The sequence below is a fragment of the Gorilla gorilla genome, chromosome 12, assembly GCF_029281585.2.
Source record: "Gorilla gorilla gorilla isolate KB3781 chromosome 12, NHGRI_mGorGor1-v2.1_pri, whole genome shotgun sequence".
NCBI classification, from domain to species: Eukaryota; Metazoa; Chordata; class Mammalia; order Primates; family Hominidae; genus Gorilla; species Gorilla gorilla.
In genome coordinates, this window is record NC_073236.2 from 99,198,330 (window position 1) to 99,775,045 (window position 576,716).

Sequence of the window (576,716 nt, forward strand, 5' to 3'; positions counted from 1 at the left end):
GCCTATTTCCTGAGCCCTACATAGTCTTCAGCCTTCTCCTGGAGATACATAATATCCTTCAACTAAATCAATTTTTCTGCTGAATGTAGCAATCATCAATTTATGAGGCTTCAACCCCGGACCCTAACTAATAAAACGTTAAAACTTTGAACACATTTTAAATATATTTTAATTGCATAGAATCACTGGATATAAATATGCAGATAAATATATGATTCATTTGAGTAAGTATCCAAGGGGTGCTGTAAGAAGAAGTAGGAATCTGTAGGTATTATGTTAATTTATATCTAGAAAGAAAAATTATAGAACCAATTTACTAACTTTTTTAAATTTAGAAAATTATTCACACAAAAAAGAATATATACTATACAGTGAAATAATTTTTAAAACTCAAAATATTCCAAAGAAGATCAGTGAAATCAGCACAATATATACAAATGCACATATAAAAAGAAGACAGTGTTTATTTTAATAAATGAGTATAGCTATTATAGCAGAAGTCAGTATAACAATCTAATAAAATGAAAAACCTTAGGTTTAATTAGGAAAAATAAATATAAATAATAAATATGAGAAATATTGATCCTAAATCCACTAAAATATAAGAATATATTATGAACAACTTTATGCCCACACATTAAGGAAGTTAGATAAAATTTGTAAGGTACACAAGAAACATAACAAAATGACACAAGGAGAAACTGAAAAATTGAATAAACTCATAACTAATAATGAAATGTCATTACTAATTAAAGACTTTCTTCAATGAAAATTCGATGCCAATATAGCATTACCAGTAAATTATCTTAAATATTTAAGGAAGAAATACTAATCTTACATGAATTCTTCCAGAAAAAAGGAAAAAATATTACCGAATTTATTTCGTGTGGTCAAAATAATTTTGATGCCAAAAATTGAAAAAAGATATATAGACTAAAGTCTCATGAAAATAAATGTAAAAAACATTAAAAATTTAAAAATTAAAAACTGTAACAAACTCTTATTAGAATATATTAAAAATAACAATACATCATGATCAAGGTGGGTTTATACTTGGAATGCAAGGCTAGTTTAACAACCAAATCAATCAGTATAACCATTAAAAAAAATAAAGAGAAAAATTATGTTAACATTTTAATATAGGTAAAAAAATAATCGATACAACTCAACTCTAATGCATGAAAGCTAGGATAAAGAAGAATGTCCAGATATCTTATAAAAGAAATTGAAAAAATACTTGTAGCATATCAGCTTGAGCTACTATAACAAAATACCATAGACTGAGTGGCTTAAGCCATAAACATTTATTTCTCACAGTTCTGGAGTTTGCAAAGTCTAAGAACATGATGACAGCAGATTCAGTTTCTGGTAAGGGTCCTCTTCCAAGTTTGAAGATGACCTCCTTCTTACTGTATCTTCACATGGTAGGGAAAGAGAGAGCTCTGGTCTCTCTTCCTCTAGTAAGAACACTCATGTCATCTTGAGAATCCCACCTTCATGACCTCATCTGAGCATTACTTCCCCAAAACTCCATCTTCAAATATCATCATATTGTACATTAGGGCTTTTATCTGTGAATTTGTGGGGTAAACATACATTCAATTAGTAACAGCACATCATGATTAATGGTACAAGATGGAATGTTGTTTGCCTGAAATTGGGAATGAGATATAAATGCCATTATTCCCACAGCAAATCAACAATATCCTGAAGGTTCTAGTCAGTAGAGTAAGACAAGAAAAAAAATTTAAATGGCATAAGGACTGGAAAGAAATAGATAAAAGTGCAATTATGCACAGCCAATGTGCATATGAATAATGATACACATAAAACATATTTAGATAACTAAAACATCTCAACTTAAAAGACAACATATTGCGAGAATGCTTTCAGGAACTTTGACAGAAATGCTACATCCTTAAATACAAAGAGTGCTAAAAATTGAGATGAAAGTCATCAAGAATTAATTTGGCAAAGGTTGCAAGTAGACAACTTATATGGAAAAATAAACGTGTAGTAGGTTTAATACAGCAATTAATTAAAAAATTAAACAATGTAGCTTCTCTTTTTTTCCTTTTCAAATTAATAAATATGTCTAGGTTGTTGAGAGTGAGGTAAAAATGTAACCTCACATATTAAATATAGGATTTTAAATCAGCTTAAGCTTTCTGGAAAAACACTTGATAATTTTGTCAAGAGTCTTCTAAATATTCATATATTTTGGCTAAGCTCTTTTTCTTGTAGGAATTTATCCTAAAGAAATTCTCAATCAGATATACTGATGTGTATTTATGTATGGAGACTTTTCATCAAAGTTTTTTTTATCATGTCTCAATATTAGAAGTAAATTCAACAATAATAAGAAAAGTATTAAGTAAACATGAAGATGTATGCACAGGCATAGCTCAGAAATACTGAATGTTTGATTCCAGACCACCACAATAAAACAATTTTACAAAAAAGTGAATCACACAAATTTTCTGGTTTTCTAGTGCATATAATAGTTATGTTTACACTATAGTATAGTCTATTAAGTGTGCAACAGCATTATATCTAAAAATATATATGTACCTTAATTGAAAAAAATACTTTATAGCTAAAAATGCTAATAATCATTTGAGCATTCAGTGAGTCATAATCTTTTTGCTGGTGGAGGTTCTTGCCTTTACATTGATTGCCACTGACTGATCAGGGTGGTGGTTGCTGAAGGTTGGCATAGCTGTGGAGATTTCTCAAAATAAGACAATAAAATTCTCTGCATTGATTAGCTCTTTTCTTCATGAAAAATTTGTCAGTAACATGGGATGTTATCTGATATTATTTTACCTATAGTAGAATTTCTTTCAAAATTGGAGTCAATCCTCTCAAAACCGCCATTGCTTTGTCTACTGTTGATGTAATATTCTAAATGCTTTGTTGTCATTTCAACAATGCTCATAGTCTCTTCACCAAGAGTAGATTCTACCTAAAAAAAAAAAAATACTTTCTTTGCTCATTCATAAGAAGCAAATCCTCCTCTGTCCAAGTTTTATCATGAGATTGCAGCAATTCAGTCACATCTTCAGGCTCCTCTTCTAATTGTAGTCATCTTGCTATTTCTACATCTTCAGCTACTTCTTCAACTGAAGTCTTGAACCTCTCAGTCATCCATGAAGGTTGGAATCAACTTTTTCCAAACTCCTGTTAATGTGGACGTTTTGACCACCTCCCATGAATTATGACTTCTCTTAATGGCATCTGAAATGATAAATCCTTACCAGAAGGTTCTCAATTTACTTTGCCCGTATCCTTCAGAGGAATCACTGTATTTCTGAAATAATAAGACTCGAAAATCAAAGTTACTCCTTGATCAATGGGCTGAAGAACGGATGTTGTGTTAGCAGACCTAAAAACAACATGAATCTCATTGTACCTCTCCATCAGAGCTCTTGAGTGACCAGGTCCATTGTCAATGAGTAGTAATAATTTAAAAGGAATCTTTTTTCTGAGCATTAGGTCTCAACAATGGGCTTAAAATATTCAGTAAACCATGTTGTAAACAGATGTACTGTCATCAGGCTTTTTTTTTCCATTTATAGAGCACTATAGAGTAGAATTAGCATAATCTTTGGGGCCCTAGAACTTCTAGAATGGTAAATGAGCATTGGCTTCAGATTAATTACCAGCTACATTAGCCCCTAACAAAAGAGTCAGCTTGTCATTTGAAGTTTGGAAGCCAGGAATTGACTTCTCTCTAACTATAAAAGTCCCAGATGACTCCAATATAGGACCATTTTATCTACATTGCAAATCTGTTGTTTAGGGTAGCCACCTTCATCAATTATCTCAGCTAAATCTTCTGGATAACTTGCTGCAGCTTTTACATCGGCACTTGCTGCTTCATCTTGCATGCATGTTATACAGATGGCTTCTCTTCTTTAACCTCATGAACCAAGCTCTGCTGGTGTCAGACTCTTCTCTGCAGCTTCCTCACCTCTCTCAGCCTTCGTGGAATTGAAGAGTTAAAGACTGGCTCTGGATTAGGCTTTGCTTTAAGGGAATGTTGTGGCTGGTTTGATCTTCTATCCACTAAAACTTTCTCCCTATCAGCAATAAGTTTGTTTCCCTTTCTTATTATTTGTGTGTTCACTGGAATAGTAAATTCAATTTTTGTCAAGAACGTTTCCTTTGAATTATCAACATGACTGATCCAAGATGTCTAGCTTTCAGACTACTTCAACTTTTGACATGACTTCCTCACTAAGCTTAATGATTTCTAGCTTTGTATTTAAGTGAAAGACATGCAGCTCTTCCTTTCACTTGAATACTTAGAAGCAATTTTAGGGTTATTAATTGACCCAGTTTTAATATTGTTGTTCTCAGGGAATGGAGAGGTCCAAAGAGAGGGAGAGAGACGAGACAGGAATGGCCAGTTGGTAGAGCAGTCAGAATACACAAAACATTCATCAATTAAGTTCAGCCATCTTAGACAGGTGTTGTTTGTGGAGCCCCAAAACAAGTACAGTAGTGACATTAAAGATCACTGATCACCAATCACCATAACAGATATAATAATGAAAAGTTTGAAATATTGTAAGACTAACAAAAATGTGACACAGAGACATGAAGTTAGCGAATGCTGTTGGAAAAAAATGGCATCAACAGACTTGCTCAATGCAGAATTGCTACAATCTTTTAACTTGTAAAAAGTGCACCTGCCAAATGAAATAAAGTAAAGCACAGTAAAACCAGGTATGCCTATATAACATTTGAAGCAACTGAAACAGTGCTTCCAAGAATATGTAATAACATATGAAAAAGCTCATATGTAATTAGCAGTGAAAATATCAACTTAATGTAACTGGGATAACATTCCAAAATATAGAAATCATATTTGCACAGCTTGATGGATTTTCTTAAATTGAATATACCCATAGATTCAGCATTGAGATTTTTAAAACGTTGTAAATAACTGTCCTGATTTCTAATACCACAGCTTTGTTTTCTCTGATTTGAATTTAATATAAATTTACTTACACAGTATATATTGTTCTTTGGCTACTTTTATTTGATACACTATTTGTTAGATTTAGCTCTTGCTTGTTCAGTTGTCCCATTGGCATCACAAGGGATTCATTCCAGGACCCCAGTGGATATCAAAATCCAGGGATGCTCAAGTCTCTAAATATTAGAACTTTAATATATCTTAAAGTTATGTTGCTATGTATAGCAAACGAAAAATAAAGTTTTTTTCCAAAATAGCCAATTAATTAAATCCCACTATCTAAGTAACTTTTTTCACTGTTTTTTTGATGCAATGTTAACAATAGTCCATTCCTTACTAATAATAATTTGTATAATTCCCCTTATGACACAGCTCACTGTCAATTACCTAAAACAATATTGTTTTTATTTATTAAGTCTTTATTTTATTTTATTTTAACATAAAATAAGATCAGCTTTACCCCATTAAATATTTTTTCCTAAGAGTATTTAATTGTTTTACACATTAGATGAATTGTAGAATATTCTATGAAGTACTACCAAACATACAAGCAACCATCCAGATACCTACCAAATATCTTAAGCTATAAAAACTTATTATAACTTAGTGTAATAATCTATAATAACTTACTGAAATCTCAGATATCCAGTTATTTTGTTTTGTAATAAGGTGTGTTTATTATTATTTTCTTCTTTTGTAATCCTAAAAATGTTTGAACAGTTTCTACTGTATACAACAAATACATATCTTTTTAAGGCCTCTCTAATTCAAATAATATTGATTTTTATTGTTACTAGAAATGTAGTATGTTTTTAAATACTTTTATTTTTCTAAAATTATATTACTGATAAATAGAAAGTTATGATACCTATATCAAAGAAATCAAAATAAAACATTTAGTGTTCATGTTTTTTGTTGTGTTTTGTTTTGTTTTTGGTTTTTTTTTTTTTTGAGATGGAGTCTTGCTCTGTCACCAGGCTGGAGTGCAGTGGCGCCATCTCGGCTCACTGCAACCTCTGACGCCCTGGTTCAAGCGATTCTCCTGCCTCAGCCTCTCCAGTAGCTGGGATTACAGGCACACACCACCATGCCCAGCTAATTTTTTGTATTTTTAGTAGAGACAGGGTTTCACCCTATTGGCCAGGATGGTCTTGATCTTCTAACCTCGTGATCCACCCGCCTTGACCTCCCAAAGTGCTGGGATTACAGGCATGAGCCACTGTGCCCAGCCGTCTTAGTTTTTAAGCTTTGTTTAAAATAAACTCCCTTTTTAGGTAGGTAATCATATAAATTATAGGAGATTTTTTTTAAAAATCATCTCTTTGGAAATAAATTTTTGTGCTATATTCAGAGGCACTTTTGAGCTTATAAATATTTTGTACTTATCAAATATATCATGTTGGTGAAATTTGTGAATCTTGAATTAACCTTTATTTGAAAAGAACACTCTACCAGATGTTCATTTGAAAACCAGTTTAATTTGTTTTATAGATGGCTTCATATATTTCAGTTAGCAATTAGATGTTCTGTGCAAATACCATTCTATTTAGTAATGGAGAAAGAAAAACCAAGACTCTAAGCAAAAAAATAAATGATTACTCTGAATTGAGGTATCACAAGGAATAATTTTGCTAAGTGTTCCTTTTTACTACAAAGAGTAACCCACAATATTTTATTGAACTGTTACATGTATAAAGAAGACATATAACTTTCATAATAATATGCCTCTTTTCAGGAATAATAACTATTGTCCAAAGTCTCTATTATTCAAGCAATCCTTCTATAGGCAAAGACTACCAGGTACCATGTGTGAGTTGCTATTTTCAATTTTTTTGATAAGTGGTGCTTTAAAACAGTACTTAGAATATTTGCATTTTCTTATAGCACTGGACTTCTCTTTTATCATGATTATTTTGTTATAAAACCATTTTATCTGGCACATATGGAGAGAAAAGTAGCAATTCCACTTATATTTTATTAAATAAAAACCACCAGTATTTTGAAAACACTAACTTGTTGTTAAAACAAGTTGTAAAATTGTCAAATGATTTTTTCTATTTTCTACTTATAGTTTATTCATCTTTATTTATCTTGCTTTTCTCTCTCTCTTTTTACCATACACATTGGGTTCACTGCTGAATTTCAGGAATTATAAATAAGTTATAAATTGGGATACCTAGGCAAAAATTTTGAAAGACAATGATAGTAATGATAATAACAACTAGCATTCACTTAGTTGTTTATTTAATCCTCACAACCTTAGGAGACATAACTTGTTACCATCCTCATTTTACAGGTGGAAACTGAGGCACAGATAGTTTAAATGACTTTAAGTTCTCAAAAGTCACTTAAGTTCTTAAATGACTTTAAGTTAAATGACTTTAAGTTCTCAAATGTGGTAAAAGGCAGAGCAGGATATTAGGCCCAGGAAGCTGGGCTCCAAAGGCTGCTTTTGAACCAGGACAATTTTGAGAGTAAAAGGATACATTAAAAAATAAAAATTGTCAACTGTTGACACATTTTTGACAGGAAATTAATTTCATTATATCAAAAGCCTTATAAAATGATGTAGTCAACAACTATTTTCGTTTTTTTTTTTTTTTTGAGACGGAGTCTCACTCTGTTGCCCAGGCTGGAGTGCAATGGCACGATCTCGGCTCACTGAGACTTCCAGGTTCAAGTGATTCTCCTGCCTCAGCCTCCCGAGTAGCTGGGATTACAGGCGCACACCACCATGTCCAGCTAATTTTTGTATTTTTTTTTTTAGTAGTGATGGGGTTTCACCATGTTGGTCAGGCTGATCTCAAACTCCTGACCTCGTGATCCGCCTGCCTCAGCCTCCCGAAGTGCTGGGATTACAGGCGTGAGCCACTGCGGCCAGCAACTATTTTCAAAGATAAAATTCCTTCCAAAAAACAGCACATAACAAAATACTATTTTTAATGATTAAAATATATAAGCAGAATAATTAATAATAGCACTTAATCACAATCCTTCTAAATCGATTCCTTACTTATATCTCTACTTCACCTGTAACATTGGGATATTTTCTGAAGAATGCATTTTTAAAAATATGGTTTTATTATTTATAATTTTTCATAAAATATACAATCCTCTTCCATGTTTTATAGTAACAAACATGAGATTGTTGGCATCTTCAGTTTTCTCTTCTCTAGAGAGCACATTAGTTCTTAATGTAAATTGTTTCACTGTAGGTGCTGAATACTTAGTAAGCTCAGAGCAAATTGTACTAAAAGAAGAATATTCTCAATTCAATCTTTAATTAAAATATGTAAATATTTTAGTCTAAATATTTTCACAGGTACTACCTTTTAACCTCCATGCCGAGTACTATTTTCTGACAAATATTATTAAATGTCAAAGCTCATCAAATGATTTTCACTTACTTTTGATTCATCTGAATACTTAGTCAAATGTAGTTACCACAAAAGGAAAGCCCTCCTCAGAATATACATAAATCCAATCTATATCTATAAGCTCCATTTAAAGATTTGTTTTCCAACAAGTCAAAGTATAACCAAGCACAATCACATAATTATAATATTAAATCTTACATATGGTTTGCTCTTTGTGTTTAATTTGTTCCAATCCTCCTTGCTTTTGTGGGGATTTATTTCCATATCTTCCTGTTTGCTTTATTTTCAATGAGTAAAATTCACTAAAGCTTCAAAAGCTGAAAATTTGGCATATGCTCTTCATTGAATCCTTTGCTTAAATGTCGTCAATTAATTTTGAAACAATACAACCACAATTTATGTTTTGTTTTCAAAAATTAACAATTTTATCTAAAATAATTGTCAAATATTTCATCTTTTACTAAATTAACTTCCAAAGCATTACTATGATTTTATAAATTGGATTAAAAATTAAATTATTATTGGAATTAATTAATTTTCTATTTGGAATCAGATGACACTGACAACATATTGACATCATTTAACTCTACCAAGTTCTGCTAATGGAGTCAACATTCTAACACTTTTCATACATGCATAAGAAAACTTGAGATTAAAAATCAATGAAATTTATAAAGAACAATGTTTTTATATAAATAAAAAGTTGTATGCAACGGTATGAACATGCACTTTCTGCAGCCCCAAGTGTTAAATTACTATTATTTTCTGCAGTGTTCTGAAAATGATTATTAGCTTTTGAAATAGATGCAAATGCTTCTTAAGCAGCTTTTTGTCTTATATTTAACATTTATGATGACATTACCACAACCCCCACGAAAAAATGATAAATGTTGACAAAGAGTTTATTCAATTTACAATCATTATCAATTTTCTTGAGAAATTGAAATGCAGTATTTATTTTTTATTGTACATGCACTTTCCTTTTTGAACTCATTGCTGCTTAAAGGGTATCTTACAAAAAGACAAGTAAATATTGTAGATTTATAGCAGAAAACTATTATAATAAGAGATTTCAGACTTTTCTCTATAAACCGTATGGCAGAACTACCTAGCCTCTATTTCCTATACATATTTCAGATGTAAGTAATATAGAATCTCCCACATTTTCCACCGACTTACTAACTGGCTGTCTGGAGGCTTCATGCTTTTGAAACCAACAACGTAGGCCTGGCACAACTGGCTCTAGCACCAAGTGCCTGGCAGAAGCAGCAGAATTGCCCACTTTTTCCAATACAAACTAAAACCAGAAAGATATAGTACTCCCTAGCTTTCCCTGTCAATACACACTGTTTCATCAGCAAGTACCTGCTGACTAATACCTAAAAAAGAGATGTTTGTTCAATTCTGGAAAGGAATGGGAGAGGAAAGTTGGGTTCATCATTCATTTTCTTTAAGATTTAATGAATTATATTCTATAGAGTCCTATAGAGTGTCAACTCTATTCACTGTATATGCACCTCAAACATGCTAGTAGATAAGACCATGACAGAAGCTAGAAGTACAAAATGCAAGAATAAATCCATTCCGATTTATTTTAATGTAACCAGTACTAACAATGTAGTTTTAGCTTTTTAAAATGTGATAAATGCAAAATTAAACAGGATGCCGGGGGTAGGGAGGGCATGAACTAGAACTACCACGTGCAAAAGAGAATTTGTACAATTTGTAAAAATTTACATAATTTGTAAAGCAAAATTTTTAAAAAATGCTTCTCTCATCCGTGGAAACCAATAAATACTCTCCAATTCTTTGAAAATTTAGAAAAGTATCTGGAAACTTACACTGTCCTCTAGGTTGAAGTTTAAACATCTTTTATGTGGGTCTCATTACTTATTCCCAAGAATGGGTCAAATCATTCCATCTATGTGAGAGAAGGCAGTATTCTGATTTTACAAGAGTTGGTGGTCATTATGCCTGTGCTTGAAGCCACTGTTCCAGGTACCAAGCTAACAAATATAAGGTGTAGTTCTTTAAAACAGTAGGAACAAAAAGTTGAGTGTCCTGAGTCATATGGGTTAAGTGGTAAGATATTGGAGGGTCTTTGGTATCTTTTTCACTTAAGATATTAATATTTTTTATTTAAGAAGTTTTCTACCAAAAGCCTAGGAACCTAACAATAAAATTGCCCACTCCCCCTCCCCAATACCAACCCTCTTAGACATCAATCTTTCCTTCAGTTTCTCTTGTTATTTTATGCTCTCATCCCTCTTCTCATTGTAGAGTAATGGGATCCAAGTTTGAGCTATGGAAGGAAATCTAAACCGGCCCTTGAGGCTGCTTTGTTTCTAGACCATTCAGAATGATTTGGCTTTGGTAATGGCATTCTCCATGGGGTCCAATGTAGCTCCTTGGAATGCTCCAGGGGAATTGGGTAAAAAATCCCATCTAGTCATTAAGGATGACTTTGTCTTCCTTTTCTTCCTTAAAGACCTCCTTAGGAGAGGTGATTGTTCAACATCAGAATACAAATATTCCTATGTCTCTTGGTTAAATATTTCTACTACCCATCAACATCCTCAATGCCTTAGAGAGAAAATATAATGCTGACAGTCATCAGATGAATACGCTTTACATATTATCAAAACTTGATAGGATATAGTCTAAATTCCTTAATAGAATGTTCAAGCTTTTCATGGTCTGAATCTGCCCTGTACTGTCCAACACAGTGACCACTAAACTTATGTAGCTACTGAGCACTTAAAATTGAGATGTGCTGTAAATGTAGTATACATACTAAATTTTTGAAACTTAATATGAAAAAAGAAGATACAAATTCTTGTAAATATTATTTACATGAATTACATGTTGAAATGGTAATATTTTAGATACATTGAGTTAAATAAAATATAAAAATTGATTTAATTTTTTTTTGCTTTTTTTAAACATAACTACTAGGAAATTTAAAGTTTCATATGTGGATAGCATTTTATTTGTATTGGACAGCACTGGTGTATGTTTTGCTCCTCAACTTGAAGTCATATTCTGCTTATTGCCTTGGCAAGGTATTTATGCTTCAGTACTTTGCAAATAGTGTTCTGAATCATGTTTTACAATTGTTCTTCCTCTTTAACTTTCACCCCATTATACCCTATTGCACAAATTGATGACCATGACATGCAGTAGATGAATAGCTAAAAAGCATAGTTCATATGTCGCTTCCTTTGCAAAGTCATCTCCGTTCCCTAAGACAGTTAATTGTGCTAATCCTAGCCTTATGTCTACACTTACTGTGAACTTGTGCACTATACTGTAAATATTATGTACATGTGTGTCTGTTTACTTACCTATAAGCCCCTTGAAGTCAGGGACCATGACATATATACTTAACGTAGTACATAGTTTTCAATGAATGCTTCCTAAATGGAATCAAATAGTATTCCTCTATATCCTCTGGTTAATCTGCATGAATATCAATACATAGTCTATGAACATTACATCAACATAAAGTGGTATTGAGAAGTTATGATACTGCAGAAACTAAAACATCTACTTAAAAATAATTTATATTCCCCTTTCTGTGTCCAAGTGTTCTCATTGTTCAATTCCCACCTATGAGTGAGAACATGCGGTGTTTGGTTTTTTGTCCTTGCGATAGTTTGCTGAGAATGATGGTTTCCAGCTTCATCCATGTCCCTAGGGGGGAGGGATAGCATTAGGAGATATACCTAATGTAAATGACAAGTTAATGGATGCAGCACACCAACATGGCACATGTATGCGTACGTAACAAACCTGCACATTGTGCACATGTACCCTAGAACTTAAAGTATAATAAAAAAATATTAAAAAATAATTTATAAACCAAAACTGAATGTGGTCATCAATAATTATATAATCATCATGAACTGTAGCTGCATTTACATACAAAGCAAAATAACTATATAAAAGTAAACAAAAATAAATTTCTGAAAGTTAGTAATTCCTGAAACTTATTGAGTACTCAATATGTGCATCTCACCACATGAAGAATATGCTCTCTCATACAATGTTCATAATGTATTTTTATCATTCCGGTGTTAGAATAAAATAGGGTAAATCTGACATTGAACAAAGGTAGTCTGACTTTAGAACTCTTGAACTTCCAATCTTTTGGAAATAAATTATAATATGGGTTTCCCAATAGGTTCAAAGACCACTAAAAATGGAATACTTTGTCACATTCAGATAGACAGGTCTATTTTTCATTATCTGAGTCAGATTCTTTGTCCTTGGTTTGGCTAAGAGTTTTATGGGCATCACAAACATCACTGGGACAGTGCTTTGTAATAAGGATGAAAGGCAGAGAGAAAAATCCCAAAATACATTCTCTATCAGACTCTCAGGTCAGAATATAAACAGGAAACTGGAAGAAAGAAAAGAAGGATGCTACCTTTAAAAATAGCTGACAAAGCTCATAAGGTAGCTATCTGTTTTGTCTTGAACTGAAAATTTAAAATCACAGTTTAGAATTTTTATCTTTTCTACTTCGCTATGCTATTTTTGGTTAGTATCTATTATGCTTGTATTATTGAATCCTTTTCTCACTGAGTTTTTCTTCCCTTTCCAAAGAAATCTGAAAAATATTGCCAGATTAGTATTTCTGAAAACTGCTTCACATAAACCAATTTTAGGCACAGGACAGCAAGTCCTATGTTGTGTCTAAAATGATCAGGCAAGCAGTGGACTGGAATTGCTTCTGTAAAGCCTTTAGAGGTTCAGCACTATCTATAGAATAAAGTTCAATGTCCACCTTCAACAGCCGGACACCGCCTCTTTCCAATGTTCCAATACCCTGCTCTGTTCCCCTATATCCATGTACTTGAATCCTCTGCTCCAAGATTACTAACCGAAACAGCCTTCCAAACCTGTCATCCACATTCTTATTACCCTGTCCTTATTCATAGTATTCTTTCAACCTAAAATGTTATTCAGGACATTTATACAAAACTTATCTTTTCTTACTGAGACAGTTCAAGTCTACTGCTTACCTGACCATTTCAGACACAACATAGAACTTTCCCACCCTGCACCTAAGAACTGAGCTGCCTTATTGTAATTGTTGACATCGCTTTGTGTTACATTCCATACAAACAGACTTTCTTTTCTCAAATGAACAACTACTTTAGGCAAAGTCCATTGGCTATTCCCTTAATATGTTTTACGACACCAAATTCAGGTCTGTTAATATAGGCAGAACTTAGCACACCTTTATTCTGTTAATAAAACTCATGATCTGAAATCAGTCCAGAATACTGTATTAGTCATCTTTTTCTATCCTGAGTACATAGTAGGAAGGCATGCCATCAACTTCTCTCCAGAAAAGGAAGAATTTATTTTGGCATTTGGTCTCCCTTGGTCTATAATGTTAAAAGGTTAAATTAGTTATAATGACGTAATATGGTTTAGATTGCTTTCAGTAGAGCTGTGATTTTCTGAGCCAAAATGAAAGCTTTATAACTTCATCATTTAAAAGAAGGCAATGAAAAGCAGTGTTATATGACGAAGGAAATAAAACTTCTTAAAAGCCAAGAAATAAAAATGTTAAAATGAGCAAATTAAAATATTTTTATATTAGAAAAATCCAAATAATGATTTATTACAGTTTCACGTTCATTCAAATCTGTGTTTCAGGAAATGAGGGGAATTTTTTAATATGGAAAGGAGATAAAACAGCAAAATTGCTTTAAAATTGTTCTGAGTATACATAGAAGCAAATACATAAATACTGACACAATTGGAAGAAAAAACTGAAGTGGTTAAAAATATGGCACTGCAATTTAAAATACGTGGATCCAATTTCAATTTTCCCTTTCCAGACACTCTCCTTATGTCCACCTCCGCCCGCTCTCCCATGCATAACCAAACATACATTATAAAAACTGTAGGTATCTAATTCAAATCTCTCCATTTTATGAGTCTTCAAACAATTTCTATAATATAATAAAAGTAATTTTGTTTCCTTTTGTATTTTTCGGACCCTAAATGTTATTAATATATTTCTGAATGAAAGAATGTCTACACATAGAGCCATTCAGTTTTTCTCTTCATGTTTTCCTCTTAACAGTCAAGGCCTCCCTCTTCAAAGCCCTAGTGGGGCGAGAGGAAAGAGGAACCATGACAATTCCGTGGGCACCTACTTTGCTTTTCAGGGATGCATTTCTGTGTAACCATTGAGCTCCTATTTGCGAAAATGCAGAGCTATGTGTAAGAATCACAATCCCTATTTTCCCTTACTTCAAATGCTAACTTCCTGATATAGACATATTTTCATTTAAAATGTTTTCAGAGGAAAGATGGGAAGTGGGAGTGAAAAAATGTAATTTATTTTATTTTATTTTGACTTTCATCCACAATTATATCCTAGCTAACCAAGTTCTCTACCACCTTTACCTCAATGATTTACTCCCTGTGTCCAAGGCCTTACTATGACCTCTTAGACATCCAGAGCAGAAAACTCTGAGTAATACGGTGTGTTCAGCATCTCCCAAATGCTCTTACTTCCTATCTTAATCTATGGCTTCTACCTCCAATGTCAAGATTGGCATGCTCTGTTACAGCTTTCTCAATTTGTCTTCTGTGATTTGTGATAATGAATTTCAGACCAACTATCATGTTAATCATTCCTAGAATATACATTATCTTACTTCTGTCACAAAGGTATGTTTGTGTTTGTTTGTTTTCAGAAATCAACCCAAGGAGCCACTAGTGAGGCAAACAGGCCTTTTGATACACTGAAAGACCCTTCAGAAAGATATTTCATCTTACGTCACTCAGAAGTAACAAATGTATTATTTTTCTTTTATCACATCAGTCAGTTGTGAAACATACAGTCGAATTTTTACAATTACAGCCAAATCAAGGTTTTCATTTGACTAGCATAAGAAAAAATGGACCTTATTGGTAGTCCCTATGTCTGAAGAAGATTTAAGAAAATAGTACATATTAACTTAAATTTACATCATAAATATATGCTTTAAGGATGTCTGTTCATAGTAAATAGTCTATATCCAGGGGTGAATGGATTGCACAAAACATAACAATGGTTCTCCATTTATTTATAACATAAAATATATGCTAATATATATAATGTTAAAGGTATGTTTACTTAAAAAAAATCAGACATACACAAAAGTAGAGAGAAGAATATAGAAACACCATAGATTCATCACCTAGATGTAATAATAATTATTTAGGTTTGCTACTCTTGCCCAATCTCTCTTTTTTTCAAATTTTTTTCTTTCTTCTTTGGCCTGAAATATTTTAAAATATCAGACATCATGTCATTTCACTCCTGTGTATTTCAGTATGTTTCTCTAAAATAGAGGAATATTTTCTTATATAATTACAGTGCCATTATCACAATCAACAAACATTAGCAGTAATTCCTTGACACTGTTTCATTTCTAATCCATATTCAAATTTCCCCGTTTTTTTGCAAAATGTCTTTTTGAAGCTGATTTCTTCAAATGAGGATCGAAATAAATTCTACGTGTTATGTCTTTTGAATATCCTTTAATTGGGAATAGGGCCCCTCTGCCTTTTTTTTCCTGCCTTTAAAAATTTGTTGAAAACAACTGATTTAGTTGTCTTTTAAAGGGACTCACATTAAAAGTTTTCTTTTTTCCTTATGGTATCTGATAATATGTTTCTCTATCTTCTGTATTTTTAATAAACTCAAATTTAAGTACTTTTGGATAGAACAATTTCTTAAATGGCACTATGGCTTATTTACATGGCCATCCTATGTAGCTGTGGATATTTAATCAGGTGTTTTTGTCCTCTGCAACTGAGAGCCACACATTTGTAAAATGTGCCTCAAATTTTCTTGCCGTTAGGAGTTTCAGGATCTCGCTTCTATCATTGTCTCCTTGAAGCTGTTTCTTCTCAAATTGCACCCTCAAGAAGTGATGTCTCTATTCTCCTGGGTGTCCTCTTTTCCTCTCTCTCTTTCTGCACATATTCTTGTGCTTTCTTTTTAGTGTCTTATTTCTATTTCCTTACATTGAACATGAAGTATAATTTCTTCCCATATTCCCTATCCATTCATGCAAAACCGTTATTATCAAAGACAAGACCACTACGATTCATTTTGACTCAGGTTCCAAATAAACATTTAGCAAACATTTTTCGGTGATTATTGTGTGCCAGGCTCTCTGCTAGCTTTGAGAAAATAGAGATGAATAAATCAAAGACCATTCACTCTGGTGGCCTACGGGGGAAGATAGGCAGCCAAACACACCACACAATATGACCTCAGTGGTACAATGCCAATGCCAGTGCCGATTGAGTGCTGTGGAAACAAATGCTTCTTGCCTTTGTAAGGCCAATGAGTGGGTTTATGGCTCCTTACAACACAACGTTATAGACAGCACCTGCCAATCGTTTGATACAGATTTGCTAGAAAAAAGAGCCAGCACCGCATTTTCTGCTCCGTTCCATCCTATGACCTTTTTTATTTGTATCTACCTTTGACCACACCCCTTTCTTTCTCCTTGTCACCACACTCTGAGTTAGATCTCCCATCATATTGCCACACTTCATATTACACAACTGGTTTTTGCTTCTCTGTCTCTTCCCCCACTGTCCCAAGAGGAGCAGGCACGTGTTAAGAGATGAAGCTAGTTTCGTTTCTTTTTATTTCAATACAATAAGAAATAGGGAAAAGTGGAGATAGAAAATGGAATGTTTGTGTTTATAAATGAATAATTAATATTTATAATTTGTTAAAAAATTAATCAAATAACATTTATTTTGGACTTAGATTTCCTAGCCTTGTGCCCATCTACACATGCTCACGCTCACTTGCAGCCATTACCAAGGAAGAAAAAGGGAATCACCATTAGCAGTTTTTCCTCTCCCCTGTCTAGTATTAGTTTGACAACCATATGGATACTGAAGAAAAGTATTTTACTGGATATCCATACTAGATTATTGGGTCCTCATTTATAATGCTGCAAAAACCTCAAAGTTGTCCTGCATGGTCAAGGTCAATGTTCTGTTGTAGAGACTACTGCATTCTATCAAGAGCCCTTCTATTTAGTAAAGATTTCCCAAATGCTCACCTGAAAGTTTATTTTAAATAGATGCAGTTGGTTCCCTGGAGAGAAGTCCAGTGTCACTAGCTCTGGATAACGGTTATAGCTTCTAGTTTCATTTAGCTTCAGAGGCCTTTTAACTAGAAAAAGAAATAAGAGCTAGAATGATACATAAGGAGGTGAGTGCAAAACTGCTTCTCCCTGGGAAGATTTAGAAAACTGACAGGCATGATGTTAAATCTGCCATATGGATGATAACATCAACTGGAGGAAATATTGCAGATGTTGTTAATACCTGAAAAAAAATAAGACAGAGGAAAAAACCTTTTGTCAGAGAATATCTGTCCTACTAAAAATAGAATTTAAAGCTAGGACAGGATTTTCCACACAGGTCCTTGTAAAGGTCATATGACCCTCCATCTTGCATTCTGTTTATAGATGAATTATATTTCTACTGTGATTTGTGCAGTGATTGCTATTATCCTGTATAAGAACACATTTAAACACCATGCCAGCTCAAATTAAAATAGCTGGACTCTTTCCTACCACTGCTGTTAGAAGAAATAACTAGCATGCTATAAAAATTGCTGTTTGGCCCCGAATTTTGCATAAGGTATATAATGAGCTAAGTTGAAATCTATTATATAGTAGAGCTTAAAGATGACAAACAGCTTTTAAAGCTTGGTTATGTTAAAATAAGAGCATATATATGTATTTGTGTGTGTGTGTGTGTGTGTGTGTGTGTATTTGTGTGTGTAGGAGTGAGTACCAATGGATACACAAAAAGAATTTTATAGCACTTCTTTTCTACAGTTCATTCAGGTATGTGGCAAATCACTCGACCTCCAGTGAACTCATTTATAATGGGTTGAAAATATCCAAAGATGGGAAGACTGCCGGGAAGATAGCAGGAGATGCTGTAAGTGCAGCAGTCCTTCCTGCTTCATTGTTCTTTGACCTTTTCTTCATTTAAAGTGATGTTGGTACCTGGAGCAAGGCTGCTAGATTAGCAACATAAGAACTATTCTCTTTTCATTCAGTGGAAATATACCTGGGAAAGTAATGTTAATTTGCTATTTGTACTAACACTACCAGTAAAAACTAGGAGACATAATAATGTGGTTTAGAACTTACCTAGGAGTGTTCATCCTAAGATCCCAGTCACAGCTTATTTGTTTATTTGCTCTATTTTATATTTAATGAGAAGAGAATTGAAATCTGCTACTCTGCCTTCAATACTTGCTTGTTGCTGTCAGGGTACAGGATTAAAGGTGCTCACAGTGGGGGAAACACAAACTTCAGAATTTCTCTGGACCCAAAGGTCAGTTATAATAGTCCTGGTATTATTTTCTTTAACCTGTCAATAAACCAGTGATACCTGGTGGCTTACCAATGGGGCGAAGCTGGGAAAAGACTCACTGCTACCCTCAGTGTCCAAGAAAAAAAAAAAAAAGAAAAAAAATCACCATCATCCGTATGAGTGATCCTAGTGTGAGGCCGAGCAGTTAATGACGATGGGGCACTCCTTAGTCAGCAGACGCAGTCAGGAACAGTCAGAGTTAGCTCTAGTTTAGTAATAGAATCTCCATTCAGAATTCCATTCATGTGAACAGTCTCCGTGAAGAGCCAACAAAAAGTATTCCCTAACAGAAAGAGAAAACGGCACCCAAGAAGAAACAACACAAGCGTAACAGTTATGGCAGGTATACTTAGGGTCAGGGCAGATCTGGCGAACTCTCTAAGCAGACACTGACTCATGGGAGTTTGTGGATAAATCCAGGGCACAGCAAATGACGCATTATTCTCTAGACTCTGCCAGTGCTTGAGGGTCCCCATCTGCTTGCTAATACTATAGAGGACAAAGGACAGCATCATCAACCATGGGCAAAGACAGAGCATGCAGGGCTGCGGGCCCGTGGCATTCACCATAACGGGTCACTCTCCCCTTTCTCCCTGGTTCATTTGGCCGTTCTGTCTAGAGAGCACTGCAGACACTGCGCACAACAGAGGCCTTAAGTAGCTACTTCTCCATATCCAGAGGTTTAGAGGATTGAGTAAGAATCTAACTTTACATGCTTCTAATACAGCTAATTGCAAGCACATGTGTTGTTAGGGCCTCAGTTATTTGGTATATGGGATGTCTTTTTGATATATACTCCTCCAGGGCTTATCTTTCCTTTCCTACTGTTCCCACCAAATTAAGATCAGATTTATCTGAAAGGGATTTTGGCTTATGCATCTATAAACATGCCTATTAATATTTTTTCTGTAAATACAGAAACAACACGTTAGCCTTATCAGTGAAACCTTGGGCCTCTTTACTATCAGATTTTCAGCTTGCATTAGGATTATAGTAAACTAGCTGAAGGAAGAAAAAATAAATAAATTGTCATTCTAAAGGTCAGCCTTCTTAATTAAATGAAAACTCAACGCAGCAGCATTAGAAAATGAAGTGACTGTAGCCTGTGCTCTTTGTGAGGGGACCCTACAGAGCATCCAGCCCATGCTGCCAAAAGCATGGCAAGCTGAATTAACCCCGGATGGATGAGAGGCTGCTGCGTTACAGTGGTGGTTTTTCCTTTGCAAGCAAGTGGAATTGATTGTGTGTGTCTGTTCTTGAAACTGTTCCATTTCTAGCCCACCTCATTTTCACCTTCTCTTTGATTTACCACCACCACCTTGCCATTCCCTGGAGCTTCCTGCTTTCCCTACCACTGTCTTTCAGCTGAAGCCAATGTGGAGAAAAAAATCAGTAACAAGGTTCTGGGTTAGGTGCTTTCACATTTATAAGTTCATTACCACCTCTTTTTATAGAAAAGCAAACTGAAATTCAGAGTTGTTAATGATTTGACCTAAGATCACACAGCTAGTGAAGTATGAGAGTAGACTGATCTATCTCCAATGCCCATTCTCTTTCCATAAGAACAAATGTTTGTATTGCTCTCCTTGCATTCCCACTGCCTTCATTCATAAAACTTTTCTCATGCTCTCCAGGATCACACTGCACCCTCCCAGCACCATAACAGAGCTGACTCTGTCTAGACCTTCAGCCTAGCACTGTCCTACCTCTTCCTTGATTTTGTTATTTTTGGATAGGTTCTTGGCCCCTTCTAGTTGTCCAGGAGCTCTGTGAAGTCCTCACACGAGTAAGTAAAGCCAGAGGTTTTCCAAAGCAGCGAGAAAACTGCACGTTTTGAGGTCGGCAGTTCATTCTAATCCCCCTCATTTCATGGTTGTATCATTTCTATCATCCTCTAACAAAATAGCTATGAATAGTCACATCATGACATTGCCCTCCATTTCAAAAATTAAAATATTCTCACTCTGTGATTTTTTATTGGTTATACCTATACTCAATCAAATATATTGATTATATCTTTTCTTGATAAATATAAAAACAATATGATGAAAACTTTTACGTAATCCTAATAAGTTAGAAAATTTTTCCAGACTCTCATTTTTTTAGTATAAAGAAGGACTTTAAATTAATTATACTTATTCAAACTCTTGGATTTGAGGGTTTTCCAGAGGGTGAATGTGTGTTTAGGCACAGCTGCCACACTGTGCAACTCCATAGTGCACTATCTGCACTATCTGCATTGAGCTCCAGGGGGAGCCATTGAGATTGTGATTGTGATGGTATCTTCCAAAGTAGAAGACAGTGAAGTGATAAGGTTTGAAAAGCTGGTTTGCGTGTCTGGCTGTAATTAGAATTATCAGGGGAACTTTTAGGACTGAGTTTCACTCACGGCAATTAAGCCAAAATCTCTAGGTGGATCTAGGCATCAGTAACATTTCAAAACCGCTGGTGTAGAGCATGAGATCTTGGAGACGTGAAACCCAAAGTTGAATCCCAGTTTTGGAACTCTCCAAGCTTCATTTTCTTCATCTGTAATAAAATAAGGCTATGAATTGTTCTTACTTTATAGAACTGTAAATATAACCCTTAGCATTGTACTTCTAGTTAACATTTCAAGGTAATTAGTAATCACTACTGTTATTATTATGAAGAAACATATCACTACTGTTCTAATACCTCGATGTCTTTAAAAATAAAAAAGGATAATATACTACCAATTAAGCCAATTCTCTTCTCAGAGATTCAAAGGGCATGTAAAATATAATTTATATTGGATGAGTCAGAAGATAATTCATTCAGCTGAACCTGTAGAAATCCTACTAAACTGCGAAAGTGGAGAATTCTACTAAAGATAGCACCTTCTACAATCTGACAATGAAAACCCTGCCATTGCAGTTTTGCCTTTGGTTAATTTATCTTCTCATTCTAACCTCTCTGCACTTTGTCTAGTATATCAGTGTTACTTCAACTCTCTCTCAAACGCCAAGCATGAATTTATAGTGATTTGTTAATTACCCCTAGTGATTTCAGGTACTTCAAAGTTAACCTCCTGAGCAAACCCCTTCACAATTTAAGCCCAACCAATAGCAAGCCCTGTCAATTACATTTCATGAACATCTGGCAAGCATTAATCCTCTTCTCTATCTTCTCTCCAAGGCTAGGAACATCTCTTTTTTTGTACTGCTTTACCTGCTACTGATTCCTAATTAATCCTCATATGCTAAAAATAACTTCATAAAAAACAGATATTCACAAATCACTTCTGCTTTAAATTTCCTTTTGCTGCCTTATTACCGACAGAATCAAGTCCAAAGTCCTTAGAGAATAAAAACCTTCAAGATCAGACTTTCATTAAACTTTTCAGAATCCTCCCTCCACCCACCGCTTCTTGATAAATGTCCTGATCTAACCACTCTGAATTCCACATGATCTCTGAATCTGCCAGTGTGTCTTTGCATACAGTCACCATTTTCTTTTCCTAGCTAACTGCTAATTATCTTTCAAAGCTGAAATCATGTGTAATTTTGGGGGTGTTCTTTTATTACTCTTCTAAGCAGCATGTGTCTTTTCCTCTTCTGTGTTATTATGGCACTTACTGTGCTTTAATGAAATTGATCATTTATATCCTTCTCACTCAGTGGTCTGAAGGCTCCTTGAGAGGAGTCTAGGACTAACTTAGTGTTCTTAACTTTTACCTGACAGAAAGTCAAATGCATTTAGTTAAAGTTTATTTCCTTAGAAATGAGACTTGCTGGACTGTCCTGAGGAACTAAAAATTCTAGTTGTAAAAAGAACTCAGAACAAAGATTAATAAATGAACTATATGACACATGGATATTTCATTCAGTGTGGATAGGGAAAAATCCCTGTTGAAGCAGAAACATTCTACCCTCCCCTTCTACAGTTCCACATGAGCTGGAAAAGCTGAGAAGCATCTAGAAATGATCTTGAGTTTACTGTGGAGCTAAAGGAAAGTGAAATTGTATACCGCTCAGCCACTGGTATTGACACAAATACATACACTAAAGAAAGCAAGATCACACATTATTCTCTAGACTCTTTATTTTTAATCATCTGTAGTGCATAATGTTTGTGTGTGAGTTTTAAATTTATACATGTTAGGTCACAAGGAAAACATGTAAACATTTACTGTACAATTTGTTCTCCAATATAACTTTGCCTTTGGACAATGGAGACTGAAGAAAGGCTTTTAAAATGATAAGACATCTCTTTCACAAAATTTTCTTCCCTGGAATTCCAGATCAATCATGTTTTTAGAAAGCTAAATTAATTAATAGGATATGGTCTTCACTGAGAATATTATAGGTGAACTATCCATAACAAAAAAGATAATGAATTAATGGTTATTGAAAAATAACCACTAAAATTTAACCAATTAATACTTTGCAAGTATTCCTCATGTATGACATTTAAATCAAAAGCTAAGTTACGCTGTGATCATCTAGAATAGCTTGGAATCATACAAATATCTAAGCCATTTGAAAAATGATTATTGAACCAAAAATTAAAGTGAACATGGTAGAATCAGCTGGTATTACAATGGATGCCCATTAGCATTGGTTTTAGACTCCCTTTCTTATCCTCAAGCAAGTATATTTTCCCTAAAAAAAGAAAATGGAAAACACACACACACACACACACACACACACACACACGCACACACACACACAAGAAACTGAGAAACCCAAATAAATAAATAAGATAGGAAATGAGAAAAGGGATAAAGAAAATGATGGAACAAGACAAGGAAAAAGCAAGAAACAGTCATAGTAACTTGTCACCAAGCAATAAGAAGCCTGTACAGGACTTGGACCCTGAATCAGCTCTCATGTTACTCTTCTTACATTTCACTTATCATTGCAAGGGACACTGCAGGCTGGTGTGTCCACCTTAGATCCCCTTCAGAAAACTGAGGGATTATGAGTAGAGCCACCGTGAAAAAGAAGAAAGGGCATATTATCACTGACCCTGAAGTAGATGCACATAAAACTTCATGACCAAAAAAGGTTTCTTGGTAGGTTACCCAAGACCATTGATGTTACAAACCACTGTTTCTCAACTGTGGCCACAGGCTCAAATCACCTAGGGAGCATTAAAAAATATATATCCAGGCACCTCCCTCAGAGAGGGGTTTAATTGGTTTGAAATAGGATTTGCTGTTTTATTTCATTTTTTACAATTTCTGAATGATTATAATGTGATGTGGGGCTCCATCTTTACAAAAGAAAGAAATTCAGAAAATATGCTGCTGGCTTATTTATTGCTAAAACAACTAATTTGAACTATTATGAACTATGAAGTATTTATTTTCTTGAAATCCATGGGCATTTTCTGAATGCTTTGATCTCGTTCGCCTGACAACATAAAAACAATTTATTTAATTGTTCTGAGCACATGTTCAAGGCATCCTACTACCCTGGTCCCTACCACTGGTAGATTCTATGCTGTTTGTACTGAATGAAATAAGCCAATATTGATCTCATAGCAATCTCATCTTTTTCTCCTGAATTCACAGAAGAAAATTTTGCCTATTCTGACAGAAACATAACTACCTACTCCTACTATTCTTCTCATGTCTGCTATGGGGGAAGTTTCTGACAGTGTTAATCACTCTGCTTGTGAGAAGATACAGTAAGGGGATACATATCTTTGTTAAAGTTTTACATCTTATTTTAATATATTAGCTGTTAACATTCTTAGTTGTCATCACAGCAAAGCTTTAAGATTTCTCCTTTTTTCATAATCAAAGTACTTCATGAAACCCTTGCATGAATGACGGGAATTCCCAAAAACAAGTTCAGGCACTACCGATAATAGTCCCAGAATAGAGATGTTGGAATGAACTAATGGAAAGAATCCTGGAGCTGCATTTGGAAGATATAGGCTTTTAACTGGATTGGAATGTTTCCAAATTGCATGACCTTGAGCAAGTTATTTAACCCTTATGAGCCCCAATGTCTTTACCAAGGAGACTGTAAGTCCTGTCCTAGCCAGCCCACAATGGGGTATAGTGAGTATATGTAAGAGGCCATCTTTACAAGGACATTTTGTACTTTTGCAAAGCACAATGAAAATTGATTTTTTTTCCTCTTCTGTCTCTTTTCTCCACTCCTTTCCATGAGGTACCTGGACTTCCCAAGCACAAACACCGCAGGCAGCTCTGTGGGAGCATAAGACCCCAAATAGCCAAGCAAGGCACCCAGCACAAACAGGCTGGGGCTGGAAGTAACCTGGGATAAAAGGACTGGAGAAGATAGCGGTATAGTGGGGTAAAATGATCAGAGGAAGTTAATGCATACCCTCACTATGCTTTCTAGAATTTCTTTTGCAAAATACTAAAATTGTTTATTTCTCATAAGGACACATGTTTGATGATACCGAATTTTTCTTTATGGAGTAATCAATGGATTCCAGGGAAAAAAAGGGACAAGGCTATTTAAAAGGCTAAATGAAAGCTAATTTTAAAAGACTAAATTATATTGGGAGAAAAAAGTCAACACTTGATCCTCAAATTCTGTAAATATCTGGCCAATTCTGACCAACAATACAGGATCAGGAACAGAACTAAACTAAGGAAGACAGCGGTAAGAAGCCCAATGTGCTTATTGACATTTGTCTGACTAACTAAAGGAAAGAGCCTGAGGCAACATAAAATAAGTATGTTCCTCACGTGCAGTCATAAAACAGCATGAGTGCAGGGAATCTTCTTATTTGTAGCTTTATTCTGCATATTAAATTAATCATTAAATAGTGGTTATTGTCCACTAACCGATAACTATGGGGCAAGAGCTGTTCTACTGTTTTCTCAAATAATCCACTATATCTCTCAAGGTGATCACTACCCTGCCCTTTCCCCACCAGCATCTGCATATTGGGAAACTTAGACTCAGAGAAGCAAAGCACTGAAGTGTGCTGAGTCTAATGAATTATGTGTTTGTTTATTATCCATTCTTCCTTTTGGAGTCAAAGATTTGCCTTTGCTTAGTAATTAACCACAGAGGGATACACTTTTTCTTTTAATAAGCTGTATTCTTCACAAATAGTAAAATCATAGATTGCAAAAATTCTATATATATTATATATAATTCTATATATCATATAAAATAGAAATACGTATATATTTATTTCTTCACAGATTTACTATAAACCAAGGAGATTATATACATATCTCCATTCTAGCAAGTTAAAATTTGGGAAACTTTATTTTTTTATAGCCCAAACTCTTTTATTGTAGGTAAGAAATTATAAAAATTAAATGTTTAATCCAACGAAGCAAATTTTAGATAAATGATGGAAATAGTTACTGTTATTAGTAAGGAAATATTTATTTATTTATTAGGGAAAATGAAACAGCTGCATATTTAATCAATTAATATGTTAATATGTATGTTACAGAATTATTTTTCCATCCACATTTAGAGAAAGTATAATGCCTTTAACAAGAACACTTGTATTTTGCAATAAGTATAAAAATAAAAATGCAAAAAGGATGCTTATGTAATTTCTAACGCTAAAATAGCACTGAACTATATCATTGGTGGTATTTAAAACCCTAAGAAATCATTTAATGATAATATTAACAAATAGGGCATATCTTTCAGTCAGCTTGACACTACTCTAGACACAAGCATAACTGATATTCCTTTGGTAAAATGCAGGGCAGAGTCTATGAAGGAACATCTGATGTCTATAGTAAAATTAAGGTCAAGGACTTGGCAGAATGTGTTACAGATTATAACAGATGTTCCCAAATTAGATCATATTTTTATTAAAATCTATAGAGATGTTCAGTCAGTAGAACCTAGAATCACAGAATTGTAGAACAAGTGGTAATATTTAGAGGCTAGTCATCCCCATCATTTTAAAGGTGAAGAAACTGACACTCAAATAAGGTTAAGTGCTTAGCCCAAGGTCCCAGATTTGGTTAGCAGTATTTGAATCAGAACTGAAGTCATTTCTGCTATCACAGGTTGTCTCTCATTTGCAACAAATGAAGAAATATTTTCTTTACATTTCAAAAATTTAGAATATATTATATTATGTGGTAGTATTAGACTAAGGAATAATAACAAAATGAACCACTGCATTATTTGGATCTTTTCTGATTCCTGCTCCTGAAAATTGCCCAGTTGTTATATTTTCTATTAAAGTCCAAATGGCAAGGAATGTTACCATTCACCAGACATTAAACAGATATCAAACTAATATTAAATCTGCAATGCACATAAAAAAATTCAGTAGTACCAAATATCAGCAAATATTAGCACCATGCTAGCATGTGGGTGGTACCTTTTAAAATAAGTAAACACTGTCACAGTTGAGACTTTCACAAGATTTAACATTATCCAGAGTTTGGATGCAATGCTAAACTTCCATGAATCACAATAGATTTGGCAACAAATGGGCATATATTACCCTAGCAAACTCAAAAACACCACAGTGAATTTCACGTGTTCTTTTATGGATACATCAAGTTGACAATACGGCAATAATGCATGTAGAAATATATATATGTATATATATACACACACAAACACACACAACACACATATAAATATATACACATATTTATTCTAAATATATCTACATAGATATTCTAAACATATATAGATATTCTAAATATCGATATATATTCTAAAATGTCATAAATTTTTCACTTGTGATTTTTAAGACCTTATCATAGATACACTGGGAATTAGAATATCCAAGTTCTTTTATAATCTGTTACATATCATGTCAGGAGGAATTCTCACTTTAACTTTTATTTTTTTGAGACCGAGTCTTGCTCTGTCACCCAGGCTGGAGTGCAGTGGCGAGATTTCAGCTCACTGCAAGCTCCACATCCCAGGTTCACACCATTCTCCTGCCTCAGCCTCCCGAGTAACTGGGACTACAGGCGCCCATCACCACGCCAGGCTAATTTTTTGTATTTTTAGTAGAGACGGGGTTTCACCATGTTAGCCAGGATAGTCTTGATGTCCTGACCTCGTGATCCGCCCGCCTCAGCCTCCCAAAGTGCTGGGATTACAGGCATGAGCCACCGCACCCGGCCTGGCTTTAACTTTCAGTGGCAAACTGAGATAGATTTTGCAGAGTCCAGACACCAAAATCTGGGGAGAATACAAGTGAGTTTCATGCCAGTCATAAAGCTGTAGGGCTAGTTATACCTCCCCACATTAGCTAATATACCTGATAGTTAAAATGTACCCCTCTGTTGTGCTCTTCTAATTTTCATTATTGAGCCAGACCAAGAGTATATCTCACTGCCTTACTTTACTTCAGGGGTCCTCAAACTTGTATGGGTTTCAGAACTTCTCGAGGAACTTGATAAAAATAAAAAGGCTCAGGATCTATCCTACTTTGAGAAGGCTGGGACTCTGTGGTTTATGACCTCAACCAATGATTATGATAGGCACCAAATTTGAGAAGCACTACTTTAGTGTATGCTCTTAATATTGACTTCCAGATCATTTCATTTTCTTTTCATTGGTCTGTCTGATTACAGTTTCTTTCTGCATCAACTTATTCTTCATCCAGTCAACAAAGCTGAACAAGTCCAAGTTTGTTAAAAGTAATAACAATGATAATGATAATGACTGTTTATCACAACGGACAAAAGTCTAAATTTCCTATGGTGCATTTAAGGCCCTTTCAAGACTTGCCCTTTGCAGTCTTCTCCCATCACAGTTTCATCACTCCGAATGACTTGCACTTTCCCCTAATGCAAAATGATTTCTCAGAGTCTGAGTTTTCTTATATTCACGTATTCTTTCAAAAATTATTTACTGAGTTCTTACCGCCTATACAGCACTGGATCTAACATTGAGGCTAAAGTAGTGAAGAGATGGAAATCATGCCAGTTCTCAAAAAGTGAAAAACATAAGAACAACAAACACATTTAACTTAATTAGAATTGAGATAAATACTGTAAAGAGTAACTGTCGGGTGTCGTGACAGCATATAACAGGGACCTCGTTTGGTCTAGGAATTTTCATGGGCAGCTTTCTCAAGGAAGTAATTTTTGAGCTAATGCTTGAAGTATGGATATAAATCATCAACATAAATGACAGGCGGTTCAGAGGAATATTAAAGACAGGGAATAGAATGTGCAAAGGTCTTGGAGTCAAAGAAGAATAACTTTTCAAGGAACTAAAAGTAGATTATTTAAGTTAACATAAAAAAAAGAGAAGGTCATTAGCTAGAGACAAAGTTCATGAAACGGGCAGTCTATGTAAGAACTTGTTAGCCGTGTTTTTTCTTTACCCTAGGGAAAATCGAGAGTGAAAAAAGAGTTGTAAGCAGAGAATTGTCTCAGATTTGCATTTTAATGATCATTCTGAACCCAGTGTAGAGAATGGATTAGATGATGAAAAGCACAGATGATATACTACTTTACAGGAGGTTATTGCAAGCAGCCTGGAAGAAAACAGCTAGTGATTGGATTAGACTTTACACATTAGAGTGGTAGTAAGAAAAATGATGAGGGAGGACAGATTGAACCTAGGCTTTTCATTCTACTCAGATAATCATGTTTTTCCCCATCTCTCTCATGGTTTCATCCACAATGCCTAGATGAAATTCAGGGTTCCTTTAGCATTGAGTATTTACTATTGCTACATTTTAAATATCGGTTATACACCTTTCTCCTTATACTAGAATATATGTGTGTGTGTGTGTGTGTGTGTGTGTATGTATATAGACTTTTTTTTTTGAGATGGAGTTTCAGTCTTGTTGCCCAGGCTGAGTGCGATGGTGCGATCTCGGCTCACCGCAACCTCCACCTCCTGGGTTCAAGCGATTCTCCTGCCTCAGCCTCCTGAGTAGCTGGGATTACAGGCATGCACCACTAAGCCCAGCTAATTTTGTATTTTTAGTAGAGATGGGGTTTCTCCATGTTTGTGAGGCTGGTCTTGAACTCCCGACCTCAGGTGATCCACCCACCTTGGCCTCCCAAAGTGCTGGGATTACAGGCGTGAGCCACCGCACCTGGCCTAGAATATAAATTATTAAGGGTAAGTGTGTGTTTTATTTATCTATTACATCCACTGCCTGACTGATTCTGTTTTAATATTTTAATGAATTGACCATGAGTTGACCAACCATGTGATCTTAGGCAAGTTAACCACTGTGATCTCCATTTTATCACTTAATAAGTAATCTCATCCCCCTCACCCACTGTGAGCCCTTTGAGCCAGATCCTGGCAAGAAACTATCATTTTCTTGGCACGAAAAGTATGCTAAAGTCCAATTGGACAGATCCCAGCGGAAAGATTCAACTGAAAATTATTTAATGAAGGAACTTTTTATTGATGTTGGGGCAAGGTTCAGGGACCAACAAGAATATATGAGGCACTCAGGAACTCTGATGTCAGGAAACCTTTATCACCCCTACCCAGAAAGAGATAAGGGCGAGGAACAGTGTTAATGAAGCCTCGTTGAAGGATGGAGTTGTGGATGTGGGCCTGTCCAAGAGTAGTTGTGGCCATAATAAGAACAGCCACTGCTAGGACCATGGCAGGTAATGAGATGGGAGTGGAAGGGATCTTGTACACCAATCTTCCTCTTTTCCCAGCTGTCAATTTCTTTCCAGCCTGTCATTGGCTGAGCACATTTGAAAGCCAAACGGCAAGGAAATCCAGGTGATTTTGCTTTTGAGGTCAATCTTCCAGGCCGCTGAGCAAAGTATAGGAAAAGGAAGGATGGATCTAGGGAGCCAAATGGGGACTAATGAGAAAGAGAGAAAAGATTTATACAACTAACTCTTCAAGAAAACCATGAGATATTGAATTTAGTGGACCAAAGAAGTGACTCTAATGAATAATAATGTGGGCCAGATATGAACAAAAATAATTCAGAATGTGGAGTACTGAGACAGGGGATTACAGAACCATGGAAATAATGGCAAGAAAGGATGAAGGAATTGAGCAAAGGGAAATACAATCTAGCCAGAGGCTCAGGCCTGAATCTTTTGCCATCTTTCACATTTATGTCCACATCTGTATTTGAAGAGCAATAAGACCCTTTCCAGTCAAAAAATTAAGTGACCTCAATATTAACACAAGTTTATGTAATGCTATTATTAACTGTAATAAGATACCTCTCTACCACTACAACTCAGAGACTCAGGTCTCATATACTCTATTTATTGAAAATGAAACCACCTTTGCAAAATTATAACTGAGGAAATTATGACCGAAAGAAATCAGACCTAACTGACTCTGTCTTGCTTCTAACCTTTAAGCTGTCCTTGCTCATTCCTGGGCATAGGTCGAACTAACTTTGGGAAGGAATTCAGTTCATGGTTTGACTCTGAAACAAAATTGATAAAAGCCCTTTCCCAAAAAGACGCCCTTCTTATCTGGGGTCAAGTCTGCCTTTTCAGGACTAACAAATTAGCTACAAGATTAGAAATTACAATTTAGGGGTCATGCAACCTCTGGCTCCAAGAGTCTGAATCTCCTTAAATTGCTCCTGGAGATAACATCACTATTGTAAAACCTAAGATCAGTGCTTGAAATATTTTGCAGACCCTACACTCCATGGATCAGCTCATACCACCCAGACCAGTAATCTGACCCAAGAACAGAAGACATTAAGAAAACCTAACTTCAACCCCCTATGATTCCATCTCCAACCTGACCAGTCAGCACTCCCCACTTCCTAAGCCCCTACCCACCAAATTATCTTTTAAAACTCTGATCCCCAAATGCTCAGGGAGACTGATTTGAGTAATAATAAAACTCCGGTGTCCCACACAGTTGGCCCTGCGTGAATTACTCTTTCTCCGTTGCAATTCCCCTGCCTTGGATAAATCAGTTCTGTCTAGGCAGCAGGCAAGGTGACCCCTTCAGGCAGTTACAAAAACTCTATGATCTAGGAGTATGAAACAAAATGAAATTTGGTATATCCAATATCAATTGAAAGACTCTTCATATTGATACACATAATTACTATTGATCTACTATCTACAGAGAACTTACTCTTTGTTAGGGGAGATTAGAGGCTTTATAGATCTCTCTGTCTCATACTATAAAAACAACACATAGATGACATTGTAATGCACAACTTTCTGGAAGAGCGCCTGTGGCCTAAAGAGAAACGTAACACAAGTAACACACCCTACATGGCACAGATAGAAAGTGGAAAAGCCAGGGTTCACATTCAAGTCTCTGACTCGGCAGCCCTTAGTCTTTCTTCTATATATTATAGTCTAATGAAGCAATGGAGCTGCCTATAAAGGAGTAATATTGATGAATTCTATGTTTAGCTATAAGAACACTAATGGAATTTTCTAATTACTTGGGAAAAATATCAGAAGAGATGGAAATGTTGAGCTAATTGGTTTATGGAAATGAGATAGCTTGGCTAGGCAAGAATTCGTGATATCCAATGGGTGTTTATTATGGAGGGAGATAAGCCTCACCTAGAGTACTTGGGAGAGCAGGCTGGACCTGAAAATTGTGGTTTCCACAGAATGGAAAGATTGGTGGTGAGATTGTAAAAGGAGCTATTTAGCCATGAGCAATTGTTCTTAAGAAGGTATGCTTTGTAAGTCTGCCTTCCCAGCAAACCTCAGATATTTCTTTGCATCATTACCTACTTGTTGTATTGACTCATACAATTCTTTATTTAATTTAACAAGCATTTTCTACATCCCATGCCCACTTCTAGGTTCTGGAGGATATACAGTCAAAATGACACACTCCTTCACCTTCACAGAGTGTTCATATCTGGTGAGAGACACAGAGTCGTGCCCCAGCAAATGTAATCCTGTATGTCAGGTGCTAGGATATTTGCTGAGGATGCTTTGGAGGTACAGATAAAAAAAATATATCTTTATCATTAAAAGGTTGGGCACATTCCTTTTAAACATCTTGAAGGATGAAAATTAACTGGGTAGAGAAAAAAAAGTAAGATTTTAAGTAGAAAGAATGACACCTATGGAGGCCATGAGGACAGAGGCAATTTTTTTTTTTTTGAAATCACTTTGCTTTATTGCAGAAACATCAAAGACTTTTACTGAATAGCTAACAGAAGGCTATGGTATGTATACAACAGAGTCCTCTTTTCAAAGAATAGCAATCAGTTTCTATTTTCTGTTCATTCAAATAAAAGCTGATGTTCCTGACGGTTTTGAAAGAACATCAATACTTTTCTGTGTGAGCTACTTTATGTGAATGAGTATATTTTAAAAGTTTAGGCCAGGTGCGGTGGCTCATGCCTGCAATCCCAACACTTTGGGAGTCCGAGGCAGGTGGGTCACTTGAGTTCAGGAGCTTAAGACCAGCTTGGGCAACATGGTGAAAATATGTCTCCACCAAAAATACAAAAATATCAGCAAGATGTGGTGGCACGCACCTGTAGTCCCAGCTGCTTGGAAGGCTGAGGTGGGAGGACTGCCCAAGACTGGGAGGCGGAGGTTGCAGTGAGCCGAGGTCACACCACTGTACTCCAGCCTGGGTGACAGAGTGAGACCTCATCTCAAATAATAAAATAAAATAAAATTTAAATTAAAAAAAGTTTAAATGACAAGACAAAACAGATAGCTGTCTTGTACGCGATAGACCTTACAATGTGAGATGGGGCATTCTGTTTTGTTTTTTTTGTTGTTGTTTTTTTTTTTGAGACAGTCTCACACTGTTATCCAGGCTGTAGTGCAGCGGCGCGATTTCCACTCACTGCAACCTCTGCCTCCCGGGTTCAAGCAATGCTCCTGCGTCAGCCTCCAGAGTAACTGTGATTACAAGCACCCACCACCATGCATGGCTAGTTTTTTGTATTTTTAGTAGTGATGGGGTTTCACTATGTTGGCCAGGCTGGTCTTGAACTCTTGACCTCATGATCCACCGGCCTCAGCTTCCCAAAGTGTTGGGATTACAGGCGTGAGCTACTGTGCCCAGTCCGGGGCATTCTTTTTTTTTTTTTTTTTTTTTTGAGACAGGTTCTCTCTCTCTCCCATGCTGAAATGCAATGGCATGATCATAGCTCACTGGAGCCTCAACCTCCTAGCTCAAGCAATCCTCCCACCTCAGCCTTCCGATCCTCCCACCTCAGCCTTCTGGGCAGCAGGGGCTACAGGCGCACACCACCATGCCCCACTAAATTTTTTTTGTTCGTTTTTTAACGTATAAGTGGGATCTTGCTATGTTTCCTAGGCTGGTTTTGAACTCCTGGTCTCAAGCCATACTCCCACCTCAGCCTCCCAAAGTGCTGGAATTACATGCATGGGCCACCATGCCCAGACAACAAGATTTTCTTTATGTTATGTGAACTCTAGTTTTGCAAGATTTTAATAAGTATTCCATGAAGAAAAAGAAATGCAGTCAAATAAATCTGAGAAATACTGGTTTAAACACCTGAGGTCAAGAGTTCCCTGGCCAAACCCTGTTTCTACTAAAAATGCAAAAGTAGCCAGGCGTGGTGGCATGCCCCTGTAATCCCAGCTATTCAGGAGGCTGAGGTGGGAGAATTGCTTGAACCCGGTAGGCAGAGGCTGCAGTGAGCCAAGATCGCACCATTGCACTCCAACCTGGGTGACAGAGTGAGATCCCATCTTAAAAAATAAATAAAAATAAAAATAAATAAAGAATGAAAGACAATGGCATGATACACATTACAATATATACCATAATATGTTAAGTGCCATTTACCTAAGTGTGTTTCTCAGAACATTGGTTCTATGTAACATCTACTGTAAAATGTTCCAAAGTTAAATATATTTGAGGAATGTTACACCCTTACCCTTCTTTCAGAAATGTATGATAATATTAGAACATTAAAGTCTCCAACAAGTTCTGGAAGAGGCAAACATTTTGATATGAGTGGAGAGGAAGGTGCTTATGGCACAAGGATGGAAGATAAACCCAGAGAAGCAGGCAATGCCGAATCTTGAAGGGATTTGTATACCTTGCTCAGGAATCTGACCATAACCATGAATCTGTGGGAAGCAGCTGAATGATTTAAATCAGCAGACAGATAAAATCAGATCCAAGCTTAGTAAAGACCACATTGGATACAATGTGAAAAGGAGCAAGGAGGACCTCCAGGCAGAAGGCCCAGAGACCAGTTGGATAGGTTGGTTCGAAACCCGAGTGATTATGTAAGTGGTTATGATAATAACTGATATGGGAGTAGAGGAAGAGGAGCAGGCTGTATTAGATAAAGTAAGGACATTTCAACTTAATTATTTTTCCATAAGTTCTCATCTTCTTTCCTTTAACATGTTAAGAAATAAAAAAGGTAATATATATATATATAATTAATAAAGAGTATATATAATTGTGGCATGTTAATTTTTTGGCCCTGAACCTAACCTAGGCTCCCAGGGAACTGTGTTTATTTACATGCACAGAAGAGGCAGAGATGAACCAGTCTAGCCCTTAGCGACAAGAGTGGTGATAGTCACCCATTCTCACCTCTTGCTCACTAATCCCACTCCCCATGATTTCCAAAAATAAGAAGGCACCTCTTCACACTCACTCAGTGACAATATTTGCAGGAAAAGAGACCTAAGTCTTTATTAGGAATGAATGAACTCACCAAGAATATGGTTTTTACTTTGGTACACTTACCTTTTGCCAAGTAGTGTCTGTTATGCCAAGATCCACACTAGCAGGCAGCATGCAGGAGGAAAAAGCAGCTTCTCTGCCACTTCGGAATGGCTTTCTTTCCTACCTCACTGAAGATAAGAGACATTATTGATTTTATTAGGGTAGTTCAATTAGCAGAGCAAACAGATTTCTAGACTGGAGAAAAGGCTAAGTGACTTTTGTCCTTGATCTAGAGAAATTACCTAGGCAACCAGCACTTCACTTTCTGTCATAAATAAGCCTGGTGGTGAGTAATGTGTTATTTAAATGAGTGAGTCCCAAACCTAGGTGAGTCTGATGTGGTTTGCGAACCACTGGTACAAATATAGATCATAGGAAGCTTTTTAAGTGCATGTAATTCATTTGGCCAAAAAAGGGGGGATAAACACAGCCCAGGAAAAATATGTGAAATCAAGCAAAATGTATAATATCTCAGTAAACAATGTATAGCAATTTGAAGAAAATATAATAGTGTTGTAATAAACAATGCTTGATGACAAAAATGTTTGGTTATTTTAAGGTATGACTCAAATGGGGTAACAGTACCAACCAATTATAACCCTTTTTGTTTTGTTTTGTTTTGTTTTGTTTTGTTTTGTTTTACTTTTCTGTAGCAAGCAGGGTTCTTTGGCTGCAGCGTCAGAAGCAGACTCTAAGCAGAAAATAAAAATTGTGGAAAGTCATAGGGTGGTTTATAGGAATAAAGGGTAAGACAATGAGGAAGCTGAGTAGAGACATGAAACATTTAGCTTTAGAGATCTGAGTAGTGGTACCAGACAGAAGTTTCTCACAGGAGGACAGTGAGAAAAACGAACTTCTTTTTAAGTCAAGTGACAGCTTTTATCAATGATATTCAAAGAGGAAAGAGCCTGCATGATGAAGAATGGTATTTAAGAAAGGGAAAACATGTACTTTAGAACTCCTGTAGCAGAGCTGATCAACATGCTTGCACTTTAGAACTGATTCCTTAATAAACTATACTTATTTAAAATTGGAAACAGCCCAATGAGTATTCTATACAGAGAATATACCAGCCAGCCATGGTGGCTCACTCTTGTAATCCCAACACTTTGGGAAGCCAAGGGAGGGGATCACTTTTAAGCCAGGACTTTGAAACAAGCCTGGACAACATAGTGAGACCCCATCTCTACTAAAAAGTTAAAGCCAGGCCCGGTGCTCTGGCTCACGCCTGTAATCCCAGCACTTTGGGAGGCCGAGGTGGGCAGATCACAAAGTCAGGAGATCGAGACCATCCTGGCTAACACGGTGAAACCCCATCTCTACTAAAAAAAATACAAAAAAAAAAAAAATTAGCCGGGCGTGGTGGTGGGCGCCTGTAGTCCCAGCTACCTGGGAGGCTGAGGCAGGAGAATGGTCTGAACCCAGGAGGCAGAGCTTACAGTGAGCCGAGATCATGCCACTGCACTCCAGCCTGGGCGACAGAGCGAGACTCTGTCTGAAAAAAAAAAAAAATTAAAAATTAGCTGGGCATGGTGGCACATGCCTGTGGTCCTAGTTACTCGAGAGGCTGAGGTGGGAGAATTGTTTGGGCCCAGGACTTCAAGGCTGCAGTGAGCTATGATCACATCACTGCACTCCAGCCTAGGCAACAGGGCAACACCCTATCTCTGATTAAAATATATATATATATATATATATATATATATATATATATATATCTTAAAAGAAGGCAGCAAGAGAAGTAATAATAATACTTAAAAAAACCTGGATATACTACCTTTACATTAATTAAAGTAATGCAAAAAGGCAGGTAGAGTGCAATGATAAGCTTACTAAGGCTGGTAAGCTACAAGAGGTGATTGGAGGAAAAATAAAAGAAGGAAACTTAGCTTTTAAGTGGAAAAATAAAACTTGCTTCTTGCTTTGGTCAGAATTTAAAATAAACTCAAAATTAATTCTTTTTGATGCGTATGAAATCTTATTAAAATGAATACCCTTTACTGGATCATGACGATACTCAACCCTAGTCAATGGATCATTTTACTTAACTGCTATTTAGTTCAACAGAAATTTCAGACAGTAATTTGGATGATGCTTTGGTGTTGTCATAGAATTAAATCCAAAAGCCCTTATGATACAATGATAGAGTTTATAAGAGTAATTGCATGAGTAGTATGTCATTTTCCTAATACCACAGTAGGGAGAGTATTTTCATTGTGGGGCCTAGTATTCAATTATGTACTTATTATCTATTTGGCTTTAAGCAGGCATTTTAGCCTTTTGGATCCTTAATCTCCTCATACACATGGAGACTAGTAAGTAATTACTAGCCCTGCCTATTTCACAGGGTTGTGAAGTAAGTCAGGCGAAATTATTGGTGGTAAAATCACTTTGCAAACTATACAGCATCCTACAAATGTAAGGGCCAATTACATTTATGTTGACATATTATTTAATAATGAACATTAGGAGAGATGTAATGCTTTGAATTTCCTTACTAGAGATGATAAAAGCTGTTTTAATAGAATTCAAGTTGATAACAATAATTTGGAGTAATGCTTCACAAACCAAAACAACTTTTTTAAAGTTACCTTCAATGTATTAAGAACATATTGTATGTTGTTAAAAAGTAATTTGAGTCTGTGATACATGAACCTTCACAAGCAATTTCTTTCTTAAGACCATGTGAAAAAACAATTTTTAAAAAAGCTGCAAGCCTGGGCAACCTAGCAACACCCTGTCTTTACAATTTTTTCTTTTTTAATTAACCAGGCATAGTGGCATGTGCCTGTAGCCCCAGCTACTGGGAGATTGAGGTGAGAGAATCGCATAAGCCTGGCAGGTTGAGGCTGCTGTGATCTTGCCACTGTGCTCCATCCTGGGCAACAGAGAAAAACCCTGTCTCAAAAGAAAAAAAAATAACTGCAGTTGCAACAACACCATTGACATGACAGAGCATGAGCATAATTAATACTGCATACAAATATAATCTCAAAATATTAGAAGCGGGTTCACTGCTCAATTGTTCAGAAAATGATAGGGTATGTTTCTTTTGGGTCAAATTACTGAGAATTTTTAAAAATTGCCCTTAAATAGAAACTGCACCGTATTTTTATCTGGAGAAAACAGTCTGTGGGAACCACCTTCTGCCTCCCATGTCTTGGCAGCGGGAACTAGTGCCTCAGATTAGGACTATTTATTTACTGACCCCTGTGGCAACAATGTGCTTTATCTTGCATAAATCCTAATATCATAAGAACTCCATTGTACTTCATATGGTATATCATCTCTAAAACAAAAATCTTCATGTGAAATATAAATGCTTCAATAGAATATTGTTAAATAAAATATTTCTATAATGCCAGAGAGTCTTATGCAGTCTCTTCACCAGATGTCATTTTGGAATAAACCCTCTTCCATTTCTGAGTAAAAGTCACTGGACCTTTCAACGAAGTGATTGAGTTAAAGTCATCCCCTTTAATTTGTTACTGAGAGCATTCAATAGTGTATAGAAATGGCAGGGCTGGGGCTTTTAATGGTGTCCCTAGACACATGTAGCAACACTTCGTGGAGACACTGCTCAGGTGCCTCATTTCTGTAGGTTTAGGGACCATTTCCCTGTTGTTTTTCAGGCTCACAATAAGAAATTGAAGTGAGTCAAATTGCTAAAAACTTCACCTACAGTGAGACCTGATCACTTTCCAGGTTTCTTGATTTGTTAAAGCACACTGGCTAAGATTCCAAATGTCTACACATGAAGACTAAGTTAGACCCATAAATTGCTTCGGGGTTCTGAAAAGAAAAATGCTGTATGAATACCAAGCAGTGATATTATCAGTTTATCTTATGGCAATATCTGACACTTTTCAAGCCTACAGGATTACACACATTTTAATAAAAGTAGTGTTCTATAGAACTTACTTTCATACAACTACATTATATTTTTATGTTTGAGAGAATGTAGGTGGTAGTAAAGATATTCTATTTTCTTTTGACGTCTTCCTCCAATGTTTCAAATGCATTAATACTCAGCAGGTGAAACTGAAATACATTTTATTCTTCAGAATCATTCCCTTGTAAGATCTCAAATGATTGTTAAATCAGGGTTGAGTGAGCTGCAACTGGATGTGTCATTCACTGATTTTTTTTTTTTAGTAGTGATTTGACATTTCTATGCACGTTAACACCCTCTTTTGGTAATAAAACACTCGAGGCCAACTCTTTCTCTGCTCTGTCTTGAAGACCTGCTGTTCTTTCTCATTTTTCAAGTGCTTCATGAACAAATAAAGTAACTTGACATTGTTGTTAAGAGGAGTGTTTCAATACTCTGGACTCACTGATTGTGCTCTGAATAATTTGCCTCGCTTTTTGCATTATAAAAGCAACCAGATGAAAAAGAGCCTTACATCTAAGCATAGAAGAGTTCTAACAAGTGTAAAGGCTTCCCAGGCTCCAGCTTGCCTCCCAAGGTTCTAAAATAAGTGCTTGAAAAATGGCATTGTCTAGTGAGACTGCTAGTTGGGGAGGATTGGGTGAAGAAAATAAGTGGATGTTAATCTCCCAGAAGTCAAGAACTTCATCTATTTACGGTTGTACTCCATGTTGTGATGGGCCTCATCAGTGTCTTACATAGTTATAGGAACCAAAACAGAAAAAGAAAAAAAAAAACTATTTCTGAATCATCAAGAGGTCTTTTTTGTAACATAAAGAGGAGGGAAGGTTTTCCAAATGAAAATTATACTGGTAAGAAATCCTAAATGAAGCACAAAATATGAGTTTGGGGAATACTCCTTATGTAGTTATTTGTCTGTCTATCTTTCTGTGTCTATATTTGTGTGTGACATATGAGGTATGACTATAAGGAGACTTAAAAAGCACACATTTTCAACAGTTCATTTTGTGACAGTGTGGTTTAACTTAATAAGGTATGCTAAAGTGCTTTGCAAACTGTAAAGTATTATCCAAATATGACACATTGCAATTATAGTTTGTCCTACAACAAATATTTATTGAGTAGTTCCTAATGTCTATATCAATAAAATAACTACATTGGTAGGGACCAGGAAGAATACAATGACTTTACCCATAACCACACAACTACAGAAAAGAGAAAACACGAATATAAACATTGATGACTGACCATAGAGGAAATGTGTATTAAACAATACTTAACCAGGAGGTATGCTTACCCGTCCAATATACAAGTTGACTTTGTAATATATTGAATCTTTTATTCTCAATTGTAATATATTGAATCTTTTATTCTCAGAGCGCCACTTTATCATTGTAATTTCAAAGCATAATAGCTCAGAAGTTTTTGTTAAGAACAAGAATAAGAATAAACAGAAGGACTTTTTCTCTCCTTCATAAACAGTATCGCAATCTGTGGATGCAGTGTAAACGTGGCTGCAAAAAGAGAAGAGACATGAAACTTTCAAGACAGCTCTCAATAACTGCATACCTGGAGTGACTATTGATTGTGTTTCCATTTATTCTCAGCTTCAATCACTCCGTCTTGCAGTTGGACAACACCTCTCATTCAAAATAAACCTTCAGTTGTTGATTGTTCCATATCAGGTAGCTGCCATTTCCAGCCATTTCTTGATCAGAACACATTGCTTTGAGTGTTTCCTCTTTAAATCCTTGATACAAATGCATAAGCACAGGGATGACACACTTTGGAACACTATGAAGCACCTTCCAGAACTTACCAGTGTTATTTCACTCTGTAACAAGTTAAAAACAAATCACAATGACTAATGCTGTCACTGACGAGCTATAGTTGCCATTTACCTCTATCTGTGGATAAGACATTTGTTGAGTATTTTGGCCCAGAGATTCACTTCCTCTGTCAGATGTGGTTAAAATTTTACATGCAGGATGAAAAGACCAAAGAAAAGCAGAGTGATTTACTGAGCTTGCTTTCCTTCAGAAAACAGCCTCATTAGAGTAGTTTGTCGACAGTTCTTAACCCTCTCAAGATAAGCACTGGTTTGGAAAAATATATGTCTCCATGTAATGTCTGTGCATTAAAAAAAAAGTGTACCTTTTTCCTGTGTTAATAAATAGCATAGATGTCATGTTTAATAGTTTATGGGCTTAGGTGGCTGTGATGAGTCTCCAGACATCCTAAAACATGTTTAATAACATGGCATTTTTGCAGCCTTTGATTTTCCTTTGGTACCAATGGCTGAGTGAGTACTGAGAGCCACCCTGCCTTATCAGGCTCACCATTGCTACTCAACTATCCCAAATTAGTACCAAACTAACCTATCTTATTCAGTCTAGCTTTAACTAGCTTAACAGGATGACTTCTTATTTATCAGTGTCTTTAAATCACCCTCAGAACAAAATGTTCCCTGGGGTTCAACTAGGCCACTGAGAGAGAATGCTCAGGTATTCCAACATTTTTCTCTCCACTCACTTACCCAGCAATTCCAATCAAAATATCTTTGAATTGCCTACCTTTATTTTAGCTCATCTCTTCAAGCTGTAACTCAATGAAACAAAGTGCAAAACAAAGAACTAACATGCAAAAAAAATTACTTTTCTTCATTTTACTTTATTTAGCATTAATGTCTCTGCCTGTTCTATAGAGATAGGCCCATGGACATAATCAGACCTAACTAGGCTGTCTGCATAGGAAGCTAGAATAAACATTAAATGATACATTAGTATAAATAATTAGTAAAGGCTTTCAGCACTGATTTTTATAGTCAATATCCAATGACAAATAATCTCATTAACTGCACAATAAGAATGAATTAAGGGAAATATCATTTCACAAATATTTACTTAGGAACTTATTTAAGAACAAGAATACTATGTTAGGTACTATAAACAGATTATAAATTTCATAATAGCTGCAGTTCCTGAGCTCAGGAATATGCTAATTCAGTTAAAAAGGAGGATCTCCAGTTCCAATAGAAAGCAGAAATAATTGAATGCTGGGGTTTTTCTGTTTTGCTTGCTTTGTTTTGATTTTTTTAAATGAGTTATAGACTTAAATTCTTTTTGTCTTCTAGAGGGAGGTCCCTTTGTACCACACAAAGGCAAAAAAGTCTCAGTGGGGCTGTCTATTCTCTTGTTCAGGGGCTCATAAATAGAAGCTTGAGCAGTATGCTTGCAAATAAAGAGAAAACATTTCTTGCAGATCATGGGACATGAGTTTGGAATGAAGTGGAGGCAAGAGAGCCTCTCATTTACCATGACACAAAAGGGCAAAATTAAACTCTGTGAGGCATTTTAAAAATTAGGTGAGTTTACCAAGGTCATCTCCATGGTTTCTGCCAGGTCATTTAGATCCAAATTCACAATAATGACTTGATCATTTAATCTGAAATACAAAAATGCATAATGCATATTATCAAATGTTTTAACAATACATGAATTAAATGTTCCTATTATTTAAGGCTCTTAGAATTTTTTAAGAGACTCCTGGATGCTATGTCTTATGGTAACTACAAGGATTCTGGTTTCCAATGCTTTGGGCAGAATTTAAAATGCAAGTTATCATATAAGCACCACTAGCTGAAACCTGAGCACTTCATTCTGACCAGTGATTACACACCACTATATCTCTCTTCCTCCTCCTTCTCCTCTAATACATTTCATATTTGATTGAGTAGCTAACTTGGAAAGTAAGACATCCCTTTAGGAAAAACAAAAATGTTAGATATGTTCTTCCAGAGAGTGCTAAGTGAGAACTCAACAGACTACTTGTCTCTGCAAACATGTGACTTTATGATTACTCCAGTATTCTATCATCATCAAATCTCATCAACCAGGAATATTAAATCTTATAGAGAACAGCAATCTTGATAATGTCATAACCCCTTCATTTAACACACCCAAAGTCAAAGTGCTGAGCTTGCTACATGGGCACTTTGGTTTTCTACCACTCCCTCCCATTACCCTAGGCTTCAGCGAAAGTAAACTCTTCACAATTGCCAAACAGATTCTGTACCATGTTGCTTCTTGGCTATTATTCAAACTCTTCTGTCCACCTGGAATTTCTGCATTTGCTTTTACCATTCATTCACTCAGGAATTCAGGGCATGTGTATTTGTTACTTGATCCGTACCTGTCTAAATCCTACCCCTGCTTCAAGACCTAGAAGTCTTATTCAAAACAACGAAATTACCCCATGAAATCTTCATTTATCCTTCTGATCAGAACTGGTTTATTCATCCATCCGTTCACTCACTTAAATAAATATTATATTAAAAACCTACTGTTGACTGGGCTTCGTGGCTTATGCCTGTAATCCCAGCACTTTGGGAGACCAAGGTGGGTGGATCACGAAGTCAGGAGTTCGAGACCAGCCTGGCCAACGTGGTAAAACCCTGTCTCTACTAAAAATACAAAAAATTAACTGGGCATGGTGGTGCATGCCTTGTAATCCCAGATCCTCCAGATGTTGAGCCAGGAGAATCACTTGAACCCAGGAGGTGGAGGTTGCAGTGAGCTGAGATCCTACTGTGTACTCAGTCCTAGTCATACAAGCGATTGTATTGTATTGCATTGTATTGTATTATCTATCCAGATGCTTACTGAAACTAGAAATCCATGGGGCAAGCATATAACCACCCTCTCTCAATCTCTTACATTTAATGCATCAACTCTCAAATTTCTTTATTAAATATATCTAGGATCCATGGACTTCTTTTTACCTCTGCTGCCATGATCTTAAGCCATAATCAACCAAGATATCTTCAGAATTGTTCAATAAAATGCTAACCTTTCTCCTGTATCTTTCATTAAGACAACAGTATGAATGATCCTCTCAAAATGTAAATTTCATCATATTGTGCCTTTGCTTAAAATGCTTCATTGACACAGTCCTAAACAAAGTAATCTAAGAAGGTTCTTCTGAGAACTTTATGTCTAAAATGAGGCCCACAAGATTTACAGATGCTAGCTATTCAAAGAACTAGGGAAAAATCAGTGACATCATCAACAGAGTGAAAAAGCAAACCACAGAATTGGAGAATGTATTTATAGCATTGGGCTTATTACAGAATTAAAATAATAATAAAAGGCACAATTGTCAGCTCCTCCACAACAGAGAGTTGAAGAATAACAAGTAACAAGGAACATAGCAAGATCCCAGTTTAAAGGATGCCCAATCTAAATAGAAGGATAGGATGCAGAAAAAACATAATGCCCAGTGTTAGGATATAGGACTGGATCTCACCAAGGACCGGTGATCCAAGCAGCACCAATCAGTGGACTGAGAAGCTCAGTGTTTTAAATGTGTAAAGCTTCCATCTAAGAATGCCAGCAAAGTTGAAGGGTTCCACTTCATCCAGAAACTTCGGTGCTTAATCATAGAGTAGAAGAAAATGACTTCAGAGTTTCACTAGCTAGTACGCCACTGGGATAAAATAAAACTTGTTTTCCTAAAAATGAGTGCAGGTATTGGAAGATGATATATGTTGTTAGAATCAAGGCACGCAGTCATGGAAGATGAGATCACAATCTCACATATTACAAAGAAGCTACATTTTAGACCCACTCATGTTAATATATAAATGAAATGATGCTTCATTTGCCATTTTGTGCCTTGTCCCTAGCTCCATGCCTGCAATCTTTAATGACTATTTTCAGGTACCCTTGCTTTTGAGTTGTCTATAAGAGCAGGATATAGATGAGGGTGTTTGTGTAGCCCTGCAAAATTAGGGCTATGGTTATGTAGCCATCAATCTGTGGAGACCTCGCAGAAAAGAGAAAGATGTGATTAAATGTCATTCAGTCAGTCTGAAGGAGAAAGGCCAGATAGAAAAGCACATAGGTTGACATGAGGGAAAATCTAAAGTCAGAAGAAGAATCAAAGAAAAGTTTGGAAGTTTATCTCCATAAATATTCACTGTAGACAACAGAGGCAGGAGAAGCCTACTCTCTACAACATGCTTAGATTTGTAAGAGAATGAGCCAAGTCAGGAAAGTACCAGCCTTGGAACTATATTAAATTCATACAGCTTTGTCAATAGAGCTATTTTTCTCATGAAATTTAAAAAATGGTATATTATCTACAGTCTCTGGCTGAGGAAATTTAGCAGTAAAACATGCACTGAAAATTATGTTTTAAAAAGGTTAATTGAGTTTTGGTGTTAAGATTTAGAGGTAAAATTAATCTAATTAAAAGGGACCAAAAATGCAATGGCTCTCAACCCTGGTGGCACAAAGAAAAATTTTGGATACCTTGACCATTTCTCCAAAATTCTGATTTAAGTGGCCTAGGGAGGGTGTCTGAACATAATCCTACTCCTCCCTTCCTTCATTTTTTACTTCCTTTCTTCTTCTCTCTCTTTCTGCAGCTATTTGGATGTGAGGTGAAAAGGGCCTGAAATAGAATAGTAGCAATCAAAATGGAGAATAAATTAACATAAAGAGACATGGTTAAGGGAAAAAAATGACAGCTATCTTGACTAATAAAACCTAGCTGAACTTAGGAAAAAAATCTTTCATACATCAATGAAAACTACAGTCTTACAAGGCTAGCGGTCTATTTTTCTGTTAGAGAAAAGAGAGACAATTATGGTTAACAGTAAATTAACCAAAATATTTACTAAATCACAAATTAGTATCAATAACAACAGAAAGCCCCCTCCTACCTCAAATTTCTCACTTACTTGTTTGAAAAAACCTTCTGGCTCCCCATTGGCTCTGGTAAATTCTAATCCCCTTAAGCTGTCATATAGAGCCTTTCTTTTTTTTTTTTTATTACACTTTAAGTTCTGAGATACATATGCAGAACCTGCAGGTTTGTTATATAGGTATACATGTGCCATGGTGATTTGCTGCACCCATCAACCCCTCATCTACATTAGGTATTTCTCCTAATGAAATCCCTTCCCTTACCCCCCAACCCCCAACAGGCCCCAGTGTGTGATGTTCCCCTCCCTGTATCCATGTGTTCTCATTGTTCAACTCCCACTTATGAGTGAGAACATGTTGTGTTTGGTTTTCTGTTCCTGTGTTAGTTTGCTGAGAACGATGGTTTCCAGCTTCATCCATGTCCCTGCCAAGGGCATGAACTAATCCTTTTTTATGGCTGCATAGTATTCCATTGTGTTTATGTGCCACATTTTCTTTGTCCAGTCTATCATTGTTGGGCATTTAGGTTGGTTCCAAATCTTTGCTATCATCAGAGTGAACAGGCAACCTACAGAATGGGAGAAAATGTTTGCAATCTATCCATCTGACAAAGGACTAATATCCAGAATCTACAAGGAATTTAAACAAATTTATAAGAAAAAAACAAACAACCCCATCAAAAAGTGGGCAAAGAATATGAACAGACAATTCTCAAAAGAAGACATTTTTGTGGCCAACAAACATATGAAAAAAAGCTCATCATCACTGGTCATTACAGAAATGTAAGTCAAAACCATGATGAGATAGCATCTCACACCAGTCAGAATGGCAGTCATTAAAAAGTCAGGAAACAACAGATGCTGGAGAGGATGTGGAGAAATAGGAACACTTTTACACTGTTGGTGGAAGTGTAAATTAGTTCAGCTGTTGTGGAAGATGGTGCGGTGGTTCCTCAAGGATCTAGAACCAGAAATGCCATTTGACTCCAGCAATCCAATTACTGGTTTATACCCAAAGGATTATAAATCATTCTACTATAAAGACACATAACTGGACGGAATATCAACGCAGAGGAAATTTAACCTTGATCGAAATGTTTTTAGCCGAACAATAAATGTGGAGATTTACTATTGTTGATGATGATGTCATTATGAATTCATACATTAGAAACGTAACTCAAGTGAAAAATGAACTTATATAGGATTCATTTGGAATGAATAGGAAAATATATTGAGATGAATGGGAAAATAAGCCTATATCGGATTTGTTTGGAATACATTGGAAAAATCAGAGCAGAAACTCTTTCCAAGAAAGAGACGACATCATGGGAACAGTGTTGTGAGAAAAAAAATTCTACTGGATTCAAGAGATATTTGTAATGAGCTTACGGAATTTGTGGTGATTTAAATGCTTGGTGGGTAGAGAAGGAATGAATGTCACTGAACTTTCCAGTTTGAGAGACTGAAAGAGTGGCACCACCATTTATAATGAATGAATCAATGAGACAATGAGAAATGGTTTGATTGGGAGAGAGTTAAGAAGTTTAGATTAGGATTTGTTTTACTTGAGGTCACTGCAGTAGTTCCTGGAGAAAAGGTCAAATACAGTGAGAAATGTAGAGTACAGAAGGAAGAGTGTTGTAAAGAGAAACAAAGATTTAAAACTTCAAAGCTTATTCATCGTAGTTGTGATCATGAAAATTAATGAAATAAGGGCAGAGAAAGAAATAGAAAAGAAGCTAGAATAGATGTTGAGTTTTGTACCTGACACCTAGTTGATCTTCGAGTCAGATATTAAAATTGAAAGCACAGGCCTATATTTTTAGAAGAAAGCCATAAAAAAGCTTGTGGACCTGTAATCTGTAGATTAACTGTATTTTTAAATAATGACATAGATTTTGCCACATTTAACAAAAAATGTTATCTAAGGAGATAATTGAAGTAAACTGACAATTCTTAACTTTCTGTGGAATTCAACCTTGAATGTTAGCATCCAAAAATGTGAGGATTAAAACATTTTATTGAAACTCTAATTAGTTTGAGGTAATTAATAAAATTTTAAGGTAATTAATAAAAATAATAAATATAATAGTTAATAAATTTTAAGGTAATGACTAAAATCATTCCAGTGGAAATGATTACTGAATCCCAAGGTCTATTAAATTTTAAGTATGATAGGGTTGGTTATAATATTGATGCTTCCACAATCTTTCTGACTTGACACAAAATCTACAGCTATGTCCAGGAATTCTCATATTTTTAATTTATTTTTATTTATTTTTTTGAGACAAGGCCTCACTATATTCCCAAGGCTGGTCTCCAATACCTAGGTTCAAGTGGTCCTCCTACCTCAGCCTCCTGAGTAACTGGGACTACAGGTGCATGCCACAGTGCCAGACTTCTCAATTTTTTTTAACCCCTGGATTGAAAATCGAAACATAGTACAACATAATGCTAAAAAGCTTGTAAATATTTTTTTTTTGAGACAGAGTCTTGCTCTGTTGCCCAGGCTGGAGTGCGATGGCACAATCTCGGCTAACTGCAACCTCTGCCTCCCAGGTTCAAGCAATTCTTCTGCCTCAGCCTCCTGAGTAGCTGGGATTACAGGCGTGCGCCACCACGCCCAGCTAATTTTTTATTTATTTATTTTTTTTTTTTAGTAGAGACAGAGTTTCACCATGTTGGTCAGGCTGCTCTTGAACTCCTGACCTCATGTTCCACCCGCCTAGGCCTCCCAAAGTTCTGGGATTACAGGTGTGAGCCACCGTGCCTGGCCAATAATTTTTAACTTAAACTTCTGAATAGCTCCTATTATGCTCAAATTTATATATCATCCATTAAATTTGCAATCTATTTTGTTTGTTTGTTTTGTTTATATTTTCTCATTTGTCTTCTTCCTGGGAATATTTATCAAATCTAATGTTAACTAAAGGGATGAGGTATTTGATTCCCCCAGCCATACGACAAACACAACTAGTTTTACGTGTACTTTGTGGTAGAAAAATGAATAAGTACTTCTGAAGACATAGGTGGTTGAAACTTCTCCTTCCAAAAAGATGGAATAGACATACATTTCCCTATTTCTCACACTAAGTACAACTAAAAACCCAAGACACTATACAAAAATGAACATAAAACTCTGAGAAGTAGAGAGAAGAAAGCGGGCTAGTAAAGGGGTCTTAAAACCCATAAATGACATGATAATGAGTTCCCTTTCGTCCTCTTCATATCATATATCCCAGACTTAAAGCCAGAGATAAGAAGAAAAAAAAGAAAAAGCCCTAACACAAGTCTGCTGTCTTTGGCCAAAGGACAAATAAAGGAGTTGAATGGAAAGACAGAAAAATTTTAGACAATAACTTCTTACTTCAGCTAACTAGCACCTCAACAAATGCCAACAAAGGCCAAGTAGAACACTTAGACTTCCATCGTCCCCAGTCTGTCATGAGGGTCCCATAACATCTGCCAAGGTGCTGCCAGAGAAGACTGAGTAAGGAGTTGGGACCTTCATAGTCACCACCTATAACCATCTCATGCCCCAGTGAGGGTCAATGGAGAGAGACCACTTGGAGAGCCTGGATTTCCACACCCATCAAGTAGTATGAGCCACCCCTACTTCTCCTCACTAGGGTGATTGTGGAGGCATAGAGAGGGGTAGAACTTTCACCATTGCCCAATGGTAATGGTGTTACTTCTCCCTCATAGTGTCATGGATACCATAGGGGAAGCATTTAGTACAATGAGTCACTATAACTTCTCCCACTAGGGAGTATCAGTGGAGGCCTAGTGAAGAGCCAACTCTCTTACCTACAATCAGCGGTAATGAAGACCCATTCCTCTGGTGTCAATGGAGGTCTAGTAGAGAACCTTGTCATTAACTCCCACTTGGTAATAATTAGTCAGCAATTCCCCATCCCACCAGCATCGTGTCAGAGGAATCAAGTTAATACAGAGATTTATGTGAGATTCAGTGTTATAATATAAAGCTCAAACTGTCCATATTTCTGTCAAAAATCACTTGTCATATCAAGAACTAGGAAGATCTCTGAATAAGTGAAGAAAAGACAATCCAAGATGCAAGCAATGAGAAGACAAATATATTAGGATAATCGACCAAATATCTAATGCAACCATTATGAAAACATTTCAATGAGCAATTACAAACGTGCTTGAAACAAATGAAACCATGCAAAGTCTCAGCAAAAATATAAAAGATATAAAGAAGAAAAATGAGAAGTTTAGAGTTGAAAAATATTATAATGTAAGAAGCTTAATGGATGAGCTTAACAGCAGAATGGAGGAGGCAAAGGGAAAATTAGTAAATTAGAAGGTAATTAGAAGAAAAATATAAAAATTACCAAATTTACACAACAAAGAGAAAATAGGCTGGAAAACAGTATACCTTTATGGATATGTGGAACAATAATCTGACTTTGGGTCATTGACGACTCAGGAGAGGAGAAAAAGGATGATGCTGAGAAATTAGAAATAGAAGAAATAATGGCTGAAAACTGCCCAAATTTGACAAAAGATGTAAATCTACAATTCAAGAAGCTGAATGAATCCCAAACAGGATAATCTCTCACACACACACACAAAAAAGCTACATAGTGAAACTTCTGAAAACTAAAGGAAAAGAAAAAATCTCAACAGTTGTGAGAAAGAAATTACACTTTTCTTTCTAAGGAAAAAACAACTTGAATGACAGTGGATTTCTCACCAGAAACTATGGAAGACAGAAAGAAGTGGCAGATAATTTTTAAAGTGATATAGAAAATAATTTCTTAAGCCAGGATCCTATACCTAGCGAAAATATCTTTCAGAAATGAACAGGAAATTAATATATGTGTAGACTAAAACAAACAAACAAACAAAAAAAACAGAGGCAATGCTTGCTGGTAGACGTCTCCTAAAAGAACAGCTAAATGATGTTCTTTAAACAGAAAGGAAATAGTTTTTTTTTTTTTTTAAAAGGAATGTTCAAATATCAGGAAAGAGGGAAGAACATGGTAAACAAAACTACAAGTAAATTCAATACAATTTTATTCTCCTCTTCTGTTTTCTAAATTATGTTTGATAATTAAAGTAAAAATTATAAAACTACCTGGTATTATTTTAAATCTATGTAGAAAAAAATACTTAAGATAATTGTAATATAAATGTGGGAGTATAAAAAGATATAAAGAAAGGTAGAGTTTCCAAATTTCACTCAAACAAACAAAATGATGACACTGGTAGACTGTTACAAGTTATCTATATATAATATATAGTAACACCTAAAATAATCATGAAGACAACAATACAAAGAGATATATTCAAAACATTAAAGATAAATAAAAATTGAATTTTTAGAAAGTTTCATAAACGTAAAGGAAAGCAGAAAAAACAGTAAATGAAAAACAAAGAAAACAAATGGAAAACAACAAAAAAAGAGAAACTCAACTCTAGCATATTAATACTCGCATTAATGGGGTAAATGTTCTAAATACATCAATTAAAAGCCAGAGATTGGCAGAGGTGATTAAAAGACATGATCCTGTCTACAAGAAACTCACTTCAAATGCAACAATATAGGAAAGTTAAAAGAAATGAGGGAAAAATACACATCATGCAAGCATTACTCAAAAAAGCAAGTGTGGCTATAATTATTTCAGATGCAGTAGGCTTCAAAGCAAAGCAAAGCAGCAGAGACAGAGAATGACAAGGGTCAATCAACCAAGAAAATATTGCAATCCTAATTGTGTATCTTACAATTGAAACAAGAAATAGACAAATCAACAACTACAGTTAGAGACTTCAACACTCGTCTCAAAAACTGATAGAATAACTGGATATATTATCGGCAAAGAGATAGGACTTAAAAATACCACCAAGAAAGAGAATCAATTCCTTGAAAAACACAAATTACCACAATTCATCTGATACAAAACAGATCACTTGAATAACTCTGTAACTACTAATAAAGTTGAATATGTCATTTTAAAATTCCTCCCCCAAACCATCTCCAGGCACAGATGGTTTCACTGGAAAATTCAACAAAATGTTGAAAGAAAAATTCACACCGATTCTATACAATCTCTGCCATAAAATAGAAGAAGATGTAATGCTTCCAATTAATATTTTGAAGCTAATTCACCCTAAGTCTCACAACTTCTGCAAAAATTAACTCAAAATAGACCATAAACTTAAATGTAAAACATAACAATATAAAAGTTTTAGAAAAAAATACGAACAATCTTCAGGGTTTAGAGCGAGGCAAAGGTTTTTCTTAATTAAGCACCAAAAATAATCCATAACTGATAAAATTGATGAATTTTTATGAAAATTTTAAACTAATCCTCTGTGAAAGTCTCTTAAATACATAAAAAGGTAATCTATAGACAGGAGAAAATATTTACAAGTAATATACCTTTCAAAGGACTAATATCTGAAAACTCAAAATCAACAGTTTAAAAAATCTAATGAAAATATGGGCGAAAAAATTGACATTTGATCAAAGAGCATATGGCAAATAAGCACATAAAAAGTTGATCAAGTATTAGCCACTGGAGGAATGCACATTAAAACCACAATGAGATATACACTAACCAGAATAGCTTGTAACCAAATGATTACAAGGTTATAGGAAAACTGGATCAGTTTTCCTTAAAATATTAAAACTTAAAATATTAAACATGCTACCACCATATGACCCAGCAACTATAATCCTGGACATTTATCCTAGAGAAATGAAAAGTTTATGTTTATATGAAAACCTTACACAAATGTCCACAGTAGTTTTATGTGTGATAGCTAGACAGTGAAAACAACTCAGATGTTCTTCAACAGGTGAATGGTTAAACAAACTATGGCATATCCCATGTAATGGAATACTACCAACAACAACGTGGAAATTTCCAAAAATAAGAATTACAGCAAAAATTGAGAAGACAGTGTAACCCTATAATCTGGACAGCTGAAGGTGCTTGATAAAAGCATGTCTATGGAAGCTTAAACTGGCAGAGATGTGTACTATATCCTGGAAATAGGATAATTCTTAAAATTAGTTGTCCATTGTAAAAATGGAGGCTGATGTGGTAATTGCTGCATTATTTCCCCAGGTGATCCTGAAAACAGCTCTGGGGTCTGACCATGTGTGCCTTTTTTAGTTGTTTTGTTTTTTGTTTGTTTGCTTCCTTTTTCCTTTTTTTTTTTTTTTAATTTGTACAAATTTAAGGAGTACGTGTGCAGTTTTCTTACATGAATAAATCACATAGTAGTGAAGCCTGGGCTTTTAGTGCATTAATCACCCGAATAATGTACATTGTACCCATCAAGTAATTTCTCATCTCCCACCCCTTCCCACCCTCCCGCCCTCCCAAATCTCCAATGTCTGTCATTCCCCATTCTCTGTTCATGTGTACACATTTTTTAGCTCTCACTTATAAGTGAGAATACGCAGCATTTGACTTCTTGTTTCTGCATTGATTGTTTTGCTGAAAATAGTGGCCTCCAGTTTGATTCATCCTTTCACTTCACTTGTAAAGTAGACAAATGGTAAGTTTTGGCCAAAATAAATCCTTACTTAGATTGGCCTTGTCAACTAATACTTTCATCATTTTCCCTGGATTGAGCGGGATTCCTGGTTGCAACTTCCTTTAGTTAGATTATCCAAGCTTTTTTGGAACAATATAGACAAGTAAAATTTGTAGAAATACGTTAGTGAACAGAGAAAAGATATGCTTAGCTTAGCAAACTCTTTAATGAAAAGCTTCTTGCTTCCAGTTTTAGGGATCTACAGCTTTCACCTGTGCACCGGATGTGTTGAGAGCCTTATAAAACATCTCTTCCTTATAATTTTTGGACTGGGGAAGATCAAATTTCAGGCCTTGATACTTACAGCAAGTACTAATATTTCTGCTGTTTATGAAATAGATTTCTCTAACTCATGACTTATCTTAAAGATAAATGGGGAAAAAGGCAAAGTTAACAGCTATGGGAAAAAATGAGTATGCTGTCTTTTGAAAAATTCGCTGGCTTACCATATATTCATAGGTAAATCATTTTACTTCTCTGACTCTGTATTCTAATTTGTAAATGAAAATAAGATTTGGTGAAAAAATTAAACAGCAAAAATGCAACCACTCTGAAGACTTCAAAACGTAAAAATAAGGACATGTTTATGCTTTATTTAAATATAACTCAACAAAATTTAATTGATTAGCTAGTGCATACCAAGGAATATCCTAAGCATTAAGATCTAATACATTTTTTATGCCTTGAGATCACACCATATGTAAAACCTGCTATGGGTTATAAAAGAAATTCAGGCTAAAGACCAACTTCTGGCATGACAATATTTGGAGCTCCACTGACTCCAATGAAACTGATAAAAAATATGTTTTTAAAGTCCTCTTGAAAATTGTGCTAAAGGCAGACAGCAAATGAAGAAACATCAATTCAAAGAAATTTCTAAAAATTCAGTAAGAAAGGCGAGTCCGTGATACTTGAACAAAGAAAGTCCCATCTCTTCCCCTACCTAGCTCAGCAGGGTAGAGCCTCCATTCATTCCAGACTTCTGGAGCCAAGAATACAGGGATTCTACCATTCCCACTCTCCACCTAGAGGGATTTATTCTTAGGAGGAGCAGTACTTCAGTGTTTCTCATCCTATCTCCAAGTGCCTATTGCTGAGGCTAAGACCTGGGTAAATACGGTCAAGAATAGCAGTTCCCTTTCTCTGCTCAATCCCCACTCATGGAATATACAGTCCACCTGTTGAGAATACTGAGATCCTTATAGCCCTTGCCTCAGAACTTGAAGTGATAATTGTTCTACAACTGGAGAGCTAAACTAAGTGACCTCAGGCTGCGCAGATCTCCCTCCCTGCATCAAGTTCTCAGTTGCTGAAACAAGAATGTCACTCAAAGAGAATCTTGTCAATGTCCCAACTCTCAGCTCTAGGGCTTTAACCCAGAGATTTTGCCTGGTAGGAGAAACAGGCCACAAAATGATGACTCTAAATTCTTCCCAAAGGGTCTGACTTTATTTTCAACAAAACATGAAGAAGCTGAAGCCAAAGGACAATCTCAAGAACAGTGAAGGTTACAGTGAAAAAATATTGGGAAGAGTTTTATGATCTGATAAATATACAGCCTAGTTTGCAGGCCAGCTAGTTTGCAGGAGAAAACCGGCCAATCTGACGACTTGAAGGAATGCTCCTGAGGTCAAAAGAAATACTAAACAAATCATTAAAAAGAGCCAAATGAAAATTCTGGAGCAGAAAACTATAATAACTGAAATAAAACATTTATTAGAATTAATATTAGATTTGAACTGGAGGAAGAAAGAATTAGTGAACTTAAAAATAGACTGATAGAAGTTAGGCAAGCTGAAGAACAAACAGAAAAAAGAATGAGGAAAAATGAATAGATACTCAGAGAAATATGGAATACCATTAAGTGCATCAATATACATATAATGGGATTATCAGAATAAAAGAAAGGAAAAAACATATTTAAAGATATAGTGGCTGAAACTTCTTACATTTATTGACAATAATTACAACGAACTTCAAGTAGGGTAAACACAAACAGACTCACAGACACATGACGTAAAAATGCTAAAAGTGAAAGATGATGGTAACTCTTCAAAGTGATAAGAGAAAAACAGTGTGCTACTTTTTAAAAATAAGGCAAAATAAAGACTTTAACAGATAAACAGAAGGTGAGGAAATGTGTTTCTAGCAAACTCACCTGGTAAGTAATACTGTAAGTAATTCTTCAGCCTAAAAGCAATTGACACCAGATTGCCATGTGGAGTCACACAAACAAACAAAGAGAATCAGTAAAAGTAATTACGAAAGTATAAAAGACACTATAAATGAATATTTTTCCTTTCTTCTCCTGATGGATTTAAAGAGAAATTGTAAAAACTTTCATATATTTTTATATATAATGTGCTATTTGTAATATATGCGTAATATATTTGCTGATAATAGCACAAAGGAGGTAGGGAGAGTAAAGCTGTAATGGGCTAAGAAAATGACTACATATGGTAGAATAATAATTATATAAATGTATTTTGAGGTTTGTAATGTTAATAGATGTAATACATAGAACACCACCACAAAAAAGAGGAAAATGAAATAAAGCTATATATCACTGGAATTAGGCTAGTTTAAATCTAAGGCTAATTTTGATCAGTTAAGATGTATATAGTATATTCTAGAGTAACCACTACAAATTAAGTCAAAAATATAGTGAAAAAATTATTAAAGAAATTAATATTCAACATTAGAAAATGTTCACTTAAAGCAAAAGAAATCCATAGAGAGGAATTGAGACTCAAAAAAGACAACAGACATATAGAAAACAAAAGTAAAATGTAAGATGTATATTCAAATATATAAATAAAAACATTAAACGTCTGTGAATTAATTCAACCAGAAGGCACAGAGTGTCAGATTGGAGTTTTTTTAATAAAGAAAACACTATCCATGTGTAAGTTTAGAAAAGAAGATATACTTAAAGTATAATAATTAAAAAAGAAGATATACTTTAGATTCAAAGACACAAAGAGGCTACAGGTAAAATGATGGAAATGACATATCTTGCAAACAACAACTGTAGGAAAGCTGGAGTGGTTTTAAAAACTTAGACCAAATAGACTAAACCAGAAAATGTTACTAGAGATAAAGAAAGGCATTTTATAATTATAATGGAGGAGATATCATGACTATAAGAGTACATTGATAAATGCTTAGCTAGATTGACTAAGACAAAAAGAGAGGACTCAAACTGCAAGACTGAGAAATGAAAGAGGGGACATTATTACAGACCTTACAGAAATAAAAAGAATTAAAACAAATACTGTAAACAATTATATGCAATCAAATTAGTTAATTTATATGAAATGGACAGATTCCTAGAAAGATACAAAGTACCTAAACGGACTCAAGAAGAAATAAACAACGTGAATAAACCTATAACAAATTAAAATATTAATTTAGTATTCCAAACCTACCCACTAAGAAAAAGCCAAGGTCCATATTGCTTCACAGATGAATTTATCAATCATTTAAAAAAGAATCAATAGAAATTATTTACAAACTCTTACAATAAATATACTGAGAGAGAAGACTTCCCAATGTATTTCATGAAGCCTGTTTTACCTTGATACAAAACGGACAACAAAATCACAAGAAAACTATAGACCAATATGTTTATGAATATGGACACAAAAATCCTCAATAAGACATTGGCAAACTGAACCCAGCAATATATAAAGATAATTATACAACATGACCAAGTGGGATATATCCCAGAAATGCAAGTTTGGTTTAACATGTAAAAATCAATTAATATATTCTACCATATCAAAAAAAAAACCCCACATGTTCATCCCAATAGATGCTAAAACAGCATTTGACAAAATTCAACACATTTTTATGATTTAAAAAAGAAGACAAAAAATCTAAACAAACTAGGAATAAAAGGAAATGTCCTCAAAATAATAATGACATATAAGAAAACCTCACAGCTAATTTTATACTTACTGGTGAAAAACTGGATGCTTTCTCCCTAAGTTCAGGAACAAAATAAGGATGTCTGTTTCACCACTTGTATCAAAATTGCACTGGAGGTTCTACATAGGCCGATTAGCACAAAAAAAGAAATAAAAGAGATCAAGATTGGATAGGAAGAAGTAACATTAGGACTATTTGCAGATGGCATGATTTTATGTATAGAAAATTCTAAGAAATCCACCTAAAACTGTTAGTACTAATAAATGAATTTATTAAAGTTGCAGAATACAAGATCAATACACAAAAATCAGTTTTTATTTCTTTACACTTGCAGTGAACAATCTAAACATGAAATTAAGAAAATAATTCCATTCATAACTACATCAAAAAGAATAAAATACCTGGGAATAAATTTAATAAAAGAAGTGCGAAACTTATATTCTAAAAAATACAATATATTAAGAAATTAAAGAAGATCTAAATAATGGGAAAAGACCCCATGTTCATAGATCAGAAGACTTAACATTGTTAAGATTATTCCCTAAAATCATCTATAGATTCAACATAATTTCTATCAAAATCCTCGCTGATACTATTTAGAAGTTGACAACCTGATTCTAAAACTCATATTAAATTTCAAATAACCCCAGATAGCCAACAAATATTGAAATAGAACCAAGTTGAAGGACTCATAGTTCCTGATTTCAAAATTTACTACAAAGCCACAGTAATCAAAACAAATGCTACTGGCATAAGGATAGACCTGCAGATCAAAGGAATAGACGTCCATTCAGAATTCCATTCCAGAAACAAACATCCAGAAATAAATTCAACATCTAGAAATAAGCCCATACATCTGTGTTCAATTGATTTTCAACAAGGATAGCAAGTTTATTAAATGGAGAAACGAATAGTCTTCAACTAATGGCATTGGGACAACTACATATTCATGTGCAGAAGAATGAAGTTGGATTCCTATCTCATATCATACACAAAAACTAACCCCAAATGGATTAGAGACCTAATTGTAAGAGCTAAAATCACAAAACTCTTAGAAGAAAACATAGGAGTAAATATTCATGACCTTCCTTAGCTTTGGCAACAGATTATTGGATATGGTACCAGAAGCATGAGCAAAAGAAATAAATAATAGATAAATTGGATTTCACCAAAATTTCAATGGCTACAAGAAAAAATAAAAATAAAAACTTTTGTTCTTCAAAGGCCAGCATCAGGAAAGTGAAAAAATAATCCACAGAGTGGAAAAAAGTATTTGTAAATCACATTTCTGATAAGGGTCTTGAATCAAGACTATATAAAGACACGACTCAATCATAAAAGACAAATAACCTGATTAAAAATCGGCTAAGGATCTTAATAGACACTTCACTAAGAAAGACGTACACATGGCCAATGAGCCATAAAAAAAAGCTACTTAACATTATTAGTCATTAAAGAGATGCAAATCAAAACCACAATCAGATGCCACTTCAAAGGCACTAGGATAGCAAGTATCAAAAAGATAACAAAGTGTTGGTGAGTATGTGGAGAAATTGAACCCTCCTACACTGCTGATGTGAGTATAAAATGGTGCAGCTGCTTTGGAAAATAATCTGACAGTTTCTCAAATGATTAAACATAGAGTTTCCATATAACTCAACATTTCCACTCCTAGGTATATAACCAAAGAAATAAAAATATATGTCCACACAAAAACTTGTACATGGATGTTTTTAGCAGCACTAGTCATAGCAGTCAACAGGCAGAAGCTACTCAGATATTCATTAACAGATGAATGGACAAACAATACAAGGTACATCTATACAACGAGATTTTATCCAGCCACAAAGAGGAATGAAGTACTGATGCCTGATACAAATGAATGAACTTTGAAAACCCTATGCTAAATGATAGAATCCAGAGATTAAGTGGAAGCCTTGTTTAATCTCTTTTTTTCATTTCCAGTCTTTATATGTTCTCTTTCTGCCCTGAAGGAGAGCCCTGATGATAGATTACCTTTCTCCTGGATTCAGCCTCTGAGTCATAATATTAGTAGAAATTAAATTTAAAAAGAAAAATATGCATGGAAATTTTTTACCTGAATTTTTTTCCTTATTGGTTAAATATAATTGTTTTTAATGTTAAAAGAGGGAATAAATATTTCATTACTTATTCACCTTCAAATTCTTTCAAAACTTGCCATATGCCTCAACAAGTCTTTCATCAAAGATTCCCCTCATATTCTTAGACAAAGGAAGAAAAAAATTAAATTGCCAAGGATCGAATATTTGTAATCTTTTAAAAGATTACAATACTTGCCCCTCTCTTTCATTCTAAAAATCTGAGTCTGATATCCACTGTAAATGATCTGTCCTAATATAATGGTCCTCTGCCTTGGATAACTGGAAACCTTAGATAATCTGCTCAGTTAAATTAGAATGGTACTAATATTTTGTCACACTCTGTTTTCTGTCTCCTTTTAGTTGACAGTCTTTACCCACAGGGCAGTGGGGTACTTGAGATTCTTAAGCCTTATGCAACAGGGAAAGCTGCCAGGCTAATGGTCACTAGTTGAGAGATACAACCATTTACCCATTTTTCAATCACATTTTTCAATCACTTAGCAATGAATTTAGTTCTTCAACAATCTTATGTTAAGGTTTGTTTTCTATAGGACAGACACTATAATGGATGCTGATGATACAAAAGCAAATAATACAGAGCCCCTGGCCTTTGGCGCTCACAGTCTAATGGCCAAATGCAAAGAGGAGATGGGGAGAATGTACAACAATATGCTGTATATACTTCAGAATACATGATGGTGAGGTCAGTAAAGATTTCAGGAAAGAAGAGACACTGAGCTGAATCTTAAAAGACTGAGGATATGTTCTTCCAGCAGACAAAGGTGGATTGCATGTACAGTGGTGTACATACTTTTAGGAGGAGGTGGAGTCTATTTCATTGAAAGAATCATCCTGTAACCCACAGCAAAATAGAATGCCGAGATGACTACATCCTTCCCCACAGAGTTAAGCAAATCAATGTTAATACATTAAATCCTGACTTCCACATTTACCAAGCTCACAGAAAATCATTTAACCTCTTTCTTTGGAGATATGATAGGTCTTTAACCTCTTTATCAGGAGATCTCTTCCTGCTCATGAACCCCACAGCATCCTCCAGAGTTGGGAATGAGTGTCCTGAGCCTTCCTGATGGTGATGGTGGTATAGTGGTTAGCATGGCTGCTTTCCTGAGCCTTTCATTTTTCTAGGAAAAAGGAAAGCCTAGCCTAGGTGAAGCAGGAAACTGGCCCACTTCCACTGTATACCTCACCAAGAACATGCCAACTCAATCTGACCGACCCAACATGGGCAAATACATTTTGGAATACACAAACACAAACGTCCTCTACCTTGGAAGTTCCTAACTTCAGAACAGAATTCCCAAGAAGTTTGAAATTAAGCCAGTCAAAGAAAGTGTCTGCAAATTCTTCTTTGAACGGAAAGCAGACTCCTGGGCACTGTTATATTTAACTGTGGAGTCACTGCGTGTCCTATGTATCAACCACCTGGCATGTTAAATAAGCAACATCTTCCATTGATGTACTCTCTTACCATGTATGAAGATATATAACATGCATTATTTCATAGGATAACTCTAGGCTAAAGAAGTCAAGTGTTCTCTTGAGTAACAGAGGAGGGAATAGAACTCTATGACATGATCAGTGTCACTCAGGTAGTAAGTAACAGAGTCAGATCCAGAGCAGAGCTTCTTGGTTTCTGGGTTCATAATGTAGAATCTACTTTTTGTATTAATTATCATTTTATTTTTCTCAGATGACACAAAGTTTAGAGGGACAATTTAGTGTTGCTGTAGTGACTCAATAATACTGGCAAGAACTGCAGTTCTTTCTATCGGCTCCGTTTACCTTACCTTGTAGGCCTTTGTCCTTCTGTTTGCCCACTCATGGTCACCAAATGAGTGCTGCAATTTCAGGCTTCAAGTTTACTCTCTGGGAAGGAAAAAGGTGGAAGGGGTGCAGGAACAAGGGGAGCAAAAGCTGAGCCTGTCCTTTTTTTTTTTTTTTTTTTTTAACAAATATGAGCTTTCCTGAAGTCCCACCCAGGGAACTCCTATTGACATCTGTTTGGACAATATTATGTTGCCTTGTCATCTCCAGCTGTGAGGGACAATAGGAAAAAAGGTTTTGCTTTTGAACTTCTAAAGTAGAAAAAGTAAGGGAAGAGAGGGTATTGAATGGCTCCTGGGTAAGAACCCATCTACCATGTCTAGCACTAAGCTGCATTAGGTTGGCTTTTTAAATATCATATCTTAATTTTCATTAGATACAAATTATTATTACATAGAATAATTGGAGGTACCAAGGAGGAGGTGGGAATATCAGAATATTTTGAATTAAAAAACACAATCTCATCCCTTCTTGTTCTGACCTAAATGCTTTGGCAGGAAAATTACTCAAATCTAGGAATACTCACATTTGCCATTAATACATCCGTTTTGTACTTCGTGTCTTTTTTTCACACATCTGTTTGTTGTTCTCTTTTCTCTCTTTTCCTTCAATTTTTAATACAAATTTTAAACATACACCGATAAATAGAGAGGATAATATAATGAACCCCTATGTACCTATCAACCACCTGCAACAATGAACATTTTACCAGCCTGGCTTTGACTATTCCTTCCTTTTATCCCTCCTGAATATTTTAACAAAACTCATTTCATTTCTGCCACACCAAAATGAGTTATGTCTGTATGTATGCCTCTAATTTATTTTTGCTTCTTCAAACAGAATAACTTACAAGGGTTTTAACATGATTTCGAAAAAAAATCAATGGAAAATTGTTATTTTGAAATTCTCTCTCTTCTCTTTCTCTCTATATTTTGACCTCTTGTTGCACAAGATTAACAAGTTGGAAAAAATGAGAGAAATAAATGTTAAAAATGAGAAGTGAAGTTTCTAAAGAACTGGGGTGTTAAGCAGAGCTTCAGCAACCCCCTAAGGGAGTACTTCTCCACCACGCAGAGCAGAATTTATCCCCCATCTAACATTTAGGTCACAGATATCTGTCATTTAAACTATCCTTGACAATTAACAAATGTAGCAATTAGTATTCTATTCATATTTACATTCTTTAATTTTTTTAAAAAAATTATAAATCTTAAACTATGTTCTAGAAAGTAGTTTAATGGGAACTGCCACAATACCCTATATGAGAAGCTGTTTAAAATAACAGCTTCTTCTCTCTTAGAGATATTGATAACTTTTACCCTCTGCTATCTTTTCCTTGAAGACAAATAATCCAAAATGTTAACCACTATTCCCAGTTAAGTAAATATGTAAAGTACGTATTTTTCATTCACATACAGTGTTATTCATCTGTTCAGCCATTCGTTTATAAATTCATTCATTCATTAAACATTTCACAGGTCCCATATGCATGCTGTCACTAGAATCTTTAAGGATGAAGACTCTAGTAAGGAACCATAATTGTCTCTCAGTTTTCATAAAGCTAGGCGAACCCACACCCTAAAAGCTTTATGTGAGAATCAGGTAAAAATTGGTTATGATCTAAATATTTGGAGAGTAGAAATGCCAATCTCAAAAGTGTTTTGGAAAAAAAAAAAAAGCATAGTGGCAGGATCATGTGGTGGGAAATGGGCCTGGCTGGAAGAATCGCTATATGTGTATTTTTATCATCCATGTGTTGGATGAAGCAGAGAGCTGCCAGATAGCTTCTTTTCGACAGCTTGGAGTTACTGTTGGGAACAGATCCATGTATGGAAGCGAAAGCCGAAAGGCACAGATAAGCTGAGATCCAGCTATGCAAACCATGTTTAGAGACACTTAAAGGACAAGCATCCCGGGTCCTTTCTTTCTGGTAAATTTAGAGAAGCCATCATACTGGGATCTTTTTTCACATCCAGCCCATGCGGACTGAGCAGCCAAAGCTTGACAGAGGTAGGTGCCGGGCTTTTGTGATGGAACTTCTATAAAGGATCATTTGCAAATATTTCCTCCAGAGCCCTTGATGTCCTTTAAGGGAAGGTGCCAGATAATATTTTGAAAAGAAAAACAAACAAACAAAAAAAATAGGTTGGGGCTAGTGACTAAGAGGTATTTAACAGCTCTGCCTCCACAAGACAGGGAAGCTTTGCTACGGAAGGAAAGTGACAACACAGATTTGCTGCCAAATAAAATCCCTCTGTCCTGGGTCACTTACCATTTGGAATTTTGTGGATACAAGTCTTCCTCGATATTGCCAGCACCTTTAGAAATGAGCCACAGCTTCCGCGGGGTTCTGAGACTCACTGTGTATTTTAGGCTAGGGTAGGTGGGATTTGTCTTTTTCCTTGCTTGTTCTCAAGCCAGCAAAAACTCGCATGTGTGACTAGTTCTTCCTTAGACATAGGAAGAGCTGCTTGTAAACGACATTATTTTTGGCAGCTGAAGTCATTTTTGCAATATTTCTCAGCAGTTCGGAGGTTGATTACATCCTGTTCAAAGATTCTTGGGTTGTTTTCACAAACACGGGGTCTTACGCAAGTTGAAGTTGCTGAAACCAGCTGTGAGCCCTGGGCTTTTCTCAGCACCTTTAAAATTTTGTCTTCTTTCTTTTTTTGCTACTGACTGAAAACTTTGGAACTTGAGAGGAAATGTTTCCAAAGATTATTATCGTTTTGTCATCAGTGATGTTTTGGGAATAGATTGTGGCAGAATATCAAAAATTCTGTGTCTCAGGAATGATGCAAGGTAAAAGTGTGAATATGAACAGAGTAACAACACCTGTATCTATACGACTGTCCTGTATTTTCTAGAATACAGATAAACCCAGCCAAATCATATCAATTGCATTTTGAAATGCGGCTCCAGCTAATTACCAAATTGTAGTTATTAAATTAAAGCATATCTGTTAAAATTGTTAGCAAAGTCTGTGAACTCCTGCCAAACACAAAAGTCAAGAGGAAAAATTATAGGTCATATCTTTAAAATATGCATGTTTTGCCAAGATTGAATTAAAAAAAATTTACACAAGATAATGGGATTTAAACTCAAGATTTATTTTACTGAGAATAATGTGTCCATAATTCAAATAAGATTTGAACCAATTGTTTTTACTTAGCTAAGTTTTCAATCTAGAGTATGAGTGGGAAAAAAGAGAAATGGAGAAATATTGAATGTGACCTTCCTTCTCTGATGACAGACGTGACATGGAAAATTATTAATAAGCAAGTGTAAGAAAATAAAAACAATTTGTAATACTGACCAAGGAGATGTTCTCTGGATAAATTAGATGTCTGGGAAAAGCAATTCATTTAACAGATACAGATGAAATAACTACTTATGTGGTGGTTTCTTTCAAGCTCTGAATGTCCCATTACACCAAAAAAGTGGCAGAGAAAGAGGAAATGTGCTTTTATTTCAATAGTCCACTATAATTATTAAAATAATTACAATACTAAAGGATTGTTTCCATCAAATTATTCTTTTATATGTCTATTTACATTGAAAGCACATTAAAATAACATATTTCTATATTTCTAAAATAGGCTATTTTACTTTACTTAAAAATACTAATATTCTATATTTGTGAGAGAGTTAGAAAGACAGAGAGAGAATAAACTATGCCTTCTTTTTTTAAACTAACAGAGACAAGCTGTCATAACTTTTGCTAAAGTGGAACAGGCCTACGAAAAGATGGCTTTAAAATACTTAATTAAATACTACATACCAGCCGGCTTCTCAAAAGAAACAGCACAGCAGGAGTCTTTGCAATTTTCAATATGTAAAAGGTTGACATAAATGATGCCACTAGTGTTTGTGAACAGATGCAATGCATATATGATATCAGCTACTATCTTCTCGTTTGCCTACTGCCAAGTGCATTTCAAGTGTGCACTCCTCATGAGAAATGTCTGCTCCTGTTTTTTCTCTTGAAAACTAATCCAAGAAGCATAATATAAGTAATACACAATGACTTACTGCTAATTTTGTATATACTATGTCAACATTTGTGGAAGAAAATTCATGACAGTCAAGCTACTTGCCCTTTTATTTCATGACTTCTTAAGCATTTAGTGATGACTATACATCTAGAAAATCTTAAAGAAATCATATTTTGAGAGGAAAATTGAAGGTGTTGGCAGTCTTACGTAAAAAAATAATAAATAAATAAACAAAATGGCGGCCGGGCACGGTGGCTCACGCCTGTAATCCCAGCACTTTGGGAGGCTGAGGAGGGCAGACCATGAGGTCAAGAGATCAAGACCCTCCTGGCCAACATAGTGAAACCCGGTCTCTACTAAAAATACAAAAATTAGCCAGGTGTGGTGGTGCATGCCTGTAATCCCAGCTACTCGGGAGGCTGAGGCAGGAGAATCACTTGAACCTGGGAGGCGGAGATTGCTGGGAGGCGGAGATTGCTTTGAGCCGAGATCATGCCGCTGCACTCCAGCCTGGACAACAGAGCGAGACTCCACCGGAAAAAAAATAAAAATAAAAAAAAAGGCTGTTAATGATCTTGTTATAGTTAGCTGAGGTATGAAGCAAATTCATGGTGGTTAAGTATGATGAAAAAATTTGAAATAGTTCCAAATAGCATAGAGCACAGGTTGGAGGCTTCTGTCTACATGATGAGACCTGTCTGGATAGCTGTGGGCCTGGTCTATGGTGTGACAATGACAAGAGGAGGAAGCACTTTTTAGAGGATTTGATGGGGAAGAGTATTTCTGAATGTTGGGAGAGAGTTTGTATGAAAGTAAGAATAGGAATGTACTCTTCTAGAAGCCTGGAAAATTTTGGCCCACAGAAAAGGTCTTTATGTTTCAAGGGGAAAGATATTATTGGCAATTCTTAAAAAAAAAAAAAAATTCCGAATCCCCTTGATCAGGTGATTAAAAGCTGGGAGACACTGAGTGGTCCCTGACAGAATAGTAAAGATTTTAAGAACGTTAAAAATGACACAAAAGGCCTGAGACTAGGCAAAGGTGCTGGTAAGGAATCTGAAGGCCAGAAAGGCTATAGGATTTCTCCACCTTCAATCATTGGAAGGTGAAGGTTTCCTAGGATCCAGTTCACCTGGTATTCTGATCAGACATGATCTGCCTATGAAGAACCGCTTTCAATTTTTTATCTTAAAGTTACATGACGTTTTCAAGTCTCATGACAAGGTATTGGAAGAAGATTGTATGCCAGAGAATTTTCAATGTAGTTTTAAGATCTGTGAAGTAATACAAGGGAAACAAATTCAAGAGGCATTTGGTACTGTTGAGGAGAAAATGGCCTCCCTTATCCCATTGATTTATTTCCCTGATATGAGCCATGGTTATCAACTCTGATTGCACATGAAAATCACGTAGGGTAGGTGATGCCCACATTGCACCCCTGAGGAATTAAATGTTAGTGGGGTCCAGACAAGGGTAATTTAAGTCCATCCCATGGAGTTCTAATGTGAAACCAAGATTAAGAATCATTTCCTTTATGCAATTAAAGAAAAGTGGTTGCCAGTCTAATTTATTTCAGAAGAGGAGTTAACAAAACCACAGCTGAAGATTAGGAAAAATATGTACTTTCTCCCAGGATAATTTCTTTGGAAGTTTTATCGATGGTATATTCTTTGCTAACAGAGAATTCTTATTTTAAAAGTTTCAGCATGTTTAAAAGGAAGTTTTCTCTATAATAAAGGATTGATATGTGTCTATTTGATATCTATCATACTCCTTAGCTTGAATCCTATGTGAATGCTACCCACAATTATTGAAAGCTATAAAATATATATATGTGACATTATGGTTCTTAACTACAGATACTAAATGAAATTTTATATTGTTTTAGAAAATCATCAAACAGACATATTGAAAGAGCATGTTAGTTAATTTTGGATAGCAACAATTTTCTAAAAAATTGGCAAATTTATTCTAGAAAAGGAAAATCATGCTTTTTTTTTTTTTACTTTTACCTTTCTAGGAAGTGTCGAGAACTTCCTGAACTTTTAAAAATGAAATCATACCTTAACAGAAATGATGAGGATGAGGAAATGTCTTGAATCATTTTCTGAACCAGCTGTTTTAGGTAAATGAGAAAGAAGACTCCATTGAATATTTACTCTATTCTGAGCAATGTGTTAGATTCCAATAAATAATAATACACAATAATCATTAGAACTCTAGTTCCTTAATCTTCCCATCAGCTTGCCTTCTGAGAGATAAAGTGCAATTATATATGAAATGATTCTAAGAACCATTGCCAATTGCAAGCTATTGTTGAATTTAATGCAAAGAAACACAATTCTAACAAACTACTTTTAAATCTTTACTACTTTTATTGCTTCACTTATATAGATAAAATACATTCTATGAAATAAAAAGTCTTTTTGTTGTTGCAGTTAAAATCCTGAGTTCTAGATTCAGACAAATCTATGTTCAAATCCCAACTATGCTACTTTCTGCCATGCTGGGCAAGTCACCTAAAAACTATCTTGATATGTATGAAGGTTTTACTATTTTCCAAGCACACTTCTAAGCAAATTACAGGTATTAATTTATTAATTCTGACAATTAGCCCTATGAGATAGTCACCCATTTTACAGATGGAAACCCTGACACACAGAAAAGTTAAATAATATGCCCAAGATCTAGTAAAAAGAGGAAGTAGGATTTGAAGCCTGCATTTAAGCTCTGTTCTACACTGCTCCACAGTCATTTCCTTGCCTTTTAAAAATGAAAGCAAATAATAAAATTAATGTGTGAAAGATATTCAGTAGTGTTATGGCAAGGAGTAAGAGCAAAATAATATTATTATTATTCTCAGATTATAGTCCACTTAGTTTAATAAATAATCACTTGAAAAAGTTTTTGTGAATACCAACTCTATAAAAAATAAGATTAAATGCTCTTTATGAACTAACATTTCCAAAGTGTTGAGTAGACATTCTTTGAATATCAGAGTTAAATTATTATTTTGTGGCCGTATTTCATCCTTGTAGTCTCCCTGCCTATCATATTAATCATGTTTCAATCAACGTATGTTGAAATGTTTAACACCCTTCCCTTCACTCTGCAACATTATGTAAGTAAAGATGATTGGAAAATGAGATAAGAATCATTTAAATGAAAGTTAGTATTATATTGAGGGACCTATCACCCATACATGCTAAATTTCATTTAATTTTAAATTCATTAATCTAAAATGAACAATAAGACATCCACTCGACAATTAACTTACATTTGCTTATGAGCATATGACCTTTGGAAATTCAACATACAATTTTTACCAATTTTGTGAGTTGTGCATTTAGTTTTGTAAAAGTTATAAAGTAATAATTTTACATATAAGGTGTAGGGAAATTGATCAGTTGTTGTACTTTTGTAAAAGGGAATGAAATGAAAGTTTATCTCTTTCTTCCTCACATTCTATCAGACATGTGCGGAGGAATAGAGGTCATGTCCACCTTCTAACCCTATTTTCACTCTACCACAGATTTAAGAACGCTTATTATATCATTTTCCCAGAGATGATTTTGCTATCATTAATATTTAAATATTCTTTTGCTTAAAAAGATAAATATCTACTGCCCTACTACAGGCAGGGGAAAGGAAAAACAACTAATGAGATTAGAGATTTAAACACAAAATTGAATTCCTTCAGGTCCCATAAATCTATAGACCCTGATAGATTACATTTTTTAAAATTATCAACAACCATGTCAACAATAAACTAGAGTAATTTATACAATTATACCTTCCTGAGGAATGTAAAGATTTGGAAGACAAAATAAGAACCCAATATGCTAAAAACCAAATCCCAAAGTTTTGTTATAAAGAAACTAAATTTACATAACATTTATGAATTTAGCTTATGTTCAATACATGTGTCCCTGAGCCAAGGTAAACGTCCATGCTCTTTTGGGGAACACAGACTAAATAGATAACCATTCTAAAGAGTATATGCCCCCAAAACTTGGTTTTTCTTCTCAATAATCCATTTGGGTTACCATGCCCAAATTACTGGATAATTGTGTCTACTCTTCGAGGAAAGATACAGTAAATATTCATTAAATAGGTGAGAAACAGACCTCCAAAAATTCACCAACGTTGTAAACTTCCAAATCACAGTTTTCAAAATTTGGTTGGAAAAGAATGGTCTTTTCATATCTTTGGTGAAGTAAAGCTTTCCATGGTCAAAAAAAAAAAAAGGATCTATGAAATATTGCATAAAATGTGTCTCCATCTCAGGTGCCAGAGGGCACACTAACACATGACCAGCTCTGAGAAATTCTGCAGAAGGTAATCTGAGCACAAGCTTGTTATGTTCAACGATGGTTTAGAAACCAGACAAAGAGTAACTGATTTGGTGTGCCCCCTAACCTCTCAGTACTGAAATTAGGCTAACTCAAGATTAGTCATTTATCTAAGGGAATTAATTTGACATGGACCTATGGTTTTAACATCTGGGACAAGTGATTTAACGAGTCTACATGTGAAAAGAGTGGGATGCCTAACTTACAGAATGCCTATTTAAGCTCCATGGACATCTTTAACACCAGTACTCCAAATATGTATGCATAGCGAATCTAAAAGTACAGATAAGTGTTCTGAATATTGTTATTGTTGTTTTTGTTGGGGAATGACAATTGCACAAATCAACTGCTCCCCTTTGACTTATATTCAGCCTACTATAGAAGATGTTTGAGTATTTGTAGGTGTGTATGCATGCACACATTTATTGTGTTTCCATAGCACCTAGAATTGAGCTCTATGAGCATTTTCCACCAATGTGACTTTTTTACTTTTTTCTATTTTTGTAATTTTTAAAAATGTTTTGTGGGTACATAGTATATATATTTATGGGGTACATGAGATGTTTGGATACAGGCATGCAATGTGAAATAAGCACATCATGGGGAATGGGATCTCCATCCCCTCAAGCATTTATCCTTTGAGTTATAAACAATCCCATTAGACTCTTTACAATACTTTAAAATGTACAATTAAATTGTTATTGACTACAGTCACCCTGATGTGCTAGCAAATAGTAGGTCTTATTCATTCTTTCTAACTATTTTTGTACCCATTAGCCTTCCCCACATCCCCTAACTACCCTTGCCAGCCCCTGGTAACCATCCTTCTATTCTCTATGTCTATGAGTTCAATTCTTTTGATGTTTAGAAACATCAAAACTAAATAGTACACCATTGTGTATATGTGCCACATTTTCTTTATCCATTCATTTGTTGATAGATGCTTAGGGTGCTTCCAAATCTTAGGTATTATAAGCAGTGCTGCAACAAACATAGGAGTACAGATATCACTTCCATATATTGATATCCTTTTTTGCAGGGTATATACCCAGCAGTGGAATTACTGGATTATATGTAGCTCAATTCTTAGTTTTTGAGGAACCTTCAAACTGTTCTCCATAGTGGTTGTACTAATTTACATTCCCACCAAGAGTGTACAAAGGGTTCCTTTACACCACATCCTCACCAGCATTTGTTATTGCCTGTGTGTTGTGTAAAAGCCATTTTACCTGGGGTGAGATATCACATTGTAGTTTTGATTTGCATTTCTCTGATGATCAGTAGTGTTGAGCACATTTTCATATGCCTGTTTACCATTTGTATGTCTTCTTTTGAGAAATGTCTATTCAAATCTGCTGCCATTTTTAAAAATCTGATTATTAGAATGTATCTCATAGAGTTGTTTGAGCTCCTTATATATTCTGGTTATTAATCCCTTGTCAGATGGGTAATTTGCAAATATTTTTCTCTCATTCTGTGGGTTGCCTCTTCACTTTGTTGATTGTATTATTTGCTGTACAGAAGCTTTTTAAATTGATGTGATCCCATTTATCCATTTTTGCTTTGGTTGCCTGTGCTTGTGGGGTATTGCTCAAGAAATCTTTGCCCAGACCAATGTGCTGGAGATGTTTTTCAAGGTTTTCTTGTAGTAGTTTCATGGTTTGAGGTCTTAGATTTAAGTCTCTAATCCATTTTTATTTGATTGTATTTAGCGAGAGACAGAGGTCCAGTTTCATTCTTCTACATATGGATATTCAGTTTTCCTAGGCCTATTTACTGAAGAGACTGTCTTTTTCCCAGTGTATGTTCTTGGCAACTTTGTAAAACTGAGTTCACTATCTATAGGTGTGTGGATTTGTTTCTGGGTTCTCTGTTCCATTGGTCTATGTGTCTGTTTTTATGCCAGTAACCTGCTGTTTTATTTACTCTAGCTCTGCATTATAATTTGAAGCCAGGTAGTGTGATTCCTCCAATTTTGTTCTTTTGCTTAGGATAGCTTCAGCTATTCTGGGTCTTTTGTAGTCTCATATAAATTTTAGGACTATTTTTTCTATTTCAGTGAAGAATGTTATCGGCATTTTGATAGGAATTGCATTGACTCTGTAGATTGCTTTGGGTAATACAGATATTTTAACAATATTGGTTCTTCCAATCCATGATTATGGATTAATTTTCCATTTTTTGTTGTCCTCTTCAATTCCTTTCATCAATGTTTTATCGTTTTCATTGTAGTAATCTTTCACTTCTTTGGTTAAGTTAATTCCTAGGTATTTAATTTTATGTGTGGCTAATGTAAATGGGATTACTTTTTATTTCTTTTTTATATTGTTCACTGTTGGCATATGGAAATGCTACTAAATTCTGTGTGTTGATTTTGTATCTTGCAACTTTACTAAATTTGTTTATCAGTTGAATGGCTTTCATGTGGAGTCTTTTGGTTTTTCCAAAACCAGATTGTATCATCGGCAAACAAGGACAGTTTGACTCTTTCCTGTCAAATATGGATGGCCTTTATATCCTTCTGTTGTCTCATTGCTCTAGATAGGACTTCTAGCACTATGTTGAATAAAAAGTACACCAGTGTAATTGTGTGACTATCTCACTATACCAAGTTCATTTAGTAGCTGGAGACATGGTTCTGAAGAACTTAGAGTATGCAAAAACAGGCCATTGCAAAGCAGCTCAGTGAGAACTATGAGACAGAGTTAATGGCACAGACCAGTAGAGATGTGGGTTGAGGGAGCAGCATATGCAAAGTCTAGAGAAAAGGGAAAATTAAGACAAATTATGGATGGGAAACTAGAAATAGTTCATTATTACAAAAGGTGCCTTGTTGTTTTCTTTTGTTTACTCTTTATTGAGGTATATTACACCTACAGAAACATGTGATTATGCAGCTCAAGGAATTTTCATTAATGGAATTGACCCATATACCCATCAAATAGATCAAGAAACAGAACCATCCTCAGTACTTCAGAAGGCCCCTTTATCCCTCGTTCCAGACCATTTTCCCCTCAAGGATAACCACTAGCCTAATCTCTATTAGGGTTTTGCTATTGCTCGAGCTTTTAGGTATGAGATAGTCAGGAATAAGATTGAAGAGGCGATGATGAGAATCACGTATATTGCTAATAAGTTGGAACTTTGTTCTGAAATCAGTGGCTGTAGAGTAGGAGGTAAGGGTTCTAACCAGGAATGTGATCAGATCTGTGACATCTTCCTTATATTGCATATGGACTGCTATTTCCTGACCCAAAGTAGATAATTAATGTTTGATGAATAATTAAGTGAATAAATGAGTATTCTTTACTTAATCTGAGTAATGTGTTTATTATTCAAAGTCACATGAAAGTATTTGAATGCTCTAATAAATCTTCACAACTGTACTAAAGGAATAAAAGTATTTTTAAAATGCAATTATATTCTTATTGTAAGAACCAATAAGATAAAGTATATGTTTAGTTTTTGTCACCTAGTAATTACTCAATAAATATTAGTTATTATTAGTCACTCAACAAGCATTTATTGCACATCTACTATCTTTCAAACACTACATTTTGGTGTATAAAATGATGACTAAGACACAGCCCTCACCCTCAAATAATTTATTAATGAAATTTGAGAATCTAAAGAAAAGAAAATTGCAGAGGTTGAAAACTAGACCATAGTCCGCAAACCTGAGAGGGAAGATGGAAGTCTGGCTAAATGATTGTGCCTTCTTCAGTGGGTTAGATGAATGACATGAGGAAAGGGAAGCCAAATTGGGAAAATAAACCACGTAGCAATGAGTACAAATTTTTCTAAAGAAAGTTTTGTAGTGACTATAAGTTCAATAGTATTTAGATCCATTTCTAGGATTATATTCACTTTGTTTGCTTTTCTGTCTATATTCATTGGCCTAGAAAGGACCAAATGGAACATATCAGAATCCTATTGGAGGATTGCTATGGATGCTGGGCAAGGGGAGATTTAAATTCTTGTGAGGATGATGTTGAGATGTCTAGAGATGATGAAAACAGTCTTTGATGCTTCATGGTAAGATCTTGATTGAGGGTGCAGAGTACATCTGAGTAGAAAGAAGGAAAAGTTCCTTTGACACTTTGATTTCCTGGTTATAAGATAATCTGAGACCTGGGACACTCTGCATCCACAGGGAGATGACATATTCTTGTTGTAAAGCTTTTGTCAGGTCCCACATAAGTGGTAAAGGAGATGAGGCCTTGGATTGAGATCCCTACTAGGTGGGCAAGGGGCAACTCCCAAAAGGACATGATGAAGCACAAACCAAAATAGATGTCCATCCACACATTGAAGTACATGAAAGAAACATTTATCTTCCTTAGTATATTTCCCTATCCGACCAGGAGAATGTACTGGGTGATTTCTAGAAAGCTCCTTTCCTCTAAGTTACTGATTTAGTTACAGATACATTTCCCAAAGTAAGGTAGATTGCATCCATATTCATCAAAAGAAGCATACAGGTCAAAAGAGAGTGCTTGTGAATCAAAATATCCAGAAATAAGGGAGATAAATGAAACTTGACAACATTATTTAAAATGTCAGTCTTCTAAAGTGAGCAAATGTATGCAATTATTTCCTAACTATTTTGCTAATTTACTTGAAGAACTGAAAATAGCAGAAATGTTTTACAAAGAGTACATAAATACAACTTAATGAAGTTTCCAGGGTGTTAATGTCACTGGCGTGTTTGATATATAACTCAAACAATACAGAAAACAAATACAAAGTAAAGAAGGATAAAGAGATAGAGAAGGATAGAGAAAAGAAAGCACTTTTAGATAAGGTGATCACAGGAAATAAAATTTGAGCAGAAAACTCAATGAAGTAAGGAAACAAGTCATGTGAATAACTGGGGAGATTTCCAGACAGAAAAATGCAGCAAAGGAAAGGCCTTGAAGTAGGAACAACTTGATATGTTCTAGGGACAGTAAGCAGCCCCCTGAGAACAGGTAGGAGAGTATTTCGAACATTACATCAGAGATATAGCCAGCAGCTAAATCACTAGGTCTTTGAGAGCTATAGATTTGGCTGAGGGTCCTAGAAGCCACTGGAGGATTATGAGCTGAGAAATAAATGATCTAGTTTACCTTTGTAAAAGTTCTTCCTGGCTGCAGTAGGCAGGATAGATACTAGAGAGGCAAAAGCCAAAAAAAAAAAAAAAAAAAAAGTCAGATGATAATACCTTACCTTATAGGTTCAGTGTCTATGTAATTGATTATCAGAACAATTATATTTTTCAGAGTGAAAGAGGGAGCTATTAATAATGACACTGGATCAACATCAATGAACTGGGAATGTCCCAAGAAAATGGAGACATATGTTTTCCCTAATTAAAAGCCTCTTTTCAAGAATAAATGAATACTTAGTTCAAATAAAGGCTGCTAAAATTAATAGTTCCATTTTTTCACCAAATATTAGATTTATAAGATATTGATGGACCACAGGCTAAAAATAACTTTATGAATGAACAAACTAGCAACTACTGGGTTAAACTCAGATAAATTTACTCTAGAGGAATTTATTCTGGAGGAATTATTGGGGCTTTTAATAAGTTGATCTGTCTTGGGAATACTGAAGCCACTGGTTATAGTAATGCAGTGTTTCTCAAGGCCATTTGTCCACGGATTTCATTGTTTTAAGAAACAATGAAACACAATATGAGTGGAACTCAATATGAGAAAGGTATGGTCCATAGATAGAGTGGAAAGGATGATGAACATGATTCAAAGATCTGACCCAGAAATTTTAATTAGATTGCTGGGTAGATAACTCAGTAGTATGAGATACTTCAAATCCTGGGGGTTTTGTTGTTGTTGTTTGTTTGTTTGTTTGTTTGTTTTTTAAAAAGTTGGCCAATAAAGATGGTATATATTTAATGTGTACAAGATGATGAATTGTTACATGTGTACAGAAACCACAGTCTAGAAACAACAACACACTAATGTAGCTGCTAGTAAAATCTCAAGGTTGTTCTGATCTCGAGATAGAAAGAAGCCTTTTCCCACTTTTTATAAAACATCAAATATTTGCTTTGTGCTTGTGGCTCCATGGACTTCAGTTTATACCCGAGAATATTTTAAATAAAGGCTTATTGCTTCACTGCCCTTATCCTCCAGCAAGGACTTGGGATCAGCGGCAAAGACTGTGTTCCAGAAAAACAGATTCTGACTTGGTTATTGACACAGAAGTCAGAGACATGTATGGAAAATTAAAGTATGAAGACTAGAAGATAAGCTTGGCAATGACAGGAGTGCCTGAGCTTGTCCGATAACCAACCAGAAGATTGTCCTAGGTCCTGGGATGAACACTGTTGCCTGCAGTTGGCTCCCCCATAAACTCTGATGGGAAGTGTGTGGGCAGACAGCCTCTAGGACAGTTGGGAACTGTCACCAACTCACAGACCCTAGCTTACAAATGACCAATAATTTTTTAAAAGCTTCTTGAAGAATATCTCTCTAATTCTCTTGTTTCTTGGGGAACAACTCACCTTTTGCTCCTGGTAACAGTGGAAGTTGGCGCAAAAGCAATTCCTATGTGCCAGACACTTTTCTCAGTGATTTACATATATTAACTCACTAAATCCTAACAATAACCTTATGAGCTGGATCCTATTATCATCCTCATTTTTAGATGAGGAAAATGAGACAGAAAAATGCTAAAGAAATCTGTCCAAGGTTACACAGCTAATTACAGTAGAGCTAGAAAAGTCTGACTCTAAAGTCAATGTTATCCTCTACTCCACCGTGAGCAAACGCAGCACAGAGATGAACTGAAAAAAGTATCTTCTTTTTGTCCAATACCACTAGTTCCAGTCCTTACGATTATATATAACATGATTCTTATTCCATGTGACACTCTTTGAAGTCTCCACAGATCAACAATTATTTGTGTTTCTCTCAAATTTTCTCTGTGGCTCCAGTTTCTTTAGTCTATCCTCTTATCATGTAACTGGATTCTGCCTTATATCAGTGCCTGAAGGTTTTTCTTTGAATGTGCTCTTATTTCTATTTTACTATTAATTTAGTTTGTATGTTGAGCGAGTTGACAGCCCCAACTCAGCCAAGAAATAGTTTTTAGGTAATTTTGAGAGCTCAGGTGCAGGATCTTCAGATCCACCCCTATTAAATTTCCTCTATTAAGATTTTTATGGATTCTAAATGTCATCTAGCCTGCTTTCAGTCTTCAACTTTGATATCCATTGAAAATGTAGTGAAAATGGATTTTATATCTTCATCCAATAGTTTGACAAAGTATTTGGACAAAACCAAGGACAGAGCCTTGCAGCACATCACCCACTCACTATTCATCTAGAGTTGGCAATCTTTGAGCACAGTTGTTAGGGAGGATTACATTAAATTGTATTGTTCAGTCCATATTTCTCTATTTGGCCTTAAGTAATTTTATGTAGTTATGTTAAAAATCCCAGTGAAGGTCAGAAACCAACAGCATTTATCTGTCTGATAGGTGTTAGATCCCTAAAGCTTATGAAGTTAGAATGACTTTAATTTGAACATTGAAATTATGCTTGCAATCTTGTGGTTCCTATTTCAACCTCTAGAGTCCCTTAAAGACTACTGACTGGTTCAATGTTCTCTTGTAAAAAGGTTTAATACATTGGCATATAATTTACTTTTGCAAAATGTCTGAACAAATTTGGAGCAGCCAGGTACTGTTTTACCATCATGTTTATCTTTGGCTTTAGTTTCACTTTATTAATGTTTATTGTTCACCCTCCAACCAATATATGCAACTGTCTATTCAGCCCATTTCTGCAGAGCCTAAAGACTCAAATTTAACATGTTGTGATTTAAACTGATCATCTTTACTATCCACCTGACTGACCTTTCTGATTTATCTAACTCTTTGGTTAACTGTAAACTGAAAATCAGCTTAGATCCCCTTTTTTACTTAAGTGTCCACAACACATCAAATCAGTCCCAAAATCCAATAGTTCATACCTCCTGAATGTCTCTCATATCCATTACCATCTACCTCTTATATTACATAAGTTATTGCAATAGCATGCTAAGAGATGTCCTACCTCCATCCTGGCTGCTCCCTACTATTCCCCATGTTGTTGCCAAAATGATTTGCTAAAACACAAGTTTTATCAAGCACACCCACATGTAAAAATCTTTCAATAAATCCCTATAACTCTCAGGATAAAATTCAAATTCATTAACTTAATACCAAAGACCCTTGAAATTGTAGTTCTGCCAGTTATTATCAATTGCTAGTAGCCCTAAGTTTGTCTCTCACTGTCTCCCCATAAGCACCCTTTGTCCCAGTTATACCAAACTACTTATGATTCACTGAACTAGTCAGAGTGGCTCAGATCTCCATTTCCTAACATATTTAATACCTTCTTTCTTGAGTGCTTTTTTCCCTCCTTTTTCACTTGATGAACCCTCAATAGAGATTTAAAGAACCATTCTTTCTGTGAGGCTCAACTCCCACTTACCCAATACGATTTATATTTTCCCTTTCTGCTCCCACTGCCCCCTGTGGATATCTCTGTAATGGTACTTAATATTGTCAACGTGTATTTTTCTATCTCTTCATTAGACTCTAAGTGCCTTGAGGGTGTATATCAATCTTACTTATCTTGATATACTCAGGACTTGACACAGTGTCTGACACACAGTGGGTATGCTTGATAAATCTTTACTGAATAACAAAGCTAATAAGTCAAAATAATCTCATTGGATGAGAAACTAGAAGAAAATGGATGCTTAGAAGTTAATTTTTTCTTTTGTATTTCACACGCCCCAAGCAGGAGGTCTTTCCCTTCTTTATTTAACTCCATACTGTTAAACTAATTTTAATAATCCTATTTTTTCTTTACATTCTAAAGTCCACCTGACTACTAAATTCTAAACAGATTTTTTAACATTACTCATGCATATTTTGAAGGATATGTAGGCTGTGGGTGAGTAACTGCAAAATATGCAGTCTATTTATTGTAAGGACTATATGAACTCATCAATCTCAAAAACTGTCAATTTTACCAGGCTCAAAGTGAGGGGACATTCACAGATGAGAAAGTAATTGGGATCTTTCTCTTTTAATTGAATACCCTGCTTGTAATGATGTCATCTTCTAATATGCACAAATATCCTCAGAATAACCTTTTAAAAGTCAAGCTCTGGTTTATCTGGTTATCAAGGGCAAAATCCACACATGGTGCCACTGAGAAGATTCCATTAGCATTTTTAGCAACATTATTCAGATCTTGATCCAACTGTTTGAAATACATGCCATACAGCCATGCTGTCTTTTCAGATAGTTCTGAAATCCTTTTGAATAATACTTTTCCAAATGAATTTTAATCAGATAACATCAGGCACTGCTTGATTCCTGCACCCATTTGGATCTGGAAACTTGTCCCAGTTTTCCAGTGTGCACGAGCAGACATGCCAAGTAAATCTAGCCAAGTAATCTGTGTATTTAGAGCAGTGTGAACATCCCAAAGGTACCAGAGTCATATGCTCAGATGGCATCTGAAGTTTGATTTCGGCTTTTGTATTCTTGCATTTATTAGAGTCAAAATGTTTCCTGACAGTGAGCAGGCAATGATAACGAGTGGGCACCTCATAACTGCTGAAAGAGTTTTCCAAAGAACACTTCAAATGGAGCCCCTGAATGAGTCTGTTTTATTTATCTAAATAGATTAGACAGATAGATAAATGATTGATTGATAGATAGATAATTTTTTGTTGCCTGAGAATCACATAATTTCTGGCATCTGCCAACTGAATCATTGACAGTTCTTTATGACGAAGCCTAGTCCTATCAATAAAGAAGGTAATTCTTTAAATGGGGATCACTTTCAGTGCCTGGAGACTGCAAGCAAAACTACCATACTCAAAATCCTGAGTCCTGGCTACAAGTTCCAATCCTGTCACAAGACATGTAAATTCAGTCATTGATCTTCTCCATACCTCTGTTTTTCCTGTAGAATGAGGAGACTGGGCTTTATAACCACTGGAATGACCTCTTATTATAAAGTTCACTATCAACAGTTGTGCAAGATAATAGATTGGTAGATTTTGTCATGAAGTTCTCATTGTTCATGTTGATTTTTAACTCACCAACAGATAGATCTGTGACTTGCTCCTACACACATTTTTCCCTGATATTCCTTATCAATTTTACTTAAATTGTCCTAGTCATTCTCATCTGATGAAAACATAAGGAGGCATAATTGAAGAAGAAGAAAAAAACACTCTAAGAGTTTGTCCTGAACTTGGATCCTTCGCTTTCCTCCTACATTTTTAATATGGGATACACTTTCCCCATAAAACACTTTTGCTTTCAGGCATAGAGAGATTAATAACAACAATAATTAGTATGACTCCATTTGTTGACCTACTACATTATACGCAAAATAGCCAGAATTTAAATGTATCCCCTGACACTAAAATCTACACTCATTCCATGATGTCTTGTGACTCAGATAATCATCTATTCATAATGATTTTTGTTATCATGAACACAAGAAATCATGCATCAACTGAGACATCTTTTAACTTTTATTTACCTGTAGGGCTTATGTTAAAAGTACACAGACTACAAAGTTGACAAACTAATACCAAACCTCACCTCCCAGCAGTATGATTTTTTTGGGTACCAAACCTTACCTCCCAGAAGCATGATTTTTTTACTTCAATCTTAGCTTCAGTTTTTTCATTTGTAAATTTATGATAATAATAAAAATATCACTAGGTTTAGGGTTATAGGGGCAAATAAGAGAGTAGATGAGAAAGCATATAAACACGGTACATGATAAAGTGTTGTCCCTCAGTTCCTTGGAAATATAACTAAGATCATCCAACAGGTAGAAGCACTTGCTTCAAATGCCAGCTCTTCCAAAAGCTGACACAAATTGCATCCATTAATGAATGATATAAATATTTCTGAGCATGAGCAAAAGAAAAAATGGGACAAAACAATATCTAGCTTCCATTTGGTTATATATATACACATTATACTTTAAGTTCTAGGGTACATGTGCACAACGTGCAGGTTCGTTACATATGTATATGTGTGTGATGATTCCTCAGGGATCCAGAACTAGAAATACCATTTGACCCAGTCATCCTATTACTGGGTATATACCCAAAGGAATATAAATCATGCTGCTATAAAGACACATGCACATGTATGTTTATTGTGGCACTACTCACAATAGCAAAGACTTGGAACCAACCCAAATGTCCAACAATGATAGACTGGATTAAGAAAATGTGGCACATATACACCATTTGGTTTTAAATGTTTATCATTTATTTAATCTCAAGAGCAATCTCTCATGTTTGTGTTTCCTCTTTGGAAGCCAGAGTTTATTTTTAATGATTGCACTACACAGGGTTTTCTTAAAAGCTATTGGATTGAGGAGAAAATAGTGTCCAGGTAGCTGAAAGCAATTACAAGTGTGATAGGGGAGTCACCACATGGAAGTGGGACAGCCAGACCTGTCAGAGTTTATTATTATGATTATTATTATTACAAAATGCAGGTCAAATGATTCAAATATTTTATTGTAGTGATTGCAGAGGCCTGTAAAGGAGAGAAAGCACACACTTTCAGGTAGATAAGGAAAAAAAAAGTTTATCCAAGTAATATTGTATTAATATTTGAAGAAGGAAATGATGTCAAGTGAAGACGAATGAAAGAAGAAAAGATAAAAAGGAAGGAAGGAAAGGAAAAAAGAGGAGAGGACAGGAAAGGAAAGGAATGTTGGGGAGAGAAAAAGAAAGAGGAAAACCCATTACAAAGATGAAACATAGCTACTGACTGGTTGTCAGTAGACATAGATGGTGGCACACGCCTCTAATCCCAGCTACTCAGGAGGCTGAGGCAGGAGAATTACTTGAATCCGGGAGGCAGAGGTTGCAGTGAGTTGAGATCATGTCACTGCACTCCAGCCTGGGAAACAGAGCAAGACTCTGTCTTGGGGAAAAAAAAAAAAAAAAACTGAGGAAAGATTTCCGGATTGTAATAGAGGGAGAAGTGTGGTTTAGGCTTGGTTTCCCAACTCCCAAGTTTTGTGATCTTTGTAAATTAATTTACACTTTCTGAACCTAAGCTTCTTTTTTTTAATTTAATTTAATTTTATTTTATTATACTTTAAGTTTTAGGGTACATGTGCACAATGTGCAGGTTACATATGTATACTAGTACATATGTATACTAGTTACATATGTGTGCCATGCTGGTGTGCTACACACACTAACTTGTCATTTAGCATTAGGTATATCTCCTAAAGCTATCCCTCCCCCCTCCCCCCACCCCACAACAGTCCCCAGAGTGTGATGTTCCCCTTCCTGTGTCCATGTGTTCTCATTGTTCAATTCCCACCTATGAGTGAGAATATGCGGTGTTTGGTTTTTTGTTCTTGCAATAGTTTACTGAGAATGATGATTTCCAATTTCATCCATGTCCCTACAAAGGACAGGAACTCATCATTTTTTACAGCTGCATAGTATTCCATGGCGTGTATGTGCCACATTTTCTTAATTCAGTCTATCATTGTTGGACATTTGGATTGGTTCCAAGTCTTCGCTATTGTGAATAGTGCTGCAATAAACATGAGTGTGCATGTGTCTTCATAGCAGCATGATTTATAGTCCTTTGGGTATATACCCAGTAATGGGATGGCTGGGCCAAATGGTATTTCTAGTTCTAGATCCCTGAGGAATGGCCACACCGACTTCCACAATGGTTGAACTAGTTTACAGTCCCACCAACACTGTAAAAGTGTTCCTATTTCTCCACATCCTCTCCAGCTCCTGTTGTTTCCTGACTTTTTAATGATTGCCATTCTAACTGGTGTGAGATGGTATCTCATTGTGGTTTTGATTTGCATTTCTCTGATGGCCAGTGATGGTGAGCATTTTTTCATGTGTTTTTTGGCTGCATAAATGTCTTCTTTTGAGAAGTGTCTGTTCATGTCCTTTGTCCACTTTTTGATGGGGTTGTTTGTTTTTTTCTTGTAAATTTGTTGGAGTTCATTGTAGATTCTGGATATTAGCCCTTTGTCAGATGAGTAGGTTGCGAAAATTTTCTCCAATTTTGTAGGTTGCCTGTTCACTCTGATGGTAGTTTCTTTTGCTGTGCAGAAGCTCTTTAGTTTAATTAGATGCCATTTGTCAATTTTGGCTTTTGTTGCCATTGCTTTTGGTGTTTTAGACATGAAGTCCTTGCCCATGCCTATGTCCTGAATGGTAATGCCTAGGTTTTCTTCTAGGGTTTTTATGGTTTTAGGTCTAACATTTAAGTCTTTAATCCATCTTGAATTAATTTTTGTGTAAGGTATAAGGAAGGGATCCAGTTTCAGCTTTCTAGATATGGCTAGCCAGTTTTCCCAGCACCATTTATTAAATAGGGAATCCTTTCCCCATTGCTTGTTTTTCTCAGGTTTGTCAAAGATCAGATAGTTGTAGATATGTGGCGTTATTTGTGAGGGCTCTGTTCTGTTCCATTGATCTATATCTCTGTTTTGGTACCAGTACCATGCTGTTTTGGTTACTGTAGCCTCATAGTATAGTTTGAAGTCAGGTAGTGTGATGCCTCCAGCTTTGTTCTTTTGGCTTAGGATTGACTTGGTGATGCGGGCTCTTTTTTGGTTCCATATGAACTTTAAAGTAGTTTTTTCCAATTCTGTGAAGAAAGTCATTGGTAGCTTGATGGGGATGGCATTGAATCTATAAATTACCTTGGGAAGTATGGCCATTTTCATGATATTGATTCTTCCTACCCATGAGCATGGAATGTTCTTCCATTTGTTTGTATCCTCTTTTATTTCATTGAGCAGTGGTCTGGGATGCAAGGCTGGTTCAATATATGCAAATCAATAAATGTAATCCAGCATATAAACAGAACCAAAGACAAAAACCACATGATTCTCTCAATAGATGCAGAAAAGGCCTTTGACAAAATTCAACAACTCTTCATGCTAAAAACTCTCAATAAATTAGGTATTGATGGGACGTATCTCAATAAGAGCTATCTATTGCAAACCCACAGCCAATATCATACTGAATAGGCAAAAACTGGAAGCATTCCCTTTGAAAACTGGCACAAGACAGGGATGCCTTCTCTCACTACTCCTATTCAACATAGTGTTGGAAGTTCTGGCCAGGGCAATTAGGCAGGAGAAGGAAATAAAGGGTATTCAATTAGAAAAAGAGGAAGTCAAACTGTCCCTGTTTGCAGATGACATGATTGTATATCTAGAAAACCCCATTGTCTCAGCCCAAAATCTCCTTAAGCTGATAAGCAACTTCAGCAAAGTCTCAGGATACAAAATCAATGTACAAAAATCACAAGCATTCTTATACACCAGTAACAGACAAACAGAGAACCAAATCATGAGTGAACTCCCATTCACAATTGCTTCAAAAAGAATAAAATACCTGGGAATCCAACTTACAAGGGATGTGAAGGACCTCTTCAAGGAGAACTACAAACCTAAGCTTCTTTGACTATAAATAAGAGCTTGAATTAGATGACTTCCTAAGGCTTTCACAACTGTAAAATTGTAGATGTAGGAGAGAAACAAGTAATGTTTTCAAATATTGGCCTTTTTATAGAGAGAGAGCCACTTTCGTGTTGGTTTTAACATTCTTACATTAAAGGAATATAAATTCCATAGGAGGTATAGTGAATGGCCGGGTTTTTAAGCTGAGATTTCAGAAAATATTGCTTGTCAATTCTTCATTATTCCTGATTTGCGGATCTTTTTATTTTGTATCTCAGTACGATGCATATGATTCTCTATAATATAATCAGCATCTTTTCCCGTATGTTCCAACTGGATTTCAGTCATTATAAAACTTTACTGCACTTTATAATTTTTGATTCTTTTCACTAGTGTTATTAATACCTTGTGTTCAATATATTTGCCAAGTTGACGTTAGAAGTCTTTCATTTTGAGTTTTATTCTTGGACACCCCTGGTTATCCAAATAGATAGTTGTGAATCCACTACTCCTACCCATCCCCACAAATAATCTAAAAACATTATGATGTTATAGTCAACTTTGTGTCTTCAGCATATATGTGAAATTTTAAATGTATATAAGATTCATTTAGTACCTAAAGGACACTCACTTTTGTTTCCTCGAAACTTATTGAAATACTGGGTTCTTATCAGTCTTAAGTTAATATATTTATACTTATACAAACAAACATAGTTTATGCATTCCATATATTAGTGGAAAAGTTGGAGAAACAATTACAGCCTGTGAAATGAGGACTAAGTGATCTGAAAGCTATACAACAAAATTATTCTGTGCTTATTTCCTTTTGAAATACTAAAGTGTCTGTTTAAAATCCACATCAGAAATCAAAAGTTAAAACAGTAACAAGAAACTTATCTTGCCATGCTTTTTAATGAACGACATGCTTCAAAGTCGAGTACATTGTATCTGCCCTTATAAATACGTGATTGTATATTCCAAATGATTGATGTTTAGATGATGCATAGCTTCCTTGAAAATAAGTAAGATATCCACACAATTTCACTAGTTTCATGGTGGAAGAAAATCTTACATATGCTTAATGTCATTGAAATTGTGAGGAGTGTTTTTTGATAGGAGAGGGGAAAGATAGTTTTTGGTGCGTGTTTAACACAGATTTAGTGACACAATGTAAAAATGTTAGCAGTGTATCATCAAGTGAACGTAAGGGGGCTGCCTGTCTTCATATCAGGTTGTAAAATCTGAGTGATGGCTTCTTAATAAGGGGACACTGTTTTGGCTTGGGGGGATTTAGAAAAGTGTTTTATTGGCTAAAGTTTGGGGATTGTTCCTGTGGCAGCAAACCTTCTGATCCTTTCCCATGCTCAGAGACTAACCCCAGGGAATGTGGTCAAGAAGCCACTTAATGGTTCTCAATGGAGCTGAAGCCTCAAGGTTAAGTACCAAATCTGTATCAAGGGAGAGAGCTGAGTGGGCCTGTTCTTTTGTCTTCAAGCTTTCTGCTATCTTCTCTCCTTCTCCAACTAAAGTGTTCTAATCCCAAAGTGAAAGTGAAACTCTACTCTACTCCCCTTCTAATAGTATGTCACAGTCCTGTTACACCAGCCGGGAAGAGCTGCGTTGGTATCTCTAGTGAGTAACATTGAATGTCAGAAACGTGAGAACAGACTTTTCGGTGGGTGAAAAGGCACAGACCGTGACCATGGGAAGAAAAGTTCCTTTCTCTTTTTTCTGCCTTGCACCCCGCTTTGTGTGGAGTCTATTTTTGATATTGTACCTCGTCTATATGGCATGTTCACCTTAATACATGTGTTTGCATGTATGCTTTTTGGTTTACGGGGCTCGTGTAATCCTATTTAAGCCTGGCAAAATTTGAGGTAGATTATACCTTAGTTTTACAGATTGTGAAATGGAGCAGACAGACTTGATTATTAATTATGTTTCTGGTATAAATTGCTAGCGATGTGTCACCTTAGGCAGGTTTCTCTTGTTCTGTAAGCTTCAATGTGCTATCTGTAAAACAGAAACTCAGACAGCCTCCTTGGGTTGATGCAACAGTTACATGACAGAATGTTGGTAAAGTAGTTAATGGTGTTCCCGACACAGAATAAGCACTCAATCAATGACAGTTCTTATCGTTAGAGTATGATTGTTACTATAGTTAGGATTATCTTGTGGGACTCTGACACAGATATTCTACTTCCAAATCCAACATAATTTCCTCTGTCCCAGGGATGTAGTTTCATGTAGCAGTGTAAGTCTCTCTCTCTCTGAAGATGGACATCAGTCACAGAGCATTTCGTGTGCTCTCTTCACTCCTATTGAACTATTTCAATAAAGATATTAAGAATTATAAGACATAAACACAGTCCTGAAAAATCTCAGACAAGCAAAGAAATCAAATTGCATATAATACTAAAACGGCACAAAGAAAGAACTCATGTGAATTTAAATAACCTTTAAAATCCAAGACGATTTCAGGTGGGAAGAATTAGGAGATTCGTGGCTTATTACAAAAATGTCTGTTTTTCTTTTCCTCCCCCGAACTCCTTGGTCACTTTACTTAAACACACACGGAGTTGGTTTTGCTCAAAAGCACACTGTCATATGAGACTTCCCTTTTAACAGTTAAAAGGGAACATGTTCATTTTCTCCACATGCTAAATGGGCTTAAAATACACACATGTGCACGCACACACACACACAAACTAGAAAGTGGGTAGCTTGGGAATCATGTTTCAAGAGAGTCTGCCTGCACATCTGTGAAATAAGATGAGAGAATACGAATGGGCCTGAATCTCCCAAATTCTATGGCATGGTAATTCCCTGGCATTTATAGTCTTTCACCAGCTTCCTCGGTGAGCTAGCAGGAGGGGAGAGGAGGATTATTCATTAAAATCCTTTACTTTTGTTTCAGTCTATTTTTTTTTTTTTTTCTGACTACAGAAGGTGTCCCCCTTGTGGTTATAGAAAAAGCTGGACTGGCAGTTTATCTCATCTTGTGAAATTTCACACATGGACAAAGACTTTTAGTATTCTGTCTATCCACCTTTTAGTAGCTCTTGCTTCTAAAAGGGTAAACTTTTACTCATACTCATTTCTGTCTGAAAGTTAATGCTAAACTCAAAGCCAGATATTCAGTCAGCTGGCTTTAAACTTTTTAACCCCACTTATGATTATTTTTAAAATTCTCTTTCCCTGTGGCTGGTAGTATCGTTTTTCCATGAAGTGGTATCAGAGATTAAATGTTATCTGTCCATTAACAATTTACTTACTGGAGCATGAAAAAGTGATTAAGCATGTGTCTGTTTCAATGCCGTGATTGACCATTAAGTTCTCTCAAGTATGCAACCCAGCTTGGCCTTTTCAGCAGCAGTGAGAAAACCAGTCTGAGTCAGCAGTTTCCGCAATGGGCTTCTTTCACTCCTGTTCCCCTCTCTTCGAGTCACAGTAAACACTAAAGTAGTGGGAGTAGACAGTTTTGGTTATTCTTAAGGAAGTATCTTGGTAGAGCTGCTGTTTCTCTGTTGAGTAGGAATTAACTATTTTTCCCCCGACTACTGTGTTAATATATCCAAATATCTTTTCCAAAACTATAGGATTAGTAAAGGTTTTATATGCCACTTTGATAAAATTGCTTTCACAAAAGCAGTTTTTAAGAAGACAGTTAAGAGCTCTGAGACAGTGGTTTCGTAAAGGAAATCCAATTAGACTCTGTCTTAATTGTAGAATTTTTAAAAAAGAGAACAAGGGATGTGAAATATTCCTCTCAATCATCTGTCTTCTGTAACATACAATTCTAGAATTGTTAGGAAAAATGCACATTAGATATCAAAAGTGTTAAAATGTCAAATATTAAGGAGAAAAATCTGAGTAATAGTAAATCAGCAAAGTATAGATTTCTACATCTTACCGATTTTACCTCACATGCTACCTCCTCAGGAAGGCCTAACGGTATGATTTTCACCACTGCTGACTTGGTAATCAGGTACATTTCCTATACATACATATTATAGACTGAATAATTGAAAAATGAAGTGGACATTTAAACAATACCAACTTCTGCTCAAAAGGGATTCGATGCAACTTTATTGAAGGCAGTATTACATAAAAACATATTCAGCCCCGGTGTGTGATGTTCCCCACCCTGTGTCCAAGTGTTCTCATTGTTCAATTCCCATCTATGAGTGAGAACATGCAGTGTTTGGTTTTCTGTCCTTGCAATAGTTTGCTCAGAATGATGGTTTCCAGCTTCATCCATGTCTCTACAAAGGGGTTGGGGGAGGGGGGAGGGATAGCATTAGGAGGTATACCTAATGTAAATGACGAGTTAACAGGTGCAGCACACCAACATGGCATATGTATGCATGTGTAACAAACCTGCACATTGTGCACATGTACCCTAGAACTTAAAGTATAATAATGAAAAAAGAAAAGAAATTTTAAAAAAACATATTAAGATACTACTAATATGAAACCTCATTAACATGGTGTGGTTAGACATATTTTCCCTTTTTCTACCCATTCTTTCTAACTTTTATTCATTGATATATTATCTTTGTGTTTTAAAAAATGTAACAATTTTAAAAATCAAATACAGAGTGTCATGTTTATAAAACACACTATGGAGTATGAAAATTATTTGTTAGAAAGAGGAATATATCTTATTGCCTAACAGCAGAATTGTGTTTCAGGGTACTTGATCTGATTAAGCATCCAGATCCAAGGGCATGCTGAAATAAGTTCTACTGTGTTTGATATTCATACTGAAGCAGAGGATATCAGTACTCTCTTTCACAGCATATTATTTCTTTTGTATCTTAAGTGTATTTTTTCAGAAGACATTAATCATGTATTAGTCTGTTCTTATGCTGCTAATAAAGACATATCAGAGACTAGGTAATTTATAAAGGGAAGAGGTACAGCATGGCTGGGGAGACCTCAGGAAACTTACAATCATGGCAGAAGGCAAAAGGGAAGCAAGGCACCTTTTTCACAAGGCGGCAGGCAGGAGAACTGCCAAGCAAAGGGGGGAAAGCCCCTTATAAAACCATCAGTTCTCATGAGAACTCACTCACTATCACGAGAACAGCATGAAGGTAACTGCTCCCATGTTTCAATTAACTCCCACTGTGTCCTTCCCACAACATGCGGCCATTATGAGAACTACAATTCAAGATGATATTTGAGTGGGGACAAACCAAACCATATCACATCATTTTAATAAGTTTGTATAAGGGCAATTTATGTATCAATTTATTCTTTAAACAAATATTGAGTGTCCAATTTGACCAAATCATATATGGAATTTTCTACATAGTATTTTTTGAGCACTGCCAAAAAAAAATGCTACATATAAAATGCCCTCTCTCTTTTGCTAGAAATTCCATGATTGGTGAAGTTTCTTGTTACTAAAGTTGTCTTCTTGAGGATTTCTTTGAAGTGGTAATTCGTCTAGAAGGTAAGAGTTTTATCAATGAATAAAATATTTAAGAGTATTCCATTTTTAGTGTGTGTTTTCATCTGATGGGAGAAATCAGAGCAAAATGACCACAATGATTGTTGAAATAAAGATGAATTACAGAAAAGAGGGAAATAACCAGAGTGAGGAAGAACATATCACCTGGCTCATTGCTCAACATCCCCAGGCATTTAAAAGTAACTGGCAGTTGAGCAAGCAAGAGACATAGGGAATAGTCTTAAAAGAATAGTGGAAGGAAAAAGCATGTTGCTTTTATGATTATTTCCATGAGTCCTGCTTGTTCAAATCAGTTATTTTTAAATGCCCACTATTCTTTTACCTAGATATAAACCTGGCCAATAAGTAGGAAAATGTTGTTGTTAGGAGAAGTTCTACAATCGGCTAAGACATTGATGTAGTTCCAATTTAGAAAGCAGAATGCCGGTTCCATATAATAATCACATTAATTTGATATATAGTTAAACCCTTTTCCCTTGACCCTGTTGAGGTTGTCTGCAGTGCGAAGGTGGAGGGGATGGTTGTTCTCTCCTTGCCTGCCTGCTTCTACTCCTCCTCCTCTATTTTTGCTAATCCAAGCAGATTGAATGTGGCTGGGGAAGGGAAAGAAGGAATAGAAATAAGAAAAGGCCAGCAAGTTCTTATTCTTTAGTATGATGACTTCTTGGAATTTAGCAGATGTCAAACACTTTCTTTTATAAAAATTTTCTTGAATTCTTCAGAGACTTCATCACGTAACATTAAATTAAAAATATAGGATGCAAGCAATGCATATCTCTCTGGCTTCCCCTTCCACCTCCAGCATCCTTCTGCTGAGATTTCATTACACATCAAGTGACCCTCCACCAGCTCCTCTGTGTTAGTGGTCCACATCTAGTCCAAAAGAAGCACTTATCGCATCCTTGGAATGTGCCTGCAGTTGCTCACTTTAGTCCTAAATGCTGGCCTCAGCCCTCCCTTCCTTATTCCTTGCTAACTCAGCTGATAGTACCAACCCTCACCTTTAACGTTTCCGAAGGTAGGTCAAACACTGTTCCCCATATTCCAGAAGACACATTTCAGCCTCTCAAATTTCAAAGCCCCTTGCGTTAGATTCGAGTGATAGCAACAGGGAGTGCTAAGGGGTGCTATTTATGCGGAATCATCAGGAAAGCCCTCCCTGAAAAGGATACATAAACATACTCTATTGTAAAGATACGAGAAAGCTCACAGCATCCCTGAGAAGAGTGGAGCAGCAGGCTTGGAGCATGGGTAGAAACAAGGACAGGCAGTCAGATCACATCCATCACAGATCCCTGGGTGCTAAAACTTGCACCACAGTTCCTCTGGCATTGGATAATGCCAGTCCTTCCAAATGGCACTATCATCACTGCAGTTCCTGGAAATTGGATGTTGCTGCTGCTCCCACTACCACTGTCAACACAGTCTCAAAGGAAAAGCTGTAATACTCATCTGACTAATGATAGTGTGATTGGAATAATATTTTCTCCCAAAGGGACAGCCTGTGAGGGATAATTTCATTTGGATTCATTTTAACACATTTGTTTTAAAATATATAGTCATGTTATATTAGTCACAGTTATACCCTCTCTATGCATTGGAACCTTTTTAACAGAATGATGGTTGAGGTCAGCATTCTCAATAAAGATTTGTATCCATTAGGACTAAGTTCAGCTGCAAATGACAGAAACTCACAATAAATGCTTTCTAAACCAGATAGTGTTCTGTCTCTCTCTGATGATCACAATCTGGAGATAAGCAATTCAGGGCTGATACAGTGGCTTATAATCACCAGGATTTCTTTTATCTTGATATTTTGTCATTCTTAGTGTACTGTCTCGTGGACCATGATGGCTGCTCAAGTTCCAGCCATCAGCCTGAATTCCATCCAGCAGAAAAGACAAAGAGGGAAGAGAAATAAGCAAAGGAAGTACGTCAGCCATCTTTTAAGAAGGTTTTCTGAAAATTGCCACATGAGACTTCTGTTTATTTACCAGGCAGAACCTAGTCATGTGGCCTCACTTTACCGTAATATAGTCCTTATTCTGAGCAGATAAAATTGAGGGATCTGTTACCAACAAAATATTGGACTAGAGAATTAGCAGTCTCTGTTAGTTTTTTCTTCTGTTTTGGCTTTGTTGACTGTAGCTATTCTCTTGTGGAGGTTAGGATTGTGCTTTCTCTCCTCTCCAAGTGCTGAAGCTTTCAAATACTTCCTCATGCTGTTTGTAAGTTTATACCTATCTCACCCACCCTCTCCCTCTACTCACACCCTTGGTGTATTAGATTATAAGCTTCTGGGGGCCAGATGTGTATCTTCGTTATCTTTTAATCACCTAGAGACTTCATCAATTATTTATCATATATATATATATATTTCTCAACATATATATTTTCAGTGATTGTGAATTTTAAATTTAGATTTTAAAATATAAAAATAAATACATAGGGTAATTTAATAACTAATACATAAATGTTCAGCTAATTATTGTATATTTTTATTTATTGTCTTCAGCACTTTAGTTCATTCATTAAGAGTGCTAACTGTGGGCCGGGCACGATGGCTTATGCCTGTAATCCCAGCACTTTGGGAGCCCGAGGCGGGCAGATCACGAGGTCAGGAGATTGAGACCATCCTGGCTAACACGGTGAAACCCCGTCTCTACTAAAAATACAAAAAAGAAAAAAAAAAAATTAGCCGGGCGTGGTGACGGGCGCCTGTAGTCCCAGCTACTCGGGAGGCTGAGGCAGGAGAATGGCGTGAACCCGGGAGGCGGAGCTTGCAGTGAGCCGAGATCGCGCCACTGCACTCCAACCTGGGCGACAGAGCGAGATTCCGTTTCAAAAAAAAAAAAAAAAAAAAAGAAAGTGCTAACTGTGACTTCTGTCATAGAAATAAGGAAAAACATTGTCTCTCTGGGTTTCAGAAAACAGGAAGTGTCTATAAGTGGCATTACGTTGTCATGGCACAAAGAACAAAGACTGGAGACAGGCTGTCTGGATTCAAATCCCCACTCTGCCACTTACCAGCTGTGTGACCACAGGCAAGTTGCTTAAAGTCTCCATTCCTTCATTTCTTCATCCCATAAAATAGAAATAATAACAGGGATGAATTGTCATAGGTGGTACTCAGCAGTGCATATAATATGAAGCTTATGCTTCAGGGACCCTAAAGACATGAGTTCCTTCTCAGGCCCTCGGAGAAGCCCTAGCAATACATTCGCATGGCCATATGCTTGGCAAATTTTACAAATACAAGATTTTTAAAATTTGTTTTCTTAATGTAGGCCCCATATTATATAAGCTTCGACCCTTACAAAACCCAAAAGCCTCCCCTGGCAGTTCTGCACTGAGTCAGAGGCTATAAATGACCCTGCAATGTGTGAAAAGTTGATTAGAAAGACTTTAAGGCAGTAGTGCCCCCTCTGGAGAGTGGCCCAACTAAACCAAAGACACTTGGGACATTCGTTTTTAAAATGTAGAAACTTGGTGTAGCTATAGTCAACAATATCTTATTGCACGCTTAAAAGTTTGTTAAGAGGATCAATTTCATATTAAGCATTCTTACCACAATAAAATATATATTTTAAAAAAATGCAGGAGCTTGGGACCTTTACCTCCAGAAAGAGAATCTTTTGGGACAGGTTCTACAAATCTCTGTTTTTATCACGCCTCTCAAATGATTGTAATGTGCCTTAAAACTTGAACTATTCTCTAATATCTCTTCCATCTCTGAAATTCAAATTTTGATCTATATAATCCTGATTCAAAAATTACCAACTAAAAGGGTATAGAAGAATTGGAAACCTAACTTCATTTTGCAGAATTTGTCCAGGGAAAGGAATGTTCTGAACTGTTAAAGAGACAGAAACAATGGAGACATGAAGAACTGGGATCTCACTTTTCAGCATGTAAAAACAGCTTGTCTGAAAGAGCTAAGACTTAGAAATCATTAGTTTTCTGTTGGTATATTTTCAGGAATAAAAAATTATGATTCCACTTTCTCCCCCTACTCACAAGCCTAGTGGTAGAGATTATGATAATTTTATTCAGTATGAGATTGTATTAGCCAGATCAAACTATGGTTCTTACAGAGAAAGAAGAAGGATCTAATAGTTATCAGACATCCTACTAGAAGCTAAAAAATCTGGTTGCATTCTTACAACAGTTCTGTAAGAAAAGTGACACTCTTATTTTTATAAATAAGAAAACTAAAGATCAAGCAGACTAAATAATTTTGCATAAAATCACACAGCTAACATGTGACAGGAATTTAAAGCCAGGTATGGCTGAATTCAATGTCTCTTTTGTCTTCTTTAACACTGTGCTGCTTTCAAATAAATATGGCATTAATTTGTGTGTGAGGTGATATAAAAAGCGTGAACCTTAGAAAGCTATAGTAAGATATGCCACAGAACTAATTAATCACCTTTTTTATATCCATTCCTCCCTATGGTAAACTATGTTCTTTAAAATACTATGGTGTATGAGCAAGTGTGCACATGGATGCACAAACATACACACACACACTCTTACACATACACACACACAAGAAAATATGCTTTCTTTTGTAAAATGACTTTGCGACTGATGCCCTGTTTTTCCATACAGTTACATCCAAGGTCAAATAATATACTCCTCTCTTCTTCTCCCACATTAACGGATATCATTATAATTAAAAGGTTGTGGTTATGATCTTTTATATTCTTAAGTATTTGTGCTTAAACAGCAGTGAGATTTTTGGCTACTACGAATCTCTTCAAAAAATAAGTTGGGTTGTGTTTGTAAGTCAGTGGCTGCTGGTCTCAAATGATGCAGTGACTCATAATTAGCCTGTATAACGTCGTGGTCTTCATCTTGTAGCAGATTAGTGAGCTCATTCATTTTCGACAATATGTGGACTGGGAGGAGACTCATGAAATTTCTAGAGCACTTGACATGCCCAGCACAACTTGTTAAATTATGTCCTTGAGTCCTTTCCACTCCAACAAGAAATTTTGGTCAGGATTCAGCTGATACACTCAACCTCCTTAATCTAAGCAAAGTTAGGGCAGTGTCTTAGTCCATTTAAGATGTTATAACAAAAATCCCATAAACTGGCTGCCTTATCAACAATCAAAACTTATTCCTCACAGTTCTAAAGGCTGGAAATCCAATATCAAAATGCCAGAAAACTCTGTATCTGATGAGAACCTGCTTTCTGGTTTGTGGAGGGTGCCTTCTTTCTGTGTCCACACATGATGCAAGGGGTGAGAGTCTCTCTGGGACTTTTTTTTATGAGGACACTAATCCCTTTAATGAAGACAGAGCCCTCATGATCTCCCAAAGTCACACCTCCTCATACATCACCATGGGGGTTAAGATTTCAACATATGAATTTTAGAGGGAACAAATATTCAGACCATAGTAGACAGCTTAATCTTTGATGCAATAAGTAGTTCACATTTGGGGAAGAGAGCAACTTTTGCCTTCCTCTTTCAATGTTTCATGAGGTTTTGGGGTTTAGTTCTGAAGATTAAATGTTTCTGGCCTCTCTACTGGCACCAGAAAAAATCAGAATCTAATTTTTTAAAAAAATCAATAAACGTGCACTGTTTTCAGTTTTACAGTTTTTCTTGACCTGTGTTAGTCCCATCCTGCGGTAAAATTAAGTCACTGTGGAAACCTTATCATAGGTCCTCAGTTAGTTTTCATAGCTATATCAACAGATTGTGGCGTCAGGAAGAAATTACCCTGGTACATTAATTACTGACTGGCCCATGGAATGGGAGCTGAGGGTAGGCAACTGCACAGCTAGTAAGTGGATCACTATGAAGGGACAAACAATGCAAGGGATACTAACTGGGCTTATATTTTTCTCCCAATATTAATGGTTTTTTAGTTTTTCACGAATCCAGGAATGTTAAGATGCCAAAGTACCTTGTTGCCGAAGCTGAGATGGAAACACTCATTGTCAATACTTTGGTACTTACCTTCCCCAGTTAGAGATAAAACCAGTATTTTAACAGATAGGAGCATGAAAACTCACTTACCACCTCTGAAATATTTTCTCTTTCTAATCAAGATAAGAAACTTCTGTGTTTTCTCATCTATAGAATATATAAATACCGACTACTATTATGTCCAAATGAGAATACCTTGAGAGAGAAAGTAATATCCAACCAGATGACCAAGATGTAAATTGTTATGAGCTTAAAAAAATGTTTATTTTTTGCCTAAACCGGAGAAAATGCATGATCAGAAAATGAACTGCAAATCAAGAATGTGGGTTCAAGTTCTAGTAGAACAATTAATTAACTGTGACTATGCTAAAATATAAAATAATTAGACAAAGACAGTAATTTCAAATTTAGAAGTTGAAGTTACATAAGAAAGATACAAATTTTGACAGCTCTTAAATATTTATTTGAAAAAGATACTAATTTAAAATTGAATTTCCACCAAAAAGCTCCAACATTCAGTCAAAAATATGTTAACTGTTTATTCGACAACAGTCACATGTCTAAATCTTTGTACATTCTGAATTAATGGTGTGAATTGGTGAAATTTATACGTTCTCCTGAAGTTTAAAATTAGGTGGTTGAGGCCGGGTGTGGTGGCTCACGCCTGTAATCCCAGCACTTTGGGAGGTCAAGGCGGGCGGATCACCTGAGATCAGGAGTTTGAGACTATCCTGGCCAACATGGTGAAACCTCGTCTCTACTAAAAATACAAAAATTAGCTGGGCGTGGTGGCAGGCGCCTATAATCCTAGCTACTTGGGAGGCTGAGGCATGAGAATTGCTTGAACCCAGGAGGCGGAGGTTGCAGTGAGCTGGGACTGCGCCATTGCACTCCAGCCTGGGCAACAAGAGCGAAACTCTGTCTAAAAAAAAAAAAAAGAACAAATTAGGTGGCTGAAAATGAAATGTAACATCCAGGGAAATTGATATAAATTTCCTTCAGAAAGTCTATCAAAGTATAAAAGTCAAATTAAAAACTTAGGTCTATGAGAGATTTTGGAACTCATCAGATACTGATGAGTTTTCAGAAGGGAGAGAGAAATACACTCATATTTATAGGAGAATATTTTACTGAAAAAGACTCAGTGAAAAAACTACCTGAGCTTTTTACCAAAGAAAATCATAGACTTTTAAATGGACAGCACATTTGACTAGCTAACTCATGTTGCTTTAAATAGTTATTTTTTAAATATTTGGGTTTGTAGATACAAAAATGATTGCATATTGCAATTTGTTAGGACCTTTAGATCTGTAAAGGTCATACTGAGTTTAACCTGCAAACAGGACACAAAAGACACACGGTTCAGCCCAATACTCTGCTAATTAAGGTTCATATAACAGTTGTCTCACCATGACAGGTAGAACTGCCTTAAACAGGTAACTTGTTTGGTTTTTCAGAAAAATGGTAATGGACTCTGTCTGATTGTGTGTGAGGGCGGGTGGGTGTATCAGCTTGTGTGGAGATATCAATCAGGAAAACTGGGTGAACAAGGGTTTTATCATCCCCAGCCAAGGCATAGCTGAGTATTTTCAGAAAACAGAATAGAGATATTAGAGAACAGGAAGAAAAAGAGAAAAAGAAAGTAAAACAGCTCTTCAGAAACCATATTACTGACTTTCTTAGTTTGATGTCAAAACCTATAGCCAAAGGAGGCAGACTAGAATAATAAAAGTGCCATTTATTTATACAGTACCTTTTTCTGAGAAGTTCTTGATACATTATGGTCATCTGGTTATTCCCTGAGCTTCAGTCCAAATAGCTCCTAAAAAGTACCAAGTCACAACTATTCTGGAAAGTAAACCACATCAAGCTATGCTAACTAAGAGGTGGCTGGAAACTTGGTTATTGAATGTCTTTGCATTTATTCCCCGTGTTGGTCAAATCTCCCCCTACACACACGTGCACACACACATACACATACACACTACGCACAGGCACACACACTCATATAACTCACACAAAAACACACTCATCTTTATTGAAATTCAGTAGTTCAACTCAAAGGAAAATTACTCATGTGGCTTACGTGTACATAGTGGAGAAAAATGCTGTGAAGTTCATCTTCAGCCAGAGGAAGGAAAACTTTCTATGCCAAACCTCTGATTTTCTTCCTTCCGCAAAACATCAAGAGTCTTTGGCATTTGGGTGGTGCTTGAAAAGTTGAGGGTTCGTATCTAAGACATTGTTTAAGTGACAATAAATTATCTTCTTTTCAACCGTGTAGGACAAAGAAATAGGGAGGGGGCTGGGAGAAGGAGTAGGTGGATCGTTTTACAGACAAATAACCAGAAGCACATAGGATTGAACTGATTTACTCACATGTGTTCAGAAGGTTCTAGAAATAGGGAGCTGCAACACTTCAGCTCTCAATCCAGGACTACAACACAAGGTTTTCTCTCTTGTAAGAGAAACAGTGTTTTCTTCAGATACCATGGTAGTTCAGACTGCTAAAAATAAACTGAAAAAGATCACGTTGCCCAGGAAATTTATTATTTAATGGACTTTCTGTTTCTGTTTTCAGAAAATAGTATTAAATGTTTTTAAACATTTAACTTGACAAATAATGCATGACATTGTCGTGGACAGTATTATGTCTGCTATAGGAAAAATGCACCCACAAAACAATCATTCCTGTATTTTCCAGAACATCCTCCCAAAAAAAATTAGAGAAAATCCAATAACTCTTATTCATTGATTTACTGATTCACTCACTGCTTCAAAAATATGCAGTAGGCATTAAATTTGATGCCATAAATAAAGGAGAGAACAAGACTCACTATTGAAAGTTGATTGTATCAGAAAAATCTGAAAGAATGATCACTCCTCCTAGATACTCTGCCAATGGCTTTTTGTACTCTCATAAAATTGGAATGACTTCCTATGGTGTTCAAGGCCCTTAATGATCTATCCCTGAGCTATGCCACCCTCCTTTACTTCTAAATCTCTGCCATGTATTTGGCACTAACCACACTTGCTCCCACTATTTCCTCTAAAGCAAATAGGTCAAGTTTCTTCTGACCTCAGGAAATTACTATTTTCCATGACCTCTGCCCAGACTAATCTTGTCCCATAATGGACTCTCCCTTACTTTATTCAGGTCTCTGGTCAAATGTGATCTGCTCAATGAGGCCTTCACTAAGCACCTTACCTAAACATCCTCTCAGTCATTCTATTTCCCCAAAGCTTGCTTTTCTTTTTTATATGCTTTATTAGTATCTAACATTAGAAATATATCTTTGTTTATTTTCAGTCTTTCCCAGCTGAAGGCTAAGACTTTATTTCTCTCTCCCTAAATGAATGAATTGCCTCCAGCAGGTATGAAGAATGCCTGATATCCAGCAGGTATGAAGAAGGGATAAAGGTCCGAGGCATCCCTGGGAAACTGAAACAGCACTGCTTTGGTCCTTGGGTCCAGAGTTTCTATAGGCTCCCCTTTGAGAAAGACAAGTGAAAATTGGTTGTTGCAAATTAGATAATATGAGGAATATATGAATAGAAAAGAGTCACAGTTCCGTAATAGACGTTTACACTTGCATAGAAAAATCAAGAAGTTCCACCAGTAACCTCAAAATGCTTTAATTGACTTGAAAAATGATGCTTTCTATTTGTCATCATTTATTTATTTTCATGCTTTGTGCCAAAACCATACCTTTCAAAGAAAAAAATGAGTTTGGGAATCTGTTAAGGTTATTATCTTTTGAACAGAAAACTACTCAGAGCAGACAAATTCTCCCAAAATCCTTTTCTATGATGTGATGCATCATAGAAAGTTATGTTTTTTGAGGGAAAATAGTACTGAAAATAGGAGAATCTAGGGCTTAGGTAATGATCTAAGAGAATGCCCTAGGGTTTATTTCATTTTATTTCCTAGCCAGTCATTCTAAGATGGAAGTTCTGAAAAGTGTGATTTTGAGACCCTTCAGCAACTAAAGAGCTTTATTTTGGCAAATATAGTTATTTTTGTAAAAAATATGTATTTATGTATTTACATAAACATGTACATGTATGCATGTGTACATGTCTGTGTACATGTATGTATATGTACATGTACATATGTCATGTACACATGTATTTATGTTAATGCATAATGGGTATATTATTATTTAAAAATGAATTAAAAACTAAATATTTAATAAATCCTCAGTTTTAACTTCAAATACAATAAATACCTACAGATATTATCTATATAAGCAAAAGTTTTTTGGGTCCTCAATAATTTTTATAGGCCGGGCGCGGTGGCTCATGCCTGTAATCCCAGCACTTTAGGAGGCAGAGGCGGGTGGATCACGAGGTCAGGAGATCGAGACCATCCTGGCTAACACGGTGAAACCCCATTTCTACTAAAAATACAAAAAATTAGCCAGGCGAGGTGGCGGGCGCCTGTAGTCCCAGCTACGTGGGAGGCTGAGGCAGGAGAATGGCCTAAATAATTTTTTTATAAGTTAAACTTAAAACAATGAAGACATATTAGTAACCTCGATCACTTTAGTTATATATCTTTACCAGGACTCCAAACAAATAATGATTTATTTTTGCATTTGTTATGTCTTATTCTTTCAGCAAAAGTTTTTAATGTAGACTTAGATGATTACTCCAAACTATTTGCATATACAGTTAAATAGTTAAATAAAGCCTTACAAACATGAATTTATGGAAACCAATGAAAAGTTTCATGATCTAACATTATAGCCATGAGCACAAGCTCCCAAACCAAACTGCCTGGATTTACTCAATATTTGTGTACTTCAGTTTCTTTAAGTATAAAATATGAATAATATTAGAACCTAAATCAAAGGGCTTGTAAGATTAAGTAACTTCATACTTAAGAAGTATTCAGAACAGTACTAGGAACATTAATATTTGTTAGTAACTGTCATAGCCAATTTAGTATTGTTAGCTACTGTTACCACCATTACTGAGAACAGTACCAAAATACTAGCAGGAACTCTGGAAGAAAACGGGGAAGCTGACATTAAAACCTTAGGAAGTAGTGAGGTGTCAAAAAAATTAGAAATTGAATGGTAAAGTTAATCTTGCCATTAAGGTTTCTTTTCTGAGAAACCATTTATGTTTTTGTCCAAGAGTAAACTTCCTTTTCTGGTACTTTAACCAGTAATCATGTGATAAGGCTATATTATGCAGATTAAATACATGTCCCAAAGAATACAACAAAGACTGAACTTATGAAAATTAGTATTCACAGGAAAGACAATCTGTTAATTCCTAAGTATATAATCTCCTGATGTTTCCCAAGCCAGGATGCCATATATTTAAAATCATATTCCTAGAGAACAATTGTTCTGACACAGTGTCATGAGAGTCAATGAAAGCCAGTCTTGTAAGGAGATAGTCTATTGAGAGAGGCAGTTCTCAACATTTGCACCACAGAAAGGACAGCAGAGGGAATAATCTTAGCTGGAATGTTCTAGATCATGTAACTTATTTTTCTATTTGCACTATGACTATGATTTGTGGAAGTTACATTTTTGGCAAGTTTTCGATACTAAATGAGTTTATGCCTATATTTATATTGAATATCAAATCATATTAAAATTAGGATCACTAAATCTATTTTTCAAAGTGGAAGAATTTGGTTCAACCTAACAATAAACTTCAAAATAGAGTTACCTACCCAAGTTGCTTGAGGAAATGAGTTCCCCACCACTGGGTGTGTAAAAGGAAAAGTCTATATATTTCTATCAGAAAAAAATATAAGTCCATTTAATTCTGTTTCTTACCCATCTCATTAATACTGTAATAAACAAGCCCACTATCCTTTGTCTTCGACAGCAAGACTGCTCTGTGTGGCAACCCATTTCATATTCTGAACAACTTTCACTCATTTGTTCAGCAAATATTTATGGGCCAGACACACTTCTAGGAAGTTGAAATATAGCAATCAACAAAACATGTAAAATGTTTGTCTTTACAAGACATATTATTTGGGGAAAAAGCAGATTAATAATAAATAAGTTAACATTATGTATGTCAGAAACTGTTATGTGCTATGGAGAAAAATCAAGTAGGGGAGAGGGAAAAGGAATATTGAGATGGAGACGAGGAGATGTTAGCTGGTTAAATAGTGAGGGATGGATATTCCCAGAAGCAATTGAAGAGGCAGGAGTGGGGATTTTAGGAAAATTTTACTTGGCCATAGATTGAAATTTGCTTTCTGGAATCATACCAAATAAGTTTAATTTATTTATAATTAGGTATTTTTCTATGTCTTTCATTTTCCAGGTGGAATATCTTCAGTTCTTTCTTCATTTTCCATGTGCTGTGATTCTTAGGTCCTCTGTATCTCAGGTCTTTTTCCCCTGGACATACCCAGCCAGGGAACACTATACTCTGGAAACAGAGTAGAATGTGAAAATTGCAACCCTCCCGCCCCCTACCGCCATTCTGACTTCTAACATGAGCAGCGCTGCTCTCAGGTTACCCTGCTGACTTCCAAATCTGAGTTATCTGCCTCCTGTATGTATTATCTGTGCTGTATTATACTGTATTGTAACTCACCTTAAACTTGAGTCTCTAGAGAGCATTCTAAGCCATGAGCTCCACAATAACAGTCAGTATATTCTACTTTATCATTGTTCTTGACACATAGTAGGTGCTTCTGGTAGACTTAGTTGCATGAATTATCTCTCACAAATCTAGTAATCCGTAAGTTTAGATTCCACTGGTTATGTTAACTCCATGAGGACAGAAAGTTTTATTATGTTTATTAATATATTGGCAGCACCTAGAATGGGTATGGGCCATGGTAGGTGTTGAAAACACATTTGGGCTGGGCATGATAGTTCCCACCAATAATCCCAATACTTTGGAAAGCCAAAGCAAAAGGACTACTTGAAGCAAGGAGTGAGTTTGAGACTAGCCTGGGCACATAGTAAGCCGTTGTCTCTAAAAAAAATATTTTTTAACCAAAGATCCTACATTGGTTGAAACATCTTTGTTTCATCTATGAAACAGCTAGATGAGTGTGCAGTGACAACAGATAGGGTTGTGATAATTGGCAAACAATTCTAAAAATTCAGACATGTTAATATAGTGCTTTTATATTTGATCAAAGTGTTTGTCATGTGTGTTCTCATGTCATCTCCAACTCCCCGGAGTAAGGAAGATGGAATGTTTCATTTCCATCTTATAAAAGGGGCAATTTTACGAAGCTCACAGAGATTAAAGGAATAATTTGAGACATAGAAGTTGTTAGGCTTAAATCCACATCTTCCAATTCAAGTTTTTTTCTTTACTCCACAATACGCCTGTGTAAGTTTACTGCAAGGTTGTCATATAAAGTGGACATCTTCTTATATGAAAGTCAGAAGGTCACCTTTGGCAGCACTTGGCCTTCCATACCACTTTGATTCCCCCACTTCCATGCCCCATGTTTACAATTCCCCTGGTTCAGACGTAGGTCATGTTTGTTCATAGTCAACCACAGTCTCCTCCTCTCCTCCTTTCACAAGCAGGAAGAGTTCTCTATCCTAATGTGATTGATGCCCTGCCTTTTACATCTATTAGATGATGCATTGTAGCTGGATGAACATATTTTAAATTTCTTACTTCTTTAAGATTTGCCAGCATGATATAGAAATATATGTTTTGAAGTTTTGTCTTAGAAAGTTTTTATTAAAAAATGGACCTTGTCCTATCTTGCCAAAGGTAGCTGACGTTTTTACTATTTGTAATTTCAAAAAAATTGTTTCCATTTATTGCAATTGCATTAATCATTTCAGATTTCCTGTCAACTTTATTTCCTTGGGTTACATGAATAGGGTATTTCCAGACAGATGCCTGAGGTCAGTAACTTCTTATTTTAATGAGGGGTGTGCTTCCTCTATATGACTGATGGAGAAACATTATTTTTAGGCAGCAAAAGCAAGTCAGTGTGCTTAGCTTACGGTTTATTACTGTCTCACTCCATAGGATCGGGGTGGGAGGTAGTACGCCCCTATTTCACAGGGACTGAAAGTGTGCTAATGCCATGAGAGTTTAGACATTGATGGATGAGGTAATCTATTCCAACCTCATATGGTGATAGAGAATTAAGAAAGATGTTTTCTGTGTGATTGTCACACAGGCTTGTCAGGTAGGACTTTCAAGGTAGAAAAGAAGGAAATGCAGCTGAGGTGGAAAAGCAGTGGTCAAGCAGGTAAAGAACGGACACTGGAGTAAAAAAATCCTGGGTCCACGACCCTGCTTAGGAGCTGAATGACATGAAGTTTTTTCTTCCCTATAAAATGAAGTTATCAATACTTATGTCAGAGGGTGGTTCTAAAGATTAAATTGCTTAATATGCAGTCTCCATTAGCAGTGGCAGAGGTTTGCTGTTTCAGAAACTAAGCCTTCAGTGAAAAGCTTCCAGCAGCCACTTCAGTGTAAAATCAGCAATTTGACGGATGATAAAAAGCAGCAAGTCTTCCCATTTTAAAAGTTGGGGTGTAGAGCTCATAGTAATAGCAAAACCACTTACGTGTTTGTAATCTGTACCGTGAGATTTAAGAGAAGAAGATACAGTGGTATGTGTTACATTTAAGTGACAAGGATCTTTTTCTATTTCCACATTGAAAATTGATTGTTTAATTTGGCAATTAATTGTTGATTGAAAACACTACCCTAATTATAAAAGATAAAATTTTAATTTTATTTTTATTGTTAATTGTGAAAAAATTAAGTCTTAATGAAAGTAAATAAAGTAGAAAGAAAAGATTATTCAAAAGCCACCATCCAGAAGTTGACAAACATAGGTATCAGTTGAGGGATAGTCTTTTATTTTTTTCTATGCATATATCTATAGCTATACATATAAAATTATTCTTTTTACAAATATAGGATCTTATTATATGTAATGTTTTATAACTTGCTCTTAACACAATATGTGTTTATGTTAATATAGATCTATATTAATCAATACTTCATTCTGTTCATGTCAATATAGATTTACAATCCCATTTTTAATGGGTTTCCATGGTTATCATAATGTCTTAGCCTAGTGTTGGACATTTATATTGTTTTCAGTAATTTTTGCTATAATAAATAATGCCGTTTTGAACTTCTTTGCCTTTGTTTTTATGCATACTTTTCAATTATTTTCTTAGGATAATTTACTTCTAGTATAATTATTCTAAGGCTATGGTTATTAAAAATTTTATAAAGTTTGATAGATTGATTGCCCTACAGAAAAACTATTTTGATTTAAACACAATGGGAAATTTTTAAGTTTTCCCAAAGTGTAGAGCTTTAATTGAAAGACACTGAGTTTTAATGCTGTTATCCAAAGGGAAAAAGATACATTAAAATGTGGATTAGTTCCAGAGAAAATAAGAAGAGTATGCAGAAAAATAGGGAAAGAGTGTGCATAAGTAGAATTCAGTGAAAGTAATAAAACAATGTTCAAACTGAACTTTAGGGAAACCAAACAGTCAATGAGAGAAAGTTCTTTTAAAAATCCCAGTTAATAATGATAAAGTAATTATAGTTTTAGGATACGAACATTTTGAAATCACAAAGGAAATAAAGGATTAGGCAATAATTAGCAATGGTTGCTGAAAACATTCGATGGGAAGGTTTATAATAAACGGATCGAGTTGACGATACCTGAACACATTGACAATTTTAGCAACACCGAGTGTAAGCAGACATTATTTTCTTTTTGATATGACAAAATAAAAGATATATACACAACAAAATCCATAATACATTCAATAGCTTATAAACATATATAGGAAAGACAGGGGACAGAGAAATCCATGAAAAGAAAACACAGAAATGCAATCAGCAAATTCCAGAATGTGTGAAACTTGATGGAACAATAACTTGATTTCCTCAAACATTAAATTGCAAAAAAATAAAAATAAAAAGGGTGAGGGAGTGGAATTTATAAACATTGTTTTGTGTATTATTCTGTTTTCACATTGCTATTAGGAACTGCCTGAAACTGAGTAATTTGTGAAGAAAACGGGTTTAATTGACTCGCAGTTCTTCAGACTTAACAGAAAGCGTGACTGGGAGGCCTCAGGAAACATACAGTCATGATGGAAGGCAAAGCAAGGACCTTCTTCACATGGTGGCATGGGAGAGAAAGTGAAGAGGGAAGTGCCACACACTTTTAAACCATCAGAACTCACTATCATGACAGCAGTATGGGGAAATTCATCCCATAATCCAATCACCTCCCGCCAGGCCTCTCCTCCAACGTGTAGGTATTACAATTCCATATGAAATTTGGCTGGGGACACAGAGTCAAACCTATCATCATGTATGTTTAAAAAGCATTGCAAACATAGTTAATGCTTTAATGCTACTTGAATCATTATTCTTTCAAACCAACTGCACACACACTGTTAATGAGACCATCAGGGATCTTTGATGAGATTATGGAATTATTAACTTTTTAAGTGTGGTAATATTTTTGCACTTATGAAATACAGACTTCTTTTAGAAGCATATATTGAAATATTTACTGATGAAATAATATTATATCCAGGATTGGCTTTACTTTTATTTTTGATTTTATTTATTTATTTTAAATATAGAGATGGGATCTTGCTATATTGCCCAGGCTGGTATAAAACTCCTATGATTAAACAACCCTCCCACCTCGGCCTCCCTAATAGCTGGGATTATAGTTGTGAGCCACCACACCCAGCCCAGGATAGGCTTTAAAGTCATCGAAGGTGAAGGGTGAAGAAGAGACCTAGATGCAACAAAATTGAGCACCAGTTGACAACTGGTGAAGCCAAAGATGGGTATATGGGGTTTGTCCCACTATCCCTTCTACTTTGTATATGTTTGAAATTTACTATGATAAAAAAGGAGGAAAAAAGTATTTAAACATAGATTACTATATAATTAAGATTTATGCACACTCAGAATACACAAAATACAGAAAAGAAAGGTAACTTTTAATTAAGCAGAAATTAAAAATAGAAAATTGTAATAATCTAAAAATTATTCGTGTTTCAGAAGGCGCTTATTTAAACTTAATGAGCAGTGCTAAGAATTATGTAGAAAGACATAAAAAGTCTTCATAATTAAAATAAACTGAGTAATTGTCAATTAGAAGAAACTATTTAAAGGGACAGAAAAGACTGTATTTCTGTCAAGGCCAATAATAGTAATATGTAGAATATACATAAACACCACTAAATGCCACTTATTTTTAAATATGTAAATGCTTACTAAAGTTAGTAATATCTCAAAATTATTTTTCCAGAGAAAAATGAATGAGTATACTTTGTACATGATAAAATAATATTGTCAGTAGTGAAGGGAAATAATAATAATTCCATGTCACCTTGTGTGTAAGGTATAATGTAGATCAAATTAAAATAAATGGGTATATTATGTGTAGGAAGCATTGAAACCAAAAGATTAAACACAGATTTTATATCATAATATCTCAATGTTTAAATGGGTAAAAGAGACTGAAATCAGTTCAACATTCTCATGTTATAGACAACCAAACTGAGATCTAGGAAGCTGAAGTGATTTGCTTAAAGTTATACCCATATTTAATAGTGAATACATTTGGCTTATTTATATGCAGTCTTATGATCATGCATGATACAATTCTTTACTCCAATTTTGTTGTCAAAAATCACTTTGTGAAGATTGCAAAGGTGGTAACCATAAAATTTAATATCATTAATGTAATAGATAAAGATGGTGAACATACTAGTGAATGCAAAAGTGTTACAGAAAACCACCATTGTTTTCTTTGGGAAAAGAGGAAATTAATTGGGATTTAATTAAAGTGGACAGCATTCTGACAGGAATAACAAGACAGACACTATGCAGTTATTTATGCGAATGTCAAATAGAAAGACATACTATATGACCTTTAATTAAGAAAGAAATTGTCTCTGAAAGGAACAAAAAGGCAGCAAATCATTATTCTGTAGAAGGAACATAAAAGGAGATAACAATAGCAGCTGCCAATGTTTTTAATTGAGAGAAAGATAAGTTAGAGCAGTGAATAAAATTGTTTTGACTTTTGTCCTCTCTCCATCTGTACTGAATAGCAGTTAATAGCACTTTCACCCTCACCACCCCCATTCAGAAGCAGCTCTATAGGGTAGTGCTTTATAGGGCAAATCGTTTCACTATGAGTTGCTCCTTTAGTAACAAAATTGAGTTCATACACATCAGTGCTCCAACACACTCTCAGCTGTATGCAAAAGGACAGCATTTTCAGATAGGCAGCTTGGGGTTAATAGTGGAGTCTTTGGACAGGTAAAAATTGAAGCTGAGCAACCCTTCTGGGAGTCCGATCCATATGCTAAGGGGCATCATAAGCACTGTGCTCTAACCCCTTAGCCTCCAGCCAGCCTTGGGGATCCTCTCTGGTCCTTTCTACAGAGGCTTTAATTAACTGTCCCCCTGGTGTGCACCAGGTGGGATTTCACTCTCAAATTAATCCATCTTTTAAAGCTCTATGTCACTTCTCTTCCGTTCTCTGCACTTTTTTTTTTTTTAGAGAACTCATTCCTGTAAGGTATATAATTTACTAATCTCAATATCTGGGCACTTTTATATTTAATGCTCTCTTGGCTATTTCTAATGAGTTGATGTCAAGTAATCATATATAGTTTTTCAGGTGCATAGATATGTGAATGAAAAAATTAAGCAGCATCTATTGGAAATATAGAGTCCAAGTCACAATTTTCAGCACCTATGCTCCTTAGGGAGAAAAAAGACACATTCAACAAACCAACACGAATTATTAGGTATTATAATATGCACAGCATGGGCCTGGGTACTGTGTAATGCAAGAGGGTAAAGAATCATATTTCCTGTCATTACAGAGCACTTTATCCTTATTGCACTACAAGATCCTCGTAATATAGAAAGAAGCAGATTAGCACCCTCAATTTGCAAGGGAAGCAAGGTTCAGAGCAGTTGTGGATTTACCAGCACCTAATTAGTAGCGGAACTGAAACTACATATTTTCTTTTCATACACCTCAGACTTATGGCAGGCAGCTGACCATATTATTGGATGTAAAAGCTGTAGAGGACCTTTAAGACATGTTTTAATAATATCCTTGAGTGTAGCCCCTGTGAAGCTTCTTTGCTGCCCCAGCTTCCTGACGGGTATATCGTTCCAGGAAATTTTCTATCACTTTTGATTGAAAGAGCCCCATTTTTGAAATTGACTTAGTCCTATTTATTGTTAAATGTCAATATCATAATCAATTCAAATTTCTTTCCCAACCCCTGCCCTTGCCACAGTGGACTATATTTCTTTAACTCTAGAGGATTATAAATGTGAGGGTATCAATTCCTTCGGACTCAATTTCCCCCTTGTTTTAGTCCATTTTGTGCTGTTATGAAAAAATACCTGATACTGGGTAACTTATAAAGAACAGATATTTATTTTCTGATAGTTATGGAGGCTGAAAAGTCCACAATCAAGGTGCTGGCATCTTGTGAGGGCCTTCTTGCTGTGTCCTCACATAGCAGAAGCCAGGAGGGCAAGAGAAGACAAATACTATGTCCTCACATGGAAGAAGGGCAGAAGAGAGAAAATCCACTCCCCAAAAGACCATTCTATATTGGTGTTAATCCATTCATGAGGGCAGGGTTCTCATGACCTAAACACTTCCAATGCAGCCCCACCTCCCAATGCTGTTGCACTGAAGATAAGTTTTCCAACACATTTTATTTTAAAAATAAATTTTAGGGGACACATTCAGACCATAGTACTCCTTTTCTTAAAAAATATGCTATCGCACCTTATTCTGAAATAAAATTAAGAATATAACATATTCCATGTATATATATTTAAAATTCTTTATAATGACCTAACTATAATATACAAGGGAAATAAATGGTAACATTTTATAATAATACGTTACTTAATGTATAAACACTCAGATAGAACCACATTAAAAGAGATGATGCAGTAATCAGATGCTTGTTCCATTATGTAGAACTACCCCAAAGGCAACAGCTATAAATGCTTGCTAACAGGCAACATTGCCATCAGTGAAGTGATTTTTATCAAAATGGTGAAAAACTTTTGTTAAATTCCAAGTAAAACAAAGTACACTTTTTCTTCAATATACACAGTGGTTATATTCCTGGAAAAATCAGTGTAAATGTAAGCATGCCAAAATACTATATATATGTAATAGGTTCCTCACCTACATGAATGCCCTGTAAAACAGTTGAAAGCTATAAGGCATGAAGGACAATTGTCTATGGTAGGAGACTGTCCCATACATTGCAAGGTGTGTTGTATCCTTGGCTCTAGTCAAATAAATATCCATAACAACTTTCGTATTATCATGACAACCACAAAATACCCCATGAATTTTAAAATTGCCCCCGAGGGAGTGGTACAACCCTAGTTGAGAACTTCTTCTCTAGAGATTTGGAAAGAAGAGAGATATTATCTACCCTCTCACCCACCCTTTTTCCTCTGTGCTTCTATAGTGTTCTGGCACAGCTGGGGGTGGGAGAGGAGTAAGGAGAGAACACCTCTTGTGGCAAGGTTGCAGCTCCTTCATATTGGCACCTGCTTCTGATCAATCTCATTTATTATCTAATCAGTGTGGTTGGATCAAACACTCAACTGTCCCCACTGAGATGGACTCTTTACTCAGCATCTCCTCCAGGCACTGGGGGAACTTACATGTGACCAGATTATTCTTATAGGTTGACCCCCACCAACTGGTGGCCTCACTCAAAATACATCCTGTGTCCTATGGTAGAGTCCTTGGCAGGTCTGCAGTTCCAATGTCATGCCCCCACCACATCCCCACTTCTCAGACTGTTTTAAATACCTCTCCAGTGACAAACCCCACACGATTCCATTCCTCCTCTGTAGTCTTTCACCAACTCTAGGGGTATATGATACAGAAGAAAGCTGGAAGCTAAGATTGGGAAACAGATGCCAGTCTCCCCTTCTTACAATCTTTAAAGCAATTCTTTTGGAACCTCTTCCCTTTACCTCAAAGAGGAGAAACAAATGGGTGCTCTCCTTCACACCTCCTAATAGAATGCACAGTAGACTGGGTCTAATTGTTGTTTTGCTTATATGCCAGAATGGAGAAAACTTAACTGCAAACAAAGAGGTAGAAATGAAGGAATCTTTTAAAGTTATGAAATGCATTGTCTCTATGCTAGAATTCAGCCAGTGCTGTTTTTGTTTACATTGGCTACCAATATTTCTTCTTTAGGGAATCTCTCTGAACCTATCTGGTTCAGGGAACTGCCTGATTTATATATGTATGTATCCTCTTTTGGCCTGGTGTGGTGGCTTACGCCTGTAATCCCAGCACTCTGGGGGGCCGAGGCGAATGGATCACCTGAAGTCAGGAGTTCAAGACCAGCCTAGTCAATATGGTGAAACCCCGTCTCTACTAAAAATACAATAACTAGCCTGGCGTGGTGGCATGCACCTGTAGTCCCAGCTACTCAGGAGGCTGAGACAGGAGAATTGCTAGAACCTGGGAGGTGGAGGTTGCAGTGAGCCAAGATCAGGTCACTTCATTCTAGCCTGGGAAACAGCGAGACACCATCAATCTGTCTCTCTCTCTATATATATATGTGTGTGTGTGTGTGTGTGTGTGTATGTGTATGTATATATCCTCTTTAATCCTCCTCCCTTGTCTGTAAGTCTGAGAGTAATTTAGAATAGCATATCAAGAAGGGATATGCGCAAAAAAAGAACAAGATTCCACCAAGCAATCTGAAAAGCAATCTGGTGGATAATTCTGGTCATTGTGGCAATTACTAATAATCACACAGGAGACCCCAGACAAGGGATAGCAATGAAAGTAAAACCATGCATAGAAAATATGAGTTAATTTGTTTTTAATCTTCCAGTTGTCAATTCTCCCCTTAATAATTAAGTTAGAAGGAATTCTGCTAAATTTTGTATGAGAGAGAGAAGTGAAAAAGGGCAGAAAATTTAGTAACTGTAAGGCTAATTGTTCTATAGTGGAACTAAGGCGATTCTTTAGAGTGAAGCAGATATCACCTTGATCTTAGGAAAAACAAAAGCAAAAAATTAATTCCAACAAGTTCAACATGGACTCTGCTTATCTTGCAGCCGCCGCTGACACCCCTTTCTCCCTCACTGGCTGCGCGCATTAGAATCTCTGACCTTTCAGTTCTTCAACTGCATCTCATCTCAGGGCCTTTGTGTCCGAAGCTGCTTTTGTCCAGGGCTGTACTGAACTCACTTCACTCCCTCCTTTCCTAGCCAATGCTTAGTTACCTTTTGGAGCTTTACAGAGTCTACTAAAAAAGGTTAGCTCTCTCTCTTAGAAAACGTCTAAGCCCACTCTCTGTGTTTCTTGCTGCCACTTACCACGATGTTAATTAAAAACTAAATTGTGTAATTTGGTTAGTTTTCTTCCCCACGATAAAAGCCCCATTTTTTTTCACTGATAATTCCATTGTGTCTAACACAGGACCTTGCTTAGTGGTCACTCAAAAACTACTCAATAAACAAATGAGTGAATGAACGCATAATTTTTATCTGTCATAACACAGCTAGCAGGCAACTACCAAAATTCAAGTTTATTCCCACAAAACTCAAGCTCATTCCTGCTGTTTTGTTTTGTTTTATTTTATTTTATTTTATTTTATTTTATTTTATTTTATTTTATTTTATTTTATTTTAGACTGAGTCTCACTCTATTACCCACGCTAAGGGCAGTGGCGTAATCTGGGCTCACTGCAGCTTCAAACTCCTGGGCTAAAGCAATCCTCCCACCTCAGCCTCTCAAGTAGCTAGGAATACAGGCATGCACCACCACATCTGACTAATTTTTGACTTTTTTATTGGGATGAGATCTCACTAGGTTGCTCAGGCTGGTCTCGAACTCCTGGGCTAAGCGATCCTCCCACCCAGGCTTCCCAAGGTGCTGGGATTACAGGCATGAACCACCATGCCCCGCCTGCTCTGATCTTCTCTAATATGAGATACTGCCTCTCAAAGAAAAAAAAAAAAAAAAAGATTCCCAACTTGTCAGGAAATTCATTAGGTATTTTTCTAACACTAGGATTCATATATAAATAGAATGTTATTTATTTAAATAAGTTTACTTAAATTTATTTTGTTATAGTTGATTAAGAATTAAAAAGTATTAGATTTATTTAATTAAATGTAGGATTTTATGGCTGGGCACAATGACTCAGGCCTGTAATACTAGCATTTTGGGAGGCCGAGGTGGGTGAATCACCTGAGGTTAGGAGTTTGAGACCAGCCTGGCAAACATGGTGAAACCCCATCTCTACTAAAAATACAAAAATTAGCCAGGTGTGGTGGTGCATGCCTGTAATCCCAGCTTTTTGGGAGGCTCAGGCAGGAGAATTGCTTGAACCCAGGAGGTGGAGCTTGCAGTGAGCCAAGATTGTGCCACTGCACTCCAGCCTGGGCGACAGAGTGAGACTCCACCTCAAAAAAAAAAAAAAAAAAAAAAGGAGGATTTTACTTTAAAATGAGAGGATAAACATCGAAAAATCTAGCATATTCTTTTCATTTTATAAATATATCTTATAATGTCAAGTACTGTTAAATCAACACTAGATTTCTTATAACGATGAATGTATAGTGTTTTAGTTTGTGTCAGATTAAGAGTGTCAGAAAGATGTCAAAAATACACATGAAAAATCAAACAATTTATTTTATCTTTGGACTTGTTATCTAACAAATAAGACTGCCTTTAACAAAACAATGTTCTTCTGAATATATATGATCAAAAGACAAAAAGACTTGATTAAATGTTACAAATATATTAGATTTCCTTCACTGGTCTTGTATATTTCTGAAATAATAGTAAAATCAGTGGTAGTTAAGGGAAGTAAGAGGCTCTTTATAAAATCCATCCTTTGTCAGACTTAGCTTTCACTCACAGTAAATTTAAATGTCTGGTGGTTGTGCAGGGGCGTGGAGTGGGCAAGGGTTTTTTCACCTCCTCCTTACTTGCAAGTCAGTTCTATGTCATAGAAAGAAGACCGGATATTCTCAGATTACTATAATCTGTTTTAGAAACACCAGCACACCAAGGGGGACAGGCAGTGGGAGCAGTAAATCCACGTTGCAAAGGATCAGGCGGTGCATTGTCTGTAGAGAAGTTAGGCACAATAATAAAACCAACGAAGGGTCTGTCTGCTTTTTATTGCTACCATTCATCATCTCAGTGGTGAAATATCCTCTCTGCCTGGTACAGCAGACTAGCACCCTCCATCACCACCTTGATATGCCAGTCTTAAAAATGATTTTTTTCCTATAATAGTAACGACTTTATAGAAATTATATGTGTTCCACTTGAAACCATCCAGAATGATTCCTCTCAAAATGAAAACTCAGTACTTTTTTAAAAGATTGAGCTGAGCGGTAATAGGATTCTGCTAAGAATTGGGCCAAAGAAAAAAATGGCTATATTCTTCCTTTTCGCCCTCAGTAGTTGTTTAGAGTCCTTTTATGTGAGTCTCTGGTCTCTTTATCCTTGGTCATGCCCACTTTAAGCACATCTCAGACACACTGTCAAGATTTACCTTCATAAAGTACATATCTGGCCATAGCACTTACTTCTTGAAAAATCCTTATAGTCAGTCAGGTGCGGTGGCTCACGCCTGTAATCCCAGCACTTTGGGAGGCTGAGGTGGGCAGATCACCTGAGGTCAGGAGTTCAAGACCAGTCTGGCCAACATGGTAAAACCCCATCTCTGCAAAAGATATAAAAAATCAGCTGGGCTTGGCGGTGCCTGCCTGTAATCCCAGCTACTCGGGGAGGCTGGGGCAGGAGAATCACTTGAACCCAGGAGGCGGAGGTTGCAGATCATGCCACTGCATTCCAACCTGGGAAACAGGGCGAGACTCTGTCTCAAAAAATAAAAAAATTAAAAAATTAAAAAATACTTAGTCTGATTTTACCTATAAGTCTAAATTCCTAGAGGCCATGGAGAGTGTCTAACTCATTTTTTTAACCACCACAGAACTTAGTTCATGGCTCTGAATGGAGTAGTCACTCCCTATTTGCAGCCGGAATGACTTAAAAATTAAGCCAGTAATCTGCTACAAAATATAAATGATTACCCTATAAAGTAGCATGTTCCATTAAATTGCATCATTTATTCAACAGATATTTATTGATCTATTTGTTACAAGTATGCACTTTGCTGTGTTGAATAATTTTCTATCCAAGCTCTGCTTTTCCTTGAGCAACATTCAGAGATTTTTATTTTTCTTTTTACAAAAGAAACAATAAGAGAAAAATTAAATCCTTTCTTAAGATCCATGAGATACATAATTCATATATCTATTTTAGGCTTCAAATCTGATATCATTCATTTCAAAAAAGCACAGTATATGAGTTGTAATCTGCTTTAGGCCCTGAGTCTCCAAGTAGACATGAAAAGAAGTATACAAGACTCTGCAAATAAAAGACCATTGAGGTTAAATAACATTTACAAAAACAAGAGGTCAGCTATGATTTTCATGGGTATTTGCAAATTTGCAATTGGTGATTTTTCAATAATTAAATATTTGGCCATATTTACAAGCCATGTATACGAATGAGTATGTGAATTTGTGTAAGAGTGTGTGTGTGTTGTGTATAGTATAATTTCAGGTAACAATTCAGGAAAAAGGAAAAGGAGGTATGATGGACCCATAGAAAGCAGCACTGGGACCACCATTAAATTACACATACATGATTCCCATGGCCTCCCCCAACACCGCCCACCAATGCTGTTGACTTTGTGGCAAGAGGTTCACCCACCAGAGCTTATTTATAAAGTTGGTCATCCAGGTGCATTAATAAGATGCTATAATTTAAACCAAAGAGGCACTCAGAATTCTTGTGTCAACTGTGCCTTAGAAGGAACGGTTATTTTTATGTGCAACCCCTGGTGGCAGTCTGTCTTTTTGAAACAACTCTTGGATGTATTTAATGTGAATACGCTCCAAAACGCAGTGGTACAAGTCATATGGCCATGCCTCTGCTGCTTACCCTGATAAAGTCCGATGGCTTTGAGGCAGGAATTCCTAAAAACAAAATAAAACTCAGTACAGGGCAGAAACAAATTTTCAAAACAAAAAAAAAAATATACTGTCCTATATCATTTTATCTGTTTGGGACTCTCAAAAAAGGTTTGGTGGTGTCAACAGGAAATCTTAATTCAAGTCTCTGCAGAACTGACCACCTAAACTAGTACTTTCCCTAAACCTTTCTATTCCATTTTTCCCGCTTTATGAGTCTCATAGCAGTTTCTCCATATGACACCCTACAATGTGTTAGTTTATTTTGCTTGTTGCCTGTCATTTTTTCACTAGAATGTGAGTCCCAGGAGAGTAGAAACTTCTACTGATGTTTTCACTGCTGTCTCTCCAGTGTCTGAGACAGTGCCTGGCCTGGAGTCCATCCTTATAAATATTTGTTGAAAAAATCCATAAAGAAATGAGTGAACAAACGAATTCATGGCTACTCTCAGCTGTGTTTTATTTTTCTCTGTTCTACCCAGCTTTTTTTCCTTTAATAAGAGTTGCTTGATGACCAAAGTTTAACATAATCAGGAAACTTACATATTCCTTGAATCTTGAAAAATAATAAATAAGAATATAAGAATAATGCTCATAAACCCCATGCCTAGTGAACCCTTCTTAATAGAAGAAATAAGAGATTCTCTGACTTAGTCACAAATTGGGCCAAATAAGAGCTTATAAGTAATTCCTGAGATAACTGACAAAGGGTTAGTTTACAAACTCAAGCCTGAGGCTCGGTCAGATTGCTGTCTCTGTGTGGTTCCTCCTCCTGCAATGTCACAGACAATCTGTCTGTCATCTCAGAGCAGGTGGGCAGGCAGAACACCGGTGTAGATATGGTGACTGTGTCAGCTAACCAGCGCCTGCACTGCAGCTACAAAGAGATGATTGCTATTAAGTTGCAATTTGCACTGGAGAGAGGCCAAAGAGTTTACCCTATCACCGGAATCCTTCTTTCCATCTACACCAGTCCCCTTATAGGGGATGATACATGTTCTACTAATTCATGTCCCATGCACCAAAAACTGCTATAGATGCTGAGGAATAAATGTTCAAGTAGAAGGGGGCCCCACAGTAATGGACTGGACTTTCTAGATCATATCCTCCAATCTGCCTATGTCAGGTGAATTACATTACCTGCCCCTTAGGGACTCAAAAAGACCCTTAAACGTTTGTAAGTCCTCTTAAATTTCCAAGAAAAGTCCTCATTTTTATATTCTATTAATAGTGAAATTTGATAGAGCAGCAGAAAAGAAACTGAGTTGTGCCAGACGTAAAAGAGCTTTATCACTTGTCTTTGCCACAAATTAGCTATTTGACCTTAGGTCAGTGGTTTTCAGCCCTGGCTGAATCATAGAACCATCCCAAAAAACTTGAAAACAAAACAAAACAGTGCCCAGACTCGGCTTCTGACCAATAGAGACAGAATGTCTAAGGGTAGGACCCAGCTTTCAGTATTTTTTTAAATAACTCAGCTGATACATGCGTACAGCCAGGATTTGGCAAATCCCTTTGTACTTTCTTTCTCAGTCTGTAAAATGAGAGTAATCATAGCTGCCCCAACTAGTTCATAAGGATTTCTTACATAAAAATTAAATTGGAGGTGGCAAAAAATGTTAATGTCTATACAAACAATTTATCCTTTGTTTTGATAAAGACATTCTTAGGAATGCTGAAACAAACCCAAAGGTGACTTTTGTGTGACTGGATAATACTTTTAAAAGAATGGGAAAATAGAATGCAGTTTCTAAGTATTACTTGTTTGTGATTACTAAGGATTCTTTAGGTCACATTGTATGAGTCTACATTTTTAAAGAGACGAGAGCATACAGTTTCATTATTTCCAGACACTTCCAGTAGTAGCAGAATCAGCATCATTAAAATCATGGATTACAACACCCATAAGTTTAGTCTATTTTCCCCTTAGGTTTCATCTTCAAGGGCTACTGTCTGGGCATTGTGGTAAGCACTAAAACAGTGGCAGCTCTCAGAAGAGTCTAATCAGTGACCAGCAATTGAAGATACAGCGAGGGAGATATATATCATAAACGGTGCCTTGAAAAAGAGATTTATGAAAAAGGCTGAAGTGTAATCTCGCAGGGACATTGCTTCTGAACTGGATTGTAGGGAACAACTGCCTGGTACAAAGCACCCCAGGGAGCTTATCTTGAGCCCTTATTTGGTGAAGAGTCCTTGAATCAATGTTGAGGAAAGTGTGTTGTGTAAACTTAGTGAAGAAGTTTACGCCCTACAGAAAAAGTTCCCAGTTAATAAAATTAATGTAATGTGACAATCAAAATTTTAGTTGTAGCAGGATTTGCCTAAAATGGCTGTCTTTGAAATTCTACCCTCAGTTTATAGTAGAGATAAGATCAAATTGATACCCAGACATAAGGGAACAGAATAATTGTGAAGGAGAGAAGAATTCATTGCCCCTTTTAATCAATCACTAACCACACTATGTACTTACAAAATCAGAAAGTTCACAAGCAGCTTTTTTCATTACAGAGAGCAAAAGTACTCTCTTGATGTAGAAATATATATTTTTCTGGATTATTCATTGCATAGAACTCTGTATAACAAAAACAACAGCATAATCAATATCAATAATTGGATGACCTGATTATGTAGAATCTAATTATATAGAAATTTTAAAATTTACATTGACATCATGTTTATGAAACTTTACCAGTAGTAATAACAGCAGTATCATTTGCTAAGCAATCACTATGATCAGGAACTATGCCAAGCATCCTATATACATTTTATCCTTCCCACAGCACCTTGAGGGAGAGTTTATGATCCATGTTTTCCAAACAAAGATATTGAGATTTAAGAGGTTAAGAAGCTTCCCCAAGGTCACACGGCTGGATCTAAAGCCTTGGCTCTTAACCAATCTGCTATTATTTTCTGACCTCTAATTAATAGCTCTAGATAATGATTCTGCCATTGAGTTACCATTGATGAAGTTGCAGGATAGAGACTAGATATTTCCTTAATTTAATAAGGGGCAGAAATGAAAAACAGAAGTCTCAGGATTTTGTACAAAACCATTTCTTTTTTTTTTTTTTTTTTTTTTTTTGAGATGGAGTCTCGCTCTGTCACCCAGGCTGGAGTGCAGTGGTGTGATCTCTGCTCACTGCAAGCTCCGCCTCCTGGGTTCACGCCATTCTCCTGCCTCAGCCTCCCAAGTAGCTGGGACTACAGGTGCCCACCACCACGCCCGGCTAATTTTTTGTATTTTTAGTAGAGACGGGATTTCACCATGTTAGCCAGGATGGTCTCGATCTCCTGACCTCGTGATCCACCCGCCTCGACCTCCCAAAGTGCTGGGATTACAGGCGTGAGCCACCGTGCCCAGCCCAAACCCAATTCTTTAATATCAGTTGCTCAAATGTAGAATTGCAGGCCCCTGATGTCCAAAGACTGTGACAAATTCATTGGCGACTCAGAGGAAGTGGTTGACCCCACGGTAATGCAGAGAGGAGGAGAGTTGTGACTGTGAGTCTGCCAGGAAGGCTGCCCCAGTCTGTGGACTGTTATGCAGTAGCAGGGCTTACAATTGGGTGAGGTACAAGAGTGGTGTTCAGTTGGTCAAAACAAAACAGAGAAGTAAAAGTTTAACTGCAGGAACAAGTCTCCAGGGAAGAGGAACAACAGCACTTAGAAGTCAACAAAGAATTCTCAAAGTCATCCCCAAAGCAAAGAACCCTGGATCTACTCATCAGCAAAGAAAACCTAAAGAACAAAACTGGGAACCCAATGGTTCACCTGAGATTCTTAGGTATGGATAAATGGCTAATTCTAAGCTCCACTCACTGGCCAGGCTAGGGGTGCTATTATATAATAACATTTTCTTATGTAGAAATCACTATGAAACTGAGCCTGTGACTGAACAGATAGGGGATTAGTGAAGACTGGCAGAGTAAGAAATGAGGTGAGGGACGACTAAGACTATATTAACATATTTCAGGAGCCCGAAGCAATGGAAGAGACAATAGAGGTACCTCTGATTTATGTAATTCAAAGTAAAAATGAAAGGAATTTAAACAGAGTATTGTGCTTGTTTTCCCTATGATGAAAACATATTGAGTGCTTTAGTAAACTATTAAATATTTTTAAAAATCTTGGTAACCTGATCACATGTCTAAATTTTCTATAGACTAGATAAAAAGTAGGGCCTAATTCACAATACTTACACTTGGTCTGAAAACGAGTTTGCTAACAAATCCCCTGAAGGTTTCCTAGGAAATAGTTTGTGAACATCAGAACATCTTTCGAATATATCAAATCTTAGTGATATCCCTGTGGAGTCCCCTGAATGGTTGTGTCATATTGCTTTGGTTAGATAACAGTGGAGACCCGGTGACTCTTAATTCCAAGTCCAGAGGAAAGAATGGCAATCAATATGGAAGACTGCAATTAAGAAACATTACTGCTATTAGAATGTAAATTACCACCTTCCTCCATTCAACATGTCTTCTTTCCAAAGCCACAGACTGCAGCAGCCTCAGTTTTTCCTTTCTTAGAGCCATAGTCTTCCTCAGCCTTGCGCCTGTGATGCAGCCTTTGATAATTCTCGCAATAAAAACTCACTCATGTATGACATTTAGGAGGGAGCAAAAGGTTTGATTTGCCTTGGGGCCCTGGAACCATTATAAAAATGTCTTTAAAGAGAAATGAAAGGCAAAGAAAATTAGGGGCTCAGAAACTGACTGAACCAAAATGGATGCCGAATCACTAGGCACTAGGCTGCCTCTCCAATAGTGCTAGATAAACAGAAGACCATTTAATATTTTTTTTCCAAGAATCCAAATCAGTCTAAAAGCAGTTTCGATTGGAAAAGAGGAAGAATCAAGTGGCCAAGATGTAGCCTTTCAGTTTCAATGGTCAAAGCAAAAAAAAAAAAAAAAAAGTCTTAAGACAGACTTTGGGCATCACCGGAATATAAACATTTAAAGAACAGGGTTCTTGTCACTCCATGTCACAAACATGCCTAAAATTTCAAGAAAATCTCAGCTTTCACTAAGTGGCCCATCATAGCAATAAGAGGCTACACTCTTTCCACAAAATCTATTCCAATGAAATATGGCCTACTCACATTTTCATTTAGCTTTCTCTTGGTTCCTTCATTTAGCTGTGTTCTATTTCCTATTGAGTGGAGTCTTTAGTTATAAGCTTTCCTTAGTGTTATTTAGAAGGCAGCCACTTTTCTCTCCAAGCCCCTTTCATTGAGTGTGAGCCAAATATCTGCTACTCACACTGCCTTAAATTCAGGGACTCTAAGTAATTTTTGGTAGAGGACATATTCTAAAAGAGACAGTGACCTTCTGTCTCTCCCCACAGGTCATTCTGTTTATATCCACTAGTAAGTGCAGTCTAACCGAGTTTGTGTGGAAAGTAGCTTCCAAGAAAATTTAACTTATAGCAAGGAAAGAAAAATGTTCTTAGGCAAGAACGATTCCTGCAAATTTTATAAGACATGAAGCAGCTTAGAGCGTCCTCTACAAAGCTAGTATCCATGACTGCTGGCAACAGACCCGACTAATTAAAGTGAGGTCCTCATTCAGACGGCGTCAGCGTCACTTCAACACTTGCCTACCCCAGGCCTGCTCCAGGTCTATTGAAAAAGAATCTGCAATCCCCATGTGATTCATACTCACATTCATGTTTGAGGAGTATTGGCCTAGAGCAGTGGTTCTCAACCTTCACTGCACATAGGAATCAACCAGGCATCTTAAAAACAAATTAAGGCTGTCTGGGGCCCACCTGCAGAGAGTCAAAGTTAATCAGTTTGGGGGTGTGGCCGAAGCACTGGGATTTTTAAAAACGGCCCAGGAGATTCTGAGGTGCATGGAGGATTGAGAGCCACTGGCACAGGGGCAGAAGAGGCTATTTCTTCCATTCCGCCCCCTCTTTGTTGCGGAGGCAAACTGAGGTTCCTGGAGTCAGAATCTATCATTTGTGGTGACTGCCCTGGTTGCACTGTAAGTACGGGGGGACGTCTCCACGAAAAAAAAACTAACTTTCTGCCTGGTGCTCTGCAGGTCCCTCTTTCTCCCACCTTCCCCAAGTAGCTGCTCCTGACCCCCCCCCCCCCCACACACACACCTTGGCAAACGACACCAGTGGCCGATAGCAACTGGTGTTTTAAAAATACTAATTTGGAGCCCCATTCGAGACCTACAACGGGAGAGTCTGCATCAGATTCGGCCTCAGATTCTACAGCATCTGACTACATTCCCAGGTGTGTGTGATGCGCAGCCAGGTTTGGAAGCTAGTGAACTCCACAGTAGGTCTAGCCTTTCACCACGTGAAGTCATTAAGGGTTTGTAAGAATGAATGAGCTGTCAAGAGAGGAAAGGCCTGGTGCAGTGCTCCTTTATTAATTATGGGGAAAGTGATTTATTGGCAATGATAATGCTTCTCTTGGAAAGGGCAAAGAATGGTTCGTCGATTGCTGCATTAGGTCTTTCCCCACTCAACCTTAATGCTCGGCTTTTACTCCTCACTGTAGTTTAAAACCAGCACGGCTTTCACACGAAACAGACTCTGGGTCTTTATTCCCAGGTGAGCCGCATCTTTGAGGGAAATACCAACACAGAGACTCTGTCCCAGTTCTTGGCCGGGGGACACCCTCCCCCGAATATCCTTGTTTGCTTGTGTCAGCATCTAGTAGCCAACGTATAGTTGTGCATATCTGATACGTAGAAAAACACAGGGTGAGGATTAAAAAAAAAAATCATTGATATATGCCCAGATCCTTTTGCTAAAAGAAAGCTTCCTTTAGCAGAAGGGCAGGAAGTGGGGGAAGAAAGATAGTTGGATTAACAAAGTCAGAGGTGAGAAACGGGTAGGCGAATTGGGGGTCAGGGTTCTGTCTGCGGAAGAGAAGAGGGTTCAAAAGAAAAGTTGCAGCGCCTGTGTGCGCGTGTCATCGATGGGCTGGGTGCGGGAGACAGCGCTAGCGCGCGGCCACAACGCACTGCGGGGCCGAGAGCCGGCAAGAAATCGAAAAAGCTGCTCGCCGGCAGAGGCTGGGAGGCTGGAAGGGCTCCCTACCCGCTCGGTGCTCCAGAAACGCGCCGGCTCTGCCCCGACGCAATCGCCCGGGGAGCCCAAGGGGCGCGCAGGGGGCCCCGGGGCGCCCGGCGGCCGCGGGGCCGAGCGCGCGAGTGAGCGAGTGCGAGGCTGCGGGCGGCGGGCGGGCGAGTGTGCGCGGGAGGGAGGGGGAGCGCGCGCGCCGCCCGGGCCCCGGCCCTCCCAGCCTCCCGGCCTCCGCGCCTGCCTCCCGCCCGCGCGCACCGCTGCCCGCTGCCGCCGCTCCCGCTCGCGCCGGCGCTGCACGGGAGTCAGCCCGCCGCCGCCGCCTGCTTTGTGCTTCCCACAGAAGATGGGAGCGACCTCTTCCTGATCGAGAGCTGTTTAAAAGGAGGGAGTGCGCCGTATTTCCTACTAGCGTGGAGGAACGGAGGAAGAATCCATTCACACTCCCCAAACCAGGTAGGATCTTATGATGGGCAGGCAGAAGGCATTTGGTCAGAGACCGAGAACTATTTTCCATTTGCTGCTCATAAGGCTACACTTCCCTCTGCTTTGGCAAACGAGCGGCTTCTAAATTTGTGTGTGTGTGTGTGTGTGTGTGTGTGTGTGTATGATGTGGTGTGTGCGCGCCTGCACATTTTTCTGGGTGTCCGCGCTTCCCAGAGTGAAATTGCTCGGGCTGGTGCGTCTGGGCGTGAGGGTGCCTGCCTGTCTGCCAGTGCAGGCTGCCGGAGGAAGAAAGGGCTGCTAAGGAGAGATGCTGCACCCTGCACCGCGCTGGCCTCTGAGGATTCAGGGCGCGAAGAGCTAAGTCCACCCCGAATGCAGCGCTGCTGGGGATCCAGGCGTCCCCACCCACTGGACTCTTCTCCGCGGACATCCCTCCTTCCGGTAATCCCTGGGGTCTTTCCCCAAGGCCACATTTCCGAGCCCCCTGTTTTCCAGCGGGCGTTGGGTGCTCATTCACCACGGACTGCGGAGAGGAGGGAGGTGTGGCGGGGCAGAGACAGACGAGGAAGAAATGTAGGGGGTAGCAGGGAGTGGGCTGCGGGGTCCACGTCTCTGGGCACTGTGCCGTGGTGTGCTTTGGGGATTCTGCACACACAGGCATCTTTCCCCAAGAGATTGGAAGGGAACTTTGCAGCTGCATTCTCTGCCTCTGGAGCTTTGCTGGCTCTTGGGGGAAATGGTCTGTGTTCTGAGATGTGAAGATATCCTTTTTGGCTCCTCCTTAATGAAGAAGAGGGCGGTCTTATAGCTGGACAGCCGGCCAAAGAAACCAAATCCGCCCAGGCGATGCTCTTGAAAATACAGTACGTGTGCATCCTTGGTTCTTTAAATCCACCCCCTGCATCACCCCCGCCTCTTCTCTATCCCCCCCACCACCCCGTGGATTCTGTTGCTGTTTGATGAATGGCTTGGGCTGGCAATTTGTATTTCCCTCTCCAAAGTGGTAGTGGTTGAGTTGAGAACAGGGGTGATGAAATTTAACAAAGCATTTTTAGAAGAGAGCAATGTGCATGTTGTATGCAATCATTGGAAAGTCATGCTTTGCACTAGGTATCCTTTTGAAGCCCCCGAACCTGGCTCTCCTGAAGCCGCTCTCTCTCTCTCCTGCTAGTCAGCTACTAGTGGTTGTGAATATAACAATACAAACTTTGTCCTGCTGGAGGTGTAAAGACTAAAAAGAGAAAAAAAGGATATCAGTGGGAGGTGTAGTGGAAGAAGCTTTTTAAAAAATGACAGATGTGGTGAAGACAGTACAAGCGTCCTGATCATGGAGGAGCCTCTAGCTGAGTAGGTGGAGATTTCTGATCAGATCTGGTTAAAGGCATTGCTGGAGTATCTCCAGATATGAGCAGTTGAACATGCACAATCTGAGACTTGTGCGAAGATTTCCCAAGGGAAAGAGGGAGCCACCAGGAGAGAATTCTGAAAGTATACCTCTGTTTCCCATGCCCCCACCAGCGCGCGCGCGTGCACACACACACACACACACACACACAGTCACACTCACATGCTTTCTCTTTCTCTCTCAAAGCTACTCCTGCAGCGAGTCAGAAAAAAAAAGGGAGGAAAATGAATCTAGATGTTTCATTCATTTCAAATAAGAAGACAAAGCCGGAAGAGGGATGATTGGTTTTAGGTTCCTCTTTCAAATCCTGTGTTACTTGGATTGAGCTCCCTGGGTTTGCTAAACTTGCTTAATTGGGAGGTTAGGCGGGTGTGAAAGCAGGAGGAAGGAAGGGAAAACTAGCTCCATCTTTGGGGCCTTGTGAGTGAGAAGGTGGGGGAGGACCAACTTATTTCATCAAGAGGCAAGATGTGTGCTCTTAAATGGTTTTCATTTTACAAATTCTGCCTGCTTGAAGAATTCCATTTGGATCTCACGGCTCTTTAGCTAAGATTTCTCACACCTGCTATAAAAGAAGCCCTGATTTTGTCCCCTTAAAATGGTTGTTGTCTTTTTTTAAAAAAACGATTAATTCCTAGAAAAACAACAGCAACAAACGGACTGAACAGAGATAAACCATTATTTATTGTTGAGCTGTATAGGGCTACAAAGGATGTAAGAGTGTCATGATAATCAGACTTTACTGTATTGAAAGCTTAACAGGGCTGAAGGAGGAGAGTAATGAACTAAAATATGAAGGCTTATTTTCTATGTATCTACCTATGTATTTACTTTATTATTATAGTGGTTCCTACTGTAATGTTTCAGATTAAGCACATAGCCCTTTTGTTGACCAGGGGAAGAAAAGAGCATGGGAGTAACAGTGCTTTGACTCCCAATAAAATTACAAACGGAAAGTGAGGTATAGTCAGTAACACCTATAGGACTATTTGCAGGAATTATGTTAATTGCTCTGTTAAGCTTTCTGTGTTTTGAAAAAATAAAATATATTCCAAGAGAACTTCAGCATCTGTTAAAAAGCTATGTTTAACATGCTTTTGCCAGGCAAATATAGACTTTTATTTACTTGCAAAATAAACGCATGATTCCTCTTAGTATTCAATCTATTTCTTTGACAAAATAAATGATGAGAAAAGCTGTGCAGGTCCAAGGAAGTTGCAATTCCCCTTTAAAAAGCAAGCCAAAGCATTCATTTAGCTCATAGATGTGGTTGTCTCAAAGTAAGTGCATTTTGGGACATTAATGTCTATGTGGTTTTTTTTTTTGTTTTTTGTTTTTTGTTTTTAATGTTGCAATTCAGTGAGACAAGTTATTTCTTTGTGATGCCTTTTAGGTACAGGGAGGATAGTATATAGGTAAGAAGGAGACTGCCCTAAAAATATGGCAATAAACAAAATTCAAACTGAAATATAAATTTGATCTGGAAAAAGAAATGCAGCCTCTAGAAGAGGCTGTTAGAGCACATATGTTGCATGTTTTATATTTTCGTAGTATGTTGCTTTCAAGTAAACATTAAATTGTCACTTTATATTTGCTAAGAATTTAGGAATCAACATGCTATTATCTCTCTACTCTTCCTGGTCCCTTTATCTTTTTGTTTTTGCCCCCAAGGATAAATGTGTTTTGCTAAAATATTACCCAAATATCACCCATACTTGTAGTTAAATCCTTCATCATAACCTCCCATACCTCATAGACCCCTCATCATAACCCCTACCAAATGGTCTCCCATCTGACCAAATTCTACTGCTCCCTCTTGTGGCAAACGTTCTGCCTGACTTTCTCTGGGTTCCAGAATCCTATCTGACATCACTTATGGCTCCCTTAGCTGTCTATCACTTTGGCTCTAATTCTTGGTAGTAACGGTGGCTAACAAAACCAGTGGATTTCTGTACTAGCTGTTTCCACTTTTCTTTTTAAACGAAGGTATTTCTGTTCCCTAGAGATATAGCTGAGATTTAGTGGAAATAAATATCAGGTGTTTTCTGACCCATTGGGATGGACTAGATTCTGAGAATGTGAGCTTTCAGCGTCTGCCTTTGAGATTCAGATTTGGATTCAGGACTAGTCCAGTGGGGCCTCATTAAGTGCAGCGGGATTACTTTCGGTTTTCTTTCTTCCTCTTCCAAAATCTCTTTTTCTCTCTTTTTCTCCCTGGCCTCTCCACTCTGTCACCTTCCATCCCCAGTCCTCCATGTACACATATACATTACAAAATACATTTTACACAATATATATTTTGAAGACCTAATCAATGACTAGGTTCTCAGTAGTACTTATTAATAAAACAGTCCATTTTCTGATGTATTTTCCAGTGTATTGACTTATAAGACAGTTGCTCGTAGTCCTTGCTGCCTCAAGTAATTTTTGTAAGTTCTCTTTGCAGAGACTATATTGAACAGTAGGTGTTTTAAATTTACATTTGTGATTGTCCTTTGACCTGCCCAGCCAAGAGTGTAGACAGTAACAAGATAAAAGTTTAAGTGAATCACATTTCCACCTTACCTGAAACTTCCTAGTGAGTTTCAGTAGAAGGAGGGGAACATGTGGAAGAGGAAAAGCTCTGGCAGCTGAAGCAAAGAAAATGCTTTTGTGATCAAGGGCAAGTGCATTGCAGGCAGCAGTCTATACAGTGATTTGAGGGTGGGCAAAGCATTCCCAGGTTCAAAGCATTTATTTCTTGGGCAAAATAGGATCTGAAACTTTCACAATTAGAACAATTCATTTGAATAAAGGAATTCTATCTAATAGACCCTAATAAAATGAAATATTATCCGAGAAGGAGCTACCATTAATTCTCACAAGTCATTAGCATATGTTCATTTTTTTTTTTTTTAACTTGGATTGGTTTATCAGGTCAACTGGCAGACAAAGTCCTGGGGGCCTGGAACACAGGAAAATACAGAGAATGTGAAAGAGGTTTAAAACTAGGTAGCTGCCCAGTTAGTGCACTCAGGGCCATTTTGGTGGGGAAGTTTGGGGGGATGTGAGTGCCCAGGAATGGGGCTGTTGATGGGGAGGGATAGAGAGTAGCCAGACAAAGGAAAAGATAAACTCTCCAAAATTTGGCTTCTAGAGCAGCAAGGGTAATACAAATTTGATACTTTCTTGAAGATTTAGCCATTTAAGTCCTCCGAGGAGTGGGCAAAATATTTTCCCTAGAGTGAAATTATATCCTTAAAATCTTGAATAGATTCGACTCTATCATTTTGCAATATGTATTAATGCCCGTAACCTAGAAAATGCTAGTGTGATACCAATTAAGACAAATGGTTTCTTGTACATGTAATAGATCTAGGAAACTAGATGTAAATATTAAAGATCATCTTAATTTTTTAAAAAAGACAGAGTAATTACTTTGTTGATATCATTGCATGGTAAGTGAGAACAATTAATAATTTCCTGGTTGGATCCAATATGAGAGCAAGTGAAACAAACAAGGTAGTGATTCAGCAATTTACTTCAACCAAATTATGATATTTATGGAGCATTCAGTGTATACAAGGCCCTGTGCTTGGCTTTTCAAAGAATGCAGATGATGAAGAAAAGTTAGTAACATTTGTTGAGCACTTTTTATGTGCCAGGGACTAGTCTGAATGCTTTACACACGTTTTCTCATTGGATGTTTATGAGTATCCTGCAGGATAAGGAAGCATCATTATTCTGACTTAAGGATGAAGACTATGGTTCAGTGAAATAACTTGGGCCAAGGGCTAACAAGTAATGGTTAATAAGGAAGGCTCTCCAAAAACCATGCTCTACACTGTTCTCTGTTCCCAGGGATGTCATGGTCTAGAACACCTATACTGAAGTACAAGGCTGAGCAAGAAAGATCACTCCACTGCAACTGAGCAAAGTGCTGAAGGAGTTGAAAGGAAGAAGAGAACATTGGACGTGGTTTCACGGAGGAGGAAGCATTTTAATTTATTCAGAAAGAGTGAAAAGGATTTTGAAAGCAAATAAGGCCTAGCCACTTTTGAAACATGTCAAAGAGCCCCAGCTTATTTACCAGAAGGTAACCGTGGAGAAATGTTAGGGCAGTTTCTAGACCCTTTTATTCCGTTCTGTGTCCCAGTCAGGACCATGCCACAGAAATGGGATCTGAAACAAATAACAACATAAGCCATTGTACAAATGCATTTTATACTTGAAACCAAAATGTAGGATGAACTTCCAGCATGGCCTTGGAGGAGAGAGGCTGTACCAGTCAGAGGTGAGGCAAGAGACAGACCACTTGCTAACTTGTTCCTTTATTAAAGGTGATGATTCTGTTTCCTCTACTAGGGTAGGTGGTTTTTATTTATCTCTTTAGCACCAAATGGTTATGCTGGTGCTTTTACAGTTGAGCTTCTGGAACTTCTCTAGCTTCCCATTTCTTCAGCTTTCCCTTAAAGCTCAGGACCCAGGGCCACCCTTTGGTTCTCTGCTGTGCTCCATGAATAGCATCCCATCCTGGTAGCAGGTTGAGAGAATCAGACTGCTTACTCTACATCCAAGCTTTAACTTCCTCTGGGGGCTGTGTTAGAGACCCAACTGTGGGTGGCATCAGACAGTTTGGAGAGGTACCCATCAAATGTCTCTCAGAAGTTTCAAGTCACTCTTCCAAAATGATCTTTCAAATGTTGGAGGATATGGACCCTTCAAAGCTGAAATTTGTGAGTCAGTGTTGGGCAGTCAGTGCTTCTTTCCCCCTGCCTCCTCCCTGTCTGCCTTTCTTCCCCTGGACATGCAGCTAGCTGTCAGAAGTTCTTTTTAAGAGCTTCTCTTTATCAGTCCTTCTGTTGCTTCATACCATGGCTAGCACTGGAAGAGACATCTGATATCACCTAGTTTTGCTTTGTGTTTATTTTTATATTTTACAAATAAGCAAATGGAGGCCATATAAAATTAAATGATTTTATAAGACTGAAATAGGAGATAGTAGAATCCAGTTCTATGACTCTGAAATCATTTCATCCAAGTTACCTCTTTTTCTTTTTCTTTCCCTGTGTAGAAAGCCTCCAGAAATTTGCCTGTGTTTTCTGGGCCTCAGGAATTCCTGAATGTCTAATAAGGATTCTTCAGGGTGGAAAGGGAACTACGACTTTTCATCTAGTTTTAGAATACTGACTAACAAAATGAACCACCCTAGGGTCCTCAGACTAAAAGGTCTCTGAGGTCAGCAGACATATTCATGATAGTTATAACATTCTTTTGAATTCAAAAGATGGCATATTTGACATTGTGCTAATTACTTAGCCTTTTCCGTGTTTACTTTCTTCATCTATTAAATGGGAATAAAAATATTAAAAAGATTTGTGGTTTTTTGTGAGGAGTAATAAATTAATATTAGTAAAATATTTGGAACAGTTTCTGACACATGGGTGCTCAGCAACTGTTAGCTCATTACTGAAGATATAAATGGTGAGAGAGAGCCTTGTTCCTGCCTGTGTGCCCCCAGGTGAATACACTGATTGGTGTGGTGAAGGGGTTGCCACAGGAAGGTAAAGGAAGATAAGTACACACAAAATGGCGTATACCAAAGATCAGAGAGCTGATTTTTTAAATGGCCAGATAGTCAATATTTCTGGCTTTGTGAACTATAGGATCTGTCATAATTTGTCAACTCTGGTGTTATAGCAAGAAAGCAATCATAGATGATATATAAATGAATGGGCACGGCTGTGTTCCATAAAATGTTATTTGTGGACACTGAAATTTGAATATCACATAATTTTCACATCATGAAATATTCTTTTTTTTCCAGTAATTTTAAAAGGTAAGAAACATTTTAATTTTGTGGGCCTTACGAGAACAGTTAGGAGGTTGAATATGTCCCATTAACCATAGTTTGCCAACTCTTGACACACACAGTATAGATTATGAGAGACACAAATGAAACATTGATGGGCTTGGGAAATCCTAGCAATTGGTGTTGGTGTAGTGTGAAGAGAAATGGCCTAGAAATTCACAGAATTTGTTTTAGAGCCCAGCTTCATCACTTCTGAGATATGTGGCTTTGAAATGTCTCTTTCAGTTATCAGGCCCCAAGTTTTCTTATTGGGAAAGGTGGGGGCTAGGGAGACAGATGACTTTTTAATTTTACTTTTCTTTAAACAGGGTCTCACTCTGTCACCCAGGCTGGGGTGCAGTGGTATGATCATGGCTCACTGCTGTCTCTACCTCCTAGGCCCAAGTAATCCTCCTGGCTCAGCCTCCTGAGTAGCTGGGACCACAGACATATGTCACTGTGCCTGGCTAATTTTTTAATTTTATTTTTGTAGAGACGGGGGTCTTGCTATGTTGCCCAGACTGGTCTTGAACTCCTGGGCTCAAGCAATTCTTCCTCGGCCTCCCAAAGTGCTGGGATTATAGTCATGAGCTACTGCACCTGGCCTAGATGACGTTTAAGGGCCTTCCTAGCAATCAAAGTAGTTTTATAAGGGAAATTTGACATTTGAGATGGGTCATGGAAGATAACCATCAAAGCATTAGAAAAGATGATGTGGTACATATTTGGGTAATTTTCATTTAGTAGCTCAGCTGACTACTAGCTGATATATTGACTAACAGTAAACCTGCACAGATGGACAGGTGTTATATTATAGATGGCATTGAATGCCGAAGTGTAGGATTCAAATATCATAGCTGCAGATTGTTAGCAGAATTTCCCAGTTTTACAGATGATACTAAGAGAGGGAAAATGACTTCTCCAAGGACGTATGACTGGTCAGTAGAGCTGAGACCAGCACTCATTTCTTTTAGTCCCTAGACCAGTGAACCTTCCATCTACCACATTGACCCTATAAGTGTGGTAGAGTGCAATTAAATGCAGTTGCATGGCTCTGACCTCAGAGAGAAAAAGTCTTGTATAAATTATAGAAGCTACTTTTTGTCCCTTCCAAACATGATCTCATACCCCAGCATATCTAAGAAGGTAGGTCTGTGAATAATCCTGTTACAGAGAAGGGCAATTACAAAAGTGTCCATCTAAGACCTTACAATTCAACAACCTTTTGGCTGGTTTCCTGCAGAATGTCTTTTAAATCTCAGCTTAGATGTTATTTTTCAGCTGAACTTTTTCTAATACTCTGGTAGGTGAAGTCCTCTGTTACTTAGTTTTATAGTCACATTTTTACTTCCATAGCCATTTATTCGAGTTAATAATTATGGATTTCTTTTTTTACTTTAAGTTCTGGGATATATGTGCAGAGTGTTCGGGTTTGTTACATAGGTATAGATGTGCCATGGTGGTATGCTGCACCTATCAACCTGACATCTAGGTTTTAAGCTCTGCATGTGTTAGGTATTTGTCCTAATGTTCTCCCTCCCCTTGCCCCCCACCCCTCAAAAAGCCCCAGTGTGTGTTGTTCCCCTCCCTGTGTCCATGTGTTCTCATTGTTCAACTCCTACTTATGAGTGGGAACGTGTGGTGTTTGGTTTTCTGTTCCTATGTTAGTTTGCTGAGGATGATGGCTTCCAGCTTTGTCCATGTCCCTGCAAAGGACATGATCTCACTCCTTGTTATGGCTGCATAGTATTCCATGGTGTATATGTACCAAATTTTCTTTATCCAGTCTCTCATTGATGGGAATTTGGATTGGTTCCAAGTCTTTGCTATTGTAAATATTGCTGCAATACACATATGTGTACATGTGTCTTTATAGTAGAATGATTTCTGTTCCTTTGGGTATTTACCCGGTAATGGGATTGCTAGGTCAAATGGTATTTCTGGTTCTGGATCCTTGAGGAATTGCCACACTGTATTCCCCAATGGTTGGACTAATTTATAATCCCATCAACAGTATAAAAGCATTTCTGTTTGTCCACAGCCTCACCAGCATCTATTGTTTCCTGACTTATTAATAATTACCATTTTGACTGGTGTGAGATGGTATCTCATTGTGGTTTTGATTTGCATTTCTCTAATGATCAGTGATGATGAGCTTTTTTTCATATGTTTGTTGGCTGCATAAATGACTTCTTTTGAGAAGTGTCTGTGCATATCCTTTGTCTACTTTTTGATGTTTTTTCATTTTTTTTTTTTTGGTAAATTTAAGTTCCTTGTAGATTCCAGATATTAGACCTTTGTCAGATTGGGTAGATTGCAAAGTTTTTCTACCATTCTGTAGGTTGCCTGTTCACTCTGATGCTAGTTTCTTTTTTTTTTTTTTCTTTTTTTTGAATTATCACTTTTAATAAAAAGATTTATACATTTGTTTGTTTTTTTTAATTTAATTTTATTATTATTATACTTTAAGTTTTAGGGTACATGTGCACAATGTGCAGGTTAGTTACATATGTACTCATGTGCCGTGCTGGTGTGCTGCACCCATTAACTCATCATTTAGCATTAGGTATATCTCCTAATGCTATCCCTCCCTCCTCCCCCCACCCCACCACTATTGCGGCACTATTCACAATAGCAAAGACTTGGAACCAACCCAAATGTCCAACAATGATAGACTGGATTAAGAAAATGATGCTAGTTTCTTTTGCTATGCAGAAGCTCTTTGGTTTAATTACATCCCATTTGTCAATTTTGGCTTTTGTCGCAATTGCTTTTGGTGATGTAGTCATGAAGTCTTTGCCCATACCCATGCCCTGAATGGTATTGCCTAGGTTTTCTTCTAGGGTTTTTATGGTTTTTAGTTTTACATTTAAGTCTTCAGTCCATCTTGAGTTAATTTTTGTATAAGGTGTAGGGAAGGGGTCCAATTTCAGTTTTCTGCATATGGCTAGCTTGCTTTCCCAGCACCATTTATTAAGTAGGGAATCCTTTCCCCATTGCTGGTTTTTGTCAGGTTTGTAGAAGATCAGATGGTTGTAGATGTGTAGTGTTATTTATGAGGTCTCTGTTCTGTTCTATTGGTCTATATGTCTATTTTGGTACACGTACCGTACTGTTTTGATTACTATAGTCTTGTAGTAGTATACTTTGAAGTCAGGTAGTGTGATGCCCCCAGCTTTGTTCTTTTTGCTTAGGATTGTCTTGGCTGTACAGGCTCTTTTTTTGTTTGATATGAAACTTTAAAGTAGTTTTTTTTTTCTAATTCTGTGAATAAAGTCAATGGTAGTTTGATGGGAATAGCATTGTATCTATAAATTGCTTTCACAATATTGATTCTTCCTATCCATGAACATGGAATGTTTTTCCATTTCTGTCCTCCCTTATTTCCTTGAGCAGTGGTTTGTAGTTCTCCTTGAAGAGGTCCCTCACGTCCCTTGTAAGCTATGTTCCCAAATATTTTATTCTTTTTGTAGCAATTGTGAATGGAAATTCATTCATGATTTGGCTTTCTGCTTTTCTATTTTTGGTGTATAGGAATGCTTGGGATATTTGCACATCCATTTTGTTTCCTGAGACTGCTGAAGTTGCTTGTCAGCTTAAGGAGTTTTTGGGCTGAGACACTGGGGTTTTCTAAATATAGAATTATGTCATCTGCAAACAGAGACAATCTGACTTCCTCTTTTCCTATTTGAACACCCTTTCTTTCTTTTTCTTGCCTGATTGCCCTGGCCAGAACTTCCAATACAATGTTGAACAGCAGTGGTGAGAGAGGGCATCCTTGTCTTGTGCCAGTTTTCAAAGGGAATGCTTTCAGCTTTTGCCCATTCAGTATGATATTGGCTATTGGCTTGCCATAAATAGCTCTTATTATTTTGAGATGTCCCATCAATACCTAGTTTATTGAGAGTTTTTAACATGAAGCGATGTTGAATTTTATCAAATGCCTTTTCTGCGTCTATTGAGATAATCATGTGGTTTTTGTCATTGGTTCTGTTTATGTGATGGACATAATTATGGATTTTGGGTAGTAATTTAAATGAACATCTGTCATCTGTTTTCCCAGCTAGATAATAAGTTCCTTAAGGAGAGAGATTACGTCTGTCTATCTCATGGTTCTAGCCCCAATGCCTCGCACTTTGCTATATACATAAAAGACATTTGATTTTTTTAATGAATGAATGTTCTCTTATTAATCATTGATATTGATGAAAATAATTGTTGCATTAGCAAAGGCTTCATAGATAGAAATTATCTTCAATTGCTAATTAAATTATTAAATAGTATTTCTTCCTCCAGTGACTTTTTTCTCTACCTTTTTCAATAGCTCCTTTTAGGACCACCTTTGTGATAGATAAATTCACATCTATTATAATCCTCATCTATCACCAAAAGACAATAATCTAGCAGTGTCAGCATAGTTACTAACGTTAAAACCATACCACTTAAGCCAATTTTAATAATTTTTCAAACACAGGTATATAAGATTGAGTTAAAGAACATATTCACTAGATGCCCTAGCTAGTAGAGAAAAACCATGTATTTCTCTACTAGATTTCTGTAAGAATGTTGTGTTTTCCCATGTCACCAACACTCCCTTTGGTCCTCTAAATAATAAGATTTGACTAGTTTCTTTCTAAGGTGAGTTTCATTTTTAAAGTGTATTGTAATATGTAATACATAATATACAATATTGTAATATGTAAATAGACACTTGGTGTTAGAACCTTGTCACTGAGTATATTGTCAGGAACTTTAGAAAACTGTAGCATACAACACTGATGGAGAGTCACCCTTATGTGAGCACCCATCACCTTGACTTTTTAAAATTTGTTTCTTATTACTTCCTACTTCCACTCTTTTCAAGAACAGCTTATTCTTTCAAGGACTGGAATTTGAAACTATGCAGGAAAATGTAAGACTTACAAACCTCGAGGTGATAGGATTCTGTCTTCTGAAATGCTATCTACTTGAAGATGAATCTTAATGACTCACGGAAAAAGCTGATGAAATTCACCAGCCTCTGCTCACACAACCAGCATTTACCTTGTTAAAAAAGATTAAAAAATAAAAAAGAAAAAAATCTTGCTGGATTGACTATCATTCAACTTGAGATTGGATTCTATATTAAACATCCCCAGTTCCAAGAGGCAGACTAGAAAGAAGAGTGACCACAGGGATTCGTTCTTGAGTTGAAATGAAGAAAAAGAGTAGGGGCTGCCCCCTAAAGAACTTGTCATTTGAAGAGCACAGCTTTCCTTACCACCCAGCACTTCATTATGGGGTTCATGTTTCTGCATGTTTTCTACCTCTACTTGGGGTTTGGGTATAGAAACTGAATAGGTCTCTGAAGATGTCCCTTTATCCTAAGTCTTTGTCAACTGCCAATGTAGTGACCTAGCAATCCTTGCTTGTTTCTTCTTAGAGAAGACAAAACACCTGCAGCAACATCATGAAGTAGGAACTTTATATTACCTCCAGTGCTTTAATCTCCCTTTTGGGGCCCCTCTTTTCTCCTGTTAAGATCTGTCCTCCTCTGCCCTCTAGTCCCCCACCTCCTGGACACATATTCACTAAGGGGCTTCATATTTTGATCCTGCCTGGAGACGCAATCTGTGAGAGGGAAAGCACAGCTGACATATTACTTAACATCAACGTCTTACTGATATTAGAACAAACACTATTTTCTGATTTTCAGGCACGCACTTCCAGTCTGTTTGCTAAACAAGCCCCATGCCCTGTGTGCCGTTCCTGTGCTTCTACTCAGTTCTGCTCTTTCTGCCTTACACTTCACAAAGGGTGGTCCAAGACCACCTACATCACAATCACCTGGGAATGTTGTTAAAATTCAAATTTGGAGATTCCTCAACTGTATCTGATTATAGGGCCCAGTTAACTGCATTTTAATTAGTTTCCCAGGTGATTCTTAGGTGAACTGAAGTTGGAGAATCATTGCTCTATGCCTTTGTCCATATCATTTCTTCCTTTTAGAATGTCCTGTCACATTCTCTAGCTGTTGTCATCCTTCCCATCCCTTCCTTTTATGAAATTTTGTCAATTCTTCCTAGTATTAATGGTCATTGGAGTAACTGTCGCTTGCAGACTGTAAATTTAGTAAGTACAGGGACCGTGTGTCAATCATATTTGCAATCCCTGTAGTGTCTGTTATGGTGCTTTGCACATAGAAGCTACTCCATAGAGGCTTGATGAATAAATGAAGAGTTCATTCCCTCTAGAACTATAAACATAGGAAGGGCTCACTATATATACAGATTTTTAAGATTAAATGTCAACCAGCTATTGGGGAAATATTTTTAGGTAGAAAATCCTTTTTGGTGACCTAGATATAAAAGCATGTATATGACCTCATTCTTTTTCAGTGTTTAAGGTCAAACATCAAAGAAAGGCTGCTGTTTCTCTTCAGGGTTAGTGGTGAACAATTATTATGTGAAAGAATTACCATTGTCTTTCAGGAGGCTTTTGAAAGATTTACAGAGTCCTAGGCTCTGCCTCTGGGAGCTCATTATAATTGAAATCTCTAGCTTGCAGGACCACAGTCTGAGCAGTCCGAGATTTCTAGAATGCTGGGTTTATTAATTCAAGACTCAAGGTACATTAACCTGGGGACTAGGTAGTCCACTTCAGTGCTCAGTGTCACTGTTCAAATGCCAGGAAAGTCTCTTCTCTTCAGTGAATCTCTAGTAATGGAAGGGTCCTGGTTTCCACAGAAGGGACTCACTCCTTGACTCTGCCAGTGCCCCACTAGAATACAAGCTCCTTTGGAGATATGTTTTATTTATCTTTGAAACACAGTGTCTGGCATATATGAGTGGCTAAGAAAAGCTTGGTAGATAAAACCATAAACGAATGTGTTGTTTTTGCATTTCTTTGGATTACTTATTGGCTTAAATTTAAGATGTTAAAAAAAAATGACCCCCAAGACAGTAAATTTTTGAGCTGCAATCAAATTCGTTTTTAAAAAATACTGAATTATTGTTATTAGAGCAAAGTGTTAACCTACTTGTTATAGCAACATTCTGTATCATTCTCCCTGGCTCCCATTCATTATCCATTCCCCTCTTTTAGTTTAGTTTTGCTTGCTTACTGCTAGGGATTCTTTCTTCATTTGCTTTTCTCCTGACCCAAATGGAAAAACCTTGAGTTTACTACATGAGTTTGGAGTGATTTCAGACCTCTGTCTTCAGCTGATGATCCTCCACATGGATCGTCTTTCCCTTGCTATGTGATGAATAGAAGTGCTTACAATACTTACTTGGGGAGTGGGAAGGCATCAGGCAGGAGTGGAAACATGTGAGGCTCGTTGATGAGCTAATGTAACCTACACACATTTATTCAGGTGGGAAGAAGGGGCAGCATGGCAGGTTAAGTACCTAAATCTTGAGCTCTTTGTCCCCAGAAAACATTGTTAACTTATTGTCGTGAAAATAAAAAGTGTCTGCCATTTTGGAAATCGTTATAGTTTGATGCAAAATGCCTGAATTAAAATTCTAGTTCTGTCACTTAAGTATATATGACTCTAGCCAGCTTACTTTCATGAACCATTTATTTTTCTCATTTGTAAAATGCAAATGATAATATCTCCTTGTAGTATCATCAGAAAAGTCAGGGACAGTGAATACAAAGTAATTAGCACAGTACCTGGGACAAGTAGATGCTCAGTCAATGATTTCAGTCATTATTGCCATCAGTGCCCTGAGTAGGGCCCTTAAACCCTGCTCTGTGGTTCTGGCATAATGAATTAGAGGACAAACCTGGCTAACTTCACATGGAGCCCAAGATTATCAGAGCATCTTCCTTCTGCATTCTTTTTTATTTATTTTCTATTGAAAGACTCTCTCGTCTCCAGCTTTCTTTTTTCTACCCATATTTCCGTGTTAGCATGCAGATTAATATTTAAATTTAAATGCTTGGTGTTCTTTCCCTTGTGTAGGGCCTCTACAATGAAGGTGATTTTTGTTGTGCTTGAGTATGTGTCTTTTAATTGTATTGGAAGGATGGGAAGATGTACTTCCTTGAGTATGTCCAAAGTGTTAGGGCCCTCTTAACAGAGCATATAAAATAAGCAAGCCAGGACTGATGCTGGAAGACACACACCCAGGTTGTGGGGAAAATGTCAGGGCCCAGGTGCTCTTGTTATGCTGGAGATCAGTCTTTCCAGCCCAAGAGTCTTTGCTCATGAGTCTGAATCATGTGTTTCCTCTCTTCCTAATGCTGACATTGACTTTACAATCTGATTTTGAACTCTGCTCATGTCAGGGTGCAACCATTTCACACAGACAACATTTTTTAACTGCAAATGCTTAGGCCCATTTCCCAGATTCTGGTTGACCACTGGAGATTTGGTGAATCAGCACATGACCCTGTGAGCATTACTTTACTCATTCAATAAGCAGATGTTGTGCATCTTCTATGTGCCAGGCTGTGCTCTAGGAACTGGGAATACCTAAATGAAAAAAAGAAACGAAAATCCCTGCCCTTAGAGAGTTGCATCTTTTGAAGAGAGAAAGACAATAAATAGAACCATTGAATAAAATAGATAGCATGTAAAAAGTAATAAGAGCTGGCCAGACGTGGTGGTTCATGCCTGTAATCCCAGCACTTAGGGAGGCTGAGGCAGGCGGATTAACTAAGGTCAGGAGTTCAACATGGTGAAACCCTGTCTCTACTAAAAATACAAAAAAAAAAAAAAAAAAAAAAGCCGAGCATGGTTGGCAGGCACCTGTAATCCCAGCTACTTGGGAGGCTAAGGCAGAAGAATTGCTTGAATCCGGAAGGCACAGGTTGCAGTGAGCCCAGTTCATACCACTGCACTCCAGCCTGGGCGACAAGAGCAAGACTATGTCTCAAAAACAAAAACCAAAATGTAATAAGTGCTATCTCGAAAAATAAAGTAGGGGAAAGAGCCAACAGTGCATCTCACGAGTTTTCAACAACTTCATTATTTTATATCCTAAGTCTGTCTTTCCTTTTGTGACCACATTGCCTACCTTCACCCTAGTTTCTTCCTTTCCTGGACAATTTCAGCGGGTATTTTCGGTCATAAGGCAGGGGCCTGACTTCTGTTTTGTGAGTTTAAGAGAAAGGCTTGAGCCTATGATGTGACCGCTCATAGCCCATCCCCTTCAGCACCTGTCCCAAAGTATTAAACAGCAGAGAGGAAACTTTCTTTGGAGGGGAAAATTAGGTATTAGCAGAGGGTCTCTGTGTAAATGAGGTTTTTTTTTTTTTTTTCCTGAAGTCTGGCCATGGTCTGATAGCCTGAGGCTGGAGCCAGGGCAGTAATTTTCACTTTAGGTGAGATGGTCAGATGAGAAAAGCCTTCATCCTCTGGCATCATGTCTTTGTCTAGAAGCATTTGGAAGTGCTTGCCTTGGTAGGGATAAGGATTTATGGTTGCTTTAATGTTGCCTTAGAAACAGATTAATTGCTTAGCTTTGAGTCTTTCAGTCAGCAAGAATTACATAGAAGGGAATTCCAAGTACTGATGAAGGCCATCAAGGAGTTCCTTAGAATAACCCCAGCTGCCAATCAAGAGGATGCCATTAGGATGACTGTCCAATATATTGGGCTGTTAGGAATGCCAGCATATGCCTTTGCTCTGAGTCACGTCCTCCTTGGTAGTCAAAACTGGCTATAGCTTCCAGCAGGGAATGGTCGCTATGCTGCCAACCACTCTTCAGGCCTCTGCTCCAAAAGCTCTCCCTCTTCCTTTACAAAGCAGTTTGATCTATCTCTTGTAGATGTGGGTTTCTATTCCTTGTAGCTGTGACCTCTTCCTCCAACACAACTGGCTGGACTACTCACAGCTGGATATCTTTTTACCATCCTTTGTCAGTGTCATTTGGGTCTGTAATCTGTAGGTGATGGGTTGTGTGTTGTTTTAAAATAAATAGTGATCAGAAGATAATTTGGGTATTCTTGATACTGTGCTAAAGTCTCATTTGGATGATGTAATGGATATTTTAAGTTAGTACTGCTCATAGTTGTACGAGTTGATCTGAATCCACCATAAAAATCAGCCTATACTTTGTATTGGTAAATTAAGGCAGAATATAAGAAAGCCAGGCAGCAAATCAACATATCCACAGTCTCTATTCTTATCTTTCTGCTTAATTTGTATGGAAATGTATATTTGAGGGAAAATGGGGAGAGTTAAGTAGAACTACTTTGAATCTGATGATAGAGGAAAGACCCTGAAAGAAGGAAGACAAAAGGACGAAGAAGGAACTCACATTTAGATAACATCTATTCCACATCTTCGTGGGCATTTGGATTTGGTATTAATTTAATACGAAAAAGAAATTTAAGTCCAGAGAGTTCTTTCCAGTTGCTTCATTGCCAGTAAGCTACATCAGTGTGCTGTGTCCACTGTTCACAAATTATAATGCTGCCCTCTTTTGAATATAATTGTAATGTTTTTAGTTAACACCGGAAGCCCCCTTCCTTTTTCTCTGATAATGATGATGGATTTTTACTGATCTGTCTACCTTTAGACATCTGGTGACCTTTCGGCTAAGAACATATTGTGGGATGTGGGCTAGGGAAGGGATAAAGGGCAGGGCTTTTTCTTGGCTGGCCTAGGAGATTGCCCTGACAGTGCATGCAGGAAGAGGTTGCCAGGCAATTGCTAAAAGACCAGATTGAAGGGCAGCTGTCTCTAGGAACATGCTAGCCCTCATGTTACATCACAGTTATTGATGCTTGTCTGTTTGAGTCTAATCCATAAGATAAAAGCCAGGCTATTGGAAACCTTCCACAAGACTTTTGCTAACTAGGCCCTCCTGACCCTGCATGGAAGCCAAGAGGCTTTCCAACGGGCTAGTCCAAGCCAACCCCAATAGTTCTCAAAGATTACTTCACACACTATCAGGGATGATATAATGGAGCAGTCAGTTATATCAGTCTTGGAAAAAGACCAGGGGTTGGGTCTTAGTTGAGGAGTTTACTGTCTGTATGACTTTCAGCAAGTACTTAACCTATCTAAGCCTCAGTTATCCAACCTCCAAATGGGCTAATAATACCTACTATTTAGGATTATTGTTAGGGTACTGTGCATTGCACATCTCCAGGGGTGCTGTTCTCATGGACTATAATGGAAATAACAACACTAGGCATTTTATAACATAGCAATGCTGGCTAATGGAAATATTAAATATAATTGATATGTATAGAGACAATTTAGCATGCTATCTGTGACTGTTTAAGAATGGAATCTAGTTTTCTCTCAGGAAATTGGTTATAATTTGATGTTCAGCCCTTTTGAAACTTGCTTCTAAGAAGGAAAAAGCAAAATAGTTTTGGACACAGAATAATCTGCAAAGACTTGGATGTAAGAAATTGTTACCTTGTTTAGGGAATGGGAATAATTTCCATATTCTGGAGCTCAGATGCCAGATCATAAAAGGTCTTAGAAAGCCTGTTGAGGGGTTTGAGCTTTGTCCTCAGGGAAGTGGGAAACCAATGAAGAGTTTTAAGGGATGTGAAGAGTGTCAGATCTGCACTTTAGGAATTTCATTTTGGCTGAAACATGAAGAATGGAATGATGCGATTTGGCAGTAATTTGAAGGGAGTGGTTAATTATATCAGTCTTGGAGACAGACACAGGTTTGAATCTCCCTTCAGTGTTTATGTTCAGTACTACTGTTTATCACAAATATTTCACCTTTCTGATTCTTTCAGGTCCCCAAGACATTTCTTTCACCATTTTAAATGTTAAATATCTTCTGTATCATTTTGTATACCTGCCAAGTATTGGGATCACTTATAAATTAGATTTTATATAGTAGGCAAAAGCTGGTCTCCTTGTTGCCACCCTTGCTCCTTCAGTCTATTCTGCACTGAACCAGCAGAGAGATCCTTCTAAAAGAAAAATCAGATCATATTACCCTCTGATTAGAACCTCCCAGTGATTGTCATCTTCTACCCCATCAAAGCCCATGCCTTACGGCAATTCAGTGTTCTCTGATCCATTCCCACTCCTGAGCCCTGCCCGCTTGGTCCATTACCCTCTTGCTACATTGGTTTTCTGTGTTTCTAGACTGTGCTAAGCATGATTCCCATTAGGACCTTTGCACTTGCTGGAATTCTTTTCCTACATATATCCACAAAACTTGATCTTTCGTGTCCTTCAGGACTTTGCTCAAGTGTTACCTTATCAGAGAGGCCTTCCTTAACCATCTAGTATGAAATCATGCATCCCATGTGTATACACACTGACACACACACACACACACAATCTCACACTCTCCTTGTCCTCTATAGATTGCTCTGCATACACAGGTACCATAGGACTTTTTAACCTTCTGATATTTATATTTGTTTGTTTCCTCCACCATTAGAATATAAGCTCTGTGAGGACAGAGACTTTGTTTTATCACTGGTGAATTCTCGGGATCTAGAAGAGAGCCTAGCAAGTCTTTCTAAAATACATATTAAGCATGCATAAACATTGTGGATGAAATGGATACACAAGGGATTTGGAACTAGATTTTCCAACATTCTTGCAGGATGGTTAAATTTCACCTTGTTTCAAGCAGAAATCTCAAAACCTTTCAAAGACTGAACAAGCAGACATACTGACCAGAACTTTTGCATATTTTGAAAATATGCTACCTCTATTTTTCAGCCTTTTACTTAGTTTCAAATTCTACTGCTATAACCCTCCTCTGATTTTCTTTAGTATGGGAAAAATGTCAAAGAAGCTTATCTCCCTGTAGTGATGGGCTATAAAGGGCTTTAGGCTATGGTGGGATCTCTGAGGGTCTGCCAGAATGTCCTAGGCAGCGGTGTTCTCCTGGGCACTGGTGCAGTTTGCAGTATAAGCCATCAGCAGCAAACATGAGCCAGAAAGTGTAGGCGAATGTGGGGTGGCTCTCAGCCAGCTTGAAGCTATGAAAGCCTCTAATCCAGTTCCTCTTTTAACTTTTTCCAGGACATAAGGGTATGTTCTGACTCAGGGCTTCTTCCTATTGCTGCATTATCTGATGTCATAACTAGTCCCTCCTGCAAGGCCTGGGAGACAGTTACCTTGACTTGGAGCAGACCTTCCTCTACTTCAGTTTCCCCTCACCTCCGTCCCAGGTTCTGGAAACAGAAGGGATGTAAGGTCTGAGTAGAGTTTTGCTTGAGCTGGTGGGTGGACTTAAGGCCATGGTGGTTGAGTCCACCGCTATGCCTACCAAGCTTTGTGTGCTGCTCACTGACTCTGTTGCCATGGCCCTCCTTGCCTACAGTCCTTCATCATGTGTATATTTTGTGGTCACTCTTGTCATGCCACATGAGCTAATTTAAATGGAATTATTGGTCCTGCATTTTTTGGTCACTTGAACCCTCGACAGAACTAATATGTATTTTAGAATGACCATGGAAAATATGACCGACGCCGAGAAGGAACATTTTAAGGTTGGTGACGCTGATTTCACAGCCTGCCAGGCTCTTACCCACAACTAGGCCTTGGCCTGTTTATCTCCCTTTCCAGCCTGCCGAAAAACAGTCTCTGTACACAGATGTGAAGAGCTGTGCTTGAAGAACCAGATGCCCAGCTGCTAATGTATCAGCAGACCTGGGCTGGCTGAAAATTAGGAAGAAATGTGCTCTCATCAAAACATGCTTTTAAAAACTGTACTTAATGTGTGGAAATATTGCATTATAGCAGAATTTTTTTCTTCTCAAGAACAAATGCCATTGAGCTTTGATTTCAGGCAAGCTTGAAGTTTTGTTTCCAAGTAAGTGTGGAGCAATAGGACATGATTTCATGAAATACAGTGTAAGATGCTCTCTGGCGTTTAAGATAATCACCAGGCCTTGTGTTGGTGGGATTTTTTCAGAGTCTGATTTTCAAAGCATCAATTGTAATAAGGTGCTTTTGGCATTGAAACCGTTTTTGGAAGATGATGTACTAACACAAATTTAGAAGAAAATCTGCTTTAGTAAAAAGGAGGAAATTGTTTAATGCTTCAAAAGTCCTGTGATTTTGGCTATTAGCATGCATAAATGTGTGTTTAATAAGGCAAGGCTATATAAATTGAACTTTTCCTTTCCAGTAAGTCAATTGTGTATCTTGCTCCGTGAATGGGTACTACATGTAGTAAATTCACAGAAAGACTGAGTTGTAAACTTTACAAAGGATTGCTTAGTCACTGATGGAGTCTTAGAACAATCATTCACCATAGATTTTGTGATGGTCAAATATAAACAAATTTCGGTTTTGTGATGGTCAAATATAAACAAATTTCGGTAAGAGTAATAAAAATAAGTAATTAGTAATGCTTTGGCTGCAGCTCTAATGACATGACTTTTTTTCTGCCCTCTCCCCCATCTTATTTTTACCAGTAGGTTGTGACAGTTGGAAGTGTCATGTACAACATGCGGCGATTAAGTCTTTCACCCAACTTTTCAATGGGATCTCATCTGTTAGTTATTGTGACTCTCTTATTTTCCCATGTGGACCATGTAATTGCTGAGACAGAAATGGAAGGAGAAGGAAATGAAACTGGTGAATGTACTGGATCATATTACTGTAAGAAAGGGGTGATTTTGCCCATTTGGGAACCCCAAGACCCTTCTTTTGGGGACAAAATTGCTAGAGCTACTGTGTATTTTGTGGCCATGGTCTACATGTTTCTTGGAGTCTCTATCATAGCTGATCGGTTCATGTCCTCTATAGAAGTCATCACATCTCAAGAAAAAGAAATAACCATAAAGAAACCCAATGGAGAGACCACCAAGACAACTGTGAGGATCTGGAATGAAACAGTTTCTAACCTGACCTTGATGGCCCTGGGATCTTCTGCTCCTGAGATTCTCCTTTCAGTAATTGAAGTGTGTGGCCATAACTTCACTGCAGGAGACCTCGGTCCTAGCACCATCGTGGGAAGTGCTGCATTCAATATGTTCATCATTATTGCACTCTGTGTTTATGTGGTCCCTGACGGAGAGACAAGGAAGATTAAGCATTTGCGTGTGTTCTTTGTGACAGCAGCCTGGAGCATCTTTGCCTACACCTGGCTTTACATTATTTTGTCTGTCATATCTCCTGGCGTTGTGGAGGTCTGGGAAGGTTTGCTTACTTTCTTCTTCTTTCCCATCTGTGTTGTGTTCGCTTGGGTAGCGGATAGGAGACTTCTGTTTTACAAGTATGTCTACAAGAGGTATCGAGCTGGCAAGCAGAGGGGGATGATTATTGAACATGAAGGAGACAGGCCATCTTCTAAGACTGAAATTGAAATGGACGGGAAAGTGGTCAATTCTCATGTTGAAAATTTCTTAGATGGTGCTCTGGTTCTGGAGGTGGATGAGAGGGACCAAGATGATGAAGAAGCTAGGCGAGAAATGGCTAGGATTCTGAAGGAACTTAAGCAGAAGCATCCAGATAAAGAAATAGAGCAATTAATAGAATTAGCTAACTACCAAGTCCTAAGTCAGCAGCAAAAAAGTAGAGCATTTTATCGCATTCAAGCTACTCGCCTCATGACTGGAGCTGGCAACATTTTAAAGAGGCATGCAGCTGACCAAGCAAGGAAGGCTGTCAGCATGCACGAGGTCAACACTGAAGTGACTGAAAATGACCCTGTTAGTAAGATCTTCTTTGAACAAGGGACATATCAGTGTCTGGAGAACTGTGGTACTGTGGCCCTTACCATTATCCGCAGAGGTGGTGATTTGACTAACACTGTGTTTGTTGACTTCAGAACAGAGGATGGCACAGCAAATGCTGGGTCTGATTATGAATTTACTGAAGGAACTGTGGTGTTTAAGCCTGGTGAGACCCAGAAGGAAATCAGAGTGGGTATCATAGATGATGATATCTTTGAGGAGGATGAAAATTTCCTTGTACATCTCAGCAATGTCAAAGTATCTTCTGAAGCTTCAGAAGATGGCATACTGGAAGCCAATCATGTTTCTACACTTGCTTGCCTCGGATCTCCCTCCACTGCCACTGTAACTATTTTTGATGATGACCACGCAGGCATTTTTACTTTTGAGGAACCTGTGACTCATGTGAGTGAGAGCATTGGCATCATGGAGGTGAAAGTATTGAGAACATCTGGAGCTCGAGGAAATGTTATCGTTCCATATAAAACCATCGAAGGGACTGCCAGAGGTGGAGGGGAGGATTTTGAGGACACTTGTGGAGAGCTCGAATTCCAGAATGATGAAATTGTGTAAGTTCTATATTATATGTGTGTGTGTGTGTGGTTCAGTGTGTTTATGAATGTGAGTCTGTGCATCATTTTTTAAATTAAATAGCATGCAAGGAATGGAATAGCTTTTATACAAGATCCCTTTCAAGATATCAGTCTTTGCTTGGGTGCCAGTTATCAATATGCTCTGCACACAGAGATCTTAAATTTATTTACATCAGAATTTTATTTTTACTTTTATACGTTTACACATTTTAAGTACATTGTGACTATGATAAAATGAGTGATGGGACACAGTTTATCAGATGACTTAAGACAGGCTGAAAAATTTGTCTTCTATTTTGAATCACATGGTATGTACTCAGAAAAGGAATATTTAAAACATCACAATAGGTCTCTAACTTCGTTTCTGAGTACAGATTGGGAAAACCCAAAAGGAAACACCCTGAAAATAATTTCTTGGCTACCAGGGCTGGCTGAAAATATTTTTGTGGCTTTTATGTGACATTGTGTTTTGTGACAATGTAAGTTAACGTTTCTGCTTAAATGCCAATGCTAAATTATGACTTCATAACCAATCCTGCTTCTTCAATGTTATGCCAACATGGGAAAGGCCATCCAGCCCTTTTGTAGTTCAAGTCCGGTTTTATTTTACATCCTTATTAAACAAACCCTGTACCCCACTGATAAAGTGATGGAGAGAGAAATAAGGTTCTGTCTACTGTCTGGTTGTCAGGGAGCAGGTCAGAGAAAGGAAGGAAAAATTTATTCTTCCTCTTGGTACTTTACAGTGGCACTGTGCTCATGTAGTAATATGAAGTACCCAGTTGTTAAGTGATTCTTCGACTGAGAGTTGATATTTAGAGGGCTGTTCCCCCTTTGCCTAGGAAAGTGTGTTGCACTCAACTCACCAAAAGCAAACCAGAAAATTTGACCCTATGAACAATTTCTGGGGGGAAGGGAGGGAGGGAGAGAGGGAGGGAGTCTGACTATAATATCTGCAGTACAACAAAGAACGTTAAAATGAATGATTATGTTGGTTGAAGCATTGGACATTTAGAAATTTCAGGGAAGAAAAATAAATATATAAATACAGTTCTAAAATAGTTAACTCTTATGATAATGGCATATGATATGCCAAATGGTGAATGCATGCTCTTTAAATATGAAATTTCTCCTACTGAAAGTGAGAGAAAACAAACCGAAAAGGGGGAGGGGATGGGCAGAGAGAACAGATTTTCCTGAAAGAGCCTTCCAGTGTCTTTACATCTCTTTGTTGTTATACTATAGTGATAAGTAGTGTCGAGTACAATATCACAATGAAATCAAGCAAAGCAGGGATTATAATATCCATCTTCTGATGTTTGTAGGGAGCAAAGTGTTTTGATTAATATCTATTTTATTTTAATTATAATGTTGTTAGTGTTCCACTTATTTAGATGTGTTTTGTTGGGATACGTATTTTACTGAGAGATAGTGATCTAGTAGCAAATTAATATCCTTCATATCCAAGAAAGAATTTTTTCAATGGTCTTGCATTGGAAAGTTCATGTGTGCCCAGGTTAACACAAATAAACTTTATTCCTTTGCTAGGAATTCTTTCCCTATTGATTATATTTTCCCTAATGATTATGTTTTCTAATCATTTCAGTTATTGAACCGTTCTGTAGTAGATAGCACTTGTAATCCATGTAAAAGTGTATTGCGTGTTGTTAAAGGTATATTTCATGTCGTTAAATGAACTCATAAAGGTAGCCCTTAAAACAACTTAAATCTGTGTTTTGTTTTGTTTGTTTGACTAAGCATATTTTCTTTTGAAAATTTAATCTTACCTTTTCTTAAGAATAAGGACTCTATACTGGTTTATTTGAAAAGCAGTCTTTCCCTATCTATTCTGCAGTTCAAGACTTTTACCAAACCATAAATAACCTTCTTTTGGGTGGTACAATGCAGAAGAATAAGGAAAATGATTTTTAAAAAGGATTGACATTGATTTGATAGAATAACTTATTCTGCCAAGTTCCATTTAAAACATTCATCCTGTCCAATTAAATTGGAAGGAATATTGCCACATTCCATCTTTAGAAATTTAGATTTCTTGTGAGAATTGGTAAACATTGGTGGAGTTAGTGAAAATTGGCTAATAATTCATGCCATCTCTATATATATGTTCTTAGGAGTATTGAAGATCAATCGCAAGTTTCTTGCTCTATAAAATTGTTACTGTACTTCATTTGCTCAATTGAAATGTGAAATTTTAGAAATGGCAAAGCATTTAACTTATAAGTGGAATGAAATTACAGCCCTACATTTTTCTTTTTTTCTAGATTTTTAATTTTGAAGAGATTTCATCTTGACTTCATAGAGTTTTATTACTGACAAGCTTTGTAGATGCTAAGTAGGTCTATTGATTGTACAAATTTGTTTGGCTGGGACTTAACCTTAAATTAAGCACCAAGATTCAAACACAAGGTTTCTAGAAAAACATATTATCAAAGATATGTTGATTCCATGTCTTTGCTATTGGGAATAGTGCTGCAATGAACATACAAATGCATGTGTCTTTATAATAGAATGGTTTATATTCCTTTGGGTATATGCCCAGTAACGGGATTGCTGGGTCAAATGGAATTGTGCTGCCCTCTTAGAAGCTTAGAAAACATTATTTTTTATGGATTATTTTTCCTTTGGCAGTTGTCTTATTTCCATACAGTCAGATCCAAGTGAAAGAGTTTGTCATCGTGCAATGGAGTCAGACTATGTAGATTAAACCCAACTTATCTTTAAGAATGAATTTATATCTCATCAAATTACATAGTTAATCTTGAAAGATGTCCTCCTTCAAAACCTACAGTACTTAAACAAGGCTGATGGCACCACCAAGCTTTATTAAGTACTTTGAAAAGAAAAAATGTTTGTTTAATGTTGTGCACAAAGCCAGACTTTATTATTCTTTCCAGAGCACCATAAAGAGATTCCTGGAAAAGCCTAAATTTAAAGGCTAATTTTAAGAAGTCCCTAACAAAGGTAGAAATAAGGTCCAATCTGATCAAGGATGGAGAATAAGAGGAAGTACAGCTTTAATGATTGTTGGATTCCAAAAACAAGATAGATTCCTAATCTTTGATCTTATTTTTAGTGTAGAAGTAGTCATTTAAATTTATAACATAAAAATGTCTATACATATTTATTCATATTCTCACATAAATGAGTTGAATTATTTCAACTTGATAAGTGATAAGTGATGCTTGTAATTTCTAATAAAATATATTCTCAGCAAAACATTTTAAAATTACAAAGCAAAATCCCATTAAATAGATATAATTAACAGCTAGCACATGCTTTTTTATAAACTCAATGACACATACTAAACCAATGCCAACTAATTTTGACTTACAACAGGGAATTCTGTCTAATGTTAACAGCTAATAAAAAATAAATGAAGAATATGCTAATTTGATTTGTGGTTTGGCAGGTAATATCTACACATTTGAAGTGCTGTTAATGATTGTTCTTTAATGGTTCTAGTTTAATGGTAATAATTATTACAAAATATTGTTTGGTATTTCAAGGTCTAACTTTAGCTTAACTGTTTTGGAAAAATGATAAGGCTAATTAACTAATGTAGATACAAATCAAATTTAATTAGTTATAGCCCAGCAATAGTATTATTTTTGGAAGACAATTTAAAAGATTATGAGCATTTAGTATTATATATTTAAAATACAGAGTTGAAAAATCAGAGTATGTAAGTTAGATTATTTACTTAATATACTCCTTAGAATATCAGCTTACCAGAGGTTCCTAGTCATAGTATAGCATATTAAACAATGGGCCTACCCAAACTTAATTTTGTTTTAACAACTATTATATTTTTCAGTGTAGTTGTAACTTCATTAACTTTAGGAAATAGTATGTGTAAGACATCTTAACAAATATAGCTGTCTGATGCTCAACATTTATATCACATTTTACTCTTTTTGGAAAAAAGACTAGAAAGGAAATAAAATGTCCATATTATATGGGTTCTACGGAATTATTATTATATTCCAGGGAAAATAAATATTTTGTTTTTGCTATTTATGGGACCTGTGTTCTTTTCTTGTTCTAGAGAATTCTATAGAATTCTCTATAGACTTAGCTATATGAGATGGCAATTCAATTCTGAGAGTAGAACAAAATACAGTAAGACAGCCAGATGTAAACAAGGTGAAATGAAGATATTAAGAAAATTTGAAGTGATCAGAACAGAAGGATAATTGTGTGGAGAAATCAGAAATGATGAAAAATATTAGAAAAAATATCACAAGACAAGAAAGGCTGTTAGCAGACACTAATTTCTGCACATAATTTAATAACTCCAACATATTCAAGCTTTACTTTATAGCAGTAGAATTTTATCTGCTACCTTTAGAGCATACAATGGAGGTATGATATTTTATACTGCCATATAATTTTCCTAGGTAATGTACTAATGTAAGAAATTTGTATGGAATAACTTTAGCATTTGAATGGATTTCTGCTTTAGTGGATTATCTTTTCAGAACAGAATATTTATCTCTTTTTAGAGCCAAATCACATATAATATCATCTGCAAACCTAAATTATAACTACAAGATGTTTTTATAAATGCATGTTTTCTGAATGCATAGCTATTATAAAAATAAGATAGGATAACAGCCAAAAAACATTTATGAGTCTGAATTTAGTACTGCCAGGAGCTTAAATTGATTGTGTGCAGAAAGGTTGTTTATGGTGTCAACCAGATTGCCATATTTGCTATTATAATCTTATTTTTCCAGCACTAATTAAAGCTTGGGGTTATAATATCATTATGTAAAGGAATTTTGTCTTAGCAATTGAGATTTCATAGTTCAGCCACATTGAAGTGTTTAAATTACGGGCTCTTTTCTTAGTCGTCATTCAAGGCCATTACATAGAAGGCTGATTGCTTTACTGGGTTAGGGGCAGAGCAGAATTTATATATCAGTTAATCTGCACATACTTAATAAGCTACAGATTTGTGGCCATCAGTGGGCTAAGAATTATAACGGAAATAGAAAAAATATGCTCCTTATACTCTAAAATGGGAGATAATGAGATGGTGCATATTCTGATAAGTACAAATTTCATTTTAAAGACATTTTTTAAACTATAGGAAGCCTTGATTTTAGACAAAATATTTTCATTTGCTTTTGGAGGACAAAAGCATAATTTAAAAGAAAAATGGGATGTGCATTGTAAGATGGACTCATACCTTGGTAAATCTAAGAGTATGGGCAGTTTCAATAGACAGGACCATTATCAAAATTAATGAAAGGCTAAGTGAAAGTACATTTTGTATAATGGGATTTTAAATCATTATAAGGGTACTTAAATCAACCTGAATACATCCTTTAAAGGATTGTTATTTGTAGAACCCTTTTTGTTTGTGGAATGTGTAGAAACAAAATTTGGAAGACTAATGGTATTACCGTATTGTTTTCCAAGCACGTTCTCAAATGCTTTTCATACATGTGATATTATAATGACCCAATGAAGTAAGTTACCTTGCAGATGAGAAAACTGAAACTTAGAGAGATTAATTTCTTCAAAGTGCTAATAAATTATGGATCTAGGATTTGAACCCTTTTCTATTTGAAATAAAAGCTTATGTGCTTGTTCTTCCATACTACTTCGCCTCTTGAAGGTCCTAAAGAGAATTTAACAGATTTGTAGTAAAATATTTTTAGTACTTTATTTTTCTCTTTGTTAACTAGTCCTTGGGTCTCTAGGAATGGTTCTGCTTTACTTTAAACCTATGGATATTGAGCAGCTTTTGAGGAGTCGTTAGTCATTGACAATTAGCTATTGTCACATCATTTTCTCAAGAGTTATTGCTCTGTCACCATCTTGTAAAATCTGAGTGGATTTTACACTAAGTTGTGAAACGGGAAGAGGTTTTCTTTGCTTTACTTTCCTTAGGATACCATTAACCAAGGGAAGTAGATTTAAGTATACTTAATTCTTTTGAGTAGAGCGACCTTGAGGGTCTAAGACATACAAGGGGCTATTTGCTGTTATTTTGCTTCTCTGTCAGCTAACAAAGCTGAGATGTGGAAAATTGCCTATAGGCAACATTGTAATATCATGGGAACTATTGAGGTTTTCCTATAAAATATCTTCATCATATTTCCTCCATGGCTGAAATCTGACCATTGGAGATTTATTGTTTGGGGTAGAACATCGATTAGTCCCTTATTACAGTATAAATGCCATGAAACTCAGAAGTTTAGCCTTGCAACAGTAGAGTTAAATGGCTCTGGGCCAGGTGGCAGGAAAGGGTGAGAAGATAGCTGAATGTACTGTGGGTAAGTGGCATATGAGATAATCTTCGTAACTGCCTTGGGTGAGCCCGCCGAGGGTCCCAGTGGAAGGTGCTGAGTGGGCAGGCAGGACTCAAGCTGCTGTCTTCCCATAGTGCCTTGCAGTTCCTGCCCTTGATTTCTGGTGGGAAGTCCAGAAGGCCCTGGGAGGGAAAGCAGCAATTAACAATATGGGAAGCATTAGAAGAAATCTCCTCCATTGCCTCCTCTCCTGGCTCGACACGCTGCCTACATAATACCCATCTATTTGCCAAAGGTTGAGCCAAGCCAGGGCCCTTTCTTTTCACAGACTTATACAGCTGTTTCACTATAGAGCCAGGCTAAATAAACAGTTCTTTTTCATTTCCTGCCTTTCTCCTGAGGACTTGGTGCTGTAGATGACAATTTCTTTCTTTCCTACAGTGTCTCCACAGGGCTAAATATGGGAATAGGCATTGTGTTCTTTGGTGACAGTTGAAGATATGAAGGTAAGAACGAAAAGCAGAACCTGAGTCCCTCACCTTTCAGGCTGGTGCTCATGATAACAGGGCAACCAGGTGTTGCAGTATACTTAGCAATTCACATATTAATAAAATACCCTAAGATATTTTCCAGATATAGTTTTTTTATTTTATTTTTGCTTTTCTATGCTTACATATGAGATATCTGGAGTCCTAGGTATTCTGAAGCCTTGTGGTGACCCTTGAAACCAAGGCCACACCATTTTTCCATGACAAATTTCCTGAGATAAAGATGGGCTTAGGAGGATCGCTAAACTTGGAAATTTGAGCTCTCTGTCCCCTACCAGCTTTGTGCCTTTCAGCCAGTTACTGAGGTTCTGAGTCAACTTTCTCACCTGTAAAATGAGGAAGATGGTCATGGTGCTGTTGGTGATGGTGATTTTGGATATAGTGGTAATGGTGGTAGTGATGGTTGTGGTTGGAATGGTGGTGGTTCTGGATATGTTGGAGGTGGTAGTGATGGTGATGCTGATGGTGTTGGTGGTGATAGTGTTGGAGATGATGGCGGTAGTGGTGATTATTTTTGGTGTTGGTGGTGGTAGTGGTGGTGATGATGGTTATGGCACTAAGATTTATTAAACAACAAGTTTCATGCTATTCTTAAAGTATCCGTATGACTTAATCTTTGCAACTATATCAAGTAGCTACTCTTATTAGACTTATTTTACAGATGAAGAAATTGAAGCTTAGAGATTTAACTTTCTCTGGGTCACACAGCTAATAAAGGGTGGATCCAGAATTCAGAAGCACTGCTTGACTGTAATTCCCATAGAGTCTTATTCAGGGCTGTTTCTTCATTTGAATGGCTTTCATACACAAGGAGGAATATGTATCAGGCTGTGGTGCAGTGACACTAACCTCAACACATGCTCAAGCTGCTCAGAAGATGAGAAACTAGAGCAGTCATTTATCTTTTCTGGGATTCTAGAACGTGTATTAACCACATTGCACCCCGTGCCCCACTCTCCATTAACCTAGAAGGCCATGAATAGCTGAGTTTGAGAGGCAAGGGAATGCTTAATGTTTTAGTCCCTCCGTGTAGCTGACCTACCTAGTTATTGTTGGTTTTGGCTTTTTTCTCTCACACAATATTTATTTCCCTATGTTCCTAGTTTTTAAAAAGAAACTTCTTTATTCCTGGTTTTCTGTCATTGCCTGCTTTGGCACTGTAGCATTTAACTTCCTTATATGGCTGAATAATGAATGCAGCTTTTCTTCGTACTTGAAATAGCAGTTTCTTGGTCTTTTTTTTTTTTATTGTGTTACCAGACAATCTAAATTAATGACAACAAAGAATTAGTATCAGGGGATGCTGTTACCTTGTGTCAGCACTAAAAAGAGGTTAAAACATTATATTCTGTGACCCTGGAGGTGGTTAACAGTAAGAATTATTTATTAGGAGACTTTCTTAGAATAAGTGACCTGCATGGCAGTTCATCTTATAAAAAACTTAGAATTCCAACCTCCGCAGCACATAGAATTTTTAGATATATTTTTTAAATGCCCAATTCCAAGTCATTCTTATTTCTGAATCCTCTCTGGAGGACAAGAACAAACAAAAAATTCTACCTAAAATCACATGAATGTCCAGTTACATCTTGCATATACTTTATACAAAACCAATGTTCAGGTGTTTCTATAACAAATTTGTTTTTGAACAAGGTGGTTTTATTAAATTTTTTACCTTTTGCAGGCAAATTATTGGTCTATTTGGTGTAAACCTGATAGCAATGTGTTTATAAATATAATTATAACCTTTAAAAGAAGCCTGCAACTGTTAGCTTTCAACAAAGAACATTTGTCTTACACACACACACATATACACACAATTATTAAGGAAAAAGTGGGAACGCAAAATTAAGTCCTATTTGCATAGGGTTTAATTCTTAGGGCGCAATTAAAGAAAAAGAAAAATCCTAATGTTACAAGGACAAGTTTCCTTCTTGCACACTAACCATTACAATCTTGACACAGTTTTGAAAAATGAGCTATTCAGTTCAGTGTGTATATCTGTGTTCCTGGGATTTGTATATCACCTGAGAGAGAGAGAAAAAGAGAGAGGGGCAAAGATGGAGGGAGGCAGAGAAGGAGGTGGAGGCAGGGTGAGTAAGAAGGAGAGGTAGGCAGAGAAAGAAGGAGGGGGAGAGAAAGGAGACAGACAGAGGGACAGAGACAGAATATACAGCCCTGATTAGATTTCTGCTGTGACTAAAATGAACTGAAGCCTGGAATTAGTCCATACTCTTGCTCACGCAAACAGAAGACAGTATGAGAGTAAGGAAATAGAAATGGGATTCACTCAAGCTGCTTCTTTATTAAAAATAGACAGCAACTTTGTCCTTGAAATCAAGTGTATGTGCCTGAGTGTGTTTGAGAAGCCAGAAGTAGCCTGTGGAATCCAGAAGGGCTGGGCCCTATTCATTGATTCCTGCTTCCAGCAAATATTCTATGAGCATCAATCCCGTGCCAAGCCCCTTGCAAGATGCTGTGACAACAGTGGTACCTAAGACATAGCCTCTGCCATAGAAAACCTCAAGCTTTACTAGAGGAGATGGATGTACGAATGTTCAGTCCTACAACAGTGTGTATGTTTAGTCACCCCTAAAGCTTCTCTGTGCCTTCTTTGGCCTCCTTCTCTCAATGCCACCTGATGGGGCTCTTGCCACTGGTGTTTAGGCTGAGAATAAATGATGATGAGCTGTCAGTGTTGCTGTCCACTCTAGGAGCAACCCACCCCCTGTGCCTGCTTTTCCCCAGAAGAAAACTACAGGGCTCTCTCTCCTCTCCTGTCCCCATCCCAGATGGCTCCTGTCACAGTTTGGCTGCCCTCTCTGATGGAGACCAGAAGAGCAGAGATTAGGAACAACTCAAATCTGATTCATTTTTCATGGCAATAATGAACTCAGAAGAATGTGAAGTAGGGAGAGTTTTGTCTTCTACTTCGCTTCTTAATCCTGTGCATTACTAGGGGAACCATGTGTTACTCACACCTGAGTCCTTTCTCTAAATGGTATGAGTTTATTAAGCATGAGCAAATGAGGCTACTACAGACATTGAAACTACTTAGCCAGGAATCTGATGAGCTGAGGCTCAGTGCTTTTGGGGTCTTAGGCTCAGGTGGCCTAGTACCTCAGAATATCCTGACATGGTGTTGAAGTAGGCCGGACGGATTACTGAGAAAAGACAAAAGATCAGATATGGGAGTCTTTCTGAGCTGTTTTATTATGCAAAGAAGAACCCTATGTGGGTTGTTTCTGGGATGCTATAAGCTGATATATTCTAGGAAGTAATTTATCTGACCTACACATGGTCTAGTAAAATGGAATAATATTAATATAATCTAATGTAATAAACAGTAAATATGAATATATAAGTGTAGAAGTAAACATAAAACAAATAAAATAGTGTAAAGAATATTAAGTCCAGATATTTATCTGACAATATCTAGAGCTAAACTATCCTGCGGTTGTTATTTGTTTGGATAATTTAAGTGTCCTCTATAGGTTTGAATTATTTTAGGGAAGGAACATCTTTCCCAATATTTCATGACTTCTATAGCTATTGTAAACTATATTCTCTTAAATCGACCTGGTTTTGATTATTTGGTTATTAATTCTATGGTCAATTCTTATATATGAAGCACTTGAAACATTTTGAAGTAGATCTGCGTCTTTGACCCTAAAGTTTTCCAGCTTACTGTTTTATGACTCTGTGCGTTTACCTTGTGTGTGTGTGTGTGTGTGTGTGTGTGTGTGTGTGTGTGTGTGTGTATCCATCCAAGCTATCAGTGTGCCTGACTCCAGCTGTCTTCATTTTAAACATGTTGCTTCCTAAACATGAACATGGAATAAAAGTGAATGGTAGATGTTCATTGTGGACACTGTGCCATCCAAAGGCCATTTTTGCTGGTAACATAATGACTAAAGGCACACGCTTTGGGGCCATACTAGCCTGGGTTTAAATCCTCATTTTATCTCTGTGGCTTAAGCCTGTGGTCTTAGCTACTAAGGACGCTCAGGTGGGAAGATCACTTGAGCCGGGGAGGTCTAGGTTGCAGTGAGCTGTGATCACACCACTGCACTCCAGCCTGGGTGACAGAGCGAGACCTTGTCTCAGAAAAAACAAAAACAAAACAAAAGAAACAAACAAAAATGTCAAATTCTTCAGCAAAACTAATCCCAACACTTGCTTTGAGAGCCAATAAAATGTTGTAATAAATTGAATATTAAGAAACATGTCTTGATTATGTTTTTCTTGTTTGGTTTACAATTCCCAATGATGTCTTCTGGGCCAGCCTTCCCAAAGTTGTTGCTCTTCTTTGATATTAGGGAGAGGATCAGAAAAAAATATCTATTTGGTACTATGCATATTACCTGGGTGACAAAATAATCTGTACACCAAACCCCATGACATGCAGTTTACCTATATAACAAACCTGCATATGTACCCCAAACCTAAAAGAAAAGTTACATAAAAAAAAATAAAAATAACAATTGGTCATACTGAAGACAATCACAAGACTGAGAGATAGGAGAACTCTGCATAATCTTCAAAAAGCAATCAAATATCAATAACTTAAGACATTTTAAAATGCTCATTTGCAGAGACCTCTGTACTTTGCCTCCTGAGAGAGAGTTTGGTAAATTATGATTTTTATTTTTGGTCCTTTGCTTTTTTATCTACCCTTTTCCAGTGGGAAAATGTGATGCCTAGGGCAAAGCTAGATTTTGATGAAGTTCTTGCTGATAAGAGGCTTCTATTAGGTTGGTGCAAAAGTAGTTGCTGGTCTTGTTACCACTTTTAAATTAAAACCAGCAATTACTTTTGCACCAACCTAATAAAATAGAGAATATAATCCAGGAGACAGAATGGAATGCAGAAGGAAACAAGTATTTAGGAGTCAGGAGTTCCAGAACCAACTTGTCTCATTAGGCTACTGGTCTGGTTAGTTGGTCGCTACCTAGGCCAGCAGCTTTGGGTGAGTCATTTCATTTCTCTGAACTTCAGTGTTCTTGATAGTAAAATTAAGGCATTGAAGTAAATGATCTATGGGTTTTCTTCCATCTCAAAAACGTTTGCTGTCCTAAGAGAAAGCAAAAATTTTTTTTAAAAATTACATAACACTGAATAAGATTTAGAGTAAAGTGTGAGGAAATGATATTTTTTTGTTTTCTAAATTAGTCTATGCCTTACTTTTTAAAGTAATTTGCCAAAAAGAAACACTTTAAAAGACAACAAATACATAAAAATAGCTTAAATCTTTGTTTCTTAGTGAGTCTTGATAAGTTATGAACTTGTAGAATTATATATGTTAAATGGATGATCTACTAAAATGAATTTTGTCAAATTTGTTTTAGTGTCTTATATAAGTTGACCTTCCTGTCACAATGTATTTAGGATAACAATATAACTTATTGTCCAAATCAGAGCACTTTTGTGAGTAAAAGAGGGCACTATTAATAATTATGCAGATACATAATTAAGAAGTATTGCATAGTCAACCTAATTTGAACATCTCTGTGCTTGCTGTCTCAGAAAAGTGGAGAGGTTGCTTTTTTTTTTTTTTTTTAAAAAAAACAGAGTCTCGCTCAATCTGTCACCCAGGCTTAAGTGCAGTGGCGTGATCTCAGCTCCGCCTCCCGGGTTCAAGCAATTCTCCTGCCTCAGCCTCCTAAGTAGCTGGGATTATAGACACCTGCCACCACACCCAGCTAATTTGTGTGTGTGTGTGTGTGTGTGTGTGTGTGTGTGTGTGTGTGTGTGTGTGTACTTTTAGTAGAGATGGGGTTTCACCATGTTGTCCACCCTGGTCTTGAACTCCGGACCTCAGGTGTGACCCACCCCTGGTCTCGAACTCTGACCTCAGGTGACCCACCCACCTCGGCCTCCCAAAATGCTGGGCTTACAGGCCACACCTGGTTGAGATTGCTTTTCTTTGGAGACAAGTGGAATAAGAGAGCAATAGTCCTTTGAAATGAAAGACTTTGCATTTGATGTTTCCGTTTGTTTGCTTTACCTACCCACATCCTATCCTTTTTTGTAATACAGCTTGGCTAGTAAACATGCCTGCTGGAATGGAGACAGATAGGGGAAAGTAATTAGATTAGTGGCAATGGAAGAAGTAATCCATTATGCTTAAGCCACAACTCCAGTGGTTTGCTAGTCAAACCACATTGGCAGTTTTCTTTTTTTTTTTTTTTTTTCCATATGGATTAGAACAATTGATTTTTCTTCTATGTCTTCAGGAAAATTGTAGTTACAGGTGAAGTAGATCTGTAGGATTGTGAGCAAAGTGTTGCCTCTGCAGCAGTCAAAACCTTTACCAATTATGTCTTTAATTTTTCTTTTTTAATGAGAGATTCTCTGAAGTCCCCTCCAGCTTTAAAAAGCAATTATTCAGCAACATCACCACCTCTCCAGCCCTGAGACTTCCTGACCTTGTCTTACCTTATCTTACTCTTAGACTTCGTTGTTCAAGTCTGGGGAAATAGTTGGTGCACTTCTACTGTACTACTATACTGTGCCTTATAGGCTATCCTTATCAGTCTTCTTCATGCATTCCATGAATAGTCCTCAGAGTCCTGTCCTTAAATACGCGTTCATCCCCTTTTACAACAAATTTCTGAGCCATGTATTTCATTCTCTTTGGTATCTAGATGACATAAATCTGTCTGTGGCCTTCTTTCCCAATATTACCAACTGCAAAGAGTTTTCTCCGGTTGATACCTATTGTCTTATAAATATGCATCATTGTCTTCTTTATTTAACCAATAGTATTTTTTCAAGGTGATTTTGTAGGAGTAGAACAATATTGATCTTTAGGCATAAAGCAATTTAATTCAAATCAAGTTAGCTATATGTTTCCATAATAAATATATTGACCTATCATAAATGTATGGCAAATTAATCATATTTATTGATTTTAAACAAGAGAAGAGTTATTGAAAAAGTACCTGAGCAATGAATAAACCTCCAAGAGACTAAATCAAGTCCTCATTTAAACATGACTTAATTAAAGAATTTAATATTTTAGTTAAGTGATAGATAATGAAAGATCAGTCAAGGCAAGAACAATGAAGAATTTAGCACAAGGAATAATCATGCAAGTACAAGATCAGAATTAAGCTTGAAAACATTAAGTAAAATTATTACTGAGGGTTGTTGTTACCCACACACTCAATGTTACTCAGCAGATGTACAAATAACACTGTGTACTGGTCCCAATGTGCTAGGGACACATCAGACACACTGTCACATTAAAACACACCTTGTTGCTCAGTCTCATGAGGGACCTCATATATGGCTGCAGATGTGTACAGATGTTTGCTTCCCCACAGTCTAGCTGTCTTTGTGGCCAGAATCTCAACAGTTCCCAGAGTTTTGGTCTTAAGATACTGTTTTCCAACAAAATCAACACTGAAAATAAGAGACAGCAAATAATACAATTTCACTCATTAGTTGTTCTGTAATGACTTTGATTCATGTTTCATTTCATAAAATGCTTGAAGAGCATGAGCAATACATTTATATTAGAGAAACCAAGGTACTGACTTTCTGTTTCTAAATTGTTCATGCCATTATGGTGTCATTAAATGTTAGGTTATTCTCTTACATAATTCTTACAAATTTTCTTTTTTAATTAGTATAAAATATGATGCTCAACAAATTAATTTTCTTAACTGTTGGTTGGCAAATCTGTTTTACTACATGCACACCTAGTGAGACACATCATTATGTGCTTGCAGTGGGTCAACCTATAGTTTAAGAGAACATAATGCTTCTTTTTCTATGTATTTATGTTATATTTATCCAAGGATTAGTAAATATAAAAATTTGCCTTATGAACAAAGGAAATTTAAATGAAACTTCTTGGCATGTCTTATACTTCCGTATGCCTTTGAGCTCCCTATTAAAGACATTAATTTGTATCATGCTGTGCAGTGATATTATATGTAGTAAGGTCTCAAGCTACAGGACATGAATGTTTTCACTTGCATTTGAAATAAGACTTTCATGTAATTTGGAGGGAAAACAAGTATAGGATGTAAAGCAGACCAATGTTATTAACTTCTGAATTCCTCCTTTATTAAGAAAAAAGGGCTCTGCTTATAAAGATTCTTAAATAGATCATTTTAAAAATCAGCAATGGTTTCCAGCTTCATCCATGTCCCTACAAAGGACACGAACTCATCATTTTTTATGGCTGCGTAGTATTCCATGGTGTATATGTGCCACATTTTTTTAATCCAGTCTATCATTGTTGGACATTTGGGTTAGTTCCAAGTCTTTGCTATTGTGAATAGTGCCGCAATAAACATATGTGTGCATGTGTCTTTATAGCAGCATGATTTATAAACCTTTGGGTATATACCCAGTAATGGGATGGCTGGGCCAAATGGTATTTCTAGTTCTAGATCCCTGAGGAATCACCACACCGACTTCCACAATGGTAGAACTAGTTTACAGTCCCACCAACAGTGTAAAAATGTTCCTATTTCTCCACATCCTCTCCAGCACCTGTTGTTTCCTGACTTTTTAATGATCACCATTCTAACTGGTGTGAGGTGAGAGGGAGGAGGGATAGCATTAGGTGATATACCTAATGCTAAATGACAAGTTAATGGGTGCAGCACACCAACATGGCACATGTATACATATGTAACAAACCGGCACTTTGTGCACATGTACCCTAAAACTTAAAGTATGATAAAAAAAAATCAGCAATGATAACCAGAAAAAATACCTAGATTACACTCCAGCATTTCAGAGGACATTTAGATGGAATCAATAATACCAAAAATATCCATCAATAGTTTTCATCCATAGTAAAATGAGGTTGGTGTCTTCCTAGTTGAGCTTATCATGATAATACTCTAAATTATTATCATGACTGACTCATGCCTTTGCAATTTTAGCAGCTGTGGTTTTGTGGACATAATATTAGCCAGTGAATTTAGCAGGAATTTCTGAAGTCAATAACATTACCTGTGCTGTCTTTGATCTATACAGTCAGTAGTGCCTAAGAAGCATGTTCTAGCAAGGAAACAATCTGAATCTCTTTGCTCTTAAGGTAGTGCCTCCATTCCCATGGTCAAGAATCTGTTTCGGTTAAAACCGTATGCCCACTCCAAGGTAGTGTTAAATTTATGGCAATGAATGCTATAACTTGCTAGTTATTTCCAGCTTTTAATCCAGTGCCTAATATACCATAAATGGTTGTAAATATATGATTACAAAATAGATGTACTATCTCTCTATGTAAAACAGCTTTTGTATTCTCGGGAAGGAGAAGTAATACGTTCATGAAAACTAGTTATATGTGAGGTAAGCTAAGTACACTTAATACACCATCAGTCCATCTCACCAAAAAGGTTATAACATTTTATAGACATGGTCGCAGTTGCATGAGATCACTTTCTCCTTGACATTAATATATTCTGACATATCACTAAGCAGCCTGTGTAATATGAACAGTATAGCAATGCCATGAAGAACATGAGTTCTGGAATCAGACCATTTGGTTCAAGACCCAGGTCAAATATTTATTTGGAAAGTAATATTGGGCTAGTTATTTAATATCTCCCTGCCTGTTTCCATGTATAAAAACCAGATCAATTTTTCTATATCAATGGTATTTATGAAAAGTAAATTATATAGTATGTACAAAAAGATTAGAACTCTGCCTGACACATACTAAAAATTCAATTTTGACTGTTGAGTTATTGATTATAAAATAACTTAGATGTCTGTATAAAAATAGGATACCCAATATAAGAAATTTTTAAAAGACAAGGAGAAAATTGTAATTTCACAAACCAGAGATGGCTACTTTTTACATTTTAGTGTGTCCAGGTATAATCTTTGTTTTACTCTTGCTTTTTTGTGAAGGTTTGCGTTAGAAGTTTTCATTATATGAATAAAATTCTTTAAAGTCTTAATATCTAAGTATTATTTCATTAAATGAATACAATTTATTTAATGAGGCCCCTATTGTTTGTTTTTGTTTTGACACTGTTTTTGTTTTTTCAGGTTTTTTTTAAAGACAAAGGTTTATACATAAATAATATAGTGAACACTTTTGAGAAAGCAAAAAAATCATGGCTCACATTTTAGATTAGTTCTTTAGGCTAAATTCTCAAATTGGAATAAATAGACCAAAATGTATAGACATGGTAAGGCTAATAATAACTTTCACAAAGCTATTTTAAGAGAATCTGCCTGAATTTACATTCCTAATGAGCATGTGTAATTTTCTGATGAGACTGGTTGTTAGAAAACCTTACCAGTGCTTATATATGGAAGTACTTTAAGGTTTTTTGCTAATATTTACTGAGTGTATGCTGTGCGCAAAGTGTTATGCTAGCTATTATTAACTTTAAATCAGTTACCTTTGAAATGTGCCTAGATTTGAATAGTAACTGTTATTGTTCAAAACTCTTCTTAAAATGCTCTTTGAAATTATCTTCAGAGCCATAGATAATACCTGTTTTTCAAAGTTCCTAATGGCATTATCTTACCTAATCACTTATTTCATATGAAAGTCTTAGTGCCAAACAACTTTAGGCTGGCCCCAAAATCAAATCCAATCCAAAAAAACTTAATTATTTTTCAAAATCATTTATCAAGCCTGCAGCTGTATTGCAGTACTATAGAAAGGGCACATTCTTGGGGTCAAAAAATCCCATTTTGAATCCCATTTGCTGGTATTATGTGCATGGCTAATTTAGTTATATATTCTTGAACTTAGTTTTCTTTTCTGATAAATGGTGAAAATAATTCTCAAAGTGCTATGGTAAGTATCACAAGATAAGGTATGTGAAAATGCTTTTTTAATAAGAAAATGACATGCAATGTATTATCAGATTTTGAAGAGAACTTATAGGTGAGCTCACAGAGTGGGAAGATATGTTTAAATAGCATGTCACCACAAAAAATGATAACTGTGAGGTAATGCATACATTAATTAGGTGGATTTAACTATAGTGTACATATACTTCAAAATATCATGTTATACATGTAAAACATTCTTTCTAATTTTTAAAAAATAAATGAATACATTTTAAAAATAATTATAATTACTACATTTTCATCATAGGAAAATCTTACAATTTTGTCTTTCCCCTGAAATATTTGCAAATAGATTATCTCTAAAGTTTTCTTCTTTCCTGTAGTACTCATATACATTAAACTATAGATAGAATATATGGGCTTCTTTTACCAATCACCATCTGGAAAGCTTTTAATGAAAATCAAATGAAATTATTTTCAATGTGATCCCTAGCACTGGATGTTATTTTCCTCCGAATTTGGCCAGTAACAGGTCATATTGAAAGATTTTGCTGGTATTTCTGGTAAGTCAGGATAATTTATTGTTCTGATGGCCTGATTTTTTTCATTACATCCTTTCATTGCCCTCAGAGGGGTACTATAGTAATCAAACAACCCATTTCCAAGATTTATTGTCTAAAACTTTAAAGAGTCATGTGTTCTATCCCTTGCCCCATGATTTATTAAAAAGTTAAAACATAAAGTTTTTATTTCATAGGTTTTCTTTAGTATTTGCTTCCAGAAGTTGCCCCCTTTTTTCCCTGTATTCCTTCTCCCCTCCCCCTTGTTTTCCCTTCTCACTCTTAGTCCATGGTTGCTCCTATTCACTAGGTTATTTTAAACTAGCTCACAGAACTCCAATTTTGTTGGGGCAGGGATGCCAGATATGCAATAGCACCACTAATAAGTTTTCAGATTAATTGGTTGGTTGGCAGACAGTAGTGAAATTGAAGGCAAGGCAGGATCAAGGGGACCACACATATATGACTACATTCTCACTGCCATTTCTGTGTTTTAGATGGATAATGGTGGATGATGTGGCACTGGAATGCGTAAATCCCACTATATTTTGAGCAAGATGATTTCTACTGTAATCATCTCCAAAACCTTGAGCATGCTATTGCTCATATTCGTTTCCACTCTCCAGCCTCATTACATGCCACCACCTCCAACACTTTTTCTATTCAGCAAGCTATACAATAGATGCAGGTTGGGCTGTAAGAATTAGAGTATTCTCAAAGAATGACTGCATACCTGCTCTTGATAAATGGAACCTCTGATGTGGTTTTATGTGTGAATGTTTCTGATTATTTGTGAATTTAAGAATCTTTGGGGGTTCAAATTTATTTCTGTCCAGAAGCTTGCTCTGGACAATTCTAAAGTAGGAAGTTTTTGACAAAGAGCCTAAGAATCCATTATCTTTTGGCCATAATGCAGGGCAGAAATCCTGATTTTTCTCTTTACTCCAACTATATTCCTGAAGCCTGAATCTACAGATTTGTTTTTTCCTGTAGGAAAAAAATTAGAATATACCCTAGTAACAAAATATGATTGGGAACTTACAGGGGTATTTTAGTCAACTAATAGGTTCTTTTCCATGAATACCAGAAGCTGTACCGATGTGACTATTGCAGGGAAATTTGTTCTGAGAAAAGGACCTTGTATTCTTGGCTCATTGTCTCAAAATACAAATGACTGCAGAAAAAGCAGCATTTTACAGGTCTGTCTTGAATTGGTATGTTTGTAATGTTAAAAACAATATTTACATATAATCATTGACTATTATTTAAAACGCTATATAATTACAACTTTTTTATTCCTATGTAGTTACAGTTACCAAGAAAATTTTGTTTTTTTCTCTTATCTTTCTTTTGTTCCATTTTTCTATGGTTCTTATGGCTATAATTTTTTTCTATTTCAATGTCTTTGGATTCAGTACTTAAGTTGAAATGTGCTCAAATGCTCTATCTTTCAGCATAACAGAACTAGTCAAGTGCAAGGGATAATAAATTTGTATGACTAAATCTTTACCATACTCGTGAGTTTTAAATATCTAACTGGTGCCCCTTCAAAATACAGGTCTTTCGTGATGTTTTACCACTGTTGTGTGTGTGAAGGCCTGCTTCTCTGTGTAGAAACTTGTTCATTAGAAGCTGTTATTGTAGTTTCAGTTCCCACAGTTGGGCCACCTACTTGTTACTCTCTTATTTTTCCAAAGCTGTCCTAATTGCTGTCTCCCTTCACCCAGATTCAAGCAGTTGAATTATGTTTTACTGTGTCCCTTGTGTAAAAGGAATGTCCAAAGTGCCAAAATTTCCTGTGGTTTTAGGAGGAGAATGGAGAAAATGAAACAGGAGAGAATCTCTTCACTTAGTGCTTCCAAATTGGCATTTGTTTGTGTGAATCTGCAGAGGTGTGCTGCAGTGAGGATATCCACAGTCTAAGTTAATTTATCAAACTGTTGATAAGTTAAGCCTGGGAGGATTATTTGAGTACCTGTGTATCTCACAGAGAACAACATAAAGATTTTTGAAGGCATGAGTTTAGATCAGGCGTATCTGGTTCAATTCCGAAGAAACTTTTGGCAAAAAAAAATGTATTGAACTATATTTGATGCCCCAAACTACATTAGGAGTTGGGTGATAGGGAAGAAAGGGTAGAAAAGAAACTAGAGATTTTAGAAGAATATATAGGGCTGTTTCTGTGGCTAAACTCACATTCTGGCATGCTGGAAGATTATTAACTTGTTATGGGGGTAACATATTTGTGACTTTATCACTTATGAGATATACTCTGTGATGCCTAACACGGTTGTATGTGTGTCCCTGCATTTGTGAGTGAATAAATGCAAACTGGTTAGTAGTTACAGTCACCAGTGAAGATCCACAGGACAGAAGAGTCACCTCAGAAGAGATTGAACAGGAGTCTGGCTCCTTGTAAAGAGAGTTGTCCAGAAAAGCAAATGCAACTCCTTTTGACCATCTCCTTTACCTGAAGGGTCCTTCCAAGAAAAGGTTAGGAAGGTCAAGTATTTAAAATATATTCACTGAATATTCACAAAGTGCCAGGAAGTTGGGGACATAAGGGTAAACAAGATAGAGGAGGTCTTTTTGGAAAGAAATTGACAGTTTATGCAGCAGCAATCAAAATGCAGTGCACCAAGAGCTGTGGGAGCTCCAATATAGAGCTGTGATATTCTTTCAGGACAGAGGACCTGTCGATGTGGAAGGAAAGGCTTCACTGAGGTGGAGGAGTAAAAATTCATAAAATGAAAATGGAAAAATGGACACAGGCAAAAGGCAGGGAGACAGAAAACTACCAATAAAAAAGAAACCACTGACGTTTGAAGAAGTGAAGGAAGTATAGATAGCATCTAATAAATCATCTCATTTTTACAGACAAGGAACCAGTCCATGAGAAATCTGGTGGGTCAGGTGTGGTGGCTCATGCCTGTAGTCCCAGCACTGTGGGAGGCCGAGGCGGGCAGATGACTGGAGGTCAGGAGTTCAAGACCAGCCTGGCCAACATGGTGAAACCCTGTCTCTACTAAAAATACAAAAATTAGCCATGCCCGGTGGTGGGCACCTGTAATCCCAGATACTCAGGAGGCTGAGCAGGAGAATCTGTTGAACCTAGGAGGCAGAGGTTGCAGTGAGCTGGGATCGCACCACTGTACTCCAGCCTGGACAACAGAGTGAGACTCCCTCTCACACACACCCACACACAAATCTGCTGAGTGACATACTAAGATCACATAGTTAGAAAGGGGCAGACCTGGGCCTAGAACCTGGTAAGCCTAGTCCTCAGTCCACTCTTTGCATTGTCATCATGAAGTAAAAAAAAATTGTGGAGAAGGAATTGAGAGAACACAACACAGAGGATTGCCTTGTTACTGTGCTATGTATATGCATGTGACGTAGATAGGGGCAATGCATATCATGTACGGTTTCAATCCAAAGTGGCAAGTTTGAGAAGTTAGGTCCCTCTGCAGATGTCTCTGAGCATTGCTTTTACGTGAAACAAATGGGATGAGCTGACAATGGTTAGATTGTAGGCTTGGATGGAAATGCAGGACCACGTTGCTTCCTCCGTGGCTGACCTCTCAGCACTGCACACACAGCCTTGAGTAACAGAGGGCCTTGGGTTCCCACAGCTCTGCCACACTGATCTTATCAGTCCACCTGGGAAGATATTCCCCTCTTCTAGCTTACTAGTATACCGTCTGCTCTTAGCCTTCACCTTAGATCGTGTGTTGGCACATTTTCCTACCCTCACTTGTCTGATAGTGAACAGCTGCAGACTTTGATAGCTCAATAACCCATTTAGAAGTTTTGAAATTTTCTGACGTTTGTTTATTATACATCTATTATACAATAAATAAGTAATCAGGTTTATTATATATTTAATAATAGAACTATTAAAATGGCCTGGGGAGTCTTCTAGCATCTTGGAAAAGTAACTCTGCATTCATGAAGAATTACAAAGTCTAGGAATCCACAAAGCTCCAAGAACAGTGATATATTCTATTATTTTTACACTGCCTAACAAAAAGAAAGTGTTCTATAGAGAGATCATATTTTGCATAATCTTTGGCATATATGTTTAAATTTTTGAGAAAATGCAGAATTTAAAACCCGGAGCCTGTGTCCATGTGCATTTGAGTATGTGTATATTTTGTAAAGGTGACTGACAACAAATGAATCCAATATTAACTGCATTTTTCCATGAGTGGAAACAATTTGGGAGTTCAGAGCTATAGAAAGAGGATGTTGTATATATAGAATACAGTGATGGAAGACATATTACATAAAATGATTTTGTGAAGATTATGGTAGTCTTTGAAGATTCAGCTAACAGATTTTTCAAAGTCATGCTAATCATTTTCAAAGCAGCAAATTTATGGAAATGTAAGTTAGATTTCAGTTAGTTACTAACCTGATTTCAGGTCAAAGCTTATTCATACCATCACAATAATTTACAGCTGGAGTGTTGCATGGATTACCCAGAATAGGAGGACAAGGGAAGAAAGAATAGCAAAGGAAAAAAACAAGGCACCTGTTAGCTCAAGCATAAACACTGGAACTCATTAAAATCATTAAAGACTGAGTCAGTTGAAGAATTACCTCATTTTTCCCATTCTAACATTTCTAAAAAAGAAACACACACAAACCAACCATAAACCACCATGCAAGTAAGTGCTGGAATGCAAAAGTAAAAATGTGAAGTGCATTGTCTTTGTTAGAAATTGGAAAATGAATTGTGGCATGGGATCTCCCAAGAATTCTAGTTACTTGGATGTGCTGGAAAAGGGGACAACTGTTAGATCATGACACATCCATTGTATTTTAAAGGCAAGCTCTTTTAAAATACCATTTTTGAGGTATGGAAACATTCATGCACTTTTCTTGAGCACTATATATTTAAGACCTTCCTTGGATTTGATCCATAATGTTTCCCATATTTATTTAAATTTTTCTTGCAGAAATTTCTTTAGCAAGTGTAGGTATATGTCTCCTTCTAACTCTAAGCCACTAGTCTTGCCCTAGCATCTTCTCCACTCGGTAATAAGAATGGGATTCATTTATGCTCTGAAATTTGGCACGCTATCCAGTAATTGGGGTATTTCTTATGGGAATTAAGAAGTATGTTCCCCTGACACTTTTCCCCTTCTGCCTTATGAGGACTGCTTCATTTACATCATTGTCTCCAATCCTCTGTTGAAATGAATTACATCCTATGGGGCTGGGGAGGGGGGAGTAGCATGGACCTGCTCAGTGGTTCAGTAAATTACAGAATTTTCATGGGATTATAAATCCACTTCTGGATACAAGTATTTGACAAACAGAAATAATTGCTGTTACCCATAAGCTTTCACGGGCTTTGAAAAGAAAGGAAAATTAGTCTTTGCCAATTGCTTGGATGTAGCTTGTCTATAAAACAAAAAAATCACTGTGGCACCCTACTTTTCAGCATTCATTTGAACAGCGATGGGGGCCTTTTGGACAGCCTGTTTAACTGCTCAACAACTAGCTTTCTGGTTAATTATGCATTTCAAGCTAGGAAGCAATGCACTCGTGCCAACTTGAAACTGCTGAAATGCTCTAATTTTACTTTCAGATCATGAAAATGCAAGAAATGGCGCCCTAAGTCAGACCAATGGTCTTTAGAGCCCATATTCTCTCTCTAATAAATATAGTACATGGAAGACCAGTGAGAAAATGATGATTCATTAGTTTAATTAAATATTTCTTGGATTTCTTTCCTCAACACGCACAAACTCTTGGGATATTGAATTTTACATATTTGATAGCTGTTGCATAAAATCATATTTAAATGTGTTCTTTTCAAATTACCATATCTATTGCAAAAAATGTATTGTCATAATTACTGAAGGCATCAGCAAAATTGATGCATTACAGAGGAAATGTAGAATGGTTCTTAGTGTTTGCAACTGAGAATAAAAATGTTAATAGTCCAAAGTTTGACCATCATAGGCATACACAACTAAAGAAAAAAAGATATGTTGTCAGATATGTGTACAAAGAAGCCTTTCTTCCATTAAAGTTGGACAAGTGTAAAAACTGTAGAGAATTATGCTAGGCTGGGTGCAGTGGCTGACGCCTGTAATCCCCAGTACTTTGGAGGCTGAGGTAGAGGATCACTTGAGCCCAGAATCTCAAAACCAACCTAGTCAACATAGTGAGACCATATGTCTTAAAAAAAAAAAAATGCTGAAATTCATGGATTTGCTTTATCTTGATAGTCTAAGGTTAATATTCTCTATTAGATACCAGTGTATCTGCAAATCCATGATAAACCTAAGTTAATGAAAAGTTACATTTTGAAATAATCAAATGAAATAGTGACAACTAATATTCAGAAAAAAAGCTTTTTACTTATTTCCTTTAGGGTACATATGGCACTGTCAGGAGTTTATTTTTACTTCATAGCTGTATTTTTGTGCTCTTGCCTTCGGAGAGAATGCTATTATTATTCATTATTAGTTACACATATTTTGGATGCCAAAATGCTTTCTATGAATAGGTTCTGTACCTTATGAATCTTGCACAATAAATGTTCTTCAGCTAGTCTAAAGCTCATGTTGAAATTCAAGTTAGCTGAGTATTATTAGAGGAATGACAGAGGGAAGAAATTATAACTGCAAGGTCTTCCAGACTACTGACAAGGCTGCCTGGAATATTTAATGAGTCAGATGGTCCATGAGACTGTTTCAGAATTATAGGGTTCTACTGAATTTACTCCTGCAGGGAAAGTGTGGGCAAATACCTAAGCTCTTCCATTGTGGTCGGTAGTGTCTTTTTTGGTATGCATAAAGACATCAGCTCCTGTTGTATAGAAAGAGGGTGGCGGATGGGGAATGGGGAATAGAGGCTAGGACTCTTGAAACAGGAGCCATTGAGAAAGCTCCCTGGATTGTTTACATTGATAACCTGCTAACCATGAAGCAAGAGCATTTCCTCCTTAAGTAATTAAGAGTTTATTTCTTCTTAATGCCTGGGTTTAATGGGAGAATTTTTGCTTTGCAAAAGGTTTGCTTTTGAATAAAGTGAATTGACATGCTGTACTCAATAATGCCAAATTGCTTGGTATTTTTAAGCTTGCCTTTTTAATGTTTCATATTCAATGAGGATTAACTTTAAATACCAATTTAATCTAAATTTAAATTCCAAAATGGTTTCATGTGGTGTTCATTATGTGTATTGTGCATATAGCCTACATCTTATACATTTGAGTGTCATTTGTATGTAAGTGTCACTATGGAAGGCACAAATGTCTAATCAGGGGAAAAATTCGTGGCTTTAATTTTCGTTAACTGTGGATCAGCTCTGGAACAGTAAGTCACAAATAAAAAAATCAAATGGCACAATTGTGTTGGTAGCTAATAGCAATGACTTTCATCTGAGAGAGACAGTTTACTGAGCACAAAGTTAAAGGAGTAAGTGATGATGGTCTAGTCAAGTTGAGTAGTTGAATGATGACTACAGACACTTGCAAGCTTTCCTTTTACTTTCCTGTGATGGAAAACAAGATTGGGTGGAAACTCTGCAGAAAGACGTGGTGAAGAGTTTTTCTTTTGCGCTGGAAAAGATGATGGCCATAATTAGGGAAAATGTGGCGATTAATCCAGGCCATGACAAAAAATCAAAGGAAATTTGAAGTTCTGTTTATCACCTATGTTTCAATCAATAAAAGCCTACAGTTGTGTTACTGGAAAGGGGTCCCAATCCAGACCCCAAGAGAGGGTTCTTGGACCTTGTGCAAGAAAGAATTCGGGGCAAATACATAAAGTGAAAGCAAGTTTATTAAGAAAGTAAAGGAATAAAAGAATGGCTACTCTCTACTCCGAGCAGCAGCATGGGCTGCTCAACTGATTATACTTACAGTTACTTCTTAATCATATGCCAAGGGGTGAATTATTCCCGAGTTTTTTGGCAAAGGGGTGGGCAATTCTTGGAACTGAGGGTTCTCCCTGTTTAGACCATACATGTTAACTTCCTGATGTTGCCATGGCATTTGTAAACTGTCATGGTGCTGGTGGGAGTGTCTTTTAGCATGCTAATACATTATAATTAGCATATAATGAGCAGTGAGGAAGACCAGAAGTCACTTTCGCCACCATCTTGGTTTTGGTGGGTTTTGACCAGCTTCTTTACCACATGCTTTCACCAGCAAAGCCTTTGACCTGTATCGCATCCTGTGACTAAGAATGCCTCACCACTTGAGAATGCAGCTCTGTAGGTCTCAGCCTTACTTTACCCAGCCCTTATTCATGATGGAGTTGCTCTGCTTCAATGCCTCTGACAATTGTACACTTAAAGTTAGAAAATTAGATATGGGGCAATCTGTATATGTATTTTTTAGTACCCAGTTACAGTTTTTTATGTGTACTAACTTCTGTACTTAGACACATGACCCATAAAGTCAAGAAAGAATCATTAAGAGCCTTCATTTTAATGAATTAACCTCATAACCACACACCCAAAATGTAAGATCAATATATAAAAATAAGTATAGATAGTTCCCCATAAACTTGGGATATATTATTCAGTTAGCAAAATCTTACACTAAATGTAAATAGAATCTGCTTTGGTTTCATGACTTTGGGGAACTTTTTTTTTTTTTCACTTAATGTGACAAAAAATACATATTAAGAACTCACAAAGCTTTCTTTTCTTTTCTTTTTTTTTTTTTTTTTTTTGACTGGCCTATTAATTCAAAACTAATTTCCTTACTATGCAAGGAGCTTTACTAGGCAGTAAAATGAATACAAAGTTAAATTTAGTATGGGAGAAGAAATGTTTGTAAATATCTGTAATACAAAGAATCATGTTAAAAAAAATAGCGTAGAAGAAAAACAGGTAACATGAAGATTTAGACCTTGAAAGGTTTGGGCAACATTCTAACAGTCCAAGTTGGGTAAAGAAGTTTAAGGGGCAGAAGTAGTATGAACAAATACATAGAGGCAGGAAAACTTGGAGCATGTTTGAAGAATGGTACAAGTACAGTTTCTCTGAAGTGTAGGGTTCTGAAAGCAGATGGTGTTTGGAAGATAACACTGCAAAGTGCAGGCATGCCGCAGAGAAATGTCTTAGATGTAGTACAAAGAACAGACCCATATAAGAAGACTTGCAATCAGGTTTTTCCCTTATTTCTGGGTGATGATTTCTGCAACTGGAAAATAGTGATAAATGTGCCCACCTCACAGTGACCTATGATGGTGTCTGTGTTTTCTAAACTGTAAAACACCATGCAAATACAAGATATAGATGTCCTCCTCCTCGTGGCACCAAAATTCTGTGTGGCTTCCTTTTTCTCCTCCTCTCTCCCAAGTTTTTCAAATGTGGCTTTTCCCACTGAGTTTACTGCTCCCTGCCCATTTCCTGCCTTTCCTTATTACAAGGAGAACTGGCTCTCTGGGCAGTGCTCCCGGCAGATGCTCCAATTCTGACATCATCACCAAAATCTCTTCTAGTTTTCTGAGAAGAGCCCTCTCCTACCCCCATCTTGCAAGGGAACTGGTACCTTTCTTTCCGTGGCTCTCTGTCCCTCCCACCTCATTTTCCCTCTGAAGGAGGTAGTTCATTCCCCACTGAGTCCCCACTGAGTTTGCCAGCAGGAACACCCTCTCATTTCCTCCCTGTCTGCCTGCCTCTCCTTCTCCCCTTTCCTCCTCATCTGATCCATGAAAGTTTTACAAAGGACTTTGACTCAGGCCAAGAGAAAACAAAAGATTAGAAAAGAAGAGTCTAGTGAATGCATGGTTTGATTTGAAATACATTTGCCACGTTGCCAGGAACATTTTGACTACACAGCTTCTAGTTTCCTTTGTGAATTCTCAGATAGCCCAGTCTGACTCCTTTTCTTTTTCTTTCCTGGGTGAGTCTTCCCTTCAATTATGTACCCTCATCTTTTGGTTCTAGGATCGGCCTTCAGCCTCTGACACCATTCTCCCTAAACTTAAAGTATCCATTTGTTTAATGGAAATGAATGTAGTGATGAATGATACAAGTTGTTATGTAGCAGGACAAGCCGCAGACAAAACTCCTCAGACACCGAGTTAAAGAAGGAAGGAGTTTATTCGGCCGGGGGCATCGGCAAGACTCCTGTCTCAAGAGCCGAGCTCCCCGAGTGAGCAATTCCTGTCCCTTTTAAGGGCTCACAACTCTAAGGGGGTGCACGTGAGAGGGTCGTGATCGATTGAGCGAGCAGGGGGTACGTGACTGGGGGCTGCATGCACTGTTAATTAGATCAGAACAAAACAGGATAGGGATTTTCACAGTGCTTTTCTATACAATGTCTGTAATCTATAGGTAAAATAACCGATTAGGTCAGGGGTCGATCTTTAACGACCAGGCCCAGGGTGTGGCGCCGGGCGGTCTGCTTGTGGATTTCATTTCTGCCTTTTAGTTTTTACTTTTTCTTTCTTTGGAGGCAGGAATTGGGCATAAGGCAATATGAGGGGTGGTCCCCTCCCTTAGTTAATTGGCTAAGGAATTTAGAAAGATGGTGATTTTCATTATGTCAGTTTCAGCAACTTAAGATGGTTTCACTTATTCATCAGTGATTTTTTTCCCCCAAATGTCCTTGGTAAAAATGACAGGGGCTATTTACTTAATATTAGTATTTCCCACAGCATAGCATTTTTGGTAACATAACAATTTAAGGCCCCTAGGGAGCATTTAGATGGTTTTTCATTCTGGTAAGAGTCAGATTAAAAATTGCAGTCTTTTTATTTTTTGGATCTAGACCTCTAGAGACGAGACCATTCCAGACCTGCATAAAATTCCTTCAGCCAACTTCTCCTTCAAGGATTTTGAGAAGGTCATCCTAAGAGCCTAGCCTAAGCTGCAGGAAGGTTGCAGTGGCCATAATCTACCTGGCGTGCTGTTTCTGTTGATTTTTCCCCAAACTTCTCTGATCCTAGTGTGGGGTATGTCAAAAAGGGGAGACGAGGGGTAGAGGAGGCCCTCACGAAACAGTGTCAGTGAATCTCGTATTTGGTTTTCCGAAGGCATCTTGCTAGCTGCAGATTGCTGTCTAGATTTCTTGCTGGGAAGCTTAATCTAATAAAAAATCTTTCAACATTTCTGCAGTTCTGTTCTAAATCAGTGGGAATCAGATGATACTTTGGCTGTTTTACCTGTTCTTTCCTCTTATATGACCATGAAAATGTTAAAATAATAGGTACTCCTGACTGATGAGTCTCTGACAGATGCTTTCTCATTTGGGTCCCTGGGCTGTTTGTGACTTTACATTCCTTATTTCATTTTTAAAAGTCATTTTTCAAAATGTTTTCTCAAATATATAGATGATAGATAAATAGAGAGATAGAGTCTATTTCTTGATAAGCCACATTGACAAATTTTGCAAACATCAGAATCTGTTGCTTCTTCCTAGGCTAAGGGAAGTGTGTCATTTGTCCATCAAACTGGGTAGTAGCAGTTGAGGAAGAGCTGTAACTGTCATCCTAGCATAGTTTATAACAGCAGAATATTCAAAACAAGCTAAATATCAATATGGGGATGGTTATGAAAATCACAAGGAAATACTATACAGCCATTTTAAAAGAATGTTTCAAATGAATAATTATTTACAAAAAGATGTTCACATATTTTATTTCATAAAAGGGACTTTTAAAAATCATATTGACTATTCTATGATTGCATTTTTATAAAAATAAAATATGTACATAGGAAATTTATTTGAAAATTGTGTTAGTTGGCAACCTTAATGGTATGATAGTGGATATTCTTCTTTCTGTTTATCCATATATTCTGCTTTTTATAATGAAATTGTATTGCTATTGTAATTCTTTAAGTTACTTAAAATTTAACTACGTACAGTAGAAAAACAGATATACCACCAATAGCCAGGAACAAGACAGTACCATGACATATGGTGAGGAGTGGATCTAGATATGATACACGTGTTAGTAGCATAGGTCAAAAGACTTCTGTGCTGGTAGTGCTGAGAGACTCCTCTAAAAAGCCAGCCAAACTGGAGGCCAGATCAGCAAGAGGAGTTGAAGAAGCTGATCAAGACTAGGGAGAAGGGACCAAGGCACGTTGTACTTCTCTTGAGCCTGGAATCAGGTTTGCATTGAAAAGCTGGAAAAGAAAAAGTGACTCCATATTTTAAGAGCTAAAAGACCGTGGGTACTTCTGGGTTACTTTCTTTTCAATAACTGCAGAAGAAATGCTGTTTTTCCAAGCTGGCACTGGTGTCAAATGAACAGAGGGTCTCCCCATTCTGTTATTTCCCTGGCAGTTGAAACATCCGTTGGCTCAGCTGTTCAATGTGTAAGTTCAGTGTCCCACAGGCCATTCTCCATAAGGCAGCAGCTACCCAACCATGATAAATTTAGTGTCAGGTCTGCATTCAGAGCACACTGTGTCCCACTTTAAGAAATTGCCCTGGGTCATGTAGCTAGTTGTAGAAGTCTGTGCAAATGCTGGTGATTCCCGGGGAAGAAAGATAATATTTTTCTTTGACCTGTATCTCTGTTTCTATTGATTCGCAGAGTGGTTCTCCTGGTGAGAATCCTTTCCACTTCTGAATGCTTTGTGTCACTTGTCTCAGGGTAGGGCCTGAGTATTGTCATATTTATGAAACTATACATATGTGGTTCTGATATGCAGCTAGCATTCAGAAGACTGATCTGGAACGGTCAGGCTCGGCAAATGTATGTGGATAAATAGTAATGATAACATGAAAACTTTCAAGTGCGTAGATGGTTTCACACCCACAATCAGTTGACAGTGCTTCTTGTGTTGATTACCCACCTGTGAAAATGGATTTGCAGCAATTCCTCTTCCCTAGTCCTCATTGTGAGCAATGGAAAACTTAGTTGAGATGAGCTTTGACTATGGAATGAGACAAGCCAATTATTCCATGTTGGAATGGCCTCTGAATTTTATTATCTATAATACTTGTTTTTATCAACTTAGAAAACTGACATGAAAGTCATAAGCTAAACCATCAATGGGCACATTAGCTCATGACATGTATACACTAGCACCTAACAGTGGAATACAATTCAGAAAGAGAGAAAGGGAAGGGGTGGAGTCAGACACCTTCTTGGATATCTACTATGTGCCAGGAATTACTTTAAATACTGTGTATCTGTTCTCATTCAATCCCTACAACAATACTTCACCTTTTTTCTGTTCAATAAAATTAACTGATCCATGGATCCACTCTTTGAACAGAGCACTGAAATACTCTCATCAACAACTTTCAGTTAAGCAATATTTAGACATTACTTTTCCAGGGCCATAGAAATTGCAGATTTAAACCCTGAAACCTGCCAAACCTTGTGCAAACTGACAAAGCCCACCTCCCCTAACACCATCCTGAACAGTGGATCCCTGTGGACTAGCTAGAAGACCAACCCAAAAAGCCAGGTCATTATCACTGGAATAATTGTCATTGATATAGCAACCTACAGTTTCTCTTGCTGGTTTGCTTCTTTAACTTCTCTTCTTGTTTTTTTTTTTTTTTTTTAGTTATTAGAGATGATGGAGGTTAAAAGGATGCTGCTTAACAAAGATAAAAGCTCACTTAGACTAGTAACCTTTTTTTCTTTTTAAAGAAACATAGGATTACAGAAATATTTAATGAATTAATAAGGTACTTCTCAACACATTTTTTTCATTGCCAACTAGTTTTTCCAGGTTATGTACATAATTGAAAAAGTGTTGCGTTGCGTGTTATGCTTTGATGCAGTCTTGTTTTGTAATCCATTGCTTTCAAATTTCTATCATCTTCTAATGATCTTAAATTTGCACTGCGCTACTAGAATAGAATGATGGTATTATTACTATTATTATTGGCAGCAGAATTGAAATCTGGAGTATAAGTGGTTTGCAGACCATTCATAGATTCATGTAACCGTAGAGATTCATGGTTGAGTAGTTGAGCTCCTGACTTCTGTGGGAAAAGCAGCGCTCTTCAAGTTGCTGCCTAATTAACAAACACACTTCATGGATTGAGGATTTAAAGGGGAAGAATGGTCATGCTTAGTACAATTGAATGCGTATTTGCTACTAATTACATATACCTCACATTTTCTCTTAGAGAGCAACTGCTTTAAAAATATTTTATTAAATGTTTTTGTTATCTTAACAGAGATACATTCTTTTAAGGGTGTTTTCAGCAAAACATTCAAGTTTTCAGGAAGTATTATCTCTCTTTCCTTTTACCGCTTTCCCATTTCCATGAAATTAAAAGGAAATGCATAGCCAAGTGTTTGTTCCCAGAAGAAAATAATAAGAAATATGCTGATTTTACAGAACAATATGAACAGTTATAAGGGTCTATGTAAAAGGCAGCGTGTGTTCATTCTCCATGCATACTATTAGTAAAAATGAATGGACTTTCTCCTCATCTGTTTTTATTTAGAGCAGGACCTTCTTGCATTGAATTTCCTGTGTAAGCTGTGTTCTAATTCTGTAAAGCCTTTGGTTAAGGAACAGCTCTGACTCTATATCCCTATCTTTTCCTTTCCCATGTCTTAATTTTGAGTTCTTATCACTCTGGTAATAAGCAGACATTTCTGAAAATCAGAAATCCTGCAGTTCCACTTTAGTTTTTCTCTCTCTTCCACTACCTTTCTTCTCTTAGAACAGTAAATATGTCAGACGGGAACCTAAAGTCAACCTCTGTGCTGTCTTGCTCTGACTTAGATGCTCTCATCCAAGTAGGTGGCATTTCTCATGAGGGGCCAGACAGATTTATGGAACACCACAAGCAGGGTAGCCTTCGGATTTGACTTGAGAAATTAGGAAGAATGTGGTGGTCCTGACTAAGAGTGCCAGTGATAAAAATCCAGGTGAGCAAGACCATTGTCATAAGAGGTGCCTGCACACAGTTCTAGATATGTATGTTTACAGGAATTCGTGGTCTGAATAGCAGGGCTAGATCAGATGTGAGATCTGATTTACCTAATACCAGAAAGAATGTAGTCAGTCAGGAGACTCAGGCAGGACTTTTTATTTGATAAAGAAATGAAACTGTTGATTTTGGTTTCTTCAGTAGGATTTCTCTACTTCTTTTAGACTTCTCAAAAGGTTTTTGTTTCTTTAGTTGTTGCTTTTGTTGTTGTTCCCCTACCCTCAGAAGTAAGTAGATTAAGGTAAACTTTTCTCTTAAAGAGCACTGTCTAGTTAGTCCCTGTTTTCTGGACATCAGTGGTCTGTTAAATCTATAATCAGTAGGTGAATTTGTTTAGACAGACATGAGCATTTGTGCACATCTCTTGTGGGACTTTGCAGAAAAGAAGAGAGATGTTACCTCCTTAGCTCCAGAATCTTTTACTTCAGTGTCTCATTTCCTCTCTGGGATTGGGGTAGAGTTCTTGGCACAGAAGATGCTAACAACTGACTTTCTGGGAGTCTTTGCACAAATGACAACTTCTGTGGCCTTCAACTTCCCCAAGCTAGCATGATGGGTAGATTAATATGTTCTTTTTTGGCAGGAATGGGAACTAATTTTTTTTTTAAAGAAGGAGGAAAAAAACACATTGTGCTAAATCAGTGATTACTATGGCAACAGGCACTCTATACATGTTAGAAAAAAAAGAAGAAAAATGCAATCACAGTTCTCTAAAGAGGAAGATAGCAGAAATAGGTTCACAAACTTTTTTTTCAAAAATCAATAAATATGTAGTAGGCATCCACTGTATGCTCTGTATAATCTTATCGAAATGTCTAACAGAAACTTGATGATAAAACCAAATCTGCCATTTGCTTGCTACCATTTTGTTTCAGAAATTCACTCACACACCACACACACACACACACACACACACTCACAGAAAAACCACAAAGAGTATATACCATATTTTAAATAAAATAGTTAAATTTCAGTGCCCTGATGAATCCACGTTAGAAAAAGCAAATATCTTACTAGCTTATTGGGCAGAAATACCCAAGTTAGAACAAATTACTCTCCCTAGAATGGCTGTATTCACCCCCCACCCCACAAAATGCAGGTGTTTGCATACCATGTTGCAACCGTGTTGGACACATAGCTCTTAATGTTAGTGCAGGGTTTCTCAACTTAAGCTCACTTAGACTAGTAACCTTTTTTTAAGCTCCGTTGACATTTTAGCCCAGGTCATTCTTTGTGGGAGCTGTCCTGTGCGCTACTGTAGGATGTTTAGCAGCATTCCTGAGCCCTACACAAAATGTCAGTAGCATCCCCCAAACTGTCACAAGCAAAACTGTCTTCAGACATTGACACATGTCACCTAAGGGGCAAGTCACCACTGGTTTACAGCTACTGGTTTCAAGTAACCTGGCTGTGTTCTCAGGGCTTGTGGTGGGATATTTGAAATAACCCATTGCCATGAAAAGGGTAATAGGCATAAAAATAAAAGCTGAACTTTATAATATTTTGGTTGATTGGGTGATTTAGGTTATGACTATTAGTGATTTTGCCAGTTTGGCTCTTTTGTGACAGATCCTATTATATAAATAAAATCACTAATTATCCAACTGTAATATCTAATTGTTACAAGCTGAATTTTGGCAAATCAAATGACACGAGGATAATATTCCAAATCTTTATTTTTTCACAGTACACAGTTATCCCCCTAATTAGTTTTGCTGGGAGCACCCTCATATGGGTTTATATGGAATTGGAAACGATGTTGGTAAATTAGAGAGTACATTCAAAATTATGACTACACAGTGGAAATAAGAATGTAATAATCTTTTACAGCAAAGGCTGTACAGATTGTTTTAAAGGACTAAAGAAACAGTGAACTAAGGGATGACAGAAAATCATTTGGAACATAGCAATTCCTCCCTTGAACCTGTAAATATCACATTATAAATTTTATATGTGAGATTTTCATTGTATTATACTACCAGATAACGCAACCATAAACATAGATTGCTAGGTTTCTTAATGCACATGCTTTGAGAAATGACCTCAGAGCACAACTGGATAGCTGTTGGGATTTTTTTCCTAAGTAATACAGAGCTGTGAGGTTTGAAGTGTGTTCTAATCATTGTACTTTCAGAATTTTCAGAAAAAAATAGAGGTGATGCTGACTTGTATGTTTTGGATTTTGTAACTTTGTTCTTGACATGTTATAACTCTGTAAAACAGAGCTATAAAATAGATTAGACAGTTTACATATTTTTTAAAATCGGAATGAGTTCATATAGTTCAGCTAAAGATGAAACACATAAAATTCAGTCAGTATCGCCATTGATTTGACAACATATTTCTCCTGCTCCTGTTACGTCTGCTGACTCATGCCAGCAAAATAAAGTAGATTTACTAGTACACTATAATCTTCAGAGTTCTTACAAGGCACAAACAGTATTTAACTCTATGCAGGGTAAGAATAAGTGAAGTGAGTAAAAAGTAGTGTAATCTGTCCCACTTTAACGTAAACATTAATGTAAATATTAATGCTGAAAGCCCTCCTTTGCTCCACAAATCATAACCGTGATTTTTTATTGTCCTCTTCTTCGTTTTCTTTTTTTCCAGTACTGTGATCATTGGCATTTCATTACTAACAAACAAGAGGGAATGTGAAGAAGACAATTTAAAGGTTATATCAAGGAATACAAAATCTTGGAAGGCTGTGGAACTTTCAAAGATATTTTTAGTAAAAGCACACAGCAAATTGGTAGATCTTCAGCAATTAGCACTTACCTACGACAAATGATGCCAGCCTGTTATGTCAAGCTGCTTGTGATACCACATAGTGTTACTAAGATGCATAGGATGATTTCATTTTGCCCACTTTCATCAATAAATGAGCCTAAATATTTATGTTTCCTAAACTTCCCGAGATATTTCTCTTCCTTTCTTGAAAATCTTTAGGAATAGAGGAAGTTCCTAGCTATTGGTTCTCTGTTGAGGAATGCCTAGTGGGAACGGATAGATAAGATGGCCTCTTGAGATTTACTCTTATTTGAATGTGATGATAAAGATCTTTAGGTTTTCTTGCTTGCTTGCTTGCTTCCTTTCTCTTTCCTTTTCTTTCTCTTTTCTTTTTCTTTTCTTTCTTCCTTTCTTTTTTCTTTTTCTTTTTCATTCTTTCTTCCGTTTGTTCGTTTGTTCACTCTTTGTTCATTCTCGCTTTCTTTTTTATTTTTCTCCTTCCTTCCTTCCTTCTCCTTCCTTATTTTGTTTGTTTGTTTTTTTAAGAGAAGGCAACCAGCATTTTGCTGTTTCCACTTAAGGACTGAATGAGAAGAAATAAGTCAAATTTGATCATCGATACTTTGTATTTATGCAGAACTAAACTATTCTAGTGACAAAGGACATTTAGTCACTGGGGTGATATTGGTAGAAATGAAGCCTAGTGACATGAGGCTGAGGGCTCTGCCTGAAAATGTGGAGCTCTGGGATTTGGTCTTTGCATGATGTGGTTAACACTTTTTGTCTATCTGATTTATTTTGTCATCTGACATGTGAAGGTATTTGGTTTCAGTGCCCCCTAAATTTTCCCTCAGGTTCTATAATTTGAGGGTCTGGGACTAAGAGTTCCAGGTTGTGGATATGGAAGCAGAATGATTGCTCCAGGGGCTCTTCTAGTTTCAGAAGACTTTGAAGTAAAGACTCTAGGAAAGAAAGAGCATGAAAGTCATAATGCTCTTATAAATTTTTAGGGATTTACAGGAGAAGTATTTATGGTTCCTGTCAAATTCCTTATGGCTCTATGACTACTTCACATTGAATGGAGGGAGAGAAATTCGGCTGTAATCTCTTAGTTTGCCATTAGCCAGAAGAATTGGATTTTCTTCAAATAGGAGATCAGAGCTTCCAGAAAGTATTTCTAGTTCCATATGCTGCTTTTTTTTTAAAAGGACACTTATTCCTATTTATTCAAATCCCTTTATGTCCCACGAGCATCACTTTCCCTTTCTGAGTAGCAAATAAACTGCTTTTCTTCAAAGTCTTTCTCCCAGAATGGAATCACTTAATTATTTGTGAGTGTGCGTATGTACACACACACATACAGATGTGTGTGTGTGTGTATATATATATATACGTGTGTGTGTAATATACACACACACATCTACATATATATTTTTATATATATATATATTTTAAGGAGAATAGAATGCTCAACAGGAAGGATTAGTAGAGAAGCATACTTTAAAAGCAATATTTTTCAAGTTAGAAAAAATCCAAAGGTAATAAAAGCAACTTTCATAAAATGGTTGATCTTGTCAGTAATCTGTCTAGAAACATCTCCACAGCATGTTAAACTGCCTCCAAATAAATCCACAAAGAGCCATGCGGTAGCTCCCATATTTATTGTTTGCCCTTTCAGGCAATTTGCTACCTGAGAATAGAAATGCCAAAATAAGATAAAATGCCTATCAAATTGGGTACACAGATCTTTTAAAAAATTTACTCTATATTTTCTTAAGCTCACTTGGAGTGATTGGACAAAAGTGTTCAGATTGAAATGGATGCAGTCCCCTGATGTTAAAATGTTGCTGGGACAAAAGTTACATATCAGGTTGTTAAAAAAAACATGGCGGAAGCCTCTGTGGACTATGTATATGTGAAAATGGTACATTTCAACAGCATGATCTGTCTATAGGACAAGATGGTGGTTCCTCAAGTTGAGGGGGCATCAGAATAACCTGGAGGTTTGTTAAAATACAGATTGCTGAACCTCATCCTCAGAGTTTATGACTTAGTAGACCTAGATGGTATGCAAGAATTGACATTCTAGTAAATTCTCAGGTATTTCTGAAATTGGTGGTCCAGGGGCCCTACTTGGAGAACCACTTGAATTATAATTATGTTTCTGTAACTATTTAGAATAATTAGCAGGAAGCAGGTGAGAAATTGCCACAGACTTTGGAGCTGAGGTGAATCAGCCTCATTTAATAAACATTTTATCCACAATTGAAAGTTAAAAAAAAGAGTGGTGAATAATTATATGATTCCAAGCCAAGTGACAATTGCAAGCTGAACAGAATCTGCTCCTTAAGGAATGTCGGTGAAGAGTACGGGAAACGACAGGTGAATCTGTCACTTCTAAAAGCTTCTAAAACAATTACAGTTTCTACTAATGCTCTTACTTTACTACAGTGACTAGGTTGTGTAATCCAGATTTTCTAGTAAAATGTTTCTTCCATTACAATTGCCTAATAATACATTACAACATATCTATATTATGGAATATTATACAGCCATTAGAAAAAGGAAGATTGAGGAACTTTCAATGAGGAGAGAAAATGTTTATAACATGTTGGTTGGTAGAATACCAGATTCACTGTGTGTGTATGTGTGTGTGTGTGTCTATAAATTGAAAGAAAATATTTTATTAGCTTTGGTGATTTGGGGAGACTGGCTGATTATAACATTGATTTTCTTTGATATATATTATATATATATATCATATATATCATATATCATATATATATATTTCCCCAAATTTTTAAGTGTCCATCATAATAAAAGTATGTGAAAACAATTTCTCATAATTTAAACTTTCTTTTGCTTCCCCACACCTAGGTATGAGACCCACAACTGACATGGGAATTGGAAAGGGAGTGACATGGGAATTGAAAAGGCAGTAACATGGGAATGGGGGTAATTTTCGTGGCTCATTCAGTTGGATGGTCTGGGGTCATAGTTTTTATTGGTGGGACATAAAAGTAGTCTAAGCGGTAGACCTGGGATTTTTGGTAACTGACACAATGATTTTTGTAACCACATTTTGTCTCAGTGTAGCAATTTTATTTGCTAAAACTTACAATTAATGATACATATTTTAAAATGTCTGTTTTATCTTTCAGAGTGAGGAAAATCCTGGAAGCTTAGATTAGATTGTAAATATGAAATATTGCAAACTGATAGCTTAAGACTGGCACCAAAGGGTTTAAGAATTGAACGTTCATATCACCCTCTACTAAATATGTAGGACACTTACCGTGAGACTGGGGATTAGGGATTCACAACATTATAAAGGTTAAAAAAAAAATCCTTTCTATACAGCCAACTATTGATCTCTACAAATTGTCCATATAGCCTCTCTGTTAAATACGCCTATAAATAGGATCAACTTTGAAATAGAAATATTTTAGGTTAAGCTTCAGGCCATCCCTGTGAACTTTATTTACACACACACACTCAAATATATGTATAAAAACCTGCAAAAAATATATAGCCACATTTGTGTAAATATATATACACACATATATACGTATGTATTTATATACACATTTCTAAGACAGTGTGATAGGTGAACACTTATGCTTCCTAAACTTTAGCTTCATTATGTTATCCTTTGTTCCCTAGATTCACTAAATATTTAACAGTAGGCTCAAGGTCTTAAGCAATTTTCTTACCTGATTTTATTCCTATTTAATAGTTTTATCTAACACACCCATTATTTGGATATTTGGATTCTACTTGCTTCTCGATTTATTTACTTTTTTTCTAAGTCATGTTGTTTATTAAAATTAACAAAATGTTTTAGAGTTCTCTTTGTTTTGCACATCACCAAAAGAACATTGTTCACTTTGCATTATTTGATTTGGTCCAAGCTTCTGAATAAAAGAGGAAATTTATAAACAGAAAATTTCCAACAAAATTGTCAAAAACCAGTGTGTTTAACAAGAACGTTTACCCAAAGGACATAAATTAGTGATGACACTACATACTGTTGCTTAGATGCATAGAGTGATTTTCTTTGGTCCACTCGCATCAGTAAATGAGCCTAACGTTTTAAATGGGTCCTTCTCATGGTTTAGAAGCTTGAAGTTAGTATCAAAGGAGATGCTCTTCAGTATTTTCTCTATCATTAGTCACTTTTTGCAGTGCTATAGAATGAAAAGTAAGATACTGCTTAGACGAACGTCATCTTCTAGGAAGCGTGCTGTCAGAACTCATTATGCAACAACAAATATATATCTTATGTTTCATGGGGACACACACACATTAATGTGATCCATAAAACATTTCCAAATGGTTTCTATATTTTGTAGCAATTCAAGTTTAAGCACTTTTATGCATTTAATTATACTCTCAAATGTTCTGCCCTAATCCCTAAAGCGGGTTTTGATGATTTCTAAGGGGCACTACTCATCAGTGGCATAAACATTTGTTTATCTGGCTTAAGAGGGAACATTTTTCACCATGACTTGCTTTGAAAAGGGATTATATACTTTTCAGTCACAATTTAGAGATGCCAATTTGAGATACAAAGTAGCTAAATTGATTAACTAGTATGAGAGATTCCCTTAGTAGCCCATCAGTCTCAACTAATTCTTTTTTTTTTTTTTTTTTTTTTTTTTTGAGGCAAGTCTCTCACTCTGTAGCCCAGACTGGAGTGCAGTGGCATGATTTCAGCTCACTGCAGCCTCCACCTCCCAGGTTCAAGCAGTTCTCATGTCTCAGGCTCCAAAGTAGCTGGGATTACAGGCACATGCCACCACAGCCGCTAATTTTTGTGTTTTTATTAGAGACAGGGTTTCACCATGTTGGCCAGGCTGGTCTCAAACTCCTGACCTCAAGTGATCCACCCCGCTAGGCTTCTCAATGCTTTGGGATTACAGGCATGAGCCACCACAACTAATTCTTAAGTACCCCAAGTTAATATCCTCCTGATAAGTCTAGTTCAACATAATTAGCATAGATAGTTTATTATGAAAATATAGCTATAAGGTCTAGGATGCCCCTTTCTTTAGATAAATAACAGTGAGAACAATGCAGAAGGAATAATCAAGGTACTCTTAGGTAGTTTGTCTGTTAAGTTTTGTATCTGGTTTCAATTAGCTTTGCAAAAATTATGGAAAAAAAAAGTTTGAGTTTTGGAAACTTTAGCCAGTTCTTAAAAGCTTGTATCTTCCCACCCTACCCCTGTGTGAATAGAATATATCAATTTCTTTGTTATCTCCTTTGCTTCTCTTCTACGTGCCACAGTAATGGGAAGCTAAAATAAGGTGGTGATCCATACTTGCAGCATTTCTCTAGAGAGAAGGCACACAAAGAGGAACAAAATATCCAAGTAAAGATGTAGACCCTGGAAATACAATTACTACAGAATAATCCTAAATAAAATACAAGGAAAGAAAGACAGAGATGGAGGTTGAATTCTGAGGTCCAATGCTCTGTGAGGTCAGCCTTTGGAACATACTTGTTTCCAATGAATCATTCATTCTTTGGGTCTTCATAAAGGTTGTTATGCTCATGTACAATTTGATCTCTGTGAATTCTAGGATCCAAGTTACTTAAGATATTCTAGTTTCTCTTTATTCAAGTGTACACCATTGGAGAGTTTAAAGATAATATTTGGGTTGAAGTGATCTGCTATAGTAGAACCACCACATACTGAAGATAGACAAGGAAGACAAAATGGTAGTTTGTTGTCATTGATGGTATTTTAGGGATACATTATTTATGTCAAGGGGCAAAACTCACAAAGCCACAAAAGAAGAAAACTGGCCTGTTTGCTTATAAAACCTCCAGCAATGAGGAGTAACCAATGCTCATCCATCATGGGTTCTGTTTCCATACATGAATATATGGACTTACTGACTTTTCCTACAATTATTTATTAACAATATAGTTAGAAACTTAACTGCATTGTTTTCCCTTTATTTTTTTCTTTTGATTTCTAAATTTCATCAAGTAATTAGACCCAACACCTTGCTTTGTATATCATAAAAGGGTAGTCCCATTATTCATTATCTCTTTTTTCATTTACTTGATGTCAAATAAAAATCCTGATCTAAAATAGCTTATAGGCTTTATGTTTCATGCATTCATTCTTTGGTGAGATCAAATAATGTAAAAGCCTTATATTATTTCTCAGACCTTTGTCCCAAGGTCTGAGAAGAAGCCTCAGGTTTGAGCCAAGGAAAGGAATTCCGCTACATTGACCTTTATTGCTCTGTTATACACACACACACATTTACCATTTAAAAGTAAAATAGACTCATTATAAAATTCTGGAAAATATCTAAACTAAAATAAAATAATAGAAATTATCTCCAGCTGTATTAATAACAGGTAGTCATTTAAGATTTCCACGTATTTCCTAACAGTCCTTTTTGTTTTTGTCCGTGGGCATATGTAAACTTATATTTCAAAATTAAAATTATACTTTATATCTTGATTATATTGTAAGCATACTCCATGCTATCAGATATTCTTTTAAAACATATGGTAGCATTTATTTGGAGCTCAAAAGCAATACCAGTTCAATAAAGAAAACTCGGAGACTTTAAAAATTTATAAAGAGAAAAATGAAAATCACCTATTATAATTCATAAGGTTTACATTTTTGTGAATGTTCTTTCTACCGCTCAAATCTTTGTAGTGGTGGAATAATATTCTACCATCAAGTGGATTATCATTTTGTGTACTTTTTTTTATTTGGACATTTTATAATTTCCAGGACTATTTTAATTTTAAAAACCATTGTCATTACATATTTTACACTTATATTTGCCAAGCTTCTGTTTTAAAATAGATTCCTTTAAGGGGATTTACTGAATCAAAAAGCATGAAGTTTAAAACTTTTTTTAGTACAGTTTAGCAAACTGCTCTCCAGAAAGACATTTGAAAGATGGTACATTAAGTGTTCAGAAGTTTCCTTGGCTTCAGCCTGCCAAAGTTTAAACTTTGTTTTATGTTGTTCCTCATAGTACATTTTTCTCCTTGTTGATATGATAACTTTTACATTATATTGATGTTATTATTATCATTATCCCATGTTTATCTCTATTATAAATCTCCTCACCTATATTTATACTTCTGTCTTTTCGTAGCAATTGATACAGTTTCCAAAGAAACAGATACTTTGAAAAATGGTGATTCGAGAGAGATTAAAAGAGAAAGGAAGGAAAAAATAAATGAATGTTTTAAATCCAGTATTCAAGACAACTTTCTTTAAGTGTGGCTGATCACTGAAGGAGAAGGAGAAAAGCCCAGAGTTACAGTAGTATGCCTCAAAAACTGTTCCTTATAAAACTTGATTAGAAAAAAGGAGTTTCCTCCTCGAGACTAGGATTATTCCTATTGCATATTCTATTTGCAGAAACAGTTAAGAACATACTCGCTCTTAAAAAGGTGATAGCAATTAATGACCGTACTATTTGCAATTAACTTTTCATCACTACAGGATCAAAAGTACTATAAGAGTTGAATTTTTGAGTACTATAGGAATTGAATAGTAGCATGTCATTTATGATTATTTTAGAAATATATTTTATAAGAAAGTACTATATCACTTAGATTTAGAAGAACTCTATATACTTAAGGAGAAGTGGTGGCAGGCATTAGGAAAGAGATTTGACCTTGATTACGCAACCCTTGTGAAATTACAAGTGCTATTATAAGTAACAGTTGTTAATCTACACAAGTAAAGCCTTGACTCATCTGACCACAGAAAAGACAATAATTGCAATAGAAGATAAAATGCCGGGAAAAAATTGTAAAAGCTAATACATTTTTAAATGCCCAAATGTGAAAGTAATGAGAAATTAGGTTTTTAAATATTTTTTGGTTTCAAAAGGCTTTTATCCAGTCCTTGAAATTTTTTAATAAAACCTCTCTGATACATAATTAAAAAATATAAAATATTCCACCGAAGATCATGACAAAATACAACTATAATATCATGAAGAAATGAGCATAGTAGAAACCAATAGGTGGTGCAATGATGGCCAAGTGAGTCCATTTCTTATTTATAGAAGAATTTAGTTCTGTCTTCTATGTTCTTTTTGAATGATGATGATGTTGATGTATAGTGTACCTTCTTTCAAAAATAATTAGAGACTGTTGCCTTCTATACCCGTGATTCATGATGCAAGGTTCTGTTCTGCTTGAGACTGTCTCATTGTATTTTCATCAAATTTCAACAATCTACAAAAGACTGTGCTCAATAACATACAGAGTGAATCAATAAAGTTTCTAGTTAATACAATAAATAACAGTTTAATAATTCTTAACATTTTTTAAAATGTTATTTATTTATTTTAGAGACAGGGTCTTGCTCGGTCTCCCAGACTAAAGTGCAGTGGCACATTCTTAGCTCACTGCAGTCTCCAACTCCTGGGATTCACGTGATCTTCATGTGTCAGCCTCCTGAGTAGCTGGGACTACAGGCCCACCATGTCTAGCTATTAAAACAAAAATTGTAGAGATGGGCTCTTGCTGTGTTGTCTCGGCTGGTGTAAAACTCCCGGCCTCAAGCAATCTTCCCATTCCAACCTCCCAAAATGTTGAGATTGCAGGTGTGAGTCACTGCACCTGGCCAGTGCTTACCATTTATTACTTTATAGTGAATTGTAAAGTTCGCAGATGCCCTGTTACCAGATCTGTGAATGACTGAAGGTTCACTCTTGGATATAGGACTACATTGTGTCTCTAAAATTTCTGTTAAGGATAATGTTTACAGATGCTATTAATTATGACAATTTCCCTACCACACGTATGCATCCCATATACCACAGTCTGTGACTTCTGTGGATCTGTACCTTTGTTAAATAGTGTCTTGCCAAATAAATTGACAAAATCCATCAAATGGATTTAAGTGACAACTACTTAATATTTAATACTTGTTTATGTATTAAGTATTACTTAATTAGTTGGTGTGACCTTGAGCAAATTTTTTTATCTAAGATTTAATTTTTTTCTCTGTTAGTACCTACTTCTCTAGTGAGTACTATCATAGTTGTAAATCTAGAAAGAGATAATTTATATAAGTATTTAACACAGGCCTGTCACATGGCAAATATGCTCATTGTTATTGTTTTTATTACTAAACTTGAGTGATGCTCTCTACCAAAATATGAAGCAGAATGACAGTCACCAAATGTCTTTGGGATGGTTCCTGTGTCAAATGTTTCTTATAAACATGGCGAAGGATAAGAGCAATTCTAAAATATAATGTTTGTTATTTTGTTGTCCAACTAAGGACAAAAAACATATATCAAATTTGTTCCGGTATGTAAAAGTTATTAAGTGACAAGTGAGATATACAAACAATACCCTCTCCAAAGTTAAAAAAAAGTGAAAAATTTATGAAACTTTGCTCCATGATTTATATTTATTATCTACAACGTGTCTGTAATCTTTAATTTGCCAATTTTGAACACAAGGATGTGTCAAAAGAGAACGTATCGTTAAAAAACAAAATCAAAGTAGGGATAATAGGTCCAGATTCATTTAGTGTTTTATCATTGGGTACCTAATTTGCCAAGCACTATGTGTCACATTTATATGTCAACAATAAATGCCATAAGACAGGTTGTGTATTAAATAATATAAAAGCAAATATAGTATTCATCAAGTATTTATTCAGATGAATTAATGAATGAATCAACCAAGAAAGACATAATAGAATCCCTCTTATATTCCTGGTAGTTAATCAAAATGTCAAAGTAGGAATTTTAAATAATTTAAAAATAGACATTCTATTTTAACTAAAACATATAAATGTACATTTATTCACTTCTATTTTAGTAGAACAATTAAAGCTTTTCTTTAAGCAAAGGTCCACCAGTTGTAAATTTGTATTTTCTTATTTGCTCAAACCATACCTATAATATACGATTTTCAATTTTAGTTCAGATGGTTGCAAGGCAATCTAATTGCAGAGTTCATACATATTTTGCCCAGTCTTTTATAATTGTCTTCTTTACATCAAATCAGGCAGTCAAAAGAAAATAATGCTAGTCTTTACTGCGTGTTTATTAGTACTTACAAGGCATTCTGCTTGTTTCTTATAGGGATAACTATTTTAAAACACTCATATTTTATTGATTTGAATAATATTTAATCAAATTATGGAAATTACGGTAACAAAAGTGATGTAAACAGGTTACGGAATAAAAATACTGACCCTTGGCAAATGTGCAGTTCTACCATCTGGATGTACCTGAAGACAGCCTACTAGTACTCACTGTGCTACAGAGAATGTTCAGTTCATTAATAAGTCATCATTAAGTAGAGATTGGTTAGGAGAACTTCTACTGTCATGCCTCTCTGAGCTATAATATGCTAGACTCTGTGGCAGGTCATTAAGCTTGGCCTCTTTGGATGAATTCACAGTCTAGTGAAGAAGATATGTAAAGTAATAATTAAACTAATTACAATATTAGTGCTACAGTAGAGAAATGTGTGTTACTGAAATGCCAGGGGTTCTGGTTAGGTCCTACTGCTTGCTGCACAGGAAATCAATCACTGAAACAATGATTATTGTCAGGGAAGAAAGCTTTATTGGGTGCTGCAGCTGAGGAGATAGGAGATCAGTCTCAAATCCATCCTCCTGACTGACTAAAATCGGGTTTGTAGAGCAGGGAAGAAATGTAACTACATAAGGAGAACAGGAATTAGGGAGGGGTATGGAAGAGGAGTTGGTCAACAGGAAGCAGGTGGTCAGTTAGGCAGTCATGATAGGTGAGGGGTGTGGCTTCTCTGTGTCCAGATAGTGATCTGGAAAGTTTCAGTTCCTTGATACTATCTAGGAGGCCCAATGGTTGGTTTCCTGAAAAAGGAACTCAGATAAGACAAATGTAACTTTCTCAAGTTTTAAGACTGGGAGAGTCAACTTCTATGTTTATTTAAAAGAAACCATAAACATCTGTTCTATAGGACAGCTGGGTCCATTTCATAGTTATCAGAGATCATGAAGGAAGTTTTGACTAACTTTATGGAGAGGGGAAGAATGGGGCCAGGTAAAAGACATTTGACCTGAATTCTGTGAGATGAATAAAATTTTGACCAAGTGAAGAGAAAGAAATCTGTTCTGGAAATATGAATTGAAGGTTCATAAACTCATGGAGAGATGTGAGAAGAGAAAGGAGTTGTGAAGTTTGTCCCACAGGAATCTCTAAGATACTAGGAATCCTGTTATACTTACTTTAAGAGAAGTATACAAGGAGTGTTGTGGAAGGACAGGGAAATGGAAAAGTTAATTTCAGCCAAGCATGTGGGTGGGTGGGTGGAGCATGTAGTGGATTGGGAAAGGCTCCCTGGAAGAGGTGACAGTTCAGCATTCATCATGCAGTAAACCATTTCAAGCAGGGCTGGTGGTATTGCCGAGTGCAGCCAGCCCCCGATTTTGATGTTTGGAGCAACCAGCTGAGGTTGTTGATGTGGATATACAATCTAGAAAATTTGGCTTGCCTGGTTGGTGGAAATTTTTCTTTAATCACATTCTGCTATAGGAAATGAAGAGGTTTGGGGAATTGACCAATCCTAAGTTTCTTCAGTCTAAGAAAAACTTCAAACTCGGACACTGAAAGGTGTGGAAAATCAGTGAGTCAGAGAGAGGAGAAGAATCTGGCATGTCACAGAAAGCGAGACATTTTTACTGCCCTACTTTGGATCCCATAAGCAGGGTGATTTGTTGAAAAGTAGCACATTCCCTGAAGAAGTAGGACACCTGGTAACCCTCATTTTAGTAGGGAGGCCAGATCTAGCTGTAGCCAGGTTAGTAAGTATTTTCTCCTTTTCCTTTGTGAAAAGCCCCCTCAGATCCAGTGTGGACTATCATTGCTCAGGAAATTCTATTAAGTTTAATCTTTGAAATCGCAGTAAGTGTAGCAATAACATAATTAAGGCACTCATCACTTGCCGTAAGCTACTTTATTTTGCTTTAGGATGATGAAGTGTTCTTCAAGTGCAGCTGGTGGAACCCACTTGTGCCGAATAATTAGTAATGATTTCAGTCAATCCTCAACCAACAAATCAAAAATTATTTTGCATCTATCTCGTAGTCCTTGGTGTTAAAAAAAAAAATGAGATAAAACAGATAAGTTTGTCTTTTTTTCTAGTGAAAGTTCCTTGTGAAGACTGTAGAGATTCATGAAGAAATTGAATAGGCTGTACATCCATTGCACATTAATGCCTATGCTAAAGGCATTTCATAGCAATTCTTAGGATTGATTTATTATTCTTCCAGGCTGTTTTGTAAATAGACTGTGAAGGCAAGGGCCTTGCATCCTTGGCATATATATGAGTGTGACTCTTGCTGTCTATCAGCATGGCCTGGGGGCAAGCCCTTGACCTCTTCAAGCCTCAGCTTTGTCATGTGGAAAATGAGTACAAGGATACTTGTTCGGTTTACCTCTTGGCATTGCTATTGAGATAGAACAACAAACAGTGCTTTGTAAACTACAAAGCACTGATCAAGCTAAATGTAGTAAGCCAAAATTTTCCATGATTTTCATTGTAGACATTATGATATAATGTCAGAAAATGTGCTGACATGTGGTATCAAGTGACATAAATAAGACTTAAAGTATTTTATTAATTTTCACATCTCTAACAGTATGAGACCTACTAGAGCTCTTTCCTAATGGCTCCATATTGGCAAAATATTTGAGTGAGCCATTAAGTTTGTACTGTGAGTATATGTTTTACATTAAGTTTAGCCTGAGAACTTTAATAGATTTTTAAAAAGACTTCAGGAGACTTCAGTGGCAAGTCTTGAAGATGCTGCCCCAAGGAAAATGTGGCTCTGGGAAATTGAGCAAAGAAGAAGCCTCTTAGAGCACCAGTGCTGACATAAAGGCACAGGGTCCCAAAGGTGATGGTGATGCAGTAAACAGACACATTCTCTGCAGGGGGAAAAAAAAAGGCAAAATCATGAAGGCTGTGGAAACATTAGTCTGGAATGAGATTCAGTGAAATGGCTGCACAACATAGTCAAGCTAAGGACAGGCAAGGGGGCGACTTGGGTTAGGTGACCAGAGGGTTCATGGGGGACACTTTTGAGAAGCACCATTTGCCATGCTTATAAGTGGGATGGATAAGCCTGTATTTATAGATCTCCTGGTTAAGACAAAATTTAAGTATCATCTTATTATGGTTGAAGGAAGAAAACAAAAATCATATGAAAAATTGAAGAAAAAAGAATTCAAGTCATCTATATTAGCTAAAACTTCTTAATTGTAACAGAAACTACCGAGGTATAGAACAGTAGTTTTCGAAGTGTGGTCCACGGATCAGTAGCAAGGACATGACCTGGAAACTTAGAGATTCAAATGATTAAGCACCACCTCAAAACTGAATCAGAAATTCTCAAGAGAGGGTCCGGTAATTCATGTTTTAACAAGCTTTCCAAGTGGAGTAAATAACCATGGGGATTTTAGGTATTTGCATTTATTCACTAAAAAATTTTTAAAATGGCATCTATTATGAGCCAGATGCTATTCTGGAAACTGGCGGTAAAACAGTGACAAAGATGGACAAAGAGCCTGCCCTCATGGAGTGAACATTCCAGTCTGGGAACAAAACAGTGAACAAATAAATAGTGCATTGTAAAGTGGTGATAAATGCCTAGCATGAATACAAGTTAGGCAGGATAAGGAGATAGAGTGTTTGATACTGCTACTTTAGAATATGGTCAAAGAAGACCTCTCTAGGAGGTGGCATTGAGCTCAACCTCAGCAAAATGAGGGGCAAGGCCATTTTAAAGAGAGAAGTGAGTTCGCTGGGCCAAAATAGGAATTTAACAGGAACAGGAGCATGTGTGTGATACCTGGCTGAATTCTTTCTGGCTTCTGACCTCTACTTCTCTCCATGTGTCTGACTCATTCCTCTTTCTCTGCAGATGACGGGCAGTTTTCTCTTCCACAGGAAAGGTACAAACTATTATCAGCTATATGAACACTCTGACTTGGTTCTAGTTTAAAACTCCCAAGAAATAATGCTGATTTTCCAAGACACTCCTCTGCTCAAAACTCTCCACTAGCTTTGCACTTCATTGAGAGTAAAAACTCCACAAAGCCTGGCCTCCTGTTACCTGTCAGACCGATTCTCCCCATCACATACTCTACTTCAGCCATCTGGGCTTCCTTCAGTTTTTCCAGGTCTTGTACTCCAAGGTTTCTACTCACACATAACCTTTGCATTTCTTCACCCTTCTGCCTGGAACAATTTTCTTCCACATACCTGCTTAACTCACTCCCTTCTTGTCTTCAGGCTGTTACTCAGATGGCACTTTTCTGCAAGAGATCTTCCTGAAATCTAGGAAATTGCAGCTCCCATATCCTTCCATATACTGTTTCCCCATGAGCACTTATCAGTATGAAATATACTAGGCATTTCAGTGGTTTTGCTTATTGCTTATTTCTCTTTCACCAGAATTTAAACTCTATAAAGACATAGATTTTTATCTGTTCTGTTCACTGATTTATCACCAGCTCCTAGAACAACATATTCCATACAGCAGGTTATTAATAAATATTTGATGAATGAATGAATGGATGACAAGGAGTACAGGATAATTTTCTTTAAAACCTGTGAAATGAAGTTGGAGTTTGTGGTAGAAATTATAAGACAATAAGAAGACTTTGTTACAACAGGGTGAAATAAAAAACATTTTGAATTGATGACCATAGGACACAAGATTTCAGTCTTATTCTGCAATTGAATGGCCTTGAGGAAGCCACAGAAACTTTGTAGGGCTCTACTTTGTCATCTATAATAGGGAGAAGGTAGTAGAAGTAGACCTGATTGGAGAGGCAGGAGAAGACTAAACAATATCTGCAGTGCTTCCAGCTCCCACTCATACTCGATGATGTCGTGTCTAGAGACTAAGACCAGGTATGTGGACCAGAGTTTTTTATTATCTATGGTGGAAATCTATTTTAAATTACTTGAGAAAAAAAACAGGTGGTGCATGTGTGTGTAGATTCACTTTGAGCTCTGCTCTAGGGCTGTGAGTTAGCATCTGAAGCACACAATTCAGAAGTGAGACTTCAAGCACTTCAAATATTTTTATATTAGCTTTTTGTTGGTACATGGCAAATTACCAGAAATATAGTGGCTTAAAACAACATACATTTGTTATCTCAGTTTCCATGGATTAGAAGACCATGCAGTGTTTGTTTAACTGGGCTCCCTGCTCAGGGTCTCACAAGCCTGCACTCAAGGTATTGGCCAAGGCTGGGGTCTTATCTGATGCTTGGGGTGCTCTTCAAAACTCATGTGGTTTTTGGCAAAATTCACTTTCTCGAATCCATAGACTTCATGGTGGCTTGCTTATTCAAAGCCAACTGGAGAATCTCTTTGAGTTTCTTCTTTCAGTGAAGCCCTGGACCCTCTTCTTAATGGGTTACCTGATTAGGCTAGGCTCACTCGGGATAAACTCTCTCTTGATTAACTTAAAGTCAAATAATTAAGGACCTTAATTACATATGCACGCTTTCTTCACTTTTGCCATACAAAATAGCCCAGTCTTAGGAGTGACATCCCCTCGCCTTTGCCATATTCTATTCATAAGAAGCAAGTTGTATGTATTGTTCCCACTCAAGAGAAGGGAATTATATACATGGTCATGGTTCATGGGGGTCATCTTAGAATTCTACCTGTTGCATAATAGAGGGCATGGTAATTATAATAGACATATGGAATAAGTTTCCATTTTGGAAATTACAAGTATTCAGATTATTTAGTTGACAGGAGAGATTTTATAAGCCCTACTTACTCCTCCTGCATTAAGGACATATAGAATCTGCTAGCCCAGCTGCTCAATACTTTTGAGGCAGTTAGTACACAGAGTCAAAGCATCATCGGTCCTTGTCTCCCATTTCACTGGGGCCTCCACTGGCTAAGTGACTGTATGGTTGCCTGGTCCTGTTGTTTGTTGGTTGCATCTGCCACAGCCTGAACTTTCCTTTTCCTTTTCCCTTTCCCTTTTCCTTTCTTTTCTTTTCACCATTTTTGAACTTGACTGAAATGCATGAACATTGCTTATGAGGTAAATATCAGAGTGACTGACAACAGAGAGTGAGACCTCCTCAGATTTACAATGTCTATTTTGTGCCTGTTTGTAAACAAATGTGGAAGGTTCAGCAGAATTTAGTCTGAGACTTGCTTTTATAGAACAGAACATTTGATAGTGAAATTGTAGGCGAACAGACCATAGCTACTGTCTATCTCTAATCCCAGGTGACCATGATTATTTACCAAAATATTGACAAGCAAAATTGGCTTAGTTTAGCTTATCTGAGACAGAAACCGTTGAGGTACAATGTAAATTGTACATTGTTAGATGCTTAAGGTTGGCCACAAATACTAGACTGATAGGTTAACAGTTAAATCACAAACTTATATTGCAATCAGTGAAACTTAAGAGGAATGACAAAGATGTTGGAAAAAAATATATTCTGGAAGAAAATTTTAGGTTTGACAGTCTACCTCTTCATTCAACATTCTAAATATACTGTTGAAAAAGTCAACCTACAAATTACAACTTTTTATTTATTTATTTTTTTTTTTTGAGACAGGGTCTTGCTCTGTCACCCAAGCTGGAGTGTAGTGGTGCTGTCTCAGCTCACTGTAGCCTCTGCCTCCTGAGCTCAAGCGATTCTCCCATGTCAGCCTCTGAGTAGCTGAAACTACAGGTGTGCACCACTGCGCCCAGCTAATTTTTGTATTTTTATAGAGGCAGGGTTTCCCTTTGTTGCCTGGGCTGGTCTTCAACTTTCGAGCTCAAGCATTCTGCCCGCCTTGACCTTCCAAAGTGCTGGGATTACAGGTGTGAGCCACCACTCCCAGCCTAAGCATATAACTTGATATAGTTGTCAAGTGATTAACTTGTTTCAGTTTCTTCGGGAGTGGGTCTTAACTCATCTGAAATCCTTAATATCTTTTGGGAGAATAATTGACTAGACCACTCTTAGCCAACTTTACTTAATTCTATCTGTGGTAATGATCCTGGAGTCATATACATGAAAGTTTAATGAGGACTTTATGGTATTTGATACCATGTTGAAAAGGAAACATAAAATTCTTCTAATAAAACTATCCAATTAAAATGCTTATTTTTTAAAATGAGCTGCACTTTACTAATTGGATATATTGTAAGTAAGTTTGTTAGGAAAATTCACCCTGCTCCAGAATCCACTGGCTTAAAATTCCCTAATTGGATTGGAAAATAAACCAAACAAACCAACAGGAAGATAAATATTACCTATATTTTGAGTCAGTTCTGTCTTGAATTCATCAAAACCAAAGGTACTAATATCTGTGTTTATGCTGTTCTTAGGGTTTCTGTTTTTTGTTTGCTGTGTTTTGTGGTTGTTAATTAACTGAGCATTCCTTCAATCTCTAAATTTCTTAAAAATGTCAAGTGTGTCTTGTGACCACCATCAGCTGCAAACACAGCATCAACTTACCAAAACAGAGTCTTTGGTGATTAATCCATAATGACAGGGCTGTTCTCCCGACTGATTAAATTCATTATCAAGCAGCCAGAGGTAGAGAGCTCTCCATGGAAGATTTATTACTCTGGATTTACCTTTCTAGTTTATACTGATGAAGCTAGCTTTGGTAAATAAGGAAGATGAAAATATAAGGGGCTCCTTTTTAGTGGATAATGACGAGTACTTTTAAAAATGGCTAGTCTGTATTTTCAGTGTCTCAATTCTTAAAAAAAGTCCTTAAACATATGTCATCTTTGGTCATTCACAAAGCAGTTGAAATGGTTTATTATCACCATGTGGGATCAGCCTCTAGAATAATCTTCTAGAGGCTGTATCAGGCCAGGCTGATACAGCCTGTGTGTATATCAGGCCTGAGTGTGTGTCAGGCCAGGCTGGGAAAGTTATTGTTCTTATTCTGTCTGCCACCATCACCTTGGTTCACTTTATCACCAACAAAGCTGGATTTGGGTAATAACTTACTAAATGGTTTCTTTACCTAGTTCTTTCCTTTACAGGCCTATTCAGGGGCAGGTTAATTTCCCTTGCTGTAATCAAGTCACCTCTATGCAAAATGTACAGTATATAATTCCAAATACATACATATATATACACACACACACCTGAATAGCCTTAAGTCCTTTCCATATATAAATCATTTTTATTCATTTCATCTTTTCTTTTTTAAATTTTGTTTTTGTTTTTGTTTTTAATATAAATATATATATAAATACAGAGACAGGATCTCCCCATATTTCCCGGGCTGGTCTGGAACTCCTGGGCTCAAGGAACCCACCTGCCTTGGCCTTCCAAAGTGCTGTGATTACAGAGATGAGCCACTGTGCCTGGCCTTATTCCGTCTTTTCTTTAAAGTTTTCCTGTTCACTTGAGCACAAAGTGACTTCCCTCTTCTCATGAGCTGTATGACTTTTGGCTTTAAAGAGCTCTTTCTGTAACTTAACATTTTTTCCTGGATGTGTGGTTTTAATCCTCAGTGGATTTGTGTGTGCTCTGAGGGTGGAAAAGTCCAAACTTTATCTCATTGCGTCCTGTGTTTCACACTGGGTCAGGCAAGGAGTGTATCTGATACCTCTTCTCAGATTTCTTGAGAAGAGCACGTGAATTTATTTGCTCTATCAAGTTGCCTTCTAGTCCATTTTATGCACACTTGTTTGGAAGATATCTGAAAGAGAATACCTAAACCTATTGTTTTTGGTGCACTGTCAGGGAATATGGAGCACAAATGGCAAAAGATGGGGGAATGGAGGGTGCAGATGCATACAGTGAAATTCAGTACTCTCATGCCACCTGCCATTAAGCCTTACATGAATATTTTGTTTATCTACTGTTTGTTTGTAGGAAGGAAAAAGTGGGAATTCTGAGCCTCAGATCCAACTGTGCTATTTGGCTAAGTTACTCAAGTTCTCTCAGCCTTCATTTCCTTATGTGTAAATTAGATAAATTAGTACTATTCCACTGGATTGTTCGGCAGGCTAAATAGGGTTATGTAAGTAAAAAAACTTGAAAAATGCCTAGCTTAAAATAGATACTCAAGAGACCTTAGTCCCCACCTCCCACAACTGTAAATTAGTCTTGTGGTCATTTTAGGGGGAAGGGGAAAGAGGGTGACTATAACTTTTTATTTAAGTCATTATTCACATCGGCATTGAATTATAGGCTGTAAATTTTGAACATGGGAGATTTAATCACAACTGTGATGATCTATTTTTGAAGAGTCATGCTTCTGCTGAGATTGACCCTGGCAGAGGACCTGTGGGTGGAAAGTAGGTGTAAATCATTCAAGACAGTTTTGTATATTAGTAAAGAGATAGAATCACATACCCAGAGATAAATTTAATTTTGCAATTGACATTCACTCTTTTGTAAGCCACTTTTAATATTACAACAACACAAAACCTGGTAAGAATAGCCTTTTAAAGAGACATCCTTCAAGGCAAAAAATACTAATTTTGATGATTATAAACATTTTAACATTTCTGGACTTCTTTCTTCAATTTTTGGCTAGGGACATAGTTTGAATTTTTTTTTCCCTTTAAGTTGGTTGGGTACATTTTGACGGGGATTGCAAGGCTGCTGTTGGTATTTTGTAAGAATTTATTTTTTTCCTTTGTATTCCCATAATACCTCTCTTGATAAACCATCAAGGATTTCTCTTCTATTCATTCACTAGTAGAGTGAGGCAATTTGCTATCCCTCCCTATGTTAAGACCAAAGCCAGAGATAATGACTTTCCACTGTTACACTGGAGACATGAGTCAAACAACAAAATACCATGGTATAAGCGATGGCTTATTAACTACAGGGGAGGAAGTATCTTCTGCAAGATTCCCTAGAACCCAAACTTAGTCTGGAAGTGTCTTCAACATGGAAAGAATGCAGGAAAATGTTGCAATTTCCAAGAATAGTTGAATACTTTCAAGAAACAGTCTTTCTAGCCTAAAGGCCAAAAGAAGTAGAGAAAGGAGAAAAAAGAAAGAAGTCAACCACAAGAAATGTTAATATTGCTTGCCTTCATGGGGCGGTCAAGCCCACAGAATATGGAATCCAGTTGTTTTTGATGTTTGCCATGGTAGTATTATCTATGAAGAAAAATCCTCAGCATGACAGTGAGATTTCCTAAAGGGAGAGGAGTTTGTGGCTTCCACTTAAAAAGGAAAGTGTCACGTGTACTTGTGTAAAGTTGATTAATGTTTCTTGTAAATTTTGCCAAGGTTAACAGATCTCTGTGGTAGAACACACATACACCAATTTAAGAGACACAGCAACTGGGTGTTTATTTTTTCTCCCCCTCTTCTTTTCTTTTTCTTCCCCTTAGGATTTCTGTGACCATATATAGCCATGGCATCAGTTTACATTCTGGAGGATTAAAGTTTTCTGTTTAGATTCTTAGAGGAAAGTCTAGGGTTGAATGTGATTATTATAAATATTTCTTGATTTCTGGTAGCAAGCTATCTAATCTTTCCTGCATTAAGAGGGGTTTATCATAATTTTCTTCTTTTCAAATTACTTGGCCTTTGCAGCTGTCCCTTGGAAAAGCATTTCATTTGCTCCAAAGAGAATAAACAATGCTTATAAATTAAGTCATGGGTAGGATGTTACATCCCAGTTCCATGTACGAATATAGTCCTGGTTTTTTGTCTCAGTGTCTGGCCCAGGAGACCAACTGGGGACCTGGTTCTGTTGTAAAACCGTGTTGTCTGGCTGCAGGGCTGCTGCCACAGCAACAAGAATCAGTGATGTCACAGCCTCAGAATCTGCCTGCCAGAGATCGGGTTTCCAGAGGATATGATCAACTCTTTCTGCTGGGAGACAATTTTGCACATCCCATCTCAAAGACAGTTTAAACCTTTGTTCTCTCTTGTTTCCTCTTTAAACATATGTGTCTCTGTTCTATCTCCAAAATCAGATAAAATCTCATAATAGCAAGAGCTAGGATTTATTGAGCATTCACTATGTGCAAGTTGACTATGTATTGTGCTTTACCTTCATTAGCCTATTCAGTCCTCACAAAAACCCTAAGAGGTAGAAGATACTAACATCTTCTGTGTTTTAAGAGTGAGGACCCTGAGCCTTGGTAACATTGTAGTCAAGCTTTGCTAGACATCAAAGCCTATGTTCACAATGAGAAACTACTGATTTTCCCTGTCAGATCCATGAGAGTCAACAGGACTGCCCCTGGCCTCTGCCTAACACCATTTTCTCCCCCTTCTTACCTAAAGTCCACCCTATTTCTGAAGCTGTAGTGTATATTTGAAAGGCAACAATGAAGGGATTTAACTTGAGCAATTTGCTTCTACTTTATCAAAATCTTAACCCCTACAATGAAAGGAAAATGTGAGCCTGTACTAAATCTAGACTTTCCTGTGAACACCTGAAATGAATGCACACAGGGATCATTCCAGGGGCTGGGCCAGGGACCACCAATATCATACTAAGAAATCCTGGAACCTTAGGCATTATTTTGCTAGAAAAGATCCCTTCTAGTTTTTGTCCCCATGTAGCAAAACCTTTCTGAAAGTAAGAGAGACAGCCTCTTAGGTACCCCAAGTCAGAAAATGAAATGTAGGTGGTCTTTATAGAAATGAATGTCTAGGGGTACCTTCAAATAGCAACTAGTGTACTAAGTCATGCTAAATAAAATGCACTGACCTTGGCATCATGAGCTTTGGGGTTTACTTTCTCAGTGTCTCCAGTTACTTCAATAAAGCTTCAATTTCTTTATTTGTAAAATGGAAATGATAATAGTAATACAGTATTAGTAATGCTGATAAGTAAGAATACAGGTATGAAAGTGCTTTATAAATTGTAAAATACTGGAGTTGGTATTAGTTTCATGAGATACTGACTCAAGAATACAGTAGAGGCTTTCTTTGCTTTTTTGTAATATATTTATTGAATTAGTGTCATTTGTCAATTTAACATATTTTATAATTCATTATTCAAGTTAAATATAGTTTTGGCAGAAAGCTCAAGTCATTCTGATAAGAATAAGATATCTAAGAAATGCAATTTTTTCCAGGATGTTTTGTTAGATGCAAGGATAGTTTAGCCTGTCAATTACATGAGAAAAAGCAAAGTCACTTTAAAACAACACTAGGAAAGTGAGGCCAACACACAAGTCTGAGGCAAGATGAAGGGGAAAAGAGAAAAGAGGCACCAGAGAGCCTTTGCTATATAAGAAGTTGGGGAGAAGGTGGTGTGGGTGCTGGAAGAAAAGTTGGAAATGTAAATTGATTCCCTAGGGATCTGGTGTCCTGTACCCTGTTTAGTTTCTAGAAAAATGTCTGAGCTCTCAGAACTCACCAACTGAGGTTATGGTTCTAGAAGAAATTCTGTAAGGGTGATCACTCCTGCCCACGCAACGAATGACTCACCAACAAGCGTACAGAAATGAGACCTTTTTCCTTAATTTTAACTGGTATTCTGTGTTGAATCTGTTGCCTAGATTATCTAGAATTTACACATGTGAAGCTATTAAAATGCCATGTCTCCCTGTATTGTGTTTGCTAAGACTAACAGCAATATATAAGATTTTACAGTTATCTCAACTTCTCTCCATCTTCTGTGGTCTTTATTTTATAGATCTTCATCTTTACAGAAATATTACAAAGATATTAAAAACAAAGAATAAATTTTGAATTATGTCTTCAGTGTATTTAAGCAGTTTTTTTATTTTTTTTTTTGGTTTTTTTTCTTTTCTACACCAGCAGTGGTCATAGGAAATTCTTTTTCATGGTGTTCTGCTCTCAGAATTGGCTGTCAGGCCCAACCACAGATGATTCCTCAGTTGGCTTTGGCCAATGGTTCAACAATTTAACTGGAAAGACATTTACAAGATCTGCTAAAGAAAATCCAGTTTACTTGCCAGAATGTTGCTCCCTGCATACTCCATGGTATTGGTACTAACAAGTATTGAAATGGCTGATAGACATAGATGGACAGGACATTAGAGCTGGCTAATCCACAACCCAATAAGCATTATTTAAACAACTAAGATTTGACTGGAGTACAGTAAAACATCCACAGACAACAGGTGGATGAAAAACAGACAGAACTCTTAACATTAGCAATGCTAAATCTATTCATTTTCTCTTAGAGTGGAATTCTTGAAGTTCATGCATGTTAACAAGAGAGATTCTGTGCTGATACTTGTTTCCAACTTAATGCTTTATGTATCCCGCTAATGGTTTTCATATCCCTTAACACTGAGGTTGCAGACACACTAGAAACAACCAGCTCAGATGATGACGAGGTGAAAGTGGTAAGAAATGCAATAATAGTTTGCAAAAATTTTCTCCTATTCTGTAGGTTGTCTCTTTACGCTGTTGACAGTTTCTTTTGCCTTGCAGAAGCTCTTTAGTTTAATTAGATCCCATTTGTCAATTTTTGCTTTTGTTGCAATTCTTTTGGCATCTTTGTCATTATATCTTTGCCCCAGCCTGTGTCCTTAATGTTATTGCCTAGGTTGTCTCCTAAAGTTTTTAATAGTTTGGGGTTTTACATTTAAGTCTTTAATCCATCTTGAGTTAGTTTCTTTGTATGGTGAAAGAAAGGGGTCCAGTTTCAATCTCCTGCATACAGCTAGCCAGTTATCCCAGCACAATTGATTGAGTAAGGAATTATTTTCTCACTGCTCTTTTTGTCAGGTTTGTCAAAGGGCAGATGGTTGTGGGTGTGTGGTCTTATTTCTGGGTTCTCTATTCTGTTTTATTGGTCTTTATGTCTATTTTTGTACCAGTACCATGTTGTTTTGGTTACTGTCACCCTGTAGTATGGTTTGAAGTCAGGCACACAGAGGGGAACAACACATATTGGGTGGGAGGAAAGAGAGGATCAGAAAAAAATGACTAACAGGTACTAGGCTTAACCTGGGTTTTGAAATAATCTGTACAACAAACCCCCATGACACAAGTTTACCTGTGTAACAAACCTACACTTGTACCACTGAACTTAAAAGTTTTTAAAAAACACAGTAATTGAAAATATTTATCAATTTTAATAAGAGGAAGATAATTCTGTTTTTTTAAATAAAATTAGTAAATCCCAATTCTTGTAAATAAGAAGTGGTAAATCCCAGTTCCTCCCAATAAAATTTACATACAAAACATTAAACAGATAACTGAAAGACTTAGGGGTTCAGAAGAAACTAAAATAGGTTCATTAAAACTCCATGTTGAAATGAATTTATTTTTATTTTTGGTAGGGTTACTAAAGAAATAACTTTGTTTAAAAATTTAATTTTTGCAAAAGCGTTGAGAAAATCTTTTATGATATTATTGTAAATAAAAAGGGAGCCTATGGCCTAGATGTTGAAATGAATTTTCTGTAGTTAGACATCCACAAATGTTTTGATAACTGGTTCACCATCAAACCATGAGTGGTCCTTAGAAAAAGTGTTAGGGATTTATCGTTAGTGTCTTCAACGTTTTTATCAATGATTAAAAGAAGCAACAAGATAACTGCTTAATCAGAGCTGCAGATCACAAAAAGTTGGGAGGAATATGTAAATGTGCATGATAGACTAAAAATTCAACATGTTCTTAACAGGCTGAAACACTTGACCTAAACCAAAGGTTTAAGATTCAGTGGGGAGAAATATGAAGGACTGAATTTAAGTTTTTGAAAAATACCAAGTGTCCTGTAAAGATATGGAAGACCTGGCATGCTACCAGTTTTTGTGAACAAGATGTGGGGGGTTGTGTTGTCTTCAGTCTTCATGTGAGTCAGTGGTGTTATGTGGCTGTGAACAAAGCTAGTGTAATCCTAGACTGCATTTTAACAGAAGGGGTGTATTCAGATCCTGAGATGTTATTGTCTCACTACATGTTGTACTGGATAGGCCACAGCTTGAGTATTAGATTCCATTTTGGACCCACATGTTCAAATTTCATTGACAGTCTGGAGGCATCTAGATGAGATGGCGAACAATTATGGCGGAGCAGCACACACTGATGACACATGTACGTTTGTCTCACTTGAGAGTGGGTTGTCGGTTTTCAATAGGGCAAGGAAAATACTTACTGTATAGTTTGGTACATTGTGTTTCTATTGGAAGAAACAGCTTACCAATACTTATTATAAAAGAGCAGAGGAGGAACAAATATAGGTGACTTAGTCAGGGAAAAAAGGGATGTGTGTAGCGATACCATGGATGCAGAGGGTGCAGCAAAGATCAGCGAAGTGTTAGAATATTATAGCACAATGGATGTAAAGGTGTCAGTCAGTCAGTGTCAGGGAATTCCAGGTTGACCAGGGAACACAGGCAGAAAAAGATTCTGAACTATAGACTCAGTATTTGATGTCTAGGAGACAAATGGAAGCAGAGACTAGGAGGCAGAACAAGGATGCCATCTGTCTGATTAAGCAAGAGTTAGTATGAATCCTTTGCAAAGTGACAGCTTGTCTTTGGGGATCAGCACACTGGCAGGTTGGGGGCTGGCCTCTCTAGGAAGATCTTATGACTCTTTGGTTTTTATGAAAAATCCCTATGAAATCACCCAGAACCTCAGTAATTCATTTTTTTGACAACCACACCCTCAAAACTTTAAAAATCAGATGCTGAAGGTTAATCTCAGGTGGAATTTTAAGATGCTTGCTTTTAATATACCGAACCTAAAACTAAAGATGAAATCCTGTTCAGAGGATGTTGGATTGATTCAACTTGTTAGTTGCTGCATGGGATTGCTGCCACATTCTCTTTTTTAAATTTCTTGGCGATGGCAAAATATCCATAAAATGTAAAGTATATTTTCATCAACATTTTCAAATGGCATTTGTGAAAAAAAAAAGCATAAGAATACTCAGAAATAACATTGTAGGGAGATCATATCTCTGTATGGAACAGAGATAGTAAAGAAGGTACTGGAGTTAAAGGGACAAAAAAAGACCAAATTTTTGGTCTGTGTTTTCCTCCAAACCATCTAAATGACCTTGAGCGAGTTATATAATCCTCTTTAAGCCTGTTGCCTCCTCTATAAAATGAGGATAATTGCATCTACACAACAGCCTATTTGTGAGGATAAAGTTAGAGAACAAACATGGTAATTAGCATTTATTTCACACCTTATAATTTATAAAGCATTTCTGACATATTATTCCATTTGTTCCTCACGATAGCCTTGTCAGGCAGCTATCATTATTGTGGGTTTTATATTCTTATTTTTCTGGTGAAGTAACTTCTTCCAAGATCACACATTGGCAAAACTGAGATTCGTTTAACATATACCACATTAACACTTATTTTGTGACTACCATGTGTCAGCACTATTTTAGCAAGCACTAGCAACTGTAACATAATAAAACTTAATAATGTTAAAAAGTTAACATTGTTGAGTGCATACTATATGTTGCTCTAAGTACTCATGTGTATTAGCCCATTTGACAGTGCCCTTATGAGGTGGGTGCTCTTATTATCCCCATTTTACAAATAGAGAATGTAGAGATAAAGGAAGCATATTCATCACCAGTTTTCAGGTAGCTCATAATGTACAGAAGAAGAATGAAGCCCTAGTTCTCTGGATCCAAATTTTTTTATTCTTAATCTTAAAAATGATTTTTTTTTTCAGACAGGGTCTTGCTTTGTCACACAGGTTAGAGTGCAGTGGTGCAATTATAGCTCATTGAAGCTTTGAACTCCTGGGCTTAATCAGTCCTGCTGCAGCCTCCCTCGTGGCTGGGACTACAGGCATGCACCATCATGCATATATATATTTAATTTTTTGTAGAGATGAGATCTTACCGTATTGCCCAGTTTGGTCCCGGCCTCAAGCAATCCTCCCACTTCAGTTTCCCAAAGTGCTTAGATTATAGGTGCTCGCCACTATACCTGGCCAAATAAGCAAGTTTTAGACTGACAAGTTAAATGCAGATGAATGACATGTTTGTGTGTGTAAATGTAGGTATAGACAGGTCATCAACCAAACAGAAAACCTGACCCATGCCTTCTGCATAAGAAAATATTTCTGAAGAAAACTTCCAAATGGGATTCAGAGCCCCTCACCTTGCCTCCAAACATAGTGATTCTTGAGCGGTGCTGTTACTTCTAAGAGTACAGAAGGTATAGATTGTTAGGTGAAAAGTGAAATGGGCAGTTAATTATTTCTCTGTTATACGTGAATACCAAATATTCGGATAATTGTAAACACATAAATCACTGATTTTATTTTCCACAGGTTATTTAGATGTTTGGATGTGTAAAGATATAGCCCTGAAGCAAATGCACAATAAATTAAGTATAAAAATATGATATGTCAATGTATAGCTGATAGAAGGACCACCAAATTCTATGGTAGAAAGTCTGAATTCTTGTCCCACTTTCATTTTTTTTTTGGTTTAGTCATATGTAAAATGTGGGTATAATATCTTCCCTGCCTACCCTGTGGTTTTCAGAGGTTCAAATAAGGTAAAGCATTTATATACACTCTAAAAATGGTAAAGTACCATAAATAACTCATGGAGAACATGGCCAGTGTGGGCCAGTCCCAGAGAGGCATCAGGGTTGAAAGAATACATGCCATGCAATACAATAATACCATAAAATAACTCAGTTCTTTACTTGATTTCTTGATTAGAGAGACATGTGCCCCAGCAACAAATCTTAAAATCCCTCTTTTTGTCTTCCATCTGTTATCTGCACACACTCCAAAGCTGTTCCCTGTCATTTCTCAAAAAAAAAAATTAAAAGAAAAAAAAATTGCAGCACTTTCACTTTCTTATCCTCATCACTGTATTCTTTTCTCCTAACTTTCTGTTTAAAAATAATTCAAGAACTGGGCTGGCAAGTAAGGGCTTTCCAGGAGGGCAGGCGTCTGTTTAATGAGCAGTGGGAAAGAAAGGCTGAAAATGGAGTTAAATTTTTTCTCATTAAATATTAGTAAATGAATGGATATAGTAGTACTAACAGCTGGTACATTTCTCATCTGCCGAACAAAAGGAATCTGTTTATCTGAGGGTGGAAAAATAAAATTGAAAGTATTTTGTGAAGACATGTGAACAGAGCAAAATAATCGCCTGGGGAGAGAACAAAAAAAAAGGATTCAATTTTACTAGATTGTAAAGTTTTCATAGAAATCTTCTAATTGTTTTTTTTTTTACTTGCCATACTATCCAGCTTACTGTATTTACATTTTTAATGAATCAATAAAGTGTATTACCCTAAACATACACACACACAAACACACACACAAACTCGTAGTGATTGCACAATTCCAGTGAGTTTGAAATGTTGGAAACTTGATGGCTTAAGAGCTATTTTTCTTCTAAATTGTTTTGTTTCTCTACATTCCCATCAGTTAATTCATATACTGAGCATTGAGAAAATAATATCAGCTGATATGTTTTTATATGTTTTGTTTTGATTATCTGATACTTCTTTAAAAATATCTGAAAAGTGTGCTATACTAAGAGCAAATACTTATCAGGCAGTTGCACATTTTTACTATCCTATTGAAAGAAAATAAAAGCTTTTTAATTAAAAATTGGCTATAGTGATATGAGTACAGAGGTAACATGGTGAAAAAACATCCAGGGTTATTCTGATTAGCCCTTTTTTTAGACTACTTACATTGTGCTTTCATTTTTTTCTCCCCGAAGTCACAGGCACACATGTAAATGCCACTAAATAAATAAATAAATAAACCTCCCGTGGAAAAACGTCTTGCATAAGTCAACAAGCAAATAATGTGACTGTTCAGAGTCAATCAGCCTTAAAGAAATGAATGTTATAACTCAGGGCCCAAATACAATGCTGTATTTGCGTCAGTAGGCACAGTCCTCATAACAACTGGTTATTAATCATCTAAGCAAGGCGATGTCATTATTACCTGCCACAAAGGGGCAAATTTGAAGGAAGTCTTTTGCTCTGATGGGCTTATTTGCATGCATATTTTAAGAAACATATTGTCTGTGGTATAAATAAATAACTACTGAACAACTGATATAATGATAAGGCATGGTTTTTTGAGTTACTGCTTCAGGGTAGCTTGGGATTTAATAATAATGATAGCTTTTGTTTTTGGGATTTAATAATAATGATAGCTTTTGTTTTTAATCATTTACCATGTGCCAGTTTATTTCTCATTGATCATCTCTAATCTTCACAAGTGCTCCACAAGTGAGTTCGGAGGTCTGTTTTGTAGCTTACTTGCATTTACAGCACATAGTTTAGTAGTGACACAAAATAACTGTTTAAGTAAATGTTAGTGCTATCATCATCATCATCATCATCATCCCTGCAGTGATTCTTTTAGAAACCACTTCAGAAAAAGGGAAAGGAAGCACTTTGTGTTATCAGTTGTTTCTTAGTCTTTTGTCAATGAGCTTTAACTTTAAATTAAAAAAATAAAGCATGTTGAATGAATCTTATCTCTGAGCTTAACTTATATGGTGAAAAATGATTATAAGACTCATCTAATACCAACCTTCAGTAGTAAAACCTTTTTCATTCCTCTAGATCAGATGTACAAATTTGATACAAAAGAGTTGTAAGCTGTAGTCCTGAATGAAAGCAGTACCTTCTAGGGGTGGTGGGGAAATGATTATGGATATTTATGGGGACATGTTATGGTCATACTAGGGACTGAGGAGGAACAGAAGGGACATTTAGTCAGGACTAAGGGGCTAGATAAACTGTATTGCATGGGGTAGTCTCAAATAACAAAAAATTTCTTTGAGTTCTAGGTCACTCTGAGCATTCCCAAGAAATCCCCAGAAGTACAAGTTCAGTTTATAATTATGAGAACACAGAATTTAACTTGTACAAAAAGATGTAGTTTTTACAATGTTTTAATTTGTACTAAATGTTTGAGGGATGCAACTATGATGTAAATTGAGGAAAGATTATACCTTATTTGGTTTATAAACTTACCAAAATTTATTCCCAATTTTGGAATATTATACCCACCCAAGGCAACAACATTTTGTGATATTTGAGTCACCAAGACAACACCTCTGTATTAATTTGCAACTGTAATTGTCACATGAAGATATATCATTTTTATTAACATAGTGCATTATTAATGATTAAATGGTAAGTTGTGTAGCATTTTAAAATATTTTGAATTTGCTACCCTATATATTAAAAAATAGTAGCACAATGATACATTCTTTCTTCCTTTCTTCATTTTGATAGTTGGTAATTTGTCTTGCAAGTGTTATTCCTACTTTAAATTGAGATTATTTACCTGTATACCTTTTTAAGTACAAATAAATCTGGGCTGTCATTATTTATGCTAACACTGGTTTTGTTTCCCTGGAATCTATCTATCTAAGTTTTTTTTCTTTTTTTCTTTTTCCATTTTCCAGTACCTATTAGACAGAATGGCTTTCAATTTTTTCTCTTACTTCCAAACTTAGTCTTTATAAGAAGATGTAGGCCAGGCGCAGTGGCTCATTACTGTAATCCCAGCACTATGGGAGGCTGAGGCAAGTGGATTACTTGAGTCCAGGAGTTCGAGACCAGCCTGGCCAACATGGTGAAACCCCATCTCTACTAAAAATACAAAGATTAGCAGGGCATGGTGGTGCATGCCTGTAATCCCAGCTACTCAGGAGATTGAGTCAGGAGAATCACTTGAACCCGGAGGCAGAGGTTGCAGACAGATTGTGCCACTGCACTCCAGCCTGGGAAACAGAGCAAGACTCTGTCTCCAAAAAAAAAAAAAAAAAAAAAAGGAAAGAAAAGATATAAACATCTGACTATTTAGCATAATTATTATTGAAAAATTATGCATTTCAGTGCATAATATTCTGTTGTAAATGAATTTATTTCTCATTTATATTAGAATTTGGGCAGAGGCAATCCCCTTCCTACCCGATACGTGTGGCCACTTACCACATAGGGCATTTGGTCTACGTCTGTGTGTTCCCAGTGACTGCAGATGACATCATTCAGTAGAGAAGCATCGTGCTGCTCTTAGTTTATAGGCAGTGAGGTACCCTACAGATTAGATCACCTCATAATGAGGTCTTGATTGCACTTCAGATTGTCTTGATGGGGCACCAGATGAGGTCCCTTTGTATGAAATGGCCAAATACTGAACATGTTCTCAAGTGTTTACAATAATATTAAGACTATTCCAAAAAAAAAAGGTTCCTTCAGGAACTCTACTAATGTGCATAACAATTTTAAAGTATTGGAAGAAGTGAAGTGTTCATATATAGACCCACATGTGCCCAACTGATCTTCCAAATCATAGCAATAAGCCCTCTTACATATCACAATTGAAAACTTGTAAGTAATTTGACACTCGAAGTAACCGGCACACATCAAATGCCTAGATGTCTGGTTGTAACCATCCTGTTCATTATGTGAACTCCTAGCAAGCACTGATTGCCTAGTGTGCTTAGAGAGTATCTTAGCCATTAAACTCCATTCATGAACAAGAGTCTCTTGAATTCACTGTTAACACCCGACTGCCACGGTTTCTGCTGTTGGGAAATCTTCAACTTACTAAGTCCATTGCTTCACCTCTTTTCTCTACTCTATCTGATGTCACCATAGACAAATGATAGCTTCCTGCTAGTGGACATTTAAAGACTCAGGGTAAATTTGCTCTTTTCATGGAATGAGATCCACACGAGATCTACAGGCTCTTTTTGTGCTCATTTTACTCTGACTCTCCAAATGTCTGACTCACAATTTATCCTTGAATGATTTCCTAGATTTACAAGGAGGTGCCCTGATAAACCACAACACTGTGTGGCCCCAGGAGAGGGTGCTGGACCAATGGCAAGAGGGCAGACCTTGCCCTAATGCTAGGGAGATCTTTGTAAGAACTAGAGTCTCATGGAGTAGTGGGCTCTGTCTCATAGTGGTTGAGAGTGTGATGCAGATTCTAAAATTAGGTTCCTTGGGTTTGTTGCCTTTACAGCTCTGTGACCTTGGGCAAGTGACTCAACCTCTGTATGCCTCAGCTCTGTGTACCTCAGTTTCCCAGTGTCTAAAATGAGAGAAATCATAGTATCTATCCTGTAGGGTTGCTGAGAATGAGGCATAAATAATACAAGCAAAATGCTTAGAACAGGCTGGCACACAGTACGTTCTCAGGAAGTGTTAACTGTTCTTGTTATTCTATAAGGTAGAGGATAACCACCTGTCACAGATAAAGGGCTCTTATATAAATACCTGTTAGCCTAACCACATATAAATATATAAACTATGCCTAATTCTATTTTTAAAAAGCTTTAACTTAAATGTACTTGCTATCCAATATATTAAAAAACAAATGGTAGCATGATGATCCCAAATTTAGATAAGCAAGGTTGGCACTTGGCTCTACCTCTTGGGAGCTGTTTTAACCTTTATTTACGGAGTGCCTAGCATATGCTGGACAGTGTGCTGGGCATTACGAAGAGAGTAGAGGGGCAAAATAAAAATGGTTTCTGTCTTCATGGAACTTCAATCAATTTTGAGCCTCATTTTACTTACCTCTAAAATGGGGATAGTAACATGACCTTGTAAGGTTTTTGGGATGATTAAATAAACACATAAAACTTCTGGCACATGCTAGTGGACACTAAAGAAACATTCTCTTTCTTTTCCATTTCAAGAGCAGCCCTACCACAGACTCTTGCACAGTCGTTACTCATTATGTATCTGTTTTTTTTTTTTAAGTTAAACTCTGGGTAAAAGATATTTAAAACCAGAATGCAGATTTTTGATGAGATGTTGATTTTTAATGAAGCCTACCTGGAAAGCTGCAGCAGCAATATTTTATCCTATGTAAAGCACACACTTGCTTCTTACTTTGTACCCCTACTGCACTGAATCCATGCCTCTGTTATAGGACTTACATTGTATATTTCCATATACTCTTTGTTTTCCCAACATGATTTCTGCCCTTTGGGGTTTCTTAGTAACATACTCAATTCATTACTAGAGCCTGTTGATGTGTTTCTTCCTAAATATCTCTCAAATCCTTCCACTCCTCTTATCTCTACTTCTTGACCCTAAACCAAACTGTTATAATGCAGTACACAGATCATTTTTCTCCATTGCCTCCAGGTGTCTTTTGATCTCTTTTCTACCCAGAAGCTGCAAAGATCCCATCGTCTCTCTTCGTAAAGCCTCCCAATGCTTCTCATTGTGCTCAGGACAAAAATCCTTTTTCAGACTTAAAAGGCTCTGCATGTACTTACTACCAGCACTGTCCAAGAAAAACATGAGTCATGTATGTACCTTTACATTTTCTAGGAGTCGTCTTAAAAAAGTAAAAATAAATAGGTGAAATTAATTTTAATAATGTATTTTATCAAACCCAAAATGTCCAAAATGTCATTTCAGTATGTAATCAATGTATGAAATTGAGAGAGTTTCATTTTTTCACAGTCTTCAAAATAAAGTGTGTATTTTACATTTACAGCCCATATATTTTGAACTAGCCCCATTTCAAGTGCTCAATCGCTGCGTATGTGCTAGACACCCCTTCCCCACCTTCAGCTTCACTTTCACTTCTTTTCTGCCAAGCTTTGTATGTTGACCTTCTTTCCGTTCCTCCAATCACCATGCTGTCTCCTGTTCTGAGGTTTTTGCACAAGCCGTTCCACCCCCATCCACCCCCACACCTTCTCCCAGTAAGCTCTCGTTTTCCTCTCAGGTACAAAGCGTCTCCTGCTCAGTAAAGTCCTTCCTACATCCCTGTTTTTGTGTGGTTCTTTGCCTTCAGTCTTGTAGAAGCATATCCCTCCTTCAGAGTGCACACTTCAATGTGTCATTGTAAATTCATTAGTGTTGTTGTTTATCAGCCGCTGGCTGTTTAATAGACAAAAAACCTTATGAGAGTAGGAGTCTTGCCTGTTTCTTCTCAAACTTAGAATCCTAGCAGCACCTCGGACTGTACCTAGGCCATTGTACAGGTTGTTGAATGAGTGAATTAATGAATCAATCAATTGAATGGGTGAATGACTACATGCAAGAACCAAATGGTTATGCATGCATTAATTTAATTGATCCTCAGTTCAGCTCCACAAAATAAAGAGAATAAATAGGATTAGACTGGATTAGATTTTAAAATTAAGATGTTCTTACTCCAAATCCCTTGTTCTTTCCTTGATGCTTCAATGAACTAAAAAACAAAATCTGAGAGATTTCTGATATATTCACTGCCTTTTATGTTCCTAAGTACCTGAAACGATAGTACTGTTCTTTTGCTGTCAAGATGTCTATGAAAATGTCTATGTGGGCTGCAGATGTTTCTACAACGACATTTTTTAGAACATATTTAAATATAGGGCACAATGTGGTGCGTCTTTTTTTTTTGTCTTAATCTGCCCAGATTTTAATTTTAAAAATTATATGCATTTGAGAAATTATCTAAAAACCTTAAATAGCTACTGAATTTTTTTCTTGAATGAATAATGAATGAATGGGTGGATGAGTGGATGGATAAATGCTTTTCTTAGCCTTTCTTCAGTTTCCCATTCATAACAGGAATGAGGGCTAGGTCACCACCAGCACCGCCACCTTTTTTTTTTTTTTTTTTTTTTTTTGCTTCAGTTGCATGTATTGTTTGGCATTCACTGAACAACAATAATTTTGTGATGGATTTCCCTTTATCCCTTTTTATACAAACACACCAGGATAAAATATCTGGCAGCACAGAGGAACCATGCAACTCAAAAACAATGATCTGTCTTCCTAGCAGCTTACGTCTCCCTAAAGTTAGGAAACAGGAAAGATGAAAAGGGGGAGAGAGAAGCCATCAACTGTACTCTCCTTAAAGAGGGTGATGTGCACTAAAGGAATGTCGTATAAGCTAGGGCTTTTAATCCATTTGATTAGCATCCAGTGATGTAGCTCAGCATTCTATATGCTGGTTATTAATGAGAGGAGGTTCCTTTTTTAAAATTATACTTTAAGTTCTTGGATACATGTGCAGAACGTGCAGGTTTGTTACACATGCCATAGTGGTTTACTGCACCCATCAACCTGTCATCTACATTAGGTAGTTCTGTGAGAAGATTACTTCTACACTGAGCACAGAAATATTACTGTTTACATCTTGTGTTTTTTTTTTTTTTTTTTTAAAGACGGGGTCTGGCTCTGTTGCCCAGGCCGGCATGCAGTGGCATGATCATAGCACACTGCAGCCTTGACCTCCTGGGCTCAAGCAATCCTCCCACCTCTGCCTCCTAAGTAGTCAGGACTACAGGCACCCACCACCACATTTGGCTAATTAAAAAAAAAAAATGTTTTGTAGAGACAGGGTCTCACTCTGTTGCCCAGTCTGGACTCAAACTCCTGGGCTCAAGGGATCCTCCTGCCTCCCAAAGTGCTGAGATTAGAGGTGCGAGCCAGCTGACCTGTTTACATTCTTTAAGGAAAAATAAATATATTTTTGAATGTTTTTTCCATGGTATGTGACTATTATCAAAATACACTCTGCAGGTTATTTGCTCTGATGAAGCTGGAACTCTCTTTCATGTGCCTCCTACCCTACTATATCTACATTCGTAAAAGTTCTTCTTGCTGTGTTCTGCAGATGTAACTGGCAGACTGAGAGCAGTTTATTATAATTATACTCTGAATACTCATGGAGTGTTCTTGTTTATAATAGGGCAAGATGGTTGGTGACAAGAAGCAGAGAAAACATGGCATGTGCCTTGTCATTTTTTTTTTATAATTGAGGCTTAAGGAGATGTAAGGTTTGCATTTCTGTAATTAAACTGGAAATATGACTGCTATTGTCTCACATTGGTTTCTCCTCACATTAACAAGGCATGTGGAAGCTGCAGAGTTGGGAGAGTTGACAGCCTGAAAAAGCAGGCCGATTTAAGTAGAAATAAGTGCTTGTCTCTCTTAGCTGTGTTTTAGTCTTTCTTACATCTGGACCCTTCTCTGCATGGGGCCATAAGTGATTTTGAAACCAACATCTTAACATTATCCAATATATTTGACAGGCAGTTTTTTTTTTCTTGGTATCTTGGACCATAAGTGATTTTGAAACCAACATTTTAACATTATCCAATATCTTTGAAAGGCAGTTTTCTTTTCTTGGTATCTTCTAATGAAAGGCAAATTTGAAAATGTATTTATAATTCAAAAATATTTGGAAGTATTCATGCGATTTTTATTTGAAGCATCATAAATGCATTATAAATTGTTTTAAAGTCATGTAGAAAAGTTGAACTAGGTTCTCTGTGGTCTTTGAGAGCAGGAATTGGTTTTTCATACCTTGATTCAGTCAGTCAATCAATCATAAATCTGAGTACTTCCTATGTGGCAGTCATGACAATTGATGCTGAGGAAATGAAGATTAAGGAATTAGTCTTCACACTTAAGGAGCAGAGATACCCTCAAGGAGGGAGGCAGTCATGCAGGAATATAAGGGTAATGTTTGATATCTGTGGAAGGAACTGTTTAACTGGGGGTGGGTAGGACACATAATCCAGACTGAGAGGAGGTGAAGCTCAGTAAGGCTTCGTGGAGGAAGAGGCATCTTAGCTCCATTTTGTGGAGAGTGTGGCAGAGCATTCAGAAAGAACAGCATGTGTGTAACCATCAGTGACTCTACCTCTAGCTCTCGGTAGGTGCTTGGCATGTCGTAGGTTCAATCCATGTTCATGCCTGAAGGGGCCAACGGGCAAAGCAGAGCATCAACCTTTCCAGCAAATCCCACTTAATGGGGTTTGTAGAACACCCCAGGAAATGTTAGTAATTGAGTGACATTGACAGATCAGGATTTCTGTTGTTGTAAAATGGCACATAATACCAGAGAAAGCAAATGCCAAAGAAACAGAACTCTTGGGACCACTGGTGAGTTTATACTGACATTCGAATGATGACCTGGAGCAGTGGACCAGTGTTTGTTACGTGCATGGACTACAAATTAAAGCGAGCTGGATTTTGACTGGCTTAGTGACCTGGCCTCAGGGTAAACCACTCCCTAGATGGGTCAGTGTGTGGTAATCAGTAAGAGTGTGGGCTCAACATCTGTAGACAGAATGAGGATTCATGTCAAGGTCTCTATTATATTTTATAAGAGAAAACCCCTGATCTTTCTCAGGATATTTAGCTTGGCATGATAGAAGTGCTGTCTCTCCCACCCCTCCAACAGTGCCCTTGAAATGGACCAAGAAAGCCACTGGCTGGGCTAACAGGAAGACCTGTCTTCTGCAGGGCATCCCTCCTTATAGGTCAAAGTAAAAATGGAAAGTGACCTTTTAGAGTACCCCACTTTACAGATGAGTGACCTGAGCACTGAGAGGCTTTGTGACTGAGAATATCATGCATGTTGTTGTCAGAATCAAAAAATCATCGGAATCACCTTGTTAGATGTTTTTCCCTCTGCATCGGCATTTTCCAGCATTATCATAGTATCAGACTCTTGATTGCTCTTGGGGGAGAAGGGGTTTCTGCAGCCAAATTATAGTGGGGGGTACTGATTACTTTAACTTCTCCCCATAGTAAAGGCTTTTTTAGTTCTTGCAATACAAGAGCTTGCTTATCTTTATTTCATCCAGCATTTCCCATACATATTTGAGAACAGAACAATTTTTTAAGTACTTATTAATAGTTAATAGAAATTTTATGTCACTCTTCAAAAAGCATTTCTCTATGCCTGTTCTTTATGCCACAATTGCCTCATCTTAAAGTTTTCCAGGGATATTTCTAGAGGTAATCTGAAAGGGAGGGGTGCATTATCAAGATCCTTATTATTACACATTTGTAAAAAAAATAAACACTGCCACTTTGATGTAATAAGATGTGCCTAGAAATAGTTCCATAAATCACATTGTCAAATGTGAGAACTTTTTCCTAGCATTTCCCTTCCTTTTCTCCCTTTTTCTTTTCTTAAGATTTATACAACTTAAAACACTCTGAATATTATATGTTAGAGGAGAAGACAAGTCATCCAGCCAATATCCCAAAATAGCATGAGATGTAAACTTACAGAAGAAGCAACCCCTCCTTACTACTGTGCTCTGTAGAGTCACCTTCACACACTTCATTCAGCTTCTTCCAAGCCATTAACTAAAGACTGACTGTGTGAATTATGATGCCTTCTAGGTCCTTTGCTCCATTGACACAAATGCCACAACCACCCCCATTTAGTCCCAAAACATGTGTAAGCGGCATTGACCTCTTACATAGGTTAGCAGATGGGTGGGCTGTGTACAGAGTGTGACTTGAAGGTAAAGAAATAGCTCTTTGGATTACAAAATGCCTTCTGCCAAATGCAGAAATTTAAGGGAGATACAGATGGCCCTTAAACATATGATCACCTCAGTTATAATAATGCAAATTCAAATCACACTAAGAAACAATTTCTCTTTCATGAGATTAAAACAATCCAGCAGCTTAAAATCATACTTCATTGCAAAGTTGGGAGAAAACAAAGGCACTCATACATTTCTAGGGAGAGTGCAAAGTGGTATAGCGCATATGGAGGGAGATCTGAAAATATTTAACCTAATTACACGTGGATTTATTATTTGACTTGCAACCCCATTTCTGGGGCTCTTTCCTATAAAAACATCTGCACAAGAATAAAATGACTTGTGTATAATGTTCAACCTGGCATTGTGTTGATTTGATCAACCACTTATTGTGTGCCTTGTAGGTAAAATGGTATGCTTATTCAATATCTACTTCCCTTTTCCTCTTCCAAGGAAGACAGACCGGGCAGTGAGGAAGTAGATTCTAATCTGGTGCCTCCCTCTCCTTAAGAGGTTTACCTCTACTGAAGGGTGTGCAGGTAGCAGGATGGTAGAGCCCTTCGCCGCCATTGTGTGTGGATTGGGAAAATGAAAATGGGACACAAGTTTCTAAAAGGGTATGCAGAAGATGACTTTGGGAGAAAGAGTACAAAGGCATGTAGGCAGCATAAAGAAGGGGGCATCTGTGGATTACGTTTCTTTTGTTATCTCTTAGTTTTCAGGCCTAGAATTATAACATGCTTAAAATTTACCACAGTCGACAGTTCTCACAGTTCACAGTCTCAGATCATTTTTTTTTCCACTTGTAATATTAGAATGTTGGACTTGATGTTAGCGATGTTGTAATGAGGCATAAGAGGAGGGAGGTTAAGGTGGAAATTGCTTAATAATGGGTCAGAGCCATTTTCCATAATGAAAAATCTACAGGCCTTGGAGAGCCTGCGGAGAACAGGAGAGGGTCACAGATGAGGCCAAGTTTTTAAGGTTGAACGATGGAGAAGGGTGGGGCCCCCAGCAGCGAGGGCTGTAGGAAGATTGCTCTCTTTGCTCCATTTTTTTCTTTAGCTGTCAAGAGTTGGCTCCTAAGGAGGCTCAGAGACATAGTTATGACAGCAAGCACATATTTGAGGAACAAAATTTGAGCAGGCAGGAGAATGCTTCCAGAAAAAGTTCTCATTCTCAAAAATTTCTTTATCCAGTGCTGAAAACAATTTACCCCTTTGACTCCCAAGTAATTTCAGTTGACAATAGAAAGTTATAGGTGCACAAGGAGTAAGTCAGAAGTTGAACACAAAAGCAAGGCTGTGAGAGCTCCACCCCCTCAGGAAATCAAAGATAAGGCCTTAAAAATAAGGCTGGGGTGTGGACCTTCCGTAAGTGAGCGTTATGCCCTGCCAGCTTTTAAAACCCTCCCTGGTTTCTCGTAGATGTATTAGATAAGCCACAAAGAGTTGGAAGGCTCATACTGGATACAGACGTGACTGGAGAACAGGGAGTAGCCCACCTGGATGCAACAGACATATCGAGGCCTCTCCTTAGTAACGTAGAATCCTGCTGTTAATTTAAAGCAACGTCCTACTTCTGAAAGCAGTCAACTTGTTCGGAAAAAAATCATTTTACTGACTAAAATGTGACTGCCTCAGTAATACTTTTCAAAAGAGGCTGAGTAGGCCGAATCTTGGAGGCTAAATCCTAAGTACACATAGAAGTCCTCTTCAAAGGTCACTTAAGCCACTCTTTGCCTATAGCCAAAATTACACCCAGAGTTTTACAGACCAAAGATATGTGCTATATTTTTCCTAATCTCTAGGAAATTAAATTTCACACTCAGTTTTGGAAATGAGTTTTGATGACTCACAGGCTTCTTTGAATTCCTGAGGATTATAGAAAGAGAACTCAACAAGCCTTTGGACAATGAATAGAACATCCATTTCCCAATAAAATGAATAACACGGGAAGCGTAAGGTAACCATTTGAGACATTGGTTGAAATCAAACACTTCTCAATAAACATAACGGCATATTTTTAGCTTTGGAAAATGTTGTTTCAGAGATAATGTTCTTAATTTTCTGGGCTAAATTTAACTTCTGGTTTTTTAATTCCCTAAATGAGTATATTGCTAAATTGAATTGTTCACATGACACACTAGCTCAAAATTGCAATACAACTGCAAGTTCCTTCTCTATGAACTCCTATGAATGAATTTTAAAAAAAGAAAACTGGATAAATACGAAGCATTAATCTATTTATTTCCATAGGAAATAGCTTGTTACAATTTCTAGGCATAATTATTCTCTAGGTTGACTTAAGCAATGTCCATTGGTTTTAAAAACCTTTTCATGTTTCCTTATTTTAGCTTTTTGCTTCTTTTGGATAAGATTTGGATTCTTTATGAATGCACATATACCCTGTTTTAAATAATATAGGAGTGGTCTGCTCAGAAAACCATTTAATTTGAAATTGTCGTACATCACCTTAGGATCAGTACTGTTTATTAGTCTAGGTCATGGGGAGTCCCTTCAATTTGTTGGTTTGAATCTTTCATTCCTACCATCTCTACAACCTCATATACTTAGGCAAACTATTGTCTGTAATACATAGAGCTCTTTACTGTCTTTGTCAAAGCTCTTTCCCCTATCACTGCCTTTCTTCAATTTATTTAGAAAGGGGCAGATTTTAGTGCATGCCAAAAGTTGTTTGTGAGTTCTTGGTCTGTCTTGGTTGGAAACTGAACTAGAATATGAGTTTTACAGCTTTTTTTTCTTTTTTTTTTTGGATGTAACATTCAGTATGCCAATCTACTTGACTCTAGTACATTGATAAGGACAGATGTTAGATTTGGAGATTAGAATACTGGAGGCATCACAGGAGGGGCAGACAAGGAAGTCTCTGTGGAAAAAGTAGTAGTATGATGAAGCCCTAGTGATTGGTATGTTCTCCCTTTTTCAGGATTTCTCACTGCAAACACTGCCTCCACATTCTCCATCCCTTGAACTCACTCTTAACCAGGGAGATGGGAAAGTAGGTGAGGAGTGGAAGAGGTGAGGTGTCAGGAATCATGTATCATCCACGGCATGTTTCAAATCTGTAGTATTTGTTCATTTATTCAGTGAGAGTTTAGATGTCTACTCTGTACAGAAATAAAATTCACAGTCTCTGCCTTAGGTAAGATATGGTTCTTAATATAAACAACTGACATACAAATGTTATAAAATATGATACAAAGTATGATGGGTGATCCCATTCCCAGATAAAATCCACTTATAATGCTTTACCTGAGATTGTCTAAAGTTTATTAGATATTACTTAGAATAATAATTTAATATTGCATTATAGGCAATGGGATAAGGATGAGAATGTGAAGTTTAGACAGAGCTGCCGTCATTTCTCAGCTCTGCCATATACTAGCCTCATGCCCTTTGACAAGTCACATAACCTCTTAAAGCCCCAATTTTCTTATCTATGAAATCGCAACATTAATAATATTTACTTTACATGATTATTTTGAGAATTATAGATAATTTATATAGAGTGCCTACTACACATTCTGGCTCATTCTAGGCACTCAAAAAATGGCAGCTTATACTCCATAGATTAGTGACGTGCCAGGCAGTTTTTGTGCTTTTATAATTTATAACATCTTTTAGCTTTTACAATGAAAGATATACTTATATAAGGTTAATGTTAAGACAAATTTACACATAGAGTAATAATTCAGCCATACATGGAAATGCTTTTTTTTTTTTTTTTTTTTTTTTTTTTTTTTTTGCTTGTCCGGGTGTGTGAGAAGTAATGCTTGCTTGGGGCTATTTTAAATGCACAAAAAATTATTTGTAATTTGATAAATGCCATTTGATAAATGACATTTTTTTAGGGGGACAGGGTTTAACTCTGTCACCCAAGCTGGACCGCAGTGGCACAATCACAGTTCATTGCAGCGTCAACCTTCTGTGCTCAAGTGATCCTCCCACCTCAGCCTCCTGAGTAGCTGGGACTGCAGGCCTACACCAACACAGTCAGCTAATATTTAAATTTTTGTAGAGACAGAGTCTCCATTTGCTGCCCAGGTTGGTCTTGAACTCCTGGGCTCAAGCTGTCCTTCCCACTCAACCTCCCAAAGTGCTGGGATTGTAGGCATGAGCCACCATACCCAGCTGATAAATGGCATCGTTGATAGTTTTAAGAGAATTCTGAGTTGTTTAGATCAAATGGATTTTAAAACATCATATAAATATGACATGCAACACGTAAACACAAACATCCAAGTAAGGAAAACAACAAAAAATTAATAAAAGGGTGGCTAAGCTGTGAATTTAGGAAAATGCATAGTCTAGAGCAAAGCTCAGAAATTCTAATCTCTGATTTTTAGTGATCTGTGGAAATGAATACTTTCCATTAATTTGGAGCTCCATTTTAATATTAATATTACTGCTTATATTCCCCTCTTAGGGAAATAGAAACAATGTTATATTTATGGATAAATACCATATTTCTTTTTTTGTCTTTCTTCAAGCTTTTTTGATTTGTGAATTAATCTTGTTTTTCAGAATTATGTATAATTCTAATATTAAAAGGATGATATTTTTTCTAAATTGGTTTAGTTTTCAAATCCTTTTTAAGGCTGGCACTTATGCAGATAGTACCATCTTAAGTAGGCCATAGCTTTGATTCTTGATAAATACCTCACTTACTGAACACTTCTTACATGCCAGGCACTGTGCTAAATGCTTTTCAGCTATTAGCTCCTTCAAGCCTCACAATAACCCTGTGAGGTAGATACTCTTATTAACCCCATTTCACAGAGAAAACGGCTGAGGTGCAGAGAGGAACTTACCCAAGGTCAATTAGCTGCTATGAGGAAGGAGCAGGATTCATATTTGTGTCTCTCTGACTTCACTGGTGAGTAGAAAGTCTTTTATTCTGCTTCGCTTTAACCTCAGAAGTATTTTTTTTGTTTTATTATTATACTTTAAGTTTTAGGGTACATGTGCACATTGTGCAGGTTAGTTACATATGTATACATGTGCCACGCTGGTGCGCTGCACCCACTAACTCGTCATCTAGCATTAGGTATATCTCCCAATGCTATCCCTCCCCCCTCCCCCAACCCCACCACAGTCCCCAGAGTGTGATGTTCCCCTTCCTGTGTCCATGTGATCTCATTGTTCAATTCCCACCTATGAGTGAGAATATGCGGTGTTTGGTTTTTTGTTCTTGCGATAGTTTACTGAGAATGATGATTTCCAATTTCATCCATGTCCCTACAAAGGACATGAACTCATCATTTTTTATGGCTGCATAGTATTCCATGGTGTATATGTGCCACATTTTCTTAATCCAGTCTATCCTTCTTGGACATTTGGGTTGGTTCCAAGTCTTTGCTATTGTGAATAGTGCCGCAATAAACATACGTGTGCATGTGTCTTTATAGCAGCATGATTTATAGTCCTTTGGGTATATACCCAGTAATGGGATGGCTGGGTCAAATGGTATTTCTAGTTCTAGATCCCTGAGGAATCACCACACTGACTTCCACAATGGTTGAACTAGTTTACAGTCCCACCAGCAGTGTAAAAGTGTTCCTATTTCTCCACATCCTCTCCAGCAGGTATTTTTTTGAAATAACATTTTCCACAGAAATCCTTAAATCATTCGTTTTCCTTGCCTCTTTCTCTTCCTGCCCACTCTGTCTTTCCTCAATGACCATGATTCAAAGTGTTGACTGTAACCAATGAGCAGGGCACCATGCTGATGAGACTACAAATTTGATTAAGACATGGCTTCGGTTTTTTTCAGACTTGACATACTGGATGGAAAAACAGGCTTATACCACATTTGTGATGTGCTCAAATTGTGTCTATTTTCATAAACTCTTAATTTTCCTTCATTTAGATGAAGGATTCTTACCCTGTTAGCCCCTGAAGAATGAGAATGGGCATGAAGGAGTCTAGGAAGCCCTTGAAGCTGTGTGCACAATGTTGTGCTTATGTGTATTTTGTGGGAGAAGAAGAGCCACGTTCCTCAGATTCTCAAAAAAGCCCACGGCACCACGAAATTAAGAAATCATTTATTAGTGGGAAGATTCATTTATTCTGAGTCATTTTTCTCTTCATTAGGTCAAAGTGTAACAACAACATGAAGGCCCATTCCTGACAGATGAAAGCATAAGAGGACTGTGATGCATGTGTTACGACTGTGGGGAGACTGACCCACTTCTTTCCTCCAGACTGAATACCGCTTCCCTCTGTCTTTCTGGTGAAACCACCAAGAGTCATTAAGGGCAAGACATGGCACTCTTCATGTCCTCACTCTTTCTGGTCACGTTTCAGCACTAGCTGCCCTGAGACCCCAGAGTGCAGAGGTTCTGCAAGACCCATCCCCATACTTCTGAGAACACAGCCAACCCTGGCTCAGCCTAAATCTCTAATAAAAGTGACCACTAAGGATGGAACATATGCTGATAAAATGCATTATATTTGTGTCATATGTTTCTTGTGCCGACTTATCTTTTTCTTGAAGTTAGACATTTTAAAAACCAGAGTTCAGAAAAAAAGCTTTTTTATTAGATGTATGGGTTTGGCATTTAAAATGTCTGAAACAATAGATAGGTTCTCTGATGGGATAGGAGATCTGATCTTCTCTTTTTGGAGTCACTGTGATCTTCCCTAATAATTCTCAAGACCAGCAAAATATAAAGCTGGAAGGAGCCTATGCAGTCAGCTAAGCCAACCCCTCATTTTGAGAGGAGGCAGTTATGTCTTCAGAGCAATTAAATGACTTGCCCTGTGGATTCCAGCTGGTGGGAACTGCAGTTTGAACTCAGATTTCTTCATGTGCAGTTCAACCTTCTCTCTGCATACCACGTTGTCTTCCTGTCACCACGCCGTCTTCCAGCCCTTGAAAACATTTCAGCCCATGTAAAAATTAAGAAGGAAACACACTTCAGCTTCTCTATGACTCCCAAATTACTGACCTCCTTCCTTCAGTAAATAAAGAAGCACTGGAGCAAATACAGCTGATTTTTTAAAACCTGAGAATATGCTTTTAAAATTCTAATTTAAATTGCTTATAATTTCAAGTGGGCCATCTTAGACAGAAAAGAATGTGTAGACCGTAAGCCATTGTTTTATTTTATCTCCTTATCTTTGTTATTAATTATATGGTTGATTTCAAGATGAAAATGTATGGACTTTGAAATTAGAGAAATCTTGCTTTAAATTCAGGATTAATCACTAAAGATCTCTTTTGTTGGTCAATAAAACTTGGAGTTTGTTTCAAGAGTCATAAACTAATACACAATATTTCGAAAGTATTTCATTAGTTTTATTTTAAAATTGTTGGTATAACATTTGATTAAAGCCAATAGATGTTATAGACAATTAGAAGTCTTAGTATCACTAAAGGTAAATTATGGATTTTCTCATGGAATATTCCCAACACCTCTGTGAAATGGGTATTATGCTTATTTTGCATATATGGGAACTGAGAGTCAGAGAGGATAACTAAGTAACTTGTATGTCATATACACAGCAAGGCTGAAGCCAGGCATTGAGCTCAAGCTGTCTGGCTCTGAAGCCTGGATTCTCTTCTTTCTCTGCTGACTTGTATGATAGTACATACAAAGGCCCTGTGATGGGAAGAAGCATGGCATATGAGGTTCTCAAAGGGATTCTGCCTTTTACATGGTTAGGTTGATAGTTTAGAAGAAGCAAGGGGCCCAGGATGGTGATTCACCCTTGTAATCCTAGCACTTTGGGAGGCCAAAGTGGGAATGATCGTTTGAGGCCAGTGGTTTGGGGCTGCAGTGAGCTATGATTGCACCACTGCACTCTAGCCTGGGCGACAGGCTACAGAGAGTAAGTCACCACATTTCAAATAGCCAGTACGTAGCAAAGCCAAAATTTGAACCTAGGCACAGAAGACACAGCAACCTTCTATACAAAGTGCCATCTATTGCCTTGGTGCTATGGAAGCATTTCTGTCACATGCTGTGCTTTGATGTATGTACAAAAGGAGATGTGGGAAACAGAAAATGAAATAAGCAGGGTTTATTTTATTTTATTTTTTTCATTCCTAACCTGCTTGTGTGTGGGCTGATTACCCAGGGGAGTAAAAGTCAGACTGAAACTAAGTGGAACACAGACAGATGCTGGCTGAAAATATGCTCAGATTATTGCTCAATTTAAAATTATTCCAAACTAGAAAGATCATTGAGCTACAAGACTTTTTTCCCTTTCCTTTAGTTTATTCTCTGTAAATTTTGGTGCCTTTAGACAGGATGCAGACAAAACAATTTAGCCATAGAGGTCATTCTTCTCTGTTTGGCACTCAGACTTTTTCCCCTCTCTGCCTTCCTGTGTCTTGCATTCCATTTTTGGGACTGTACTTGAAAGGCCAGACTTGTAAATTCCATTAGAGAACAAGCTCTTGTGGAATAGAGTAAAACCTTGACTTAGGCTTGCTCTCTTCCCAGAGAGGGTCAAAATAACTCTGATGGCGGCATGGTCCTAGGAGGAATGCTGCTGTAGCCATAAAGCAGTGCTGGTCACAACACTGAATGTTGAGTCCTGTGCCCAGAGATGCTAATTTCACTAAGTATGAGGTAGAGCCCTAGCATATATATTTCTTAACAAGTCCCAGGGATGCCAGTCCGCTTTGCGTAGCATGGATTCAAGTCCATTTTCTCATTATGTGGTAAGAAATTGCCCATTACAACTCTACAAAGGCAAGAAAAGCTTAGGAACGGGGAGTCTCAGCCATCTCGTCACTCCTCCCATCAACTTCTCACTGTGTGCAATAAAAGAAATAAACCCTAAATATAGAGATGTACAGCCAGGCTTTCTAAGAAATGAATCCATTCGAAGTCTTAAACTCTTTCTGGTTCTGAGCAGTGTGGTGAGGGGACCACAGGAAACTTGAGGGTTTTCTTTTTCTTTCTTTTTTTTTTTTTTTTTTTTTTTTTTACTGTTAATGTTGATGGGTGTGTTTATTTTATTTATTTTAATTTTACTTTAAGTTCTGGGAATACATGTGCGGAATGTGCAGGTTTGTTTCATAGGTATACATGTGCCATGGTGGTTTGCTGCACCTATCAACCTATAATCTAGGTTTTAAGCTCCGCGTGCATTAGGTATTTGTCCTAATGCTCTCCCACCCCTTGCCCTCCACCGCCCGACAGGGCCCAGTGTGTGATGTTCCCATCCCTGTGTCCATGTGTGCTCATTGTTCAACTACCACTTATGACTGAGAACATGCAGTGTTTGGTTTTCTGTTCCTGTGTTAGTTGGCTGAGAATGATGGTTTCTAGCTTCATCCATGTCCCTGCAAATGACATGAACTTATTCTTTTCTATGGCTACATAGAGGGTTTTCAAAATGCAGATTTTCTGGTCATTACAAAGTATATTGGCTCAGAGTTAGGGATACTTCACCACAAATTTGCTGGGGTTTTTTTATTCATTTATTAACAACTCTGGGAATAAATCAGTGGCCCTGTCCATCTCAGAGCTGAAAGGTAGAGTCTTTCATGTTCTTAATGGTATGATTTTTTTGTTCTGACAATCTCCTTGAGCTATGTTGCTCACATGAATCTTCTGACTGCTTCCCTACATGTGGTATAAAACATGTTTTCTACCCTATCACACTTCAATTTTCTTTGCAAATAAATGGAAATATAATTTATGAAGCACTTTAACATTTTCCTGGCATGTTTATTGCTAAATACAGATGTTGTTATTGATGAGGTAGGAGTGTAGTGAGAGGAGCAGCAGGGCCCCTAGTGAAATTTCTTGCTATGCTTTGATTGTGGCCACAGGAGACGGAGTGTCAAAACATCTACCCTTCACTCCTATCATAAGCAACCACCATGTACAGAGTTTCTTGACTCTGGAGTAGTAAACAGGACTGGAAAAATGAGAATGAAGACTCTTGGCATTCCAAGCTTGGACTTAACCAGTTATAAAATTAGAAAATCCATGGCTTATAACGTCTTGTCACTTTTTGAAAACAAACAGACAAACAAAATACGGAAGATGATTCCCAGAGTCCGCTAGAATTTGTCCATCCTGACCTGTGCAATATGTTCCTAATGTGGGTGTGAGAGGAAGAGAGATTGGGTGGGGAAGTATATGTACCCTGTGATCTCATGTGATTACCATGCTGAATGTTCAGTTTTGAGTATCAGGTCCATGAATTCTAAAGATTAGTCTGGGAATTCAGATGCTGCTAGGTACAGGACCTAATGCCAATTCTGAGTGAGACTTTGCTAGGAGGGCTGTCCTCAACATTTTAAACTTGTGTACGTAGGAATAGATTGATGAAGACTAAGGGCAATGGGAGACCTGAAGCTCTGTGAATTTTTTTTCACAGCATTTAAATATTACTTCATAGGACTGGTTAATCTCAACAGATGCTTTTTGAGTACATTTCTCCCAGACATTTTTCTCTCTAATAGTTTACATTAAAATAAACAGTGAGTCTGGGTGTCTTACTCAAAGATGAACTTTCCCAGAACCAAAGCCACTATTGTATGTTTGTAGTACACACCTGGGGTAATCTGGGTTCTTGTCCCTTTCTTTTTGTGTCTATATGGACAGTGAGTGGGTTGGATAGAAGTCCTTTAAAAGTTTAGGCTGAATCTCTCCCTCCAAAGCATGTTCCTTCATCTACATTGTCATAGACCCAGTGCTTGACACCTTAAAAGAATCATGCAAAAAAATCCCAGACAAATAGTGCATGAAATCATCAGAGCCTCCTCCTTTGCATTGTCTCAGGAAAAAGCAGTTAACTTAGATACTTTGCTGTTGACATCTTGATATTTTAAATTGTTCTAGTGGAATATGTTTTTCATGCCATGCCCTCAGCTGACCTCCTTATTACTCTAAAAAATGACTTCTCTATGGCCTCACTTATTTTCCCTGGAAGCTTTCCTTGACCATCTCTCCCGTCATCTGGCTGCCATACTGCTGATTCATTATATTGCCGTTGTACACACTCTCTTTCTCATAAAGCTGTGAACTTTCTGAGACCTCTATCCCTGTACCTGATGCGGGTACTGGCATGTAGTTTGACCTTTAATTGATTATTGAATGGATTTGTACATTATAGTCACTTAAAAATTCTATTATAAAAAATGGAAAAGGGTATTTGTAAGACTCATCCAATCATTAGCAGAAGTTTAGAGTTAGCCTTTGATTCAAAATTACAAGTACAGTAGTTTGAAAATAAATACATTTTCCAATGTAATTTTCAAACTATATTTCCCATTCCTATTTTTCTCAATCTGTCATGAACATCTTTATCCTTTACACTACGGAACTTATGATATGTCTATATTTAATTTATAATAATCTGTGCTTTAAAAAAATTGTAGCCACATTTGCATAATTACCAGGAACAATTTTGTATGGCACAGATATTTAATCTTACGGACCCTAATACACACAAGGCTGACATTTATGAGCTCCAGCACTGTCACCTGATCTCAATAGGTTGACAATTTTAAGTGAATAGAACAGTGCCTTACAAATAGTAAGTGCTAAGTAAATTTAGGGTAATTTGTGATGTTAGCCAAGTGATAATAGGATGTTAGAATTCCAAATGACCTCAGAGATGATTAATCCAGAAGTTCCCAAAGAGTTACTGACAACTTGAGTTTTAAGTTCATGGTGATGTTCATAGACATGTTTATAGGTGATGGGCAAGAAAAGACGGGGTGGAAGTGAGTTATCCTATGGCCAAATAAGATTGAGAAAATGCATAATTAAACAGAGTTTAAAAGAGGTATTCACAGCAAAAACCCTTAGAGGCTGTACTATATGTTACTCTGCTTCCCTTTTTAAGTAATTTTTGCCCAAGTTTTACATAGAATCATATATCTTTTGTCTTCCTTTTTTTAATAGAATATCACCCGAGAAAGAAAAAAATAATTTATTCCAATATCCTCATTTTACTCATAATTAAAATGAGATTCTGAAAGTTTAAGTTTAAGCTTATGCAACAATTTCAGATTATGACTGGAATCGTGGTTACCATCTCTTATTGTACACTGTGAGGGACCTCTGTGCAGACACATTTTACCCAGTTATAAATCTTGAAGTGATCAGTACGTTTAACACAGTATCAAGAACCCCGAATACTCTATTTTAGTTCACATTTGTTCATATGTGCAGTGAGTGATCTCTTTAGTAACAACCAAGATTCTCTGGGTCTCCATCATCTGAGATATAAAGTGTAAGTAAATGGCAGTGCACCTTGAAGTTTATTCTGTGAGACTTTAGTATCGTTGAATACAATTGCAATAGTGTATATTCCAATTATTAGAAGGATCCACTTTTTAAATAAGTTCCCTAAATTCCTTGTCATCATAAACTATCTAACAGCATGTTGACCCCCTGGGGGAAATAGAAAGAAAGCAAATTTTAACACTGTTAATTTAAAATTTCCAGAAACTCTTTGTTTCTAACTACTTACTCGTCCATCTTTCTTCCCATTTACTTTTTATTACTATTCTTTTCAATATCAGAATATATTCTACCATCTAACAAATCCCACTCTAATTATCTCTACAACAAGAAAATTTCTGTATCACTGTTAATATAGTTTTTAAAACATTAAAAATATGATTTGCCTACATCAAATGAGCACATGTCAAATAGCTTATTCATTTATTAATTAGAGATCCAGTAAGATGGTAAGGCCAGTTTAAAGAGCATTTGCAGAGCTAAGTATATATAGGCCATTTAATAAATCTTAGAATAAGATTGCAGTGTTAGATATGAGTAGTTAATATCTACAGGGCCATAAACTAAAACCCTTGGGGTTATCTTTTCAACTAGACAAAAATTATTTGTATCTCTACCAGGCAAATTTCACTGGGTTAACAAGAAACTTTACTAACTCTTGGACCTTTATCAATAATAAAGTGAATCAAACAAAATACACCTTCTCTAAGTAACTAAATAACCTTTGATTAGGTCTATAGCTCCCACATGATGCTGAAAGGTCATGCTACCTACTTTTTAATAAGATTTTAAATACTTTCTCTTAATATCCTAAGCAATATCCATACTCCAGGCAGATAGAATACATAATTTTGGAAGGATTTGCTTAAAGGTAAATCTACTTCAAGTACAAGAATTAATGTCCTTCCTTGATGGTCCATGCAATGGAATTTGACCCATTATCACTATCATCCTGTGAATGTTGGAAGTCCTGCAAAAAACCAATATAACTAATAATAGCTTTTGTAGAACCCCAGAGTTTAAAAGCATGCATTCATACACATTTATATAATCTTGAAAACAACCTTGAGAAGCAGGTACATTAACTGCAATTTTTACATTGAAAGAAGTGAGGCTTAGGGTAATTAAGAAACTTTCCAAAAAGCATGATTTGTTTCATATTTTGAAAACAATAAAACTTTTTTGCTAACAAAAAGATCCTTAATGCATAGAAGACAGGCCAAGGAAAGACCTTGCAAAATCAACAAAGCCACAGAAGGAACTCTTTCATTTTATAGAGTAACCTGCAAAGATGCCCAGAACTACTATCTCATTTACTTGATTTAGACTCCACAATAGTTTCAATGAGTCATGGTGTTATGATTCTAACTAGTAGTTAGTCAGGGCCAAGTAAGAAGACAGCTGTTTTTAGCCACTACCATTTGCTTTATTTATTTAGTTATTTACTTACTTATCCAAATTCGAGACATATATTTGAAAATGCTCATTAGTGCTCTTTGAGATTTTTTTCTGAAGATGAATTGACTTGTTTCATGAAGCCAACTAATTTTCAGTCTCACACTCCCGTATGGAAAAAAATAAGGCACAGAGAGCCAGGGAGTACACAAAGCAAAGCTAGTACACACCAAACAAGGCAATAGGGTGAGTTACTTTCTGGTTGGGAAACAAAACCCCTCTTCTCTCTACTACTCCATTCCTTTCTACTCTTAAGCTTCCGCTCCTTCAAATGCTTTCTCCACTATGGATCTCATAAAGCAATTCATAGTAGGATATGAAAAGATCAATGAAAGCTCAAAGTTTAACTCTCTCATGGGAATGTATATTTGTGTAGGAATCAAAGCCTTTAGTACAAGTCTCCAGTGTATTTGGGTAGAGAGAGGGGTGCGTGCTATCTCATTGTCTCTGAAATAACTCCTTCAAACTTTTTCTTACCCTCAGGCCTCTAAGGCTTACCTGCATGATGAATTTCCATTTTCCTTACTCTTACACCCAGCTTTCAATTTAGCAAGAAACGGATTCGCCCAGGCCAGACTCAAGAATTAAACTCTGAAAATCCTGAGCCTTGTGGGGCTCTCCTTCTGATAAGAGAGTTCTGTATCAAAAATCCTAACCCTAAACCTGGGAAGGGCATGGGTAACTGTGTTTGATATGCCTAGTCCCCCAACTCCCTTTCTCCCTTCTTCTTCTTTTTAAGAAGGAGTCTCACTCTGTTGCCCAGGCTGGAGTGCAGTGGCACGATCTCAGCTCACTGCAAGCTCCACCTCCCAGGTTCAAGTGATTCTCCTGCCTCAGCCTCCTGAGTAGCTGGGATTACAGGTGCCTGCCACCATGCCCAGCTAATTTTTGTATTTTTAGTAGGCATGAGAGTTCACCATGTCGGCCAGGCTGGTCTCAAACTCCTGACCTCAAGTGATCCACCTGCCTCGTCCTCCCAAAGTGCTGGAATTACAGGCATGAGCCACCGCACCTGGCCTTGACTCCCTTCTTGACCAGCTTGCCAAATCAACTCACAGAAATAGGACCAGAAGTTTGAAATAGACATGTTTCTTATAGTTTTCAGAGATTCCATGGTGATCAGAATCACAAACCACCATTTTTGATCTCCAAAGAGCATGCAATATATCTTGACTTAAAAGAAAAAGAGTCAAATTTTAATGAGGATATGAGCTACAATGACCATTGGGAGTTTTTGGTTTTTTTGCATATGAACATTTGTATTCTGCCTCATATGACTACTTATAGTCAGTGGACATCCACAGTACACATTAAAAGCTCTGAAAAGTCATGCAGTGATGAAATTTATTGTGTTTGATTGACCTAGCTTTGTCACCTGAATTTGTGAAAGTATACACAACAGGTATGCAATAGGATACATTGCATTTTGAATATTTGTTTTCTGCATAATGATGTATGTTCATGATTTTTATAGTTACAAAGTAACATCTGTCTGTCTTTCTATCCATCCATCTATTTAGATACGTCTTAGAAATTGAAAGTATTTCACAATGCCCAACTCATACTCCCTTACCTCAATTCATCACTAAGAGCTGGGAACTTAATCAAATTTTCCTATGCATGTGTGAGACATTCCTTGGTGATATTGACAATGGAATCATAAATTGCGTTCTATTTCATAACCTATATTAGTTAATATTTACTGAGCAGTTTTTCATACATGTATATATTTATTTACTTTGTACTTCAGTTACTATCTTTTCACAATCTGGTACAGTGAAAATGGTAGAATATATGTTTCTAGAACAAGTTCTAAAACCAAGTGTACATAAAAATGGTAAAGTGAATTCTGGCACTGCCTCACTTTAGAGAGCCCTCAACTTCTCTGTAACTGGATTGCCACAGCTCATCAGAGAGGCTCACAGTGCTGCTGCCTTCTGATATCCTTTCCTCCTGCCGCTATCTAGATGAGAGGTAATGAGAGAAGGCACATTACCTTTATCTAATCACTGGTCATCTTTAAACAGAATACTCTGATCTGACATGAAGCGTATGCAGGCTGCAAGACAGTGGTTGCTACAGATAATGACATCTTAGGAATGAATAATCTATCATTTCAATGCTTACTAAGAACTAAAAGAAACATGAGAGAAGAAGCCAGAGGCGCATAGTGGGTATTTGTTTAGTAATATCAATCATCTTGGTTCTTGAAAATCAGACAGATCCTAGGTTTATGTGATCTGAGTTGTGGGTTGTCTTATTTTTATTGACACAATAGCGCAGAGCAGCCCATCATCTGAGGCCAACACTTTGCTTTCCAGGGAAGTTCATTGTCTCTGGCTTGGAGAGACTCTGGTAGATCATATGCTAATTTGTAACGTAAATTTTAATTTCTGATTTTTAGTTTAGTTGTTCTCATATAAGATACAGCACGCTGTTTTCAAATATTTCAAGTCACAGCTATGTGTAATTAACATAGCATTTTACTGAATTCCTGTAATACATATGATACCTTTCAGGATCTATTAGGAAATTTCTAAAAGAAGAAAATCCAGTTATGGAAGATAATTGCCATCTAATTTCAAAGGAAGAATCATCCCTAGTGACTTCTTTATGACGCAACTTGTTTTGTTGTCACTTATGGATGAAAAACATACCTATAGTCTTGTTGATTTTGCTTAGTCTCAGTAATCATTGACTTGTATTTGTTGAATGATTTCAGTAGGGTCTGATACCATATGAGGATGTTTACAGAGCAGAAATAAAATCAAAGACTATGGTTTGTGGGCCAGGAGGGTTGACTTGTGCTGCATTTTATCTCAGAGTAATCTTCAATCAGCAGGCTCAGAGTTCTCAGAATAGCTGGTATTCATTCCCTATTACGCAGTTATAGAAAAGAAGCTTTAATGCATACACACACAGTCACACACATGTATGTATACATGCAGACATATATACACACACACACTGTTGTTTGTTTTTGTTTACAGATTAGTAAAACCAGGTGCCAAATTTATTTTGATATATGTCAAGACTTGTCTTACAGGCAGGATGTCCAGGCTTCTCTTGCTATGAATCCTTGAAGATCTCTGTCTTCTGAAAAAGATGCATGATGCTACCCACTAAGATTATCTACTGGCTGAATTGTAGCCTTATTGGATAGAGGGAGAGAGAGAGGGAGAGTGAGAAGAGGGAGATGGGGTGGAGAGAGAGAGAGATAGAGAGAAACTTAAGACAGAGCACTTTCAGACCCTCATTATTTCCTAAGTTCAGATGCTGGCTTTGCTTCCTGAGCTGGGTGATGTTGTCCATATTGCTGTCTCTCTCTCTGCCTCAACACCCTTTCCTCTACATTCACACCTCAAAATGACTTTTTGAACTAAATACTAGTAAGACATCTAACTTACATGATTTAGTATTATTGAATAGTAGGTAGAACTGACAGTGAAAAAGAAGAATCAAGGAATGTAATGTTTATGCTGTACTTCGGAAGATGTACAATAACTGAAATAAGAAAACTTCCTAGAATCATCAGGATAGTGTATTTCTCCATGAATAGAAGGAATTATTTTGCATTTTCCTAGGGACATAAGTAGGAATACAGGAGTATAACTCACAAGAAAAATAAATGGAATGGAAACCTAGGGGGAAAGGTTTAGGAGATTGTGGTTAAAGTATACAGAGAAAAGCAAAGCAGAAAATAAGGAGATTAATCCATACCAAGTAATACCATTGAGTGCCACTGAGTAGCTGGTAATTGGATCTGCTAACTACCATTGCATTGCTGAGTGCGCTATAGAGGTGAGTGGTTTGTTGTTTTTCTTGCTTTTCCTTTTTTTACCTAACTTCCTTCATGGGTTCCCTGTAGAATCAGGTACTTTCTTAAAGTTTATAGAATTTAGGGTCCTTGGGTGAGAAAATAAAACTATTCTGTATGATTGAGCTGTCTTGAGTAGTAGTATGATATTTACAAAACAATATCACTGTTTGTGATGATGCATAAACATACCTAAAATTTTATACCTAAGAAAATACTACAATTGATGTATAAATATCAAAATACCATTTCAAAACAGTGAATGTATTTACTTTCCCCATTCTTAAAAAATGTGTTTGACATTTTTGAACTTACACAGCGCTGTAAACTATGGTCAGCACATTAGTTAAAACGCTTACACAATTATCATGCTTATATGTAAAATGAAGCAACATTTGCCTTGTTTGCAACCATGTTGAGAAAAATTGGTTGGCTTCTAGAAGTGCATTACAAAAAGGTTCATATTTTCTTAGGCATCTTTAAGGATGCTAGTTATTGAATATCAATTTGGTGCATTATGCCAGGTGCATCTTATTTTATATTCACCACCTCTATAAAGTAAGCATTATTATCCCCATTTTCCAGGTTAGGAAACTGTGGCTCAGGGAGTTAATTCACCCAGAGTTAAACAGAAAGTGGCAGAGTCAGGATTCCATCTGACATCTCTGACACCACAGTCTATAATATTACCATGGACTTAATTATTTTTTTCTTGAAAAAAGAAAACATGAATAAAAATATTAAGGCATCCTAAAGCGGAACATGTTGGCAGTCCACAGAGGTTCATGCCTGTATTTTTGTGAACGAAAGTGAACTTAACAGTCTATATCTATGATAGCCTATCATAGCATCTTCAGAAATGAAGCCTAGACCAATGACTGGAGGATTCCCAGGGGAAAGGGTCAGTTTAGATAACCTCCCTAAGGGATGTGACACTATTTTTTCAGAAAAGAGCCGTATGGTTAAATAAGATTTATCTGGAACTCTTGAGGAGCCCTCTGTACTAGTTTAGGCCTCTCAGGAGTACCCAGGCCTGACCATGTATAAAATGGATATTCTGAGATTTTTAGTGGACATTATGATGAATTGCAGACAAGAGAGGCCCCTGCAAGGCCTTTGTTGTCTTGGTTAAATCCTTATTCATTCATTAATTTGTTTACTCATTTGAGTGTATAAGATATACTGGGCATTGGTACAGTGTGATATAAATATGTTTCCCACCTTCAAGTGAAGGACAGGCAATTACAATGCAATATGATAGTTGCTGTACCAGTGATGCTCAGATGTGTTTAAGGTACCACATAAAGTGGAATTAGGATGGCCAAAGTCATCCTTGAGATTAGAGGGGAATGGAGCATTGTAGAGAACAGCCATTTGCTCTTCACCACTGGCAGGGATTTCGTTTTTAAGCCATGGCATGACATCATAAGGAACTATGCCACCCTATCTTGTCTGCCTTGTAAATACCAACTTGTTTGAGGTGTAGCTCTAGCATTACCCACTTCATGGGCTTTTCCTTTCTCCCCACTCACTTTCTAGTACTTGGTTCATATACCAACTAGTAGTGTAGTGCTTTCTAAGCTTAATTCACTTATCTCTTTCTTGAATTTCTCCGATAGGCTCATTCCACTGATATAAATTGGATCAGGTTCCCAAAGAGCCTGTATTCACATAGAGCCAGATAATCATGACAAAGGCAGAGCCTCAAAACACATTTGTTTCCTGTTAATAAAAGGATTACCTTATTTCAATCACTTGTCAGTTTCATGATCTATGTAGTTTGTAGCAAAGGACTGTTCCTAGACTGGCCCTGTGGGCCATGGAAAACACCCATTTCTGTTCTTTTAGGGATGTCATATTGTAGCATAGATATTTTTGTATTATTCACATGATTTTTAAAAATACAATTAAGGGAAAGGAAGCTATGTTCATTGTATTTCTTAAAAGAAGTTAGTTTATTAAGTCAGTCATTCCCATCCAATTTTCCTGGTGGTACACAGTATTCACAGTTTTAACTTGACAACACAATATAAATTTAATTATGGTTATAGACTAACCACTTTTGCTTAATTACAGGGAGTGTGCTTTCCAGATGAAGCCATATCTGAATTTGAAATACATCAATATATGGTAGATGTTAACTTCTTTCAGTGCTTCTTCATATTTTGATATTCTAGGAAATTAGAAAAATATATGAGCACATTGCTAAACTTTATGGGCATACATCTATTTGCTTTGTCTTTACAATATTTAAATTTCTAAAATGATAGAAAAGAAAGCCAGTTGTAGGATGATAATTATATAGATATTGTATATCTGTATTATATCCATATCCAAAACTATTTCCCCATATCTATTTATCTTAGCAGGAAATTCATTTGGGATTCACAATATGACTGTTTACAAAATGGGAGCACTAATGACCTCTTTGGAGAATGAGATCCATGAGTTGATATCAGTAGAGTTTTTGGCTTTTTGGCTAGAGGGATGACCAAATTTACTGAAGGCCTTGGTACGGGTTAGGGGGAAGACAAGGACAGTGGTAGGTGACATGAAGCCTACTGCTGCCCCCTCACCCCCTAAAGGCTGAGGGACTAGTTTTAGGCTGAGAATGAGAGAGCAGTATGGCCGAGGGACTGGCTCAACAGTTCTTCTTTAATGTATTTATTTTAAATGTCCAAGATGCAAATTAGATTTCTCTTTGCTTTGCTATTATGGTATTGCGTGCCTGAAAATAGCACGTCATTTGATCAATGATCTGATAATTTTGCCATTAGTGCGTAACCCTCAACTTTGGTTATTCATATTTATGGCTGAAAAAAATGTTTTCAGGACATTTTAAGGGCATGATTCCTGCCCTTTTAGTGCATTGCAGGACATACCCTTCTTCCTTCTCCACGGTAGAATCACAGATAATGATTTTATTACTGGTACCAATAAAATAAGCTTTTAAGAATTTTAATGCACATATATATTATCCAAATTGTATTAATACATTTCATTTTCTAGTATGATTTCAAAAATATGCATTGGCTATAAAAAATATTGTCATTGTCAAGATATATGGCCTTAAACTACACTTAAGTCATGTCTATATAAAACTGAAATGGTTATGCCTTTGATATTAAATCGTTGAGTATTTGACTGGGCTAAAAGTCATCAAAAGCCTAATACAATATTCAGTACATGGTACTTTTTCTTTCCTCCATTGATAACATCACATTGGACTGGAATGCAGAGAAAATCACTAACTTCTCTAAACCTCATTTTATTTACTTCAGAAACAAGGCAGGTGGATAGTCTCTAAGGCTCCTTTTAACTAATTCTAACACTTACGTTTCTATAGATATGTTGATGATGTTGCAACAAAATGAATATACATGATAATGCATATTGATTGTTTTTTGTTGTTGTTTTTGAGGTGGAGTTTCTCTCTTGTTGCCCAGGCTGAATGCAATGGTGCCATCTCGGCTCACTGCAACCTCTGCCACCCAGGTTCAAGTGATTCTCCTACCTCAGCCTCCCAAGTAGCTGAGATTACAGGTGTGCACCACCATGTCCGGCTAATTTTGTATTTTTAGTACAGACAGGGTTTCACCATGTTGGTCCGGCTGGTCTCAAACCCCTGACCTCAAGTGATCCACCCGCCTTAGCTCCCAAAGTGCTGGGATTACTGGCGTGAGCTACTGCGCCCAGCCCATATTGATATTTTTTGTGTGATGATTACTGACTCCAAACTAATAGGGGACAAGCGATGGTATGCTACAATAATGATAAGGAGACTCTTAAAATTGAAATTGTTTTATTTATTCTTGTTTATACTATTAAGAAGATATGAGAGATAGAAAAATATATATATTTTCTACCACAAAGTAGAATAAGCTCAATGGGATACCTAGGTCTTGAATAAAATGAATAGACTTCAGATTTTTCCCCAATAACATTGGTTACCTCAACATTCCTATGCTAGCTTAGGAATAAAAGACACTTTTTTCTTTTTTTTTTCTTGAGATGGAGTCTCACTCTGTTGCCCAGGCTGGAGTGCAGTGGTGTGATCTCGGCCCACTGCATCCTCCACCTCCCGGGTTCAAGGGATTCTCCTGCCTCAACCTCCCGAGTAACTGGGACTACAGGCACATGCCACCACACCTGGCAAATTTTTCATATTTTTAGTAGAGACAAAGTTTCACCGTGTTAGCCAGGATGGTCTCGATCTCCTGATCTCGTGATCCGCCCGCCTTGGCCTCCCAAAGTGCTGGGATTATAGGTGTGAGCCACCGCACCCGGCCTAAAGGACAGTTTTAACTGAGTGCAACAAGTATTTTCGATAAGAGATTTTTTTTCGTAATTTACCATTCTGCTGAACCAATTTTTAATCCAGCTGGAAGGTCTAAAATTCTAACATAATTCAGAAGCATTAAAAAAGAAGACTAAGGAAGAGAAAGCTACATTTTTATTTCAGCTTGTATTGCATTGTGCAGAAAGGAAAATAGTCTAGCTAATTTACTTTTCCTATGAAAAACCTTAGGAGGTCCAGAGGGCATCTTTTAAGCATTTTGTGCTCCACCATGCCATTTGGGTCAAAAGGATTTATTTAAAATATATTGGTTTGTTTATCTGATAACACATAACTCTGGAAAAACTAATCAATCTACTTTATTCACGGAAATATTAAAATGATTCAGCTGGATGGTTAATTTTGGTAGTCAGGGATTATAAACTCACTTCACAGGATTTTTAAACAGGTTTGACATTCCTTTCCCATAAGAAAGCCTGTATATATTTGACCTTTGGATTTCAGCCAACCCTGTCATTTATTTTCTGCAGCTTGGTAGAGAATTATGTTCCTAAGCCATTTTTGGCTCACCAGCCTTTTTTCTCCCTGGAGTCACTACTTAGTACTAGAGCACAAGGTCAGAATAAGGAAGTTGAGGGAAGACTGGAGTTCTTTCATTAAAATGAACTCAGGGGATAAAGATACATAAGTAATGGGAAACACCGCCCCCCGCCCCCGTCCTCCCCCCGCCCCCCACACATGTTGCAGAAAGAGGATATCATTTGACTGTTTGAATTGAATTATGTAGTGAAGTAAAGGGTAAATCCAGAGTCAGGACTTGCAGTCTCAAAGTTCAAAGCCACTTAATGAAAAACAGAGCTCTTCACCATCCTCAAAAAGCATTTTCTAAACAGCCAATTGCATGTGGTGCTGTAAAGGGAATTACATAGACCTAGCCTGTGACCTTTAGAAAGGCATTCAAAGTTTAGAAATAAAATACTTACGGTGTTGCCAAGTCACTACACAAGCCTTTTAGTAAATCTCTGTTTAGAAAACTCACTGCCAGGCACTATGGCTGATGCCTATAGTCCCAACACTTAGGGAGGCTGAGGTGGGAGGATCACTTCAGCCAAGGAATTTGAGGTTACAGTGAGCTATGATCACACCACTGCACTCCAGACAGTGTGATCATAGCTCACTGTAACCTCAAACTGTCTGAAAATAAATAAATACATGGAGAGAAAAATTATCATAGATGAAAATATTTAGAAAAGCCATCCTAGGCCGGTCACGGTGGCTCACGCCTGTAATCCCAGTACTTTGGGAGGCCAAGGCTGATGGATCACCTGAGGTCAGGAGTTCAAAACCAGCCTGGCCAACTGGCAAAACCCTGTCTCTACTAAAAATACAAAAATTAGTTGGGCGCGGTGGTGGCCGCCTGTAATCCCAGCTACTCGGTAGGCTAAGGCAGGAGAATAGCTTGAACCCGGGAGGCGGAGGTTGCAGTGAGTCGAGATCGCACCATTGCACTCTAGCCTGGGCGACAGAGCGAGACTCTATCTCAAAAAAAAATAAAATAAAATAAAATAAATAAATAAAAAGCCACCCTAATGAAAAATAATTGATGAGTTTTAGTACAAAACTCATCCTATTTTATGCAGTTAACTCACATAAAATTTTGGTAACATAAAGGGCACTTTTTTATTCTCCCGGGAGTGTTCTTTACTATAGGGTTGCATATACATTAAAATGGGTCACAGAAGTGAATACAGACAAGTACCAAATATAGTAGGCATTATGTGTATGTGTTTTATGATTCTATGAATATTCTATGAATATTCTGTAGAAAAGTTAAAAGCATTAGTTAGACTTTTCACTTTCTAGCCTCTCACTAGTGGTAATAAATAATGACAATAGTAATGATAAGACACATTTATTGATAATGTATTATGTACCAGACACTAAGCTTAGCACACTATATGGCAATTACTGAATTATCTCAATAAATTCTTATAACAATCTCATACCATAGATAATATCACCCTCATTTTCCTAGGTAGGAATCAGAGGCTTAGAGCCAAGATTTGAACCCTTGTCTGCAAGCCTGCAAAGCTGATGCTCCTAGCATCTACGTGTACTCCTCAAAACCTATCATAAGATTTTTATTTCATTTGGAAAAAAGAAAGTATTTATTGTCTTTTGAGACGTTTTTATTCATTCAATTTTGTATGTGGCTCTGGTTTGCAGGTAACTCGATTGTATTAGATTAGATATTTATCTGTAGTTACAAGCAAGTTATATTCAGCAAATGCCATAGATTCCAGAGGCAGTAAATCTTGCCATTTGTCATTTTTCCAGAATGCCTCAATTTACTTGATTCATCATGATCAGTCAATTATTTAGCAGTCTGTGCAAACAAGAGAATATATTTTAACTTTATTTTTCCTTTATGAGCTGGTAATTGGTAAAACGATGAGAATTTCCACATTTACCTTTGCAACTATAAGCAACTAGTAGTATATTTATTTTGTATATAGGCAATTACCTCTCTTTATAATTATAATTTATTGATGGGTGTGTGTGTGTCCCTGCTTGGAATAATGGACTGATGTGTAAATTCAGGGAAAACATCAGAAATGACTAATTAGAAAACATAAAGGAATACTACTCTTGTATTTCCAGTTTTCCACTTTATTTTAATATACCAAATGTAGTCAGCCTTAGCCATTGCCTTTATTATTCACTGGTTGGTTTTGTGCTTTTCTTACATTTAGTCCAACAACACACATAGTTTTCAAAGAGGTAAAACTAAATTTTATGGGAATTCAGCTTAAAGAATGGCAGGAAGGACTGGCCTTGATGACACATGACCATTTATCCTCATCATTTTAATGTGTTTCCTTTAATAGTCTCACTTCAGACAAAAACATATACTATCATCCTGCCTGTACTATGCAAATGGAAAAATATGGTACCTTCTAATGATCAGAAGTTAGAACGGGTCTTGGGAATAACCATTAGTCCTAATAAATAGTGTAGGATAGTCCGTTCAAAAATATTATTTAAAATTCATTTTTATTAAGATATGCATCTAGCATCTACTTTTTGAAAAGTTTTAAGCTCCACACCCGTTTTTAGTTAGAAACATTAGTTTATGCTTCTGAAGTTTCAGCTCCTGCTCTTTAAATAGCTTGGCTGTCTTTCCCCCCCCCCCCCTTTTTATTACATAGTACTTTCCCAGGGTAAATGATAAATAAAGCTGGAGGGTTGGTCATAAATTCCCTTCCTCTCTTTCCCCTCTATCCTACCTCAGGTTATTTTTATGCTAGGATCCGTGACGGCGTGCCAGGACTCCAGTCAGCATCACATGCAGTGGGGTGGGATTGAGGAATACTTGCAACCTGGGAGTCTTCCCTGCTTAAAGCTCTCACTTTAAACCTAAGCAAGGCCCTGGGATGGGAGCAAGAGCCTAAAACAAGAACTTGAGTGTGCAGCACCCTATCCTTGCTAAGGGACTCGTCATGACAAGTGATGAGAATTCTTGGCCTGGTTTTGAAGATACGTCATAGGGCTGATTGGAAAGAAAAATCATTAGTAACTTAAATCCTTTTCTCTTTCCATCTCTTATTCTTCCTCACATCTGTGAATGAGGATTCTGTTGAACATCTTAAATACTTTCAGGTTTAGCAAGAGATCTTCCAATAGCCATTTAACAAACAGCAAGAGGAAGTTCAGCCCTTGGCCAAAGAGATTAAAAAATTTAAACACACTTGGATGTATTGAATTTATTAACTTGGCCTCCAGAAAGGGAACATTGTAGTTGCACAGGCAGCAAGAAAATTAACTACTCAGTGCCGTAAAATACAGGAAGTTAATAGTACTTCAGATTGTGGAGACAGAGGTCTGGGAAGGATTGTTGGAACTGATAACATTTGGTTGGACCTAACGGTTGCATAAGGTTTCAATGGGCCAGAGAATAGGAGAATATTCATTCAAGGGAAACTGCAGGAATAAAGGTTTGGCTGAGTGAAAGTTTGTCTGTTTTCAGTGAATTTTAAATAGTCCAGTGTGTGTGTGTGTGTGTGTGTGTGTGTGTGTGTGTGTGTGTAAGGTTGTAGTGTGAGGAGATGAAAATAGAGAAGTAGTGTGAGTTGAAACCATAAGGGACCAGGAGAGACACATTAATGTGTCTGGATTGGGCTTTGCTGGTTTTCTAGAGTTGCTGGAAGTCCTTGGGCAGGCAAGTGACATAATCTACTCTGTGCTCTTAAAAGGCAACTGGTAATGGTGTAGACCACAGATTGAAGGGGCTGAAGCTGGAGGCAAGCAGATCAGATGGGAGCCCTTGCAATAGTCCAGGTGGGAGATTTTGATCACCTACAATAGGAGGAAATTGGAAGTCACTGGGGAGCTGGGACCAAATTTGGAAACTGATTCAGTGTGAGCTATGAAGATGAAAGAGACCTGAAAGATGACACGCTTGTGAACTGTGGTGCTTTCAGATTACCTAGAGACCACAGAAAGAGTTCAGTTTTGGATATCTAGTTTAAACTGCTGTAAGAGGCAGTGGAAAATGAATGTATGCGAACAAAAATGAGAATTGAGAGCTGAAAATAGAGATTGGGGGGTTCGCAGCAAGAAGTAATGACAAGAGCTAAGTCATCAGGTGACATTACCTACAGAAATATATCAAGAAGGAGAAAACTGCAGGAGAACTTTGAGAAATGTTCTCGTGGTGGTGGTTGGAGGAAGATGAATTTAAAAGAAAGAAAATAAGGACTGATTAGAGGCAGAGGAGATAAACCTCCACAGTATCACATCAAATGCAAGAGGGGAAGTCGATGTTTCAAGGACAAAGGTGAAAGAATAACTATTACTAATAATGGAAAGATCCTTGGGGAGTCTATGTGGACCAGGATAATACATTAGATTTAATCACATAGTGCTTTTAAGTCACAGAAAATTCCTTGGAATGGTTAATTTCTTTTCTTTTTACTCTATTTATTGACCTGAATAGTTTCTACCTCAACTCATCCAAACCTCAGAATATCCCAAAAGTCTAACTCTCTACCCTGTTCTGCTAAATACGCTCTTTTTCTTTCTTCTCTGAATTCCTGTGGTTGGTATTGTTAGTTCTCTTTTCACATGTGTATGTCTTATTTCCCCAACTGTGTTATATGATTTTCAGGGCAAATACTGTATTTTTTTTCAGTTTTATTTCTGCATGTATTTATTTACTTATTTATTAAATAATTTCAGCTTTTATTTTAGATTCATGGGGTACATGTGCAGGTTTGTTACATGGGTATATTGCATGATGCTAAGGTTTGGGGTATGACTGATCCCATCACCCAGGTGGGGACCATAGTGTCCAATAGGTAGTTGTTCAGCCCTTTTCTCCCTCCCTCCTTTTGGAGTCCCCAGTGTCTATTATTCTCATCTTTATGTCCGTGTGTACCCAATGTTTAGCTCCTACTTATACGTGATAACATGCAGTATTTGATTTTCTGTTCCTGCATTAATTCACTGAAGATAATGACCTCCAGCTGCATCCATGTTGCTGCAAAGGACATGTTTTTTATGGTTGCATAGTATTCCACGGTGAAGCACTGTATTTTAAACTCATTCATTTGTGCCTCACAGTCTAGCAAAGTGATTTGCAGAAAGAACATGCTCAAAACGTTTTTTTAAAAAGCTATGCTGTGAAATTTGGCAACATGTATTAAGTGTCATGAAACAGTTATTTCCTTTGACACATAATGCCTCTTTTGGGACTTTATTCTACGGCAATAATGTGAAATGTTAAAATGTCATATGCACAAACATACTTCACAGAGTTCTTTGAAAACAATTCAAATGTCCAGTATTGTAACAGTGGAATGTTCATGTGAATTGTATGTCATTCAATGGAATCATGCAACTTTTAAAAACTATGAAGACTATCAAATTAGAAATGTAATTATCATTTAAGAAGAAGCAGGGCATACAATTATTTGTGCATTATAGGTTTCAAATGTATAACATGCATATGAGAAATATTGAAAGGGAATAAATTAAAATTATATATTTTAAGACAGTAGTAGAATTGTAAGTAGTTTCTTTTCTTTTTAAAATAGCTATATTATGTTACTATTATTGTTACAAGTTGTTTTACACAAAAGTAATGTTTTGTTTCCTATGGAGGACCTAATATTGTGCAGTGAGCTTGGAAGATTACTTGGACCATTAGAAATTTCTACTAATGAGCCCTGACCTTGGGATCAATACCTCTGCAGTCTGGTTAGGATCCTTCTCTTGTTTCCACACAATCATCTTTAAATTTACATCGTCAGTTTAAATGGATCAAATAGATTAGATTAAGAGAATACTTAAAACACAGACCCTCCTGGAAGTGACTGAAAGGAGTCCTCTTTAAATATGCAAGTCATTACTAGGCTGTCAAGAACCATTAGTAGCCCGTAGTAGTGATGACCATAACCATTGATCAGTACCAGAAATTTGTTTCATCTCTTCATTTTGGACAAGGGGACCACCTTTTCCTTTAACTCTTGGCAGTTCGAAAGTTAAAAGAGAAAGAGAAAGAGAGGAAGAGGATAGTTAAGAAGGAAGGTGGGGAAGCAAAATGAGTGGGCTGTGACAAGAAAAGACCAAGGCAGAGAAGAAAGGTTTTTAACAGTAAGATAACTCTCTGATGTTCCCTTTCTTCACCATTTTTTTTTTTTATCTCTTCCCTGCTGCTTATTGGAGCCTTTCAAATAGAAGCACGGTGGTTTCAAAAGCTATGACTATTTTTGATCTTTCCTCTAATCTAGATTATGAGGTAGTCTTGGCCAGGAGATCTGTTCTCTTGATTTACATAGTACACTGTACCAAAAGTAGGAGGTTTATCAGCACAGGCAAAGACAAGTACAAAATAAGGGGTAAACAGAATACAGAGACTATAGGCAGGCACCCCAGTAGCCTTTTCCACGCTGCGGTCCCTAGCTCTGAGTTCGAAGAGGCTGGTGCAAATGAGTGAGTCCTATAGTTTTGCTACCTAGGCCTGTCTCAAAAATCCAGACAAGATATCCTCAGTTTCACCACTGTACAGATTGCACAGCTGCTGATAGAAGGTGCAGTACATCTGCTTGTCAGTCAGCTCAGGACAGGTGAGTTGCTGACTTTCCCTGTGGGCATGTGAAGAAGGCAGCTCATGCTTCTTGACATTATGGAGGCCCAGCAGTGAACTCTCATGTGTACATTAATGTGCATTTTACCTTTTTACCCATTCTAGGTAACCTATAAAGGACAGTGAAACTTAAAGAAATATCGAATATCAGTCCCAAGTAGCTGGGACTACAGGCACCTGCCACCACGCTCAGCTACTTTTTTTTTTTTTTTTTTTTTGTATTTTTAGTAGAGATGGGGTTTCACCATGTTATCCAGGATGGTCTCCATCTCCTGACCTTGTGATCCACCTGTCTTGGCCTCCCAAAGTGCTGAGATTACAGGCGTGCGCCTGGCCCAAGAGATGCTTATTTTTTATGACTGAAATCAAACACCTATTATATTGATTCAGGTTTTAAGACTGGATCTGAAAGAAACTGACCCAATTTTTTAATGGTATTATAACATGTAATATAACAAGGAAATATAAAATATGAAAAGGTGCAGCCTTCTTATATGCTTAGGTTGCTCATAAATTGAATAATGAGTTTCTAGAAAATGTAGTCATTATGCCTAGCCTTTCTCAGGGATATCATTAGCCCAGTTATTTATCTGCTCCACTGGTTTGCAAGGGAAAAGCAGCATCCCTGGGCCAGGCTGGGACTTTTTCCTGGTTCCAGGGGCCTGGCAGCCCTCTCAAGAAACATTCTCTTCCTGCCCTACCTCAAAAGGTCAAGTATTTTCATGGCACTTACTAGGGCTGGCAGAGTTATGCTCTTTCTACATCATTGAGCATCAATCTGAAGCCTCACAAGGAAAACTGTCTCCTATTTTTCTGGTCATAAAAGAGAAAATACAAGTTGTTTTCTCTATAAGGAATTAATTGTAGTTTTGTTTTTTTTTTTTTTCTCCACAGACTCTGTCTGTGGGGAGGAAGTGGGCCTTCACATAAATAAATTGGATCATTATTAAGGAAAGAGTGAGAAGGGATGTGGTGGAGATTCCTTGGAGAAGAGAGTGTAGAAGTGCTGTTAGGATACAGAAGGGCACATGGAGAGGAGAGATCCAGGGCCGTATCTCAGCCATATCATCTTTGCAGTCATTTGGTTGTTGCACTGCAAGGAGGCCATCTGGAAACAGCTGCACCATCAGAAGATGTTCTTTTCCTCCAGGTGTGCTTTAATAGCAGAACATGCTACTGCGACATTTCTAGTTCAACCAAGAACTTGTCAAGATGCAACCTTTGTGGGGAATCAAAAGTAGTATGTTCCTGATAAACTTTAGATTTGAGACATTGATGCCTCTGAATAAAAGAGAGAGAGAAAGACAGGGAGGGAAGAAGGAAGGGAAGGGAAAGGAAGGGAGAGAGGGAGAGAGGGAGAGAAACTAATAACTTAATTCTCTCCAGTGGATGAACAAAATTGCCACTTTGTGGAGACTAAAACCCTACATTTTTAATAAACAAATGAGCTACTTCACTTTGAATCATATTTAGAACAGGGATCTACGACATTTCCCTTCATAGTGATAACAAGGGGAAGAATACTTCTGAGTTAGGAAAGAAATGGAATGTTTGATCCTGTTTAAGTGTACAACAGGAAATTTAAATAATCTTGCCATGTTGGTTTAGGAAGTGCCTCTGAAATAGCCCCATCTTTATTTGAACCCCATTTTATAGTTGTCTGTTCAAAACCAGATGTAATTCCCACTCCTTGACTTTTCTGAGCATTTCCCCTCTTTAAAAATGTAAGCCCTTCTTACCTTCTCACTTAGAGTATCAATTCATGCTACCTCTACTTTTAACCCAGTATCGATCTAAAAGTTAAAAGCTCTTCACTAATTCCTTTTACCTCATCATATTTCAGTCTCGTGGATTTCTGTTTAGAATATCTCCATCACCTTTTTACATAAATTTATTTATAAACAGGGCGACTATATGCCGCATTTTTCATGAGACAATCTTGGTTTACACATACTATAATTGTTAACAGCCCCCCGCACCTTTAACTTGCTAAGCGTTGCAATTTGGAATATAAATGACATAGTAACTCTATTTATAAGTTAAGTATGCATGGAAATGAGCAAAATTTTGTACAGACTTTAAAAAATTCTTATAATTTTTTTTAAATTAAACTCCTGAAACACCTTTCTCATACTATTTTCCTGTCTATTCATAAGTGAAATATATACCTTGATAAAAGACCGAGTTTTCTGGCATCACTTCATATCCCTTAAACATTTAAAAATATTTCTAAATCTCAGCAATGGATTTAGGATCTAGTTAAACACTCTCGGAAGCTGTTTGGGTAGGAGGGTTTGTTTTTGTTGTATTTCCCCCCTTAGGAACTGGGCATTGGGACAGATAATCATTGAGTTGCAGCTGTTTGGGTCATATGCTCCTTTATAGTGCCACTCTGTTAATTTTGCATTATGCTGTTTCCTGGTACTTGAACTTTGCCAGACAAATATTTATGGAATGAGTGTTAATAGAAATTTAAATTGGGGATTGAAAAAAGAAGTTAGGATGGGCAAGTAAGTCAGAATCCAGATTTGTTTTATGTTGAATAGATTAATCACTCAGTTATTTTTAGCTAAGGAAATTGACCTTTTTTAAAAACCAGGTGAATAAATAATTTGAGACTCAGACATGACAATTCTATTTGCAAGACCTGTGAGCTTTTTATGGACAGTAATAGTGTCTTAAAGTCTTAAGTTACATCCATTTGTATATCAAATTATGAAAGGGAAATATTGATAAAATCCAGGATGATTATTTATCAAGCAAACACTGTGACGGATGTCAGTCTTCACAGCCATTTAAGAAAAATTATTATCAATCTTGTAATTTTTCTATGATAAAGACACTGGAAGCTCGAGAACAAAAACATTATAGTTGCCTATATGATGTTGCTTTACAAATAAGAAAATTTCTGTAAATACTCCTACCTTCTGTCAGTAATCTCTGTCCATCATTAGTTTAAGTGTTATATAATCCTTCAATTTTAAATTATAAAAATTATTGAACTAAAATTTTAGCAAAAATGAAATGGAATATGCCTCTTCTTTTCTGAACAACACTAAATATGTCTCTATTTATCTTTAAATATGAATTATAAAACCTACCGGAGAGAGTTGCTCTAAGGATTAAATGAGATTCTGTGTGTGGGGTGTGTGTGTGTGTGTGTGTGTGTGTGTGTGTGTGTGTGTTACCCAATAAATGGTGGTAGGCACTATATAAGTGGCATTTATTATAATCATCTTATTTCTTATTAAATTGGTAGTGTTCAAACTTGGTTTTATAGATACTTGTGAAGGCATTATTATTTTTGTTGTTATCATTATTATTATTTTTAGAGATAGGGTCTTGGTCTGTCACCCAGGCTGAAATGCAGTGATGTCATCACAGCTCCCTGCAGCATCAGACTCCTGAGCTCAAGTGACCCTCCTGCCTCAGCCTCCTGACTTGCTGGTACTAAAGGTGTGCACCACCATGCCCATCTAATTTTTTTTTTTTTTTTTTTTTTTTTTTTTTTTACCTTTTGTAGAGATGAGGTCTCTCTATGTAGCCCAGCTGGCCTTGAACTCCTGGCCTCAAGCAATCCTCCTACCATGGCCTCCCAAAGCACTGGGATTACAGGTGTGAACCACACTGCCCAGCTTGTGAAGGCATTAAATGTGAGAAAATTATGGTGTCCTTTTCCTTCAAAAATTATATATGGATTACCTACTGAGTTGAAGATATTGGGGTGGTTCCTTGGAATGAAAAAAAAAGGTGAATAAATTAGTTTTCTGATTCAAGAAGTTTAGCTGATGAACCCAGGGATACCTGGAAAACTCGTTTCTTATTATGCAAAACCACACAGCAGCCTTCCTAAAATTATTACTGATATAATCTTTTCTTAAGCTCATCCAGTGCAGTATAATATGGGTAAAAAAGGTCAAAGAAACTGACTTACTGCTAAAAATATGTGAACTTTGTGAATAATTGCTATGTCAATTCTAGTGAGAGTCATCATAGGCCTTTCCATTTGCTTAGAGATTCACCAGCATACCCTAAGGTGACTAATGAGTGACAGCAGAATTTCTTAGTTGAATCAGACAGTAGAGGTTTAATAAATGCTTGTGAATTGATTAAATGAGTGGAAAATACTTTACATACTAGTATCTCAGGTGATTTGTTACATGGATGGTGATTCGGCTTGGCTGTGTTCCCACCCAAATCTTATCTTGAATTGTAGTTCCCATAGTCCCCACGTGTCATGGGAGGGACTTAGTTGGGAGGTAATTGAATCATGGGGGTGGCTACCTCCATGCTGTTCTTGTGATAGTGAGTTCTCACAAGATCTGATGGTTTTATAAGGGGCTTTTCCCGCTTTTACTCGGCACTTCTCCTTTATGCCACCATGTGAAGAAGGATGTATTTGCGTCCCTTTCTGCCATGATTGTAAGTTTCCTAAGGCCTCCACAGCCCTGCAGAACTGTGAGTCAATTAAACCTCTTTTCTTTGTAAATTACCCAGTCTCGGGTATGTCTTTATTAGTAGCATGAGAACAGACTAATACACATGGTAAGGACCCACAGACCCCATGCGTTACTGAGAGCCTTCTGGTCTGTTTTTAGATCACTGTCTGCCTTAGCATGCAAATCTTGAGGTGTAGTTTCTTTTCTGAAAAATATAATCCCAGTTAGAAATGATATACATGGTTATACTGGTTATAAATGTCTTAATTTACTTGTGCAAACCATACACCAAGATTTCAGAAAAAACAATTACATTCCTTAACAGATGTTTTTCCATGAGATGTTAAAGTCATTATGTGAAAAGGAAAATATACAGCTGTTGGATTTGTACGACAGAAAGACTTTGCAAATAAAGATGTCTCATATCCCCTTTAATTTGTAGATGAGGAAATTGATTCATTGGCATCATAAGTAGATGTATGATCTTGAAAAATATACAGAGCCAAATCGAACAAAGGGTTTTTAGCTCCCAATTCAGGGAGTTTACAGCCTTTTCCCTGTGGCTTGCATGGCTCCTTCTCACACACAATCCCCCGCCTGCGTGGTTAGAGTGGGCAGTCCAGGGATCCAGGCTACTGGAGTGAAGGGATAAAAACTGTTGGTAACTCACAGCCAAATTGGCTAATTTGTTCTGAGTAGTGACTGATAGAGTGTTCTGAGGCCACAAGGAAAGAAGAGGTCAGCCACATTTTATTTTAATGCATTTCCATTAAAGAGTTCATAAATTGTTCTTCTGAGAAGACTCTTAAGAGATCAAGTTTAGGAAATATTGAAAATGGAGGAAAACCTCCCTTTTAAATAGGATCTCCTGTGTTACATGATCCATTTAACATCAAACCATTCTTCACTTGTCTTAACACTTTTCTTAATAACAATGAGACACACATCAAAGTGAATTCAAAACAATGTTAAGAGTTTTAAGATACCTAATATAGCTGAAAGCTATTTCCTTGTTATTTAATAAACCTCTGATTTTAGGCAAATCCCATTCTTCCTTATTTTTTGACATCAAATTGTAGTTTGACATTTATTTGTTTAGGGTTATCCACAACATGAAACACACACAACTCATCAAAAAAGTAAATTATATTTTCAGAAGTCCATCAGCTAATCCCAGGTAAACTGTACCAGTAACTAAGGGCAGTGGACATAATGGTTTGGAGAATAATGTCATGTTGGAGGACAAGGTTGACCCCTGTTCCCTGGCTAATATTTAATCTATATTTTAATGAAGACATACGATGTTTATTTTTGCATTAAAAAAAAAGAATAAGTGATGAAATTTTTCTGAAAGGGAAAAACAACGTATGTGTATTTACAAATGTAGTATGTGGCACTTACATTAAATAAAAAACACCTGCAACTATACAGGCTGTGAGAGACTTAGGTAATATGAAGATGATGGTGATGGTAATGATGATAATGATGACACGAGACAAATACCAATATTTATTGAGTCCCATCTCTTAAACTGTTGTGCCCTTGGCATTTGACCATCATTCTATTTCCATGTAACAGCTTTAAAAGGGAGGTGCTGTAATCCCTATTTAAGATGGAGAACCATCCACTTGTTCACATCAGCAATATTGTGTTCAGTTTTTAGTGCCACTTTTTAATAACGACATTGGCAAGCTCTCTCCACAGAAGGAGGAGCAAAATTGTGATATATCTAGAAGTCATATTATTTAAGAAATTGATAAGAAAGTGGAAGAATAATTAGGACTTGGGAGTTCATAATAACTTCTTTCAGCCACTAAAATGGTTGTCCTTGGGAAGAATTGTTTGCAGAGCTCTCCAAAGGCAGAATGATGGCTAATGGAGGAAAGTCAAATGAAGATTTCATGTTACTGTCATGCCTAACATAAGGAGGAGCTTTGTGACAGGCAGAACTGCTCATGTATAATATATGGGAGTATGAGATGTGCTGCTTAGTGAGGCATATACTCTTTCATTCACTTAATCATTTGTTCAGGAAACGTGTTTTGAACATCTCTGATAAAGAACACATGGTCTAGAGAGAAATTCAGTGCTACCAAAGCTGGATCAACCAGGTGACAAAGGAAGCTCCAAGAATTAATTGACTAGGAACTGCAAAAATCCATGCTTCAGAAAACCAGTGAGAAGACTAAAAACCCTGATGATATTAAGTGAGGCATAGTGGGTCACTTAGTCCTGTACCTCCAAGCATAGTGAAAGAAAGCAAAATTAAAGAGAGTCAGTGTTGAGCTGTGTGTGCTGCATTTAAAATGGTGTGACCTGCTGGAAGTTTCATGAACACTTGCTAAGTGTTCTGTTTAGGAAACTGGAAATTCTCATTGTGATCACAGGCATCTCATAAAACAATCCATCGCTTGGATTTCTCTCAGAGGTGAGATAAAGTCATTCCCACATTGCCTGTTAACAGAAATATGCCAGGAATTAAGGCTTTCTCTTTGTGTCTACCTAAATTACCTTCTCAGCTGGGTATTCCTGTCTTACTTTCCAAATCCTGTTTCCTGGGAGTTGAAAGCTTTCCAGTTGGTGTATTTATAGCAGTGGCAAATCCATAGAATCATTGTTCACATTCTAGTAACAGTAACATCTGCAGAAATTCTTTGCCCCAGATAGCAATTTTACCCTCAAACATTGTATTGAAAAGTTGAGGGAAAAAAAAGAACAACTTCCAGAGAATAACTTACCTAAGCGTTGCACACAGTAGGCACTTGATATAGCTGGTAGGCTTTCGTCTGATAGAGTCTTGTGTAACTTCTGGAGTCCTAAAGACTGAATTTCAAAGCATATATTTTCCTCATCAATTGCAGTTGGTAAATAAAAATAGTAGCACTATTTTGGGACTGAATTTTATAAAATATCTCTAGATTCTACTTAGACAGCAATGGTCTACATTTATAGGGGGCACTATACTCCATATGGTTGGAGGCAGTTTGTATAAGAGTTAAGTGTGTGATTTGAAGTCAGGTGATTCTGGCTTCATCACTTACTGGTCACATGGCTTTGGAAACGTTATAAAGTTTTTTTTTTCTTTTCTGTAAAATAGATATAAAAATAATACCTAAATCCTAGAATTGTAGGATCATTAGTTAATGTAGTACATTGAAGTGATTTAGTATGATCCTTGGTACATAGTAAATGTGAGTCAAAACTAACAGCTCTTGAATAGTGTTAAGTAGAACAATATCCTGGAATGAGGTTTTTAAAAGACAGATGCCCAGCCTCTTTCAGGAGAGGCTCTAATTAGGTAGTTTTGAGATGAGGCTCAGATAATCATATTTTGAACCATTTCTCTAGGAAATTCTGATGCACACCAGAATTTTAAAAATCACTGGATGATTATGACTTTTTGTTTTTACCACTCCCAAACTTAGCCCAGTTCCAGCAAGTTGACTTTGCCTGCTTAAGATGTAAAGAGAGAAAGAAAAATAATTAAGTGTTCCGTGTGATAGTTACTTGTTGCCGTGAATCCATATTTAGTGCCTTCTTTCAAATCAAAGCTTGCACTGATCTCTTGTTATACACTTCAGTGTTGCTCTCCAATCCTCTCAGCCCTGACCCACCAGGAAATCTGCACTGTTAGCGCATGCTGAATATCCACAGCAATGACCTCACAGAACTCTACATACTACATCGAGGAGTGAAGCCAAGGTCAGCATCGGGTTTTCAGTGTGATGAAAATAAAATGTAAATTTCAAAAATTGGGGACATAACACAAATTTACTGTTTTCTTTAAACATTTTAAACATTGCCATAATTTTCAGATAAGAATAAATTTTTTAAATAAGGGCAACTTAAGGTAATAGACTTACAGAGTTTGAGGAATTGTGTGTCCTAATTACAAATTGAGCTTGCTTCATTTTTAAATAGCTTTTATCTTTAAAAAAGCACAGTGCAGTATAACATTTTAAATAAATATTCCTATTTTTCTAGTTATATATTCTGTTCTTTAGTAGTTGACATACAGTCATGTTTTTAAAAGTATTTTCATTTTAAAGAAGACCAAGTGAGCCTATAATTAATCAATGTTTGTGTAGAGTTGTTGCAAGTTTTCTCTAATAAAACTTGCTTTAAGCTTTTTATTTTTATCAGTGCTTGCCTTGTCAGTGATTTGTTGACATGAGTCAGAATTTTTCTCCAGCTTAAACCAAAACAACTATTTTCCCTAATTCAGAAAAATATGATTCATAAAACCAATATGATTACATGATGTATGTAGCTTATTTTATTACCACTGCCTTGCATCAATCTGAGAAGTGATGGATACTGTCTGTCTCCAGTAATAAATAACAGAGAGGAGTTAGTCGAACAAGAGAATTGAGAAAACAGTATCTCTGCTTGAGTCAGGGAGAACTAACCTTGTCTCTGCCAAGGATACCTTCAAAGAAGCTGAACTATTCAGTAACATATTATGCAATCTTAATTCTAGAAGATGTATTTTTAATGCAACTAATCCTACTAAAACTGAATGCTATTAGTTTAACACAATTTTTGAGCACTTACTCCATATGAGTGAACAAAGTAGAAAAATTCCCCACCCTTCAGGAGTGTTATTTGAGTGGAGGGCTATTTATAAATAAATAAATAAGCCAGATGATGACATAAAGCATGGTAAGACGGGGAGAGGGACTTTCAGGGATGATGAATGCCCTGAGGTATGGTTGCTTTCCTTTATCCCTATGAGACTAAGATTACATGTTGGGCACTCTGAGATGCTGGGCCACCACTGGGTAATGTATTGAGATAAAACACAAATTGGGGGAGGGAGGTATTTTGGACAGCCAGGTTAGGGCCCTGATATAAATCAAGATTTGCATTAGGAAATAAGCTCAGAGAAGATCTGAGAAAAAGCAGGAGTGATGAGGTTTGTATGAAAATACTATCAGGCAAAATCTGCAGGAGGGCAGTAGGCCCTGACCTAATACATTATTGTGTTGTGAAAAGTTGTTTTATGAAAACTCATGATCTCAGCTAAAGCTTTATCAGGCTTAAACAAAGAACACATGTTCCTAATTTTAATATTTATAATGAACCAAGTGGACTTTTTAATACCAAACTTATCTATCAATATTTAACCAAATTTTGTGTTCATATACAACATTCAAATTAATAGGAAAAAATCCTCCAGTAAGGTTTTTGAGTGTATTTAGGTCTTTTCCAGTAGAGAGAAAAAGTACTGCTTTTTGGAGGTAGTAAAAGTTATTCAAGTGGTGTTCCTTTCAATAAATTCCTTTTCAACATCCAAGTTGCAAGCCTACTCTTCAGTTTTCTTATGTCCTTGAAACACAAAGGACAGTTGAGTCCAGAATGATATCAGTGTGATTGGATCCAGGCTTATAAATCAAGTAAGTTTTTACTGATCATGATCAGAACCAATTGACACTTTCTTTTTCACCATGTATACTATGTCAATGAGGTACCCACAGAGGTTGTCTTGTCAACAGACATTCAGGTCCTTCTTGGGGAACAAAAGACTTTCATATCACGTTTTTTTGCATGTGATGCTTGTATGCAGAACCTATGGACTATTTTCTACGTAGAAGGTCTATAGTACACAACTTAAATTGGCCTGAGACCAGTGTAATTACTTAACTTGGTTGCATGCCCAGGTCCGTTTCATGACACATACCAGTGACAAATGTTCTCATTGCAAGAAGCTTTTGAGTATTTTCCCCCTTTTGTTTCTTAATACATTATCACCATGTGCCAAAGGCTATAAAGAACTTAGATAACATTTAGATAAATTTCTATCTCTGGGACAAGTTACTGGAAAATAAGTCTCCAAGATGATTGCACTTTAGCTACATGAAAAGACTTCAGATAAATATTCCTGAAGGTTTGATTTCAGACAAGACAGTGACATTAAAGAGCGCGTGATCCATTTTTATTTATTTTGACCAATTCTTCAAGCAGGGATCATGATTTGGTGTCACATTTTAAGTTACTTACCAACTTTAAAATTCACTGTTCTTTTTCCCTTTTTAAATGCTAGTTCAATACTAACCCAGTTGGATCTAGCAAATATAGATACAAAAGCAGTTGTAACAGGGATAGCCAACTGAAATTCCAAAAAAAAAAAATTCTTAGGAAAGAAAATGGTTATTTACCTTACTCACTCTAATCTAGTATCATTGAGGCACAACTTTGACTAACCTTCCATTTTTCTAGAAATTATTATGTTTTGCAATTCAGCATTAATAATAATAAAATGTTAACTGTATTACTGTATTGATAACCACCATACTGACGAACTAGAAAAGGGAAAACATATGATCATCTCAATAGATATTGAAAAGGCAATCAACTAAACCCAACATCTGTCCCTGATGTTAAGAACCCTCAGAAATATTAGGAATAGCGGGAAGTTCTTCAACCTAATAAAGGACATACATGAAAAAACTAAAATTAACATCATACTTAACAATGAAAGACTGAATGCTTTTCTCCTAATACTGGGAATAAAGCAAGGATGTCTTGGCTCTCACCACTTTTATTCAACATTGTACTGGAGGTGCTAGCCAGTGCAATAAAGCAAGAAAAAAAATTACATCCAGATTGGAAAGACAGAAATGAACCTCTGTATTTGTAGACAACATGATTATTTATATAAAAATCTGATAAAAATCTGTAAAACCACTAAAACTAGTAAGGGAGTTTAACAAGTTTGCAGGGTACAAGATTAATATGCAGAAATTAATTGTATTTCTAAATACTAGAAACAAATGCAAACTGATATTAGAAAAACAATACCATTTACAATGTCATCAAAAATATAAAATACTTAGGGATAAATCTGACCAAAAGATGGGCAAGACTTGTACACTGAAAATTAAAAACATTCCTGAGAGTAATTAAAGAAAACCTAAATAAATAGAGAGATATGCCTTTCACAGGTCAGAAAACATCGTATTTTTAAGATAATAATTCTTCCCAAATTGATCTAGAGATTCAACATAATTCCAGTGAAAATCCCAATAAGCATTTTTTTTTTTTGGTGTAAATTTTTCAAGCTTTTTCTAAAGTTCATGTATAAATACAGAGGACCTAAAATAGCTAAAATACCACTGGAAAAAAAGAACAAAAGGATAACACTACTTGATTTCAAGATTTATTTTATTGTTTCAGGTACCAAGCTAGTGTGGTAGTGGCATAAAAATAGAAATAAGTGATTAGAATGGAATAAACTATGGTAATAGATCCACACACATATGAATAAACTGGTTTTGGATTTTGTTGTTGTTGTTGTTATTCTAACAAAAATACAAGGCAATTCTGTGCAGAACAAATGCTTCCAGAAATATTGTATATTCAGCAAATAAAAAATGAATTTTGATCTATTACTTCACACTATATGCACAAATTCCAAATGTATCTGAAACCTAATAAAAAACCTAAATTATATTTTTTTCAAAAAACGGTGAAGAAAGTCTTTGAGAACTTAGGTTAGGCAAAGGTTTCTTAGATTCTTTATCCAAAACATTATCTATTTTTTAAAATTGATAACATTTAAACCTTTTACTCTGAAATATGTTGTTCAGTGAAGGAAAAGACAGGCTAGACTGAAAGAAAATATTGGCAAATAGTATATCTAACAAAATATTTATATCAGAATATTTAATTAATGCTCAAAATTTAACAATTAAGAAAACATCCCAAAAAATTGATCAAATATTTGAGCAGATATTTCACTAAAGAAAATATATGTTAACAAATAAGCACATGGAAATATGCTCAACATCATTTAGTCACTAGGGAAATGTAAATTAACCCCAATGAAATAGTAATGCACACTGAATAGAGTAGCTACAATTAAAAATTGACCATATCCGGGTATTGTGACTCACGCCTGTAATCCCAACATTTTGGGAGGCCGAGGTGGGAGGTTCGCTTGAACCCAGCAGTTCAAGACCAGTCTGGGCAATATAGGAAGAACCTGTCTCATTAAAAAAAATTGACCATACCAAATATTTATAAATACATGGAGGAACCCAAACTCAACTACACTGCTGGTTGGAATGTAAAATGGTACGACTACCTTAGGAGACAGTTTTTTTTTAAAGTTAAACATACACTTACCATATAATCCAGCCATTCTACACCTTGGCATCTACCCAACAGAAAAGAAAGCATATAGCTATACAAAGACTTGTACAACTCAAAACAACCTAGATATCTATTAGCAAGTGAATAGGTAATCAAATTGTACCATTTCCATACACAACAATACTACTCAGCAGTAAAAAGGAATGAACTATTTATATATCACACAACATGGATGACTCTTAAAATAATTAGGCTGAGTGAAAGCCTGACTCTCCTCCTTCCACTCCCTAAAGTACATAATGGATTATTCTATTTGTGTAAAATTATTGGAGATTCATACTAATCCACAGTGACAATAAGATTATTGATTACTTGGAGAGGGAATAGGTAGAGAAGAGAACTTTGGGGGGTAATGGATACGTTTATTATCTTGATTATGGCAAAGGTACATATATATGTGTGTGTGTGTGTGTGTATACGTAGTATATGCAGCATATATATACATATATTTTATACACATATACATACATATGTGTGTATGTATTTCAAAACCCATTAGATTTATCGCATTGAACACTTTATGTTCAGTTTATTATATGTCAGTGATATATAAAAAACTGGAACAATCAATCTCTAGAACATGGGAGTAACTGTGAAAAGAATATACAATTTAAAACTAATCTATAGTTTTCTACAGTTGATAAAGTTTGGCATTATATCTGGCACACCATGGTTCCAAATCTAAAAGTAGGAGCTTCTGCTTCTATTTATGTGATTAACTTGGTATGCAATCTTATCTTGTATTTTCCAATGTGTGTGATCCATTGGTTTAGAATCAAAAGTCCATCCTTATAGAAACTTATGAAATATACAGGATATATAGAAAAATTTGCTTCCCTATACATATTTATACCTATATATCTTATTTATATTTATACTTGTACTTATCTAAAACCCTTTATACTTTTATAATTTGTGGAGAAAATGCCCTTCAGAGTCAAATACTGAATATAAAAACAGAATTTGATTAAAATGTTACAGGATGAAGTTTCCTGGACCACTGTTAGCGGATGTGTGATGAGCAAAGTGACAGCATTAATATAACCTATGATGAAAATAGTACCCCTCACAGTTGCGCATCATGATGACCCTGGTAGTTTGTTTTACTGGAAAATAATCATGATCTATTGTAGCTTTCAACTTCATGAATAAACAAAGAAGGTGATTCAAAGTCCATTACTAGTAGGGCTTTCCTATGAGGTAAAGGTGGATAACAATAAGCTCAGCAAGTGTGCTTATTGAGGTGATGCTCCTGTAAATTTTGCAACAAGACAGAGATGACTTGCTTGTTTCAAATACAATGTAGTCAGCCTGAAGCTTGAGGGTAAATCCTAACCATGAATTTTTTGTCTAGCCTAGGGAGAAGATGGTGATTTAATAAATCAAAAGGAGTGAGAATGAGCTGTACCTCTTTGAGATGCAAGGGAGGAGTGAAGGGGAGTAGGTCAAGTCCCCAAACATTTGTTTCTTTTCACAAGTGCCTCTTTGTACTGGTTTATATTTGATGTAGAACTATTTTCTGAGTTTGTGGAGATGATAAGGACAACTTGCTTTTATTTTTGTTATCGATTCTAAAATGATATTTGTTGTAGAAACTGATAATGAACCAGTCTTGCAAACACAATATTCAAAACAAAGTCTATTTTTAATAGTTTAATTATGCAAGTAATCCATGTTCATTCCAGAAAAAAATAGAAGATAAAGAGAACAAAACAACAAAAAAATCATAGAAACTAAATCCTTATATAATTCCACTACTTGGGGATACAATTGTCAATACTTTATGGATGTCCTTCCAGATACATTCTTTGTATATACACACAAATATAAATAAACACACTTGTAAGATATATAAAGACATCAAATTTTAAATGTTCTTCTATAGTTTTTATTTCATTCAACATGTTACTAAACTTTTGAGTTCAGTAGATATACATCATACCACCATATTAATGCCTTCGATTTTCTTATATGAATGCATCAAAATTTTTTGACTAATCTGAAGGCTATTTTTAAAATTTATTTTTAATATTTTTTCTGAAGAAAAAATGATTTTTTTCTATACAATGATGCTAGAAGAAACTGATTTAAAAGTTACAGCTTTGAATGTTAAATGATGAAGGGTTTTGGAGTCATGCCTTTTGACCTACTAATTTTACAATTCTGTTGAACACCAAGTGTTTTTTAGTGGTCATCACGTGATATTTATGTGCATATTTTGGGCATCACTCTCCTAGTTCCCATTGACTGACGTGTTGGGGACCTCATTCATTTCTTTCAGTTCTTAAACCTATAGATTGATACTAATCTATTAATGTACTTAAAATGTAAAGGAACCCCAGGTGTTTAGACAATTAACCAATAAAAATTATTTCTCTCAGTTTCTAAACCTATAGATTGATACTATTAAATTTATCTAAAATGTAAAGGAACTCCAGGTATTTAGACAATTAAACCAATAAAAATTAGGTCAAAGAACATCAAACTTTTCTTTTAAGCTAATATAAAAATACCTAAGACCTTCTGCTGATTGTCACATAGCATAAGGGTATGTGAGTAAATGGTTGCTAAACTGCATTTTGGCACTAACATATGACCAGATCCATCCGTTGGGATCCCATGCCGTGGTCCCATGGCAGTGAGCTATTGTGGAAAATGTATTCTACTGAGTGGAGGGAGATGAAGGAAGTGATCACTAAGGTTTGTGAGCTTGAGGGGAGGTCTCTTAGCCCCTCCAGAGCTCAGATTGTTCATCTTCAAAACCATGGTGCTAAAGAATATAGCTCTAAATTTTTCTCCAGTGCAAATATTCTATGCTTCTGTGACAGAGAACTCTGAAGTCACATGGCCTGAGTCAGGGCAGCTGCTACAGACCCAAGTACTACAGATCCTTGGCTGCTTGGTGTACATCCCTGGCCACTGACCTCTTCTCACCCACTGTTCTTTCTCTCTTAATTGATTCTGTCCTGACCCAGGACTCAGATCTTAACTGTGTATCTGAACACCTTTGTCTTGCACTTTCTTTCCTCAATTCTCAATTATGACCTGTTTCTTGCTTGTGTTCTGGGCAGTTTTTCATGTCTCACTGGGTTAACCCAACTACTTGGGTTTCCCATAACACCGTAAATGTGCTGCCTGTGACCATGGCATCCAAGGCTCGTCGTAAGACTGGACTGGGTCTGCACCGACTCCATACATCTGGAAGAAAAGAAAAGCTTCAACACCTCATTACCTTGGACACAGTAATTACTTGGAAGATATTAGTACAGATACATGTATGACATGAATAAACTTGAAACCATTCTGCTAGGTGAAAGAAGCCAAACACAAAAGGTGACATATTGTATGATTACATTTCTATGAAATAATCAGAAATAAAAAGTAGGCTAGTGATTGCCGGGGGCTGAGGGGAAGGGAAAGCATGAGTGAATGGTTATTGGTACTGGGTTTATTTTGGGGCTGAATATAATGTTCTGGAATTAGAGAATGGTGATGGTTGCACAACCTTATGAATATACTAAAAACCACTGAATTATACACTTTTAATATGTTGGATTTTATTATATGTAAATTATATATCAATAAAAAATGGTTAGGATGGGAACGATGGCTTACGCCTGTAATCCCAGCACTTTGGGAGGCCGAGGCGGGCGGATCATGAGGTCAGGAGTTTGAGACCAGCCTGGCCAACATAGTGAAACCCTGTCTTTACTGAAAATACAAAAATTAGCTGGGCATGGTGGCACACACCTGTAGTCCCAGCTACTTGGGAGGCTGAGGCAGGAGAATCTCTTGAACCTGGGAGGCAGAAATTATGGTCAGCCAAGATTGCACCATTGCACTCCAGCCTGGGCAACAGAGCGAGACTCCGTCTCAAAAAAAAAAAAAAAAAAAAAGTAAAATATTCAGGAGATCATTCATTTACACAATATGACCTGCTTAGACATTTGAGAATATTTCAGTAACCAATTTTAGGGAGATAATAGAATCAGGTAGCTCCAGCCAAAAACACGTGTCTTTTTTATCTGTGCGCCTTCCAAAGCCTGAAGCCCTCTTTCCCTAGGGAAGAAGCTATGATGATTACTGTAGAGACAGTATCAACAGGGAGCTGCAGTAAATATCTACAAACTTTATTCCTGTGTTGAAAATGTAGCTCTTGTCTAAAATATTAGAAATACCTCTTGAATAAGAAGATAAATAAGGAATAAACAAAATTTACCTAAAGCACTGTCACCTTGGTATGTATCCCCTCAAAAGCTAAATGCAGTAAAAATGATGAAACATCAACAATAACAAAACAGGTTGGATTTCACTGGTGAAGCTTTTTTTTTCACTGCAAAATAATTGGTTCAACTAGTTATTTCACCATGTCTAAGCATTTTAGGTTGCGTGAATGCAATTTCAACATCTGCAGTTAACTATGGAGACCAACTGTCCACAGGACCCAGTCCTCCAAATATTTTGGAAGGTTATTTCTTCCACTCCTCCCCAGGAAGATTTATACTCTGTCTTCTCTAAATGCTGAGAGCAAGTCCTATTTTTAAAAGCCTCCAGAGAAGATGCTTCTACAAAGAGATGGGATGACAAAGTTTTGCCCTTTGTAGCATTCCCAGTGGAGCTAATCAGCCAGGTGTCTGATCTCCATGGCGTCTACCTGACTCCCTTTCCCCCATAGGACTGAGCCCCTATCGGAAATAACTGCAAGCCCAGTACACCTTTAGAGGTTTGTTTTTATTTTGTTTGATTTTTTTTTCCAACAGAGAAATTCCTTCTGCTTACTGAGTAAAGTATAGCACTAGGATATTGGTGGTGATTCCCAGAAGTCTAGGTAGCTCAGAGCCTTAAACATCACTTAAGAGAAAACCTTCCAACCTTCTTCCTGTCATTTACTGCCTAGCAGAAATGGCCCAGGTTCCCTCAAACCACGAAGTCTTCGGTTACTTTCTGTAGCATGTTGTATCAGCATATCCAGTGACCTTTCTACTCCACCGTTGCTGTCCCTCGAATCAGATCTGAAAAGTGTCTACCTTTGCAGAAAAAACAAATGAAGTACAGTTTTGCCCAGGATAACCCAGTAAAGTAGTGATTGGCTGAGAATGCAGATCTGAAGGCTCTATCCTATTAAGTTTATATCATTCCAATTTGATTCAAGGTTTTTTATTCATAATAGGAAAGATAATGTCACTGCCACGAATCATGAGGCACCTTCTCATCAGAAATTAGCAAAAAGCAGATGCCACACTAAGCACTTGGTGCTTTAAGGACAAGAAATTCTCTAGTAGTCTGTATATTGGGCCAAAATGGGGTTTCTTAGGCTTGAGAAACAAAACTTGCTTGAAAAGTGTTTGTTTACTTTTATTTATATTATTTTATTTCATTCCATTTCATATTATCTCAGTATTTCATTTATTTATTTATTTTTCTGACTCCTTTAGCAGGTCTTCTTCTCCTGCTCTTCATGATGCAGAACTGGCAATTATTTTCAGTTGTGGCTATTTAGAATGTTACATGATCAAAAATCAGTGCTTCCTGTATAGGGCAGCCTACATAGAATTAAGTACTAACTATCCATTTCCCCCTGGAAGGTTATGATGCCTTTGCTGCTATCCTATGCCATTGAAAGGCACAAACTAGATAGAATGGGGGACATTTGCACTCTTGGTTCCTTTCTGTGAACAAAGTGTGTTACTGACCAGACACACCTCTGGTAACCAGGAGCTTGGCTACTTATGCAAAGAAATGTCATCAGAGACTGTACCCCTTTAGCCAAATTCTAATGCTAAAACCAAAATGGGATGTTATTTTGAGGGTTTTGTTTCCTTTCGCTGAACTATTTATATCTTTTTAAAAACTTCATTGTAGTAAAAAAATATAAAATTTACTATCCTGACCATCTTAAGTGTACAGTTCAATAGTGTTAAGTATATTCACATCGTTGCGAAACAGATCTCCAGAACTTTTTTGTCTTACAAAATTAAAACACTGTACCCATTAAACAACTCCCCTTTTCCCCTTCTCCCAGCCCCTGATAACTACCATGTTGCTTTCTATTAATTTTACTACTTCAGATACTTCATATCATGCAATCATATTTGCCTTTATGCGACTACTATATTTCACTTAGCACAGTGTCTCCAAAGTTCAACCATGTACCATGTGACAGGGTTTTCTTCCTTTTTTAAGGCTGAATAACATTCTGTTATATTGGCGTGTGTGTGTGTGTATGCGTGTGTGTGTGTGTATATATCTCACATTTTCTTTACCCAGTCATCTGTTTATCTGTTTACTGACACTTGTTTGCTTTCACCTCTTGACTATTGTGGACAGTGCTGCTATGAACATGGATGAGCAAATATTTCTTGAAGACCTTTCTTGTGAATATTTTGGATATACGAATGCTATGTATTGATTTTTTTCAACTTATGGACTAAAACAGAACAAGCCTTTACTATAGTAAATGCGGTGATACTCTTCATTAAGCAAACAAAAAAAAATCAGAGATTTATTCTCTGACTCATCACAATATTCCTTCAGCATAGATTGGTGGAAAGTATTACCTTCCCCATTCCCTGGATAGGAAAATTGGAGCAGAAATGTTACTTCACCTAGCCAACCAGCCATGGAGCCTGGCCTTGACTTCAGATCTGCTGATTTCTACTTATGTGCAGTAATTGACATTGGGGCTTAATTAAGAAACTGTGTTCCAAACGAAAAGATTTGCCATTATTTGGGCAAAGGCTTGTTGACTTTGGCATGAGAACCAAGTGTCACACTTTCCTTTGACAACTGTGAATATTCTTGTCCAGTTGGTATATATTTCCAAGAATGTTTCCCATTGGCCTATTTTGGATTCCATTTACAAAATGTTAAGGGATAATAACATTTACCAAGTACATGTCTGAAAGTTTGCACTGAAATATTCCACGCTATGCCCCCCCCAACAACCATTCCTTTTTTTATTTATCCTTAAATGCTCTTACACCTTCAGTATTCTCACAGCCCTTTTGTTCTGCCTCAAAGTCAGACCCTTCTCAATTCCTGCCTCTATATTAAGATAAATAACCAAAAAATCTTCAACTTGCCATCTTGTTATGTAAGTCCAATGCTGACATTATTTCTTTTCTCAGCTCTGCCATTGGGGGCTGAGATTTCGAGCTGCTGCTCGAAATGAGCATTCCTCATCTCCTTTCCATTTCATAAATGTGGATGCTCACTGGTTTTCCTCTTATTTGGGTTCCCCAAGCTTATCTGCTTACTGGTTTGCCTTTCTATGTATGCATGGTCAGATGTCAAATGCATCTGTATAAGAGCATGAGCATCCCAGAATAGACAGTTCCTTGGAAATACATTCATCCTCCCAAAACCTGTAAGGGAAAAGAAACAGCTGCTTAGGAGCATGCATTTAAGATGTGCCAAGCAACAAAATGCACCATCCTGCTTGAATTCATTTACCAAGTAATATGTACAATGCTCCTCTTAGTTGTTGTCTGATAGGAATGTGTATATAATGTCAAAAAAGCAGGACAAACTGTCTGTTTTACAAAATATATTTATTTTAAGTGTCTTATTTTCTTACAAATGTCTATACTCTATCTGCATTATCCTAAAAAATAAGCGTGCTTCTTTCTCTTGTAATATACTTGGCAAACATGTCCATGAAAGTGAATTATGTCAGTGAAGTAGATGCTAATCTTTGGAATGTAAAACTATCTTTTCTATTAGACAGTCAGAAAGGTAAACTGTTATAGGAAGTGTGGGGACATCACAGTGCATTTGTGTATCTAACAAACTTATTGAGCACACACGGTGTGTCAAATGCTTATCACAGCCTCTGAAATATTAATAATCCCTTTTCCTGAATAGTGTATGCATAGCTTCTATAACTTGATCCATCCTCTCAGTTATTAATTTGTATATTTGTCTCCCTCCCTATACCAGTGATTCTTAACTATCTGGCAATGTCTAGAGACACTTTTGATTGTCAAAACTGGGAAGATGCTATTGATATCTAGTGGGTAGAGGTTAGGGATGCTGCTAAATAACCTACATTTCACATGACTTCCCTCACAACTAAATATTATCAGCCCTCAACATCCAGTGCTGAACTCGAAAACTGCTCCAGGCTATGAACCTGGGGAGCAGGGACTGTGTCATGGTCATCCTTCTAACTTCACTGCTTCACACGTAGAAGGGGCTTCCCAAGTGGTGGCAGTGAAACTGCTGTGGAAATTTCAGGCCGGCAAAGATGAATAGGACAAGGCTGTTTCCTAGAGCCTTGCTACTCAAATGCAATCCATGGACCAGCAGAATGGCTATCACCTGGGAAGTTGTTAGAAATGCAGAATTTGAAGCCCCACACCAGACCTACTGCGTCAGAATCCTCATTTTAACAAAATTCTTAAGTGATGCAGATGCACTTTAAAGTTTAGAAGCACTGACCTAAACATGTTAGTGTCAAACGGATGGGGTGGGTAGGTGGAAGATTCTCAAAAGCAGAAGTCCATGTTCACCTGACAAAAATAGGCAAAGGAATTCCACCTGGATTCATCTCTGGCGGGCGCATGAGGTCTAGGTGAGCATCGCTGAGCCCAGAAAACAGCTAGTGTTGGGGATCTCAGAGCCCCAGTTGCAAACCCAGGTGAAACAATGCAGCACCAACAGATTAGAAGACAGTGGAGGTGATCAATGAGCAGACACGGCAGCACATGAGGCAGTGGCTGGGTCAAGAAAAGGGGCACGACGAGACTCTAGGCAGTTCATGTTGAAGAGGATGCCAAACCGCGCTGAAAAGGAGGCTGACAATGGGAAAGGACAGGCCATGTGCCAAACCCAGGAGAGGCCAAAGCTCTGAGACTGCGGGGGTGAGAGGCAGCAGCCCAGACTGGCTACAGGCTGTTCATTCCATCGTCTGGGTGGCTCAGGTTCATTAGGAGAATCAAGTTACTCAGAATCCTTATGCGATAGTCCTTCCAGGACTTGATAATGTGGTAATTAACATAGGGATTCCAGAAATGCCTTGGATTTGAGTTCTGTCTATAACAGGGTGATGTGTCTGGAATCTGGATATTGAAAATTGCTATTCCAACAGCCTCCTTATTTCCTTCAAGAAGGATCAAGTGGACTAAAACTCTAATCAAAAGGGCAAATATGGACTAGATGGAAGGACATCTCTGAAGGGCCAGTTATGATAGCATTTGTCAGATTTTCCAGGGGCTCTTCTGTAGTTACCATTAAAACACTACCATGTGTTTGAATATTATCACATTATTAAAGCTTATGAGAGATACTAAATGACTCAAATATTGTGCTTCTGTTATTTTGCATTTATTCAACAGCTCCTGGAGCCCTTTCATAAGGAGATGTTGACCTCCAGCTTATCTTGGTAAATGACGTCTTGTTGATCCGGGTGCCTGTCACAACCTAAACATGACCTAGAACATTTTACTTGCTCTGAAAGAAAAAGGAGAATTGTCTGCTGCCCAGACTGTGGTTAGAGGAAAACACAAGCTCCTTTAATAGAGCAACTGGCCTTCCTTTTCCTGCTTCACGTTACCTTCAGCAATTGTGTATGTCTCAGGCTTATCTCAGACCTGAACAAAGTGAGGTCTGGAAAACCCAGAATCCCCCTCGTATTGAAAAGAGGACAGTGGCTCAGTCTTGTGGGAAATCACCAAGGATTCCTCCGAGTCCATTTTTATAGCAAATTATACATCTGGATTGTACCTAAAACTTTATTTCGGCTTATAACTAGGCCTTGCAAGTCAACTGATTGCCATGTGTTTTTCTCTTCCCCTAGCACCGTTAGGAGCACACAGGAACATATGCAATCAGATACCTAGAGGTTCCCCAAATTTGAGATGGTCCAAGAAAGACAAAGTCAAGTTAGTGGAGTATTTTGTCTTTAACATGGGCTGTACTTGCCAGAACTCAGTGTGTTGTGCCCGTGCAGTGCATTTTGTAGCAAAGCTATCAGTGGGTGCCTAAAATATATCTCTTCCTTCCACTTTCCCCAACCAGTGCTGGCCCCCTGCGAACTCTAGCCACCGATCAGGCTCAGAATGTGATGAATGTGTGTGCAACTAGCGGGTAATAACTCTTGAAGTAAAATCTCCTCCTCTTTGGGAAAGCTTCTTTCCTGCTACAGGGGTGTGGCAAGGCAGGGTGAGGGACTTCAAAACCTAGAATGGCTCAAGGTTTTTAAATTGAATGAACATAGCAGCGTATGGTCAGCTGAGAATTGCACTTCTGGAAATCATCACTTATCCAAAATAAATCAGATTTTGGCAGTGTGTAGTTACTGTATACAGATTCAATTCATTTTGCTAGTGCTTACAGTCTACAAGAAAGGAAGAATTGAAAATGTCTCATTGGTTTTCCCTCTTCTAAATGTTTAGATCTCCATGGGCTCCCAGGGCTTGCTTGACAGACTTATAATATCCTGTGGCCTAGTTTTAGAATGTTATGGATAAGGCCATTCTTGCAGGAGTAAGGTGGTATCACATTGTGGTTTGGAAGGGAACACTTCTTCACTGCTGGGGGGAATGTAAATGAGTACAACCACTATGGAAAACAGTGTGGAGATTCCTTAAATAACTAAAAGTAGAACTACCATTTGATCCAGTAATTCCACTCCTGGGTATTTTCCCAGAGGAAAAGAAGTCATTACAGAAAAAAGATACTTGCACATGCATGTTTATAGCAGCACAATTTGCAACTGCAAAAATATAGAATCAGCCCAAATGCCCTCAGTCAACAAGTGCATAAAGAAATTGTTTTTATATATGTATCATATATATGTATATATGATATATATGTTATACAGATATATATATACATATATGTGTGTAAATATATATGTTATATATGTATACACACACATATATGATATATATGCATCATATATATGTGTGTACACACACACACACACACACACACACACAATGGAATACTACCCAGCCATAAAAAGGAATGAATTAATGGCATTTGCAGCAACCTGGAGGGAACTGGAGATTATTATTCTAAGGGAAGTAACTCAGGAATAGAAAACCAAAGATCATATGTTCTCACTCATAAATGGGAGCTAAGCTATGAGGATGCAAAGGCATAAAAATGATACAATGGATTTTAGGGACTTGGAGGGAAGGGTGGGAGGGAAGTGAGGGATAAAAGACTACAAACTGGGGCTGGGTGCAGTGGCTTACACCTGTAATCCCAGCACACTGGGAGGCTAAGGCAGGTGGATCACTTGAGATCAGGAGTTCAAGACTAGCCTGGCCATCATGGCGAAACCCCTTCTCTACTAAACACACACACACACACACAGAGAGAGAGAGAGAGATTAGCCCGGTGTGGTGGCAGGTGCCTGTAATACCAGCTACTTTGCAGGCTGAGGCAGGAGAACTGCTTGAACCCAGGAGTCAGAGGTTGCAGTGAGCTGCGATTGTGCCACTGCACTCCAGCGTGGGCAATAGAGCAAGACTCCATCTCAAAAAGAAAATTGGGGTTCAGTATATATACTGCTTGGGTGATGGGCACACCAAAATCTCACAAATCACCACTAAAGAACTTACTCATGAAACCAAGTACCACCTGTTTCCCCCAAAACCTATGGAAATGAAAAATTTTAAAAAGAATTTTATGGATAAGGAACTTTCCATATCTGGACCTCAAGTGATCCACCTGCCTTAGCCTCCCAATGTGCTGGGATTACAGGTGTAAGCCACTGCACCCAGCCCCAATTTGTAGTCTTTTATCCGTCACTTCCCTCCCACCCTTCCCTCCAAGTCCCCAAAATCCATTGTATCATTTTTATGCCTTTGCATCCTCATAGCTTAGCTCCCATTTATGAGTGAGAACGTATGATCTTTGGTTTTCTATTCCTGAGTTACTTCCCTTAGAATAATAGTCTCCAGTTTCCTCCAGGCTTTTCCAAACCTGAAACTTTGAAGACAGTTATAGCCTGAAGGTAATCAGTTCGGATTCAGTTGGGCTAAGTTTTGGATTCATATTTATGTTCTAATACTAACTTAGCCACTAACAGCTTTGTGGCCTTGGACAAGTTATCACAACTTCAACTTCAGTTTCTTTATGTCTAAGATGGGACTTATAACATCCAGTTTATAGCGTTGTTTTAAATCTTAAAGGAAATAATACATATAGAGCACTTAGCAAATTCTCAGCACATAGAATTCAATGAATGAAGGTTATTATCACTATTTTTATCATTGTTATTATCCCAGGTCATGGAGCTAGTTAGTGCAAAAATCAAGATGCAAAGCTGAAGACCACCTATCTTCAGCCCTCTGAACTCCCTTGACCGTTTTTCTTCCTCTATATCCAAAAAATTGTAGGGATCAACCACATTTTCTTACCTCTTTTCACCTTGAAATATCCCTATCCTCAAAAAAAGGACAGTTACATATAGATTATTACTAAATATCAAGTAAATCGTCTTAACCTACTAGTGTGAGAAATGTGTTGGTAACTCATCACAGTTCTTTGCTCTACATATTTGGTTAAATACTTTGTCCTGGATTTTTAAGATCATTCTGCAAAAAAGGATACCCTATAAAGCAAAATGACTGCTGCAGCTGGATTAATTTCTCAACGGCTGCTGGTGTCTTCAGCCTTTTCCTGACTTTGCCCCTGGAGAGGCTTGTCATTCTTAAGGCCAGAAGGGCTAGGTTTCTGGTCTCCAAAATCTGAGCTCAAGTTCTAGTCTGGGGTGAAATTGAAGCCTCAGAGCATGAGTCTGAGGTTTGAACTGTGGAGAATTCCTGGGGTCAGAAGGGCACAGTGGGGCTCAAGAAACTAGTTTACCATGCATGTCTTGTTTCAGACTTATGCTGAGGCACGAAACAATACTTTGTTTTTATGGGCCAGCCTAGGAAATAAATAAGAAATGTAGAATGTCTTTTTTTTTATGGAATGGAACATTCTGGATTTTAAACACTCGAACTTCTAAAGCAGTGAAGCACATCCTGGCTCCACAGTTTGCTAGTCACATGACCTTGTATTAGGTATGTGACCTGTCTAGATTTGCTTTCTCATCTGTCAGATGGGTGTGATAACAAGAATGACTTTATAGGATTGCAGTAAGAATGGAACAAGATAATACTTAGCATTGTACTTAACATATACTTAGTATATACTTGGCATATATTTAATATGGGGAATCAAGCCCTAACTGTTGTTTTTTATTTTTATTTTTGTCACCAAAGCAAGCAGCATAGATCTTCATGGGCCCTCAGGGCTGGGTTGGCAGACTTAGAAGATCCTGTGGCCCAGTTTCAGAATTTTATGGATAAGGAACCTGTAACTTTGAGGACAGTGATAGCCTGAAGGTCTAAATACTTTGGAAGTATTGGTGCTGTATGCGCACTTCCTTTCCCAAAAGCCAGGAATGTGATAGAGTTATCTATGCATGCATGGGATGCAGGAGTTTGGGAGGCTCAGGGAGGCTCATAGGGAGATTCTTCTGGAGATTTTGCCACTATTTTGTCAACACAACTCTAAACTGATTAGTAGGGAGAGAGGTCTGCTCCTTGGCAATTCACCTTGTTTCTGTCCTAAGCATAGAAAAAGGCCGAGGGATTATTATGCTAAAACTCTCTTTCACCGAACTGCATTTCCACTTTGGAGGCTATTTGGGCAGAGGCAGATGGGAAGCTGTTGCAGGTGTAGCATAGAGCAATGGCATTGAAGGTGGGGCAGGATTTAGGCAAAGAACTCAGTCCCCAGATTCCTGGATCATCACCCTTACAAGTCCAAATGTTTGCAAATCACCTCTGCAGCACCTCTTCCTGAGAATTGAGCTAGCAATTTGTCATTTTCTTACATCTCCTTTGCCTTCCTCATGTCACATCCAGTTTCAGAACAGATCTTCCAGGGCTCCTTCAACTCAAGACAAATAATCCAATTAGGAGATGAGTTCAGCCACAATTCTATTAGAGCAAGAGGGAAAGAAAAGTCAAGAAATGAGGAGAGTCTGACTGCTGACAGTGCAATCTTGTGACTAAACCTATCTTTAATAAGTTTTTCTCCACTCTGTAGAATGCAGGCAGATCACTTAGGCAATCAACTCCCTTCATGGACAATGAGTGTGGACATCTTTCCTGGATCCTGATGCCAGGAGATGTAGAAACAAATGGTTTGTGACACAGAGTCACAGAGCCATTAGCTGGTAGGTGCAGCCCAACAGCCTCACATGGCTCTGCCACCCAGAAAGGTGGGGTGTGCGACACTTGCCAACCTCAAATCCAGGTCACTTGGTGAGACATACCCCAAGTAACTGTGTTGCTTGAGAATCAGGAGCCTGGAACATTGTGTTTTTCTTACTCTTTGAATAGCCGAGGCCTCCTCCCCAAGTAGATCCAGGTTCATTGCCACTCTCTTTACTCCCAGTATGTGGCCACTTTTGGGGGGAGTTAGATTAAAGGGGTGGGGTCAGCAAGGAGGGGAAGGAGAATTGATAAGGCCAAGGCCAGAGTGTGAACATCTAAATTGTTTATTCTATGTAGTCTTCAGAAACATCCATAAGTTCTAAATAAAGGAACATCTATTTTATTTCACCATCAGTAATTACTGTACAATTATATTTAAAATCCTATAAGCTTTTACAGTTTTCTGCATGCTTTCCTTTACCATCTCTTATGTCATCCTTACAGCAGTATTCCAGAGCACGTATGTTACCATTTTACAAGTTAGCGAAAACTTGAACATAGTGTTAAAACCATAGCCTTCTAATTTCTTTCAAAATAGATTAAATGGTAGGATTTATCTGGAACTAATCGAGAAGATTAATTCATCAGCTTGAGGGACAGCAGAATATTTGTGAATATTTTGTTACGTATTATTTTTCCTGAAATGAGTACTCCCCTGTGTGCCCCATTCTCCTACCCCCAAAATCCCTTAACTAATTACCTTTTTTATAGGAAAATATAAAGACTGTCTTCATAAAACCCATTACATTTAATCTGTTGAAAACAAAGTATACCCGGTTTTCCAATTCTATAACCAAATCCATTTAGGGAAAGAAAAGAGCCAAGTAGTCAGTGTAATGCGATTGCTAGCCAGAGCTTTGGTGGAAGCAGTTTGCTGGACAAAGTAGCCAATTTGTGTTTGATATGTGTGCCCAATTTTTATCACCCACACTAATTAGTCTCAGTCAGCAGAAAGAACACTGGGGTTTTTTAGGATGTACAGACCAGGCATGGTGGCTCACACCTGTAATCCCAACACTTTGGGAGGCTGAGGTGGGGTGGGTGAATCATCTGAGTTCAGGAGTTCAAGACCAGCGTGGCCAAGATGGTGAAATTCTGTCTCTACTAAAATCACCAAAAAAATTGCCAGGAGTGGTGGTGCACACCTGTAATCCTAGCTACTCAGGAGGCTGAGGCAGAAGAACGGTTTGAACCCGGGAGATGGAGGTTGCAGTGAGCTGAGATCGCACCACTGCACTCCAGCCTGGGACACAGTGAGACTTTATCTCAAAAAAACAAAAAACAGATTGTTAAATCATGTAACTTCATCTCAGTTGTGTTGGGAATTTTTCAGCTTAACATTTTATAATAGTAGCCCCTCCTCTTGAATTGAAGATGAGTCATTAAAGCTTCATTCATTTCTTGAGACTGTTACTCTACCAATGCTAAAATCACTGCACTTTCAATAAGGCGTTTTAGGATTTCTAAGTTTATGTATGGTAAACAGCTGGATGAAAAATTCAATTGCATTGTTTTTCCAAACTTACAGATGATTGGTATAAAGAAGATTAAGTCTTTAGATAAGTAATGAAAATGTTTGCTTTACACAAAGTAGAGACTATACAATGTTTTATCTCAGGATGTATTGATGTACTGAAAAAATGCATTTTAAATTTTTTCCAGAAAACTACTGAGTTATAAAAAATGGGTCATCGTCCCACTTTGTTACACAGTGGAAATGATAAATCTAGGTAGGATTTTATGCCTGAAAGAGAATCTTAAAATGTGTCAGTACATTTTTGTTTCAGATTTAGAACTCAGGTTTTTGGAGACTATGAAATGTGTCCAGAGTCATAGAGCAAGAAAGTGGCATAGCTAGGACTACAAAACAACTTTTTCAAAATCCTGAGACTCTCCCAATAGTTTATGAACATGTATTTATGTATTACATATTTATTATTGAACATGTATTTCTATGTCTTGCAGTCACTGGTTTTGAAACAGAATTAAGGGATGAATAGGATATAATGTCTGCTCTCAAGGAACCCAGTTTCAATTTCTATGTCTTTTGACACAGTGCCTAGTGGTAAGATCAGGAGAATACCATGAGTATCATGTGCCTTCAGTTCACCAAGACATGTAAGAAAAAAAATTAATTATAGTCACATGACCCAGATGTAGAAATATGAGGTCAAGGAGAGCTGGATTATGTAGCTCATTACCATTATCATTAATGTGTATGGCTTGATGTCAGCCTGGTCTAGAGGGAGTTTCTAGTGGAGAGCCATAGAACAGTTCTTGGCTAGGTGCATCCCATGCTTTGTCAACTACCTGGGTGAAAATATAGGTTAATTGGTGAACTTGATGATGACATAAGTGAAGGAAAAAGAGCAAAGATAGCTCATGGCAATTTCAGCATCAACAAACATTTCCCACAGGATGGGGGATTAGTCAAACATAAAATAAATAAAATATAACAAGAGTAAACATAAAATATAGCATGACAACTAATATAATTTATTAAATGGTTTAATTTTTATTTACATTGAAAATTTTAGCAGAGTTCTGTCTTTAACTTTGTTTTATTTGGTATAAAGAAAAATTTAAAAATAATCAGAAGTAGGATTTAGGAAAATTGTACCACAAATTGGATTACAAATAAAAAAGGGAAAATTTTGGCTTTGGGAGCTTCAGTTATGCCCAGTTCCCTATGACTTACTTTATTTCTTAAAAGTGCTTTTAGCATTCTATATAGAGGCAAATTTTGACTTTTTTCTGTTTGCCCTAAAGCAGCAGCCTGAATTTTGTACATTAAATAATGATTCCCTTATATTCCATTGTTCTGTAGCACCTTCAAGTTGCTCAGAAGAAGGAAATGTCATTCCTAGAAATTTTGAGACCTAGTCATTTCGCCCTTGGGGTCTCCTAGTTAAGGAAAAAGTAACCGAAGCACTTTCTAGCATGTATTTTTTCTAGAGTCGTTTTAATATGTTTCAGTTGCTACAGAGGGAGTACTAACATACATTGCAAATCAGATCCAACTAAATGAATTAAGGAGAGTGAATTGAGGCCCATTTCTTATTTCCTTGCAAAACTGAGTAAATTATTAGGTTTTGTAGCCAAAAACCCAGGAGCAATAACAAGCTCTATAGACAATAAAGGCAATTCTCAAATTCTCATTGTGGTGCCTGGGCACTAGAAATGCCTTTCTCTATATACCACCAACACCCTCCTTTCCTTGGGTACACTGTCTCTCTTCCCTTCTCCTCCTGCTCACAAAGGCAAGCTCTTTCAGAAGTACGCAGAGAGGGCGATTTTGGCCTTCAGTTTTAATGATAGCTGTCTTTAGACATAATGAATTCTAAATGTAGATTATTTGTGGATGGTCTGAGAGTCAAGAGTTGGTGTTAGTAGGGGCTTGTTAAATATATTTCCTTTATAGGATTCATAATCTTTCAATCACATTATCACTATATAGGAGTTAATAAAATCCAGCGTCAATATTTCATGATTCACAGGTGTTTCTTGTGCCTCATTTCATTCTTATGATCAATATCTGCTGGACTGTAATCCTCCCTTTTAGCATCTGTCACATAAATGACTTTCTGTATGATGCTAATTAAGTAAAATGAATTTCAGGACAAAAAATTTTCCCACTTCTTTACTAATGTTTATAGATAGATATTTAGAAGGAAATGCACAAATTATTTTAGAATGACATAGTATACACCAAATCATTACAACTTTTATTATGATTTTTACATTCAATATGTTACTTTTTTGGTGGGGCATGGTGGCTCACTCCTATAATCTCAACACTGTGGGAGGCCGAGGCGGAAGGATCTGTTGAGCCCAGGAGTTTGAAACTAGCCTGGGAAACATAGCAAGACCCAGGCTCTACAAAATAATTTTTTTAAATTAGCTGGGCATGGTGGCTCATGCCTGTAGTCCCAGCTACTCGAGAGGCTGAGGCTGGAGGATCACTTGAGCCCAGGAGTTTGAGACTGCAGTGAGCCATGATTGCACCACTGCACTCTAGCCTGAGTGACAGAGTGAGACCTTGTATCAAAAAAAACATAATTGTTTCTTAAATAACTTTTCAATCCATTCTTTATTAAACAACTTTATCTTTATGGATTATCTGTAGTTATCATTTTTCTCATGTAATATGCTGTGTGTCTAAAGATATTTGGGAAAAGTTCTGAACTTAACATAGTATAACGTTTTTCTGTTCCTTTTTTCACCCCAGTGGAAGCCATCTATTCAGAACTTTATATGTGCTACATACAGATTATACGTACATGTGACTATAGACCATATTAAATTGAATTCCTTAATAACATGTTTTAATTGTTAGGAAACAAAATTATGAACAGTAAGTGCTATACCTTTTTAGTTATTGTTTTTAAAGTGGGGGTGAAATTGCATTTAACTTTATTTTATAAAACCAGGCATACATAACTTTTTAACATTTAAGAATATAAAATTAAAACAATTGAGACTTTTTTTAAAGAGTAAAAGGGGAAAGTTCTCTTCAAGAGTCTGCTTATAAGCAAGAGGTGACGACGCTTGGTTGAACAGATTCTTCTAGACCTTTGTAAGGAATGTATCTCTCTCTCTCTCCCTTTCTCTCTCCATATATATATATATATATATGCAACTTGCTTTTTTATTCAACCTAAAAATATGCCCTAGGTGTTTTATCAGTAAGTTTGGGTCTACTTCATTTTTTAATGGCTGTCTGAATTCAAACCCTAGCTTAGCCACTAAATACCTCTGTGGTCCCCTACAAGTTACTTTACCTTATCTTTAAAGTAGGGAAACTAACTGAAGATTGTTGTGGTTTTGAAGACAAATTGAGTTATTATGTGAAAAGTGCTTTAGAACAATTTCTGGCAGATAGCAAATAATCAATATGATAAGAAAAAAGAAACCTCAAATGATGGACATTAAGTTGTTTCCAACTTAAAAAAATGATGCTGCATTAAAAATCTTTATGCACTTGTGAAACTTCATCTGTAAGATAAACTCTTAGAAGTAGCATTGCTACATCAAAGAATACACATAATAGTCTCCTTGTCCATTTTGAGCATAAAGATATCTCAGTGCAGTTTGAGGTGAATGAGCAGCAAATTCTAGTTGGTTTCCCTCTTACCATTCAGGGCTTTATTGAAAACTTTAAACTGGTTGCTGTGGATTCTGTTGATCCCAACACTTTCTATACTCCAAACTCACTAAAGCTGCCATATACACCTTGATCTTTGCGCCCAATCAATGCTGTTTCTAAAATAACATCTGGATACTCTGTTTTACGACTGACTCAGTAATGTTACAAGTTTGATTTTTTTTTTTGTTTTTGATGACAGAAAATTATGTAAATGAATATACCATAGATAAGTCTACATACCCTACTCCATCTATATGCCTCTGCACTGATAGCAGTAGAATAGTCACTAGCAAATTGCACCTAATCGAGGACTTTTCAATTGCCTTGAAGTAACCAGAGAGAAACTAGGTCAAAAGCTTAATAGAGCTGCTTTCTCTGCCCTTCACTTAGCATCAATAGAGTGATTTTCCTTGCTCTTACAAAGCCCTGTAAAGCTAGATATTAGGTCCCTCATATTAAGGGAAGAGAGCAATGTTTAAATTTTACCTAAAGGATATGCTCCTATTGAGAAAAATGTGATTTAAAACATGAATGACTGAAACTTCCAGTGACTAGTATACAAACTCTAAAGCTCCAAGTTTAGATTAAGATTTATTTAACTGAACACAGTAGCATCAATATACAACTTTATTTGCAATCCAGAGTTATGGCTGTCAATTTTTTGCAGAGTCTTCATTTATTTACTTTTATTTTTTAAAATTCTTTAATGTGACAAATATTTATGTAGCTCCTACTTCATGTTAGCATCCATGTTCCCTGCCTTTGTGAGGCTTTCATGCCTTTGTGAGACTTTTAGATGAACCAAAAGTACAAATGCAGATTGTGAGAAAATGCTATAAAAATTAACGAGGTCAGTAGACATTGAATAAGAGGATCCTGAGTTAAGTTAGGTGTTCAGGCAAATGAACAGTGGAGGAAAAGCATTCCAAGGAAGAAGAAACAGCATGTGTAAAGATTTTCTGGCAGAAAACAACAACAACAAAATAAGATCTACTCTAAGAAGGGAAAGAAGGCCTCTGAAATGAGGAGCAGAGTGATCCAGAGTTAAGATGGAAAGGCACACAGGTCCTCTTTTCTCATGATCTATGGTTTCTCAAAGGCAGTTGAGATCAATTTCCAAATGCGTATTCCCTGTGCCCTACCTGACAGTTCACTAGATGAAGGAATAGATGTTGTTATTACAGAGTTTGGTAAGAGAACAGGCAGCGTAATATAACTTTCTTTTTCTATTCTGTTAGCACTATTCAAAGTCTTAAATCTCCCAGTCCAGCAGCCTTTTCCTCAGGATGACTTAACAAAAGACAAATAAAAAAGTACAGTGGTGTGTTGAGAGGGGAACCATTATTTTCTGAAGTCAGTTGACAGAAGGCTTCCAAGGTCTTATTGATTTAATAGATCACAGTCACTCCTGTGGGTGCACTTCTCTCCATTACGTCTTCAATCCACACTGTATTATATTCTGAAATGAGCCTTCCTGGGATAGATTTGTCCCCATGATGGATAATCATGTAAATCCTGGCAGGTGACCAAGTATGTCTCTAGAGGGGTGGCTCTGGAAGCAGCTGTTCCACAGCAGCATAACCCAAAATCTAGCTTAGACACTGGAGACAAAGCCCAAAGCTCTATGTGAGAGTCCCTGTTTGTTTGGCAGTTTCATTGTCCACGCCTCCAAAAGGCCATCAAATTATGAGGCAGGGGAAATCATGAGAGACAGGATGGATCAATAGTCTGGCTTGTCAGCCGTAGGCTTTTGACGGCTTCTCTTGTGTACATTAGCATCAGGGGTACAAAAGTTCTGAAAAATATATTTTCTTTTGTCAATGCCCTAATGAGAGCGCATATGTCATAGAAAGAGGAGAACCTTGTATATTGGTCTCATGGTTTAGTTTTTCCTCCCTCTTTTTAAAATTTCTTTCCACTGTACCACTTGTAAAACTCTTTATGTGGTTTCTATTTAACTGACCATGTACTTGTAAAGACTAGAAATAAAATAATAATTAGCTACCTGCATGTGCTAGAAGTTAATATGATGTTAGATCTCTGATATATGTCGATTATAAAGGTGCTTTTAATGGTTTGTATCTTGGAAAGATTTAGAGCTCGTGGTGTTAAAAAAAAAAAAAAAAAAAAAGGTAAAGATGTCTTGTCCAGCAATCAGGGTGTTGTGACTGAATATGACTTCAACCTCGCAGTGAAATTTAAGAGTACGTCCATTTTAGCTCATCTAATGAAAATATGATAAAAATGTTTATATTAACTGAAAAATCCAATGGATAAATGCACTAACATAAAATAATAAAAGGTGCATTGAGAGACATTGGAAGTTATTCTTTAAATATTTGAGATCATGTGGTTCTTTCAGAGGTGATTTTAGCAGTACTTCTCTGGACTGGCAGGTGGGCAAGTTTGCTCATGTGGCATTTTCAAAATGCACATTCAAATTGTGCCATTTATAGAGGTCCACTCCTCTTTCCACAAACCCCTGCCTCTTTGAGTAAAACTATCCTAGTGACTCATCTACAAATGGGAGTGGATCACATCATGCTGTTGGCACCCTGGGCTTTTTCAAGGAACTGCCAGCTTGAAACCTAGGAAACTTTCGGAATTTGAGCAGGGTAACTTATCTTTCTATTGCTGATGCAAAGCATTGATTTACTTTTTAAATTGTTTATTTTATGAACACAGTGAGAAACTCAGCTATAAAGCTGTGTCATCATACCGGTGACTTCCATAAACTCAAAATCACTGATTGAACACTTTGGACAAGCCTTCTCGATATTCATCTGTGGCTTGACATTTTAGACTGGAAAGTTTGTTTGAGAAAATACTCCTAATAATCAACAGCACAAAGCTTCTTCATGACTGAAAAGAAGGGTCTTCTTAGAAAGATTGTGATAAAAAGACTGAAAGAAGTTGCCTACATCCAGTTCCCTTATAAATAAAACTATAGTTTGTACTATCATCACTAGAGACCTACCAGAAATTCCAATCCTGATGTTCAATTGACATAAAATTTACCTGCTGTAGATTACATTGAATTTTTATGTCTAGAAAGTTTGCCCACTGATGGGACTTTTCTGTCATAGGCATAAACCTTTTCATCAAAGTTGCCAGAGGAATCCATTAGAGTTTAACCAATTTGCTTGAAACTTTCTGTTCAGTTTTTTAACTGGTATGTATCAAAAGGGAAGACAGGGATATACCTATATAGACTGAAATATCCATATGGGATATGCATATAGGACTTCCAAACATCTAAGAAATAAAGAGAAGAAAGTTGTTATTACTCATTATTATAGCTATAGTAATGGGTATTTTAGGATCCTTCAAATCCTGTTGACTAACACATAAAATTACCTCTGGCAAATAAAATACTTTTTGTTTTCTGGATCCAAAAAAAGATACCATTGTTTTTAAAATATCCATTTTTCTTCACTGTAATTCTATTTTTGAGTATTTAACGTGGACTTATGGATAGTTAACCAGGCAAATGTGAGAGCAGCAAGATCTCCCAGGACGCACATTATGGTAAATCTGGCCCACACTCTGCTGCCGTCTTTTTCTTTGAGACTATGCATCTGCTTCTCTAGAAACATATGTTCTATAGAAGGGGATGAAGAAATTGTTGTGCAAAGAAAATAAAGTTTAAAATCTAATGCTATCTCAAAACTTTGTGAGAATCAGTGCTATATATGGGTCAACTAGAAGATGCAGAATTTGCCTGAAACTACTAAACCAAGATAAAAACAAAGAAACCTTTTTTTTTTTTTTTCAGCTGCAGTTCTTTGCCTTTCGTACTGCATTTCCCATTCTTTCACTTTCATTTCATCCAGGCACCTTGCAAGGCACAGTAATGAAGAGGATATGGGGTCTCCTTGACTTAATGGAACCAACAGTTTAGGTGGCAGTCCAACCTGAGACTAAATAATAAGCAAAAACTCCTCCTCCTTCCTTTCCCTGCCAAATTGACTTATGTCATTTTAAGTTCAGTATTACAGGCCTTTTAATTATCCAATGAAACACTTGCTCAAGACTTCTCCTAGCACCAACTACCTAAAAAATATGTTTGTCTTCTAATCTACTTCCTCATCTCCCATTCCTGTCTGCTAATCTGATCATTTTTTCCTCTTTATTTTTAAATTTAATTTAATTTTATTTAATTTAATTTAATTTAATTTTATTTTATTTTTGAGACTGAGTCTCGCTCTGTCGCCTAAGCTGGAATGCAGTGGCACGATCTCGGCTCACTGCAACCTCCACCTCCTAAGTTCAAGCAATTCTCCCTTCCTCCCCTCCTGAGTAGCTGGGATTACAGGCATGCACCACCAAGCACCACCAAGCCCCTCTAATTTTTGTACTTTTAGTAGAGACAGGGTTTCACCATGTTGGCCAGGCTGGTCTCCAACTCCTGACCTCAAGTGATCTGCCCGCCTCAGCCTCCCAAAGTGTTGGGATTACAGCCATGAGCCACTGCACTGGGCTGTTTCCTCTTTTTTTAATAACTTTTTTTTGTTACCTTTCTAGGGAACCAATATATATTTAATGGGATTGTCTGGAGACGGTAGCTCAATTCCAATGACTGGCTACAAAATAAGGCATTTAGGGATTCAAAGCAATCTGGCAAGAAAGTTGTTAAGGTTTCTTTTCGTTTCTCTCACAACTCCCAAATGTGAAATCACATTTGTAACCTGAATAGAGAAGTTGGATTTTTTCCTTTTGCATTGTACTATAAACTAATAAATTTTCTAACCAGACCAGAAACATTATTACAAATAGTTTAACAATATTTTTCAGCAGACTCTGTCAAAGTAACTTATTTTTTTAAAAAAACAGGATTTGGTTAATCTACCTACTTTTTTATTCTTTTGTAGCTTATATCCCTCTACTTTCCCCAAAGGGGGAAAATGATATTGCGTAAAAGTTTTATAATACATTTGACTGAAAAAAAAAAGAATCAATCATCGTATTTTAGCATTACATTTAGTTATGAAACTAATATGGTTTATAGAACATATGATAATATTGTCCAGTCAAAAGATATGGTCATTTTGGCACAGTGGCTCACGCCTAATCCCAACATACTGACATTTTGGGAGGCCAAGTTGGGAGGATCACTTGAGGCCAGGAGTTTGAGACCAGCCCAGGCAACATAATGAGATCCCATCTCCACCAAAATATATATATATATATATATATATATGATTACTTAGTAGAGACATTTTCGAAGTAAAGTATTTTTTAAGATTCTGTGGGATCAAAAAAGTATTTGTTCACTTTTACCCAGTGGTGTGCTGGTAAACTAGCTCCAAACATCCATCCCCAAAGAAAAGTCCTGATTTGTAGCATTTGCCTATACCCATGATGTAAATACTATGTGGATGATTTCTAGCCACCAACATGAAGTCACTAAACACAGAACTGGGGAGAGGTATACATAACTGACTCCCATGATGAACTGGCTGCAGCACAACACAGGGGTTATTCTCCCTGTGAAGTTTTCCTCAGCTTGGGTGTTTCAGCTGAGGTAGAAGTGGAGGGGAGAGGAGTAGGGGCTGGGGAGAATATTAGCCAAGCCATGACCAGCAAGAATATCTCACACTAATGAGGTTGCACTGAAGCCAGATCATCCCTGGTGGAACTCCTGCCATTTCTCTTTTCCTTTAGTTGAGCAAGTATTCCCTCTGAAGCCTATTGTAAAACCTTATCTCTATTTCAGATTTTTAAATAGCAAATGATTAGCTTTCCTAAAATGTGATTCTGTTAAATAAAAACAGCAGGTGAAAAGTTGATTTTAAAGTTGCAGGTCATATGTGTGAAATCCTAGGAACAATTCTTGAGGGGTCTATTATTTGTTTTTAGATGAAAATTCATGAAAACACTATCATGAATGCAAACCCCAAGGCACTTGTATTACCAGAACAGACCCTCTTGCCTGAAGCAGTATGCAAGGTTTGCAGAGTCTGCAGGGAAGCAGTGAGGATCAGGACAGCAGAAGGGGAAAGCAGAAGTGGTTTCCAAGCCAAAGGACCAGGAGCTGCTTTCACACTAAAATTTACTTCTTTTTATTTTCCTGGTTGCTTCAGGACAATACCCATCAAAGTCTCATAACCTGTGTGTTCTTCCTTTTTCCAGAATCCCTTCAGGAGCCCTGATCAGAGCTGGGGTTTGGTGAGGCAGGGTGTTGTGAGTGACAAGCAGCAGAGCAAAGGGAAACATGCCTTCAGTTCCCACGCTTCCTCTCTGCCCTCTAGGACCAGGATGTCTCTTCATTATCACTGCTTGCAGAGCCCCATGCCAGTTTCCCATCCCTGAGTCCCTATCCCTCATCCTCCCCTGTTCCTCACTCCAGCCTTCATGGCCCTGTCCTCCCAGTATGGTAAGCTTGAGCTAAGATGCCCCCTTGTCCCTGCATGCACACACACACACACACACACACACACACACACATCATTCCTCTGCCAAGTCAGCTGAAAGAATGAGGAACTGGATTGCCTTCTGCAGGGAGCTTTGGGCAGGTGTATGTCTGGCATCCCAGATATTGTTCTTATTGGAACAATAGAACATCATGAGTTTGTATGCTGAAGTCTATGATTGAGGGTCATTATGGATAATGTCAGCTTCTGTGAGTGCCTGGCTCCTATTACATCACTGAGAACACGTATAGACTGCTGCCAACATATTTTGGAAACACAGCTGTTTTCTAAGCTGTTGATTCACTGACATCTCAACCAGCCACTGAATTCTACACCTAAACTTGCTTGTATTGCTCTCTAATTATTATATTTGTGTTTGTCTTTTCTACTAATTTAGACATCAAATGCTGAATATTATACTTTTGTCTCAAGGTGGTAAATATTTACCGAGAGACTGGTAACATGATGAGTGTTACATATTTTTTAGTGTTCTCTGCCAGACAGAGAAGCTGAGTGTGACATTGCTTACTGAGTTCCAAATTGTTTTAAATTCCTTTGATGGGAGGTAGATGACCTGTTACTCCTGTGAAAGAGGGTGGACATTACTTGAGAACCCTCAAAGTCATTCTTAAAGCCTAACTCCATGTCTCAAATTGCACTCAGATGGCCCAAAGGCCTGATTCCAGCCTGTCGTGGTTGCATCATCTTTCACTTGAATGTGCAAGGAAGAATACAGGTGCAGAGCTGGTTCAGTCATAACTTTGATCAGACCAATCAAGCACATGTGATGTATAAGACAACATGATCCATAGAGCACTGGTATTATCAGTTGCTCCATGTGTCACACAGTAGGTCCCTGGTTGTTTGGTTGCAGCTGAAAATTACTTTCAGAATGGTTGTGAAAAGTGTGTGTGAATATAGTTGTCCATCAGCTCCGGACCATGGAGAAAGTCATCAGTGGAACAGAAACACCAGTGTAAGGGGTTTGCTTTGTTTCTTAGGCTGGCGTTTAGTCCATTTGCCTTAGAACTTAAACTTCCCATCTTACAGACCAGTCGTTAAGGTGAAGCCAGGTCTTTTCTCTTTGTCCATCAAAGGCTGATCCACAGAGTTCACTGGTCACAAAGCTGTCTTCTACAATCAGGGATTGCATTTTAAATAAAATTCATGTAGTAGTCTTAACATAAGCATGTCTCAAGCATGGTTACCTCTCAAAATAAATGGTCTTAAGGCAATGGCAACTTAGAGGAGGTGCCCTCTGTCTTTCATATCCTGGTCTGATTTGTTGTATAGATGACAGTATGGAAGCTTGAATAAGGAACAGCTGAACAGAAGATGCCTTCCTGTGAACCTGGGGTTATCCCTATAGTGAAGCCTCTTCTCTTGAAGATAAAATGGAGTAAAAATAGTTTGAACGAAAGAGTCCACCTCTGGAAGCTGCAGAAGGCACCAGCGTAGGGAATTATATTCATTGACTGGACAGACATCTATTAGCTACTACTGTCTGTCATGTACTAGACGCTATTCTAGGCAATGGGTACTGAGCAGTAACTAGCACAGAGAACCAGCCCAGAGTTCTGAACTCTGGCTCCTAGGGAGCACTTCCCCTGGTCCTAACATTTTCCTCTTAAGAGTTTTCTGCCATACTACTTGCATTTCAAACATTATTTTGGCAGTTATTCTCTAATCAGAAGATCATATAAGGAACTTCAGGCAAAATATTCTGTTATTAAACAACATGAAAGAAAGAAATGGCAAGTACAAAGTTCTATCTATAATATATATTTTTATGCACAGGGACCAGTGTGATTTTCATTTCTATCTTGATTAACTAATTATTTTGTTGTTAAAAACCACGTTATGAATGACTAGTGAAGAGAAATGAACAAAACCAAAAGCACTGCAAGTTTCCTTACCTTGTATGAGCAAAATACCTTGTTTAACCAAGAGAGTAATTAACTTGGCACACAAGGCTTAGCAGAAAAGCCAAATTATCTCATGTGTAAACACTGCTATCTTCTTGTCTGTCTGTGGTAATGGGCCACTCTACCATTGTTATAGACTTGGATGAATCACACTCAGCATTTGTGGGGTGACATAGATAAAGCTTAATATTTAGACAAATTGTTACTATACTATGGGAGAAAGAGAGAGAGAATGTGAAAGAACCAGACAAACAACAAAAAAAGAAAACACTAGAAATTGGCTGCCTAAATCAGCCCCATAGTTTATGATGCTCTTATCTTTTACACAGTGTTTACTACTGCAAACATGGGTCTGTCCTTACATAGAACCCTTATCTTATAGTCTTGAAAGGGTTAAAGAGAATGGCTGTCAGATGTATATTGTAGTGATCAAAAAATAAAGGCTTTGGAATCAGCCCTAGGTTAAAAATCCCACTTTGTCTGTCTCTAACTGCGATCTTCTCAGGTTTCTATTTCCTCATCTGTAAAATGAGGACAATAATACCCAATTCACAGAGTTGCTACCAGAAGCTTAATAAATGTCTCTTGAAGGAAGCAATGCTGCCATCTCTCTGTTCCTGGAGTCCAGCTGACCATTTTTCAAAGATGATTGTGTGAGAGGCTGTATTCTATGGCTTATAAGGCTTATAATCATGTTATTGACTCTGACATTCTCTGGTTATAAAACTAGAGTATCAAAATGCATGAGAGCGCCTGCTCGGATAACCATCAGATGAACATGAAGCTTGCTCATCCCTGGGAGTACAGAAATCAGCTCCTTTTACCTCTTGAAGAAGTGGATACAGCATCCTCTACTGCTCAGTTGCATAAACCAGCACTTGTCCTTGGTGAAAAGTTGTTTGCACGGATGACATTTCTAAGACAAACTTCATGGGAAAAGAGATTATAGCGGCAGACTACACTTAGGAATTTAGAATAAGACCAAGCAACAAAAAATGAGAAATTGTGTGTGTGTGTGTATATATATATATTTTTTTTAATATTTATATTTATATTTATATATATTTTTCCCCAAAAGCTTTCAATTTAATTTATATATATAATGTAATAACAAAATATCTATATGTAGATATATAACAATATCTATAACAACATATATATAAATAGAGATGTTATAGATATTGTTGGCTATATATAGTTGGCTAGATATATATGTATCCATAGATATATATTTATATATATATAGATCTCTCTATATAAATATATGTATATGTATATATCATATATCATACATAAATATATGTATATGTATATATCATATATCATACATAAATATATGTATATGTATATATCATATATCATACATAAATATATGTATATGTATATATCATATATCATACATAAATATATGTATATATCATATATCATACATAAATATATGTATATATCATATATCATACATAAATATATGTATATATCATATATCATACATAAATATATGTATATATCATATATCATACATAAATATATGTATATATCATATATCATACATAAATATATGTATATATCATATATCATACATAAATATATGTATATATCATATATCATACATAAATATATGTATATATCATATATCATACATAAATATATGTATATATCTATATATAGAGAGAGATCTATATATATGTCAATATCTATAACATATTTCTCTAAATATATAGCGAGATCAGAGATGTCTCTATATATTTATATATAGAGAGAAATATGTTATAGATATTGGCATATAGATATAAACAACTTATAGAGATATATTGTTATAGATAGCTGTATCTACAGATATCTAGAGAGAGAGAAAGCACACTTTTGGAGAAAATGGAAACAATGTAATTCGTGTGCAAGACTTTATACAGATAAGAAATAGGTTTTTTAAATTAACCTCCTTAGGGTCTGAGCTATATTTGCAGAGTCATTCCATAATATGGCCAAGCCCACTGCTTCTCCTAAACCACTAGAACTACATTAACAATTACAAGCCTACTTTTTCTGGACTCTGCCAAAATACAGCTTTGCTTTTCAGAAAAATAAAAGGTGGGGGGTAGTAGATATGCCAGACCACTGACTGTTCCAGTTTTTATTTTTCTTCTGCCTGATCACAATTCTCTATTCTCCCGCCTTTCTTGTCAATGAAAGTCTAACCGTGTTCTATCTTCGGTGTCTATTGTTAGGAACGCTGTCAAGGATATAGTGGGCCTTCAGATTCTTCTGGAGAATGGGTTGTTTTGCATTTGGCAGAAAGGACAGCTGCAGTGAGCTGAGATAAAGAGCATGGAGCTCTGACTTTGATGCGTTTCAAGCACTGGGTGCAATAAAAAATTAAGCAACGTTCATTTTTCCTCTTTGTGCTTTGCCTTTGTTTTTGTTTTCTTTCGTGATTTTGGAAAGGGTTGTCACAAAAACAGTGCTGGGTATGTGAAAATCTTCTCAGTGCTATTGGCAGCTGATGACTCCTGTGTAGGTGTCTTTGAGAGGGAGGCTCTAACAAACACCTTTAAAGTGATCCCTGATGAACCATCTGGGTCTTAATACTCTCCAAATAACTCTTCGTTATTCTCTTTTATAAGCCATTGTCTGTCAAAGATCCAGATGTTTTACCATTTGTTGAACTTGTTTTTCAGGTTTATCAAAAAATCAGAGATAATAATATCATCAGGCTCTTACTATGACACCAGCATAGCTGGAAGAGAAGTCATGAAATCATTGGAAACACTAGCCTTACTGTATCTTCACTTTCACATCTTCTACCTCTCATTAGAGAACAAAAAGGAAAACATTTAATGTTTTTGGATTTTATTTTATTTTAACAGAGTGGACTAGTTGTTCTCTTATCATGTTACAACCTCAATAGCTTCTAAATCGTCTTGGAATCTAGTAGAATAGTTAACTAAGTAAAATTTGTGGCTTGATAAAGAATAAATGCTTTTTTGAGAATAAGTTGTGGTGAACTAATAAAAATCATGTCTTTTCAGGAAGAACCTTTAATAAGTCAGGATCATTTGGGCATTAGCACAGGCCATCACTATACAGACGAATAAATGATAAGGCTAACCCCAGGGTCTTCAAGATTCACTGGGAGTCCGGGGTATGGGATGGGAAGGATGTCTGCATCTGATTGGGCTTATAGTGGTTCAGAGTTCAACTTCTCCTTGCAGCCAGCATTTGGATACTTTTAATAGCTGTTCTCTGTTACTGGGCAGGACGGGACACAGAGAAAATGATGACCCTCTTTAAAATTCCTGGCAATTATTTCCTGCAAGAATGAGATTCCACCCCGGCCCCAAAAGCTACGTCATGTTTTTATTTCGGTACTAAACGGAGCAAAGGAGCGTGCAAAAATGAAACTGATGCATCTCACCTAGCATTGCAGTTAATGGAAAGGAAATCTCTTGAGAGCAAGGTCTATTTTTTATTTTTAATCTTGGGTAATAATAAAGTTGGCAGTCTGTATATGCCTGAGTGCGTAAACAAATGTACATAGGCAAACTTTCAAACTAGACATCCTTTGTATCAGTAAGATGGATGCTCAAAGTCTTGGGTAATACAGAGATACAGAAGAGACAGTCTTTACCCTTGCTGAGTGTGAAAAGATCCTTCGTTTAGTAACTGTAACAACCATTCTTTTTATTGTGTTTTGTGTCTGGGGTGAGCAAGCTGAATTCTGGATTTCATTCCAGATCAGCAATTACTTCTTATTACTAATCCAGTCTTAAGGATTTACAGAATGTTTTTCTTTCAGATTTAGTTAAATTTCCCAGCATGCCTCTGAATGAGGTAAGAAACATACATGTCCTAGAAGAAAAAAAAGTCAGAAAAAGTGGCATTTTACTGTATTTCATTATTTTGTTATTAGAAGGACAGGACAAAATTTGATACACCAGCATCAGTCATAAAAGGTACACTCTTGTGTGGGGGAGCTGTGCTGAAGGGATAGAAGCCAGTAGCTAATCCACTGTTATACTTTTTTAGAAGAATAAACAGACTCCTGTGAACTACCAACTTTGAGTATTAGATTAGGATAAATCCAGGAGGGCTTTATTCCACCCAAAATTCAAGTGAAGACAAAGTCTCAAAAAGCCCCAGGATGAAGAATCACTTCCTGAGAATCAGGGAACATTTACCTTTATTAACCATCATTAGCTGATTCCGGCTTACAGAAATTCCCCTGAGAATGGGTGTTGAAATAATCACTGCTCTCTGCTCTACTTCCTTAAAAAGAAATCAGTTTTAAATGATGGGTCTTCACTCTTTCCAGACATTCCCAGCTCCATAGACTTAACAGCTTTTCTTTGTAAGTTGCCTGAAGGGAGCAGGGCTTGAAATCAAACTCATTCTCCATTAGACTTGCCAAGGCCCCAGGCAGTGCTGGGGAAAGGTAGCTCCCTTTGCAGCATGACTTTCACGAGTGCAAGTTGGGACTCCAGTCCTGAGACAGCTCACAAGCCCTGGCTGATTTAACTTGCCACTTTGTAGCTATTCTTGGCACACAGCCTGCATAGAGTTGGCCTATGAGACTTTTCTCTGTTTATAGCACCTTTCAACTCAGGCACTGAGAATGCTGACCAACAGTGTTGCTTTTTTTGTTCTTATTGCCCTTTTCAGAAACTATGTAAAATGGAAAACAGTTCCCATTTCTCTCATTCCAGCTGTGCCATCTGAGAGCACATTTCTCAGAGCACCCCCCCCACACCCTTTTTTTTTTTTTTTTTTTTTTTTTTTTTTTTTTTTAATACATGACCACAAAAATGTCTCAGGAATGAAATTCTTTGAAAAGCTAAGACTTTCTTCTGCCCCATCCCTGGTAAACTCTGTTTGTTAATAAGTGGTACCATGGGTGTTTTGGTGAAGTATGTTTCACAGGTGACTCTTGTGAAATCTTACTGTCATTCATTGGCTCATTCCATCAAAACTATGCAGGCAAGTTATAAATGCAAGACAAATGGGAGGTACAAAGATGTATCTGCCTGCTTCTAGTAGGCTACAGTCCACCAGGAAAGATAAGCAATAAAAATTCATTCTCTTCATGCTAACAGAAGTACAGACAACATGCTGAGTTACTGTATAAACAGACTGATAAATTCTATTTGAGAGAACTGAAGTCATGTTTTACCCATCTCTGCTTTTGCACAAAACATTCTTCCTGCCTAGAGCACCTTTGCCTGGCTATTGTTACAGGGTCTTCAAAGACTCCATTCAGATGTCACCTCTTCTTAGGAGCCTTTCTTGAAACTTTTGGTCTGGATTCATTGTCTCTTTTTACTTCATTTCTGTATTTATATCTGTGACATCATATATTAATTATTGATGTGTGACCTCTTTGCTGAAGTGTAAGACCCCAGAAGGCAGGGATTCAATCTTTTATTTCAGCATTCCCAGTGCCTGAATGTCGCTCTGCTTTCAAAGAAAATGATTAATAAATGAATTAGTTAATTTAGCATGATGGTATTGCAGTTCGTGTGCTTATCAGAGTTTTATGATTGAAGGCAAATGTGATATTTGTATATTTGGACCACCAGTGTTTTACATCAAGAAAGAATAGTTATCCAAAAATGGAATAGATATTTCCATGTACTCATGTGAAAAATTATCTGTGGGGCTTTTCAGAAAATGGGTTTTTGTTATTTTTCCGTTAGGACAGATGTTTTATCCTGTGACAGAATGGTAAAATTAAATTTCAGGACTTTTAAGGAAGAGAAAATAACTTTTTTTTTTTTTTTAGTGTTTATTTCCTCAGGTTTTATCATTAGATTCTTTTATAATGGCAGACATTCATATTTTAGAGTCATATTTTAGTCAGGTTTACACTATCAATATTCATGTCTGTTTTTGCAATCCAGAGATAATCTTTAAAAGCAGAAATCTATCTAAAAGGCTAAGGTTTAAAGTTATTTTCATTTTCACTAACTCCGTAATATGGTATACAGTGTACTCCATAGCTTGCAATTTACAAATGCTGTATCTACATGGTCTGCCAATACAGATGCAGTTGTATATCAATCAGAATTTTTAAAATCAGAATGGAAAAGAGGCAGGGAACAATTTTTAAAAGTTTAATAGATAAAGAAACAAAGAAAATGTAGGAGAGCTGAAGACTAAATAACAAATGCATACAATAGGAGATTGGTGAGCTACAGATTTTTAGTGAACTGTGCATGTTGGGGGCACGTTAGAGCTCACCTCCCCTCAAAAAAACAGAATGTACCAACTTTTCACCCTAGTAACAGATTTTACTTTGCATGCCAGTGTACTTTACAAGGCTGATGTAATGACTTCTTCCCCTAAAAGAAGGACTGAAATAGGATTTCCAGAGCACACTTGGGAAGAGATATGCCAGACCCTATCAAACATGGAATCAAATATAGCACCTCCGAAATTGTGCCCCTGTGCAATGAAAGTTGGTTAGTTTGCCTTAATAGGTCTTGCTTTCTTCCTCAATAACAATTAGGAATTGTTCCATTATGTTTCAGATGTCACAGTGCCCCAAATTGATATTATTCTAATCACTTCTCCTTATACTAAAGATCCTAGTTTAAGGAATTTTTTCTCAGTTTCTGGCACCCACTTTGGTATTCAAGAGCCACTTTCTGTTTTAGCAGCATTTGAATAAATCGCTTCTTTCAAAAATCTGTATTATAGATTATTGCTGAATTGTCCAAGTGCCCTGTGCCTGCTTGAATGCTGTGAGGCTACAATGTAGTATAAGGGAGCCAGAAAATTGCTAGTTGAAGGCAAAGCTGTCTAAAGTGAAAGTGATATTAATAGCAGTCCCAGGAGGATCAAATCGGCTCCTGGATTCTCCCTGGTCTTGGGCACAAAGAGACAACAGCTGTAAACTACTCATAAATAGCTATGGACCACACATTTCAAAATGTCTTCATCAATGGGAAAACAGTTTTGATTCTTAAAATTGCAGACTTGAATCGGGTTTTGGCCTTGTAAAATAATCAAGCTGTCACATCTTAAAAATCTGAGATCAAATTTAAAATTCCATGGCTCTGGAATAACCATTAAGACCCAAAGTAAGCAATATTTAAGCATCTGGGCTTTGAAGAGAAGTCAAAAAATTTTAGGGTAAATCATTACCAAATAATAATTTTTTAAAAACCTTTTAATAAATAATACTGATTTAAATTTTACATGTTTTTAAAGAGTTTAGATGTCAAGTGGGGGTTTCTGTTTTTTTTATTGTGGCATTAGTAGAAGAATAAGAGCAAGGTATGCAGAAAGAAAAGCGAGATGAAGTGCCATCTTGTCCTAAGTCCACGTACCCCATCAGTGTGCCTCATGAGAGAGAATGAAGGAGAGACCAGAATGCCCTTAGCCTCCAGCACTTACTCTCTCACACTGAGGTATGTCGCTTTGCCCACATTTGGCATTAGATCCTTTTATTTGCACATGTGAATGAATAATATGCAAAGTTACTCTACTCTCCCCTTATCATTTTGCGATGGCTTTTCTTTCTTTTTGTTTTGTTTTGTTTTGTTTTGTTTGAGACAGAGTCTCGCTCTGTCGCCAGGCTGGAGTGCAGTGGTGCGATCTTGGCTCACTGCCACCTCCGCTTCCCAGGTTCAAGCAATTCTTCCGCCTCAGCCTCCCAAGTAGCTGGGACTACAGGTGCGTACCACCATGACCAGCTAATTTTTGTATTTTTAGTAGAGATGGGGTTCCACCATGTTGGCCAGGATGGTCTCTATCTCTTGACCTCATGATCCACACGCCTCGGCCTCCCAAAGTGCTGGGATTACAGGTGTGAGCCCCTGCACCCAGCCTGTGATGCCCTTTTTTAGAGATACAGGTAAATAAATTATAGAGTTAATGGCTATAAAAATAACCATTGTATATTAAAAGTGTAAAAACCAGTGATGTGATAAACAAGGTTATAAAAACAAAAAAATTATTCAGTCACTTCAGGAAATACTGAGATACCTACAGATAACCTGGTCAAATCCTAGTGCTATCATGTAGACTTACATAAGTTACTTTGCCTTGGTTTCTCTGTATGTAAAATGGGGATAACAACATATTTATGTTATGATGTTGGTGTTAAAATTAAATACATTTTAGATGTAATGCTTTTATATCTTTAGGACAGTGCCCTGCACATAGTAAGCAACCATATGTTACAAATACATATATATATATTTATACATATGTATATATGTATGTATATTGCTTTTGTTCCTAGTTTTTGGTTTATTTATGTAGTCAAATGATAAGTATTATTGATTTTATTACAGCCATTATTTGTTGACTGTTTATGACATTTCAGATGCTGGGCTAAGGTCTTTGCAGTGATTATTTCACCTAATTTTTATGAAAACCTTATAACGTAGCTACTTTTGCTATTATTTTATTATTATCTTTTTTGGTTTTTTTTCTTGAGACAGAGTCTCCCTCTGTTGCCCAGGCTGGAGGGCAGTGGTCCTATCTCAGCTCACTGCAGCCTCTGCCTCCCACGTTCAAGTGATTCTCCTGCCTCAGCCTCCTGAATAGCTGGGATTACAGGCACCCACCACCACGCCTGGCTAATTTTTGTATTTTTAGTGGAGACAGTTTTTCACCAGGTTGGCCAGGCTGGTCTCAAACTCCTGGCCTCAAGTGATCGCCCGCCTTGGCCTCCCAAAGTGCTGGGATTACAGGCGTGAGCTACCGTGCCCAGCACTATCTCTATTTTAAAAATAAAAAAAACAGGCATAGAGAGGGCAAGTAACTCATCAGAGTGACAAACTGACAAAGCAAGTGTTATAACCATACCATGTAAATATGTGTTATTATAAGTATAAACCATATATTATGGTTTTTATTATAGTAACTTTCTCTTCCTCTATTCTTGCACCTTGAACTGTGATATTCATGCAGCAGGATTCCATCATTGTTTTTAATTTAAGTATGGCATATTTTTCAGATTAATATCTTTAGGCTAATACATAGAATCTCATTGTCCTTCTATTTAGACTTTCTAACCTTGGTCATTCGACTCGAGCCTTTCTAAGTTGAACCATCACAAAAGGTGAAGTTTTTTCCACAAAATTCTCATAGAATGTAAGTTGGGTCTTGTCAGCATCCACAACAAATGTAAATCCTTTTGGCCATGGATAATGTCAAGTATAGATTTTTAAAAGCAGAGAAATAAAGAATTCTTGCAACCTAAAATAAAAATGTCCAATAAAAAGAATGGCCTCTTTAAAAATGTATTTTGAAAGATTAAAGAAGTGATAGTTTCCTGAAACCATAAACACACCAAATAAGTCAAAGAAAGAAGAGTACTGCCCTTGACTGCAACCTCCCTTAATATTTCTGTCATCTACTTTGCTGGCCTTGATGTAAGTAGAAGTCACTCAGTTGCTTTGATAGATGAGAGTCTCTGTCCTTTAAACCTGAGTTTCCATGAAGAAGGAATAAGCTGAGCACTTTTCTTCTGTTGGCTAGAGAATAATGCATTAGGAATAGACATTCTCTGAAATGAGGAAAATATACCAAATCTATTTAACACCCTTTGGGGCTTGCTTGTTGTTCTCATTAAGCTTGTGAGATATGAATGCTAACAATCTCACTGCTTGTTTTCTCAGTCCATCACCACATACTTCAACAATACTTCCCTTATAAAGACACTCAGTTAAGGAACATGTGGTCACCAAAAGAAGCCAGTGGAGATCACCAGCACATCAGAAGGTCCTCTGTCTTGTCTTCTTGCCCTGGCTTTGTAACAGGGGAAAGAAGGCAAAGCAGCTGATCATTAGATCTCAAATTCCAGTTTTCCCAAATGACTGCCCAATTTTCCAGTCTTCTCAAAAGCTTGCCAAATATGCCAATCAAACTGGCAAAATTTAGATAGACAAGTAGATTTCACATGTTTCATTTTTACAAGTAGCTGCATACCTCTTTTTGAAAGTTAGAATATAAACATCTTTGGTGTTTAGTCAACTCTACTGATAGAGTACTCAGGAGCTGTGGCAAATGAATCCTTCAAGGAGACTAAGTGAAGTCTGTGGGTACAGGGGTCCCACGTGCAGGAGAGTCAGCCCTCAAGCCTGGAATAGGAAATCACCATGCCCCACTTCACCAACAACATCCATCCAGCCTGACCTCCAGCAGAGCATTCAGCCTCAAGAGTCAGTGCTGCCTTGTGCCCTGCCTCATTATAGTATTTTTCAGTTTACAAAGCACCTTTCACATAATTATCCCATGTGATGCTCACAACAGCTCTGCCAGGTAGACAGGACGAGGATCATTTTTAAATGACCTTCATTTTAAAGCCAGGGAAACTCAGACTACAGAGAGGCCTGTGGGTTACTCAAGCTCATGTAAAACCCAGGTAAAGAAAAAACATCATCAGACCCAGCCCTTTCAGCTTTCAACCCAGCGTTCCTCCCGGACAACCTGCTAATGTGATGAGCGCAGGCTCTCCCCTAAGGACCACACAATATGTTGCTCTTTGCTTTTGGAGATAAACCTCAGAGTTGTTCTTCATAGGTAGAGCAGTTTGTTTGAAAAAAGTAATATATACTCATTTAAGGTTCAAGTGACACTTGTAGTTAACAGCTAACTCTTTGGATCCTTAACATAAGTTAAGGATAAGTTAAGAACATAAGTTCTCTCCTTTGGTCAGATAGTAACAAAAATTTGAGTCTTATGGCCTCTCTGTCCTGTAGGTGCCTCATGGTCATAATTAGTTACTTACCTGCAAAGGTATATACAGATTACTCAGTCATCTGTCTATACTTCTGTTGCTTGTTCCATAATAATAAAAACTGCAATACAACAGCTTCAACTCAATTATAAAATGTGAGCATATAATTCTATTCACTTCAAATTGAATAGGAAAATTTAACCATTTGTCAATTGTTTTAATACTAATTTGATTAGCTTTGCATTTTAGATAAAAATGCTTCAACTTTGATGCACTTTTGCAGTAAATTACTTATATTTTCCTAGTCAACCTACTGCTGGTAGGAAATGGGCAGTCTGTGCCATTATAATTTTGTATCTATATATAGCTTCCATTTAATATAAAGGATAAACAACATGAGTGATACACGACACAGCTTCAATCCTTATCCATTTACAGAGAGAGACCTTCTGACAAGCCGCCTCCACTTGTAACAACCAGATTATATGTAGGAGCACTTGGAAATTTTAGAAATGTTTACTGTTCTTTCTCTAGGGGAGATATATAACTTCTTGTCACTTATATTTACAGAAGTGGCAATGTAGAATTTTGATTTACTATCAGCAGTTAAATGAATTTTCTAAAGAAAATAACAGCAATCCTCATTTCTGGGTTCCCTACAGTAAAAACGGAAGTCTGTTGATACGCTTGTATCATCATCTGATCTTTTGCAAAATGTCTATTAATGAGCATTTAGAGCAAATGATCAAAAGAGTTGCATAAGTGTACACAGGCAGATCCCCATCCTACACACAAGCGTTAAACGGTTTCTCTGGCATGCTCATTTTCCAGAGACAGCCCCATTCCATGGCTTTTCATCTGATACTGCTGGAAAATTTTAGAGCACAACTTCCATTGCCCTTCAGTGTGGCGCTGGACAGCCTAGTTTTGCTGTTATTAGATTATTTTTAATCCCAGAAATTATGTGTTTATTTACAAAATAAGCAAGTTCGGATTACTCAATACATTTATGTGGGGCTACAGATATGATAAGATGCTATACCCAGGTTTCCTTGGTAGAAATCTAGTATGCGAATGTAATCATGGAGAACAAACAGCTAGAAAGCAACAGTGCCCAGTCTATTCCATCCGCAAGGGCTGTTCCACATCTTCTGGGGGCCCTCTGACTCCAGACTCTTCAGCCAAGGAAATGAGCAAATATGATGAAATGATCTAAAAGCAGTGCTCGATGCCTTCTTTATAAGGCGACAGACAGGCTGCAGCTGGGGCTGTGGAGAGAGGGGCACAGTCCCTTGCATAAACACCGACATGCAGCAGCCTTGGGGGACAGAGCCCCCTGGTGAAGTAGAAGCACCTCTCTCTGGTCAAGAGAGAGGCTGACAGCACATCTCAACTAAAATGAAAAAAAAAAAAAAAAAAGGACTTGGCATATTAACTATGTTTTCCTCCTTCCTGCTTCTCCTCTTTATCGTGCAAGTGCCCCTTAGTGAGTGCCTTATCAGGAATTTCACTCTATCTGAGGCATTAAGCCAGAAAGAGGATAAAATCAGACTGACCTAGAATTACTGTAGTGTCATTTAACAACCTTATTTTAGTTAATTGCTGATTAATGGGCCACACTTTTAAAATGTGGAGAGGTATGAGTTTGTTTTAAAAGCCCTATTATACCTAATAAATAGCATCTAATCTTGGACATCCTATAAAGTACCTTGGGGCTTTCCATACTGGTTGTCCTTCAAATCAAGCTCCTCACATCAAGCTTTTTTCTCCCAAATTAATGAGCAGCACTAGGATATGTGAACTTTGTGTAGCTTTTTCTTGACTCATCCATTCGTAGGAAGCTTCATCTTAGACTTCTTAGTTTATTAAGAGTATTTGGGACTGGGCATGGTGGCTAGTGCCTGTAATCCCAGCACTTTGGGAGGCCGAGGCGGGCGGATCACCTAAGGTCAGGAGTTGGAGACCAGCCTGACCAACATGAAGAAACCCCGTCTCTACTAAAAATACAAAAAAAAAAAAAAAAAAAAAAAAAAAGCATATTTGGAGGGCCAGGCATAGTGGTTCATGCCTGTAATCCCAGCACTTTGGGAGGCCAAGACAGGCGGATCATGAGGTCAGGAGTTCGAGACCAGCCTGACCAATATGGTGAAACCCCGTCTCTACTAAAAATCCAAAAATTAGCCGGACTTGGTGGCGCGCGCCTGTAATCCCAGCTACTCAGGAGGCTGAGGCAGGAGAATCACTTGAACCTGGGAGGTGGAGGTTGCAGTGAGCCTAGATCCTGCCAATGCACTCCAGCCTGGGTGACAGAGTGAGACTCCATCTCAAAAACAAAACAAAAGAATATTTGGAGTGTGTGCATGTCCCTACATATAGCCCAAACTAACTTTGCATAAGACATCTTGTCATGTACACAGGCCATGTGTCAGTGCTCCAAATCGTACTTGCCAGAGTCTGTGGCAGCAGAGTGAGCTCAGGGCTGAAATTAGCTCAGGCTAATTTAGAACCATTTATTTAGCATATCTTCTTTAAGTAAAACATAGAATTGCAAGAACAACGGTGAACAAGAAGTGAAAAATGTTAAAAGGGCATTGCCTGATGCACTGCCAGCTCAGCCTGCCTGGGAACTCGAACTGTGTGCTTGTTGTGACTTGGTTAGTGGTGAGCTCATGCGAGCTTCTCAACAGATAAGGCAGGCTCTGCACAGGTGCAGGGACCTGACCCAGTCCTCAGAGCACAGGCTCTGCAGTGTTAGCCCCCTATGGACTCCTAGATTACTGAAATATTTTGTTTACCTAAGGAGCTTCTGTTATTACTCTAAGGGGCTTTCATCCTTGTCTTCAAATGAATTCAGATGGAAAAAAGAGGAGGTCTGTAGGGTAGGAGGGAGAGAGTAGTGGGAGTGTGGGTAGAACCTTTCTCCCTCCTTATCTCCCTTCACATAATGGCCATCAGGAAAAGAACCCTCCCAAACTGATCATGTTCTTGTTTGAGGGACTGCGATCTATTATGGACCTAGCTTAAGTTCTCAATAAGCATGTGTTGAATAGATTAATGAATACATGAATAAGAACAAAGGAGAGACATGAGATGGAATTGGGAATTAAAAAATAAGTTTTGGCCAGGTGCAGTGGCTCATGTTGTAATCTCAGCACTTTGGGAGGCTGAGGTGGGAGGAACATTTGCGACCAGGGGTTCCGGGCCAGCCAGGGCAACACAGTGAGACCCCATTTCTATAAATAATACCAAAAAAAATAGCCAGGCATGGTGGTACATGCCTGTAGTCCCAGCTACTCAGCAGGCTAAGGTGGGAGGATTGCTTGAGCCCAGGAGATCAAGGCTGCAGTGAGCTATGACGGTTCCACTGCATTCCAGCCCGGGCAACAGAGTGAGACCCTGACTCTAAAAAAAATAAATAAATAAAATAATAAAAATAAACTTTGGTCATCAGTAAAAGTTGACTCTGGAAAGAAAATGAGTCAATCCGTGGGACACTGGGGAAAGAAGGGTAGACCATGTCTGTCTTTTCACTGTTTATATCACAGTGTCTTTCACGTAAAAGGGCTCATCAAATATACATTGAATTTATTCATTCAACAGTTATTTGAATACCTCCAATGTGCAAGTCACTGTTCTTGGCTCCCAGGGAGTTCCTTGCCCTCAAGAAATTTTTTCTTCTGCATTCTAGTGGCAGAGACAAATAATCAACGTGGAAAATAGGCAAACAAATCAATGTATAATGTAATGTCAGGTCGTGGTAAGGACTGTGAAAAATAGGTTCCGTGAGGGGGTAGAGAGTGAAAGAAAGGGTTGGTATTTTAGTGAGCGTGGTCAGAGAAATTCTCTGAGGAGGTGGTATTTCATCTGGGCCTGAAAAGAAGGGAAGAAATTAACCATGCAAAGATCCGGGGTCAACCCTTCCATGCAGAGGGAGAAGCAGGAGCCGAGACACAAGCTGGTTTGGAGAGTTTGAGAAACAGCAAGGGGGCCATGTGGCTGGAGCCTGATAACACCTGGGAGAGGAGTGGGAGAGGAGGCGAGAGAGGAGTAATGAGCCAGATCATGTCACCCTCTGTCAGCCATGATGAGGGGGGCTTGGGGGTCTTGTTCTAAGTGACAGAAAGCCATTAGAGAGTTTTGAATACAGGAGTGGCATACTGTGATTGTGTTTTTAAGGATAACTCTGGCTACTGTGTGGAAAATAGCCTGAGGAGAAGCAGTTTAGTACATGAGACCACAGGGGACCAGTGAGGAGGATTAGGGTATACCTCAGGGAGAGGGCATAGGCCAGGATGACGATGGTGGCAGTGAAGGTGATAAAGTGAAAGAGGGCGTTAGAAAAACCAGCCAGAACTCCCTCAAGGGTCCTGGAAAGACAGCTCTAGCCTGAAGCCTCACTCCCTCCTGCTGCCAGCTTCTTATGTTAGATCTTTTCAGTCTCTGGAAACCTCCCTCCTCACCACCTCTTACCACCTGTGGTAGGTGGAATAATGTAATGCTCCCACCCAAGATGTCCATGTTCTAATTCCCAGAGCCTGTGTATCTGTCACCTGACTTGGCGAAGGGGACTTTTAAGGTGTGATTAAGTCCTTGAGATGAGGAGATTGTTCTGGATTTTTCAGTGGTTCCAATCTAATCACATGGGTCCTTAAAAGCAGAATGCTTTTCCTGGGTAGAGTCAGAGGGAGATGCAACTATGGAAGGACAGCCAGAGAGATGCGATGTTGCTGACTGTGAAGACAGAGGAAAGGGCCAAAGGCCAGGGAATGCAGGTGATCTGTAGAAGGTGGAAAAGGCAAAGAAACAGATTCTCCTCTAGATTGTCCAAAAACGAACACAGCCCTGCTGGCACCTCAATGTTAGCCTAGTAAGACCTGTGTCAGACTTCTGACATACAAACTATAAGATGATAAATTTGCATTGTTTTGCACCAATTGTGAAAATTTGTTACAGCAGCATTAGAAAAGGAATATACCTTCCTACACCATCCTCCTTGGTAGTGCTTCTGGCACCATGGTGGATCTGAAGCTAGGGCTGGAAGGTCCCTGATCCTATGATGGAGAAATTGAAAGTATCCTGGCATAAAAAACTGGACTTTTGAATTGTCTCATAGACACAGTGGTAGTCATTCTGGGGCTTTATGCCCTTCCTTATGCCTCAGGGATAGCATAGCTTACATGAGAGCTAGCTTGAAGACCTACTGACCATTTATTGTAAGAATTTTGTACAGTTGCCCACTCTAGACTAGGGATTTTGATTATCTTAATTAAGGAGCTATCAGGATCTCAGACATACCAAAAAGCAAATAGTGTAAAATATGCCATTCACCCTGCATGCCATATGCCCTTGAAGACTTTAGTTCTCCACCTTTCTATATCTCTGCTTACTTTCTGCTATATACATATGTAACTAACCTGCACATTGTGCACTTGTACCCTAAAACTTAAAGTATAATAATAATAAAATAAAAAAAAAAAACAGCAACAGTCAAAGTGATCCATGAGAAAGGCAACACAGCGGTGGGGAGTAACAAGGTGAAATGCTGCTGAGCACAGTGACCACCTCTGTGTGGTCACTTCATGCTCCCTTAGAATCAGTGGCTTCCTCCTCCAAGACGTGACCAAGGTTCAAATCCAGATTAACCCTAATATATCCTCTTCTTGCTTTAAGATTCATCATGTAATCTTCCATCCTATGTAATCTTCAGGTCATGAACCTATGGGAAATAAAGGGTTCTGCTAAACTAATGGATCTTTCTGATCAGTTTTATTATCTGTCCACCTCTACCAACTTTTTCGCTACCTTTCCATTGACCTTTGCTCAGAGAATTTTTAATTTTGTTCTAAGTCAAAGAGCAACAGAAAAGTCCATTTTCTTCGAAGTGGAAGGTACCTTCACACGGTGTTTTATTTCTAATAAGCAGTGTACTGTAAGATAGTACAAAAGCATTGGCCTTAATACCATAAGACCCGAGTTTGAATGCTAGATCTTAATAGTTTTTCATCTTTGGAAAGTTAGAATAAGCTATGTTATTATAAAGTTAAAATAAGCTAACAGTCCTATAATTTCTATAGTAAAGACAAAAACCTGGATTGATTGACGAAGTAAAGTTCTTAGTCTATAATAGAGTTGAGTTCTGGAAGCCTTATGAACACTCACTACTTTTTAACACCAGATTATTTGACTCTCTCAGGTCTCATAGACCCATAATCTTCGTGGTTTTCATAGGAGCATGAGTGCCTGTAAAACCCTTGGATATCATGAGTTCATATTTGGAGTCCTTATGTTCTCTGAATTGTGTTCCTTAATTTCATGCTGCTCTCCAAGCTGCAACTGAGGTTACTCTGGAGTAGAAATGTGTTATTTTGAGAGGTTAATAGCTTTTAACAAGTTTATTCCACACTTTGTCCTTTGGGGATAATTTGTTTTATGTGTTTTATTGTGATTGAAACTTTTTTTCCTTAAATGTTGGACTTTCTCTGACCTCTCTTAGTTCTTGGGCTGTCACTCACTGAGAGCCAGGAGAGCAGGAGCCCTTTCAGGACTTTGGAGTTTGCTGATACAATGGAATAATTCCCAGAAAGTAGCCTACCAACTGTGACCTATTTTCTGCCGTTATACACGTACATAGGAATCCAGATGGTTTGATTAAATACAGCCTCTCCTGGTCCTAAAGGGAACACTTTTCAGCATGGAGCATAGAGAATTATCCACATGATTCCTATTAACATTAATGGGGGGTACCAAGGCATTCCCCATATCCTGAGCTGCAAATGCACCACCAGTGCTTGGTACAGGGAGATTTCTTCCACTTGTAGACCTTCTGGCTCCTAGTATTATCCAAGTGCATGAAAAATGTTAGAGGCAACTGTACCTAGTTCAGTGTTTCTCAAACTTTACTTTGCATTAGACCCACCGCGTGAACTGTTGAAAATGGAGATTCCTAGAGCTATTTTCAGGAATTTCACTTTAGTGAGTATGCTGTAGGGACCAGGAATCACCTGGTCCCTGCCATTATCAAGCATTCTAAGTTTTTAATGGTACTACACTCAAAGGACACTGGAGGGGAAAGAAACACACAAACACACACACAATGGAGTGGAATTGGAATTCTGGCTCTTCACTGTAGAAAAAGTCACTTTATATCTCCTAACTTTTGATTACTCATTTTATTAAAAGAATTGTGTCAGCATCAGAGATTTCTTTTCAGGATTAAATGTGATAAAATGTGTAAAATGCTCATCGTAATTCAACAATTGTGTTTTCCTTCTTCTTCTCATCCCACTGTCCGAGAGATAGGTGCTCAACCGAAGTGCTGTCAGCAAATCTCCCTCATGTCATCCTGCATACTCAATGAGGGAGATACTCAAGGAAATATGTGGGAAGGGCCCTGACTGTCACAGAGAAGGGACTCTCTGCAAAACAGTTCCTTGTGTGCTGGATGCACACCTGAAACTCACTGAAGCTCTTTATTCTCCTATAATATCAGGAAAATAATATCTACCTTGTAGAATTATGAGGATTCAAAAATATGGTTAGCGAAACACATAGCACAACACTCAACCTGTCATACTCTGTAGTAGGGGATTAATAAATGACAGAATCTATAATTTTTTCCCATTCATTCATTCATTCCACAAATAGTTACTGCATACCAGGCATGGCAATTATTGCTGGGATAGACAGTCAATACACATATTTCCCGCTTTCACAAAGCTTACAACTGAGTTGAGGCAAACAAGCAATTAAATACTCTGTTGAGTAATTAGCGTCTTTCCCAGTACTGTCATTCTTAGAGGCAACTACAGGACAAGAAGAAACGCATAGTACACAGAATAGTGGCATGACAGGAAAATATTAATGAAAACATTGGTCACTCGTATGTGTTACAAGCTTACTCACTAAGTATATGTTACTAACTTTCTAGGATATTGGTCCATATTTTCCCAGCACAGGTCCCTGTGTTACTTATAAATGATAAGGGTTATGACTGAAGTTATCCAGAGACAAAAGACTCATCCAGATGACTCAGGCAAGTAAAGATCCAGGATCCTGCTAATACATCAACAAACTCCTTGTTACTTTGTTTTCTTGTTTATACTCTAGTTAATGAAATTGCCTCACCATTATTGTGGTAGCAGCCCTCTTTTATTCCTACTCTATTTTGAACAGCTTTGCCTACTCTTTTGCCCAAGAAACTTAATAAACTGGGCTTCACAAGTTTGCTGATGAACCCCACATACAAACTACAAACAGGAGGGAAAGCCCTCACCCCCTCATTTACCTGTACATCCAGTTCTATGGGACCTAACAAATAACCTGTATTGACAAGATGTTTCATCCTCAGTCATACCAGTTAAAGCTATTTCCTAATAAGTCAGTCATGCCTGTTAAATAATCCAACTTAGGGTGGAAGCAGAGTACCAATTTTATTCACAACCCACTTGAAGGGATATGGCCATGTTTAATGATACAGAAAATAGTGGTCCATAGTCATCAGCCTACAGTTTAACCAATATCATTAGTCCAATAAAGAGAAAGTGAGCAATGATCCATGGGGAAGGATGAGGTACACAATGTGCATATGAGTAGTCTCCAGTATGGAGTGCGTAACTGACTAGTCTGGCTCTCTTAACTGTTTCCTTGGGAAAATCTGTCCTGGAAAACGATAGGAGAGAAAATAGCAGGCATCATCACGCATCATTCTCCACAGCCCTCTAACATTCTAGTGTCCAGAAGCAATGGGCAGAGCTCATTCCAATGGTCTAAGAATAGTCTCTACTCTATCTCCTTGATATCCAAGGTCTTTACCCCAACCTCAATGATCACAAGATTCAAGGGACATGGAAATTTACCTGTCCTTATCAAATTATTGTGGGCCCTAAACTAGGGGCTTCAGAGTGATATAGCTAGTCATAAAAATGTGAACTTTACCCTAGGTGAAATTGTTCCTTAGATGTGATTGGACCTATTAGGCTCAGGCTGGCAAGCTGGAGAATAGGAGGCCTGAGAATACAGTACTTCTGTAGTTTTAAAAGAAAGGAATGTCTACATATGGTGGCCCAGAAAAGGCATCCTTATAGCAATTTTTAAAAATGCACACATATTTCAACTTAAGTTGAAGTAAGCTATGTGCACCAATTTCTAGAAAATTTTTAAACTCAAGTCTTCTGGGGGAACAAAAACCTAAGAATTCTAAATTCTTCATTCTCCCATTGTTGAAGTTAGGAGTTAGTATGATTTTATAGAAGAATGGCTCCCCTTGGGAAATTAATGTGGCTTTTTTATGTTAACTGGGTCAAACTGAATAGATTGGAAGCATTTGGCCTTGGAAGGTTTTCACAGTGGTTATTTCAGTGCATGTCCAGATATCCTTGGCTGCTAGTAGATTTTTTTTTCTTTATGCCTGGAACTTCCTTCAGCAAATAATTGCATGCTATAGAAGTATTGCACTCTCAAATCTTGTTTCCAGTAATATATGAAGGGAGCCATGCTGTAAATAAAAATTAATCATTTTTTAACATCTAAGCAGCAGCTCCAAGTGCCACATGCGAAATGAATTACTGCTCTTTTGGTCCTGCACAACATCACATAAATCATTTAAAAATTGATTTTGTAGCCACAGAATTGCAGGCTTTTGATAAGGGCCTCCCTCCATCCTATGTAATCTTCAGGTCATGAACCTATGGGAAATAAAGGGTTCTGCTAAACTAATGGATATTTCTGATCAGTTTTATTATCTGCCCACCTCTACCAACTTTTTCGCTACCTTTCCATTGACCTTTGCTCAGAGAATTTTTAATTTTGTTCTAAGTCAAAGAGCAACAGAAAAGTCCATTTTCTTCGAAGTGGAAGGTACCTTCACATGGTGTTTTATTTCTAATAAGCAGTGTACTGTAAGGTAGTACAAAAGCATTGGCCTTAATACCATAAGACCTGAGTTTGAATGCTAGATCTTAATAGTTTTTCATCTTTGGAAAGTTAGAATAAGCTATGTTATACTGCTGTAATGGACAACCGTAAACATTGCAGTGACGTAAAATAATAAAGATCTATTTCTTACTCATGCTGCATGCCCATCATCTACTCTATATTGTCCTTAATTCAGGATACAGGATCCTGGACAATCCGCCTTCTGAAACATAATTCATTGTGGCACAGTGAAGAGAAGATGACTTGAAGACTTTCACCAAGAAGCAACACATTCCTCTGTCATTTACATTTCATTAGCCAAAGCAAGTCATGGCAACATAATAACTTCAAGAGAAAGGTGAAGTGTATCTTCCCCTGTGCTCATAAACACCCTCTAAGCCTCAGTTTTCTTACCTGCAAAATGATACGGTACTGCTGTCCTCTGGGTGTTGCTATAATTAATGGTCATTAATGACACGTGTGCTCTATTTTTTTTTTATACTTTAAGTTTTAGGGTACATGTGCACAACATGCAGGTTTGTTACATATGTATACATGTCCCATGTTGGTGTGCTGCACCCATTAACTCGTCATTTAACATTAGGTATATCTCCTAATGCTATCCCTCTCCCTCACCTCACCCCACAACAGTCCCCAGAGTGTGATGTTCCCCTTCCTGTGTCCATGTGTTCTCATTGTTCAATTCCCACCTGTGAGTGAGAATATGTGGTGTTTGGTTTTTTGTCCTTGTGATAGTTTGCTGAGAATGATGGTTTCCAGCTTCATCTGTGTCCCTACAAAGGACATGAACTCATCCTTTTTTATGGCTGCATAGTATTCCATGGTGTATATGTGCCACATTTTCTTAATCCAGTCTATCATTGTTGGACATTTGGGTTGGTTCCAAGTCTTTGCTATTGTGAATAGTGCCACAATAAACATACGTGTGCATGTGTCTTTATAGCAGCATGATTTATAATCCTTTGGGTATATACCCAGTAATGGGATGGGTGGGTCAAATGGTATTTCTAGTTCTAGATCCCTGAGGAATGGCCACACTGACTTCCACAATGGTTGAACTAGTTTACAGTCCCACCAACAGTGTAAAAGTGTTCCTATTTCTCCACATCCTCTCCAGCACCTGTTGTTTCCTGACTTTTTAATGATTGCCATTCTAACTGGTGTGAGATGGTATCTCATTGTGGTTTTGATTTGCATTTCTCTGATGGCCAGTGATGATGAGCATTTTTTCATGTGTCTTCTGGCTGCATAAATGTCTTCCTGCAAGAAGTGTCTGTTCATGTCCTTCACCTACTTTTTGATGGGGTTGTTTGTTTTTTTCTTGTAAATTTGTTAGAGTTCATTGTAGATTCTGGATATTAGCCCTTTGTCAGATGAGTAGATTGCCAAAATTTTCTCCCATTGTGTAGGTTGCCTGTTCACTCTGATGGTAGTTTCTTTTGCTGTGCAGAAGCTCTTTAGTTTAATTAGATCCCATTTGTCAATTTTGGCTTTTGTTGTCATTGCTTTTGGTGTTTTAGTCATGAAGTCCTGAGCCCATGCCTATGTCCTGAATGGTATTGCCTAGGTTTTCTCCTAGGGTTTTTATGGTTTTAGGTCTTTAATCCATCTTGAATTAATTTTTGTATAAGGTGTCAGGAAGGGATCCAGTTTCAGCTTTCTACATATGGCTAGCCAGTTTTCCCAGCACCATTTATTAAATAGGGAATCCTTTCCCCTTTTCTTGTTTTTGTCAGGTTTGTCAACGATCAGATGGTTGTAGATATGTGGCATTATTTCTGAGGGCTCTGTTCTGTTCCATTGGTCTATATATCTGTTTTGGTACCAGTACCATGCTGTTTTGGTTACTGTAGCCTTGTAGCATAGTTTGAAGTCAGGTAGCCTGATGGCTCTAGCTTTGTTCTTTTGGCTTAGGATTGACTTGGCAATGTGGGCTCTTTTTTGGTTACATATGAACTTTAAAGTAGTTTTTTCCAATCAAATTACAGCTAGCACTGGGTTGTTATTGTATGTTATGTATCATGCTAAAAATGCACTGCATTATTTTTGTATTCACAACAACTCTACAAGTTGGCCATTATTATTGCCATTCTGCAGGTGAAGCTGAGGCTTGGAAAGGTTAAGTGACTTCCTCTTGAATCAACCAGCAAATGGTGGAGCATGGCTTAAGTCATCCTCATCAACTGACTGCTCAGCCCATGCTTTTGACTTTGCTCTGTAGGTTTTTCAAAATGTAAGTCATTCACTGAAGGACTGTTTACATGATGAAACCATTTTAGAGTTGGCATAGCCATGTCATGAAGTTATTTCAATGCTAAAATATTTTACCTTCTTAGGAATTACGGGAGGGCCATTTGCTAAGGACATTGTTACTGTACTGATTCTTGGGTACCTCTGTGGCCACTTCATCCTATGTTCCCACATTTCTCCCTAAACTTAGTAAGTGGTTGAAAGAGGTGGGAGGAGAGCTAAATATGATCAAAATTTTAGCAAGTCTCTCATATAATATCTGTATCATTTGTTTAGGGCAAGCTGGCCTAGAATTGCTATTTTGGACTCCGTGCCCACCAGTTCCAACCATATATGCATTACTAGAGCGAAATCTCCATGAACAACCTGTCTGTCACATTCTATCATGAATCAAGAACAGTTCCTAGTGCAATTAGGGACTCAAGAAATGTTTCTTGAATGAATAAATGCGTACCCTTATGTTTTATTTTTATAAAAATACAGAGTTAGTGTTTCTATATCATGGCTTCAAGATGGTTTACAACCCAATAGATCAAATATACTAGAAATGTTAGAATTTCGCTCATTTGTTGTTTAAGTTAGATATTGCTGGATTTTCCAATGGATCAAAGACTATATTTACCAGCTGATCTTATTCAGTCCACCACTGGGTTTAGTTATGATAAAGCCTCATAAAAATCTATACTAACCTCTCACCTGGAGAAGAATGGAAAGCACTGGTTTAAAAAGACAAACTACTTACTCATTGTTTCTTGCAGTAAACCAAAAGCTATCATAAATATTGGCAATATAATAGTGAAGAGAGAGCCGGGCGCGGTGGCTCATGCCTGTAATCCCAGCACTTTGGGAGGCTGAGGTGGGCGGATCACAAGGTCAGGAGATCGAGACCATCCTGGCCAACATGGTGAAACCCCGTCTCTACTAAAAACACAAAAATTAGCTGGGCGTGATGGCGCGTGCCTGCAGTCCCAGCTACTAAGGAGGCTGAGACAGGAGAATTGCTTGAACCCAGGAGGCAGTGGTTGCAGTGAGCCAAGATCACACCACTGCACTCCGGCCTGGCCACAGAGTGAGATTCTGTCTCAAAAAAAAAAAAAAAAAAAAAGTGAAGAGAGAAGACACATTTCATGTCTTCAAGGAGCTTACAATTGTGGAGCAAATATTACATAGGTACTACACAAAGGAAGACAAAATAGTAAATTTTGATAATAGTAGAAAAGGAATCTTCTCTTACCCAAAATCCTTCCCATCATCATTTTCTCTTTCTCTTAAAAAGACATGCGAAGGAAAATGTTCACACTTACTGAAAAACACAGTGCAATGACTGTGAGTGGCACTTACGCAGTACCCACTCGCGCATTTTTCTCTTTAAATAATTCATTGACACCTGTATGCAAATAAAGGCATAGTATTTTGTCATACAGAGTAGCATGGGCTCTTTCTCCACTGAATGGCTGACATAGAGCTACCTCATTTTTAGGATCTACCAGACCTCCCATCTGAAACTAACATTGCCTAAATCTCTGAAAGAAGGAACTCAAGTCAGCCAAGCAAGACCTTGGGATTGAAGTCATCCAAAACAACCTAAAATTTTCATCACATATTGTTTGAGATTTTCAACCTCAGTAGAACTCCAGCAAAATCCCAATCGAGCAGTTTCTAATAAATTCTGTTAGATTGGTGCCCCTGCTTGGTACAAAAGAGAAACCTTTTTAGCCAAGACGGAAAAATAACCAAGAAAGAGAATCTGAAAGGAGCTTAAAAATGATTGCCTCTGCAAGCACAAGCTGCTAGTGTGTGTGCAGAATACTGATGGCCTGGGCTTCCCCAGTTTCTTATGGAAGAGACTTCACAGGGACTTGTGGGTAATTGATCTCCACACATCCAGCAAGCACGCCCCAGACTGGCCTTCCAGTTAGTGTGATAGAATGACCTGCCTTTCTACTACAGAAGATTCTCATAGTCAGGATTTTTCACCACACAGCAAGTGCCATTTTGACCTGGCTCCATTGCTTCCATCATGCATTTAACATATTTAGATTGTAAAGAAAAACTGTAGGAGTCCTTCTGTCTCTCTTCCTTCCTGTTCTTCACTAAACTGTATTCCCAGCTGTGGCTACATTGAGTAATTCCATCCCTTTTAATTTGTGGATGGAAATAAGATGAAAAGTTCTTGAAAGAAACTTAGAATTCTACAAAGTTTGCCACACACTCTTAGGTCGGACTATGAGGAAGGGAAAATCGCGTGCCTCACTTTCTTCAGATATGTAAAATAAGCCACCTTGTTTTAGAGATTGTGGTTACATGTAGGAAGTCTAAATTAAAAAAAAAAAAAACCACATACACATTTTCTTATCTTTGAAAGGAAAGGTCAATAATTCAGCAGACTATATCACAACTAGAGTTGAAAGACACCTCTTTTTCTTTCTCACTTCCTCTTTTTCTTTCCTGGAAGCTTGAATTCCTATTACCTCTCCTCCAGTGACTGTGGGTATAACTGACATTAATTTAAATGTCTTTGAACTTATTTAGTCATCAGCTTTGGCAAGAAGGAAGACTTATAAAAGGAAGTTCACTTATTTTAGACGTTACTGTTAAAGTTTTGTTTCTGATCAGCCTAAGTCAATCAGAGTAGGTTGGAAGCCTATGGGAAAAAAAGGTATTAAAAGTCGATTTGGTGAGGTTGGTAAAGAAGCTGTTATTTATATTCCAAGTTGAGACCACAGACCTATCTTCTATGGGCTAAGGACCTCTGTAGCTGATCTGGATTTTCAGTGAGCTCTGAACAGCCCTTCCCTGGTTCCCTTTTGTGGTTTGTCCTTGAGGAATAGCTTGACAGAGTTAAATGAACAGGTTGTGAGGATAATTCACATTTGTCTATTATAAGGAATGAAAGAGAAAAAAGGAGGGGAGGGTGTTGGGAGAGAGAATCAAACCTCTGTTCACTTTCTTGGACTAAGGAAATGAGTCATTGTTGATATGTAAATGTGTTAGGTTGCAATATATTTAAAGTGTTCAGGTATAAGTTGTTCACACTGTACTTGTAATCAGCCAATTGAGTTCACTATCAACTTTCTTAGGGATGAGACACAGAACACATACAATTTTGGTCAGAAAGATGGTTGAAAAATATCCTAAATGCCATCTAGTGAGAGGTGCCTGTGCAGCCAGCAGTAAACATGGAAGCATTGAGGGTCTTATGCAGAAACTAATAGAAGATACATGGCCAAGAGAAAATTAAAGCTTATTTACTTGGTATGCTAGCCCAAATTCTTTGCCAAAGTTTGAGTAAAAAGACTATTGTTTTAAAAAATCAAAATAAACCTAAGGAAAATAAAGATTTGCTATATTGGCAATAGTAAATCAACCTCCAAACCCTAAGAAAAGAGGCTTCTAAGAAAAGGTTCTCTTATGGGTATAAAGATTGAGATGGGGTTAGCAGGGCGTGGTGGCACATGCTTGTAGTCCTAGCTGAGGCCAGAGGATTATTCGAGCCCAAGAGCTCAAGGTTGTAGTGAGCTTGGTTGCATCACTGTGCTCCAGCCTGGGCACAGAATGAGACCCTGTTTTTAAAAATTAAAAAAGAAAAAAAGATTGTGAAGAAAGTGAAGAAAGCAATGGGAAAGAGCTCTGGCAATGGGATAGAAAGAAATGGGATTAAAAGATATTACCTTTTCAAATAAAGCAATATCTAGAGGGTAGGACTTCTGTTAAGTGGATCTCTATGTTGGACAGGTGTGGAAGGAGCTGTTGAAAACAGTGAAGACTCAAATGTTTAGGTCTTTCAGCAGCCAAGTATTTGTAATGGAAGGCTTCTATTATCTCCATATTTGGAAGTGGTCCAGCTCAGAACATCAGCTAGGAATATCACAGACAGAATTTCTCTCATTACTTGAAAAGATTGATTCTATTACCTCTAGGGTCCATTTCAACTCTGAGCCATCCAGAAATCTATGTTAGAGACTGCCTATGGACTTTCTCCAAAGTAATAATGGTAACACCTCACACCTGTCTCATTGGCTCAGCATCTGTGAGGTCTCTTTATAATATGTCTCACAATTTATAGTAATTAATCTATAGAACTGTGCTAAACTCTAAAGAAACTGGATGAGAAAAGTATTTTCTTTTTTTTTTTTTTTTGTTTCTTTCTGGTTCAATTACAACCATTGGGGGATATCATCAGGAAGATTGGGTTTTTTGTTGTGTTTTGTTTGTTTTTTGTTTTTTTTGAGATGGAGTCTCACTCTGTTGCCCAGGCTGGTGTGCAGTGGCGCAATGTTGCCTCACTACAACCTCTGCCTCCAGGGTTCAAGTGATTCTCCTGCATCATCCTTTCATGTAGCTAGGGTTACATGTGCCTGCCGCCACACCTGGCTAATTTTTGTATTTTTAGTATAGACGGGGTTTCACCATGTTGGCCAGGCTGGTCTCAAACTCCTGGCTTCAAGTGATCCACTGTCTTCAGCCTCCCAAAATGCTGGGATTGCAGGTGTGAGCCACCAGTGCCCGGCCAGTAAGACTGAGTTTATACCAACAAGATCAAAGCCCTTACACTTTAGCCAAGTCCAGAACCCCAAGCAGGGTTTTGGGTGGAGAGGGAGGAAGAAATGACAGGTAGGAGCCTTGGTGCAGGAGATCATATTTCAAGCTTTAGGACCAATCTGAGAAGGAAATACGAATGTCAGTTACTTTCTTTCATTTTGACGTCTGAAGGTAAGTGGCTTCCCACACGTTGGGAAGTACTTTGTTCTTGCTCTTGGCATGCCAGCACTCACAGTGGCTAGAACCCATCCCAGAGACATGCTCACTTATTGAAGGAACAAATTGCTGAGCACTACATCCGACCTTGGAGATGTCAGTCTGTAGGCAGTCAGGGAAGCCAAGGGTTGTAATTTGAACAAAATGTCACTGTTTAGAGATTTTTCTTTATGTGCTTTTTCTGTGATGATAAATTACAGGCCTGTGCAGGGGATAATAACACAAAATGTTTGACAGCTTTTCTTACAATTGTTTGGCATTCTGTTTGCCTAATTATTGTCAGCATCACCCACGCTGGTATATTGTTGAAGGGAACTGTAGTGCCTGTCAGAGCAGGCACCCGCCATTCTCCTTTCCTCCTCGCTCTACTCCTGTCGTTGTGATTACAGTTTAGGCATTATCTATCTTTGCTGCGGGAAATGCTTTATTAATCTTGCAGTCCTGTGTCCATGTGGAGATGTGGTTCTGCCATCCAACCAGATAGGAAGACAGACCAGAAAAAGTTACTGGAGAATTTCATGAAGGTCAAATTTAGAAAAACGACAATTTGGTTCAGTTAGGTGCTTTGCACACTGAGGAACATGCAGAGAAATCACTTGCTTTATGGGTTTGGATTGGGAAATTATCTATTTATGTAATCACACTGCTTTGAAAGGGAAGGGAATTAATTGCTTTAATTAACTCCAGTAAAGACTAGATTGTCACAGGGGGAGTGTTGATAAAATGTGCTTTGAGTGATCTGATACGCTCTTGGATATAGTGGCTGGAAATAGTAGCTATCTCTGTAATCAATCATTTTCCTTTCGCTGGAACCTCACTGATGATGTTCCTGCCATAAACTAGGCTGCCTAGAGGGTCAAAAAAAGGAAAGGTCAAAAAAATAAAAAGGTGGTAAACAGCTCATTTCCATAATCGTCATTGATTTTTTCAGGAGTTTCATTATCATGTCTTCGGTTTCCTCTGATTTGGGACCATCTAATTTTCCACCAGTAGCTGATTGCAAGTGAATGGGACATGGGAAGTATGCTTGCGTGTTAGGAAGGCACTAGAGTAGAGTACAACAGTGAGCTAAGATCTTTTTATTTATTTTTTATCTTTTTTCCAATGAGCTAAGATCTGAAAATGATTTTCATCATGCATTTAGCTAAAGCCCAGTTAAAAAGATTGTAGTAGACTGTATATTTAGATTCAGGCTGAGAATTTTGATAATATATAATATAATATATAATAAATACACAGATATGTATATTTGTTATTCATTTTATTTATTTATTCATTTATTTATTTACTTGATGGGCTCAATCTTATAATCTGTCAGATGAGACTGCAGAGACTTTTGGGGCTGAGTTGCTGATGGGCTCACCTACTGTTCTAAAGGGAAGCAACATGCTCCCCTCTCAAGTTTCAGAAAAGGGAAGGCAGCCAGAGAGTAATGCAAAAGGCTGTCCCAGGTGGCAGAATAGAGGGATTGCACTCAGCATCCCCAACCCTGTGGATGCAGGAAGTACCCTTGGCCTCAGGCATCCTGCAGGCCTAAAATGTGTTCTGGGGAAAGCCCAGCTCAGAATCTGATGATAGGCCTACAGCCTTCTCTAAAGACATTTTTTTTTTCCTGCCCTCCATTGCCTGGCTTAGCATTAGGAAAGGTTGGGTGATTTAAAAAACAACAACAACAAAATGAAGCTACTTAGCATTATTATGGAGCAATAATGTGTCCAAAAGGGAGTGAATAATTTAAGACAGAGGAAACAAGAACATAAAATGCGTCCAGTAGAACACTTTAGACGTAAAGATAGAATCACTCCCATTATGCACCCTTTGAAAAGAGGACTGTCTTTTACATGCCTTCTGGCATTTTTTTGTCATGTAAATGCATATACGTGTATATGTATACATCATAATGATCATACATTCTTGAATTCATGAAAGTATATCTTGGCCAGTGAGCCTTGGTCTTAAAACACATTAGAGTAACCCCATTAGAACCCAGGCAGCCGTCTCAAAAAAAGGAATTTTATATTCCACACCTCTCCTACCCTCTTCCACAGAGTGTGTGATGTGTCCTTAAGAGTGTGTTGACGTCATTCGGTTAGGAGTGGGAAGGTCCAATATCACCGGATGTTCATTTTAGGACTCAAGTAAAAATGCAGTGTGTCTTATGGTTTTAGAAATTTCTTGCAAGATTACGCAGATATTGCCAGGTCACAGTCTCACTGTCGTTACCCATCCTGTGGCTTCGGTTAGATTTCTGAGTTCCCATACAGCACTAGGAACAGTCCCAGGGCCTGTCAGCATTGCTCTTCTAGTTTGCAGACTGACACCTCTGTACCATGGCCCTAAATTCAGTTCTAAATACATTTGGACTCAAGGATGATGCCAGAGAGCACCAGACGTAGTCTTCCTTCCATCTTTTTAGTGGAAGTTTCTTGGGCTCAGGATAATCACATTTTCTTGACTAATTGATGTGACAAGTATATCATTTTGCTTCCTTTTCTGCCACAAGCCTTGCCTCATAGATATGTTTGAAGGATACCGTGATAGTCTACTCTTAACATAGTTTGTCATTTAAGGCAGAGGAGATACCCTTAAACTCTTTTCATTATTCTCTTAATTCTGCACGTATTTTCCACAACAAAATTATGAGATGCTAAAGCTGGAGTCCTTCACTGTACAAATAAGAAAAATAAACTCCAGAGAGGTGAAGTAACAGAACCAGTCTCATAATTGCAAGAGAACCTGAAGCACTGAGGTTTCCTGACACTTAGTCCAGAACACTTTCTCCCTACTCCACATCAGCCTCTTTTTGATGATAGTGGAGATCTTCTCTGTACAAAATAGTTTAGAAGAAATGTTGTACATTTTCCCTTTGAATATACATGATGAGAGATGATAGTCCAATAGCTGGGTAGCATTGTGAGCTTCTAGGACCTCCCAGAAGCTGAGGATCTGTATCCCTGCCATGGGCTGCATCTCCAGCTGGTTTTCTGCCCACTCACAGCCTGCAAGTGTGCAGATGGTAAGGATATCATCATTTCCACCATGGGGGGGTGGGGGAGAGTAGGGGGAGAAAAGACACTGTTTCATTTAAGTTTATTTCAAATTCCTTGTTGTTTGTCATGTTAACATGCTCTCACATTTGCAGACATTAACCAACAACTAGGAGGAAAAAATTCTTGTCTTAAGCACAGACATAGAGAAATGGCATCTAAGAAAAGGTCTGTCATTTATGGAGAGGGAATGAAGGAGAAAGGAATAAAAAACAGAGAATGAAGACAGTCAAGGAAGAAATAGAGAAATAAATTAGAAACAGGTGAGATAGAAGGAATGGAAGACTCAATGACAGGGCTCAATCCTATACTGTTTTTATAATCAAATAGTGCCTTGCACATCAGCCCAGTGTTCACTCTTTGATATAATTGCTTGCTCATCAACATATGCAAAATTACAATTGCACAGTGTGAGTGCTCTAATATTGCCATAATGAGCCTGTCAATCTTGTGAAAATGAACAGAAACCAATATGCTGGCAGAAGTTAATCTCCAGAGAGTTTGGTGGATCTGATAATTTACCAGTTCAGCTAGACAGCATTAGAGTGGCATTACCTTGGAGTGTATGTGTTGTAGGCGAAAACTCACAATTTTCTGAAGGAAAATTAATTAGAAATAATAAAAAAGAAATTTTTAAACCATTTCTATAAGAAAATGATATGTTCAAGGGTTCAAGAGAGTAATTCTTTACTGCATTTAGCTTCATGTTTTCTGATGACCTGTCTGAGGAAGCTGTCTGATGCAGGATCTAAATAGCCTGAAAAAAAAAACAAAAAAGCATGATTTAAGAGCATTTTGATAGAAAAAGGATGTGTTATTAATTCAATATGCCAGCTCTGAAACTGAGTTTTGCACGCTGTCTCACAAGGTGTGGCATTCATTTTGACCGTTAATGTAAGGAAATTACTTAAGACCCCAATCTCATTTCTATTTTTAATTTATCAATGACTTAACAGTTGGAATTAGCTTTTATTTTCTTTTTAATTAATTTTTTGTTGACATAATGATTATAAATATTTCTAGAGTATGTGTGATGTTTTGATACATGCATAAAATGTGTAATGATCAAATCAGGGTAATTAGAATATCCGTCATCTCAAACAAACATTTACCATTTCTTTGTGTTGGGAACATTCAGAAGTTTTCTTCTAGCTATTTTGAAATATAAAATCAGTTATTATTAACTGTAGTCACCCTGTTGTGCTATCAAACACTGGAACTTATTCTTTTTAACTAACTGTATTCTTGTACCATAAACCAACGTTTCTTTATCCCCCCCTCCTGCTGTCCTTCCGAGCCTTTTTTTTTGGAGACAGAGTTTGGCTCTGTTTCACAGGCTGGAGTGCAATGGCATGATCTCGGCTCACTGAAACCTCCACCTCCTGGGTTTAAGTGATTCTCCTGCCTCAGCCTCCCGAGTAGCTGGGATTACAAGTGCCCACCACCATGCCTGGCTACTTTTTGTATTTTTTAGTAGAGATAGATAGGGTTTCACCATGTTGGTCAGGCTGGCCTCGAACTCCTGAGCTCAGGTGATCTGCCTGCCTCGGCCTCCCAAAGTGCTGGGATTACAGGTGTGAGCCACCGCGCCAGGCCCTTTAGCCTCTTTTAAGTACCATTCTACTGTACCTCCATGAAATCCACTTTTTTATCTCCCACATATGAGTGAGAACATATAATACTTGTCTTTCTTATAATACTTGTCTTTCTGTGCCTTGCTTATTTCAAATTAGCATATGTCCTCCAGTTCCATCCATGTTGCTGCAAATGACAGGATTTTATTTTCTGTGGCTGGAAAATATTCCATTGTGTGTGTGTGTATATATACGTATATACGTACATATATACACATATACGTATACATATGTACATGTATATATGTATACGTATATGTGCACATATATGTGTGTATGTATATATGTGTATACATGTGTATACATATATGTGTATACATGTGTATACATATATGTGTATACATGTGTATACATATATGTGTATACATGTGTATACATATATGTGTATACATGTGTATACATATATGTGTATACATGTGTATACATATATGTGTATACATGTGTATACATATATGTGTATACATGTGTATACATATATGTGTATACATGTGTATACATATATGTGTATATATGTATATTTGTGTGTATATACATATATATGTGTATATGCATATACATATATACGTGTATATATGTATACACTATAGTATATATGTATATATACTATATACATATATAGTATATACATGTACATATACAGATATATATGTATATACTATATACATATATAGTATATACATGTACATATACAGATATATATGTATATACTGATACATATATATGTATACAGATACATATATGTATATACATATACACACGTATACATGTATATACATATACGTATATATACACGTATACATATACATATACATGTACATACATATGCACATATATGTATACACACATATACACATATGTATATGCACATATATGTATACACACATATATACACATTAGATTCCAATAATATATATTTTGAGCCAAATTTTATATGTATGTATATGTACATATATACACACACACATATATATGTGCTAACATTCACCTTCTGATTAAATTGAAACTCTCCAATAAAAGAAGAGCTTGTTTGCATCTTATTTTATCCCCCTTCTAAGCAAGCAACTTTTATGATGACAGGTCTGAAGAGAAACATTTAAAAATGCACTATCTTGGCCGGGCGTGATTGCTCACACCTGTCCACCTGTCATCCCAGCACTTTGGGAGGCCAAGGCAGGTGGATCACTTGAGGTCAGGAGTTTGAGACCAGCCTGGCCAACATGGTGAAACCCTGTCTCTACTAAAGGCACAAAAAATTAGTTGGGCTTGGTGGCGGGTGCCTGTCATCCCAGTTACTTGGGAGGCTGGGGCAGGAGAATCAGTTGAACTCAGTAGGCAGAGGTTGCAGTGAGCCAAGATCATGCCACTGCACTCACTCCAGCCTGGGTGACAGAGCAAGACTCCATCTCAATCAATCAATCAAAATACAAATGTACTATCTAAAAAAAAAAAAACTGCACATATATTTGCAAATGCAGAAAGAGCTGCTTTATATTTTGTCAAACTTCACTGGCTTATCTCAAACTCTGTAAAAGAATAAACTGCAAAGTCCAACATCTGAACCCAGATTCACTTCAGTAACCTGTAAATTCTCTCTATATGAATAAATTCATACAACCACATTATAGAAAATTTGGAGATGAAAATTAAAAGAGGGAAAAATAATTCATAGTTTGCTCATCCATCAACACTTATTAACTATTCATTTATTGTTTGCTCAACAATTTAGCAGATTTGTAATCATATTGCATATATGGTTATATAAAAACAAACTTTTTTCTCACTACACTTTATAATAGCATTTTTTGGTATTATACACTCTAAACATTTTGGGGAACTGAGACTACTTGTATCTACACGGACTTTATTCATAATACCCGATGTATATTGAATGAATGAAAATATTGAAGGAGAAATAATTGCATTTGTATATATGGTTGGATTAGACCAACTTCTAAAAGAATAGAGAGATGAAAGTCATATGAGGCTTACTGTGCATGTATTTACTTATTAAATGGTGGCCTCCATCAGGGTGAGATTCAGCTGTTGAGCCTCTCTCCCAGCTTCCAGTCACTGCCCTTGCCTGAGAAGCACAAAACAAACAAGTTGAGCGTCTCAATGAAAAGATCCCCTGTAAGACTACCTTGCACAGCTTATCAAATTGCAAGGGTTAAAGTATTATTAATAAAAGAATCATGAGACAATGCACAGGCCTTACAAGCTTTATTTACAGGTGATTTACTAAGATGTGAGCCCTGGTCTGCCAGGTTTATCTCTCAGGGTCACAGATGGGCCTTTTTGGAAGAACGACTCTTCCATTCTTGTTATTTCTCCCTCTCTGCCTGCCACCTTTTCCTGCTCTTCTGAGATGAAGCATGCCACACAACAATGAAGAGATTTTCCACATTAGCAGTATTGCCAGCCAGCCACTTCTCTTTGTGTAAGTCTGTTTACACAGTCTCCTTGGCAACATAACGTAGAGGTTGATTTTTTCTTTTTTATATCTCTGACTAGCAGGTTTGCTTTTTCCCTTTGTCTGAAGCTTATCTACCTCACACACTGAATTATTTCTATTGAGTTTTTTTAATTCAAAAAAGAGAATCATTTTCACACCTTAGTATTTTAGTATATTCGCAATATCCCCTGCAGAAATCCAGTATTTTCAGGGGCTCTTAAAAAAATTCTTCAAAGTAACTACTGAATAAAACATTTCTTCTTGATTGGAACTTGCTACTCTTTAACTCTCCCGAGTTCTACAGACTGTATATATTCTCCCCCCTGACGCCTTCATTTGATAGCTGGTGGGAGTTTGGGGCCACCCAAAAAGCCAGAGTAATCATCAAATTCTGACCCTCCTTAGTTTTGTGATCCAATCATTGGAACTACAGAACAGTTACAGGCATTTTTTGCCTATACATATATGATTTCACCTATATTGTGCTAAAGTACACTGGGAAAACATCCCATTTGCCTTTCTCCAAACCCCAAATTCTAAACCAGTGGAACACAAGGCACATTTAACATAACTCATGGGTAAATGTGGGTTATTGAGACACTCGCATCCTTGGCTAGGAGAAAGTTTCTTTAGCAGCAGATCACTACAATATGACCAAATTATGTTCCATAAGTACATCTATTGAAAAGAATAACTCGAAGAGTCACTCTTCACAGAGATAGGCATCAGAATTATAAACACACGAGTCTCCTGACACCTCCCCCCCACGCTTGCACTTACATTTTCCTGTCATGATATCAGAGCATGTATATGTTGAAAATTAATTCAGATCATTTCTGTTGTAAAGTGCCAGCTAATGATCACTAATTTTAATAATATTGGAATTAAGTTGGATAATCTATTATTTGCCAAGGTCTCAGATTGTTTTCTCCAGTTAGTACTTGTAATCTCTTCGTAATGCATATATTATTCCCAACTTGTAGATAAAAAACTGAAATTCAAACATGTTAAGTAATTTGTCTATTGTCCAGAGCAAGAATTTTAACTCAGCTTAATTCCAAAATCCTGTTCTCTTTACCCTGTATTGAATTTCTTTCCCCCAAATTATCAAATAGTATTTACTTATTTCCAGACAACTTTTATTCTGCTAACATGTTTTATTTATTTGTCATCACAATGTCCCCTTTAACAATTTAAGCTAAGGAATTGTTTTGTAGCTTGTTAAGTCAGCTTACAGAACAATGGCTTGGTTAGAATTACTTTAAAATATCTCACACATACATACACCCGGAAGGTTTTGAGTATAGATCTAGACCAATAGATTTGGATGTTTACTTTTTAATATAACGGTATCTTTCTTTGAAACAAGTACTGCTACTTAACAAAATATATTTTTTTCAATTAAAATCTCCAAATTGAACATCAGTTAGTCATTTCAGTGAAGCCTTCACCCTTCCTGTTTTAAGTAAGATCTAGGCAGATAATACAGAGTACAGACATATTTTGAGCCAAGTAATAAATTATAGCTTGTCAATCCTCTCGGTATTTAAGTGATTCCTTGGCAATTTTTACTACCTGCAACATGAGAAATACATTGCACTTATTCAAATTGATGGTAATAGTCACACTGAGTTTAAGTACAATTTACAAAAAACAAAGCCAAGATCCTACTAGAATAGTGCTTCTAAGTATGGTGTGAATTGGGAGAAGAGAAACACCTCCTCTCCCTTGACACCTTGTTGGAGACTGTGGCACAGGCCTCTCCACCCATTTAAGCACTAAGGGTTATGAAAATATTACAGAAAATGGAAAATTATGCAAATGAAAGTACAGAGACTAAATTTTGAAAAATGCTGATGTAATGGGACACATTGCTTTGTTTCTATCCTTTTTTTAAAGTAAAAATACTTAAAAGTTTTGCAACCAGTGTTCTCTTTATTTCAAAAGGTTTTGAAAGTATATGCCTCAAAAATGGATAGGCATTTCTAGATCAAAACCCTATTTTTTTACTTGATAGACATCATAACAGAGACTTTTTAATCAGTTAATTTCAGCTCTGAGAGATCAAACATTTTTTGTTCTATTTAAGATTTCGACAAAGTAGGGCAGATCTTAGCTTAATCAATGAACTTGATGAACTTCAAAAGTCATTGTGTTTGTCTCCTAGAAGATATTGCAGCAGGACACAAAGGACCCAGGGACAGTTGGCAAGCTGATCACATCTGAAACTCAGCAAGTCATCCTGTTCTCAATGAATGTCCCTAGAAATAAAAATTATTCTGCCCCTGGTGATGTGAAATCAAATTAAAAGACATCACCAGGTGAAGACTTTTTGTTTGTTCTGAAATTATGATCACAAGGTTACTTCACTATGCATAGATAAATAATACAACTCCTTCCAACCAGAAACGAACCTAAATCCCTAAAGATCAGAATTAGATCTTCGCTATCAATAGCCAGTAGTCCCACCTTCAATCTTTCTCCTGGCTGCCATCATCTTAATTTGGATACACATGACAGTCTATTTATGCCCATACTGTAGATCACGGAAAGGGGAACTGAATGTAGGTTGTTAAACCTAGAAAAAAATGACATATTTTATTACCTCCCCCAACAAAGCCTCAACAGATATCTTAGTTCATTTGGACTGCTATAACAAAGAACCATAGACTAGGTGGCTTATAACAACAGAAATGTATTTCCCACAGTTCCAGAGGCTAGAAAGTCCAAGGTCTAGGCTCTGGCAGAGTCAGTGTCTGGTGAAGTACAATTTCCTGATTCATAGACAGCCATCTTTTCGCTGTGCCTGCAGGTGGTGTGATGGTAGGGCAAGGGAGATCTCCAGGGCCTTTTATAAGGGCACTAACCTCACTCTTAAGAGTGACCTAATCACTTCCCAAAGGTACCCACCTTCTCATCCCATCACCCTGGGAGTTAGGATTTCAACATCTGAGTTTGGAGTTGGGAAAACATAAACATTCAGCCATTAGCAATAGGGAAACTTTGAAATCAATTTCAAATAACTGTAGAAAACTGACCCATCTAATTGGTACTTTATTTTTAATCCATAGTTGAGAACATTCAGGCCTCTTAACATATCTTAATGTCATCAAAAGTGTAGAAATTGGTACTTACTCCATGGAGTGCAGTTTTTAAAAAATCCATAAACAATTTTTGGTGTAAAAGAGAACATACCTTAAATAAATCAAGCAATCTGTTTTAAGGGACTCAGAATCACTACCTAACATCACATTTGAGTTCACGGAACACACGCTTATAAAATATTGCTCTGCCACTTTATTGAGCATTGAGTATAGCTGACATAAGTTTATTTTTGCCTCCAAGTCTATTGCCTCCAAGTCTATTTCAGGTAATAGTGAACATAGCATTGAACGTGGAGTACTGTTCTATAATTAATTACCTGCAAGACCTTTCAGAAAGTCACTTAACTTCTGTGCATATTGGGTTTCTACTGGGTCTCACCTTTGAAATGAGGGCTGCCAGGGATAATCCCTAAGTCCCTTCCCTCTTGTAAGTTATTTATGCATTTTTTATTAGAATTCTATGTATACATAAGCAGTTACTGTTAATGTATTAACAAAAAATTTAAAATAGTTATAAACTGCAGTGATTAAAATGTTTATTATTTGAACGTAGGCCAATACAGCTAATGTGACACGTGACTTATATGCCCTGAGCCTTTTTTCCTCATTTTTGTAGCACCATCTGGTGCTCTAGCATAAGGAAGGGTTTATTTAAATAATAACATGAGTGAGTAAAACCCATGCCTCAGATCTCTCTCTGTCTCTACACACACACACACATATATATATGCTGTTTTCTAAAGTTGCTTTGTTAAGGCTTCTGCCATATTCTGAGATTAATCCTTCTCAAACATGTGGCAAGTGAAATAAAACAAGATACTTCTGGATTTGGCTTAACCTAGAGCCTGGCTGTTCAGGACCATGGTAGAACTAAGCCAAGCTGAGCACTGCCTGCACCCATGACAGCTCTGTGGGGATAGTGATCACTCCATTCCAGGCTGCAGAAAGCTAATGCCCTGTGGTTGGAAAACTCACCAAGGCTCAAAGCCTTCAGATGGCTAAGAGTTGATTCCAAGGTGCCAACTCCTTGCTTCTGCCCAGGAAAATGGCCAAACTCTCCTATAATACTAATCTATAAGAAATATGCTGGCCTTTCCACCCCAGCATGATTTCACACTAAAATGGCTATTTCTCACTCTTCAGATATTATGTTTCTTAACATGTAAGAAAAGATGAAAGAATCCAAGGCAATAATGGAAAATATTCTTTTCTTTTTTTAGCAGAAATATGTTAGAGTACAAACTTTGCCAGGCACTGGTAGCTACTGTGTTTGCACAGCCCTAGTCACATCTAACCATTTTCCTTTAAAGTGACAGACTTGAATAAAAAAAATTCCTCTGAAGTGTCATAATAGAATCCTATGAAAAAGTAGCCAGAATTTAAAAACTTTTCTGTTTCAGAGAGTTCTAGCTTCCCATGAACAGCCTGAGTCTGAAAGCATATCAAAGCAATATGACTTCACCATCCATCTTCTGGAATTAATGAAGTAGCAGTGACTTTTCCTTCTGAAAGGTCTGTTTGGAGGGCAATGTTGGAAACACAGTGCATTCAGCTGGCAGACCTTGAAGGCAAGATGTGCAGAAGAATTGACTGCACAGGAATCAGTCCTGAGCAGAGTGATTACCCCACAGTGTTTGGCTAAGCTGCTGTTATCCAAGGTTCTGCTGAATAAAACTCATAGAAGAACAAATGAACAAAGTCTGTCTTCAGGACTAGTTGGAAGCATTTACAGTGAACCATACCAAGTAAAACTCAAGAAAAAAATTTAGTTGCCCTATTTGACTCTGGCCAAAAGTTGCATGATTGCAGGGTAAACCCAATAAAAGCAGACGTTTTGAAGTGGAATCAGGACCACAGTTTGCATATTTCAAGTTTCCCCTGTTGAGAATGTATTTCTAAAGTAAAACTGAGATAGATGTGTACCACATGCTTGTAGTGTGTGTATAACCACCCATATCCAAGATGTGCAACTATAAAACCTACATCTGGAATACATTTTTTCATTTCATCTTCTATGTGCACAGGTTAAAAATTAAGTATTGCCTAAGCAGAAAAAAAAGGAATTAAAACCTATAAACACTTTTAAAAGAAGAGAGGTTAATTGAGAAGCTATTTCTTAAACTAATCTAAGACAGCTCATATGGCATAATGATTAAAATCATAGGTCTCTGAGATGGACCTGTAGGGTCCTAGCTCAGCTTCTTATAACTATGTAACCTTGGTCAAGTTCCTTGACTTATGTAAACATCAGTTTCCTCATCCATGAAATGAGTCTCGAATGAAAGTAATGTATATAAAGCAGTCAACAGTCCGATATAAACCTCTTACCATTCTACGAGATTTAATTGTAGCTTAGAAACTGAACATGATGTCTATCTTGAGATATCTGTCTTGGTTTTAAAATGTGTTTTTCACAATATACCTCACAGGAGAGCAGCAGATAGTCCAGAGAAGGAATGATTAAAAAAAAAAAAAAGTTTGACTTTTTAAGTAATATAAAACAAAATGACAATATTAATGCAAAGACATGTCTGGTTTTGCCTGATTTTGCTAAATTCAGTGGTTCAAGTGGATCTTGTATATTACTAGTTATTTTCAAAGCAGAAGCAAACAGGTACATACAGCACAGAGTCAGAGTGTCCAAAAGTTTTACCCTGTCAACTTCCAGGATTGCTATGTTGTCCTCCCATGCACTCTGTCCTGAGAAAATGCCACTAACCCACTTTAGATTTGCACCTTATTCTTCTGGTGGACACTTGGCCTTTCACTGTGAATTTTGTCATAAGTAAAATAACGACTTGAACATATTTAACGGACAATCAGTGTGACTACATAGTATATGTTGAGAGCTGGAGAGGGATATCAGAGAGATCCGGTATAGGCTCCCAAACTAAAGAGCTGGGTTTCACTAGGGAGAGAGAGACCTGTACATGAACAGCACAAATCATAGAATCCCAAGTTTCTCCTATGTGCCACTTCCATAAGACTGAGTCCACTGGAGTGGGAATGATTCCTAATTTATACTGAATTCTTCTTTTGATTATTTTCATGGCTATCACATATGGTACATATCCTAGGCCATTTGAGGTTGCTCAATTGTATTGGCTGCCTATTTTTAACATAGCCATTTATGTAACTCAAGAGTCAGGAAGCTACCTTTGAACACTGTAAATTGTCAAATGGTTTTTGATTTCCTAGGTTCCTTATCACTTGGCAAATATGTACAGCAGACCTTTTCCAGAGAATGAGTGCACTGGGACTTATCCCCCAGACATTCCTTCTCTTTGTTAAACCCACAGTCTCAGGCAGGGACTCCAGCAACCCTTTCCTTGGGAGGAAGAAGCCTCTAGATTTCAGGAGTGCCCTCCAGTGGCTGCTCTGCTAACTAATCCTCTACTGATTTCCCCAAGGCTGACTGGGGCAGCACTTCTTGCAGAGCTAAAGCCCAGCTGAAAACTGAGGTAGGATCTTCTCACTTAGAAATATCCAGCAGTAGGAAAAGACCTCGATCATTGCATAGACAGGCTAAAATTGACGAGTGCTTTCTGTCAGAAAGTTTGTGGGGTTTGGTGCATTTTTTTTTTTTTTTTTTTTTTTGGTTTTTCATATCATGCACACCACTTGCCTACTCAGCTCCAAAAACAACATTCTCTCACAGCAACTGCCAGGGAAAAACATGAGGTGGAAAAATCAGAGTAACGTCTTCCCCTGGGGTGAGATTATACAGGAAAAGTCATCCGACAACTCCCAGCCTGGCCTTCATAGGTCAGCAGGAAAGGCTGTCATTACCTTAGCGTTGTTGGGAAATTTAAAGAGATAATAGATGTGGAAAAGCTCAGAAGGAGACTCACGTAGTAGATGCTCAGTAAATGATGGCTGTTAGCCTGTGGGTCTCTTCATGTGCACTGATGCTTTCCTAATGTATCTCCCACCACTAAACCAAGAGTCCAGTGTATTTACTTACTTCCTAACCCCCTAGTGAGGGGATATCAGGAAAGCTTCAAAATTTCTACATAGGAAAGCTTAGAGGAGGTGATCTGGTAAGAATGTAAGGCTTGCAGCTGTGTTTTCACAGCACTTTCCATTAAATTGCTCAAATGTTCATTTTTTTTAATAACAAAAGGGCTGCTGATGGGAGCGTTGTCCCCCAGACCCTAGACCCCTCAGTAATTACTCAGAAATGTCACAGTCTCCCTAGAAGCTATCCATTCTGCCCACTTTTCCTCTTACGTTGCTCCAGTTTCAAGTATTCCCCTTGAGGTTTTAGAAATAATGTTTGTTTATCTAGCACTTAGACTCATCAGAGGGAAGGAGGCACTAGAGCATTCACATGGAATTCCTCCCCCACTTGAATATTTGTCAGGAAAAAAAATAGATTCAACTATAAATGTGCAGCAGAGTTGGTGCCTTCCCACTGTGCATGTATTTTCAAGTGCACGGACCAATCCACCACAAAGGAAAAATGCAATACCCTTCCAAAAATATACAGTGCTGATGTGATGTTGCATTCCTTTGTTCATTTTCCCAGAGCCAGGTTACAGGGCCATAGGCTCCATTTGAATAGATTTCTTAGTCTAAAACAGAGGTAAAATCAAGCTCAAAGCCATGATGTTACTTTTTATTTTTTTAAAAATACTGAACTTAGACTTGAGAAATCTTTCTTTTCTTTTTCTCTTTTTTGAGACAGGGTCTCACTTTGTCACCAAGGTTGGAGTACAGTGGGGTGATCTTGGTCACTATAACATCTACCTCCTAGGCTCAAGTGATCCTCCCATCTCAGCTCTCAAGTAGGTGGGACCGCAGACACTACCATGCCCAGTTTATTTATTTATTTATTTATTTATTTATTTGTATTTTTGGTAGAGTCAGGGTTTTATCATGTTGCCCAGGCTGGTCTTGAACTCCTGAGGCTCAAGCAATCCACCCACTTTGGCCTCCCAGAGTACTGGGATTACACGCCTGGCCTTTATTTTCATGAATTGAAAATAGCTCCCGTAAGTTGTGAATTAACTCAGTTAAAGACTTAGGGGTTTCCTTAATATTCCATGCATCACAGCTATGGTATGTAGAAACTAAGGGCAATGAAATGAGCCTTCAATGTCTGTATTCCTGCTTTTACTGGACATTCAGTAGACACTCGTATCCACTTTTGCTGAAGGAATGAATGAATGATTTGGCAGAACTACCTTGTATATCTCTGCAATGATCTCAGATTTAGGAAAATAATCTTAATAACTATGGAATAAAGATCAAAGCCTCATTAACTTTGCTTTTATAAAAATGGAGATAGCAAAAAGTATACCTTGCATGTGAAGTTTCTCTTTCTCGTCTGGCTAACTTTGCCCAGAGACAAAAATTTAGTCTCTTTTTTTCTAAGCAAGTCTAGAAAGTCTTGAAACACAAGGCATGGTTGTATTTGTATTCCTCTTTGGTTTCTTGTCGTTTCTTTTAATTATAGATACCATATTTTAAAATCTCTGGATTTTGGTTTGCTTCTGCCTAGATGGATAAGGCAATACCATGAGTAAATGTTGAAAGAGATGCCTAATGCAAAGAAGTGGTGGCAGCTGTTTTTATGACATTTGTAGACCTTTGACATTCAAAACGGTATCCATGTAGAGCTTCACAAAGGGAGAGTCGAGTTGCTGGATGCAACCATTGTTCTTGTTAGTGGATGGAGATTTATAATTATACCCTTGTCTGCTCAGAGCACATGCCATAGGGAGAAGCAACATAAACACAGGCAGCATGGCAGGCAATCCAGGACAACAATGAGGTTACAAATTACACAAAGCGATTTCACCATTCATGAAATAAGCCTTATTTGCAAATATGAAATGAAATGTGGACCTTTTATCTTTATGTTTTAGTTTGTTTTCCAAAATTACATTCACAAAGAACTAAACAGGCTTTACTTAAACATCTTTGATGTTTTCAGTCTGGCTTGTGGTAAAATTCTAATGGACACATTTCTCCAAAGTATTGTCATATTCATATTCATATTCTCTGTCTCTCTCTCTCTCACACACACAGACACACACACACACACACATCCTCCTCACACTTAAATTGTAAGGCGTTACCACTTTATATAACAATATGTTTAGTCAAAATGGAGACATCATAGCCCCATCATATTTATTTCTGGAGATCTGCCCCGAAGTTAGTAGCAAACTATAGGAAATAGATCAAATTATTGAGTGGAACACTGCTTGGATTAGGAATTATGAATAATATTTTCTATATTTTATCCCAGTATTCAACAACATAAACATATTGTTTTTAGAATAAGAAAAAAACTGATATCTATTCTTCTGTCTGTTAATAAATCTGATCTTACTAGATTGGAACAAATAGGCAATGCTTATGGTGAAAAAGCTCATAGTCCTTAGGGGCTATGACAAGTGACAGGTCACTCTCAAAGCCTGGGGAGTTCTTTTCTAAAGTAGAGGATTCAGTATGGGTGTCTGTCCCAGGCTCTGAATTGGGATTAGATGGACCACCTTCACACTCTTCCTTCCCTACTCTGTTGTGGTCTTCAGAATTTGAAAAGGCAGGAAGGTTAATCACACCTCAAGGTTAGGGGAGGGCAAAGAAGAGGTCAAAGGGGGACAGGTATTGATGGTCACATATCAGGTACTTTACTCACATTGTGCTTTTTAATACCTGTGAGGAAGGAATTTATTTATTATTTAAATTTCAACTTTTATTTTTGATGGAGGGGGTACATGTGCGGGTTTATTGTGTGATGCTGAGGTTTGGGGTGTGGATCTCGTCATTCAGGTACTGAGTACAGTACTGATAAAGTAGTTTTTCAACCCATGCCCCCTATTCCAGGTAGTCCAGAGTGTCTGTTATACCCACATTTATGTCCGTGTATGCTCAGTGATTATCTCCCATTTGTAAGTGAGAACATGTGGTATTTGGTTTTCTGTTGCTGTGTTAATTCTCTGAGGATTATGGCCTCCAGTTGCATCCATATCACTGCAAAAAACATGATTTTGTTCTTTTTTATGGCTGTGTAATATTCCATGGTGTATATATACCACATTAGCTTTATCCAATCCACTGTTGATGGGCACCTGACTTGATTCCATGCCTTTGCTATTGTGAATGGCACAGTGATGAACGTGCAAGTCCATGTGCCTTTTTGGTAGAATGATTTATTTTCCTTTGGGTATATACCCAATAATGGGATTGCTGGGTTGAATAGTACCTCTGTTTTAAGTTCATTAAAAATCAAGGAAGAAATTTATTATCTCTATTTTAAAAGTGACAAATACACATGTGGGTCACTTTTTTTTGAGTCGGGGTATCATTGTGTCATCCAGGCAGTAGTGCAATGGCAATGATAATGGTTCACTGCAGCCTGGAACTCCTAGGTTCATGCAATCCTCCTGCCTCAGCCTCCTAAGTAGCTGGGAGTACAGGCAGGAGCTGCCATGCCCGACTTCACTTTTAAACTAGAAAAATGTGCTTGGTATATAGTGAATGCTCAAGAAATATTTATGGAATGAATTATTCTAGTAATACAGATTTATATGGCTTTGCATAGCTTATATATCTGTATATTTATACAAAAATGTGTTCATAAATGCACATTCATGTCCAAACATGTGAACAATAGAGAGACAGCCCCTCTGGAACTTGTTGGATATAGCAGGAATTTTTTTACTTCTCTAACACTACAGTGGAGTTTGCTTCAAAAACTCCTCTTAACCAATCCAAATAATGTCATTTCCCAGCTGTGGTGTTGCATTGGGTCCAGTTCAAGTGCCAAAAGCTCGGCCGAGAGGAAGCCAAGACAATCACATCCTGAATGGTTAGAGTATTTTCTACCCATCATCACTGTATGACACACTGTCTCAGGGGCCTTCTAGAGCCTGGGGAGTCCTCCGCTCCGCCGGAGACTTGACTCGGCACAGAGCCTGCCATGTCGTCAGCCCTTAACAACAGTTACATAATAAGTACTCTCTGTATCTAGGGATAATCATTTCCCACTCATATTTTATAACTGTGAAGGCTTCCTTTCCCCCAAATATTATGCCATAACTGTGTGCACAAAATGATACACTGGAGTCCCAATTCATCATCAGACAGTTTTAAGCTAAGCTCCATAGATGTTTCCCAGGCTCTTGACTTGGAGGTAAGCGCTGGTTTCACAGTTGGCTTCATTATGAGCCTGGGACGTTTGATTCACATGACTTCAGATTACAGAAGAGGTGAAGCAGTGGTTACAAATTGATAAAATTACTCCTCTTACATTAAGATATTCATTCGGTTTCCATGGGTAAAAGAAGTAATCTACATGCAATCAACATATTTAGTGAGGAGATACATACACTAAGGAGGATACTGAAATTTTATTTCATTAAGCAAATTGTACTTCACTCCTGTAACAATGTAAGTGGGGAATAAAAATTCAGGTATTCACATTCAGAATTTGACTTCTTTCCTTTATGGAAGAATGCACCAGTTTTTTTGTTTTTGTTTTGTTTTTTTTGAGACAGAGTCTTGCTCTGTTGCCCAGGCTGGAGTAGAATGCACCAGTTTTAACCGGCAGCAGAGAGGGATGTATTTCACGAGGCAGCACAGTGACTGTGCATGGGAGGAGGAGAGTCAGAAACCCAACCTCTAATGCAGCCCTGCCACATTTACTTGTGTACCTCAGACAAATCACCTAACTTTTTCAGGCATTGGTTCCCTAATCTGTAATGCAATGGGTTGAAATAGAGGTCCTTTAGGTCTCTTAGCTCTTAAAACATTCTAGCCCTAAATCTATTCACCTCATGTCAATAGAAAGCCCAAAGATGACAGAAATTAGGAAAAAAATCCAGATAACTCAGTGATCTTGGTGTGTGCCACTCAGACAGCTAATGGTCAAATATACTTCCATCAACAATAGGAGTAGTGATAGGGCAATATTAAAGATAAACACTAAAAAGCTAGAATTGGGGTACTGTGTTCACTTTTTAAATAAACCTACTTTATGCCCCTTTTTGCATGATTGACATTTGCTGACTGTTGTTTCCTTTTTAGAGGAAGATTACTATGGTATGATGTAGTCAGTCAGATTCTAGTTGGCAAACTTTACTAAATAATTTAGAAGCCTCCATAAAATTCTTTTCATTAATGAAATTTCAATGAAAATTTAATGAATTTTCATTAAAATTCATTTGGGGAACTATACTGCCTCAATAATAGAATTGTATCTTATGTTTTGGAACTGTTTCCATGACAACAATAACAGGTGCAAGTTCTCATATATGCATATGTTCATTTAAAAGGTTACTGCAATTATCCCTGTAAAGGTAAATTTCACTGCAAATAACATCAAAGTACCTACATTGTTACTTTTAGGAGAAAATGGCTTCTATATATAATGATATACATTAATTTCCTCCAGATGAAAAAAAAATTATATAAGTAAAATCTCTGAACAATACTTGAGTTAATTTATATAATAGAAACTCGTACTTAACTTTACAATAGACTATACAGATTTAAGGAATATAGAAGACTGATTGCATAGCTCTAGCCTGGGGAATATTGCCAGTAAGAAACAGAAGACAATCGAGGAGCCAAGATGGCCGAATAGGAACAGCTCCGGTCTACAGCTCCCAGCGTGAGCGACGCAGAAGACGGGTGATTTCTGCATTTCCATCTGAGGTACCGGGTTCATCTCACTAGGGAGTGCCAGACAGTGGGCGCAGGTCAGTGGGTGTGCGCACCGTGTGCGAGCCGAAGCAGGGTGAGGCATTGCCTCACTTGGGAAGCGCAAGGGGTCAGGGAGTTCCCTTTCCGAGTCAAAGAAAGGGGTGACGGACAGCACCTGGAAAATCAGGTCACTCCCACCCGAATACTGCGCTATTCCAACGGGCTTAAAAAACAGCCTACCACGAGATTATATCCCACACCTGGCTCAGAGAGTCCTACGCCCACGGAGTCTCGCTGATTGCTAGCGCAGCAGTCTGAGATCAAACTGCAAGGCAGCAGCGAGGCTGGGGGAGGGGCGCCCGCCATTGCCCAGGCTTGATTAGGTAAACAAAGCAGCCGGGAAGCTCGAACTGGGTGGAGCCCACCACAGCTCAAGGAGGCCTGCCTGCCTCTTTAGGCTCCACCTCTGGGGGCAGGGCACAGACAAACAAAAAGACAGCAGTAACTTTTGCAGACTTAAATGTCCCTGTCTGACAACTTTGAAGAGAGCAGTGGTTCTCCCAGCACGCAGCTGGAGATCTGAGAACGGGCAGACTGCCTCCTCAAGTGGGTCCCTGACCCCTGACCCCCGAGCAGCCTAACTGGGAGGCACCCCCCAGCAGGGGCACACTGACACCTCCCATGGCAGGGTATTCCAACAGACCTGCAGCTGAGGGTCCTATCTGTTAGAAGGAAAACTAGCGAACAGAAAGGACATCCACACCAAAAACCCATCTGTACATCACCATCATCAAAGACCAAAAGTAGATAAAACCACAAAGATGGGTAAAAAACAGAACCAAAAAACTGGAAACTCTAAAAAGCAGAGCGCCTCTCCTCCTCCAAAGGAACGCAGTTCCTCACCAGCAACGGAACAAAGCTGGATGGAGAATGACTTTGATGAGCTGAGAGAAGAAGACTTCAGACGATCAAATTACTCTGAGCTATGGGAGGACATTCAAACCAAAGGCAAAGAAGTTGAAAACTTTGAAAAAAATTTAGAAGAATGTATAACTAGAATAACCAATACAGAGAAATGCTTAAAGTAGCTGATGGAGCTGAAAACCAAGGCTCGAGAACTACGTGAAGAATGCAGAAGCCTCAGGAGCCGATGCGATCAACTGGAAGAGAGGGTGTCAGCAATGGAAGATGAAACGAATGAAATGAAGTGAGAAGGGAAGTTTAGAGAAAAAAGAATAAAAAGAAATGAGCAAAGCCTCCAAGAAATATGGGACTATGTGAAAAGACCAAATCTATGTCTGATTGGTGTACCTGAAAGTGATGGGGAGGATGGAACCAAGTTGGAAAACACGCTGCAGGATATTATCCAGGAGAACTTCCCCAATCTAGCAAGGCAGGCCAACGTTCAGATTCAGGAAATACAGAGAACGTCACAAAGATACTCCTCGAGAAGAGAAACCCCAAGACACATAATTGTCAGATTCACCAAAGTTGAAATGAAGGAAAAAATGTTAAGGGCAGCCAGAGAGAAAGGTTGGGTTACCCTCAAAGGGAAGCCCATCAGACTAACAGCGGATCTCTTGGCAGAAACCCTACAAGCCAGAAGAGAGTGGGGGCCAATATTCAACATTCTTAAAGAGAAGAATTTTCAACCCAGAATTTCATATCCAGCCAAACTAAGCTTCATAAGTGAAGGAGAAATAAAATACTTTACAGACAAGCAAATGCTGAGAGATTTTTGTCACCACCAGGCCTGCCCTAAAAGAGCTCCTGAAGGAAGCGCTAAATATGGAAAGGAACAACCGGTACCAGCCGCTGCAAAATCATGCCAAATTGTAAAGACCATCAAGACTAGGAAGAAACTGCATCAACTAACAAGCAAAATAACCACCTAACATCATAATGACAGGATCAAATTCACACATAACAATATTAACTTTAAATGTAAATGGACTAAATGCTCCAATTAAAAGACACAGACTGGCAAATTGGATAAAGAGTCAAGAACCATCAGTGTGCTGTATTCAGGAAACCCATCTCACGTGCAGAGACACACATAGGCTCAAAATAAAAAGATGGAGGAAGATCTACCAAGCAAATGGAAAACAAAAAAAGGCAGGGTTTGCAATCCTAGTCTCTGATAAAACAGACCTTAAACCAACAAAGATCAAAAGAGACAAAGAAGGCCATTACATAATGGTAAAGGGATCAATTCAACAAGAAGAGCTAACTATCCTAAATATATATGCACCCAATACAGGAGCATCCAGATTCATAAAGCAAGTCCTGAGTGACCTACAAAGAGACTTAGACTCCCACACATTAATAATGGGAGACTTTAACACCCCACTGTCAACATTAGACAGATCAACAAGACAGAAAGTCAACAAGGATACCCAGGAATTGAACTCAGCTCTGCACCAAGCGGACCTAATAGACATCTACAGAACTGTCCACCCCAAATCAACAGAATATACATTTTTTTCAGCACCACAACACACCTCTTCCAAAATTGACCACATACTTGGAAGTAAAGCTCTCCTCAGCAAATGTAAAAGAACAGAAATTATAACAAACTATCTCTCAGACCACAGTGCAATCAAACTGGAACTCAGGATTAAGAATCTCACTCAAAACCGCTCAACTACATGGAAACTGAACAACCTGCTCCTGAATAACTACTGGGTACAGAACTAAATGAAAGCAGAAATAAAGATGTTCTTTGAAACCAACGAGAACAAAGACACAACATACCAGAATCTCTGGGATGCTTTCAAAGCAGTGTGTAGAGGGAAATTTATAGCACTAAATGCCCACAAGAGAAAGCAGGAAAGATCCAAAATTGACACTCTAACATCACAATTAACAGAACTAGAAAAGCAAGAGCAAACACATTCAAAAGCTAGCAGAAGACAAGAAATAACTAAAATCAGAGCAGAACTGAAGGAAATAGAGACACGAAAAACCCTTCAAAAAATTAATGAATCCAGGAGCTGGTTTTTTGAAAGGATCAACAAAATTGATAGACCACTAGCAAGACTAATAAAGAAAAAAAGAGAGAAGACTCAGATAGATGCAAAAAAAAAATGATAAAGGGGATATCACCACCGATCCCACAGAAATACAAACTACCATCAGAGAATACTACAAACACCTCTACGCAAATAAACTAGAAAATCTAGAAGAAATGGATACATTCCTCGACACATACACTCTCCCAAGACTAAACCAGGAAGAAGTTGAATCTCTGAATAGACCAATAACAGGATCTGAAATTGTGGCAATAATCAATAGCTTACCAACCAAAAAGAGTCCAGGACCAGATGGATTCACAGCCGAATTCTACCAGAGGTACAAGGAGGAACTGGTACCATTCCTTCTGAAACTATTCCAATCGATAGAAAAAGAGGGAATCCTCCTTAACTCATTTTATGAAGCCAGCATCATTCTGATACCAAAGCCAAGCAGAGACACAACAAAAAAAAGAGAATTTTAGACCAATATCCTTGATGAACATTGATGCAAAAATCCTCAATACTGGCAAAACGAATCCAGCAGCACATCAAAAAGCTTATCCACCATGATCAAGTGGGCTTCATCCCTGGGATGCAAGGCTGGTTCAATATACGCAAATCAATAAATGTAATCCAGCATATAAACAGAGTCAAAGACAAAAACCACACGATTATCTCAATAGATGCAGAAAAAGCCTTTGACAAAATTCAACAACGCTTCATGCTAAAAACTCTCAATAAATTAGGTATTGATGGGACGTATTTCAAAATAATAAGAGCTATCTATGACAAACCCACAGCCAATATCATACTGAATGGGCAAAAACTGGAAGCATTCCCTTTGAAAACTGGCACAAGACAGGGATGCCCTCTCTCACCACTCCTATTCAACATAGTGTTGGAAGTTCTGGCCAGGGCAATTAGGCAGGAGAAGGAAATAAAGAGTATTCAATTAGGAAAAGAGTAAGTCGAATTGTCCCTGTTTGCAGACGACATGATTGTATATCTAGAAAACCCCATTGTCTCAGCCCAAAATCTCCTTAAGCTGATAAGCAACTTCAGCAAAGTCTCAGGATACAAAATCAATGTACAAAAATCACAAGCATTCTTATACACCAACAACAGACAAACAGAGAGCCAAATCATGAGTGAATTCCCATTCACAATTGCTTCAAATACCTAGAAATCCAACTTACAAGGGATGTGAAGGACCTCTTCAAGGAAAACTACAAACCACTGCTCAAGGAAATAAAAGAGGATACAAACAAATGGAAGAACATTCCATGCTCACGGGTAGGAAGAATCAGTATCATGAAAATGGCCATACTGCCCAAGGTAATTTACAGATTCAATGCCATCCCCATCAAGCTACCAATGCCTTTCTTCACAGAATTGGAAAAAAGTACTTTAAAGTTCATATGGAACCAAAAAAGAGCCTGCATCGCCAAGTCAGTCCTAAGCCAAAAGAACAAAGCTGGAGGCATCATGCTACCTGACTTCAAACTATACTACAAGGCTACAGTAACCAAAACAGCATGGTACTGGTACCAAAACAGAGATCAATGGAACAGAACAGAGCCCTCAGAAATAATGCCACATATCTACAGCTATCTGATCTTTGACAAACCTGAGAAAAACAAGCAATGGGGAAAGGATTCCCTATTTAATAAATGGTGCTGGGAAAACTGGCTAGCCATATGTAGAAAGCTGAAACTGGATCCCTTCCTGACACCTTATACAAAAATCAATTCAAGATGGATTAAAGACTTAAACGTTAGACCTAAAACCATACAAACCCTAGAAGAAAACCTAGGCATTACCATTCAGGACATAGGCATGGGCAAGGACTTCATGTCTAAAACACCAAAAGCAATGGCAACAAAAGACAAAATTGACAAATGGGATCTAATTAAACTAAAGAGCTTCTGCACAGCAAAAGAAACTACCATCAGAGTGAACAGGCAACCTACAAAGTGGGAGAAAATTTTCACAACCTACTCATCTGACAAAGGGCTAATATCCAGAATCTACAATGAACTCAAACAAATTTACAAGAAAAAAACAAACAACCCCATCAAAAAGTGGGTGAAGGATATGAATAGACACTTCTCAAAAGAAGACATTTATGCAGCCAAAAAACACATGAAAAAATGCTCATCATCACTGGCCATCAGAGAAATGAAAATCAAAACCACAATGAGATACCATCTCACACCAGTTCAAATGGCAATCATTAAAAAGTCAGGAAACAACAGGTGCTGGAGAGGATGTGGAGAAATAGGAACACTTTTACACTGTTGGTGGGACTGTAAACTAGTTCAACCATTGTGGAAGTCAGTGTGGCGATTCCTCAGTGATCTAGAACTGGAAATACCATTTGACCCAGCCATCCCATTACTGGGTATATACCCAAAGGACTATAAATCATGCTGCTATAAAGACACATGCACACGTATGTTTACTGCGGCATTATTCACAATAGCAAAGACTTGGAACCAACCCAAATGTCCAACAATGATAGACTGGATTAAGAAAATGTGGCACATATACACCATGGAATACTATGCAGCCATAAAAAATGATGAGTTCATGTCCTTTGTAGGGACATGGATGAAATTGGAAATCATCATTCTCAGTAAACTATCGCAAGAACAAAAAACCAAACACCGCATATTCTCACTCATAGGTGGGAATTGAACAATGAGATCACATGGACACAGGAAGGGGAATGTCACACTCTGGGGACTGTGGTGGGGTGGGGGGAGGGGGGAGGGATAGCATTGGGAGATATACCTAATGCTAGATACGAGATAGTGGGTGCAGCGCACCAGCATGGCACATGTATACATATGTAACTAACCTGCACAATGTGCACATGTACCCTAAAACTTAAATAAAAAAAAAAAAAGAATACAAAGTTGGACAGTAATGGAAAATTATTAGGACTGCTTCCACAAAGGCCATTCAATGTGAGGATGTAAGGTTAAATTCCCTTCCCTATCCTCCCCTAATCCCCAATCTCTTTGTGTAAATAGAGGCCATTCGAAAGGCACACCACTCTATATAAACCTTGCTATCCCTTGAAAAAAAAACTAAAGAAAAAAAAATAACTTGCACCATATTCACATGCCCCATCTCTCTTAAAATAATACAATCTGTCTGTAATCAGAACATCTATGTGCCAACCAAAAGATGACACACCTACCTGTATGCCCCTGATTTCTTCTGCCTTCTGTTACATCTCTACAATCTAAGTGCCCAGAGTTAAGAGTTTAAAAGAAGGTAGAGCACAAATGTCTTTTTGAAATGTTCAGGGTCTCCTAAGGTTTTCTGTTTCCAAAGCCCCTTAACTAGATCCTGATCCTTTGTGCTTTGACCTTCAGTGATCTACCACCTCTCCCAAGCCTTGCTTGATTTTTTGAACTGGACCCATTGCCTGCTAAAATCTTCCTGGCCTGCTTCATCTTAGGACACAGCCCCATTCTATTGGATTTTATTAGATTCTTCATCTCAGAAACTGTATCTTATTCCTATTTGCTCTCACACCTCCAGTTCCTCGTCGAGTCCCTCGTATATTATAGGTATCGCAGGCCAGTCCAGGGACAGCCAAGTTTGGTTCCAGTGTCCCTAACCTAGGCTAGATTGATTCAAATGAGAATGCTGAAATAAGAAAATAGGTTCCCAAAGTAAGTTGCTTATATAGGTGATGGTAAAGGTGGATGCTATTGATATGGGTGTTGCTAGTTCTTAATGAAAAATACACACACCAGACGGCAGCTTAACCTGAGGAGTTTGTCTTCCAAGTGCGATTTATGTGAAAGAGATGAGAGAATATAATTGTCCAAAGCTCAGGGGAGGAGATCAGTGTGAGGGGATCTGCAGAAGAATTAATTGTAAGACAAAGGTGAGAACACTAGACTCATGATAGATGGAAAACCCATTTGAAGTGAGTTCTGGAAGACAAGAATGAATAGTTCAACCGAGACTCAAAATAAAAAAGAGAGTGTGAAAAGTGGGGGACTAGATATAGCCATTTAGAGAGAAATGGGCAGCCACCCTCCAAAGTATCACCTATAAAGATTAAATGGGAAGATTTGAAATCCTGAGCAACCCTAAAGACCTGTAGATGTGGATCAGGTATATCCCCAATTAGATGTGAATGCCATAAGTCCAATGAACATTTTCCATTTCTTACATATGCACATTTTCCGTGTCTAATATATGTGCATACATATATTACACTCTTCAGAATTTAACTCCATTGTAGTTCTGTACATGTCGTGGCACTTTTTTCCAGCTCAGAAAGCAACTGTGCCAAGAACCAGCACCTCTCTTGTAGAAGTGGCATTTCTCAGTCTTCTGGAAACTGAGCATTCCTTATCTTATGCCCTAAGACAAAGCAGGCCAGGGAGAATGTAGAAGCAATGAGTCCCGTTTAGAGAATCAAGCAAGGCCTAGGAGAGGTGGCAGGTCACTAAAAATTGGGCTTCATTTCTAACTTACCACTCGGTTTGATGATAAAGTCTGGACACTTGACTATTTGTGCATCACACAAAACAGACTTGTTTCAAACCACACCCACTATTTCTGCTTTCCACATAGATGGCAGCAGACATCTGCATGTGGAGAACTCCCTCCCATATGAGGCAAGTTTTCAAAAAATGACAAAGTGGCTCTTTTAAATGTAGAGTGAACAGAACCATCATAGTAATCTGTTTATGAAAGTACATTTATTTTTTGTTCTTGTAAGCTGTAAGTAAATATGGTATAGAGCAGAACTGGATTTGCTTACAACATTTTGCATTAAATTTTATATGAATATCTATATATGTTCATTGATTCTAAATGATAATTATAATTTTAAAGAAAAACTGATCACATAGTAGCATTTTTATTCTTTGAACCATTTCTAATTTGCACACGCCTATCATGTATATCCTTTATAGTGATTAAGAGTTGATGTAGAAAGTCATAATTGTCTCATTTGTTGAATGAAGATTGTGAAACAGGTGAAGGCAACTGTTTATTTTGTTTTACCTTGTGGATCTAAGCAGCATTTCTCACTTGAGCCAAGGTGCAATGTGTGGGTGTTATAATGAAAGCCATCCTGTGGGCTGCTTATAAAGAAGCACTGATGGAATTAGAATGAGGTAGTAAAGGTAACAGCATTCTAGGAAGTGTTAAAGGGATGAAAAAAGTGATAACAGCAAGAAGCTTATATGTCACAGGCTTTGTTTGGAGCCAAGGATTTCTATAAACAAAAGTAGGGGAAGACAAGACACATCTAGCAAAACTAGAATCTTTAGAGTAACCTATAATGTTTCTGGACTAGCGAGACCTTCCTATAATCCAGTACTTATCATCATAGGATGGCTTGTCTTTCAGCTTGGAGTCTAAGAAAAAGTTCCAAAGTGGGGATCTAGAGATGGATTGCAGCCCTAGCTCTGATGATGCCAGCTCTGGAACTTGTAACCAATCAGTTCTTCTTTCTGGACTACAGTTTCGAATTTGAATAATAAGAGTTTTGGTTTAGTTGATCTCTAAGATTTTTCACAGAACAACAACAACATAAAAGATATGTGATTCCATCAAAAAAGATATGAACTTATTTAGCTTTTGCTATTGCTATAATCATCAGTAACTAGACTTAGGTGTACATATCTTTAACCCACATACTTTTGCCTAATACTTTTTTACATGTGCATAACTGTTTTTTAAAGAACCAAGCACACAATACAAGAAGGCAAAAAGTAAGATATAAGATATAGCACACGAATTTTGCCAGGCTAGTTCCAGAAGCATCTCTAGAAAAATATAGTTGTTAGGTTATGTTTGGAGGATCATAATGAACCTTTCCAGGAAAGGATGGAACGTGGAGATGATGCACATTAATGACACTGATGTGGTGTTGTGAAAATATGAAGAGCTATAAGGACTTATTTAGGAGATTTGCCATTGGAGAGTCTTGCAAACAATATCAACTTTTGACTGACTGAATGAATAAAGTTTTGCAGCTGCACAGATAACACAGAAGAGAGTTTAATGCAAGGACAAGTTCTATTCAGCTTTGAAAAAAATTAAGGAGATTCTCTAACAACAGATTTTTTTTAAGTGTTTTTGTTTTCTCTGTTTAATTAATGCCCAAGTTGTGATTGGTATCTGTAATTACAAATATATTTATTTATAGGAAAATATATTTCTGTTGAACAGTGGCATTTTCATTTTTTTATTTTTTATCATTACAATTGTGAAAAGAGTATTCTTGCAACTTAGTAGGGTCATGGGCCATTCAGTTTCTCTAATTGATACCTTTTCCACTCAATTTTCATCCCTTTGTTAAGGAACCAATTCAATTTACATGTGATCAGCAGCCAGGTAAACAGCTTTTAGGGACATGGTCAAAATGAAAGCTAGAAACATTTCAGCTTTATGGTTATGGTTATTAGATTATGTATAAAATAAAAATAATTTGCTAGCATGTGAACATTCTGGCACTGCATGTAAACCGTTATGAAATTAACCATAATGATGGCTTGAGTATATGAAAAGATTATGCTTGCTTTTCCTTTCTTATGGTTAATAAAAGGAGACAATTTAGTAAAATATATAATTTGCAAAAGGAACTGTAAAGTGAATAACTTCCATATAATCAAAACATTCTGCAAATTTCTCTAACAATAAGTATAGCTTTTTTCCACCCTCCTCCACCCCTGACACCTCACCTTGGATTGGTGATCAAGTCTAGTTACTTGACTATTTATGCATCAAAACAGGTGGATTTTAAACTGCTTTGAGGCTCGCCTACCATTTCTGCGTTCAACATAGATGGCAGCAGATATCTGCATAGAAAAGCTCCCTGCTACCCAAACCTTTAATGAGGACTAGAATATGGCAATAATGGAGTTGGCCCACAGTGAAGACCTGGGGGTCTTTCATTAAAAGAAGTTCAGTGATGCCAACACATGACTGCCAATGCCAGGTCCCACAGCAGGGCTTTTTCCACTGTGGGATTTTGGCTGCAGCCGTTGGCTTCTGCTGTTGAATTCCCCAGCTTTGTTTCGTAGACAGCTGCAGCTGCCTCCAGTTGGCTTTAATTCCAATGTCATGCCAATGTAGACAGCAGCATTTCCGCAGCCTTTTCCACATCATGTAGCCATAAACATGAAGACTAAATCTATCTATACTGCTTTAAGTATAAGAATTCTCACATAAGCATATTTGATTCTTGTGGTGTGTATGTGATCTTTGCATAGGCATACTTACAGCTAAATGTCTGCTGCAGGCAGGGAAAAATATTATGTATATGATGTCAAAGCTTGGGTAACCTTTACACTGCAATGAAAATACATGGGATGACTGACTTTCATCATTCTATATTCCATAGCAGTGAACAGGAATTTGTCAACACTTGCACCGATGAAAGGCAGTCATCAAGACAAATGGTTTTTTAATTAAATAATTGCATTAGAAAAGAGAAAAGTAAATTTAAGCCCACGTTATGAATATTCTTGTTACATTTCCACTTGTGGGTATTCAATCATCAGCATGATCTGAATTTTACGTATGTAAAACATGGGTAATAACCATTTCTAGACTTGAAGCCCTTTGAAGACAGGGAGTAGCTCATTGTTCTCTGAGTTTCTCCTAAGATACAGGAGCAAACTGAATCTAAACAACACAACTAACTTGTTGGTCATAATATATAGCACCATGCTGTCATTGTTCAGTGCCTTAGTCATGAGCATATGACTAGAGACAAAAAGGCAGAACCCCTAATTCCAAAGAACCTCATCAAGGAGATTTATTATTATTATTAAACTTTTAAGTTTAGGGGTACAAATGCAGGTTTGTTACATAGATAAACTTGTGTCATGGGGGTTTGTTGTACAGATTATTTCGTCGCCTAGGTATTAAGCCTAGTATCAATTTTTTTCCTGATGCTCTCCCTCTTCCCACCCTCCAAAAGACCCAGTGTGTGTTGTTTCCCTCTGTGTTCATGTGTTCTCATCATTTAGCTCCCACTTGTAAGTCAGAACATGTCGTATTTGGTTTTTGGTTCCTGTGTCAGTTTGCTAAGGATAATGGCCTCCAGCTCTCCCGTGTCCCTGCAAAGGATGTGGTTATTTGCATATGCTATGACTAGGGTATAAAGAAAGGAAAACAGAACACTCTGTGAGATCACAGAGTATGGTACTCATTCAATCTCAAGCTGGAGTGGTGAGAAAGAAAAACAGTAGGGAAGATATTCTATTACAGATAGGGCCCCTGTTTTCAGGTTGGAAATAATTTTGCTGTGGAGACTATATTAACCCACAAAACAAAGAACCATAAAGAAGTACAAACTTAAATGTTGAATTTTAAATATTATTTCCTTGTTATATAAAGAGTTCTAAGAAAAGATCAGAAGTTTTGACACCCAGCCAGAATAATCAAGAAAATCCCCTGGAGAAAGAGGGTCTGGAAGTATTACTGTCCACTACCCTATTTAAAACTTGATGGTGAGCCCCAACAAGTAATGTCCCTGTTGTTAAAATGTCTCTTAGTTGTGATCATTTTCTAGCTCTGTGTTTTTCAAGAGAGCTATTTTAACATAGAACAGTATTAGATGTGTTTTGTCCACATGTTTTATTATAGCTCCAGGCCATTACATTAGCAGTGTTACTACACTTGCCTTCTATTAATAGATGCTCATTAGTGGCACTTCCATTAACTAATTTCAGGATTATACTAAAAGCTACCAAGTAATCTTAGATCATTCATTAGCAGTTGGATGCCTGCATTTGCTTCTCTTATGGACATTCAAGTGTATACACATTAGTCAAAGATGCTTCCACTTCATCTCTGAAGGAAACAAAATGTAAGTCTGTCTTAATACCTACACTGTTGGCTCTTCTCTTCTGCCTCTAGAGTGGAGGGAAGCAAGGTGGAAGAATCTAGACCCTTTCCAGAATCCTGAGTGACTGTAGTTGACTCCTTTGTAGAGCAAGGATTTAGAGGCAAGATCTGTGTACAGAAACCAGATTATTCTCAAGTGCCTTGGCATTCTAGACTTTCCCTGTGCCTTGGCAGATGCATGATTCCTGCATGCAGTCTATACATTTCCAAGCCTTCATTATAACTTCTTATGGACCACAATGCCTACCCTAGAAGTCATGGAAGTTTGCAGCACAGTGAATATACGTGCCATGCAATGCATCCAAACCTCCAGCCTCTCTTGAGCCTTGGATCATTATGTAATTACAGAGAAGTTGCACAAATCTAGCAAGGCTAAGTTTGAGTAATTACATTGCAATAATGGAACCAGACCAATTTGCCATCCTTTGCCCTTCCCATTGCCCAGCAGGCTCCCCTGTGCTTGTGAAGTAGCTGTCACAGCAAGGCCCGACTTTTAGAGGAAAAGCAATAAAACCAACTGTCATCTCATGTAATGTAAAATACGTAAGTTATCCAGACTAATTGCAAGCAAAGCTGGCTTGAGAATTCATCACAAGCCTGTGCAGAAAAAAGAGTATTGTTTACCATCTTATTTACTTGCTTGCTAAGCTAGTGGAGCTCACCAATTATGTAAAAGCATCAGGATTGTCTGCAAAGCAATGTATAAATAGAGCAACTCTAACGCTGAAGCTTGCCATTCAAGTGATAAACATATTTGTCTGTGTCTGGCAGCTCACAAAATTACGCCAGAGGAATCTGTTTATCCAAGTGAGGCCAAGGTAAAGCGTGATGCTTAAGTTGTGGTGTCACCAAAAGGCAACTTTGGGAGGGGCTTTCACCTCCCCATCTGTCTCCATCAGTCACCCCAACCCCCACTGGAACACTGTCTAAGAAAAAATAAAGGATTTAACAGACATAGGCAAGCGTGGCTTTAAGATTAAGTTCCTTGTTTTAACCTGATTTCCATCGTGAGCCCTTTACACAGAAATTAGGCATCTTTTACTGGGTGCAAGAGAGATTCTGCAAGATTCATTATAGTCTTTAACTCCATCCCACCTCTAGTGCCTTCTCTCCAGTCACCACCTTCTTTTGTTTAAAGAAAAAAAGAAGATAATAGGACAAATGCCATTGTCTAGCCAAGAGAAAACTATTAGTAGCCATTAATATGGTAACAAGAACTAGCACATAGATGGGTACCCACTGTGTGCCAAATACTATTTTAAATACCTTATGTATACTTCCTTATTGAATATTCAAATTAAATTTGAGATACTGTTTATCATTTCCACTATAGAAATAGGGAAATGAAAGCTTAGCAAGGTAGTATGCCCACAGTCACACAACTAGCCATAATTAAAGCCACTGGTATGTGAATTCCTATGCTGTTTCTGTATACCCTGCTGACAGTAAGTAGATTCCTTGTTTTCTTTTGGACCAATCACTCAGAGGATAAAGTGGGATACAGGTGGAAGTCCTATAGTTACCTACTCAAAACCTAAGACTTCAAACCTTCAGGGAAGCTGTTGTCTTAAATGGAAAAACCAAGAAACCAGAAATGATAGGCCCAGGTTCTAGCTCTCCATCAGTCAAACATGAACTTTACTCTCGCCTTCTGCAAAAGATGAGTCAGTATTCCTACTTCAGGAGTTGTAAAAATTAAGCAAATCTCAAGCCTGGTAATAAGTTTCTGTTCATATCCTTCACTCACTTTTTGATGGGGTTGTTTTTTCCTTGTAAATTTGTTTAAGTTGTTTGTAGATTCTGGATATTAGCCCTTTGTCAGATGGATAGATTGCAACTCATCTTCTGCAGAAGATGAGGCAATATTCCTGCTTGAGGAGTTGTAAAAAATAAGCAAATTTTATGCCTGATAATAATTCAGAATCACTTGTGCAACTTCAAAAATATCACTTGCCTAGCTCTAACTCAAAGCCTAAGCAATCAGTTTGTCTAGTGGGTGATGGGTTGAAACAGGTAGGCAATTATGTATTTTTTTCATTTCCATGGATGATGGAGCTGCACAGCCATGGTAACCATGGATCAGATGAGGTGTGTGAACCTCAAGCCACTTAGCACCGTGCCAAGAACACATTAAATCATTCTTATTCTCCAGCTATGACGTCTGTGTTATCTCCCTGGTATTCTGCCTCTTTTCTCACAAAATGATGGAAATGTATCTCTTGGGAACCTCCAGTTCTAAAAAGGGGCTTTTAGCGTTGAGCAGATTCCAAGCAAATCTTATGAGAGACAAAGTACACTGTTGGCCTCTCTGACTCTGCCTCTTGAAGCCTTTTAATCGGGCCTCTGTCTTTTCAAACCTCCCCAGGATGCCAACCCATACTAGACAGCCTCATCTCATCCCAAGCCTATACCTTTGCTATTCAATTAAAAGAGTATGGTGCTAAGTGATTGGCTAAAGTAATCCACCGCACTAGACAATTAGCTATCATTTCACTGCCGAACAACATCATGTATGGGTCCCTACGAAGCGAACATTCTAGGCCTTTTAATACAGCTGTGGTGGATGTATTTATGGCTATACCATGCTGGGCCCACATCACTTAAATAGTTACTCATGTCATTTTAGGGCAAGGTCTGCTCTAATTTTTGGAGGCTCCTCCTGCTTTGTCTCTGATGGTTACAGAAACGGGGCAAACCTCTTGCTCATCCTCCCTAACTTCTCCTATTATAAATTAGAACATGCTCACTTCTAATACACTGACAATCCAACAGATTCACGAAAAAGCAGTTCTTGTGATTTAAAAAAAAAAATAGTTACTTAATTGAAGTGAATCAGATATTTGTCATTTATATGTGTAACTTACTGCTTTCTGTTTACTGTCTTGAGCCCAGCATCTAGTATTGTGATATTGTGACATAGTTTTCAACAGAGCATGAGAGCCTAGTTGCAAATTGGTCTTTTTTACCCACTAGTGATTTCCAAAACCTAGGGAGAAAGAAAAGGAATAGAGAGGTACAAGACAGTTTTAATATTTTCCCTGGAAAAGAAACCATCCAAATAGCAATGACTAATACTTAAGACACTCAGACTTTTTTTTAATATATACTTTAAGTTATACATGTGCAGAAAGTGCAAGTTCATTACATAGGAATATACGTGCCATGACGGTTTGCTGTACCCATCAACCCGTCATCTGCATTAGGTATGCCTCCTACTGCTATCCCTCCTTTAGCTCCCCACCCCCTGACAGGCCCTGGTATGTGATGTTCCCCTCCCTGTGTCCATGTGTTCTCATTGTTCAACTCCCACTTATGAGTGAGAACATGTGGTGTTTGGTTTTCTGTTCCTGTGTTAGTTTGCTGAGAATGGTGGTTTCCAACTTCATCCATGTCCCTGCAAAGGACATGAACTCATCCTTTTTTACGGCTGCATAGTATTCCATGGTGTATATGTGCCACATTTTCTTTATCCAGTCTATCATTGATGGGCATTTGGGTTTGTTCCAACTCTGCTATTGTGAATACTGCTGCAATAAACATACATGTACATGTGTCTTTCTAGTAGCATGATTTATAATCCTTTGGATATATAACCAGCAATGGGATTGCTAGGTCAAATGGCATTTCTAGTTCTAGATCCTTGAGGAATCGCCATACTTTCTTCCATGATGGTTGAACTAATTTATACTCCCAACAAAAGTGTAAAAGGGTTCCTATTTCTTCACATCCTCTCTAGCATCTGTTATTCCCTGACTTTTTAATGATCACCATTCTAACTGGCATGAGATGGTATCTCATTGTGGCTTTGATTTGCATTTCTCTAATGACAAGTGATGATGAGCTTTTTTTCATATGCTTATTGGCCACATAAATGTTTTCTTTAAGAGGTGTCGGCCGGGCGCGGTGGCTCACGCCTGTAATCCCAGCACTTTGGGAGGCCGAGGCGGGCGGATCACGAGGTCAGGAGATCGAGACCATCCTGGCTAACACAGTGAAACCCCGTCTCTACTAAAAAACACAAAAAATTAGCCGGGCGTGGTAGCGGGCGCCTGTAGTCCCAGCTACGCGGGAGGCTGAGGCAGGAGAATGGCGTGAACCTGGGAGGCGGAGCTTGCAGTGAGACGAGATCGCGCCACTGCACTCCAGCCTGGGCGACAGAGCAAGACTCCGTCTCAAAAAAAAAAAAAAAAAAAAAAAAGAGGTGTCTGTTCATATCCTTTGCCCACTTTTTGATGGGGCTGTTTTTTTCTTGTAAATTTGTTTAAGTTCTTTGTAGATTCTGGATATTAGCCCTTTGTCAGATGGATAGATTGCAGTTATTTTTCCCATTCTCTAGGTTGCCTGTTCACTTCTTTTGCTGTGCAGAAGCTTTTCAGTTTAATCAGATCCCATTTGTCAATTTTGGCTTTTGTTGCCATTGCTTTTAGTGTTTTAGTCATGAAGTCTTTGCCCATGCCTGTGTCCTGAATGGTATTGCCTAGGTTTTCTTCTAGGGTTTTTATGGTTTTAGGTCTTATGTTGAAGTCTTTAATCCATCATGAGTTAATTTTTGTATAAGGTATAAGGAAGTGGTCCAGTTTCAGTTTTCTGCGTATGGCTAGCCAGTTTTCCCAACACCATTTATTAATAGGGAGTCATTTCCCCATTGCTTGTTTTGGTCAGGTTTGCCAAAGATCAGATGGTTGTAGGTGTGTGGTATTATTTCTGAGGCCTCTGTTCTGTTCCATTGGTATGTATATATCTAATTTGGTACCAGTACCATGCTGTTTTTGTTACTGTAGCCTTGTACTATAGTTTGAAATCAGGTAGCGTGATGCCTCCAGCTTTGTTCTTTCTGCTTAGGATTGTCTTGGCTACACAGGCTCTTTTTTAGTTCCATATGAAATTTACAGTAGCTTTTTCTAATTCTGTGATGAAAGTTAATGGTAGCTTGATGGGGATAGCACTGAATCTATAAATTACTTTGGGCAGTATGGCCGTTTAAATGATATTGATTCTTCCTATCCATGAGCATGGAATGCTTTTCCATTTGTTTGTGTCCTCTCTTATTTCCTTGAGCAGTGGAGTTCTCCTTGAAGAGGTCCTTCACATCCCTTGTAAGTTGTATTTCTAGGTATTTTATTCTCTTTGTAGCAATTGTGAATGGGAGTTCACTCATGATTGGCTCTCTGATTGTCTATTATTGCTGTATAGGAAGACTTGTGATTTTTGCACATTGATTTTGTATCCAGAGACTTTGCTGAAGTTAATTATCAGCTTAAGGAAATGAAACGATGGGGTTTTCTAAATATACAACCATGTCATCTGCAAACAGAGACAAATTGACTTCCTCTCTTCCTATTCGAATACCCTTTATTTCTTTCTCTTGCCTGATTGCCCTGGCCAGAACTTCCAATACTATGTTGAATAGGAGTGGTGAGAGAGGGCATCCTTGTCTTGTGCCAGTTTTCAAAGGGAATGCTTCCAGGTTTTGCCCATTCAGTATGATATTGGCTGTGGGTTTGTCATAAATAGCTCTTATGATTTTGAGATACGTTCTATCAATACCTAGTTTATTAAGAGGTTTTAGCATGAAGGGGTGTTGAATTTTACTGAAGGCCTTTTCTGCATCTATTGAGATAATCATGTGGTTTTTGCCATTGGTTCTGTTTATGTGTTGTATTATGTTTATTGATTTGCATATGTTGAACCACCCTTGCATCCCAGGGATGAAGCTGACTTCATCGTGGTGGATAAGGTTTTTGATGTGCTGCTGGATTCAGGTTGCCAGTATTTTATTGAGGATTTTCGCATCGATGTTCATCAGGGATATTGGCCTGAAATTTTCTTTTTTGTTGTTGTTGTGTCTCTGCCAGGTTTTGGTATCAGGATGATGCTGGCCTCATAAAATGAGTTAGGGAGAAGTCCCTCTTCTTCTGTTGTTTGGAATAGTTTCAGAAGTGATGGTACCAGCTCCTCTTTGTACCTCTGGCAGAATTCGGCTATGAATCTGTCTGGTCCTGGGCTTTTTTTGGTTGATAGGACTTTTTTTTTTTTTTTTAAAGAAAAAATAATTCAACTATTAAGAAGTGGGCTTTTACTAAGCTCTTTCTCTTCCTCATCTAGTCTGAGCCTGTTACAATCTTGCATCATTCTGTAAGCATCAAGCAGCCTGTCAGGAAAAGGATCAACAAAAAAGAACTAGAAAGAGCGAGACAAATAGAGAGAGCTCCAAGCCAAGAAGACTTTTCACCACCCCCACATCCATGCCCTAAAATAGACATAAAACTGCACATTCTTATAATTCATTGGCCAGGTTAGGAGTTAGCAGAAATTAATAGCTGAGTGCTTTTGTCTTAATGGAACGACTGCTTTGTCAGGAAAATAAAAGAAAAACTGCAAAATTCAACTAGTCTCCAGATCAGCTAGCCAGCAAGTGGCAAACAAAGTGCACAGAGATCTGTGCCCAAAGGCCGCTCAATTTAGGACCTTCCCAACAAGCACCCAAGTGGCGATGATGGCTAAGCATTGAGCTTAAACATGACTCACTAATGACCTCCTTTAAAAATAGTGCTGTTCTTCCCTTGCACAAGAGGTGAAAGAGCCAAGTCAGAGATGTCTCAGCTGTCAGAGTTGGCACTCCCATGGAAGCCCAGATAGCTGTAATTTATTTTTTCTCTTTTTTCTTCTTCTCTCCACTGTTTTCCTCCTGCTTCTTCCTCTCTTGTCTTTCTCCTTTTCCTTTGTCTCTTTCTCTTTCTTCTTTCTCCTCAAAAAAAAAAAAAGCCTATTTTGTTTCAGCAACAATTATTGTCCTTTTCATGCCCATTGCTAGCCAGTTGAAAGGTCACAGGTTCAAAGATATAACAAGAGCCAAGAAACTTTGGGCTCATTGGCCTGAGATAAAAAATTATACATAAGAAATAGAGATCTATCAATCTCAGATAAGAAAAACATCTTATTTATTTGGCACAATTTCAGTCAAATTTTGCCCTAACCAAATTTTGACAGAAAGATATATTCATTTTCTTAAAAAAAAAAAAAATCCTATAGTAGGGAGGCTCTGTTGGAGCTAAATCACATTTTTCAAGCAATCTCATGCATAGCAAACAAAGCACATCTCTCTCATCAACTAGGATTTGCTAATTAAGATACTGATTTGATTCTTTTCTATTTCTCAAACTTAAAAATCATTATTGCTATAAACTGAAGTATTTTAAAACACCTTTGCTTGTTTGATTGGCTAACAATTTATTAGAATAAAGTCTGAAGAGAAGAAAAAAACTTATAATTGTAATGCCTGAGGCCTCTTAAAAAATGTTTGTAAGTTTTCTTATATACCAGATAGTATCGCTGAAGGAAACTACATGGGTATATTTCAACTTCATTTCTATTTCTCTTGCCCTGAAATTCTCTGCAACATTGAGTTGGGCACAAAATATCTAATGTCTTCAATGAGCTCTTAAAGGTTGATGAGAAATTGAAGGAAATCTTGACAATATTTTAAACTGTTTTGAAAGAACTCCCTGCAATTCTGTCCATAGCAAACTTTGCCATGTGCTGACAGTAGGGATGAGGCAATTGCCACAATTACTCCTTGTAAACCTCAGCCAGTTTCTGAATTTTAATTCCATGTAAAAAGCCTGCAAGGTCAAACAAGAGCTGTGCTTCTCCACTTTTCCTTTTTCCTTGTTCTCAATGGTTTCTCCTCTATGAACACACACCTCTAAAGATTAATCTCCATGACCCAACTCCGCTCCAGCATCCCAATTGAAAGGGGCACAAAAATTGGGTTCCCCCAAATTAGGAGAATCCTACATGTAGTCTTCCCTGCTTAACTTCTCCAACAAAGATCTTTATGATTATGGAGATTATATCAGACCAAGGAGGCCAATCAAGGGTTGCAGGGAGAAATACGATTTGACTTTGAGTGTTACAGAGGGAAAGCCCAGTTTCCTGTGAAACACTAGCTGATCTTGCTTTCTAAGTCAAAACTTTAGTGTAAGTTAAAAAAAGCACTCAGGGGTAACTCCCTGCCACAAACGTTGGGCACACAGCCAGGGCACTGTGCTGTTAGCCTCGGGGTGAGCCAAGATTCCCAGAACATGCAAGTCAGCATTTTTCATCCAACGATAGGGGTGTCCTGCTGAAATCTAAAATAGAAGAAACAGGTCTACCAATCTCTGCAAGCAAGGATGTTAATTAGTTTTGTTTTGTTTTGGTTTTTTTCCCCCAGAAGAATGTTTTCATCTTTCATAAAGCATTATGGTCACTAGATAAATGTAATCATTTATAATCATAAAGTACATAAGCTAAGGTCTATATGCCTCCTTTTTTTTCCCCTTTGCTTTATATACAGAAAATTCTATATACGATATTAGGTTGGTGCAAAATTAATTGCAGTTTTTGCCATTAAAAGTGGGCCATATTAAAAGTAATGGCAAAATATTAAAAGTAGTGGCAAAATGTTAAAAAGTAATTGTAAAAACCACAATTAATTTTGTAGCAATCAAATATGTAATGGTAATTTTAACCTACTTGGTCATATCAAATTTTTTGTCATTTAGAAACAGTATTTCTAGCGGCCTAGTTTTATTCAAAAATGCTGCGCCTAATTTATTGCCACTCCCTTCTTCACAATACAGTAATTACATGCAATTTGCAATGAGTTTATCAAAGCAAAGCACAGCTAGCAACAGGAAATGGGACATTTTTATGTAAGCCTAGCAGTTCAGGTGCCCTTAATAGGTGGCAGGAAGAATAAATACTGATAAAGTGAAACTTAGATCTAATTCATTCTTAGCTGAAACTTTCATTAATAACAATGCCAGTCTTACAGTTAGATTTACAAACTAACTGTAAGAAGTTGAAATATAACCTCCCATAGTATTCTGAAGGCTGTGTCTCTTTACTACCCCACTGAGACAAATTAATTGTTCCCTTTCTCTTAATATTGGTCCTGTAGGCCTGGATGCAAATGCATGCCTTCACACAATCTGTTTACCACAGCTATTTTATCTCAGAATACAGAAATGTCTGCTGCCAGATCAAATCTAAGAGAAGTATATGGTTACTTAACAGTATTTTTCACTTTCTAACCCTAGTTCTGTTGCCATGCAGGTATGATTTAGATTGACTTATCAATTAAGTTATGTAACTGATTGAAATTAACATTATGTGTGTCAATGTTGTGATTACAATCTTCAAACTAGTGGTTTCACAGACTGACAGATGGGATAATTTTAGCAAAGCCGCACCTTCTTCTTCTATTGAATATGGTTCCTACTCATTGTCTAGGGTAGAGGTTGACATTACAGTTCACTCTAAAGTAGGAATCCTCTGAGCTCACAAGAACACCAAAAGCAGCATTAGGAAGCCTCCCAAAAGATGACATCTGTTGTGTTGCCTACACAACAACAACAGAAAGAAAACCTTGAGTGTAGAGAAGAGAAGCATCCAAGAAACTATACAGGACAAAGGAAAAGCCTAATAAAAACTGAAGCCCAAAGGAAAGATTCAGGTCAAGAAATAACATGCACCTGACTTCAAATTATACTACAAGCCTACAGTAATCAAAACAGCATGGTACTGGTACCAAAACAGATATATAAACCAATGGAACAAAACAGAGACCTCAGAAATAACAGCACACATCTACAACCATCAGATCTTTGACAAACCTGACAGAAACAAGCAATGGGGAAATGATCTCCTATTCAATAAATGGTGGTAGAAAAACTGGTTAGCCATATGCAGAAAACCGAAACTGGAGCACTTCCTTACACCTTATACAAAAATCAACTCACGATGGATTCAAGACTTTCATGTAAAACCCCAAACCATAAAAACCCTAAAAGAAAACCTAGGCAATATCTAGGCATGGACAAAGACTTCATGATGAAAACACCAAAAGCAATGGCAACAAAAGCCAAAATTGAGAAATGGGATCTAATTAAACTAAAAAGCTTTGGCATAACAAAAGAAACTATCCTCAGAGTGAACAGGCAACCTACAGAATGGGAGAAAATTTTTGCGATCCATCCATCTGACAAAGATCTAATATCCAGAATCTACAAAGAATGTAAACAAATTTACAAGAAAAAAATAACCCCATCAAAAAGTGGGTGAAGGATCTGAACAGACACTTCTCTAAAGAAGACATTCATGCAGCCAACAAAAATATGAAAAGAAGCTCAACATCACTGGTCATTAGAGAAATGCAAATCAAAACCACAGTGAGATTCCATCTCATGCCATTCAGAATGGCAATTATTAAAAAGTCAAGAAACAATAGAGACTGGCGACGCAATGGAGAAATAGGAATGCATTTACACTGTTGATGGGAATTTAAATTAGTTCAGCCATTGTGGAAGACAGTGTGGCGATTCCTCAAGGATCTACAATCAGAAATACCATTTGATCAAGCAATCCCATTACAGGGTATACACTCAAAGGAATATAAATCATTCTACTATAAAGACACATGCACATGTATGTTTATTGAAGTACTATTTCCAATAGCAGTCATGGAGCCAATATAAATGCCCATCAATGATAGACTAGATAAAGAAAATGTGGTACATATACACCATGGAATACTCTGCAGCCATGAAAAAATGAGATCATGTCCTTTGCAAGGACATGGATGAAGCTGGAAGCCATCATCTTCAGCAAACTAACTCAGGAACAGAAAACCAAACACCACATGTTCTCACTCATAAGGGGGAGTTGAACATTGAGAACACATGGAGAAGGGAGGGGGAACACCACACACCAGGGCCTATTGGTGGGTGGGTGTTGAGGGGAGGAAACTTAGAGGATGGGTCAATAGGTGCAGCAAACCACCATGGCACACGTATACCTATGTAACAAACTTGCACGTTCTGCACATGTATCCCAGAATTTAAAGTAAAATTTTTAAAAAATTGTGAAAAAAAGCATACACTGGGAAGGCTTATATATCAACCCATGATCACCCATTGGCAATGAATTCTGGGTATTTTGTCAGATATGACACCAGTGCAGAGGAGTTTGGTAGGATTATGAAAAAACAAATCTCTACTGGTTTTGGAGCTGAGAACTATGGAATGATTGGAATAGATTTTCAGGTAGATGGCTTTAGCAATTATAAGGTAGTAATAATAATAGTAGCTAACATAGGCCAAGCACAGTGGCTCAGACCTGTAATGCCAACACTACATTGATACAGGAGGATTGCTTGAAGCCAGGAGTTCAAGACCAGCCTGGGCAACAAAGCGAGACCTTGTCTTTACATAACATTTTTAAAAAAATTAGTTGGGCATAGCAGTGTGTACCTTTAGACCCGGCTACTAGGAAAGCTGAAGCAGGAAGATAGCTTGAGTCCAGGAATTCAAGGTTGCAGTGAGCCATGAACACACCACTTCACCCCAGCCTGAGACAGAGTAAGATCCTATCTCTAAAGATAATAATATTAATAATAATAATTAGCATATATTGAGCTCTTTCTCTGTGCTACAACTCATAAATACTTTAGCAGAGAAAAGAATTGAAACTATTAAATCACACATATAATAAATACATAGCACAAAAAGAACTAGCAAATATAAAACTCATAAGGTTCTGTTTGACTTTACAGTGTTCCTGAAATTGAAAGTAGGGACCATCCCAAACTAGTCCACTGCTCCATGAGAATTGATCCGGTAAAATCATTGACATATCCATAGAAAGGAAAATCCAGAGTAAAAAACTAAGGTAGTTTGGGATGAGACAGCCCTCAAATATCCCTTCCTTTATCCATTAATTGCTTAAAATGCCTACCATATGTTATTCTTCTGAATGTTGGCCTGGAAATTCTCAAAAAAATACTGATCCAGTATATGAGTTAAGATAATATACAAACAAACAGGCCGGATGCAGTGGCTCATGCCTGTAATCCCAGCACTTTGGGAGGCCGAGGCAGGCGGATCAGGAAGTCAGGAGTTCGAGACCAGCCTGGCGAAACCCCATGTCTACTAAAAATACAAAAAAAAAAATTAGCCAGGTGTGGTGTTGGGCACCTGTAATCCCAGCTACTCGGGAGGCTGAGGCAGGAGAATACTTGAACCTAGGAGGCGGAGGTTGCAGTGAGCCAAGATTGCGCCATTGCACTCCAGCCCAGGAGACAGTGTAAGACTCCATCTCAGAAAAGAGGAAAAAAAAAAAAAAAAAAGATAGTTTACAAAGAAATGATCTGCTAAACAACTTCTGAACGTGGGGCCTGGAAAGCATAAAAGACAGCAGATATATTTGGGGAGAGTTGTGGGGTTGAGGGCAACTCTCCAGCATGGCTTACTGAACTGGGAAGGAAGTCTGCTTTTCTGTGGGCAAAGCAGACTCCAGAGACTGTGAGGAAAACTCCACCTGATTCATAGCTGAAGAGGCTATAATTCCTTTTGTTAATATCCAGCAATATGTTTTGGTCTTGAACATGTGAGGCTTCACATGTGCATATGTGTGCTTATTCATACATGGAAAATGTATGGGGAGAAACAAATGTGGAGGCAGACGCAGATGCCAGATTCCTAGCCCTCATCAAATGGGGCTTCAGCCACACAGTCATCATTTCTACCACTGGCTACACACTTAGGTTTTCTGAGGATTTCTGAATATCCGTGATCATCTGCGGCTATTCATTTTCCATGACCCATTTAATTGAAAGGTGGTGTGGTTACTGTTTTTCTTTCTTTTAGGAAAGCAGAGATTATTGCCCTGAAGTCTCTGGAAATTAGCCACAGCTTGCAAATTTGGAACACCCAAAGCAAGCTTGATGAATTATCCCCAGTGTAATATCCCCAGCGCTTCTGCCAGAAGAAAGGCTTGGCAGTGTGAGAGAATTGATGCAGCTCTAGTTTCTGTTGTACCAGCTGCAAAGTGGACTTCGCCCCTTCTACCAAAACACAGAGTAAAATGATCACTTTTGAAAAAATATTTGAGATGATGAGGGAAAAAAATGTGCTTGGGATTGTTTGTCAGATGCTGGGCTGGTTGGTGTTAAGCATAATTGTGAAGAAATGAAGGGGCTTTGGTTAAGTACCCCAAGTTTCCTCAGTATCTTAGTACTTTGCTACTGCTGGTGCCCCTTTCGGTTATTCATTCATCCATGAGTAACTGTCACACATGACATTCACCTGCCAAAGATGCACCTTAAGCTCGAGATTTAGTTGTTGGTGATGGCATTGTCCCTTTTTGATAGAATATTGAAAGACAACAGCATTGATCAGCAGGTTCTGGGTGGTTAGTTGGTGGTTCTGGGATCCACTTACTCCATCTACTGGTCAAATATATCCAGTCTAGAAAAGGCTATTTCCCTTGGCTGTAGACAGTGGATGCAGCTCTAAATAAACATCTTCAATGGTAGGTTTCATTCCTGGGTCACTCTGTGATCTTACCAGTGAATTATCTATGGGTACTCATATCACTGGGAACAGGAATTTGAGGCCTGGAAATTTGACATGAAATGTGTGATCATTTCTGAAGTCATCTAACTCAAAGTAGAGACCTACAGAGAGGAGACAACTTAGTCATCTTTAAATTATGAAGACTTAAAGCTATGGCATAGTACCTTAAATTCTGGTCAGTATTGAGCTGCAGCTAATGATGATGTCACCTCCACAAATCAGACATGGGTGCTTTACAGAGCTACTTATAGGCAACTTCTGGCCCTGACTTAGCCTTAGCTCTCTTGCCCAACCCCCCTACACACACACATGCTTTGTTGCCCTAAATTTATGAATCTACACATAGGACTCTTCAACTAAGTCTACATGTGGCTGATAGCAGAAGGAAGCACTGTTGCATACAGAGGAACTCTGAGTTCAAGCAATTCTCTGCCCAAGAATTTGAAATTGTTGATGCAGAAAGAGAAAAGAGCAAGCAAGAAGAAAGAAAAGAAAAGAAGAAGAGTCTTCACTTGTTAATGCTCCATCTTGCTTTCTTTGAGGTGCTCCTAATGCCTTCAGAAGGCAGAAGATTTATAGATCTGAAGAGAAACAACAGGATCCCTGATGCCTTCAAGATACTGCATCTCGGCCAGGCATGGTGGCTCACATCTGTAATCCCAGGAGTTTGGGAGGACCACACAGACACATTGCCAGGAGATACAGACCATCCTGACCAACGTGGCGAAGCCCCGTCTCTACTAAAAATACAAAAATTAGCTGGGTATGGTGGCATACACCTGTAGTCCCAGCTACATGGGAGGCTGAGGCAGGAGAATCGCTTGAACCCGGGAGGCAGAGGTTGCAGTGAGCCAAGATCGCACCACTGCATTCCAGTCTGTCGACAAAGCGAGACTTGTCTCAGGAAAAAAAAAAAAAAAAAAAAAGATATTGCATCTCTTCTGTTTAGCACCTGGCAATAAGTAACAGATAAGTCGCCAGAATGAGGAACTATGACTTAAAAGTCTTCCCTTAGATTAACTGGGATTTATGTCTCTTTCTCTGTCTCTCTCTCTGGGCCATATTAAAATCCTTTTCCTCCTCTTCCTCTCTTCATTGTTTATTTAAATTACATAAAATCTTTATGGATTTTTCAAACCAAGACAAATACAGTGCATTGGAGAATATATTATGAACAACTGAAAATGTTTTATTTATGCTCTAAATATATTTTGTTCATCAAATTTGGATTAGGTATAGAATTATGATATTATGTGGGCATTAACTAGTGATGCTGTTCCCTATTTTATTCATGCATCATCTTTTATGTTTTTAGTGTGTGACACATCACTTCACTGTTCACATCTTCAGAAAAATTATTTTGCTTTATTTCTAAAGTGATCCAGATTCTGTATCACTCCCATGAAATAAAAGAGGACCCTAGAACCTGGGTTTTTCACCTACCTCTTTGCTGAATCCAGCCCCTTAAGGATGACTGATTTTGTCCAAGTCCAGATTTCCAGAAGTTCTTTTTTGACCCTGATAGTCCAAACCATTTGAAATACCTTCAGGATCCATTCATTTCACTTCCATAACTTTACAGGGTCTGCTGCTCAGCTTTTCTCATTGCCCCTGAGGGATTCTTTTCTGGCTTGTGTTTCTCTTCCCACCACCTAAACATGAAAATCTTCCAAGATGCCTTCTTCAGCTACTTAGCATGCCTCCAAGTATCTTTCCTTTGCTAAATTTACACATAATGACTATCACTTCAGCATTGATGACTTTCCCATCTATACCTTTAGCTCTAATCATTTTTGTAAACTTCAGGTCTACGGTTTCAGCTGTCTATTGGAAAAGCCCAACATTTTGAAGTCCTACTGGCTTCTCAGAAAGACAAATAAAATGTCAAAAACTAAACTGAATTTAAAAGTTCCACTATCATTAGAAAACTTTATAGGAAGAACTAGTGTAGTTATGTTAAAGGTGCCAACGTACATGAGTTTCAGATCTCATGAGTATGCACAGTAAAATAATTAAAAGGAAGAGATGAGCAGGGTTGTTGTGAAATGACTGGAGAGATGCCCACTAGCTCCATGCCCCACAGTAGGTCCTCAGCCAATGGCAGCCATTCATTTTATCATTGAACTTGACATAACAATTATTTCTAGACTGGAAAGACAAAGACCTACTTCAGAATGGCCTGGCTTTTCCAAAGGTGATATACCACTAGAAAATGAGGGTCTTGATAAAATCTAGCAAGGACTATGTCCTGTGTAAGTTATCCCTCATCTTCTTTTATAATTGCATGTAGCCTTATGATGTTAATGATACCTTATATACATAACCATTCTGTATTCTGTACATGACAAAAAGGTAAAGGTCAACAGGCCTTCCAAGAAGTAAACTGAGTGGGAGTGAGAATAAGGAGAGAGCTGATGAGAAGCAATTCAGAAGAGTAGGGAATCTAAAGGTCAAAAACCATTTCCCAGTGTGGGTGCAGAAATGACAATAAGTGCTTTGATTACTCAGCATTCATTAGATAATACTGAATTTCTGGTGAAACAGGAAATTCATTTGCATTTCAGATTTACCCCTTCTCCACCTTTCATTTTACAGCAAGAGCCCTTTTAAGATGACTTAATGGGCCTTTTTCCCACCTTAAAATTCCGAAGAAAGCATATACACTACATTCAGTAGTGACTAACACTTTCTTAATTATCCCTTCAATTTCTTGAAATCAAATGTGATTTGGTTGGGTCCTGTTTAAAAGTCATGCCAGTCTATTCAAAAGACAAGCACTGGATGATCTCCTTGAAACCTTTAGAAACTGAAGTCACTACTTGTAGAAGATTAAGACCTTGAGCCCAAATGCAAAGAGCTATGAGTTCAGTGAAAATCCAGCTAGCAGGTGTCTTCTTCCTGCTGTGTTAATAAAGCTCTTGTTTCAGGCACTCATCTGCAGCTCTTCATACACTTCTCTTACAGCATAAATTCCCAAGAGCATTAGTTGTCAGGCCCTCTTGGTACATGATATTTAAATAGGTACTGTATATGTTTTCCTTACTGGAGCCATAGCTGATTGGTAATTCGTAATTTAAAGCCTCCCCAAAGATAGATAGATGTTTAAAAGGCACTGTCTAGGCCTCAGTTTACTAAAGCGGAATTAGATTAGATTAGAACTACATTCTCTCACCCGCCAACTCATCTGCCGACTCAGATCAATCAATAGAGGCTGCCTGGAGATTTGAGAGCTGTGGATACAGAGGCAATATTAAGTAGTAGGCACTTGATGATGTCATAAGTCAATCTGTATTTCCCTAGTCCATTTCCTCTGCCACTGTCTCAGCTATTTCAGTCAAGCCTTCTTCTCCCCATTCAGATGTCCAGTGCCTCCCCTCCTGTGTCTTACTGTCAGCTGATGATCTTGCTTTGCTTCCTGTCTCCCTGAGAAAATAGAAGCAATCAGAAGAGACTTTCCGCAGACTCGAATGACCACATCTACCCATGGGCCAGCGTCTATTACTCTACACTCTGTCTTCCTAAGTGTTAAAGCATAAGTCAAGTTATATCCCTTCACTGCTAAAAATCCTCCAGTGGCTCCCTATTTCGCTCAGAAGTCCTTTCAAGAGTCTACATGGCCCACGTGATCTGGCCCCACCAACCACTTCCCCTCACTCTACTCTTACCTCTCACCTTTCCTCCAGGATCATTTTTCTCCAGCCATAGAAATGTCCTTAAACCTTACACAGGTGAGGCGCTCCTGTCTTAGCACATGTGTGTACTGTCTGGACTGTCTTTGCCCCTGCCTCCCCTTCAAATAACCCAGATGGCTAACTTGTTCATTTCCTTGCACTCTTTTCTCAAATGTCACATTCTCAGAAAGGCCTACCTTGATGATCCTATTTCAGATTTCAACTGCCATCTCTCACCTCATTACTCCTCATCTCCCTAGCTTTCCTGTACTCTTTTCATAGCACATCTAGCATACTAAATACTTTACTTTAATTATTATATATTACATGCACCTGTCTCATCTCAAGGACAGGACAAGGATTTTTTTTTTCTTCTTTTGTTTCACTGATCTATAGCCAGTTCTCAGAACAGCGTCTGGCATATAATTGGTATTTGTAAATAATTACTGAATTTGTAACTAATTACTAAATGAATGATGTCTGACATCTGGACTAAACCATCTCAAAGGCCTCCAAATTTGACATTCTTCGATTCTTTTCCCTTGAAAAGTAAGCATTTATTGGTGCTCAGTGTTCTGAATTCTTTAAAGTGCATTAAAGCCTAAATGGATACATGAGAGGAGAAAGAAAAAAAGGACACTAATTGCCCTCTGGTTTCTCATTTCAACTCTTGTTTGCTTTGAATTGTGGTAAGAAGAGGAAACTGCTGAGAGCCCCAAGGATTCCTCTGGTGCCCAAATTTGTCAACTCTTTCCTGTTTATAGGATCATAGAGCAGAGTTGATTGATGTGCCAAAGAGAAAACCATTACCCTCTGTATAATTTTACCTCCAAGTATTGTAACCAAAATCTCTGGACGATGCCTAGAAAAAAAGGAGTTCCTGTTGGATTCTCAGACAAGCTGCCCTCCCTCTTACACACATGGCCCAGAATCTCTCTCCATTCCCTTCCCTTCCTGCCCAGTGATACCTGAAAGACTAATATTCAGGGAGTATTCATTTGACTTCAGATTGACTCTCCAGTGATTTACAAGTACCTAGTGATTCCTAAGAGAAATTCAAGCAGTTATCTGTCATGTGTATATCTGAGATTTTAGATCTGTTTTTGCAAAAAGGATTTGATGAGGAGAGGAGGTGGGCCTTTGGAACCTTGACTATGAAAAGAGAGCTGGAACTAGAAAGCAAGAGGCCCAGAGAGAAACTTGAGGAACTGGACTGAGGCATAATTTGAGTTCTTTCTACAAGCTGGACACTACTAACACCCTTTATTTTTCCTGCGCCTAACTTCCTCCTTCATGTTCTCATCTCATTCCTTGGCTGTAGGTGTCAGAGGTGAATATACATGTATGTAACAGTTATCTTTGATAGCTTGGTTTACAAGAAGAGAGGAAGCTCTTGCAGTGCTGTGGCTGTGAAGGAGGTCTGGTTCATGGACCCTAAGGTTACTTCAATCTGCCCAACTTCCCAGAGCTGCAGCATACTTTGAATATGTGCAGCCCTAGCACATATTTTGGTGCCTTATTTTAGAAAACACTCTAAGTAAAACAGGTTCAACACTCTAGAAATACTAAAAAAAGGGAAAGGGTAGTTGTTTCACCAGCTTAACACATTTTCTAGCCCTGGCACTACACATCGTTAAACCAAACATTCCAGAAGACATGATTCCCATTATATGACTTAGAAACTTGGAGCCAGAATCTGTAATATGGGGACATTATGCCCATATTTTTTGAGCAATCATTTTATATTATTTTCATTTTCTTAATGTGGATTTGTTTAATATAAAAATATATTTTGTGTAGCATTTAAAGTCATTTCGAGTAGTTATATTGAAAACCCAAGGTTAAAAAAATATTTTGTTATACCTTGGATCACTTTTTTTTATGAAACTGTAATCATGACTTCTATATAACTTATTCAAGAAATAGAACCCAACATTTGTATAGGAAAAATAAGAAAGTTATAGATAAGACCATCCAATATATTGCCATTCAGAAAGCCAGTATCTTTGTCATTCTCCCTAAGGGCATTGTTCATGTAAAAGGATAAAATCACACTGCTTCAGGGATAATGGGAAGGTGTCTGGCCAGCTGAAAATTGCTCCCAGTGGATGGAACATATCACTTGGAAAAAAAGGCCCTAGGAAATAAAGTAGATGTAGGAGTCACATCATCTTTAATTGAACCTAAGACAGCATTGATTGTATATACCATTATTTTATGTATCACTAACCAAGAAAAAATGCCCATAAGTAACCATGACACAATGCTTTCTTACCACATACAAATTTTATTTTAAACCTACAGAGATGTTTTTGGTCTTAATTAAATAGATTTTTATCTTATCATTCTTTTTCATACATCATAAGGAAAATACTTTGAAGTAAATTAGTTAAGACTTCTTCCCTTCAGAATCCAGCTCTTCTGTATTACTTTGCAATTCAGAATCATTAATGCCTGTTTTTTCCACATGAATTCACATTTTGTGCCATTATGATCATTTACAATGTGGCACCTCTTAAAAGAATCTAAGAAAAAAATGAAAACCATTGTCACCGAGCTCTTAAGAAGATATTGCAATTATAAAACTTGTTTTTGAGTCCTGGTTCAGAAACATATCTGATTCTTCACTTCCTTCAAACCCCCTCAACCATGTAGATCGTAGGGGTGAAAATAGTATACCAATTTTATCTCTGACATTTTGTTCCCAGGCCGAAAACTCATTCTGCTGGTTCTGATTCTTGTGTTTTAAGATAAGCAAAGGAAGTGTTTGGATCATTTGATGGGTCTTGTTTTTAATTTTTATTAAAACCCTCAGGCCTTCCCTGAATTTCTGCAGCCTAGATATGTTGTTATGATAAACTACAGTATACAATTCCTAAAATTAAAAAGAAGGAAGAATCCTTAAGGTTATCCTTCATTTTGGCTGCCTGAAAACTTTCATTTAATAAGCACTGAAATCAAGAAATGAGTAAGGAGTGAATAATGCAATCACTCTTTGAGTTAATAGGATTTTGTGACAATAGCTTGATCAAATAATTACATTCAGGACAGATTAAAATAAATGTTCCAAGATGATGAAGTGACATCTTTTGATTCTAGAAGTTGAGGAAAGTACCCTGATTTTAAGACTAAAATTCAGTAATTGTCCACAGTTCTGATATTTGTCATGGCACAGGCTTATTCACACTAGCATTCCAGAAATTAGGTAAGGACACAACCTAATTGGTTCTTCATAGCTTCTATCCATTTGTTGATTCAATTATAATTGTGAAGTAGAACTTTAGTGTTTATTCACCCTAAGTTTGTTGAATTCTCTGAAAACAATCTAGTTTTCTGTAACTTTATTTTTTCCAATCAAATCTTTTCATTAAATATGTTTTATTTTCATGCCCCAATGAGAATTTTTGTGTCACCAAATCATACAAGGACAAATAATTCCTTTGTAAGATCATGTTTCCCTTTCTAGGTAGGAAAATGTGATCACTGCACCCATGGGCCAGTTATACACAGCTCAACTGAAATAGAATGTTGCCTAAATTTAGGAAAAGACTTTTTCTTTTTTTTTTCAAGATATTTTTTCAACTTTTAAGTTCAGATGTACAAGCGCAGGTTTGCTACATAGGTAAACTTGTGTCATGGAGATTTGTTGTACAGATTATCTCATCATCCAGGTATTAAGCCTAGTACCCATTAGTTATTTTTCCTCATCCTCTCTCTCCTCCCACCTTCCACCATTTGAAAGGCCCCAGTGTGTGTTGTTCCCCTCTGTGTGTCCATGTGTTCTCATCAATTAGCTCCCTCTTGTAAGTGAGAACCTGCAGTGTTTGGTTTTCTGTTCCTTTGTTAGTCTGCTATGGATAATGACCTCCAGCTCCATCCATGTCCCTGCAAAGTCAGTGATAGACTGGATAAAGAAAATGTGGTACATATACACCATGGAATACTATGCAGTCATAAAAAAGAACGAGAGAAGACTTTCAAACTCAAGCTGTCACATCATACCTTAAGTTCCTTGAAGCATTCCACAGCTGTAATCATTTACTTCAAAATGGGTCAATAGGCTAGAGAGAGGGCCTTATTTTGCCCCTAGCACTTTTTACACTTAAAATGATGTTTTTATTTATTTTTAAGTTATTTTTAAATTGATGAAAACTATATATTTATGATGTACAACAGGTTTTCAAATAGGTATACCTTATGGAAAGGCTAAATTGAGCTATTAATAATTATACATTACCTCACATACTTATGCATGTTGTATTTTTAACTAGAGAGAGTTTTTCTTAAGAGGAAATAAGCTGGCCACTGTTCTTTCATCTTCAGGTTAATTCAAAATTTAAAATGACTATATGCCCAGCTGACATGCATGTATGAAAAGTGAAGCACTGAACTCCTGAAATAGATTATGAGTGTGAACAATGGAAAGAAGATGGAATGGCACATCTCACCACTCAATCCTGTACCATTCAATATGGTAGCCACTAGTCATACGTAGCTATTGAATCATTGACATGTGGCTAACCCACATTAAGAAGTGCAGTAACCATAAATACCAGATTTCAAAGATTTGGTATGAAAAAAAGAATATAAAAATCTTAAAATTTATATTAATTATATGTTAAGATTATGATATGTTGGATATATTGAGTAAATAAAAGTTATTATTAAATTTTCACCTTTATCTTTTTGCATATATATGTGGCTTGCATTGTATTTCTGTTGGACTAACCTGTCTGACCTATTCAAAGTAAGTCAAGTTTCTGTAGTCTGCTCTGAAACAAGACAACATTAGCTCCGCCAAAGGGATAGAGTCATTAGAATGGGGCTAATCCATGTTCTCTTACTGGTTGGGCTTTGTAAATTTAATTAGCTAATGGAGCACAGGCTAACAACAAGGTCCATATGGTTGTTTTTCTTTCAGCTAAGGGCAGAAATGTGTAGTCATTTCTGCTGCAAATTGCAGTACATAGTTGTCATTGTGGTTACTCTCAACTGGGGTGGAAACATAATCTGAAAACCCGTAGCTGATTTTCTTAAAGGATCATAGGAAAAATGCTACAATTAAAATGCTCTTAAGGGGCTTATAGGAATTTTCTGAACTTTGAATTTTTTATAAACATACACCTAGAGTAATCTCACAATTCTTTTAAAGTAAGTAGCAGTCTAAAGCAATCTTAAAAGACAGAACAATGTATCCCAAATTTAAGATGTTTTCTGAACAGACATTTAAGCATACCTCCTGAAGAGTAACTGCAACAAATGGCTTTTAAAAGCATGTGTGCATTTTTCAAATGTCATCTAAAGAACACACGGATCTTTCTACATGTTTTTCTTCCTCCCTTAAATGTGGTTTGTAAAATTGTTTTCAACCTTCACCAGCTGGGCACGGTGGCTCACACCTATAATCCCAGCACTTTGGGAGGCCAAGGCTAGAGGATCACTTGAGCCCAAGAGTTTGAGACCAGCTTGAGTAACATAGTGAAACCTCACCTCTACAAAAAAAAAAATTTTTAATTAAAAAATTAGCCAGGTGTGGTAGTTCATGCCTGTAGTCCCAGCTACTCCAGAGGATGAGGTGAGAGGATCATTTGAGCCCAGAAGGTTGAGGCTGCAGTGAGCCATGGTCATGCCACTGCACTCTAGCATGGGTGACAAAACAAGACTCTGTCTCAAAATAAAATAACCCTCACCATATTAGAATGCAGGCATTTGATTAAAGTAATCCCCCCAACCTTTAGCAGCACTTTAACAGTTAATCTTTTGTAAATTATTGCATTGGTTTTCTCCATATGTCAGAATTATACATTTTTGGCTAAGACTCCTCTAAGCTATTCTTGCATTTCTCTTGGGCAACTAATGGAAGTGTTAGCAGTAGGCATATTACAGAATGGCATTTTTTCAGACCAATGATTTGGGAGTAGTTTATGGATGTAAAACATTTCTGTTTAGGTTTTGCTGGCAATCAAATCCAGTAAATGGAAAGCACCAATATTAGCACAATGTTATTGGGGAACAGAATGCCTGCTTTCTAAATATACCACAACAAAGTTCTTTAGCTGTTTGCTCCAATCTTCCACGCTCTTTGTTTGTCTCTGGATATACTCTGAGTCACTACCCATTAGCTGATGAAAGCTGTGTCTCCAGGATTATTACCTCCAGAATCAGGAATGCAGTTTCTAGTAAGTGACATTTGGAAGGAATTGCAAGTAAACATGCTTAAGGAGGCCTGAGCAAAGCAGCACTAGCATTAGCCAGTTGGTGAGAATAGGGAAAGTCTGTCAAAAGTTTAATCCTTTTGTTTTATCGACTGTGAGCAATTGGCTTAAAAACAACAATCCCATGTTGTTGTCTGAGTGGGCTCCAAGCCTAGCATGGCTGTAGAGTCACTGAGTTCCTCAACATAGTCTGTCATTTCTTGTGGCTTATCACAGGGACACTTTTTAAAGCATGCCTCAAGTTGCTTATGTAGGTGCCATTCTATTTGGCATTAGGTTCCCCTGGAAAAGCCAGCAATATATTCTACCTGGGCCTAGAGAAAATTTCTTAGCTATGAACACATGCTTGCAGGCCAGAGGGTAATTGCAATTCATGAACAGTGACTTTTAAGTTAAATGACATATTGGCTCTTTAGAGCTGTAACTTCATTGACACCAGGAAGTAGGTCTCTCCCTGTTTGTGTGGGTATCCACAGTTTAGCTCTTGTGTACTTTTAAACTTTGCTAATGTTATGCTGTCACATCACCCTTGGTGATTTCTGCATATGCCTTTTAAGAGTGGGAGAAATGCTATTAGCTTAGAAAAAAAGGATAAAATATATGGCCACCATTATATATTTTCATTCAGTAAATATTTCTTGATTGTTTCCCCTTCTGTTCAGAAATGCAAAGTTGAAGCAGACAGGGATTTTGTTCTGAAGATGTTTATAGTTCACTATTAACAATCAGGTAGAAACATAATCACCATACAAGTCAGGAAGTGATCTATACCATGTGAATTTACAGAAAAAAAAATCTGATGGTAAATTCAGAAAAGAGGTAATTCTGAGTGATAAATCACAGATAGCTTTGTGAAGGGGTGTCCTAACAGCTATATCTAAAAGGATTGAGCAAGATTTGGACATGCAAGGATGTGGAAGTAGGACATTTGAGGTGGAGAGGATAGCATAAAAAATTGTTCATAGATCCCAATGAGAATTTTAAACATTTTGACCTACTCTTCTTACTGTATAAAGCTGTTAACACTGGATTAATTTTCATTCCTTGCACTTTGCTCCATGGTGCTGATCTAATCTTTGGAAACACATCCTCTAAGGAGAGTATAGCAAAAAGGTCTAGGGTGCACACACCTGCATGTGTACACACACCAGCATGTGTACACACACCAGCATGCATGCATATACACATGCTTTTGTATATCTAATGTTCAAATGTTCAGTGTTGAAATCCTCCATGTGCTGCAAAGAGGCACATAGATATGTAGGTTGTAAGCCAGCTAGAGAATGCTCTGAGAAAATCTTAACTCCTCCAATAGTTTGTGTTATGACCTCCTGACCCCCTTATCATTGCTGCTTTCCCATTGACTTTATTACCTCTGCCTTGATGGTAAGTTTGGGGACCAAGAACTCATGCAAATGCTAACAAGAAGTCTTCTTCAGGGTACTCTACTGGTAAGTTGTTTCTATGACCATACAGCCTTCCATGTTTCCAGTTTTGTGACTCTCTGCCATGGTTTACATGACTCATTTCAGCATAAGTTCTTCAAGCCAGAATAGTCAAGAACCCTTCTGTGTGTACTTACAAAGGCAAAGCTTAGTAAAATACCATGTAGTCATTCAGGGAAAGTGGAAACATACTGTACCTTCAATCTAGACTGGTGTTTCCTAACTGGAGATAATTTTGCTGTGGTTGATCATCAACATCAAGCTTAATTCTCATTTCTCCCCATAATAAACATTAGAATTAAAATCTCTGGTTTGGAGTAATAGACAATCTAAAATTTACCACAAAAATAATATATTTGTAAATTGAATTTTGTTTTGGTTTTAGAGCCAAATAGTGTTGAATGAGTAGAAAAATATTGATTAGACCCCAACCAGTCATACCTTTGACAAGTCACAAGAAATTGAAAACATAAGAAATTGAAAAACAGAAAATCATAAGACTTCTTAGATTAAGTAGCATGAGGAGAAAATGGTGGCATTTATCTTACATAACCTAGTAATCTTGAAGGAGAAGTACATTATTTATGGATAACTTTTTTCTTTTTTTTTTTTTTTGAGGGAGTGAGGGGGCTCCATTCAAGATTTGAATGATATTCCTGAGTATTTTGGCATTATAATTCTCGCCCTTACTTTGAGTCTTTTTTATTTTGCTTAAAGGCAAAAAGAGAAGAGAATAAAAGAAGAGAAGAGAGTGTTGTGTGGAAATAAAGAAATGTTAGCATTCTTTGTAATATTAAATATATTAACTTGTTTTATAATCTCACTCATACTCACCAGTTTTATCATATATAAATATTTAAGTGGGTTGTTTTCTACAATATAAACCGACTATATAAAAATGAATATTGTGAGTAATAAGAAGCATGAAGTCAATTAAGGACAAAGTCTCTAAAGCTAAAAGAAAAAAATTCCTTCTTCTGGCTCACGGCAATAGTTTAAGAGTTATGGTGACTTGGTCAGCAAGGAATGTCTTCATTTGGCATTTTACTATTAGAATCCCCTGAAGATGACTTCTTGTTGGCATTTTCAGGAGTTCTCAGTTCCCAAACTTGCCATCAAGGCCACAGAGGTGATATAGTAAGTGGGAATGCAGCAATGATAAGGGGGCTAAGAGGGACTAAGCTTCCAAAATTATGGTTTACATGTGCTGAGCCCATATGGATTCTGGCCCTTGATTTGGAATTTTTACCTTCCAAGTTCCAGATGTTACATGGGAAAAATAGCACACATAAAACTCTTAAGCATTGGAATCATAATTTAAGGTCACCATGACCTGAGAGGAAAGGACAAAGAAAATAAGCAACAAAAAAGCTCTCGCCAATGAAATCGCTAGCTCTCAACCTACCTGAAGAACAAGTAGCTGTAATTTCTTCCAAGTATCAGAAATTACTAAAAGAGGTTATATACATATATATCTCAATGACTTGAAATCCTCTATGTGCTGCAGAGACACATAGATATGTAGGTTGTAAGCCAGCTAGTGAATGCCTTGAGAAAATCTTAACTCTTCCTATAGTTTGTGCTTGGCAAGCCCTCTGGAAAGATCTAACTCACCCTCCTCATAACAGTATACAAAGGAGCATTAGTGTGATCTCTTGAAGAGTAATATAAGCTGACTTTGTTAAGAAAACAATGTAATTTTAACATTGGAATAACATCTGGTCTGTGTCAATCTCTATCAGGATGAATGAATGGGGGGAAGAGAGTCTTGCCTTTGCCAAATATGGCCACTGATGAGCAATCTTTCTTTCTTTCCTGGTTCCTCTGTTAAAACTAAAACTAAGAACAAGAGCCTAATGTAAGTCCTGTCAGTTTTGAAGTGATCAATTATCATGTAGAATCAGCAACATGTCAAACTGCAAACTCTGTGGCTGAGTTTTTGTAATTGTGTTTTTCTAAATGAGGAGAGGAATTTTGAGGACATAGATTCCTGGCAAATAGTATAGCAGAACTTGTTCTGCTTGCTTCTGAATCTTAATACCTATAGTCCTACATATACAAAGAGGGATCTTTGCCACAAACACTTCTGTGTAATTTTTAAAGCCTTCCTTTTTGATCTAGTATTGTTTTGGAGTAGTATCTGTCCTCTAGAAATAAATCCTATTGGTTGCCAGAGTTTTGATCACCTGCAGTACAGCACAGACAAACAATATTTATGGTCCTTATGGGGGTCTATTCTCTGTAGTATGATTATGATGGAATAAGAGGATCATGTGTTGGTCTAGAGGAGTGCCACTTCAGGAAGACCATGCCTGCCAAGCTTCATCCATTGCAAGCCAGTGATCCAACATTGATTCATTCAAGGCTCACAAGGTGAGCAGTGTCCATTTCCACCACTACGATAGATCTGAGTAATGCAAATTTTATTATTTAATTCCTCTGTCTACTAGGATTCCAAGTAGGCCCCATCATATACTCTAAATTCCACAACTAAAAACATGGACATCTTTTTAGCTTCACTTTGAAATGGCATCAGATTAATTTTTGGAGTCTTGAACTTGAACAATTTTCTATTATATCAGCTGGCATTTTCTGTATTTATTAATTGTATTACCATAGGATTTTAAAATATAATGCCTTCCATCAAGAAGCTTACAATAGAGCATTCATGTTATGGTCCCTAGAGCAAATCCTAGTTCAACTTCTTTTTTTTTTTTCCTTAAATTAGCTTTCCATTAAGCTGCAAAATCTCTCTGAAAGCTCAAAGAATTGATCACCAAGCCAACCCTTCAACCCTGTATCAGCAGGGAAAGGGTCTGACAGCTGAGTTAATGTGAAATTTGTCATAGTAATGAGGAGTGGGAAACCACATTTTGGAGTCACTCTCCAGAGTAGTTAGTGCCTTAAAGAGGGAACCTACCCAGTATCATGCCAGTGTTCTCATGAGCATGCTCAAACCATGCATTCCAAACAACTGAAGATAATCAAATATCAAGGTCTCCGACTTTGGGTTTTATTCTCCTTGTTATCTGTATTACTGTGGAATTCATTTCTCACTGCAGGTTTCATTCTGTATTTATACTCTGGGTCAGTTTTACCAACTGCAGTCTTTTTTAAAAAAGAAATCAATAAATATTTTTCTTATAGCAACTGAAATTAAATACCTGAAATATTTTATAGAAGCGATATGAATTAATTAAATATGTCACCAAGTGTTTTGGGCATCTCAGAGAGCACACTAAATAAATATATAATGGTGATAATTACATATCATCTTTCTAGGCTTGGGAAATGCAAACAAGAACTCTGGTTAGTAGCATTCCATGTAAGAATGTCCAGTCAATTAGGCCAGTGTGTATGTGATTTCAAACACAATTGTTTTGAGGTTTTTTGCCACCGTTATCTTCCAAAACACTAATCCCTCCTTCTAATCCCTATATTTTACCCATGTTCACATGTTCCCTTCCTATATCTTTCATTTAATCTAACACACATTCATTTTAGAAAAATAAGATATTCATATAATGACTTTTTCAACTGACCAGAGTTGGCAAGTCCTTCTAGAAGTTTGGAGCTGCCCTGAATCTTATGTTCCTCTGCTGTTCCTCATCTGGTCCATTCTGATATGCACTCCTGTCCTTCTGATCTGTATTCACTTTGTCGCTATAGGGAGCTGCCAGAACTAAAGATGTGGGGTGGAGGCACTGCTTTCTTTCCACAAAAGCTATTCCCAAGGAGCATTTTTGGACAGTCATTCTTCCCTGGAGCTTTGTCAATAGATCCTGTCTTGAACCTCACAGATACTACCACTCTCTTGGTTCCATAGAAAGTGGAGAAAAGGTATGGCAAGCTGGGGAAAATTTCAACAGGAAAATGTCTTGGAGACAAGCAGTTTCACTTGGAATAACCAGTCAGTTTCCTCTCATTCTAAGAATACTGAATTTCCTTTAGAGTCCTTGTAAGAGTTTGGAAAATGGAAGCAGACCTACCAGAGAGTGAGGATGCAAGCCAGAAGTGGGTATGAAAGAGAGATCTTTTGCTAAAGGGGGAAAGCACCTAATTTTATCGTAACTGTATGCTTAATTAAATGAATTTCCTAGGCTGTTTTATTCATACAAGTCAGTGTGCATGTTAGGGACTAATTAATTGCTCAGAAATTGGCAAGTACTTCCTAAGGAACATTTTCCTTTATGATTTGTTTGGCATTTGTGGTTTGCTGGTTGCATTTCCAGCCGTAGACACTGCACCATAAAATTATAGCTCCAACCCGAGGCACCAGCTGTCACTTCTGCCAATGATCTCTGAGCTCAGGGAAAGTAGCGGTTACATGCATGCGTAGAAAGTGGATCCCTCAGTAAATGCTAAATTTATCAGGAGGGATATCACTATTGAAATGCACTCAAAATAATTTCATCTGGCCCCCAAATGGGAACTGGGGCAAATGGCTTGGCATGGAATAGTATCAGACAAACCTGGTCCAATTCTACAGTAACAAGTGACAGGCTTCATTTGATTTGCAGCCACTGATGTGTGGGATATGAACAGGAGCATTTCCATGACATCTTCTAATGGAAAATTATACAAGTTACAGAACAAATCGATCTACCATAAAGAACACCCCCTCTGCAGAATATGCTACAGACTTAGTAATTCTGTGAGATAATAAATGGACTTTTACCACTAATCAATGCACTGAGAGTAGACTTGATAGAAAATTTCTCTCTTAAAATACAGTGTGAAGAATCCACAAGAGCCGCAAAGAGCTACCTTTTGCTTTCATCCCCTGAATATGACACCTGATCAATCTAAGAAAGCGTCATGGAAAAGTGTAAATTTCATGAGCGGTTTCAATGTGGGGAGTGAGACAGATAGTGAAAGAAAAGGGTTACTTTTTTAAGGCCCTTGATGATATTTGCTGTTAAGCCTCTTAACCTGGGAGTAGGTGCAGGTCTAGTAGAATATTTCCCTAACACCAATTGATGGATCATTGCATTAGATATATTAGGGGAGCTTTTCAGCACTATAGATTCCCCCTGCTCACCTTTCATCTACACATGCAGAGGCTCTGATTTGACGGTAAGGACAAGGAATCTTCGTTTCTAAAGCTTCACAGGAAATTCAAGCAGCCAGCTGGATCTCAGGACCCACTGGTCTAATATTATGTTCCTTCCATAAAACTGAGGACCTCACAAGGTCAGGGGCTCATTTCTCAAGGTGAAATGAGCCTTGTATTTACTGAGAATTCACTTCTTAAGTTTTAATGCATGCTTGAGTTTTCTCAGGACACCTTCTCTGGAAAGTCACCACTCACTACAACTGCCCCCACCATGTGTCATTTCATTCAACTCCTCTTTTGTATTAAAACTCTTTGAGCGTACCACCACCAACATTACAACTTGAAAATTTTTCCTTGTCCTTCCTCAAATCACAACACAAGTCAGCTATTTGGTTTTATTTTTAATAGTCTCCTCTCAGCCCAAACTGTGACCCTTCCCCCCACCCCCATAAAGTTGTTAGTCTCCTGATTTTTAAATATTAGCACTTCCTCCTTCAAGTTGAAAGACATCCTACCCTAAGCTTCAAGGACCCTAGCATTTCTCAGCCTTCCTGTAACTCACCCCTCTCGGTCTCCCTTTCTCCCCGCCTCCCTTTACTCTTTTACACTCTTACCAGTGATATTATTACAGTATTGGATTTCACATTTCTTTGATTTTTCTTTTAAGGTCACTCCTTTGGAAAAAAGTCTATTAGCTCACATCAGTGCCTTCAATTACCACTTCAGAATGCATGACAAATATACAGAGAGTCTTTCCATCCAGATACTTCGTCTTCACTCCAGATCTGTTATGTACAAATATGCTATTAATATACATTCTATAAGACATTTCCCATCATGACTTGGATTAAATATATCAAGATAAGAATTTATTATCTTCTCCCCACAAGATTCCTTAACCTCCCATATTATTATCTTTCTCCCATGTTCAGACCCTTGCAAACACTATTTACTTAAATAATTAATAGAAGTTATAGATAATCATAAAGATATAGTCATACAGAAGAGATTTGAGAGGAAGCAGGTAGAAAGTTTCAATTTTTCTCCAAATTCTTTCTCAGCTTCATTCCTTTCCTCCAGTTCTCCACAAGTCTGGACTGATCCCAACCGATTTTCTCAGCCCCACTCCACCGTGACCTTAAGCAGGAGGAACTTCACAAGCCCAAGCCTAGCTCTCCTCTGAGCCTCAGCATCCCAATAAGCTTGTTGATCATCGGTCTCTGAACTATTCTCCAGTTCCAAAAGTCCAGTCTTTCATTTACCAGATACTTTACTATCAAATTTCTGCATATCACACGTGTTCTTCCAGATACTCAGAAACAAAAGCAGTAAACTACTAGATTCCTGAAATCTGCCTGAAAGTCATATTTGACTTTCTAACTGGTTTTTGCTTCCCTGTGTTGATTGCAAGACTTCAGTTCATCCTAAATGAAGGCACATTCTTCTTGTGATCAGTCCCTTTGGAGAACAGATAATGACAGAACTCTGCTACATGATGCTATGAGCAGCCATCTGTCCTGTTTTATCCTCCATTCTACATCACTCAGCTCCGTGCTTTCTTGCCCATCTCACCCAGTGGTTTACCTGGCTTCTGTATAATCTAGATTTCCATATTTTCTGGGTTCTGTGTTTTGTTTCTTCGGAATGGACCTTCCATCTTTGGTGGCTTTGTACAGACTCCCTGATATCCTACTCCCTGCACTACTCCAGCGGGCAGGTTGAGTTCCAGTCTTGGCCTCTTCCAGTCTGTCTCATCCCACTGTGTGGTCCTAGGCCTGGCCCTAGGATAGGACGTAACTGCTGCTACCAAACCCTTGCTATCACCTTGGCCTTCAACCTCTCACTGCTCCTATCTGCTTAACACAAAGAAGGGCGAGGAACTGGTGTTATTAATTTTATTAATGCCTCCAACCTTTTTAGACCTCATTTGCCTCCAGTATTAAGTGGCTATTTCTCATCATAAAACTCAAGACATTTTATTCTATCTCTGTCTTTCAATTTCTCTTTCCTTCTCCCTCTCATTTTTTTGCACACACACACACGCACACATTGCTTACTGAGTAACCTGAGTCATTTTTCTTAGTGATCGCTTAGTGTTATCCTTTTACCCTTTCCCACACCTCAACTTGTGAATTTTCATTTCATTATATCATCTTGGTTGTAATTCTCTCACCAGTTCTCCTGCCAATACTGTAGAAGCTAATGTAATGCGATAGCAATTTTCCATGTAAATCATTAACCTGAGACCTTAGTTTTTGATAATTTCCTTTAAAAACTTAACATATATGCCCAGATAACATTTTGTCATAAGGCTTGCCAAACCTACTCATGGTTGATAAAAATAAAATGAAATATGTGCTCAGATCTGAATTTATGGTAGGTAGATTCTCTTTTCATGAAAATCAGGTCAGTTTTACAATCTCATGATGTTTTCTCTAGCAGAATTCGTATTTTACTACCTCCATCGTGCTACAAGAAATTGATCTTGGCAGAGGAACTCAGAGAAAGCATTTCATGCAATTTCAACTTGTTTTCTCTAACCCACAGACAAGTTTTCAGGAAGGAGAAATTTCAGAAAAGAAATTAAAGCAACTTTTCTTTCTTTATTCAGCTTTGACAGATCTAGACTGGAGATAGGGGGCCAGACACTTCTTTAAAGTATGCTGCTGGAGGGGTACCTGGCTAATTATTCAGGCAGGGACTTTAGGCTCTGCCAGTCCAGGAGATAGTATCTTCTCCACATCTGCTTCCCTGCCCCCTCTCCTTCACTACAATACAAGCTTTATTCTAGAGTTAGTGATTGTACTAAAAGTTAAATTGGATAATAGCAGTCCATAATCAAAAAGGCCCATTGGCTCCTTCTTACAAAATTATGCCCACATGATTTAGCATTTCTCCTGTCTCCAAGCTCTCTTTCTTGACTCATCTCCCATCAACCCTCTACCACTTACATGTGCACACCATAAACATAAGTCAGATAGAACCTGATGCTTCTTAAACATGCCATGCCTTTCCAAGTCTCTGTTTATTTCCCCACCCACTGTGCTCACACAGCACAGAGCCCATACTTACAATTAACACACATGGAGGTGCATAATCTTTGGTTTACATGCCTATCCCTTCTCTAAGCTGTGAATTCATACTCCTCTTTTTATCCCCAACGCCTAATGTGGGCCTGTCACAAAAATTGGATACTCAGTAAAGGTTTGTGGAATGGCTGAATGGAATAACATATTGCAGGAATCTAAAACGTGGCTGATAAATTCATCTTGCCCTTCCTCATGACGTCCAAGTCATGAGCTTGAATCACCTACACACCATTCATTTTGCTTACTGTCATGGTGAGATCAACAATAAGAACCCTATCTTTTTATCTAAAATATATGTGAGCTGCCTTTTACTAAGAAATGTAAGATACCTTGATTGATTGGCACAAACTCAAGTACAGACAGTGAGTCAACCAAAACCATTTATTACGCAAACACTATGTGCCAGCACTGTGCTCACTGTCACAGGGAATGCACACAAACTTAATGCTGTCCTATCCCGTGGCGGATGGTTACTGTTGAATACAGACAGTACTGCCTGAAGAGCTGACATTCTTAGGGGGTCTGAAGACCCAGGATTGTATTTCCATGGATTCTCTTCTGTTCCATTACCAGTCTCACCAACCTTTGAATCTCTATCTCAGGAAGTCTAACTTTGTGAAAGCAATTTAATTAAATCTATTAAGAGGATTTTGATGATTCTACAAACTCACTCAATAAAAAAAAATTCAGGACCAACAAATATTACACAGCAAGTTAATATGTAGGGGAAAATCCATAATAATCTTCTAAGAGTTTCTTGGTCTAAATAATACAAAAACTAAAACTGTATATTTTATTGAATAGGATTTATTCATTATACATAGACCCACCCTTGAGATGCCCTGCAAAGCTTTCCCATATTTCTCCATTTGCTTTAATATTCTATATAAGTTAAACTTAATTGTACCATGATTAAAGTTAATATAAATGTTAAAATTCAATAAGAAATTATCATAAATATTTAATAAAGTATTTGCTCATGTTCTAGCAGTCAATTGTATCTGCTGCTACAATTTTGAAAGGCTTTAGTTATATAAATGTAAAAAAACCTCTAAAAGGAGATCCATGGATAGGTGTCAGAAATCATTGCTTTTTCATTCACACAGAAAACTCTTATTTTCCAAAGTGAATATTATAATATTGATATTAATGCCCCATATATATTTTTGAATTACAGCTGAGGAAGCTTTAGCTTACTAGAAAGATTGTTGGAATCAAGAAATCTAAGTTTGCTCAGTTGCAATAATGCGATTAAGTTAGATAATGAAAGCACATGTGAAAATGCTTAAAGTGTGAAAAAAATCTCTTATATAAATTATTTTATTTGTTTTCCATATTAACCTTGTGGGTTACATATAATTTGTCTTATTTTATATTTAAATTGAAATATGAAGTGACTACATAATGCTGCTAAAAGCTGTAACTCTATTGCAAATGCAAATCTAGATCCCGTAGGTCCTCTCTACCTACATGATTCTCTGAACAAAAGCACAGACTTCCTACAAAATTTAAAAACTAATAAAAATCCTCAAAACAACAACATTTCCCTATAAGATTATGTCTGGGTCAAAAGCTGAAATAGGGGTGAAGATTCGCTTTTTTGAGCCCTAACTGAACTACACATGATCCATAACAAAATTTAAAAAAATTTTCAAAGCTTACTTACAGATTTTCCTCTACAATCAATGGGCACATTAAATGTAGCTCATCAGAAGCCTGTAATTAACCCAGGAATTGCTCAGCAAGTACTTTCTCACTGTTTGGTCCAGTGGTTCAATTTTGTTAAACAGTGTCATTATTTGCATTTTGCAAACCTGCTCTGGTTCTATAAAGTCTAACTGGGGAAGCTTCCATCACAAACAAGAAACAAAAAAGGGAAAGAAAGCAAAATACATTTCTAGTTTAAACCCAATAAAGTCTGTTCTGGTTTTGGTTGATTTTGATTTTAAGCTTTAAATTGCAAGTACCAGTAAATAGCTAAATTGTCTTGCTGATTTTATCTTGTGATGCTTACCTATAAAGTGTTTGGATCCCTTCTATCAAGAATATGAACTCCAAAATGACAATTGATGTGTTTTTAAGCCAAATGGAATACCCAGAAAAGATTTAAACATTCAAATAAGTGCTATAGTGAAAAGTTCGGTGAGAGTCCACAGTTAGTGGGTACATCACTGGACCTTGCAAGGAGTAGAAAGTAGCAGCAGAAAGCAGAAAACAGGAGGCATATTGATGCCCTTGATATTTTGTTGGTAGTGACTTTTACTTTGTAGTTTATACTATATTTAATTTTTACTTGTTTGGGATTAGACATTCAAGGAGTATTTCACCATATAGAGGCACACTACTCACTATGCCTACAAGCTTACCACATTGTTGTAAAGCCAGTTCTTTTCACAATTACCCCCTTTTGAATTAGAAAATGAATATTCCTTTAAAAGTGCAAATAGATTTTCTAAGGGGAAAACACCCACACACACAGTTATTGACCATGTCTAGTGGTAGAGAGGGGCTGCATACCGTGACTATGTTTGAAGAAGGAAGAAAAGTGGAGAGACAGGCAACTGCTAAGTGTGATGCCCAGAAGACTTGAGAATAATAATAAGACTAGGGGTTGATTTTGATTGACTATTATTTTACCTGTACACTTTATGTAGTGTTTCTGTGGATGTTGTAGTTTTGTTTCAGGTCAAAGATCTTTCAGGCCAAGATTCAACACAGCCATCCTTACTAAAGGAAGTATTTGTTTCCATTGCGTGAGCCATTGAATTTATTAGGCATCCCTCAGCGTGACGGACAATGATGAAATGGTACTGAGTTACCAAAGAAAATCATGCATTTCTTTCTGTTATCAGCATCGGTTTTTACTTAATTAAAAAGAGAGGAGAAAAAGAAAAGTTTTCTATGAGGAGTGGTGAATTAGATTTTAGCAGCATCGAGAAGAAAAACACTAGGATAATGGCAGAATAAACAAATAACAGATGTGGATTCGGAGTCTGAAGATGAGTTTTAATCCTAATTCTGGCATCCACTAGCTTTGAGGCATTGGTTAATTTCACTGAGTCTCAGTTTGCGTATGTGTATAATGAGAAGTGAACAGAGAGATTTCTGTGATTAAGGATTGAGAGATTGTGCTTCTAGATTGAAAAGTGGAGGGCTTGGGAAGATGAGGGCTGAAGTTGAGTGGAAAATAACTAATGCTATTTTGATGACAAACTTGGGAATGGGTGATTAGCAGAAGCGCGCTAAGCAGCATGGCATTTGCGAGTGATTTAGCATGAAGAATTTTTTGTTACAGAACAAATAAGATGCTTAGCGAGGTAGCCAGGATGGCCTTCTAGGGAAACAACATTGGCAGATGAATCCTGAAAACTTTTCCAGCAAAACCAGCCAAAAGGTTAGTAATGACCGAGGAGAGAATTTCTCCTTTTAAAAATGTATGTGAAAATTTTCCATATGGCAGAATTCAGACAAGAACTTCCTTACAAGCCAATAGAAAGAGAAGATGGGGAACGTTACCTTCTACATTAAGAGTCCAGGGTGGGGCCCAAGCATGTGAGGAGGATTGTAGGGAAAATAAACTTTGGCCTCTAAAAGAGCTAAGCCCAAGTAGCTCATCCATAGAAAAACATCAAAAATTCATAATATTCTTGGCAACTTCATTAAAAGCTAAAACCAAACATTTTAAAATGTTAATTTCTAGTGATAGGATTATGGGTGACTTTTTCTTCATTTCTGCATTTCTCAAATTTGCAATAACTAGCAAGTATTACTTTAATATGCAGGAAAATGGGCCAGGCACAGGGGCTCATGCCTGTAATCCCAGCACTTTGGGAGGCTGAGGTGGGTGGGATTACCTGAGTTTGAGACCAGCCTGGCCAACACGGTGAAACCCTGTCTCTACTAAAAATACAAAAATTATTTGGGCGCGGTGGCATGCTTCTGTAGTCCCAGCTACTCAGGTGGGTGAGGCAGGAGAATCACTTGAACCTGAGAGGCAGAGGTTACAGTGAGCCGAGATTGCACCACTGCACTACAGACTGGGCGACAGAGCGAGACTCCGTCTCGATAATAAACATAATAATATGCAGGAAAATGCTTTAAAAGAATATACATTATCCTAAAGCAATCCACATTGTATTTAGTGAGAAAGAACCCATGGAATATAAACTTGCTAATACGGACTATTATTCCTTCTGGCAATTTATGATGTTTCATATAGACAAGGACAGAACTCTGTTGAGAATCAAGTTTAGTTTTATCCAGGTTATCAGGAAAAGCAACAGCCAAAGGGATACACCAAAAATTTTATTTAAAAAAAGAAATCTGGTATTGATTTCTACTAGTCTACCCCTTGATATTAGTAAATTAGCTTTACTAATACCTAAGGTCCTATTCTCTTGTCTCCTAATCTAATGTGAAATACCAATACAATATTAGACATAAAATTAAAATGTGAAATTTAAAAATCAGCACCAATTCACTAATTATTGGTTTCTTTTAGCCATGTTCAAGAAAATATCTGGCATCCATCTTTAAGAATGTTTTACAAGAGTACATGCAGACAGAGATTGATTTGCCACTGTGCATTTTGTGGCCAGGGACACAGAGAGGGAAGGAGGGAAAACAGAGAAAGAGAATATGAATTTTAAAACTTAAGAAAGCCCAGCTCATTTCCTGGTGTTCTTATTTTAAAGTTGACCTCTTTCTGACAGAGATGCTTTCAGCATATTCTAGCTGCTGTTCTATAACATTCCAGGAGTGAAGTCCTTCCAGAGTTTTCCTTGACACTTTTTACTTTGAAAAAAGAAACGTAACATGGGAAGAAAGACCAAAGGTAGAAATAATCTCTGGAACGAGTCTGATGACCTTCCAGGAATGTTTAAAATGTTCAGGATGAAGAGAGATTTTGAAAAGGTTGGGCAACCAGCAGTCTGAATCCAGCAGCATCAATTTCATTGTCATTCTAAATTCTCGTAATAGGCAGTGGCAAATGGAGAACTGATCTTTCTAAAACTGAACCAGACAAAGATGTTGATGTGTTTCATTTCTAGAAAAGATGCTCTTTGCCACAAATCATTTTAAACGTTACCTTAAACTTTGAACATTTTGTTAAAATATTACTTTCTAGAGAATCTGCATTTAAGGAGTACAGTTAAGATCTCAGATTATAGAAAAATATGTAGTCTTATAAGAATGTCAACTAATAAGTTTGACGATGCCAAGCATCTGCCATCATTTTGTTAAATGTGACCCTCTCATAGAATTTGCACAATGCCAATATTTTTAAGCAATAAAAAATCAATTTGCGTCTATTTTGCCATATTTCAACATGGTACCCTATGCTTGATCCACTTTAATTTTCACTGAGCAGAGAAATGGTCTCAGCAGGCATGTGTAGGTAACAGACCCCAGGTCCTTATTGCTTTACCCTCCTTAAGGCTGAAGTTTATCAACTGCAGAAGAGTGAGGCAATGGTAAGGTATACATTTTATATATCACAAAATTCTGGTCAATTTTTAATACACCCATGTAATTTTGTCTTAGCAAACTTACTCACCTGATCTTCTCTGAAACCTACCATAATAGCATAGAACATTGTGGGGATACTAGACTGACTAGCCTATTATTTATTAAAAACAATAACTATGGATCCCTGTAGTATCTCTTTCAAGTAGTCAACCAGAATGTCTTCTAGGGACAGAAAAGTAGCTCATATATTTGTTTTTTGGACACTGACACTGACAACTGATTGCTAAAAACATAGACTAAAGAACTAAATTTATTCTTATTTTGCATTTGACAAAATGAATTGGTTGCCGTTAAGTTTCCATAGTTGGCAGAGGAAAGTAAAATAGGGCAAGGTTATGTTAGAAAACCCCAACTCCAGAGCTCTCTAAAGCTCCCTTGGTCTCCCTGGGAACAGCAGGATTTTAGCTGTCGCTGTCTCTTGCTCTGCTTGAAGCAATGATTTCAATAACCATTTGACAATACCAAAAGATCAGGGCATGGACAACAAGGCCTCCTGGAGAATTACTTTGGTTTAGCTACTTTAGCAACTCTTGTCCTTGGAGTCTATTTAAATTACAGAACAGCACCACCACCGTTTGTCAGGCTAGGCCTCATAGCAGGAGCTCCAGGAAAAGCATGACTTCAGATCCCTGTGCGTATCCTGCTAGTGGTGAGTGAGAACCTGGCAGAGCTGTGCTCCCTGCGTTCCTGAGTTTCGGATTCTGGACTTGGATGCCCCATTATATGGGATTTGATCCAAAGTTATATATGAGAGTGGATTTGAGGGTATTGCTTATTACTCCATTGAATATTTCCTGACCCACAACTCTACCATCTGCCAATTGCTGCTTTTAGTAACTGGGTAAACAGGCAGGCAAGAACTGCAAAACGAGCCACTCCTTTTCAACTGTTAAGAATAACAGTACCTAACATTTCATTAGCTCTTTACAAAATAATTTTTGCATGCAATATATTATTTAATCTTTGCAATAACCTGTGAATTTCATTATCCATATTTGATAAATGATGATAACCATTATTTAATCATCAAAACACTGTGAACATCATAATCACTGTGAAGTAAGTTCTGTTATCTTCATTTGATAGATTTACAACATTGATGTTTAGAAAGATGCCAGAAGTGACCCAAATACCTTGGCTAGAAAGTAGCAGAGCCAAGTTACAAACCTGGGTAATGTTGAGTTCTGGATTAATTCTCTCAAGATTTCGAGAAAGGAAACAATAGATTTAAGTCATGATTCGGTCCTGTTTTTATGACTATCCCCCCAAATGAATCCATGCCCAAAATATCTCACCAGTAATCTAAAAATGATGTAAAAATATTAGTAGAAATAATATGAATAGCAACCTGTCCTTATTCCATTTGAAATGTTTACTAGATGGAGGAGTTGGTTTGGGTCACTTACAGAAAATGATAATATATGCATGGATCTTCTCTGACTGCTCCTTCCTTTCCCTAACCCCAAATAACTAAGCAACTCACCAATCAACTTTTGAAAGGAAAAAAGGCTTAAAAATGCACCAGGAATTTAAACCAAGTGATACAAAGGCAACCCATGGCAAGCTCATCATCTCCTGTAGGTAGTAAGAAATAAATGCCAACAAAAGAACTAGCGAATGCCCAAGGTGATATGAACAGAGCTATTGACTTTGCAAAGGCAGCAGGCCTCCTTATGATTATAATCATTTCCTTTGCTTTTACAGTAAACACAATGCAAGAAAAGCTGCTTCTGACATTTTCATAATACCTTATATTTTGGGGAAAAGAAAGGAGTCAAGGAAGCCAGCCTGAGGTAACAGCCACCAGAACTGCTTAGTGTGTCAAAGTACAACTTAGTCCTTGATCCTGGAGGGGGCAACCAGCATTCCGTGCAAAATCCTGAGGAAAGGAATAGGGTACAGACAGACACAGCAGTGGCGCTTAGCTTTCATGTAAATGAAAACTGTGTAAACCACAGTTTTCTATTTGGCTGTACTAGCAAAATTTGAAACTCCTTACTGAAAACTTCAAACATTCTGACAACCTTTTCTCACCCAAGGAAACAGCCTTTTCTAAAGACTAGAATTTAGCCTAAAGCTTATTTTTTTAAATGCTAGCTTTATTAAGACATAATTTACATAACATAGGATTCAACCATTTAAAATATACAATTAATTGGGTTTTTATATGTCCTCAGAATTGTGCAACCATCACTACAATCAATTTTAGAACATTTTCATTATTCCAAATACCCATCAGCAGTCACCAACTCCCTCCACCCCACCCGGCCTTTTATCTCCAAGTCCCCAGCTTGAGGCAATCACTAATCTGCTTTCTGTCTCTGGATTTGCCTATTCTGGACTTTTCCTATAAATGTAATCACACAACATGTAGCCATTTGTGTCTGGGTTCTTTCACTTAGAATGATGTTCTCAGGGTTCATCCATGTTGTAGCATGTATCACTACATCATTCCTTTTTATTGCAAAATAATATTCCCCTGTGTGGATACACCACATATTATTTATCCATTTATCAGCTGATGAACGTAAGTTGTTTCCACTTCTTGGCTATTATGAATAATGCTGCGATGAAAATTCGTGCACAAGTTTTTGTGTGAATACATGTTTTTAATTCTCTTTGGCATACAGTGGAATTGCTGGTTCACATGGTAATTCTATTTTTAAACTTTTGAGGGCTTCTCCAAAGTGGCTGCATTATTTTACATTCCTATTAGCAGTGTATGAGGGTTCCAATTTCTCTACATTGTCACCAAGACTTGTTATTGTCTGTCATTTTTATCGTAGTCATCCTAGTGGGTGTGACATGGTATCTCCCAGATGCTTTGATTTGCATTTCACTGATAGCTAATTATGTGGACCATGTTTTTATGTACTTATTGGCCATTTGTTTATCTTCTGTGGAGAAATGCCATTCAGATCCTTTGCCCGTCTTTTTTTCTTTCTTTTCCTTTTTTTTTTTTTTTTTTTTTTTTTTGGTTAGTTTGTCTTTGTAAGCTGTAAGAGGAGTTTATCCTGAAGCTTTTAACATCAAGTGTCCTGTGGATTAAATTTCAAACTCCTTGTGGTCAGAGAAGTTGCCAGGTTCATGCGTGGTCAGTCCTGGGTCAGGTCTTTCTGGAGTCTGGGAGTGTGATGGCTTACATGTGGGAAAGTTCCAGTTCCCGACATGGCCCCTCATTGACATGGCTCAGAGGCTCTGTGGCAGGGACATGAGGCATTACTGTCTTCTGCGGCAATTGAAATGCTTAATTTGTCTACTTTCCAGATATAATCACTGTTGTGTAAAAACATATCGCCAGAGCTCCCATCACTTTCTTGAGAAGGAAATCACTGTGCATGAGTGTAAACGCTGATGCCTGAATACTAAAGGTGTTTTCTCACCTATACTATTAAGGTTGCCTGCAGAGACCGTCATTTCTTGAGAGGGGAAAACAACTTTAAGTACATTTTATAATCCAGAAAAGAGCAGGAGTAAAAGACAAAACAAAATGATTTTCCCATGTTTCCACCTACCTTGCTAATTAGATCTAAAATTTAGTTTGGACTATTACTGTCTCACAATTCTATATATTCTTTATTTTATGTATATTATTATTTAATGTATCCTTTTAAAGCAAGCCCTGGCTGCATATTAGAAGCACCTAAAAAACTTTTAATGTTTAAACATTTTTATTGATTGATTGATTGATTGATTGAGACAATGTCTCTGTCTCACAGTTCTGGAGTGCAGTGGCATGATCACATCTCACTGCAGCCTCAACTTCCTGGGCTCAAGCCATCCTCGCACCTCAGCCTCACATGTAGCTGGGGTGCAGGCAAGCACTACCACACCCATCTGGTTTTTTTTGCATGTGTGTTGTTTTTTCGATTTTTCGTAGAAACAGGATCTCGCTTTGTTGCCCAGGCTGCTCTAAAACTCCTGGACTCAAGCTATCCTCCCACCTCGATCTCTCAAAGTGCTAGGATTACAGGCATGAGCCACTGCACTTATCCAGAAACTTTTAAAATCTATATTCATGCTGGGCTCCCACAAGGAGAATTTGATTTAACTGATCTGGAGTGGGTTTAGGTATTTCTAGTTTGCAAAATCCCACAGGTGATTCTAATATGCAGCTGGGTCCAAAACACAAGCCCGACTACTACCAGCCTATTGGTTTATCATCCAACTTAATAACAAGAACCCATTGTCCACTCTAGATTGATGCCTCTCAGACTTCAGCATACATAAGAGTCATCTGGGGATCTTGTTAAAATGCAGATTCTGTGGGCCTGGATGGAGCCTATGATTCTGCAATTCTAACAAGTCCCCCACTTTAGGTGAGGCTGATGCTGAGACAGCTGGTTGACTATTCAGAGTCCTCAGAGTTGGTGAGCCATTGCATGCTCATTGCTCTTTTTAATTAAACCTTTATCTCCTCAATGATTTAACTTTTTAAAGCAGCCATCATGGAATATAACATGTGCTGCAGTCCTTTTAAAAACAGAATTGAAATTCTATCATTGTTCATAGTCATTCTTTGTTAATGTAAATATGAAACAATAAAACTCGTTATTAAAGTAATGATCCAGATCCTTTAAAGTGGCCATAAAAATACTGCACAGTTGAATGAATAAGGGACCTAGTGGCTAATTTTGAGTCATATGATTGAAAGGTTTTGGTTCCTGAAGCCAGTCACAGGAGACTTACTTTGTGACCTTGGAAGTTACCAACTTCTCTGAGAGTCATTGTTTTCCCTGTCAATCGCAGGTAGTAGGAATTACTTCTAGGGCTGTTATGAAGATCTGTGAATTAAGAAATGCAAAGAGCCTATCATTCCACTGGCCTCTGAGAATGTCTAAGGACAGTGTAAATCTTAAAAGACAAAAAGCAACTGTAAGCATCTAAATATGTGAAATCCTTACTAAAATCTTTTGTGTAAGGATCTAAAATGGAGGAGTCTCTTCTCTTTAATCCTCCATTTCATCCTTTCCTGATCTTCTCCCAACATCAAGGGCAGACTTAAAGAAAAGAAACCACAGAAGGACAAATTGAGGCTTAAGTTGAAAAAGAGACTGTGGTACCACTTTGGCTTAACAATGAGAAACTAAAATATATTTTGAAGAGACTTTCTTTTTCAACCCTCATTAATAAAGCCACATCTTTCTTTCTTTTCTGACTGTCTGCCTGAGTCAAAACCAGATATAAGAACTCCTTGGTAGTCTGTTTGAAGATGTTCAGGTCCTTTGAGACACATAAGATAAGAGAGAGACTGGGAAGTAAAGTATAGATGTTGGTTTGGTATCATCAAATAAAAGGCACTGCAAACTTCAAAAGGAATGATCTGTATTTTTCCACTGAATAAATTGATCTTTCTTAACCGAATGTTTTTTTCTTTTTCTTTTTTTTAGAAATAGAACCAAAATGTACTTCCATAAAATTTTTGGCCATATTAAGAAATATTTTAATGCTATCGTAAGATTTGTAGCTGCTTTGCTAGTTTCCAGAAACCACAGTTTTTATAGTATACTGCTCAAATTTGAAAAGCTGTAAAAAAGAAGTGAGTTTTCCTGTCTTTATAATAATTATAATAGTTGAAAGTTGCATGATACCAGTTTTTCTATTTGTTCTTTATCAGTGCAGTAAAAATGCAAGAATTATATTTGGATGAAGGACTGTGTCTACCCAACAGTTCCAGTCTTGTTTTTGTTAACCTGTCTATTTAAAGAAAAGAAGTAGCAACAGCTATGTTTCCCGTTGGTAAACAGAACAGAACAGCCAAAATGGATGTATGTTCTCAGGGAGCTGGAGTCCTTGTGACAGTGCAAAAGTCCTGTGGACATGGGATTGGTGTGGCAATGGGGCCAACTGGAGGACATTCAAGGTTCCGTCAGTCCTTGAGATTCTTTCTACTGCAGAACTGTGAGGAACATGCTTCTGCTGATTATCAAGCCAAAATAACTGACATCTTCACCAAACCAACCCCATACTATCCCCTGTGAAGGAAGGTAGCAATATCTTTCATGCATTAGGCTCTGGAAAGTGAAAAGGAGACATCCCAAGGATGTGTTCCTTTAAAAATTACATTGGTTTATTTCACCTCAGCTACCTTTGCTAAGGGGAGAAATTGTTCTGTTCTGAAGCAAAAGGTGAACATTACCAGTGCCTTCTGATTTTTGCCTCTGTTGATTTAAAGGGCTAATTCATAAGGACTGACTTCATCCCGCCACTTTAGATCCACTGAAATGTCCTTTAATAATCAAGTTTCCTATTAATAGCTTTACTGTGCAAGAGGAGTGAAATCAATATATAATTTAGTGGCTCTTCCTGTCAGGAGCATTATTGATTCTATTACTAATGATTTTGAAATGATATGCCATTATGCAAATTCCATCTGTTTTAGATGTCTTTGCCAGGCACCTACAAAAGTACTTTTTTCTTTTTCTTCATCTTTGATTTTTCCAGTATCATAGTTATCAAGTACTTCAAAATTTTCTAAGAATTGTGATCCTATGAATAGGGATATGCTAGTGATAAATCATAAATGCTTATTTTATATGCAAGCAAATTGTATGGAGCTATATAACTGTGTTTCCCACACTCATCAGCTACTTAGAGTATAGAAAATAGGCCAGGTGTGGTGGCTCACCCCTGTAATCCCAGCACTTTGGGAGGCCAAGGCGGGTGGATCGCCTGAGGTCAGGAGTTCCAGACCAGCCTGGCCAACATGGTGAAACCCTGTCTCTACTAAAAATACAAAAATTAGCTGGGCATGGTGGTGGGCATCTGTAATCCCAGCTACTCAGGAGGCTGAGGCAGGGGAATCGCTTGAATCTGGGAGGCGGAGGTTGCAGTAAGCCGAGATCACACCACTGCACTCCAGCCTGGGCAATAAGAGTGAGACTCCATCTCAACAAAAAAAGAAAGAAAATAAAGCTATTAGAGGATTTAAATATTTATGATATTCACCAAGGATTAGAAACAATATGTTGTTTGGTGATTTATTTATTTGTGAATAAGTTGCTTTGTGAATATGAAACAGGTACCTTTTCTACACAAACATTCACCCTATTAGCAAGGCTACTTCTACCATCCCCACTGTGCTTTACTTCTATAATCCAATAAAATATGTCATGAGATGCAGGGTGGGTTGCAAATACAAGATGGAGAAATATAACGTCAAATGTTTTTAAGTAATGCTAACAAGAATATTGCAACATGACTCTCACAATGAGGGGTTTCAGTTTGATGTACCCTACAATGAAGCATCTTGATAACGGATGTTGGGCCATCAAGTGCAGAGAACAGTAGCGTGGCCCTATTATTGTCCATCAACACTTTCCTACCCTTGGTCTCACCATGCTGTTTGTTTTTGTAGAAACGTACGACTGAAGTTTAAGATTGCAAGACTGTGAGATGGAAATTAATACCCAAAATGCATAAGTTTTGTTGACAAAGAGGACAGACATTTGGCACTTTTGTGTAGAGCAAATTTGATCTGTTTTACAACATCAAATTCAGTTCTAATTATCAAATAATCATTCCTTACATTCATCCTCCTGTGCCTTCTCTAATATTTTATATTTTTTGGATATTAGGGAAAAATTAAATATTCTAGTTGAGTCACAGCAGAATAATTTTTTATACTAAATAAAGATGCAAATTTAAAAAATAATTCTAAAAGTCAGGAAGGAGCTGTTTACAGTATACATGTAACTAGACATTATCATACTGTTGGTAGTTTTGTAAATATCTAACCACTCTTTAAAAGATGATTGTGGCTTTAGTCACTTATAGCTGTTCATCTAGTGTGTTCATATTTCAGTATTTGAGGACAGAAATGAGATAGAAAGGAGTTTCATGAGCTGCAGCTTTTTAGGAGTGAGAAATTGGAATGTGAGTATCATTCAAGAATGTTCTTTAGCTGAGGAACAGAGAGTACGTTATTGGGTTTCAGGGAACCAGAACCAATCATTTGGTCTCAGGTCTACAATGCTAAGCCAAAAAGCAAGACTTAAGCATTTGGCATTAGGCGCTGGGAAATTCAGAGAATTAAAAGTATCTTCTACCTGTGACTCCTTCATGTTAGGAAAGAAGACTGATATTCTTTAGTATGCATAGATCTAATGAAACTTAATGGCACAGATAAATAAAATAAAAACAAGATTATAAACCAATTTCCTTCCAGAAGACCTAAAAAACTCCACCAAAATTAAAGAATGGCCATGCTATTAAAATTCCGTGTCTACAAACACTCATTGTTTCAAAAACATTGATCAGAATTGTTCTTGGCCAATGTTACTGGAAACATTTTTTCAAGACAAATCAGTGTTTAAGAGGCTTCTAATAAGTTGTAGTATATGAAGTGTTTAAGCCCTTATTAATTAAAAGGTAACATTAGGTTGGTTTATTTTCACAGTCATCAAGAATGCTTATGGAAAGTTGAGATTTGCATAATATTTACATTTGTCCTACCTGCCTGTCAGTCACTCATAGCCATAGCACCATAAGGCAAGAACTGTTAAAGGTTGGATTACGGGAAGAATTCTAACCAAAACACCTTGGTGTATTGGTGACGTTTGAAAGTAGTGTAAATGGCATGTTTCATAGAAAGTTAAAACTCAACTTTGACTCCCACCTGCTGCCACCCCACTTTCAAAACAGCTGTTGTGAGGCCACAGCTTCCATCTTTAGAAAGACAAACAAAACATGAACAACTTCCTGCTGTGGTCTAGCTGGAGAATCTGACTAACCTGAATAAGAGTTTGATTCTAAGACATTGGGTGGGGTGAAATAACTTGACTATATTTTCTTTGTGATATTTTTATTCATTTATTATTTTAATAACAATTTATGATAAAAATACTATATTTGGAACTACAATAAAGCACAATGAAGGAAAAAAATGACCTGTAAGCCTATTGCTCAGAGATAACCTCTATTAATATCTTGATGGGATTTTTTGACTTGTTCTAAAGGAGTGAGTTCCAGGGCATAGCTTAGACAATCCAATGGTTAAGGCATTTACTAAATTAATGTGTTTTTCTTTTCTTATTATTGTGATCTGTGTTTTTCTGCTTTTCCTCCTTATGATGATGACAAACCTATTAGTACTGAATGCTATATTTTACCTAAAATAATTCTGTGGCCCTGGGCAGGGGAGCTATGCATTGGGTGAAATCTCTGATCTTTCATACCTATCTGATACCCATTCTTGAAGAAAAAACTCACAGTACAGAAGTTTCTCGATTACTGTTTGTCTGAAAGTGTAGCTGGTTAACCTTGCTTTCCTCTTCTCTATGTTCCTTCTCTTCTCTTTCCTCTTCCCCTTGTTCGTCAATTTCTATTCTCTGTTTCAGCAAAACAATATCAGTCAAGGTAATTGATGATGAGGAGTATGAGAAAAACAAGACCTTCTTCCTTGAGATTGGAGAGCCCCGCCTGGTGGAGATGAGTGAGAAGAAAGGTGGGGGAGCTGCTCCAGGGCTGAGCCCAACAGCTTCTGCTGGCCTGTGCCACCCCTGGATGCCTGCACTCTTCAGAACATGACTTACAATGCACACATCCCTCCACCTATGTAACAGGGCACAGATCTCATGCTGAGCCACAGTGGGCAGGCCTGTAGCTACATCAGCCAGCGTTAGCTGCGCTGCACATTAACGTCTGAGAGACTAATTTTCAGGGCAGTCAATCAAGCATCCACTTCTGGGAAAGTTGCTGCAGATGCCATGCAATGCCATGCCAAAATACCCCAAAATGGGGTACCTACTGACTGCTAACTGAAGCGGGAATAATTCGTGAAAGTGATAAATTAGCAAAGAAAACTTAATGGGGGCCAGCCAAGAGTACCCAAGATGCCCTTTTACATACTTCAGGAGGCCCATGTGCTGCCAGTTCTCCCTCCATAACATCACAGTAACATTCAGCTTGGTGGACACCAAGAGCATGAGCGTGTGACTCCAACCATTTGTTTTGCCTTTGTCTTGTGTTCCCACAGGAAGATCATTACCATTAGAATATTTGACCGTGAGGAATATGAGAAAGAGTGCAGTTTCTCCCTTGTGCTTGAGGAACCAAAATGGATAAGAAGAGGAATGAAAGGTGTGAGAGTAAACAAAGACATACCAGCGAGAAATTGTACTCTTCTCTCTCCGTGTCTCCCTACTCTCACACTTAACTCTCTCCTCTTCCTCGGCTTCCAAGTACTATACTTCATTGCCTTTGAAGCTTTAGCAATTTCATTTCCCTTCCCTAATTCACAAGTGCAACAGGCAACGCCCACTTTCTTCAGGAAATGCCAACTAACCTTGATTGCAACCAGATTTAATAACACTGAAAGGGATTTCTGTAATTTAGAAATGATTACATAAAAGAATGTGTTTAGTTTTTCACTACTCACGGTTTATTCTAAAATGTCACTCCAATTATTAAATCTCCCCTAAAATTTTAGTGATAAAGACTACTTAATACCTCATCAATCATACCTCAATAAAGCTGGAAAAAAGAAACTGCTTAATACCTATTAGTATTAGTAGATGACCCTAATGGCAACTAACAGGAAACTTCAGAATTCAAATAATTAGGCTTCTTTGGAGAACACAGTTTAAAAATATTTAATAAGAACAAAGATCCTTAAAGAGTAGTATTTTCAATATTCTAGTGCTCATTTTAGCGTATTTTTATATCATCAAATACAACATTTAAAAGGCACCATATCTATGAAACCAAAGCCTACATAGCTTTATGCTCCAAAATCTCTTGATACTTACAGAATTAGTAAATTATTAACATATATAATGAAAAGAAAAAATAAAAGTAGTGTCCTTTATAACTAGATTTTGCTGATTTTGCTGATTATTAATATATGGCATATATTTCATAGGAAAGACAGCAATCTTGTATCAGCTTTACAGAGGATTTTTTATTCTGAATTGTTCATAGGGCTTCATATAATTATCCTCTAATAGTGGCCATTTTGAAAGGAATTCTGGTGATTTACTTGTTGTGTAAAATAAGCAGACCACATATTAATAGCTCTTATTAGTTTCATACAAACAATTGGTGAGAGCAGTATGATCTAATGAGATGGGCCGCTTTGTAAGAAATTTATGCTTTTACAAGTAGAGGGAAAAATAAAATATATAGGACTAATTGCTATGTAGACACATAGGAAAATTTATCCCACGTTCGTCCCATGTTTGTGGCCTCACAGTCCGTTGGCGGGAAAAAATACATATGTTTCTGTGTTAATCAAGTTCAAGATGGCAACAGGAGTATTTGGAGTGATGGAAAAAGGAGCACTCAAGGCCTGTTTTAATGAAGCCTATTTAATATGCTCCATAGATGGTAGACAGAAGAAAAAGAGACCAGAAAATTATGCTGATTTCTTAAAAGATGGGATCCAAAATGCCTCATTAACATACAGGAGAAAGCACTGTCTTCTCAATGTATTCCTCCAAAGAACTTTATCTCAAGGAGGAGCATCTTGGATTCTGCTCTTTCAATTGCCATTTTAGTAAAATATGCTGTCATGTAACAGCAAATTAAAATTCCTTAATAATAGCACTATCCAGTTTCATACCCGCCAAGTGGATTCTTGTCACTATTAATAAATTACTGACTTTTTTAAGAAAGTATCCTCTAATGCCACTATCATTAGAGAGAAAACTGGGCCCAAAAAAGTAACTGTAACATTCCCATCTTCAACTCAGGAAATAATTTGATATATTTAGCAAGGTTGCTTTTACTAAAATGAAGTGCTACAGTACATTCTGGGGTTAAAGCACATAACCTGAAAGACAAATTATACGTCCCCCTCCCCCCAACCCAATGCCCTGTCAGTTTCCTGGGATGATATGTCCACTAGAAGGATTCTGGTTATCTAATAATGTACAGAAGTCACAGATAAGGACACAAATAGGTGTTAATTCCTGGGACTATTAAGCTTTAAGGATTTTAAAACATAAGCAATTCTTGGTGGACAAAATATCACCCAAATAGAACATCCCAAGATAGTGCTTTACCTCGGGCTAAACTTTCTTTCCAGGCAGGGAACCCAAAATGGAATTTCCCAGGATGTTTCACCTGTACTTACTGAATAAAAGGTGTGATACCTGAGTTCCTGGGTGATTTAAGACTTCCATATGTTGGATTGACCAAATCCCAGGCAATATTTAATGAGGAAGCCTCACTCATATCAAGTTAAGAATGAATTTCATACAATGTTTCTACTGTATTTGGTAAACTAGATTTACATACTAGGTATAAACATATATACTAGAAATGTCTTATTAAATGTAAAGAAATTATATATAAGGTGAAATACATATACACACACACACACATATATGTATGTATTCAATCACACACATTTTCAGAAATTTCAGTTGGGATTGTTTATTCAGAAATATTCCCATCACTATATTTCTTTGGGGTATACCCATTTTTAGCAGTGGCTCCCTACCACTGTAATCAGATCTGCCTGGATTTCTTTCTGCTGATATTCCTCTTACTTTCATTATTCATCTGGTCTCTTATTCTGTGTTTGTCTTTGTCTGTTTCCTTCACAGCCCTGTTATTGAATGAGCTTGGTAAGCATTTCATTTCTTGCATTTCCTTTCCATTTTTCTAGATTATTTTCCATTTCCATCAGGTGATATAGTAGCTCTGTGACTTTTATTTCTCTTGACTTGCTAGCAAGATTATTGTTTAGGGCCATTGACCTCATTTTGTCAAGGTCAAATAGTTTATATTGCATTTTTAATTTAGTACAACCTTTTGAAAAATCGGTGATTTCTTAGGTATGCACAAGAATTAAATTTGTGCATTAAATCTCATAATCTTAAAAGAATGATTAGTGATTCAGTCATGAACGTTTTCCTAGTCTTCTTAATTGTAAATATAATTTGGCAAGTACCTTGGGTGGGTTGTCAGGCAGTCTGATGTCACTGGTATTTTTTATGTAGAGTGTCAAATTATAACATTTGTTGTTGTTTTTTTCTTTTTTAGGTGGCTTCACAATAACAGGTATGAATTTTTCAAGTCTAATGCTATCTAACTTTTACTGTCTTCTCACCAGATGTTATTACATTAAAAAAAATTTCTCATTTTTATTTGCTTTTAATGAAGGAAAATACCTGTTTGGTAAGACTTATTTTTTTAATGTTCCTTATTTTTCCCCAAATACCCTTAACCATCAATCCAAACCTACATCTTATGTAACTTGCATTAATATTTAACTGTGGCACATGGTGTGCTCTTGCTGGTTTTACACATTTAACGTTTTACAAATTAATAATGTGTGTGTGTTGTGTTTATAAGCTGTTCATATGGAAAAACTGTAACTGTTCATATTTTGACACTGACCAATTTACAAATGTTCACATAGTGCTAATGATGTACAGTTCCCTGATAGAGGCTCCAAAGAGCTCTAGAATAAGGTGACACAATTGCTAGCCTCAGAGAAACATAGAAGCTGACATCCAAGATAGATCCGTGGTCCAAGCTCAGGATCCTAATAACACATAAATGCCATATTGAGAAAATACATAAAAATACATGTTGAGAAAATACGTAAAAATACATCACTTTAACACATAAATTTTAATTCATAAATTATGTATGTAAATATATAACTTATAATACATAATATAATATCATGTTGAGCAGAGCCTTCCCCTCATCCCACCACACCAATCTGAGGGTTTCTCTGGGGACTTAGGTTTTAGTATTAATAACATGGTAATGAGTAATATTTCTGCCACTTGAAGCATATTACAAAGTATTCTATAAAAACTCAAAATGTCAAAATTAAAAAGTTTCAAACATTTAAATTTAGAATGGTACTCAGCCTGTGTTGATTGCATTATTTAGCACAACTCTAAAACTATATTCTTGTGTACAAAACAAAGATATTTCCTTACAGCATCCTCTGTTGTCTCTAAATATCTTCTCACCCTTTTAGAGTCATCTGTGCACATTTAGAGAGAGAGATAAATATTTAAACAGTAGGTATGTCTGAAGCTGTAGGTTGAAGATATCTTTAATGGCCTACATTCTATATCAGTATGTGACATCTTCCAATATATTGTGCCAATATCAAAATTTTCCAATATATTGTGCAGATATCAAAATTTTGAAATCAGAAATCTGAACAAAAATATTTAGAAGAAAATATACTTCAAATTTCTGATCATGAAAATACTATGTTGGGAATTGGGATGAACTTAATCCACTGTTAGTGTAAACTCGTGAACAAGCAATTCCAATGTGATTCTGTCCGAAGTAGAATTTTCTAAATATGTGCAGTTTCATGTGGGCCGTTTCACATGGGCTGTTGCTCTCCACTGCTTCTCTCTAGACATGGCATTTAATGACAAAATGATTCATAGACTCTGAGAGACACAGAAGTTGGAAGGGATAAGAATGTTAAACAGGACAAGTCTTTGCGTTGGATTTCTTAAATCTGATTCATCTGAAGCTCTTCTGGGTCAGATGTCCCCAATTGTGCACTACTAAAGGTTATTTTTTAAATCAAGTGCAGGAATTTATACTCCTTTTTTTAAACTTTTATCTCCTTTTTCTCATTCCATCATTTTAACTGCTCGAAGTCCCCTTGTAAACACTCTAATTCTGTCACCCAAGGATAAATTAGTTATCCCTGGGAGATTTGAAGAAGGTATAAATTTGGCAAGCCAGTCTTCATGACTGAATTGAAGTAATAATGTTTTTAAGTCAACCATTATAGAAATAGTGTACTATCCAACAGCACCTTCCATCCTGTGAAATCTGATAAAGAGACCCTAACTAAAAACCTGTGGCTACTAGGATGCTCTGTTAAAACGCATTGACGTGTTTGAATATCTTTCTGTTTTATTATTAAATGTGTCAGGATTTTGTTTTGAGATGGAGTCTCACTCTGTTGCCAGGCTGGAGTACAGTGGCGCGATCTCGGCTCACTGCAACCTCCACCTCCAGGGTTCAAGCGATTCTCCCGCCTCAGCCTCCCGAGTGTCTGGGACTACAGGCACGTGCCACCACGCCTAGCTAATTTTTTGTATTTTTAGTAGAGACAAGGTTTCACCATGTTGGCCAGGATAGTCTCAATCTCCTGACCTCGTGATCCACCCACCTCCGCCTCCCAAAGTGCTGGGATTACAGGCGTGAGCCACCACACCTGGCCCAAATTTTGTTTTAAGGGCCTTCCTTCTGTGTCATTTGAACTATCCTCCCTTTTAATATCTCAGGTAATGGGATCCTAGTTTTCTTTTCTCAGAACTTCTTTGCATCAAATTCTATAATATCTGTCTGATAATATCCAACTTTTCCTGCCTCGGCCACAACTGGCATCCAAGATGACAGAATCACCTCCTACAAAGGTTTCTATCATTTCATGTAGTTAGTTCATTAAGTTCTTCCTATGGCTGAAACTGTAATCTGAAATGGCAGTTTCCTATTACCATCACCTCTTCCCAAGACTTGAAATTAATGCAGTTAGAAGAAGAGAATGTTCCAAAACTTGGGAATTTCTACACTGGCCTGTCCATTCCTACTTTCTAAGAAATCGTCTCACTTTACATGACCCTTCTTTTCCTAAATCAAACCAGAATGCCTAGGATCCACTCTCTACTGATACCCCTGAGGACAGTTCTAAAACTTAGGTCTACAGCGAAAAGCAGCTTTAAGCCCTAAAGAAAAGAACTTTTCTTTGAAGTCAGTTGGAGGCTTTGAAGTCAAGGCTTTGAGATGCAGGGACAGTAAGAAGAATTAATCTAGCCCTGGGACTTTGCCTGCAGCTTTTACATGGACTTGCGCAGCTGAGTGTGAAAATCTAAATTTGAAGCAGAATATATGGAAATTGAAAAAATCGTCTGATCCACAGCCTAATACCAACATTTCAGAGATCTCATTAGTGATGGACATTAAGTGTTGGAGGTGCTTTTGGAATCTGCAGATCTTTACCTATTGTTCCCAGACCTTGCCTCATTGAAAGGCCCTTGTTTGGGCCTATGATCTCATTCCCCCTTGATCTTCCAGTCATACGACAAGGTAACACTCTAAATATTATAACTCATTAGAGTTTGTAAAGATTTCTTTTTCATCATATCACTTTATCACCAACCTTATAGAGTAAGACATTGTTCTCACACATAGCGGAGGAAATGAAGGTGTGAAGAAATTAATGATAACTGTTCTAATCCCAGCACTGTCCTGTTTCCTCTCCTCTAGCTTATTTCTACCTGCATCTTGAAATTATACATTGAACCCCTTTTCTACTCAAAACCCACATATATCTAATAAATTCCATCATTATGACTTCCAGTTAAGTGAAAAATGAGAAGTACCCCAGAAGGGGGAAACTGGACCATATAAACATGAATAATTTAATAAATTAAGTATTCTGGCTCACTATGGAGAGAAGAATGTATGTTTGATCCCCAAAACTTCTAAGATATAGAGTTCTCTAATTAAAAATCAGTCAGTATACCTACTTAATATTACTCCTCTAATCATATTATGCTCAGCACATAATAGACTTAATAAGACACAAGACTTTTTAAGGAAGCCAAACTATGAAAATTCTGACAGTTGAAAATGTTTTCATCACTTCAGTATGTAGGCTGGAGGAACAAAGCCTGTTCAAATTCAGCTTCACTTTATAACTGAGAAGCCTGAGAGTCAGAGAGGAGAAAGGCCTTGCCCAAGTTTAGATGACAAGCATATGGCAGAGGTGGCACTGAATCCCAAATCTCATGACTCCCAGGTCAGTTATGGGTAGCTCTTGGTAGAGGCAAATAGCAAGTGAATCTGGAAGTCAGCTGAACCAGGAGTTCAATGAGAACCCCCTAGGCCTAGGTTAACCCTAGGTTATCCAAACAGTTGCTGTGATGATGGCCTACCTTTGCAAAACCTACAGGCGTACATAACATTCTGCCTGTCTTAGACAGAGCAGGTACTATTATCACCATTTTACATGGGGAGAAACTGGAGAAATGGCCTACACAAGGCTATATTGTTGGCACTAATAGGCTTCCCAACCACTAGTACACTATTTCTATAATGGTTGACTTAAAAACATTATTACTTCAATTCACTCATGAAGACTGGCTTGCCAACCACGACACCTGCCACTGTACCTTTTGTTGTTCCATGATGCTTCTGGAAGCGGTACCTTGAAGGACCTTGACACATCATTTAAGATACCTGTAGGAATCTGGCTGTACTCACTACCATGGGGCTTGTGGTTTGTTGACACAGTCTTGTTGACTCATGAAATACTCGCTCATCTCTGAGCAGTGATCTCCATCAGTAACCTCCACCAGAGCTCCCTTCTGTGATTTACCTAGGGGTGACCTATGATCATTTAATCCCCAAACTAACGTTGCTTGTGATGTGTGCATCTGGGTGTGATGTTTAGCTTACTAATTCCACAGAGCTCTGATAGCAAATCAATGCAATCCATTCTGCTGATTTTTCTGCCTGTCCTTTTGCTAGGCCAACCTGTCTTCAGGAAGGTTCATGCTAGAGAACATCCGATTCTCTCTACTGTAATCACCATTGCAGGTACTCATTTCATCATGATCCTTGAAAACCACAGCCTCCCAGAGTTCTTTAATGTTAGAGACATTACAGTCATGCATTTTAGCCCCTCTCCTCTCTAAAACATTGCTAAATAATGCTGCAGCTTCTCTGGCAGCCAGTGGTATGGTGGATTACAACAAAACACAAGCATGTGAGGGCAGAAAAGGAGCACTGAGGAGGGACCAGCCCAGCCTGCAGAGAAGACTGATCCCATGGCCTCTCTCTTCTGAGTTTCAATGTATTCCAGATTTCTTGGAAATATTTCTTCTCACGCATCAGTTTTTATCCCAAGTATAATGAAGTTTCTTTATTTTATTTGAGATGGGGATTCTCTCTGTCACTCAAGCTGGAGTGCAATGGTGGAATCAATCACAGCTCACTGCAGCTTCAACCTCCTGAGCCCAAGGGATCCTCACACCTCAGCCTCCTGAGTAGCTAGGACTATAGGTGTGTACCACCATGCCCAGCTACTTTTTGTACTTTTTGTAGAGATGGGGTCTCACCATGTGGCCCAGGCTGGTCTGGAACTCCTGGGCTCAAGCAATCCACCCGCCTCTGCCTCACCAAGTGTTAGGACTACCAGAATGAGTCATGGTGCCCAACCATGAAGTTTCTTTTAAAGCTGAGCTGTATTTCTTCCCAGAGCCTGCCTTTGCTGCCCCCAGGCAACATGATGTTAGCCAGATATGCACAGATGATAGTACATCTGTGGGGTTTCTCCACAGGGGAAATAAATGACATTGATAGGGTGACTAGAGGATTACACAGCTATCCCAGATCTAATATAGGTTTAGAGCCCAAATATAATCTCTAATGATATTTGGGTCTATATCAGTCACTTTAGCCTCCAATCAAAGAGGCCAGCCACATGCTAAAAATTGTCAGGAGAGACCTCTGCTTTCTGACTTGTCAGCATAGTTCTGAGTGGAGGATCAAAATGATCTGGAGCAAATTGTCCCACCACTGGCCTTGTCCGCCTCTCCAAATTCTACATTGTTTGTACAGTTTTAAAATGTGACTACATTGAAGACTCTCAACAGTGTCCCCTGAGGTAGAGATCTTGATAATGAGATGGACCGTATGGGTTGTGTTGTTTTCCCACTCTCAGCACTTCACCTCTTACACTGACTCTGCTTCAAAATACAGCTTGAACCAGAGAGCATTAGAAACAGCTTTCTCAAAATGCTGCTTTCCCCAGATGCCAGGTACCTATTAGCTTTTATTATTTGCTATTGCTTGCAAAATCAATTACTCAGGAGAAGGGAGATTCCCCACTGGTGATTCTATTCCAGGATTGTTTTATGTCCTGTCAATATTGATTTTAACAGTGGCTGTTAATTATGCATTTGATCTTTAAGTTGTTTGGATTGGTTAAGACTATGATGTTATGTAATTTATTCCCAACTTCTCAATAAAATATGGTGAATTTTTAAAGTGTGCATGTGCACTCAGGAGGAGAAAGAGTATATTTTCCATCTGAGAAAACTAAAACCACAGCATGTTATCTCACTCTGCAGAAGTAAAGAAATGAAACTGACCTCAACCATAGTAAAATGATCTGCTTTTGATCCAATGCTCCAAGAGAAAAGGAAAGAAAATAGATGATTAAAATTTTAAAAATGCTGTTAAACCATTTCCGTATTCAACAGAAAGTATCTAAAGACAGAAAACAGTTTTGTTAAAAATTAGACTTGGCTCTCATTTTTGCCAGTCAAAAATCTAGACCATAAATGTGAATTTATCAGTATAACTGTAGAGCAATAATAGAATCTATACAGCTGCCATTTCTCAGTTACATATAAATAAAAGTTTATGATACTTAAGTCAAAACGGCCCTGACCGTTCCATGACCCTGTACCATTGTACTTTGATTTCTCTCTGCCTGGAATGAACTTCCGCATTCCACCACCTCCTATCTATCCTTACCATCACCTTCACCAGGCGGCAATCTTCTATATGTGCTTCAAGGCCAACTTCAAATAGCTCCTCTTTCCTGAAGCTTCCTTCAGGAAAGGAAGGCTTCCTTCCCTGACTCCCTTCAGGCCAACTGAGTTGTTCCCCAACCCTGGTCCCCTAGTCCTTATCATGCCTAGAAGTTGCCCATTGTCTATTCCTGTCCCCATTACATCATGAGTTCCTGGAAAGTAGAGGAGGAAGTGCTGACATGGTATGGAGTACAATGATATGTGCTCAATGAAAAAATGATCCGTTTTTTATGGGTTGAGCACCTAAGAGGCTTTATTAACAGTGAGTTGGAGAGTCACACAGCAAATACTTATTGAGCACCTACTATATTCCATATATTGTAATAGGTGCCAGAGGATACAAGGATGGTTCAAAGCACAATGAAACTTATTGTTCTATCTCAGTGAGTTTATGTGCTGGATATTTATATGTAAAGATAATTTAAAATTTTAAAAACAGTCTATGAAAATGTCCATGGTCTATACACACATTGAATATTAAGGAATTAATATAAGGTTAGAGTGGTAGTTCATAAACCTTCTCACTCATCAACAGGGAGTTATTTCCTGCCAGAAGAGGTGGGGTTTTGAAAGATAAGATTTAACAAAATGAAAATTGTGAAGCTTGTCCAGGTGAATACATAAAGGGATAAAAGTGTGGAATTAAGAAATCTAAGTCCCTTTGAAGCAAGAGAGTAGCAAATGATAGAAACAGTGTGCCTTACTGTTTTTTAGGTTAGTATGAAATAAGTTAACACTATATTTCTTAATTTTTGTCATTCCCATACTGCTTTGGTTGCATACCAACTATACTATTTACTTAATGTAATTTTTAAAATTGCCTCATGTTTATACTTTATTAAGTTTGTTTTTAAAAGAAAACTTTAAGTCACTAACACAGGAAAACTAGTATCGTTTGCCACAAATAGAAAGGAAAATTTAAAAATTTTTACAATAGAAAAAAGTTATTAAATTCTAGCTAGATGATGGCAAGTGCTCTACACCTGAGAACTATTTTGACTACCTATCTTAAAAGGTACAAGTCGAGATATTAGGAACTAGTTACAGACCTAAGAGCACCAAATTAAGCATTTCTTCCTGATCAGAAGGACTGAAGGATTTTTGGAAAAGAAAGAACCTTTTCACTCATTGTATGATTTGACTTCATTTACTTATTCCATGTCCAGTTATTTAATACCATGATCAAAACCAGTTTAATCTCGTGAAATGCTGCACTTAACAATGCTACCACATCACCCCTGTTTTGTAATTTCTCTATTTTTTCTAGGTAGATTGCCTTGAGTCCCATTAAAAGCAGCTTGTCATTTATAAGTAAACTACAAAAAGAAGGCCATAATAAATATTCTCCCCCAATAGCTTCACAGTTTAAATAGATGTCCAAGTTGTAATATTCCTTCCTTCTTCTGAGAAAACCATTCTTGTTCTGTGTAAGTCTTCAACTCACCCATGTTCAGCCAAAGTTTCAAACAAAGATACTAGCATAAACTACTGCTATGAAAACTACTAACAACATTATCCTGGGTTCAAGGATCACAAAGCAGTGGTAATCAAAATTATTAATTTCAGTGCTGGATAAATTGCACTTCATGTATCTCAGCCACCTCTCTTGACTAGACACACATAATTTTGCAAGGACAAATCTTGGAGAACCAGAACTCTTTGCCTTCCCTTGGGTCATAACTTCCCAATCCTACTATAATAAATATTACCACTTTTATAGTTAAAAATAATCTCCTTGCCCCTCTCCTTTGCCTCTGCTAACATTCAGCAGCTTCTGGCCAGTCCAAAATCATTTATTTTTAGTCTTCAACTAATTTATTTGGTTCCCTGTAATCTCTGAGGCTAGGAAAGCAGATTTTAAAATGGGCTTTTAGGATGACACTATAAAATGTATACTAAAGAATTAATCAATCAATATGCTACATTCTGCTTTTGCCTTTTGTTGGTTTTGACCCTTGAAATATTAAATGCTGGCAGTGCCTCTAGCTCATTCACTCCCTGCCCTCACAATGAGCAGCTAGCCTAGGAACCATTCATTCCCTGCAACAGTTGCCAAAGCAACAATGGAGCCACCAAAGCATGGTCCCTCAGCAGAGGGGGAGGCCATGGGTCATTGGAGGTAATGGGAGGTATGGACTTCTACAGAAGCTAATGTTTAAATGCACCAGGCAGGAAGCCGGGACCAAACATCCCTTTTATTGGATGTCTTTTTAGTCAACAGCCCCCTGTTGGAGGCACTTTGTCCAGAGGTCCTAGAAATGAGGCCATCAGGGCTGAGGTCTTTCCATATCAGATACTGTTTCATTGGAGACAATGTTCATTCCACTTAAATCTGAGAAGAAGTAGCTTGTCTTGTTTCAGCATTCTGGGCCTAAAGGATAAGGGTAATTATAGGACCAGTGTTTGCCCTTCTTATATGCATGGCCTTTTCAGTCTGGGATTTATCCTAATGACCTTCACAAAGAGAGAGCCAACTGTGAGCTTCCCCTCATTAATGGGCTCTTGGATCCATTAACATTTCCTCAGCACCCACCGTCCTCTCCTGGACTGTAAGCTACGTGGTGGTTCTAGAAATAATTGTGCTCACATGGTGAGTGAGTATTTTAACTCCCGAAAGGCCTCACCCTCGCCCTCCCTGTTTACTTTAAGATTAACATGGCCAAGGTTTTCCTAACAAATTTTGGCTTTGCACCAGATTAAGCAGCACTGGAGCCCAAGCATCTCACAGAAATATGGAATGGATGTTTTGCTGTTTAACTTGCAATAGGGTCTCTTGGCAAGAGAGAGGCTAAAGTCAGAATTTCCTGTTCCCCATCTCTTTGGGCCTCAGGCATTTTCTGTTGCCCCTAGAAAGTGGAGAGGAAGAGGCCAGACTCCGCCATCTCTGAGGGTCACTCTAGCACTTTCAATTGTGTTTGCCTTTGGTCACGTGCTGAAAGAATGTGTGCAAACAGCCAACTGAGCCAGCGTCACAGGGAATAGCTGCGTGACTCCCTTAACATAGACAATGTACAGGCAGAGTCTTTTCTCAGTGATATGCCCCATACATTACTTTTCCTCAACTGAACTTTTGCATGAGCTTAGATTGTGAGATGTTATAATCACTTGCTGTCACAGTGATATGCTGCCTTACATGCCAAGTGTCTGTCTGGCTCTTCCCTCCAGCATCGTGATCTCACCCAGGGGGCTTTAGTAGGTCATTAGGGCTTCCTTCCTCCTTGGCTTTCTTATGGCAGGATCCAGGGATTTCCAAATTAAAGAGAACACAGTGCTCACTCTCTGATACTTCCGTTTCACAGATGAATATGATGACAAGCAGCCACTGACCAGCAAAGAGGAAGAGGAGAGGCGCATTGCAGAAATGGGGCGCCCCATCCTGGGAGAGCACACCAAGTTGGAAGTGATCATTGAAGAATCCTATGAATTCAAGGTATGCTCACTAACACTGCCCACCAGGAGCCAGGCTCACCTTGGGACAGAAACTGTTCATAGGGTTGGCCAAAGCCTAAGATCCATCTGGAAAGAGTAGTAGATGTAATTTCAGGAACTGGCTTGTGAATTGAAAGCCTTTGGGGCCTAATTGGAATTATAGAGTTAATCAGGAACCAAGGAGTCCTGTAAACCAAACAGCATCAGAACCAGGGCCCAGCAGGAGGCATCTATGACTGCACAAGGTCAGAGGTGCCCCAAAGGGAAGGTTTAATCTGAGGGGCAGCAAGGAAGATGCAAAGGTGAATCCTAAGAGATTGTTATGTGTGGAAGAAACCAAGTTCTATTTGAAAATGCTAATAAATCTGTCAGAGCAAGGCATTCACACTGCTGAAAATTAGGAGGCTTTTGTTTTGGAGGGGGATAGTAATATCTCCCTATGGAACATCCCATTGACAAGCTCTCATTTATATTTAATCATCCTCTTCAGATCCAAGGACATTTTAGTACAGTCAATATACCGAACGTAGAGTGCCTGCAACCGGAGTTTACAGTTGAGCTGATAAAATTGGATTCTCAGTTCTCTAGATGATAAAAGTCATTTTTGCAGAAGTTGAATGTGTGGGCCTTGGGATGGAGCTTAAGACTTTGAAGTGAAATTTCCTGTTGATCCTTAGCCGCTCCCTCTGTCCCTATGTCCCCTCCCATCCCTTCTACCCTACATGGTTCTAGCATCTGGGAAGACCACAGGGGAAGAAACACTTCAGTTCTGCAGTGGGATATGAAAGGTGCATCCCCTCTCTTGCTTTCCAGAATTACAAACCCAGAGCACAGCAGTATTTTACCTGCTTACTTTTCAAAAGCAGACACTGTTCCTGTTTGAAACACCAGAATGAAGGTTTCAAAAGAGAGAATCAGACCACCAATTTAGAAGTTTCAGATTTTATCTGGACTTCTCATAATAGTCCCCTCTTTTCCTTTAGCTGGATCCATTAATTATTTTTAAATTTACTTCACAAATGGAGGTGCCTGATAGGAGACAGGTGGAAAACAAAATGTCTTTGAAATTAAAGTGGAATATTTTAAGATAAAAATGCAATTAAACTTTTTCCTTTAGGCCACTGAGAATCTGTCTGTTAACTCTTCTTTCACACATTTCCATAGGAGGAGGGGGTCAGGGGGTCAACAGTGGAACCAATGCTTTCTAGGCAGACCCCGATCATTAGACCCCAATTGTATGACACAGAACTTGGCTTGTTGCACAACCATGCCTGGAATGTGCACAAGTTCCCTGTAATTCCAGAAGTCGGGGAATCTCAGACTGTCCATTTCTGGTGACCCATCTACTCATCTTTTCTCCATGTGTGTTCAACCTCACTCTTCCTCATTCACCCTCTTTTCATTTGGAATCAGAGAGCTGAGTGCCATTTTCTGTAGCAGAGAGTCTATGGGTTGGTATTCCTGAAGCAAGCTTGCCCCTGCCCTTTGCCTGGGTTCTCCTGGGGAATTGTGTGTTCTCTCCCTTATGGGATAATCTCAGACCTTCCCCTTCCATGCACCCATGACAGGAAGAGCAATCATAGTAAATTACCATAAGAAGCATTAAGTTAAGTAAGGCCGGGCACAGTCTTCCAGGCAGCAAAGCTTTCTTGGGTCCAAACCCCTTTCTGGTAACCACTATAATGATCTGACCATTTGAAAGTGCCCCAAAGTCTCTACATGAAACCAGTTGTTTGGGGGTACTTATCTTTGTAGGATAGCTTCCATAGATTATTTCCAGTCATCTCTTCAAAGTTCATCAGTATAGTTACCATTAAGGCACGTTAGGGGCATGTTTTAGAACTGCCCTTACGTATCAGCCTAGATTTTATATTATTTAAGAAATCTCTTTTACTAGAACATAGGTATTTTAAAGAACTTACTTAGAGCTCCCAGAACTGTACCAGAGACCCAAATCTGGATGGTACCTTTCAATGGCCCACTCTGCTTTACCCACTGAGTTCTTATTTACTATGGTGTGACTGAGGACCTGGTTTTACTAACACCCATTGCTGAGGGTGAGGTTTTCACAAGCCTTTGAAAATCTAGTGCAGTGAAAAACTGATCACCAGCATTTAGGAACCTCCTAGGTAAATACAGACAACAGTGTCCAAGTTCAGGTGTCTGAACTATATCTTTATTCACTCCCATTTTTCCCATAGGTCAAGGAAGGATACATATGCAAATTAAGTTCTAGGAAGAACCCTGGCTATACTATAATCCCCCAGGATTAACATGAACTACAGTTTAAAATCTACCCTGAGTTTTACACATAGAAGTTTAGTTTATCTTAAACATTTGTTCTTTAGCAGCTATTTCTTGAGGAAAGTCTGTGCTCAATGTTAGAGAAGTTTATCTGCTCAATTGTTTATTTCCCAGGTGATGGGATACTCCGTCATGGATTCGGCACAGAGTGCCTCTTTGGAGAGAACTGTCCCAAGTTTCTAATACATTAGGAAAAATTGAGGTCATTTCTTATTACATTCTACAAGGCACTTTGAATTTGTAGCAGTGAGGATGGTCAGAGTACTTGATGAGATGTGGCTGAGCTGAGAAAAGAAAGATGGATGCTGTTCACGTGCTTCAAGTTATGGTGGCCAAGAGCAGTGATGGTTACAGCTGTTATCAGGGGCACCAGCAGTTCTAGACACAAAGCTGGAAGCTGAAAGGTCATCACCCTAAGGACATACAATTCAGTCAAGAATAATGTCACGAATACAGAGTGAGCCAGTTGGAGATGGGCCCTTTCATGCTTATTATCTTCTCAATGTTTCAAGTCTGTTCCAATGACTCTTCTTGAGCAAACATGCTTGATATTATGATTTGGTTTTGGCCTTTAATACAAGCCCTTTAGATAGCATTTTGCTTACTCCCAGTTAGTTGGAAATGTGCTCTCTTAAACCATAGTCAACTCAGGTACATTGCATAAAAAATATACAGATTTCGACCTATGACAAATAATGTGTTTTCTGCCTCTTTGCAATTAGTGGAAATTTGAGGATGCTCTGACAGTAAGTGTGGATGTTTCATAGACTAGTCACTGTGGTAGTTTCTTGGGAAGAGCAGCCTTAGTGTCTTGGAAATGACTTTTCTCCCTGTAGTTGCCATGACTTGCGGTAGTGCTTTCAGTCCATCTGCTTACTTAGTTTTCCCGTGAACGTTTGGCTGCTCCTGTTGTTACATTAACTGAATTTAGAAAGCTAGAGAGTACTGATTGTACAAAACAAGGTGCTTAAAAAGTTCCAAAGAAAAATAAGGGGTATGCAGCACAGTGCCAGTAAAGCAGGGGAGATTTAGGGCAAGGTAAACTGCAACGTGCCCTAAACCATAAGAACTGAACTTTTCTTGTCTTTTTGTGTATTCTTGTTTGCAATAGGAATAGGGTGAGCATGAGATTCTCTAAGAGGCAAGAGGCTGACAAAATAGTACCCAGAGACAAATCCATTTATTGATGACCATGCAGCAGGCAACCTGGAGACTCCATTATCTGGCTACATTTCATTGATAAACAAAAACAAATAGCAATATTTTTTGGTTCCATAATCTGTCACTTCCGGCTATTCGCAGATATGTAGTGCTGAATAGGGCATATGTTAATTCACTTGCAGACGAAACGTTACAGATGAAACCAGCAGAGAAGCAAGTTGGCAAAGCATTCAGGGGGATGGATGGGCTTTTGCAGCATCTGCTATTCTAAACACTGAGGCTATTCTTCATTAGTCAGTGAAGGAGACTTGTATTTGCTACAAAGAAGTTTCCATTTCAGAATGTTTCCAACTAAGGACCATGCTTGTTTGCATAATCATAACAGTGTTTGATGTCAATACTGTTGTTCTGAGCCTAACATCTGCTACCCTTTATATAACTCTGGAGTTTCAAAATCAACAAGGTCTTGGATTTCCTGAGGCCTTAGCAAACCCAGCATTTATATTTTTCTTTTCAACCTTTCTAGAGTACTGTGGACAAACTCATTAAGAAGACAAACCTGGCCCTTGTGGTTGGGACTAACAGCTGGAGAGAACAGTTCATTGAAGCTATCACTGTCAGTGCTGGTGAGTGCCTTTCTCTGCACATTATAAATTAAAATTGCCCAATCTGAGCTGAGTTTTCCTACTGTGGCTACTTGGTCTATGGCAAAGCACCAAAGGGCTTCCATGGCAAAATTAAGGGAGAAATAAGTTTATTTGTTAATGTATGCACATTTTTAAGACTAAATTGACCATCTAGATGAAGCAAATGTCTTCAAACATGACATTTTCCTCCATCTATATTGCATCTTTCTGGAAATAGACAAGATAAATTTAAAGCGTTTTGTGTCTCTAATTCACGAATAGCCAATCACTAGGCTTTGTCTGGAAAATTCCCTGTAAGCAGCACAAAGGTGGCCAAGTCAAGGTCAAGAAAAAAGCAGCAAAATCCTAGGTGGAAAGGGAAGACATTAAGACACTTGACCACAACCATCTGCATCATTTTACACTCTCTTCAACAACATTCAACAAATACATGTTTGCACTGGCTCTAGAGATAGAAATAGAATTACATTCTGTTTCTTCTTGCACAAGCAAAGTACGCAGTTTTATTTAGGAAGTTCCTACAAAATGAAGTGTTTTTCAAACTCACGGAGTCAGAAACATGAGGGAATTAAATACAGAGAGAAGTGTCCTCTTCCTGTATTGTCAAACCCTGTCCATTCTTTGTGTCATTGTATAACGATAGAGGAAAGTCCCTCTTAAAGATTCATGAAAGCAACCCCGTCCTTGGATTTTTTTTTTCCTGTTCTTCTTCTCCATCTACACTGGCTCTCTTTAAAGATCCCTGCAGGCTCATCTTCTACAGTTGCAACGAATTAACAAAGGTAGAGTTTCCTAAATACGTAGTGATTCCCAAGCTGTAAAATTTGGAAACTGCATCACTAGCAGTTGGGCCATGATTTCTACCCCAAATCCCTTTTTCCAGTCTGCCACAGGGTAATTTGACACATCTCCCAAGTGCTGTGAGAAGAGAGGGTAGTAAAAATTTTATGCCTGTTTATTATTAGTGTGTTTATAATCTTGCTTTGGTTTTTTGCAATTGAATATATAGTGGGAATTTATGAACATTAAATGGTGGGTAACTGCTCAGGAGAGTGGATTTGGAATTTGCATATAAGCTCTAATAGAAGGAGGGGTAAACTCCCTTTTATTTCTTATGTTTTTCTATAAATCTAAGCTTAATATATGAGGCATGAGCTATACTCCCTCTTCACAGACACAACTAAGCAGACAAAAATTTCTAGAATAAGAAACTGCTGACGAAGCCAATAGTAGAAAATATTAAAAATGAACAAACTCTTTTATGGGCCTTGACAAATTAGAATTGAAACATTAAAAGCATCCTAAGCCTTATACTGAACCATTTCTAATCATTTCTGTTTTCTTAGCTGCAGGTATATGAGCATTTGTATAACAACCATAAGCTGGCCATCATTCCTTCGTTTTTCTATGTCAATTATTGTTCTTGGTGCAAGGCACATGACAGCGAATGCAACAAATACCCCTGCCCAAGTGGAGCTTACAATCTAATGAAGGATACAGTAAATCAGACAGATACATTAAAATAAAGTATATTTATGATGATAAGTTTGTCATGGAGGAAAGCAAAGCTGTGGAAGGGAACAGGAAATACGTGTAGAGTCTGCAATTTCAGAGAGATGGCCGAGATGACCCCATCAATAGACCTATTAAGGCCAAATTTGCTTTTCTAGCAGTGGAGTGGTTTACGTTGGTTCATTCACATAGTTTTATGACTCTCAAGAACAAGGAAACATTTTATGACCAGTCTATGGCAATAGAAAAGGGCAGCTTTCAACAGTGAATGGGATTATGCTGCCAACAAGGCCAGTGTCATGTATTTGATTCTGGTGAGAATAGGTATACAGAGAAACAACTATAAAGATGTTAATACTGCCTTACTTAAAAGAGGTGGATTTTCACTTGCAAACACTTTCATATGTTGTGTTTAATATTATAATTATCGTTATCTTACTGAGGAAGAATCTGAGTCTGAGAGAGGCAACATGTCTTTAGAACAGACCTTAGATCCTATATCTAATGAAGACTGGTCCAGTGTGCTATCTACTGCCCTTTAGAAGAAGGAAATTCCAAAATGAGGAAAATTGCTCCCTACTCTCACAGAGAGACTGGCCGCGTCACATTACCTGCGGCCATGGTGTCATCATTTCATGATGGAACTAACTCCTGCCTAGAGCTTTTGAAGAATTGTTAATAACTGAGATATGAAACCTCTCAAGTCTTCTTGTCGTAAAATATATTGTGCTTTATGTTTCTAAATGACTGCTTGGAAATAAGGCACAATTGCTTAGAAATTCGCAGGCTGCTGGGTAAATCGACCTTATTTACAATTTTGAGAAACAACATATGAGAAAATCAAACCCATGTTTTAAAAGCACCAAATTATACGCAATTACATGAAGGGCAGTTTCAAAAGTTGAGTATTTGTGTTTATGATTAAATTTAACTGTCTAAAGAATGTCAGTATTCTTAGGCTGTTACACAGGCAATAAAATTTGTAAAGCAGCATTTATTGAAGTCAGACTTTCATTGGATTTTAAAATTTCATGGCTAAATAGTTGAGAGTCAGTACAATTTGCCTTATTACAAATATTAAATTGCTTTTAAAGGGCTCTACTGAGAGGTTTCTTTGCTATGCAATTTTCTGTGCAAAATTAACTCGATATATCTCGCTAAACAAAAATAATAATTTTGTAAATAGGGATTTGCTTTTCTTTCTCAGTAACTGTATTCAAACTGGTTTCAAAGTCAACCCTGTGGCAAGCTTCTTGTCCCTCTGCTTTTTCTGAATTTCGTAGCTCAGTACTTGGGCCTCCTGTGACCATAATGATTCTGCAAACCCAGTTCTTTTAATTCCATATTTGAAGAGTTAAAGGATTTATGAGAATCCAGAGATTAGGAAGGGATTAAGCAGTTACATCCTGGCAGTTCTCCTTCTGTTTCTTCCTGGGTTGAACACTAGGAACAGTGGGTTCTGCAGTTCAATCGCTGTCAAAACTTGCAAGGCAAGTCCAGTACCACGAGGTGCTGTTAAGGTGTGCCAGCATATGCCCTTCTCCATGAAGCCAGCATTCACTGTCCAGTTTGAGTTTTTCCCAAATCTCTCTCCTTCTACCAGGGCAGAATGGTGAGTCGACTCTAAAAAATCATGTGCCAGCTGAGGTATCAAGGGAAACAAGTGTGTCAGAGAAGAGGGCAAACATTAGCTGGATAAAGGGAACCAGGATGCCAGTGCCAGTTCCACAACCACCATATTGTTCTTCACAACAGCTTTGGGCAGAGGCGAGGCAAAGGAGAGAATGATTGCAAGGCTGGCTTTGGAGACAGGCGTGGGTTTGTGTCCCTGCCTTCCAAAACCTCCCTGGGTGACTCCAGGAAGATTACTACACCTCAAGATCTCAGTTTGCTCACACCTCACAATCTCAGTTTGCTCATATGTAAAGTAGAGATAACTGCTTTAGTCACAGAGCTGCCATAAGAATTAATTTAAACCGTGTGCATTTTCACAAAGGCCATCTGTACATGAAAATACCAAAGTTGGTTGGTTGGGAGGCAATTCTATTATAGAACCTATAATAAAATATGATCAAATTTTGTGCAAATGCAGTTAATTCAATTTAATTCATAAAATAGCTATGGGACTAAAAACACACTGGTTAACTTCTTTCTTTCATGGTATCATGCATACCATTTTATAAATAAGAACACTGAGGTTTGGAAAAACAATGTAACTACTTGCTCAAGAAGCAAAACTGTTAAGGGGCAGTACCAGGCAACAAATCAGCCCAACAGTCTCTCCAGCATGAAGGGTGCACTTGCTTGCTGTGCATGAGGCCTGAGTGAACACACATGTAGAACACATGTATACACAGGTACACAGAGACATGCATGCATTGTGCGAACACAGACACACACATACAAATCAGGTATGCTCGTACACAGAGGCATACACACATACAAAGACAAAGATACACAAAACGTGCATACATAGACATGCACATTATATAGTAGATATTTGTTTGGATATTGGAGCTGCAGCTTGAAATAGAAATGTTTTTTTTTTCCTTAATATTTGTTAGGTCTCCTTATAGTCCAGTGCACAAGTTCCTTGGGGAGGATGCCAGTCAATTCCCTGAAGAACAAAGGGAAGAATTTGTTTTCCTAGGTGCACCCATAGGCTTCTCCTGCCTAGTAATTTGTGACGTTCTTTGAAGTCAACACACTCCTCCCTCTTTTACCTAATGTTAAATATCCAGCATTAAAGAGTTTCCTGAAATTGCTTTACTTTTGACATATCTATTTGCATATCAGACATAGTATGTATTGGCATCTTTATAATGAAAGAATACTCAAGTGACTCAAAAAAAAAAAAAAAAACTCCAGCAGTTTTGGTTCTGTCTCTTACCAACTGTATAATCTTGGCAAAGAATTTAACACTTCTGATTTTTGGTTCCATCATCAGGAAAAGGAGAGAGTTGGACTAGGCTAGCTCTAAGATACCATCCAATATCGAAACATGGGAGCTCTGTCGATGGCCATTATAGTCCTACAGTAGCCCTGATAGGGATTTTGCTTCATGGCCCGTTGGATTTTGACAATGGAAAAGCATATCTTGCCCATCCTCTGGCTTGCCTAAACTAAATATTCAGCACAATAGCAGGCATACACTTCACTTCTGTTCTTCTAGAAGGAAGGGGATTAGAGGAGAGTTGAAGTTTAGCCTCAAAGAAAGCCACGTGAGATGATGATTCAGAAGTGCCTATCTTCCTGTTACATAATTGGATCTCGGGAATGCCAGTGGAATCTTCTACAGTACAAGGGAAGACATTCTACATGAGGCCCAGCTGGTGCATGCTGCTGACCTGTCCACACTCACTACACTTCACAGCAAATTAAAGTGACCCAGTTCCAGCTAAATAAATAAGTAGAGGGCATGTCACCTTAGCCCACCAGTCCAATATGGATACTAGTTCAGTTTAAAGGATGCTTCTGTCATCAGTCCATCCATGCGTGCTTTGTGGATTAATATCCTCAATTATTTAATATAAAATACTGTCAACTCAGTGGTCCCCTGGACGATAATTCACTTGACTGTCAGCCTGAAGGCTAATCTACTCTAAAAGTCTTAATAAAAATGGTACCTCAAATGAGTTTCAAGGGATTGCCATGAAATCTGGTCTAAGCAGGAGACTTTCCAGCATCTCGTCTGTTATTGAACATCATTACTATGGGGAAATTGTCATTACTTAACCCTTGTGATAGCCTTAGGTCATCTGAAAATCCAATTTAAGCAGTTAAAAATTCTGCTAGGGCCAGGCACAGTGGCTCATGCCTGTAATCCCAGCACTTTGGGAGGCCAAGGCAGGTGGATCACGAGGTCAGGAGATGGAGACCATCCTGGCTAACACGATGAAACCACCTCTCTACTAAAAGTACAAAAAAATTAGCCAGGCGTGGTGGCGGGCGCCTGTAGTCCCAGCTACTAGGAAGGCTGAGGCAGGAGAATGGCGTGAACCCGGGAGGCAGAGCTTGCAGTGAGCAGAGATCTTACCACTGCACTCCAGCCTGGGTGACAGAGCGAGACTCCGTCTCAAAAAAAAATAATAATAATTCTGCTGTGTCAGATTTGACATAGCCTCAGTGTGTCTAGAAGACAACCAAAAAAAGGAGGAGGGTGTTACCAGTGGGATTTCTCATTTTTCCCTTTTTCTTATTTGCTATCAACATTCATAATTTTCCTTTGTCTAAAATCATATGTTGACTGAGGTTCATCAAGAAGGATGCTAGTCTCATGAGAAAAAGTAGGTAGAACTGTCTTAAGAAAGTTTCTCACTTGAGCCAAGGCGTTCAAAACCAGCCTATGCAACATAGTGAAACCCCATCTCTACAAAAAAATAAAAAATTAGACGGGTGTGATAGTGCATGCCTGTAGTCTCAGCTACTCAGGAGGCTGAGGCAGTAGGATCACCTGAGCCCAGGAGTTCAAGGCTGCAGTGAGCTGTGATTGCACCACTAGACTGCCTAGGCTACAGAGTAAGACCCTAACTCCAAAAACAAAAAAGAAAAGTTTGTCAAAGACATATGAGTGTGAAATTGTGGCCCACTTTGACTGGGCGCAGTGGCTCACGCCTGTAATCCCAACACTTTGGGAGTCTGAGGCAGGCGGATCATGAGGTCAGAAGATCGAGACCATCCTGGCTAACACAGTGAAACCCCATCTCTACTAAAAATACAAAAAAAAGAAAAAAAATTAGCCGGGCGTGGTGGCAGGTGCCTGTAATCCCAACTACTCGGGAAGCTGAGGCGGGAGAATGCCATGAACCCGGGAGGCAGAGCTTGCAGTGAGCCGAGATCTCACCACTGCACTCCAGCCTGGGTGACAGAGCGAGACTCCGTCTCAAAAAAAAAAAAAAAAAAAAAGAATAAATAAAAATAAATTAAAAATTGTGGCCCACTTTTTGTTTAATGTTACCATTTGGCTTCTGTGACGTGGCTGGTACTTTGTAGGCATTATTTCTGTTCTTCACCTATATTTTGAGCTATGTCATTTTTCCCAAAGTTTACAACTATGGATCCCGAGGCCCAGAGTGGTTACGTAACTTGTGTAGGGTCACACAACTAGCAAGTGATTAGTTGGAATATGAAACCCCATCATTGTGGGTCTAATTCCAGTAGGCTTTCAGCTCAATCCTAGGTGTTCCTCCTACAACTTTAGTTTAGGTTTCAAGTGCTCACATTTCAGATGAGTTAATTCAGGACAAAAGGGATGAAGTTAACAAGTCTTTTAATCTCAGTTACACATGGGGAAGGTAAGGGTTTGGTAATGAGTGTGCAAGCCTGGGACAGAAGTGCAGAAGGACCAGGAAGAACAGAATCAGTCCTAGAAAGTAGGCAGGATCAGTTACTGGATTTCCTAGAAAGTCCAGACTAAATCCCATCATAAGGAACGCAGAGGGACTTCCAAATTGTTTTTGTGGTGTAGGAATTGTATTTATATCTGGAGCTAGAAATTGTGTCAGGTCTTATGAAACAAAATGGAATCAATGCCCAGCCTTTTCTCCAAGCTCCTGCTCTTTCTCTGTGATATTATTAGTTATCTAGGTAGGTAGGTTGTTTCAGGCTTGGAATCACTGGCATGCTTGAAAAAGATAGGAACAAAGGTCAAATAGTAATTATTTGAAACCAACAGGAGATATGAGCAACACTGCTGCCATCCAACTTAGCTCTTATTCCTTGTTTCAGTGTAGAGTTAAAAGATTCCCATTCTCTGTGATACAGAGTACATATAACATGGATGACAAATAAAGTGTTTAAATTCTTTATCTGTTGGAATCTTTGGCTTCTCTAGATACTTGAGTTCAATGGTCAAAAAGCCACCAATTAGTTATGGGGCTCTGGACAAGACCTCTAACCTCCCCTGTGAGTTAATAGGATTAGAAGAGATGACTTTGTGAGTTGTCTTTAGGACATGGAAATACTAAAGGGTCTCTTAAAGACCCTTCATTTTCATAAATAAAATGCCAACTTACTTTCCATGTAACTGCTATTTGAAATTTAGAGTTCTAAATTATCACACAAATTACTACTAATTTTACTTCACAGGTATCTTTAAATTATCCAATCCATCCTTGTAAGTGATAATTTTTTTAAAACGTAAGCTAGTTCATTACATTTAGGACATTTTCTTGGTTTGAAATGTACTGACAAAATTGAATTTGGAAATTTGAAATCTCAGTTATAGTCTCTCTTCTATTTTTTTAAAAAAGATGGGGTCTCCTCCATTGCCCAGGCTGGACTGCAGTGGCACATCATAGTGGCATGTCATAGCTCACTGTACCCTTGAACTCCTGGGCTCAAGTGATCCTCCAGTGTCACCCTCCTGAGTAGCTGGGACTACAGGCAGGCACCACCATGCCTGGCTTCTATTTAATTATTACACATCCAGGTCTTGCTGAGTGTCCCACCCAAGCTGCCACCCTGCTTTTCTTGGTAGACCCATCTTATTCAAAACTGCAGAGGAGGTCAGGTGCAGTGGCTCACACTTGTAATCCCAGCACTTTGGGAGGCTGAGGCTGGTGGATCACTTGAGGCCAGGAGTTCGAGACCAGCCTGGTCAACACGGCAAAACCCTGTCTCTACTAAAAATACAAAAAAAAAAAAAAATTAGCTAGGCGTAGTGGTGCACACCTGAAATCCCAGCTGCTAGGGAGGCTGAAGCACAAGAATCACTTGAACCTGGAAGGCAGAGGCTGCAGTGAGCCGAAATCATGCCACTGCACTCTAGCCTGGGCAACGGAGCAAGACTCTGTCTCAAAACAAAAAACCGCAGAGGTAGTATCCAAACTACAAGTCTCATGCCTGTTCTTCTGCCTCACATTAACTCTATTTATATGTTGTTTTACTATGTTGGAGGTTTTTCTAACCTGTATTCATTGCACATAAACAACTATATATTGGAAGGTTGTTTGCTGCACCAGAATTTATGTAAGAGAGTGATACAAAAGATTCAAGTACCTTTCAAGAAATACATGCTTTCTGTGCATGTCGTGCCCCCAGTAAAGAATTTCCTTTTTATTAATAAAAAGAAAGAAATTTAGGGCTCTAACTTTAATCAAGATGCAATACCTACCTTAGAATACATGTTAAAGTGTGTAATTACACTGACTTCACAATATGTCACTTAAGACATTTGGTGCTTAAAATACACTGTTTAATGGTCACATTAAGTGAATTCAATAGCTATTCATCCTTGATGAGAATTGGATATCACAAAGTAAATCTTAAAGTTCTTATCAGAGCCTCTTTTAAAACTGCCCTCATTGGAGTTTAACTTATCTGTAATTTTAATTTTTATCTTTAATGTATGACATTTGAAAACTAGTACTTTATCTTTTATAAAACCTCACAATGCCACTCACTAAACTTTAAAGAAAACATGATGAATTCCTAATCTAAAGAGAAGCTTTTTTCCCTAGAAAATTAATTTTTGTCACCTTGCAACTGGAAGATCATAACTATATAATTCAATGGTTTCTAAATTGCTTTGGCCATTGGAAAGCACAGTCTTTTTTTAATCTACGTGTTCAAAATTCAGTCAACTCAGGTGACTAAAAGCATCCTTTATTTCTGCTTTAGACATTTTTGTCCTATTTTTGTCTTAAAATATCTTATGCTCTATTAATAGGAACAGATCTGCTCAAGTCCTCTTAGAAGTAGGAAGAATCTAAATTAAAAAAAAACAACAACAACCGCAAATCTGCCCTGTTCATCGCTATTTCTCTAACACCTAAGACAGTGCTTGGGCATTAAGACAGCGCTTGGCAATGCTAAGTCTTTCTTTTATAAAGAATGAATACATTTATTTGTGAATTAAAGTTTTCCAATCCATATATAACTGGATTAAAAGACATCATCGTACTGTGTCTGATCTAGAAAACAATCTATATAAATACATACACACACACACACGCCATACACACGCCATGTTTCAAAAGGAGTTTGAGACATTTGTTTTCTCTATGTCAAACTTCGTATCACTTGACATGGAGATGTGAACTTTCACATATTTGTACACATAAGATATATTTATCTGTGTATGTGCAAATTGGACATGCAAATATAAAATGACATTTTCTGTCAATGTTCTTAAGTATTCTTAGTAAAATTTCACTGTTATGTAGCTGATAATTATGATCCTAAGAGGAAAAGCAGAGGACATGACTAAGAAGAAAGATAGAGTAAGTTCCAGAGATAAACTATTTATGGGAGATATTCTAGGGACATACTAGTAGGTGAGCAAAGCAAATTTAGGATATCTGTTGATCTAAAAATGCAGCAGTAGCAGGAGAAAATGTTGAATCAGGTAGCTACAGTTTCCACTTCCAGAACAAGGCAGGCCAGAAACACAGGTGGAAGTACGAGAGGGTGGGAGAAAAAAAGCAATTATTTTCTGGCCTCTGGATATGCTTTAGCTGATGTTTCTGAAAAGAATATTGGCTCATTGGGCTGTTCTTCTCTTAAATTGTGTATTATAAAATTTTGAGGAAAACACCGTATTGAAGGGCTCTAGAATGATTCAGCACTCTTATTTGTAAGCCCGAAGTCGTGTCTCTAATGCAGTTTTGTCTGCGGTGGCAGCAGCTCTGCTCTGCAAACGATGTGCCATCACTGGGTCCAAGAGCTCTTTTGTTGGCATGGGCTGCTGCAATGTGAATACAGTTTTAGTTGTTGCTTGCAAATCAATGTGTGAGGCATGAGGGGACTTTTCATCCCCAGTCGGGAGCCTTTGTATGCTGTTTTCAGTAGGGGAAACATTGCAGCCTAACCCAAAGAAGTGGAAGGAGGAGAAACCATAGCCACCCTCCACCACACACAAACACTCTCCATAGGCAGAGAGGAGCCACATAAAAGTGACTGGCAGCATTACTTCTTGCTATTCACAGCCTGCTCTCTTGATAAAGACCTTGTCTTTCCAACTCCTGCAATGAAAAGCCACTCGCGTGAACCAACCTTGGCACATATATCCCACCGCATGCTTCTCCCTTGCCTTGCCTTTGCCTGGTCAGATCTGGCTGGGTGTTGTGTCTTATGGCCTGTTAGATAGAGCATCTTAGAATCCTGGCCCCGAGCTGGAAAGGAGCAGTGATTCTAACCTTCCCTTGCCTTTTTTTTTTTTTTTTTTTTTTTTTTTTTTTTTTTTTACGAATAAGAACCTGAGAACAGAGAGAGGGAGTCTCCTCCAAGATCACAGAGAGACTGTTTTAGAACCCAAGGCTCCTGCTGCACCATAAAGCATTGCTCATTTTTCTTCTGGAGTTGTAGAACCAACGCCTTAACCATCAGATACTCCATGTCTGCCCTCTGATGTTACCTACTGACCAGTGGGCTTCTTGGTGATGTGATGCCTTAGGATTAGACAAAGCAAAGATTGAAGCTTTCCTGACCAACACCTTAGCAGCACTGAGTGACCAAATGGTCTCCCAATTGGTGAATTGTTTTATATCCACATAAGCCCCACAGCAGCCTCGTGCAGTAGCTACTCATGAACCCATTTACAAGAAATGGAGAAACTGAAGTTGGGATTCCCACCCTGACCTACAAGTTCTGATTCCCAAGTCAATCCTCTTTCCATCTTGTCACACTTGCCTCCCAAAGCTTAATGCCAGTAGGACACAGGCACATTTCTGTTCTCTACACAGTTGTGCATGAGATATTTTCTCTGCATGGAATACTTTCCCTCCATATCCAATTATTTCTCCTCGCTAAAGTCTTAGCTCACATGTCAACTGCTCAGAGAGGTTTCTCGGCCTCCCAGTCACCAGACTTCATTATATTCATAACTCATATCAGTATCTGAAATTATTATATATTATATTTGTTATTTGTTTACTTTGATTACTATCTCCCCTTGCCAGAATGGAAATTCTATGAGATCAGGGATCTTATTTTTCTGCATTTGCAACGCCTAGAACTGTGCCTGACACATAAGTTAACAATAAATACTTACTAAAGAAATGAGTGGCACTAATAAAGTCAGTCTTCCAACCATCCCATTCCCTTTGAAGATTTCCTAGAGCTCCAGGTTAGGGGTTCAGCCTGGGCTTGAGGTGCAAAACAGTGACCCAAAATATTTTAGAGTTCAAACCTACAGACTTAATAGAATATGCACCAGGCCTTGACCAAATAAAAAACATGGGCCACTGACTTATTGACAATAGGAGGGAAAGAGAGATTTTCCAGATGGTTGATATTGAAGAAAAACATCACAACATCATGATGCATGGTTACTATTTATGAGAGACAAGAAAGCCATGGCAGACAGACAAACAAGATTGTCAGCACCCACCTTAGCCTACTTACCCTCTAATAGAAGTGTTCAGGAGCAGTGAGGGAAGGAGATGCTCCATCTGAATTCCACCAATCAGCTAATTTCCCTCAAGCCAAAACTAAGTTTACTATATGTAAGCATGTAACTTCTCTTAAAAATCTTGTTTATACCTTTCCAATAGCACAAAAGAGAAAGTTGGTTTTGACTGTGCCCATTTTCCAGAAGGAGAAACTGAGGCACACAGGATCTGTGAGGTGGCCAAGAGCAAGTAAATCATGGGACCTTATGGTCAGTGGAGGGCCCTGTTTACTGAGATCTCATTAAAAAATCACAACAGAAAGAAGGAAAGAGGAACAGGCAGATGAGGGGTGCCTTGAGCAACTGCCATCACTTTGTATTGTGCAAACCGAGGCCATGATTAGACCATTACTCAATTTGCATCACCACTTTGCTCAAACGTCAACTTTCAAACCCTATGTTCAGAACAGAGTCCATTCAGGAGATCCTGAGATCAGGAAAAGAGTTATGAGAGTGTTATTGTCATTGCTGTAGAGCCAGCGTCCTTTCCATTTGCTGCCCAGAGAGACGGATGTTTGCCACCAAAATGAGGAGAATCCCACTTCCCAATGAGGCTGAAATAAATCACGAATAGAGGATTTGCATAAAGATGCATTTTTTTAAATAAAATTCCAGGAAGAATAAAATTGAGCCAGCCATTCATTCTCTGAAAGAGCAATATAATATTTTGTGTATTATATCATATCCAGAGAGTTAATTTAAGGAGGAGAGATATTTCCCAATTACACTTTTCATAAAACAATGCTAAATGAGCTTACATTTTATCAGAATGAATTTTTGCTGTACAAACCACAGAGATTTTTCTCTATGGAAACCATGGGTCATGTAATTGTAGCGAGGTGACAGAGTTTTAGATCTCATAAGCAAGTCATTTAAATTGTGTGAGCCTCAGATTCTTCATCTCTAAAACAGAGAAAATAATGCCTACTGCAGCAGGCTCCTGGGAGGATGTAGACTAAGTGGGATGTACACTTTTACCTACATGCATAAAAGTAACACTCAGTAAGTGAACCTGCATTCATAGATGAATCACAGCAGCATCTTAAGAGGCTCTGGGCAGCGTTTATGCCCCTCTGCATGTGGAGCAGCCTTGGGTGTACATTTACCCTTTATATATATGTTAACATTCTCTAGGACATAACATTGATATGTTTGTTAAAAATTATAGGGTTATCACTGCCCAAACAGTTGCTTCACGACTCAGCTTCCCACACTACAGGAGGCTAATTTAGACACAGCTGGTGATATTTACAAAGTGTTATCAGAGTCCTCAGGCCAGTCTTAGAACCTGGTGTGCCCACATACTTCCCACTGTAACTAAACCATCTACACTAGCAGGAGGTATCTACACTTACTGAGTACCAATTCTACTTGACAAAGCCTTATTTCTTAGGTATTCAAGTCTACAGGGAATGTTTCCCTATTTCAGGAGCTTGGAATTCTGTCAGTCCTACAATTAGTTAAGGGTAAGAGAACACTCTGAATTTCAAGATTCTTACCCTAACTTGGAGTTATTTTATAAACAACCAAGCTTGGGGCAAAAACACACGTGACTAATTACATTAAACTGTAATTTAGGAACACCCAATTCATATAGCAGATTTTTTTTAGGAACAAGAGACACTAAAGCCATCAATTTTCAGCTTTAAACAGATTTGTTTTGGTAATAATCGAACTTGCATGGAGCTAGAACTCCTTAGTGAATCCGTTTTTCATTTTGACAGTGGCTACATTTGCTGAGAAATATTTCTGTCACGTTAAATATTTCTTGTGCTATGTTAACCACCCCAACAAAGACCATAATGGCTTAAGCTGGTAAGCATTCTGTTTTTTGTGGATGATTTCGTCTAGATGTTCATTCATTTCAGCCAGGTTTGAAAGTTATTAACAGAGAGTGAGTTGCCTTCTTGATGCCCTTTACAATACTGTCACACATCACCTGGCCCAAACCCCTTAAGAAGTAGCACTAGTCCCGTGGGACAGGATGGCCCACAGATTAGCTGTGGCTTGGAAGAAGCGGGTAGGGATGGCTAATGGGGCCTGTATAGTGTCTTCTCCATCCAAGAACAGTCCAGTCGTCCAAGTTACAAATATATAGCAAACTTGAACTCAAATTTTATGTACAATAGTATTAATATCCAATGTGAGGGATCTGGGTTGTGCATTCCTTATGAGACTCTAATGCCTGATGATCTTTCACTGCCTCCCATCCCCCAAAGATGGGACCATCCAGTTGCAAGAAAATAAGCTCAGGGTTCCCACTGATTACACATTATGGTGAGTACATAACAATAATAGAAATAAAGTGCAAAATACATGTAATGTGCTTGAATCATCCCAAAACCATCAAAATTGTCTTCCAGAAAACCAGTCACTGGTGCCAAAAAGTTTGGAGACCACTGGCCCAGGGGATGGGGCCTGGACAAATGAGTAGAACCTAACAGCCTGAGCTGACTGCCAGAGACTCTAAACCTGGATTGTGAGATTATGAGTTCCCCAATAGCTGAAACTCTCAGAAGTGGCACAAGTAACCATTCGGCAGAGAAATTTTTAAAGAAATTCACATTAAGCCGGGGTTGAATTTGGCACACTCCAAAGCCCTCCTAAAGCTTTAAGCTCAGGTATTTTCTAAGACCCACGTTTCAGCTGGTAGAAGAAAATGCCTACATTTTCTTCTGTGCACTGGCAACTCATAGATCTAGGAATTCGAACCTATTGTTTTCTGAGCTATCGTTGATAGGAAGTGTCTTTCAATATACTTAGAAGAAAAGTTGTTGACATCATCTACTTTGCATCAGAGAATATGTTAAGTACTTCCCACCAATTAAGGTATAGAGAAATGTTTATTGCACATCTCCAAAATACAAAAAAAGAGAGATCAACTCTTGTTTGGGAATAAATCTTTGGGTTACTGAATTTAGTGGCAGAGGCCATTAAGAGTGGGAAGAGATAAGGTGTCACTAGACATAAGGTAAAAGCATGTAAACGGGAAAAGAAAGAAAAGAAGTTTCAGATCATTTTATGAGCAAGACAGTAAAAACCGCTGGCCCTTATGGCATCACATACACATGCATACACACTTTCTCACACATACACAAACAGATATATACAGACGCAAACTAGGGAACAAAAATGTATCAATTGAATCACCATTCTGTTTTATTTTTCTTAGCTGATCGCTAAGGTCTTTCATCTTTTATTCTTTATTATTCTCTCAGAACCTTTAAAGAAAAGAGAAACAGAAATATGTAACAGGAGAGTAGAATTTGATTTGTAATTACTGTATGTCAGCTTGCAAAAAAGTCATAATTCTGGAGGAGAGAGCCTATTGAGTGCCTGGAAAGAATCGAAAGTCAGACACATCCACAGATGAACAGCAGCATCCATTTTCCAGACCGCTTTACATACAGACTTGTGATGATTCAGGCCACTTTCCCAAATTCAAGGGTGATGAGCTAGAGGCAAACCAGGATGTTTGATTCAGAACTGGATGGTTGACCTTTGGCAACGAGAAATGGAAATAAGAACTTGTCACATTCTAAAGGAGAGATTCCTTATGATTCAACCTTAAGAAGGGAGACTCTGCCACTTGCCACAACATGGATGGGCCTGGAAGACATTATGCTAAGTGAAAGAAGCCAGAGAAAGAAAAATATTGCATGGTCTCACTTATATGTGGACAATATATATGTTTGAAAAGAGCTCAAATACACCGAGATAGGAATGAAGCAGTGGTTACCATCTTACTATGGGCAGGGGTTGGGGCAGGCAATGAGAGACATAGGTCGAAGGATACAAAATAGCAGATAGGAAGGATGAACATGTTTAGAGATCGAATGGGCCACATGGGGACTAAAGCTAATGAAATTGTATTAGAAATGTTTGTTAAATAAGTAGACTTCAACTGCTTTTGTCACAGGAAAAAGTAACCAGATGAGATGATAGATGTTAATTTGCCTCCCTATAATAATTTTACTATCTAAATATATCCTATAACATGACATTGCTAATCTCAAATGTATATGATAAAATTTTAAACATGTTTAAATAGAAAAAATAGAGGTTCCAAAACAATCACACCATGATCCCCTGCTTTTACCTGATTGTTTTATTTCCCATGTTTTCTTGGTCCCCACGGGTCTGAGAAAGAGCTTATGGCTGGCTCTGCCAAAGAAATAAACAACCCAAAAATCATATCTCGAAAGTATTAGAATACAAATATTAATTATGGCACCTCAATATTTTCACATTCCTAAAAAAAAAAAAAGGTACCACTGTATCTATATAACACTAGGCATTAAAAAAATTCTGACTCAAACTTTGAATCGATATGTGATACCGAACTCCTCTACTTTCTTCCATAAAGCATTTTCTATAGTAAAATGTTCCCTGGACTGTTAAATCAAATCCCAACTCAGTCACTTAAATTCTGTGTGAGATTATTTTAGCAAGTCACTTAAATTCTCTGAACTTCAGGATCTTCATATGTTTAATGGGATTAATAATGCCCACTTTGCAGCGTTATTTTAAGGATGAAATAAGATCAGGTATGTGAAAGAATTTAGCTTAGTGCCTGTCACTTAAGAGACACCCCACCAGGTTCCCTTCCTGTTTCTTTCTTTTCTTAAAAGCAAGCAGCTTAGGGAAATGAATGATAATGGCTCATTCAAACAGAATATATACTCAGTGAAATCAGGATACTCACATTGTATTGATATACTGCCTTCCTTCAGACAAGTAACAATAATGGAATACGGCACATTTGTCTATAAAGATGCATACAGTTTTATAAAGGACTTGAGCATTTCTTCTTCCAATCCCCACAACAGCTCTGAGAGATGGGAGTTAGGAAACTCATTAGACAGGTGAGCAACTGAGGCTCGGGAAATTTAAGTGTCTTGCCCCAAAACAAGCTGTCAGAACTATAAAGTGGCTTAAGTCTTCTGACCCAAGTGTCCATTACCTTCCAGCAGTCTCTTTTTCTGGTTATCAGAGCTCTCCCTGAATTCAAGCCCTGAGCAGGTAGAGAGACATGTAAAGAAACACCTGTTTACTTTAAAAGATATGTTAACTACTTTAAAAGATATATGCAAAGCCCAGGGGGTTGTCTTTCACGGTCAGTCATGCTGATGATGCTCTTGCTCTCATGCTTCCGAGCAGGAACGGTCCAAGTACTGTTACATCAATAGCTGAACTGACACCCTGTGCACTATCTGCATTTTTAATGATTTGGTTACTTTTGTAGTTATATTTAAGAAGTCCAGTGTGTATCAGGGAAGCCATTTAAAAGGCAATAGGAAGGGTTAATCAAATACAGGTTATTTTCCATTAGCTGAAAAGAATGATTCTGAGATAAGAGGAATTTACTTGGGATTCTATAAAAGCAAACCCACCAACCTTTCTTTTCTAACACAGAGAAGGGACTTGAAAGAATTATGTAGCCTCCAGGAACCCTAGGCTGGTGAACACACAGAACCACAGAACAGGCATCCTACCATCATTTTTGCTGTCACATAAAAGATGCTCCTAGGATTTTTTAATGTTTCACTACTCTTCACAAAGAAAGAACAGACTTTTAAGTGTAGTCCAGATGGTGATGGATGAACATGATATTTCTTTGTCCTTTCCCAAGACAGGGTAATTGTGCATCATGCATGGCAGTCCGTGGTCATTTTTAATATTTAAGTGATGTCTGAGTTGCAGATTAAAATTTATAAAGAGCAGTGAGATCCCAGAGAAAAGGATGGGAGGCCACTTTCCTTTCAAATGTTATAAAAGCAGATGGGCCTCCCATTCCAGACTTACGCATTAAAACATTTAAGATTCTTTGTGATATTGGAAGCCTACAGAAAGAACACACGTTCTCTCTCTCTCTCTCACACACACACACACACACACGCTGACACACACATTTTGCATTAATTGATCATGAAGGTAATTTCAGAGGGCAAAATTAATTTTTGTTTTTAAAAACCTATAATGTAACCTTAGGACCTAGCATGTTGACTAAACAAATAATGATGGAGAAACACAGTAACAATCTTAAATGGAGGGAAATAATGATAACTACCATGATAATCATTACCTTGAAATATTCTCAGACACTTTACAAACATAATCTAATTATTCCTGTGTACATCTCTCACAGGAAAGTTGTTATTTCCATCTTGAAGACAAATATAATGTCTACTCTCAATTTATAAGTGGCATTTCTTCTGAGAAGCTTCATTATTTGTTTTCTTGTTCGTCTTCAAAATAAGAGATTTAGATGCCCCAAATTAAGTAATTTTGTAGAGAAAAGGCAGCATAGTTCATGTTTCTGTGAATGATTGATTAAAATGTTTTCCAAAGCATTTTATTCATATGCCCTGTGAAATTATAAAATGTTCACAAATATAGAAATCAAAAAGGATAGGATCCAAAATAAATATAACTAGAAAACCTAGTGCTTTTTCTCAACTTTTCTGAGTATGTGCACCCTTCCCAGCCCCGGTTGGAATGGGGAGTGGGTAAGAGGAGAGCCTGGGAATGGGAATCTATTAATGTGACTTTCTTCTTCTTTCCTCCTTCAAATAAACCCTGAGAATTGCATCTCTAACATGGAGTTCTACCTGGAGCTAAAGTGTAGGGTAAAAGAGAAGTGGGAAGAAAAGCAAAAGAAAGAAAAAAGAAGAAATGTATAAGGAAACAAAAAAGAGTAGGTAATAGAAACACTGAGTAGTTGTTCCTACATTTCCACGTCATGATGTAGAGAGGCTTCTGAAGGGCTGCTGTAGTTTGCTAGGGCTGCTGTAATAAATACCACAGACTGGGTGGTTTGAATAACAGAAATTTCTTTTCTGGCAGTTCTGGGAACTGAAAATCTGAGATCAAGGTGTTGGCAGATTCGATTTCTCCTGAGGCCAATCTCCTTGGCTTGTAAATGTCTGTCTTCTCACTGGATACTCACATGGGCTTTCCTCTGTGCACGCACATCCCTGGTATCTCTCTGTGCATCCCAATTTCCTATTATAAGGACACCAGTCATATTGGATTAGAACTCACCCTAATGGTTCTGTTTTCACTTAATTACATTTTTAAAGGCCCTATTTCCAAATAAGGTCACACTCTGAGGTGATGACAGAGCTTTAACACATGAATTTTGGGGAGACACAGTGCAGCCCATACCAGGTGTTTTTTTTTTTTTAAAGTATCTTCTGCTTCCAGGTAAAGTTGATATAATAAATGCTGCATGAACAGCAGAGCAAACGGTCAGCAATGCTTTTTCACTCACAAACATTCTGATGAGCTGACCTGACTCAAGCTCCTCACTGGGGAGTTCTCCAAAGGCAATTCCTCTCATCTGCAATGGCTTCTCCAAGCAGTTTATCCATAGCCTCAAAGATGAGGCTGCTTTCTTCACAGACCCCCGAAGTGTATTCATATAATTCCAACCATGTGCTCATGAAAGAGCAGGCCATTGCCTCTTCTCTTTTCCTGTAAAATGACAGAGGACAAATCCAGACATTCCTCTTTAGATGTTTTCTGAGAGGGGTTTTTCCCTCAAATCTCTTGTGCTTTCAGAGGGTTTTCTCAATCATCATCTGCACCCAATGGCTTGCCTACCACAGAGTGTCTCACGAAAACCATACATGTGTGCTCCATGCTGGCCATCTCAGGTCATGTGGTTCAGCTGGAAAATTGCAGCCCCACCTACTGCCGGCTGCACTAGTGGGACCAAGTAAAGTAGCACCCGGATGACAAGGTTGGAATGGGTCAACAAAGACTTCAAGGAGATGTTCTTCTTTCCAAAATGGCCACATAACACATGTATTTGCCACCACTTCAAGAAAAGTTGACATTCAATATCCTCATTTTAAAACATGTCAATGGGCATTATTTTCACATAAGTGAAATCTCCATTTTAGATTACTATTATTGATTTCCTGGTTCCTTTAAATAGCATGCTTTGTGCATTTCTTTGTGTACTGATAATATGACTTAATTGGCAAAATCGTGATATATATATTAGGTAATGGCATAGTTATATAAAGTTAATAGAAATTTCTGCATGCACTCCTTCATTTAATACATACTTAACCACCTTAGTTCACATGCTGGAGACGGTACCAAAAAGCAGGGACACAAAGATGCATGAATTCCTGCCCTGGAAGGGTTCTCAGTCAACTGGAGAAGAGAACATGAACATGTACAATTTAGAAAAGCAGTTCTCAAACTTGACCATGCATCAGTATTACATGGAGGGCTTGTTCAAGCCCAGCTTGCTGTCCACCCCCTCCCCAATTTCTGATTCAGTGGGACTGATCATTTGAATTTCTAATAAGTTCTCTGTGCCACCTGCTCAGGAAGGACATTCTGAGAACCACTGATCCAGAGTTACAAGTGTTGGGAAGCTCCTCTGAGAAGGAGTTCCCAGCATGGGTTTGTGGGGAGGTCAGAGAGTGCATCACAGAGGAAGCGAGTCTTAAAGGATGGGTGAGGAAGGATAAGGGTGAAGCGATTAGGATATGCCAAGCACATTTAGTTCTAAAGAACAAAAGTAGGAGAAAGTGTATCTGGTTTGGAAAAATGCAGATAAATTTCATTTTTTGGCATATAATTATTTGGCAAGTAATTCCAAGGCTTGAGTTTGAAATAGTTGCAGGAGATGACGCTGGAGAAATATGCAAGGCTCAGAGCCATGATTAACGGCCCTGTGTGAACATTATCCTGTAGGTGATTATATAACCCAGAGTTGGACTTCAAGTTGCAAGAAAAGAACCCTAGTAGAACTCCATCTATAGTTGTCTTTCTTCAAAAGAGGGTTCTTTCTCAGGCTGACACAGGGCTTGCCAACTTTTTGGAATAAATCATTTTCATTTCTCTGAAGTGACAAGTCTCACCAGATGTGAAAGTAGAAAGGGTGTGTTGATTGCATGGAGGCAGAACTGGGTAGGAGTTAAGTTTTTGCCATTGACCAATGAGCCACAGGTAAGAGGCATTTCAGTGTCTTGATAATTAATTCATTAGTTATGATTAACTCCTGGAAAACCCTAAACTTCACCCACCTCTCATGGCCTCCTGTCACAGAGTGGAGGGATGACCGGCCTAGATAGGAGAGATTGAGAGAGGGGAAGACCCGGCAACACAGGTTGTGATGAAATGTGTTTCCTTCCATTCTCTCTAGGGGAAGATGATGACGACGATGAATGTGGGGAAGAGAAGCTGCCCTCCTGTTTCGATTACGTGATGCACTTTCTGACTGTGTTCTGGAAGGTCCTCTTTGCCTTCGTCCCCCCTACTGAATACTGGAATGGCTGGGCGTGTTTCATTGTCTCCATCCTCATGATTGGCCTACTGACAGCTTTCATTGGAGACCTGGCTTCCCACTTTGGCTGCACCATTGGCCTGAAAGATTCTGTGACTGCAGTCGTGTTCGTCGCACTTGGAACATCAGTGCCAGGTAGAAATTACATTCATGTATAATTTCCGCAGTAGCAGAAGTTCATTTGCCTTCTTGACACTTTCTTTCCTACAATTTCAAGGGCTGTGATAACAAACCAAGACCTATGAAAGACGAGAGCCCAGAGGTATAAATAATGTTACTGCCGGAACATTGTCATGGCCCTTCTCAAGGTTCAAAAGCCGGTCAGTGTCATTGCAATGACAGGAAAGCATCCCAGATCCCCAGAGGGTCTCCATGGCCTGTAAGAGACCAGACTGGTTTGATGGATAGATTTTCAGATCAGCTTCCCATTGCAATGAGCACTTTTGAAAAGACAAAACAAAAATATAGAGTCAGCTTTAAGAACCAAATTTCTGTCTTTTATATACTTGGTACATTTTAATCTCTATGAAACTGTATTCATTTAGGTAACTAGGAAAATGTACTTACTGGAGACCTGATAAAATATTCTCTTGACCCAATTATTAATGAGACGAAAGAGAAAGTAGACATTGATCAAGACAGGAAAAAAGTAATCCTGACAAAAGTGGACAGGCCAAATGTCTATTTCATGAACATCCCTTCATGCATTCCTTACAAGCTGAATTTTTCGTCTGACCTGCAATTATACTTTATTATGTTTACTCATATTTCTGAGTAAGACATCATCTTCCCAAACAACATTGATAGCAATCATTTTCAAACTTTGGTGGGGATCAGAATTACCTGAGAGCTTGTTAAGAAATACAAATCCCTAAGAACCATCAACAACCTCTGGAAGATCTAGGAGTGACAGGACCCACGAATGTGGGTTGTAAAGCTCACAAGTGACTCTGGTACACACCAGAGCTTATTGTAACTGAAACTCTGGATCTGCTGTCCAGCACTAATTAGCATCTTGACAGATATATAGCCTTTACTTTGAGCAACAATACCCACGTTCTTAACCAAATACCAAGCCAAGGACAAGCATTACAGTAGACTTGGAAAAAGCAGGACTAGAAGCAAATACAGCTGTGCTAATGGTGCTATTCACTGTCCACTTTCCATATTTCCCACAGTCCTGAGATAGTCACTTTGTTTTCTACTAAAGTTTGCCATAGTTGTCAAGCCTGACTTTTGGTTTGAGTCTGAAAACAACTACAGTTTAAATCATGTATTTCTTTCTACTCAAATTCACCAGTTATTCTTCTTCAGGCAGCTATTTGTCGTCTAGTGACTGTGGCCAAGTTACTTAACCTCTCTGAGCCTCAGTTTCTTCATTTAAAAAATAGGGATAATCATACTTAACATGCAGAATTATGCTCAAGATTGGAAAAAAATACCTGCAAATTATGCATCTAGTAAAGCACCTGGGACATAGAAAAAATTTAATAAAATTGTATTTCTGGTGATTTTTATATTGAATAATTTAGGATGATCTGAACAGTATAAATCTGGACACTTCATTCATTAACCATGGATGAAGTATCCAGATTTATACTGGTCAGCCATAAGGCATGGTGTTGTGCAACTGACTGCCTGCCTGGGGGTTCTGATTAAAGACTCCATGTGCTTCTGGTAACCAATTAAGGGAGTGGAGGAGCTAGGAGACCTAGAGGGTTCTCTTGCTTTCACCTTAGCAAGCAGGGCTGTTTGAAGTCGTTCAGTTGACCATTGATCCTTAGAGAAGAGCAGACTCCCTCTCAATCCCAACTACGTTCCAGCAGTTCCATATTGGTCCTTTTCTTTGCATCTTTTTCCAGAGTTACCAGAAATTTACCAAGCAGAAGGAAAAACTTAAAACATTCTTAAGGTGTTTTGATTAGAGACTATATATAAAACCAAAGGAATCAACATTGTGGTTGTCGGTTGCTTCTATCTGAGGTAATTATAGGAAAATATGTTGGAGTCCACTTTTCCTATGGTTTAAGTCACTGAATCACATTGTGTCCAAGTTAGCACACACTGTTGGTCATGGGTTTAGTCTCTGAGGAGAATATGTGCAAATAATGATCATAAAGGCAAAAATTAGGTCTCTTATAACAATTGTCCAAAATCAGCAGTTTATCCAACCAAATACATCTCTTGTTTTCAAAAGGATTTAAAAAATGCTTTTCCTATCTGAAATCCTTGTTCCTGAAAGTGTTTTTACTCCCCAGTACCTCTTATCCAATATACCCTCAAGCTGGCTTTTTCTAAATGTCAGTCTTCCAGACGGCCTCTGTGCGTCCCTTGTTTTAAGAAACTCTTGAAAATTGTGGCAGCCTTATAATTAAAATTTTTCCCTATAACATGAATTATGGATTACAGCAAACCTTCATGTTTAGAGGAGTCACTTGTTCTGCCACTTAAAACTAACTCAGAACCCAGGTGGAGACATCAAGAGGTAAGAAAATCTGTTTGGGGAAAATACAACAGAATCATTTGTTGTTGAAACAGTTTCCCTACACTGCCATAAATGCTTTCCATCGGGACACAGACTTCTTTGCACTGTTATTGAGAGAATTCCATACTTTGCTGCAATATTAACTGAGCAGCAAGCTCCCCAAACAATATATTCAGAGGTAATCTCAGATAATCATATCTATATAAAGACATTTTTTCCAAAAACTGTGAAAATTGAACAGGCTGTTGGATGAACATCACATTTCTGACTTTATTTTTTGACCCTGCTGATTCAGAGCAATGTTTTATTATATATCCTGACTCCTAAGAAAAATGATGCTATTGTTTCTAGGTGACAAAGCCCAGTTGCTACAGGCAGACGAATAAAGAAAAATAATTCCCTTCATTTATAGCCTACTATTTAGTCAGCAGCAGTCCTGGGGCCCAGCGTTTTCTCTAGGCCCATGTTTTGGCACTTTTCCTGAAACAGAAGGGCCCCTTCCTAGTGTCTGATATTCTGCTGCTTCTTTCTAGGTTAGACTTTTGGATTCTTAGATTCTAAAGGCCAGACGGACATTGAAAACTTTCCCGTTAGTCCTCCTGCCTCAAGGAAGGAATTAATATCTATATATCTCATCAAAAGTGTTTTTACCATACTATTCAAAATGTATGGGGAAGAGCTTATACATTTTCAAGTGAGACAAAGCTTCTTCCTTGCACCAGCTGGTAGCAAATGCTCATACTCTACTGGCAGAGAAGGATTCATAAAGGTCTTCACTTACCCTCAATGTTAGGTGTTTTGGCAAGAGCTTGAAGACCCGTGCCTGTGAATAGAGAAAGGGCCTCCTCTTCCCGAATCACCATTTTTCAGACTTATCTCTCTGGAGAAAGAGGCTTCCCAAGTAGCCTCTTCCCACCTTTAAATGTTGGAGTAAGCCCAAGACTGGTCTCCATCCTTCTTCTCATCTTGGTCCATGCTTACTTCCTGGACATCAGTCTCCATGGTGTAAATGACATCTATATGCCAATGACTGCTAAATGTATATCCCCAGCCTCAATTTTCCTCTAAGTGCTAGATTCATGTACTAGCTGTCTTCCCTATATTGATGCCAGACATGTAATTTGCAGCTCAGAATTACTATATCTAAAACAGAACTGTTGATTTCTACTGCCCAATGGCCTTATCCTTTAACCAAACCTACTCTTTCCACATCTTGCCTTTCTCAGGAGAACAAGTCATAATCCGTCCAGGTATCCTTGATTCCTTTTTCTCCTCCCCATGGTCAAAGGTCCTACAGATCTTTATTTTTTAATTGTATTTATGTTTTTTTAAGATGGAGACTCGCTCTGTCGCCCAGGCTGGAGTGCAGTGGCACGATCTTGGCTCACTGCAACCTCCGCCTCTCGGGTTCAAGCAAGTCTCCTGCCTCAGCCTCCCGAGTAGCTGGGACTACAGGCACATGCCACCATGCCTAGCTAATTTTTGTATTTTTAGTAGAGAGAGGATTTCACCGTATTGGTCAGGCTGGTCTAAAGCTCTTGACCTTAGGTGATCCCCCTGCCACCCCTCCCCTGCCGCCCCCAAAGTGCTGGAATTGTAGGAGTGAGCCACCGCACCTGGCTGACCTTTCCTATAAAGTGTGTCTTGTTTGAGCCCATCTAGCTATCTCTCCACCACCACCATCCTAGTCTACACAGCTGTCCTCTCTCACCCATGTCTCTGCAGTAGCCTCCTATCTGTCTCCCTGCTTCTGCTAGAGATCATTTTAAGCGGTAAATCAGGCCAGACTACAGCTTACAGTCTTCCAGTGGCTTCTTATTTAACTTAGGATAAACTCTGAAAAGCATCACTCTGTCTTACCAAGACCAACGTGATTTGGCCCCTGCCTATCTTTCCAGTCTGTTCTCTTCCTTGCCTGCTGTTCTTTGGGCCCATGGGCCTTTTTTTCTATCCACACACCAAGCTCATTCCTTTCTTTGGATTGCACTAGCTGTCTCATATCCCCTTCATTTACACAAGACTGGCTGTTTGTCTTCAATTACATCTCATCTTAAATGATATCTTTAAAGAGTCCTTTCATAATCACCAACTGTGAAGTAGTCAACCAGTTCTTATGTATTATTTCACTCTATTTTCTATATTTATTACATTCTGGATTTTTTTAGTTTACTTACTTTTGAATGTTATTATTTTCTAACTCTGTCCACTAAAATGTAAGCTTCATTGGAAGAGAAACCTTGTTCTTTTCTCTAGTGCCTAGAATGGTGCCTAGCTAACACAGAAGTAATGCAATTGTGTATCTGTGTGTTTGTCTTTGGGTTGTATATGTAAATACATGTACAAATCAGTCATTTACACGTTAGTACAAGTTGGTTCAATCAGATTGCTTTCTTCCTAATAACTTCTAGCGACAGTTAAGAATTGAAATTATTGAGGGAGGTAAGTAGATGATTTTTAGTGTTGCTTATTCTTGAATAGGACATATCTGAGACGGTTATTGCAGTAAGAAGGGACAAAAGTTAACTTAAAAGCACTGAGGACCTCAGAACAAACATTTTTCCTCTTTCATAATTTTGGCTATGGTGGGAACCGTGATGAGGAGCAAGGTATTTTTTTGGTATTTTCTTCATTCTTTTCTCTTCTATGATCCCTTCTCACAATACCCAGACCTCAGGCCAGTACTTTTAAAACTTTAGGTAGACCAGGTGCGGTAGCTCACACCTGTAATCCCAGCACTTTGGGAGGCTGAGGCAGGCAGATCACTTGAGGTCAGGAGTTCAAGACCAACCTGGCCAACATGGTGAAACCCTGTCTCTACTAAAAATACAAAAATTAGCTGGGCGTGGTGGTGGGCACCTGTAATCCCAGCTGTTCGGGAGGCTGAGACAGGAGAATGGCTTGAACCCGGGAGGCGGAGGTTGCAGTGAGCCGAGATTGCACCACTGCACTCCAGCCTGGGCAACAGAGCAAGATTCCATCTCAAAAAAAAAAAAAAAACACAAAACAAACAAACAAACAAACAAAAAACTTTAGTTATACTCTGGAGTGCTGAATTTTGCAGTAGCCTAACACAAGTGTATAACTATGTTATGTATCACATTATTTCTATGGAAAAACAGGTTCAAAATAAAGGGAAAAAATTAAGAAGGAGCATTTGGAGCCCAGCCTTTTTTTGGACTAAGGGCCACCTAGTCATTGGACATTCTTTTAGCTTACAGTTATTTACTTGGATAAGCCTTGGGTATATTGGGCCAGGACATTCCAGCTTATATCCCAGATTCAAAATACGGACTTTCCTTTCATCTCTTGTTCCTGTTGGACTCAAATAAATAGAAGTAAGCATCCTCCTTTAACTGCAGGGAGAACTCTGAGATACTGATGAGGGGGGCGGATTTCTGCCCCATTAAGTCTTGCCTTCATCTTTCTCTGCGCGTCTTGGTGGGGGTTGTGCCTGATGCTTGCTGACTTCTCCCACTAGTTCCTGTTACCAGCTGGTTGCTATCGGGCCAGAAAAGCTTAAAAATTGGGTATGATAGGCTGTCCTTTAGTTTCTGGCATTGTATGATTTTCTGTGTCCTTCCTATGTTTCGAATATTCTTTTATCCCTTGGATTCTGTCAAATATGAATTATTGCCCTCTAAGGGTTTTAAGGCTGAAGGAGAAGGAAATAGACGGTTTTGGTTTCCACCCCCCGCCCCCAATTTTGTATATAGAACCTTTTTAATAAAATAAAACCTTATGTTGGGGAAAATTTATGTCATTTTTAAATTACAACACTTTTAGACTTCTGAATTCCATAGAAAGAACTTGATATATAAAACTGGTTACCCTGGTTGTTCACCATGTTCTCTTAGCGTGGTGTTAACGACTGTGCACCAAGAGGGTAGAGGGACAAGAGCTTTAGAGCTGAATTCGGGAACCTGGACTTCTAACCCTTACTTACTGCATGGCTTTAACCAATTTCTTGACTCTCTGGGCCTGTAAAATCAGCCTAATGATACATGGCAATTCAAACAAACTTTTCAAGAAGATTAAGTAACAGCATGGATCTCAGAGAATGTATCAACTAAAAATTGGTATAAAATACAGGAAACTATTATCATTATTTACACTGAGATCAACTCTAAAAAAAAATGTCAAAAGGAATAGAAAACACCAGAAAATGAGAATAAATGGGAAAAGTTTTGAGCAGAGAAGGAACATTTTTAAAATTTACCACAAAGCTCCACTATATCTAGGCATAAGCACTGTATATACTTTATTTATTTTCTTACTTAGGTTATGTCATTAAGTGATGTGAACTGATTTTGCCTCTTTCAACCTTTATTTTTTTTGATGCTTAGATCCTTCCCCTGAAAATGATATTTTTTTCTGTTTGTTCAGCACTGTGCTACAAAACATTATATTATTTTTAGTAATTGAGAAAAACAATTAGCTATTGATAGCTTATGTTTTTCAGTTTTTAATTTTCTGGCTTCTAATAACTCTCAAAACTAAGATATTCTATAGAATACTTAAACAGCAAGTACTTTACAATTTACTGGGTCCTGTTGCTTTACTTCTCAGTGGACCATCAAGTAACTTGTATGGTTGTGCAGGTTGTATGCTGCATACTCCAAGAGGCCCCATAATCTGAGTGACCCTCCTGGAGCTGTATCGGGTACCATATGCCTGGATGTAACTCCAGTGGCCCTGCCTAAAATCACTTAATAGCTTATAGGAGAGTGAATACAAGTATCCTCATGTTACATGAAGAAACTAAAACTTATAGAGAATAAATGACTTGTCGATATTTAGCCAAAGTTCGTATGGATGGTAAACTGTGGAATCCATGTTATCTCTCGTTTTTATAATCTGGTACTTAGCTACTCTATCGTGCCATCTTGGACTTATTTTTAAAGTATTGCATATGCTCTTTTCCATATGCCTTACAAACGTTTTAAGAAATTTTTAAATTTCTCTCTTTACCTCAATTTTATTGTTTTTTACTTTTAAGGCATGCAACAGTAAGATTACATTTAAACTCTTCAAGGTCAGGAACTATTATTCTATTTGGCATGAAAAACACCTAATGGAGTCCATGCTTTCAAAAAAATTCAGAAATGAATCAAGATCCAGTTCTATACCTGTAAACTATTAGCATTTCCTGTATGTAAAAATTTAATCACTAAGACAACTGAAAGATGTTCAGTTCTGACCCGGCTAGCAAAAAAAAAAAAAAAAAATAGAATACCAAGATAATCCTCATCAGCACATCCATGTGCCACTAATGAATCTGAACACAAAGACAGATTTGGTCTTCCCGAGCTAGACCAAACACAGCTGTGATACACAGCTACCCAGGTGCCGGTCAGTGGGGCCCAGGAAGGGCATGTTGAGGACACCCTCCTAGCAGTCATGTTCTGCCCAGGCTTACTGGCAGCTTTGGAAATTACGTTCCAGTGTTCTAGATCTCTGAGCAGAAGTAGGAGTGGGAACCATAGAGGTTAATATTCCAAGGTCTCACCAGTAAACACACTCAGTCTACTCTTAACAGCAGAGAGGTGGTCAGGAGCGAACACAAAAATGCCCACTCATCACAAACATGTTCCCCTTGGGAAACTGTACCCAGTCATTCTGAATTCTGAGCTCCCTTGAAGGACAGCAGGGAATCAGATTAATTCCATCATTTCTTCTCATCCCATCCTACTTCAAATAGATGTGTTGTTCTCAGTGCAAAGCTCACAGATAGATTGACAGTTAACAGGCTCTGTCTCAGAGAAGTTATGCAAAGTCTTAGCACAATGACTATGTGCTGAGGGGTTATAAAAGAACATGAGCTTTAGAGAGGCAGGTAGACCTGTGTTCAAACCCAACCCTCCCTCCTCTACTTACTAGATGTATGACATCCCCAGAGGCAAATTGCTTAACTCCTCTAAGCCAGAATAATAGGAACATGAAAATCCATCTCACAGAGTTGTAGTGAGGATTACATGAGAGTGAATTTACAAAGTACCCAACACACAGCCTTGCATATAGTAGACCCTTAAAAATGTTGGATCTCCTTTACTTTCTATTTCAATGCACTGATAAACAAGTTAGGCCTCCTGGGTTATTTACCTTAGCTACATTGCAGCAATTGAAAACTGAAAAACTAAGTAAATTTTCAGCCTATCTTCATTTTTCCCTATGTTAGGAATTCTAGTGAGGTGGACATGTCCAAATGTGCTTCTGTTTCCTGCAATTTCACTGACCATGAGCTTTCTCCTCTCAACATTGACATTTCAAGTCAGACAGCCAGTGTCAAGAGGTGCCATTGTGACAGTGTGCATACATATTTAATTGGATGGCTACATTTCACATCAGCTTAAATGGAAATGAAAACAGAGTTACTTTACCCTAAGCCAGTATTTCCCAGTGGCTATGGTGTCAGTTTCCCCAAGAGGCTACTAAAGGGCAAGTATATTTTGTTTTCACATACTCTAATAAGCAACACATTTCTTTACTACCAAAAAAGTTCAGTACTGCTGAATGGACCCTCAGATCTGCAGTCAGGCCAAGAGGCAAAGCTAACCAGGGACACTGCCAGACGGGCAGCACGGGACAGCCCTAATAACTCAAACGGCTTTCCACAGGACCTTATCTTAACCTCACTCTAGCAAGCAGCAGTCTGGAGTTTAAATGCTTTGTACTTTCCAGCACACTTTCCCATGAATAGATGATGTCATTAGAGTTAAAGGAAGCCTGCAAAGGCAAACATTTTTGAGGAGAGAATGAAACAAAAGAAGGCTAGAAACCAGAATTTACAAGATTTTCTCTATAAATGGCACCATAACTGCCTGTTATCGTATACTAAGAAACAGTGGGGAATAGGCCGCATGCAGCCGACCCAAAGATTCTGTAAAAACCTGGGAAAGATCCAGTTCAAAGCTCTTTGCATCTTTTATTCCTTCTCCCCAAAGGAAGAGTTTTTTTATTAAATACTTTTAAGGGTTTTTTGTTGGTAGTCATACTCCTTATTTCTCTCAAAGGGCAGTACTGCATGGGCACCTGGCATTGAGTACAAAGCTGGAGGGGAATCAGGATGATAACAATGATGTCATTTACCAGGAGGTGGTCCAGGGAGCAGGGATGCTCAGCATGTGTCCTGCCCAATCTGAAGTCCTGCAGAGCCTTTGGATTAGTGCCCCAACCCCATACCAGCCAACTTTACTCAGTCCCATAAAAGTCACAGTGTAAGAGAAGAGAGCTAAAAATATTTTATTCTATTCTATCTAGGCCTTCTTACATACTCTAGGTTGGCCAGAGCAAGGGCACTTGGTAGAAACATCATGCTGTACAGGTGTGCGTTCATGTGTTTTGTGTTTGGAGGGTTGGTGTTATGCATGTGTTATGTGAATGAGTGTAAATTTCCCTTTCTTTTCAGGCTCAGGGTGTATTGCGAAGAGAATGAGCATCGAGTGTAGCAAAAGCATTCACAAGAGTGTCAGTCTCTAAGGAATGATTTGTAAATAATGTTGAGTTGATGACTTTTATTTCTCCCTTTTTACATTTGAAATGAAGGTGGCCAGGTGTGCTGGCTCACGTCTGTAATCCCCGCACTTTGGGAGGCCAAGGCAGGAGGATCGCTTGAGTCCAGGAGTTCGAGATGAGCCTGGGCAACATAGAGAGACCCTGTGTCTACAAAAAAAAAGTTTTAAATTAGCTGGGCATGGTGGTATGCGCCTGTTGTCCCAGCTACTCAGGAGGCTGAGATGGGAGGATCACTTGAGCCCAGGAGGCCAAGGCTGCAGCGAGCCATGATCATGCCATCACACTCAGCCTCAGTGACAGAGTGTGACACTGTCTCAAAAAAAAAAAAAAATGAAACATCTCAAGGACCACTGTTTTCTGGTGGGTTGTTTTTATTTTAATGCTGTCTCAGTCTGCATCTTTTAACAGCTTTATGGTGGTATCACTTACATACCATAAAATGCATCCATTTGTAGTACATACAATTTCATGACTTTTAGTAAATTCACTGAGTCTTCCTACCATTACCCTAATCCAGTTTTAGAACATTTCATCACCCCAGTAAGATGCCTCACAGCCATTTACAGATAATCCTCATCTCCACCCTCTGCCCCAGGGAACCACTGATGTACTTTCTGACTCAATAGGTTTGTCTTTTCTCTATTTTTCACAAGGACTAATTCTAATATAAAAATGTCATGGATTCTCTACATGATAGTGTCAGAATTTACCATGGATTCTGTAAGATTTTGAAATTATTTTATTTTATTCATCACAGAATCTCTATGTATTTGTAAATTACATGAGATATTTTTTGTTCTTCATTGTTTTGTGTATATATGGATTTGTCCACCTTTTTAAAACAATTCCACTACCCTGCCCCCAACAGTAATCTTGGTTCATACATTGCAAATTGCTGGGGGTGGGGATCACACAATGGCGCTTAGAATTAGCACTGAGACTCTTAGGGCAGTACCTGATGTTTAATGATACATAAATGCCAAATGTCGGTGACCTGTTCAGTCAGTTGATCACAACACAGTGCTAAGGAGGCAACTCTCACAAATGCAGCTTCTCACTCTCATTCATGGCCCCAGCACGTCATACTGTAGGTGCTGACTGTTGGCTCCTAAATCAATTCAAATCCATTACAACCATTAGGAAGAGAGTACAGAGACCAAGGCCTATTGGTAAGAGGCTGTGTGCATGATCTCCCTGCACAAAGAATGACACATTGTTGCTAAATGCAAGAGAAGAAAATAGGGGCTATAAGAAAGCAAAACTTCATTGCCATGTCTGGTCCCTGCATGAGAAACAAATGAATTTTAAGCCCACTGGTATTTTTAGAAAAGAGAACAAATAAAATGCTAACTCAGTTTAAAAGGCAAAGCTTACGTGTGGCCATAAAAAATTTTAATATCTGTTTGGGGTAGTGCATATTATAGATATGAAATCATGGTGCTTGGCATTTATGCACAGCGCCAGCTGGAATCCCATCACTGCTCCTCGGCACACAGACCTCACATCCTGCCTTTTCTCAGGAATGAAACATAAGCTGTGTATTACTTGTTTATACTCTGATTCATTCCAGAAAAGGATTTCAATCCATCAGATGCTTTGCATTGTTCACCCATCTTTTCTAGCACATGATCTAAAAACACTAACTCCGTTAGTGCCCGTATTTTATAACCTTTGTTCAGCTCAGCATCTATAAATCCTGTATTTTGTACTCAAGGAGAAAACAGCTTATTTTGGTTGTATTAGTTACAATCAAGAAATTATGTGTTGTATTTGTTTTCTCTCCCTCGATTGCTCCCCACCCCATCCTGCCTCTCTGGAGCCCAGGGGACTTTTTGGCATAGTCCTCCATAAATTATAAGCTATTATTAGGTCATCATTGTAAAAAATCCTGGGTCAAGATAACAAGAAAGGCTTGCTGTAGCTCCAGACTAAAATGATCCCCACTGGGGTCCACAGATGGGCCCACCAGAGGATTAATCATAGCCTGTGATTCCTGAGTTATAGTCGCAAAAAAACAGGTAACCACAACTATGCCAAGTGATCATGAAAATGTCCTTATGTGAAGGATTCTGTGTATGATGAGCCTTCAGATGGTTGAAATATGGCAAATCAGAACCCCAAAACTAACCCACTTGTCACATTAGAAGACTGCAGTTCTGGTTGCTCAAGGGGAATCAGCACTTGGTTTGAGGCTGCGTTGGAAGTGGTTGGATGTGCTTCCTGCCCTTTAGTCTGTGCTTTGGGGAGAAATGGGGCAAACCACATAGAAGAACCTGACAATAACTTTCTGCTATGTCAAGTGTTCTTATCCTGAGAGTAAAGATTAAGCTCTCTCATCTATAGCTTCTATAACTGAACTGAGTCTACAGTGGAATACTAATGACAAGAAATATTCACAATGAAACACTGTATTTTGACAATGCCAATAGCTAACTAGGAAGCCCAAACTGAGTCTCTGAAGCAATGTGGCATTCTTGATCATCAAATTTTCACGTGGTTTTTCCTCCACACTATTCATAAAGTCATTAAAAAAGAGATAAATACCATTTAAAAAAATTAAAACAAAGGAAGCAATATGACCCAGTGGCAAAGCATAGGCTTTCAAGCCATTCTGCATTTCTTTTCATTCATTCTCAGATACTTAAGGAGCCCCCACTATGTACTGGCCAGTGTTGGGCATGGCGGAGGTGGGGGATAAACAAGACAGATGATATGTCTACTCCCGTGGAGTAAGACTGGTACCTATAAACAGATGATAAACTTTCAGGTAGCACAGAAGATGAACATTGCTGAGAAGAAAATTAAACGAGATCATGGAGCCATAGAATGGAGAGTGTTTATGTGGGGGAGGGGGTATTTTAATAGGAAACTTTGACTTTGTACACTACTAATCTCTAACAAATCACACTTCAAACCTCTAATCCATGTCCCCCTCCCAACCCCCACCCCTAGATTTACTCAGGCAGGTCTAGTCTCAGAAACTGAAAAGTTATTTTCTTTCCACTTCAAATAATGGCTTTGAATTATTTTTCCTTCTCACTCCAGCACCTGATACTCTCATATGAGCCCCCCTACCACCTCTGTTCTCAGCAGATGGTACCCCACTGCCCTGGATTCTTCTCCCACAGACCCTCCATTCTAAATATTCTGGATTAGTTATGACTTTGGAATATCCAACAAATGATCACAGTAAGATCCCAGTGGTTAATGATGGTTTCAGGAAGGCAGACCCCTTGCATTTAACACACACACATAAAAAATGCTTTTATAGTAACTACGTTTATATAGCTTCATCATTTTAAAAGTATGTTTTTATAATTCATCTCTTTGATACCCACAGCAGCCCTGAGAGTTAGTCAGCGTAGATGTGTTATCATGTTCAGAGCATGGAGTTGTTATCTGGCAAACTGATGAAGGATCCTGGAAATGGACTGGCAGCATGAGGACCTGAACACCAGAAATTACAGGATGTGGGTTCTAATCCCACCTCGTGCCCTCACATTCATCTGACCCCTAAGGAGCTTCCATTTCCTCAACCTGACAAAATGAAACTAAGGGTAACTGCTCCCACCCATCTTCCTCCTCAGAATTGTCAGGCACAGCAGATAGTATAACATTCATGGACGTGCTCTGAAAATTACAAGAATCTATAAAAATAAGAGATATTTAACAAAAGCTGTTTGTTAAGTATCCACAAGAAACTGTCCTACGTCCCTGGGAGAGAGAAAAAGGAGAACATTTTGAGAGATCAGGCTCATGGCATATTCTTAGCAGCTTAGGTAGAGCTCTATGCCTTTTTTTCTTTTCTTTTCTTTTCTTTTTCTCATTATAAGTTACGTATCTAATAAGAGCCCAAGTACAAATGATGAAAGATGGGCATTACAACCCCTTCCCAAACATCTCAAGGACATGAATCTCTTAACAAGCTTGTAAAAAGTATTTGTCAGGTTAAGTGAATATGCAAAGCAATTTTGTGGGTTGAAGTCACTAAAACATACTGTTAGTAAATAAAATAGAAGGTATTTGTAGCACAAAATATAAAATTAAGAGAGAAGATTTTGGTGCTGCTCTGCAGTTCTTCAATGCTTAACACGAGTAGGTGGGGGAAAATGAAGACACAAACACATCTTCCCTTCACAGCTGGTGCTGGGCAAACTTTCATAGTGGGTGAAGTTGCTTTTTAGGATTCTTGTTCCATATTGTGGACTGTCCTAGGCACCCTCCTGACACTGGATCCCAGGCCAGATCCTGATGTCAAGGCTATCTCCTCTTCTTCTATTCCACTCCTTCCTCCTCCCCACTACACCCTTCGAGATGCGCCTGCTCTGTGTGTAGCATGTAGGATGCTTCTCATCCAAGGATTTGTCTAACATAATTATGAATGCTGAATTAACCAAAAGGACCAGGAAAAAGCTGAAATTCAGCCGTTCACTCCTTCCCAGAGAGACTCTGTATTTAAACGTCTATTTTTAACCTATATTTATTAGTTTTTAGTAGCACAAGCAATAAACAATACATGTTCTTTGTAAATAGAAAATGTTAATAAGCAAGCAACAAAAAGAAATCCTGCCATCTCACCACCATCTACTTTCAGCCATTTGCACCTTTAAAACTGTGAAATCCTGGGACATTTAAGTAAATTGCACAAAAAATGTGTATACAGATATATAGCAAATATTTACCCATACTTTTTTATGGACTAATAGTAGGCATAGTTACATAACCTGCTTTCTCACAAAGCAGTGTGTCATGAATGTTTTTCTTAGTGTACTTTAACAGTTGCACAGTATCATGTTATATGAAGTTGCAATTCATTTTTTCTAAAATGATAGACAATTGTTTCTAATTTTCTCTAACAGAGAAACTCTGCTCCAATCCCTGATATAAATTTGTGTGTTTGTAAAATTGCCTCTAGAGCCTCAGAAGTAGAGAATTGCTGGGCCAAATAGTTTGTAGACTTTTCAGGCTTTTGATAGGCACATATGCTTTTTTGTATCCTATGACTAATCTGTAGGAATGAGTTAATGGAGGAAATTTTACACCAAATCACAGCAAGGTGGAAGGCAAAATAGGTGAATTATTGGAAACTTTCAGAACCCATTCAAGTCTCACGTGTCCTCAAGTGTCACCTGCTGCCTCCTGTGCTGGATTGAGGTTGCATGCAGTGGCCTACTTTTAATAGTGTTCATATTCTTGTGAACTGATAATACACAAAGCAGCCCCTTCAAAAAAGTGTCTCTGGAATGAGTAACTGGGTAGATATCCATTGGAGAAAGGCACATTTTGGGCATCTTCGGTGTATTGTCTAGATCCATACACTTAGAATCACACCAGTATAATCCAGCTGACAACGAAGTTTCCTTATAACCCATTAAGGCTACCTGCAGGTGAGAATGAAGGTTTCTGTTTTCTTTATACTTCTCTTCAAGTTAGAGTACAGTTTCTCTATCTGATCCTTCTCAGCTAGCTCTAGCAAGACAGGCGAACCTATGTCTTTACTATCTCTAAAATAGGAGAGAAGAGAATTTGAGGATATTTGGATAGGAGATGGATGTTCCAGAAATAGAACAAAGCATAGAAGAAAGAACTAGGCTTCAAATGCAAAGAGGATTAACTGAAAGAGGGAGATTATTGGGAAGGGAGGAGAAGCGAGTCAGAGGACACCGATCTGTGCAGGGCAGCCCTAGATTGTGTTTCAGCAGGAAGTTAGTTTCAGTTATATCTATATAATAACAAACCATCTGGCTTGGGAAAATGACAATTAATTCAGCTATTTGTTTTTATCTTCAAATTTGCCCTTGCTTTTTTCCTTTTCAAAATTAGCCAAATGTTGCTTAACTAAATCTTACGATTCTTTTTGCCCTCATGGACTTTGCATTATTAAAATAAGAGTTATTATGAAAGTAACAGAATCATGGCTTAAAACTGAAAATATCAAAAACTTGATGCTATTTTAAAAGCAAGTTCATTCCAGCCCATTTTAAAGTACTATAAAGACAGCCTAAATGTAATGCCAGGAGAAGCCAAGAATTTAAGGAATCAAAAAAAAATTATTCATCATTTGGAAGCCAAATGAGGATTCTTTTTACATGAACCAGTGAAGTGAGTGTGTGTATGTGAGTGGCAGAGTGTAATTTTCCTTATCAGAGAATTATCTCCATTAATGGTGTTAAAGAATAAGGAGTCTTTCATGAAAATAGCTCCTTCTTAATCTGTTTCTTATCCATGTTTGCTAAAGGAGTCAGCCTGATGTTTCTATATGGAATAATTGTATTTATTTTCTTTCAAACGATCAGCTGCTTTACCATTGTGTAGTCACAGTCGGAGTTGAACATGATGAAGCTTCTTGATATTTTCCTTGGACTCTCTGTCCGTTGTCAAATGTATCAGTTATCTAGACCTTGTCAGCACCCCTTGGATTCTCTCTTGGACACCTGTGAACATCACACTGAAAAATAATCCTATTCTAGGTGTGTGTAGTGGAGTCTTATCATTTCCTTTTGAGAACATGACTCGAATTACAGTTTGGAAAGCAGATCAAATAGTGCTGCGCTGCTGGTTTGTGTCCTTTCACTTCACTGTTTTGTGTTCCCTGAAAAATAAACCTCCATTTTTTTCTCTCCTTTAATTAGAATAAATTTCTTTCTTTGAACTTAAAATACAGCAGGATATCAGATACAAAGTAGGAAAACTAAGCCCGGGGCACCTCCATAAAGTGCAAACATTCAAGTTAACATGCAAAAATGAAAAATAGCTAATTTTTCAATAACAAAAATGGTTACTCTAAAAACAAATCTATGTGTCACTCATTCCATACATCATTACCTCAGTTAATCCAAGGGAGGCATCATTGTCCTCCTTACAGGGACAAAGAAACCAGGGCTGTGAGTGGTCAGTTAGTGGAGCTCAATCTGCTTGGGGAAGCTTTGATAAATACCAATGCTCCAGCCACATCTCAGGCCGATTAAGCAGAAACTCAAGGTGGGGCTAGCAAGTTCATGTTTTCAAAAGTTGTCCTGCTGACTCTCATTTGTAGCTGGGGACAAAAGTGACTAAAAGCAGGTGCCCTGATCCTGCCAATATAGGTCCTCTTGAACTTTTTACTTATCGCTGCTTCCTTCTCTTCTAAAAGTAGGTCATGTCACTGTCTCCATTTCTTCTTTACCCTCTTCAGGGACAACTTTTATGGGCAGAAATTTTCAGTGTGTTTCCTTTTTTCAACTCCTCATCTACCTGGTTATTAATCAATCAAACATCAGCAATTCTGTTACCTCTTGAACTTCACTTGGAAGCCAAATGATGATTCTTTTCACATGAACCAGTGAAGTGTGTGTGTGTGTGTGTGTGTGTGTGTGTGTGTGTGCGAGCGAGCGTGCGTTTGTGTGTGAGAGAGAGAGGTTTTCTATTTACTTGGGTAAATAAATATCACAACCAAAGACAAATGCTTGTTTAAGGTCTTCAGTGACGGCAGAAGAACAAGTACATAAGTAAACACTATTTCTCTTTTAATTCTAAAAGAGCAAGACAGATGAGGGTATAGAAGGCAAGAAAGAAAAAAGAGAGGAATATATACGCTGTTTAAGTAAAGACATCTACCTTACAGCCATTAGTAAGATTTGGGCTCTAAACCAAAAGAGCTCTAATGTCTTTTAATGACTTTGGTTGTATGAAATTTTCAAAATAAAATAATTAAGAATTTTAAGCTCTATCACACTTTTAAGTGCAAAGGATTGTCAAGTTAATAATTTTTAAAGGGTGTTATAACTCCTTAAAAGTATAGAATCATTGGCAATAGTCAGAATTCCCTACCATGTATGGATTCTCTGGGGATCTGGCTCTGTTGTATTATAAAAATAGCTAATAATACTGAACACCCATTAAGTGCCAGGCCCTATTCTATTCATGTTAACTCATTTCCTTCAAAACCCTATGAAGTAGGTAAGCTTCCAACCTGGCAAACAGAGCAGCAGAATTCAATCAATTTAGGTAATTCCCCCTCATTTGGCCTTTTAGGGTAGCTGGAATAGGGTTTAAAAAAATAGGAGAATAACCATATTGTGAGTGGAAGAAGCTACAATTAAGCAGCCCCCAGCATCTCCGTGATGCCTACCCACATTTTATCAGCAAAATAACCACTATAGCTAAGGGCATCCATGTTTCTAAGAGAAACCAGCTTCTTACTTCTTTCTGATTAGCTGCTTCCCTGAAACTCAAACATCTATTACTCGCAGGAAGGCCCCCAAAACTATGGGCACTTGGAGTAGTATCTCCCCTTCCCATGTCTTACAACTGTGGTTCTCAAGCCTTGGTATAAATAAGAACAACCTAGGCCACTTGTTAAAAGGTATATTTCTGTATCCCGTCCTCAGAGAGTCTGATTAAGTGAATCTAGCAGGGATGTCCAAGAGAGAGAATACAGTCATGGCTTCTTAGTTTCTGTTTCTGTCTGGGCCAGTAAAGCCCCATCGACATCCTCTTGTCTGCTTATCACTAGAGACAGAAACTAAAAACCATGGCTTCAGGCTGCCAAAAGCCTAAAACAAAATAAAACAGAACAACAACAACAAAATAAGGCAGGCTGGACAAGCTTGGGGGTGAAGCCCCCAACCTACATTTTTTAAGCAAAGCTCTCCAGGCACTTCTAACTTTATTAACACTAGACACAGGCTTTGGAACATGGTCATCTGTCTGCCACCTTGGCTTCACTCGTATCAATGAATGGCCAGTCAGAGTGATTTGAAGTTGATAATTTTGCCAACATTTCTTACCTAATTTTAAAAGGTAAATGACTGTGCCATGTAGTTTAATTCCATAAATATTGTCACAGTTTGATCAAAGGTAGTATCTTCAGGTCTTGAGATCTTCCTAGGATTTTCAAATATTTAAGTCATTTCTTCTTCACAATGATAAAATAGTTATAATCATCAGTTAATTATTGTGAAGAGTGGTTATGTACAAACTCCTATCAAAAAAACCAGCAAAATCATACATTGCATATAAATTTAGTATTTTAATGTATTCTGTGCACCACCCAAACAGTAAAGTTAGAAAGAGTCTTAGAGATACTCTAATTAAATGAGGAAACTGCAATCTAAAAAAGTGAAGTGACTTGCCGAGAGCATACAGACAGTTGGAAGAGCCGAGAGTCTCTTTGATGAGGCTTCTTCCACTACTACACCATGAAGATCTGTACACCTTGGCTGCCTCTTTCATTGTCAGTGAACGAATACGTCAAGGTCTCCTTGCTGGGAGAAGCAAGCAGACCTTCATAACCAGGATGGACTCCAGTTAAAACCACTGCCAGTGTCAGTTCCTGGGCATGAAGCATTGGAGAGCTGAACAGCTGGTCCCCAAAGAACACTAAGAGCCAAGAATAAGATGAACCATCTGGGGCAAAACCCTTGCTCCAGATAATACATTATCCCCGCGTCCATCCTGCAAGACTGTGAGAATGACCTTTTTTTACAGAAGAGATGTTTAAGGCTTAGCCTATAAGTAGCAATAAAGTTTGAGAAATTTAGGTAAAGAATAATTGCTGAAGGAAAGGGAGAGTATTGGCCTATTTTTGCATGTTGACCAGATGACTTGGGCAAGGTAACATACCATGAACTTGAGGCAGGTCTGCAAAGAACAATTACGTCCTGACTTTATGATGTGTAGTTTAATTCCAGCCATGCTGTCTCCTCAACAGTCTTCCTTCTTATTGATTTATAGTCATATGTATCAAGGAGACAGGACTAAAAGTCTAAAACTGTATGACTGATCTAAAATTAGAATTCAAGGTAGGAGTTAATAGCAAAAACTATTAAAAACCTAGCCAGGGACACAGATGAAGGAAAAAATGCATATGTTATTATCAACATATTTTGTGTCAATCGCATTGGAAATCTGATCCATATATAAAAGTTTTTATCTAATGGGCCAACCTCTGAATATTATTATATCCCCTTCAAGCCCAAGGCAGTAGTTATTTCTTGGATTTTATTTTAGGATATGGCATTTGCCTGGTTTAACCATAGGCAGGTTACAGGCTTAGTGTTCAAAGTAGGGCTTGGCAGCACCTAACATATGGTATGTGATGTCCTATGTGCTGAGCAGCAAAGCGGCAATAAAAGGTAATTTGGGGAGAATCCATCGCACTTCATTTGGAAAACAGAGTTCTCTCTGTTGGAGCTAAGGTTAGTGGTTTGGATTTGCATGTGTTCCTGCAATTTTTTTTTTTTTTTACATTGCTTTTGAATTGAAAATAAAAACAGACAAAAGGCCTGATGTCTAACCCAAGTAAATAAAACCTATGAGACACAAAGTAGCCAAAAACATGTTTTACTTATGTGACAAGCTAGTCACTTTGGCTATTAACTTTTAGCAAATTCAAAGAAAGACATTTGAAAATAGGAACCTATTATTATTACAAGTAAGAATCCTTATGCAACATTCACATTAATAGGCTACTGATACATGGCTTGAGGGAGAGGAAATCACTGCATACTCAGGTGTGCCCTCCATGTCAGCCTAAAGGACTGGTTTGGGTGCTTTGAGTCCCCAGACCCAGGAGTCTTTGATTTTAAACTTCCTTTCCTTCTGGTGCAGCAGCAAAGGTGCCATCTAGAAAGCCCAGAGTTTCTGAGTACACATGGGATACCCAGGAAGTCCAGTGTGCAATGTACCAGGTGCCAGGGGAGGTAAGCAGGTGTGTGCTATGGAACAGCACCAGGTCACCTGTCCCTGTAGCATACAGAGGGAATTACCACCCCCGTAACTGCCCCACCTAACGTGGCCATCTGTTCACCACCAGCCAGTGCTACCAGCCATTTCAGCTTAGAATAACATCTCAGGTGTTTCTCAGCTGTAGCTGAGCTGGAAGCTGCTTTCTCCTGCCTCAGACTTTTGTTCCTTTACTTTCCATGTTCCACTGCCTGACCTTAAAATAAAAAAAAAATAAAAAAAAAAAACTTCCTTTTTTTTCTTTTTGAGGCTGCTGCTGCCCTGTTTCTATTAACTTTTAATAATGAAGTACAAGAAACCATTAAGATTTGTCTCGCTTTGCTTTTACTCACCAGTCTCTGTGATAGTTGATTGGGCTGCGTGAATGTGTGATCATGAATGCACAAAGCAGCACAAATCCAGGAGTCTGGATTCACAAACTGCCCATACCTTCTTCAATCTTTGTTCTCCTGATACAGTAAAGAGCATTTGGTAAGAACCTGCTTCAGAGTTTCTGAGTGAAAGTAACAGGGCCACCTGAAATGAACTAAGAGGAAAGACAAACTTCAGGCTTCCTGGAAGGGGCAATGTGGTGTGGACTGAGACTGGGCTCTGAAATCAGACTTTGGTTTAAAAATTCACATTTGCTAAGACCCTATCCAAGAGGCATAATATCACAATGTCACAGTTTCTCATATCATGAAAGAGGAGTAATGACATCTAGCCCATAATGCTTGTGAGAGGGGTGAATGAGAATATACACGTTGCCTGTGTAGCATAGTGCCTAGCATGGAATAAGCAGTGTTTGTCTACTTCTTTAATTATGAAATAATAATCAGATCTGCTTTTCATCACAGGCAGAGGGCAGAATTGATGATAGGCCTTCAGAATTGACCAACTCCCTTTCAGGAAGAATGTCATACTGCAGATGCAGTAGCCTTTGAGTAGCCTAAAAAACCTTCTTATCCATTGTAAAGCAGGAGAATCCATGGGCTGATCTAAATTTACATGCTGTACATATCTTCCCCACTGGAAGTTTACTGAGGAAGGATGGTGGCAATAGCATAACAACAGAGGGGAGAGACTAGTCCAGGTATCGTACAACTACATACATGCTCAGAGCATGCCCAGGACCTCAGGAGGACCAGAGCAGATAACACAACACCTTGCAGTCATTTAATGCTTGCTGTTACTGGCTTTGGAAATAAGTTCAATTAGACAGTTATTAATATCTGCTATAAACCTACTGTGCAAGGTAGCTGAAAGGACTTTATTTGATTTTTTTTTTTTTGAGATGGAGTCTCACTCTGTTGCCCAGGCTGGAGTGCAGTGTCATGATCACGGGTCACTGCAACCTCCACCTCCCGGGTTCAAGCAATTCTCATGCTTCAGCCTCCCAAGTAGCTGGGATTACAAGTGTGTACCACCATGCCTGGCTTTTTTTTTTTTTTTTTTTTTTTTTTTTTTGGATTTTTAGTATATAGACAGGGTTTCACCATGTTGGCCAAACTGGTCTCGAACTCCTAACCTCAAGTGATCCGCCCATCTTGGCCTCCCAAAGTACTGGGATTATAGGCATGAGCTACCGTGCCCAGCCAAGACTTTGATGTAAGCAGGCGTAATATGGACAAGAAATTTAGTATCTTGCAAGTTCTGTTCACATGCTTAATAAAGGAAGCTATTTCAGATCCTACCTCAACTTTTAAACCGATCTAGCCTGCTCGGTTTATATTGTGTTTCCAAAACAACAAAAACAGCCTCTCCTACTACTTTGTGCCAAAAAGCATCAAAAGCATTTTATTTACATGTAATATTTCACCTTACCAACAGCACTCTGAAGTGAGCAGTACCATCCCCATTTAACAGATTAGGAAATTGAGGCCCAGAGAAGTTAAGTAATCTTCCGGAGTCACACAGTCAGCTGCAAAGGCAGGATTTGAAGTCCCCCAGCTCAAATGTGCTCTAAACCCCTGTGTTCTACCCATCAAGAAGTTTAAGTCACTGTTGTTCAACCTTCTGTAGTGGACCAAGATTTTCCTATCATCACAAAAAGATACACTCAGGATTATGAGTAAATAAAGGGCTTTGAAAATGATCATTGGTGCCCACAGCACAGTGAAAGGTAGAAAAGCACCATGAGAAAGCATTCGCCTTGAAGACATGAGGCAGGAGCTGTAGCCCTAACATGTTTTTTTCCTAGTTGTGATATTGCATCCACTACTTGTCATCTCTAAGCCTCGTTCCCTCACCTCATAAAAGTACCATCACAATCAATGCAGTAATATAGCTGAATCTGCTGTTTTATTCTTAAGGCTCTAAGCAAATGTCAGCTACACTATTATAGTTCAATTGTTTTCAATTCCACTATTGGCTTGCTCTTGAATTTTGAAAAATCTCTCCCGACATCTTAACTTTCTCATCTATAAACTAGAGCTGCTGATACAGCATCTTTTAGTAATACCCTCCAGCAGCTGTTCCCAAACTTTAGTGACCTAGAATCTTTTAGGATACTGTTAAAATAGATTCCTGGGCCGCTGTCATTATGACCAGCACAGCCGCATGGCACCTTGCAATACTCACTCTTTGAAAGGACCCCACTTGATTCTGATGTAGGTGAGCTGTGACTACTTTCTGAAAAAATGCTGCCCTGCAAGCTCAATATTACAAAGAACTGCAGTATCTGTGGATACAAAACTTGACCAAGATCACTTGCTCAGTCCATTACACAGCCAGCACTGAACCCTTAACTCCCAATATCTAGATCCTGTTCTTTTCACCCCATGAGTCTGACTGAAAGGAACATCAAAGCCATTTCTTGGTCACTGGGTTTATATTAAGGGTTGGGTCCTAGAGTACACAGCTGAAGCTTGCAGCACTCCAAAGACATCTCTAAAAGATTGAGTGTCATTGACTTTCTCTTCTTCCTCTGCAGACACATTTGCCAGCAAAGTGGCAGCCACCCAGGACCAGTATGCAGATGCCTCCATAGGTAACGTCACAGGCAGCAACGCGGTGAATGTCTTCCTGGGAATCGGTGTGGCCTGGTCCATCGCTGCCATCTACCACGCAGCCAACGGGGAACAGTTCAAAGTGTCCCCTGGCACACTAGCTTTCTCTGTCACTCTCTTCACCATTTTTGCTTTCATCAATGTGGGGGTGCTGCTGTATCGGCGGAGGCCAGAAATCGGAGGTGAGCTGGGTGGGCCCCGGACTGCCAAGCTCCTCACATCCTGCCTCTTTGTGCTCCTATGGCTCTTGTACATTTTCTTCTCCTCCCTGGAGGCCTACTGCCACATAAAAGGCTTCTAAAGGAACTATCAGATATAGTAAATTTATATATATACATATATATACATAAAAATTATGTATAATGGACAGAGGAAACTGACATTTGTCATGTTCACTTACCTGCTGATGGAATCCAGCTTCAAGAGCATACTCTGTACTAGGGCCGAAGTAAAAAACCATCACCTCCCATTCCCAGGGGCATCATCATATTCAACAAGGCATGGAGGCAGGGCCATCTTTGCAGCTCAGTCTAGAAGGGCTGCACTCTCTCCAGGTTCATAAATCCTTAAGGCTTTGATTTGTTTTGTTTTTGGTTTTGTTTTCAGTGGAGCTGGGGAGGTAGTTAATGTTTGGCTTTATTTTTGTTATTTTGTTTTGTTTTGTTTTTTTGGGGAGAGTCAGGGTTGTTGCTTTTCTTTGTGGAAAGTGAAACCATCCAAATGTAAATGGGTTTTGGTAAAAATTTAAATCATTAATATTCCCCCTCACCTCCCCCAATCACTTTAAAACTTATTTCGGATTAAGAAAAAATCTGGGCATGGAAGAAGAAAGAAGCATGTCTTCATCATATTACCAAAGTTCATGCTTATCTCCGGAATGTGAGTGGAGGTGAAGCTGCCTCCAAGAAGAAGCATAAGAGTGGAATGGAGCCAGGAAATCCGATGGTTCTAGAAACAGTCTGATATTTAAACATGTGATACCTGGCAGTCTCATTTAACAGGTACAAGGAAAACGTGCCTAGATTCCCAGGAACATGCAAAATCCTTTCTTTCTTATCTCTTTAGCTCTGGACTGTGATTGGCAAGGTCCTTCTTCCAGCATTCAGCCCAGCTAAGCCCCCAGGTGCCCCATCCCAACCCTGTTTCTCCTGTCCACCTGCCATCCCCTATGCAAACAGTAAGAATAACCCCATTCAAAATGCACATCATCGTTTTCCATTTGCATTAACATGTGTCTCAGTCCCATGTTGCCGTTGCTTGGGATTGTCTGTCAGTTTTATTTTCAAAGGCATCCATGGCTTGCACAATCCTGTTCCAGTCATGACTGAACATTTGCTCCTTCTTCATGTGCCGTTCGGAAATGTTGTTGTGACACCTGTTACACAGTGCATGGTGAAAAACAAATAAAACAAAACAAAGAGTATCTGTATATAGTAGAGTATAGTACATACTGTTCTCCCATTTGGCAATGTTGATTGGACATTGAAGACATAAGTGAGTTTTCTTTTCACCTGAGTTGTTACTTTTGTGCTGTTATTGAGTTTGATTAATTACTAGGGATAAAAGGAGAAAATGGCTTATTGTTCATGGTTCTGCACATTCATTTCTAAGAAGCAATAACTGTCATGTGGGGAGAAGTTAAAGCTATTGAGAGGATAGCAGGCAAACTACAAAGATCTTCATGGAAAATTAGCCATGTGGAACACATCAGAGGCCTCTAAAAATCACCCATTAATTCAGGAAGGCCAAGGAGAAAGGCCTTATAGAGACGTTGATATGTTGGATGTGCCTAGGCTTTCAGAGCCACCCTTTCCACAACACCCTTCCCTGCAAAGTATTTATTTCACAACTGCACTGTCTGGCACAGATGGTAGATAGTGCTGGTTTGTTCATTTTATTTTTTTACTTAAAAGGTTATTTTGAGCCCTGTTTCTTTCACTGTCCAGTCTAGTCCTCTTTGATTATATCAGTAGTTCCTGAGTAAGAAAGAAGCCAGGGTGACCAACGGGCCTTTAAAAGTGTGTCTCCTCTACTTATGCTGAAAGAGAAGGCAATTAAATAAGACTAGTACCTCCCAGGAGGATTGGACTGGGATATTTTTAACCTTTAAAAAGAATAGCTGTTTCTATGTTAAAATACCAAAGAACATGGATAAACTCAACATTCCAAAGTAGTGAGCCCACTAATGAGAAAAATAATAGAATGACTTTGGTCACCTCTCGGAGACTTCTGTGTCTATAAGGAATCCCAGGCTGGAAACATTCCTAGCCCTCTGTATTGATTCAAAAATACTTAATAAATTAAAGCTGTTGAGACTTATTTTTTCTTCTGTCACTCAGTAACCATGATCCTTCCTCATTTAATAAACATTTGGTGACTGAATGAGTAATTAAATGCTGGTTACCCACTTAATGTGCCAGGTAGTATGATACTTTCTGGAGACTAAGCCATGAACAAAACAGTCTAGATCCCTGCCCTCAGAAGGGTTACAGTTTATGTGATTACTATTTTCATGAGTAATAGTGAAGAAAGCCATATAGAAACATTTTTATCTTGCAAGAAAAAACAATTATGAAACTCTTTTAACATAAACACACTGAAACTGTATCAAAGCAATTGTCCAAATTGTATTTATACCCAAGAATTTCTTTAACTAAGAGAGCATAAGGCATATGTTTGGAAAACCACCCTCTTTATCTTTGACCAACTTGCAGATAAATATATCTCTCCATTTTAAACCAAGAAGGGCAATCATGTTGGTGATCCAGATCACTGAGAAAGCCCAGTGTATCCCATCTTTTATCTTTGTTGGCAATGGAACTTTTCTATGGCCCACACTTTACAATTCTTTGTCATTCTAACCCATCCTTCCCATCCTGATTTTTTTTTTTTTTTGAGAATTGCTAAATGGAAAGCTAGCCTAGAAGCACCAAGTAAATATATTCAAGGAATATAAGTTGTTTAAACATTAGAAAAATTTTTGCACTCATTTTTTAGCTGTATTAGGAATGTCAATAATCCTGTAGCAAATTTTCACAGAGAACTTTACGAAATTCTTGCATTGGTCGATTTCAATTTGAAAGCTTTTTGGTTTGTTTGCTTTTTAAATTTTCATGTTCTAGGAAACTATGATTCTGGTTGTTCAGGATTGTTATTATTATAGTTGTGTAAAATTATTTTATTTTGTGTGTATTGTGCACAGCTTGGGGGGGCGGGAAATGCACTAACTGTGCTCTTCCTTATAAATGGTACATATTACTGACACAGACAAATAAAGTTTCTAATTGTTTCTGATTTAATCACTAGTGATACAGCATATTCTGTATGAAATGTTTTCTCTTTTCTCATTGTCATCTACTTCATTTTTTGTTTTCATGTTTTGAAGAAATAAAAACCAAAATGGTATTATTGTGCAACTGGTATCATCATCCAAAGAAAAAAACAGACACCAAGTATTCAAACTCTTGCAAACGTCAACCCTTCGGTCATGCAATGTTCTCTTTTTAATGTCCCAGGAGTACACAGTGTCAGAATATTTGTTTGTCCTACGGTGCTGAGATATATGTTGGACATTCCTCCATTTCACTGATTTTTTTTACATTGCTTAGTATGATTCTATCTACATCCTTTCCTGCATCCAGGATCATGAGCCCATAAACAGTTACATGTCAGACAACCTTTTAGCATGCAGAGTATTATTACATCAAATCAGTCGATCCCAAAAAATTCCAATCCCAAAATTGATGGTAGTACAGTTTCTTCCCAAGGGGATGCTTAAGTAAATTGCTCTTTTAGTTTCATATGTTATATTCCTCTTGTAGAACTTCTGCCTTGCATTAATGATTTCTGTCTATATGTTATTGACTTCATATATCATATAGTCAAAAGAGTATAGAAGGAAGTGATGTGAGAAATGGAATAAGCATTTGTGGGGAAAAAATGTGACCTCTAAGGTTTGTGTACTTATTTGAAGTTGACATATTAGTGGACTTAGTTCTTACTATAATAGAATCTGTCCACATGTACAAGTAAATGCTACTTTATTGATCTGATCATCTTTAAAATTTTCTTTAGTATTCCTCATTATATTCTTTATATGGTCATATGTGGTATACTTTCATGTATGAATGAAGGAATTATTTAAATATGTTATTGTATCAAACTGTCAATATGTCTCTTGAGTACCAGCCTTTGGTTTAACACAAAATGAGCAGCCAACCTCTATTTCTTTATATAGCAAAAAGATTAATTCAATGACCAGAGCTCCTTGACCATCTAACAACCTTTCAAAAAATTCTGTGACCTGATAATTTTCAATTTCTTACAAGCAAATTTTAATGGGTTCAAATTTTCTGATTCCATCCTTCAACCAGTGAGCGTTTTATAAAATTTTGCTTTTTGTAGTTCATAGCCTAATAGCACTAATTTTTTGTTGCTTCTCAAACATAAAATTTTTACAAAATATTGCTTTAGAAACCCTGCAAAAATTCTGATGCATGCCTTTCCCCTGTGGCCTCACTATTAATGAAAGCTCACCACTCACATTGCATTTTCCACAGGGGTCTTGATTCATTGGTGATTCCACAGCAAAAGGTCCCTGATCCTAAACTGTCAAAATAAAGTAGTGAGACTGATGTACATCTGATAACTTTGTGGAAGCAATTAGAAAATTTCCTCTGGTAGATGATGATGCCCTCCATCCTCTAATAGTGGCAGAACTTTGCCTTCTCAAGAGTATAAATCAGCCCCTTTAAGACTTCTTTTAATATTTTTGGGCTCGGGATATGGAGTCTCTCTGTTGATTCTGACTTTCTGACTATGATTTTGGGCAGTTGCATCCAGAGCAAGTTCTGAGTGTAGTTTCATAACTTCAAGAACGTTTGGCCATTTTATGATTGACAACATGTAATATTGGATCTCACCTGACCTACAACTGGCATTCAGCTTTTATCATTGTAATCACTTCATTTGGCCAAGGCGGTTGGTAAAACTGAGCAAAGTTAAATATAAATTCCAATCGTTAAATTGGTGAGTGCATTATGCAGAAGATACAGAATCCTATTTCAGAAAAAGAAACATGCTATTATAAGCGGATTCCTTAGATTTTGTTCAGATCTACCTACGGAGTTTTGCTAATAGAATGTAGTTCTGCTATTCCTTTTTACCATTATGTACTTACCACTTCTAACCATCTTGTTGTCTTCCCATCACGCAGTACATTTCAAAATGCTGGGCGGTCCCGATGGTATTACACCCACAAGGACAGCATGGGAAGGGTAAACAATTGAAATAGATATTTCATGTTGGGAGCTTAATTAGGCCATGATTAATCGTCTCTCAAAGCAGAGACTGTCTTATCTATAAAAGGAGCAACCACTGAGAGGTGGAACTCCCAAGGGAAAGCACTGCAGGTTTCCAGCCCACAAGAAATGGTACGTATTTCACTTTCTTTGACTTTTTCCCTGCCTGTCAAGGTGTCCAAATGTACTCAGAGGCTGTCCACATTTTCAGTTTTGTCAAAGGTTCTCTGATTCAATTTTGTAAGAAACATTTAAATCAGTGGTTATGTAAATTATTGTTTATTTTGTTTTATTTTTAGGAAAGAGCATTACTGTATAACTTCAAAAAGCAATATGACTTAGTAGTTAAACTTATGACCCATATTTTTTCAGGAAGACTTGCTTGCCCCAAATTGTCTTGTCTATCTGTTATCAATGCAGTCATTCATAGCTGCCTCAGTGGTTCACATTTTTTAGAATCATGCTTCCCTAGCATTTTTTCAAAGAGTTGGAGAGTTTTCCCCATGGGAATAAACAGTCTTAATATTTCCTTTCCCTAATTTCAGCCTTTGCAGTTCTTCGGTGACTACTCCCATTATATCCAACTACCCTTAGTGATGCTCACTATTACCTCTCGGCAATAGGGAAAGAGCTTATGCTATAAAGTGATTGCTCAAGACATGTTTTTCTCAAAGTGAACTTATCATAGGAGAAATCAAATATAATGACATTCCACCTAGATAACAGTCACTAGGACATAGTATGGAATCTTTATAAATGAGCGGGACAGATTATACCTACAGTTACACATACAATAGTGTTGTTTATTTTATACCTCTTGAATCATATTTATTATGCTTCAGTGCCCATCGACCTAGCCTTTTATTCTATCAATATGTAGGTGTGGATTGGGAATGAGAACCAGCATTCACATCCCTGATGCTCATGAGAGTTTCTACAAAGGTGGAGTATGTAAACATAGAAAAACATAATAGATAGTTTCCATGCCTCTAAGAAATATGAGTGGGTCAAATGCTTCTCTGTGGGTACTATTTTTCTGCTATGCAAATGGTAGAAAAGTTCACATTAATAGCCAAACAGACCAAGAGAGAAATTAGCTAACTTCACCGTTAATCTGTCTACTTTGACAGTTAACATACAGCCCAGCGCTCCTAATTTGTTGACTGCAAAGACAGATATACCTAGTTAAATCCAAGAATGTACTGGGGGACAGGGGGGATAAATTTACTAGAATAATTATACAACCCTCCGTACTAAGATTGCTTATTCGCCGAGAAGAATCCTGCCCAGAGATTTTCAGAGACATTTCCTTACATTCCCAACCTTCTTTTAATTTACACAACTTTTTAATTAGATCCCTTGAAGCCACATAGTAAAACAAGAGATGAATTATCTAAGGAGAACTTTTGGCCCTCCCTCTAATGTGAAGATCAGATACTTGACTCTATTTCCCATTCTTTCCAAATGGAAAGAACAGTTCAATTAAGTAACCAACTATGTAACCACTTTTTGACATAATTCCACCTAAAAAACAAAGAGTGAACTAAATTGTACAAACATTAAACCTAACAGTGATATGACCAGATGGCTAGTTTTGAGAAAAATAATATTTTCTGTAGATACCTTGCTCTCCCTTCCTGTACTCATCCTAATGCTCAAGTTTGAGAAATACTCCAAGGAAGAAATCTTGAAAGATTGTACATTCAAATAATGCTCATGTAATTGAGTAATATGGCATTTGGGATGAGAATAAGAGCATATTTAAAAATAAGAGAATTGGCACAAAAATGTGTTAACTAGGATTTTATTACAAATTGCCCTAAGATATTTGGAAGTTATTATATTTAAGTGAAATAAATCCCAGTTTCCAGAAACAACAGTACAATTTATATTCTCAGGTTTTATATGAAAATCAAAATTGGTCATACATACTTTTTGGCTTTGGCAACCAAAGAAAAGCATGTTTTTGGCACACGTTTCCAAATTATTGAGTTATGTGTAGAATAAATTGGACCTGTACAGGTATCTCATTAAAATTACCTTCAATAATTTCCCTTTCTTCCTTTAAGCCATAAAGTTTCTACATTTTACAACTTGACAGTTTAGCAATTTCATTTATGAAAGGCTGATTCCATTTTGATGTTGATTTTTACATTTCAGAATTTGTCATATATAAATATTTGATGCATTAGATGGGATACTGAGCTTGAGTCTGGCCCAAATGAACCACAAGGCCCAGACTGATCTATCAGTAGTTAGAAGGCTTCTGATACATTGGCTTTCTAATGCACAGCAAATACTAGCGTTGTTTTCAATATTCTTTCTTTTGACTAAAAGTTTCCATTCCAACTGGTGAAAAATTTTTTAAAAATATTTATAATGATAGTTAGAGAACTGTTTATATGAGGATCAGACATTGTTTCAGCACTGGATCTCCTCTATCCCCTCTCTTGCTACAGCATACAGCCCAGAGACACACATGTAAAAGTAGGTGATCTCTGTAAACTTCAGCTGCATTTCTGTATGTCTAGGATTGTCCTAGTATCAGATATCCTTTGAGAAAGAGTTGGAGAGGCATGGAAGGAAGCATATTCCTGATTTCCCCCCTTTTTAGCTAAAAATACAAATTCAGAGCTGTTTGAAAAGGGCTTAGAATAATATTAATTAAACATATTCTATAATACAAAGAGAAGTACTGTTTTAAAATAAATTTATTTTTCTTTCTTTTTTAGCAAGCATTTCTGACAGAAAATCTTTAGGGCCAATTAGAGTTTCTTTCTGACTTTTAATTGCCCTCTGCCTTTTGGGAAAGTGTTGAAAAAAGCTCTGGAAAAAAATATGCTGGTCAAGGTCAAACCCTGGGGAATTAAAAACATGAGATTTTTATATTTACCCTCCAAACATAGCACTGAGCAGGCAGGTTCCCATGCCTGTTGTTAATCGGCATTTTCTAAACACGTGTTTTGGTGTGCTGGGAGCAGAGGAGTAGGAGGCCCACCCAGTCCCACCACACATACCGGGACATCTTTGACCACATGGGTCCTCTGCCGTTCATATTTTAGCTTAGATGTTCTTAACTGAACTAACTTCCAATTTTCACATACACTGATCATCTTGTCCCTAGCGTTCTCCCTCCAAGATCCTGCTAACAGGCAAACTAGCCCTTTCCAACAGTTGGTACCTGAGATTTCTCAGAGCGCTCTTATCAGAGTAAGGAGTGAGATTGCAGAAGGGGCAGTAATGTCAATACCAAGTTATCGGAAACTACTTAACCAGCCACTGCATTACATACTGGAGGCCGTCTAGGACACTTACCCTTGGAAATGGTGGAAAGACTTTGTTTTATTTCTATTTCACCAACAGAACTTTTGTAGCATTGAATCTAAGCAAAGGATAACATCATATTATAATGGAAAGTTATTTTTAACTACAACTGTTATTGTTAAATTTAGAAGAAAATATTGTCTTTGAAGTTTCAGTCCAAAACTCTAAGGAGAACAAGGTTTTTACTGCCATCGGTAATCCTGTGAGAAATTTGACACTCCAGATCTTATTTGAGACAGATAAGTCTATGATAAATATATGTATGAGACTTAAAATATTCTTGATATTCTCAGGTTGTTCTCACAAATTCTGCATAGATTTAGTTGTCTTTTTTTATGAGAACCTTTCTTATCAAAAAGGATTGAAAATTTTTCCAATAACTTGTTGTTAAATGAGTCTAGCACCCAAAGAAGCTGAGAGCAGTTGGTTCTACCAGTGACTCTTCTAGGAGCTCTTTCCAGGTTGGTCTCGAACTCCTGACCTCAAGTGATCCGCCTGCCCTGGTTTCCCGAAGTGCTGGTATTACAGGCATGAGCCACTTTTCCCAGCCTGATAGTTCTGACTCAATCCCTAGACACATTCTTCAGAAACAACTGTACATGGTGAGAGAAAAGTGAAAAGGAAAAAAGTTTTCCTTCCTTCAAAATACACTAAATTTGCTTATCACCTTTAAAATTTGGACTGAATGTTTAAACTTTAAACACAAAGCAAAGGGAGGTGCTCTTAAATGTCAAATCTGAAGCAAAGATTGCATTTTTGCAAAGCTATTCAGAAGATGTGTTAATTATTGAGACATGGGATTCATTAACACATCAGCACCCAACCACTGCCTCTCCTGCCCCCATTCACACATTATCCACAATCAAATAAGCAGCTAAGCAGGGGAAACCTATCACTGTTAATGTCATAATCACATCACCACTGAATTACCAGATGTGGTCAGGAACTAGGCAGAGTAGGTGGGACCAATCCTAGGACTGGGGCCATACCACAACCTCAGCTCAGCCCCTTGTCGGATACGGTTTCTGAATTTAGTACAATGCCAGAAGTATTTTTTTTCTTTCAGCTGTGAACCAGCCTGTTTTCTTTGACAAGCCTTTCCAGATTCATGCAGCTCAATCACGTGCTTGTTGCCAGTTTGAGAGTGAACCTATTATTTCAAACTTGTTGCCGTGACCAATTTTTACAAAACCGAAAGTAGCACTGTGAGGTGGACTGGACCTAGTGATGAGGTATCTACACTTGCATCCTTTTCTTCCAAGAGAATATTCTGACACTCCAACTCTAGAAGTCATGTCATTAGTAAAATGAAAATAATAATTGCTTAATCCCTGTTTAGAATTAGTTCATACTTCTTCAGAGCTTGAAGCCTCCACGACTCAACATCAGATCCATGGATAGTATTACTATACCTTTACCCAAAGACTGGATTTATTTTGTAAAAATATCAGAATGGGTCTAGGTCCCTTTAAAGCAACTGACAAGGTATTTAACAATATTTTAAAACAATGAAGAAAGGATGATTCTGCAGAGGCTGCTGGGTTACAGAGGAGGGCAGAGATTTTGTCAGACTCTCTTGATGTTTTGCTCTTCCTGGTAAGTTTTTATCTGTCATGGTTCCCAGTGGAATATTCTCCATACACATTCTGTGGGAGGATATTGACATGGCTCTAGACTCTGCCTTTTATTTTCTAATTCTCCTTGGAGAATTAGAACAGGCATTCCAGAACTTGTAATATAGAGGGGAAAAAAGAAAAAATGGCAGATGCCTCATTGATGGATCCACAAGTTTTGTACAAAAGCACACACCATTCTGATTGTCTCTATATTAACATTGTACTCACCAAACAGCTTTCTTAAGGTGACTGGAACAAGATAAATATCAACTGGATAATTACCTAAGGAAAAAGAATAAAAAAGAAATCAAACCAAAAAAAAAGCAAAAAATTGGTCAGTTTAGCAAGTGTGTTTTCCAGGATCATAGGCTCATAAACTATACAGTCAAGAGAGTGAAACAATTTTAAAATCAAAAGTTAGAGCCTTTTATATTTCTTCAGATATACAATTTCATAAATCAAGCATTTATTTTGTGCAAAGTATTATATTAGGTACCCTAAGATGGTATATAAAGAATTCAAAACAGAGTAATTTAAGAAAATTAACACTAGTCTTTGATTTAGTCAGGAAGAGTCCACTTATGGCATTCTAATTAAATTAACCTTCCATTTTGGTCTACATTTTATCAATTTGAGATTGCTTAATGGGGCCATTTTGAAACCTATCAAGAAACTTTCCTCTAACAGAAATAGAAATATTAATTTTCTTAATTTCACATTCTGTCTTCCACTAATAAGATAAATGGATTCAGACCCAACACACACATCCAGAGATTACCATGAGCCAAGACCTGTGTAAGTTTGATATACGGTCTTTTATTCAACATTTCAAGTTGGGAAAATCTTATTACAAAGATCATTTGCCTCACCATTGCTGAATTCTTTTACTAGGTGTTGATGCTAATTCATCACTGGATTTTCTTAACTCTGCCTGTTGCTCTTTTGGACTTTGAGGCATGTGGTTCTATTTCAGTGAGTTACAACTCCAGCTCTCATCTTTTAACAGCAAACTAGAGAACATCTCACTCTTCATCTCTGAGGACACAGTGTTCTCTTCATTTTAACATCAAAAAGTCACCAGAGAGAAGACCCAAAGCCTTTTCTCTTTGGAAAAGGAATCTTTAATTGTTTCAGAGGGTGAGGAATCTTCGGCTCTCTCTGGACTTGATTGTCCTCATCATTAAATGGGAAGACTTTACCTTTAGCTTGATTTTCCAGAACACATCAAGCCCTGTATGGTCAGTGTTTCCCTGTTATCATCCACTTATGTGTATGGGTTGAAGGTACTTTAAGTTGTGAGCCAGCTCAGGCCCATATTGGGTCACCAATGCACTTGTCAAGCCCATGTAACCTCATGAAGTCTGATAGAAATATAAACATTTATTTTGAAATAATTCCATGTGCATGGTTGGAAAAACAGTCTCCCTTCCCTGAGAGGAATGAGTAATTTCTCCCTTTTCAAGAAGTGTACAGTAGAAAATGTAATGAGATTGGAATGGATTCCAAATCAGTGACCTTTTTAAGGCTGAAACGACTATTTTAAATGAAAACTAAGTTCATACAGTTTCTTATAGTAATTCTACTTTTATTTTTTAGTCATTGTGCTTAATCTTTTAGGAAAAAAAACTAACCAGTTATTTTTTACTAAAGTATGTGAATTACAAACAGGATGTGCAATGACCAGGCAGAAAGATATTTAAAGGTGTAATTATTCTAAAGGAAGATGAGAAAAAATTCATCTGCTACAGATTCAACTGTCTTTTAAATGCCTCTCTTGTCATGGAGTAAATGACTACTCAAAAGGATTTCACAAAAGACTTAAATCTCACCCTTAGCAATCAACCGGTCGGCCACAGCTCAAATGCCTCATTAGCAAAATGAAATTGCACAACAGACGAAACATAGCAAAAGAATGTAGACATTTCCATGGGGTGGAAGAAAAGAAGAAAGAAAAAGCAACCATAGTGAACTCTGCTTGCATAAACAAAGAATGTTTTAGTGGAATAAATGTAAGCTTTCTCTTGAAGGAATCCCAGTTAGAATGTCATTGGAAACGGCAAAACTATTTCAGCTTCATAGCAGCAATATATTCCAACTTTATTACCACTGAGGCACAAAGCTAAATTTGTCAGGGGGAAAGGTAAGCAAAAATTACTGACATTGCAACCGATAAAATGATCTTGTGAGACTCAATATTGAGAAAGAAAATTAAAATAGCTAATATTTCTGTTATAATTCCAGTGATTACTAAGACTTCTGCCAAGGGATAAAATTACTTTTCCTTCTGTCATTATAAATTTCTATATAGAGCTATTTTAATGCAGTAAGGACTGTATTTTCATATTTTAATAAATCCCTCACGTTGAATTTGCCCCCCATTTCAGATTTGATTAGGAAATACTAAATTGAGAAGGCAGGTTTTTCCATCTTTTTAAAAACAAGTATGCACCATAAGCAGTTTCAGCTGATGTCTGCCTTAAGCAATCTTGATAGAGCTTTCAATCAGTGGCAGGTGCTTGTTTAAGGAAGAGAACCTGTGAATAGATTTAGCCTTTCTTCCTCACAGACAGCTTCTCATTCACACACGCTCATCTCATCTTCCTCAACTTCTTGCACCAATCCCGCCTCTTGGATTGACCCACATCCACCTAGCAGTTGAACAAACTGCAGATTCTAATTACATGTCCTGACAGTTGCTCAACTTAATTTTTCACCAACTGAATTTCATGCATTGCCCCTTGATGTTCCTTCCCTCTGTTCACTCTTTTCTATAACTCCTTGCATTTGATATACTTTAAAATGGATTTGACTAGGAAAAAATAAACCAAGTCAGCAAACCCTGGTGTTCATTCAAGAAATTGTGAACAAATTTAGCTGTTATGGTAATAATCCTGAGGTGAGAGAGAAAATATCACCTATGTGACAAGAGATCATTTTAACGCTATTACTAAAATAGTATTCTATGAATAGAGGCCATAGAATTTTCTACAAATAGACTTGTAGGGACTCACATTTTGAATCATATTTTACTTATAGGTTTGCTCTATATACTGATAAACTTCTGAACCTAAAGATTCTCTATAATTAAACTAGCACAAATATAATCTGTCCCTTACCCACATTGTAAGAATGTCTGGTGGGGGAAATCCAATACTGACCTTCACATTCCACATGGAAAATCTTTGTCCCCAGAGTGCAATTAGGGTGATTAAAAATAAGCAGCTTTGGTGAGTCTCAAGTTTGGTCCCCAAACAAGCAGCATCAGCAACTGGAAATTTGTTAGACATGCAAATTATCCAGTCCCACCTGAGACTTCAGCCCAGATCTATGAATCAAAAATTTTGGAGTGACCCTGGCAATATGGACTTTAATAAGCCCTGAGGATGGTTCTGATGCATGCTCAAATTTGAGAATCATTGATCTATGACACAGCATTCTGAGTGGCCAAGAATGAACAATGTCACCCACTGCTTAATTATGCTTTCCCTTAAGAAAAGGTTTAAATGCTTAAAAGGTAGGTTCTTTATAGAGACAATGCATTCAGATATATGGGAGATATGTCCACCATTCAGACTTAAAATATAATTTTAAGGGACATTAATCCTTACGTCTTTTTCTGGCATAACTGAGTCTGAGGCAGCCTCTCCAGTCAGAGAGATTTCTAATCAGCTTATTTAGTTCTTTTAAAACCCCACAGCTGATCTACTTTGCCTAACTTCCCCGGGGCCTAGAAAATGACCCTGGACACCTTTCTCTAATTGATTAGCTCTGGCTGATTTGCCTTAATGCTAAACCACTGTGTAACAGTACTAAATTATACTTAATGACACAGTCTACTGTTTTGAAGAGTGCTGTGTATGACTGACTGAGCTAAAAGGATTGCTGGCTATGAGTGAGTTTTAGTTTTAGAATTCATTTTCAAAGACTCACAAGGCTCAAGAAGCTTGAAAACCACAGATGATGTATACAGTAGCCGGAGTTCCCTGGAGGCTCCTTTCTAGGGTCTCTCATTTGAATTGGTGCAGAACTGAAGCAGAGAGTCAGAAAGTAACTCTGCTTGTAAAAATGGCTTAGGAAAAGGAACTTAAGATTGTGGGTTGTATGTGTGTATGTGTGCACACACATGTATGTTTCCTTAATTCTAACCTGAAAATATCACATTTGTGGATACTTAAAATACTCATATGCATTTTGATACACAAAAGCAATTCAAAGTATGTAAAAGGAGGCTGGAAATGTAAGCTTAACAGTGATATTCTGGAGAAAAATGTTGTAACTGTCACTCCAGGCCTCCCTTAGGAGAAACCAAACTTGTCAGATATTTTGGAATGGTTGCTCTTTTTCAGGAATTAGAATAACTGAAGTATGATACTGTGTTCCATGTGCTTTAAAATCTGTGACCCTCCCCTGTTGCTGGTCATAGCTTCAGCATTTGAGTGTCCATTGTCTGTCGCTGAGGACATTTTCTCATTGGCTCTTTTCCCCATTGTCCCATTCCTCTCACTCACACCTGATTACCAAATAGCTGTAACGAAATCACAGTCACTCCTTCCTGTGTTTCCACCATTGTGTACATCTTCATTTGCACACCCTATTTTTTAATCAAAGTTAAAGCCTCACCAACAAGGTACTTCTTAGAACAATCACCCACTTCTGGCCACTTCGTGATGGGAAATACATCTTTGCAGGGGAAGGAGCTGGATCAGACTGACAGGGTTTCACTCAGACTATTTCAAACAATGCGGAGCCTTGACCTCATTCCCGACTTTTGCCGTCCATAGTGGTTGGTTTCTTGTTTTCTCTTTCTCTCTTTTTTTAACAGAAACTCTTAAGCTCAAGGCTAAATTACAGTGGGGACTTGCCTTTGTCTACAGTCCATGGTTTCTGTATTGGCTCAAGTCTTGAAATCTTGAAACAAGCCTAAATTAAAATTTTCTCTTAGCTTAAGAAAAAAAGTTACATATTGTCAAGACCCTTATGTGTGTGGTCCATTAAAAAGGTCTTGATATTAGAAGATAACAGCAAATTGTTTCTTATCCCACAACAGCTTTGCCTTTCAGTGTCCTTTGTGGTGGTTTTCGTAGGTCAGTGGTACAATTCAACACTCTTCCAATAAGCCATAATAATAATTGTTGGCACAACTGTTATTACAACAGGACTTGCCTGGGTTCCATCTATGAATTTTTACAGACAGTAGGAAGCTCACACTGAGGAGACATCGGTAACTTCCTGGACAAGGGCAAAGGAAGGAACTAGCATATTGTACATACTGTGTACGTGCACAGAACACTGGTCTGTGCCTTTGGAGTGTTCTCAGAGGGGCAGGCCAGAAGGGAGGATTCAGGTAGGAAATGAATCTAGGACTTCTCTTGCCTTTGATGGTTACTGATGGCAATTGTGTTTCCCACTGAATAACTTGGTGGACAATTTTGATAGTAAACTGAACTCATACCGAGCAAGCACAATAGTCAATCCATAAAGAAAAGGGTGGCATATCATAATGCCAGAAACCTTCTCTCCCTAAGAGGCGATCATGAATTTCCTATACAGGGCAAAAAAGGGAAGAATAGCCTATTCATATTCTGTATTCACAGTTTGAAGGACCCATCACAAATGACCTTCAAAGACTGACAGGGGGCAGGTAGAAGGGAGGCAAAAATGCAGAGAAAAACATGTTACCTTGAAAAACGAAGTAAGAAATCCTAATATTCCCGTAGTTGATCCTAAAGTTTGTTCCCATGTCTACGGTTATTTCTAAATAACTTCACTACACTTTGAAATTCCTTAGTGGTGGTTTATCAGTAATACTTAAATGAATTTTTCCGTTTCTATTCTTTGCTGCCAATGAATGTAATCTCCACGACTTGCCGTTCGAGTGCACACACAGACACACACATATAATGGTATATGCATCATATATTACTCATTTTGTGGGAAACACAATGTATTATAATGAAAAAGATTCCAGCACATTCTTTCAGTGTGTTTCAGTGATAAAATTTTGTGGGGGAATAGAGGTACACATACTCTCTTTGCTGACCATATTGTTGAAATTATGATCTTAAGCAACACTGTTAGAAATGCTTGCATAAAGTATCTTCTCTAGTATTAATGAATTGATTCACTCTGAATTGAAGGTTCAAAAAAATGCACTAAACAAATATTTTTATATCTGTGGTATTTTCCTATTAACTACTCTTAGTGAACACGTGACCATATACCTGATATCATTAAAAAGGAAAATGGCCTAAACGAAACGTTAAAAGTGGAGGTATTTATAAAGTCTTCTGCCAAAGACCATTGTTTAATGATCTGTAAAATGTAGATTATCTTCTTTTATTATGAATGTGATTGTAAGAAACACTCACCCTAACATTCTCTATCTTTTGAAAATGAATAGTTTGTATTTCTAAGGACCAAGGAAAATATTTTTTAAGCCAATGTAGTACACAGAAGCCTTGTAAATGAGAGGTACAATGATTTGGATCAACTGCATAATGCTAGATTAGAATTCCAACATTTGATGATAAATTTATCAATCTTTCCTATAATTCTTATACTGCACTAAATTACATTTTGGAAATTTTAGCTAATCTTTTCAAATTAAAGGCACCAACATTAATGACAGATCTTGTCTAATATGAAAAGCATCAAAACATTCCCTTTCAAGCACTTTGAATGGATGAAAATTGCCATATAATTTTCCCACCTACCTAACCATTCCATGTAAGTTAACTCAGCGGTCTAACAATGTTGTACAGAAGGTTGACAGACTATGTGCACCAAGAATATTTAAGTTGTGCAGTTAGCAAGAACTAGCCATTTCAAAATATACTCAAATGTTTTGTAAATAAAAATTTTGACTCCTATAATTTTGTTCAAACTGCTGTCTTTTAAAATAATTAGATTTTATTTGAATTTTAAAAGTAATCTGTTGTAAATTAGATGTTACTTTGTTGACTCTGTAATTCAATGTACACTCAGCCATATTCCTGTGGGGAAATATCAATCTTACTGACTTTCATGGCATGAGCCAGAGATTCATAGTTTCCTTTAGGACTATAAGTATGAAGTCAAAACACACCAAAATGAAATGCTAGTGAAGAAATTAGAAACCTATTGTATAAAATGTATTTTTAAAATCTTAAGATATATGTGATTTACACTGCCTGTTAATCTAGTCTCTTTGTGATTAAAAAAAACATAATATTTGTTAAGACTCAAACACCAAATATTTGTGATGTTTGTATAGCACCATCGTTATATGTGATTTCAAAGGGTAAGCATCTCTGTTGTAATCATGTGAGCCCACAGAAGAATAAATTCCTGCTGTTATGTACAACCAACTCTCAGAATTCAGACTTCCTGCAGCTGCCGTATCACCAATAAATGAGAATTGTGAAAAACAATTTTTAAAGAATTGAGTTTATGATCACTGTGCATTTTGTTAATGAATGATTTCAGAGTTTTATTTTTACCAGAAATGCTCTCAGCCAGTAAACACAACTGCTGATTTCAACCATACTATCATTTCAATGGTTTCTATATTCTTGATCTAACTACCAAAAACTGGAAGCTTGTTGCAAGGTATGTCCTAACAAACATACAATAAATGACTCTTCCTGCATGCTGCCTGAGATATGTTGTAATTTGAAATGTCTTATCAAAAAATTATACATGTTATAACCCAAAGTTGAACTGGCAATATTTTTCATGTGTAAAATTGATGGTATGTTAATATCAAAAGCAGAAGCATTTTGTCATACATGTATGTTATATGTGATGTTTAATCGTGTTAAACTGTAATCTGTGAAGTTTTCATTGCCTGAACTAGTCAATTCTGTATAAATCATTGTCTTAATTGTTTTCCTAATCTTACCATATTTCCTAACACTGAAATATAAATGTTTGTCAATTAGCCATTCATATTGAATTGATCTTTATAAACTTTAGTGTGACTCCATTAAGCTAACCTAAACAAAGGAAAATCAAAGCTTTCCCTGTCATAGGCTCAGGGACATTTTACTTACAGCCAAAATCATTTATTCATTGAATCAACAAGTATTTATTGAGTATCTACTGTGAATCAGGCTCTATACCAAATTTTGGGAGAATGCTTAAGAACGAGAGAAATCAAAACCCTATATTCCCCAGTGAGAATGTTTGAACTCTACCTAAAGTATTCTTCTGTAACTTCCACTGAGTTAAGAAATTATTTTGTTTATCCTACGTTATAACAAAGATTAGAGTTATCCACAAAAGAGTGTTAAATTAAAATATGGCACATTCAGTCCAGGGAAATGCCACTATCACTCACCAAAGCATTGAGTCTCAAAGTCCAGCTTTAAAATAAGTTAAAATAAAACTCAATTTAAGAGATTTGACCGTAACTCTGGAAATAACACTTCAAAGTCCCTGTCTTGAAAATTGCACATTGTGTCTATTTTAAATCATTATTCTAAGGTTCTTTGCTGCACATAAAATGCAGCACCAGACCACACTTTTTCAAATGGTGCCCCAGGAGGTGATCAAGGATATCTGTAAAAGAAGAGGAAAATGGCTGAAAGGATAAATATGTATCCACAGAATACCACAGAGGGAAGAGGGAAAAACATCCAGGATGTTTTCTCAATGACTCATATACTTACATGTGCCAAACCTGTTATCACTGTTTAAAAGTGCTTGTGCACACACACACTCACAGCCAGACTCACATCTCCAAGCACATTTCCATTTCTCTTATTCAAGGAGATGCCCCCATTGTCTTTCAAGGTGAATGGTGGCCATAACAAAGATAAATGAGTCTCAGATTCATACAAGTCAAAAGCAGATGACCAGCACCTGGAAATACTAAAGCCCTGAGCTCCAAGGCAATTCGATAATTTGAAAGAAGCATGAAACCTTGTAGTTTCTGCCATTATGGTACTCGGGGTAATGAGATTGAAAAGTGGTCTATGCCTTGATCTTGGTATTGTAAGTTAATTTTTGCAGCACTTAAATATTCCTCTGAACCTATTGAAAGCTATTGTAACTTGCCATTCTTACAAGTATTCATTAATTCCTTCACTGTAAATATTTGCTAAACATTGAAGGGGAGATTACATCTATCCATACAACCATATGTGTGCAAGACAGAACAGTGTACATCAATGCTGGTTAATAAAATCAGAAAACTCTGGATTTAAATTCTAGCTTTGTCAGTCTACCTGGGTAGTCTACCTGGGTAGCTCTTTCACCATTCTGAACCTCAATTTCCCTGTTTGTAAAATAAGACTGATAGTACCTGCTCTTTAGTGTTGTTGAAAGCATGGAATAAAACAATTAACATTTGCTAAGTGTTTGATACAGTGCCTGATATTCATAAGGTACTCAATAAATGTTAGTCGGTGTTTATGTCCTATATGGTATATATGTCCCTTATGCCAGTGACAAAGACTCTCTACTTGACCAAACTTGAGTCAGGCTCCTCTGAGCCCTCTTCTCTCTACCAGGCCTTGAACTTGGGCTCCTTGTCAACTTAGCCTAGTTTTAGCAAGAATCCTTCTGGGTCAGTTTAGCAAAAATCTCCCATTCTTGATAGCTAATCAAATTCTTCATTCCCCACCTTTTCTATCTTATCACCCTGGCCTTTATTCAGCAAGAATACAGTTGAGTCAGTCTAGCAAGAATCCCCATATAGACTTGCTGTTTCCTCTTAATAATTTTCTATCCGCTGATCCCCACTCTCCTCCTTGGTGATAAATTTCCACTTGTCCTTTCTCTATTCAGAGTTGAGCTGAGTATCTTCTCCCTACTGCAAAATCCCACTGCAGTCAGTAATCCCCTTGTTGAATAAAATCTTCATACTGTCTTTAGCAAATGTCTTTAGCAAACGAATAAATTTTTCGTTAACACCAGCACCATCTTTCATGCTGAAAGATGAAAAGACAAGATGAGCTTAGTTCTAACTCTCTTCATTATAGTCACTTCAGCCAACATTTATTGAATCCTTTCCAACAAACAGGCAATGACTAAGCCCTTTACTTGGGTTAGATCCTCGATCCTAATAAAACCCTTCTAAAAGAAGTATAATTCCTACTTCATTTTAGATGTGAGAACTTAAGTACTTGCCAAAAATCACACTAAGAGGCAGAACCAGAATTTGAATTCAAGTCTATCTGACTCCAAAGCTCAAGCTTATAATCATTTTGCAATTCTGTCTTTATAAAACTTGAAAACATCTGCTTGGTTTAAGTAAACTCCCAAAGTGACATGAAGTGATAAAATGATAGCAAATATCCTCCAATAGACACAACCTAGACAATCACCATGTACATCAGGTCAGTCAAAAAAATTCCATCTAGATTTGATATACCATTCCACAGTAACAATCATCCTATATATCATCATAGAACTTATTATTTGTGATAATAGATTATGCAGAATATCATATCAGTAGAGAGACTTTAAATAGTATCCCCCAGTTCAAGGAAAGCACTCCAAAAAGTGTTTCATGCTTCATCAAGTCACCTTGGAAACAGTTCATCCAACGTCACTTTCAATATTTTCAGATAACCATGGAGAATGGATATATTTATTTCTTGCTGTTTTGGTCTGTCTCATCTATAGACATCTGATTTGGGAACAAAAATAAATCTGATTTCACTCACAAATTTACAATATAATTCTTTTCTTTTAACAAAGCAAGTTACAAGATTATCCAGAACAACAGCAACAACAAAAAGGACGTTGGCTGTGGTAGATAATCTAAGAGTGGCAACAATTACCAGTCCAAAAATGGGATTGGGCACACAAGGAATTTTCTCTTATTCCAAATGACCATTCTGTTTTAAGATTTCCCATGACATTAGCTATGTTGCAGCACTATTTTTATCATCTGTCAACAGCGGTGATTCTCCAATCATGCCTAGTCTCCATGCTTAATGGCTACAGGAAAAGATAATACAATAAAATTGAGAGATTTCCAGTAAATTCTTGATTTTTATTTAGATACTAATAATGAACATATTTAAATGTACACTCCCAGGATCCAACAACTTTACATGCTTATTGATGTGGAACCATAAGGAGCTCTTCCTAGAATTCAGTGGCAGGTGAAACTTCATTTCAAGGAATAATGGTGAACACACTGCAAATATACAACTAGTAAAATTTTACATTTGACCACTGGTAGCTAAGCCAGATCCTTTTTAAGTGACTGACTCCATATCTCATCTGACTGAAAATATAATGCAACTAAATATTTTCAGAAACTGAGATAATAAATCTGTAGCATATGAAGGTAACCTAAATGGTCCCAGGCATGTTTTATCTATGTGAGCCATATATAACACTGGCTTTCATTACCAAGGATCTTATATTGTAGGAATATCTTTATTATCTGATAGCAATGCCACATTACTAAATAGGCTACATGCAAAAAAAAATGCCCTTTAGGTTCTTTTTCTTACTACATGTCACTAAAAACAAGGTTCAATGTAATAAGAGCTCATCAACAGAAAACAGAAAAATACAGCAAAAGGTCAAGCCTTTATCAAACAGCTGCAACTGTCTGACAGCTCTGCTGATTTTACTTGGTGAGAAAAAAGTGTTAACAACCTTCTTTGGTTACCATGAGAACTAGAAGACAAACAATCAAGCAAGTTTCTAAGAGAGAGGAAAAAAAAAAAAAGCATGTGACCATCTGTTTTAAAACTCTAGCCAACAAATTCCAAGTGTATATAAGCCCCAGCCCAAAAGAAGCCAGGACCTAAAGACGCAAATGAAAAAATCTTGTTCTTAATTAATGAGGGCACTCTGTTTGGGTACAATGTGAAAAGAAATTAGGCAAAAATCATGCTTCCTGCTGTTAGTGATTACAGAAGATCGGTATGTTCGTGAATGAGGCTACCACATGCTTCATTCCTTACACTTTGGTGGGGGTTCCACTAAGCCAGGGTTCCATAAGTTCCAGAAGAATGAACTCAAAATTCCTAACTCATCTCCTGTGGACAAACCAGAACATAGACATTTCTCACAAACATCCTTTCCCAAAGGTTTTTCAACTCAATAAGAGCAGATTACCAGAGTGCCTGTGTCTTTCTGAAGATGATTTAAAGCCAAGTACAGACATTGGTTCTGTTCACCAAGAAACTCACCAGCATCAAAATGATTTTTTAAAAACTACACACACACAACATGGCTAAAAAGAACAAAGACAATATGAGGGCCTTCTAGAATTGATGAAGGATGAAACAGAACAAAACCATAGGCAAAATGTCAGACCCTTTCAGGTCAGTTGACCAGGGCTCTCCATTTTACTGGAAACAAACGAAACCTGGGATAGAGAAAGTTTTTTTTTTAAGTTCAGGGGTACGTGTGCAAGTTTAAGTTCAGGTAAACTTGTATCATGGGGGTTTGTTGCACAAAATATTTCATCACCCAAATATTAAACCTAATACTCATTTGTTATTTTTCCTGATTCTCTCTCTCCTCCCACCCTCCAGCCTCTGAAAGGGTCCAGTGCCTGTTGTTCCCCTCTATGTGACCATGTGTCCTCATCATTTAACTCTCACTTATAAGTGAGAATATGCAGTGTTTTTCTGTTCCTGTGTTAGTTTGCTAAGGATAATGGCCTCCAGCTCCATCCACGTTCCTGCAACATGTTTTATAGTCATAGGAAGCACTGATGCTCAACCTGCTGTGACCTTTGAAAAATCACGATGCCTGAGTTTTCACTCTGTAGGGTGAATCCTATGAGTCTAAGCATCACTGTATTGCAGTTTTCTAACTCCTAATATTTCTCCAAAGGGGCAGTATACAGTAATGGTTAAGGGCATATATTCTGGAGCCAGACTACTTCAGTTCACATCCTGCCTCTGCTATGCTGTGTGATCATGATCAAATTATTTACCTTCTCTGTGCCTCAGTGTTCTAATCAGTAAAATGGGGAGAATTATAGCACCTATCTCATGGTGTTCTTGCAAAGATGAAATGGGTTAATATGCCCAGATCCCTTAGGAAAGTGCCTGGCATGTAGTGAACGTTATATAAGTGCTGCATACTATCAACGCTGACTGGAAGATCAGAGCTGTGATAGTGAAGTATGACTTCTTACTGTATGTTTAAGAAAACAGAGAAAAACCACGATAAACAGAAGCCACTGAGATGCAACTGGGAGGATACAAAAGTAAAACAAAGTGGTGACATGGAAATGGTCACTGAAGGCGTTCATTTTTATATAGAAAAAGAAAATAATTAAGACTTTTCTTAAGGGAGGGAGTATATAAGGAAATTTGATGGGTTAAATTACTGATATAAACGATTAGTAATTTATGCTAAGGTACTCCAGTAACTTTTGCTTTATTACTGTATCGTAAACAATACTGATATCAATAGTTCACCTTAATTCAGTACTAGCCACTGGTAGGCACATGACACGCATTAACTCCTTCAACTCTCATTTTAAAAAAATAAAAATTAAAAATAAAATAAAAAAAAACCATGGCCGGGCACGGTGGCTCATGCCTGTAATCCCAGCACTTTGGGAGACCGAGGCAGGCAGATCACAAGGTCAGGAGTTCGAGACCAGCCTGACCAACATAGTGAAACCCCATCTCTACTAAAAATACAAAAATTAGCCAGGTGTGGTGGTGGTCATCTGTAGTCCCAGCTACTCAGGAGGCTGAGGCGGGAGAATTGCTTGAACCCAGGAGGCGGAGGTTGCAGTGAGCCAAGACCATGCCATTGCACTCCAACCTGGGTGACAAAGTGAGACTCTGTCTCAAAAACAAACAAACAAACAAACAACAACAACAAAAAAAAACCACGAGTCAGATATTATTATCCCTATATTTCAAATGGAAAAACTTGAGAAATAAAGAGGGTCCCTACTTTGTGAGGCTTATGTGGCCAGTCAATGCAGAGCCAGCGGGAGGACCTAACTGACCCTAGAGGCTGCACACCACCCACTGAGCTCAACCACTCCCATGCAGGTATCAGGACACAGGTGCAATTCTGAAAACATCCAAGAGTAGAACTGATGAAAATAGTAACAGCTATAAAGAGAACTGCTCCTGAAATTTTCTCGTGTTCTTCTCCTTGCAGATTTTTGTGTGTGTTATAGTGATAATTTTATATTGTTTAACTCCACCACTAGCAACAACCTCTAACTCTATGATAGTCTTAATGAATCTCTGGATTTGTTATTATTGCTATTGCATTTATGCAAAAAACTAGTATACTATTTCAGAAAGCTGCATAATTGCAGGACTAGTGTTCTGGCATAAATAGAATAAAAGTCATCCTCACATTATGGGTCTATTTTTTTTAAAAAGTTCCACCTGTCAAAATATTATAAATCAAGTCTAATTTTCCCAAATGGGGGAATATGTGAAAAATGAAAGATTAGGTTCATAACCACAAACTTTTTAAATTTTTAGTTTTTGTGAGTACACAGTAGGTGTGCATATATTTATAAACTCATATGTGATAAACTATTACATTCTGAAATGTATCAAGTTTTCTAAGCTGAAATGCATAAAGTCTTCTAAAATGCATATAAATCTTTTCCAAAAGGCGACCAACTAATTGCAGGAAATTATATTGAAGTTGACATTGCGTTATAGAATACTTGACAAAGTTCTTAAGAATTCTTTTACAGTCCCTTCAGTATTTTTACTGCAACAGATTAGAAAGTGAAAGAACATGCTTATTGTGATCATAAAATTTACAAATTATTGTTTTTGGGGAAAATTTTACATAAACCTGAGAAGAGTCCCTCGGAAAGATGCAGAGTTGCTTAATCATCCAAGCAAAATTGAATGTTGTCATCTTCATTCCATTGTAATAACACTGTAGCACTATATCTATGGTAGGCACAAGAGAGCCAGTCATTATTCAAGGTTGCGATTAATTTCTTCCCACTGGCAAGATGACAAATGACCACTTACACACTGCATAGGAGAATCTCTTATAAATAACATGTGTCTAATTGGCAAAGTGCTTTAAGGGTAATTACTTTGCATCAAAGACTGCCCATAGGAATTTAAGACTAAATCTACTATGACCAAGATAGAGTATTTCCATCTGATTTACTTATAATTGGAAACATTTAATAAGCTATTGTCTTTAAGTAATTAATTAAATGGAATTAAAAATGAGTTGGAAGGTTGTAGAACCTATAGAAGTCATGATTGTTTTTTTCTCCTCTGCCAAAATGCAGAAGTTTTTCTTGACTTCTGGGGAGGGTTAATTTTACTAAACTGCTATATTATTTCATATAGAATATGTGCAGGAAATTAACCCAAAGCCTGAAAAGCCATATACCTGACTTAGGGTTGGCACTAATGTATTGAATGAATGGATGGATGAATAGATAAATAAATAGCCAGGGACAGTCAGGATCTAGAGTGGATGGGACCACTGTGGTGAATCTGGTATGTGGGATATATTTCAGTCCAATTAGAGCAATTAGAGCAGTGGTTTCAATCCTGGCCACACATTAATAGTATGTAGGGAGTGTTTAATATAAATTCTCGGCTCAGGACCCACCATAGGCAAATCAAATAAAAATCTTTGCACATGACAGTAGGTGGTGGAGCTTAAGAATGGGTCTTTTTCAAATGCTTCCCAAGTAGAGTTGCTAGATTCTATAAAGAAAAATACAAAATGTCCAATTAAATCTGAATTTCAGATAAACAACAAATTTTTTAGTATGTCCCAAATATTGCATGAGACATACTAAAAAAATTATTTATTGCTTTTCTGAAATTTAAACTTAACTGGGAGATCTTACTCTATCTGGAAACTCTGCCTCTCCAGTTATTTTCCTGTATAGTATTGAGAACCATTGCATTTCACTAAGATGAGATAAGTGGGTGAGGCATGACATTAAGAAAATATAGTAGCAGCAAACTAGGATCTCAAAGACACCCAGCGTGTGGCAACCAATGGTGAAGACATAGATTGAGAAACAGTAACGGATTCTGGAAAAACTAATGGACTTAAAGTGAACCCCCAGTTTTAGAGAAACTGGGCCACGAAATAAGAGCCTGGGCAGAAACTCAACTTTAAGGAAACAAAGTCAGAGACTTAATGGTTTAATATGATATACTGTGGGTTTTGATGGACAGAGCACTGTTCTGTGGACTGAGTTAAAAGGTGAGAATGGAATTAACAAATAGGCAAGATTCTCCACTCTGGCACCAAATTATGCATCCAGAAGGCCTTAATACTATCTTCACTAAGGAATGAACTCATTCCAGGGCAGAGGCTATATAATTTCAAGAGAGTTCTGAAATGGCCTTAGTTTTGTGATTAGAAGCTTTTTGAGGTAAAGAGCCAGACATTTCATTACAGCATAATCAGCTAACAAGCCAACATTGACATTGATAACTCTTAAAAATATCTCTATTGACCAGCACTTATGTCAAGGTAACAGCCCAAAAGAGAACAGTGTTAAGAGGTTAATCCTTAAACAAGATAAATGTCAGTCACTACCTGTAAGAGTTTTCTTTTGTGAACTGAAAATGGCAAAATAAAAGTAGATTTTGACATTAATGGAACAATCAAAGAAAGAAAGATTTGAGGAGTTTTTATCTTCCTGTAAAAATCCAAAGGTATCCCAGTAAAAACCATTAGAAAATATAATGGTAGACTATATCTCACTTGAAATGGCAATGAAAAAATATAGGAGCTTCCTCATTTGAAGGGAGGCAGGGCAAGATAGCAGAATAGAAAGCTCCACCAATCGTCCTCCCTTAAGTAACCAAATTAAACAACAATTAAACTAAGAACTAAAAATCAGATGAGAGATCACAGTACCTGGTTTTAACTTCTTATCACTGAAAGAGACACTAAAGAGAGTAGGAAAGAGTCTTGAATTGCCAACACCACTCCTCCCTCATCCCCCCAGCAGTGGAACCGTGGCATGGGAAGAGAATCTATGCACTTGCGGGAAGGAAAGTGCAGTGACTGTGGGACTTTGCATTGGAACTCAGTGCTGCCCTATCACAGCAGAAAGCAACACTGGGCAGAGCTCGGCTGACGCACATGGAGGAAGCTTTTAGACCATTCCCAGCCACAGAGGAATTGCCCTTCCCAGTCTGGCAAGGCTCATCTTGTGGGCTAACATGCCCGGGGTTCTAAATAAACTTGAAAGGCAACCTAGGCCACAAGGACTTCAACTACTGGGCAAGTCCCGGCGCTGAGCTGGACTCAAAGCCAGTGGATTTGAGAGGCACACAACCTACTGAGACGCCAGCCAGGGCAGCCAAGGGAATGCTTGCACCAGCCCTCCCCTCAATCCCAGGCAGCACAGCTCACAGCTCGAAGACAGATTTCTTCCCTCTGCTTGAGGAGAAGAGATGAAAGGCTAACGAAGAGTTGGTTACCAGCTCAGCCACAGTAGGATAGGGCACCCGGCAGAGTCCTAAGTCCTCTATTTCAGCCTCTGGTAGCCAGATGACATTGCTAGACAACACCCTTGGCCAGAGGAAAGCTGCTGACTTGAACAGAAAGACCCAGTCTTGGCAGAATTCATCACCTGCTGACTAAAGAGCCCTTGGGCCCTGAATAAACAGTAGTAGTAGCCAGGCCGCTCACTGTGGGCCTTAGATGAGACTCAGAGCTGTGCTGACTTCAGGTATGATCCAGCACACTCCCACCTGTCGTGGCTATGGGGTGAGAACCCTCCTGCTTGAGGAAAGGAGAGGAAAGAGTAAAGGGAACTTTGTCTTTCACCTTTAAGCACTACCTTGGTAACAGTGGAGTAGAGCACCAAGTGGGCTTTTAGGGTCACCAAGTTCAGGCATTGGCTCTTGGACAGCATTTCTGGACCTGCCCTGGACCATAGGTGAGCCCACTACCCTGAAGGGAGGGTCCTAGGTCTGGAAGCATTCACAACAAGCTGAAAGAGCCCTTGGGCCTTGAGTGAACATTGTCAGTACCCAGAAAGTATTCCTGCACGTCTGAGACAGTGGTGGTCACAAGGAGAGACTGCCTCTGCTTGTGGAAAGGGGAAGGGAGGGAAGGACTTTGTCTTGTGGGTTGGACGCCAGCTCAGCCAGAGTAAAACAGAGCACCAGGTAGATTCCTAACGTTGCTGACTCCAGGCACTGGCTCTCAGACAGCATCTCTAGATGCACCTGGGGTGGGGGGAACTAACTCACCACCATGAAGGGAAGGAGACAAGTCAGGCTGGCTTCACCACCTGATGATTCTAGAACCCTAGAGCTTTGAGCAAATATAGGCAGTAGCCAGGCTATGGTTACCACAGGCCTTGGGTGAGACCCAGTACCATGCTCACTTCAGGTCTGACCAAGCACAGCCCCACTGGTGGTGGCCACAGGGGTGTTTGTTTCATCCCCCCCACTCCCTGCCACCCCCACCCAGATCCAGGCAGCTTAGCACAGAGAAAAACTCTGTTTGGGAGAAAGTAAGGGAAGAGAACAAGAATCTCTGCCTGGTAACCCAGAGAATTTATCCAGATCTTATCCAAGACCACCAAGTTCGTACCTCTATGAGTCTGCAAGAGCCACAGTGTACCACAGTATTGCTGGGCTTGAGGTGTCCCCTAATGCAGATACAGTTTCAGTGACCAAATCTTAGATCACAACACCCAAGTCCCTTTGAATGCCTTCATAAGAAGGATGGGTACAAAAAAGCCCAGACTGCAAAGACTACAATATATACTTAACTCTTCAATACCCAAACACTAATGAACATTAAGACAATCCGTGAAAGCATGATCTCACCAAATGAGCTAAATAAGGCACCAGGGACCAATCCTGGGGAGAGAGAGAAATGACCTTTGAGGCAGAGAATTCAAAATAGCTATTTTTAGGAAACTCAGTGAAGTTCAAGATAACACAGAGAAGGAATTCAGAATCCTATCAGATAAATTTAACAGTGAGATTAAAATAATTTTAAAAAATCAAGCAGAAATTCTGGAGTTGAAAAATGCAACTGACACACTAAAGAATGCAGCAGAGTCTCCTACCAGTAGAATTAATGAAGCAGAAGAAAGAATTAGTGAGCTTAAAGACAGGCTGTTTGGAAATACCCAGAAGAAACAAACAAATAAATGAATAAAAAAGGGTGGTGGCAGTGGCTCATGCCTATAATCCAGCACTTTGGGAGGCCAAGGTGGGTGGATTTCTTGAGTCCAAGAGTTCAAGACCAGTCTGGGTGGCATGGGGAAACCCCATCTCTACAAAAAGTATAAATATTAGCCTGGCATGGTGGTGCATGCCTATAGTCCTAGCTACTTGGGAGGCTGAGGTGAGAAGTTCAAGTGAGCCTGGGAGGCAGAGGTTGCAGTGAGCCAAGATCGTGCCACTGCATTCCAGCCTAAGTGACAGTGAGACACCATCTAAAACATAAAATAAAAGAATAAAAAAGAATGAAGCTCACATATAAGATCTAGAAAATAGCCTTAAGAAGGGAAACCTAAGAGTTTAATCCAAGGCCTTAAAGAGAAGAGAGAGAGAGATATAGGGTAGAAAAGTTTATTCAAAGGGATAATAAAAGGGAATTCCCCAAACCTAGAGAAAGTATCAATATTAAAGTACAAGAAGGTTATACAATGCCAAGCAGATTTAACCCAAATAAGACTACCTCAAGACATTTAAGAATCAAACTCCCAAAGGTCAAAGATAAAGGACCCTAAAAGTAGCAAGAGAAAATAAACAAAATATAATAGAGCTCCACTATGCCTGGCAGCCAACATTTGAGTGGAAACCTTACAAGCCAGGAAAAAGTAAAATGACATATTTACAGTGCTGAAGGAAAAAAAATTCTAGAACAGTATATCCAGTGAAAACATCATTCAGACATCAAGGAGAAATAAAGACTTCTCCAGACAAACAAAAGCTGAGGGATTTCAACACTAAGCTTATCCTAAAAGAAATGCTAAAGGGAATTCTTCAGTCTTAAAAGAGGACTAAGATCATCTGACAAAACAAAACTCATCAGTAATAGTAAATACACACACAAAAAAACACACAGAATATTATAACACTGAAATTGTGGTGTGTAAACTACTCATATCTTGAGTAGAAAGACTAAGAGATGATCCAATCAAAAATAATAACTACAACAACTTTTCAAGACATACACAGTACAATAAGATATAGAGACAATAAAAAGTTAAAAAGCTCAGGCATGAAATTAAAGCGTAGAATTTTATTAGTTTTCTCTTCGTTGTTTATTAGTTTGTTTATGCAATCACTTTTAAGTAGTCATCAGCATAAAATATATTATTTGCAAGCCTCATGGTAACCACAAATCAAAAAACATACAACAGATACACAATAAATAAAAAGTAAGAAACTAAAACATACCACCAGAGAAAATCACCTTCACTAAAAGGAAGACAGAAAGAAAGGAAAACACGACCACAAAACAACCAGTAAACAAATAACAAAATGACAGGAGTAAGTTCCTACTTATCAATAATAATGTTGAATGTAAATGGACTAAACTCTCCAACCAAAAGATGCAGAGTGGCTGAATGAATTGAAAAAAAAGAAAAAGACCCAGTAATCTGTTGCCTACAGGAAACACATTTCATTTATAAAGGCACACACAGACTGTAAATAAAGGGGTGGGAAAAGATATTCCATGCAAACAAAAACCAAAAAATAACAGGAGTAATTATATCAGACAAAATAGATTTCAGGATGACAAAAACTACAAAAGGGACAAAGAAGGTCATTATATAATGACAAAAGGGTGAATTCAGCAAAAGAATATAACAATTGTAAATATATATACAGCCAATACTGTAGCACTCAGATATATAAATCAAATGTTATTAGAGCTAAAGAGAGAGGTAGACCCCAATACAGTAACAGCTGAGAATATCAACATCTCATTTTCAGCACTGGACAGATTATCCAAGTGGAAAAATCAACAAAGAAACATCATAATTAATCTGCACTACAGATTAAATGGATCTATTAGATATTTACAGAACATTTCATCCAATGTCTGAAGAATACACATTCTTTTCCTCAGCATATGGATCATTCTCATAGGTAGACCATATGTTAGGCCAAAAAATAAGTCTTAAATTTTTTTTAAATTGAAATTATATCAATATCTTCTCTGACCACAATGGAATAAAACTAGAAATCAATAACAGGAATTTTAGAAACTATACAAACACATGGAAATACAAACTATATGCTCCTGAATGAGCATATTGTCAATAAAGTCAATAAGGAAATTAGGAAGGAAATTGAAAAGTGTCTTGAAACATGATAATGGGAATGCAACATGCCAAAACCAATGGGATACAGTGAATGCAGTACTAAGAGGGAAGTTCATAGCTTTAAGCGCCTATAGCAGAAAATAAAATTTAAAACAACAAACCAAACAGTAAAATCCTTAAAGAATTAGAAAAGCAAGAGCAAACCAAATTCAAAATTAGAAGAAAAGAAATAATAAAAATCAGAGCAGAAATAAATAAAAAGGAAGAAAGCAGTACAAAAGATCAACAAAATGAAAAGCTGGCTTTTTGAAAAGATAAAATCAAAGAACCTTAGCCAGACCAAAAAAAAAAAAAAAAAAAAAGACAGAGGGGACCCAAATAACTAAAATCAGAGATGAAAAAGAAGGCATTATAAGTGATACTGCAGAAATTAAAAGGATCATTAGAGGCTAATATGGGGAAGTATATACCAATAAATTGGAAGATCCAGAAGAAATGGATAAATTCCTAGACACATACTACCTATCAAGATTAAACTGTGAAGAAATCTAAAACTGAAACAAACTAATAGTAAGTAAAAGATTGAAGTGATAAAAAAAGTCTTCCAGAAAAAAAAAAAAAAGCCAGGGACCTGAAGGCTTCATTGCTGAATTTTGTCAAACATTTAAAGAATTAATGCCAATCCCACTCAAAGTATTCCAAAAAATACAGGAGGGGAAAATACTTTCAAACTATTTTTAGGAGGCCAGCATTATCCTGATAACAAAATCAGACAAAGACACATCAAAAAGGGAAATACAGACCCATATCTCTGATGAGCATTGAAGCAAAAATCCTCAACAAAATACTAGTGGATCAAGTTCAACAACACATTAAGATCATTCATCACAGCCAAGTGGGAATTATCCTTGGGATGCATAAATGGTCCAACATATGCAAATCAATTATTGTGATAAACCATACCAACAGAATGAAGGGAAAAAAACTATATAATCATTTCAATTGATGCTAAAAAAGCATTTGATAAAATTTAACATCCTTTCATGATAAATACCCTCAAAAAACTGGGGATAGGAGGAACATACTTCCACAGAATAAGAGACATGTATGACAGATGCACAGCTAGTATACTACCACAAGAAAAATTGAAAGCCTTTCATCAAAGATATGAAACACAACAAGGATGCCCACTTTCACCACTGTTATTCAACATAATACTGATATCCTAGCTGGAGGAATCAGTCATGAGAAAGAAATAAAGGGCATTCAAATTGGAAAGGAAAAAGTCAACTTATTGTTATCTACAGATGATATGATCTTATATTTAGGAAAAAACCCAAACACTCCACCATAAAACTATTTGAACTAATAAATAAATTCAGCAAAGTTTCAGGATACAAATCAACATACAAAAATAGTAGCATTTTTATATGCCAACAGTGAACAATCTGAAAAAAGAAATCAGGAAAGTAATTCCATTTACAATAGCTACGAATAAAATGAAATAACTAGGAATTATCTTAACCATAGAGGTGAAAGACCTCTACAATGAAAACTATAAAATATTGGTGAAAGAAACTGAAGAGGACACAAAAAATGAAAAGATATTCCATGTTCATGGATTGGTAGAATCAATCTTTTTTAATGTCCAGACAACCCAAAGCAATATACATATTTAATGCAATCACTATCAAAATACCAATGACATTATCCACAGAAGTATAAAAAAATCCCAAAGTTTATGTGAAAAAAAGACCCAGCATAGCCAAAGCTATCCTAAGCAAAAGAAACAAACCTGGAAGAACCACATTACCTAACTTCAGATTACACTACAAAACTATAATAACCAAAACATCATGATACTGGCATGAAAAAAGACATATAACCAATGACATAGAATAAAGAACCCAGAAACAATTCCATACATCTACAGTGAATGCATTTTCAACAACAGTGACAATAACATACATTGGGAAAAGGAGTCTCTTCAATAAATAGTGCTGGTAAAACTAGATATCCCTATGCGGAAGGATGAAACTAGACTCCTATCTCTCGGCAAATACAAAAATCAAATCAAAATGGAATAAAGACTTCAATCTGAGACCTCAAACTATGAAACTACTACAAGAAAACTTTGAGGAAACTCTCCAGGACATTGCACTTGGTAAAGATTTCTTGAGTAACACCCCATAATCACAGGCAACCAAACTAAAAATGGACAAATGGGATCACACCAATTTAAAAACCTCTGCACCACAAACTGAATCCACATAGTGAAAACACAGCTTACAGAATGGAAGAAAGTATTTGCAAACTATCCAGCTGACAAGGGTTTAATAACCAGAATACATAAAGAGCTCAAACACTTCTATAAGAAAAAATCTAAGATCTGATGAAAAAGTGGGCAAAAGATCTAAAAAGACATTTCTTAAGACATACAAATGGCAAACAAGTATCTGTATAAGGGTGTTTAACATCACTGATCATCAGAGAAACACAAATCAAAACTACAATGAGATATTATCTCACCCCAGTTAAAATGGCTTTTATTCAGAAGACAGGCAAGAACAAATGCTGGGGAGAATGTGGAGACTGGTGGGAATGTAAATTAGTACAACCACTATGGAAAACAGCTTGGAGGTTCCCCGAAAAAAACTAAAAATAGAGCCACCATATGATCTAACAATCCCGCTGCTAGGTATATACCCAAAAGAAAGGAAATTAGTATATTGAAGAGATAATCTGCACTGTCGTGTTTATTGCAGCACTATTCATAATAGCAAAGGTTTAGAAGCAACCTAAGTGTCCATCAATGAATGAATTGTTAAAGAAAATGGGGCGCATATATACAACGGAGTACTATTCAGCCATAAAAAAGAATGAAATTCTGTCATTTGCTGCAACATGGAAGGAAGTGGAGTCATTATGTTCAGTGAAATAAGCCAGGTATACAAAGATGAACATTGCCTAAAATGAGTAATTTTTTTTATTATTGGGACAGAGTCTCACTCTGTTGCCCAGGCTGGAGTGCAGTGGTGTAATCTCAGCTCACTGCAACTCCACCTCCTGGGTTCAAGTGATTCTCCTGCCTCAGCCTTCCTAGTTGCTGGGATTACAGGCACCCACCATCGCACCTGGCTAATTTTTGTAAATTTAGTAGAGACAGTGTTTCACCATGTTGGCCAGGCTGGTCTCAAACTCCTGACTGCAAGTGATTTACCCGCCTCGGCCTCCCAAAGTGCTAGGATTACAGGCGTGAGCCACTACACCGGCCAGCACTGACTTTTTGATAGAGCATTTATATTGCTAGAATTTTTTTTTCTGCAAGAGGTATGTCCACTTTTTCACATAGACTTATAAACATATTTCATTCAGCATTGTTATGGAATAAAAGTTCATCAGTAATTATGTCAGATCTACTTAATGAAAGATTACATATCCTCTAAAAAGAAAAAATTGTGAAAAAATATATATAGGCAGGAGGAATAAACAACAATGTGCATGGATATATACAGAGTTTCTTCAGAAGCATTCACAAGAAAGTGTTTTGAGAATTACCTTCTGGGACTGGAACTGAAAGATCAATGGTCAGGAGCACGTTAAACAAAACTATATTTTTAACTATAACATTTGTACTATTTGAAATTTGTTCCACATTTATATCTGACTAAACCAACAACAGCAACATAATGCATTGACTTTAAATGCATTGACTTTTTGATACAGCATTTACACTGCTAGATAATAACCCTCTTGCCTGCAAAACAATCCCCTTGTTTCTGAATCTTGTTGAGTTTTACAATGTCGCCATTTTCTCACAAAGCAGAATACAAATTCTTCCTAGCAGCTAGACTACCTTGACTCTGCTAAGCAAAACGGTAAGAAAAATGATGTGGTTCTTATTTGGATGCCATGTCATGTAATTGTATTAGAACCCTCAGCTTCAGAGGGAGTATCATTAGGGAAGTCAAGCATCGTTTGAGCTCTTTTCACTGAGGTAGATTCAAGCACTTAACCACTCCATACCTCTGTTCTTTGTTCATCTGAAAAAATAAGAATTACGGTAATGCCTGCCTACTTCACAGGTTTGTATTATCAAATGAAATCAAGTTCGTGAAAGTGTTTCATCAATAAATATTATTATCAGATATACTATTCATTTTGGTCCCTGAAAAACACTTGTCAAAAACATTAGTTCAGTTTTACATATTAGTAATAATGTTTTCTGATAGAGGAGTCACTGAACTATTTTCTTTTCTTATGGAAATAAACCAAGAAAAGTACAGCTCATCACTCTCTTATTTTATGTTAAATATGACATGAGTTTTAACAGTCTTAACTTTCAGACATAGCAGGCATTTGAGGATGATTTTATCTCACCCCGTCTCTGCCCACTAAGCAATTTTATATAGCCTCTCAGAAAATAAAGTTGATTATTCAACATATTACTTATATTCACTATTCATCTGCCTCCGAGTTTTTCCCCGTGATAATTATAACCATTTTTAGATCATTTCAGATTTGAAATATGATAGTTTATGAATAGCAAGGTGTCCTAGAGAAAGGACTTGTAACATGTTAGTACTGAAGCTAACTGAGGTGCAACAGGTGATTTGTTTATCGTTTTGCTTTCACTCTATGCAGAGATGTCCTTCTAAAACACACCCTGCCTTCCTTTTCCTTTAATTCATGCCCAGAACTATCTTTTCCAGATGCCAGTGGTCCCTCCTAGGCTTCTTCTGGCTCAATATAAACCATGCCCGCTTCTGTACTAGAGCCTCAGGCAGGACACCCATGGTTAATTCTCTACTGTAATTACCACCACCACCCCCACCACATCTCTGCCTCTCCTCTACTGTGTGTAGTTCAAAAAGTTGGCTTTAATCAGCTGTTCCTCTTGCCTCTCTAGCCATCATAAATATTAAGGTGAAGGTTTTACCCCCAAAATTATCCTTCAGTAAAGAAGGAATCACATTTATCCACATCCTTACAAAACCTTTTTAAAGAAATGAGTGCAATCTATACAACTATATTTGGAACAAGAAAGTATCTTTTGAGTTAGACCCCTTAGCCTGAAATGCCCACAGTCAATGTTCATTTGGATGTTTATATAGGTCACATGATGAATTAGGCTGTGGACTACAAGAAAACAAGAAATCTAATAAAGATGTAGTAGTTATTCTTAGGGTATGACCTCATCGCAGTGAGTGCCGGATATCATCATAGAGAAGCCTTTGAAAGATCATTTGAAAAATAAACATAATAAGTTATGTTGTGGCTATCACAAACACACACTCCCAAAATGAATAAAAATCAAGCATACTAATGTTTCTTAAGGATATTTGTGACTAGTGATAATAAATGCCAGTAAAGGCATCTGTATCATACACATATTCCAAAGGACTATTGCTCATAAAACCTTAGATGGAAGTGAAAATGACATTCTCTGGAAAACTGTTAGATGATTCAAAAGCAGCTTTATCACTGAGGATGTTAATGCAGAATATGTATGTGTTTAAAACATTATGAAATATGAGAGTAGAAAATACTATATTACTAATTCTTTCTGAAATATGCTATTTTAATATGTCTGTATAAATAAAAAATGAATATAATTTTTATCTTTTTGGATGCTTAAAAGTTAACATATTATATCAAGTGAATCTGTTTTGTGTGTCTGTTTACTTTCTATTGGGAAAAATGGGAGATACCTTATGTGGAGTCTCCTTGCTCAGGTCTTGTGTATTAGTCATTGGAGTCCTTTCTGATCTTACGTATTTATACAATAAAGATAACAGAAACCCAGAAATAATGTTACAGTTACAACTCACACAAAGTGGTAATGGCAGAGACTGGACTAGAACCCAGCTCTGTACTTAGGTCCATGTTCAGAAAGGAGGAAGCCATTTCAACCAGAGAGGGAATCCCAACAACACTACAGAGTCAGGAGTAAGTGTTGTGGGAGTAGAGAGTAATGAGGATAGTAAAGTGAGAGGCTCTATGAGTTGGTGAGAAGAGACCAGGAAAGTCAGAAGACTATTTTCTTCCTAAAATAACTATATTCTATTCTACTGCAAAAACAATAAATGTCATGGTAGAAACGTGGTTTGGTTTCCTTTCTTCTGTGGACTAATTCTTCCTCCACTCCACAAAGTATTCCCAGGGGTGTCTAACATAGAGTTATGTGTGGTTGCATCTGTGAGGGTCCCTCTCTCCTGAACAAAGTTATGCATCTACATGGGTCATGTGATTCAAAGGAGCCAATTAGATTCATACTGGAGAAATTCTTTCTCCTGGGGTTATGAAGTAAAAATGACAACTAGTGTCATTGGCCATGTTTTCTGGCCACGTGAAAGAAAATCATCATCTGTGAGGGAGAATGAAGCCAACATTCAGAGAAATGCAGTCAAGAAACCTAATGAAGAAGAGCATCCTGCTTTGAGCCTGCTGCTATGGCTGTTCCTGAACACTTTCCCTAGACTTCCCAGTCATACACCACCAAACTTCCCTTTTTATTCAAAGCAACTAACCACGTTCTAAGCATATTGAGGAAAATATAGACAATCAGAAAGAAGAAAATAGAAATCAACCACAGTCACCACTCAAGAATAAACACACACACACACCACACACACACACACAATTGTATGTGTAAATATGCTGCTTAATAAAAGCATCTTTACTAACAATATAATGCAAATATATTTTCACAGATTTTACTGCGTATGTCAACTCTAATATTAACCAGCTATGTGAGAGTAACTCATCTTTTAAAATCTCTGTTTATCAGTTTTTATATCTGTCAAGCAAAGTTTGAAATTAGATCATTAGGATACCACAGCCAACATCACACTGAATGGTCAAAAGTTGGAAGCATTTCCCTTGAGAACTGAAATAAAACAAGGCCTTCTCATCACTCCTATACAAGATAGCACTAAAAGTCCTAGTCAGAGCAACCAGGCAAGAAAAATAAAAGGCATCCAGATAGAAAAAGAAGAATCGCTGGAAAACCCTAAAGGCTCTCTCAAAGGTTTCCCAGATCTGACGAACAACTTCAGTAAAGTTACAGAATACAAAATCAACGTACAAAAGTCAGTAGCATTTCTATGCACTAATAACATTTAAGTTGAGAGCCAAATCAAGAACACAATCCCATTTACAATAGCCACCACCCACCAAAAAAAAAAAAAAAAAAACACCTAGGAATACATCTAACCAAGATCGAACTCTACAAGGAGAACTACAAAACACTGCTAGAAGAAATAATTGATGCAAATATCCTCAATATAATACTGGCAAACCGAATCCAGCAGCACATCAAAAAGCTTATCCACCACGATCAAGTCGGCTTCGTCACTGAGACGCAAGCCTTGTTCAACATGTGCAAATCAATAAACATAATCCAACACATAAACAGAACCAATGACAAAAACCACATGACTATCTCAATAGATGCAGAAAAGGCCTTCAATAAAATTCAACACCCCTTCATGCTAAAAACTCTCAATAAACTAGGTATTGACGGAATGTATCTCAAAATAATAAGAGCTATTTATGATAAACCCACAGCCAGTATCACACTGAATGCACAAAAGCTGGAAGCATTCCCTTTGAAAACCGGCACAAGACAAGGATGCCCTCTCTCACCACTCCTGTTCAACATAATATTGGAAGCTCTGGCCAGGGCAATCAGGCAAGAGAAAGAAATAAAAGGGTATTCAAATGGAAAAGAGGAAGTCTCTCTGTTTGCAGATGACATGATTGTATATTTAGAAAACCCCACCGTTTTAGCCTTAAATCTCCTTAAGCTGATAAGCAACTTCAGCAAAGTCTCAGGATACAAAATCAATGTGCAAAAATCACAAACATTCCTATACACCAATAATAGACAAACAGAGAGCCAAATCATGAGCAAACTCCCATTTACAATTGCTACAAAGAGAATAAAATACCTAGGAATACAACTTACAAGGGATGTGAAGGACCACTTCAAGGAGAACTACAAACCACTGCTCAAGGAAATAAGACAGGACAAAAACAAGTGGAAAAACATTCCATGCTCATGGATAAGAAGAATCAATATTATGAAAATGGCCATACTGCCCAAGGTAATTTAAAGATTCGGTGCTATCCTTATCAAGCTTCCATTGACTTTCTCCACAGAATTAGAAAAAACTACTTTAAATGTCATATGGAACAAAAAAGAGCCCATATAGCCAAGACAATCCTAAGCAAAAAGAACAAAGCTGGAGTCATCACGCTGACTTCAAACTATACTACAGGACTACAGTAACCGTAACAGCATGAACCTGGTACCAAAACAGATATATAGACCAATGGAACAGAACAGGGGCCTCAGAAATAACACCACACATCTACAACCATCTGATCTTTGACAAATCTGACACAAACAAGCAATGGGGAAAGGATTCCCTATTTAATAAATGGAGTTGGGAAAACTGGCTAGCCATATGCAGAAAACTGAAACTGGACCCCTTCCTTACACCTTATACAAATATTAACTCAAGATGGATTAAATACTTTAAAGTAAGACCTAAAACCATAAAAACCCTAGAAGAAAACCTAGGCAATAACATTCAGGACACAGGCATGGGCAAAGACTTCATGACGAAAACACCAAAAGCAATGACAACAAAAGCCAAAATTGACAAATGGGATCTAATTAAAATAAAGAGCTTCTTCACTACAAAAGAAACTATCATCAGAGTGAACAAGCAACCTACAGAATGGGAGAAATTTTTTGCAATCTATCCATCTGACAAAGGGCTAATATCCAGAACGTATAAGGAACTTAAATTTGCAAGAAAAAATCAAACAACCCCAACAAAAAGTGGGCAAAGGATATGAAAAGACACTTCTCAAAAGACGACATTTATGTGGCCAACAAACACATGAAGAAAAGCTTATCATCACCGATCATTAGAGAAATGCAAATCAAAATCACAATGAGATACCATCTCATGCCAGTTAGAATGGCGGTCATTAAAAAGTCAGGAAACAAGAGATTCTGGAGAGAATAGGAATACCTGTAGGTATAGGTATATGGCCCTAACACAGGAATGGAAAACCAAACACGACACGTTCTCACTCATAAGTGGGAGTTGAACAATGACAACACATGGACACAGGAAGGGGAACATCACACACCAGGGCCTATGGGGGGTGTGGGGCTAGGGGAGGAATAGCATTCGGAGAAATACCTAATGTAGATGACAGGTTGATGGGTGCAGCAAACCACCATGGCACGTGTATACCTAGGTAACAAACCTGCACATTCTGCACATCTACCCCAGAACTTAAAGTACAAAAAAAAAGAAAAAGAGAAAAAAATCATAGATGACACAAACAAATGGAAAAACATTCCATGCTCATAAATTGGAAGAATCAATATTGTTAAAATGGCCATTCTGCCCAAAGCAATCTACAGATTCAACACTATTTCTACCAAGCTATCAATGTCACTTTTCACAGAATTAGAAAAAAATGTTCTAAAATTCTTATGGCATTATAAAAGAGTTCGAATAGCTAAAACAATCTTAAGCACAAGAAACAAAGCCAGAGACATCACATTACCCAACTTCAAACTATATTACAAGGCTACAGTAACCAAAACTGCATGATACTGGCATGAAAACAGATACATAGATCAACTGAAAATAATAGAGATCCCAGAAATAAAGTGGCACAGCTACAGCCATCTGATCTTTGACAAAGTTGACAAAAATAAGCAATAGGGAAAGGTCTCTGTCTTCAATAAATGGTGCAGATAGTCAGCTAGCTATATGCAGAAGTATGAAGCTGGACCCTTACCTTTCACTATATACAGAAATTAACTCATGATGGATTCAAGATTTAAATGTAGGACCTGAAAAACTATAAACATCTTAGGGAAAAAAAAAAAAATCTAGGAGATACCCTTCTGGGTATTAGCCTTGGCAAAGAATTTGTGATTAAGTTCTCAAAAACAGTTGCAACAAAAATAAAAAAGTAAACAGACAACCTAAAGGATGGCAGAAAATGTTCACAAACTATGCATCAGACAAGGGTCTAATGTTCAGAATCTATAAGAAACTTAATTCAAAAAACGAAAAACAAATAACCCTATTAAAAAGTGGACAAAGGACATGAACAGACACTTCTCAAAAGAAAACATACAAGTCGCCAATAAACATATGAAAAATTGCTCAGTGTCACCAATCATCAGAGAAATGCATGTTAAAACCACAATGAGATTCCATTCTACACTAGTCTGAATGAATATTATTAAAAAGTCAAAATATAACATATTGATGAGGCTATAGAGAAAAGGGAATGCTTATACACTGTTGGTGGGAATGTTAATTAGTTCAGCCACTGTAGAAAGCAGGTTGGAGATTTTTCAGAGAACTAAAAATAGAACTACCATTCTTCCCATCAATACCATTACTGGGTATATACCCATAGGAAAAAAAACCATTCTACCAAAAAGACACATGTGCCCATATGTTTATCACAGCACTGTTTACAATAGCAAAGACATGGAATCAACCTAGGTACCCATCAGTACTTTACTGGATAAATAAAATACGATATATATACACATGGAATAGTATGTTGCCATAAAAAAGAATGAAATCATGTCAGAGGGGCCAAGATAGCTGACTAGAAGCAACTACAGTGTGTGGCTATCCTGGAGAGAAATTAAAGGGGTGAGTAAACACAGCACCTTCAACTGAAACATCCAAGTAATCGCACTGGGGCTGATCAGGGAAACAGCTCCACCCACAGAGAATGGAGAAAAGCAGATCAGGGCGACGACTCACCCAGGAGAAACACAGAGCTAACAGAACCTCCTCTACCCAGGAAAGCAGTGAGTGAATGTGTGACTCTAGGAAGCCATGCTTCTCCCGGGGATCTTTGCAATCCTCTGGTCAGGAGATTCCCTCATGAATACACTACACCAGCGTCTTCAGTCTGACAAACAGAGCTGCATGGAATCTTGGCAGAGTAGCCACTCAGGCATGTGCAGAGACCCAGGGGCTTTATGCTCTGGGCTTCCTGGCAAAAGTGACTGTAACTCTGGCAAGGCAGGAGGTTGGACCTCCATACATACCCTTAGGAAGGGGGCTGAATCCAGGGCGCTGAGCAATGTCGGTCTGTGGGCCCCACTTCTACAGCACCTCACAGGATAAGACCCGCTGGCTTGGAATTCCGGCCAGCCACCAGCAACAGTGTTGAACCTACCTAGGGTGGAGTTCCTGCGGGGAGGGTTGGGCTGCCATCTTTGTTGTTCGCGTGACTCAGCCACTCCAGTCTGTGGGCTTTAGAGAGTCCAAACTGACTGGGGGCAGAAGGGATCCCCCAGCACAGTATAGCTGCTCTATAAAAGCATAGCCAGACTGCTTTTTTAAGCATGTCCCTGATTCTGTTCCTCTTGACTGGGTGAGAGCTCCCAGCTAGGGTCTCCAGCCATCTCCTACAGGTGTGTTCAAATCAGCAACAGGTACCTGCCTCCCTGGGATAGAGCTCCCAGAGAAAGGGGCAGGCTGCCATCTTTGCTGTTTCACAACCTTCACTGGTGATACCTCCAAGTACTGGGAAATCCGAGGCAACTAGAGACTGGAGTGGACCCCCAGCAAATCGCAACAGCCCTACAGAGAAGTGGTAAGACTATTAAAAGGAGAAAGAAAAAAAAAATCTAAAGGTCAGCAACCTCAAAGATTAAAGGTAGATAAGCCCACAAAGAATCCATGCAAGAATGCTGTAAACTCAAAAAGCCAAATTGCCCTCTTTCCTCCAAATCACCACATCAGCTCTCGGGGAAGGGTTCAGAACTGGGCTGAGGCTGGTATCACCGAGATGACAGAAGAAGAATTCAGAATATGGATAAAAACAACCTTCATCGAGCTAAAAGGGCACATTGTAACCCAATGAAAGGAAGCTAAAAATCATGATAAAACACTGTAGGAGCTGACAGACAAAATAGCCAGTATAGTGAAGAATGTAACTGATCTGATAGAGCTGGAAAACACACTATAAGAATTTCATAATGCAATCACAAGTATTAATAGCAGAATAGACTAAGTGAAGAAAAGAACGTCAGAGCTTGAAGACTTTCTCAAATAAGATAGGCATAAAGCATAGAGAAAAAAGAATGAAAAGAAATGAACAAAACCTCCAAGAAATATGGAAGTATGTAAAGAGACTGAATCTATTATTGATTGGTGTACCTGAAAAAGATAGGTGAATGGAACCAATTTGTAAAATATATTTTAGGATATCATCCATGAGAACTTCCTCAACCTAGCTAGGTAGGCCGACATTCAAATTCACAAAATGCAGAGAACCCCAGTAAGATACTCCACAAGAAGATCATCCCCAAGATACATAATCATTAAATTCTCCAACGTCAAAATGAAAGAAAAAATGTTAAGGACAGCTGGAGAGAAAGGCCAGGTTAACTTACAAAGGGAAGTCCATCACACTAACAGCAGACCTTTCTGTGGAAACCCTACAAGAGGTTGGGGGCCAATATTTAATATTCTTTCTGGGTTTTTTTTTGATACGGAGTCTCACTTTTTTGTTCTGTTGTCCAGGCTGGAGTGCAGTGGCATGATCTCAGCTCACTGCAACCTCCGCCTCCTGGGTTCAAGTGATTCTCCTGCCTCAGCCTTCCTAGTAGCTGGGATTACAGGTGCCCAACACCATGTCCTGTTAATTTTTATATTTTTAGTAGAGATGGGGTTTTGCCATGTTGGCCAGGCTGGTCTTGAATTCCTGACTTCAGGTGATCCACCTGCCTCAGCCTCCCAAATTGTTGTGATTACAGGTGTGAGCCACCGCACCCAGCCCAATATTCAACATTCTTAAAGAAAACAATTTCCAACCCGGAATTTCGTATCTGGCCAAACTAAGCTTCATAAGCAAAGGAGAAATAAAAGCTTTTTCGGACAAGCAAATGCTGAGGGAATTCATTACCACCAGACCTGCCTTACAAAAGCTTCTGAAGGAAGCACTAAATATGCAAATGAAAGACCATTATCAGCCACAACAAAAACACACTGAAGTACACAAACCAGTGACACTATAAAGCAATCACACAAACAAGTCTATAAAATAACCAGCTAACATCATGATGACAGGATCAAATCCATACATATCAATACTAACCTTAATTAGTAAATCATCTAAATGCCTCTACTAAAAGACACAGAGTGGCAAGCTGGATAAAGAACCAAGACCCATTGGTATACTATCTTCAAAATGTCTCCCATCCCACATGCAATGACACACGTGGTCTCAAAATAAAGGGATAGAGGAAAATCTACCAAGCAAATAGAAAACAGAAAAAAGGAGAGGTTGAAATCCTAGTTTCTGGCAAACAGACTTTAAACCAACCAAGATCAAAGAAGACAAATATGGGCAGTACATAATGGTGAAGGGTTCAATTCAACGAGAAGAGCTAACTATCCTAAATATGTATGCACCCAAAACATGGGGACCCAGATTCATAAAGCAAGTTCTAAGAAACCTTTAAAGAGACTTAGACTCCCACAGAATAATAGTGGGAGACTTTAATACCCTACTGACAACATTAGACAGATCACTGAGACAGAAAATTAACAAAGTTATTTAGGATCTGAATTCAGCTCTGGATTAAATAGACCTGATAGATATCTGCAGACCTCTCCACACAAACACAACAGAATATACATCCTTCTCATTGCCACATGGCACTTACTCTAAAATTAATCACATAATCAGAAGTAAAGCACTCCTCAACAAATGCAAAAGAACTGAAATCATAACAAACAGTCTCTTAGACCACAGAACAATCAAATTAGAACTCAAGACTAAAAAATTCACTCAAAACCATACAATTACATGGAAATCAAATAACCTGCTCCTGAATGACTTCTGGGTAAATAATAAAATTAAGGCAGAAATCAAGAAGTTCTTTGAAACTAATGAGAACAAAGATACAACACACCAGAATCTAGGGCACAGCTAAGGCAGTGTTAAGAGGGCAATTTATAGCACTAAATGTCTACATCAAAAAGTTAGAAAGATCTCAAGTTAAAAACCTAACATCACAACTATAAGAACTAAAGAACCAAAGACAAACAAATCTCAAAGCTAGCAGAAGACAAGAAATAACCCAAATTAGAGCTGAACTGATGGAGGTAGAGACACAATAACCATTTCAAAAGATCAATGAATCCAGGAGCTGTTTTTTTGAAAAAATAAAATAAAATAGATCACTAGCTAGACGAACAAAGAAGAAAAAAGATTCTAATATGCGCATTTAGAATAAGGGGGAATATTACCACTGACCCCACAGAAATATGAACAACCATCAGAAAATATTATAAACACCTCTATGCACATAAGCTAGAAAACGTAAAAGAAATGAATAAATTCATGGACACATACACCCTCCCAAGACTGAACCAGGAAGAAACTGAATCCCTGAACAGACCAATAACAAGTTCTGAAATTGAGACAGTAATAAATAGCCTACCAACCAAAATGGGCCCAGAACCAGATGGATTTACAGCTGAATTCTACCAGATGTACAAAGAAGAGCTGGTACCATTCCTACTGAAAACATTCTAAGAAATTGAAAAGGAGGGAATCCTCCCTAACTCATTCTATGAGGCCAGCATCATCCTGATACTAAAATCTGGCAGAGATTTAAAAAAAAAAAAAGAAGAGAAAGAAAAAAAGAAAAGAAAAAATATCTTTCATGAACATCAATGCAAAAATCCTTAAAAAAATACTGGCAAACTGAATCCAGCAGCACATCAGAATGCTTATCCACCAAAATCAAGTAGGCTTCACCTCCGGGATGCAAGGTTAGTTCAACATATGCAAATCAATAAATGTGACTCATCACATAAACAGAACCAAAGGCAAAAACCACATAATAATCTCAACAGATGCAGAAAAGGCTTTCAATAAAATTCAACATCCCTTCATCTTGAAAACTCTCAATAAACTAGGGATTGAAGGAACATATCTCAAAATAATAGGAGCCATCTATGACAAACCCACAGCCAACATCATACTGAATGGGCAAAAGCTGAAGGCATTCCTTTTGAAAATTGTCCCAATAAAAGGATGTCCTCTCTCACCACTCCTTTTCAACATAATATTGGAAGTTCTGACCAGGGAAATCAGACAAGAGAAATAAATAAAGGCATTCAAATAGGAAGAGAGGAAGTCAAACTATCCTTGTTTGTAGATGACATAATTTTATATTGAGAAAACCCCATTTTCTCAGCCCAAAAGCTTCTTCAGCTGATAAGCAATTTCAGCAAAGTTTCAGGATACAAAATCAATGTGCAAAAATTGTTAGCATTCCTATACACCAACAATAGTTAAGCCGAGAGCCAAATCACGAACAAACTCCCATTCAAAATTGCCACAAGAAAGAATAAAATACCTAGGAATACAGCTAACTAGGGAGGTGAAAGAGCTCTACAAGGAGAACTACAAAACATTGCTCAAAGAAACCAGAGAGGAAGAAATGGAAAAATATTTCATGTTCATGGATAGGAAAAATCAGTATCATGAAAATGGCCATACTGCCCAAAGCAATTTATTGATTCAATGCTCTTCCTATTAAACTACCACTGACATTCCTCACAGAACTAGGAAAAAAAACTATTTTAAAATTCACATGGAACCAAAAAGGAGCCTGAATAGTCAAGATAATCCTAACCAAAAAGAACAAAGCTGGAGGCATCACGCTACCCAATTTCAAACTATACTACAGGGCTGCAGTAGCCAAAACAGCAAGATACTGGTTCAAAAATGCACACATAGACAAATGGGACAGAATAGGGAACCCAGAAATAAGACTGCATACCTGCAACTATATGATCTTTGACAAACCTGACAAAAATGAGCAAGGAGGAAAGAATTCCACATTCAGTAATTGGTGCTGCGATAACTGGCTAGCCATATGCAGAAGATTGAAACTTGACCCCTTCCTTACAACTTATACAAAAATTAACTCAAGATAGATTAAAGACTTAAAGGTAAAACTCAAAACTATAAAAACCCTGGAAGACGACCTGGGCAAAACAATTCAAAACATAGGCATGGGCAAAGATTTCATGATGAAGACATGAAAAGCAATTTCAACAAAAGCAAAAATTAACAAATGGGATCTAATTAAACTAAAGAGCTTCTGCACAGCAAAAGAAATTATCAACAAAATGAACAGACAACCAACAGAATGGGAGAAAACATTTGTGAACTATGCATCTGACAAAGTTCTAATATCTAGCATCTATAAGGAACTTAAATGAGTTTGCAAGAATCAAACAAGCAATCCCATTAAAAAGTGGTCAAATAACACGAATAGTCACTTCTCAAAAGAAGGCATACATGTGGTCAGCAATCATCTGAAAAAAAGCTCAACGCTACTGATTATTAGAGAAATGCAAATAAAAACCACAATGAAATACCATTTCACACCACTCACAATGGCTATATTAACAAGTCAAAAAATAACAGATACTGCGAGTTTGTTAAGAAAAAGAAATGCTATACACTGTTGATTGGAGTGTAAATTAGTTCAACCATTGTGAAAGACAGTGTGGCAATTCATCAAAGACCTAAAGACAGACATACCTTTCGACCCAGCTATCCCATTACTGGCTATATACCCAAAGGAATATAAATTATTCTGTTATAAAGACACATGCACACGTATGTTCATTGCAGCACTAATCACAATAGCAACGACATGGAAGCAACCAAAATGCCCATTAATGATAGACTGGATAAAGAAAATGTGGTACACAAATGCCATGAAATATTATGCAGTCATAAAAAAGAACAAGATCATGTCCTTTGCAGGGGCACAGATGGTGTTGGAGGCCATTATCCTTAGAAAATTAATGCAGTAACAGAAAACCGAATACCACATATTCTCATTTATAAGTGGGAGCTAAAAGGTTAGAATATGTGGACACACAGAGGGGAACAACACACACCAGGGCCAATCAGAAGGTGAAGAGTGGGAGTTGGGAGACGACCAGGAAAAATAATAAACGGGTACTAGGCTTATGACATGGTTTAGCTGTGTCCCCACCCAAATCTTATCTTGAACTGTAGTTCCCATAATCCCCACATGCGGTGGGAGGGACCCAGTGGGAGGTAATTGAATCATGGGGGTGGTTACCTCCATGCTGTTCTCATGATAGTGAGTTCTCACAAGATCTGATGGTTTCATAAGGGGCTTTGCCCCCACTTCACTCCGCACTTCTTGCTGCCACCATGTGAAGGACATGTTTGCTTCCCCTTCTGCCATGATTGTAAATTTCCTGAGGCCTCCCCAGCCATGCTGAACTGTGAGTCAATTAAACCCCTTTCCTTTACAAATTGCTCAGTCTCGGATATGTCTTTATTAGCAGCATGAGAACAGACTAATACAGCCTAATACCTGGGTGATGAAATAATCTGTACAACAAATCCTCATGACAAAAATTTGCCTATGTAACAAACCTGCACATGTACCCTGAACTTAAAAGTTTAAAAAAATAAATAAATCATACTTTTTGCGGCAACATGGATGCAGCTAGAAGCTATTATCTTAAGCAAATTAACATAGAAAACCAAATACAACATGTTCTCACTTATGATGAATGGGAGCTAAACATTGCGTACACGTGGACATAAAGATCCAAACAATAGACACTGGGGAACCCTGGAGGGAGAAGGGAGGGAGGGGGGAAAGGGCTGAAAAACTACCTATTGGGCACTATGCTTACTACCTGGATAACGGGTTCTATTGTACCCTAAACCTCAGCATCACACAATATACCCGTGTAACGAACCTGCACATATACTCCTTGAATCTAAAATAAAAGTTAAAATAAAATTAAAAATCCAGCAAAGTTGGATAGGTAAAACGAGACCTGCGAATGTAAGATTTTAAATGCCTGGTAGAGAAGTCTGGGCAGCAGTAAACGATGGATGCCTCCTAAGCCAGAGAGTCTTCACAATTTCATTATTCTATATTCTTCTATTTTTTTCCTCTTATGGCACTATTGAAACTTTAAGATAGTCCCTCAAACACAACCTTATTTTTTTCTTAGTTTCCTAAACTTTCCTGAAAATAAATTTTTATTTCTCTTATTATGTAAAATCAGCTTTGTTATACATAAGCCACGGTTGAGGCCTTGGCCTCTGAAAATTAGAAGTTTTGAAAGCTCACTATTCCTCCCACTCTCATGGCGTTAGGTTCATGCTCTTATTTAAAATCCTCTCCTTAATCTAAGTATAATTGGTAGTACCTCAGCAGCTGATATAGCCTAGCTTCACCTCTCATCTATTAATAGCCGATATCTGGATTTCCTTTCAGATATTTCTAAATTTGATTCTCCTTCCTTTCAGCCAGCAAGCAACCCCAGAGTGAAGTCAAAGTAGGATATAGACTTTCATGACTCCTGGGAATTCTAGAAGCCTGAGAAGGGATTCTATCCAGAAAGGACCCTTCAGTACAAAAGATCTCGCTGCAGGGAGATGAGTAGAACCATTCATCTGCTGTGTGACCTGTGCCCCTTCTTACAGTAAATTCCTGTAGGGACAGGATTTCTAACAGCTCTTCCTGGAATTGTTGGATGCTGTAATGTATAATACACAACCTGAGAAGAATGATGCCAGACACAAAGCCCAGGTCTGCAGACAGAGGAGACCTCGTATTCCTCTGTCACCATCTCCCCTCCCACGCTGTGTGGCATCGTTTTACTTTGTCAAACACCCCATTTCCCAATACAAGGGGTTTCGACTGAGTTAACCTTTAATGTTTCACCCCCTTCAGTGATAGCTGGTCATTACCCTCAGACTAGTGGCTTCTAAACATGATTTCTTAGTACTGGCACCCTCTTTGAAAATGAAATCTGCAGGAGCAGAGGACTGTGAGAGAAGGTGAGAAGGGTGAGAGTTCCCCATGCTTTAGTGCACCTGGTCTCCTGGTCATCACCAGCACTGAGATGTGAGGTGTTCCTGAACACTAACTGGCTGTCGCTTAGGAAAAGCGAGAAAAGGGCCAGTACCTTGAGTTCCTTCTGAGGGCACAACCAATCTCCTTGGCATTTGTCTCTATTATGTTATTATATTATTATTATTATAACCACCCACCAAATATTATCCCTTTATTTATTTTTTTACAAATAAATGATGTTTCAGACAGGTTATCTTTTGCTTACATATTACCATGCAACACAGTAAATAAAAGAGTTTTTTCTTGACTAATTGTTGACACTTTGCTAGAGGCCCATTGTGAAGGATGAGATAAATTGAGGTAGGGGTGAAGGACTAGCAGGGAATTTGGGAGCCACATTTGAGCTTCTTCTAAGCAGTGGTAAATTCTTCTGACTTGTAACATACAATCTGGAGACCACTACTAGGGTTTTTCTTTATTTCTTCTCCTAATATATTTAAAGACAGGGCTACTTATCTGAGCCAAACAGCTCTTGCAAGGAAAGGAGAGCCATGGTTTCATAAAAATGCCACATGGGTGACAAAGAGAAAAGAAGGAAGATAACAGCAAGGTTATTCAGTGGAGATTGCCAGTTATTCACAGTCCAAATGTGAGCTTGCCCATGTTAGCTCTGTGGGGTGGGTGGCCACATTAAGATGCCAGGCAGAGGTGTGGCCAGATGAAGGCCATTATTTATGGGGGAAGGAAAGCAAAAGATTAGTTTCAAATTCTTGCCATTATCCTTCAATCTCCCACCCCCACCACATACACAAGCATCATACACACATACACACACACACACACACTCACACAAGCTCAATATTTTGCCTTTGGAATTCACAGAATTCCATGTCAACCTTGCCCTGTGTCCTCATAAAAACAGCTCCATAAGTGGAAAAAGGTCCTGGTTTTTAGGCTTCAAGAAAGACTGGGGAGGTTATCTAGCAGACAATAATTCTATATGGTGATTCCCTGCCTTCAGCTCCTTGGATGATGTAGGTAATCTTCATTTCATACTATTTCCCTGTCCGCTCATGATACCCAGTGAGACTGTAATGGTGGGAGCCAGCCACACGCAGTCCCTGCTGCCTAAATGGAGACTTGAGCTGCAGTACTGCTCCCTGTCTCATTTATTGGGATTAACAGAGAAATTGTGTCACACAATATCAGTGAAAAAGACTGATCTGAAGGGTGATCTATGATACAAACATAGATAATCAAATTTATCTAGTGGGAATTGAGTCAATTAGTAAAGTCAAAATAAAATGTATAAAAAATCTTGAGAAGTGAAGTAAAAACAAAGAAACTTACAGAATTATAAACCAGTGTAATCACAACAGTGAGGATAAACAAGAATGCTAAGTGAATCAAACCAAGTAGACTTAAGACCCAGTCAAGGCTGCACTGCGTGCATACTGCTCTGCCAGTCATAACTTCACCTCATCCTAGCTGGATTCAATGAGAAAAAAACTGCATGCAAATAAAACAAATTGTAATGAGGGAGCAGAATAGCATGTATTCTGATTTGCTTCATCTCAAAGGGAATTCTGGAGAAGCAGTTCTTGGAGAAGTTTACAATGCAAACCAAGATTATAAAAAGGGGTTAACTCACACTCCAGAAGGAAATAAAGAGAGGCAGATCCCTCAATATTAGAGATCTGTTGCTCCTGCTGTTCTGGTAGAAGGCATGTAATAATGTCGGTTTTCTCCATCTTGCCTAGCTTAAACAGCCTAATACTGACTTGTACCTGGTGATCAGCACTGGCAGAATGCAGCTGCTCACCCTGTCTTGTCACTCAAATCCCTTGTCCTGCCCTTTTCCTTGCCATCTTGCAGACAAGGAGTCAACAGCTAGAACTGACCAATGATCGTATGGCCAAAAGCAGCTTCAAGGTCTGCAGATCCTTTGAAAATCACCCTTACAAGCAGACTGGTTGCATTTCCAGGGGACAGTGACACCTCTCAAGAAAAACAGCAGGCTGAGCTTTTGTTCTGGCTGCTGCAGGGCTGGGGAGAAAAGCCATTTTAGCAGCTGGGGCCTTAACTGTGGGCTGATGATTGTAATAGTCCTACAGCACATAACAAGGTAAGAACCAGACCTCAACAACTGAGATAATTGCACCAGCTGTGGCCAAGGCTGACTTTAAATAGTTATCACGAAATTACTATAAAACACCATGTGAGCCATTTTACATGTACATTTTAATCCTCAAAATTACTCCATAAAGTAGACACTATTGTCATTTTAAAGATTAGGAATTTCAGATTGCTTTCTCAGACAGCTTAAGTAATTTATGTAAAGTCACACAGCTACCAATTAAGAGTCAAGATTTAAACTCAGGATTCCAAAGTCAGATGCTATTCCCGTGCCATGTCTCCTACTAAAAAACAGCTACTCCCTCACTCACTCCAGCCTGCATGACCCCAGAGGTCAGTATAAGGTTTACCTTACAAATTGAAAACTAGCTGCGAACAAGATGGAAGAAAAATGGCGCAGGGTGGCAGCAGTAGGGAAGGTAATGGGTGGTGGAAAGAGAGGGGCAAATATTAGCTTAACAGGCCTCGCTGATCTCTGGTGTGGCGTCAGGGAGGCTGGCTGGCTGGCCAGTACTGAGAAGTGACTGCCCCGGTCAAATGGGCCTGGAATTTTAAAGGCAGTAAAATCATGCCACTGTCAAGAGGTAAAAGGGTTCAGTGCCTGAAGGCTGCTGCAATAAAATCTAAGTCCCTGGGGAAAATGTAATAGCTAAATCCTGCAAAAAGAAAGGCATCAAGGAGGTTTGAATTTTATATATAAAAGAGGCAGTTCACTGTGAAAGCTGATTTTCTCTCCATAAAGGACAAAGTGAAACAAGGGTCTAGATGAGGGATGTCCAATCTTTTGGCTTCCCTATGCCACATTACAGGAAGAAGAATTGTCTTGGGCCGCACATAAAATATGCTAACACTAATGATAGCTGTTGAGCTTTTAAAAAATTGCAAAAACAAACTCATGTTTTAAGAAAGTTTACAAATTTGTACTGGGTTGCTTTAAAACTATCCTGAGCTTCATGTGGCCCGTGGGCCATGGGTTAGACAAGCTTGGTCTAGATGCATCTAGAAGGGTCTAGAAGGCAATCAGAAAGGTACAGGTCTCCAGGGAAAAGGAAACATTGGTGATTCAGCAAATTTTATTCTTCTAGCCTCTCTATAATTTGGTTAACTCTCCATGGCTTCTCAAGAATTCTAGAAGCAGCTGGAAGTCACGGTGGTGCAGCCATCCTGCTCCACCTATGTATATGTGCACTATATAGTATGCTTTAATATAAGGCCTCAATATCCCTTAAAATCCCCCATGGCATGTGAGGAGGAGGATTGAGGACGGACAAAGAGCTTGTTTCACCTGTTATCAGTCTTCGACCCTTCTGTGTGACGCAATTCCTTATGGAGTTTACCAGGAGCAAAACTCACAATTCAACAGATGGTTTCCATAATATCTTAAGAGGTAGAGTAGGTATTATTCTCTTTCTATGGAAGAGATAACTGAGACTTAGAGGGTAATATGTCCACTTGATATGTAAAAGTAATTATATTATTTATAAATTAAATTAAAATTATATGTAAATTATTATATTTGTTCCTAATGCAGTGTTCTCTGTACTCCATGGAAGGGGGAATATGGTACCTGGCGTGGACTGATCTAGAATGTGTAGCATCTAAATGTGGCAGGAAAAGTACAGAAAGGGTCACCAAAAGCTCCAAACACCTGCTCATTTGGGAGCTATTAACTAACAGCTGGAGGAAGGACACTCTGCCTCATATTTGGAGTCAGATGAGGAGCATCAATCATCTCACTCTGGTTTCCTGAGCTATGTTCACCAAGGTCCACTCGACCCCTTGCCTTCTGTCTCAACCCCATGATCTCCTCATACAGGCACTGTTATGGGTTAAACTGTGTTTCCCTCCCCCAACTCCGCCAAAAAGAAGATATGTTTAAGTCCTTACCTACAGTACCTCAGAATGTGACTTTATTTGGAAAATGAGTCTTCAGGGGTATTCAAATTAAAATGAGCTCATGAGGATGGGTCTTAATTCAATGTGACTGGTGTCCTCATAAAGAGGGGAAATTTGGACTCAGAGGCTGACGCACACAGAGGGAAGATGATGTGCAGACACACGAGGAGAATGCCATGTGAAAATGGAGGATTGGAAAGATGCACCCAGAAGTCAAGGAACTCCTAAGACTACCAGAAGCAAAAAGAGACGCATGGGGCAGTTCCTTCCCTAGAGGCTTCCGAGGGAGTATAAACATGCTGACACCTTGATTTCAGATTTCTGGCCTCCAGAATGGTGAGACATAAATCCATGTTGTTTAAGACAGCCAATTTGTGGTACACTATTATGAGAGAAAACTAATAAAGCTGTCTTTTCCTACCATATGCTCCCTCCCTTCCCCAAACTTGGGTAACTCGGGTGGGGTGTCAGACTTGTCCTTTTCCATGAGGATACCACAGAGAGGTCAATCTTTTGTATTTTACTGCTAAGGCTTTTTCTGCCTCCTAACTTCGACTTCTAATGTCTCTTCCTGGACTTTTACATCTAATGTTTTGCATTTCAAAATATGTTTCCTGCCAGTTGATCCAGGCCTAGCTGTGTTCTGGTTGATCCACCCTTCTCAGCACAGTGTGTAGTTAATCAGAGGACACGTTCCACTTTACTGACTCCATCCACAGAGATAGTCATTTGAAAACTTAAATGTAGGTCAGACTTACCTGGAGGGCAGATGTATGTGTATAGATTGCTGGGCTCTAGCCCCAGAGTTACTGATTTAGTAGACCTGGGACAGACCCCAAGAATGTTCATTTTTAACAAGGTTCCAGGTGCTGCTGGTCTGGACACCTTGCTATGAGAATCGTAACACTGAGATACTCATGTTTGGTGGGGGGTGAGGGGAGAGCACAGTTAACATGTGCAGGAGAGGTTAGAAGGGAAAGAAAATTCAGGCTGCAGAATTTCAAATTGCCTGGAATACCTAGTGCCCATTTTTAATATGTTTGCTGTACAACATTGAAAGAACCATGACAGATTCTTTTTTTAATTTGACTTTTATTTTAAGTTCATGGGTATGTGGGCAGGTTTGTTATATAGGTAAATTTGTGTCATGAGAATTTGTTGTTCAGATTATTTCGTCATCCAGGTATTAAGCCTAGTACTCATTTGTTATTTTTCCTGATCCTCTCCCTCCTTTCACCCTCCACCCTCCGATAGGCCCCAGTGTGTATATGTTATTCCTCTCTTTGTGACCATGTGTTCTCATCATTTAGCTCCCATTTCTAAGTAAGAACATACAGTATTTGGTTTTCTGTTCCTGCATTAGTTTGCTAAGTATAATGGCCTCCAGCTCCATCCATGTTCCTAAAAAGGACATGATCTTGTTAGTTTTTATGGCTTCATAGTATTCCGTAGTGTACATGTACCACATTTTCTTTTTCCAGCCTACCATCAATGGGCATTTTGGTTGATTCCATGTCTTTGCTATTGTGAGTAGTGCTACAATGAACTTATGCGTGCATGTGTCTTTATGATAGTATGATATACATTTTTTTGGGTATATACCCAGTAATCAGTATATAATATACCCAATATTCTATCATAAATGGTATTCTTGAAACAAGTAGATTTGTGTCTGGACACTTAAAAAGGAAAAAATGTGTGTATCTTTTTATCTTATGAATCGATCCCACATGAAAGTGGAGTAATTCTCCCACCTACTCACCCACCAGATTTTATAGTTCAAGAGCCCTGAAGGGTTGTTTTGCAGCTCCCAATTTTCTGTAATAACTGCATGACCATCTGTAATGGTTGTTTCTCTTCCTTCCCATGAGAGTCATTCTTTAAGATTAAGCTATCCTAGGAAGTAACACTTAAATGCAAACACTTTGAGAGGGTGGTAAGTCATTAAGAGGCAATAAGCATGATGGTTAAGAGTGTAGCCTTTAGAGTTAGATGGTCTCAATTGCAGTTTCTATTCTGCAATGTACAAGCCCTACGACCAAGTCACTCCACCTCTCTGTACCTAAGTTCCATCTTTCAAATGAGGAAAATAATACTATATCCTTCCAGGGTGGTTATGAGAATATAAGAAGCGAATCCAGTTTACGACATGTAGTAATCCCTCAATAAAGTCTTGTTATTGTTAGTTTCACCCCAATATTTTCCATGAACATCTTAGCATAAATTCCTTTGTTAGATAAACAGTCTGCCAATAAGTAAAGCAAAGTTTACCTCCTCGTTTAGGAACTGTATTCAAGGTCACGAGGTTGGAACACTACTTTAGGACAGCAGGGCATGCAAGAGGTATGCGCGCGTGCACACACACATGCACGCACACACACATGCACCCAAAAAGGATAAATGATAATGAAGTAGGAGATGCAGGGATAAAGTTTAGTTCCTTGTGTCGCCATGTTGCCTATGGCTGGACGAGAGGGCTCCTATGTTACAAATTAGCCTAATGGTCCTGGTATTTATTTGTTTATGCTTTTTCTTTCTGGAATTGAAGATTAATCTGTATTAACTAAATCCACAGGAAAGAGTCCTTGGATTTCTTTCTCTCCAAATAACATTTAGATGAGTTCAGTATAAATGAATATAAAACAGATGGATTACATTGTCACTTAAGTACACACGAGGTTGAGGAGCAAATGGAAAAGGCAGCTAACAAAATACACTCAGTTCACGGAACTTCAAACACTTGAAAAGGTATCTGAAGGTGGAGTACATCCAGAATGCAGCACTCCAGACCATAAGCCCTCTGTCTCCTCCGTCTGGGACTTCCCAGAGTTCCTGTCTTATACCCATTCTCCCTCTGCTTTCACTAGATGCTGCATAAACAAGCACCAAAGCTTCATTTTATTATTATTATATTTTAAGTTCTAGGGTACATGTGCACAATGTGCAGGTTTGTTACATATATATACATGTGCCATGCTGGTGTGCTGCACCCATTAACTTGTCATTTACATTAGGTATATCTCCTAATATTATCCCTCTGCCCTCCCCCCACCCCACAACAGGCACCGGTGTGTGATGTTCCCCTTCCTGTGTCCAAGTGTTCTCATTGTTCAATTCCCACCTATGAGTGAGAATATGCGGTGTTTGGTTTTCTGTCCTTGCAATAGTTTGCTTAAAATGATGGTTTCCAGCTTCATCCATGTCCCTACAAAGGACATGAACTCATCCTTTTTATGGCTGCATAGTATTCCATGGTGTATATGTGCCACATTTTCTTAATCCAGTCTATCATTGATGCACATTTGGGTTGGTTCCAATTCTTTACTATTAGGAATAGTGCCACAGTAAACATATGTGTGCATGTGTCTTTATGGCAGCATGATTTACAATCCTTTGGGTATATACCCAGTAATGGGATGGCTGGGTCAAATGGTATTTCTGGTTCTAGATCCTTGAGGAATCGCCACACTGTCTTCCACACTGGTTGAACTAGTTTACAGTCCCACCAACAGTATAAAAGTGTTCCTATTTCTCCATATCCTCTCCAGCACCTATTGTTTCCTGACTTTTTAATGATCACCATTCTAACTCGTGTGAGATGGTATGTCACTGTGGCTTTGATTTGCATTTCTCTGATGTCCAGTGATGATGAGCATTTTTCCATGTGTCTGTTGGCTGCATAAATGTCTTCTTTTGAGAAGTGTCTGTTCATATCTTTTGCCCACTTTTTGACGGGGTTGCTTTTTTCTTCTAAGTTTGTTTGAGTTCTTTGTAGATTCTGGATATTAGCCCTTTGTCAGATGGCAGATTGCAAAAATTTTCTCCCATTGTGTAGATTGCCTATTCACTCTGATGGTAGTTTCTTTTGCTGTGCAGAAGCTCTTTAGTTTAATTAGATCAGTTAGCGTGTGGTACTTATACAGCAAATCTTCATTTTTATCATGAAGACGCATTCCAATGATAATATTATACTTTAACAGTGAAACTGCTCTAAAAATGCTCTACTTTTGAAACTTGCCTTCAAGACTAACTTGTATTTTTTGCCCCCCAAAAGGTTAAATAATAGGAGATGAAAGTTAATGACCATATCATCTTAAATCTATCACTACTATATTTACTCATCTTACTGGCAGGAATATATCTGGCAACCACAATGTGTGTTAAATGAATAAATGAATGTGCAAGTACTGTGTCTTAACTTGAGCAATAGTGGACACTAGGATGAGTGATGTGCCTTCAAAGACATTACCCTTCAAAGAGGGAAATAAAACACATACACAAAAATCAGGATAAAAAGAATGAGATGGTTCCACATTTGTGGGCAGAGTTATACAAGTTTAGCAAGCAGAGTCCCCAAGAGAAGCAAAGAGGAAATTATGAAAGAGATTTAAATTCTTACCATGTCTTTACCACTTACCAGTTATTCCCCCCGGCAAGTCATTCTGGGCTGCAGTTGACCTATCTATGGATGGGTAGACTAAGTTAGTTTCCTAGCACAACATCTTTTTTATATTTTGTAAATAAAATCTTAGATTTCAATAGACATTTCTCTAAGGAAGATACCCAAATAGCCAACAGGTATATGAAAAGATGCTCAATCTCACTAAGCATATGGAAAATGTAAATCAAAGCCACGATGAGATATCACTTCACAACTATTAGGATGGTTACTATCGAAAAGTCAAGAGTTACCCAGTGTTGGTGAGGATGTGGAGAAAGTGGAATCCTTATATAATGTTGGTGAGAATGCAAAACAGTGCAGCTGCTATGGAAAACAGTAAGGATATTCCTCAAAAAATTAAAAGTAGAATTACCATATGATACAGCAATCCTATTTCTGGGTATTTATCCAAAGAAATGAAATCAGGATCCCAAAGAGATATTAGTACAACTCCAATATTCATTACAGCACTGTAAACAAGATGTAGAAACAATCTAAATGTCCACTGAAGGATAAATGGATAAAGGAAATGTGGCATATACATACAATGGAATACTATTCAGCTAAAGAAGAAGAACAAGACAACGAAGACGAAAAAGAGGAAGAAGAGGAAGAAGCTGCTGCTGCTATATGACTACATGGGATGGGCCTTCAATAATTAAACTAAATGAAATAAGCCAGTCACAGAAGGACAAATACTGTGTGATTCCACTTATATGACATATCTAAAAGAGTCAAACTCATAAAATAAGGGAACAGAATGGTGATTGCCAGAAGGTATAAGAAGGGAGAAATGGGGAGGTGCCAATAAATGAGCATATAGTCTCAATTATGCAAGATGTGCATAAGTTCTAGAAATCTGCTGTGCAATATGGTTCCTATAATTAACAATACTATACACTTAAAAATCTGCTAAGAGAATAGATCTCATATTAAATATTCTTACAATGAAATAAATGTTCTCTTTAGGAAAGAAATCCTAACACAAAATTCCAATACATTAAATAGGTAAAAACAGAGCTTTTCCAGGAGACATGAGGTAGAAACCCCCTAAATACCATATTACCCAAATCACACAAGAGAGGTGGAAAACTCTGGACTAGATGCTTAAAAGTATCATCAAGTCTGAAACTCATAAGCCTGAAAAATCCCTCCTAGATAAAATGAGCAAAAAATAGTTTAAAAGGAGAAGCAAAAAAAAAAAAAATAGGATAAATACAAAGGAATTTAAGGAAAGGATACTTCCTCATGGTCTAGGGATCTTTAAGCAGCCACAAGCATCCTGCAATGATGAACTTGTCCACTCTCCTGGAGCAAGATGAACAGAAGGGTCATTGACTTTGGAGCCAGATAGCTGCATTTAAATCTTAATTCTTCTGTGAACATAGCTGGGTAACTTTGAACAAAGCCCTTTATTTCTCTGAATCTCATTTCTACTTTTTTCCCCCCCAGGCTGGAGTGCAGTGGCATGATCTCGGCTCACTGCCACCTCCACTTCCCAGATTCAAGCAATTCTCCTGCCTCTGCCACCCCCACTCCCGAGTAGCTGGGATTACCGGCACCCACCACCACACCTGACTAATTTTTGTATTTTTAGTAGAGACGGGGTTTCACCATGTTGGCCAGCCTGGTCTCAAACTCCTGACCTCAGGTGATCCACCCACCTCGGCCTCTCAAAGTGCTGGGATTACAGGTGTAAGCCACCACTCCTGGCCCATTTCTATACTTTTAACATGATTTAAATAATGTCCATCCCACAGAGTTTTACATTTTAAGTAAATAATGTGTACATGTATTCATTTTTAATTGTGGTTAAAAAACACACAACGTAAAAGAATTATCATTTTAACTGTTTTAAGTGTACCATTTAGTAATGTTAAGTGTATTCATATTGTTGTAAAACAGCTCCAGAACTTTTTTATCTTCAAATCTGAAACTCTATGCCCATTAAACAACAGCTCCCCTTTTCTCCCTCCCTGTACTCCTTGGTAACTAACATTCTACTTTCTGTTTTATGAGTTTTACTACTTTAGTTACCTCATATAAGTAAAATCATATAGTAGTTGACTTTTTGTGACTTATTTCACTAGGATAACGTCCTCAAGTTGTAGCATGTAATAGGATTTCCTTCCTTTTTGAGGCTAATGTTTCATTGCAAACATATATCACATTTTATTTATCCATTATCCATTGATGGACAATGGGTTCCTTCTACCTGTTAGCTATAGTGAATAGTGCTGGTAAGTGAATAGCATATTTTGACAAGCCTGATTCTCCCCAAATATTATCTTTGTCATTTGATGTGGTTTTTGCTTTTTAGAAAAAAAAAAGATTACATGCCTTGTCATTTGTATTTAACAAAATTTTCTGTTCTATCAACATTATAATATCCATTTTTCTTGTAATCAATAACACTCATTTATGACTAACAGGCCAGGGCAAATATGTGATGAATGAGCTCATAATAAAGCATAAAAATCTAATGTGTCTCGTTAGCTATTGTCTTAGTGTTTTTTGTGCTGCTACAGTAGAATGCCACAGATGGGTAATTAATGAAGAACATAAATGTATTTTCTCACAATTCTGGAGGCTGGAAGTCCAAGATTAAAGTACTAGCATTAAGCATCTGATGAAGATCTTGATGCAGCCTCACATGGCAGAAGGTGAAATGGCAAGCTAGCCAAATGATACATGAAGCCTCTTTTTAAAAGGTCTTAATCCCATTAATGAGGAAGCAGCCCCTGCGGCCTAATCACTTCTTAAAGGCCCTACCTCCTAACACGACCACACTTGCAACATCTGAATTTTGGAGGAGACACATTCAACCCATAGCAGGTATTGAACCCACAACAATGACATCATGATACGATGATTCAATTGAAATCAGCAGATATTGTCTTCTACCACAATATTGCCTTCTCCTGACCTAAAGCAGCAAATCAAAACTGAACAGATCATTGTGAATTTTCATTAAAATGCTCTGGTATTTTGTATTTTCTCCATCTTTTTTGTATTCATGTTTTCAAGGAAAGTCCCAACTAGCTAGCATGCATCTTGGTACTGGACAGATCTTGTCCCTGAACTCTTATCTCCTTTTCTAATCCGTTGGCTGGATGAAACAATCCACAAATGAACCTAAAATTACCTTCACTGCTTTGTTGTGAGTTAAAACATTCCAGGCAAATTGTGCTCTTATATGAAAAATGCTCATCCACCAATGACACTACTATCATTATCAGCCAAGATAGAATTACTTCAGTGATCATCTGTAAGATTATCAGCCTAGCACTCCTTTTCTGCCCCTTTCAATGTAGTTTTCCTCCCCACTTCTACATAATCTGCAATGGTATTTTTCATATCAGGACATTGTTTTTGACCACAATTTCTTCAAACATTTTGTTGCCTCATTTCTAAGAATCCAATTTTAATGTATGTTTGATCACAAAATATTATGCCACAGTCAAGGACTCTGTTCATATTTATAATAGCTCTTTTAAAATTCTTGTTTGCTAATTCTATAGATATATAAAATAATTCTATCATATCTAATTTCTGAGTCTGTTTCTAGAGACTGATTTATTTCCTTGTTATTGGTCATATTTTCCTACTTCTTCACCTAATGATTTATTATTGGATGCTGGACAATGTCAATATATTTTGAGTATCCAGATTTTGTTGTTTTTCTTTAAATACTATTAGTCTTTGTTCTATCTGGCAATAAGTTTGCTTGTGGATCATCAAGCCCTTTAAGACCATTTATAAAACTTTGTTAGGATGACTCTGGGAATTATTCAGTTTATCAGCTCTTTGATAACTTGTTCTTTCCCCAGAAGTTGTTTGTTGCCTAGGTGGTCTTGTGGATTTCACCTTTAGATGTGCAGATGTGTATTTGTCCAAGGAACTGAGCAGACCCCTGTGCAGATTCCATAGCTCTTTCTCTGGATAGCCTTCTCCTCTCTAACATCCTGCACCACAAATTGTAGACACCCTAGTCCCACCAAATTCTGATCTCTGTACTCTCAGCTCAGCAAGACCACTTTTCCCTGTTTGGGTTCCCTCTCTCTGTGCATAGCCCAGAAACTGCCTCCAGGCTGCAAGCTGGGATTGTCACACTGTTTGCCTTGTTGTTTGGCTTCAGTCGGGATCCACAGTCGTATGTCCTGCCAGTGGTAAATGATGGAAACAGTTGTTTCCTGTGTTTGGTACACTTTGCAGGTTTTTTATACTGGGTGGGCTATCCAGGTATCAGCGACTCTGTCACGGCCAGAAGAAGACCAACAGTCATTGTTTTTGATATCCTATTATACACCATTGGTTTTATGTTCATTATCTCGATTCCTTACAACCACTGCTGAATAGTTGGTGTTTTCACTTTACATACGAAAGACCATAAATTCGGAGAGGTAATATCATTTGCTCAAGATAACATAGCCACTAAATTAGGTCTATCTTATTTCAAAGACAACTTGAAGCAATTAGTAGATGATTTCCTTTTTAATGCCTATTATAGCTTTTCTTGTTTTATAATTCTATTTTTTCTCCTTTCAGAATATTTATTCACTGATATTTTAAGATGATATCCTTTCAAACAGACAAAACAGTAGCCATTCAGTTATGACAAAAGAAAAATAGGTACAAAATCCTGAAACTTAAATTTTATAGTAAGTGCTTTAAAACATTATTTTAAACATATATTTGTATGTATGTGTGTGTGTGTATATATATATACAAATATATACGTGTATACATACACATATACGTGTATACATACACATATATGTGTATATATAAAATATGTATATATGTGTATATATAAACATATGTATATATGTGTATATATATGTATAGACACATGTATACACGTATATATGTATGTATACAAGTATATATATGTATATACATATATATACACGTGCATACACACACACACACACATTCTACCCATATATGAGTAGAATTCATAATCAACAAGAATATTTAAGATACAATTGAAGACTTTGCAGAAATTTTTTTGCCATGAGGCTGCTTTGGCCTATACCCCCAAAATCCAAGAAGTATAACTCCACTTTCCTTTATCAGGGGCACTCATGGAAAATGTCATGAAGCACATAGGCCTAAGGATATGTACAGAGCCTCAGAGTTGAAGGAAGGGTAAGAATGCAGGTAAGAAGGGTTGGGAATAAAAAGTTATCTCTCTTCTATCAGAGGATAGAATACAGTTTCACCTCTCAGTATATTCTGGTCTCTAATGGTTTTATTTATTTTGAATGAATGCTGGTTGCATTTATAAAGGAACACTTCATCTCATCATCCCTCCCTCTCTCTACTAGAGTGGCATTTGAACTTAGGTGTCCGTAAGACTCACTGATGGAACTTTTTGAACATCCAGACTCCTGAGCCCTACTTCCAAAGAGTTGGATTCTGTAGTCTTAAGTAGGGCCAAGCAATCTGCATTCCCATCAATCCCCCAGGTAATTCTGATTGTCTTCTGACCACAGAGAACCACCATTCTATTGCATATCACCTGTGCTTCCTAAGCATGGAGAGAATATGAAACCTACCAATATTTCTTAGTGTTTAATTAACTACAGGAAAATAGTAACAACTGTTTAATACACTTAGTTCAATCATATTTCTAACCCTAGTTTTTTTAGTGAACCAAGCAAAAATCAGTTCATTAATGCTACAAATTCACTGAATGGCTCATAAACTGGGAGCTTAGGCTTCAAAACAAAGACCACATATTCTCTAAACTCAAGCAGCTCACTGTTAGTTGAAAAGACAGATGTGTGAGCAGTTAAATTACAGCATAAATCTGATAAGTACTGTTCCAGAGATTGGAAGTGGGAAAATGGAGTATAAAACAGCTAACTACTCAGGAGCAGTCCATAAAAGCCACGTTAAGTCAGTGACATTTAGGCCAGGAGCTGAAGGATAAGTACACATTTTCAGAAAAACAACGGGTAAGGACCATGTGCAAAGTGCCCTATCTGACCCTTCTATCCTGACCATTGAATGGCCAGAAATTCAGCATAACAGAAGACTGGGTGATGAGATGTAGGGAGAAAAACCCATCACTTCAAACCAGAACAGGTGGGCCTGACCAGGAGTTGAAGGAAGGGCATTATGTGGCAAGGTGTGGAAAGGGGTGGAAAGGGGTAAGGATAAAGAGCAAGGAGGTTGATTAAATTCAGTCAAGATGCAGCCTGGGGCATACTCTATGCATCTCCAGAGCCAGAGAGTTGTTTAAATGCCCAGAAAATTGGACCCAGATGTTTTGACATGAGGACCTTATTTCCCATGAAGTCCATTAAAGGCATTTATTGCTTGTACATAGGGCTCTAGTCTCTGCCAGATTATTATGCACCCCAAGGGGCTGTGTTGTTCAACGCTGTCGTGTCTCTGCAGTTTAATTGTCGTGTATGTGTCTGGAGCTAATTGATGCTTGCTTGCTATTTAATAATTAGTCAGGTGGTGATAATAAACTCTGAACAGAAAAAAGAACTGGGCTGAGTTTCATCTAATGACTCTTTGGATAATGAAAATTAATAGCAGAAGAGTGCAAGCACAACCTGCTTTGACCTTGTGTGCCGCAGTGGAGGAGGGCTGAGGCAGTTCTGCCCACAATTCTCTCAGCGGTGTCTCCCATCAGTTATGGGGAGAGATAAATGATGCTGGGTGTAGTTTGACATTGTTTCAGCTCCCTAGAGAAAGATGGTAAGTAATTATCAATGAAGCAAACAAAATCTTACTTTAGAACATTCCTTTTCCCACTCCCAACACTTCTTCCTTCAAAGTACTTCCATGTTGTCCCATTTTGCCAACTTCCCTATTGCAGAACTGCACAAGTCCTATCCAGCCAGAAGGATACTCCAACTACCACCTTGATTTACTATGGCCAATAGGAAATGTTAATAGTGATTTCAGTAAATGTACTATAGACAGTTCTACCAAAGGCACAGAAACCTCTGAAATAAAGGTGTAGATTGTCTTATCAGACATAGAAATCCAATCAGTTGAAGCTTTGGCTAGAGACAAAAAAGAACATAGAATGAATGTCAGAGGAAATTCATTAATATCAGTGACAGCCTTAGAAGTAGTTGGGGATTATTTTATCTTCTACATATCTTTTTCTCACTTGCTGTTTCATATTTACCACTCAAACACAGACCTTTCTAGTGTGCACCAGACTCCTATACCCAGCTGATTTCTTGACAACTGCCCTTAGACATTTAATAGACATCTTAAACTTCACACATGTACAAATGGACTGATTATTGGCCCCAGTCTTCTGCATTTCAATAAGTGGAAACTTCCAACTTTCCATTTGCTCTGGTTTGAAACTGGCATCATTCTTTATTCTTTTTCTCAAGCTTCACATAATCCATTAGCAAATACAGTTGGCATTCTACCTTCTATGTAAGTCCAGAGCCTGATTGTTTCTCATCACCTCCACCACTAGGTCCCTGGCCCAAGTCACCACTGTCTTTCCATTGGCCAGAGTTTTCCCACTGGCAGCTCCTGAAAGCTTTCTACATTCAAGCTGAGGGATTGCTTTCATTGTGTTATAAATAGCTCTTGCTATGTGCCATCCACTGTACTAAGCATTTCATGAGTATTAACTCATTTGATCCTCACCACAACTTCATAAAGTCAGCACTATATCTCCAAGTCTCCAAATAAGGAAACTGAGGAATAGGGAGGTAATCATCTTGCCTAAGTTTCCAGACTTGCCCTAGTTTCTATCCTTAAGGCCTGACTGGTTACCTCTTCCTCTGATGGTGGATGCCATCGATCTCCTTCCAAAAATTTATTATTAACAAAGATGACTTGATTTTGCTTACATTCAAAGAACTGTTGTATGCTGGTCTCACCAATCAGAATGCCCCTTCCTGCATTTCTTTCCCTTAAGGATAAGTATTTGGTTAACTAGTGTTAATATCTGGTAAGTGGTATACATGTATTTGTGTCTGAGAGACAGAGAGACCTTATACAAGAAAACTGCATTTTCAGAGACTTCTAGATATATAATCCCTTAAGCCTAGAAATAAATAATTACTTGCAAAATTTCCGACACTGTGACAGGTTCATGATGGAGCTATTTGGGGAGAAATCTTCTCACGGATGATGCTCTTAAAGTCACATCACGTAATTTATCCCGAACCTTGGCAGTAGCCTCCCCAACTTCTCTGTTTAGCCTGAAGTCTCAGAGCCTCAAGGAAATTCTCTCCCAAACACAAAGTTTTTAAAAACCCATCTACTGGTAAAGTTCCATAATAGTTTGAAAGTGGATTTAAAGCATCAGTTAACATATGTGCAAACTAATAAAAATATAAGGAAAAAGAATCTTTCTCCTCCCTCGCTACTTTCTTTTCCTTTCTTATTGCTCTCTTTCCAATCTTTCTATCTCTAATTTCCAAGAGGCCAAAAGGAGCTCTGTACAACAATAATCAAGAGATTTTTCTGGTTTTTATTGTTCAAAATGCTCTAAAGGCAACATTGAAGATGCAGATTACATTTGAGATGTTGATTTGTTAAATGTGGCAAATAATTTCCTCTCAAAAGAAAAATATTTAATGGCCTTTTGAGTCAATTCCTTTAGAACTTCTTTTATATAGTTTAATGTAAGGACACATTAGCCAATTGCCAATAAAACTAGTAAAAATGAAACCCTTAGGAAATGATTTAATCTAAACCACATTTAAAATGTATGCACTTATCAAGCATATTTTTCAAAACTAACCCTTAGTTTGCCAGCACCACATAAAAAGATAGAAGGTACTCTGTGTTAGAAATCACTGCACAGACTTAAAGGTTTTCCAGATTTGATTATGTCTAAGGTCAGAAGAACCCGGAAGAGGGCTTACAAGGAATCAAAACCATCTTGCTTCCGAACAGGAAAACAGACATCACATCTCCAACTCCTGTGTCCATCCCTGCTTATATCATACTCCAGAGTTTTTCAAATGGAAAAAAAAATTGAAAATGTCTCCAAATACTGGAAAAATGACAGTTCAGAAATAGAATATACAGAAGGAGGAACAACAAAAGGAATGTACAGTCAACTGTATTGATGGGGTAGGAGAATGTAAATTATTCATGCTGATGAATACATGGTTCATTTGTTCATTCATTTATTCAGCAATTATTCCTATTGGATGTGCTGGGAAAATGGTGATGAACAAGAATCCTGGTTTTGGTGCTAGTGTGGAATATACTGGCACTACATAAATTTTCAAAGGTGTGAGAAGTGTTATGAAATGTGAAGCAGAGTATAATGGGAAAAGCAACGTGGAGCTCAGATTAGGCATGTCTGAAGGAGGAATAGCTGGTATGAAAGATGAAGAATAAACAAGAGTTAGCAAAGTACAAGAATCTAGTGAAGAGCTTTGTACGAAAGAGCATGACTGAAGGCCTGGAAGTGAGAGAGGAATTGAAGGTTGCCCAGTGAGGGATAATCAAGTGGCTGAAGGAGAGCAGGGAATGATGGGGTTGGAAAGGTGGACAGAGGCAAAGGGCTGCTTAACCGAGTTTTAGACTTAATTTGGGAAGCAAATATACCCATTGAAGGTGTTTAAGCTATAAAAGCAGTACTGGTGATTTGATCAGACTTATGATTTTCAATGAATATTTTGCCTGTAGACCAGACTTTTTGAAAAAGACAAAAATGAATAACCTCACTCATTCATATTGTACACCTAGTGGTGACCAAGTCTTTTCTGGGCATTAAAGATAGAGCAGTAAAAACAAAAATAAAAACCATAAACAGCAAGAAGATTAAAAACAAGGTTAATATCATAGTCCAGATAAGAAATAAAAGTGGATAGACTAGCATTCTAGCCTTTAGAAACAGACATGGACAGATTTGAGAGATTTACAAAAGACCCTCCGCAAGATAGTGTGGGACTAGGGAGAGCCAGGATGAAACAGGAATAAATGCCAAGTCTGCCTATTTACAGAAATTAATCTGAGCTATTTACAGATATTAAAAATTTTTTAAAACCTGGAGGATAAGCAGGTTTGTGGGAGATGTTGATAAGTTCACTTTTGGACATGTTTCTAAAATATTTTGAGGTGTGTTAAAACATCTAAATGGGAAAATCAAACAAGAAGCTGTATACAAGTGGCTGGGACTTGGCTGGGGTCAGAGATGGGTTTGCTTAGTCAGTGAAACCATGAATCAAATGAGATGGACCAGGAGAGGTGTAAAAAGTAAAAATGGAGCCCTGAAGAACTCCAACTTTTTCAGGCTACAGCTGATGGCTACTTAGAGCTGATAAAAGAAACTGAGACAGAACAACCAGAGAGACTGTAGAGAATAGAGTTTTTAGGAAGAGGAATCGTCAATAACAAATGTTTCCATGAGGTCCATCACATTTAACAACATGAAGGACCCTAGCAGAAGCAGTTACAATGCAGAGGTGGGGGTGAAACCACATTACGGTGGATGGAGGAGTAAGATTAAAAATAGAGATGGTTGGTGACAACAACTCCTTCATGAAGTAGCTGGAGGGAGAAATGGAGGGTAAAGCAGGACTGCCAAGAAGTGATTTGGTCCAGGTGAAAAAAGTTGTGGGCTGTTACTCCCAGCAAAAGAGGACCAGGTCGGGCGCCATGGCTCACACTTGTAATCCCAGCACTTTCGGAGGCTGAGGCAGGTCAATCACCTGAGAACGGGAGTTCGAGACCAGCCTGATCAACATGGAGAAACCCCATCTCCACTAAAAATACAAAACTAGCTGGGTGTGGTGATGTATGCCTGTAATCCCAGCTACCAGCTACTCAGGAGGCTGAGGCAGGAGAATCTCTTGAACCCAGGAGGTGGAAGTTGTGGTGAGCCAAGATATTGCACCATTGCACTCCAGCCTGGGCAACAAGAGTGAAACTCTGCCTCAAAAAAAAAAAAAACAAAAAACCAACAGCTAAAAGCTGTGATCTGAAATTAGCCCCAGGCCCCCTTCAAATTTACCCTACCCTCACTTCTACCTTCACCTCCACCCTAATCCCCACCCTAGCAATTTTGTTAATCATACTGACTTCTCACCCTCATCCCTACTCCACCTATTTCATTTTCTGGGGTTTTTTCAAATGGAAAAAATTTGAGAATGTTAACAAACTGATTACAGTAAGGCAATAGAGTTGGAGAAATTTCAGCCCCTGGAATTAGGAGGAATTTAACAAAAGTATGAGGTCTGGAAAATAAGCAGGGTGTGATATGGAGAATAGCATATAGGAATTGGGCTATTAGAACAGGAGAGATACCTCCTCCATTGCAGCAGGACAGAAGGAGGTAAACAGGATTAAAATGCAGGGAGATTTGTGAACTTTGTAGCATAAAACTGAGGCTGTTCCTCTGATCCACGAGTTTAATGGGAGGTGGAGATATTTGGCTTGGAAGTTCGAGGGCAGTGAGACAGTTTGCAATAGGAGAACGAACTGAGTGAAAGACTTGATCCCTCAGATGGAGATGATGACCACAAATTTATAATGTCTCAATCTGTAAAAAGTAGAACTTTCTCAGTAATACCCTTCCTCTATTCTCTCCTTCTCTTCACAAGTTTAGGCAGGTAGCTGATATTAGAGGAGGACTCTCTACTGCCCTGACCTCATTTCTCCTTATGGAGGAAATTCTCCTGGAATAACACTGTTGCTGCTGGTGGAACAGTTCAGGTTCTTGACTTTGCCACACAAAAGAATTTGAGAGCCAGTCCAAAGTAAGAGTAGGCAAAGGGGCCAGGCGTGGTGGCTTACACCTGTAATCCCACCACTTTGGGAGGCCAAGGCAGGCAGATCACGAGGTCAAGAGATTGAGACCATCCTGGCCAACATGCTGAAACCCCATCTCTACTAAAAATACAAAAATTAGCTGGGCGTGGTGGCACACACCTGTAATCTCAGCTACTCGGGAGGCTGAGGCAGGAGAATCGCTTGAACCCAGGAGGTGGAGGCTGCAGTGAGCCGAGATAGGGCCACTGCACTCCAGCCTGGTGACAGAGCGAGACTCCGTCTCAAAAAATAAATAAATAAAAAATAAAAAGAGTAGGCAAAGGAGTTTATTGCGAAGCAGAAGTACACTCTGAGAGGCAGAATAGGCTGCTCAAAGGGAGAGACAGCAGCTAATGCCTTAACAGAAATTCCCTTTATGGGAGCTGTACATGCATATTCACAAAATACTGGTCAAGTATGCAAGGGCAGACCTGCAGTTGGAGCATGTGCTCAGTATCTACATCCTCCAACATACACTGCATATATCATTAGCATATAAAATCTCCACTTAGAGGTGTGTTTTTTACTATTAACGTGAGGAAACGGTTACTGTAAGGTAAATCTTGAGCCTAGCTGCACATGCAGGACCATGGAGAAGTCCCTGCCCGCCCCCAAGGCAGGAATTTGTAGCTAATAGCTTCTTGGGCTTTCAGTGCTGATTGGCTGAAGATTGCAGAAGCTACATCAGGATAAAAAGCCTTTTGTTCCCTTTCCTGGGCCATCCTAGGTATCGGGTACTTCTTAATCACCTGATGGTCAGCTGGGATCCTGTAGGACTGCTTATCTTGCAAAAGAATTAGGTGCTGACACACAAGGGTACAAGGGATGCAGAGCCTGCTGGGCTTCACACAAGGAGAAAAGTCAATATGACCTCTTAGTCTTACTTATCCTGCCTCAGTATGTCCAGCATCCCTAGCTCCATCACTCTCCCTTTCTAAGACAGTGACATACCTGATCGGTGAACCTGTAAGAAGTCAGCAAGTGCTTAGCTGAGTGTCTTCTAAGTTTGCCTGCTCTTGGTTCTGCCTGCTCTCAGGATGCACACATTATCTGCTCCCAGCCAAGTGGAACGCTCCCTGGGGAAGATTCATGGAGAATGAGTTAGCAGAGCTCTAGCAGTGGCTGGGTGCATGAGACTTTCTGATTCAGGAGGAAAGTATCTGGAACTCCACAGAGAGCAGAAATAAAAAGCCACTTTCTCAAATCACCTCCCTCAGTCGTAATGCTAATATTTTTTATCTTCATCTTTCTGCCTCCTGTGTCTCCATTCCTCAGATGGCTTTGAAACCAGGAAGAAAACATATGGATTGTATATTGTTTTTCTATTATTGCCAAAACAGATAACCACAGCCTTAGTGACTTAAAACAATACATTGTTTCATTTTATAGTTCTGTAGGTCACAGCTTCCGGGAATTATGACATGGACATCCTAAGGGGCTGTTATTCCACCTAACACAGATTATAGGCTGTCTGATACCCCCTGAAGGCTCAGTGCTTCCTACCTTGGGAGGAACCGGCAGGAAGCAGTTAGCTGCACAAACCCAATCAGTCCTGATTTTGTTCCAAAAGCCTAAATCCACTGTGGAGATTTGCTAGGTGACTTGGGAGATTTAAAGAGAAGGAGTGCAGGAAGAAAAACATGAAGAAAAAGGGATTTCCTCCATATTAGCAGGAGGTTTTCAGAGCGTGGGAGGTGGAATGAAAGGTCTATGAGTCCTTAAGTCAGCAAGGAACTTTTCACTCCACTGTGAACATGGACAAAGCAACGGCTTATATGCCCCAGGGAGGCAGGTTTTCAGCACCAGGGTTCCCAGACCTAGAAAAGATCCCCATCCTCAGTGGAAATGGTATGAAAACAGAGAACCAGCTAGGTACAGTGGCTCACGCCTGTAATCTCAGCACTTTGGGAGGCCGAGGCAGGCGGATCACGAGGTCAAGAGATTGAGACCACCCTGGCCAACATGCTGAAACCCCGTCTCCACTAAAAACACAAAAACTAGCTGGGGTGGTGACACACACCTGTAATCCCAACTACTCGGGAGGCTGAGGCAGGAGAATTGCTTGAACCCACAAGGTGGAGGTTGCAGTGAGCCGAGATCCCGCCACTGCACTCCAGCCTGGCAACAAGAGCAAGACTCCAGAGAAAGGGAAGGGAAGGGGAAGGGGAAGGGGAAGGGAAAGGAGAAAAAAAGAAAGAAAAGAAAGAAGGCAAACAGAGAACCACCAGATGTCATGGAATTGCTGAGGCTTGGACAATACCACAGGGGTCAGGAAAAGACGGAAGATCAAGAGTCCCTCTCCCGTTTTCTGAGTCATCATCAGAAAGATTTGCTCAACATTTTTTTGCCTTCTTTTCATGTCAGAAAAGTTTTCCATTTCAGAAAAGTTCCCCATTTTTCTCCTCCTCCACTTCCTTCTTCAGTTTTTATGATTTTCTAAACCAGACAATTTCTTGGAAAGCATGTTAAAATACTTGAATTTTAAATAATAAATCACTCATTTTTAGTAAATGGAACAATGCCATGTATTGTTCAGTTTTTCTAGCCAAGTGGGACACGAGGTGCCAGCTGGCTGATCATAAGGCTGATGGATGCAATGTGTAGGCACAGAGATGAAATTGGTAGAGATGATACACATTTTACTTTTACTTTACTGGAGGTTGTAATCTGGGGGCACTAGCTGAAGTGGGGTAAATTTACTTCCCTATAAGGAAATCTGTGTTAACTATAGCCCCACATTCCCAACATTTATAAGAAGTCTAGCACGCCCTTTAATCTGGTTCTGTTTGTTGGAAAGCACAGAGTCCAGAGGGGATCATCTTTTGGAGGATGTCAGGGATAAATAGTGATATGGAGCAAGCCAGCTGGGTTGGTGGGAGCTCAGATCTCACAGCAGCTGCAGCTGGATCTGGAGGCCTAGGGCTTCAAAATGGAGCAAGGGGCTCCGTTGCCTCTTGATCCAATCTAAAGAGCCGTGGGGTGGGTGGTTCCAAGGGGTGACATCCTGTATGTACAGGTGGATGAGGTTCCTCTCCCCCTCCCTTGATTACAGTTTGGGCTCAGTCCTGCATTTGGGTCAGCCTCGAATGAGCAATCTCTTTACTGGGCTTCAGTCTACAAAGCTCTCTGAATGCAGAGTTTAGATTTTTTCCTCAAATACTATTTACTAGACTTTGCTCCTGAAGATAATTCTATATTTTTATTTGATACAGCAATTATTTTTCAGATGTTTGTTTATTTACTTATTTGTGGCTGTCTTAACATCCTACCTATGTCTCTTCCAATCAGCACTGGCTATTTCTTAGAGAGAGAGGCCAGTTAGCACAGGTTTATGGGAGGGTAATTTCTAATACTCTTTCCCACTCCATACGCACCCTCCCCCTGGCAGGGTCCTTCCTATGGAAATTCATAGGATCTATGAGTTAATCAGGTGCTTGTTCCTGGACACAAAATCTTTAGCAAGTCAAACAAAGGCAGAAGGAAACTCAGAGGTCAAATGAATCAGAAGTGTTGGGAGGGGGATGAGGGAAGAGGAATTACTTTATGGGTACAGCATTCATGATTCGCGTGATGAGTACACTAAAAGCCCAGACTTCACCACTATGTAATATATCCATGTACCAAAATTGCACTTCTGTTCCTTATATTTATGCAAATAAAAATTTTAGAAAATAGCAGCTCTGCAGCATGGCCCTGGGTGGGCACCTGGCTTCTCCCTCTTAAGACTCCCTTAGTTTCCCAACCCTTTGCTACCTTGGATCCAGCTTGCATCTCCTACCTACTCAGGGACTTTCTCCTAATATCCTGCCACCAAGTATCCTTTTTGTTTAAGATGGTTTTCTTAAATCAGGAAGCTGATTGTTACATTTTCTATAAAACTTTCAGCCCATCTGTCAAAATATTTAACAAACAATATTTAATATTCTCCCCCATTCCAGTAAAAAAAAAAAAAAAAAAAGTTGCATTGGGATGGGGATTTGGTCAGAAAGAAGACGAGGGTAGATCAGTTAGAACTTGGACTGGTTTTAGCTGCATTTCTGAGAAGAGTACAATCTACTCCTAGCACAAATAAGAAAGAACAGAAGTATTGAGGAGAAATAGTAAGATAGGCGTACCAGGCTGTTTCCTATCATTCTCCTGTGTTGGTGACATCATTATTTGGGAGGAAATACTGAGAATGACCAGGACTACAGACATGGAAATTCAAATTTAATCACAAAATTGCATTCTAATGCAAAATATAGTCTTTCTATAATATTAACAATTTGTATTATCTCAGATAGTCATACACAATCAACTCCACTGTACCGGGATTCAGAGATTAACGTGGTACAGAATAATTTAAAGTGTAATGGAAGAAAGAAAACCCAGAAGAAACCCTGGAAGATACAACTAAAAGGTGTTGATAACTGACTCAAATTCCTTGGAATCCCAAAACCATCCAAGGCACCACAGAGAGATTCCAGCTCATCTTTCTCTTCCTCTTTTAGTTTAATAAATAAGGCTACATTTATCAATAATAAATTTAGAATGAAAAGACTTTTCTTTTAATAAAATAATTTTATGTAAGTAAAATTATTCTTAAAGCTTAAAAAAATGTAAACCCAACACAAAGTGTCAGATGAGATGTCATTCAACAACAGGTCCACTGAGAAGAAGTCAGAAAAAAACATTCAGTTGAAATGTTCTAGAGAAGACACACTTCCTGTGAAGGGTATTAAGTGAGTCATTTGTGAAATTAAGTAACATGGCTGCTACATGCTTTTAATTAGGCCACTGCAACCAGCCACAATAGATTAAAAGTGAAACAGCACATCCAACAAGGTAATGGAATAGGTTAATTAGTTCCAAAAGTACTATGTGAAAGCTAGGCAGCTATTGAAATACAGAAACATGAAATAAATATGTAAATGATTACCAACACTAGGAATTGTCATAAATTAAATAGTAACAGGGACTACTCAGTTATCACATTCAGAGCCCTGTTCCTTAAGAACTCTGAGAACTCCGGGTTAGATCCTTACGTTACACAATATTTACTTGCATTTGGAGATTTATTTATATAATTTATATAATTGCATATACATATACATACACACACACGCACACACGTTTACACAAGTCTAGTGGTAACTGGAGCTGAAATAAGAGTCATACCGCAAGTGTGTGCTATAAATGAAATCTCAAACACAGGAAGGTCCCAAATAAACAAGACCTCAGGAATCCAAGTTTGTGAAATTTGAACGATTTGACATGCAATAATTCAAGTTTCTTTCATTTTAGGCACTTTTCCTATACAATATCAGTTTTTCTTCCCCTAAATGAGGGGGAAATGAAATGTGAATATGCATATCTTGAGGACTTGCAGAATACTTTTAATTTCACCTTACCTCCTTTACCTACTCAGTCCTATCTGTTTGCTTTAGCATGTGACCCATATTTTGAGGTAGAAACATTAATTTAAGCCAATAGCTGTCAACAGCACTGTGGAAACACAAAATGGTATAATATGGAGTATTTGCTGTCCAAGGAAAATGCACTGTTTAGTTTTATCTCTCTAGCTCATCTTTCTGCTGTTTATATCAGAGATAAACATTAAGAGTCAAGCCAATGGAATGGCTTCTTGCTTAGCAGTTCATGTGTGTGGCTGAAACTGTCACCAAATAGATCCTCTCCACAGATAGTCCCACTCTTCTCCTTCTCTGTTCCCATGCTCACTACCAATTCACTCCACTTCTGTGTCTGGCTGCCAAAAGAACAGACAGGCTTCAGAAAGAGTAATTGGCTCCTGGCTGCAAAATGCACGGCACCCGTAGCTGGAGATAGATGGCTAAAGGCTGGCAGCCCAGGAGAGAGCCACCACCTGTGTGCAGCAGCACATGGACATGGCTAAGCCCTGCAGGCTTGGTTGAAGGCAAGGTCCTCGATGTTCAGTTGAAGGAAAATCAGCAGAGACAGCTTGTAGAGTGGAGAGTAAAGAAAGATCGGGATCGACAGTGCCAAAACCAAAAACCAAAATTCCAACTTCTTCAATATCTAGGAAGGAAAATTGTCAAGGAATTAATAAGCAGTCACATCTCCTTGGTTCCCTCAGAAATGTTTTATATAAAGATTTATAACTGCATGTATATTTAATATGTATACATATATGCATACTTACAAGTCACCACTATTATCATGTGTTATCTAATCTTTTCTTAACATGGCATTAAATATAGGCCCTTACGTGCCTGTATTTTACTATTCATTGGGGTAGAAATTACATGGAAATATTTTACAACTGAAAATCTATTGTTATAATGATGATGCCATCTAGAAGCATCAGGGGTAAAGTCCTTATGGCAATGCGCTTACTCAGAGCCTAATAATAAAGTTCTTTGGGGCAGAAATCTCCTGGTGCAATGAGAATAGAAAATATATTCACTCCTTAGTTTTTAAAATCATGCTAATTTATAGTCACCTTCAAAAAAATACTTTTGTTTCTGAATATTTTATTTTGTTCCAAAATGAGTTTAGCCAGCAAGGTAAAATAAAACTGAGGTGGGGGAGTGGATGTTAAACAAAACAAGAAATAAGATTAACAAATAATATAAAAAAGATGTGAAATAGAGTCAGGAATGAGTCTGCATTCTCCTTGAATGGCCTGTACTATTTAGCATAGTCCAATGCCCTTCCATTCATTCATTTAATAATTACTTAGTGTCTATTATGTGCCAGCTACTCTCTATGCAGCTGTTACTTTTTGACTTGCAGAGCAATGTCTTCTTTCCACGGTCCTCTTCTCTATCCTCTTAACTGCTTCCCATTCCTTCCTCCATACCTTAAGTGAAGGAGTCTTTTTTGTTGTGCCTCAATCCCTTTGCTTGTAACTTCTCTTCTAAAGTAATTACCAAATATAGGCGCAAACTCTTTCTAAAATTCAACTTCTGTATCTCTAAAAAGCCACAGGATGTCTCCATCTTAACGTCCTGCCAGCACCACAAATGCACGTGACAAATGCTGCTCTGTGCTGACCCTGAAATCTCACTCTCCATACTGCACACCCACACGCTGCAGGCACAAAACTAGCTCGGGGTTCCTTCGCATTGGTGAGGTCACACCCAAACTTCCAGCCACCTAGGCATTAAGCCACGAAAGGATCTTGTCCCTTTCCTCCCTCAACCTTTCGTCTACCCTCCCCACCACCTTTACAACAGCATAAGCAAAGGTAGGTGAGCAGAATCAGGGATGTCTGGGAGTCACTGCCGCATGAACTGACAAGAAGAAGGCATGACGGCCATCTACTTACAGAAAGATGAGTTGATGACAAGACAAATCAGACTATGAGACAAAAAAGGGTAAAAATAACCTGGTTTAGGAATGATAGAGATGTAATCATGATTGCAAAAGATTAAAATATTTATAAAACAGTACTATATGCAATTATGTGATAACAAATGTGAGAAACTAATGCTCATACATCTGATTACTGCCCTTCAGTAAAATAAACATATTGACTGAACAATAACTTTCCTAATGCTATTGCTTTAGAAGAATAATTAGTTCCATATACAAACAAAAATATGGACATTGAAATTGTTTAGGAGTATTTATATGCTTACACCAATAGCTTTGTTTTAGAATTTAGTCATCATAATGCATCATAATCATCAAAAAGCTAATGCTTTTTGAACACTTATCTTGTACTAGATATTATTTTAAGCACCTCATATTTCTTGTCTCCTCATCACTCTATGAGTAAGGTACTATTGTAAGGATGAGGAAACTGAGCCTTAAGAAGATTTAGTAATTTTTCTAAGATCAGCTAGAAAGAGGTAGGGCATGCAATGGAACCCAGTAAGTCTGATTTGAGAGTTGGTCATATTAATCAGGATAAAGCTTAACCATCAATTTGGCTATGCAGAAGTTATTTGATAACTTCCTATAACACCCAACCCTTAGTGCCCTAAAATAACAGTGGTTTATTTCTCTGCCAATAGGACCACAAAGTTAAATTCAGTCAGGCAACTCTCTAGAGAAACTGCTCTGTGGTCCAGGTTGCTTCCATTTTGTAACACAAATATCTTAACACATAGCTTCTGCAGTTGCTGCGGTACACAGAGAATGCTGGAGAGCTGCACACTGGTTTTCAAATCCTTCAGCCTAAAAATGACACTTTTTCATTTCTGCTCATGGTTCATTGCAGACCAGTCACATGGCCACAACCTAACCGCAAGGAACACTAGAGGATGTTATCTTCCAAAAAGCCAAGAAGAGAAAAATGAAATGGGATTTGGTGTTTCTGCCATAATTTTCTCAATCACGTAACTTGAAAACTTTTGAAGAGGCTGTTTTATATATCATATATAACTTTATTCTACAGAATGCCTTTTCGAAAGGGAACTATACATATCTAGAACTATTTCCTTAAGGAAGTTGTGGGAGAGCATGAGACCTTCAAGGGTATTATCAAGCTCCAAAAGATTATTACTAACTTGTTATAAAATGAAAAGGAGAGAACTTTGTTTTGCTTCTTCTTCTTAGAAGGATGATCACGAACAGAGAATATACTAAAAAATTTAACAATTTATGAAAACAGACCAATGAGGCCGGGCGCACTGGCTCAATCCTGTAATCCCAGCATTTTGGGAGGCTGTGGCGAGCAGATTACCTGAGGTCAGGAGTTTGAGACTAGCCTGGCCAACATGGTGAAACCCCATCTCTACTAAAAATACAAAAATTAGTAAGGCATGGTGGCAGACACCTGTAGTCCCAGCTACTCGGGAGGCTGAGGCAGGAAAATCACTTGAACCCAGGAGGTGGAGGTTCCAGTGAGCCGAGATTGCACCCCTGCACTCCAGCCTGGACAACAGAGTGAGACTCTATCAAGAAAGAAAAGAAAAGAAAGAATAAAAAAGAAAGAAAAGAAAAGAAAGAATAAAAAAGAAAGAAAAGAAAAGAAAGAAAAGAAAAGAAAAGAAAAGAAAGGAAGGAAAGAAAAGAAAGGAAGGAAAAGAAAGAAAAAAGAAAACAGACCATTGAGAACAATACTAGCCTAAAGAGCCAGTGAAGACATAGGAGCCCATTCTTGATACAAAAGGAAAGGGGAGATGTAGAAGGATAAGAAATAGCAAAATGGTATAAGACTGCAGAGTAACATGGTCTCTCCCCATGACCCCAAGTTGACCAAATATTTAGAGTGGGTTTTATTTTTTATGGAAAACAATGAAAGAGTTGCATATCTGTACTGATGTGACCCACATCCCAGTGGTAATAGGTTGGACTTAGGCACCAGGATCCGAGGAGTCTATGAGAAAGTAACCCCCTAGGAAATAGAAATCTAGAATTTAAATCCTCACTTTCCTTTATTTATTTCTAATCAAGTAAAATGAAATTTTAGGACACATCCACAGAAATATAAAATCATATCTGTCATTTCTGGGGGTCCCCCTCCTTAGGAAAAGCCCTAGCACATTATGCAAAGCCAAGCACCAGGGAACCTTCTTACAACATCAGTCATCATTGATCTGCATTAGTCACCCCCATTCCAGGATGCTGCTGCCCCAGCAGGCTCCAGACTTTTGGAAGGACAGGTCTGCTTCTTTTGTGCCTCCTATGAGGTTATGTGGAAGCACTGACTAGGCTGAGAGCCAGTGTGCCTCAGGTCCAGTCTTTCTGGAGCACCAAGAAGTTGCCCTTCCAAGCTCTGGTCATCTCCCCAGGGCACAGCCATAGACTGAAAGGGTTCCTGACACATCTCAGAATCTCACACCTGTAGCAGCCCTCCACTCTTGGGTTATATGTTTTTCTCTCTTACTACTATCAGAGATTCTTGATTTCCCTTTTCCCTCCAGAGAATCTGGAATAATTTCTGCAACTTTCTTAGGTCTTTACAAAAGACAGGAAGATGCACTGACCTCAAGTACTGCCTACTGTGAGTTCTTCAAAACTCCCTGAGACAAGTAAAGACTAAGGATCAAGCCACTTTGAATAGCGGAGAAACAACAAGAAAAACACAGTAAAATTTCATTTTTTAAAGAGGTGTTCCCAGAATTTATTATACAAAAATTGAATCCTATCAGCTCAAAGGGGTGGACTGTAGTGGGTGCTGTGTGCCCTGCCCACTCCTCCCCTCTTTAGGACTGAGACATCCATTTCCTGAGTTGCTGGGATTATGGACAGCTCACAGCTCTCAACTGAGTCACAGTCCAGCTGTTGCCCTGAGATGAATAGAGGCGTCTCTCCCAAGCTCACACTCCCTCCCTGTTAGAATCAGCTGAAGACTTTGTGGTGACTGTTTAACAGTTAAATTCCTCCATTTTCATGATTCTATGTTTTACAAAGTAAAATTTCAAACAACATAACCCTGCCAACATGCATGTATAGAACACACACACACAGTGGAAAAAGAAGTTTTGGTAGGAAACACACCAGAGTGATAACCGTGGTTATCTCTAAAATGTGATTATGGAATTTTGTTTACCAAATTTTCTGTGGCAAGCACGTGCAACTGTTATAATAAGTGAACAACAACCCCATAGGCTGAAATGAGCTCATCAGCAACTGGGATAGACCATTTCCAGCCTGCTCACAGTTTCTGACTTCAAGCTCCTGCTGCTTCCTCCTCTGCTGGAAGACTTTCTCAAGCACTCAGAGAGCCTGCTCAGCCTGGAGGCACCAGGAAATACTGTGGAGTTGACAACCCCAGGGCCAGTCCTCAACTGATAGGGGCTAGGAGTCAGTAATTAAGTGTCTCACCTCCCATTCTCTGGTAGGGCATTTCTGATGTGTACCACAAAGAATCTGAGAGTCCTAGCAGGATTCACCTTCAATTGCCCAGAGTAGGACGTCAGCACACTTTGCAGTGACTTTTCTCCCTGTCTCACCTTTCCCAGTTCCTCAGATTCACTGAACCAAGTTAAGAGAATTTCTATAGCCGGTAACCCCTGGATTACCAAGCACTGATCTTTGTCTTTTATCTCTGTACCTCTACCATCCCCTAGCAAAGAGCTTTGCCCGCATTAGACATACTATTAAATGCCTGTAGAATTCAATTAGATTTTAGTTTGCCACAGCTATAATGGAAACCTGAATGCTCTCTTAAATGAGGCAGACCAGCATAGATTCAAAACCAGGCCCATGAATTACTACTTGCACCACAAGCAGAGTGTGCACCATAAAAGGCATTGCATAGTGATTTACTTTATAACTTACCACAATACCCAGGAGTACAGATGGTCAAAGTCAATGTTACAAGTTTACAAATCAGTTCAAGTGGGCACCATTTTAGCGCTGGTAGATGGCACACATTAAGAGACACTTTGCTTCACTTGCCCATTCCCTCTAGAATAGTCATATCCTTTGCCACCAGCATTATCTCCACAATGGTTAGTCAACCTCAGAGAGTATGTAGTGGCTCATTAACATTCTCTCAATATGAGCTGTCTATGAGCTATCGCTTCCACAATTTCCTGGTACAAAGAGAATTTATGTTCATAATGATGAAGTGAAGCTCTGATTGCATGATCCCCAAGGTACTTTGTGCTTTACCAAAGAAAAATTGTTTGTTCATTGTAGTGTCTATCTGTGGACAAATACCTTTCAGTTAACCAGAATATTTTTATTAACAGTGAACCCCAAATGTGTCACACAGTCTGAAATACATAGGACTTTATCTCTGATGTTACTAAAGACATCGACTACCACACCTGGCACTGGTAGCAGCACCATCCCTTTGCCCCATGCCTAGTGTGTAGCTCAAGTCTTTGGGCTTGACATCCTGAAAGCAAGGAAAGAGGCTGAGTGGAGGAGAGTGGAGTTCATCATAGCTTAGACTGTGAAGTCAGACACAAGTCTGAAACGTTGGTTTTCACATTTCAACTAGCTCATTTCAACCTAGTAGGTACTTGACCAATAAAAATGAGGATGATTTCCACAGCCTTTTTAAATACTCAGAAAAGAGTCTTAAGCACTTGATGGCATTTAAAAATACCAGAAAGTGATTCTCATCCCTCACAGAATATGAAGTATGGGTTTAATTTAGGACTGGTCCCACCAAAGTTAAAAATCAGCAAAGTTCTCCTCTCTTCTGTTGCTGTCAGTTTCCCCACTCAGCCACCTTTTCAATTTTCTCTAAAGTGTTCAGGATCCAAACAAGGCAAGAAATATAAATATGGGATTCTGTTCCACAAACCCTTCCTTCATCTCCCACCTAATGGGTTCATATATCTTTGGACTTATGTTCTGGTTTCTCTTCCTTCCTCTTCCTCCTCCTGCCTCTACCTTCTCTTAGTAATACTCTCTGTCTCTACTCCTAGGATATAGATGCAAAGAAAAGAGATTTAAGGTGATTGTTTTTTTGAGAGAGAATCTTGCTCTGTCACCCACACTGGAGTACAGTGGCACATAACACAGCTCACTTCAGCCTTGACCTCCTAGGCTCAAATAATCCTCCCACCTCAGCCTCCCAAGTAAGTAGATGGGACCATAAACATAAACCACCACATTTGACCTTTTTTTTTTTTTTTTTTTTGGGAGACAGATATTGCCATGTTGCCCAGGCTGATCTCAAATCCCTGGGTTCCAAAGTGCTGGGATTACAGATGTGAGCCACTGTGCCTCTCCAAGGTGGGTTTTTGTGTGTGTGTGTTTTTTTAACTTACACTTAATGATGAACCTACTTATTATGTGCTAGGCACCATTTAAGATATTTTCATATGCAATGCCTTAGTGTCTCTATTTACATTGAAATTCATTTCTCCTTCCTACAAACTTTGTGCTATTTTCTCTAACCAAAATTAAGAGGAAGGTAGTCAACTAGTAAGATTCCCCTGTACAAGTAGCTGGTTTTAAGTCAAATGCAAAAGCAAGTCTGAACTCAAAAGAATGACAAATGTATACAAGTACAACATCCTTCATTAGGGACAAGAAATGGTTAAGAGAAAAGTACTACTGTAGATACAATTTGCACCCAGATAGAGACGAGGCAGAGTGGCTAAAATTTTTGGATTTGGAGTTAGGTTGCGTGGGTCCTTGACTCATTGCTTAAACTTTCTAAGCCTTGGTTTCTTATCGATTAAAGGAACACACAATAATCTTAAGCCATAGGATTGGCATAAGTATTAAATGAGAAATGCATGTAAAACACTTAGCACAGTCCTAAGACATAATAAATGACTCATAAAATAAGCTGATTCTGAGCACAGATTTCTTTCTCCTAAAACTCATTCTCTTCTTAATTTTTTATTTTGTTTTTAAACATAATAATTGTACATAGGTATGGGGAACAGTGGGATGTTTTGATAAATGTATACATTGTGTAAAATATCAAAGCAGGGTATTTAGCATACCCATCCACTCATACGATTCTTTTCTTGTATTCATTTATTTGTGGTAAGAACATTCAAAATACTCTCATCTAGCTATTTTGAAATATACAATATTGTTAACCATAGTCACTGTATTGTGCAATACAAAACCAGAACTTATTTTTCTTTTCTAACTCTACTTAGTACCTGCTGACCGGTCTCACCCTATATTCCTCATCCCCCTATTCTCCCCACCCGTCTCTGGTAACAACTATTCTATTCTCTACTTCTATGAGATCAACTTCTTTAGATTCCACATATGAATGAGATCATGTGGTATTCATCTTTTTGTGCCTGGTTTATTCCACTTAACATAATGTCCTCAAGGTTCATCCATGTTGCTGCAAATGACGATGCTTTATTCTTTTTAGTGGTTGAATAGTATTCCACTGTGTACATATACCACATTTTCTTTACCCACTCATCTGTTGAACACTTAGGTTGATTCCTTATCTTGGCTATTATGAATAGAGCTGCAATAAACCTAAGAATGCAAATAGCTCTTCAACATGCTAATTTCATTTTCTTTGGATATGTACCCAGTAGTGGGATTGCTGGATCATGAGGTAGTTCTATTTTTAATTTTTGAGGGCCCTCCATGCTATTTACAAGATGTACAAATTTATATTTCTAACAGTGTATGAGTTTTCCTTTCTACACATCTACACCAGCATTTGTAATTTTTTCTCTTTTTAATAACATTCTAAACAAGGTGACATTGACAGCTTATTGTGATTTCAATTTGCATTTTCCTGATGCTTAGTGGTGTTGAGACTTTTTTCATATACCCATTAATCATTTGTGTCTTCTTTGGGGATAGGTCTAGTCAAATTTTTTGCTTTTTTTATTGGATACTTTTTCTATTGGGCTGTTATATATTCTGGATATTAGCTCCTTGTCCGATGTATAGTTAACAGATATTTTGGCCTGTTCTGTATGTTGTCTTTTCACTCTGTTTATTGTTTCCTTTGCTGTGCTGAAGATTTTCAGTCTGATATAATCTTATTTGTCTATTTTTGCTTTTGTTGCTTGTGCTTTGGGGTCTTATCCAAAATATTCTTGCCCAGACCAATCTCATAAATTTTTGTTCAATGCAGTTTATATTTAAAATTAATAGCCTTCCTCATTTCTTTCTGATTTGCTTATGTTCTCTGTGTTTTATCAATTAGAATCCCAGTTACTCTGGGAAACAAGAACTGATTCACCATGGGTGATAACACTTTCACTGATGCAAATTACACTAACAGCAGTAGCCACCCTCAAACTTTAACTAGAACGCTCTTCAAAAACACTAACTGGCTAGTTTTCTCCAGTTAGTAGCACCTTGATTATACACCGCCTGCCTTGCTCACCCTTGCTCTCAACATGGTATTTAGGAATCAATACTCTCTAGCTGCCTAGTTCAGTTAAGCCAGACTGAAATGCTGTCCAGCTTAAGCAGAGCTTGAGAAATTACAGGGTAATGAAGAGATGGGGAATTGCTAAAGCAACCAAGGACAATGAGAAGTCTGACATGATTCACACATAAAGATCAATGGTGAATGGAAAAAAAATAGATGTAGCTGGAGACAGGGAAGAAGAGCAAATTTCTGTGTTATTTTATATTTTGAGAACTATCTTCACAATCCCAAAGGAAGGAAGTGAAAGTTGCCAATGAGTATAAGATCAAATTTGAAGTTTATTTATTTGTTACTGATTCACTCAACAAGTATTTATTGAGTGCCTACTGTATAACAGGTACTCTTTGAGAGTTGCAATATATTGCTGAACAAAACAAACAAACAAACAGAAACCTCTATAAATCTCTATCACCCAAGATTTGAAGTGGGCTGCCTGCTAGCATTTGACCAACTTAGCTTTTCTGTTCCAGACCTGTGGTTCTGAAAATAGCAAGTTTCATGAGTTTAAAAGAAGCCAAAGGATTTTCAATTCCTCTTTTGCTCATTTCTTAGCAGGAGGCTCTTGAAGGAGCCACATTTGTGCATAAAAAGACATTACAAGCACTAGGGGAAGGAAACATGTAGAGAAGTGGGATAAAGAACTTTTATAAATTAGAAGGTACACAAAGCCAAGCCATCGAAACCAGAAAATGTGCTGATAATATCAAGTGAAAGAATCAGAGCACCAAGCCCTTTGAAACAATTTCTACTTGCTTAACATCTGTGCTACAGTTACTAAAGCTGAAGAAATGAGGGTTAATTTACCGCTTTTTCCAAGCTAACTCAGTTAAACCAGTAAGCATCATGGAGCCAATGTGATACACCTGTTCAGATTTCCCTTAATGGCACTTGAAGGTATGGAAACAGCAGCCTCTCAGTCCATAGTTCTTAGACATTTTTAAGTTAGAACCTAGAAACAGAAGGAGTACAAGTCTATCCTCTGAGTCTCCACAGAATTGAAGACAAAGATACATGTTGATAGTGGACTAATGACTAATTCTGAACATTTACAGGTTTTATTCAGAAAAGTCTACTAAAGAATTGAAAGATGACAGCACAAGCAGTTGTCAGAAGAATGAGGTTTAGTAAATATAGTTTACTTTTTCTTCTATTCATTACCATACAAAATAGTAACTGACGTCAGAAATTCTACTGCAACCAAATAATTTGAAAAATACCCAGTAACTTTTAACTTCCTCGTCTCTAGAGCACAGCTGTTATCTGCAGACTATACTAAATTTCATTAGCAATATTTAGCTCTTTAAAACAATGATTATGGTTATATCCTTATGTTTACCTAGATGATTATTTGACTTGTCTGTTTCCCCCCACTAGACTATAAGTACCACAAAAGCAAAGTCATGTTTTTTACTTATCACAGAATCACCAGCATCTAGCACATAGTAGGGCCTCGATAAATATTTAAGTGAATGAGCCTTCAACCTTTAAGAACATGGAATTGGTTCTGTTCCAAACATAATACTATAGTATGCAATGCTTCTGTGAATAAAATCATGAGGAATTGGGAAGTAAGATTTGTGGTAATTCAAATTCCAGAAAAGGGCACACATAGATCCATGGAACCAGATGTACTGATGTCGGCTTCCTCAGCAGCTGTCAGGCTGATATTATCATTAGTCATAATCACCCCCCTCATCATTATTATCTGGATCTATTTCTGTGCTAAATGCTTTAAGTACATTATTCTGAATCTTCAATAATCCTTTTAGGTATGCATTATTACCCTCATTTTACACCCGAGGAGATTAATGCTTCCAGAGTTCTTTTTATATATACTTTAAGTTCTAGGGTACATGTGCACAAAGTGCAGATTTGTTACATATGTATACATGTGCCATGTTGGTGTGCTGCATCCATTAACTCCTCATTTACATTAGGTGTATCTCCTAATGCTATCCCTCCCCGCTCCCCCAACCCCAGGACAGGCCCCAGTGTGTGATGTTCCCCTGTGTCCAAGTGTTCTCATTGTTCAACTCCCACCTATGAGTGAGAACACGCGGTGTTTGGTTTTTTGTCCTTGCCATAGTTTGCTCAGAATGATGGTATCCATGTCCCTACAAAGGACATGAACTCATCCTTTATGGCTGCATAGTATTCCATGGTGTATATGTGTCACATTTTCTTAATCCAGTCTATCACCGATGGACATTTGGGGTGGTTCCAAGCCTTTGCTATTGTGAATAGTGCCGCAATAAACGTGTGCATGTGTCTTTATGGCAGCATGATTTATAATCCTTTGGGTATATACCCGGTAATGGGATGGCTGGGTCAAATGATATTTCTAGTTCTAGATCCTTGAGAAATCACCACACTGTCTTCCACAATGGTTGAACTAGTTTACAGTCCCACCAACAGTGTAAAAGTGTTCCTATTTCTCCACATCCTCTCCAGCACCTGTTGTTTCCTGACTTTTTAATGATCACCATTCTAATTGGTGTGAGATGGTATCTCATTGTGGTTTTGATTTGCATTTCTCTGATGGCCAGTGATGATTAGCATTTTTCCATGTGTCTGTTGGCTGCATAAATGTCTTCTTTTGAGAAGTGTCTGTTCATATCCTTCACCCACTTTTTGATGGGATTGTTTTTTCTTGTAAATTTATTTGAGTTCTTTGTAGATTCTGGATATTAGCCCTTTGTCAGATGAGTAGATTGCAAAAATTTTCTCCCATTCTGTAGGTTGCCTGTTCACTCTGATTGTAGTTTCTTTTGCTGTGCAGAAGCTCTTTAGTTTAATTAGATCCCATTTGTCAATTTTGGCTTTTGCTGCCATTGCTTTTTGTGTTTTAGACATGAAGTCCTTGCCCATGCCTATGTCCTGAATGGTATTGCCTAGGTTTTCTTCTAGGGTTTTTCTGGTTTTAGGTCTAACATTTAAGTCTTTAATCCATCTTGAATTAATTTTTGTATAAGGTATAAGGAAGGGATCCAGTTTCAGCTTTCTACATATGGCTAGTCAGTTTTCCCAGCACCATTTATTAAATAGGGAATCCTTTCCCCATTGCTTGTTTGTGTCAGGTTTGTCAAAGATCAGATGGTTGTAGATGTGTGGTATTATTTCAGAGGGCTCTGTTCCATTGGTCTATATCTCTGTTTTGGTACCAGTACCATGCTGTTTTGGTTACTGTAGCCTTGTAGTATAGTTTGAAATCAGGTAGCGTGATGCCTCCAGCTTTGTTCTTTTGGCTTAGGATTGACTTGGCAATGCGGGCTCTTTTTTGGTTCCATATAAACTTTAAAGTAGGTTTTCCAATTCTGTGAAGAAAGTCATTGGTAACTTGATGGGGATGGCATTGAATCTATAAATTACCTTGGGCAGTATGGCCATTTTCATGATATTGATTCTTCCTATCCACGAGCATTGAATGTTCTTCCATTTGTTTGTATCCTCTTTTATTTCCTTGAGCAGTGGTTTGTAGTTCTCCTTGAAGAAGTCCTTCACATCCCTTGTAAGTTGGATTCCTAGGTATTTTATTCTCTTTGAAGCAACTGTGAATGGGAGTTCACTCATGATTTGGCTCTCTGTCTGTTATTGGTGTATAAGAATGCTTGTGATTTTTGCACACTGATTTTGTATTCTGAGACTTCGCTGAAGTTGTTTATCAGCTTAAGGACATTTTGGGCTGAGATGATGGGGTTTTCTAAATATACAATCACATAATCTGCAAACAGGGATAATTTGACTTCCTCTTTTCCTAATTGAATACATTTTATTTCTTTCTCCTACCTGATTGCCCTGGCCGGAACTTCCAACACTATGTTGAATAGGAATGGTGAGAGAGGGCATCCCTGTCTTGTGCCAGTTTTCAAAGGGAATGCTTCCAGTTTTTGCCCATTCAGTATGATATTGGCTGTGGGTTTGTCATAAACAGCTCTTATTATTTTGAGATATGTCCCATCAATACCTAATTCATTGAGAGTTTTTAGCATGAAGGGCTGTTGAATTTTGTCAAAGGACTTTTCTGCATCTATTGAGATAATCATGTAGTTTTTGTCTTTGGTTCTGTTTATATGCTGGATTACGTTTATTGATTTGCGTATGTTGAACCAGCCTTGCATCCCAGGCATGAAGCCCACTTGATCATGGTGGATAAGCTTTTAGAAGTGCTGCTGGATTCGGTTTGCCAGCATTTTATGGAGGATTTTTACATCAATGTTCATCAGGGATATTGGTCTAAAATTCTCTTTTTTGGTTGTGTCTCTGCCAGGTTTTGGTATCAGGATGCTGCTGGCCTCATAAAATGAGTTAGGGAGGATTCCCTCTTTTTCTATTGATTGGAATAGTTTCAGAAGGAATGGTACCAGCTCCTCCATGTACCTCTGGTAGAATTTGGCTGTGAATCCTTCTTGTCCTGCACCTTTTTTGGTTGGTAGGCTGTTAGTTATTGCCTCAATTTCAGAGCCTGTTATTGGTCTATTCAGGGATTCGACTTCTTCCAGTTTTAATCTTGGAAGGGTGTATGTGTCCAGGAATTTATCCATTTCTTCTAGATTTTCTAGTTTATTTGCACAGAGGTGTTTATAGTATTCTCTGATGGTAGTTTGTATTTCTGTGGGATCGGTGGTGATATCCCCTTTATCATTGTTTATTGAGTCTATTTGATTCTTCTCTCTTATTAGTCTTGCTAGCAGTCTATCAATTTTGGTCTTTTCAAAAAACCAGCTCCTGGATTTATTGATTTTTTGAAGGGTTTTTTATGTCTCTAACTCCTTTAGTTCTGCTCTGATCTTAGTTAGCTTTTGAATGTGTTTGCTAGCTTTTGAATGTGTTTTCTCTTGCTTTTCTAGTTCTTTTAATTGTGATGTTAGGGTGTCAATTTTAGATCTTTCCTGCTTTCTCTTGTGGGCATTTAGTGCTATAAATTTCCTTCTACACTGCTTTAAATGTGTCCCAGAGATTCTGGTATGTTGTGTCTTTGTTCTCATTGGTTTCAAAGAACATCTTTATTTCTGCCTTCATTTTGTTATGTACTCAGTAGTCATTCAGGAGCAGGTTGTTCAGTTTCCATGTAGTTGAGCAGTTTTGAGTGGGTTTCTTAATCCTGAGTTCTAGTTTGATTGCACTGTGGTCTGAGAGACAGTTTGTTATAATTTCTGTTCTTTTCCATTTGCTGAGAAGTGCTTTACTTCCAACTATGTGATCAGTTTTGGAATAAGTGTAATGTGGTGCTGAGAAGAATGTATATTCTGTTGATTTGGGGCAGAGAGTTCTGTAGATGTCTATTAGGTCCGCTTGGTGCAGAGCTGAGTTCAATTCCTGGATATCCTTTTAAACTTTCTGTCTAGTTGATCTGTCTAATGTTGACCAGCTCCTCACCAGCAACGGAACAAAGCTAGATGGAGAATGACTTTGACAAGTTGAGATAAAAAGCCTTCAGACGATCAAACTTCTCTGAGCTAAAGGAGGAATTTCGAACCCATCGCAGGGCTTCCAGAGTTCTTAAGCAGCAGAGACAAATTGAGCTCCAACTCTCCTCCAAGTATATATTCCACCTCTTCCCCTAAAACTGGTTCAGAAATCACAATTTCTTTGATGTAAGACATCTGCTCAGAAATGTACCATCTTAGACTTCATGGCGCCAGAGTTTTGCCTCTGTGACTTGGTTTAACCCCACTGATGGCCATTGGATGCATCTTATTTTTTCAAAGAAAATGTTTCTTGCTGTGCTATACAATATCAGTTTCTTGTAGAGTGCTGTTCTGACAGCTCTGACTACTCTAGGGAAAGAGTGGATGTGACAGATGGCCTTGGCAGGAATACCCGAAGGCAAAATGTTAAAATAATTCCTTTCTTGACTTGAGGGATTGTTTTGAGAGCCCCCAGCAAAATTGGAGTTCCAGTACCCAAGTGACCAACAACCCTGCCCTAATAGGAAATTAAGGCAAGGGGGGCAAGGGTGCTTACCATGTGCCTTTCGTGGGGTATTTCTTTTACCAGGTGGATGGCCTAATGCCTGGTTGTTCGATCTGTGACCAGGGGATCCCTCACATGGGAAACTTATTTATACAGGCAGATGCTCTCATGGCTCTTCTCTGACCCATGTCCAGTTTATGCCTGCCTGACCATCACTCTGTCACTGGGAGCCTGACCTTGTATTTTCCCCAACTTTGGAGAAAACCCATCCTGGGGCAGCTCCTAGTTCATTAGATGGAAGGTGCAAATTCAATACTCCACCACAGTAGAAAACATATTTAAATAATTTTTACTTACAGATCCTATGCATACCTCTGTCCCCAGGTCACATGAGTCAGTAATGACAAATAAAGCCAAGAAAGAGAGCGTGCCAAGAAAGAGAGCATGCCAAGAAAGAGAGCGCGAGCATGCATAGCAACTAGCAGTATATAAAACGGAATAAAGTGTGGGTCAGTTTAAGTTCTCAGGCAAATGCCTAAATGATCTGTGTAAAGGAACCAAAGGGAGAAAGCAGGAGCCTAGTTAGCAAGGCAGGTTAAAGAGTCTCTAAGTTCTTATCTCTTACCATCTAAACCATTTAGGTGTGGTGCAAAACTGGAAACTGTTCAGGATGATTAGGCCCTGCTTCTGATATGAGAAAATTAAACTTGTATTCAAAATGGATGCCAAGGCAACATAAAATTATAACAATTCACAACAAGCATAGAGCCAGCTTGAGAATATCATTCTTTTCACATTGGAAACCCATGGAGGATAAAAGGATGGGTCATTTTGATAAAGGATCATTTAAAAATCATAAGTCTTGTTTTCCTGTATTAAGAGTTCAATGGTTTAATAAAGGAAAGTGCCATGTCTTAATCATATTTATGATGCACTTTTTCATCTCTAGGCACAATTATCTGCATAGAACCCCATATATGGTTTACTGAGTCTAACTGGTATATGATTATTGAATGTTTATTGAATCTGTTTTTTAATAGATCATATACTCTATGGAGAAATGAAGATCCAGTTTGCAGATGAAAATAAAGACAATGAATAATCCTTCTTGGATTTCATGGCAAGTAACTAGTGGAATTAAATGGAATTATATGAAGATGCATGGCTCTACCGAGCCTATGCCATTGTATGTCGGGACAACAACCCACAATGCCAAAACTTGAAGGACAATCAGACCAGACTGAAATTAAATTTAAGATGGTTTGTCTTTATGCTCATTAACAAAGCTAGCTTTGGTACATTGGATAACATTTTTTATTAACCCTGTATACATGAAACTTTAGCTGTCACATGGGTGGATAGAATAGAAAAATTGTGAAATCATGGTGGATTCAGTGCAAATAGCATAGGTGTATCAGTTCATTTAAGCTAATAAAGACACACCAAAAACTGGGGAATTTTTACAGGAAAAAGGGTTTAATGGACTTACAGTTCCACGTAGCTGAGAAAGCCTCACAATCATGGCAGAAGGCAAGGAGGAGTAAATCACATATTACATGGATAGCAGCAGGCAAAGAGAGAGAACGTGTGCAGGGGAACTCCTCTGTATAAAACCATCAGGATCTCATGAGACTTATTCACTGTCATGAGAACAGCATGGGAAAGACCCACTCCTATGTTTCAATTACCTACCACTGGGTCCCTCCCATGGCACATGGGAATTGTGGGAGCTACAATTTAAGATGAGATTAGGGTGGGGACACAGCCAAACCATATCATTCTACCCCTGGACCCTCCCAAATCTCGTGTCCTCACACTTCAAAACCAATCCTGCCTTCCCAACAGTCCCCCAAAAACTTAACTCATTTCAGCATTAACTCACAAGTCCACAGTCCCAAGTTTCATCTGAGACAAGGCAAGTCCCTTCTGCCTATGATCTTGTAAAATCAAAACCAAATTAGTTACTTCCTAGATATAGTGGGGGTACAGGCATTGAGTAAATACAGCCATTCCAAATGAGAGACATTAGCCAAAACAAAGGGGTTGAGGCCCTATGCAAATCCAGCAGGGCAGTCAAATCTTAAAGCTCCAAAACGATCTTTGAGTCCATTTCTCTAATTTTGGTCATGCTGATACACAAGGTGGGTTCCCATGATCTTGGGCAGCTCTGTCCCTGTGGCTTCACAGGGTATAGCCTCCCTCCCAGCTGCTTTTACAGGCTGGTGTTGAGTGCCTGCAGCTTTTCCAAGCACATGCTGCAAGCTGTTGGTGGAGCTACCATTCTGGGGTCTGGAGGACAGTGGCCCTCTTTTCATAGCTCCACTAGGCAGTGCCCTAGTAGGAACTCTGTGTGGGTTTCCGACCCCACATTTCCCTTCCACACTGCTCTAGCACAGATTCTCCATGAGGCCACTGCCCCTGCCACAAACTTCTACCTGGGCATCCAGGCATTTTCATACATCCTCTGAAATCTAGGTGGAGGTTTCCAAACCTCAATTATTGACTTTCATGGACCCACAGGCTCAACACCACATGGAAGCTGCCAAGGCTTGGGGCTTTCACCCTCTGAAGCAACAGCCCAAGCTGTACCTTGGCCCCATTAGCCACAGCTGGAGTGGTTGGAATGCAGGGCACCAAGTCCCTAGGCTGCATAGAGCAGGGGGTCCATGAGGTTGGCCCACAATACCATTTTTTCCTCCTATGCCCCTGGGCCTGTGATGTGAGGGGCTGCCGCAAAGTCTCTGACATGCCCTGGAGATATTTTCTCCATTGTCTTGGTGATTAACATTTGGCTCCTGATTAATTATGCAAATTTCTCAGCTGGCTTGAATTTCTCCCAAGAAAATGGTTTTTTGTTGTTTTTTTTTTTTAATCACATCTTCAGGCTGTAGATTTTCTGAACTTTTATACTCTGCTTCCCTTTTAAAACTGAATGCTTTTAACAGCACCCAAGTCATTTCTGAATGCTTTGCTGGTTAGAAATTTCTTCCACCAGATACCCCAAGTCATATCCCTCAAATTCAAAATTCTACAAATCTCTAAGGGAGAGGCAAAATGCCACTGATATCGTTACAAAAACATACCAAGAGTCACCTTTACTCCAGTTCCCAACAAGTTCCTCATCTCCAAGACCACCTCAGCCCGGATTTTATTGTGCATATCATTATCAGCATTTTTGTCAAAGCCATTCAACAAGCATCTAGGAGGTTCCAGACTTTTCTACATTTTTCCTGTCTTCTTCTGAGCCCTCCAAACTGTTTGAACCTCTGCCTGTTACCCAGTTCTAGTTGCTTCCACATTTTTGGGTATCTTTTCAGCAATGCCCTACTCTACTGGTACCAATTTACTGTGTTAGTCCATTTTCACACTGCTGATAAAGACATACCTGAGACTGGGTAACTTATACAGGAAAGAGAGTTTAATGAGCTTACAGTTCCATGTTGCTGGGGAGGCCTCACAATCGTGGTGGAAGGCAAGGAGGAGTAAGTTGCATCTTACATGGATGGCAGCAGGCAAAGAGAGCTTGTGCAGGGGAACTCCTCTTTATAAAACCATTAGCGCTCATGAGACTTATTCACTATTGCAAGAATAGCATGGTAAAGACCCACCCCCATGATTCAATTACCTCCCACTGGGTCCCTCCCATGACACACGGGAATTGTGGGAGCTACAATTCAAGATGAGATTTGGGTGGGGACACAGCCAAACTATATCAATAGGTCAACAAATTTACCTTCACTCAGGGTCAATAATCCTTCCTTCTTCTCTGCATTGGATCTTAGTATCTAGCATGTAAAAATTACTAGCTATGTACCTTCCATTTTCCAATTTCAAAAAGTATGCTCCTTTGCCAAAATATTGATAAATGTACTAAGTAAATGACCTGAAGACGAGAATCATCTCTTGGATGCTATTTCCAGATAAAAGCTTTCCACACTTAAGAGAAATCCAATTTATAAGATTCTAAGATTTTAATTCAAAATCTATGTGTAAATTATGGATTGAAGGAAGGAGGGGAGGGTTTATTTAACTTACTAAAATTATCTGTTCTATTACACAAGATTCTCTGAAGTTTTCCTTTAAATGGTGCATCAGTACATTAAAAATATGGCAGGATTTAATGGCATGGATGAAATTACTATAGTGTCCCAAGTCTCCTTATTTTAGATAGTGAACCTTTGGATATAATTCAGTAAGTTTACCAGGAGTGTTTGACTCTGGTAAATATTGGAGGTGTGAGCACACAGCACAGAACCAGTGAGTCGTGTCACCTCCCAGGGACACAAAAATGTTTTCCTTTTGTTCTAAATGGTCTTGGATTGTAAGATCAGCAAGCATAATTTAAAAGAATACCCAAATGAATAAACTTTATTGTTTTAATAAACTCGATGAAGCAATCACTGACATGAAAGTGGAGCTTAATTAAAGTTGAAGCATAGATAGATGAGCTGGAACTGGAGAGGAAGCACCATTAAAACCAAAGCTCTTTTCTTTCATGCCCTCTAGCCCCAAACACACGTAACAGGCCATAGTGTGCAAAGAGATGTCAGTCCCCTATTAGGATAACAATAATCATATTAATAATACCATAGTCCATTATTATGATTATAAAGAATTAATTATATTGAACTGTGTTGCTGATATAATAATGACCACTTTACTGAAGTAATTCTCAAGGGACAGTTTTAATTATTAGAAATCACAATGCTATTGAAATTGCTTTCTGTATCCTGAAATAACCATATTCTCTCAATGCCAAGGATTAAGAAGACACATACTTAAAAGTCTGGAGAAAGACTTCTCATGAAAAGATAAAGTGACCCTTTTTGTACCTCAAGTGGCATTATCAGTTCACTTCTCCTGAGACCTGGCTGTTGAGATGATTTCCTGTGTTTTCTCACATCCTCACCTGTCCTTTCAGTAAACGCTCATCACCAAAAGGTAGCCAAACATTTCACTGTCTCTCTTGCAACCTGAAAAAGCATAGCCAACTCCCCTGGCTAATTCCAAGTTTGCCTTACTACTTACAGCTCTCTCCACTGCTTTAAAAATTGTGAGAAGAGAACTTCTCCCTACCATTTTGGTAAATCATCCAGTAACATAAGACTTCAGAGAAATTTGGGGGAAAAAAAACCCAAAACACTGTATCTCATTATTAAAAGATTATAAATCCTTAGTTTATATGTAGTCCTTGCTAAATTCATAAAATGGCTTGGGCTAAAAATGTCTAACTGGGAAGGTGTGGTGGCTCAGGCCTATAATCCCAGCATTTTGAGAGGCTGAGGCAGGTGGATCACTTGAGTCCAGGAGTTTGAGGCCAGCCTGGGCAACATGGTGAATCCCTATCTGTACAAAAAAAATATAAAAAACTAGCTGGGCATGGTGGCACATGCCTATAGTCCCAGCTACTTAGGAGGCTGAGGTGGGAGGATCACTTGGACCCAGGAGGCAGAGGTTGCAGGGAGCCAAGATGGCACCACTGCACTCCAGCCTGAGTGACAGAGAGAAAAAAAAATGTCAACTTAGTCAGTGTTATTCAATGTCCTAATATACCACCTTCTAGCTGCTGACTTAGTCCAGCAGATAGATGAAGTAACTCTGTATTGCAATAACTTCAGGCAGACTTAATAATGTTTCACAGTCCCAAATCCTTACTTGGTTCTCTAGTGCCTAAAATTCTGTGCCTTTATATTTAAGATATATCACTTGTAAGCAACATATGGTTGGGTTTAAATTTTTTATTCTCAATCCAGTCTGACAATCTTTTTACTTCAAATGTTTTTTAGCATGTTTACTTCAAATGTGGTTACTGATGTGTTTGAGTTTAAACTACTCTATTACTGTCTACTTTCTACTGGGTCCCTTCTGTCTGTGTTCTGTCTCCCTAGCCCCCTTCTCTCTCCTACCTTGGCTTTTTTTTTTAATTTACAGAATTCATGTTTTTAATCTATGTTTCTCTTGATTACCTTGGTTTTTTTGCATGAGTCCTGCTTGAGGTGTGTACCTTTGGCTTGAAATTTTTTGTGACTTTCACACTGTTGTATCTTCAAATATTGTTTCTGCCATATTCTGTTAGTCTCACCTGTTATTTTCCATGAGCACATTAAGCATAGTTATTTTAAATTCCAGGTTTACTATTTTCTGGATCCCCTATGAGTCTTGTTCTTTTGTCTCATGTTTCTCCTGGTTTGTGTTTACAAATTTGTGTTTTCTCATATTATATGAAAGATTGAGAAAAATTGGTTTCTGCAATATGAGGATATCTTCCCCCTAAAGAGTTTTACATTTGCTCTGCACCTTGGCTAAGAATACTAGTAATTCCAGATCACCTCAATTCAATCAGAGATTGACATAATTAAAAATCTATTTCCAACTTACTCTTAGTCCCAGAGAGTACACCTTTGGGGTCTCAACACAAAAGCTAGGTTTGGCAGGGCTTTCCTCCTTGGTGAACCCTTAATTCCAATGTTTGTCTCACCAACCATATAAGCATTTCACAGCTCTACTTAGGTTCTCAGACTTTGAGTCTCCTCTTGGAGAAATGGTAGAAATCTAAAAGGAAAAGTAGCCCCAAGGGCCAGCCTCACCTCTTTGGGTTTCCTCCTTCTCTCAGTTCTTTTGATCTGTAAGCTGTCACTGTCTTAGTGATTTCTTAAGCTGTAAAACAGGTGTTTTTCCTATTTGATCCAGCTTTTCCACTATTACTAGTGGGAAGATTGGCCTGAATTACCTAGTTTGCTATTACAAGAAGTAGAATTCTCACTACCTAAAATGTAACTGTTGGGGAATTTGTTGGCTGAAGGCTTTGTTCCCACTTAATATTGGAACACCAATAGGGACCATATTAAGCCATTTTACTCGTTTATGTTTTTGCAGAAATACATATATTTTCTTAGATAGTGGGGTTTGGAGCTTTAGGTTATAGTTTAGCTGGTGTGAAGAATTTCCAAGAGCCTCTTGGATATAGATAACAGGAATAGATCAGTATACACATTGATGTACACATAACATATTTCTTGATCCTGGAGTTTTGCAGATACTGCTGTCTAGATGGATCTTTGCTCACTGGAAATATCAGTATAAGGACAACAATCCATCCATCTGTGACTGCTAATGGCAAAGTCAATCATCATTTGTTGTTTGCCCTTAGCTTGAGAACTCTGCTCAACCTTAGTCTGATGAGCAACTCTGATGCCTTTTCTCAAGGAAGCTCTGGCTGCTAATTGTGAAATGATTCTCTTGGTATTTCATAAAGTTTATGCTCCCAGCTAACAGTGGCCATAGACGTTTATTTAATATTTAGATTTAAGTCTTTTTTTAAAATGTGAAAAGCACTACACCAGGTGATATAGAAGGTTAAAAAAGATGAATCTTATTTTTACCCTCTCATTAACATGACTAATTATGTTACCATGGTTTTAAAACTTTTATTGTACACATCTTCATTGTAAGTCATTTCAAGTCTTTTGAAAGCAGTCAAGGCATAAATAATTAATGAATCTATGAACAAATCTCTATCCTGTTCTCAAGGAGTTTATGACCCAGAACTGACTCAGCTTACTGTGGAGTTAAACAGATTGAGATGCCCTTGAATGGAAGGTCATTAAGCTACTTCAGAGCACACAGTGATGCTTTTATGAGGTAGACACTGAATTGCCTGCCCAACAACCAGTCCTCCTCCTTTGATTTTCCAACTTATATTTTAGATTCAGGGCTTACATGTGCAGGTTTTTTACCTGGGTATCTTGAATTATGCTGAATTTCGGAGTACAACGATCCCATCACCCAGGTAGAAAGCATAGTATCTGATAGGTAATTTCTTAACTCCCTCCCTCCTTCCCCCTCTAGTAGTCCCCAGTGTCTATTGTTGCCATCTTTATGTCCATGAGTACCCAATGCTTAGCTCCCGCTTGTGACAACGTTCAGTATTTGGTTTTCTGTTCTTGCATTAATTTGCTTAGAATTATGACCTCTAGCTGCATCTATGTTGCTGCAAAGGACGTGATCTCATTCTTTTTCATATCCGCATAGCATCCGATGATGTATATGTACCACTTTTTTTTTTTTTTTTTTTTGAGACGGAGTCTCACTCTGTCGCCCAGGCTGGAGTGCAGTAGCATGATCTCGGCTCACTGCAAGCTCCACCTCTGGGGTTCACGCCATTCTCCTGCCTACGTCTCCCGAGCAGCTGGGACTACAGGTGCCTGCCACCATGCCTGGCTAATTTTTTTGTATTTTTAGTAGAGACGGGATTTCACCGTGTTAGCCAGGATGGTCTCGATCTCCTGACCTTGTGATCCGCCCACCTCAGCCTCCCAAAGTGCTGGGATTACAGGCGTGAGTCACCACACCTGGCTATGTATCACTTTTTTTATCCAATTCCCCATGGATGGGCATCTAGCTTGATTCCATGTCCTTGCTATTGTGAAATGTGTTGTGATAAACATGCAAGTGCATGTGTCTTTTTGGTACAACAATTTGTTTTCTTTTGGGTATATACCCAATAATGGGATTGCTGGCTCAAATGGTAGTCGTTTTTTAAGTTCTCTGAGAAATCTCCAAACTATTTTCCACAGTGGCTGAACTAAATTATACTACACAACAATGTATAAGCATTCCCTTTTCTCCATAACCTCACCAACACATGCTGTTTTTTGACTTTTTAATAATGGCCATTCTGAGATGGTATTTCATTGTGGTTTTGATTTCCATTTCTCTGATGATTATTAATGTGGAACATTTTTTCATGTTTCTTGGCCACTTGCATGTCTTCTTTTGAGAAGTGTCTGTTCATGTCTTCTGCTATTTTTAAGTGCTCCTCCTCCTTCCCTAACAGAACCCAAATTCTGTTCATCTATCTACCTGCCTCAGCCATAGTTATCAGCCTTAAGGGATCTTCTTCCCCTAGCCAGTAATTAGGGCTGTGCTATGCCCATGGCCCACTTCTGGTCATTGAGATGTGAGAGCAAGTGTCCTAAGAAATTTTAAAGCAACAGAAAGAGGCTTTCTCTCTTCTTCCTCTAGATGCTTCTACATTTATGGCAACTGCAACTATGGCAGCCATTTTGCAGTATGGCTGAGGATGAAGCCAACATGGAGAATGGCAGACTCAGAGATGGGAAGAACATGGCATTTTCATGACATCATCAAGTCAGGGGGCTGACAGCATAAGTAATTCATTGCAACCATTATTTTCAAGAAGGAAAGAAGGTAAAGAATAGAAACTTTTTAAAATGAAAGAAAACTTTTGGTAAAGCAAAGTGGTTTCTATAATGTCTTTTAATATCCCAAGAAAAAGACAATAGCATAAGGATCATGGTCTCTCATGAATATATCTATCAGTTTCAAATGTAATACTCTCTGAAAATTTTAAAGGTAATTTTTTCAAGCAAGCACTGCATCACAACCAGTACTTGCAACTTTGGCACTATGGACATTTGAGCTTGTTAATTCTTTGTTGTAGGGGCCTGTCCTATGTAAGATATTTACCAGTGTCCCACTAGCACCCCTTGCCCTTGGTTTTGACAACTAAGAATGCCTCCAGACACTGACATTGCCAAATGTCCCCTAGGGGGCAAAGTCACCTCCAGTTGAGAACCATGACTTAGATAAAGTCATTTTTTTTACAGGCCTTTGTCCAGTATGAAGAAAAATATACATTCCTTTTAAACATATACCTTATTTCCTTTTTTAATAAAACATTGTGAACACCACAGAAACACATAAAAGGAGAAAATTATCCAGAACCCATTGTCTCTCAAATATTAACAATTTAGTGTATAAACCTCAATATTTTTTCTATTCATGCATTTGCATATGGATAAAGTTTTATAATAGAAATAAGATTATATTTTTCATTTTCTGCTTAATGTATAGTACTTTTCACATTTATGTGCATATATTATATTTATATAACATATGTGAGTATATTTCCCACCCTCATTCTTTACAATGGCTCAATCACCTTATACTGTATGGATGTTCTATAATTTATTTACCACCTAAATATGAGCATTAGAGTTATTTCTAGTATTTGCCATTGCAAACAACACTGCAATGAGCATATCTATATATAAATCTTTGCATACACATGTGAGTACTGCTTTAGGATAAATTACTTGAAGTTGAATGACCAGATCAAAGGCTATAAAATCAGCCCATTTTGAAAGTCTAAGTGTACCTCCAAATCTGGAATAATAGAAATAACAATCAGGAGGAATGTATTGCATAACAACTGAACTGTGCTAATGTATGTATAAGAAAAATTAAATCTACGAGGTTTGAGGATAGGTTACCCAGGTTAACTTTTTATGGAAGAGTAATAAAATAGGATTTATATTATAACTGGGGCTTTTTGAACCCTATTCAGGTGTACTAAATAACAAGTGAAAAGAATGCCAATTTACATTGCTCTAAGTCTCCTAAATCTTGAAAAAAAGCTCTTCTCCATTTCATTGGCTTACAAAAATAAGAAATAAGTGTTGGGTTTTTATAGGGAGAAGTGATTCTAAACTGGGAGTGACTTTGCCCCTAAGGGGACACTTGGCAATGTCTGGAGGCATTCTTGGTTGTCACACTGGGTGGGTGATGCTGGCATCCAGTAAACGGAGGCCCGAGGTGCTGCTAACTTCCTACAATGAAGAAGACAGCCCCTAAAACAAAGAATTATCAGTCTCAAAATGTCAATAATGCTGAGACTGAAAAACCCTGATATAGTGAGAAGATTTTCAGTTATAAACAATGTAGGTTATTTTCCAATATTTGGTCCAGAAAAAAAGCAAGGATAATGCCACTTTCCCAACCTTAGCCTTCCCTTCTCTCCTTACCCTACATATATTCATACAGGTAGGTACCACATAGAAGTCACTGGAGTTTAGGGGTAATCATTAACTTTATTCCTCTCTCCATTATGATTTTGGACCTATCTGGTAAGACATGGAGTTGAAGTCAGGCATGATGGCTCATGTCTATAATCCCAATGCTTTGGGAGGTGGAGGTGGGAGGATCACTTGAAACCAGGATTTCGAGACCATCCTGGGCAACACAGTGAGATCCTATATCTATAAAAATAAGTCAGCCAGGCATGGTGGCACATGCCTCTCATCCCAGCTACTTGGGAGGCTGATGTGAGAGGATCACTTGAGCCTGGGAAGCTGAGGCTGCTGTGAGTGATAATCATACCACTGTATTCCAACCTGAGTGACAAACTAAGACCTTATCTCAACAACAAAAAAGATAGGAATTGGACAAATGATAATGAAAATGACAGCATAATTCCTGATAAGGCTAAAGAGTTTGGCTTGGCCTTTGGCCATAGTTGAGCTTCTTAATCTATCTCTAAGGTGTACTTTTCCTACCAAATAGAGCCTTTCTCACCAAATGGAGCTTTCCCATACTCCTTTCAAAGACAGACCTACCTAGAAAGCTCATTACAATAATGAACAAAGAAGTGCTTCTGAGAACATTTCAAAAGACACACAGGCAAGGCTTAGCCCTCCATGCCCAAAGGTTTTGCCATCCACACTCACTGATCGTAACTCCCCCAGTTCCCCCATGAAGATACAATTAGGGGTTAAGAGATGGCATCTGTGTTTTCCACATTCTTTTCCATGTTGAGGCATTAGGGTAGTCATTATTCCTTGTCTATGAAAATGGAAAAGATAGGGCTATCTCTTTCACTGTAACTGGGTCATAAGGTTTGGATTTGTTTCCCTGCCAAAATCTCATGTCAGATTGGAGGAGGAGCCTGATGTGAGGTGATTGGATCATGGGGGTGGATTCCCCCCTTGCTACTCAGTGAGTTCTCACAAGATCTAATGGTTTAAATGTGTGTGGCACCTTCGCCCTTAGCTCTCTCTCTCCTGCCACCATGTGAAGGCCCTTGCTTCCCTTTTGCCTTCTGCCATGAATACAAGTTCCCTGAGGCCTCCCAGTCATACTTTCTGTTATTAAGCCTGTGGAAATGTGAGTCAATTAAACTCCTTTTCTTCATAAATTACCCAGTCTCAGGTAATTCTTTACAGAAGGGTGAAAATGGACTAATACACCAGGGCAGAAGTTTTACATGACAGACTACCACTTTTTACCTGGTTAAAATACCAATCTATGTAGCATATAAAACAAGTTGTTTAGAATTTTAAAAAAGACACAGTAGAGATACATATACAAATACATATACATACACACATACATATGTGTGTGATTTATAAGGAAATCAAACTTTTCTCAGTTAATATAATATTTCATTGTTGGAGATGAATATTTTCATTAAATTAAATACCGGGCGGGTGTGGTGGCTCACACCTGTAATCCCAACACTTTGGCCTGCCTGAGGCAGGCGGATCATGAGGTCAGGAGTTTGAGACCAGCCTGGCCATCATGGTGAAACCCCGTCTCTACTAACAATACAAAAAATTAGCAGGGCATGGTGGCGCATGCCTGTAGTTCCAGCTACTCAGGAGGCTGAGGCAGGAGAATAGCTTGAACATGGCAGGTGGAGGTTGCAGTGAGCTGAGACCGACCCATTGCACTCCAGCCTGGGTGACAGAGCAAGACTCCTCTCAAAAACCAAAACAAAAAAAAATCTGAGGTCACTTGTAAAGTGATATACATTACCTGTGCGCCATGTCCAGTGTTGTGGCCTATGAAGTTTTCATCATCACTCCTTACCTTTCTTAGTTCATTTTTTAGACTTTGTCCCTTTATACATTCAACTACACCATCCTCAGACAACTTCTCCACTTCTTAAATATTTATCATAATGTAGATAATTTCCCTACAATTTTACGTGCTTCTCAAGATTGGACCTGCTTCTCATAACTAGTAAAAGCCTAGAAAGATTCACAATGACTTGAACTGTGCTTTCAAGCCAAATGGAGAAAAACAGACTTTCAAAACCTTGGTTGTTCACATATCCTTGAGTGAAAATACTCAGAAACTGCTCCAAATGACAATCTCAGTTAAAAAGATGTCAGCTGCACTCTTCAATCTACAGGGCACCAGCTGAGGGTCTTCTCATATTTGATTTATAACTGTAGTGTACCAGCAAAGGAAGGACTCACTGAGCCAAGGGATGGGCTTAGCAGCTCAAAGTTCTATTGGTAAAAAATGCTTTTGAGTTCTACTACAGCTTCCCAGACAAAGTAAATCCCATTGGGAGGGTGGATGTAAAATTAATACTGAAGAGAGCAGCCAACATAGACAGGGAGCAGCCATCCAGAAATTGTTCAGAAGGAACATTTACATGGCCAGCCACTCTGAGTCTGAGGCTGACAGGAAGCTGACAAACCGTACAGAGATGAGAGGTCTTAGAGTCACACAAACCAGCCTGATATTCTCTCACATGAACCTCTAGTCAAGATGAAGAAATATAAAATACCACAGACTTAAGCAAAGACTGAATACATGCATTAAAATAACAGATTCTCTAATTCTCATTCTTATATTTAAATGAAACTTTCAAAAAAAGTAGTTTACAAAAAGAAAAGTTAGAAGAATATAATGGACCATCTGTACACTCACCAATAAGAAATAAAATAAACACATATGAAGGCTTCCTCATTTGCATTGCCCTTCCGCTTAAGAAATAAAGGACTATTAACACATATAAAGCCTTTCTCATTTGTATTACCCTCCCTTTTTACTCCCATAGCCGAAAACTATTCTAAATTTAGTGTTTATCATTCTCACCCATGACCCTTTTACTATATATATGCAACCCATAAATGACATGTAGCATTGTTTTAATGGCTTTAAAATTGTATAAATAGCACCTTACTGTGAACATTACTTCTGCAACTTGCATTTTTCCCTCAACATTATGTTTCCCAGAATTAGCAGATAAGGATTTGAGATATAAGATTTTTGAGCAGAGGAATGACAAGACTTTTTGTTTTGACTTAAACCATCATAGTCTTGGGAACAATCAGGTAGATTAGTAAAACTGAAGTAATAATGACTCCAAGACCCAACCAAAGTTGTTACTGATCTATTTTTAAAGAGTTAGACTCAATATCCTTCAAATTATTAAAAAAATTTTCTTATTTTACACATTATTTCTCTTTTCATAATTATCACCCCACCATTCACACCACTCCATCCTTTCTAAATATCACCATTCCTCTAAGACAAGGAGAAATATTTAGATACCAATATATCTTACAGTAGAAAGAAAGTAAGCAAGATACTTTCTTTCTACTATAACCTAAAACTTAAAGTATAATAAAAAGAAAAAAAAAAGTAAACAAGATAGATTCATCATGCTTTATCCCAGAAAAAAAAAAGTCATCTTTGAAGAGTGAATATAGAGTGGGTATAAAAGACTGAATCCTCAAGACATGAGAAAAGGAGTCGCAGTGTGTTACAATCACAATGCGTAGGGCCTATGTCCCTGAAGTGTAAGCTACATGAAGGCAGGGGTATGTTTCTACTTCTCTGTACCCATGTCTAGCATAGTGCTTAGCACAAAGCAAGTTCACAATAAATATTTCTTGGTGAATCTGATAGTGATGATGATGAATGAGAACCAAAAATGCAACATGAACAAAATATAAGGGTTCAATTATCAAGACCTGTTGTATTTTTATGTAAGCCCTTCAAATTCTTTCTAATTTTCTCATCACAAACATCCTTTCTAGTGTTCTTTCGGCTTCACTAGGGAAAACTTGCCATCTTTGAATACTAATTATCCCAACATTTTCATACGTGAGGCTAAATGTCTGTCAACGAGCCTTAACCTTATCTATTATAGCCCTGTACCACTGCACTAATAGGAGGGCCAGCCAGTTCCCAAGGGGCATTCTGCCATGGCTACAAATCAAAATCTTCAAGTCCTGCTTCATCCAGGCCCTGGAAGGAAAATGAAACCTATGTGTCAGAAAGCCAATGCATTACTTTACAGGAAGAACTATAACTACTGAGAACTGAATATGCCCATTATCAGGCTTAGGCATCCTCTCCCTCACACAGTGCCAGAGACTTGTTGATGACATTGATTTCTGGAAGGTCACCTGTGCATTGATTTCTGGAAGGTCACCAGACTTGCAAGAGTTCCTGTTATTCGCAGCCAGTGGGAGTGTCCTGCTTGACTGACCAATCTTACCTTTCTCAGAGGTCTATTTTATGTTTAGTGGGCTTCTGAGTAAAAGTGTAAATGTCTGCTTCTAGCTCTTAAAGTTTGTCATTCCATTCGTTCTTCTTATTCATACAAACTAATATAATTAAGCCATGACCCGCAAAGGAAATCTCATAAGGGTACTGAGTAATGTGTGTGTAAGAGCTGAGCTTAGTGCCGTAAAACCCAAGGAGACAATTTCTATATGAAAATAGTCTGGACTGGATGTACTGGATTCAATCTGCACTTAACAAACATCTAAAGATTAAATATTACTGTCTCATGAAAGAAGCACATATCTTCAAGAAAGTTCCTATACAGTAGTTCATCAGAAAAACTCAATTCTAACAATGCTATGTTAATTCAAAATCTGAATTGGTAAAGATACAAAGAAATGGGTAAATAATACATACACTGAAAAAAAGAGAACTCAAATGAGATAATCCTCTATGACATTTTTACTGACATTTTACTATATCAGAATGTGTAAGTTGAAAAAATTAAATCATAGATTTTAAAAACAAACCTCTCAATGGTGTTTAAGTTGACTTTACAGGGCCAAAATAACCAAACTATCACTTTGAACACCTTATCAGGACATTATAACATTTGAATCAATTATTTTAAAAACAACCAATAATATGGTCAAAATTTAAGTCAAAAGTTTTCATATGGGGGCCAAACATGCTCCAACTTCAAATAGCAACTTCACATCAAAACTAGGACAGAAGGTTCCCCATAACGCCCAGTTATTAAATATTTATGGACTTTATCTCAAAACCCACAAGGGGAAACTGGAGTCCAGTCAGATCATTTTTTAGGAGGCCCATTTTATACTGATTCAAAAGGCATTTATATAACTTGAGAAATGTCAAGGAAATTCTTAGAAAAGGTATAAGAGCAATTTTAAGTTAGGGCTGATGTTAAAGGCCAATGTTTCAATAATTCCCCTGAGGACTGATAAAACCTGAGCTCATATAAACCAAATTTCCCTGATGCAAAGTCCAGAGGCTTAAGATAAGGTGTCCTGCCGGGCATGGTGGCTCACGCCTGTAATCCCAGCACTTTGGGAGGCTGAGGCAGGTGGATCACGAGGTCAGGAGATCCAGACCATCCTGGCTAACACGGTGAAACCCCGTCTCTACTAAAAATACAAAAAATTAGCCGGGCGTGGTGGCGGGCGCCTGTAGTCCCAGCTATTTGAGAGGCTGAGGCAGAACGGTGTCAACCCAGGAGGCAGAGCTTGCAGTGAGCCGAGATCACGCCACTGCACTCCAGCCTGGGTGACAGAGCAAGACTCCGTCTCAAAAAAAACAAAAAAACAAAAAAACAAAAAAAAAAAAACAAAGGTAAGGTGTCTAGTTTTTATCTAGTAAAATTAGGTGAGTTTGTGTTCTAGAACAATACACCATTTTATTATTTGAGATCTCCTTTAACTTCAAATATAGAATATTATTTTGCATGTTAACATTAAAGGACAGTCTAGTGGCCATCCTCATGTTGAAAGCCTGAGAGCCTCACTACTGCAGTGTTCGAAGGGAGATACCAAAATAGGTTCAAACATTGCCTCTGCCTCGTCTACTGAGTATGAAAGAGGGAAAAAGAGTGGCTAAATTGATACTTATTGTCATAAGCCAGCACGAAAAATACTCCACATTAAGATATATAAAAGAAACTTTGAGTAATTTATCTAACAATCTTTACCTAACTAGCATCTAATTATAAACCAGCAGTTGAGCCACGAACACCCAGCTCTTAGCAGCTGCAACGAAAAGCACCAAAGCTTTCCCTAAACCACAAGGAAAACGATGTAGAATGCCACTCCAGGTTGATTCTGGATGTTCTGCCACTTATAAGTCTTCTGTTTATGAAAAAATTGTCTTCTCTGAACTAGTTTCTTCTTGATAAGACACTGACCAAGAGCTCAAGAGAAGATGAGCTAATGTCATTTCATTGACTATTCTTGGCCTTTCTTGTCAGAAAGCATAATGCAGTGGAAAGAGCACGAGCTTAGAGTAAGAGAGCTATGGATTTGAATCCCAAGTCTTCCATCTTGTATTATATTGTTTAGGAACAACCATTAACATCTCTAGGTTTTACTTTCCTCATCTGTAAAACAGGGATGGTGTTACCTACCTTGCTTTTTAAGAGATTTTATGAGTGTTGCAAGGGTGGGACTGGCACATAGTAGGCACTCAGTAAGGGTGGTGGGAGTACTGGCTGTCAGTGGATCTGGGGGAGGCTGCAGCTCTGACTGAATAAGATAAAGGAGGAAGGGAGATCAGAAGTGCAGCTGCCTTGACAGAAAAAGAAAGAAGTAGTGGGGTGTGGAGATGAGGGATAGGTCAAGAAAAGTAGGAGATAAATCTTTAAAAAGCCAGGCTGAGAAATCCCTTAAGGAATAAATAACCAGGTAAATATCCAAGTAAAATCAGAGTGGTGAATGAGAAAACAGAATTCACAGGGATGCCACAGGGGAAGGGAAGGATGAGAATTCTAGCAAAACCAACAAGCAAATGCATGAGAACAAAACGCTTCCCTGGTAAATGGGACCACAGGTGGGCACCATGATAAGTATGATTTACAGAGATCCCCTGGATAGAAGCATGTCATCACTACAGCCAATTTGAAGCTCCGGGAAAAGCGTGATTGCTGTTTTGTGGGTGTCTAAGGAAAATCACTTTATGATTACACTGAGATGACAGGACAAATACATACAAATTCTTCCAGAGCATATACTCCTGCTGCCTCCTAGTTTAAGATAAGGGAAAGAGGGGGTAACACAGAAAAAAGCACGTCAATTTCAGTAGGTTCCTGTGCAGGACAAATACAGACAAATTCTACCAGGATGTTCACTTCTGCTGCCTCCTAATTTAAGAGAAAAGAAATGAAGTAATCAGGGGAAAAAGGTGTGTCAATTTCAGTAGATTCCTATGCAGTAGTGAACAGGAGAAACATCGGGGAGAGGGGGAATGAAGATTCTATTCACTTTCAGGACTCTAAATATCAAAACATTAGGCCCTTCTAGTCCAGAGAACACAATGCATGTTCATCGGGGAGATTTCCGGATGAAATTTGCTGCTAACACAAATCAACCTTGCCAAACCAGAAGTGATCAGGTTTAATCAAAACATCAAGGAGCTCTTGGGAAGCAGCACATTGGGATTTCCACTTTCCAGCACACCATGGAAAGACGTGCCTAGTGCCGAGTCGCAAAGAAATGGCTGAAGGGCCTGCCTCACCTTCAATAATATTGATTCTTTACCTGATCTCTTCCCTTACCCAACATATTCAGCTGCTCAGATACAGAAACTCTTCAACAGCCAGGAAGCTGATGCTTGCTCACGACAGAATGGAGGGAAACTTGATGAGCTTGACTTCCAAAGACTCAGGACATCCCTAAACTAAAAGGGCTTCCTGCTTCTCCTAGCCTCAGTCACAAAAGGAAAAAATTGATGATTTCTTAAAACACTGAGAACTATACCAGGCTATGCTAATATCATAGGTATGCTTTCCTAGCAAAGACAGTTTGGTCCGGAATAAGAAGAGCAGAACAAATCCCAAGATGGACACGCAAGAGTGAAGACCCAGCTCGAATAAGGGCAGAAGCAGTGAGTGAAGGGTCTAGCTAGAAGAGCAATAAGAAATGACAAATGGGTAACATGAGCAATAGAGGGTAGGGGGGCAGTGGGGCTGGCAAAGCTATACCTGTCCATGGAGCTCATGATGGGAGCAGGCTAAGAGAGGAGGCATCCATGTGGGAATAGGCGTGGGACTGGCAGCAGAGGACAGAATGTGTAGAGGAGAGAAAAACAAACTGTGCCTCTGCAGTCCTAGCTTGTAGCTTAAATATGGCTGCTTGTGTGATAGGGCACAATAAAACTGTCTTCTTTACTTGACTTTGTGTGAAACATCACAAAGAGCTGCAGCTTGGCTATATTTTATTTAAAAGAAAAAAAGGTTTTGGAGGCACAAGCCTTGGTTCGGGGTAAGAAAACGTGTTCTGAAGATGCGAGTGGCTTCTGTCAGCCAAAGGGTAACAGATGTAGAATTTATTCCTACATGCCAACTTTCTAACTGTCTTCATCAATAATCCTACATATTCCTCAAATGCCCACACAGAGCAGAGTTCAGTGAGAAGACAATACATACCTTTTTTATACTCAATTAGATCTCAAAATATTAAAATTATATTAAATGGCAAATCTCTTTAAATCTTGCTGAAAGATAAATGCTCACAAGAATAAAAAGATGAAAGCAAACCCAAAAAGTCTTTTGCTTTATCTTGAGCTGCTTGGTTACTCGCATTTTAAATCCTCATCACTGAGTATTTTAAGTATTATAGAATTGAGGAGCCTAAAATCTTTTATTGAATTATCACTCTTTAACAAAACACAAATCTTCAGGCACATTTTCCCATACTTAAGAAAATGCATTTGGCAACAAAATTTAAATGTAACAAATGTTTACAATGCCATGTAATTTAGCATTTGAGCCGGGAAGGAAGGGTGGCTCAAATGATCATATTTCTCCAAACCCATGGCTGCTCCTGTGCCCAGACAAGCTTAGAAATGCCCAAGGTGTCTGTATCCAGTTCTGACAAACCAGCAGGAAGAGCCCCAAGTACTACAAGTAAAGAATAGGGGGAAATAGACGCCATGGAGCTCAGGATATGTCTCTCTCCTACTCCATCCCCTCCCTTTCTTAATCCACAAACTGAAGATGAAAATGAGTAAGGAGAGTGAAGAGAATAAAAGGACAACCACAGTGAACCTGGGAAAAGACAAAGGCCAGGTCCCTCCAGTGATAGAAAAAGTTCTGCTGAAACACCTGAACACTCCACCCATTTCCAGGTGTCACGAAATGACAGAGACTTTGCCTAGAGAGGGAAAGAAATTGTTCCCACATCTCTTTCACTGTGGAAAGATAAGTCACAATGTGTGATACTTGGTGTTACAGTTCAGGACTGCCAGGCCACTCTGGAAGGAGGTCTAATGGTATCAGTCAAGCAGCTATTGAGTAAATATTCCTGATGTCTGATTCCTTGCAAGACATTTTAAATAAAAATACAAATTATTTTCTTGTTGCAAACAAAGCATGGCAAATCAAACCACCCAAATGTTTTTTTCTATGCTAATATGGTCATAACCATATTTTAGAAGAAAAACTAGCAAGTACCCATCATGATTGGGTTTCAACAATAAAAAGATTCAGAGATATATTTTGCTTTGCTTTTTATAACTCTCATTTAATGGTTCTTTGTCAACTTTTGAAGCTTGAATGAGACAGTAGTCCTTGGAGGGAAGATGTGCAGAGTATTTATTTGGCACCCATTGTATAAATAGTCCTATACAGTAATTCCCCCTTATCCTTGGACAGTACCTTCCAAAACCCTCAGTGGATGCCCAAAACCTTACATAGTAGCAAACTGTATAGGTTCTATGTTTTTCCTGTACATACATACCTATGATAATAGTTTAATTTTAGGTACGGCATAAGAGATTAATAACAATAACCAATAACAAAATAAAACAATTATAACAATATGCCAGAATCACTCCTCTTGTACTTTGGAGCCATTAATAAAATAAGGATCACTTGAACACAAGCACTGCATTCTCCCAACAGTTGATCTTATCAAGATGGCTACTAAGTGACTAAGGGGGAGGTAGTATACAGAAGTAACTAGACAAAGGGATGATTCACATCCTGGGGGGAAGGGAGTGGAATTGTAAGACATTTCATCATGCTACTCAGACAGGTGCACAACTTACAACTTATGAATTGTTTCTTTCTGGAACTTTCCATTTAATATTTTCAGACTGTGGTTGACTGCAAGTAGCTAAAACCATGGAAAGGGTAAACCACTGTGCTAAGTGTTCGACCTCTGTTACATCATTTAATCTTCACAACTAGCCTCCAAATAAATGATTATTGTGACTCACCTTTTAGAGCTGAAGAAGCAGGGCTCAGAAGGACTAAATAATATGCCTAAAGACACAGAGCTAGTAAGTACCATCTGTGAGGTTTAAATGTTCTCTACTGCTTCTAAGTGTAGCTCGGGAAAAACTGGTCTCCTGTGAGTGTCCTCCAGCAAACCTACCAGCTAGCAACTCTCTGTCATGTCTATTATTAAAAATGAAATATATTTGCTAATTTTTGGCAGAATTTGATTGATTACTTATATAGAACCAGATGGGAATCATTAAGACCAGGATAATTTTTCCATTACTTCTGGTAAGACATTATTTGGAAGAAAGCAGGAGAGGAGCAAGTAGATCTGGAGTGGGAGGAGTGAAGAATCCAGTTACACCCATCCCCTGTGTAAATTATCCCTCAATACCAGAGCCAGAAACAATCACAAACTATGATGCTATTCTGGGGAAAACACCAATGAGATTATTTTAATAATTTTTAAATTACAGCAGAAATATAGTCTGTGATGTATAACAATGCAAATGTTACAATACCCTGAAACTATATGACTTCAACAATCATTGAATCTTCTATTTTAGTGGCAACAAGAACACCCTTGCTCGGTTGCCCCTCTTTAGGCTTCACTAAAGAATCCTTTGATCATGTTTCTTATCAAAAAAAAGTGATACAGCCATTAATCAGGATCCGTCAGTTGCCACATTTGACCTTTCTAAGTACTGAGAGTTCCTTTCCAGCACATTGGCAATATACATGTGATTTGTTGAGGGCTGTATTTATCCATTCCCTTTGAACATCAACATAACATCTCCCTTCACCTTTACCCAGGACTATGGACCTTAGGGTATGGAGGTTTTCTGTTTTCTGTTTGTTTTGTTTTGTTTGTATTTTGGGGTAACTTAGATTTTTCCAAAAGGGCGCAAAGGCTAAAATCAAACTGGTGGTTTCCCAGGCAAGCTAACTCACATAAGAGTGGACGTTTGATGTAACTGGACTTTGAATTTCAGCTCTTTAGCCTCCCAGCAGCTAGATAGTAGAGAGACACTCTGGTCAATATGATACCTCAGTTATATACAGAAATTATGCGGCTTGCCCTGTTGTTTTTCAAGATGCTGCTGTTATAATTTGCCATGTTCATAATCGGATGCTCCCTAGGCATGTAACTGACAACCATCAAGCCTGAGACAGAGCTTCCTCAGGGTTTTAAATGCAGCTGCTAGTCAGTAAAATAATAGTTACTTCACTTTATCATACCTAAAGCTCGTGTGTCCTCACTCCCTCCTTCCCACCATTTCTGGCATTTGTTCCATCAACTGTAAAACTTGAAAACCCCACTAATACCACCACGATGTCCGAATGTAAGACTTCCATACTTAGAGCCAAGGAGCCAACTTAGTAGTCTACAGTAAATACTGGTTCCCAGGATTTAGAGATAGAGTCATTCCTAGAGAAGGAAACTATTAAGATTCAATACCATTGATTCAGAAGTGGTTTGAAAACAAAAGTCAGTATACCAAAGAGATATCTGCACTCCACTTGTATACTTGTATCAAAATAACACAAAAGTACCCCATAAATGTGTACGACTATTATGTAGCAAGAAAATTTTTAATTTTTTAAAAGTGGTTTGTGGACACGCTGTTGAATTTAGGAAGCCCTTAAGATAAGCATAGGCTGCCAGTAATTAACTAAGCTATAAAGGAATTCTTTTTCATATAACTTATACAAAACAAAACTGTGTTAAAGAAGTTGAGTGGTCTGTGTGGAGCCTTCCTGAATACATCCCTGAGCAGACAGTTTCCAGTCCGTAAGAAGACCTTACCTGTTATAGAGCAGGCATGGCTCACCATTAGGCTGATGCACAACTTGGACATACTTTTCAAGACAATTTGCTTTTGTTTTGACTCCACGACTTCAAAGCAACTTTATGATCATGAATTTGGTGTACCAAATACTATGACATCAAGGAGAAGATGTTCTGGAGACTGAATAAGTTACTCTAATCACTGGAAAGGCATTTACTCCACTGTAAATCAGTATATCAACTTCCTGGTTTATCATGTATTTCTTAGGGGTTTGGTAAGTGTGTCAATACCCAAGAATCTCAAACTCTTGGCAAACCAAATCTAGAAAGCTCCCTCCTGCCCTTATATCATAGTACCCCCACCAAGGACTATCCAGTGAGACTTTTGCTGAGCCATAGCTGGCTTCATTCAGTAGCATTTTCATTTTAAAAGCAGAACAGACAAAATGTACCCCCTGGCTAAGTACTCTTCAATTTTCAGACTTCCTCCGGCAACACTGTGTGCTCTCAAGAGATCATTCAAATGCATCCCCCACTATCACAATTATGTTTTGTTCCGGAGAACAGTAGTTCTAAAGGCAGATGTTGGAAAAACAAGGAGTCATTTTTACTGTGAAGTGTTGGTAAGTGTGCTTCAAAGTTGTAAATTTGATAACTTTTCATTCTAGCACCCAAGGGAAATCTCTCTAGTCTACTTCTTTGCAATCAAATGCTGTACTGAACACCCATTTAGAAAGTAGCCCAAATACTTGCAGCACTGAGGTCAAAAATCCTCTCCGGGCACATATGTGAAAGAAGTCTTTGTCCCTGCATTTCCTTCACTGGGATGTTCCAAAGTACAATCAATGCTGGCCACTTTTCCCTTCGTCTTTGGAGCCTAGGCCCTTCATAAAATACATCATTTCAAGATTATGTATCTAAAATACCTATCTGAATGAGTACGTAGATGGGTCAAAGCTGATTTTCTTGTCAGTGTGGATGAGGCTTAAAGTTTGGCTTAGACTGAGACTTGGAGGCAAGTAATTTAGAAAGTAGAGTTGAAAAGACTGTTGAGCTGAAAAAGCAATATAAATTATAGCTAGTACTTACAGTCCTACCTGGGTGCTTTTGACATATTTATAATTTTGCTCAGGTATTCTACAAGACAGTTGTTACCCAGAATTTACAAATGAAGAAACTGAGGTTTATAAAGTTCAGATAACATTCACGGGGTCACACATCCAGAGAGTAAGACAGTCATGCCAATCTGATATCTAAAGACTTTTTCCTTCAGATATATTAGACGGTCTCTCACAACATCTTTGCTCAGTTCTGAAACAATGAACAACTTTAAGCCAATGGCCTCTCTTTTCCTCACTTTGTTCATTTATAAAATAAAGGTAGTGCACTAAGTAATTTTTCCGTTTCCTCTCTGCTTCAAATCTTCATGACACCATGTGAATTCCACAAAGACCACACTATCAAATATACCATGCAATAGTGGCTCCCTAAGATTTATAGAAGACTTTGAAATCCTAAACCATGAAACTCCATTTAAAATTCCATTGATTAAACATTGTTAGCAATCACCCTTAATGGGCAATTACAAAAATTGAATCTGGAGGGCAACAAAGTGTCATGGCCCTTTCTAAGTTTGGGTGTAGTAAACAGAAAAAAACAGATGTTCCTCAATGAATCTAATTACAGTCATGTAATCACAGAGCAATCTTTGAGGGTGGTACCTGCAGGGCACTATAGCTGTCACAGTTCTGATGGTATCTTAGCTATGCTTTGGGTTAAGTTTTCCTTCCGATGATACTTCTTCCTTATGTAGACATGAGTATCTGAAAGCCGAAACAATACAGCTGGGATTCTCAACAAAATTCCAGGTTCCAATAATCTAGTCCATGATTATTTGGACTAGATACCATGTTAGTGGTTTTGGTTTTAAAAGAGGCAAAATAGTTTTGCTGTAAGCATGAAATATTTCTAGGAGTATAAATAGTCAAACAGAGGTTTAAGTCAAACAGGTTTCAGTCCTACTCCACCACAAACAGGATATGTGACAGTGAGTTAGATAGAGAGCCTACTGACCCCACAGGAGCCTCAACTCTTCATTGGTAAAATGGGTATATATTTACCTTACAGGCTGCTGTGAGAAACAAGTGAGATAAAATATGGCTAAGCCACCATCATATCATACCTGGATTCCTAACTGGTGTCTCTGCTTCAACTCTAAGTCCTACAGACTTTTCTCAGCAGCCCAAGAGATGCTGATAGAAATCGTCATTTCACTTGCAAAGCCCTCCATGATCTGCAGACCCGCATTCTCTCTCTACTCTTTCTATCTCCTACTTCTCTAACAGGGTCTTTGGTCACTCTCCTTATCTTTCTTATTTTTCTATTTTTTAAAGATAAAAGTTATGTATTTATTGTGCACGACATTATATTTTGAAGTATATATACACTGCGGAATGGTTAAGTCTGGATAATTAACATATGCATTATCTCACAGTTATTTTTGTGGCGAGAGCACGTAACAACCACTCTGTTCGCGTTTTTCAAGAATACAGTCATGCGTTGCTTAATGATGGGAACACATTCTGAGAAATGCATCATTAGGTGATTTTTGTTCTTGTATAAACATTATAGAGTAGACATACATAGACCTGATGGTATAGCCTGTTACACACCTAGGCCATACAGTAGAGGCTATTGCTCCTAGGCTACCTCTACAGCATGTTACTCTACAGAATACTGCAGGCAATTGGAACACAATAGTAAGTATTTGTGAATCTAAGG

The 576,716-nt window shown here is 37.8% G+C and overlaps 1 protein-coding gene, 1 long non-coding RNA gene and 1 pseudogene across 24 annotated transcripts; 2 read left to right on the forward strand and 1 right to left on the reverse strand.

Moving 5' to 3' along the window:
- Window positions 1–63,342: 63,342 nt before the first annotated feature.
- SLC8A1 (solute carrier family 8 member A1) lies at window positions 63,343–477,954 on the forward strand. Of its 22 annotated transcripts, none has more exons than XM_063695921.1 (13): window positions 63,343–63,450; window positions 89,672–89,751; window positions 128,518–128,752; window positions 144,857–146,688; window positions 397,132–397,238; window positions 400,342–400,362; window positions 400,781–400,798; window positions 400,901–400,915; window positions 405,266–405,334; window positions 410,637–410,767; window positions 414,758–414,857; window positions 435,947–436,222; window positions 459,721–477,954. In XM_063695921.1, exons 4-13 carry the CDS (start codon window positions 144,881–144,883, stop codon window positions 460,095–460,097), a joined length of 2,922 nt encoding a protein of 973 aa, XP_063551991.1. In that variant the 5' UTR covers window positions 63,343–63,450; window positions 89,672–89,751; window positions 128,518–128,752; window positions 144,857–144,880; the 3' UTR covers window positions 460,098–477,954. The 22 variants fall into 22 exon arrangements, with proteins under 22 accessions (XP_063551991.1, XP_063551993.1, XP_063551990.1 ...); XM_063695923.1 differs by having other exon boundaries at window positions 144,860–146,688; XM_063695920.1 differs by lacking the exon at window positions 128,518–128,752.
- LOC134756798 (peptidyl-prolyl cis-trans isomerase NIMA-interacting 4-like) lies at window positions 192,222–266,159 on the forward strand (annotated as a pseudogene).
- Window positions 320,800–327,294, reverse strand: LOC134756799 (uncharacterized). Of its 2 annotated transcripts, none has more exons than XR_010129996.1 (3): window positions 327,191–327,294; window positions 324,274–324,349; window positions 320,800–321,392 (listed from the first exon to the last, which is right to left on the reverse strand). It is a non-coding gene; the product is annotated as an uncharacterized lncRNA (long non-coding RNA). The 2 variants fall into 2 exon arrangements; XR_010129995.1 differs by having other exon boundaries at window positions 324,259–324,349.
- Window positions 477,955–576,716: the final 98,762 nt, after the last annotated feature.

Excerpts from the sequence above, each read along its gene's own strand:
- SLC8A1 (XM_055377766.2), top strand. The coding sequence starts at position 128,903 with ATGAACTTCCAGCATGGCCTTGGAGGAGAGAGGCTGTACCAGTCAGAG. Across the intron at positions 397,239-400,341 it reads GGAGATGAGTGAGAAGAAAG|CCCTGTTATTGAATGAGCTT; the intron begins GTGGGGGAGCTG and ends TTTCCTTCACAG. Across the intron at positions 436,223-459,720 it reads ACTTGGAACATCAGTGCCAG|ACACATTTGCCAGCAAAGTG; the intron begins GTAGAAATTACA and ends CTTCCTCTGCAG.